At 46.8% G+C, this 576716-nt stretch overlaps 1 protein-coding gene across 1 annotated transcript; it reads right to left on the minus strand.

Moving 5' to 3' along the window:
- Positions 1-71795: 71795 nt before the first annotated feature.
- RAD23B (RAD23 homolog B, nucleotide excision repair protein) lies at positions 71796-319124 on the minus strand. The gene is made up of 10 exons (XM_069239926.1): positions 318737-319124; positions 280598-280679; positions 263966-264045; positions 232088-232383; positions 199784-199836; positions 173707-173834; positions 152768-152918; positions 96285-96412; positions 78051-78257; positions 71796-72723 (listed from the first exon to the last, which is right to left on the minus strand). Exons 1-10 carry the CDS (start codon positions 318824-318826, stop codon positions 72610-72612), a joined length of 1329 nt encoding a protein of 442 aa, XP_069096027.1. The 5' UTR covers positions 318827-319124; the 3' UTR covers positions 71796-72609.
- Between the last annotated feature and the right edge of the window lie 257592 nt (positions 319125-576716).

The raw sequence follows: 576716 nt of genomic DNA on the forward strand, positions 1-576716 counted from the left end.
CCTCAAGGCCAGGTTCAGGTGCCTCCATATGACAGGTGGATCCCTATTCTACTCACTGAAGAAGGTGTGCCAGATCATCATCACCTGCTCGATGCTTCACAATCTTGCTTTGCGACGCCAGGTTCCTTTTCTGCAGGAGGATGGTCCAGATGACGGTGTTGTGGCAGCTGTGGAGCCTGTGGACAGTGATGAGGAGGAAGCTGAGGAAGAAGACGACGACTACAGGGAGTCAGTCATACAGCAATATTTCCAGTGACACACAGGTGAGAACATTTTCATTTTTAACATTACATTCACTGTCACACGTCTTACTCTATCCTGTGGGTAATTTACTGGGATTATTTGGTAACTGAGTTGTTCCTTTCCATTACGGTTTCACAGGTGTGGTTACCAACGTGTATCATCTGCAAGCATCCTTCAAGGACTTGTGATGTGTGACATTGGTATGTTGCCTTAACAACTATAAACGCTTTTTGACACTGTCATTGATAATACATTTTACAAAAACATAGACTGACTCAAGAATGTTTTGTGGTTCAAGAGTGTTTATTCAAGTGCTCAATATTGGAGGGGGGTTGTAAAATGGTGAGGGGTGATGGTGGAGGAATGTCCATGGCAGAGTCCAGTCTATAAGTCTCACAGGTGCACTGCCCATATGGGCATAGGAAGTGGAGCTGGGGCAGTTCAAGTATGGACAGGGTAACAAAGTGGGACGGTGGGGGGACAATCAGGGTGGTCTCATTTCCTGGCGGGGGTCTTGCCATCTTGCTCTGTCCTGTTCCTGGATCTCAGGGACCGCTTGCGTGGTGGTTGTCCGTCTGCAGGGGGTGGGGTGCTGGTGTGGTGGTCCTGTGGCAGGGCGTCCTGTCCACTAGCGCCGGAGGAGGTGGTGGGTAGTTCATCGTCCATGCTAGTGTCAGGGGCCTCTTGGAGTGCCACGGTGTCCCTCAAGGTCTGCTGTATGTCTTTCAGCACCCCTATGATGGTGCCCAGGGCGGAGCTGATGGTCCTGAGCTCCTCCCTGAACCCCAAATACTGTTCCTCCTGCAGGCTCTGGGTCTCCTGAAACTTGACCAGGACCGTCGCCATCGTCTCCTGGGAGTGGTGGTATGCTCCCATGATGGAGGAGAGGGCCTCATGGAGAGTGGGTTCCCTTAGCCTGTCCTCCCCCTGTCGCACAGCAGCCCTCCCAGTTCCCCTGTGTTCCTGTGCCTCAGTCCCCTGGACCGTGTGCCCACTACCACTGCCCCCAGGTCCCTGTTGTTGTTGGGGTGGTGGGTTATCCTGGGTTCCCTGTAGTGGTGGACACACAGCTGATTGACCTGTCCTGGGTAGGGAGGTTTGGGCCCGCTGGGTGGGTGCTGTGCTGGTGTTACCAGAGGGTGGAAGGTCAGTGTTGGGCTGTGCCTGTGCAAGGTGAACCAACTGTCCCGAGGCCCACGATGGTCCGGGCTGGTCGCCAGGCTCCAGTGGGGCAGAGCTGCTATCGTCACTGTGGGCCTCTTTTGTGGGTGGAGTGGAGATGTCTGGACCCTCCGGTGTGGTGATGGTCCTTCGTGATCCTGCAGGGGCATAAGAGCATGATTATTGCATGTGTGTGTGTCATGGTGTGCAATGGGTGGGTGTTTGTGTACCCCAGTGCTAGCATTCCTGTGTGGGGGCTTGTATGATGATGGTTAGGGAGTTATTCTGGGTATGTGCAGTGAGCATGCTTTGGTGAGGGGTGACCATGCTTAGTTGTGTCATGCAGGGCTTGGTGTTGGGATGAGTGGTTTGTGTTATTAGTACATTAGTGAGGATTTGGGGTGATAGGGGAGGGGGTGATGGTGGGGGGGTGTGATATCATGCAGGTAGGGTGGGAGATATGATAGTTAAGATTTGACTTACCAGTGTCCATTCCTCCACTGACTCCTCCGAGGCCCTCTGGATGCATGATGGTCAAGACTTGCTCCTCCCATGTTGTTAGTTGTGGGGGAGGAGGCGGGGGTCCGCCACCAGTCCGCTGTACCGCGATGTTGTGCCTGGAGACAGCTGAACGCACCTTCCCCCGTAGGTTGTTCCACCTCTTCCTGATGTCCTCCCTATTTCTTGGGTGCTGTCCCACAGCGTTGACCCTGTCGACTATTCTGCACCATAGCTCCATCTTCCTGGCTATGGATGTGTGCTGCACCTGTGAGCCAAATAGCTGTGGCTCTACCCGTACAATTTCCTCCACCATGACCCTGAGCTCCTCTTCGGAAAAGCGGGGGTGTCTTTGGCGTGCCATGGGGTGGTGTGTGTGATGTGTGAGGTGGTGTATGTGGTGATGAGTGTAGTGATGTGTAGTGGTGTGTGGTGTTTTGTGCGTGGATGTTGTGTGGGTGATGGTGTTGTGTGCCTCTGTGTGGTGGGATTGTCTAATCAGTGCTGTCTCTCTGGTCTTCTTTCAGAATTGTTGTCGTAGGGGTTTGTGGGTGATGTGGGTGTGTGTTTTATATTGTATTGGGTGTGTGGGAGTGGTGTTTGTATGTGTATCAGGTGTGTGTATTTGGAGTTGTCCAATGTGACGGTGTTTTGGAGATGTGTGTGTATTTTGAGCGCGGCGGTGTGTACTGCCAATGGAATACCGCGGTTGCAAGACCGCCGCGTGGATTCGTGGGTCGTAATAGCATGGGCGTGTTTCTGTTGGCGTGGAGGTTTTGTTTTCGCCATTTTAACACGGACCTTTGGTGTGGCGGACTTGTGTGGGTGACTGAATTTCGGCGGATTCCGAAATATGGGTCATAATAGCTGTGGCGGAATTCCGCGGTCGCGGCGGTGTATTGGCGGTCTTCTGCACGGCGGTAAGCGCCTTTTACCGCCAATGTTGTAATGACCCCCAATGTGCCAGATCCTTGACAATGTACAGGAGAACAGGTGGCTGCAGGAGGGACAGTATCAGGGGATCAGGGAGGACTTGTAGGCCATTAACACCACCCTGATCTCCATAGCAGGGGTGCTGGTAGACATGGCCAACATCATGAAGGAGGCAATGTCACACCAGCGGGCCTCTACCACTAGCCAGTCAACAGAACAGCCCCCCACTTCCGCTGCCATTAGTGGGCAAGAGGGCCCGCCACAGGACCCATAAGCCACCAGCATCCCTCCCCCTGCAGAAGGTGAACTACCCCGCAAACATTCCCTGCAAACCAGACAGAAGCCAGAGACACTTGCCAAGACCACTGCCAGGAAATGAGACTCTCCTGATTGTCCCCCTTGTGTCCCACTCAGTCACAGCCACAAGGGGGTGAGTACAGTGGGTATCATTACAACTTATGGCTGGTGGAGTGGTATCCGGGTGGTGGTTGTGTGTTAGTGGGTGCCCCTAAGGCCAGGCAAGACATAGCAGCTTAGATCCTCAGAAGAGTAATGGTTGCATGGCAAAACAGGTAACCTAATTTTTTAGTATTCACTTCTAGGCAGGGCTGCGTGGGTCCCAGGTGTGCTGCAGTTGGCGGTGTGTGCTCCTCCTCATACCTTGGTGACTAGCCATTTCACTGGTAGTGCAATGGATAGTGCGTAGGCCTGTTCCCTGTGTGTGAGGGTGCTGTGTACGCCAATGGAGTTGTTGGTGCAGTCATTGACCAAGTGTATCCTTTTTCTCTCTCACCCCTTTCTTGTTTTGTTATCCTGTCCTTGTGTGCATTAACATTATCTGGCGGAAGAGCAGAGGCACTGGCGACAGAGGAGCTGCATCCCACAGGACCTTGGAGTCAGAGCCCACCCACGCTGAGGGAACAAGTGGGATGGAGGGCAAGGGGAGCACCATGGCAGAGACTGGAGGGGACAACACAGACTCTCATAACTCCTCCGATGGGAGCTCCCTGGTGGTGGCGGACACCTCTGTCACAATTAGAATAACTATACCCCAACAGCAGTCCACATTGTGCAACCATGTTTTGGGACAGTGTAATTTAAAAGTATGTGCCTATTTACCCTGTGACACAGAAATTATCGATAGGCCTGATCATCCCCCCTCTGAAATGGTGACTGTTTGTCCTGTGTGGAGGGACAAGTGGAAGTGAGGTAATTCCGCCGACGTTGTGCGCCGTGGCAGTAGGCAGTCGTGAACCGCCGTGCAATTTCTCATTGGTTAATATTGGGCTCTATGGGGTACAGTTGCCAATGGGGATCTACGCTGGCGGTGATGGTGTACACAGCCGCAGACATGACTGCCATTTTCTCTATCATTCCTCACTTGTTTCCTGACCTTCTACAGGAGAAGACCTACACTGCATGTGCTGCTGTGATCTGTGTCTGGAACCTACCATGGCCCGTGTTACTGGGGAAAGGGCCCCAGCTTTCACTTCTGAGGAGTTGGAGCAACTGGCGGATGTGGCCCAGTACAGACTGCTGTATGGGCCTCCAGACCAACAAGTGAGTACACTGTGGGCACGATGCATGTGGCATTAATGCAAGGAGATGTGTGTGAAGGCATTGTGTAAGGTTGGGTGGATTGTCTGTTGGTGGTGTACATGTTGTGAGCTGGCCTGTGTGTGTTGCAATGGTAATGGAATCGGGTATGGTGGGCCAGGTGTGACAGGCTGGACTGTTTGTTTATAATAGAGTTCTCCTGTATGTCTTATCTCTGCAGGTCAGCGCCCATCAAAAGAAGGGATTATAGCGTGCCTTCGCCAAGGACGTGTGTACCCTGGGGGTCAACGGAAGGCGGAGCACCCACTGGTGGAAACGGTGGGAGGACCTGAAACACTGGGCACGGAAGACCGCGGAGGCCCAGCTGGGGATGGCATCCCAACAAGGAAAGGGTGGCGGTCGGACCCTGACCCCCCTGATGGCCTACATACTGGCAGTGGCGTAACCTGAGCTGGATGGGTGCTTGAGGGAATACCAGCAGCCACAAGGGGGTGAGTACAGTGGGTATCATTACAACTTATGGCTGGTGGAGTGGTATCCGGGTGGTGGTTGTGTGTTAGTGGGTGCCCCTAAGGCCAGGCAAGACATAGCAGCTTAGATCCTCAGAAGAGTAATGGTTGCATGGCAAAACAGGTAACCTAACTTGTTAGTATTCACTTCTAGGCAGGGCTGCGTGGGTCCCAGGTGTGCTGCAGTTGGCGGTGTGTGCTCCTCCTCATACCTTGGTGACTAGCCATTTCACTGGTAGTGCAATGGATAGTGCGTAGGCCTGTTCCCTGTGTGTGAGGGTGCTGTGTACGCCAATGGAGTTGTTGGTGCAGTCATTGACCAAGTGTATCCTTTTTCTCTCTCACCCCTTTCTTGTTTTGTTATCCTGTCCTTGTGTGCATTAACATTATCTGGCGGAAGAGCAGAGGCACTGGCGACAGAGGAGCTGCATCCCACAGGACCTTGGAGTCAGAGCCCACCCACGCTGAGGGAACAAGTGGGATGGAGGGCGAGGGGAGCACCATGGCAGAGACTGGAGGGGACAACACAGACTCTCATAACTCCTCCGATGGGAGCTCCCTGGTGGTGGCGGACACCTCTGTGACCACCCCAGCTGCAGGTACCCCCGTACCAGCACTGCCCTCCTAGTAGCCCCTCAATGAGTTCACCCGTGCCCGCTCACCCAGGAGGGTGGGCATCTCCTTCCCCCGGGCATCTCCTTCACCCCAGGCACCTCAGGCCCTTCCCCAGTGAGCCCTGCTGCCCTGAGTGAGGAGGCTATTGACCTCCTGAGAGCCATCTCTGTAGGCCATTCAACCATTGTGAATGCCATACAGGGGCTGGCATCCCAGATGCAGCAATGCAATGAATTCCTGGAGGGCATTCATGGTGATTTGGCAGCCCAACAGAGATCGATTCAGGCTCTGGCCTTCTCTCTAATGGCAGACATTGTCCCTGTTTCTACCGTTCCCCCCCCCCTCCAACTTCCACTTCCCAGTCCCAATCTCCTCAACCCAACCCATCCCAAACACACAGACAGATGAGCATGCGCACAAGGCAACACACAAGAGTGGCAGAGGCAAACACAAGCACCACACTTCATCCCACAGGCACTCACACAAACACCATACCATTGCAGACACAACAACATCCACAGCCTCCACTGTCTCCCCCTCCTCCTTCTCCTTCTCCTCCACCTCCCTCCCAGTTACGTCCACACTCACACCTGCAAACACTACATCTACTATCAGCATCACCACACCAAACAGAACACACACCACACTGGCAAACACCTCCACAACATCCATGCACGCGTCCCGTGTCCTCTCCCACCGTGTCTATTCCCTCCCCTCCTAAAGGACACAAACGCAAGCACTCAGACACCCAACAGCCATCCACCTCTTAACAGCATACAGCCGATGCACCAGCACCCAAATCCAGCAGACATACACCTCCAACAACCACTTCCCTCATCCTCCACTCCCATTACTCCTCCCTCCCCCCCCCCCAACATCCCTAAAAAGCTTTTCCTTTCCCAACGTAACCTCTTCCCTAGACCCCCCCCATCCTGCATGTATGGGCAGGCTTCCAAGGACACAGCCCAGCACCTCAGCCAAACAGTCCATGGGGACAGTGGTAGCACCACCTACTCGTGCTGGTAAGGATACCAGACCTACGACACTGAAGGGGAAGGAGCCAGCACCACCAGGGATGAAAGGGAAGAGTCCTGCACCAGCTGTGAGGAAGGGGAAGGGGCCTGCACCAGCTGTGAGGAAGGAGAAGGAGCCAGCACCAGCTGTGAGGAAGGCGAAGGAGTCAGCACCAGATGTGAGGAAGGGGAAGGAGCCTGCACCAGATGTGAGGAAGGGGAAGGAGCCTGCACTACCAGGCAGAGAGGGGATGACACCATCCACCCCTGCCAGGAAGGGTAAGGGATCCCCGACCCATGAACAGGATGAGATGAGGCACTCTACGCCAGCAGAAGCTGTCAGGCAAACACCGCCACCACCCCCAGCTGTCATGGGGCCCCCACTGCCAGCTGTGGATGTGCAGCCATCAGTGAGTGCAGGGGCTGCCCAGGAGCCTACTACCAACAACCACTTCCATGCAGCCATCCGTGAGTGCTGGGGCAGCCCAGGAGCCTCCTCCAACAACCACCACCACCACCATGCAGCCATCAGTGAGTGCAGGGGCTGCCCAGGAGTCTCCTCCAACCACCACCACAGTGCAGTCATCCCTTCAGCGGATGCCATGTAGTCCACCCTCCAGGGGCTCCTGTGCGGGCTGCCCCTCCAGAACCAGTGGGAAAGACACCCACTCCAGAGACTGTGGCCTTGCACTCCCCAGGACAAAGCAATGGGCATGTTGCCCCCTCCAGAACCAGTGGGAAAGACACCCACTCCAGAGACTGTGGCCTTCACTCCCCAGGACAAAGCAATGGGCATGGTTGCCCCCTTCAGAACCAGTGGGCTTGTTCCCGAATCCGGCTGAGGTGCCTCCCCTCCCCCTGAGGTGCCTGCCTATTTGCAAACTGATGCCCCTGCAGTGTACTATCTGGATGTGGTCAGGACTCGAGTTGGACCTTAGACTGTGCCCTGTGGGCTCTTTGAACATTGGATTGGGCAGTGCCCCTTTCTGTACATATCTGTTTAATTGACAAATCGAATTATTAATTTTGATGTTGCTCTGATTACAATCACTTTAGTCAATTCCTGCTGTCCTTGCATTATTCTGCCATTTTTTGGGGACACATTGATTTTCGTGTGCAGCTGGTTGTGTGTATGGTGTGTGTGTGTCGGGTGAATGTGGTGCATATGTGTGTGTGACTCTCGTTTTCCTCTCACCCTCCCTTGTGTGTTAGGTGGCTGTACTCACCGTCGTCGTCTTTGTTGGCATTGGTCTTCCAGGTGGAGCATAACGTAGAAGATCATCGGAAAACATGCAGTTCAGGTTCCATGGCAGCGTGGTTCTTCCCTGTCTCTCCAATGGTGAGTCCTTTCATTTCTGAGCTCTGTTTGTGCCAGGCTTTTGTTGGTGTTGGTACCACCCCGCAAAAGGTGGCGGATGCAGGGTCAAAATATGGTGGGTGGTACTTTGTCTTCCATCTGGCTGTTGGTGGCTACCGCCGTGGTGGCTGTTCTTTCCGCTGTGGCAGTTGATGTGGTACATTGGCTGTCTATGGGACTTATCACCGCCATGGTCAGAATTTGGCGGAACTTACCGCCAGCCTGTTGATGGTATTACCGCCACTTTATCACCCACCGCCAGGGTCGTAATGAGGACCTAAGTCATCCAAAAAAACACCACACTTAAGACATAACACAATTACATAAATGTACCTGTACAGCACAGTGAGTCACCAACAAAACACAACACTCGAGACAAAACACAGTCAAATTAATTTACCAGCATAACAATATCAAAATGACACCATTTTAACTGGCATGAAGAAAAGCTGGCAAAGCACAAATAAATGGAATGGTCTGTCATAAATACTTTAGCCTGCTCTTGGTGCATGTTATTCTGTGGTCAGTGCTTGAGACAAAGTGAGCCTTATAATCTTGTCATTATCACCTCTGGGAGGGATGGGGGGAAGATAACAACAATATATGCAGAGAAAGAAAAGAATAACTTCAACAATCATAGGCTCTTCTTGGCCAGACAAAAGCTATTCCTAATCTTCTGGATCGCAAACATTCTAGTTCCATAACATCTGAATTACAACCTATTTCACACCCAGGGTTCTGCATACCATCTGTGTTACACCCATCTGTCCAAGGCAACACGCCTCTCTCTTCTTTCAGATGCAAGCAGTGTTAAGCAACAGGTAGCACTGAGAAAACCTCTTTGGCTAAGTAAGTTTGAGATGTGGGCCCCATATCATACCCAGAGCCTATGCGTACCATCTGTATCACGCCCAGCAGTCCAAGTGCAAATCACCTCTTACAACAAAGGTGTTGACAATATATCACACACAAGGCCAATGTGTACCATCTGTGTCATGCCCAGCAGTCCAAATGGGCAGCAGCCTAAAACAAACAAAAGGCAATGTTCACCTTCCCTGATGCTGATGACCAACAAAAGGTGACTTCTGCAAGTTATGCAGGTTATACTTTTTCCTAGTTTGACACACGCCAAATGCTAGGGCCAAGACTCTGATGTAGTTTCTTACCCTTCTGACGGTGGCTTCAGGATGGACCCCCACCCGGCGGATTCAGCAGAACTTTCAATCAATTGTGGTATCTGCTCACCTTTCTTGTTGCTCAAATGTGAATTAATCGGGGCAGGGCCCCATTCCTTCAGTCGCAGTCGGGTCCGATAAAATGTTGCTCGAACGGGAATTTACCTTAAAAAATAAAAGACAAGAGGTGTCTGGCAAAAACAGGAACAGTTTGTTTATGTAAACATTACAGCCAGGAGAACAGTTACAGAATCGGGGTCTGAGGACTGTCTTTCAATATTCATCAGTCTGCAGTAAGTTTTTATACATTTTGCCGAGTACCATAAAGCAATAAAAAACATCCCTTTCTAGGTTAAAAATGTGAACAGTTGTCATGGAGTCATAAATACACTTTCAGATAACGAATGCAGGTGGGCCTAGACCACGCGTGGACACAATGTGGGGCAGTGAGTACATGTCCAGATGTCCCACCTGAGGGATGCGTGGTTGCTGCGTGCGCTGTGTTATGATTGGCTAAGTGTTCTTAACTACATGTAGTACTTACTTTATGGTGTTTTTGGGAATGCGAGCACCCTTTTGGCCATGTGTCTTTTAGTGGGCTAATCTCCGACGGACCACTGTGGTATCGCTACCCTATCTGTGGGATCTGATCTAAGTCTTTCTGTTTGCTCGTTTGTCTGCTGGCTAAGTGTTATCCCACCTGTGACCTGTCAGTCAGTAACCTCAGGCCTAGGTCTCAGAGCCTGCCTGACCTCGTACCTACTTGCCAGGGTTGACGGAGAGTTCACAAGGGGGAATCCAATAATGCTGATGCAACTTAATTTGTGTACATGAATGTATCGCTGTGTGCATCGACGTTGATTATTCGAATATTAATACGCTCAATGACTTCTCTAATAGTACAGTCTTTCATAAGGAGCGGCAGTATTCAATCACTTTTTTTTCTTCGGCAAACTGCATGTATTTCACAAATCTCACATCTAGGTTGAGATATTACGCTTTGAGACAGGCCATTACAGAGGGTCTGCATGAGCTTATACCTAATAGCTAAAATTAAGGTGTTAATACACGCTTTCTGGCAGCAGGACCAGGCAGATGCAGACTACATGTAAAATTGATTCTCTATTATCGTTGCAGAGCCTGCATAATGCAATGGTGTTTTTCCTTTTCCCAGTAGGTATATAATTCAAAGTCAGCATGTTTCCTTTTCTATTCAGGATGAGCTTCCATTTGACCTGCTTTAACATACAAACACCTAAAATTGGTTGTAGGCTGGTTTCGCATAGTTGTTTAAAATCAGCCAAAGCTTGAGTGTGATGTGATGACTTTAGTTTGTCTTGTGATGTGACATCTGCTGCACAGCTTTGGAGATTATATTTTTAAACCTTGTGAAGGTAACAAGATCTACCCACAACACCACTGTATGTAAGTTCTGTAGTGATTTGTCCAGATAAATGTGGGCTGCTGACTTGCTACCTGCACTTAATATTTCTAGCCTAGCTGGCTTTACAATAAGTCTTCCCTTGCGGCAGGTAGCTTAAAGCTTCTTTTTAAAAAGGCCCCTTGCCTTTCCAGTCTTTGGTTAGATAGGCCAAGCTCCAGGCGAATTTGTGCTGAGGAACCATGCCTCTGGAAGTCTAAGGTTCTCCTATAGGTGCTAACTAAATGCTTGTCCAGTAAAGCGAAAACTCTTTGAAACATAGCCTCCGGTCTATATGCTAGAGTAGGCAGTAGTTTGCCATGTATGACTTGAATTATGGGTTCAAGGGAAGAGCCCAACATTTTTTGAGAGTTTCAGGAACGCATGGAGTAGAGAGGCCACTTTTGATTTTATGACGGACATTTTAATTTGGAGTCCATGAAGATGCCACCGGCCTGGCTTCTTTATCTTTCTTCCCATTATCATTATGCTGGTTTTCTATAAGTTGATGATAAGCCCTTTGCGTTTGGTGTTATCATACAATTTGTCTAGAAGCTGTTGTAGCCCCACGTGGTTTCTGATATTAGAAAGGTATCATCTCCGTACAGTAGTCAGTTGACTGGTTTGCCAAATGGGTTGTTGTCTGTAAATGTGAGATGCCATCTCGGTGATCTGGCTTGCATGAGTCATTTGTCCAGGTGAAGGGATACCGAAATTCCCATCCTTCTGAGATGGGCTGCAATCACTGCCATCATTTTGTGAAGACTTGAGGAGTGGAAATGAGCCAAACAGAAGGGCCGCAAAACAATAGTGTTCAAATCCAACAGCAGGATTCAGATGTGAAAGTAGACATCCTGCTGATCTGCAGACATTATCCACTCTTCTGCTTCCAGGGGAAGCAGAACCAGAGCAAGGGACAGGATTTTGAACTTTTCCTATTTGAGGAACCAGTTTAAAACCCAGAGGCCTAGGACTGGATGAAGACCACCATTATTTTTGGGGATCAATAAGTATTGAGATTATTATCCTTGACCACTTTCCTCCTCTGGAACCAACTCCACTGTAAGGTTCAAACTTCCCGTTGAAGCACCTGCAGATGGCCTTGCAGGAGAGCATCTAGCAGTGAGGGATGGGATGTGGTGATTGTTTGAAGAGTAGGATATAATCATGCTCCATAATTTGCAAAACCCAAATGTCTAAAGTAGTGGTCCCCGTGCTTTACTTTACACATTGCCTCTTAATTTAAGCCTGACTGCTCTGTGCCAAGCTTCCAGAGGATGAGCACAGGTTAATTTAGTGTGTGCATCTGGCTAACCCTGAGTAGGATTGTGGTCCCTACTTGGACAGGGTACATATCGTGGTCCCTACTTGGACAGGGTGCATATCTCTGCCAACTAGAGGCCCAATTTCTAACAGCCAGCATGGGCTCTGTCAAAGCTTTAGCTAAAGGAAGTACGGGTTCTGCTGTGTGAGATGAGGCATGCATGACCACTCATGATATTAGACTTCCCCTTAATAACTGGTAATTATAGATCAAACTTGTGAGCTGCACTTTTTATCACAGTATGTTGAGGTCATCTCAGGTGGGGTGGCAGGGGGAGGGAATATCAGTGGAGGATAAGAGCTCTTATTCCAGGGAAGCGATCAGATTGCTTGCATTCTTTAAGGATCTCCACTGATCTACTGAGAATAGAATGTTTTCAGCAAAAGCCCATCCAGAAGGAGCAAATGGCACAGAAAAAAGGAAACTGACATCACCATGCCGACAAACGCACTTTATGACTCTAGTGACATCACAAGGGTCTGAATGTGGCGCTGAAGAGCAGCCAGCGCCCCATCTGTCATTAGAGATCAATTAAAAAGTTTCTGGATCTTCTTTAGGAATATTTAAAGCAAAAGTTATAAAATGTTGGAAACAATTACCCTGCTTTGAATGCATGTGTTCTCTATCATCCTTCTTTATTTTCTCAGCAGCTTTCTCTTGTCAAGTAAGCTCCGTCTTTTAGTATGGCAACATGAATCAACATAGCAATAATTCTTGTGTCACTTGAAGGATATGGATTCAGAAGAAAAGCATTTATATCCATGCCATCACTTATTTTCAGTACATGTTTTTTTTTTTGTTTTTTTTTTACAGAACTGAGACCAGGCTGGGACATCCATGGCTGGCACAGCTTACCTATACTTTTGTAGGATCTGCTAAACGGCCTATATCTCTAGACAAAAACTTTCCATACATACATTTTTATCTGATGCATATACGGCTAGTCCACTCGATTATGCAGTCATTTTAAAAGAATCATTCCATTTAAATCATCATTCGATTTACTCTTTTTTCAGTAAAAGCGTGTACAATTGATTTATGAACCAAAGGTGTGTTCAATTAAGTACATGAAAAAATATTGTTTAAAAATATGAATCCTCTGAAAAACAAACATGCAGGAAATATGGTATCAGATCCCTTGATTTGATAAGATTTGGTGCCCCAACGGTCTTTCTTGCAAATATGTACAACTCTATTTTAAAAGAGATTCAATTTATTCTATAGAATAAATGCCTCTATGTCTAGTAATTAAATGTTTTCAATCGCTAACTATCCTGTAAATAACATTAAGCCAAAGGATCATATCTGTTTTCACTCTTAAAATAAACCAAGCCCTCTTGAAAAGTCTTAGACCATCCAACTGATTGAACCGGACGATATTCACACTGACTAAAATAATACATGTTCACACTGATCCAGGAACAAACATAACGATGACCAAATTGATTAAAACAAAAGTTCTCGATAATTTTCAGCACCAGATAAGGAAGTTACTGTTCAATGAGGCATATGCCTCAAGATCACTCAGATGTAGTTTAACTGTGTTGATGACGGATGAATCTGCATAAGGTCCTGGCTTTATATCATGCAATGAAATACAGTATTTGAATTACTTACTTAGAATCCAAAATTTGATATGACACTTTCCCAAAGATTGGCATCAGGCAATGGATATGCAGTGACATTACCAGCATGAAGTAAAGAAAAGGTGGTTTCAGCTCTTGAACCACAAGAAATGTTAATGCCCATGCCCAAACCTCAAACTAGTAATTAAAGAAGTAATCCACGAAAAGGAATTAAATTACAGCACAAACAAAGGAATGAACATGGTGGACCAATATACACGTCACACCCGAACATATTTAGTGGATCCTCCTTGCTCTCTGCCAGGCCATGCTCGTGCCTGCTCACAGCTCGTTGAGTTGCTACGTCCCAGTCTTTTCTCTCTGTAGTTAGTGGTTGTTGCTGATCACTTGGCATCTCCAAGCTTATCGACCTGTGCCGCTCGCCCAGCCCCCTAGTTCTGGCTATGGTTGCAGCTACTGCTGGGGGACCAAGTGCTGTCCCCCACATCCTTCTCACGTGGGGAGCCAGTGGTCCAGCTGCAAGTGGGTGATCATTGGAGAAGCTGAAGCAACGACGGGGGGAGTTAAGGTTTTATTAGGACGCTTGGTGGCTTTTTTTTTTTCCTTTCCGACACTCCCCACCCAACCCCGTCCTAGAGTGAGTAGTACTGATCTCATTGGTAAGAAACCCTTAGAGGCTCCATCAAAAATGGGCCTAAGCTGTGGGTGGTGGTGGTGGTGGTGGTGGTGGCTGCGCAATGAAAGGGAGGTGTCAAGTCAACAACAAAATATTTTCACATAGACTGTCCCTCATTTTACTTGGTGCTACAGACTACTTTACTTATCTCAGCAAGTCACAGCACACGTTTCTTGTCATTTCGGGTTTTGGAACCAGTACTACTGATCAAATTAGCTACAATTTTTCACCTTTTCACAAGTCAGACTCAAAATTGCAGCAATTAAACTATCATCAAGGAAACAGACTAGAACAATCTGAGGACCAGAGCACGGTCAACAGTTCTAAATTCAGATAAGCATCCAGCACTCAGTCTGATGGAGTGTGTGATTGGCTTAAAGACGTAACACACTTTACACAAGAGGTATCTAAAAGCAAACAAAAACAATTACATCATGTTGTTAAGCAGTTCACCCTCAGGCACTTGATTTACCTATAAAAAGCCCGGTTGCTCTGCCTTCTATTGTTGTAGGAGAGAAAGTATAAAATATTATGTGCAACTGCCCAAATAAAGTTTCCTGTGGGTCGCAAGTCTCTGAAACTATCCAACCCAGACTTTGATAATGAACTCATTTATGTCAGTAAATAAGTTTTGGACCAATGTTTAAATTCTGCCAGCGTAGCCACTCAGTCACAGGAAACTCATCAGACGACCCTGACCTACTCAATGAGCTGGATTCACTAACAACTCTCACCATGGACAGCTCCCAATCCAACTACTATAGCAACAATTGGCACCATCTTCAGAAACGGGGCCTGTAGCTTTCCAGGCGCCATCTAACCTGGATATTTCCATTCAAACGGATTAACCATTTGACAAAGAAGTCCCACCTACTTACCCGCTTCTCATAACGATGAATGCCGTAGCCAGTACATTGTGTAAAATATCAGACAGATTAATCAATCAAAATTTATGGACAGACAGTAATATTAAAAGAAATTGCAGCAAACACTTTAATAGGCAATAGTATAGGAAATATTAATCAAGGTCACACTCACTAGTCCTAAAACTGTGACAAATTATTTGCATTGATGATGTAGAATTGTTACTGCTCAAACTCGAGGATCTAACTGAGAGTGACAGAAATTCATCTACTGCTGAGTAAACCACCATCCTCAACAGCATGCAAAAATCAACTTCCAACAACAAATCAGAATGTCACAAAATGCAAACATGAGGGAAGTGGAGGAAAACTTAAGGCTTAGATCGTATGCTGTACATCGGAGACACACTTACATAATTTTCAACCTCACATCAGTAAGGGATGCTTACAAAACTGCCTGTATTCAGAAAATAGAGGCCAACATGAGTAGTTGAGAAAAACAGTTCTCAGGTTAGCGAGCAGGGAACTATTTGATTTTGTATATCAACCCAAACATAAAAGCATGCAAAACAATCCCCAAAAAATAATCCTACTTCTCCGTAGAACAGTCTACTCTTGGAATCCAGCATATCACAAAACATTTCTAAGGGTTCCCGAACTGATCCACTTCTTCAGCAGTTTATAGGTTTCAAATCTAATGATGGTGATGATAAAGCACCCTTAGGGATAGGTAAAAGTAAGCTAGGACTCACCATCAGAGTAATACAGAAACTATAAAGATTAACAGCATATAGACCAGTGAGCGGAAACAAGATTCAGAGTCCGCCGAAGGGGACAGAGACATACTTATAAAAAAAACAAAAGAACTGAGAGTATCACAGAAGTAGTCAACATTCTAAGACACCTCTTCCCAGAACCTGCCAGTACTTATTCAAGAGGAAATAATTTAAGCAATTTTAATTCCGGTACTGTCACCATTACTCAGCACCATCGTATGAATAACATAGATCTTGGTCAAAGGCAAGGTGTTTATTGAAATACAAAAGTCTTCTAACTTTGAATCTGGTAGCATAGATGATGCCTGGACAACAAACCCCTTATTACTTGACTTTTTTCCACCCTACATCTTAGAAGGGCCATTTGATATCATAAGTCGAAACAATATTCTTAAATTCTACATAATTCTACATAATTTTAAAGATCTTAAATACATATGCTCAAGTGATCTACTAAGCATTCACTTTATGATTTAAAATCAATCCCAGGAAAAGTTTACCCGAAGAAGTTGTGCAACAGAAGACCTGTATTTAAAGATTCTAAGTAAAATTATTACTTTATCAGACTGGGAGATAACTTTAAAACCTGATGGAACCATGAAAAAAACCCATTTTATAAAACATGTTCAGAAACTAGCTCTGACCGAAAAAAAAGAAACTCGGCTCCGACCCATATGCCGGCTTCCAAGTGTCCAGATACTCCAAAATCTAATGAAGTTGATAACTTAATGGTCACTTTTTCAAATAATCACCAATGTGGAGGACTAGTAAATCCACCAGTTTGTCTGTTAAAAGCACCACCCCTGTCTCTTGCTAAAAGTAAAGGGGGGCCAGTCAATCACTCAGTCTGCTTGAATGTGTGCTCTTGGAACATCACAAGCCTGGACCGGCATTTAAAGTAGAGTGCTGGAGATTTATGTTCTATTTTTTAATCATGACATAATTTGCCTACAAGTAATGTGGAAAACCTCGGAATTATTGTACAAAATTAAATGTATCTGAATGTTCCAGCCATAAAAGATCAAGAAGAAAGGCAAAGCGGCAGCCTATCTATATTATTAAAATCGGATATGAAGATGAGAAGCTACAGTACCATTTCTAGACCTACAAATGTAATTGCAGTACAAGATAAGGTTAATGCCAATTTTCAGATACATTTAATCAGTGTTTATATTGCACTAACACTAGTAAATGATAGGAAAGAACTTACTGCAATATATTGCCAAATAGCAATCTTAATAGATGTAACAAAAAACGAACATTCCATTAACCGATGATTTTCATAATGTCTTATTACAATCTGCAGTAGATGAAGAACAGGAAGATTCCGCTTAACAGATCATTGGAGTGCCTCAAGCAATATTTTTTTTAAACAAATGAGAATTAGATAGGGGGACTAATCATCTCCATTCTATGATTTAGGCCTTAGACACTTGAATGAGGGATATGTGAAAGATCAACTGGCACAAGCAACCTTAAGGGTGAGGGGGCAAAAATCTATTATCGATTACATCTTCATTCATCTAACTGACTTCAGCACAGTACAGGAGTATCAAATTATTACCAGATCAGAAAGCGACCATAACCCGCTATAGGCAAAAAAAACACATAACAAGCATTTGCAATGCACTGGGTCTCGCGTTTGCTTGACTTAGAGCTATAACTGTTGTAAATTTCTAACTGGACTTTTCTTGCCACATAAACTGAAACTGAAAAGTAAAACAGTTGACATAAACCAGCCGATTCAAAGAGCCACAGCCGCCATGAGCACGAAGGAGAGAAACAAAAGGAAATAGAACTTTGTTGGCACTCAAACGTATCAGCAAATGTGCAATTATCCATGTAACAGGGTCGATGGCCAAGGCGGTAAAAAAACTGCCCCAAGGAGGGACAAATGTAAAGCATTTACCAACGATAACAAACGATTTCTGAAAGGCAAGCCCATGAACGAGTGATAGTGATGGGCGTGCGGTGGTTGTGGTTAAAAACCCACAGATAGATTACAACATGCCAGAGTGATTGCGCACTTGACTTAAAAACTGACATGTTCGTACTGGACAATGGAGGGCCATGTGGAGAGCAGACGCAGTCTAGTCTCTCCACGGGTGCTTTCAGGAGAGGAAGTGGCTTTAGGAGGCAGGATTGGGCTAAGGGTCATGGGGCTAGGATTAGGGGAATGGGTTTAAATAGGTTTGAGGTGGGCGGGACCAGCCTCTTCTGCGCCAGCCCATCGTGGGGTCAGAAAATTGACCAATAACGTGCCCTACATGCGGAAGGGTTTCTGAATGGGGGTGCTGGAATGATTGTGTGGGTCTAGGTGAACGCCAGTTAGGGCAGGTTACTGATGGTGATTGTGTGGCAGTAGATGGGGTAGGGTGGAGAGTCAGATGGGGGCCTGCCCACCCTTCCAGGGGGGAGAAAAAGCAGGTGAAGGATGATAACGTGAGGGATGCCCAAAGCAGGAAGGGGATGAAAGGAAAAGGGGGATGTGTGGGTGAATTAAAGTGGAAGATGGGTGAATGGATGCAAAGTGAGGGAATGAGTGAAAAGGAGGACTGGGGAGAAGTTTCAAAGGGTGGAGTTTTAAAGTTAGTTTTAAGTTGAGTATATACTATGTTATATATAAGATGCAATCCTGTCCTAAATAAATGGACTTTTACACTACGTAAACACGATGTCACTGACTTTCTCCCGATAAGCAACACTGACTATTCCACAGTAAGAGAGAAAAAGATTGGGTGAAATTTTGCCTTGAAAAGCCAGTAACCGTATATACGGGGTACACTGCAATGAAGGATTTAAAGTCAGTGCCAGTTAGTCTGGTTTTAAATATACCATCGTCTGCAAAATGTCCGTCCAAATTATTTGGTTTTGTGGCTAAAACAAATACAAAAATAACAGCGTTCACAAACCTTGAACCTGGTTTCACGTAAAAAAAAAAATCATCAAATTAAAAAAAGAGAGAGAAATTAGCACAGTTTTTAGGATAGATATCACTCAGGCAAACTTCAGGACTGTCAGACATTTTAAAAATTGTTTGACAAAGAAAATGTAAATGATCGAAAAAGGCTATTGAGAGCAGATCCAGAGTGTTATTCTTACAAACAAATGCAAACATTCTGGTGCCTTGTGGGTACGGAAACCAGTTCCTATAAAACCGGGAAGAGTAGCACTTTCTATTTTGATCCTGAAAAGAATATCTGGACATCCTGTATAGAGGAACACAAAACAAACCCCATAACCTAGATATAAAAAAGGAGATGTCTGGTTACATTGTTCTAAAATCAAAAACAGAAAGACTTATTAAAATCTCCAACAACTCACTTGGACTGGGGCGGAATGGTTTACCAATTGCAGTTATGAAACTCAGTTCATCACTCATATAGAAATGACTATAATAATTAATACAGTGATTTATTCAGGCTGCGTATTACCATATTGAAAGGATTCAATCATTCAGCCAATTTACAAAAGACAGTTAAGAGACTCCCCACAAAGCTAGTGGTTGATCATAGTGCTGGATGCCAAAGGAAAGATCTTTGCTAAGCTTGATAAATCTAAGAGAATAATGTTTAATCAGTTGGGCTTTGCTGAAAATTTTCTAACATAGGCCATATAGTGGCACTCTCCATCTTAGCCCAGAAAACATTATTGAACAAATCAAATAAACTCTTTGCATTCTTTATCGATTTCTCACCAGCGTTCGATAAAGTAAACAGATCGAAGCTATGGGCTAAGCTCCCCTAGTGGAGATTGATCAACTAGTTTTCAATATTTTAATTGACCTTCACAGCGACACCGAGAGAAGGATGAAACTATAGGATGGCAGATTGCTGCTGCCAAAAATTAAAATCTTTAACAGATTAAAGGTCGCCCCATTACTATTCAATTTATATATTTCGAACCCTTCAGTTATCTTACAACAGTATAGGGGAGATTCACCTAAATTGCTAACACCAACGTTGTGTACTTGGCATATACAGATGACCTGGTCATCATTTCCACCTCACAGATCAGACTACAATTACAGTTGTACATGGGCCAAGATTTTAATACTGATAATTTGAAGGCTAATATCACAAAACAAAAGTTCTGTCATTTGGTTGCTGAAATGCTAAATATATCTAGTCTCTGAATCCTGACAAAATTGAATATGTGACAAACTGCACATACTTGCAAGGGAAGTACTGGCCTTATAGCAGTAGGGTTCATTTGTTGGAAAATGTATGTACTCTTTAGCTTTTTCCAGTAAATATGACCACCAATATTTTTGCTGTAGCATTGATATTGTAGCCGTGACAGTATAAGCAGAGGCTAACTCTTCATGAGCTGCTCCACCTCCTTCATTAGGAATATGTATAGACCTGACCCAGGGTATGAAACCCCTGTGAAAATTGTCTTTGGAAAAGCTATATGAATAATTTAGAAGGAAAGCAGCCAGAATGTGTTCCCTCTACGAGTGTTTTCTGTGTTGCACCTTAATATCTGCATCAACCTCTGGAAACCTTGCAGGTTCACACCACTGTGCTGCTTAGCGCTCTTTAGCATGAATTCCTTCACTTCTATTGACCATTGTATGTTTTATGTGGAATAAAGGTAGGCAAGTCCTTTAATGAATCGTATGGGTAATCCGACACGTCGGATACCCTACACCCCCATTGTGGCACTTATAAGAAAATTACAAAGAAATACTGAAAAGTGTGGAGGAGAACCAAAAAGCAAAATGCAGAGTAATATAATTGGCATAAGTTATAAAGTAACAAAGCACCAACACCCACAGTGTGCAAGAAACATAGTGACATGATGCAAGAAATGAATATAACTAAAACAGAAAACTGATGCTCATTGGGGGAGACCTTAACCTGACTGTTTATGAGAAGTTAGAGTAACGATGTCTGAAGAGAGACCAAGAGCCGACACACGCCTAGTCACTGACACTGGTGTGTTCAAACTAGGGCCCTGAAACGTAGTATCCTTAGTACTAGAAATATGTCTGTAGATTGGGGAGGATGGGTGGGTCAGTAAGGAATCTGAAGAGAGGTATTGTCTCTACCAGATAATACATTACCGAAAGTAAGTAACTTGTTCATCTGATAGAGACATTTAGCCACGGATTCCTTACCTTCAAATAGATACCCAAGCAATACCGTCCCCGGCAATGGGCTACAAACAAATTTTCTAAACTAGGACGACCTGCAGGACCAAACAGTGAAATGCCCATCCCTGCGGATCTGACTATCCAGGCAGTAGTATTTGGTAAATGTGTGCAGGGATGCCCGTATTGCTGCCTGGCAGATGCCTTTGGGTAGCATGTTGGATTTTCTGGAAATCATTGGACATGGATACATTTACGATCCGCATGGGTCCAGTTCAGCATGTCTAGGTTATTTTATAGATCATCAGATTTTTGGAAGAAATCAGAAGAAGGATATAGTGGAGACATTTACGGCCTTGGGACCTCAGACTACCTACTGGGTTTTATCTTTTGCCATATTAGTGTGTGCCCAGAAGTAGGTGAGTGGCCTAGTGGTCACTGAGCACCAAAACGTGCAACAGCATGGCATTGGTTTAGCAGTCCTGACATGGATTTTAGACGACTGCTGATGAAATCCCCACGCAAGATAGGAATGTAACACACTTAGGGGGTCATTCTGACCTTGGCGGGCGGCGGACACCACCCGCCAAAGTCCCGCCGTCAGAATACCGCTGCGCGGTCAGAAGACCGCCGTGGTAATTCTGAGTTTCCCGCTGGGCTGGCGGGCGACCGCCAGAAGGCCGCCCGCCAGCCCAACGGGAAACCCCCTTCCATGAGGATGCCGGCTCCGAATGGAGCCGGCGGAGTGGAAGGGGTGCGACAGGTGCAGTTGCACCCGTCGCGATTTTCAGTGTCTGCTTGGCAGACACTGAAAATCTTGGTGGGGCCCTGTTAGGGGGCCCCTGCAGTGCCCATGCCAGCGGCATGGGCACTGCAGGGGCCCCGCGACACCCGTTACCACCAGCCAGGTTCTGGCGGTCCAAACCGCCAGAGCCAGGCTGGCGGTAAGGGGGTCGGAATCCCCATGGCGGCGCTGCCTGCAGCGCCTCCATGGAGGATTCCCCAGGGCAGCGGGAAACCGGCGGAACACCGCCGGTTTTCCGTTTCTGACCGCGGCGGTACCGCCGCGGTCAGAATGCCCATGGATGCACCGCCAGCCTGTTGGCGGTGCATCCGCGGTCGTTTGCCTGGCGGTAGTCTACCGCCAGGGTCAGAATGACCCCCTTAATGTCATGAATAGCCTACTACTACAGCATTTCTGATCCTAACTCTTGGTCTTTGAATAGAGCTATGTATTATGAAAGAAATGAAAGTGACAATTTATGAACATCGAGTTTTATTAGGGGTGTCTGCCCATACATGTACTGCATCAGCGTATTCTATTTATAGAGGTGGAAAGTAGGATTACCAGGGGAGCTTGTGTATGGCCCCAACAAGGAATATGAATTTGTGACCTATAGGATTCTGTGTTTATTATGTTTTGTTGAATATTTCATTTGTTTTTTTAATCATTTTGCTTGGTCTTGCAGTGAGAGTGTCATAGTATACTTTATGGAATGACGTGCGAGTATGAAAGGTATGGATATGGTAGAGTGATAGCGGTCTGTTTTTTATGTGATAGGGAGCTGGATATTTTGGTCCTGATTACTGCACGAGTACATCTTATCATTTGTTATATACTAAAAAATGTTATTTAAAAAAAAAAATAAATGGTTTGAAGTATTATAATAAGTTTAAACAAAAACGTATTTGATAAATATAAATTTTTCGTTTATGGCTGCCTGTCTACATAATATATTAATTGGATTCTATCTTTAGAACCATACTTTGGAAGCGGGGTTTTCTTTTCCTTTAGTTTAGTTTTGTCCCTGTCCCACTCCATTATCATTCCCCATCAGGGAACCCTTCTTGTAGTGTTTTGCTGCCTTGCAGATGTCCAGAACTGGAACGCCACATGCTAATGTAGTGATTGCAGCTTTGGCTCTGGGGGAATTAGCCTGCAAACCCATGGTGGGTTGCTTCTTGGCTAATGCATAGCAGATTCTGATGCAGAGAATGACCCATCGGGAGATAGCTCACTTCTACAGCGCCTGACCTTTATTAGCCCCAACAGAGCCCACAAAGTCTTGGTCGTCCACCTGGAACTCTTTTGTGCAGTCAAAGTAGAACAACATTCTTTTTTGGGTCCAGATGGGGGAGTCACTCCTGTTCTTTGGAGGGATGTGCAAGATTGTACAAAGTAGGCAAGGTGACAGATTGGACCACATGAAATGGTGTCACCACTCTTGAAAGGAAAGAGGACCTAATGCCAAGCACCAGTTTGTCTGGAAAAACATACAAGCAGTCTGCATTATTCACGGTACACACTTCAATTTAAGATCTCTGGCAAAGAGCCTCCTTGTGGGGCCCGTCAGACATTGCAGCACCAGCCTGACGAGGAGCTAGCCCTATGATGAAGAGTGACATCCATTGGATGTGTGAGGGCTCTTGCTTCTAATTTTAGAAGTGTCCCTAGGACCTGTGTTCTTTTCTTTTCCTTTTTTTAGGAACAGTGTACCTTATTGATTTATGTAACAGTTAGGGAGGCTGTACACTGGACCTTGGTAATCTCCCCATCCTCCTCATGTTTGACTGACCTCCTCGACACACCAGGAAGTAAACCTAAAAAAAACAATTCAACAAAATGTCAGAAAAAAATTGTCATAAAATGACAGAGAAGCTTTTCTCCAAATCATCGCTAACCGGCATGGAAAGAAAAGAACGGACGTCAGCACAGAAAGAAGAGAATTGAGGTCAGTGCGCCAAGGTGATGCCTATATAGGTGACGGAGACGTGACTTTCGGTACGGACACCGCCAAGAGCTGATCAATGCCTCCTACCAGCACGCAGTGGTACTGCTCACCCAAAAACCTTCTGGATCCAGTCTGACGCCTGGAAAATTCAAAGGTAAGGAATCTGCAGTTGGATGTCTCTATCAGTCAGACAGACACACTAGAAAGATGATCATCAATACTACAGGTCTGTACTTTCCAGAAAATTCTAGGGTTGTCAAGCCAGAGGTGGATTTGTGGGAGACATGCAAAGCAGTGACTACAGGCCAACTAGCTGTAGATCTGGTTGGTAAGAGGAGAGATGTGGAAAGCAGGAAACTAGAGGAGTGGCTATTGGAATGGGAGAGGGACTATGTTGCCTCCCGCTCCAGAAAGTTGGCCCATAGAATTGAAGAGGTGAGACAAGAACATAAGGCCCTCGTGCAACAAGAAGCCAGAGCTCATTTCCGAGCGACGAAGGTAGACTATATGAGGTGGGCAATAACACAGGAAAATTCCTAGCCTTGCTAACTAAAAAAGGGGGAAGGGCAGAGGTGGATATGGGAAATCAGAACGGGTATGTCAGAGATGAAGGAGACTCCCACCGAGATCATGCAGGCATTTGCCACCTATCTGAAAGTACTTTTTGGGGTCCGCTTTTAAGATAGAAGGTAGGACCTGGACATGTTTGTCTGAGATATCCTGACCCCTAGACTTAAGACTGAACAAAGACTATCAATGAAAGCAAAGACTACTGAGGGGGAGACTGCTGAGGCCATAACCCAACTGCATAGTGGCAAAACACCAGGCCCAATAGGTTTCCACCTGAATTCTTTAAATGTGTGAAATCCAGAACAATAGGGCAGCTGCATACATTTTTCTTTGAGGCCTGTAAGATGGTCCGGCTTTCAAAAGATCTTAGGACGACGTTGATTGGCTTAATACATAAGGCAGGAAGAGTGCCTGATGACTGTGCCTCTTACAGGATGATTTCATTGCTAAACATGGAAATCAAGCAGTGCTGATGAACTGCCTGGTACAGGTGGTGGATTCTGTAGTGGCCCCGGATAAAACTGGTTTTATGCCCTAAAGAGCTACAAGGCATAATCTGAGGCAGCTGGTTGGATGCTTGGCTTGATGCAACAGAATGGGCAAGCCGGCGGCCCTATTGGCCTTAGATGCAGAGAATGCATTCTATTCTCTGGAATGGCCGTAAACGCTTGGAAAGGTGTCTTTTGGCCTAAACTCTGTCTTGGGTTGGGCTGCTGTGTAAGGATCCTGTGGCCAGGATCAGAGCTTTGGGTGTTCAAAGAAATTTGGGCTGTCCAGAAGCACTAGGCATGGGTGCTTGCTGCCCCCCCAACCCCATCCCCCCAGTGGTACTTGAACCCCTGGCGGCCTGGATCCACATGGATACATTGATCTGCAGCCTCCAATGGGACCTAGGATGGGAGGGTATCTTACTCTATGCAGCTGAAATACTACTATATCTGGCAGACCGACAGCATTCTATAATAATAATCTTGTGCATTCTGGACATTTCCCAATCTTATGCTGGGATCCAGATCAATTGGCACACATTGGTGGCATTCCTGCTGGTGGAATCCACTCCAAGTTGGAAATGGCAAAACACCCTCAGGTGGGAGACTCTGAGTTTCCTCTACCCAGCCATTTATATAACAATAGACCAAGATTTATTTTTCCAACAAAATCTGATGAGGATCCTGGAGGCATATAGGAGCAATGTGGAGCAGTAGAGGAGATTCACGCTCTCTCTACTGGGAGAAGCAGCTCTCGACAAAATTATCCCCCTTCAAAGTCCCACATACATTTTTCTAGGCTGTAGATGGGATCACGCTGGTGCTGTGCTGAGGTGGGGTGTGGCCGCCCAGAATTGCCCTTTCAGTCTTGACCCGACTCCACGGCGATGGGGGATTCTCTGTCAGAATTAGGCCACACAGCTGATCGTGATCAATGATTGGGCCTTTTGGATGCAACAAAAACCCTTCCCGCTGGCCGATAGGGAAACAATGGAGCTGTTACGCTATGTCCAGAGATTATAAGGAGGAAGGGGGCTGGCCCCCCTGAAGACAGCGGCAGTTGTTAACGCATGAGCAACACTGGCTATGGGATGGCAGGATAAACTGGCACTGGACACTCCTCGCTGGGACTTGGACCTCTTGAGCAACCTGCGGAGGGCTATAAAAAAGTGGTACCTGCTAGGAATCTCAAAATAAGAATAGGTCTAGAAAGACGGAGGCATGATCCCATTGGCTGATGTCCAGACAAAATACAAATTGGCAGGAAGAAAATTCATGAGATATCAGCAACTGAGATATATCCTGGGGAGATGTGCAGCCCTCAACTGGCAGAGGAATCCTCGCTGGAATATAGAGCGCAGGGTGCTCCCCTGATGAGCGAAGTGGTATCCCAGATTTACTCTCCTTCATAATAGCCTCCCACCACTTGATATGGTATGAGAGACTGGGCAGACTTGAAGACGATGACTAGGGGGTGTCGTGCCAATACCCGGGGGAGGTGGCTATCAGAGCAGGATTTCAGTGAATTCAACTGAAACTTTTTCACACGGTATACTATACAAGGACCCAGGTATTCCAGATGAGGAGGTGGCTGACGACCTCTGTCCGATGACGGGGTCCCTAATTCATACAATGCGGGAGTGCCTGTGGGACCCAGAATCCTGAGAAAGTATTGGCAATTGATTAGTGGATGTGTTTCATTTTAGAGTGATGCTCACTAAACAACTAATCTCCCTAGGAATATTAGGGCTGGGGTGTTGGGAGAACAATCCCTAGATTGCTATGCCTTGCTCTTCAGCAATGTGGCTCTAACAGTGGCGCAGAAAGATCTGATTAAACACTGTGTGGGGGGGGGGGGTGGGGAGGTCGTTGCTGACCCAGATGGAATGGGAAAGAAGATAAGGACTGGTATATAGGGGCAACAGTTGATGTATCCAGTAAATGGCTGTTCACATAAATTTGACAAAATATGGGGTCTATGGATGGCAGCAGGCAATGCAACATAAGGGTATGTGAGAGGATGAATGAAGAAAGACAAAGGTGCGTGAGAGGCTTAAAAAAGGATGGTCACAATTGCTGGGGAAACATTATGTACTGTTCCACAGCAGGCCTAGGGCTAACACAGGGGAATGGTCATTTGAGAATGCATGCTCAAATACATGCCGCTTACTGTTGAAAGGGGTTTGTTCTTTTGTTAATCCATGTATGAAAATGAATAAAAATATTTTTGAAAATAGATCAGCATTCTGACAAGCAAGGAGGAGGTCATGAAGAACAAGTTCTGTACCTTCCGTAACAGTCTTTCTGGAGGATACCCAATCGGATTACAGATCCCTCACTTGTGAATACCTTCAGGCACCAAACCGGATCCAGAGATTTTTCTTCAGAATTCCCTTATGTCAGTAGGTGACATTATGCATCTCTCCGTCCGATCAGTCCTGCCTTGGATAGGAAGTCAGGCCCCCTACATAGACACCATCTCAATGCGCTGACATCAGTTTCTTTCTCATATATATCTGCGCCGTCAGACTTAGAGGCTTAATAATCAGATTGTGCCAGTGTGCAGAACTCTAAGATTGAATCTTATTAGTTTGTCTAAATAAGTCCATTCCACAGAACGGGGAGGACGGTGGGCCTGTGAGGAATCAGCAGTCAGTCTATACACCAAAAACACTGTTTGCTTAAGGCAAGTAACTTGTTCTTCTGATGTATACTTCTAACTACAGATTCCTCAATGTGTGAAATGATACCAAAGCAGTACCTCCCAAAGTGGTACGTCTATGGGATGTCTCAGGCCAGGAAATCTTGCAGGACAGATCGGGCAAAATGCCTCTCCTGCCGTGCCCAGCCTATCCAGGTAGTAGTGTAGCTCGCATTGCAGCTTGACGGATATGCAAGACTGGCACACTACACACTGGCACAATGCGGTGATAGTAGCCTTTTCTCTGGCAGAATGAATGTGTGGGCCTTCCAGAGGCTGTACCTTGGCCAACCCATAGTAATTGTGATACACAGGACACTCCATCTAAAGATGTCACACTTCTGCACAGCTTTATCCTTCTTTGCCTCTGATAACTCCACACATAGCTGTCCACTCAGTGGCCCTTGGTATGATCAATTTAAAAGCTCAGAGCTCTGTTTGGGTCTAGGCAAACAAGTCTCTTTAGAAAGATGAGGCACAACGAAGAAAGCTGGCAGAGTAATGGACAGTCCAATGGAAGAAATGCCAGTTCAGTCCTGAGCACTAGCTTGTCCGGAAAGAAGATGGTGAATGGTTGCTGGACAGAGTGCTTGTAGTTCACTTACGAGACAAGCTGACATTACTGCTCTCTTGTCTTTTGGGTTTGCAATCTTAGAGGGCAGCTATGCACTAGCTCAAATGGGGCGCATGAGAAAACTGAAAACAAGATTGAGGTCTCATTGAGGCATCACAAATAGTTCTAGCAGGAACATATGGATCAGCCCTTTGAGAAAACATGTCACAGCTGGTGATTTGAATAAAGAGTACTGATCGGGCAAACATAAAAAGGCTATAAAAGCTGATAAATACCCTTTAACTATTGCCACATCAAGACTGTGCTAAGCGAAGGATAAACAAAAGAGAAATATGTCAGACAGCTGTCTGTAAAGGTTGGATATTTTGGGAAGAACACCAGGCAACAAATTTCTCTCAGTATCCAGCATAATTTGTTTTAGTCTTGTTCTCAAGAAAGCAATGCAGGATGTCAAGAAGCTCCTGACCCGCTGACATTGAGACCCATGTCAAGGTTTGAAACGTTGAGATCATAGAATGTCCTGGATTCGTGGCTGCTGAGTGAAGGAATGGAAGAGCACCATATCCATGAAGGCTCTAATGAAGGGAAGACTCTAAAGAAGACAGATGTGACTTTGGCACGTTGACGGAAAATCCCAGCAACCTCAACAGGTTGGGTGTCGTTTGGAGCTGGTCCACTACTGACTGAAGCAAACTTGATTTTGGCAACCAGTTGTTGAGGTATGGGAAGACTGGTACTCTCAAATTGCAAAGGTGAGCAGCTACCACTACCACTATTTTCATGAACACATGTGGTGCACACTGGTAAGGATGAAGTGGAGCAATGAAAACAAAGTGATTGTGGCCTACCTGAAACTGCAGATTATGCCCGTGGGACTACAGGACAGGGATAAGGAAATAGGCGTCCTTGCAGATTCAGTGCCACCATTCAGTCTCCTGGATCCATGGCAGACAGAGCTTGGACCAGGGTGAGCATCTTGAACTTGCCCTTCTTGAGGAGAAAGGTCAGAGGGCGAGAATAGGGTAGAGGCCTCCATCCTTCATCGGCACAAGAAAGTAACAGGATTAACAACCAGTCCTAACTTCTGCTGTTGGAATCGGCTCCCTTGCCCTAAAGGGGCTGAACCTTCCCTCTCAAAATGGACAAGTGGTCTTCTGGAAGGTTGGAACTGAAGGAGGCATTTCTGGAGGGATGGAGAAGAACGTGAGGGCATATCTATTTTTGACTATGTGGAGCACCCACAGGTCTGATACAATGCGCTGCCACCTGTGGAGGTAAAAGTTGAGCTGACCTACTGGGTGACTGTGCATTGCAGAGGCCAAATTAAAGTGGATTTACGCCAGCTGTATTTTTCTTGGGGGGGTGGGGGTGAGGGGGGAGGGTATGGGGGAAGGGCTGTGATTTAGAAGTTTGTTGCCCCTGGGGCCTGGATGCTAACGGCCAGTATAAGACTTCTGCTTCAAAAGCCTTGGAGGCGTGCTGTTAGAGAGGCAAGATCTAGCATGGCCTCTGGTGGAATCTTCTTCTGAAGCCTTGAAAAAGGTCAAATTATTGTGGAAACTGCCACACAGGCAGTGACGGTCCAAGGGAATGTGCTATGGCCTTGCTCTCTGGAGCATGCCAAGGCTGAGTCTGCCTGGTTTCTGAAGAGGCTTGTGCCATCAAATGGCATGTCCATCAGGGATTGTTGCACATCAGTTGAGAACCCTGAGGAGTGAAAGAGTGGTGCTGAAGCACCACACTGGACCCCCATTGCCCTATCCAAACAGTCGGTAGTGTCCAGACACGAGCTAATCACATATTTTGCTGCATATTCCCCATACTCTATGACCTGGTGGAAGTTAGTTCTGAGGTCCTCCGGGACTGCTGGCAAAATGTCTACCACCATGTCCTACAATAGCGACCCAGGAGGCAATGGGAGTTGCTCAAGCGTAAGAGAAGATTAGCAGAGGAGAATGTACAGTTTGAGAATGTCTTCCTGCTTCTACTTGTGAGGTGGTCAGAAATGTGTTTGGTTTAAGCCTGCTAGTAGAGGCCTGGACTACTACACTGTCCAGTGTGGGATGTTGCAGGAGAACAGCGTCTCCAGGTACAGTTCTGTGTGTCTTCACCATCTGCCGACTAACTGGGTGGCAAGATCCTGGCTTTGCTCAGGTGCCAGCAGTTTTTCAGTGACAGCCCCACTAAAAAGTAAAGAAAAAGTCCTGTGGGATCTGCTCTGGCTGTAGGACTTTGTGAAAAGATTTGGATTAACCTCAATGGTAGGTAGGTAGTTACCGGTCGAGGACCTCTGCTGCCCTTCTGATGACCATTGTGAAGGACTTTTCTGTGGCCATGCCAGACGTGGGAGTGTAGACCAGTGTCTAGGAAGGAATAAGGTCCACAGGTATTTTGTAGGTACAAAAATAGGTTTTCATTGTCGAAAATCTGTGAACTATCATTATCATTTGGGCCAGGCAAATTGTAAAGTAGTGGAAGCCTCCCCTAATCCAAATTGCTAGCAACCGAGACGGGTGCAACTTTGGTGGACGCCATGACCAAGAATTCACTTTTGAGTCTGAAAAAGACTATTGGCTCCTCCTCGGTCAGTGATGTTGGTACTGGTGTTTGGGGTTGTGCCGTCGATCAAGGTGTCGTATAGAGCCAAGGAGTAGGCTTAAGCCCAAGAGCTGAGGCTGACCCCAAAGTGAAATCAAAAGGCACAGTCTGCATCGGGACAGATTTGCCAGCAGTAGACTGACTGGAGGTCCCCTTGGATCCTTCGGGCCAGAGGGTGCTTCAGACTGATCCAATAGAGCACCAACAATTTGCAGCATGGGTGCTTTGAAGGCCTCAAACTGCTGTGGCGTCACCAATGGACCCAGGAACTCAGGTGGAATCCAAGCCAAAGCCGGGATCCATTGCAAGGCTCAGACACTGAGATGGCAATTTAGAAGTACTCTGGGCGCCTGAATCTTTGTAGCAGGATGAGGGGAGCCATACTTTTATTTCTTAAGATTCTCAGATTTACCCGATAACTTCAATCAGGAAGAAAAGAAATTGAGGGATATGCCTCAGGAACAAAACAAGAACACGTCCTTGCTCCCGACGTGGAGCGGGACTGGTCCTTTAGGTGTTGTTCTGCAAGGTAGAGCTTGGCACGGACATTTGCTTGCAGCAGTCCTTGCAGGAACTGAATCCTGTCATCTTAGGATGAGGACATGTCTCTTGCACTCTGGAAAATAAAGTCTGTCTGGCCTGACGGAATTCGAGAAAGCAAACTAACAGCTGTCAGCACATGGACTATGTTGGGGTTTCAAAAGTCACATCTGGAGTTGGATGGATCTGATGCAGAGCAACACCTAGCACCTAGCGAATTGCGAGGAAACAGCTCAGAAAAAAATTCTCCAGATCAAGTCTGATGCCTGGGGTATTCACAAAGAGAGGAATCTGAAATTACAAGCATCCATCAGAATATCAGATATTTGTGCAGTTAAATCACCTAATGTTTTATTGTGAGCGCATAGCACCTTGAAGTCACCATCTTCAAAGGGTCTCTACACTATGCGAGGTGCAGAATATTTTTGGTATTAACCAGAGGATGAGCAGTGTTCTTGTAAAAAATATCCTATACTCATGTATAGGTGAATGTATACAGTTTGCGGTATAGCCTTTTCAAAATGTAGGATCATACTCAAAATTGGTATCATTAAAATTATGTGTAGACACTCACTGCACCCAGAACAAGTGTAATTTATGCACATTAGGACTACTTGCTTGGGTAGCCGTCTCGAGTGTAGGTTTAGGTGACAAGAATAAGCCGGTTGCCCTGTCCCAGAGAACGCTCCTTCAGAATGGTCGTCTACACAGCCCTGCCAAGTTTCACAGTAAATCGCATCTCAACAGTGAAGTACAAATGGGATTTGTGTACTAAAGCTGTCCTGCTTTGTAAACTAAATAAACTCAGCCTGAAGTTATTGCAACAACCCCAACTGCAAGGTTTTTCTTGTTGTAATAATCTTGAAGATATTTAAATCTTTCAAATTTCTGCTTACAATTCGCATAAAATAGCCTGATCCGTGTCCATCCAATTTCTTTATGAAACGGTGGTAGTCATTAAGTCATATAGGGGCTAAACTCTTGTCTTGTATAAACACGCTCAGTAAGTAATACCAATGAATGGGTAGATAAATCTGAACTTAAGAGGTCTATCCTAACTAAATATTCTGCTGAAAATGTCTTGAGGAGTTTCACATGTTTTCCTAAATAAATCGGTCATCAGTCCAGTAGGGTACGTTGTTTCCGGCATGTGTGCAAGTTCAAATTTCAATAACCCTGTTTCAGTCAATAAAAATTGGTTTTAACGCTGGAAAATACGTTTGTGGTCAAGTGACCTCACATCATCACAGCCCGATACAATAACTAATCCAGAATGGCCCTTATATTATGCTTTTCCTAGTGCTTTATTTAAATGAAGCTTGTACCTGTGGCATACGACAAAGGGGAATCATATTGGACAGTCTTGCTTCAAAGTCGATCCACCTGCATATCTGCCACTAAGATCCTTAGGTATTAAGGAGGTAAATGCTTCAAGTATTACCTCTTCTCCAAAAGATCTCTCTGAGGAAGGGTGGAATCTAATCATCCGTCGCCAGAATAATGTCTTAAGCATTGAATAAATGGGACTAGAGCATGTGTTTATGAGGCACAATGTATTTCTATACTATGAAGTTTATATGTTCATCTAGTCGCTCTATCTGAACATATTCTTCAGCATGAGTTGAGGCTAGATGCTCTTTGAGAGTCTGGTGAATCATGGTTACTTCCACTGTGCTGTCCAGAAACTCTACTCCGCATGTCCGAAATACTTCCAGTTCGAGGCATGCTTTTTGGTCACACTAGCCACTTCATTCTTTTTGAAATTAGCTTGAATTCCCATGTTTGCTCTTTGCTTTTCCAAACTAGGCTTATCACATTGTTTTTCTTTCTAAATTTGGACTTGAGTCTTTTTTTATAATACTTAAGTTAATTTGCTCCCTATCAAATTCTAAATGTCTGCTGTCTGCAGAATCCTTGAGAAAACTTTCGGGACACCAATGCCGATCCAGCACTTTCATATTTCCTTTGTCTCAGATTAATTACCCTTCCGGACTTCTGCTGCTCCAGATCCATTGCTGGTTTTCCATCTAGCTTTCAGCTTTTTCTTTGTTTCGGGAGGTTTCTTCTTTAGGTTCTAGTAGAAGTGTAATTATAAGCAATTATTCTAGTTAAAGTGAATCCAAATTGTCCTTTTGAAATATTGTTCATGGGTAGTTTGATCCAGTAGTTCCTGCCACTAAGCACTTCAGTGCATATAGGCCAGCACCTTTTACACCATATATGTGACAAGAGTTCTACAGTACGTATTACTGACGAGGGTAACTAGACCCCCCCTGCTGCTGGACAGGGTCACCCACTGCTGGCAAACAAGCTGCACACATGCAGTTTGGGGCTCAGGATGCCTGGCTGACAAGATGACATTAAAGATATCCGGAGGAGGGTTGATGGTGTTCATCTGTCGCCGCTCAATCTCCAAGCATGAAGTTGGAGATCAGGGGTGGTCTGGCTACCGGGCATTTCAGTGGGCTGGCAGGATGGAGGCCAGTTTTGATGTTGGTAACATGCTGGCCACATTCCTACCTGCATCACTACTAAATAAACAATGTAAAACCAAATAGTTTTAAAGCATGCTTAAAGTGCACTAACTCCCGGAAGCCAGTCCTGCCTGGTGGAGATTGCTGAAGACTAGGTACAACAGAACCTCCTGAAGGGGCTGGCTAGTTGGAGGGCAGATGCTCAAGCGAGGGCATTCTGAAAACTATACTCTTCGTACCCAGTCTGGGACAAATCAGATAGGCCCTGATTATTTTGAGAACCCAGGACAGGAGTGTTATAGGCAGAAAGGCGTAGAAGTCCCCAGTTGAGTTGGAACTAGTCTCTGAACAAGAGATGCCTTAGAAACTCCAATGTGCAGACGTGCTGACAATAGGCATTCTTGACAGTGGCAAACATTGTGGAAGAGACCTTGCACCACCTCTGGGTTTAACTGCCACTTGTGATACAGTAGGATCAGGCAACTGCGTTAGTCTACATTGGCATTCAACAATTCTGCTAGGTGGTTCTCAACCAGGAAAATTTCTTGGTATTCCAGCCATTTCCAGAGGCACAGAACCTCTTGGCACAGGATCCATGACCCCCCCTCTGCCCAATTTGTTGCAATATCACATAGTGGTGGTGTGGTCCATGAGCACCTGTACCAGCCTATACTTGAGTGTATGGCCCTCAGCTCTAGAAGGCTGATCGGGAGCCGCGACTCTGCTGGCGACCAAATGTCTCTTATCTCCACCTCTCCCAGATGGCTACCTCAACCCACAAGTGATGCATCATTCAACAGTCAGATGTGGGTGAGGAAGGGAAAGGTGTCTGCCACTGACCCAATCGCAGTCCAGAAAACTGAACATAGTTAGAGAGGTCCCATTGATGTTGGGCCCACTGAGATTTAAGATCCCACTGCAGAGCCCATATATGCCACCTAACATGCTTGACCAGCAGCATGTAGGGGCTATCAGTCTCATCAGCCTTAGAGTCAACCTCAGAGAAATACAGGACAAGGTTGAAAGATTGGGATCATAGCCTAAATGTCCTTGACTCTATACTGATGGAAGGTATAAAACCGAACATTGTGCAGAGTAGCTTGCATAAAGAGGAGTGTCTGAAGAGGAGTCAGGTGTGACTTCAGAATGAACCCCAAAGATGACAGGATGTTGCCATATTCTGGTGGTTGACTACCTGGGGACGGTCCACCTTTAACAGTCATTCGTCAAAGTAGAGGAAGACTAGCATCCCTAACCTCCAAATGTGTGCTGCCACCACCATCCCTTTAGTGAACACCAGAGGGGGTACTGGTGAGACCAAAGGTGAGCACACCAAACTGAAAATGCTCCTATCCCATCACAAACCAAATGTAGCGCTGATGGGCCTGTAGTATTGGTGTATGAAAATAGAACTGCATGTACAACGCTACCATCCAGGGTCGAGGGCAGTGTGAGCATTCTGAATTTCTCTTTCCGGAGGAAGTCACTGAGGGGATGCAGGCCTAAAATAGGACAAAGACTCCTGACTTCTTTGGCACCGAAAGTAGCAGGAATAACATCCACATCCCACTTCAAGCGCAGGAACCTTCTAGATAGCCCATTTCACCAAAAGGGCTTGCACTTCCTGCCACAGAACAGAAAGATGGTCCTCTGTCAGTCTCAGGTTGGACAGTGGAAGGCGCAGTGGTGAAGAAAGGACAGGTGGGGTGTCACCCTTACACACAATTAGCTAGTGCATCCACCAGAAAAAGCATTACCGAAGGTAAGTAACTTGCTCTTCTGATGGACACAACTACCTGTGGATTCCTCACCTAATGAATAGAGTCCCAAAGCAGTACCGTCTGGTCGTACAAGCGTCATTTTCATGTTGGATGTTTCGAAAGAAATTCAGGGTCCCCAGGCGCTGATCTCTCTCTCCTGGTCTCCGACCTATTCACCGGCGATGATGAAACAGGCTTTTTCCAAACCAACTATGGGATCCATAAGAGCTTCATTAAAAGGCAACAATGGATGCAGCACCTCCGTCAGGAGGTTCGTCTTGACTTGGGCCACCAGAGGCAGAAGTTCTAAGAAATCAGCAGCCTTCCTGATGACATACCGAGGAGGCAGCCTCGTTTCATTCTATTCCCCTGGCGAGGCCAACTCCCACTCCGGGGAGGTATCCAGCGCACTGGCAGTGTCCAACCCCTGAAAGTCACCTAGGGGCTCCACAATCTCCCCTTCCTCAAGGAGTTGTCTCTAATGTTCTCTCTCCTCCAATAATCTTCGGGCCTTCCTTCGGGAACGCAATTATGCCTCCAGCCCCGGTGTCAACAAAGAGGTGGCTGACGTCGGAGAACAGCGTCGAGAGGGCATCACCAGACGATCTCCGGACCCCTCCGGCACCGGAGATGGATCCATTGGTGCCGTGGACAAACGATCTCCACCCATCGACGCCATCTGACTTCAGGACACCTCCATCTGCATAGACACTGGCGTCGAAGGCCTTTCCATCGACGTCTGCAATGCCGGTACCGACTCCTGGCTAGTGTCCCCTGCTGGACAGAATAGCATGAACGGCGTCGGTCTATAAGAAGCCGGAATGCCTAAATTAAATGTCAAGGGACCAGTGGGGCCAGCCGGCAAACCACCTCCCAGCGCCCTGCTCTGAAACATGGCATTCAGGAATGTCGCTGGATCCATCCCTGGAGCAGGGAAAGCAGGATATTCCTGAGGAGCAGGAGCCGGATCGTGGACATCCAGATGCACCGGAAGATGAGCGAGGACTTTGAGGCTCCACCACCTCAAAGACCGAAGGTGCTGGAGAAGACTGCGGAGTCGAAGGTTGAGGAGTCACCGTCGGGCTGACCTCCCATGACTTATGGCGCCGAGCAGATGGAGACCTCGACCTCGAACGACTTCCTCTGGAATGATGCCGGGAATCGTGATGGCGCTGTTTCCTATGACTCTTCGCCGACGAAGACCTATGGTGACTCCTCTTCTCCATTTTTAGCTTTTGCTAAAAATAATTTGGCTTCACGCTCCTTCAGAGCTTTAGGGTTCATTTTCTGGCACGAACCACACTCCTGGACGTCGTGGTCCGAGCTCAGACACCATAGACAGTCGGTTTGCGGGTCAGTGACTGATATCCGACCTCCGCACTCTCTGCAAGGCTTGAACCCGGACTTCTTCGGAGCAGACATCCCGAAAAAACACAAAGTATCCCTTTCAACAGCAAACTATACAAGAGCTGGAGAAATAATAGTTATCGAAGGCACAGAAAAAAGGGAACTGACGTCAGCACGCCGGCGAGGGCCTCTTATTGCCACGATGACGTCAGACGGAGCCGCGAGGAGTCGGGCAATTGTGACGTCCTCGCCGACGTACAGAGCTGGAAAGAAGTTTCCGTCGAATGCTGCGCATTGGGGAGAATTCATTAGGCGAGGAATCCACAGGTAGTTGTATCCATCAGAAAAATAAAATAAAAAAAGGGGGAAGTTTTAAACTTTGGAAGCACCTAGACTGTGCTGGGCACTTCCTCCCACTGTCCTTTGGTGAAGTCAGCGCACTGTGAAGCTCTCCCTCCTTCTCAACACTACACTGTTCCAAACTTAGCGCGGGCTGTCAAGGGGAGCTGCCTCAGAACCCAGACCTGATGGCCTCACGCCTTCTGCTTGCCAGACAGACCCCTCCATGGGAGGGCAGAACAGCAACACAGAGCAGAAGAGCTCTGCTGACACAGAGTCGTGGTTGAATCCTTCCCACAAGGACACCCAGAATTTCAGCTGTGAGAACTGAGGTGTTATGAGAGCCTGGCCAGGCCCACAGACCTCCATTGGGGCCCCTCTCCTAATTGATCGGAGATCACCCCTACCCGGTGGGCTACAGGTGTGGTGATTAGTGGAAAACTGTACAACGACTGCACTGTGCCTTCGCAGGCAGCTGCCCCTCATTACCTGAGACAGGGGAATCCCGAGAGTTCTTCCTGCAAATTCTTGAGCGGTGTCTCTCTCACCCACTGGTTGGTGGGTACCTCGTGTGTGGGACCATTCTTTTTCAGACGTTCAACCACCCCAGTGGTCCCAACCGCCACAGGGAGGGGTGCCTTCAGAAGCCTGCAAAATCCTATAATCTCTATAAAAGGTGTGCAGCACCTTCTGATGCCTACACTTTGGCACCAACCCTATCCTTGCAACCATTTCATTGGGATAACATTAAGCCTGCTAATAGGAGAGCAGGGGTTCCTAGGACCAAATTCCGTTACAGGTACCCATGTGTTCATGATGACCTGCGAGGATTCATGTACACTGCCTCCACCCTAACAAGTGCATTCCATGTTCTGGTGCTATTATACGTGTGGCTGTCTGTCAGTTCTGGGCCCATGTCTGTACTTTCCTTTGGCGGTGGGTGGGGTGTGCGGGAAATCATGTACTTGGTAGCTACATCCCCTGCATTATTGGTTTGTGACTTATATCATGGTGACCCTCCTATAAGCGCAATGCTGACAGGATTGGCACCGTTATCATGCCTCATACATTTTGATAATATTCGTGGTCACCTGGTGGTTCATATACATTCCGATCTGACCTACCTACTGCATCATATGCCTACGGTCGTAATGTCTAACACTGTGAATCTGGTATAACCAAGGTAACAAGTATTATATCAGGGGACTGCATAATATGCACAGTAATGTATTATGGCATGATGTTGGGTAACCCAACAGTAGGTTCCTTATTGCGCTCATGATTATGTTCATTACAATTGCCTAATGAAAAAGTGACCGCTGAGTTATGTCATATTGGTCTATGACACAATACATTTTATATAGAATAGTATCTCTCTCTCTTGTGCATTTATTGTGTCATTGGTGTGAATGTGCTGTGCAAACGCTTTACACATGATGTCTGCCGACAAACCTGACTACTGTGCCAAGCTACAAGGGGGAGCGCACAGGTTGTCTTTGGTGTGTAACTTACTCAACCCTAACTAGAGTGGTGGATTCTACCTGGCTGAGGTGCATACCCTAGCCAACCAGAAACCCATTTCTAACAATCTGCCACAGACATTTGTTTGCAAAAGTCCATGCAAGATTTAAAATGTCATTTTGGGCGGCAACATGTGTCTGTAAAACAAACTTTTGGAGCAAGGTAAGGGTCTTAAAGAGACAAAAGGTAGCTCCAGATCCCCGTCTGGTGTTGTGGAAAGAAAGGAATAGCTGTCAGTGTGCAGGAGTGTGGCCCCTATAGGCTCTGCATGTCATTTCCAGAGTGGAACAGCTTTAGCTCCTCCTCCTCCTCAAACTCCTTTACTTTCTGGGACGTGCCTGGCCAGTAGAAGTGTTTGACCAACCAACTCTATGTTTCTGACTGGCCAAGATGCCCGGCTAAGGGGGTCATGGGTGTAGGAGGCTGGCCCTCTAGGTAGTGTGCAAAGCTAGGCACTATGTGCAGGGTGTCCAGGCAAAAACACACTGGTTTACAGGGGTAAAAACTAGATGACCTAATGCTCTAACTTGTAAGGTAGCTTGGTCGAGCCGTTACGCCAATTTTGATGTGCAAAGCATTTGTTGTACTTACAGCATCAATCCTCCAACTCATACACTCAAAGGAATAATTCAAGACCAAGTTCTAAACATACTTCAGATGTTTATGTAATTTTTAAGACCAAGATTATCAAAATTGTACCTTCTGTGATATGAATTTTTGAAGTATTATTAAAAATAAATAGTCTTTTTATGCGTAATTACACACCATATGAATCAAAGGAAGATCACCTTTAAAAATACATATAAAATCATACAGTTGGTTTACTGAGTTCCTCTTTTACAAGTTGGTTGAGGTAGTTTGTGGGCACACTGCCAGCTACAGAAGTTCAGGCAGCTCCCTGTTCCAGCAGGAGGAGGTCTCTGGAGCTGGTGCAGGACCACTGTGGGGAACCACTTGGAAAAGCACTGCACAGGTAGGTTTAAAGATGGTTCCTTGGGGTCCCCATGGAGTGTCAAGGTTGCGACGGGTGGGGGATTCTTCGGGCATGCAGGTTCTTCGGTACAGGGTGGCCGGGTGCAGAGCAAATCAGTGAGCCAGGAGTTGAGCACAAGGATGCCCTCAGGAGCAGGAGATAATTTGATTTGAGGGTCGTTTGCAGGACAACAGGGGCATTCTGGCCTGAAGTCCCTTGACTGGGGCTTCCTCCTGGTCCTTTTGCAGCACCGGGCGGGCTGGTTTTTTGGTTGTCCAAAGTTAGCTGGCCAATACCCATGATAATGGCAAGGTTTGGCCCACTGGAGTGCGCACTGCCACCAAACTTGGCACACTGGCAGCGTTTGTCCTCGTGGTCATCGGTGTATAGTTTGATTTAGTTGCAGCATCTATGTTTGGGAGTTAGTGGCTGGTCAGTGAAGTGACCCTCACTGGCTTGCTCGTTTCTTGCTGGTTTTTCAAGCGGTACGTCCACTTTGGAGGGAGCTCTATGGTGATTTGCGAAGCCGGAGGTCCTCTGGGGTTCTATGGAGTTTTTCCAGTTGTCCAGAAGCCCCTCAGCAGCAATTGTCGGATCCTGGGTGCAGCAGGCAGGGTTTGGCACCTTTTCTTTGTGGCAGCAGGTCCACAGTTCTCGTGCCTTGGATCTTCTTGGTGCTGGTCTTCTTTTGTCAGTCAAATCTTATTTCCTGGTCTAGGGATGCCCACTAAATACTGTATCTAGTAGGAGTTTTAGGGGGAAATTTGGTAGTGACCAATGGGCCATCTACCTTAGTAAGTGACCACTTCCTGTGGGGAGAGGTCACTTTCCTATACCTGGTGGGCTATTTTTCCTCCATCCAAGATGGAGGACAGTGAAATGGTGTGTCCACCTCAGAGGCAACACCTTAGGGGTGGTACATACCAGGTGGGGCCACTCCTCCTAACCTTTGTGCATTTTCCAGCTGTTGCTCCTGCCAAAAGTGGGGATTTGCAATGGGGGTGACCATCTGCTGCTAGCAGCAGGCCAGGGTGTTGACTTTCAAAGGCAGTCAGCCCTTTGAAACTTGCCGTCAAGGAAGCTCACATTTCTGAGAGAGGGGGGTGTTAGCACCTCCACCCAGGAAGGGCACTGTTCTACAATCTAGAGACGGATCTCTCCCCTAAGGTTTCAGATTGGTCCTATCTGCCACTACCAGACGTCCAGACAGAAACCATGCCAGGGTAGTTAGCTTTTGCAGGAGGTACCTCTAAGGTGAGCCCTGGGTACACTCAGTAATAAATCCAATAACAGTTTGGAATTGTCATTCTGAGTTGTTTGATACCAAACAATCCAGGGTTCAGAGCGCCCATAATGTAGCTGGGAAACTCGCATTGACCAGTGTCCAGCACATGTATCAAAGTAGCTCCTCTGTTCATTCACTATGTCCCAGGTTTGGCAAGGACACAGTGGGGGCATATTGCTCATGCAGCTATGCCCTCACATATAATACGGTGAGCCCGGCCTTAGGGCAAAAAAGGCCTGCCAGAGAGATGTCTTAACCATAGTGTGTGCAGTGTACGGTGGACAGGGAACAGGTAATGTGCCATGCCGAGTTTGGGGGTAGACCTAAAACACAGAGTATTTAGCCTACGATGGTGTATCTGGGTGCATGGCCCTAGAGGGTGGCACAATTAGTGCTGCTGCCCTCAGGGACCTACTCAGTACCCCAAGCTCTGGGTACCTAAGTACATTTTGTTAGGGACTTCTATTGGTAGCTAAAGGTGTATTTAATTGTGCCAATGCAACAGTTTTAGGGAAAGAGTTCTGGCCCAGCGAACCTGGTTAGCAGGGGCCCTTGGCACTACAATTACTAGGCTACATTATACAAAAAGTGAGGGCTAACCATGTCAAAAAGGGGCCCTTCCTCACAATGAGCCAACGTTAGGGGAAACTCTCCGCACTGCTGAGGCACTACCAATCTCCTGGTGGCACCAGGTTTAAGGTCTCTGGCTTCAGTATACAGGAGCCCCTCCTCCCAATAGGTGCTGTGGGTACCCTAACACCACTTTTTTCCTGTGCAGCAGCTTGCTGCCTCAGGCCTTCAAGAGTGGAATAGGTTTGTTGTCCCTGGCTCAGATCTTTCTTAGAAGGTCCCCCCTGCTCTAAGGAGCGCTGCCGTTCAAGTCCCAAGCTCCTGAGGCTCAGTTCCCACTGGGGCAGTTATGTCTTCTCCCCGAGGATAAAGATACTGCTCTGTGACCTGTTTGGAAGCTGGTCTCCCAGTCTTCCTGCCTTTGCTCTTAGTAGGTTGGGCCATTATCCCAGGCTCCAACTCTACTTTTTGCCCCTGTGCTTTGCTTTGGGTTTGATGCACGCCCACTCATGGATACCCAGCTTAGCTGTATGGGTTGTTCTTTCTACCTCAGCCCACGCCGAGGACTCTAGATCATTTCCTAGCAGGCATTGGGCAGGAATAGCAGGAGATACCACCACGTTCTTTTGGCCAGTAAACCCTCCGTAGTCTAAGGACATGATTGCATGGGATGGACCTTAGCCTGATTGTCAGCATTGAGAACAGCATACGTCACGCCAGGAAGATACTGGTCTGAGGACCAGTTGCTCAGTCACCATGGTGACACTGGCATCTCAGTGCTTCAACTTGAAATCCCATTTATATGAGGCTCCGGTTTGTGGATCTCCAGACTACTGGGCCAGACGAACAAGTTACTTACCTTCGGTAACGAGGTATCTGGTAGAGACTATCTAGCTGCAGATTCCTTACCTTAGAATTCCCAGGTGTCAGCTTCAAATCCAGAGTTTTTTCTGAGCAGAACCCTGCGCGCACACACCATTGGTCGTCATCGTTTGGATCCGCGTGCGTCGTCAGCATCGTTGGAGCCGTCTATGATGTCACGGTTGTCTATATAGACCCCGTCTCGGCACGCGTACGTCAGTTCTTTTCCACAACTTCCCACGCCAGAAGCGCAGAGTCCTGGAAGAACCAACTATTATGGATTTTTTTTACTTTGACTGTTTGAAGTAAAAATTCTTTCGTGCCTTTAAGAAAGGCAAAAATGCCAAGATCAAAAATATACATATGTATATGTACACATAAATACATATATACATATCTACATAAGAAAAATATCCGCAGAGCGGGGAGGCTTGGGCTGGTGTAAGGAATCTGCAGCTAGATAAAGTCTCTACCAGATACCTCGTTACCGAAGGTAACTTGTTAATCTGATAGAAACTTCTAGCTGCAGCTGCCTTACTTTAGAATAGATACCCAAGCTATAACCCCTGGTGGTGGGTCTGAAGGAGATTTTTACACCAGAAAGTCCTGCAAAACAGACCGGGCAAAATGCCCCTCTCGTCTCACCTGACTATCCAGGCAGTAGTGTTTTGCAAACGTATGCAAAGAAGCCCATGTTGCAGCCTGACCAATGTCCACCACCAGTATGCCACATGCTAACGTAGTGGTAGCAGCTTCCCCCCTAGCAGAATGTGCTCTCAAGCCTTCAGGAGGCTGCTTCTTTGCCAAAGCGCTGCAGATTTTTATACAGAGAACGACCCAGCGCGAAATGGATAGTTTCTGCACTGCCCGACCCTGCTCACCAACGTACCCCACAAAGAGTTGGTTGTTCACCGGGAACTCTTTAGTGCGGTCAAGGTAGAACGAGAACGCTTTTTTTTTGGGTCCAGCCGATGGAGACGCTCCTCTTCCTTAGAGGGATGCAGCGGTGCAAAGAAGGTGGGCAGGGTGATGTTTTGACCCAGATGGAAAGGGGTCACCACCTTGGGGAGGAAAGAGGCACAAGTTCTTAACACTACCTTGTCAGGATATATCGTGAGATACGGTGGCTTTGAAGATAAAGCCTGCAGCTCACTCACTCACTCTCCTGGCAGATGTAATTGCCACCAAAAAGGCTGTCTTAATAGTAAGCAGCCGGAGAGGACAGTTATGCAAGGGCTCGAAGGGAGCACACAAGGAAGGTAAGAACCAAATTAAGATCCCACTGGGGCATAACGAAAGGCACAGGTGGGAAGAGATGCACAAGCCCTTTAAAAAACCTCTGTACTATAGGTGATTTAAACAGAGATGGTTGATCGGGCAACTGAAGAAAAGCCGATAAGGCTGCAAGATAGCCCTTGAGAGTCCCTAAGGAGGAACCCTGTTGGGCGAGACACAATATAAACAAAAGTATGTTAGACGGAGACGAAGAAAGAGGATCAATAGATCTCTCTGTACAATATGAAACAAAACGTTTCCAACGGCAGGCATTGATCGACTTAGTAGAGGGACGCCTGGCTGCCAGAATGACATCACAGACTTCGGGTGGGAGGTCATAAAACATCAACTGTCGCCACTCAATCTCCACGCATGAAGGCGCAGAGTTGACAGGTTCGGGTAGAGAACCTTCCCCTGCTGCTGCGACAGAAGATCCTCCCAAAGAGGCAGCCTGATTGGAGGACCTATGCTCATTTTGAGAAGCTCTGGATACCAAACTCTCCGTGCCCAATCCGGAGCCACTAGGATTACTATGGCCCGGTCGTTCTTGATTTTCTTGAGAACTCTGGGCAGAAGTGGTATAGGCAGAAAGGCGTACAGGAGGCCTGAACTCCACTCGCGACGAAAAGCGTCACCTAGCGATAGCACCCTTGGAAACTCCAACGTGCAAAACTGCTGACATTGCACGTTCTCTGCGGAGGCGAACTGATCTAACCAAGGCTCTCCCCACTGCTGAGAGTCCTTGCGCCACCTCCGGATGGAGACACCATTTGTGATCATCTAAGCATTTTCAGCTGAGTTTGTCTGCTCTGGTGTTCAGAGAACCTGCCAGGTGTTGAACCACCAGGGTCATGCCCTGCTGTTCCAGCCATGTCCAGAGACGTAAAGCCTCTTGACAAAGGGTCCATGGCCCCACCCCGCCCTTCTTGTTGCAGTACCACATTACGGTAGTGTTGTCCGTGAACACCTGCACCACCTTCCCTTTCACAACAGGAAGAAATGCTTTTGATGCTAGCCGGATCGCCCGAAGCTCCAGCAAGTTGATGTGGAACCCGGATTCTGCCAGAGACCAGTGACACCTGATCTCCACCTCCCCCAGATGGTCGCCCCATCCCAGAAGTGACGCATCTGTCACTACCGTTCGATCTGGTTGGGGAAGGGAGAGGGGTCTGCCTTTGACCTAATCGCAGATCACTAACCACCACTGCAGATCTTTTGCAGTCCCCTCCAAAATCTGAACCACATCGGTAAGATTTCCCTGATGCTGTGCCCATTGGAACTTCAGGTCCCACTGCAGAGCCCTCATGCACCATCTGGCATGCTTGACCAACAGGATGCAGGAAGCCACGAGTCCCAGCAGTTTCAGAGTCTGTCGCACCAAAATCCAGGAGAGGCTGAAACATCGGTATCATAACCTGAATATCCTGGACCAGCAGTTCGGGACGATAAGCCCGATACTGCACTGTGTCCAGGACAGCTCAGATGAAAGTGAGCTTCAGAGAGGGAGTCAGGTGTGACTTCGCCACATTTGCAAGAGGTCCGCCGTCGTCTGAAGGTGGGCGACGAGAGCCTGGGGCGTAGGAGCCTTAAACAGCCAATCGTCTAGGTAGGGGAAGACTGAAATCCCTGACCTGCGCAAATGAGCTGCCACCACCTTTGTGAACACCCAAGTGGCACTGGTGAGGCCGAAAGGAAGCACGGTAAACTGAAAGTGCTTGTGGCCCACCTTGAACCGCAGGTAACGCCTGTGAGCTGGCAGGATAGGAATGTGGATAAGCATCCTGCAAATCCATGCTACCATCCAGTCTCCTTGGTCTAGGGCAGACAAAACCTGAGCAAGAGCGAGCATCTTGAATTTCTCCTTCTTGAGGAAGAGATGGACGTCCCTTAAATCCAAGATAGGGCGTAGGCCTTTGTTATTTTTGGGAATCAGAAAGTAGCGGGAATAACAACCACTGCCTACTACAGATAGAGACTCTTTCTATGGCTCCCTTGGTCAAGAGAGCTGTAAATCCCTCGCGGAGCAAAGCTAGATGGTCCTCCATCAGCCATTCCTTTGTCGGAGGGATAGGAGGGAAAGACTGGAAAGGAAGGGAGTAGCCCTTCCGTATGATCTGCAGGACCCACTTGTCCGTGGTGATGGAAAGCCAGTGAGGGAGATGAAAACGTATCCTACCTCCAACTGGACGGACATGATCCCGCAGAACTATACTAGGAGGGCTTGGGGGCAGTGGAGGGGGGCTGTGTGGCGGCCGACCTCTGGCCAGACCCTCTGGGTCTGATGGTAATACGACCACGTCCTCTTCCGGGTGTGAAGCCTGAGGAGGGTGGCTGAACTGTGGCTGGCGTGGTACCATGCCCCTTCCGAAGCCTCGAAAGGGGCGAAAGACAGACTGCTGTTGTGCTGGCGCTGAAAGGCCCAAGGATCTGACCATGGCTCGAGAATCCTTGAACCTCTCAAGCGCGGAGTCTGCCTTTTCGCCAAAAAGGCGGGAGGCATCAAAGGGCATGTCCATCAAGCTGGACTGGACATCCCCTGAGAAACCAGTAAAACATAGCCAGGTGTGGCGACGTAGGGCCACTGACGATGAAATCGCTCTGCCCAGCGAGTCTCTCATGTCCAAACCACACCGGATCGTAAACTTGGCTGCATCTCTCCCATCCTTGACAGCCTGGGTGAGAGTGTCCCGTACGCCCTCCGGGACCTGGGTCAGCACCGGTGCCACCGTATCCCATAAAGTATGGGAATAACAGCCTAAGAGGTGTTTACGGACCTCAGTGCCAGGCTGGTGGAAGAAAACATCTTCTTCCCAAGCTGATCCAGCCTCTTGGATTCCCTATCCGGGGGAGCGGAAGGGAAGGCACCATGGGAAGTAGAGGCTTGGACAACCAAGCTCTCAGGAGTGGGGTGTTGTGTCAGGAAACTAGTGTCGCTGGGATGGGCCTCTGGCGGCGGCCGACCGTCCTATTCACAGGAGCCCCTGTGCTGGGTTTGGACCACGTACCCAGAAGGACGTCTGTAAGAGCCTCATTGAAGGGCAACAACAGCTCTGATGTTGTCACCCCCGGCTGAAGCACTTCTGTCAGGATATTCGTCCTGACTGGCACCATAGGCAAATCTAGGTCCAAGACCTCAGCTGCCCTACGCACTACCATAGCGAAAGAAGCACCCTCCTCCATAGCCACATTAGGAGGAGAGAGCATACCAGTATCTGGAGACGTGTCCAGTCCACTGGCCTCCCCTAGATCCTCATATGAGTCCTGTTGCAATCCAGATTATAAAGGGTCCTCAGACCCCTCCCATTCCTCTCCTGCGTCTGGCTGATCTAAATAATGCTCAGACAATGATCTGGGCCGAATTGGCTCTGTCGAAGTCGCTCCGGATCTGGAATAAGGATGGGGCTGCCACCGGTGGGCACCGGTGGCGTAATCGTCAACGTCGGACCCAGCGCCGAAGGAGGTCGACTGTGAGAGACCAGTGCCAGTCCGGATCCCGTATCGGATCCAGTGGTCCCCAATGGTGCTGAAGCCGCCGGCGTCGTCAAATCCAAAGGGGCCCAAAGACACACCCAAGGATGCAGCCCGCTCAAAAACAAGACGCATGGCCTCGTAAAACTTATTTGAATGGGTGTCGATTTGGTCCCCGGAAAGGTGTGTGTGTGTGTGTGTGTGTGTGTGTGTGTGTGGGGGGGGGGGGGGGGGAGAGATGTAGAATCGACCCTGGCAACTGCTATGCAGAACCGCGCTTGGAACGTAGACGTTCCCTAGACGCCTCGTCGGCCGATGGGCGTGGCGAAGACGAAGTCCGCTTGGACGACTTCTTCTTGTGCCTCTTACCTTCGGATGACCTCGAATGCGAGGAAGAGGACTTGGGGCTCCGGGAGCGGTGCCGCGACCTCCTGCTGCAGGACCATGACCTCCACGGAGTCGCGCCGACCGGAGACGAATGTCGGCCCGCAAGAAACTTAAGGGATCTCTCCTTCAAGACCTTCGGCGCCATGGCCTGACAGTCTGAGCACGAGGTAGAATTCTGGTCCTTCTCCAGGCACAAAGACAAACACGGTGCGGATCCGTCACCGACATGGTGCGATGACACGCACCACACTGCTTGAATTCTGTCTCTCGAAGACATGACTTCAAACAGTCAAAAAAGCATTGACAAACCGTCGAAGCAGGGTAGCTCTTTCTTAAACTGCGCTTAACTGGCGCGGAAAGAAAAGAACTGACGTACGTGTGCCGAGACTGCGTCTATATAGACAACCATGACGTCATGGACGGCTCCGACACCGACAACGCACGTGGAACTGGTTGACGCACGCGGATCCGAACGACGCAGCCCAACGGCGCAGGGTACTGCTCAGAAAAAACTCCAGATTCTAAGCTGACGCCAGGGAATTCTAAGGTAAGGAAGCTGCAGCTAGAAGTCTCTATCAGATGGCCAGGGCAGCTACATCTACCCCACCTTCTGAGACTAATGTTGCCTCAGTAGGCTCACTGACATGGCCAGGGCCTACTTGGAATCTCATCTGGAGACTTACCACTGCTTTTACTGCAGGCACTCTAGGGGCATTCTTTTTGTTAGGACAGTTAAGATCTCCCAGGTTGGTGTTCATTGGCTTTGAAGTTATGGCACCAAGCCTTTCTGGGATACCAAGTTTTCCCCTTGCACCCACCCTTGGTTTAGGAGTCACGGGCCCAACCTCCTGTGCAGATGTTTGGGTTTTTTTAGAAGAATTTGTTTTTGTCTTGGTTGGACCTGGTCCTTTTCACAGGGTCATCCCCAAACTTTTTGCCTCCTTCCTATTTTTCCTGACCTGTTTTTGTTGGCTTTTGAACTCTGAGCACTTTACCACTGCTAACCAGTGCTAAAGTGCATATGCTCTCTATGTAAATTGTACTGTTGATTGGTTTATCCATGATTGGCTATTTGATTTACTAGTAAGTCCCTAGTAAAGTGCATTAGAGGGACCCAGGGCCTGTAAATCAAATGCTACTAGTGGGCCTGCAGCACTGGTTGTGCCACCCAAATAAGTAGCCCTTTAATCATGTCCTAGACCTGCCACTGCAGTGTCTGTGGGTGCAGTTGTAAACTGTAAATTCGACTTGGCAAGTGTACCCACTTGCCAGGCCTAACCCTTCCCGTTTCCTACATATAAGACAACCTTAAGGTAGGCCCTAGGTAGCCCCATGGGCAGGGTGCAGTGTATGGTTAAGGTAGGACATATACTATTGTGTTTTATATGTCCTGACAGTGAAATACTGACAAATTCAGTTTTCACTGTTGCAAGGCCTATCTCTCTCATAGGTTAACCTTGGGGCTGCCTTTAAACAGGATTACAGCGTAGATACCCTTTGGGAGCAGATAGACGTGGAGTTTGGGACCTCTGAAATCACAATTTAAAAATACATCCTTTACTAAAGTAGATTTTGAGATTGTGTGTTTGAAAATGCCACTTTTAGAAAGTGGTCATTTTCTTGCTTGAACCATTTTTGTGACGCTGCCTGTTTGTGAATCCCCTGTCTGGGTTAATTTGACAGTTGGGCTGTTTGCACCTCACTCCAGACAGTGACACAAAGGGGGCTGGGGTGTAGCCTGCATATTCTGATGAGCCATCTGTGCTAGAAGGGAGGTGAGGAGTGGTAACTTGCACCTTAAAGGGCTGTGCCTGCCCTCACACAATGCAGACCCCAACCCCCTGGTGTGTGTCTGAGTCCTTGCCTGGGCAAGGCAGGATTTCACAAACAAGTGAGAGAAACCTTCCTTTGAAGTAAGCCTACTTCAAAGGCCAAAATGGGTATAGGAAGACCCAAAACCGCAGACTTGACACTTCTTGGGGTAGGCACACTACCTCACAGACCCTTCCAGGAGAAGAAACTTGTAACCAGAACCTGCATCCTGTCAAGAAGAACTGCTGGCTGCCCAAAGGACTCAACTGAGTGCTTTCTGTGAAGGACTGCTGCCTTGCTGTTGCCCTGTTCCCTTGCTGCTCTCTGGCTGAGGAAGTGCTCTCCACGGGCTTGGATAGAGCTTGCGCCCTGTTCCCTTAAGTCTCAGAACCAGGAAGGACTCCTTGTGTGGCGAAATTCGATGCACAGCCTGCCAGAAACTGCGCAAAGCCTGCACCGTGGTGAAGATTTCACCACACACCGATCTGGAACGACACAGCCCGAATTCGAAATGAGAAGATCGACGCAGCGCCAGCATAGCAACCAGAAATTCGACGCACAGCCCACCGGAACAACGCAGCCAGACTGCCAGAGAGGAATCGAAGCAGCGCCTGCCATGTGGTAGAAACGCCTACCGAATTGTTGCGGCTTCTGCGCCTTTGTCCTGCCAGTGCAGGAAATCCATGCCCCGGGGCATCTGAAAACCCTGCAACCCGAAGAGGATCCACAACAGAGCGCTGGAAATCGATGCAGTCGTCCCTGGGTGGAAACTAAATGACATCGCAGTGTGTGGCCCGAGAAATCGACGCACACCCCCCGTTTCCACACTTCTCCTCTTCTGCGGTTCTTTGCAGAGATTTTTCACATGAGCCAGGTACTTCGTGCTTGAAAGAGACTTTGTTTGCTTTTAAAAGACTTAAGACACTATATTTCACTTTTCAGTGATCTCAACATTTACTTATTGCATCTTTGATCGTTTTGACCTGCATTTATTCAGATAATTATATATTTTACTAAACACTGTGTGGTGTATTTTTGTGGTGCTATATTGTGTTATTGTATGACTTATTGCACTAATACTTTACACATTGCCTTCTAAGTTAAGCCTGACTGCTCAGTGCCAAGCTACCAGAGGGTGGGCACAGGATGATTTAGATTGGGTGTGACTTACCCTGACTAGAGTGAGGGTCCTTGCTTGGACAGGGGGTAACCTGACTGCCAACCAAAGACCCCTTTTCTAACAGTCCTTGTTTTGGTTACCCTCTTTCCCTTGTGGGGGCTTTCTTTTGCTCTCTCTTGTGGACCTCCCCCAAGCAGTGGAAATCTTGGTCACCCTTGTTTTGACTCAGTGGTCTGTCATCTTCCCCAACCCTTGAGGGGAAGTGGGCCTACTTCTGCCAGTTACTGGTAGAACTTTTTTTTTAGAACACAATTACTCAACAGATGCTCTTTCATCATTAAGTTGTAAAGCCCTTCATAATCCTTTATATTGTTCCCCTTTAACCAGCCACCTAGAGTTTTCACTGAGAAGTCCATAAAATCAACCCAAGACTGACTGTGGGTTTTTCGAGTCTCCCTGAATTTGATTCTGTACTCCTCTGGAGTCAACCCAAATCCCTCAATCATGGTAGCCTTCATGAGATCACAGGAGGTTGCATCTGCCTCATTCAGATTAGTCTATCCCTACACTTTCCTGAGAACAGTTCTCAAAGGAGAGTTCCCCCACCCCCCAGTACTCTGGCTTAAGTTTTCATTAAACACAGGCCCTCTCAGACTATGAACCAGTTGCTGATGTCATCACCTTACTCATATTTGGGGGCAATCCCTTTCAGGGTTTTGGGTCTCTGTGTTCTACTCTGTCTCTAGTTAAGATATCACTGCCATCAATCATGGGTGCTATAGCCATTTCTGCTCTTTCCCTCTATATAGCGAGGATCCTGTATTCCAGGTCCATTCTCTTAGCTAACCTCTATTAGGGCATCTTCCACAGAGATTCTCTCTCTGGGCCTTGAGGAACCCGAGCAATCCTCACTAGACGGATGTCCTAGACACCTGGAGTGCAGTTTCCTCCATTTCAAGTTGGAGGGTACATTTATTCCTCCTCACTTGGGTTGTCTTGTCCCTGACTTACAGAAGGATGGGCCTGGTCATACTGTGCCAGTACCTCCTGGAGACTTGCACTGGTAGGTTTGAGCCTGTTTTAATTCTGTACATTTTACAGACAGCCCTTAACTGCTTGTGGGAAAGATGAAGGTAAGTGTAGGAAGTTGGCTCTGTATGTGCTATTTCAAAGTAAGAAATAGCATGCACAGAGTCCAAGGGTTCCCCTTGAAGGTAAGATAGTGGCAAAAAGAGAATTTGAATGCTCTATTTTGTGGTAGTGTGATCGAGCAGTAGGCTTATCAGAGGGTAGTGTTAAGCATTTGTTGTACACACACAGGCAATAAATGAGGAACACACACACTCAAAGACAATTCCAGGCCAATAGGTTTTTATATAGAAAAATATATTTTCTTAGTTTATTTTAAGAACCACAGATCTAAGATTTACAAACAATACTTTAAATGAAAGGTATTTCACTCAGGTAGCTTAGGAACTTTGAATCATCACAATAGCATGTACAGTTTTGGCAATAAGCTATTTTAAAAATGGACAGTGCAAAAATCAACAGTTCCTGGGGGAGGTAAGTATTGGTTAAGTTCACAGGTAAGTAAAACACTTAGAGGTTCAAAGTTGGGTCCAATGTAGCCCACCGTTGGGGTTCAAGGCAATCCCAAAGTTACCACACCAGCAGCTCAGGGCCGGTCAGGTGCAGAGGTCAAAGTGGTGCCCAAAACACATAGGCTTCAATGGAGAAGGGGGTGCCCCGGTTCCAGTCTGCCAGCAGGTAAGTACCCGCGACTTCGGAGGGCAGACCAGGGGGGTTTTGTAGGGAACCAGGGGGACCAAAGCAGGCACAGAAAGTACTCCCTCAGCGGCACAGGGGCGGCCAGGTGCAGAGTACAAACAGGCGTCGTGTTTGCAATAGGATTCAATGGGGAGACCCGGGGGTCTCTTCAAAGATGCAGGCAGGCAAAGGGGGGGGCGGGGGCTCCTCGGGGTAGCCACCACCTGGGCTAGGAAGAGGGCCGTCTGAGGGTCGCTCCTGCACTGGAATTCGGTTCCTTCAGGTCCTGGGGGCTGCAGGTGCAGTGTGTTTCCCAGGCGTCTGGTTCCTTGAAGCAGGCAGTCGCGGTCAGGGTGAGCCTCTGGATTCCCTCTGCAGGCGTTGCTGTGGGGGCTCACGGGGGGGGGGGGGGTCAACTCTGGCTACTCACAGGCTTGCAGTCAGAGTCCTCCCTGTAGAGTTAGTTTTCCGCAGGTCGAGCCGGGGGCGTTGGGTGCAGAGGGGAAAGTCTCACGCTTCCGGCGGGAAACGTGTGGTCTTTAAAAGTTGCTACTTTGTTGCAAAGTTGCAGTTTTGGTGAACAGGGCCGCTGTCCTCAGGAGCTTCTTGGTCCTTTTAGATGCAGGGTAGTCCTCTGAGGCTTCAGAGGTCGCTGGACCCTGGGGGACGCGTCACTGTTGCAGTTTTTCTTGAAGTGGGGAGACAGGCCAGTAGGGCTGGGGCCAAAGCAGTTGGTGTCTCAGTCTTCTCTGCAGGGCTTCAGGTCAGCAGTCCTTCTTCATCTTCAGGTTGCAGGAATCTCTCTTCCTCGGTTCTGGGGCCCCTAAATACTCAAATTAGGGGTGTGTTTAGGTCTGGGAGGATAGTAGCCAATGGCTACTAGCCCTGAGGGTGGCTACACCCTCTTTGTGCCTCCTCCCTGTGGGGAGGGGGGCACATCCCTAATCCTATTGGGGGAATCCTCCATCTGCAAGATGGAGGATTTCTAAAAGTCAGAGTCACCTCAGCTCAGGACACCTTATGGGCTGTCCTGACCGGGGAGTGACTCCTCCTTGTTTTTCTCATTATCTCCTCCAGCCCTGCCACCAAACGTGGGGGCAGTGGCCGGAGGGGGTGTGCATCTCCACTAGCTGGGACGCCCTGTGCCGCTGTAACAAAGGGGGTGAGCCTTTGAGGCTCACCACCAGGTGTTACAGTTCCTGCAGGGGGAGGTGAGAAGCTCCTCCACCCAGTACAGGCTTTGTTCCTGGCCACAGAGTGACAAAGGCACTCTCCCCATGTGGCCAGTAACATGTCTGGTGTGTGGCAGGCTGGCAAAACTAGTCAGTTCAAACTAGAAGTCGGGTATGTTTTCAGGGGGCATCTCTAAGATGCCCTTTGGGTGTATTTTTACAATAAAGTGCACATTGGCATCAGTGTGCATTTATTGTGCTGAGAAGTTTGATACCAAACTTTCCAGTTTTCAGTGCAGCCAATATGGTACTTACAATGTCTAAGGTTTTGCTTAGACACTGTAGGGGCATAGTGCTCATGCACCTATGCACTCACCTGTGGTATAGTGCACCCTGCCTTAGGGCTGTAAGGCCTGCTAGAGGGGTGACTTACCTATGCCATAGGCAGTGGAAGGTTGGCATGGCACCCTGAGGGGAGTGCCATGTCGTCTTAGTCATTTTCTCCCCACCAGCACACACAAGCTGGCAAGCAGTGTGTCTGTGCTGAGTGAGGGGTCCCTAGGGTGGCATAAGACATGCTACAGCCCTTAGAAATCTTCCCTGGCATCAGGGCCCTTGTAACTGGTACCCCTTGTACCAAGGGACTTACCTGGGTGCCAGGGTTGTGCCAATTGTGGAGACAAAGGTACAGTTTAGGGAAAGAACACTGGTGCTGGGGACTGGTTAGCAGGCCTCAGCACTTTCAAATCGTAACTTGGCATCAGCAAAGGCAAAAAGTCAGGTGGTAACCATGCCAAGGAGGCATTTCCTTACAGTAAGGGGTGAAGTTGAGCTCCACCACCCTGTTCCCTAAGGTACTCATTATTTTATTAAAGTGGGGATCTTTTTGAGCTACAGTAAAAAAAATTCTAACAAGTTTTTACAGTCCTAACTTAAGTACTTTTTTTTTCTTTTTTTTCTGTTAAGCTACATGGGCCTAACCAGGACCCTAACCGTATTTTCTGAAATTTGGAAACAGACCCAAATCAAAGATGCATTTATCCAAAGGCAATTTTTGGATTTACTCATGTAGTCCCTCACTGACCAAGTGGTATTGGCAAATGTAAAGTCGCAGACCCCGCTGCTGTTCCACCAATGTAGAAAGCTGTCTCTCTATATAAGTACACTAAAATGAAGTACAATGTGCAGAGAGTCCAGTGGATTCCCAAACGCTTGTAGAGGCAGAAACAGATAGGTCTGGTGCTCTTTTTGTTGTAGTATGGGTGAGCAGTTAGGCTTATCAAGGAGTTGTTTTAAGCACTTTTGTACTAACAGAAGCAATAAATGAGGCACACACTACAAGAATAAATCCAAGACCAATTTGGAAAAATAACAGTTTTTATATATTATTTGAACCAAAGAACTTGGTTATAGGGTAAGCAGTTTTTAAATTAAAAACACTTTTCAGTTTCAAAAATTGACAGTGCAGTTTTCAGAGTCTTCAATGTTAACCTATGGGAGGAATACAACAAGAATGCAGTTTTAGAAGTGCACGACTTACAAATCCAGTCTTTGGGGTTTGAAGTCAACACCAGGCAAGGTTCAAATCAGCACCAAGAGTGCACTCCTAAATTCAATGTGCCACTAAAGAGAAGCTAAAGTGCTTGGAGCCTTCTGCAAGAGGGGCCTAGATGCTGTTTACCTCAAGAGCTTGAGGGAGGAGACAGCCTTCTCCACAAAAAGGTGAGGCCTATCAAACCGCAAATCCACAAGTGATGCCTCAAAACCTGAGAAGCCTGTGGATCACATCCACTGTTGTGATGTTATTTTAGCATCATTTTATGGGCACATTATTTTAGCTATAGGCCTTAAGCTTGTGCCCCTTAGCCTAGAAAATAATTCATTTTATTTTAGCAGAAGCCTCACTTCGCGGTGCTGTGTTAATTCTTTTATCTGTTGTTCACTCAGCTTAGGAATTGTTTTAATATCTTAGCATGACTTCTTCATTCCGTGCTTGCTCATGGCTGTACACGATAATGTTGTCAGAACAAAGTAAAACGTCATATTCCCTGTCATTTCATGGAAACATGTCTATTTTAGGGTAGTTTTCTTAGAACATCAGATGTTTTATTATAAAACACCTCTCTGCCCCCTATATGTCATTGGGAAATACCAGCCAGACGTTGCCACTGCATGGTGTTCGATTCATTGCTCTGGGCAGAAGTTGTATGGGCAGAAAGGCGAACAGGAGGTCTGAGTTCTACTCGAGACGAAAAGATAAGCTGAGCGACTGCCGCCTTGGAAAACCAATGTGCAATACTGCTAACATTGCACGTCCTGTGTAGAGCGAACAGATCTAACCAAGGCTGTCCCCACTGCTGACAGACCTTGTGCCACCCCCAGATGGACAACCCATTTGTGATTGACTAAGCACTGTCTGCAGAGTTTGTCCGCTCTGGCGTCTAGAGAGCCCACCAGTTGTTGAACCATCTGGGAAATACCCTGTTCCAGCCACATTCAGAGGTGCAGATCATGTTGATTAAGAGTCCATGACCCCACCCTATCCTGCTTGTTGCAGCATCGCACGGCAGTGGGGTTGTCCATGAACAAAGCACCTTTCTCTTTGAGAGAGGGAAGAAATGCTGTCAATACTAGTCTGATTGCCCGAAGCTTGGTTGATGTGGAGTCCGGACTCAGCTGGAGACCAAATGCCTCTGATCTCCCCCTCTCCCAACGTTGCCGCCCCATCCCAGGAGTGACACATCTGTCACTACTGTCAGATCTGGTTGGAGAAGGGAGAGGAATCGCCCTCTGGGCAAACACTGTTTGTTAGCCACCACTGTAGATCTCATGCAGTTCCTGCCAATATCTGGACCATGTTGGAGATATCCCCGATGCTGCATCCCCTGAAACTACAGGTCCCACTGCAGAGCCCGCATATGTTATCTGGCATGTGTCACCAACAGGATGCAGGAAGCCATGAGGCCCAGCAGCCTCAGACATTCTCAGGACAAATCCAGGATACAGGATGAAACATCAGTATCAGACTAAATATCCTGGACTTGCCGCTCGGGAGGATAAGCCAGAAACTGCACTGTGCCCAGTACAGTTCAGATGAAAGGGCGCGTCTGAGGGGGGGGGGGGGGGGTGGGGTGGGGGGGTTAAGAGTTCGGTGTGACTGATGTTTATAGTGAACCCCAGTGAATGCAGGTGGTCTGCCATAGTCTGGAGGTGGGAGACAACAGCCTAGGGCAAGCCCGCCTTCAACAGCTAGTGGGCGAGATAGTGGAAGACTGAAACCCATGATCTGCGCAGATAAGCTACAATCACCACCATCACCTTGGTGAACAACCGAAGGCACTGGTAAGGCCAAAGGGGAGCACAGTGAACTGAAAGTGCTTGTGGCTGACCATGAATTGCAAGTGACATCTGTGGCAGGCAGGACGGGAAAGTAATCGTCCTGCAAGTCCAATGCTACCATCCAGTCTGAGTACAGGGCAGATAGAACTTGACCCAGAGTGAGTATTTTGAACTTGCTGAGAAAGACTGAGGGACCAAAGGTTGGCCCTTGTAATTTCTGGGCACCACAAAATAGCAGGAATAACAATCACAACCTACTTCTGGCACAGGGACCCTCTCTATGGCTCCCTTGGCCAGGAGAGCCGTGACTTTCTCTCGAAGAAGTCCCAAGTGACCCTTCGTATCGGGTGGGAAGAAGGCATGATCCCACTGGGTGGGCCTGTACCATCTAGCAAGAAGCTGGTTTACGGTAGAAGTAGGCTCTCCCAAGATGCTTTTATGGGATCAAATAAAGACTCATTAAAAAGTAATAAAGGCTTTGATGCTGCAGAAGTGGCTGCAGGGCCTTAGTCAAAATGTTAGACCTGGTCTCCTGTGTGGGCAAGAGAGGCCACACGACCTCTGCTGTCCTCCTCAGGACAGCATGTAAACATGAAAGCTCTGGAGGAGCCAGACCTGCAGGGCATGTCATCTTTGAACCAGGTGATTTGTCCAGTCTGCAAAGTCAAGTAAGTCTGTAGTATCCAAGAAGAGAGGGGGCAGTAGGCTTGCTGCCTTACAGCTTTCATTACTGTCCTGTACCACTGCCTTTGGCGTTTCATATGGTCAGTCACATTTAAAAAAAAATCTGTCTCCCAATAGTGATGGTGTGGGGAGGTTATAAGGCTGTACTTCTCTGTACTTGGTCTCCTCATCTATTCTCGGTCCCTCTTAGTCTACATAAGCTTTGGTTGTGATGGCTATTCCAGTAAAAGGGGCCTGCGCCGTTGATGGTGTGTATCTCCAGAGGGGATAGGTAACACCACCAACTGAAGTGCCACTGGTTTGGTCTTTGGCACTGGAATATTGCCAGTGGCACTTTGAGCAGGAACCCGATGGCCGAATGGCGCAGAGGGGGGCCCAAGCAGTGAAACACATAGGAAACTCCAAACTGAACCATGTGGATATAGAAGTTAACAAGAAGGAACCACTGAAAGTACATCATCATGGAGTGAAGGAATTGGTGCGGATCGGCATTCTATGGCAAGAATTCAAGATAATCTTGCATCAGTGCAAGTGCAGTAAAAACTAAGGGAAGCTGTGGGGGGAGCACATGCCTGTGGGAGGCGCAGACAGCAGGAAAAGGATCCTCTGGTATAGTGATGTTAACCAGCTCCTGCGAGTTTGGCCTTGAGCTCCTTGGCATGCTTGAGGCCACATTATTTTGCACACCTTCAGTAGCGCTTCGGTTCCAAACCACTGCGGGCAAACAGACACCAGTCCATTGCAGAACAAGGTCTGAATCCTTATTTCTTTAGGGAAGACATCGCAATGTACTGCACAATTGGAAAATGTATGGGAAAAATGAGCAAAATCTACAAACAGCAGCTTCCGATCCATTTCAAAGGCAGTGGAAAAGAGACTGAAGACAGCGCAACAGTGTGGCATTTCATAGGTCCAGTAATCTAACACCAGTGCCGAGATAGAGCAGGCAGTCTGCATCACCTCCTGTCTGGATCCAGTCTGGCAACGGAAGACATTCAAAAGGTAAGGAATCTGCTGTACAGGAATTAGGCACAAAACAAAAGACTGTTTCATCCATTAAGCTGTATCATCATAAAGTGGGATTATCTGTACCGGGACGATTCAGAGCTCACTCAACTAGGGGTAGGTTTTAAATAGCACTTCTTCACATGAAGAACACAACTGTGCAAGAGACTTGCAAGAATGCAACTTGGAAGAAGCTGCTCCGCACACAATTGCAAAGTATTATTGCATTAGGATGAATGCTAAGAATAAGTACAAAGCTTTTTTTTTCTTTTCGCCTTCACAGTTAGTCACTGCTTTGTACTCTGTTAAACACATTTAGATTAATGAAAGATCCAGTGCTTGAGGGAAAAAAGCTGCTTACCATGACTACAATTTTCCAGTGCTATCTTTTATGGACTACAATTGATCTCCCAGTGAGGTATTAACTAATGAATAAGTACCTTTCGTCTGCTACTAGAACTGAACTTGACATGATCTGAGGTTGGAACCAAAGGCCCATCCACTTAAAGAAAAACACGCCAAATGACAAAGATGGGCTGCGGGTTAAATCATTTGGGATGGTCAAAAACAAAACACTTGCTAAATATTTACGGACAGGGATTACGAACAGATCGAATACTGAAAGCATGCGAAAGCGTGAAAGAGAGCAACATTTGAAAAATTAATCTTTCATTCACTTTGTAGACATACACTACAGAAATTAGAATGTGTATGCGCTGAGTGGTGTGAGCCCAATTGCCAAGCGTTGGACACTGAAAAAAAAAGAAAAAAATCTAACATGTATTTGAATTTTAAAGGGCGGCAGACCAGACATATCTGCAACACCCTGGTTGTGATGAGTTCAACTGGACACATTTAACAGTACTGGTATTGAACATTTGATGAAAAGCAAATTGGAAAAAGAAAAAAAAAAAAGACTTTAAAACATGTAGCTTAACAATTCACTCATTTGAGGTAGGTTTGTGGATTCCCTGAATGGAATTCCATGGAGTAGTAAGATTAGAAAAAGGTATTCTCAAGAGCATTTAGTGTTTAAATATGGATGCATTCTCTGGCTGGAAAGATTGGACCCATATGAAAGTGGGCTCCATTAACCATGTTTTTGTCCCAGATTTCAGAAAAGTTATAAGAATAGGAAACTATTGACATAACTACTATAGCAATCATAAGGCAGTGAAGTGTGAGGTAAATCATTTTGGCATTTGTGAAACGCATTTTCACCCTTACGAGGGCATCATGGCGGTAGGTCTAGAGATTCTGTAATAGGCACAATTGCACCAAAGCTCCAGGAAGCTACTAAAGTCTAGGAAAAAAAAAAAAAAAAAAACAGTTTCTACCAACTTTAAAATGTTTAATAAATTGGGTTCCGACCAAAGATAGAGGGGGGTGGGAATTGCACGTGGCGAAGCAGAAATAGTTTTGTCATAAATAGTTTTAGGCAACATCACAAGGAGCTGTAAGTTTGCAGATCTCAGCACAAAAGGGAGGCGATCTGATTTAAAATGGTGCCGGAGATGTGGTTTGTCAGGAGAATAGATTTTTTTTTTTAAACCACTCTGGTTAATAAAGCAAACAACAAAAAAACAGCAACAAAAAACTCCTTCACAGAACACCAGTGTAAAGAAACTAAATGAGGAGAAGTATGACTCATACAATTAACTATACTCTTGCCTGGCTGCATAGTGGTGGATGGAATAAGTTACTTACCTATAACTGTAGTTCTCCAGTATTGAACACTTCCATAGATTCACATGCTTGAATCATTCCCGTTGTCGAGATGGGAGAACTCGGTGTAATATAGGAACTATGCTCAATTGCATATTAAAGCTCTAAACGTATTAGGCCTCTAACTTAGAAACATATCACAGTTGTTTTGTAAAAAAAGGATCAAAACTAAAAGACAACCAATCAGCTCACACCACCCTCTACAACCCTCCTGTGAAGAGCGGTCTTCCCTCAGATTTTCCAAACACAAGTGTTGCAATAGTTACTACTGAGGAAATTAAGTTGAGCTCCTCAGGGGAGGTGGGTGGGTCACATGTGCATCTATGAAGGTGTCCAATACAGCAGAACTACAGTTACAGGTAAGTAACTTATTCCTTACTCCAGTATTGGAACTTTCAAAGATTCACATGCTTGAATCAGAATAGTAAGCAGTGAATAACACATTTGACATGTCTATACAGGGAGTGCAGAATTATTAGGCAAATGAGTATTTTGACCACATCATCCTCTTTATGCATGTTGTCTTACTCCAAGCTGTATAGGCTCGAAAGCCTACTACCAATTAAGCATATTAGGTGATGTGCATCTCTGTAATGAGAAGGGGTGTGGTCTAATGACATCACCACCCTATATCAGGTGTGCATAATTATTAGGCAACTTCCTTTCCTTTGGCAAAATGGGTCAAAAGAAGGACTTGACAGGCTCAGAAAAGTCAAAAATAGTGAGATATCTTGCAGAGGGATGCAGCACTCTTAAAATTGCAAAGCTTCTGAAGCGTGATCATCGAACAATCAAGCGTTTCATTCAAAATAGTCAACAGGGTCGCAAGAAGCGTGTGGAAAAACCAAGACGCAAAATAACTGCCCATGAACTGAGAAAAGTCAAGCGTGCAGCTGCCACGATGCCACTTGCCACCAGTTTGGCCATATTTCAGAGCTGCAACATCACTGGAGTGCCCAAAAGCACAAGGTGTGCAATACTCAGAGACATGGCCAAGGTAAGAAAGGCTGAAAGACGACCACCACTGAACAAGACACACAAGCTGAAACGTCAAGACTGGGCCAAGAAATATCTCAAGACTGATTTTCTAAGGTTTTATGGACTGATGAAATGAGAGTGAGTCTTGATGGGCCAGATGGATGGGCCCGTGGCTGGATTGGTAAAGGGCAGAGAGCTCCAGTCTGACTCAGACGCCAGCAAGGTGGAGGTGGAGTACTGGTTTGGGCTGGTATCATCAAAGATGAGCTTGTGGGGCCTTTTCGGGTTGAGGATGGAGTCAAGCTCAACTCCCAGTCCTACTGCCAGTTCCTGGAAGACACCTTCTTCAAGCAGTGGTACAGGAAGAAGTCTGCATCCTTCAAGAAAAACATGATTTTCATGCAGGACAATGCTCCATCACACGCGTCCAAGTACTCCACAGCGTGGCTGGCAAGAAAGGGTGTAAAAGAAGGAAATCTAATGACATGGCCTCCTTGTTCACCTGATCTGAACCCCATTGAGAACCTGTGGTCCATCATCAAATGTGAGATTTACAAGGAGGGAAAACAGTACACCTCTCTGAACAGTGTCTGGGAGGCTGTGGTTGCTGCTGCACGCAATGTTGATGGTGAACAGATCAAAACACTGACAGAATCCATGGATGGCAGGCTTTTGAGTGTCCTTGCAAAGAAAGGTGGCTATATTGGTCACTGATTTGTTTTTGTTTTGTTTTTGAATGTCAGAAATGTATATTTGTGAATATTGAGATGTTATATTGGTTTCACTGGTAATAATAAATAATTGAAATGGGTATATATTTGTTTTTTGTTAAGTTGCCTAATAATTATGCACAGTAATAGTCACCTGCACACACAGATATCCCCCTAACATAGCTAAAACTAAAAACAAACTAAAAACTACTTCCAAAAATATTCAGCTTTGATATTAATGAGTTTTTTGGGTTCATTGAGAACATGGTTGTTGTTCAATAATAAAATTAATCCTCAAAAATACAACTTGCCTAATAATTCTGCACTCCCTGTAGTAACATAGCACTATTAAATGTGAATCAGCATGACAATGTCCACAAACTTTCTTTCTTTACGATCTACAGCCTGGGGAGCAGAAAGGAATTACTTTTAAAGAAAATGCGAGATAATACACAATAAGCAGATGGAGGGAAGAAATATGTTTTAGCCCACTTTCATTGGAACAGGTTTCTGAGGACTGCTTGCCCGACAGCTGCATCCCGAAAGCGACTGTGTCCAGGAAGTAGGTAGTGCTGCGTGAAGGTGTGAGTTGTCCTCCATGTTGCAGCATGAAAGATGTCCTGAATCGACACACCTGCGAACACTGCACAGGAAACAGACACAGCTCTGGTAGAAAGTGATCTTACACTTGTTTGCAATGGTCTGCCTGCCTTCTGAAGAAAACGATTGAGTCTTTTATCCATCGGGAAATAGTCTTCGTCACAGAGTGCCCTTTCCTAGCGGCAGTGAAAGCTATAAACAACTGATTGGACTTCCGGAATGACTTAGTTCTGTCCAGAAATTTTTTTTATGCACCTTTTAAGATCGAGTGAATGCAGGGTCCTCTCTGCAGTAGTTTGAGGGTTCAGGAAAAATGATTTTAACACCACTGGTTCATTGATATGAAATTCCGAAGGCACTTTAGGAATGAATTTGGGATTAGTGCATAGAATCACTATCGTAGTTGAATTGCAAAGAAGGTTCTTGTATAGTGAAAGCTTGAATTTCACTAACTCTTCGTGCCGAAGTAAGGGCGAGAAGGAGAGCCACCTTCCAAGTGAGGTACTGTAGGAAGTTGGCTCTGTATGTGCTATTTCAAAGTAAGGAATAGCATGCACAGAGTCCAAGGGTTCCCCTTAGAGGTAAAATAGTGGTAAAAATAGATAATACTAATGCTCTATTTTGTGGTAGTGTGGTCGAGCAGTAGGCTTATCCAAGGAGTAGTGTTAAGCATTTGTTGTACATACACATAGACAATAAATGAGGTACACACACTCAGAGACAAATCCAGCCAATAGGTTTTTATATAGAAAAATATCTTTTCTTAGTTTATTTTAAGAACCACAGGTTCAAATTCTACATGTAATAGCTCATTCGAAAGGTATTGCAGGTAAGTACTTTAGGAACTTTAAATCATAAAAATTGCATGTATACTTTTCAAGTTATTGACAAATAGCTGTTTTAAAAGTGGACACAGTGCAATTTTCACAGTTCCTAGGGGAGGTAAGTTTTTGTTAGTTTTACCAGGTAAGTAAGACACTTACAGGGTTCAGTTCTTGGTCCAAGGTAGCCCACCGTTGGGGGTTCAGAGCAACCCCAAAGTCACCACACCAGCAGCTCAGGGCCGGTCAGGTGCAGAGTTCAAAGTGGTGCCCAAAACACATAGGCTAGAATGGAGAGAAGGGGGTGTCCCGGTTCCGGTCTGCTTGCAGGTAAGTACCCGCGTCTTCGGAGGGCAGACCAGGGGGGTTTTGTAGGGCACCGGGGGGGACACAAGCCCACACAGAAATTTCACCCTCAGCAGCGCGGGGGCGGCCGGGTGCAGTGTAGAAACAAGCGTCGGGTTTGTAATGGAAGTCAATGGGAGATCTAGGGATCTCTTCAGCGCTGCAGGCAGGCAAGGGGGGGGTTCCTCGGGGAAACCTCCACTTGGGCAAGGGAGAGGGACTCCTGGGGGTCACTCCTCCAGTGAAAGTCCGGTCCTTCAGGTCCTGGGGGCTGCGGGTGCAGGGTCTCTCCCAGGTGTCGGGACTTTGGTTTCAAAGAGTCGCGGTCAGGGAAAGCCTCGGGATTCCCTCTGCAGGCGGCGCTGTGGGGGCTCAGGGGGGACAGGTTTTTGTACTCACAGTCTTAGAGTAGTCCTGGGGTCCCTCCTGAGGTGTTGGATCGCCACCAACCGAGTCGGGGTCGCCGGGTGCAGTGTTGCAAGTCTCACGCCTTTTGCGGGGAGCTTGCAGGGTTCTTTAAAGCTGCTGGAAACAAAGTTGCAGCTTTTCTTTGGAGCAGGTCCGCTGTCCTCGGGAGTTTCTTGTCTTTTCGAAGCAGGGGCAGTCCTCAGAGGATGTCGAGGTCGCTGGTCCCTTTGGAAGGCGTCGCTGGAGCAGGATCTTTGGAAGGCAGGAGACAGGCCGGTGAGTTTCTGGAGCCAAGGCAGTTGTCGTCTTCTGGTCTTCCTCTGCAGGGGTTTTTCAGCTAGGCAGTCCTTCTTCTTGTAGTTGCAGGAATCTAATTTTCTAGGGTTCAGGGTAGCCCTTAAATACTAAATTTAAGGGCGTGTTTAGGTCTGGGGGGTTAGTAGCCAATGGCTACTAGCCCTGAGGGTGGGTACACCCTCTTTGTGCCTCCTCCCAAGGGGAGGGGGTCACAATCCTAACCCTATTGGGGGAATCCTCCATCTGCAAGATGGAGGATTTCTAAAAGTTAGAGTCACTTCAGCTCAGGACACCTTAGGGGCTGTCCTGACTGGCCAGTGACTCCTCCTTGTTGCTTTCTTTGTTCCCTCCAGCCTTGCCGCCAAAAGTGGGGGCTGTGGCCGGAGGGGGCGGGCAACTCCACTAAGCTGGAGTGCCCTGCTGGGCTGTGACAAAGGGGTGAGCCTTTGAGGCTCACCGCCAGGTGTTACAGCTCCTGCCTGGGGGAGGTGTTAGCATCTCCACCCAGTGCAGGCTTTGTTACTGGCCTCAGAGTGACAAAGGCACTCTCCCCATGGGGCCAGCAACATGTCTCTAGTGTGGCAGGCTGCTGGAACCAGTCAGCCTACACAGATAGTCGGATAGGTTTCAGGGGGCACCTCTAAGGTGCCATCTGGGGTGTATTTTACAATAAAATGTACACTGGCATCAGTGTGCATTTATTGTGCTGAGAAGTTTGATACCAAACTTCCCAGTTTTCAGTGTAGCCATTATGGTGCTGTGGAGTTCGTGTTTGACAGACTCCCAGACCATATACTCTTATGGCTACCCTGCACTTACAATGTCTAAGGTTTTGTTTAGACACTGTAGGGGTACCATGCTCATGCACTGGTACCCTCACCTATGGTATAGTGCACCCTGCCTTAGGGCTGTAAGGCCTGCTAGAGGGGTGTCTTACCTATACTGCATAGGCAGTGAGAGGCTGGCATGGCACCCTGAGGGGAGTGCCATGTCGACTTACTCGTTTTGTCCTCACTAGCACACACAAGCTGGTAAGCAGTGTGTCTGTGCTGAGTGAGAGGTCTCCAGGGTGGCATAAGACATGCTGCAGCCCTTAGAGACCTTCCTTGGCATCAGGGCCCTTGGTACTAGAAGTACCAGTTACAAGGGACTTATCTGGATGCCAGGGTCTGCCAATTGTGGATACAAAAGTACAGGTTAGGGAAAGAACACTGGTGCTGGGGCCTGGTTAGCAGGCCTCAGCACACTTTCAATTGTAAACATAGCATCAGCAAAGGCAAAAAGTCAGGGGGCAACCATGCCAAGGAGGCATTTCCTTACAGGTACCTAATGTCTCCCCTGTGGACAGGCTCAAAGGGGTCCTTCATGAGCTGGCCAAGGACGATGTTAAGTTGCCATGCTGGAAGTTTCACTGGAGGAAAGGATCTGAAGAGACCTTTCAAGAATTGCTTCACTAATCTCAGAGAACATAAGGATGGTTTACCTGGTATCCTTCTGTATCGGGAAATAGCTGCCAAATGGACTCTAATTGACGAATGGGAAAGTTCAGAACATGGCAGCTGTAAGACGTAAGGCAACACTGACTCCAGGGCAGAGGAGAGAGGGTGTACATTCTGGGTTTCGCACCACAAACAAAACCGCTTCCACTTTAGGCAGTATGATTTAATGGTGCTAGCTGCCCGCGGTTTAGCTAGCACTTCCATGCAATCTGCTGGTAGGTCTAAATGGCTGAATTTGTTGGATTAAGGAGCCATGCGGACAAACTCAGACTTGGAATGCGGGTGCCTTACTTGTCCCCGGTTGATGGTAAGCAGTTCTGGAATTGGTCTGATCCCGATGGGTGGACAACCAGACAGCAGAAGTAACTCCGTGTACCATGGTTGACACGGCCACGCTGGAACTATCAGGATTATCTGGCAGGGTTCCGACTTAATCTTCCTGATCACTCTTGCGAGGAAAGGGAATTGGAGCCAAGGCGTATGCGTAGATTCCCTGACCATGCGCTCGAAAATGCATCCCCCATGATCCCTGTTAGTGATGCCAACTTGCGTAATGTTGGCATTTGGCATTCTGGAGGATGCAAATAGATTTGGTTTTCCCCACTGGTCGAATAGTCCATCAAATGTTTGCTGGTCTAATTCCCACTCGTGAGGGGATGTTGCCAACCTGCTCAACGAATCCGCCATGGTATTCTGTATGCCTGGGACATGCTCCGCTGATATGTGCACTGAGTGCTTGATGCACCATTTCCAGATGGTCTGCGCTTCAAGATAGCAGGTGGAACGCGTTCCTCCATGCTTGTTGAGGTAGTGCATTGTGGTGGTATTGTCTGTTCTGACAAGCACTGTTGACCATTGAATCCTCGGAAGGAAGGCTTGCAAAGCATAATACACCACTCTCAGCTCGAGAAGGTTGATGTGAAAAAGATGATGCTGCTCACCCGAAGGTCTTGCATGCTTGCACCCCATCTGGTGAGTGATGCGTCCATCATTACGATCATTGGAGGAATGTGTGGCAAGTTGAGACCTTTTGAGATGTTTTCTGGGATTGTCCACCAATCGAGAGAGTGGATCATGTGTGATGTTATGAGGACTGTGTCCTCGAAGGATCCTTGTGCCTGCATCCATTGTTTTTCCAGCTCCTCTTGAATCAGACGCATGCGCAGCCGACAGTACGCAATGAGGCTTATGACATCATGCCTAGTAAGGACTTGTACTGATGAACTGAAAGACACCTTTTTCTTTGGAATCGCTTCGCTAGGGAGATTAACTTGTTTTGCCTGTCCAGCGTTGGTTAGGCTTTGGCTTGTTGCGTGTCTAATACAGCCCCTAGGAAGGTTAACCGAGTCGAAGGTTGAAGGAATTATTTTGTCCTTGTTTAGAGTAAGGCCTAAGTCCTTGAAAAGGCACAGAGCCGCCCTGACTTTTGAGCTTTCACCAGCCAGTCGTCTAGGAAAAACCTGGTGCTTCTTCTATGCTGCAACTGCGGCCAAACATTTGGTGAAGATTTGTGGTGCTGAACGTAGCCCAAAGGGGAGGACGTTGGCCTGCAAGTGTTTGCCGTTGACCACAAACCTCAGGTACTTCCTGTGTAGCGGAAGAATGGAAATATGGAAGTACGCGTCTTGAAGATCTAGAGATGCCATAAAGTCTGCTCTGTTTAGAAGCTGGAGGATGTCTTGCAGGGTGACCATCCAAAATGTTTGTTTGTTCTTCATTCAGTTCCCAGAAGTCTAGGATTGGCCTCTATAAGCGACATTGGTTTCGAATGAGAAAGAAACGGTAGTAGAAACCCTTCCCTCTCTGGGAATTTGGAACAACCTCTGGCCCCTTTTCTTTTTCCATCGTTGCTTTTTCTAAGCTGAGCAGACGATGTGTTCGTCGGGTTTGGAATGAGTTCCAACAGGTGCCCAAATCGAATTACATCCAGCACCCACTTGTCCTTCATTATTTGCCACCAGTGCTGGATATTATGTTTTAAGATCGCATGGAAGACTGTAGGAGAGGAGTGAGGAGGAACTGGCTGTAGTCATTGTCTACGTGCAGACTCTTTAGATGGTCGCCCTGTCTTGCTCTAGTGGTAGGGTCTGGTGTGAGCCGTGGGAGGCGGTTGCCTCTGTCGATATTGTGGCCTAGAAGCTTGGAATGTGGTAGAATAGGATAGATATCGAAGGTGCTGGTATCCTCCATGAAAGGAAGGTTGACCTCTGCCCCTGGCTCCTCGAAAAGGCACTTTTTTCTGTACTGTACAGTGCCCAATGATCTTGCTGTGTCTGTAGCCAACTTTATAGTCTGAAGTGCGTTGATGTGCTTCCCAAAGAGCGCCTCTCAGTCATAGGGAAGATCCACATTTTTTCACTACACCTCGGGGCGAAAGTTAGTGGCTTTGAGCTAACCCTGACGCCTCAAGACAGCTGACCCAGCAAGCAGTCTAAAGCCCCTGGCGGCGATATCAAGCGCGCAATCAATGATTTCCACCGAAGATCATTGGCCCTCCATGAGCACCTTTTTCGCTTCCATTTTGGAACTCTCCGAGAGCTCTTCTAAGGATTGAGACATGTCTGACCAGAGCTGCAGATCATATCTACCAAGGAGAGCAAGAGAATTGGCAGCCCTTACCACAATAGCAGACATTGAGGAAAAACGCTTGCCGATGTTATCTAAGCATCTCCCCTCTTCATCTGGCGGAGTTGTCAATGGTGTGGTAGGGTTTTGAGTCCGGTTTCGGGTGGGCTGAGAGGCAAGCTGAAGCATCATCAGTGGACTTATATTTTTTGTCCAACCTTGACAGCACTGCAGGGACCGTTGCAGGATTGAGCATTATCTTCAAGCCCTGGCTCCAAACAGGATCAATTATTGGGCTAGCCCTGACTGTTTTTCTGTGAGGCTCCTTAAAATCGCAGAGGAAGCAATCCTGCTGAGTTGCAGGCATCAGAAGATAAAACTGTGTGGTTGCTCGCTCTAGCAGGTTATGAAAGCCACCAATGTCTTCAGGTAGAGATTCTACAACAGGTGTCGCAGGAGATGCAGTTGCTGGTATAATATAATCATCCCACTCGTCATTCACTGTCTGGATTTCTCCTTCCTCAGCGTCATCAGAAGAGGCTTGTCCCTGTATTGGGGTAGATAATGGAGAAAGTTGTGGCCTTGGAGGAGTTATTTGATGTGGTTGTTGGAACTGCTGGGGAGTTGTTGGTATAGCCGAAAGTATTGGCTGATGCGCCGATGAAGGCTTTGATGGAAAACGTTCCTTATAGACCTACCAGCCCCGGTTGTTGCTGCTCATAATAGTTTTGGTCATAGTATGAGCCATTGTCATCCGAATACTCCTGGCATTTAATCCGTAACTGGGAACGACTGCTGGCCACTTCAAAAATGCCATCTTCCTCAGTCATCTTCATCTAACAGGTGTGAAGGTAAAAGGCTCGAGACCTTACTAGGACATGTTACTGAGGGAGTCAGATGGTACTTCTTTACCGTTCTTTGCACAGCCTGGTCTGTCGACGAGAACAGAGGTAAGGAACACGGTCTCTGTACTTTTGTTGTAATCTTCGGTGTCGACGAGAGATGAGATGCCGCCGACTGTGGGCGACAGAAATGTCGACGGTATCCGTGCCGACGAGGTAAGCCTCATTGACAGACTGCTGTGACGGTGAAGAGATAGGGAGTGCTGTCGACGAGGATAAGCAGACTGTCGACGTAGTGCCAGTCGTTGCCACTGACAGACAGTGTGACAGCGGTGGATGTCGTCAATGCATGAGCCGTCGATGGTGTTACAGTCAATGATGATCTCGTCGACGGTGCAGAAATTGGCTTTTTGAAGGTATGTTTTACCTTGAATGGTGACGTTGAGGGCTCAGAGACAGGCTTCTTTATTTCAAATCTGAAGCTTTTGATTTCACCTTCTTTGATGGGCTACATATGATTTTTTGAAAGCCTTTTTGGGTGGTTCTTCTGAAGAAGCTTTAGCTTGTCTCTTCACAGGTGTTTTTACCACAGAGACAGACGAAGAGGCACTGTCCTCATCAGAAAGTGCATTGTCTCTGGATTTCAGTTTTTGGAGCCAAGGTAGAAGTTGACCTTCTCTGTCTTTTAGAGTTTTTGTAGAAAAGGTCCTACATACCTTGCAGTCTCTACTTTTATGACTAGGATAGAGACAATATATGCAGTCCTTATGCTGGTCATCCACATGCAGTCTTTTCTTCATGCAGGTAGCACAGGCTCTAAAAAGCCCTTTCCTAGGTGTCTGACATGGTAAGCCAGGTTGACCCACTTTGAATAACTCCTGAAGAGAAAAAAGAATCCAAATCTCCTCAGAAAGGATTTCCGAGAGAAAACCTGAGCAGAGCTCAAGGGAGACTCCTTAGCACGACGTGCGGTGGAAAATCTGAGGGAAGACAGCTCCTCACAGGAGGGTTCTAAGGGATGGTGTGAGCTGACTGGTTCTTTTTTAGGTTTGTTCTCTTTTTTTTTTTTTTTTTTTTACAAAACAAATGTGATATGTTTCTAAGTTAGAGGCCTAATGCATTTAGAGCTTTAATATGCAATTGGGCATAGTTTCTATATTACACCAGGGACTCCCATCTCGACGACGGGGAAAGATTCAAGCATGTGAATCTATAAAACATTCAATACTGGACTATCACTTGTAATTTACATATCAAAGAAGAAAGCAAGCCCAGATAGATAGCAATACCATAATCTAGGCATGAGGGTACACAGAAGGGATTTGAATAGTTTGAACTGAACTAAAAAGATAAAATACACAACTCCGAGCATGTAGGTGGAAAAGACTAGAGATGAAACCACCACTGAGGTCTGATCTGATAAAGTGCTGAATCAATTCTTACTCAATGTCTTAACTTTGACTGAAGGAGGGGTTAGGCCCAATAGGGAAAATTCAGGGCCTTTAGGAGAGCATAAAATATGATTTACTCCCTTTACGTTTGTGAGAATTTCTCCTCATTCAGCTCTGAACATTAAAATGACAGTCATGCTAGCCACACCAGTCAGATGGCCACCTTCAAATAAGATCTGTGTATCATCTATGTATATAAAAAAAAAATGTAACCCAAATGGCGCAATTAACTAAGCCAAATAAATAACTTATTAAAAACAGCGGGAATAAAATGGAGTTGTAGAGTATACCTCAGTGACATAGTCTTTCAAAGGACTAGAAGGAGGCCTGAACCCTCTGAAAGGAAAAGTTTGGTAAACCAGAGTAAAGCCTGCATAGTCATACCAAGTTCGATACGGAACAAAACAGTGTGAATGTCCCCAGCAGAAACTCCTAACAGATCCAGAGGAATCAATGCAATAGGCATTGGCAGCACATTGAGAAAGTGTCAACAACTGAGACACTGGAAAGTTTCAGCATGCACAAAATCCTACCCGGAAAGACTGTAGAAGTCCAATAATGGTCAGAAACCTTGAAAGTTGTTCGTAAACAGTTTCACCGAGTAGTTTACTGGGGAAGAGAAGTTGAGAAATGGGTCTATAGTTAGACCATCCCTCTGGGCTTAAAGTAGGTATCTTGAATAAGTGAGTTACCTATGCAATTTTTAAAATACTTGGGAGAACAGCCTTCACAGAGGGCGGCATTAATGATAGTTTTGACCCTGCTCATGTCTAACACAAGGCAATCCTTATGGAGAGGAGCTGAGATCCAGAATGCTCTTTAAAGGTGACAGTGCAGGAAGAAATAACCAAACCTCCACAACTGTATCCCTCGCCCCAGGAAGATTCACCAGAATGTCCTTTTATTTACCACCCACTAAAATCACATGTATTTGCTTTCAGAAAGTTAAGAAGGGGGTGCCTAACATGAACTGTGGTTCAATTTAGCCAAATGTATTACTTCTAAAAGAAAAATATTTGAAATTGTTCTGTAAGTATAGGATTGTACTTTCTTGCATACGTGTTAAGAGGCATTTAATTTTACAGCTGTCAGCTGTAGTAAAATATATATTTATTCATGTGTTTTACAGCTCTACCAAAAGGACATTGTATTCACAATAAGGAAGGAAATTACATCAATTAGTATTTTGTTCCCTTTGCAAAGATTTACCCAGATTCATGCTGTTTGTTGAAGGTAAGACCATTATAAATTAAAGCTAAGAGGTTTTAAGATGTTATTCAATGTGTCTAAAACTAAAAATTCAATGGCAAGTAACATGTTATATTTTGTAACATGAAAGAAATAGGCAAATAGTTCATGCCAGTAAAGAAGTTCTTCATAACCAAACGTGCAACAGTTGTTTTAAAACTTTTACTGCAATATGACATTGAAGTAAACAGTAATTAGATAGCTACCAATTTTTCAAAAAGAAAAAAATGTAAACAGGAAAATAAGTTGCCTGTAAGTGTACAGCTTCTCAAATCGTATCAAGAAAACGGGCATCTCACATTCACTGATTAGGAATTTCCTTTAACTTCGTAAAATAGCAAAAAAAAACTATTCTCAATTATCCTTAATATCAGTTAAAGAGTAATGTGTTACTTCTGCAGAAAATTTGATAGCGGTCCTTTCAAAGCAGCAAAACAATCAACTTAAATTTTGGCGTTTCTGCTTTCTAGTCGTGCCTATCCCTTCATAGATTTTGCAAAGCCATCATCCAGTGTTAATATGAGATACTGATGGAATATTCTAGGTAGCTTAAAGGCTATTTTCAAAATACCAATGCAATGTAAGAAGAATCTGAAAGCAGGGCAATAAACTAAATTCCTGGATCTAATGCGCTCAAAGTAAATTGTGAAAACCTAGAACAAAACAGCCCAACAGTTATAGAAGGAACTAAATGCCTGTAAAAGCGAATTTTTTGGTTGTATATTATGTTACATATGGACTGCTGCCCCATCTCTTTCAAGCAGACCTGTGCTGTACTTCTCACTGCCCAGTTTCCTTTTATCTTCCATACAATTTTTCCCCGCCCCACACCAATATTTGTGGATATGACCTGCACCCTCCCCCCCTGCCTTCCAAAATTATCCTGGAATTCAGTGACCAGAGTTAGAGTAATGCACTGGTGTGAAGTGTGAGATAAAAGGTACAAGTCTCTTGCGCTCAGTCATCATCAAAATTCTGTTGTAGAAGGAAGTTGGCAGCCAAATTTTCATTCTTCTCGCAAGCAAAATATGCCTGTATCACAAGTCCTTCTGGGAAACCTAAAGCCTTTAACTGCGAAAAACAAAAAAAAAAAAAAAAAAAGGAAAAGCACAGGTAGTTAGTCACTGGATGTATATGTGCCACAAAAGTTCATTTATTAGAAATAAAATGATCAAAATTGACTGTACAATACTGCAATCTGAATTGCTGAGTATTACTAACCAGCTTTCCAAAAAGATATACTTATTCAAGGAGAGATTTTCAAATTCTGTGCAGGAATACAAAGTAATTCTAAAGAATGCCACAATTTGCCTGTTGAGTATCTTTAAGAAATGCTACTGCTTTCAAAGGAAAATGAGAATTTCTAGCATAACTCATTTACATAAACCAAATAAAAAGTAACACTGTAAACGTTTATGGGGGCAGTTAGGGAGGATGCCTTTAAAGTAACATGGTTATTTTGATAACACTACACCTAAGTTCACATAGCACACTTCGTATATAGAGAGCCAACTTCCTACAGACCATCTCAAAGGGAGAGATAGTGTGCACAGAGTCCAAAGGTTCCCCTTAGAGGTTGACAGTGCATAATTAGAGAATACTAACGCTCTAGTTTGTGGTAGTGTGGTCGAGCAGTAGGCTTATCATAGGGTAGTGTTAAGCATTTGTTGTACACACAGGCAATAAATGAGGAACACACACTCAAAGACAATTCCAGGCCAATAGTTTTTATATAGAAAAATATCTTATTTCATTTTAAAACCACAAGATTCAAGATCTGAGGTAAGTACATAAAATGCAAGGTACTTCACACAGTTGGGTATAGAACTTTTGTTTTAAAACAGTAGTACACACAGTTTTGGTTGAAATGGCAATAAGCAATTTTAAAAGTGGACACTGCAAAAATCAACAGTTCCTGGGGGAGGTGAGTTTGGTAAGGTTTCTCAGGTAAGTAAAGCACTTACACAGTCATTCTCCTGGGCATAGGCAGCCCACCGTTGGGGGTTCAAGGCAACCCTAAAGTCATTGCACCAGCAACACAGGGCCAGTCAGGTGTAGAGATCAAAGTAGGGCCCGAACCACATAGGCGCTTATGGAGAACAGGGGTGCTCCGGTCCTAGTCTGCTTACAGATAAGTACCTGCGTCCTCGGGGAGCAGACCAGGGGGGTTTCGTAGAGCTGGGGGTGGGGGTGGCAGGGGTGCCACAGGGCAGGCAAGCCTACAAAACACACGCTCAGCAGCAGGTGCAGTAGGCAAAGTAGCTGTCAGGTTTGCCATGGAAAGCAATGGAGGGACCCGGGGTCACTGACGATGCAGGCAGGGCACAGGCTGGCTTCTCTGGCCAGCCATTAACTGGGCTAGGATGAGGGCCGCCTGCTGGTCACTCCTGCACTGGTGGGTGGTTCCTGTCAGTCCTGGGGGCTAATGGTGCAGTGCTTGATCCAGGAGTTGGCTCCTTTGTTACCAGGCAGTTGCGGTCACTGGGAGCCTTTGGATCCTCTCTGCAGGTGTCGCTGTGGGGTGCAGGAGGTCGACTCAGGGTGTCCACGTCGTTGGTGTCACCTGGGGGTCCTCTCTGCAGTGTTGGTTCTCCTGAACTAGAGCAGGGGGTGTCGGGTGCAGAGTGTGAAGTCTCACGCTTCCGGCAGGAAGTGAGAGTTCTTTAAAAGTTGTTTCAAAGTTGCTGCAGTTTCTGAACAGTGCCGCTGTTCTCAGGAGTTTCTTGGTCCTTTAGGTGCAGGGCAGTCCTCTGAGTCCTCGGAGGTCGCTGGTTCCGACGGATGCGTCGCTGTGCAGGTTTTTTTTTAGGCTGGGGCCAACTCAGTTGGTGTCTCCGTCGTCTCTGCAGGGCTTTCAGGTCAGCAGTCCTTTCTTCAGGTTGCAGGAATCTGATTTTGTGGGTTCAGGGTGGCCCCTAAATACAAAATTTTGGGGTGTGTTTAGGTCTGGGGGGTAGTAGCCAATGGATACTGTCCTTGAGGGTGGCTACACCCTCTTTGTGCCTCCTCCCTGAGGGGAGGGGGCACATCCCTATTCCTATTGGGGGAATCCTCAAAACTCAAGATGGAAGATTTCTAAAGGCTGGGGTCACCGCAGGTCAAGGCACCTTAGGGGCTGTCCTGACTGGTAGGCGACTCAGCCTTGTTTTTCTCATCTCCTCCTGCCCTGCCGCCAAAAGTGAGGGCAGTGGCCGGAGGAGCGGGCATCTCTACTAGCTGGGATGCCCTGGGGCACTGTAACAGAAGGCATGAGCCTTTGAGGCTCACCACCAGGTGTTACAGTTCCTGCAGGGGGAGGTGAGTAGCACCTCCACCCAGTACAGAGTTTGTTCCTGGCCAACGAGTGACAAAAGCACTCACCCCAATTAGCCACAAACTCGTCTGGTTGTGGCAGGCTGGCAGAAACAGGTCAGCCTAACACTAGGAGTCGGACTGGTATTCAGGGGGCATCCCTAAGATGCCCTCTGGGTGTCTTTTACAATAAATCCCACATTGGAATCAGTGTGCATTTATTGTGCTGAGAAGTTTGATACCAAACTTCCCAGATTTCAGTGTAGCCATTACGAAACTGTGGAGTTTGTAATTGACACAGACCATATACTCTTTATGGCTACCCTGCACTTACAATGTCTAAGGTTTGGATAAGACGCTGTAGGGGGGGTAGCGCTCTTGCAACTATGCCCTCACCTGTGGTATAGTGCACCCTGCCTTAGGGCTGTAATGCCTGCTAGAAGGGTGACTTACATATGCCACAGGCAGTGGGTTGAGGGCATAGCACTGAGGGTAGTGCCATGTCGACTTCGTCATTTTCTCCCCACCAGCACACACAAGCTGTGAGGCAGTGTGCACGTGCTGGGTGAGGGGTCCCCAGGGTGGCATAATACATGCTGCAGCCCTTAGAGACCTTCCCTGGCCACAGGGCCCTTGGTGCCAGGGGTACCAGTTACAAGGGACTTATCTGTGTGCCAGGGCTGTGCCAATTGTGGGAACAAAAGTACAGTTAAGGGAAAGAACACTGGTGCTGGGGCCTGGTTAGCAGGATCCCAGCACACTTTCAATTAAAACTAGCATCAACAAAAGGCAAAACGTTAGGGGGTAACCATGCCAAGGGAGGCATTTCCCTACAGCCAACAACACATTCCAATTTCATTCCGAAACCTATGTGTCACCAAAACTTTGCTTGCCATTTCTAAAGCAATGTATGCACTCACTGTGCTGCTTCGTTTCGTATCAGCTGGCCTGAAAATATCTTGTGTTAAATTGTATTCAATGCATCTTTCCTTAGTGCTATTTAATGCTGCATGAGAGACCAACTGAAACCCTGTGTGGGATTAGATAATTTTTAAATACATGTTAGATACCTTGACCAACACCAAAGCATCCGGTTCATCCCAGAACCTTTCCACAGCCTAAGTGCTGAATCAATTATATTTTTCCTCATAGGTATCCCCGTTTATTACATACGTTGGTTGTTTCAATATGAATTATTGATGTATGTGAAATGTACATTTATGTCACTATTCATTGCAACTTGATAATCAAGTCTGCTTGAATATATTCAAGTTATTATATCCCAGTTCCAAAAATGGTTTTCAAATTATGGATAAGGTTTCACAGAAGGCAATTATTTCACTTCTTATTTATTACTATAAATCAATTAGCACAGTTTCACAGAATGTGAGACATTAGAAAGGCCTCTTCTGCTAACTGTGACCCAGAAAACATCACTGGCACCAGCTGCGTAGCACGTTATTTCAGACCTTTGAGTAATTCTAGATGACTCATTGAAGAAACCAACTATTACTTTCAGTGCACGAATCTGTTTACAGTGGATACCTCCTTCAGCTCAGATGGGTGCTTCATTTCTTCTGCTGTGGGTCTCTCAGGCGCTTTATTTATAAAAGGTTATCCCCACCCCCACAATTTTGATTTTAGTTTTCAGTAGAAACTTTCTTAAATTAGAAATGGTTGCTAGATCCCGGATTGGGGTGGTTCTGAATGTGAAAGAGGATTCCAACAGAAGCTGTGAAGAAAGCAGTCATTTCAGTCTTCATTGTTGCTCTTCTGTTAGTAAGTTGAAAATATCATCGCAAAGGTGTTGTGAGGGATGAATATCTGTTTATCTTGCAGGGCAATTTTACTAACTTTTTCCCCAACACAATTGCAAAACAAAGCAATGGTCTCTGTGAAATCCTCGCATCTGCCAATCTTTAACCCGTAAAACACCCAACTGATGAAGCTATCTAGGAAACTCAACTCCGAAGACCTATCCAAAAGAGTACATCAAATGCAAACATCCCATAATTCAAAGACCAATCCCAGCAAAGACAATCAAGAAAAAACTTTCAATTTATTTGCTCCAATTTGACTTAAAATAATCAACAGTTCTCCAACACAGGGCCTGTTCAAAATCTCGCCTATTCTCTGGCTTGGAAAAGTAATTTAAAAAGTGTGGTCACACACCAACAGTCACATCAAAAACAATGACCTTCTTGCCAATACCCCAACAGAATTCAAATGTTTTGGCACAGAAAACACTACCTTAAATATTCTGAACATAGAATTAACCTTGGTGGGTCTTAATCCATTACACAGTAACTCAGCCAAATCCTTTAGTTTCACACTGGACTTCTCTCTTGAATCACAAGTGAACAAAATGGCACAATCTGACAACCACCACCTACATCCACTTAAGAAAGTAAAATCCCTACACTTGTCCATCCAACTAAGAACCACAGCTGATGCTCTCATCTCAAGAACTTATTTGCACAACAGCATCTTATCTGGTATGCAATCATTAACCCTGGCTGTGCTCAAAGACTCAGAAAGGTTCAGATATATAACAAGTGTTCAAGTCTACCTTTTCACAGGGTTTGGCTATTTTGTGACGATATTTGGTTGCAGAGCGGACGCTGAAAATAAGTGCATTCAAATATATATTGTTTGTGTTGGCTGCCTGGTAGAAAATTCCTGACTGAGCAATAGTGGCAGGAGATTAATATGTTCCCTCTCGAGCGGTTCTCACAGGAGTAGTGAATTTTCAAAGTCATCATGATAGGTTTAGCAAATCTGGGTAATCGTGTTAACAGTATTAGGCGTTTTTTTTCCATGTCGTGACATTTAGGCTTCAAAGAAAGGTGGGGAGATTTGGCCATAGTAACATGCAACGTTTGGGAGACATTCATGCTTTGGTGCGAATGCACAGCACCAGCTTCTAAATATGTCCAGGGAGGGCCTACACTTGAAGGACTGGGGGGTGGAAAGGATACCAAAAGGGAGCAAAGAATCCCTAAACTGGATAGTTGTAACCAAGAATGCAGAAAACTAGACCAGGCAACACATACTTTTTCTTTACAATAATATTAAAAGTACTTCTACATGCATATTCATTGACTCACCCTCTCTATAGCTTCTTTTTCTTGAGGTGTTACTTGAATGTAGTTCATGTGACCGCTTCCCGAGTCACCTGCCATTCCAACACCACTGCTGCCACCAGTGCCACTACTGCCACCAGTACCACCTCCACCGCCACCAATCTGGCCACCAGACTCCTGAACTGGCTCATTTAACATCTGAATGAACTGCTCCTGGTGTTGACTTATTTGCTGTAATTCATCAGAAAACAAAAGAGAACAAAGATACAACACACTGAAATAATATAATTGTTGGTCTTATTTGAAATTTTCCATAAATACTCTCTGAAGTATGTTAGATTAAATACCCTACGATATCTGTTGAGAAAAAACAAGTTAGTGGCAACTGAAAGCCATTGCTAGAAGCAGTCACTTGCACACTATTATTAGATAACCAATTGAACTTTTAAACTACAGGGAGTGCAGAATTATTAGGCAAATGAGTATTTTGACCACATCATCCTCTTTATGCATGTTGTCTTACTCCAAGCTGTATAGGCTCGAAAGCCTACTACCAATTAAGCATATTAGGTGATGTGCATCTCTGTAATGAGAAGGGGTGTGGTCTAATGACATCACCACCCTATATCAGGTGTGCATAATTATTAGGCAACTTCCTTTCCTTTGGCAAAATGGGTCAAAAGAAGGACTTGACAGGCTCAGAAAAGTCAAAAATAGTGAGATATCTTGCAGAGGGATGGAGCACTCTTAAAATTGCAAAGCTTCTGAAGCGTGATCATCGAACAATCAAGCGTTTCATTCAAAATAGTCAACAGGGTCGCAAGAAGCGTGTGGAAAAACCAAGGCGCAAAATAACTGCCCATGAACTGAGAAAAGTCAAGCGTGCAGCTGCCACGATGCCACTTGCCACCAGTTTGGCCATATTTCAGAGCTGCAACATCACTGGAGTGCCCAAAAGCACAAGGTGTGCAATACTCAGAGACATGGCCAAGGTAAGAAAGGCTGAAAGACGACCACCACTGAACAAGACACACAAGCTGAAACGTCAAGACTGGGCCAAGAAATATCTCAAGACTGATTTTCTAAGGTTTTATGGACTGATGAAATGAGAGTGAGTCTTGATGGGCCAGATGGATGGGCCCGTGGCTGGATTGGTAAAGGGCAGAGAGCTCCAGTCCGACTCAGACGCCAGCAAGGTGGAAGTGGAGTACTGGTTTGGGCTGGTATCATCAAAGATGAGCTTGTGGGGCCTTTTCGGGTTGAGGATGGAGTCAAGCTCAACTCCCAGTCCTACTGCCAGTTCCTGGAAGACACCTTCTTCAAGCAGTGGTACAGGAAGAAGTCTGCATCCTTCAAGAAAAACATGATTTTCATGCAGGACAATGCTCCATCACACGCGTCCAAGTACTCCACAGCGTGGCTGGCAAGAAAGGGTATAAAAGAAGGAAATCTAATGACATGGCCTCCTTGTTCACCTGATCTGAACCCCATTGAGAACCTGTGGTCCATCATCAAATGTGAGATTTACAAGGAGGGAAAACAGTACACCTCTCTGAACAGTGTCTGGGAGGCTGTGGTTGCTGCTGCACGCAATGTTGATGGTGAACAGATCAAAACACTGACAGAATCCATGGATGGCAGGCTTTTGAGTGTCCTTGCAAAGAAAGGTGGCTATATTGGTCACGGATTTGTTTTTGTTTTGTTTTTGAATGTCAGACATGTATATTTGTGAATGTTGAGATGTTATATTGGTTTCACTGGTAATAATAAATAATTGAAATGGGTATATATTTGTTTTTTGTTAAGTTGCCTAATAATTATGCACAGTAATAGTCACCTGCACACACAGATATCCCCCTAACATAGCTAAAACTAAAAACAAACTAAAAACTACTTCCAAAAATATTCAGCTTTGATATTAATTAGTTTTTTGGGTTCATTGAGAACATGGTTGTTGTTCAATAATAAAATTAATCCTCAAAAATACAACTTGCCTAATAATTCTGCACTCCCTGTACATGCCTAGAACTTCCAAAAACACCAAGGCAGAACATCTGAAAATGAAATGTTACTTACAGTGTAGGTATGTATCTGTTCGAAACATGCAGTGCTGTAGATTCACATGCTCTGCATACTCCCCTGCAACTTGGTGCTGAGCTGGACATTTGCAAGGTGTTTTTCTTCAAAGAAGTCTTTCGAGTCACAAACTCTAGTGACTCCTTTTGGCTGCAACGCTTATGGGCATCGAGTCCAAGTTAGACTGATTTTTACACAGCGGGTGAGAGTAGTATCGAGATAGGATTGAAACAGTAAATGATGCACATGTGTACAGAACGAAATGAATATAGTGATTTGAGGAAAAATCTATCTGTAATCTGAGCCACATATGTCTGGGTAAGAGGGTGGGCGCACAGGAACCTACACCACTACACATTACAAACATATGCTGACAGGGTAAGTAACATTTCTGTTTGTAGCATGCGTTGTAAATAAACGTGCTCTGCATAGACTGCAAAGCAGTATCCTCCATAACCAGTGGCTAGCGCGTGGCTAAATGACATGTTGGATGTTAGGATATACCCCTTTTTGTATGGTCGCCTGCAAGTTTAGACTTGTGCTTGTCGACTCAAAATGAACTGAGGCCTTCTAATCAGACCTCCGTGCCTGTGCACTTACCCTTAAAACTGATATGTTGAATGGGCTTTCACCCAGCTGACCAGCTAACTTACCTGTAGGTCCCTAGAAAATGGTACCCAGGGTACCTAGAGCATGTTAGAGGTTTCTCCCCAGGGATTGCAGCACTGGTGGTGCCACCCTGGGTGACACATGAGTAAGACAAGACACCCAGTGCGCCATTTGTATACTGAAAGGGCAGGTTTAGCTGCTGGCCCGACTTTGCCATTTAAAGAAATGAAAAAGGTAGACTTCCCCTGGTATTTGTTTAAGTTACCACTACGCAGGTCTATCAAGTCCTAGGGCTGGGTGCAACATATCCAACAGGCAGAACATGTAATTTTACATGTTCTAATAGTAAAAACACGAAACAGTTGTCTTTATCGTGGAAAAGCTTGGTCACCCAACTGGACAATGCAAAGTTACACACTGATACCCTCAGCTGTGCTAACTCTGGAACAGTGCAACCAAAGTGAGTCATCCAAGGTATCAAACAACTCATTACATTCAGCCTGAACGGATTCTCAGGTCAAAAGTAATGTACCAAGCTGCAGTGCGCAACTTTAGCAAATAAGTCATTTTGTTGCCTTTAGTTCCCGGTGCCTATACCGTTTGCACACAGTGTTCTACACACCACAAAGAAAAAGATCCACCAGAGGGTTCCGAAGATACAGAATTTACAAGATATAGTAAACCACAGAATTTGACTCAACCGCGAATAAGCACTGACAAATTCAACAAATTAGAAACTTCTAAATGTTTTGAGTATAAAGTTGGACAAGTTGTAATGTGGTCTGAGTTACTTGGGTGACCAACTCGGGCAGGGAGCCAGATGGGGGACCAGTACGACCCTCAAACATTAACTTCCTCAGAAGAAGCAGTGTTCCAGCATTTCTAGTTATTTTATCCTCATTTAATTGATTCCTATTTAAGTGGTCCTTATGCGGACGATACAGGATGCTTGAAGAGCTATGGACACGACAATATCAACAGAGGTCTTCCTGCAGGGACTCCTCAGTACACAAAGGTGATGAGGGGGTCCTGGACACAGGTTTCGATGTCCCACAAGGACCTTTCTGATATGGCTGAAGTTCAGTCATAACTGGCCTACCAGTCGTCCAGTGTTGCAGTCACAGCCAAATCCTTCTCCGGGCTTTAACTTACTGGGTAATATATACTAGGGACTTACAGATAAGACAGTCTATTCCAATTGGGTTTAGCCAATGTAACATCCACGTTTTCGGGGTGAGGGCGCAGAGGTCTAGTTAGCAGGTCTCAGTGCACTCTCAAGGGTCAAAAAAACAGCAGCAGTAGTCAAAAAAATCCTGGGGGGACTTTACAAAAAGAGGCATTTTCTTACACTGAACACGTGAAGCATGACATTTCAATAGTTCCATAGTGCTTAGGATGGCAACTAGCTATGCAACCGTTCCTTATTGGTAGGAAAGTATGTAGACGCATCAGAGAACTCCAAGTCTTTGGCACCAGTAAGCTGTTTCTACCTGTTGGAAGTATGTGGATTGCAGAATCCGGTTGAAGTTCAATGTAGTTAATGATGAGCTTCAGAAAAACTATTTCAAAGCAATCAAACTGTAGGAGCTCATGTGTTTGTGCATTGTTGGTTTCACTGATGTGACCTGGAGTCGTATGCTAAACACATGAAACCGAAATCTAGACTCAAGGCAATGAACCAGCAATGGTCTTTGCCAAATGTACAATGGCAAGAGTGCACAGCATGCCGCAACAACTTTTGGCAAATACCTTAACAGCTAAAGCCTCTGTGCAAGAACACAGATGGACAAAATACTGTTTATTCAATGTGTGCACATAGGACCATGTAGATGCTTTGCAAAACTGTTCAAAAATATGCCATGGCGCATTATACTCTAGCATCGAACATGGGCATGGTGCAGAATTAAGGGGGCTAGTGTACATACATATATCTTGCTGTCAGGTGGCAAAAACGATCAGACAGAACATGGACTAATAGAACATTGATGTGAAATAGGACTTCCCTTTCAGTACACAAGATTTGAACTGTTAAATTCTGCAGATGGGCTCCCCAAACAATTAAGGAATGTCGGAGACTGACGGTATTGACAAATGACTGACACTGAAGGTATTGACAGAAAGAAACTTGTTTCCTAAGGCTGCATCGCCCACAAACAATGTGGAAGAGATTAGATTGTCTTGTCGGTAAAGGTGAGGTTCTTCACAAGTATCTTCGCATTGAGACTACTGACTCACCAAGCACTCCTGAAGTGGTCTCCTATGAAGCTTTGCATTTGGGGAAACGAAGATACAAGCAATTGACATTAAGAGGGAGGACTTCTGTTGAGCAGTTAAAAGGGACTGTGCTGGCGCTCCTAAAAAAAAAGAAAAAAAAAAAGAAGCCCCACTGTTCTCTCCCGAGTAGACACTTATTTTCTCTGCGTGACCACGGATTCACTAGACAGTTTAGTATTTGAACCAGTGGCGCTGTTGACTTACGGGAAGTGACGTGAAGGCCCGATGATAGAGATGGGACAAAGTCTTTCAGAAATCTTGGGGGGCTTTCTCTGCCGGTTTACCTTTTATTAAACACTCAAGTCAAGAATACACAAACAGCCCTTATCTGTGAAGAAAGGCAGCAGCCACTGTGATTTGGAGAATGTTAGGAACTGACCAAAGGTGAGAACCTTGTATTAATACTGCAGGTCTGTCACTGTTAAATGCAGAAACTGTTTCTTTGCCTTGGGAATATGGAAATAGGCAGAGATACACTGCAATATCCCCTTTTGAGATGGAGAAACATATGATGGAGGGTCAGTACTCAAACGCTTTCTTTTTTGATCAATTTGGGATCTAAAATCTCTTACTTCTTGAGACCTTTTTTGCAAATCATAACATCTTGAAATACACATTTTACATTTTGAGACGAGTGAATGATTGGTTTTTTTCCTGTTACTAAGTGGCATCTTCCTAAAGTATATGCAGCTGAAGTTTAGGTGCAGTTTATGGAGGGATTGACGGTGGAGGTAGTGTTGTGAAGATAACTGTATATCGGTTTGAATGTTTAGAACCCACTTAATGTTGGTGATAGATTGACCAACAGTACTTCAAAGCACTCTTTTCCACTGGAGTGGTGTAGAGAGGAAACAAATAGGATGGCGCGTTTCTCGACTAGAACTGATGTGGGTAACGCTTTCTCTGGATGATGTCTGGCTGTATGAAGATCTTTGCTGCTACTGACTTTGGTGGCGGATTGGGAAAGACAACTGATTGGGCTGAACCCTCTGCAAAGTGAAGTATCTGCAATCTCAATGACAACATTACTATTTCAAGAATTACTTTTCATTTAAAGTTGGCACCACCTTTTTCATCAACTGAACCTCATCACCTCTATGGGAAACTGTAGGAAAGTACCATATTTCTTGGCATGGTTACCCTAATTTCTGCCTGTTGTCAGTATGTTTGACCGAGTCTACTGGGTTCCTGTTAACCAGGACCCCAGTAGTTTTGCTCTCTCCTCTAAAAACTGTATCTTTTTCTTCCCACAATTGGCATACTGGTCCCCCCCATGTAAGTCCCTAGTATATGGTACCTAGGTACTGGAGTTCCAGGAGATGTCCATCAGCTGCAGCAATTATTCTGCCACCCACAGGGAGCCCATGCACAGGGTTCTGCAGGCTTGCCACTGCAGCCTGCGTGAAACTGGTGAAGACACCTGTTTTCACTACAGTTCACTATAAGTCACCCCTACCGTAGGCCCTCTCAGCCCAGAGGGCAGGGTGCAGGTACCTGTGTGTGAAGGCACTACTGCACGAGCAGAGGTACCCCCACAAACTACAGATCCATTTACCTGGACTTTGTGGGTGCGAAGACGCCATTTTAGGTGTGTACTGGACATAGGTCACTACCTATGTCCAACTACATAATGGTAACTCCGAACCTGGGCATGTTTGGTATCAAACATGTCGGAATCATACCCCAATACTATTTGAAGTATCATTCCATGCACTCTGGGGACTTCTTAGAGGACCCCCAGCATTGCTACCACCAGTCTTACAGGGTTTTCCAGGCAGCCCAGCTTGACCCTCCAGGAACTGACAATCTGCATCCACGAAGATTCTTCTTGCAACATAGTTTCCAGGGCTCCTTCCAGCTTCTGCAACATTTCCCCGGCTATGTATCCTCTGAGGGCGGCAAGTCTTCAGTCTGCACGAGAAGGAAGAGGGAATCTCCTTTGGAGAAGGAGTCCCTCCCCTGCATCCCCAGGCACCTACTGCAACGACAACTGGTTGTGTGGATCTCCTCTCATCCGGAGCCGCATGTATCCTGCATCACAGGTGGTGGTCTAGAATAGTCTTCTTGTTCCTCTCTGCCAGCTGTCCAATTTTGGTGGAGGTGAGCACTTGCCTTCCCACGCAGGACAGTACCACTGCGTCTCTTGTAGCTGCCAAGGCTTTTTTGCATCTCCTCCTAGGGATCTTCAGGATGCGTGTAGCTCCATCGCCCAGCAATTCTTCCTTTGACGCACAGCCCTCTGGGTCGTTCTTCTGCAGTGTGGGACCCTTCTTCAGTCATGCTGCGTGGGCTCTTCTGCGACTCCCGTGTTTCTGTCCTGTGAGACTCCTGTGGGTGCTTCCTTTGCTTCTGTGGGCTCTCTGTGTCGCTGAGGGTCCCCTCTGACTCCACCTCCTGGGTTGAGTCCTCCTGGGCCTTGCTGGTCCCCAGCAGCTCCACTTTCCACCAACCGAGACATTTGCCTCAGGAACTTTTCACCGACTCCAGGGCTGCAGTTCTGACCTTCTTCACATCACCGACCAACTCCTGCATCCACAGCTGGGTGGGTAGAAGCTCCTACTTCTACTGGACTATTCTATGACTTCCAGACTTGGTCCCCTTCTTCCAGTAATCCATAGCTGGTTTCTTGCAGTCTTGTCTGGGTGTTGTATTTTCTTCTTTTCCTTCCTTTTGGGTGGTTTGGGGAAAACTTGCTCCTTTTCTCCTGGTCGCTAGGGGGCACTGTGGTAGTTCCCTTTGGTGTTTTCTAGTACCCCCAGCTTCCCTCTACACATTCCACTTGCCTAGGTGTGGATCCTGTGTTTGCATTCCATTTATTTAGTATATGGTTTGGGCTCTCCCTGTGTCTCTAGTACTTTTTGGTATTGTGTACCTTTATTTTTTAACACGGAGTGTTTTCTTTCATGTGTGCAAGTGCTGTGTGACTACAGTGGTATTGCATGAGCTTTGCATGTCTCCTAGATAAGACTTGGCTGCTCATCCACAGCTACCTCTAGAGAGCCTGGCTTCTAGACACTGCCTACACTAATAGGGGATACCTGGACTTGGTATAAGGTGTAAGTACCTCAGGTGCCCACCACACACCAGGTCAGCTTCCTACTGCATGGGTACTCTCAAACATTTTATTGTGTGCCAGAATGTACCTGAAGGCCACACTAATGCCGTAGCATTCCCAAGGAGCCCGAGTAGGGTGGGGGGATTATGAAGCGGGGGGGGCAGGGGATTGGGTGGAATCAGGAACACACCTTTTACAAGAATTCAAGTCTTTTTTTGCTAATTTTACATTCTGTCACCCGTAGGTTATAGGACCAACAAAATAGATACAGAATATTTTGTTAGTTTTAACTGCCTGACAAACTGCCCCTACCCACACTCACTGATACTGTACTCACAATCACAGTTTCCTTATCTTTTTTATGCACTTCCACTGTACTCTCAGCTAAGCTTTCACCTATGAGCTGGGATGCATTGCTTAAAGTTCAAGCTGAACTGGCAGTTGAAACAAAGCCTAAAGCCTTTTCCGATTATGAGCTTTAAACTGAGTCATTTCAGCCTGTTCTGTGAGCAGGACAGCCTCAATCATAAAACAAGGAGAACTTAAAAGAAAAAAGAAGCCCATAATCATGAAAATGGCTAGCAGAGTTACCTAAATAACTGAGCTCGAGCATCTTTCTCTGCTTCTCAGAGTCCCAGAGGGAAATCTGAGGGCCTCAAGGAAAGGTCTGCAGGGCCACCCACAGGCCGTACATTGAGTACCACGGTTTTAGAGGTTTCAATGCATTGTCCAATATTTCTTAGTGCTGGTGCAGCGGAGCTTCTCCAGCTGTCCAAATAAATACAACAACGCTAGCTCAGTGTGTCTTAATATATTCAAAAGCAGAGTGTCCTGGTGAGGGCCAGAATAAAAAAATAAATACATTTAAAAAAAACTCCAGCCATTCAAAAGAACAAATCGTTGTATGGCCTTTCACAAAAGAGGAACTGCCAACTTGCCAAGGAATTAAAATGTCACCTACCCAGTGTACATCTGTTCGTGGCATCAGTCGCAGTAGATTCGCATGTTTTGCAATAGCTCGCCATCTGGTGTTGGGCCGGAGTGTTACCAGTTGTTTTTCTTCGAAGAAGTCTTTCGAGTCACGGGACCGAGTGACTCCTCCTTTTGTCTCCATTGCGCATGGGCGTCGACTCCATCTTCGATTGTTTTTCCCCGCAGAGGGTGAGGTAGGAGTTGAATTGTAGTAATAGTGCCCATGCAATGGAGTGACTAAGTATGCACCTATTTAAGGTTGAGATGATACATATAAAATAGTTGAAGGTAACTTCCAAACTGCTACAGGCTCCCGGGGAGGCGGGTGGGCACATGCAAATCTACTGCGACTGATGCCACGAACAGATGTACACTGGGTAAGTGACATTTTCAGTTCGATGGCATCTGTCGCTGTAGATAAGCATGTTTTGCATAGACTAGTAAGCAGTTATCTCCCCAAAAGCGGTGGATCAGCCTGTAGGAGTGGAAGTAGTCTGAAATAATGTTCTTAATACGGCTTGACCTACTGTGGCTTGTTGTGCGGATAACACGTCTACACAGTAGTGCTTGGTGAATGTGTGAGGCGTAGACCATGTGGCTGCCTTACATATTTCTTGCATTGGGATGTTTCCTAGAAAGGCCATGGTAGCACCTTTCTTTCTGGTTGAGTGTGCCCTTGGTGTAATGGGCAGCTGTCGTTTAGCTTTAAGGTAGCAGATTTGGATGCATTTAACTATCCATCTGGCTATACCTTGTTTTGATATTGGGTTTCCTGCATGAGGTTTTTGAAATGCAATAAATAGTTGTTTAGTCTTTCTGATGTTTTATGTTCTGTCAATGTAATACATCAATGCTCTTTTAACATCTAATGTATGTAGTGCCCTTTCAGCTACGGTATCTGGCTGTGGAAAGAACACTGGAAGTTCCACTGTTTGATTTAGATGGAACGGTGAAATAACCTTTGGCAAAAATTTAGGATTGGTCCTTAGGACGACCTTATTCTTGTGTAGTTGTATAAAAGGTTCCTGTATTGTAAACGCCTGAATCTCGCTTACTCTTCTTAGGGAAGTAATGGCGATGAGAAATGCCACCTTCCAGGTTAGGAACTGTATTTCGCAGGAGTGCATGGGTTCAAAAGGTGGACCCATAAGTCTAGTTAGGACAACATTTAGGTTCCATGAAGGAACAGGTGGTGTTCTTGGTGGTATAATTCTCCTAAGGCCCTCCATGAATGCTTTAATGACTGGTATCTTATATAGGGAAGTTGAATAGGTAGTCTGCAGGTATGCAGATATTGCTGCAAGGTGTATTTTAATGGAAGAGAAAGCCAGGTTAGATTTTTGTAAGTGAAGCAAGTAACCCACTACATGTTCTGGAGTTGTGTGTAATGGTTGTATTTGATTAATATGGCAGTAGCAAACAAACCTCTTCCATTTACTGGCATAGCAGTGCCTGGTGGATGGCCTTCTGGCTTGTTTTAGGACTTCCATACATTCTTGGGTAAGTTGTAAGTGCCCGAATTCTAGGATTTCAGGAGCCAGATTGCTAGATTCAGCGATGCTGGATCTGGGTGTCTGATCTTTTGGTTGTGCTGTGTCAACAGATCTGGCCTGTTGGGCAATTTGATGCAGGGTACTACTGATAGGTCTAGCAGCGTTGTGTACCAGGGTTGCCTTGCCCAAGTTGGTGCTATTAATATGAGTTTGTTTTGACTGAGTTTGTTTACCAGGTAAGGAAGGAGAGGGAGAGGAGGAAAAGCGTAAGCAAATATCCCTGACCAGTTCATCCATAGGGCATTGCCTTGGGACTGTTTGTGTGGGTATCTGGATGCGAAGTTTTGGCATTTTGCGTTCTCCTTTGTCGCAAACAAGTCTATCTGAGGTGTTCCCCAGAGTTTGAAATAAGTGTTCAGAATTTGGGGGTGAATTTCCCATTCGTGGACCTGTTGGTGATCTCGAGAGAGATTGTCTGCGAGTTGATTTTGGATCCCTGGTATAAATTGTGCTATTAGGCGAATTTGGTTGTGAATTGCCCAACGCCAAATCTTTTGTGCTAGCAGGCTTAACTGCGTGGAGTGCGTCCCCCCTTGCTTGTTTAGATAATACATTGTTGTCATGTTGTCTGTTTTGACGAGAATGTATTTGTGAACTATTATTGGTTGGAAAGCTTTTAGTGCTTGAAAAACTGCTAGAAGTTCTAGGTGATTTATATGCAGTTTTGTTTGATGAACGTTCCATTGTCCTTGTATGCTGTGTTGATCGAGGTGTGCTCCCCACCCTGACATGGAAGCATCTGTTATTACGTATTGTGGCACTGGGTCTTGGAAAGGCCGCCCTTTGTTTAAATTTATGTTGTTCCACCACAGAAGCGAGAGGTAAGTTTGGCGGTCTATTAACACCAGATCTAGAAGGTGACCCTGTGCTTGAGACCACTGTGATGCTAGGCACTGTTGTAAGGGCCTCATGTGCAGTCTTGCGTTTGGGACAATGGCTATGCATGAAGACATCATGCCTAGGAGTTGTAATATCATCTTTGCTTGTATTCTTTGTGTTGGATACATGCGTTGTATGATGGTGTTGAAATTTTGAATTCTTTGTGGACTTGGAGTGGCTACTCCTGTTGATGTGTCTATTATGGCTCCCAGGTATTGTTGTACCTTGCGCGGCAGAATTTTGGATTTTGTGAAATTGACGGTGAACCCTAGTTTGAAGAGGGTTTGTATGATATGATTTGTGTGATTTGAGCACTCTATTAACGAATGGGCCTTGATTAGCCAGTCGTCTAGATATGGGAAGACATGTATTTGCTGCCTTCTTATGTGTGCAGTGTAAAGAAATGGCTCCCTGTTGCAGTTACCCCCCACTTTTTGCCTGATACTGATGCTGACTTGACTGAGAAGTGTGCTGGGACCCTGCTAACCAGGCCCCAGCACCAGTGTTCTTTCACCTAAAATGTACCATTGTATCCACAATTGGCAGACCCTGGCATCCAGATAAGTCCCTTGTAACTGGTACTTCTAGTACCAAGGGCCCTGATGCCAAGGAAGGTCTCTAAGGGCTGCAGCATGTCTTATGCCACCCTGGAGACCTCTCACTCAGCACAGACACACTGCTTGCCAGCTTGTGTGTGCTAGTGAGGACAAAACGAGTAAGTCGACATGGCACTCCCCTCAGGGTGCCATGCCAGCCTCTCACTGCCTATGCAGTATAGGTAAGACACCCCTCTAGCAGGCCTTACAGCCCTAAGGCAGGGTGCACTATACCATAGGTGAGGGTACCAGTGCATGAGCACTGTACCCCTACAGTGTCTAAGCAAAACCTTAGACATTGTAAGTGCAGGGTAGCCATAAGAGTATATGGTCTGGGAGTCTGTTTTACACGAACTCCACAGCACCATAATGGCTACACTGAAAACTGGGAAGTTTGGTATCAAACTTCTCAGCACAATAAATGCACACTGATGCCAGTGTACATTTTATTGCAAAGTACACCCCAGAGGGCACCTTAGAGGTGCCCCCTGAAACTTAACCGACTATCTGTGTAGGCTGACTAGTTCCAGCAGCCTGCCACACTAGAGACATGTTGCTGGCCCCATGGGGAGAGTGCCTTTGTCACTCTGAGGCCAGTAACAAAGCCTGCACTGGGTGGAGATGCTAACACCTCCCCCAGGCAGGAGCTGTAACACCTGGCGGTGAGCCTCAAAGGCTCACCCCTTTGTCACAGCACCGCAGGACACTCCAGCTAGTGGAGTTGCCCGCCCCCTCCGGCCCCGGCCCCCACTTTTGGCGGCAAGGCCGGAGAAAATAATGAGAATAACAAGGAGGAGTCACTGGCCAGTCAGGACAGCCCCTAAGGTGTCCTGAGCTGAGGTGACTAACTTTTAGAAATCCTCCATCTTGCAGATGGAGGATTCCCCCAATAGGGTTAGGATTGTGACCCCCTCCCCTTGGGAGGAGGCACAAAGAGGGTGTACCCACCCTCAGGGCTAGTAGCCATTGGCTACTAACCCCCCAGACCTAAACACGCCCTTAAATTTAGTATTTAAGGGCTACCCTGAACCCTAGAAAATTAGATTCCTGCAACAACAACAAGAAGGACTGCCTAGCTGAAAACCCCTGCAGAGGAATACCAGAAGACAACAACTGCCTTGGCTCCAGAAACTCACCGGCCTGTCTCCTGCCTTCCAAAGAACTCTGCTCCAGCGACGCCTTCCAAAGGGACCAGCGACCTCTGCATCCTCTGAGGACTGCCCTGCTTCGACGACGACGACAAGAAACTCCCGAGGACAGCGGACCTGCTCCAAAAAGACTGCAACTTTATCCAAAGGAGCAGCTTTAAAGAACCCTGCAATCTCCCCGCAAGAAGCGTGAGACTTGCAACACTGCACCCGGCGACCCCGACTCGGCTGGTGGAGAACCAACACCTCAGGGAGGACCCCCGGACTACTCTACGACTGTGAGTACCAAAACCTGTCCCCCCTGAGCCCCCACAGCGCCGCCTACAGAGGGAATCCCGAGGCTTCCCCTGACCGCGACTCTCTGAAACCTAAGTCCCGACGCCTGGAAAAGACCCTGCACCCGCAGCCCCCAGGACCTGAAGGACCGGACTTTCACTGCAGACGTGACCCCCAGGAGTCCCTCTCCCTTGCCCAAGTGGAGGTTTCCCCGAGGAAGCCCCCCCCTTGCCTGCCTGCAGCGCTGAAGAGATCCCTTGATCTCTCATTGACTTCCATTGCGAACCCGACGCTTGTTCTAACACTGCACCCGGCCGCCCCCGCGCCGCTGAGGGTGAAATTTCTGTGTGGGCTTGTGTCCCCCCCGGTGCCCTACAAAACCCCCCTGGTCTGCCCTCCGAAGACGCGGGTACTTACCTGCTGGCAGACTGGGACCGGGGCACCCCCTTCTCTCCATTGAAGCCTATGCGTTTTGGGCACCACTTTGAACTCTGCACCTGACCGGCCCTGAGCTGCTGGTGTGGTAACTTTGGGGTTGCTCTGAACCCCCAACGGTGGGCTACCTTGGACCAAGAACTGAACCCTGTAAGTGTCTTACTTACCTGGTAAAACTAACAAAAACTTACCTCCCCCAGGAACTGTGAAAATTGCACTAAGTGTCCACTTTTAAAATAGCTATTTGTGAATAACTTGAAAAGTATACATGCAATTGAAATGATTCAAAGTTCCTAATGTACTTACCTGCAATACCTTTCAAACAAGATATTACATGTTAAATTTGAACCTGTGGTTCTTAAAATAAACTAAGAAAATACATTTTTCTATACAAAACCTATTGGCTGGATTTGTCTCTGAGTGTGTGTACCTCATTTATTGTCTATGTGTATGTACAACAAATGCTTAACACTACTCCTTGGATAAGCCTACTGCTCGACCACACTACCACAAAATAGAGCATTAGTATTATCTATTTTACCACTATTTTACCTCTAAGGGGAACCCTTGGACTCTGTGCATGCTATTCCTTACTTTGAAATAGCACATACAGAGCCAACTTCCTACATGCAGCGACTACCGCTAGACATTTGGTAAAGACTCTTGGTGCGGTTGTTAATCCGAAAGGCAGTACCTTGAATTGGTAATGTATTCCCTTGAATACAAACCTTAGGTATTTCCTGTGCGATGGGTGTATTGGTATATGGAAATAAGCATCCTTGAGGTCTAAAGTTGCCATGTAGTCGTGTAGTTTTAGCAATGGCAATACTTCTTGTAGTGTGACCATGTGAAAGTGGTCTGATTTGATGAAAGTGTTCACTACTCTGAGGTCTAGGATTGGTCTCAGCGTTTTGTCCTTCTTTGGTATCAGAAAGTACAGTGAGTAAACTCCTGTGTTTATTTGTGTGTTTGGCACTAATTCGATTGCATTCTTTTGCAATAGTGCCTGCACTTCTATCTCCAGGAGATTGGAATGGTGTGTTGTCAAATTTTGTGCTTTTGGTGGTATGTTTGGAGGGAATTGTAGAAATTCTATGCAATAACCATGTTGGATAATTGCTAGAACCCAAGTGTCTGTAGTGATTTCCTCCCATGCTTTGTAATAGTGACTTATTCTTCCCCCCACTGGTGTTGTGTGGAGGGGGTAAGTGACATGTGAGTCACTGTTTAGTAGTAGGGGTTTTGGGGCTCTGAAATCTTCCTCTATTCCTAGGGAATTGCCCTCCTCTATATTGTCCCCGAAAACCTCCTTTATACTGTCCCTGGTAACTGGAAGGTGTTGCTTGTGAGGTGCTGGCTTGTGTGCTCTGACCCCGAAACCCCCCTCGAAAGGGTGTTTTACGGAATGTGCTGTAATTCCCTCTGCTCTGCGGGGAGTAGAGTGCGCCCATGGCTTTGGCAGTGTCCGTATCTTTGAGTTTCTCAATCGCTGTGTCCACTTCTGGACCGAACAGTTCTTTTTCGTTAAAAGGCATATTGAGAACTGCTTGTTGAATCTCTGGTTTAAATCCAGACGTTCGGAGCCATGCATGCCTTCTGATAGTTACAGATGTATTAATTGTCCGTGCAGCTGTATCTGCAGCGTCCATGGAGGAGCGGATCTGGTTGTTGGAAATGGTCTGTCCCTCCTCAACCACTTGTTTTGCCCTATTTTGTAAGTCCTTGGGCAGATGTTCAATGAGATGTTGCATCTCGTCCCAGTGGGCTCTGTCATAGCGCGCAAGTAGTGCCTGGGAGTTCGCGATGCGCCACTGGTTTGCAGCTTGTGCTGCGACTCTCTTACCAGCTGCATCGAACTTGCGGCTTTCTTTATCTGGGGGTGGTGCATCTCCAGATGTGTGGGAGTTGGCCCTTTGCCTAGCTGCTCCTACAATGACAGAGTCTGGTGGCAGCTGTGTAGTGATGAAAACCGGGTCTGTAGGAGGCGCCTTATACTTTTTTCCACCCTTGGTGTGATTGCCCTACTTTTGACCGGCTCCTTAAAGATTTCTTTTGCGTGCCGGAGCATACCAGGGAGCATAGGCAGGCTTTGGTATGAGCTGTGGGTGGAGGATAGTGTGTTGAATAAAAAATCATCTTCGACCTGTTCTGAGTGGAGGCTTACGTTGTGAAATTGTGCTGCTCTAGCCACCACTTGAGAATACGCGGTGCTGTCCTCTGGTGGAGATGGCTTCGTAGGGTATGCCTCCGGACTGTTATCCGACACTGGGGCGTCGTATAGGTCCCATGCGTCTTGATCTTGGTCACCCTGGCTCATGGTGGTGTGAGCTGGGGAATGTGATGGAGTTTGTGCTGGTGAGACGTGAATCACGGGCGGAGGAGAGGGTGGTGGGGTAACTCTCTTCACCACTTTTGGTTGTGGTGTCTGTTCAGTTTGGAACTCCAACCTTCTCTTTCTTCTAATGGGGGGAAGGGTGCTTATTTTTCCTGTCCCCTGCTGTATGAAAATACGCTTTTGCGTATGGTCCACATCAGTTGATTGTAGCTCTTCCTCAAACCTATGCTTTTGCATTTGGGAGGTTAGCGAGTGCTCTTCTGTATAAGAGCCTGAAGCTGGGTCGCTTGCAGTTTGTTTCGGCACCGAAACCCTGTCTGTGTGTTTTTTCGGCTCCGAGGTGACTTTTTTCTTTTTCGGGGCCGAAACCTCTCGGCGTCGATCTTCTTCGGTGCCGCTGTCTCGGCGTCGAGCCGTGTCCACACCGGCATCTCGGTGTCGAGGCTTGTCTCCAGCACTTTCTCGGTCCCGAGAAGGCTGCGTGCCGGTGTCTCGACCGGAGTCGGACGATCTCGGCACTGTTTGGGCCTTTTTCGGTGCCGACGGTCGGTCACCGAATTTATGGGTGGAGCCATTGGCCTTGTAAATCTTTCTCTGTGTGGTTTTCGACGTCTTACTCACGGTTTGTGTATCGTCGAATCCTTCGGAGTCTGAGTCTTGGATCGAGAAGGTACCTTCCCTCTTCTTGTTCCTCGAACTCTCGGTGGGCTGTCGGCGCGGACGCCATCTGAAGTCTTCTGGCTCGACGGTCTCGGAGTGTTTTTCGGGACCGGAACGCACGACAGGCCTCACAGGTGTCTTCACTGTGCTCAGGTGACAGGCACAGGTTACAGACCAAGTGTTGGTCTGTATAGGGGTATTTATTGTGGCATTTGGGGCAGAAACGGAACGGGGTCCGTTCCATCGGCGTTCTTCAGCACGCGGTCGGGCCGACCAGGCCCCGACGGGGGATCGAAAAACTACCCCGAAGGGCACCGGAGCTCTTCGATCTTCGATGCGGTGTTGAATCTAACTACGCCGATCCCGAACGCAACAATACCGACGAAAATCTTCCGAAATTAGCTATCTTTCCGTTCCGAAACTCGGAGCGACAGGAACACGTCCGAACCCGATGGCGGAAAAAAAACAATCGAAGATGGAGTCGACGCCCATGCGCAATGGAGACAAAAGGAGGAGTCACTCGGTCCCGTGAGTCGAAAGACTTCTTCGAAGAAAAACAACTTGTAACACTCCGGCCCAACACCAGATGGCGAGCTATTGCAAAACATGCGTATCTACAGCGGCAGATGCCATCGAACATATATTTCCACAGTGACAGCACATACTCAGTGATTTCCAGGTTACCTTTGCATAGGACAAAGACAAATATGGCCAGCATATATGGATACGACACAAACTGGAATTACTACCAGCTCATTGCAAGGCAGAGATTCCAATCTGAAAAAACTGACTTTGGGTTTATAGGAGACTCTGCAGCCAAAGAGGCTGGAATGTCAACTCTAGGCAAGAACAAATACCAGTGTCTGCTGCATACAATGGGTCCTTTCAAAGGAGACCAGTCATAACTTAACCAGTTTCCATGCCCAAACACCCGTTTTACAACAGAGTCTACCACAAACACTCTGGAGGATTCAATAATTCCATCTGAGTAGATTTGACTAGGGTACCAATAGGCCTTCTACCCACAAAACAAGTAAACGTACTCCTAAATTGCCAATTCAGCTGTCACCTATCATGAGTCTCTGCACAGGTTGGTTGGGTTTGGAAAGGGCAGAAGCAAGCCTCTACTAAAGGTGGCGATACACTTTTCAGTGAACACCGTGGCCAGCAGAGTCTGGTGCTTTGCTGAAAAGGCTTAGTGGGCTAGCAACTTAAGAGATCACTAGAGAAAAAACACAGGGAAGGCTACATAAAATTAAAACAGGTGCAGGGTGGCATAGCACTCCTTATTTTGCACAGCCATTTGCTCAACATTTTCAAATTCCAATTACGTGAACACAAACACAGGCAGGCAATAATACTACAACTCAGAACAGGTCAAGAATCTCACCTGGAGTAGAGAGGGATTCTCCCTTCCTATCTGCTGCAGCAAGGCAGGGAGCAGGGATGGATTCTGCTGAATAATTTGCCGCATTTGCTGAAACTGGGGTTGATTTTGTAAAAATTCTAGTGGGTTACCTGAAACACAATATACAAACAAGTTTTAAAGACAAAAGCAAAAGATGGGACACATTTGAACTGCTGCTATATTCTGCCATGATAAAAAAAATAAAAATAAAAAAAATAAAACACAGGGAACTGCTCCAGTACAACAGAGGAACAGATTATATCCCACAGTGACCCAACTGCAACAGACAGTTCTTTAACTAAGTAGAGCAAATAATAAATTCCTGAACACATTTTAACAAGAAATAAGGGAAGAATTCTCACTTGCTTTTAAGAGCCACCCAAAACAGTACAGAAAAATTCAGGGAAGGCTCAGTATTTACTAGGGCATTTCTGCTCTTTAATGTAAACACGTTCTTTCACATAAATCTCAAATGGAGAAGCATTTCCTGATTGGGTGCTTTACACAGATATGTTATTAGCTTGAAATGAAGGGTCATGAGTGATTAAACTAAATTTATGAGAAATGCCCATCTATACAGAAGATGCTGAAAGTGAAAGACCTTGCAAGAGAAAATTTGATTTCTTTTTAACTTATGGCTCTCTAGGAGTTTTTTTTTTTTTTAACAAAAGGGTAGTCGAAGCTATAAAGAGATGCTTTTAAGGTAGCCACCTTTGATGCTTCGTTTATGAAACTAACTAACTATAGTAGACACAGCAAAAAACTGCAATGTTTCTTTGAGTTAACCAAACTGCCTTTCCAATTTCCAAGTGCAAACTTCTCGCAGTCGATTTTGAGGCTTACAATTTAGCAACCGGATTTTAATAGAAAACTGGCCAACAAAGCACACTCCCTTGGATCCAGAGGAGAAATTTGGATTGTTCATAAATTCCATGCAGATTCTCAATAGGTCTCATTCTCATCCTATCCAATGATCAAAGAAAAACAAAGAGAAAGGTAAAAATTGCCAGCAAGACATCTGTTTTATCATCAGTCTAAGCAGAAGCATTTCACAAATGCAGAGCTCATCTCAGAGCAGCTTCTGTGCATATCTCAGCAATAAGGAATTATATGTTGTGTGGACCTAGAACTTTCCTGAAAGTTATCCGTTTACCTTTAGTAGAAAATTATTGCACTGGACATTATCCAGTGCTGTATAGACTCTCCCGGAATGGCCATTCCTTTAAAATGAGAGTATAAATAAATGCTTAACTATTTTCAACTTACTGGTTTTCCATCATGGGGTCGGAATAACGCTTCTGCAAGATAGTTGCGATGTGAAAAAAAAAACCATAAGAAGCAATGCAGTCTGGTTTACATAGAAATCAGATCATCATATAAGGAAAGGTCTTAGGTTGGTCCTCAAAAACAGTCTAATTTGGTTTAGAAAACAGCTAAAGGTTCATCACAAAGGGCCCGGATCTCACTAGCCAAGAATACAGCACACGTGTAAGTAGCTAAAAAGGTGGTCTCAGCTTTGATAGAAAATCTTTGTAAGTCCCATGGAATGGGTGAATATTTTATTGTAGGAAGTTGGCTCTGTATGCACTATTTCAAAGTAAGGAATAGTATGCACAGAGTCCAAGGGTTCCCCTTAGAGGTAAGATAGTGGCATAAAGAGATAATACTAATGCTCTATTTTGTGGTAGTGTGGTCGAGCAGTAGGCTTATCAAAGGAGTAGTGTTAAGCATTTGTTGTACATACACAAGCAATAAATGAGGAACACACACTCAGACAATTCCAGGCCAATAGGTTTTTGAATAGAAAAATATATTTTCTTAGTTTATTTTAAGAACCACAGGTTCAAGATTTACATGTAATACTTCAAATGAAAGGTATTGCAGGTAGGTACTTTAGGAACTTTGAATTAGCAAAATAGCATATATACTTTTCACATAAGTCACATATAGCTATTTTAAAACTAGTGCAATTTTCAACAGTTCCTGGGGGGAGTAAGAGTTTGTTAGTTTTTGCAGGTAAGTAAACCACCTACGAGGTTCAAGTTTGGGTCAAAGGTAGCCCACCGTTGGGGGTTCAGAACAACCCCAAAGTTACCACACCAGCAGCTCGGGGCCGGTCAGGTGCAGAGGTCAAAGTGGTGCCCAAAACGCATAGGCTTCAATGGAGAAGGGGGTGCCATGGTTCCAGTCTGCCAGCAGGTAAGTACCCGCGTCTTCGGAGGGCAGACCAGGGGGGTTTTGTAGGGCACCGGGGGGGGGGGGGACACAAGTCCACACAAAAAGTACACCCTCAGCAGCACGGGGGCGGCCTGGTGCAGTGTGCAAACATGCGTCGGGTTTTCAATAGGTTTCAATGGAAGACCAAGGGGTCTCTTCAGCGATGCAGGCAGGCAAGGGGGGGGGGGGGGGGGGGGGCTCCTCGGGGTAGCCACCACCTGGACAAGGGAGAGGGCCTCCTGGGGTCACTTCTGCACTGGAGTTCGGATCCTTCAGGTCCTGGAGGCCGCGGGTGCAGAGTCTTTACCAGGCGTTGGGCTCTGAGGAACAGGCAGTCGCGGTCAGGGGGAGCCTCGGGATTCCCTCTGCAGGCGTCGCTGTGGGGGCAACTCTGGCTACTCACGGTCTCGCAGTCGCCAGGGAGTCCTCCCTGAAGTGATTGTTCTCCACAAGTCGAGCCGGGGGCGTAGGGTGCAGAGTAGCAAGTCTCACGCTTCCGGCGGGAAACGCAGGTTGTTTTAAAGTTGCTCCTTTGTAACAAAGTTGCAGTCTTGGGTGAACAGAGCCACTGTCCTCGGGAGTTCTTGGTCCTTCTAGAGCAGGGCAGTCCTCTGGGGATTCAGAGGTCGCTGGTCCCTGGGGAAAGCGTCGCTGGAGCAGTGTCTTTAGAAGTGGGGAGACAGGCCGGTAGAGCTGGGGCCAAAGCAGTTGGTGTCTCCGTCTTCTCTGCAGGGTTTTTCAGCTTAGCAGTCCTCTCCTTCTTAGGTTGCAGGAATCTAGTTTCCTAGGTTCTGGGGAGCCCCTAAATACTGAATTTAGGGGTGTGTTTATGTCTGGGAGGGCAGTAGCCAATGGCTATTGTCCTTGAGGGTGGCTACACCCTCCTTGTGCCTCCTCCCGGAGGGGAGGGGGGCACATCCCTATTGGGGGGAATCCTCCATCTGCAAGATGGAGGATTTCTAAAAGTCAGTCACCTCAGCTCAGGACACCTTAGGGGCTGTCCTGACTGGCCAGTGACGACTCCTTGTTTTTCTCATTATCTCTCCTGGACTTGCCGCCAAAAGTGGGGGCTGTGTCCAGGGGGCGGGCATCTCCACTAGCTGGAGTGCCCTGGGGCATTGTAACACGAAGCTTGAGCCTTTGAAGCTCACTGCTAGGTGTTACAGTTCCTGCAGGGGGGAGGTATGAAGCACCTCCACCCAGAGCAGGCTTTTGTTTCTGTCCTCAGAGAGCACAAAGGCCCTGTAGGAAGTTGGCTCTGTATGCACTATTTCAAAGTAAGGAATAGTATGCACAGAGTCCAAGGGTTCCCCTTAGAGGTAAGATAGTGGCAAAAAGAGATAATACTAATGCTCTATTTTGTGGTAGTGTGGTCGAGCAGTAGGCTTATCCAAGGAGTAGTGTTAAGCACTTGTTGTACATACACATAGACAATAAATGAGGAACACACACTCAGAGACAAATCCAGCCAATAGGTTTTGTTATAGAAAAATATCTTTTCTTAGTTTATTTTAAGAACCACAGGTTCAAATTCTACATGTAATATCTCATTCGAAAGGTATTGCAGGTAAGTACTTTAGGAACTTCAAATCATCAAAATTGCATGTATACTTTTCAAGTTATTCACAAATAGCTGTTTTAAAAGTGGACACTTAGTGCAATTTTCACAGTTCCTAGGGGAGGTAAGTATTTGTTAGGTTAACCAGGTAAGTAAGACACTTACAGGGCTTAGTTCTTGGTCCAAGGTAGCCCACCGTTGGGGGTTCAGAGCAACCCCAAAGTCACCACACCAGCAGCTCAGGGCCGGTCAGGTGCAGAGTTCAAAGTGGTGCCCAAAACGCATAGGCTAGAGTGGAGAGAAGGGGGTGCCCCGGTTCCGGTCTGCTTGCAGGTAAGTACCCGCGTCTTCGGAGGGCAGACCAGGGGGGTTTTGTAGGGCACCGGGGGGGACACAAGCCCACACAGAAATTTCACCCTCAGCAGCGCGGGGGCGGCCGGGTGCAGTGTAGAAACAAGCGTCGGGTTTGTAATGGAAGTCAATGGGAGATCTAGGGATCTCTTCAGCGCTGCAGGCAGGCAAGGGGGGGGTTCCTCGGGGAAACCTCCACTTGGTCAAGGGAGAGGGACTCCTGGGGGTCACTCCTCCAGTGAAAGTCCGGTCCTTCAGGTCCTGGGGGCTGCGGGTGCAGGGTCTCTCCCAGGTGTCGGGACTTAGGATTCAAAGAGTCGCGGTCAGGGGAAGCCTCGGGATTCCCTCTGCAGGCGGCGCTGTGGGGGCTCAGGGGGGACAGGTTTTTGTACTCACAGTCTTAGAGTAGTCCTGGGGTCCCTCCTGAGGTGTTGGATCGCCACCAGCCGAGTCGGGGTCGCCGGGTGCAGTGTTGCAAGTCTCACGCTTCTTGCGGGGAGCTTGCAGGGTTCTTTAAAGCTGCTGGAAACAAAGTTGCAGCTTTTCTTGGAGCAGGTCCGCTGTCCTCGGGAGTTTCTTGTCTTTTCGAAGCAGGGGCAGTCCTCAGAGGATGTCGAGGTCGCTGGTCCCTTTGGAAGGCGTCGCTGGAGCAGGATCTTTGGAAGGCAGGAGACAGGCCGGTGAGTTTCTGGAGCCAAGGCAGTTGTCGTCTTCTGGTCTTCCTCTGCAGGGGTTTTCAGCTAGGCAGTCCTTCTTCTTGTAGTTGCAGGAATCTAATTTTCTAGGGTTCAGGGTAGCCCTTAAATACTAAATTTAAGGGCGTGTTTAGGTCTGGGGGGTTAGTAGCCAATGGCTACTAGCCCTGAGGGTGGGTACACCCTCTTTGTGCCTCCTCCCAAGGGGAGGGGGACACAATCCTAACCCTATTGGGGGAATCCTCCATCTGCAAGATGGAGGATTTCTAAAAGTCAGAGTCACCTCAGCTCAGGACACCTTAGGGGCTGTCCTGACTGGCCAGTGACTCCTCCTTGTTGCTTTCTTTGTTCCCTCCAGCCTTGCCGCCAAAAGTGGGGGCCGTGGCCGGAGGGGGCGGGCAACTCCACTAAGCTGGAGTGCCCTGCTGGGCTGTGACAAAGGGGTGAGCCTTTGAGGCTCACCGCCAGGTGTTACAGCTCCTGCCTGGGGGAGGTGTTAGCATCTCCACCCAGTGCAGGCTTTGTTACTGGCCTCAGAGTGACAAAGGCACTCTCCCCATGGGGCCAGCAACATGTCTCTGGTGTGGCAGGCTGCTGGAACTAGTCAGCCTACACAGACAGTCGGTTAAGTTTCAGGGGGCACCTCTAAGGTGCCCTCTGTGGTGTATTTTACAATAAAATGTACACTGGCATCAGTGTGCATTTATTGTGCTGAGAAGTTTGATACCAAACTTCCCAGTTTTCAGTGTAGCCATTATGGTGCTGTGGAGTTCGTGTTTGACAGACTCCCAGACCATATACTCTTATGGCTACCCTGCACTTACAATGTCTAAGGTTTTGTTTAGACACTGTAGGGGTACCATGCTCATGCACTGGTACCCTCACCTATGGTATAGTGCACCCTGCCTTAGGGCTGTAAGGCCTGCTAGAGGGGTGTCTTACCTATACTGCATAGGCAGTGAGAGGCTGGCATGGCACCCTGAGGGGAGTGCCATGTCGACTTACTCGTTTTGTCCTCACTAGCACACACAAGCTGGCAAGCAGTGTGTCTGTGCTGAGTGAGAGGTCTCCAGGGTGGCATAAGATATGCTGCAGCCCTTAGAGACCTTCCTTGGCATCAGGGCCCTTGGTACACACCACGCCTTGGGAGCTCGTAGGCTCCTGGCTGCATTGTGCCCCTTTAAATAAGATCACTGCAGCAGCCCGGGAAGCTGGAAGAACACTCGCGCACCGCATCGGGTGCAGGCGAGTGTCTGCTCGGGCCCGAGGAGGGGTCTGATCTTCTTGTGGCTTCACGGCAGGACCAGGGGAAGGCGCGGGGAGTGCCCCCTGGCCTCTGCGTTAGGAGCAGGACGCTCCTTTTCTGCTGTTAGGTAAAACGGGCATTATTGTGCCCCCCCCCCCCCCCCCCCTTCTTGGTGGAAGGGCCACTGGAGGCCCAGGGGGGGCAGAGATCGCGGGTCCCGGGAGGGTGCCTGTCATTAAACCGGAAGGGGTGTGTGGTGCCCCCCTCCTGCCCTAAGTTGTTTTTGCTGGCTTTGGCCCCCCTCGTGAGGGCCGGTTGAGGCCCTGGGGGGCCCCCAGTAATCACGGTCCCCGGAGGGGCCTGTCTATAATAGAGAGGAGGTGCATGTCGCCCTCCTCTGACCCCAGAGTATAAGGGAGGCCCCCGTTTTGCGCATAGGAGCGCCGGGGGCCCCACTGTTCGCCTTCTAGGCACTGGAGATGCCTTCATCCATCCAGGTACTGTTTAAAGGACCAATATAGTTGCAATCCAAAGTTCTTTCTACAGACTTTTGTTTGATTCATATATTACCTACCTGCGTTTGATGTTTTTACATATGTGTATGCAAATGTTACTTTTATGGACATGCTTGCTAATCTGTTTTTCTAACTTGCCATATGTTTTCTAATGTTCCTACTATGGGCATTTTATGATATTCTTATGACAAGTTCTGTGATGTAATAACGTGTTTTCCTGACTACTGCTTATTTTGCAGAATACTGAGTAACCTGTGTGTTATGTGTGACTACTGCTAGGTTGCAGAGTAGCTAATGTGTAACGTTTTGACAACTGCTAAGGTAGCAGGATAGTACTGATATGTGATGTTTGGTCTGATAATTGCCTTGTGTACAATACAGTATATTTTCATATAAGCTGGTGTTGTGTTTCCTTTGTGGTGGGGATATTGCGTCAAATGTGTTGTCTGTGTTGTGCAAACGCCTTACACATTGCCTCCAGGTTAAGCCTGACTGCTCGTGCCAAGCTACCAAGGGGGTGAGCAGGGGTTATCTTAGACGTGTAACTCCCTTGCCCTGACTAGAGTGGGTAAGTTCTGCCTGGCTGAGGTGCATACCCTAGCCAACCAGAAACCCCATTTCTAACATCCCCCAACAAAACAGCAAAGGTTTCAGGTACATCATAGGATCAATGAACTTCTTCAAACACAAGCTCCAAAATCTTACACTTGAATACATATAATGTGTTATTGAAAAGTAGTCTTGCTTTTACAATGTTAGTCCAATCAAGAGACATTTAATTCAGAACCCAGGCTGGCAAGTTGATTTCTGCACTGATGTACAGCAATCATCTGTGTACCCTCTTTTATATGATGGAAATGAAGATGAATGAACGAAATGGTTACTTACCAGTATGAGTAATGTTGCAGCTTGAAGATTTTTCTGGGTTCACATGCTGTGCATTATTCTGCCAACTAGTGGTTGGGTCCAAAACAGTCTGTTTCCCTTGTTTTCTTTTTTCTTTTCCATGGGCATCATTGACCACCATTTGGTGCTACGTCCCCCGTGTGACATCAGATGGCACCACGGAAGCTCCTGTGTGTGGTAGCCATCTTCAGATTATTTTTTCTTTCGGTTTTCTTTTTTATCTTTTTTTAATAGTCCATCCTTCTTTCTTACCTCTTCCCCACCTGTTTGTCTTGTTCTCAATTCTAGGGAGGAGGGTGGGTCACACGTGAATGCTGAAAACTCTTCCAGATGCAAAACTACTCCTACTGGTAAGTAACCATTTCATTTAGCAGAATCGATTCTTTTCTGGATTCATGTGCTGTGAATTACATTATATACCGGTTTCCCCTTCCTTGGGTTGGTTGGGGTGAAATGAGGATGAGTTTGCAAACAGGTTCTATAGTACTTTTTGTCCCATCTGAGGTTCCTTGTTCATTTGTATGTCCCCACAATAATGCTTGGTGAATGTGTGTGTGGAAATGACCATGTTGCTGCTGCGCAGATAGTGTCTATGGGCACATTTTTTATGAATGTTACGAGTTGCGCCCTTCCTTTTTTTCCTCATTAAATGCGCTTTAGGGCGAGAGGGTAGAATCTTCCCTGCTGTTGAGTAGCCTATTTGTATAGTTTCCAGTGCCCATCGTGCAATTGTTCCTTGTGTAACGATTAAACCCTTGCTGAATTCTTTGAGATAAACAATTGGTTCCCCCTAGCCAAACTGCTTGACCTCTTGTAGATAGTGCATCAGTGCTCTCCTTACACCAAGGGAATTCAGGGTTCTTTCTAGTTATGTTTGTGGGTTCTTAAAAAACACTGGTAAGTGAATGCTCTGACTGACATGAAACTTGCTCACTACCTTCGGTAGGAATTGCGGGTTTGTTCTGAGAACTACCTTGTCCTTATGTATCTGCACGTAAGGTTCATGACTTGGTATCGCTTGAAGTTCGCTTACTCTCCATAGCAGCGTGATATCTATTAGGAATGACATTTTTGAAGCGATATAGCGGAGTTCTGCCAAGGCTCGAATGGTTTTTGTCATTGTTTTAGTACTGTATTTAGGCTCCAAATAGGGGCTGGAGCCTTCCTTGGGGGAGCTGTTCTTTTGAAACCTTGTAGGAACGTTTTGATCACTGTTGATGTGAAACAATTTTTACATGATGCTCCCCTGGTGTAACCTACAATAGATGCCAAATAGACCTTGAGGGATGAAGAGTTTATCCCATTGTCCAGCAGATGGGTAAAATAGATTAACACTGTTTCTTGTGTTGCTATTGTTTCTATAGCATTTTTCTTTGTGCACCAGTGGAGATACCTTCTCCATTTTGCTGCATAGCATGGTTTCATTGTTGGCTTTCTTGCTTCCTTTAGTATTTCCATGGTTGTGGGTGGCAAGTTTAGGTGATTGAATTCTATGTATTCAGGCGCCAAGAGTATTGCTGGTTCCAGGTGTAACACTTTCCACTTCTGCATGGTGAGAAGGTCTTGTTCCTCTTTGTTCTTGATCATCTGTCCTTTGGAGAGCTTGCCCAAGTTTGAGTACCAAGGTTTGTCTGGCCCATTGTGGAGCTATCAGGCCTGTCCCTGGTAGTCTGGCTTTCTCCAGTACTTTTGAGATTAGAAGAATTGGTAAAAAACTGTAGGCAAATCTCCCTGACCAGTTCAGTGACCGGGCATTCCCTTCTGATTGGTGGTGTTGAAACCTGGCGACTAAGAGCAGGCATTTCTTGTTCTCTCCAGTTGTGAACTGATCGATTGTTGGTGTGCCCCAGTGCCTGAAGATTCTTTCTAGTTTTTTTTTGGTTTTATTTCCCATTTGTGTGAGCTGTCTGCTCAGTCGGTCTGCCTCTATGTTGTCCTTCCCTGGAAGGTAAATTGTCTAAGTTGATCATCTGTGGTATCGCCCACTGCTATATCTCTTGGGCTAGTTTGCGTAAGCCGAATGACTTTATGCCTACCTGTTTTTTCCAGGTAAAACGTGTTGTATTGTCTATTTGAATCAGTACGGTTTTCCCCATTACATTTGTCTGAGAGGTCCTCAGCACTGTCTTCACCTCTAGGAAACAGATGTGCTTTGTGTGTCTGCTATTCCAGGGACCTAATATTTTAGGTTGCCTGTGTGCACTCCCCATCCCTTGTGGGAGGAGTCCGTTTGTAATGGTCACAGATGACATTTTTAAAAGGTCACACCAGGGTTACATTCTTTAATGTCCACCACCGTAACTCTTTCTGTATCTTTGTCAACCACTAGATCCTCCCAACGGCTTGTGACCAATAGCTGCATAGCCATTCTTGGAACAGGCACATGTGTAGTCTTACATGGGCTATGAGAGGGAATGCATTATGCCATCATGGCCATCAGCTTCAAGGCTGTCCTCACTGCCAGAGATTGTTCCGTCTGGTAAAGGCGAGTTAATTTCATGATTGCCTCTATTCTCCTCAGAGTCGGACACGCTGGACCTATCTTCGAATCCAGTCTTGCTCCTAGGAAGATCTTTTCCTATTCCAGTTGAGGGGATTACTTTTTGTGGTTTATTGAGAACCCCAGTTTCTGTAGGGTTCTATCACTGTTAGAATGTCTCGTTGACACGGGTTTTGTTTTTGCCTTCACTAGCCAGTTGCCCAGGTATGGGTAAACAGGTATCTCCCCCCCCCTCTTTTTTTTTTTTTTTTTTTTTAAAGGAATGCTGCGACTGTTGCCAGGCATTTTGTAAAAAAAACCTTGGTGCAGACTGTAAAGAAATGGCTCCCTGTTGCAGTTACCCCCCACTTTTTGCCTGATACTGATGCTGACTTGACTGAGAAGTGACCTGGGACTCTGATAACCAAGCCCCAGCACCAGTGTTCTTTCACCCAAAATGTACCATTGTCTCCACAATTGGCACAACCCTGGCACCCAGGTAAGTCCCTTGTAACTGGTACCCCTGGTACCAAGGGCCCTGATGCCAGGGAAGGTCTCTAAGGGCTGCAGCATGTCTTATGCCACCATAGGGACCCCACATTCAGCACAGACACTGCTTGCCAGCTTGTGTGTGCTGGTGGGGAGAAAATGACAGTCAACATGGCACTCCCCTCAGGGTGCCATGCCAACCTCACACTGCCTGTGGCATAGGTAAGTCACCCCTCTAGCAGGCCTTACAGCCCTAAGGCAGGGTGCACTATACCACAGGTGAGGGCATAGGAGCATGAGCACTATGCCCCTACAGTGTCTAAGCAAAACCTTAGACATTGTAAGTGCAGGGTAGCCATAAGAGTATATGGTCTGGGAGTCTGTCAAAAACGAGCTCCATAATGGCTACACTGAATACTGGGAAGTTTGGTATCAAACTTCTCAGAATAATAAACCCACACTGAGGTCAGTGTTGGATTTATTACAAAATGCACATAGGGCATCTTAGAAGATGCCCCCTGTAATTTACCCAATGCTTTAGTGCAGGACTGTCTGGTCTGTGCCTGCCACTGAGGTGAGTTTCTGACGCCCTGGGGTGAGAGCCTTTGTGCTCTCTGAGGGCAGAAACGAAGTCTGCACTTGGTGGAGGTGCTTCTCATGTCCCCCTGCAGGAACTGTAACACCTGGCAGTGAGCCTCAAAGGCTCTTGTCTTTTGTTACAGCACCCCAGGGCATCCCAGCTAGTGGAGATGCCCACCCCTCCAGCCACAGCCCCCACTTTTGGCAGCAAGGCTGGAGGAGATAATGAGGAAAACAAGGAGGAGATAATGAGGAAAACAAGGAGGAGCCACCCACCAGTCAGGACAGCCCCTAAGGTGCCCTGAGGAAACCCCTGCCTTTAGAAATCCTCCATCTTGGTTTTGGAGGATTCCCCCAATAGGAATAGGTATGTGCCCCCCTCCCCTCAGGGAGGAGGTACAAGGAGGGTGTAGCCACACTCCAGGACAGTAGCCACTGGCTACTGCCCCCAAGACCTAAACACACCCCTAAATTTAGTATTTAGCAACCCAGAACCCAGCAAATCAGATACCTGCAACCTACACAAAGAAAGACTGCTGACCTGAAAGCCCTGAAGAGACAACGGAGACTACAACTGACTTGGCCCCAGCAGTACCGGCTGTCTCCAGACTCAAAGAACCTGCACAGCGACGCATCTGAAAGGGACCAGTGACCTCTGAGGACTCCAGGAACTGCCCTGAAACCGAAGGACCAAGAAACCCCAGAGAACAGCGGCACTGTTCACCAACAGCAACATTTTTTGCAACAAAGAAACAAACTTTCAAAGAACTCTCCGTTCCGGCGGAAGTGTGAGGCTTCTCACTCTGCACCCGATGCCCCCAGCTCGAGCTCCAGAGAACAAACACTGCAGAGAGGACTCCCAGGCCACTGCGACAACGTGAGTAACCTGAGTCGATTCCCCCCCGCACCCTCACAGCAACGCCTGCAGAGAGGATCCAGAAGCTCCCCTTGACCGTGACTGCCTGGTAATAAGGAACCAGACACCTGGACCAAGCACTGAACCCGCAGCCCCCTGGACCAAGAGGAACCAACCTACAGTGCAGGAGTGACCAGCAGGCGGCCCTCTCCCTAGCCCAAAGGAGTCTGACATCTGTGGCCCAAAACATTAAAGATGGTCAGGATACAGATAAATATCATTGGAGTGGGCCTGGACACTACTCACTGCATGGGGCAGATGGTAGGCACTAGTGTAGTGCTCAGCCATCATGTTTGGATTCAAGCCACTGAATCTTCTTTGGATGTGCAGGCACTTCTAACAAATATGCCATTTGATGGATCTCACTTATTTGGCTGATTCTGCTCTGAACTGCTTTAAAGTAAGCAGAGCTTCAGCACGTTCCTTGGGTATTTCCCACCCCTTTTGAGGCTACTCCATAGGGCTGCCATGTAAACACTGCCAGTACCCGCCACCACCTCAGAAGTCACCCCATTCCTTTTGGGATGGAGATCAAGAAAAGAACATACTGGTCACCAGGGACAATGTTCCACCATGCCCCGACCACCCATTGCTCCCCCTGGTATCAGCCGCAGAACCACATTAGTTTGCCCTTAGCAGAACACAGCTGCCCTGTGGAAGGTGGGATCAGACCTTTGCTTACAGGGTGGCAGGCCATTACATCTGGGGCTTCACATCACACAGCAGGACTAGCCTCTTCTATTCCTTTCATGACCCACTTCAACTTTCCGTAATATCAGAACGACTTTCAGAGGTGCACATATCCATCTTGTAGCAAGAGGTGCAGGCTTTACTGGCCAAAGGGGCCATCAGGAGGGTGCTGGCCTTGGAATTTTGTTGGCTTTGGGAGTAAGGATGCGTTTCTCCCTCTAGTTCCTCATGCTGAAGGATGATAGATAATTTGTCCTATTTTGGGTATTTGCCCACTGAATGCCTTTTTATTGAAGGAATAATATTAGAAATGCTTACTCTGGCTGAAGCTCTGTCTGTCACGGATCCGAGTGACTGCCTGGTTGCCTTAGACACATACTTTCATGTGTTTCTCCTGCAATCCCATAGATGTTACCCACAAATCAAGGTCGTCCAGGAGCATTTCCATTCTACTGTGCTCTGATTGTGCTTTACCAGTGTCCCTTGGGTGTTCACAAGTGATAGCCGCCCATTAAGGTTGAGGAGAACATTTTTCCCCCGCCCCCACTGGATGTTGAAGGCAGCTCACCAGTCGGTTGTTGATCACCTCCACATGATGAAGAATCTCCGGAGGCCATTGAGGTTTTCTATCAACGAGGAGAGGTCACATCTGACTCCTTTACAGAGTATTCCCTTTATTGGGGCTGTTCTGGAAACACTTCACATGGGTCTTTTCCTTCATCTCCATGAGCTTAGTTCACTCATGCTATGATCTTGATATTTCAGCTTTGGTGATGGATCTTGGTGAGAGCTTGTAAGGAAATGCCTCCTTGGCATGGTTACCCCCTGACTTTTTGCCTTTGCTGATGCTATGTTTTCAATTGAAAGTGTGCTGAGGCCTGCTAACCAGGCCCCAGCACCAGTGTTCTTTCCCTAACCTGTACTTTTGATTCCACAATTGGCACACCCTGGCATCCAGGTAAGTCCCTTGTAACTGGTACCCCTGGTACCAAGGGCCCTGATGCCAGGGAAGGTCTCTAAGGGCTGCAGCATATCTTATGCCACCCTAGGAACCCCTCACTCAGCACAGACACACTGCTTGCCAGCTTGTGTGTGCTGGTGAGAACAAAACGAGTAAGTCGACATGGCACTCCCCTCAGGGTGCCATGCCAACCTCACACTGCCTATGCAGTATAGATAAGTCACCCCTCTAGTAGGCCTTACAGCCCTAAGGCAGGGTGCACTATACCATAGGTGAGGGCACCAGTACATGAGTACTGTGCCCCTACAGTGTCTAAGCCAAACCTTAGACATTGTAAGTGCAGGGTAGCCATAAGAGTATATAGTCTGGGAGTCTGTCAAACACGGACTCCACAGCACCATAATGGCTACACTGAAAACTAGGAAGTTTGGCATCAAACTTCTCAGCACAATAAATGCACACTGATGCCAGTGTACATTTTATTGTGAAATACACCCCAGAGGGCACCTTAGAGGTGCCCCCTGAAACCTTAACCGACTATCTGTGTAGGCTGACTGGTTCCAGCACCCTGCCACAAACGACACGTTACTGGCCCCATGGGGAGAGTGCCTTTGTCACTCTGAGGCCAGTAACAAAGCCTGCACTGGGTGGAGATGCTATCACCTTCCCCAGGCAGGAGCTGTAACACCTGGCGGTGAGCCTCAAAGGCTTACCCCCTTTGTTCCAGCACCGCAGGGCACTCCAGCTAGTGGAGTTGCCCGCCCCCTCCGGCCACGGCCCCACTTTTGGCGGCAAGGCCGGAGGAGATAATGAGAATAACAAGGAGGAGTCACTGGCCAGTCAGGACAGCCCCTAAGGTGTCCTGAGCTGAAGTGACTAACTTTTAGAAATCCTCCATCTTGCAGATGGAGGATTCCCCAATAGGATTAGGGATGTGACCCCCTCCCCTTGGGAGGAGGCACAAAGAGGGTGTACCCACCCTCAGGGCTAGTAGCCATTGGCTACTAACCCCCCAGACCTAAACACGCCCTTAAATTTAGTATTTAAGGGCTTCCCTGACCCTAAGAATTTAGATTCCTGAAACTACAAGAAGAAGAAGACTGCTGAGCTGAAAAACCCCTGCAGAGGAAGAACAGAAGACACCAACTGCTTTGGCCCCAGTCCTACCGGCCTGTCTCCTGCCTTCCAAAGAAACCTGCTCCAGCGACGCTTTCCAAAGGACCAGCGATCTCTGAATCCTCAGAGGACTGCCCTGCTTCAAGAAAGATAAGAAACTCCTGAGGACAGCGGCACTGCTCCAAAAGAACTGCAACTTTGTTTCGAAGGAGCAGCTTTAAAGACCCCTGCAACTACCCGCAAGAAGCGTGAGACTTGCAACACTGCACCCAGCGACTCCGAATCGACTGGTGGAGAACCAACACTTCAGGGAGGACCCTCCAGCGACTCAACGACTGAGTAACCAAAGTTGTCCCCCCTGAGCTCCCCCAGCGACGCCTGCAGAGGGAATCCCGAGGCTCCCCTGACCGCGACTGCCTGAACTCCATTTCCCGACGGCTGGAAAAGACCCTGCACCCGCAGCCCCCAGCACCGAAAGAAACGGAACTCCTGTGCAGGAGTGACCCCCAGGAGGCCCTCTCCCTTGCCTGCCTGCAACCCTGAAGAGATCCCTTGATCTCTCATTGAAAACCATTGTAAACCCGACGTGTGTTTGCACACTGCACTCGCCCGCTCCCGCGCTGCTGAGGGTGTACTTTTTGTGCTGACTTGTGTCCCCCCGGTGCCCTACAAAACCCCCCTGGTCTGCCCTCCGAAGACGCGGGTACTTATCTGCTGGCAGACCGGAACCGGGGCACCCCCTTCTCTCCATTGAAGCCTATGTGTTTTGGGCACCTCTTTGACCTCTGCACCTGACCGGCCCTGAGCTGCTGGTGTGATAACTTTGGGGTTGCTCTGAACCCCCAACGGTGGGCTACCTTGGACCAGAAACTGAAGCCTGTAAGTGACTTACTTACCTGTGAAACCTAACAATACTTTACCTCCCCCAGGAACTGTGAAAATTGCACTGTGTCCACTTTTAAAACAGCTTATTGTGTTTTATATAAAAAGTATATATGCTACTGTAATTATTCAAAGTTCCTAAAGTATTTACCTGCAATACCTTTCAAATGAGATATTACATGTAGAATTTGAACCTGTGGTTCTTAAAATAAACTAAGAAAATATATTTTTCTATAACAAAACCTATTGGCTGGATTTGTCTCTGAGTGTGTGTTCCTCATTTATTGCCTGTGTGTATGTACAACAAATGCTTAACACTACTCCTTTGATAAGCCTACTGCTCGACCACACTACCACAAAAAAGAGCATTAGTATCTCTTTTTGCCACTATCTTACCTATAAGGGGAACCCTTGGACTCTGTGCATACTATTCCTTTCTTTGAAATAGTGCATACAGAGCCAACTTCCTACAGAGCTGCTCTGAAACTTCTTAACCTGCTGGCCCCCTGTAGGAAGTTGGCTCTGTATGCACTATTTCAAAGTAAGGAATAGTATGCACAGAGTCCAAGGGTTACCCTTAGAGGTAAGATAGTGGCAAAAAGAGATAATACTAATGCTCTATTTTGTGGTAGTGTGGTCGAGCAGTAGGCTTATCAAAGGAGTAGTGTTAAGCATTTGTTGTACATACACACAGGCAATAAATGAGGAACACACACTCAGAGACAAATCCAGCCAATAGGTTTTGTTATAGAAAAATATCTTTTCTTAGTTTATTTTAAGAACCACAGGTTCAAATTCTACATGTAATATCTCATTTGAAAGGTATTGCAGGTAAGTACTTTAGGAACTTTGAATAATCACAGTAGCATATATACTTTTTACATAAAACACAATAAGCGGTTTTAAAAGTGGACAGTGCAATTTTCACAGTTCCTGGGGGAGGTAAAGTATTGTTAGTTCTTGCAGGTAAGTAAACCACCTACGGGGTTAAGATTGGGGTCCAAGGTAGCCCACCGTTGGGGGGTTCAGAGCAACCCCAAAGTTACCACACCAGCAGCTCAGGGCCGGTCAGGTGCAGAGTTCAAAGTGGTGCCCAAAACGCATAGGCTTCAATGGAGAGAAGGGGGTGCCCCGGTTCCAGTCTGCGAGCAGGTAAGTACCCGCGTCTTCGGAGGGCAGACCAGGGGGGTTTTGTAGGGCACCGGGGGGGACACAAGTCCACACAGAAAGTACACCCTCAGCAGCGCGGGGGCGGCCAGGTGCAGTGTGCAAACAAGCGTCGGGTTTCCAATGGGAGTCAGTGGGAGACCAAGGGGTCTCTTCAGCGGTGCAGGCAGGCAAGGGAGGGGCACCTCGGGGTAGCCACCACCTGGGCAAGGGAGAGGGCCTCCTGGGGGTCACTCCTGCACTGAAGTTCCGATCCTTCAGGTGCTGGGGGCTGCGGGTGCAGGGTCTTTTCCAGCCGTCGGGATTTTAGAGTCAGGCAGTCGCGGTCAAGGGGAGCCTCGGGATTCCCTCTGCAGGCGTCGCTGTGGGGGCCCAGGGGGGACAACTTTGGTTACTCACAGTCTTGGAGTCGCCGGAGGGTCCTCCCTGAGGTGTTTCTCCACCAGTCGAGTCGGGGTCGCCGGGTGCAGTGTTGCAAGTCTCACGCTTCTTGCGGGGATTGCAGGGGTCTTTAAATCTGCTCCTCTGTAACAAAGTTGCAGTCTTTTTGGAGCAGGTCCGCTGTCCTCGGGAGTTTCTTGTTCCTCTTGAAGCAGGGCAGTCCTCTGAGGATTCAGAGGTCGCTGGTCCTTGAGAAAGCGTCACTGGAGCAGGGTTCTTTAGAAGGCAGGAGACAGGCCGGTAGGACTGGGGCCAAAGCAGTTGGTGTCTTCTTCCTTCTTCTGCAGGGGTTTTCAGCTCAGCAGTCTTCTTCTTCAGTAAGTTGCAGGAATCTACATTCTTAGGTTCAGGGAAGCCCTTAAATACTAAATTTAAGGGCGTGTTTAGGTCTGGGGGGTTAGTAGCCAATGGCTACTAGCCCTGAGGGTGGGTACACCCTCTTTGTGCCTCCTCCCAAGGGGAGGGGGTCACATTCCTATCCCTATTGGGGGAATCCTCCATCTGCAAGTAGCCTAACTAACTAACTAACTAAACTAAAAGTTAGAGTCACTTCAGTTCAGGACACCTTAGGGGCTGTCCTGACTGGCCAGTGACTCCTCCTTGTTATTCTCATTATCTCCTCCAGGCCTTGCCGCCAAAAGTGGGGCCGTGACCGGAGGGGGCGGGCAACTCCACTAGCTGGAGTGCCCTGTGGTGCTGGAACAAAGGGCGTAAGCCCTTGAGGCTCACCGCCAGGTGTTACAGCTCCTACCTGGGGGAGGTGATAGCATCTTGTAGGAAGTTGGCTCTGTATGTGCTATTTCAAAGTAAGGAATAGCATGCACAGAGTCCAAGGGTTCCCCTTAGAGGTAAAATAGTGGTAAAAATAGATAATACTAATGCTCTATTTTGTGGTAGTGTGGTCGAGCAGTAGGCTTATCCAAGGAGTAGTGTTAAGCATTTGTTGTACATAGACAATAAATGAGGTACACACACTCAGAGACAAATCCAGCCAATAGGTTTTGTTATAGAAAAATATCTTTTCTTAGTTTATTTTAAGAACCACAGGTTCAAATTTAACATGTAATATCTTGTTTGAAAGGTATTGCAGGTAAGTACATTAGGAACTTTGAATCATTTCAATTGCATGTATACTTTTCAAGTTATTCACAAATAGCTACTTTAAAAGTGGACACTTAGTGCAATTTTCACAGTTCCTGGGGGAGGTAAGTTTTTGTTAGTTTTACCAGGTAAGTAAGACACTTACAGGGTTCAGTTCTTGGTCCAAGGTAACCCACCGTTGGGGGTTCAGAGCAACCCCAAAGTCACCACACCAGCAGCTCAGGGCCGGTCAGGTGCAGAGTTCAAAGTGGTGCCCAAAACGCATAGGCTAGAATGGAGAGAAGGGGGTGCCCCGGTTCCGGTCTGCTTGCAGGTAAGTACCCGCGTCTTCGGAGGGCAGACCAGGGGGGTTTTGTAGGGCACCGGGGGGGACACAAGCCCACACAGAAATTTCACCCTCAGCAGCGCGGGGGCGGCCGGGTGCAGTGCAGAAACAAGCGTCGGGTTTGCAATGTTAGTCTATGAGAGATCAACGGATCTCTTCAGCGCTGCAGGCAGGCAAGGGGGGGCTTCCTCGGGGAAACCTCCACTTGGGCAAGGGAGAGGGACTCCTGGGGGTCACTTCTCCAGTGAAAGTCCGGTCCTTCAGGTCCTGGGGGCTGCGGGTGCAGAGTCTTTTCCAGGCGTCGGGACTTAGGTTTCAGAGAGTCGCGGTCAGGGGAAGCCTCGGGATTCCCTCTGCAGGCGGCGCTGTGGGGGCTCAGGGGGGACAGGTTTTGGTACTCACAGTCGGAGAGTAGTCCGGGGGTCCTCCCTGAGGTGTTGGTTCTCCACCAGCTGAGTCGGGGTCGCCGGGTGCAGTGTTGCAAGTCTCACGCTTCTTGCGGGGAGTTGCAGGGTTCTTTAAAGCTGCTTCTTGAAACAAAGTTGCAGTCTTTTTGGAGCAGGTCCGCTGTCCTCGGGAGTTTCTTGTCTTTTTCGAAGCAGGGCAGTCCTCAGAGGATTCAGAGGTCGCTGGTCCCTTGGAAGGCGTCGCTGGAGCAGAGTTCTTTGGAAGGCAGGAGACACGCCGGTGAGTTTCTGGAGCCAAGGCAGTTGTCGTCTTCTGGTCTTCCTCTGCAGGGGTTTTCAGCTAGGCAGTCCTTCTTCTTGTAGTTTGCAGGAATCTAATTTTCTAGGGTTCAGGGTAGCCCTTAAATACTAAATTTAAGGGCGTGTTTAGGTCTGGGGGGTTAGTAGCCAATGGCTACTAGCCCGGAGGGTGGGTACACCCTCTTTGCGCCTCCTCCCAAGGGGAGGGGGTCACAATCCTAACCCTATTGGGGGAATCCTCCATCTGCAAGATGGAGGATTTCTAAAAGTTAGAGTCACCTCAGCTCAGGACACCTTAGGGGCTGTCCTGACTGGCCAGTGACTCCTCCTTGTTGCTTTCTTTGTTCCCTCCAGCCTTGCCGCCAAAAGTGGGGGCCGTGGCCGGAGGGGGCGGGCAACTCCACTAAGCTGGAGTGCCCTGCTGGGCTGTGACAAAGGGGTGAGCCTTTGAGGCTCACCGCCAGGTGTTACAGCTCCTGCCTGGGGGAGGTGTTAGCATCTCCACCCAGTGAAGGCTTTGTTACTGGCCTCAGAGTGACAAAGGCACTCTCCCCATGGGGCCAGCAACATGTCTCTAGTGTGGCAGGCTGCTGGAACTAGTCAGCCTACACAGACAGTCGGTTAAGTTTCAGGGGGCACCTCTAAGGTGCCCTCTGGGGTGTATTTTGCAATAAAATGTACACTGGCATCAGTGTGCATTTATTGTGCTGAGAAGTTTGATACCAAACTTCCCAGTTTTCAGTGTAGCCATTATGGTGCTGTGGAGTTCGTGTTTGACAGACTCCCAGACCATATACTCTTATGGCTACCCTGCACTTACAATGTCTAAGGTTTTGTTTAGACACTGTAGGGGTACCATGCTCATGCACTGGTACCCTCACCTATGGTATAGTGCACCCTGCCTTAGGGCTGTAAGGCCTGCTAGAGGGGTGTCTTACCTATACTGCATAGGCAGTGAGAGGCTGGCATGGCACCCTGAGGGGAGTGCCATGTCGACTTACTCGTTTTGTCCTCACTAGCACACACAAGCTGGCAAGCAGTGTGTCTGTGCTGAGTGAGAGGTCTCCAGGGTGGCATAAGACATGCTGCAGCCCTTAGAGACCTTCCTTGGCATCAGGGCCCTTGGAACTAGAAGTACCAGTTACAAGGGACTTATCTGGATGCCAGGGTCTGCCAATTGTGGATACAAAAGTACAGGTTAGGGAAAGAACACTGGTGCTGGGGCCTGGTTAGCAGGCCTCAGCACACTTTCAATTGTAAACATAGCATCAGCAAAGGCAAAAAGTCAGGGGGCAACCATGCCAAGGAGGCATTTCCTTACACATCTCCACCCAGTGCAGGCTTTGTTACAGGCCACAGAGTGACAAAGGCACTCTCCCCATGTGGCCACCAACATGTCTCGAGTGTGGCAGGCTGCTAGAACCAGTCAGCCTACACGGGTAGTTGGATTAGGTTTCACCTCTAAGGTGCCCTCTGGGGTGTATTTTACAAGTGAGGGGTCCCTAGGGTGGCATAAGATATGCTGCAGCCCTTAGAGACCTTCCCTGGCATCAGGGCCCTTGGTACCAGGGGTACCAGTTACAAGGGACTTACCAGGATGCCAGGGTGTGCCAATTGTGGAATCAAAAGTACAGGTTAGGGAAAGAACACTGGTGCTGGGGCCTGGTTAGCAGGCCTCAGCACACTTTCAATTCAAAACATAGCATCAGCAAAGGCAAAAAGTCAGGGGGTAACCATGCCAAGGAGGCATTTCCTTACACACACCCACCCCCCAAACGAAAGAGGATGAGACTAACCTTTCCCAAGAGAGTCTTCATTTTCTAAGTGGAAGAACCTGGAAAGGCCATCTGCATTGGCATGGGCAGTCCCAGGTCTGTGTTCCACTATAAAGTCCATTCCCTGTAGGGAGATGGACCACCTCAACAGTTTTGGATTTTCACCTTTCATTTGCATCAGCCATCTGAGAGGTCTGTGGTCAGTCTGAACTAGGAAGTGAGTACCAAAGAGGTATGGTCTCAGCTTCTTCAGGGACCAAACCACAGCAAAGGCCTCCCTCTCAATGGCACTCCAACGCTGCTCCCTGGGGAGTAACCTCCTGCTAATGAAAGCAACAGGCTGGTCAAGGCCATCATCATTTGTTTGGGACAAAACTGCCCCTATCCCATGTTCAGAGGCATCTGTCTGCACACTGAACTGCTTGGAGTAATCTGGAGCTTTTAGAACTGGTGCTGTGCACATTGCTTGTTTCAGGGTGTCAAAGGCCTGTTGGCATTCTACAGTCCAGTTTACTTTCTTGGGCATTTTCTTGGAGGTGAGTTCTGTGAGGGCTGTCACAATGGATCCATATCCCTTCACAAACCTCCTGTAGTACCAAGTCAAGCCAAGGAATGCCCTGACTTGAGTCTGGGTTTTTGGAGCTGCCCAGTCCAGAATAGTCTGGATCTTAGGCTGGAGTGGCTGAACTTGGCCTCCACCTACAAGGTGTCCAAAGTAAACCACAGTTCCCTGCCCTATCTGGCATTTGGATGCCTTGATAGAGAGGCCTGCTGATTGCAGAGCCTTCAAAACCTTCTTCAGGTGGACCAGGTGATCCTGCCAGTGGGAGCTAAAGACAGCAATATCGTCAAAATAAGCTGCACTAAAGGACTCCAAGCCAGCAAGGACTTGATTCACCAACCTTTGGAAGGTGGCAGGGGCATTCTTTAAACCAAAGGGCATAACAGTGAACTGATAATGCCCATCAGATGTGGAGAATGCTGTCTTTTGTTTTGCTCCAGGTGCCATTTTGATTTGCCAGTACCCTGCTATTAAGTCAAAGGTACTTAAGAATTTGGCAGCCCCTAATTTATCAATCAGCTCATCAGCTCTAGGAATGGGATGGGCATCTGTCTTGGTGACAGAGTTAAGTCCTCTGTAGTCCACACAAAACCTCATCTCTCTCTTTCCATCTTTGGTGTGAGGTTTGGGGACTAAGACCACTAGGCTAGCCCAGGGGCTGTCAGAGTGCTCAATTACTCCCAATTCCAGCATCTTGTGGACTTCCACCTTGATGCTTTCCTTAACTTGATCAGACTGTCTGAATATTTTGTTTTTGACAGGCATGCTGTCTCCTGTGTCCACATCATGGGTACACAGGTGTGTCTGACCAGGGGTTAGGGAAAAGAGCTCAGCAAACTGTTGCAGGACCTTCCTACAGTCAGATTGCTGTTGGCTAGAGAGGGTGTCTGAATAGATCACTCCATCTACTGAGCCATCATTAGGGTTTGATGACAGAAGATCAGGGAGAGGCTCACTCTCAGCTTCCTGATCCTCATCTGTTACCATTAACAGATTCACATCAGCCCTGTCATGGAAGAGCTTAAGGCGGTTCACATGGATCACCCTCTTGGGGCTCCTGCTTGTGCCCAGGTCCACCAGGTAGGTGACCTGACTCTTCCTCTCTACCACTGGGTAAGGGCCACTCCATTTGTCCTGAAGTGCCCTGGGAGCCACAGGCTCCAAAACCCAGACTTTCTGCCCTGGTTGAAATTCAACCAGTGCAGCCTTTTGGTCATACCAAAACTTCTGGAGCTGTTGGCTGGCCTCAAGGTTTTTACTTGCCTTTTCCATGTACTCTGCCATCCTTGAGCGAAGGCCAAGTACATAGTCCACTATGTCTTGTTTAGGCTCATGAAGAGGTCTCTCCCAGCCTTCTTTCACAAGAGCTAGTGGTCCCCTTACAGGATGGCCAAACAGAAGTTCAAAGGGTGAGAACCCTACTCCCTTCTGAGGCACCTCTCTGTAAGCGAAGAGCAGACATGGCAAGAGGACATCCCATTTCCTTTTGAGTTTTTCTGGGAGCCCCATGATCATGCCCTTTAATGCCTTGTTGAATCTCTCAACAAGGCCATTAGTTTGTGGATGATAGGGTGTAGTGAATTTATAGGTCACTCCACACTGATTCCACATGTGTTTCAGGTATGCTGACATGAAGTTGGTACCTCTGTCAGACACCACCTCCTTAGGGAAGCCCACTCTGGTAAAGATACGAATGAGGGCCTTGGCCACTGCAGGGGCAGTAGTCGACCTAAGGGGAATAGCTTCAGGATACCTAGTAGCATGATCCACTACTACTAGGATGTACATATTTCCTGAGGCTGTGGGAGGTTCAAGTGGACCCACTATGTCCACACCCACTCTTTCAAAGGGGACCCCCACCACTGGAAGTGGAATGAGGGGGGCCTTTGGATGTCCACCTGTCTTACCACTGGCTTGACAGGTGGTACAGGAGACACAAAACTCCTTAACTTTCTGGGACATATTGGGCCAGTAGAAGTGGTTGACTAGTCTCTCCCACGTCTTGGTTTGTCCCAAATGCCCAGCAAGGGGAATATCATGAGCTAAGGTCAGAATGAACTCTCTGAACTCCTGAGGCACTACCACTCTCCTAGTGGCACCAGGTTTGGGATCTCTTGCCTCAGTGTACAGGAGCCCATCTTCCCAATAGACCCTATGTGTTCCAGTTTTCTTGCCATTGGCCTCTTCAGCAGCTTGCTGCCTAAGGCCTTCAAGAGAGAGACAGGTTTCTTGCCCCTTACACAACTGCTCCCTTGAGGGTCCCCCTGGGCCTAAGAGCTCAACCTGATAAGGTTCTAACTCCATAGGCTCAGTTCCCTCAGAGGGCAGAACTTCTTCCTGAGAAGAGAGGTTCTCTTTTTGGTGTTGTGTTGCAGCTGGTTTCCCAGCTGACTTTCCTTTTCTCTTGGTAAGCTGGGCCCTTTTTCCAGACTCCAGCTCTACTTTTTCACCCTGAGCCTTGCACTGTGCCCTTGTCTTGACACACACCAGTTCAGGGATACCCAGCATGGCTGCATGGGTTTTTAGTTCTACCTCAGCCCATGCTGAGGACTCCAGGTCATTTCCAAGCAGACAGTCCACTGGGATATTTGAGGAGACCACCACCTGTTTCAGGCCATTGACCCCTCCCCACTCTAAAGTTACCATAGCCATGGGATGTACTTTAGTCTGATTGTCAGCGTTGGTGACTGGATAAGTTTGTCAAGCCAGGTATTGACCAGGGGAAACCAGTTTCTCTGTCACCATGGTGACACTGGCACCTGTATCCCTCAGGCCTTCTACACTTGTCCCATTAATTTAGAGCTGCTGCCTGTATTTTTGCATGTTAGGAGGCCAGGCAGCCAGTGTGGCTAAATCCACCCCACCCTCAGAGACTAATGTAGCTTCAGTGTGACACCTGATTTGCTCTGGGCACACTGTTGATCCCGCTTGGAGACTGGCCATTCCAGTTTTAGCTGGAGTGGAGTTAGAAGTGGTATTTTTCTGGGGACAGGCCTTGTCTCCAGTTTGGTGTCCAGGCTGATTACAGCTACGACACCAGGCCTTTTTGGGATCAAAGTTTTTACCCTTGTACTCAAAATTGGTTTGTGAAGAGGCTCTGGGCCCACCCTCCTGTGCAGGTTTTTGGGGGCCTGTAGAAGACTCTTTACTATTTTTGTTTTTGGATGTCTCAACACTCTTCCCCTGGGGAGGCTTTGTGACCCCTTTCTTTTGGTCACCCCCTGTGGAAGTCTTGGTCACCCTTGTCTTGACCCAATGGTCCGCCTTCTTTCCCAATTCTTGGGGAGAAATTGGTCCTAGGTCTACCAGATGCTGATGCAGTTTATCATTGAAACAATTACTTAACAGGTGTTCTTTCACAAATAAATTGTACAGCCCATCATAATTATTTACACCACTGCCTTGAATCCAACCATCCAGTGTTTTCAATGAGTTGTCTACAAAATCAACCCAGGTCTGGCTCGAGGATTTTTGAGCCCCCCCTGAATCTAATCCTATACTCCTCAGTGGATGTAGGAAGTTGGCTCTGTATGTGCTATTTCAAAGTAAGGAATAGCATGCACAGAGTCCAAGGGTTCCCCTTAGAGGTAAAATAGTGGTAAAAAGAGATAATACTAATGCTCTATTTTGTGGTAGTGTGGTCGAGCAGTAGGCTTATCCAAGGAGTAGTGTTAAGCATTTGTTGTACATACACATAGACAATAAATGAGGTACACACACTCAGAGACAAATCCAGCCAATAGGTTTTTGTATAGAAAAATATCTTTTCTTAGTTTATTTTAAGAACCACAGGTTCAAATTCTACATGTAATAACTCATTCGAAAGGTATTGCAGGTAAGTACTTTAGGAACTTTAAATCATAAAAATTGCATGTATACTTTTCAAGTTATTGACAAATAGCTGTTTTAAAAGTGGACACTTAGTGCAATTTTCACAGTTCCTAGGGGAGGTAAGTTTTTGTTAGTTTTACCAGGTAAGTAAGACACTTACAGGGTTCAGTTCTTGGTCCAAGGTAGCCCACCGTTGGGGGTTCAGAGCAACCCCAAAGTCACCACACCAGCAGCTCAGGGCCGGTCAGGTGCAGAGTTCAAAGTGGTGCCCAAAACACATAGGCTAGAATGGAGAGAAGGGGGTGCCCCGGTTCCGGTCTGCTTGCAGGTAAGTACCCGCGTCTTCGGAGGGCAGACCAGGGGGGTTTTGTAGGGCACCGGGGGGGACACAAGCCCACACAGAAATTTCACCCTCAGCAGCGCGGGGGCGGCCGGGTGCAGTGCAGAAACAAGCGTCGGGTTTGTAATGGAAGTAAATGGGAGATCTAGGGATCTCTTCAGCGCTGCAGGCAGGCAAGGGGGGGGTTCCTCGGGGAAACCTCCACTTGGTCAAGGGAGAGGGACTCCTGGGGGTCACTCCTCCAGTGAAAGTCCGGTCCTTCAGGTCCTGGGGGCTGCGGGTGCAGGGTCTCTCCCAGGTGTCGGGACTTAGGATTCAAAGAGTCGCGGTCAGGGGAAGCCTCGGGATTCCCTCTGCAGGCGGCACTGTGGGGGCTCAGGGGGGACAGGTTTTTGTACTCACAGTCTTAGAGTAGTCCTGGGGTCCCTCCTGAGGTGTTGGATCGCCACCAGCCGAGTCGGGGTCGCCGGGTGCAGTGTTGCAAGTCTCACGCTTCTTGCGGGGAGCTTGCAGGGTTCTTTAAAGCTGCTGGAAACAAAGTTGCAGCTTTTCTTGGAGCAGGTCCGCTGTCCTCGGGAGTTTCTTGTCTTTTCGAAGCAGGGGCAGTCCTCAGAGGATGTCGAGGTCGCTGGTCCCTTTGGAAGGCGTCGCTGGAGCAGGATCTTTGGAAGGCAGGAGACAGGCCGGTGAGTTTCTGGAGCCAAGGCAGTTGTCGTCTTCTGGTCTTCCTCTGCAGGGGTTTTCAGCTAGGCAGTACTTCTTCTTGTAGTTGCAGGAATCTAATTTTCTAGGGTTCAGGGTAGCCCTTAAATACTAAATTTAAGGGCGTGTTTAGGTCTGGGGGGTTAGTAGCCAATGGCTACTAGCCCTGAGGGTGGGTACACCCTCTTTGTGCCTCCTCCCAAGGGGAGGGGGTCACAATCCTAACCCTATTGGGGGAATCCTCCATCTGCAAGATGGAGGATTTCTAAAAGTTAGAGTCACTTCAGCTCAGGACACCTTAGGGGCTGTCCTGACTGGCCAGTGACTCCTCCTTGTTGCTTTCTTTGTTCCCTCCAGCCTTGCCGCCAAAAGTGGGGGCCGTGGCCAGAGGGGGCGGGCAACTCCACTAAGCTGGAGTGCCCTGCTGGGCTGTGACAAAGGGGTGAGCCTTTGAGGCTCACCGCCAGGTGTCACAGCTCCTGCCTGGGGGAGGTGTTAGCATCTCCACCCAGTGCAGGCTTTGTTACTGGCCTCAGAGGGACAAAGGCACTCTCCCCATGGGGCCAGCAACATGTCTCTGGTGTGGCAGGCTGCTGGAACTAGTCAGCCTACACAGACAGTCGGTTAAGTTTCAGGGGGCACCTCTAAGGTGCCCTCTGGGGTGTATTTTGCAATAAAATGTACACTGGCATCAGTGTGCATTTATTGTGCTGAGAAGTTTGATACCAAACTTCCCAGTTTTCAGTGTAGCCATTATGGTGCTGTGGAGTTCGTGTTTGACAGACTCCCAGACCATATACTCTTATGGCTACCCTGCACTTACAATGTCTAAGGTTTTGTTTAGACACTGTAGGGGTACCATGCTCATGCACTGGTACCCTCACCTATGGTATAGTGCACCCTGCCTTAGGGCTGTAAGGCCTGCTAGAGGGGTGTCTTACCTATACTGCATAGGCAGTGAGAGGCTGGCATGGCACCCTGAGGGGAGTGCCATGTCGACTTACTCGTTTTGTCCTCACTAGCACACACAAGCTGGCAAGCAGTGTGTCTGTGCTGAGTGAGAGGTCTCCAGGGTGGCATAAGACATGCTGCAGCCCTTAGAGACCTTCCTTGGCATCAGGGCCCTTGGTACCAGAAGTACCAGTTACAAGGGACTTATCTGGATGCCAGGGTCTGCCAATTGTGGATACAAAAGTACAGGTTAGGGAAAGAACACTGGTGCTGGGGCCTGGTTAGCAGGCCTCAGCACACTTTCAATTGTAAACATAGCATCAGCAAAGGCAAAAAGTCAGGGGGCAACCATGCCAAGGAGGCATTTCCTTACACAACCCCCACCCAAACGAAAGAGGATGAGACTAACCTTTCCCAAGAGAGTCTTAATTTTCTAAGTGGAAGAACCTGGAAAGGCCATCTGCATTGGCATGGGCAGTCCCAGGTCTGTGTTCCACTATAAAGTCCATTCCCTGTAGGGAGATGGACCACCTCAACAGTTTAGGATTTTCACCTTTCATTTGCATCAGCCATTTGAGAGGTCTGTGGTCAGTTTGAACTAGGAAGTGAGTCCCAAAGAGGTATGGTCTCAGCTTCTTCAGGGACCAAACCACAGCAAAGGCCTCCCTCTCAATGGCACTCCAACGCTGCTCCCTGGGGAGTAACCTCCTGCTAATGAAAGCAACAGGCTGGTCAAGGCCATCATCATTTGTTTGGGACAAAACTGCCCCTATCCCATGTTCAGAGGCATCAGTCTGCACAATGAACTGCTTAGAATAATCTAGAGCTTTTAGAACTGGTGCTGAGCACATTGCTTGTTTCAGGGTGTCAAAGGCCTGTTGGCATTCCACAGTCCAGTTCACTTTCTTGGGCATTTTCTTGGAGGTGAGTTCAGTGAGGGCTGTCACAATGGATCCATATCCCTTCACAAACCTCCTGTAATACCCAGTCAAGCCAAGGAATGCCCTGACTTGAGTCTGGGTTTTTGGAGCTACCCAGTCCAGAATAGTCTGGATCTTGGGTTGGAGTGGCTGAACTTGGCCTCCACCTACAAGGTGTCCCAAGTAAACCACAGTTCCCTGCCCTATCTGGCATTTGGATGCCTTGATAGAGAGGCCTGCAGATTGCAGAGCCTTCAAAACCTTCTTCAGGTGGACCAGGTGATCCTGCCAGGTGGAGCTAAAGACAGCAATATCATCAAGATAAGCTGTGCTAAAGGACTCCAAGCCAGCAAGGACTTGATTCACCAACCTTTGGAAGGTGGCAGGGGCATTCTTTAAACCAAAGGGCATAACAGTAAACTGATAATGCCCATCAGGTGTGGAGAATGCTGTTTTCTCTTTTGCTCCAGGTGCCATTTTTATTTGCCAGTACCCTGCTGTCAAGTCAAAGGTACTTAAGAATTTGGCAGCACCTAATTTGTCTATGAGCTCATCAGCTCTTGGAATTGGATGAGCATCTGTCTTGGTGACAGAATTGAGCCCTCTGTAGTCCACACAAAACCTCATCTCTTTCTTTCCATCTTTGGTGTGAGGTTTGGGGACTAAGACCACTGGGCTAGCCCAGGGGCTGTCAGAGCGCTCAATTACTCCCAATTCCAGCATCTTGTGGACTTCCACCTTGATGCTTTCCTTAACATGGTCAGACTGTCTAAAGATTTTGTTTTTGACAGGCATGCTGTCTCCTGTGTCCACATCATGGGTACACAGGTGTGTCTGACCAGGGGTTAAGGAGAAGAGTTCAGGAAACTGTTGTAGGACTCTCCTACAATCAGCTTGCTGTTGGCCAGAGAGGGTGTCTGAGTAGATCACTCCATCTACTGTGCCATCTTTTGGGTCTGATGACAGAAGATCAGGGAGAGGTTCACTCTCTGCCTCCTGATCCTCATCTGTTACCATCAACAGATTCACATCAGCCCTGTCATGGAAGAGTTTAAGGCGGTTCACATGGATCACCCTCTTGGGGCTCCTGCTTGTGCCCAGGTCCACCAAGTAGGTGACCTGACTCTTCCTTTCTAGCACTGGGTAAGGGCCACTCCATTTGTCCTGGAGTGCCCTGGGAGCCACAGGCTCCAGAACCCAGACTTTCTGCCCTGGTTGGAACTCAACCAGTGCAGCCTTTTGGTCATACCAAAACTTCTGGAGCTGTTGGCTGGCCTCTAGGTTTTTGGTTGCCTTTTCCATGTACTCTGCCATTCTAGAGCGAAGGCCAAGTACATAGTCCACTATGTCCTGTTTAGGCTCATGGAGAGGTCTCTCCCAGCCTTCTTTAACAAGAGCAAGTGGTCCCCTTACAGGATGACCAAACAGAAGTTCAAAGGGTGAGAATCCTACTCCCTTCTGTGGCACCTCTCTGTAAGCGAAAAGCAGACATGGCAAGAGGACATCCCATCTCCTTTTGAGTTTTTCTGGGAGCCCCATGATCATGCCTTTTAATGTCTTGTTGAATCTCTCAACCAAGCCATTAGTTTGTGGATGGTATGGTGTAGTGAATTTATAAGTCACTCCACACTCATTCCACATGTGCTTTAGGTATGCTGACATGAAGTTGGTACCTCTGTCAGACACCACCTCCTTAGGGAAACCCACTCTGGTAAAGATACCAATGAGGGCCTTGGCTACTGCAGGGGCAGTAGTCGACCTAAGGGGAATAGCTTCAGGATACCTGGTAGCATGATCCACTACTACCAGGATATACATATTTCCTGAGGCTGTGGGAGGTTCTAGTGGACCAACTATGTCCACACCCACTCTTTCAAAGGGAACCCCCACCACTGGAAGTGGAATGAGGGGGGCCTTTGGATGCCCACCTGTCTTACCACTGGCTTGACAGGTGGGGCAGGAGAGGCAAAACTCCTTAACCATGTTGGACATATTGGGCCAGTAGAAGTGGTTGACTAACCTCTCCCACGTCTTGGTTTGTCCCAAATGTCCAGCAAGGGGAATGTCATGGGCCAATGTTAGGATGAACTTCCTGAACAGCTGAGGCACTACCACTCTCCTAGTGGCACCAGGTTTGGGGTCTCTGGCCTCAGTGTACAGGAGTCCATCTTCCCAATAGACCCTATGTGTTCCATTTTTCTTGCCTTTGGACTCTTCAGCAGCTTGCTGCCTAAGGCCTTCAAGAGAGGGACAGGTTTCTTGTCCCTTACACAGCTCCTCCCTTGAGGGTCCCCCTGGGCCTAAGAGCTCAACCTGATAAGGTTCAAGCTCCAAAGGCTCAGTTCCCTCAGAAGGCAGAACTTCTTCCTGAGAAGAGAGGTTCCCTTTCTTTTGCTGTGTTGCAGTTGGTTTCCCAACTGACTTTCCTGTTCTCTTGGTAGGCTGGGCCATTTTTCCAGACTCCAGCTCTACTTTTTCACCCTGTGCCTTGCATTGTGCTCTTGTTTTCACACACACCAGTTCAGGGATACCCAGCATTGCTGCATGGGTTTTTAGTTCTACCTCAGCCCATGCTGAGGACTCCAGGTCATTTCCAAGCAGACAGTCCACTGGGATATTTGAGGAGACCACCACCTGTTTCAGGCCATTGACCCCTCCCCATTCTAAAGTAACCATTGCCATGGGATGTACTTTTCTCTGATTGTCAGCGTTGGTGACTGTGTAAGTTTTTCCAGTCAGGTATTGGCCAGGGGAAACCAGTTTCTCTGTCTCCATGGTGACACTGGCACCTGTATCCCTCAGGCCCTCTATTCTAGTCCCATTAATTAAGAGTTGCTGTCTGTATTTTTGCATGTTAGGCGGCCAGACAGCTAGTGTGGCTAAATCCACCCCACCCTCAGAAACTAGAGTAGCTTCAGTGTGGACCCTGATTTGCTCTGGGCACACTGTTGATCCCACTTGGAGACTAGCCATACCAGTGTTACCTGGATGGGAGTTTGGAGTGGAACCTTTCTTGGGACAGGCCTTGTCTCCAGTTTGGTGTCCATGCTGTTTACAGCTATGACACCAGGCCTTTTTGGGATCAAAGTTTTTACCCTTGTACCCATTGTTTTGTGAAGAGGCTCTGGGCCCACCCTCCTGAGCAGGTTTTTGGGGGCCTGTAGAAGACTCTTTACTATTTTTAGTTTTGGTTGTCTCATCACCCTTCCCCTGGGGAGTCTTTGTGACCCCTTTCTTTTGGTCACCCCCTGTTGAAGTCTTGGACACCCTTGTCTTGACCCAATGGTCCGCCTTCTTTCCCAATTCTTGCGGAGAAATTGGTCCTAGGTCTACCAGATGCTGATGCAGTTTATCATTGAAACAATTACTCAATAGGTGTTCTTTCACAAATAAATTGTACAGCCCATCATAATTACTTACACCACTGCCTTGAATCCAACCATCTAGTGTTTTCACTGAGTAGTCAACAAAGTCAACCCAGGTCTGGCTCGAGGATTTTTGAGCCCCCCCTGAACCTAATCCTGTACTCCTCAGTGGAGAATCCAAAGCCCTCAATCAGGGTACCCTTCATGAGGTCATAAGATTCTGCATCTTTTCCAGAGAGTGTGAGGAGTCTATCCCTACACTTTCCAGTGAACATTTCCCAAAGGAGAGCACCCCAGTGAGATCTGTTCACTTTTCTGGTTACACAAGCCCTCTCAAAAGCTGTGAACCATTTGGTGATGTCATCACCATCTTCATATTTTGTCACAATCCCTTTGGGGATTTTTAACATGTCAGGAGAATCTCTGACCCTATTTATATTGCTGCCACCATTGATGGGTCCTAGGCCCATCTCTTGTCTTTCCCTTTCTATGGCTAGGAGCTGTCTCTCTAAAGCCAATCTTTTGGCCATCCTGGCTAACAGGAGGTCATCTTCACTGAGAGCATCCTCAGTGATTTCAGAAATGTGGGACCCTCCTGTGAGGGACTCACTTTCTGACTAACACAGTTGGAGACAGGACTTGAGGGGTCCTGTTCTCCCTATTTAGGACTGGAGGAGGGACATTGGCCTCCAAGTCACTAATTTCTTCCTCTGTGATGTCATCATCAGAGGGGTTGGCTTTTTCAAACTCTGCCAACAGCTCCTGGAGCTGAATTTTGGTAGGTCTGGAGCCAATGGTTATTTTTTTGATATTACAGAGAGACCTTAGCTCCCTCATCTTAAGATGGAGGTAAGGTGTGGTGTCGAGTTCCACCACATTCATCTCTGTATCAGACATTATTTTGCTAAAAGTTGGAAGACTTTTTAAAGAATCTAAAACTGTTTCTAGAATCTAATTTCAAACTTTTACAAACTTTTAAACTCTAAAAGAAATGCTAAACAGGATCTAACACAAGGCCCTAGCAGGTCTTTTAAGAATTTAGAAAACTTTTCAAATTGCAAAAATCAATTTCTAATGACAATTTTGGAATTTGTCGTGTGATCAGGTATTGGCTGAGTAGTCCAGCAAATGCAAAGTCTTGTACCCCACCGCTGATCCACCAATGTAGGAAGTTGGCTCTGTATGTGCTATTTCAAAGTAAGGAATAGCATGCACAGAGTCCAAGGGTTCCCCTTAGAGGTAAAATAGTGGTAAAAAGAGATAATACTAATGCTCTATTTTGTGGTAGTGTGGTCGAGCAGTAGGCTTATCCAAGGAGTAGTGTTAAGCATTTGTTGTACAGACACATAGACAATAAATGAGGTACACACACTCAGAGACAAATCCAGCCAATAGGTTTTTGTATAGAAAAATATCTTTTCTTAGTTTATTTTAAGAACCACAGGTTCAAATTCTACATGTAATAGCTCATTCGAAAGGTATTGCAGGTAAGTACTTTAGGAACTTTAAATCATAAAAATTGCATGTATACTTTTCAAGTTATTGACAAATAGCTGTTTTAAAAGTGGACACTTAGTGCAATTTTCACAGTTCCTAGGGGAGGTAAGTTTTTGTTAGTTTTACCAGGTAAGTAAGACACTTACAGGGTTCAGTTCTTGGTCCAAGGTAGCCCACCGTTGGGGGTTCAGAGCAACCCCAAAGTCACCACACCAGCAGCTCAGGGCCGGTCAGGTGCAGAGTTCAAAGTGGTGCCCAAAACACATAGGCTAGAATGGAGAGAAGGGGGTGCCCCGGTTCCGGTCTGCTTGCAGGTAAGTACCCGCGTCTTCGGAGGGCAGACCAGGGGGGTTTTGTAGGGCACCGGGGGGGACACAAGCCCACACAGAAATTTCACCCTCAGCAGCGCGGGGGCGGCCGGGTGCAGTGTAGAAACAAGCGTTGGGTTTGTTATGGAAGTCAATGGGAGATCTAGGGATCTCTTCAGCGCTGCAGGCAGGCAAGGGGGGGGTTCCTCGGGGAAACCTCCACTTGGTCAAGGGAGAGGGACTCCTGGGGGTCACTCCTCCAGTGAAAGTCCGGTCCTTCAGGTCCTGGGGGCTGCGGGTGCAGGGTCTCTCCCAGGTGTCGGGACTTAGGATTCAAAGAGTCGCGGTCAGGGGAAGCCTCGGGATTCCCTCTGCAGGCGGCGCTGTGGGGGCTCAGGGGGGACAGGTTTTTGTACTCACAGTCTTAGAGTAGTCCTGGGGTCCCTCCTGAGGTGTTGGATCGCCACCAGCCGAGTCGGGGTCGCCGGGTGCAGTGTTGCAAGTCTCACGCTTCTTGCGGGGAGCTTGCAGGGTTCTTTAAAGCTGCTGGAAACAAAGTTGCAGCTTTTCTTGGAGCAGGTCCGCTGTCCTCGGGAGTTTCTTGTCTTTTCGAAGCAGGGGCAGTCCTCAGAGGATGTCGAGGTCGCTGGTCCCTTTGGAAGGCGTCGCTGGAGCAGGATCTTTGGAAGGCAGGAGACAGGCCGGTGAGTTTCTGGAGCCAAGGCAGTTGTCGTCTTCTGGTCTTCCTCTGCAGGGGTTTTCAGCTAGGCAGTCCTTCTTGTAGTTGCAGGAATCTAATTTTCTAGGGTTCAGGGTAGCCCTTAAATACTAAATTTAAGGGCGTGTTTAGGTCTGGGGGGTTAGTAGCCAATGGCTACTAGCCCTGAGGGTGGGTACACCCTCTTTGTGCCTCCTCCCAAGGGGAGGGGGTCACAATCCTAACCCTATTGGGGGAATCCTCCATCTGCAAGATGGAGGATTTCTAAAAGTTAGAGTCACTTCAGCTCAGGACACCTTAGGGGCTGTCCTGACTGGCCAGTGACTCCTCCTTGTTGCTTTCTTTGTTCCCTCCAGCCTTGCCGCCAAAAGTGGGGCCGTGGCCGGAGGGGGCGGGCAACTCCACTTGCTGGAGTGCCCTGCGGTGCTGGAACAAAGGGGGTAAGCCTTTGAGGCTCACCGCCAGGTGTTACAGCTCCTGCCTGGGGGAGGTGTTAGCATCTCCACCCAGTGCAGGCTTTGTTACTGGCCTCAGAGTGACAAAGGCACTCTCCCCATGGGGCCAGCAACATGTCTCGGTTGTGGCAGGCTGCTGGAACCAGTCAGCCTACACAGATAGTCGGTTAAGGTTTCAGGGGGCACCTCTAAGGTGCCCTCTGGGGTGTATTTTACAATAAAATGTACACTGGCATCAGTGTGCATTTATTGTGCTGAGAAGTTTGATACCAAACTTCCCAGTTTTCAGTGTAGCCATTATGGTGCTGTGGAGTCCGTGTTTGACAGACTCCCAGACCATATACTCTTATGGCTACCCTGCACTTACAATGTCTAAGGTTTGCCTTAGACACTGTAGGGGCACAGTGCTCATGCACTGGTGCCCTCACCTATGGTATAGTGCACCCTGCCTTAGGGCTGTAAGGCCTACTAGAGGGGTGTCTTACCTATACTGAATAGGCAGTGAGAGGCTGGCATGGCACCCTGAGGGGAGTGCCATGTCGACTTACTCATTTTGTTCTCACTAGCACACACAAGCTGGTAAGCAGTGGGTCTGTGCTGAGTGAGGGGTCTCTAGGGTGGCATAATACATGCTGCAGCCCTTAGAGACCTTCCCTGGCATCAGGGCCCTTGGTACCAGAGGTACCAGTTACAAGGGACTTATCTGGATGCCAGGGTGTGCCAATTGTGGAATCAATGGTACATTTTAGGTGAAAGAACACTGGTGCTGGGGCCTGGTTAGCAGGGTCCCAGCACACTTCTCAGTCAAGTCAGCATCAGTATCAGGCAAAAAGTGGGGGGTAACTGCAACAGGGAGCCATTTCCTTACAACATGTCTCTACAAGATATTAGGAAATTGTGCTCTGAACGTAAGGGTAACTCCCTTTTCCCCAAAGGAAAAAAGTCTTGCCTTTACTTGTACTGCCTTATTGACCACAGTGTTGTAATGTTTGTTTGAAATGTCCATCTCACTTGATGTTCTGTGCCTAGTGCTTCTGTAGAACGTAACACAAGGAATTGCTCTGTGAATGCCCAGTCTTTTGCATGTAGTAAATTACAGCTCTGCTTACATCCAATATATACAAAAACCTTTCTGGTGAATTGTTGGGCTTGTGGAAGAAGGCTGGTAGTATAATTATTTGGCTTATGTGAAAAAGCAACACAGCCTTTGGTAAACTTTCCATGTCCTCCTAAAAAGTTGACTATGACTCAAGTAATGTGAGTGCATATACCTCACTTACTCGTGATAATGAAAACGTTTTTAAAGTGCAGCTTAATGCATGGATTAAAAGGGGTTTTTCATTAGTTCTGCTAAAACCAGATTTGAGTTCCACTGCAGTGTCAGAACTGACCTAGAAGGGCAGGTATTTTTGCTTTCACCATGAATCTTTGCATGAGATCAAGAAAATTTGTTTAGTGCGCCTCACCCTAATGTATGCTGACCCTGCTGATAGAAGAACTCTTAAGGAGGCATATGACTGTTTGCACTCCACCAGGTGCGTAAGGTATTTATCTCTCTTTGATAAAGTGAAGCCCTGCCTCATGGATGGCCCTTTTGCTTCTTTAATCATAGCTGGTGTTTTAGCAGGTAGCTTTAAATAACCAAACAAACTATCTTAGGATTCAGGCCTTTAAATTAAAGTCACCTTGGTTCGGGTGAAAAACCTTCCCCCATTGCTTTGCTAGTGTCTGGCTGGGTACTGGTATTCTCGACTAAAGACCCTACACTTTGTGCATTATGCAAGTAAATTACTCTTCTGATGTGGCCATTAGAATCAGTGTAGTTTGAGATACTCTGACCTTCCCTGATACTATTGGATTCAGCAGCAAAGCATAAGCAAACGTATCTTACTCACATTTCCTAAGACCTATGGCAGAGAACCATGAAGCATTTTGAAGTTGGGACACCAATATCAATGTCTTACAGTAAGAGTAAACTCCCCTATATTTCTTTGCAAGTTGCTTCCATGGAGACATATCTAGAATAGGTGTGGACAACTTGGCTTTCCACAGTGTTGAAAAAGACTAAGTGTTCCAAAAATGTTAGGCTGCCTTTATGATAATATACAGTATGAGTGAGAGACATCTGATTTTCAACTGTTCAGGTGCCACCAGGCTTGGGTGGACAAGAGGTCTGTTTACTAAGAACATGTACAAAGTGTTTTGTCACAAACGGCCCGATTCTGCGAGAAAAAGAAAAATGCATTTTGCGATGTACAGACCCCTTGTTGCAATTCAGTAATCTATTTGCCGGAACGCAAAAATGGTTTGCGAGTCGCAATTAGGAAGGGGCGTTCCCTTCTCAATTGTGAGTCACAGTCCGATGTAGGATTGTTTGGTGACCGCAAATGCGGTCACAAAACAAACGCAGTTAGCACCAGTTTCAAATTGGTGCAAACCAATTTACAAAAGGGAAGGGGTCACCACGGAACCCCTTACCCCGTCCCCTTTGTGAATGGTAGCGAAAATACTTTTTCAGAGCAGGCAGTGGTCCACTCTGCCATCTTGAATCCAGAGGTGTGAGGGCACAATGGAGAACCCTGCACACTAGAAAGTAGCACCTGCAGCTACACATAACCGTTGTCTGTGCTGTACGACGTGTCTTGCCTGCAGCTCCACATAAATGCAATTTGCGCTGTATATGATGTGTGCAGGCCTATACGAACACCACCCATGACTGCGGAAGATAGCTGCTTTCGCAACTCTTCCGCGCCTGCAGACGTGGATCCAAAATCAAGTTGACTGACTAGTGCGCAGATTCCTAGATCAGGATCTTTTTAGGTGAAAGACTCCAGTTCACAGAATAGGGAGGATAGGAGGGATGTGAGGAATCTGCAATTAGATAGTCTCTACCAGAAAAAAGCTTAACCGAAGGAAAGTAACTGGTTCTTCTGATAGAGGCTTCTAACAGCAAATTGATCACTTTACAACAGATACCAGAGTAGTACCTCCCACGAGGTGGGTTTGTGAACTGGCTCAAACCAAAAAGTCCTAGATGACCTAAGAACCCAAATGACTGTCGTGCCATACCTGGATGTCCAGATAGTAGTGATTTATGAATGTATGGAAAGATGCATACGTCGCAGCCTGATCAATGTCCAGGACAGATACTCAACGTGCAACCGCAGTAGTAGCAGCTTTGGGTCTGGTCAGATGTGCACATAAGCCCTCGGGAGGCTGCCTCTTAGCTAAAGCATAGCAGATCTTGCTGCAGTGCATGATCCAGCTGGAAATGGTCTGCTTTTGAACCGCTCTACTCTTCTTCCTCCTACGACCCTGATAAAAAGCTTATCATCCACCCAATGTTATTTGGTATGATTAATATAGAAGCTCAGCTTTAGGTCCAGGCAAGGGAGACGCTCCACATCATTAGGAGGGTAAGGCACAGTAAAGCATTTGATGGTGATGAACTGGTCAAAGAGATATCTTGTAACTACCTTTGGCAAAAAGGATGCCCAAGTCCAGAGAACCTGCTTGTCTGGAAAGAAGCAGCAAAAAGGAAAAAGTCTGAAGCTCACTCAACCTCTGGGCTAATCCTATGGCCAACCAAGTATACTGTCTTAGGGATAAGCAACCCAAGTAGACAGCTATGCATGGGTTTAAAAGGAGGACACATGCAAAGTCAAAAGCAGGTTCAAGGGCATAAGGAGAGGGAGGAGCAAATGTTGAAGACTTAAGGAAACACTTCACAACTGGTGATTTAAACAATAATGACTGGTCCGGGAACCACAAAAAGGCAGAAACAGGCGACAGATAACATTTAAGTGGGCACAAAGCAAGGTCTTGCCAGGCCAAGGACAATACAAACAAAAATCTCAGACAGCTTCACATGAAGCAGGTTGACCTGTTTAGTCACTCAACAAGTCACAAACTTGTCCTCGGCCTCTGAATGGCCAGTGCCAGCAGGTGACATCAGAGACCCCTCCTGATAGGTGCTTACCTCACTAGGTGGGCAATACTCCTCTGGGGACTATTTAGGGTCTCTCCTGTTTGCTTTTCCTCAGATAACGATTTGCAAGAATTCACCAGAGTTCCTCTGCATCTTCCTCTTCTGCCAAGGATTGACTGCTGACTGCTCCAGGACAAGTGCAAAACTGCAACAAAGTAGAAAGAAGACTACCAGCGACATTGTAGCACCTAATCCTGCCAGCTTTCTCGGCTGTTTCCTGGTGGTGCATGCTCTGAAGGCTGTCTGCCTTCACCCTGCACTGGAAGCTAAGAAGAAATCTCCTGTGGGTCGACGGAATCTTCCCCCGGCTCCAGCAGGCACCAAACTACAGCGTCACCAGTACTCTGGGACCCCTCTCATCCTGACGAGCGTGGTCCCTTGAACACAGGTGGTGGACCCAAGTGACCCAGACTGTCCAGTGGTCCAACTGTCCAAATTTGGAGGAGGTAAGTCCTTGCCTCCCTTCTCCAGACAGTAATCCTGTGTAAACTGTGTGAACTGCAGCTGCTAGGGCTTCTGTGCACTTTTGCAAGGAATCCTTTGTGCACAGCCTAGCCCAGGTCCCCAGCACTCCGTCCTGCACTGCTCAACTCACTGAGTTGACCACCGGCTTCGTGGGACCCTCTTTTGTAGTGTTGTGACGACCGCCGTGCTCAGTTTTCTTGAACCCGTGTTCAAGTACTTCTGCGGGTGCTGCCTTCTTGTGCATGAGCTCTGTGTTTCTGAGGGCCCCCTCTGTCTCCTCTTCCAAGTGGCAACCTCCTGGTCCTTCCTGGGCCCGGGCAGCACCCTTTTTCTTCAACCGCGACCTTTGCAGCTAGCAAGGCTTGTTTGCGGTCTTTCTCCAAAGAAATCCTCCAGCATTCAGTGGGACATCTTCTGCACAAAGGAGAAGTTCCTGGCACCTTTCGTTGTTGCAGAATCTTCAGCTTTTTCCATTCAGAGGCAGACATTTTGCACCTTCATCCGGGGTTTAGTGGGCTCCTGCCCCCCCCGGACACTTCTGTGACTCTTGGACTTGGTCCCCTTCCTTTACAGGTCCTGAGGTCCCGGAATCCATCTTCAGTGCTTTGCAGTCTGTTGTGGTCTTTGCAGAATCTCCTATCACTACTTTCCCAGAAGCACACTAAAGTCATATCACTTTACTCCTACTTTTCAGGGTCTTGGGGTGGGGTATCTTGGACACCCTTAGTGTTTTCTTACACTCCCAGCGACCCTTCACACACTACACTAGGCCAGGTGTCCCTAAGTGGTTCGCATTCCACTTTTAGTATATGGTTTGTTACCCCTAGGCCTATTGCATCCTATTGTATTCTACAGTGTTTGCGCTACTTTTTTGTTTTCTTACCTGATTTTGGTTTGTGTGTATATTTTGTTTTATTTTACTTACATCCTAAGGGAGTATATCCTCAGATATTTTTGGTACATTGTCACTAAAATAAAGTACCTTTATTTTTAGTAACTGAGTATTGTGTTTCTTATGATATAGTAGCTATATAAGTGTTATAGTAGGAGCTTAGCATGACTCCTAGTTCAACCTAAGCTGCTCTGCTATACCTACCTCTATCAGCCTAACCTGCTAGAACACTACTAATCTACTAACAAGTAGTAACTGGACCTGGTACAAGGTGTAAGTACCATCAGGTACCCATTATAAGCCAGGCCAGCCTCCTACACCTTAATTGCTCTTTTGTGGTAGTGTGGGCGAGCAGTCTAGGCTTATCAGAGGGCAGTTGTAGGAAGTTGGCTCTGTATGTGCTATTTCAAAGTAAGGAATAGCATGCACAGAGTCCAAGGGTTCCCCTTAGAGGTAAAATAGTGGTAAAAATAGATAATACTAATGCTCTATTTTGTGGTAGTGTGGTCGAGCAGTAGGCTTATCCAAGGAGTAGTGTTAAGCATCTGTTGTACATACACATAGACAATAAATGAGGTACACACACTCAGAGACAAATCCAGCCAATAGGTTTTTATATAGAAAAATATCTTTTCTTAGTTTATTTTAAGAACCACAGGTTCAAATTCTACATGTAATAGCTCATTCGAAAGGTATTGCAGGTAAGTACTTTAGGAACTTCAAATCATCAAAATTGCATGTATACTTTTCAAGTTATTCACAAATAGCTGTTTTAAAAGTGGACACTTAGTGCAATTTTCACAGTTCCTAGGGGAGGTAAGTATTTGTTAGTTTTACCAGGTAAGTAAGACACTTACAGGGTTCAGTTCTTGGTCCAAGGTAGCCCACCGTTGGGGGTTCAGAGCAACCCCAAAGTCACCACACCAGCAGCTCAGGGCCGGTCAGGTGCAGAGTTCAAAGTGGTGCCCAAAACACATAGGCTAGAATGGAGAGAAGGGGGTGCCCCGGTTCCGGTCTGCTTGCAGGTAAGTACCCGCGTCTTCGGAGGGCAGACCAGGGGGGTTTTGTAGGGCACCGGGGGGGACACGAGTCCACACAGAAATTTCACCCTCAGCAGCGCGGGGGCGGCCGGGTGCAGTGTAGAAACAAGCGTCGGGTTCGCAATGTTAGTCTATGAGAGATCTCGGGATCTCTTCAGCGCTGCAGGCAGGCAAGGGGGGGGTTCCTCGGGGAAACCTCCACTTGGGCAAGGGAGAGGGACTCCTGGGGGTCACTTCTCCAGTGAAAGTCCGGTCCTTCAGGTCCTGGGGGCTGCGGGTGCAGGGTCTCTCCCAGGCGTCGGGACTTTAGGTTCAAAGAGTCGCGGTCAGGGGAAGCCTCGGGATTCCCTCTGCAGGCGGCGCTGTGGGGGCTCAGGGGGGACAGGTTTTGGTACTCACAGTATCAGAGTAGTCCTGGGGTCCCTCCTGAGGTGTCGGGTCTCCACCAGCCGAGTCGGGGTCGCCGGGTGCAGTGTTGCAAGTCTCACGCTTCTTGCGGGGAGCTTGCAGGGTTCTTTAAAGCTGCTGGAAACAAAGTTGCAGCTTTTCTTGGAGCAGGTCCGCTGTCCTCGGGAGTTTCTTGTCTTTTCGAAGCAGGGGCAGTCCTCAGAGAATGTCGAGGTCGCTGGTCCCTTCGGAAGGCGTCGCTGGAGCAGGATCTTTGGAAGGCAGGAGACAGGCCGGTGAGTTTCTGGAGCCAAGGCAGTTGTCGTCTTCGGGTCTTCCGCTGCAGGGGTTTTCAGCTGGGCAGTCCTTCTTCTTGTTGCAGGAATCTAATTTTCTAGGGTTCAGGGTAGCCCTTAAATACTAATTTTAAGGGCGTGTTTAGGTCTGGGGGGTTAGTAGCCAATGGCTACTAGCCCTGAGGGTGGGTACACCCTCTTTGTGCCTCCTCCCAAGGGGAGGGGGTCACAATCCTAACCCTATTGGGGGAATCCTCCATCTGCAAGATGGAGGATTTCTAAAAGTTAGAGTCACTTCAGCTCAGGACACCTTAGGGGCTGTCCTGACTGGCCAGTGACTCCTCCTTGTTGCTTTCTTTGTTCCCTCCAGCCTTGCCGCCAAAAGTGGGGGCCGTGGCCGGAGGGGGCGGGCAACTCCACTAAGCTGGAGTGCCCTGCTGGGCTGTGACAAAGGGGTGAGCCTTTGAGGCTCACCGCCAGGTGTTACAGCTCCTGCCTGGGGGAGGTGTTAGCATCTCCACCCAGTGCAGGCTTTGTTACTGGCCTCAGAGTGACAAAGGCACTCTCCCCATGGGGCCAGCAACATGTCTCTAGTGTGGCAGGCTGCTGGAACCAGTCAGCCTACACAGATAGTCGGATAGGTTTCAGGGGGCACCTCTAAGGTGCCCTCTGTGGTGTATTTTACAATAAAATGTACACTGGCATCAGTGTGCATTTATTGTGCTGAGAAGTTTGATACCAAACTTCCCAGTTTTCAGTGTAGCCATTATGGTGCTGTGGAGTTCGTGTTTGACAGACTCCCAGACCATATACTCTTATGGCTACCCTGCACTTACAATGTCTAAGGTTTTGTTTAGACACTGTAGGGGTACCATGCTCATGCACTGGTACCCTCACCTATGGTATAGTGCACCCTGCCTTAGGGCTGTAATGCCTGCTAGAGGGGTGTCTTACCTATACTGCATAGGCAGTGAGAGGCTGGCATGGCACCCTGAGGGGAGTGCCATGTCGACTTACTCGTTTTGTTCTCACTAGCACACACAAGCTGGTAAGCAGTGTGTCTGTGCTGAGTGAGAGGTCTCCAGGGTGGCATAAGACATGCTGCAGCCCTTAGAGACCTTCCTTGGCATCAGGGCCCTTGGTACTAGAAGTACCAGTTACAAGGGACTTATCTGGATGCCAGGGTCTGCCAATTGTGGATACAAAAGTACAGGTTAGGGAAAGAACACTGGTGCTGGGGCCTGGTTAGCAGGCCTCAGCACACTTTCAATTGTAAACATAGCATCAGCAAAGGCAAAAAGTCAGGGGGCAACCATGCCAAGGAGGCATTTCCTTACACAACCCCCCCCCAAACGAAAGAGGATGAGACTAACCTTTCCCAAGAGAGTCTTCATTTTCTAAGTGGAAGAACCTGGAAAGGCCATCTGCATTGGCATGGGCAGTCCCAGGTCTGTGTTCCACTATAAAGTCCATTCCCTGTAGGGAGATGGACCACCTCAACAGTTTAGGATTTTCACCTTTCATTTGCATCAGCCATTTGAGGGGTCTGTGGTCAGTTTGAACTAGGAAGTGAGTCCCAAAGAGGTATGGTCTCAGCTTCTTCAGGGACCAAACCACAGCAAAGGCCTCCCTCTCAATGGCACTCCAACGCTGCTCCCTGGGGAGTAACCTCCTGCTAATGAAAGCAACAGGCTGGTCAAGGCCATCATCATTTGTTTGGGACAAAACTGCCCCTATCCCATGTTCAGAGGCATCAGTCTGCACAATGAACTGCTTAGAATAATCTGGAGCTTTGAGAACTGGTGCTGAGCACATTGCTTGTTTCAGGGTGTCAAAGGCCTGTTGGCAGTCCACAGTCCAGTTCACTTTCTTGGGCATTTTCTTGGAGGTGAGCTCAGTGAGGGCTGTCACAATGGATCCATATCCCTTCACAAACCTCCTGTAGTACCCAGTCAAGCCAAGGAATGCCCTGACTTGAGTCTGGGTTTTTGGAGCTACCCAGTCCAGAATAGTCTGGATCTTGGGTTGGAGTGGCTGAACTTGGCCTCCACCTACAAGGTGTCCCAAGTAAACCACAGTTCCCTGCCCTATCTGGCATTTGGATGCCTTGATAGAGAGGCCTGCAGATTGCAGAGCCTTCAAAACCTTCCTCAGGTGGACCAGGTGATCCTGCCAGGTGGAGCTAAAGACAGCAATATCATCAAGATAAGCTGTGCTAAAGGACTCCAAGCCAGCAAGGACTTGATTCACCAACCTTTGGAAGGTGGCAGGGGCATTCTTTAAACCAAAGGGCATAACAGTAAACTGGTAATGCCCATCAGGTGTGGAGAATGCTGTCTTTTCTTTTGCTCCAGGTGCCATTTTTATTTGCCAGTACCCTGCTGTCAAGTCAAAGGTACTTAAGAATTTGGCAGCACCTAATTTATCAATGAGCTCATCAGCTCTTGGAATTGGATGGGCATCTGTCTTGGTGACAGAATTGAGCCCTCTGTAGTCCACACAAAACCTCATCTCTTTCTTTCCATCTTTGGTGTGAGGTTTGGGGACTAAGACCACTGGGCTAGCCCAGGGGCTGTCAGAGCGCTCAATGACTCCCAATTCCAGCATCTTGTGGACTTCCACCTTGATGCTTTCTTTAACATGGTCAGAGTGTCTAAAGATTTTGTTCTTGACAGGCATGCTGTCTCCTGTGTCCACATCATGGGTACACAGGTGTGTCTGACCAGGGGTTAAGGAGAAGAGTTCAGGAAACTGTTGTAGGACTCTCCTACAATCAGCTTGCTGTTGGCCAGAGAGGGTGTCTGAGTAGATCACTCCATCTACTGTACCATCTTTTGGGTCTGATGACAGAAGATCAGGGAGAGGTTCACTCTCTGCCTCCTGATCCTCATCTGTTACCATCAACAGATTGACATCAGCCCTGTCGTGGAAGAGCTTAAGGCGGTTTACATGGATCACCCTTTTGGGGCTCCTGCTTGTGCCCAGGTCTACCAAGTAGGTGACCTGACTCTTCCTCTCTAGTACTGGGTAAGGGCCACTCCATTTGTCCTGGAGTGCCCTGGGAGCCACAGGCTCCAGAACCCAGACCTTCTGCCCTGGTTGGAACTCAACCAGTGCAGCCTTTTGGTCATACCAAAACTTCTGGAGCTGTTGGCTGGCCTCAAGGTTTTTGGTTGCCTTTTCCATGTACTCTGCCATTCTAGAGCGAAGGCCAAGTACATAGTCCACTATGTCCTGTTTAGGCTCATGGAGAGGTCTCTCCCAGCCTTCTTTAACAAGGGCAAGTGGTCCCCTTACAGGATGACCAAACAGAAGTTCAAAGGGTGAGAACCCTACTCCCTTCTGTGGTACCTCCCTGTAAGCGAAAAGCAGACATGGCAGGAGGACATCCCATCTCCTTTTGAGTTTTTCTGGGAGCCCCATGATCATGCCCTTTAATGTCTTGTTGAATCTCTCAACCAAGCCATTAGTTTGTGGATGGTATGGTGTAGTGAATTTATAAGTCACTCCACACTCATTCCACATGTGCTTTAGGTATGCTGACATGAAGTTGGTACCTCTGTCAGACACCACCTCCTTAGGGAAACCCACTCTGGTAAAGATACCAATGAGGGCCTTGGCTACTGCAGGGGCAGTAGTCGACCTAAGGGGAATAGCTTCAGGATACCTGGTAGCATGATCCACTACTACCAGGATATACATATTTCCTGAGGCTGTGGGAGGTTCCAGTGGACCAACTATGTCCACACCCACTCTTTCAAAGGGCACCCCCACCACTGGAAGTGGAATGAGGGGGGCCTTTGGATGCCCACCTGTCTTACCACTGGCTTGACAGGTGGGGCAGGAGAGGCAAAACTCCTTAACCATGTTGGACATATTGGGCCAGTAGAAGTGGTTGACTAACCTCTCCCACGTCTTGGTTTGTCCCAAATGTCCAGCAAGGGGAATGTCATGGGCCAATGTTAGGATGAACTCTCTGAACAGCTGAGGCACTACCACTCTCCTAGTGGCACCAGGTTTGGGGTCTCTGGCCTCAGTGTACAGGAGCCCATCTTCCCAATAGACCCTATGGGTTCCATTTTTCTTGCCTTTGGACTCTTCAGCAGCTTGCTGCCTAAGGCCTTCAAGAGAGGGACAGGTTTCTTGTCCCTTACACAGCTCTTCCCTTGAGGGTCCCCCTGGGCCTAAGAGCTCAACCTGATAAGGTTCAAGCTCCAAAGGCTCAGTTCCCTCAGAGGGCAGAACTTCTTCCTGAGAAGAGAGGTTCCCTTTCTTTTGCTGTGTTGCAGTTGGTTTCCCAACTGACTTTCCTGTTCTCTTGGTAGGCTGGGCCATTCTTCCAGACTCCAGCTCTACTTGTTCACCCTGTGCCTTGCACTGTGCTCTTGTTTTCACACACACCAGTTCAGGGATACCCAGCATTGCTGCATGGGTTTTTAGCTCTACCTCAGCCCATGCTGAGGACTCCAGGTCATTTCCAAGCAGACAGTCCACTGGGATATTTGAGGAGACCACCACCTGTTTCAGGCCATTGACCCCTCCCCATTCTAAAGTAACCATTGCCATGGGATGTACTTTTCTCTGATTGTCAGCGTTGGTGACTGTGTAAGTTTTTCCAGTCAGGTATTGGCCAGGGGAAACCAGTTTCTCTGTCACCATGGTGACACTGGCACCTGTATCCCTCAGGCCCTCTATTCTAGTCCCATTAATTAAGAGTTGCTGTCTGTATTTTTGCATGTTAGGCGGCCAGACAGCTAGTGTGGCTAAATCCACCCCACCCTCAGAAACTAGAGTAGCTTCAGTGTGGACCCTGATTTGCTCTGGGCACACTGTTGATCCCACTTGGAGACTAGCCATACCAGTGTTACCTGGATGGGAGTTTGGAGTGGAACCTTTCTTGGGACAGGCCTTGTCTCCAGTTTGGTGTCCATGCTGTTTACAGCTATGACACCAGGCCTTTTTGGGATCAAAGTTTTTACCCTTGTACCCATTGTTTTGTGAAGAGGCTCTGGGCCCACCCTCCTGTGCAGGTTTTTGGGGGCCTGTAGAAGACTCTTTACTATTTTTAGTTTTGGTTGTCTCATCACCCTTCCCCTGGGGAGTCTTTGTGACCCCTTTCTTTTGGTCACCCCCTGTTGAAGTCTTGGACACCCTTGTCTTGACCCAATGGTCCGCCTTCTTTCCCAATTCTTGGGGAGAAATTGGTCCTAGGTCTACCAGATGCTGATGCAGTTTATCATTGAAACAATTACTTAACAGGTGTTCTTTCACAAATAAATTGTACAGCCCATCATAATTACTTACACCACTGCCTTGAATCCAACCATCTAGTGTTTTCACTGAGTAGTCTACAAAGTCAACCCAGGTCTGGCTCGAGGATTTTTGAGCCCCCCTGAATCTAATCCTATACTCCTCAGTGGAGAATCCAAAGCCCTCAATCAGGGTACCCTTCATGAGGTCATAAGATTCTGCATCTTGTCCAGAGAGTGTGAGGAGTCTATCCCTACACTTTCCTGTGAACATTTCCCAAAGGAGAGCACCCCAGTGAGATCTGTTCACTTTTCTGGTTACACAAGCCCTCTCAAAAGCTGTGAACCATTTGGTGATGTCATCACCATCTTCATATTTAGTTACAATCCCTTTGGGGATTTTCAACATGTCAGGAGAATCTCTGACCCTATTTATGTTGCTGCCACCATTGATGGGTCCTAGGCCCATCTCTTGTCTTTCCCTCTCTATGGCTAGGATCTGTCTTTCCAAAGCCAATCTTTTGGCCATCCTGGCTAACTGGATGTCCTCTTCACTGGAGTTATCCTCAGTGATTTCAGAGTTGTTGGTCCCTCCTGTGAGGGAACCAGCATCTCTGACTATTATTTGTGGAGTCAGGGCTTGAGAAGCCCTGCTCTCCCTAAGTAGGACTGGAGGGGGGGAATTTCCCTCCAAGTCACTATCTTCATCCTCTGAGTTGCCATCCTCAGAGGGGTTGGCCTTTTCAAACTCTGCCAAAAGCTCCTGGAGCTGTACTTTGGTAGGTTTGGGGCCCATTGCTATTTTCTTTAGTTTACAGAGTGACCTTAGCTCTCTCATCTGTAGATGGAGGTAAGGTGTGGTGTCGAGTTCCACCACATTCACATCTGTGCTAGACATTTTGCTTCTAAAAGTTGGAATACTTTTTAAGAATCTACAACTGGTTCTAGAATCTAATTCAAACTTTTACAAACTTTTAAACTCTAAAAGAAATGCTAAACAGGATCTAACACAAGGCCCTAGCAGGTCTTTTAAGAATTTAGAAAACTTTTCAAATTGCAAAAATCAATTTCTAATGACAATTTTGGAATTTGTCGTGTGATCAGGTATTGGCTGAGTAGTCCAGCAAATGCAAAGTCTTGTACCCCACCGCTGATCCACCAATGTAGGAAGTTGGCTCTGTATGTGCTATTTCAAAGTAAGGAATAGCATGCACAGAGTCCAAGGGTTCCCCTTAGAGGTAAAATAGTGGTAAAAATAGATAATACTAATGCTCTATTTTGTGGTAGTGTGGTCGAGCAGTAGGCTTATCCAAGGAGTAGTGTTAAGCATCTGTTGTACATACACATAGACAATAAATGAGGTACACACACTCAGAGACAAATCCAGCCAATAGGTTTTTATATAGAAAAATATCTTTTCTTAGTTTATTTTAAGAACCACAGGTTCAAATTCTACATGTAATAGCTCATTCGAAAGGTATTGCAGGTAAGTACTTTAGGAACTTCAAATCATCAAAATTGCATGTATACTTTTCAAGTTATTCACAAATAGCTGTTTTAAAAGTGGACACTTAGTGCAATTTTCACAGTTCCTAGGGGAGGTAAGTATTTGTTAGTTTTACCAGGTAAGTAAGACACTTACAGGGTTCAGTTCTTGGTCCAAGGTAGCCCACCGTTGGGGGTTCAGAGCAACCCCAAAGTCACCACACCAGCAGCTCAGGGCCGGTCAGGTGCAGAGTTCAAAGTGGTGCCCAAAACACATAGGCTAGAATGGAGAGAAGGGGGTGCCCCGGTTCCGGTCTGCTTGCAGGTAAGTACCCGCGTCTTCGGAGGGCAGACCAGGGGGGTTTTGTAGGGCACCGGGGGGGACACGAGTCCACACAGAAATTTCACCCTCAGCAGCGCGGGGGCGGCCGGGTGCAGTGTAGAAACAAGCGTCGGGTTCGCAATGTTAGTCTATGAGAGATCTCGGGATCTCTTCAGCGCTGCAGGCAGGCAAGGGGGGGGTTCCTCGGGGAAACCTCCACTTGGGCAAGGGAGAGGGACTCCTGGGGGTCACTTCTCCAGTGAAAGTCCGGTCCTTCAGGTCCTGGGGGCTGCGGGTGCAGGGTCTCTCCCAGGCGTCGGGACTTTAGGTTCAAAGAGTCGCGGTCAGGGGAAGCCTCGGGATTCCCTCTGCAGGCGGCGCTGTGGGGGCTCAGGGGGGACAGGTTTTGGTACTCACAGTATCAGAGTAGTCCTGGGGTCCCTCCTGAGGTGTCGGGTCTCCACCAGCCGAGTCGGGGTCGCCGGGTGCAGTGTTGCAAGTCTCACGCTTCTTGCGGGGAGCTTGCAGGGTTCTTTAAAGCTGCTGGAAACAAAGTTGCAGCTTTTCTTGGAGCAGGTCCGCTGTCCTCGGGAGTTTCTTGTCTTTTCGAAGCAGGGGCAGTCCTCAGAGAATGTCGAGGTCGCTGGTCCCTTCGGAAGGCGTCGCTGGAGCAGGATCTTTGGAAGGCAGGAGACAGGCCGGTGAGTTTCTGGAGCCAAGGCAGTTGTCGTCTTCTGGTCTTCCGCTGCAGGGGTTTTCAGCTGGGCAGTCCTTCTTCTTGTTGCAGGAATCTAATTTTCTAGGGTTCAGGGTAGCCCTTAAATACTAATTTTAAGGGCGTGTTTAGGTCTGGGGGGTTAGTAGCCAATGGCTACTAGCCCTGAGGGTGGGTACACCCTCTTTGTGCCTCCTCCCAAGGGGAGGGGGTCACAATCCTAACCCTATTGGGGGAATCCTCCATCTGCAAGATGGAGGATTTCTAAAAGTTAGAGTCACTTCAGCTCAGGACACCTTAGGGGCTGTCCTGACTGGCCAGTGACTCCTCCTTGTTGCTTTCTTTGTTCCCTCCAGCCTTGCCGCCAAAAGTGGGGGCCGTGGCCGGAGGGGGCGGGCAACTCCACTAAGCTGGAGTGCCCTGCTGGGCTGTGACAAAGGGGTGAGCCTTTGAGGCTCACCGCCAGGTGTTACAGCTCCTGCCTGGGGGAGGTGTTAGCATCTCCACCCAGTGCAGGCTTTGTTACTGGCCTCAGAGTGACAAAGGCACTCTCCCCATGGGGCCAGCAACATGTCTCTAGTGTGGCAGGCTGCTGGAACCAGTCAGCCTACACAGATAGTCGGATAGGTTTCAGGGGGCACCTCTAAGGTGCCCTCTGTGGTGTATTTTACAATAAAATGTACACTGGCATCAGTGTGCATTTATTGTGCTGAGAAGTTTGATACCAAACTTCCCAGTTTTCAGTGTAGCCATTATGGTGCTGTGGAGTTCGTGTTTGACAGACTCCCAGACCATATACTCTTATGGCTACCCTGCACTTACAATGTCTAAGGTTTTGTTTAGACACTGTAGGGGTACCATGCTCATGCACTGGTACCCTCACCTATGGTATAGTGCACCCTGCCTTAGGGCTGTAAGGCCTGCTAGAGGGGTGTCTTACCTATACTGCATAGGCAGTGAGAGGCTGGCATGGCACCCTGAGGGGAGTGCCATGTCGACTTACTCGTTTTGTTCTCACTAGCACACACAAGCTGGTAAGCAGTGTGTCTGTGCTGAGTGAGAGGTCTCCAGGGTGGCATAAGACATGCTGCAGCCCTTAGAGACCTTCCTTGGCATCAGGGCCCTTGGTACTAGAAGTACCAGTTACAAGGGACTTATCTGGATGCCAGGGTCTGCCAATTGTGGATACAAAAGTACAGGTTAGGGAAAGAACACTGGTGCTGGGGCCTGGTTAGCAGGCCTCAGCACACTTTCAATTGTAAACATAGCATCAGCAAAGGCAAAAAGTCAGGGGGCAACCATGCCAAGGAGGCATTTCCTTACAGCAGTGTTAAGCATTTGTTGAACACACAATCAATAAATGGGACACACTCCATAAGAAAGACCAATTTAGAAAAAACACATTTTTACATACTTTGACACCAAGATCTTCGTTATTGTGCAAGAACTTTTCACGTCATCTGTTCTAAAGAGTACAGAAAATACATGTAATGACTACTGCAGTAATGTTATCCTATGAGAACAAGTAGAGATCTACTGTATATGGCTACTTTGCAGCAACTTATACGACCAATCTTCCGGAGTTAAGGTACGTATGGGGCAAGGTCCAAGGCAACACCAACCAGTCAATCCAGGAGGAACTGAGGCATCCGGGGGGTGCAGAGGTGCTTTTTCAGTGTTGGGTGCCCAAGTTGATTTAAGTGGGAAAATGGTCCTCTGACAAAGAGGCTGCAAACTGGAACGGGGGAAGTCTGGGAGAACCAACAGGGGGCTCAGATCTTGAGATGCTCAGCCATGTAGGTGCATCCCTGGAACTAGGTCTGGGGGCTAATCTGTAGTGGTGATTTTTTTCTGGTGGGATCCTGCCACAGGAGGTACTCGCTGTTTATGATAGCCTGTGAAAACAAGGCTGCAGGCGTGGACTGGGGGACCAGTGTCGCAAAAAACCCAAAAGGGTGCTCAGCTGTGTATAGTCTCCTGACACCGTGGGCAGCATTGGTCCCCTTCTCAGGCTGGGACATGGGTGCAGTGGTGCTTTCAGGCATCGGGTCACTGTGTTCAAGAGGCTCTTGCAGGTCCCTGCTTTTTTTCCAGATACAGGCTGCAGGCAGGCACCCAAGATAGGGCTCAGCTCTTGAGGGTCTCTGTGGGAGACTTGTGTGCAATTAGGCTTTGCCACACGGTGGTCACCCTGGTAGAGGCTCTCGTTTTGGTCCTTTTCATGCCTACAAACATGCAGGAAAGCAGCTCCTCTGCTCCAAGGGGAATGTTGCTGGTCAGTTGAAACCAAACGGCCTTGAAACTCACCGGCATACTGTAGGGGTGACATTAAATGCAGTGACTTTGGCGTAGCACACAGGAGTGTGCGGGGTCATGTTTTCACTTCATGGTTTGCACCATGTCATGCAGTCTGGGTGGAATTTGTGTGTGGGTTCCTTTGGGTGACGTAAGATGTGCTACAGCCTTTAGGGACTATCTTTAGTACCCATGTCTTAGGTACCAGGGGTACAATTTACTAGGGGCTTACAGGAGTGACAACGTCCTTTGCCAATGTGTTACAATTCAACATCAACTTGTTTTAAGGAAAGAGCACGGGCACGGAGGTCTGGTTGGCAGGCCTAAGTGCACCATCAGTCAAAAACTAGCATCCAGCAGCTAAAAAGGGGGCAGACAACTGCAACAAAACTTAGTAACCTACAAAAGCCATGAAAGCCATGAAAGGACGCTGGAATTGTAAATGGTGAGGTTGTGTATATAAGGCTCAGAGAGTGAGCCTTGTCCCCAAACAAGCAAGTCAAATCGAATGACATTTCCATCAGGGAGGATTGGACATTTCATGAGAACCCAGTAGACCATAGCCATGCATTGTGAACTTGGCAGATCATGACCAACCTGAATAGCCTGCAAAATAACAGGGCCAAGATCTTCAAAGGGCATTAGTACAGCGGCCATGCAAACAGGAGACATTGATCGACTACGGGCCAAACTAGTTGAGGACAATAAGCGTTTTTGGAAAGTCTCCCTTCACTAGGATTCCCCGTCAGAAGGAGTGGTATGGAATTAGTTGGGGCTGGACCAGCTAGTGGAAGCCCGTAGATGCTCAGAAGAGGGGTGCTGTGAGGAAAAGGTTTGGTGGCCTGAAGCAGGACAGTGGCACCGGCAATTTGCCTTTTAACTGGAGGACTGGTACAAGGTTTAGCCCCAAAGAGGGTATCCGTCAAGGCTTAACTGAAAGAGAGGAAAGGGTAAAAAAAAAAGCCTGGCCAGGATGGAGGACTTCAATTGGGACGTTCATTTTCACCTCCATGGTGGATGGTGGAGGTCAAGGACTTTAGCGGCTCTACAAATGTCCATGGTGTAGGAGGCAGATTCTTTGGCAGGTGGCAGAGGAGAGAAAAGGGCTGTTTCTGGAGTATCAAGCCCACTAGCCTCTTGCACATCTTCGTACCAACTATCACTGGCATAGGGCTGAGCAAACTCATCACCCTGGTCAGAATTGTTATGAGTCCGATAAAAAAAAAAAAATGTAAAGAATACGGTGTGACTTGAGGTAATGGGAGTGCAGAACCTCTGTCGAATATGGTTGTGATGTCGGTCAAAATCGTCAGATCGGCATCATGTGTGTTGGAAAGGACAATTAGGGACAACCTGTTCAGGCGGTAAAGTCTGCATTGGCACTGATGTACCGGGCCTGGTACAGTCTGTGTGGAGCAGACAGCAGAAGTGGCTCACAGGATCCAGCTGGCGCGGAGGATGAAGTTGCCGGCGGTAAGCGAGGTAGATGGTCTCTCAGCTCCTTGGGGCCCGAAGGCGGTAGATATCAGAAGAGGTGGATTTGGGGGACCTCTTCAGTCTGGCGCAATGTGGCTGAAGGCCCCGGAGACTGAGGATGTGCCTGACCTAACTGTGGAATCAGTTCCAAAGTCAGCAAATTTGGGGAGCTGGAAAGGGACTGTTGGTGCTGCCCCCATGCTTCAGGTGAGTGGGCATGGTGTGATGGAGCGGAACTCCGCTTCTACTAATGTTTTTTGTGCTTGCCTGAGGACTTGGAGTGTGACATACAGCGGCCTCTAAAACAACTGTCAACTCCCGGAACAGATGCATGATCGAGCCTTGGACTTCGAACAGTCGGGCACTTTGTCTTGTGCTTTGAGAGAAAGTTTTGCCTTGCAGTCCTTGATGGTCTTCGGGTACATTGACGCGTACACTCAGCAGGTCATGGAGCCATCACTTAACACCACAGGCAAACCTGCTGGGTATCGGTCAGATATCTGCTTAGGACATTCATTACAGGGATTAAAATCTGTCATTTTAGGAGACATCCCTTGCAGAATATAAAAATTATTAAAGGAAAAAAAAAAAAGTGGTTTCCGAGACAAAGTTCTGGATCTATTACATATGGAGGCACAGAAAGAACAGAACTGATGTTAGTGTGCAAGAGTGGCACTTAAATAGGGCCCGCATGCCATTCCTAGAATGGAGGGGCATCAACGTGAGGTTACAAAGTACCAGCTTCCAGCATGCAGAATCATTGCTGAAAGTTCCCAGAAAAAGCACAACACCTGGGAAATAGTCAAAAGTGAAGGATCTGCAGCTGGAAGTCTAAGAAATAAGCATTCCTTGCATGAGGCAAGGGACATATGTTAGAGTCAGGGGACAGAAGAAGCGGTGTCGAGCTAAATGCCGGAAGGGGGTCGACACAGCGCTAGCTTGGCGTCTGACACAGGCATCAGTTGGTCTACCATAGCAGTCACAAGAGTGTCAGGGGGGTCTGTTCGGGTAGGCAAGGTGGGTTTCAGGACTTGGCATGGAGATAATGCAGGTAGCATGATCTGGCTCAGCACGGATCCGGGACCTGACTCAGAGATACCAACTGCCATTGAAGGTCTAAGAAGGTTCCACCTAAGGGGACTTTTAAGTCCCGTTTAGATCGGTCCTTCCTGGACTTACTGGCAGAATGTGACAATGACGAAGACTTCTCCTGGTAACAAGGTGGGAGTGGCCTGGTCCCACAACTCCAAACCACGTGTCCCCCCTCCTTATGCAGAGCGCCAAACTACACCACCACCTCCCATTCCCAGATCATGTTTAGGTGCATCAGGGCACAGTTGCAACAGTTCGTGGAGTTGTGGGATGACACCCCACCCCTCCCCCAAGCACCACAGGTAGAGCAAGAGGGGAATTAGAGAGACATCTGCGTGATATTTCCCAAAAGGCTTAAAACCCTGTAGCTTTATTTTTTTAAGGGAAATTTGCTTTCTTTTTTATAAAACTACTCAACAATAATGCATTTTCCACCTCTCCCTGGTGTGCTTCTTCCCCCATCCCTCACACCTCATGTCAATGTCTCCTTGTTGCAATCCCTCTTTAGGGTACTACTCCATAAGCACATGCGTTTATCTCCCTCATGTGCTGCTTCGTTCCCTCACTCCATTTGGTCTTCCTTTGTATCTCATATACACTGTTTATTGCTTTTTTCCCTTGTTCTGAGAGGGTATTGGGGAAGGTGTGTGAAGGGTATAGACTGAGGGATAAAGGGTGGACCAACTGATGCTGGCTGCTCTTCCTTAAAAAAACAAAAACAAAAAACACTGCTAAAAAGCACTGTCAAAACCAATAAATCCTGAAGGCGAGACCATATGCCTTTGCCAATGTGCTTGTGAGAAAAAAAAAATGTTGCGACTACAGAACAAACTAGCACTCCCGTAAACCATCGGAGGACAGTATGATTGCCTGGACCTACAATTACCTCCTAGCCTGTCTAATGTTTGCATAGTGTGTTTTCTCAACACTAATATTTTGCTGCTGATGACAGAACTATTCTGTGAAATTATAGACTAAAGGAGAACAGCAAGAAAGCCAAGGTAACTTCCTCCCTGCTCATATGCAAAAGTAAGCTAATGTTAAAACTAACCTAAAAAATAAAACCCAAATAGATTTTTTTTGCTAAGACCCAATTCAAGAAGATCTTCAAAGATCAGGTGCTACTGGATTGCGTGTCATTGCTAGCCAATACAAACTATTGTCCTTGCTTATTTAACTAAACAAGCACTGTTAAAACCAAAAGGCCTTTCCACTGACTGCAAGCCTTTAGGCTTTGTCAATGCTTATGTTTTGTTATGGTTTTTGCAACACTAATCATTGAAGAATGTGCTGGGCATATTACAATCCAAAAGATAAAATAAAAATGACTCTCACAATGAAATAAGCCAGTGGCAGTAGGAGGCCTGACCCACTATCCCATGCTGTATGCTGCAGTGGGGTGAAGAAAAACATGAGTGATGCAATAACAGAGCAATAGAAGCAGAAGGCTAGCTTATAAATCTCAGCCAGGGCCACCGGAATTATGCAGCAGAGGAGGGCCAAATTAGGCAGCATGTTTGAAAGAATTATGCAGCAAGATGTGGCATATTCTGCAACTGTATTACTTCTCTAGTTTGTCATTTTTACACTTGTCAACACTGTCTGGGCATTAGTTGCATCTCATTTTAACATCCACATATAGCAATAAGCAACCAGGGAACCTTTTCAAATGGCCTTCCACTGTGTGGCAACATGTTTCACTGTGTTTTTAGTAACTTTCAAACCATTTGAACTAGAGAACTTTTTGTGGTCAAAATCTTCAGATTATCAAGTAGATTTATTATGTGACAAATTCCGCTATTCTAAAATTATGCGAAAATCGCCACGGTCACTCAATCACATATTTCGAGTAGCCCTGGTTTTATGTTAGACACATCCTTTTGGTAAAATACAACGTTTTTTGAGCTAGAGCCAGACCTAAAACAAAGTGCTGCTTTCTTAAAATACATACACAGCATGTGAATATTCAGAAATCTTTGGGAAAAAGACGCAACTTACTGCCTGACGAAGGTGTTGTAGTTGTGGTGGTGGTGGTGGTGGTGGTTGTAACGGCAGCTGCTCCTGCTGCAGGGGTGGGCTCGGGAGTTGCAGTGCTGACTGCCTGTGGGGGTTCAACCAAGGCCTGGTTTTCTTGGTCCCCGGGAATGCCCTAAAGTTAGATAGATCGGCAATTACAAATAGAGCACTTATAACAGCAATAGAGGATTTAGAGGAAAAAAGCTTAGTATGAAATAGCTACAAACCTGTAATCACTTTTGAGCAATAGTTCTAAGACTATCAACCATAAACAAAAGCTGATTGATGCGATTAACATCATATTTGTAATCAAAACTACACATTCTTATCTAATAGAATGAAAAACCTGCTCCTAAATCACAGTCCCTCAGGAGAGGAATTCTCACCAAATTCTTATTTCAACATTAGGCAGAGATTCACTTTTTGACCGCTTAAATGAGGTGAAGGACCATGTGTCATCCATGGATTTCTTCGCTAATGCACTTGATATCAACAGGTCGGTCACTTCATTATAAGAGAAAATAAATGCTTGTGTGCGCAAGCACTGGAACCATTTAAAAAAAACACACAGTGGTCACATCAAACTAAGCGCATGCAGACTGCACCACTATGGGTGGTTGCTCTAGCTCGACTGGTGCATGTGGGCATAACAGACGATGCACACTGATCACGACGGGAGTGAAAGCACTGGAATTGGGAGAATGTCTCTCCCTAGTGGATGCCTACTGGGAGAATCGCCCCATTACCAAGAGCACCCAAGCAGTAATCCACCCACTAGACACCGGGCAGTATGTTTTGTGGGTGGTGCATGAGGGCTGCCCCCATTGTCATGGACCTGTGGGTTTGCACGCTAACCATTATTGCACCTCCGCTCTCCAGGGGCCAATGTGAGAGGTTTATTCCAAAAAAGGAAAAGCCAAATGGAAACCCAAATAAACAAATAAAATAGATATGGGATGCCCACCGAAGCATTAAAATGTTCACCCACACCCCAGAACAGTCTTTCTGCCACCCTAAAGCTCACTAGGCAGGAAAGAAAAACAGGCCAAATCTTCACAAACTTTTTTTTATTTTTTTTATTGAAGGCATAGTTTGCTTTTCCCTTTAGGGAAAGCTTTCTTCTTACTGTCTCACAAATACCCTACATTTGAAGTCCAATCATTGCTTCTCCTGTAATAGAAATGTGTATGGGAATGATGCAATGGAGATTTGAAAATGGGTTAAAACCAACTGAGGAACAAGTTACTTACCTTCGATCACACCTTATCTGGTAGAGACTATATCCAACTGCAGATTCTTTCCCCAGGGGTCAGGACAAGATCCATACGATTTTTCGTGAGCTGTACCCATGCACGTCAGTAGGCGGCCTAAACAATCTTCACGTGCGTCAGCACCAGAATTGACATTCATGAAACTTATATAAATGCCTGTTTCTTTTCAACACGTTCGACGCCATAAGCGAAGAGCCATGAACAACAGTGATCACTGGTGTAGATAACTAGGACCCTGAAAGAGATACAGCCCTAACCCTAGAAATCAGAGCCCGGAGGATGGGTGGGTCACTAAGGAATATGAAGCTAGATATAGTCTATACCAGATAAGGCGTATGTACCGAAGGTAAGTAACTTATTCATCTGGTAGACTTCTAGCTGCAGATTCCTTACCTTTGAAGAGATACCCAAGTAAAACCATCCCTGGAGGTTGGTCTGCAGACCAATTTTAGACCAGGATGTCCTACAGGACCAAATGGGCAAAAAGCCCATCACGACAGACCTGACAGTCCAGGCCGTAATGTTTGGTAAATGTGTGCTGGGAGGCCCACGTTGCTGCCTGGCAGATAAACCAGGACTGGAACTCTGCATGCTGAAGCAGTGGATGCAGCTTTGGCTCTAGTGGAGTGACCGTGCAAACCCTCAGGGGGTTGCCGATTGGCCAATGCATAACAGATTTTAATGCAGAGCATGACCCATCTGGAGATGGTCTTTTCTACAAAGTACAACCCTTTCAATCTCCTACATACCCCACAAAGAGTTGGTCATCCACCTGGAATTCCTGTGTGCAATTGAGGTAGAACAACAATGCTTTTTTGTAGTCTGGATGATGTTGACGCTCCTCATCCGTGGAAGGGTGAGGCGGAGTGTAGAAAGTAGACAAGGTGATGGACTGACTAATATGAAAGGGCGTGACCACCTTTAGAAGAAAGGAAGCCTACAGGCGAAGCACCACTTTGTCAGGATGAACAGCTAGATAGGGCAGTTTAGAAGATAAGGTCAGTAGATCACTAACTCGTTGGGCAGATGCTATAGCTATGAAGAATGATGGAGAGCAACAGCAGGGGACAATTGTGAAGAGGCTCAAAGGGGGCACATATCAAGAATGTGAGAACCAGAGTCAAGTCCCACTGAGCCATGATAAATGGAGATGGGAGAAAAGATTAAATAAACCTTTCAAGAACCTGTGAACAATAGGAGATTTGAAATTAGAACGCTGATCAGGTAATCTGAGAAGCACAGAAAGAGGACCTTTAAGATTGCCCAGAATAGAGCCCTGCTGGGCAAGAGACAGAATGAAGAGAAGAACCTGAGAAAGGGAGGCAGAAAGGGGAATGAACACTGTTACAACACTAAGCCATATTTTTTTCCCCCCAACAGCAGGCATATACCGTCGTGGTGGAGGAACGCCTGGCTGCCAAGATAACACCAAAAACGTCAAGAGGAAGGTCAAAAGCTGTCAACTGCCACCTCTCAATCTTAATGCAAGAAGGCGGAGACAGGACAGGTTCAGATGGAGAACCCTCCCTTGCTGCTGCGACTGAAGGTCGTCCCAAAGGGGCAAGCTGATAGAAGGATCGATGGACAAGCTCAATAGCTCAGGATACCACTCTCCGTGCCTAGTCTGGAGCCACAAGAATAACTTGGGCCCGGTCGTTCTTGATCTGCTTAAAAACTGTGGGCAGAGGTGGTATAGGCAGAAAGAAGTACAAGAGGCCAGATCTTCAGGAGACCAAAATAGTCTACAAGCGAGAGCCACCTTGGAAACTCCAGCACGCAAACTGCTGATACTGCGTGTTCTAGGTGACAGGGAACAGATCTAACTCAGGCGCTCCCCACTGCTGAAAGAGACCTCGCACCATCTCCGGATGGAGACTCAATTTATGATCCGCTAGTCATCAACTGAGTTTGTCCACTCTGGTGTTCAAAGAACCTGCCAGGTGTTGAACCACCAGGGATATTCCCTGATGTTCCAGACATGTCCATAGAGGGAAAGCCTCTTGACAAAGGAAGCCACAACCCCACCCTGTTTGTTGCAGTACCACATGGCAATGGCACAGTCCGTGAACACTTGAACAAGCCTCCCCTAGACAGGGGGTAGAAAGGCTTTCAATGCCAGTCGAATCTCTCGGAGCACCACCAAGTTGATGTGGAGTTCGGATCCACCGGAGACCTGAGTCCTCAGATCTCCACCTCTCCCGGATGGCCTTCCCATAAGTGACATATCTGTCACTACTGTAAGATCTGGTTGGGTAAGGAAGAGGGATCTTCCACTGGCTCAATAGCGATTTGTTAGCCACCACTGCAGATCTTTCGGAGTTCTCTACGAGATCTGGGCAATGTCAGTGAGATTCCCCTGAACCTGTGTGTAAAGAAATGGCTCCCTGTTGCAGTTACCCCCCACTTTTTGCCTGATACTGATGCTGACTTGACTGAGAAGTGTGCTGGGACCCTGCTAACCAGGCCCCAGCACCAGTGTTCCTTCACCTAAAATGTACCATTGTATCCACAATTGGCACACCCTGGCATTCAGATAAGTCCCTTGTAACTGGTACTTCTAGTACCAAGGGCCCTGATGCCAAGGAAGGTCTCTAAGGGCTGCAGCATGTCTTATGCCACCCTAGAGACCCCTCACTCAGCACAGACACACTGCTTACAAGCCTGTGTGTGCTAGTGAGAACAAAATGAGTAAGTCGACATGGCACTCCCCTCAGGGTGCCATGCCAGCCTCTCACTGCCTATGCAGTATAGGTAAGACACCCCTCTAGCAGGCCTTACAGCCCTAAGGCAGGGTGCACTATACCATAGGTGAGGGTACCAGTGCATGAGCATGGTACCCCTACAGTGTCTAAACAAAACCTTAGACATTGTAAGTGCAGGGTAGCCATAAGAGTATATGGTCTGGGAGTCTGTTTTACACGAACTCCACAGCACCATAATGGCTACACTGAAAACTGGGAAGTTTGGTATCAAACTTCTCAGCACAATAAATGCACACTGATGCCAGTGTACATTTTAGTGTAAAATACACCACAGAGGGCACCTTAGAGGTGCCCCCTGAAACTTAACCAACTAGCTGTGTAGGCTGACTGGTTCCAGCAGCCTGCCACACTAGAGACATGTTGCTGGCCCCATGGGGAGAGTGCCTTTGTCACTCTGAGGCCAGTAACAAAGCCTGCACTGGGTGGAGATGCTAACACCTCCCCCAGGCAGGAGCTGTGACACCTGGCGGTGAGCCTCAAAGGCTCACCCCTTTGTCACAGCCCAGCAGGGCACTCCAGCTTAGTGGAGTTGCCCGCCCCCTCCGGCCACGGCCCCCACTTTTGGCGGCAAGGCTGGAGGGAACAAAGAAAGCAACAAGGAGGAGTCACTGGCCAGTCAGGACAGCCCCTAAGGTGTCCTGAGCTGAAGTGACTCTAACTTTTAGAAATCCTCCATCTTGCAGATGGAGGATTCCCCCAATAGGGTTAGGATTGTGACCCCCTCCCCTTGGGAGGAGGCACAAAGAGGGTGTACCCACCCTCAGGGCTAGTAGCCATTGGCTACTAACCCCCCAGACCTAAACACGCCCTTAAATTTAGTATTTAAGGGCTACCCTGAACCCTAGAAAATTAGATTCCTGCAACTACAAGAAGAAGGACTGCCTAGCTGAAACCCCTGCAGAGGAAGACCAGAAGACAACAACTGCCTTGGCTCCAGAAACTCACCGGCCTGTCTCCTGCCTTCCAAAGATCCTGCTCCAGCGACGCCTTCCAAAGGGACCAGCGACCTCGACATCCTCTGAGGACTGCCCCTGCTTCGAAAAGACAAGAAACTCCCGAGGACAGCGGACCTGCTCCAAGAAAAGCTGCAACTTTGTTTCCAGCTGCTTTAAAGAACCCTGCAAGCTCCCCGCAAGAAGCGTGAGACTTGCAACACTGCACCCGGCGACCCCGACTCGGCTGGTGGCGATCCAACACCTCAGGAGGGACCCCAGGACTACTCTAAGACTGTGAGTACAAAAACCTGTCCCCCCTGAGCCCCCACAGCGCCGCCTGCAGAGGGAATCCCGAGGCTTCCCCTGACCGCGACTCTTTGAATCCTAAGTCCCGACGCCTGGGAGAGACCCTGCACCCGCAGCCCCCAGGACCTGAAGGACCGGACTTTCACTGGAGGAGTGACCCCCAGGAGTCCCTCTCCCTCGACCAAGTGGAGGTTTCCCCGAGGACCCCCCCCCCTTGCCTGCCTGCAGCGCTGAAGAGATCCCTAGATCTCCCATTGACTTCCATTACAAACCCGACGCTTGTTTCTACACTGCACCCGGCCGCCCCCGCGCTGCTGAGGGTGAAATTTCTGTGTGGGCTTGTGTCCCCCCCGATGCCCTACAAAACCCCCCTGGTCTGCCCTCCGAAGACGCGGGTACTTACCTGCAAGCCGACCGGAACCGGGGCACCCCCTTCTCTCCATTCTAGCCTATGTGTTTTGGGCACCACTTTGAACTCTGCACCTGACCGGCCCTGAGCTGCTGGTGTGGTAACTTTGGGGTTGCTCTGAACCCCCAACGGTGGGCTACCTTGGACCAAGAACTAAGCCCTGTAAGTGTCTTACTTACCTGGTTAACCTAACAAATACTTACCTCCCCTAGGAACTGTGAAAATTGCACTAAGTGTCCACTTTTAAAACAGCTATTTGTGAATAACTTGAAAAGTATACATGCAATTTTGATGATTTGAAGTTCCTAAAGTACTTACCTGCAATACCTTTCGAATGAGATATTACATGTAGAATTTGAACCTGTGGTTCTTAAAATAAACTAAGAAAAGATATTTTTCTATATAAAAACCTGTAGGAAGTTGGCTCTGTATGTGCTATTTCAAAGTAAGGAATAGCATGCACAGAGTCCAAGGGTTCCCCTTAGAGGTAAAATAGTGGTAAAAAGAGATAATACTAATGCTCTATTTTGTGGTAGTGTGGTCGAGCAGTAGGCTTATCCAAGGAGTAGTGTTAAGCATTTGTTGTACATACACATAGACAATAAATGAGGTACACACACTCAGAGACAAATCCAGCCAATAGGTTTTTATATAGAAAAATATCTTTTCTTAGTTTATTTTAAGAACCACAGGTTCAAATTCTACATGTAATATCTCATTCGAAAGGTATTGCAGGTAAGTACTTTAGGAACTTCAAATCATCAAAATTGCATGTATCCTTTTCAAGTTATTGACAAATAGCTGTTTTAAAAGGGGACACTTAGTGCAATTTTCACAGTTCCTAGGGGAGGTAAGTATTTGTTAGGTTAACCAGGTAAGTAAGACACTTACAGGGCTTAGTTCTTGGTCCAAGGTAGCCCACCGTTGGGGGTTCAGAGCAACCCCAAAGTCACCACACCAGCAGCTCAGGGCCGGTCAGGTGCAGAGTTCAAAGTGGTGCCCAAAACACATAGGCTAGAATGGAGAGAAGGGGGTGCCCCGGTTCCGGTCTGCTTGCAGGTAAGTACCCGCGTCTTCGGAGGGCAGACCAGGGGGGTTTTGTAGGGCACCGGGGGGGGACACAAGTCCACACAGAAATTTCACCCTCAGCAGCGCGGGGGCGGCCGGGTGCAGTGTAGAAACAAGCGTCGGGTTTGCAATGTTAGTCTATGAGAGGTCTCGGGATCTCTTCAGCGCTGCAGGCAGGCAAGGGGGGGGTTCCTCGGGGAAACCTCCACTTGGGCAAGGGAGAGGGACTCCTGGGGGTCACTTCTCCAGTGAAGGTCCGGTCCTTCAGGTCCTGGGGGCTGCGGGTGCAGGGTCTCTCCCAGGCGTCGGGACTTTAGGTTCAAAGAGTCGCGGTCAGGGGAAGCCTCGGGATTCCCTCTGCAGGCGGCGCTGTGGGGGCTCAGGGGGGACAGGTTTTGGTACTCACAGTATCAGAGTAGTCCTGGGGTCCCTCCTGAGGTGTTGGATCGCCACCAGCCGAGTCGGGGTCGCCGGGTGCAGTGTTGCAAGTCTCACGCTTCTTGCGGGGAGCTTGCAGGGTTCTTTAAAGCTGCTGGAAACACAGTTGCAGCTTGTCTTGGAGCAGGTCCGCTGTCCTCGGGAGTTTCTTGTCTTTTCGAAGCAGGGGCAGTCCTCAGAGGATGTCGAGGTCGCTGGTCCCTTTGGAAGGCGTCGCTGGAGCAGGATCTTTGGAAGGCAGGAGACAGGCCGGTGGGTTTCTGGAGCCAAGGCAGTTGTCGTCTTCTGGTCTTCCTCTGCAGGGGTTTTCAGCTAGGCAGTCCTTCTTCTTGTAGTTGCAGGAATCTAATTTTCTAGGGTTCAGGGCAGCCCTTAAATACTAAATTTAAGGGCGTGTTTAGGTCTGGGGGGTTAGTAGCCAATGGCTACTAGCCCTGAGGGTGGGTACACCCTCTTTGTGCCTCCTCCCAAGGGGAGGGGGTCACAATCCTAACCCTATTGGGGGAATCCTCCATCTGCAAGATGGAGGATTTCTAAAAGTTAGAGTCACCTCAGCTCAGGACACCTTAGGGGCTGTCCTGCCTGGCCAGTGACTCCTCCTTGTTATTCTCATTATTTTCTCCGGCCTTGCCGCCAAAAGTGGGGCCTGGCCGGAGGGGGCGGGCAACTCCACTAGCTGGAGTGTCCTGCTGGGTTGGCACAAAGGAGGTGAGCCTTTGAGGCTCACCGCCAGGTGTGACAATTCCTGCCTGGGAGAGGTGTTAGCATCTCCACCCAGTGCAGGCTTTGTTACTGGCCTCAGAGTGACAAAGGCACTCTCCCCATGGGGCCAGCAACATGTCTCGGTTTGTGGCAGGCTGCTAAAACTAGTCAGCCTACACAGATAGTCGGTTAAGTTTCAGGGGGCACCTCTAAGGTGCCCTCTGTGGTGTATTTTACAATAAAATGTACACTGGCATCAGTGTGCATTTATTGTGCTGAGAAGTTTGATACCAAACTTGCCAGTTTTCAGTGTAGCCATTATGGGGCTGTGGAGTTCGTGTTTGACAAACTCCCAGACCATATACTCTTATGGCTACCCTGCACTTACAATGTCTAAGATTTTGTTTAGACACTGTAGGGGTACCATGCTCATGCACTGGTACCCTCACCTATGGTATAGTGCACCCTGCCTTAGGGCTGTAAGGCCTGCTAGAGGGGTGTCTTACCTATACTGCATAGGCAGTGAGAGGCTGGCATGGCACCCTGAGGGGAGTGCCATGTCGACTTACTCGTTTTGTCCTCACTAGCACACACAAGCTGGCAAGCAGTGTGTCTGTGCTGAGTGAGAGGTCTCTAGGGTGGCATAAGACATGCTGCAGCCCTTAGAGACCTTCCTTGGCATCAGGGCCCTTGGTACTAGAAGTACCAGTTACAAGGGACTTATCTGGATGCCAGGGTCTGCCAATTGTGGATACAAAAGTACAGGTTAGGGAAAGAACACTGGTGCTGGGGCCTGGTTAGCAGGCCTCAGCACACTTTCAATTGTAAACATAGCATCAGCAAAGGCAAAAAGTCAGGGGGCAACCATGCCAAGGAGGCATTTCCTTACACAACCCCCCCCCCCAAACGAAAGAGGATGAGACTAACCTTTCCCAAGAGAGTCTTCATTTTCTAAGTGGAAGAACCTGGAAAGGCCATCTGCATTGGCATGGGCAGTCCCAGGTCTGTGTTCCACTATAAAGTCCATTCCCTGTAGGGAGATGGACCACCTCAACAGTTTAGGATTTTCACCTTTCATTTGCATTAGCCATTTGAGAGGTCTGTGGTCAGTTTGAACTAGGAAGTGAGTCCCAAAGAGGTATGGTCTCAGCTTCTTCAGGGACCAAACCACAGCAAAGGCCTCCCTCTCAATGGCACTCCAACGCTGCTCCCTGGGGAGTAACCTCCTGCTAATGAAAGCAACAGGCTGGTCAAGGCCATCATCATTTGTTTGGGACAAAACTGCCCCTATCCCATGTTCAGAGGCATCAGTCTGCACAATGAACTGCTTAGAATAATCTGGAGCTTTGAGAACTGGTGCTGAGCACATTGCCTGTTTCAGGGTGTCAAAGGCCTGTTGGCAGTCCACAGTCCAGTTTACTTTCTTGGGCATTTTCTTGGAGGTGAGTTCAGTGAGGGCTGTCACAATGGATCCATATCCCTTCACAAACCTCCTGTAATACCCAGTCAAGCCAAGGAATGCCCTGACCTGAGTCTGGGTTTTTGGAGCTACCCAGTCCAGAATAGTCTGGATCTTGGGTTGGAGTGGCTGAACTTGGCCTCCACCTACAAGGTGTCCCAAGTAAACCACAGTTCCCTGCCCTATCTGGCATTTGGATGCCTTGATAGAGAGGCCTGCAGATTGCAGAGCCTTCAAAACCTTCCTCAGGTGGACCAGGTGATCCTGCCAGGTGGAGCTAAAGACAGCAATATCATCAAGATAAGCTGTGCTAAAGGACTCCAAGCCAGCAAGGACTTGATTCACCAACCTTTGGAAGGTGGCAGGGGCATTCTTTAAACCAAAGGGCATAACAGTAAACTGATAATGCCCATCAGGTGTGGAGAATGCTGTCTTTTCTTTTGCTCCAGGTGCCATTTTTATTTGCCAGTACCCTGCTGTCAAGTCAAAGGTACTTAGAAATTTGGCAGCACCTAATTTATCAATGAGCTCATCAGCTCTTGGAATTGGATGAGCATCTGTCTTGGTGACAGAATTGAGCCCTCTGTAGTCCACACAAAACCTCATCTCTTTCTTTCCATCTTTGGTGTGAGGTTTGGGGACTAAGACCACTGGGCTAGCCCAGGGGCTGTCAGAGCGCTCAATTACTCCCAATTCCAGCATCTTGTGGACTTCCACCTTGATGCTTTCTTTAACATGGTCAGATTGTCTAAAGATTTTGTTCTTGACAGGCATGCTGTCTCCTGTGTCCACATCATGGGTACACAGGTGTGTCTGACCAGGGGTTAAGGAGAAGAGTTCAGGAAACTGTTGTAGGACTCTCCTACAATCAGCTTGCTGTTGGCCAGAGAGGGTGTCTGAGTAGATCACTCCATCTACTGTACCATCTTTTGGGTCTGATGACAGAAGATCAGGGAGAGGTTCACTCTCTGCCTCCTGATCCTCAACTGTTACCATCAACAGATTGACATCAGCCCTGTCGTGGAAGAGCTTAAGGCGGTTTACATGGATCACCCTCTTGGGGCTCCTGCTTGTGCCCAGGTCCACCAGGTAGGTGACCTGACTCTTCCTTTCTAGTACTGGGTAAGGGCCACTCCATTTGTCCTGGAGTGCCCTGGGAGCCACAGGCTCCAGAACCCAGACTTTCTGCCCTGGTTGGAACTCAACCAGTGCAGCCTTTTGGTCATACCAAAACTTCTGGAGCTGTTGGCTGGCCTCAAGGTTTTTGGTTGCCTTTTCCATGTACTCTGCCATTCTAGAGCGAAGGCCAAGTACATAGTACACTATGTCCTGTTTAGGCTCATGGAGAGGTCTCTCCCAGCCTTCTTTAACAAGGGCAAGTGGTCCCCTTACAGGATGACCAAACAGAAGTTCAAAGGGTGAGAATCCTACTCCCTTCTGTGGCACCTCCCTGTAAGCGAAAAGCAGACATGGCAGGAGGACATCCCATCTCCTTTTGAGTTTTTCTGGGAGCCCCATGATCATGCCCTTTAATGTCTTGTTGAATCTCTCAACTAAGCCATTAGTTTGTGGATGGTAAGGTGTAGTGAATTTATAAGTCACTCCACACTCATTCCACATGTGCTTTAGGTATGCTGACATGAAGTTGGTACCTCTGTCCGACACCACCTCCTTAGAGAAACCCACTCTGGTAAAGATACCAATCAGGGCCTTGGCTACTGCAGGGGCAGTAGTCGACCTAAGGGGAATAGCTTCAGGATACCTGGTAGCATGATCCACCACTACCAGGATATACATATTTCCTGAGGCTGTGGGAGGTTCTAGTGGACCAACTATGTCCACACCCACTCTTTCAAAGGGCACCCCCACCACTGGCAGTGGAATGAGGGGGGCCTTTGGATGCCCACCTGTCTTACCACTGGCTTGACAGGTGGGGCAGGAGAGGCAAAACTCCTTAACCATGTTGGACATATTGGGCCAGTAGAAGTGGTTGACTAACCTCTCCCACGTCTTGGTTTGTCCCAAATGTCCAGCAAGGGGAATGTCATGGGCCAATGTTAGGATGAACTCTCTGAACAGCTGAGGCACTACCACTCTCCTAGTGGCACCAGGTTTGGGATCTCTGGCCTCAGTGTACAGGAGTCCATCTTCCCAATAGACCCTATGCGTTCCATTTTTCTTGCCTTGGGACTCTTCAGCAGCTTGCTGCCTAAGGCCTTCAAGAGAGGGACAGGTTTCTTGTCCCTTACACAGCTCCTCCCTTGAGGGTCCCCCTGGGCCTAAGAGCTCAACCTGATAAGGTTCAAGCTCCAAAGGCTCAGTTCCCTCAGAGGGCAGAACTTCTTCCTGAGAAGAGAGGTTCCCTTTCTTTTGCTGTGTTGCAGTTGGTTTCCCAACTGACTTTCCTGTTCTCTTGGTAGGCTGGGCCATTCTTCCAGACTCCAGCTCTACTTGTTCACCCTGTGCCTTGCACTGTGCTCTTGTTTTCACACATACCAGTTCAGGGATACCCAGCATTGCTGCATGGGTTTTTAGTTCTACCTCAGCCCATGCTGAGGACTCCAGGTCATTTCCAAGCAGACAGTCCACTGGGATATTTGAGGAGACCACCACCTGTTTCAGGCCATTGACCCCTCCCCATTCTAAAGTAACCATTGCCATGGGATGTACTTTTCTCTGATTGTCAGCGTTGGTGACTGTGTAAGTTTTTCCAGTCAGGTATTGGCCAGGGGAAACCAGTTTCTCTGTCACCATGGTGACACTGGCACCTGTATCCCTCAGGCCCTCTATTCTAGTCCCATTAATTAAGAGTTGCTGTCTGTATTTTTGCATGTTAGGCGGCCAGACAGCTAGTGTGGCTAAGTCCACCCCACCCTCAGAAACTAGAGTAGCTTCAGTGTGGACCCTGATTTGCTCTGGGCACACTGTTGATCCCACTTGGAGACTAGCCATACCAGTGTTACCTGGATGGGAGTTTGGAGTGGAATCTTTCTTGGGACAGGCCTTGTCTCCAGTTTGGTGTCCATGCTGTTTACAGCTATGACACCAGGCCTTTTTGGGATCAAAGTTTTTACCCTTGTACCCATTGTTTTGTGAAGAGGCTCTGGGCCCACCCTCCTGTGCAGGTTTTTGGGGGCCTGTAGAAGACTCTTTACTATTTTTAGTTTTGGTTGTCTCATCACCCTTCCCCTGGGGAGTCTTTGTGACCCCTTTCTTTTGGTCACCCCCTGTTGAAGTCTTGGACACCCTTGTCTTGACCCAATGGTCCGCCTTCTTTCCCAATTCTTGGGGAGAAATTGGTCCTAGGTCTACCAGATGCTGATGCAGTTTATCATTGAAACAATTACTTAACAGGTGTTCTTTCACAAATAAATTGTACAGCCCATCATAATTACTTACACCACTGCCTTGAATCCAACCATCTAGTGTTTTCACTGAGTAGTCTACAAAGTCAACCCAGGTCTGGCTCGAGGATTTTTGAGCCCCCCTGAATCTAATCCTATACTCCTCAGTGGAGAATCCAAAGCCCTCAATCAGGGTACCCTTCATGAGGTCATAAGATTCTGCATCTTGTCCAGAGAGTGTGAGGAGTCTATCCCTACACTTTCCTGTGAACATTTCCCAAAGGAGAGCACCCCAGTGAGATCTGTTCACTTTTCTGGTTACACAAGCCCTCTCAAAAGCTGTGAACCATTTGGTGATGTCATCACCATCTTCATATTTAGTTACAATCCCTTTAGGGATTTTCAACATGTCAGGAGAATCTCTGACCCTATTTATGTTGCTGCCACCATTGATGGGTCCTAGGCCCATCTCTTGTCTTTCCCTCTCTATGGCTAGGATCTGTCTTTCCAAAGCCAATCTTTTGGCCATCCTGGCTAACTGGATGTCCTCTTCACTGGGGCTATCCTCAGTGATTTCAGAGGTGTTGGTCTCTCCTGTGAGGGAACCAGCATCTCTGACTATTATTTTTGGAGTCAGGGTTTGAGGGACCCTGTTCTCCCTAGATAGGACTGGTAGGGGGGAATTGTCCTCCAAGTCACTATCCTCTTCCTCTGAGTTGCCACCCTCAGAGGGGTTGGCCTTTTCAAACTCTGCCAAAAGCTCCTGGAGCTGTATTTTGGTAGGTTTGGGGCCCATTGTTATTTTCTTTATTTTACAGAGTGACCTTAGCTCCCTCATCTTAAGATGGAGGTAAGGTGTGGTGTCGAGTTCCACCACAGTCACATCTGTGCTAGACATTTTGCTTCTAAAAGTTGGAATACTTTTTAAGAATCTACAACTGGTTCTAGAATCTAATTCAAACTTTTACAAACTTTTAAATTCTAAAAGAAATGCTAAACAGGATCTAACACAAGGCCCTAGCAGGTCTTTTAAGAATTTAGAAAACTTTTCAAATTGCAAAAATCAATTTCTAATGACAATTTTGGAATTTGTCGTGTGATCAGGTATTGGCTGAGTAGTCCAGCAAATGCAAAGTCTTGTATCCCACCGCTGCCACCAATGTAGGAAGTTGGCTCTGTATGTGCTATTTCAAAGTAAGGAATAGCATGCACAGAGTCCAAGGGTTCCCCTTAGAGGTAAAATAGTGGTAAAAAGAGATAATACTAATGCTCTATTTTGTGGTAGTGTGGTCGAGCAGTAGGCTTATCCAAGGAGTAGTGTTAAGCATTTGTTGTACATACACATAGACAATAAATGAGGTACACACACTCAGACAAATCCAGCCAATAGGTTTTTATATAGAAAAATATCTTTTCTTAGTTTATTTTAAGAACCACAGGTTCAAATTCTACATGTAATATCTCATTCGAAAGGTATTGCAGGTAAGTACTTTAGGAACTTCAAATCATCAAAATTGCATGTATACTTTTCAAGTTATTGACAAATAGCTGTTTTAAAAGGGGACACTTAGTGCAATTTTCACAGTTCCTAGGGGAGGTAAGTATTTGTTAGGTTAACCAGGTAAGTAAGACACTTACAGGGCTTAGTTCTTGGTCCAAGGTAGCCCACCGTTGGGGGTTCAGAGCAACCCCAAAGTCACCACACCAGCAGCTCAGGGCCGGTCAGGTGCAGAGTTCAAAGTGGTGCCCAAAACACATAGGCTAGAATGGAGAGAAGGGGGTGCCCCGGTTCCGGTCTGCTTGCAGGTAAGTACCCGCGTCTTCGGAGGGCAGACCAGGGGGGTTTTGTAGGGCACCGGGGGGGGGACACAAGTCCACACAGAAATTTCACCCTCAGCAGCGCGGGGGCGGCCGGGTGCAGTGTAGAAACAAGCGTCGGGTTTGCAATGTTAGTCTATGAGAGGTCTCGGGATCTCTTCAGCGCTGCAGGCAGGCAAGGGGGGGGTTCCTCGGGGAAACCTCCACTTGGGCAAGGGAGAGGGACTCCTGGGGGTCACTTCTCCAGTGAAGGTCCGGTCCTTCAGGTCCTGGGGGCTGCGGGTGCAGGGTCTCTCCCAGGCGTCGGGACTTTAGGTTCAAAGAGTCGCGGTCAGGGGAAGCCTCGGGATTCCCTCTGCAGGCGGCGCTGTGGGGGCTCAGGGGGGACAGGTTTTGGTACTCACAGTATCAGAGTAGTCCTGGGGTCCCTCCTGAGGTGTTGGATCGCCACCAGCCGAGTCGGGGTCGCCGGGTGCAGTGTTGCAAGTCTCACGCTTCTTGCGGGGAGCTTGCAGGGTTCTTTAAAGCTGCTGGAAACACAGTTGCAGCTTGTCTTGGAGCAGGTCCGCTGTCCTCGGGAGTTTCTTGTCTTTTCGAAGCAGGGGCAGTCCTCAGAGGATGTCGAGGTCGCTGGTCCCTTTGGAAGGCGTCGCTGGAGCAGGATCTTTGGAAGGCAGGAGACAGGCCGGTGGGTTTCTGGAGCCAAGGCAGTTGTCGTCTTCTGGTCTTCCTCTGCAGGGGTTTTCAGCTAGGCAGTCCTTCTTCTTGTAGTTGCAGGAATCTAATTTTCTAGGGTTCAGGGCAGCCCTTAAATACTAAATTTAAGGGCGTGTTTAGGTCTGGGGGGTTAGTAGCCAATGGCTACTAGCCCTGAGGGTGGGTACACCCTCTTTGTGCCTCCTCCCAAGGGGAGGGGGTCACAATCCTAACCCTATTGGGGGAATCCTCCATCTGCAAGATGGAGGATTTCTAAAAGTTAGAGTCACCTCAGCTCAGGACACCTTAGGGGCTGTCCTGCCTGGCCAGTGACTCCTCCTTGTTATTCTCATTATTTTCTCCGGCCTTGCCGCCAAAAGTGGGGCCTGGCCGGAGGGGGCGGGCAACTCCACTAGCTGGAGTGTCCTGCTGGGTTGGCACAAAGGAGGTGAGCCTTTGAGGCTCACCGCCAGGTGTGACAATTCCTGCCTGGGAGAGGTGTTAGCATCTCCACCCAGTGCAGGCTTTGTTACTGGCCTCAGAGTGACAAAGGCACTCTCCCCATGGGGCCAGCAACATGTCTCGGTTTGTGGCAGGCTGCTAAAACTAGTCAGCCTACACAGATAGTCGGTTAAGTTTCAGGGGGCACCTCTAAGGTGCCCTCTGTGGTGTATTTTACAATAAAATGTACACTGGCATCAGTGTGCATTTATTGTGCTGAGAAGTTTGATACCAAACTTCCCAGTTTTCAGTGTAGCCATTATGGGGCTGTGGAGTTCGTGTTTGACAAACTCCCAGACCATATACTCTTATGGCTACCCTGCACTTACAATGTCTAAGGTTTTGTTTAGACACTGTAGGGGTACCATGCTCATGCACTGGTACCCTCACCTATGGTATAGTGCACCCTGCCTTAGGGCTTTAAGGCCTGCTAGAGGGGTGTCTTACCTATACTGCATAGGCAGTGAGAGGCTGGCATGGCACCCTGAGGGGAGTGCCATGTCGACTTACTCGTTTTGTCCTCACTAGCACACACAAGCTGGCAAGCAGTGTGTCTGTGCTGAGTGAGAGGTCTCTAGGGTGGCATAAGACATGCTGCAGCCCTTAGAGACCTTCCTTGGCATCAGGGCCCTTGGTACTAGAAGTACCAGTTACAAGGGACTTATCTGGATGCCAGGGTCTGCCAATTGTGGATACAAAAGTACAGGTTAGGGAAAGAACACTGGTGCTGGGGCCTGGTTAGCAGGCCTCAGCACACTTTCAATTGTAAACATAGCATCAGCAAAGGCAAAAAGTCAGGGGGCAACCATGCCAAGGAGGCATTTCCTTACAAAACCTATTGGCTGGATTTGTCTCTGAGTGTGTGTACCTCATTTATTGTCTATGTGTATGTACAACAAATGCTTAACACTACTCCTTGGATAAGCCTACTGCTCGACCACACTACCACAAAATAGAGCATTAGTATTATCTCTTTTTGCCACTATCTTACCTCTAAGGGGAACCCTTGGACTCTGTGCATGCTATTCCTTACTTTGAAATAGCACATACAGAGCCAACCTCCTACACTGTGCCAACTGTAACTTCAGGTCCTACTGTAGAGCCTGCATATGCCAACGAGCATTTTTCACCAGCAGGATACCAGAGGCCATGAGTACCAACAGCCCTAGAGTCCGTCTCACCAAAACCCAGGATGGAGGCCGAAACATGAGTATTACAGCCTGAATATCCTTAACTCACCATTCGGAAGGATAAGTCCGAAAATCACTGTGTCCAGAACAGCTCTGATGAAAGGCACAGTCAGAGAGGGAGTCAGGTGTGACTTCGGCATGTTTATAGAGAACACCAGCAAGTGCAGGAGATTCACCATAGTCTGGAGGTGGGAGATAGAGTGGGGAAAGCCTACCTTCAACACCCAGTTGTCGAGATGGAAGACTGAAACTCCTAATCTCCATGGCTGACCAGCAACCAATGCCATCACCTTGGAGAACATGGAGGGGGACCCTAGTCAGGCCAACAAGGAGCACAGAAAACCGAAAAAGCTTGTGGTCAACCATGAACCGCAGGTAATGTCTGGGCAGGATGGGAATATGAAAACAAACATCCTGCAAGTCCAACGCTATCATCTTGGGTCCAGGGCAGAAAGAACCTGAGCCAAGGTGAGCACTTGAATTTCTCCTTCTAGAGGAAGTAATTGAGAGACTGCAGGTCTAGGATAGGACGAAGGCCTCCATCCTCCTACGGCACCAGAAAGTAGCAGGCATAGCAACCATGATCTACTTCTGGCATTGGTCCCCTCTCTATGGCTACCTTGGCAAAGAGCAGCATCTTCCTTGAAGGGAAGCCGATCCTCTGTCAGCCTGTCTTGAGATGGTGGCATTTGGGAGGAAAGGAAGGGAGAACAGCATTCAGACTATCTGCAAAACCCACCTGTCTGATGTTATGGACTGCCTGTGGGGCAAGTGATGACATATCCTGCCACCAAATGGGTGCCTATGATGGCATAAGGGCAGATTAGGAGGGATTAGAGGCTGAGGGGTGGAGAGAGCATGTGGACTGGCCAAACCTCTGGCTGCCTGATCCACAAGACTTGTGGACACCGCACCCTCAGCCATGCAGGAGCTGGGGAGCATGCACGGCACAGTGGCTAGAAAAGGGTGCTTTTGGTATCCACTGCCTTAGCCATGGCCCTGAAAGGGGTGAAAAGATAAGCTCAACTGTCCTTAAATCACTCAAGCGCAAAGTCCACTTTGCCTCCAAAGAGATGAGTGCCATTTAAGGGCATATCCATTAAAGACACGCCATCCCCTGACAAGCCAGTAATACTTAGGGAGTCATGGCACATAAGGGCCTGAATACAAAACTGCTCTACCTAGCGAGTGCACCATGTCCACACTGAATTGTGCACTTTGCTGCATCTGTCCTGCCCTCTGGGACCATAGGCAGCACTTGCGCAACCCTATCCCACAGAGCGTGGGTGTGGTGGTCCAAAAGGCACGCAGTATTCACAGACCGCAATGCCCGGCTGGCGAAAAAATCTTTCCAAGTGCCTCCAGCCTCTAGGATTCCCTATATGGAGGAGTGGTAGGAAAAGCACCAGGTTCTGAAATCTGAGGTGGAAGTCTAGACCACGAAAACTCAGGGTTGGGGTGTTGCATGAGAAAACCCTGGGGCGAGATGCGATAACAGGTGATTGTCCTGTTCAGACGATTCCCCGTGTTAGGTTTGGATCAGGTACTCAAAAGGACATCTGTGAGAACCTAAATAAATGGGAGGAGCGGTTCAGGTGGGAAGACTTCTGGCTGAAGCACCTCTGTCAAGACAGTCTTGATCAATACTGAGTGCAACTAGAGGTCAAGGACCTCTGCACCACCATCGGAAAAGACACTGTCTCCTCCATAGCTACAATAGAGGAAGAAAGCATGCCAGCATCTGGCTAAGTATCCAGGCCACTGGCTTCACTCAGTTCCTCACACCAGTCCATGTCCAGTTCATTAGGCTAGATAGACTTCAGGGTTCAGCAACCCCTCCCATTCCTACCTGAGGCCAACCCCAAATGAAAAGGGCTTGGGATCCGATCTGGAAGGCAAGGCTCCTGATGGCGCGAGATACGACGCCTAGCGATATCCCTCCAGCTTCTTATAGGAGTCAGGGATCAAAATGGGGATGTGCCGCTGGTGGGCACTGGAAGCATTGGCATTGTGTGCTGAAGAAGGTTGAGTGGCAGGACTGTTTTGATCCAGAAGTTGATCCTTGGGGCCCCTCTAGCGCCGAGGCCACAGCTGCCACCGTGGAACCAGCAGGGGCCCCTGCTGACACCATGGGGCCCGAAAGGGCACCTGAGGGGTCAGCCTGCCCAAATTCCCCAGGAACCTTGGAAAAGCATGGGGTCGGTCTAGGCACAACCTACTGGGCGAGGCTTAGAATGCAGATGCTCCCATGTCTTGTCAGCCAACTGACACGCAGAAGTTAAAGCACGCTTTGGCTCCTTCTTATGCTTGGACTTCCCAAGTGTCCCGAAGATTTACAATGAGATGACAACCTTGGACTCTATGCGCAACCCCAGGACCTTTCTCATGACCGGAATCTCGACTGGTGTGGAATCGGACAACAGGCCGCCAATAGCTTGAGGGATTGCACACTCAAAGCCTTCAAATTCATCGTGCAGTAGTCTGAGCACAACTTCAGGTCATGGTTGCGCTCGAGGCACCACAGCCAAACAAGGACATCAGTCGGTGAAAGGTGCTGCAGGGCTTGAAGCTGGCCTTCCTAGATGACAAGTCAACGACAGTCTCTGTTCAGCCCCAAAGCATCACTTGGTTTACGTTTTTTTCTGTTCATCCCTCAATGATTTCTTCAGTCTTTTTCTGCCTCAACGACCTTTGACATCTGAGCCCTCCCATTGTACCAACTCTCTGTCCTCAGGGCTCTACCTGCTCAAAATACCCAAGTCTTTCTGGGATGTATTAGACTGTGCCATGGAATAGAAAGCTCACCTATATTTTTCCCCTTGCTTTCCTAGTCCTGGGCTGGAATTCAGTGCATGCGATACAACCCAGTGTGTCTTGGTGTTTAAGGATATAGAAACAATGAGGCAAATGCCCTGGTCACAAGGGTTAGAGGTTATCAATTGTAATCAAATTCAAGGTCAGTGCAAGGGGGAAGTAACCTAGCCTTCCGCGGAATATAACAGACTTAAAAAGATTTCCCAGTGTACCAATAATGTAATACAAAAGAAAATGTATTACTTCATCTATAATATAATATTAATCACAAAGTTTTTTGTAAATCTTGGTTGAACATGTCATTCTGTTCATTTATATTTTACATTCGTCAAGGTAGGTGCTCCTATAAAACAGTGAAGGTGTTGAAGTGCAGGTGAGTGAAGGTGATATATATACAATCGGTGCAGAGTTTGGTGTTAAGAAAATTATGAACTTCAAGTGGCTCCTTCAATCCAGGAAGCCCTGAAGTTTCACAACATTTCTTTGCATCAGTCTCAACCACTCTTTGGAGATGTGTCGACGTTTCGACCTCGTATTAAGGTGAATGAAGGTGGGGTCATCATCAGGACAAGGATGATCAAGTTGGAAGCACCTAAATTCCAGTGTATAGTGCCAATCCAGTAATCGGGGACATCTTCAAAGCAGCAGCTTGAATACTCAAATATCCCAAGCCCCTGATATTACAGCGTTTAGTGGCACTTACAACCCTTGGATGGTACAACCACAACCCAACGCAGTGAGACCGGACTAACTAAGTCTCCCGAGCACTAGATAATAGCGATCCTTGGCACCCACTGATCACAGACAAACGTAGACCCTCAGACTCTGGAATTTTCCTGATCTTGAAGATGTCCCCTTTAGGGTGGAATCCATGCATAAGTTCACAAATCAGAAACAGTTTCAAAAGTAATGTCATTGTGGCAAGTTGTGTCTGGCACAGAAACAGTGTGATAAAACTCACTTTAGTAACATGCCTGCAATGCTCAGGCCAAGAAATGAAATCAATGCAGCCTACTTCAAAAGAGCTGTCATGTCAACATCCAGACCAAAAAAATATGCAACTGTTTACCCGCCGTTTACAGATGCAAACATATTCATCACTATAACTTCCCATTAATATTTATGATGTCAAAGAAAGCCAATTAAACACCAACTTAATAGAACATGAAGCTAAAGAAAAAAAAAAACTGCATGGGAAACAGACTTACCATTAAAAGGTATTCCACTGCCCTGTCAGGATTATTGAAGCTAGCTCTCAGAGCAGCAATGACCTGCTCTCGCTCATACCCCATTGACATGATTTCAGTCACCATATTTTCATAAGACTGGCCTGTCACTGGATGAAAGAAAGACAGTGGTAACGATTAAACAGAAGGACAAATTCACAATTATTTTTAAAAAAAATTGTCAATGGACTGACAGTATTCAGTAACAACTCAACATTAAAAAAAATACACATGCTTATTTTAAAAAGGTAATCAGCTGAAACCGATCCTACGTATTGTTTACCTGATTTATCAAAGTATTTTCTGATGCCTTGACTGCCACAGTGGAGACTAAAAATCCAAGCAATCCACACCCACATCAAAGTTGGATCTTCACTGATTAGAAAATTAAGCCCAGAAAAGGACATTTTGCAATGAGAATTCAGGGAATAAATACATGGGGTTAGGCACCAAAATTACACAAAGAAGCCTAGCCTACTGTGGCATCAGACTTAGTCTGAATCAAGAAAACAGTATAATACAAATTGCGCCAGGTGAGCGTATCTTAAATTTCTGAAAAGGAAAAAAAAAAAATTGTAGTAGAACGGTAGCCCAAGTTTTCCTCTTATGGACGAAGCATTTGACCTTCCTTTGAGAAACGGTTATGTTGATAGCACAGAATACATTAGATTTCCCCATCTTGCTGTTAATTGTCTGGATAACGCTTGCCCTGCCCCAATAGAGCAATGATTGACAACTTATTTTCATTTCCCAACCTGTATTTTCTCCAAATATTACCTTAACATGCTTAACCTTAAAAGTATAAAGAGATCTCTCAGGATCACAAGAATCCTAGAACAACACACAAAATTACATGGTTTAAATGGAAATTCAGAACCATGTAGCAGAAAGGAGGAGTTCTTACTACTATTCTCCAACTGTATAATCTTGTGCAGGGTTCAAGGTAACAGTTTTTGAGATTAACAACCTACAAACTTCTGGTGGGATCACTGACCCAAGCTAACCAGTTTGCCACCAACAGACAAGAATCGGACCTCCAAGGGTGAGATCCTTAGCTCTCTGGAGGTCAGAAACAAAGCCTGCTCGGGCTGGGGTGTTGCACACCTCTTGCAAACAGAATGATCTGTCTTCCAAGGTAGGAAGCTTAAAAGAAGCCCACTGCCTTTGCTATGCAGATCTGGCCTCTCTCAGAAGGAGATCCTGACTCCCCTTCCTCAGGGCTCATCTGGCACCTGGACAGGCAGGATAGTTAGCTATGCAGGAGGTGTGTTGCTTTTCCAGGCTGGACACACCCCAAGGGTGGCCAGACGGCAATGCATACAAGCTTTAGAATTTTCACCATCTTGTTTGGGTGAAATTTAGAAATTCTGGGACAGAGTGATGTGCACTCCCCATAGGAAGTTGTCATCCTGGGGGTGTAATGACCACAAGGGTAAGTAGCCCATTGGCTACCTCCCTTCACTCCCCTTAATGACACCTAAATTGATTATAAAGGGGGAACACCCGATACCACATCTTCACTGGACACAAAACTGGATCCCCACTCTACGCCTGCAGGCTTTCTGCGGACCCCCCTGCAACCATGAGGAACTCAAGTACTGGACAGATGCCGAAAGACACCACTGCACCTGAGCGACATCTCGAGGGGGAGTGGTCCAACGGTGCACCCATGTGCCCAAGGACCTCAAGGGCCGAGCTCCTCTGTGGTTTCCCCTGGACTGACTTTCTAGTCCCAGCTTGCAGCATCTTTGTGACTGGACCGTTTCCCATTGAAGTAAACAACAGGACACCAGACGCCGTAACACCGCTGCGCTGGCAAAACCAACTATGGCTACTATCACTGCACGAAACTGGGGAATAAAAATACATGTAGAATTTGGCAAAATAAGTGAGAATCTGGGGCAATGGCAGGAAAAAAGAATTAGAGGGTATCTAGACCAATAAGAAAAAAAAAAACAGCTTGGAAGTGCAGGAACACAACTGTGCTCTTTTACAGAGTCAAATGACAAAGCCACACAGAGAAGAAAATAGCCCTCATATGTCAGCTCTGTCAGTATACAACACAACAAATTAAAAAGCATGGTTAGAGAGTTCTACTCAAGGGCGGCACACCCGGAACGTAAAGGAAAGCAGCAAATCCAAAGGTGAACACAAACAGCAAAAAAGCCACCCAGTAAAAGACTACAGTACACGTGAGATTGATATACAATGCTTGCTGCAACAGAGAAACAGCTGTCCGTAGCGAGACCACAATAAGCTATTACAAAAGCCAGTTCAAGAAAAGTGATAAAAAGAAGGATTATATATATGGACTCTGACAAGTGTGTATACTCTTTGAAAGACAATAGCAAGAACTCAAGAAGGAAAAGGCGTTTTAAGAGAAGGTTAAAGTAAATCTTATTTAACCAGTAAGCATCTGTTTGTGGCAAGTAGTGCTGCAGCTTCACATGCTCTGCATACTCCTGCCATCTAGATTTCAGTTCAGTGTTGCAAGTTGTTCTGCTTTTTTACACTGCTTTCCAGCAGGTGAGTAAGAAAAGGAGTGTAGAGAAAGTACAAAGAAAGATGTCCGTGCAAGTGTAACTACATGTGTACAAGTATATACAAATATAAAAGCAACTGGAATGGCTACATGCATCTGGGGAGGGTGCATGTGACTCCAAAGCACTACATGCCACGAACAGCTGCTTACTGGGTAAGTAACATTTTCTGTTCAAAGGCATTTGTGGCTGTAGATACACATGCTCTGAATCGACTGTAAAGCAGTCCCTCCATGAAAGCAGGGGCCAGCATCTGTGAGTTAGAGTTGACTGGAAAGTGTTTTTAGTACTACGTGGCCGATGTTAGCTTGCTGACGTGCAAGTACATCCACACAATATTGTTTTGTAAATGTATGTGGTGTAGACCATGTAGCTGCCTTATAGAGGTCAGTTATAGGTATGTTTCCAAGGAAAGCCATAGTGGCTCTTCTTCCTGGTTGAGTTCACTCTGGGAGTGATAAGAAGTTGTCTTTTTGCCTTGGCATAACACGTTTGTATACATTTCACTATCCATCTAGCTATGCTGTTTTGGGATATTAGATAGCCTGTGTGACGTAATGAAAAAGCCACAAAGACGTTTGGTCTTTAGTTCTGTCAGTGTAAAACATTAATGCACGTTTAACATCCAAAGGGTGGGGAGCTCTTTCTGCAACAGAGACAGCGGAAGGAAAACTGGTAGTTGAATGGATTGGTTGATACGGAAATGGGAAACCACTTTAGGAAGGAACTGTGGGTTTGTGCGAAGGACCACTTTGTCTCTATTGATCTGGAAGAAAGGTTCTTCCCGTGTTATGGCCTGGAGCTCACTAACACATCTGAGTGATGTGATGGCAACTAAAAACACCACTTTCCAAGAAAGATACTGAAGAAGGCATGAAGTGGCTCAAAAGGAGGGCCTGGTAAGCACAATCTTGAGGTTCCAGGATGGTGCTAAAGGCACTTTGGGTGGAATGACCTTTTTAATGACATCCATGAAAGCTTTGATAACTGGAATTTTGAGCAAGGAAGTATGTTGTCTGTTCAGCAAATATGCTGCTACAACTGTGAGATGTGAGCAAATGGAAGCGTGAGCTAGATTAGTTTCCTGTAAGTGAGAAAGTAAACAATGTCTTGGACAGTAGCTTTAATGGGATTAATGTTTTTGGGACTGCAATAGCATACAAAACGTTTCCATCTTGCAGCATAACATGCTCTAATTGTGGGTCTACGAGCTTCCTTGAGGATGTCGATACATTCTGCTTGCAATCCCAAGTAACCAAACTCAATGACCTCAGGAGCAATGTCGTAAGGTTGGGAGACTTGAGGTCTGGATGTCTGATCTGTCCTTGATTTTGAATGCGAAGGTCCAGCCTGTTTGGGGAGCTTCTCGTGGGCGGACTACTGAGAGGTCCAGAAGTGTGGTGAACCATGGTTGACACACCCAAGTGGGAGATGTAAGGATCATGATGAGAGGTCTGTCTGATTTTCCAAACCAGAAATGAAATGAGAGGTAGAGGTGAAAAAGCGTAAGCAAATATCCTTGCCCAGCTCACCCACGGAGCACTGCCCTTGTATGGAGGCTGTGGGTACCTGGAGGCAAAGCTTGGGCATTTTGCCCTTTCAGCTGTGGCAAAAAGGTCTATCTGAGAAGGTCCCCGCTTTAGGAAGTATTTTTGAAGGACTTGTGGGTGGAGTTCCCACTTGAGGACTTCTTGTTGCATCTTGCTGAGCAGATCTGCAAAGTCATTGTCCGTTCCTGGGAGATAATCTGTCACAAGGTAATTGTGGTGGTGGAGAGCCCATTTCCATATTGTCAGAGAGTTGTGACAATTAGGACAACAGTGCCCCTCCTTGTTTCTGTACGTAATACATGGCTATCATGTTATCAGTGCAGAAAGACACTTGTGGGACGGATAATGCAGAAATGCTTTCAGGGCTAGAAATACTGCTTGAAGCTCGAGGTAACTGATATGTAGGGATAGGGGACAGACACAAAAGGCCCTGTACTGCCAGGTCTTGAAGGTCAGCGCTCCAACCGATCAGTGAGGAGTCTGGTCAAAATGACCAGAGGCACAGAGTCCAGAAAAGGCTGCCCTTCCAACAGGTTGGCAGTGTTCCACCATTGCAGAAAGCAGCAAGTATGGCTGTCTAACACCACTAGATCTTCCAGGTGACCCCGGTGACTCAGACCACTGACAAGACAGACACTGATGTAAAGGACCCACGTGGAGTTTAGCATGGGGGAACAATGGTAATGCAGGAAGCCATCATCCCTAACTGGTGCACGATAGTCTGGACTGCGTTTACAATTCTGAAACTGGGGGAGAAGAGACTGAAAAGTTTGAATCCGAGCAGGATTGGGGTATGCTAGCCCCAGCTCTGTGCTGAGAACAGCTCCTAGATAAGGCTGTACTTGAAGAAGTTGAAGATGGGATTTGACAAAGTTGATTGTGAATCCCAATGTGTGAAGCAGGTTCACAGTCATTTGGGTGTGACATTGGCAGTGTGGTAGGGTGCTGGCTTTGATAAGCCAGTCGTCTAAGTAAAGGAACAAATGTATGTTTTGTCTTCTGAGGTGTGCGGCAACTACTGCTCAGCACTTTGTGAGACTCTGGGAGCAGTCGTGACTCCGAAAGGCAGGACTCTGAACTGGTAATGTTTGCCTGCAACTACAAATTTGAGGTATTTAAGGAGTAGTGTGGATGGGGATATGGAAATAGGAGTCCTTTAGATCCAGGGCTGCCAAAGTCGCCCTGTTGCATGAGGGGAATAATGTCTTGAAGTGTGACCATGTGAAAGTGTTCTGATTGAATGTAGTGGTTTCAGTGTCTCAGATCCATAATAGGCCAGAGACAGCCATCCTTTTGGGGATGAGGAAGTATAGGGAGTATACTCCTGTTTCCTGGTGTTGTACTGGAACAGGCTCTATGGGCCCTTTGAGAAGAAGGGATTGCACCTCTTGTTTGAGAAGGGTGAGGTGTTTGTGAAATAGCTTGCAAGAGCGAGGGGGAATGTTTGGAGGGGTGGTAGTGAGCTCCAGACAGTAACCATGTTGGATAATGGAAAGGACCCATTGGTCGGAGGTGATTGATCCTTTGTGCATGAAAATTTTGAAGTCATCCCCTAACAGGTGGGGAGAGGTAGGAAGTCACTGTTTTGATGTGGAGGTAGAACTGCAGGTGGTGGTGCTCTCGTCTCTGCCTTGGTTCTTACTGCCTCTATAAGTTCCCCGGAATATGAGGTTGAAGGCTGTCCGGACTGGGTGGTAGAGGCTTCTGATTTGTAACCACCTCTGAACGTGGGGACGGGGCATGTCCCTTTGTGAGGTGGACTTAAAAGCACCCATGACTTTTGCGGCGTCTATCTTTCTTCAACTTCAAGGGTGGAATCCATTTGAGGGCCGAAAGGCTGCTCCTTGTAGAAGGGCATATTGAGCACGGCTTGTTGGACCTTTGGTCTAAAGCCAGAGCATCAAAGCCAGGTGTGTCTCCTAACCAAGATACTGGTATTTACACCACATGCAGCTTTGTCTGCGGAATCCAGGGCACAACAGTTGGAATGGTTAGTGAGAGTTTGCTCTCTTAAACGATCTGCAGTGCTCTTTTGCTATGCTCATCTGGGAGATACTGGAGGAGCTCCTCCATTTCATCCCAGTAAGCCCGGTCACATCTTCCTAGCAATACCTCTGAATTGGAGGTGCGCCAATGATTGGCCACCTGTGCAGCCACTCTTTTGCTGGTGGCATCCAGCTTTTTGCTCTCCTTGTCTAGGGACGAAAATCCCCTGTGGCCTGACTACTTGTCAGTTTATGTGCAGTGATGGCCACTATGGAGTCTGGCAGTCCCTGAGATCTGTTACATAATGATTCAGAGGAAGCAGGCTTATACTTTGTATACTTTAGGGGTGTTAACCCTAGAGCGGACCGGTTCTTTAAAAATATTGTCTGTGTGACGAAGCATACTAGGGAGCATGGGGAGGAACTGGATATCCCTGTGTGTGGAAGTTAGGGTATCAAAAAGGAATTCCTGCTCAATGTGGTCCCTGAGCATCTCAACATTATGGAAAGCGGCTGCCCGAGCTACTACCTGCTAATAGAACATAGTATCCTCAGGTGGGGAGGGTAGTGGAAGGTACAAATTTTGTGCTGTACTTATCAGGGGGATCAGGGTCATGTGTCCCATGGATCTGGGTTCTGCTGTGTCCCACCTAAATCCTCCCCAATAAACAAAGGTGAACCCTGAGATGTTAGATCCCCTGAAGTAAGAGTCAGGTAAATGAGGAGGGGAAGGGGTTAGTTATAATCAGTGAGTGAAGGTGGTGGATCAGAAAGAGGAGGGGGGAGAAGGAGAAGGCTTGGGAGAAAGGTGGTTGGCTTGTTCGGACAGGCCTTGTTTGGCAGTGGTGAATTGTCCAAGGTCTCTTGGAAGGGCAGTTTCCTCTTGAAAGTGACTGCAGAGGAAGCAATAAAGTGCCCTGTCCCCTCCTGGATATGGAGGCAATGTTGTCAAGCGCCCATAGTCTCCAAAATAGGCTCCTACGCACCTGGAGTCTTTATGCTCTGAAGAAGTTGGGTTCCTTGTTTTCAGCACCAAATGTTTCGGTCTGTGTCCTTGTGTCAGCATCGAAGCAGAGGTGGAAGCTGGTCAACTCGGAGCTGAATTATTCTGTTCTAAAGTCTGGATCGAAATGGCTCTCAGACCGAGGTGGGGGTCAATGCTGAAGATTGTGTTGTAGTCTTGGCTATTTTGGGGGTCAAGCAGGAGAGCAGGGCAGCCAAAACTGTTTTTCAGATCAGGCAATGGCCTGTTGGCAGTGGCAGTCCGGCAACCTTTGTAAGGGGCCTTTTACCAGTTTTAGGGTCGGCAGGAGGGGCCACTGTACTCAAAAGGTTGCACTGATGTCACTACATGGCTTTAGATATCCAACTGGACGTCAGAGTCCTGGATGGAGAAGGCATTCTCTTGTTCCAGCTCCTCCTAGGCATGCTCCTCCCAAAGATGTTTGGGGTGTCACCTGGACTCTTGTCTGCCATCTCCAACCAACGAGCTCTTCGGTCCTGAAAAGACCATCAACTGGAAGGATTTGTAGGCATTGCAGGAATCTTCCTGGTGATCAGGGGAGAGGCACAGGTTACACACCAGATGTTGGTCACTGTGGGGGAATTTCGAGTGGCACTGAGGACAGATACGAAACTGTTCATTCCATCAGTTCAGCATACTCTTCAGTGCCGCGTGTTTTAGTAGGCCAGATAGAGTAAAACAATACCATCGATAAAGGAAAAATGGAACGGAAGTTTGAACCAGAGTGAGTCGAAAGACGGAGCAAAAACGCACATCCTAACCAGACAGCAGACAGAAAACAATCAAACAAAAGGAGTCGCTTTGCCTCTTAATACGTCACTTCATTCTGCAACGATCAAAGATACTGTAATATAAGACCTAAAGAGTCATGTAAGGTTCATCGATTGTAGTCTGAGGGTTTACTTTTACTATGGAGCCCAAAAATTAGCACAAACTACACCCCTATACCTGACCTCAGGATAGCAAAGCCTAGCAGACCAGGGCTTACTCACGGAGGTAGTCTGGGGTGAGAGACTCCGAACTCAAAATAGCATGGTAAAATAATCAATAAATTCATGTCAAACCTGTGATTTTACTGAAGAAAAAAACTACTAGACTTCTGCAGTCATGATAATGATCAAAGGGCACTTAAAAAATGACACTCGATATCAAGCTGTTCTCTAGGACAGACATTAAGTTATGATGTAAAATGCACTCCTACCTAGAGTCACAACTGCACAATATCACCTATGTCTTTTCACTGTTTGATATGCAAGCCTGAGCTGCAAATGTCAGCTATAGCAGCACCACACCAGGTCGTTTGCATCCCTACACCTTCCACTGACAGGAGATGGCCTTCAGTCTGCCTGGACGGAGTCAGATTTGCTTTTAACCATGCTGCATGCTTATCCATACACACGAGTCAATTGAGTTAACAGCAGCATGATTAACACTGGTAGAGCAGTTGTGCTCTGGCCGCACTGCGCACCATCTCTTCACTCTTCTGCTACAGAGACAAACCCACTAGTCAAAAAAAGCTGGGAGCCCCTGGTTGAAGTGGTGTCATTCAAAGTGAGGGGCACCTTCTTTGGCAGAGCACCTCCTCTGGCACGTTGGTCTGCTGGGTAACACCGCTGAATACAGTACAATGGTTTAAGCAACTCACTTCTAGGCACAAGGGTTATTCAGCAGAAAGCCCTTTAATCACATATTGGGTTTTCTGAAGTACACCAAGGGCACTCTGGCTTGAGCACACACAGTATGACCCCTGGATTTTTAGAGACCTCAACCACTGACTTGAGCAATGCAACCTTTCCAAATACGGCAGCAGCAGCTTGTTGCTCGAGCTCATTCACAGTCCCACTTTTCTAGACAGTGCCTTCCGCTTGGGAATAACGCTGATCAAATCGAAAAATGTGAAAAGGGAAAGATTAAAGTGGAGAGAAACTCCACAGTAACCAAACTGGAACTTGAGTTGTTTCATTTTTCAGCATGATGTTTTGTGCCTAATACGGTGGGCGAGTTACACGCAATTATTTCTACGCTTATGAAGCATACAGCTCGTTTGACTGAGCTGGGTGACGCTACACTTAAGTGTATTCATAACACAGAATCGTTATGATTTATTCCTGTACGGGAAAACTGTTACTGGTAGCTCCTGTTGTGCAAATTCTAATTTATTGATTACTGTGGAGGTTCTCTTGACTAAATTTTCCCTTGCAGATGTTTCTCTATTTGATCAGCATTATTTTTAAGTACATATTACAATGGATATTTTAATTTGGATTTACAATCACTGACGTATTTACGGCCTTGTTTACATTTGTCATAATCATTGTGAATTGCTAGGTGTTGGTTTTCTCGAAACGTGTTCTGGTGATTGGTCCCATCGATTTTTGATTGTTTTGCTTTGGGTGTTCTTGAGTCACATTCTGTTTTCACTAGTGACACACTTCATTGATAATTATTCATTATTTTTCATTATCGTATTTACATTTGTATTGTTTAATTTAATGTCTTAGGTTATATGGTTATACTACCTTACAAGAGCCTCCACATCTGTAAAAAAAAAAAATTTTTTTTTAAAAAAACAGAATTCTCCGGAGGATGGTCTTTGCTGTACTTGTTAGATGACTGGAGACTGAAATGTCAACTTAGTGACCACCACAATTACTAAAACTCAAAGGATTTTCAACCCTTTTCCTCAACAAAATATTTTCTAAATTGTGAGAACTATATAAATGGGTTGCCTCAGATCACGATTCGGACTTTGAAGCTTTATTATGTGATCTGATTTTGGAAGCGAGAAAGTGCAATTTGTTTATGACACCCCACCACCCCCCATCCTTTTTAGGTCGAGCGCCACCACTCTGGCCTGTTGTAATCTATCTGTGGGTTTTAAACCACGCCCACCACACACCCATCACTATCACTCATTAATGGGCTGGCCTTTCAAAAATCCTTTATCACTGGTTAATGATTTACGTTTATCCCTCCTTGGGGCAGTTTAGTTAACACTTTGGTCATCGACCCTGTTACATAGATAAGTGCACATCTGCCAATACGTTGCACTGCGAGCAAACTTTTTCCTTTTGTGTCTCTCCTTCGTGCTCACGGAGGCCGTGGCGCCGTGAACTGGCTCGCTTACGTCAACAGCTTTATTTTTCATTTTCAATTTATGTGGAAAGAAAAGTCCACTTAGGAATTTACAACGCTAATAGCTCTAACAAATGTAAGACCCATTGCATTGCAAATGCTTGTTTTAATTGTCTACTGTGATTGATAAATTGCATCTAATGTTGACATATAGAAGTACACCTTACATTAGATACAATCTACTCTTTACTGCATAAGGTGGAAAGGGCGGTGGATATGTTTTTTACTGTGTCTAAAAAAAATAATTAAAAAAAAGTACTAAGCAGAACAGTTCTCTTTCAAGAGATTCCTTGGTATACATGTTGATAGCAAAACTCATGGAGGTTTACTGGGTTGCCCTATTGTGCTGTGCTTTCTTCTTACAAAGGCCCCTCCAATCCCCATCCTAAGCACTTGGTTCTTTCCTTCAAGGAAGATACCTCAGAACTTGGCCGGAGAAGAGTTCCTCAGTTGACAGTGGCATGGGACTTCCAGATTCTAGTACAGAAAACTTGGCATAGATCTACATATGGAATCTTTTCCAGGTAGTTCCTACCTTTTGCTTAAATCTCTAAGACAGGTCAAGTATAGACTTTTTCTCCAGGTGTGAAGCTGGGGTGCAGATAAAGTCTCTTATAAGTAGAAACCGAAAAAAAAAACAGAATTGGGAGAAGCACCCCCTATGAACTACCTGTTCATCAGCAACAGGGAAAGGGGTTTTGGAGGGGGGCTGGGAGGGTGGGGTGTAAGAGTACAGAAATTCCCCCGAGCTTCAAAATAATAGGTATACTCTTCTCTACACCCTAGAGCAGTGGTTCCCAAACTTTTGACTTCTGTGGACCCCCACTTTATTATTAATTGAACCCAGGGACCCTCACTGAGTCCTTACTGGATGTTTGGGACCTAATTTGTCAATATTTCTTAATATTGTTTAATTTTCTAAGCAGTGCCTGAGAAGGCTTCGCTTACCTTCGGGGGTCCCCGGACCACAGGTTGGGAACCACTGCCCTAGAGTGATTCACTATGACCAAACTTGAGGCAATACTGTTGCCCTAGGCTCCCTCCAACCTTCATCTTAGGTACCACATGGACTCTGGAAATCGAAATGAATTCTTGTGCAACCAGTGTCACATTTGTTTCTTCAATGGTCTCTTAAACATGGTTCTCTGAGTGACCCCTTTCCAGAAACAACAGCTAGGAAGTCTTCTTTGCTGAGGTCTACTGTGACAAGAAGTGTAATGATATAAGAAACAAGCATTTACAATGCAACGGGTGTCGCGTTTGCTCATGTTAGAGCTGATCGCGTTGTAAACTCCTAACCCGACTTTTCACCTATCGGGCAAAAGTGCATTTATGTACATAACCCGAAAAAGTTAAATTAACTATGTAAAGCGATCGACTTCTGCCAAGCGAGATCGCGCTCGTAAATTTGAGAAAAAGAAGTCCACGAGCCTCGCATGTTTTCTGTACTTGGTCTCTGCGCTCGAGGAGGGCAAGCCACTGGAAAAGGCATGACCTATGCGTGCCTCCGACTAATGAAAGCAAGCAGATTTTATTAGGCAAGCCCACAAACCAATAAAAAACACTGACGTGAAGTTGACAGGGCTCCGAGCCCTTTTCTAAATACTAAAGTGTCTCGCTGCGATACATATGCGCGAGCGCATGCAACGCAGGCTCGACCCTAAAAATAGGTAAGAATTATTTGGATGTGGTCCTATACAGTTTCAGAAACATCTAAAAAGGTCTAAAAAAAGAACCGCAATACAAGGAAACAGGCACAGCTGGATAAGGAAAGTTTTGGAATGAGAGTTCCGATTCCCAGTACTGTGAATCCAACCAGGTTTACAATGTGGAAATATTAAGATGTACTGTTACAAATGAGTTTTATGTTGCACTTAGGAAACCCTACCATCAAACAATGTGAAGGAGCTTGCCTTTTACAATAATTGAGGGATTTTCACTTATGTGTGAGGTACTCAGAAAGGAAATTCTGCATATACGATTTCATGACGAACTACAAAAATGTCAAGGAAGCAGAGCACTGTTTCTATTGGCACAGTGATGCAAGATGTGGGATTCCGGAAACAAAAAGAGGGCATCTGATTGTTTAGCACACCCTGCCAATCAAGCACTGGCAAAGCTAATAACTTAATTGTGTGCAGTAAAAGAAAATGTAATTCAAGAGGTCTTCCGACTACCAGGAGAATTGTTTCCCTGTGTTAATGAAATTTACTAGCAATAAGATTTGTTTTTCACCTGTCACTTTTTTTTTTTAAGTAGTGGGGTTGCAATAACATAATATTTGATATTTTTTACAATAGTAATACATGTGTGAATGCGTGTTTATTAGTACAACTGATCTAAAGAATATGTTTTTGGGCTCTATTTTCACCGCCACAGGGCGTGTGTGTGATACAAAGTCAACAGAAGTAATGGTTAGGTAAAACTTTCCATTGAAAATTAATTTTATTTCTTATTAACTTTGGCACGCTTTGAAAAAATCTTCACAAAACTCTCCAAAAAGAAGTTCATAAGATGTGTTATACATGGCAAGTTGCAAGCACAATTTTTCAGAGGTGATAGGAATCAAAAAGTGTTATTTCTCATTTAAAGCCATATGAATCTTTGCTTTCCTCTATAGGCAAGAATTGTAAAAGCCAACAGGTCTTGCCTCTGTGAGATGCACGGATATTGGTACTGTTTGCAGCAATGTTGCAAATGGGGGAAATTAATGTTAAAAAAATAAATAAAAAAAAGCCAACATTATCCACATTATACAGCTTTTCTTTATTTTTATGTATGCTGCACCAAAGCTAATGCTGCTGGATAATATGGCTAAAAACATTGCCAAAGTCAATAGATCTCGCATAGGCGAGACCTACTGGATTAGCCAATGCTTTGTATGGAATGCCATATGTTAAGTTATAAGTATTTATATAGTGTTTACAACTGCTGAACTGCTAATGTTATAGAATGGAGAATGCCCTCGCCAAGGTGTTACTGTGTCAAGATTCAGAAGCATTTTAGGACGACACAAAAACTGGGAAAATGTGCCATATATTGAGCTGGATGCAACATAAGCTGAAGCTAGACAAAAGTCAAAGCTTTTATTACAGTGATGCTTTAAAGTATGTGTTACTTTGGGTGCAATAGTTACCAAAGAAACAAAAAAAAACACTCCTGACTGCTTGTTTAGTAGTAAAATAAAGCAATAGTGGGTTTTCTAGAGTTCTGGCGCCTAAGCCTAACCATTCAAATCGTGCCCCCCACCAGAGCCTGCAAGGTAACTGCACCTGTGACTGTTTGTTTAGTGGTAATATACAGCAATAATCGGTGCTCAATGGGTTTCCTGGAGCTTATGGTCCCTGTGTAACTGCACCTGCTGCACCATCCAGATCATGGCCCTAGTGTCTGCAAGGCAATTGCGTTTGGCGCAGCTTATTTAGTGGCAAGATATAGCAAACATCTTTGCTCATGTGTTTTCGGGTGCTTTTGCTCCCTGTATCACTGCACCTGCTGCACCATCCAGATCATGGCCCTTAGTGCCTGAACAGTACCTGCACTTGGGACTGCTTCTTCAGTGGCAAGATATAGCAATAATCAGTCGCTGGTGAATTTCCTAGAGCTTTTAGCCCCTGTGCCACTGCACCTTCTGCATGGCCCAAGTACATGCAAGATAACTGTGCTTGCGTCCGTTTGCCTAGTAGTACCATATAGCAATAATCGGAGCACGGTGAGATTCCTAGAGTTTTTGGCCCCTGTGCCGCTGCATCAGTGGCACTATCCAAATCATGGCCCTAGTGCCTGCAAGGTAACATGAGGAAACCGTTAAAATCCAGTAATGTATGTGTTACGAAAAGGGGACAGCTGCAGATGGAATGTCATAAAGGATATGCATTAAACATCAAAGTGGAAACCAAGCATTCTTAAATTGCTTTAGTGTAGCTAGTGCGTGTCTGTGAAAAGATCTTATCCTGTGCTTCACAGTGAATGGGCCACAAACAGAATAAATGAATCAAGATCACCATATGTCTGAAATTCGATATTGTATTTTGTTCCTACTAAGGCACTTTAACAAATTAAATGAACTGAATGAAACATGTGGGGGGGGGGGGGAAACGTGCAAATGTTTTGTGCAGAAAGAACAAGCTATCTTTTGAGATGGCTATGTCTAAAATGAAAGGAAAAAATACAATAAAAAGGTCACATGCAAGCTGCATTTCTCTTTCCTATCAAAGTTGCCCCCTTTGAATCAGCAGAGAGCAAAACAAAATAACCAGTCTCCCACAAAAACACAGTTTGACATATGATCTTGGCCTTTGAATTCCCAGCAAACGTGACAGATAAGAACAAGATTTAAAGGCCTGTTGACAGGAAAGGAGTGAGGGTTTAGTGGTGGTGGCAGAGGGCTCGGTAAAACCACCCCTGCCTCTACCTTTGGAACTGGTGCCCACATATAAGCCTCTGTAGTATCCCCTGGGTAAGTTGGTCTGTTCTTGGGGACACTGGTAGGTGGTAGAAATTTCGGGGCAGGTGGTCTTAGATCCTCCACTAAAAGAGGAGCGGCAAAAGGATATGCGTTACAATGTTTTCTGCAATGCCACTAAGGCCTTGGCCGTGCAATTATCTTTATTTTTTCCAGGATGGTGTCAACCTGGGGACCAGAGAGTTGTTCCACAAAGGTAAGTCACAAAAGACTTTGCTGGACGTCAGATTTAAAACATCATACTTTAAGCCAGGCATGTCTCCGAAGGAGGACACTAGAGTTTATGCCTCGAGATGAGGTGTCTGCAGCATCGAGGGCACAGCAAAATTGTGATTTCGAAACTAGCTTACTCTTGGAGGCAATCTTGTATGCCCAATTCTCGTGCTCTTCTGGGAGATGTTGGTTGATCTCATCGGTCTCGTCGCAGTGGGCTCTGTCGTAACGGGTTAGGAGGTTAATGAAGTTAGCGATCTTCCAGTGGTTGGCAGAGTGGGCAGCCACCCTCTTACCCATGGTATCAATCTTTATGCTTTCCTTATCTGGTAGGGGTGCCTTACCAGATGTTTGAGAGTTAGCTCTCTTGCATGTTGTGGCAACTACCAGGGAGTCAGATTGAAGTTGTCACTTTATGTATGTGGGGTAGTTGGGGGACATTGCATTTTTGTCAACCCAAGGTGTGATGTCCCACGGCCTAACAGGGTCACTGAATGTCTGTGGTGCAGCATGCCTTTGAGCTCCAGCATATTGTGCCGAGCTTTGGCTGGAGGAGAGAGTCTCAAATAAGAAGTCGTCTCTCTAAATTCTCTGTGTGTAGCTGAACTTTGTGGAAGGCTGCAGCTATCCCTATAAGGTCATGAAAGGTGGTAGTGTTGGCTGGTGGCAAGGGTATAGCAGGATACAGATCGGGTGTCTGTGAAATATTAATCACACAAGTCGTCATGTGGTGGGATTAAAAATTAGTATACCCCATTTCCCCCCACGTAAGAATGTACAGATCTCTCTGAAGAGTACAGTGTGTGTTCTATAGGTGAAATCGATGGTGATTGCATGTGATGAACAGCAAATGCTGGTGGTGGGCTAACGTACCTGCCTTCTTTCTCTGCTTTGGTTGTGTTGGTACTTCCAAAGCTTCTTCAAAGGATAATTGTCTTTTTGCTTGTTGTGCACCAGACTCGTAATGTACAACCAGTATCGGGGTGAATCATAATATGTTTTTGTCTAGTATTTATCTCTTTTTGCTATCGCTGAAGCACTGGTTCCACAGACTGAGCCATGGGCATGTTTGTCGAAGGTGTAGGATTTCGGTTCGGACGTCGAAGTTTTCGGTGCAGGTATTTTCAGTACTGAGGGTTTCAGGTCCGAAGCTGGCAATTTCAGTGCTAAGTTGAAGCAGTGTTTCGATGCTAAAGGTTTCAGAAATGAAGATAAGCTTGACTCCAATGTAGGAGGAGACTGAGTATGCAGTCTGTGCTGTTTTTCTGGTGCTGGAGCTGGGTGTGTCCGATACAGCCGGTTGGTGCGAATCATGGTCCGAAGGCAGAGGTGGCCCAAAGATAGTTGTTGGCGGGTCTGGGATAGGTAGTTAACCTTTTCTGGCAGTCTGCTGGGATCAAGGTGGAGGGGAGTTCAGTACTCACGGCTTGACAAGGCATGAAATGTTATATCTCCAGTTCTGAGCCAGAGCAGTCCTTGGGGCAGAAGGTACCTTCATTAGCAGCTGACTGTTGCGTTTGTACCTCCTCTTGAGGGTCCTTGGATCTGAAGAGGTCCTGTGTATCCTCAATGCTGCATTGGGAGATCGAGGCATCAAGCTCGTTAGTCATGCAGCACCTTCTTAGACCAAAAGGACCTGAAGGCCTCACAGGTACCGTCTTCGCGTTTATGGGAGAGGGACAAGGTACACACCTGATGGAGATCAGTGCATGGGCATTTGGAGAGGCAGAGAGGACAGCATCAGAAGGGTGTCTGTAAAGAAATGGCTCCCTGTTGCAGTTACCCCCCCACTTTTTGCCTGATACTGATGCTGACTTGACTGAGAAGTGTGCTGGGACCCTGCTAACCAGGCCCCAGCACCAGTGTTCCTTCACCTAAAATGTACCATTGTATCCACAATTGGCACACCCTGGCATTCAGATAAGTCCCTTGTAACTGGTACTTCTAGTACCAAGGGCCCTGATGCCAAGGAAGGTCTCTAAGGGCTGCAGCATGTCTTATGCCACCCTAGAGACCCCTCACTCAGCACAGACACACTGCTTGCAAGCCTGTGTGTGCTAGTGAGAACAAAATGAGTAAGTCGACATGGCACTCCCCTCAGGGTGCCATGCCAGCCTCTCACTGCCTATGCAGTATAGGTAAGACACCCCTCTAGCAGGCCTTACAGCCCTAAGGCAGGGTGCACTATACCATAGGTGAGGGTACCAGTGCATGAGCACTGTGCCCCTACGGTGTCTAAACAAAACCTTAGACATTGTAAGTGCAGGGTAGCCATAAGAGTATATGGTCTGGGAGTCTGTCAAACACGAACTCCACAGCACCATAATGGCTACACTGAAAACTGGGAAGTTTGGTATCAAACTTCTCAGCACAATAAATGCACACTGATGCCAGTGTACATTTTATTGCAAAACACACCCCAGAGGGCCCCTTAGAGGTGCCCCCTGAAACTTAACCGACTGTCTGTGTAGGCTGACTAGTTCCAGCAGCCTGCCACACCAGAGACATGTTGCTGGCCCCATGGGGAGAGTGCCTTTGTCACTCTGAGGCCAGTAACAAAGCCTGCACTGGGTGGAGATGCTAACACCTCCCCCAGGCAGGAGCTGTAACACCTGGCGGTGAGCCTCAAAGGCTCACCCCTTTGTCACAGCCCAGCAGGGCACTCCAGCTTAGTGGAGTTGCCCGCCCCCTCCGGCCACGGCCCCCACTTTTGGCGGCAAGGCTGGAGGGAACAAAGAAAGCAACAAGGAGGAGTCACTGGCCAGTCAGGACAGCCCCTAAGGTGTCCTGAGCTGAGGTGACTCTAACTTTTAGAAATCCTCCATCTTGCAGATGGAGGATTCCCCCAATAGGGTTAGGATTGTGACCCCCTCCCCTTGGGAGGAGGCACAAAGAGGGTGTACCCACCCTCAGGGCTAGTAGCCATTGGCTACTAACCCCCCAGACCTAAACACGCCCTTAAATTTAGTATTTAAGGGCTACCCTGAACCCTAGAAAATTAGATTCCTGCAACTACAAGAAGAAGGACTGCCTAGCTGAAAAACCCCTGCAGAGGAAGACCAGAAGACGACAACTGCCTTGGCTCCAGAAACTCACCGGCCTGTCTCCTGCCTTCCAAAGATCCTGCTCCAGCGACGCCTTCCAAAGGGACCAGCGACCTCGACATCCTCTGAGGACTGCCCCTGCTTCGAAAAGACAAGAAACTCCCGAGGACAGCGGACCTGCTCCAAGAAAAGCTGCAACTTTGTTTCCAGCAGCTTTAAAGAACCCTGCAAGCTCCCCGCAAGAAGCGTGAGACTTGCAACACTGCACCCGGCGACCCCGACTCGGCTGGTGGAGATCCGACACCTCAGGAGGGACCCCAGGACTACTCTGATACTGTGAGTACCAAAACCTGTCCCCCCTGAGCCCCCACAGCGCCGCCTGCAGAGGGAATCCCGAGGCTTCCCCTGACCGCGACTCTTTGAACCTAAAGTCCCGACGCCTGGGAGAGACCCTGCACCCGCAGCCCCCAGGACCTGAAGGACCGGACTTTCACTGGAGAAGTGACCCCCAGGAGTCCCTCTCCCTTGCCCAAGTGGAGGTTTCCCCGAGGAATCCCCCCCTTGCCTGCCTGCAGCGCTGAAGAGATCCAGAGATCTCTCATAGACTAACATTGCGAACCCGACGCTTGTGTCTACACTGCACCCGGCCGCCCCCGCGCCGCTGAGGGTGAAATTTCGGTGTGGACTTGTGTCCCCCCCAGTGCCCTACAAAACCCCCCTGGTCTGCCCTCCGAAGACGCGGGTACTTACCTGCAAGCAGACCGGAACCGGGGCACCCCCTTCTCTCCATTCTAGCCTATGTGTTTTGGACACCACTTTGAACTCTGCACCTGACCGGCCCTGAGCTGCTGGTGTGGTGACTTTGGGGTTGCTCTGAACCCCCAACGGTGGGCTACCTTGGACCAAGAACTGAACCCTGTAAGTGTCTTACTTACCTGGTAAAACTAACAAATACTTACCTCCCCTAGGAACTGTGAAAATTGCACTGTGTCCACTTTTAAAACAGCTATTTGTCAATAACTTGAAAAGTATACATGCAATTTTGATGATTTGAAGTTCCTAAAGTACTTACCTGCAATACCTTTCGAATGAGATATTACATGTAGAATTTGAACCTGTGGTTCTTAAAATAAACTAAGAAAATATATTTTTCTATATAAAAACCTATTGGCTGGATTTGTCTCTGAGTGTGTGTACCTCATTTATTGTCTATGTGTATGTACAACAAATGCTTAACACTACTCCTTGGATAAGCCTACTGCTCGACCACACTACCACAAAATAGAGCATTAGTATTATCTATTTTTACCACTATTTTACCTCTAAGGGGAACCCTTGGACTCTGTGCATGCTATTCCTTACTTTGAAATAGCACATACAGAGCCAACTTCCTACATTGGTGGATCAGCGGTGGGGTACAAGACTTTGCATTTGCTGGACTACTCAGCCAATACCTGATCACACGACAAATTCCAAAATTGTCATTAGAAATTGATTTTTGCAATTTGAAAAGTTTTCTAAATTCTTAAAAGACCTGCTAGGGCCTTGTGTTAGATCCTGTTTAGCATTTCTTTTAGAGTTTAAAAGTTTGTAAAAGTTTGAATTAGATTCTAGAACCAGTTGTAGATTCTTAAAAAGTATTCCAACTTTTAGAAGCAAAATGTCTAGCACAGATGTGACTGTGGTGGAACTCGACACCACACCTTACCTCCATCTTAAGATGAGGGAGCTAAGGTCACTCTGTAAGATAAAGAAAATAACAATGGGCCCCAAACCTACCAAAATACAGCTCCAGGAGCTTTTGGCAGAGTTTGAAAAGGCCAACCCCTCTGAGGGTGGCAACTCAGAGGAAGAGGATAGTGACTTGGAGGAAAATTCCCCCCTACCAGTCCTATCTAGGGAGAACAGGGTCCCTCAAACCCTAACTCCAAAAATAATAGTCAGAGATGCTGGTTCCCTCACAGGAGAGACCAACACCTCTGAAATCACTGAGGATAACTCCAGTGAAGATGACCCCCTGTTAGCCAGGATGGTCAAAAGATTGGCTTTGGAAAAGCAGCTCCTAGCCATAGAGAGGGAAAGACAAGAGATGGGCCTAGGACCCATCAATGGTGGCAGCAACTTAAATAGGGTCAGAGATTCTCCTGACATCCTAAAAATCCCCAAAGGGATTGTAACAAAATATGAAGATGGTGATGACATCACCAAATGGTTCACAGCTTTTGAGAGGGCTTGTGTAACCAGAAAAGTGAACAGATCTCACTGGGGTGCTCTCCTTTGGGAAATGTTCACTGGAAAGTGTAGGGATAGACTCCTCACACTCTCTGGAAAAGATGCAGAATCTTATGACCTCATGAAGGGTACCCTGATTGAGGACTTTGGATTCTCCACTGAGGAGTATAGAATTAGATTCAGGGGGGCTCAAAAATCCTCGAGCCAGACCTGGGTTGACTTTGTAGACTACTCAGTAAAAACACTAGATGGTTGGTTAACTGGAAATGAAGTGTGTGACTATGTTGGGCTTTATAATTTGTTTATGAAAGAACACATTTTAAGTAACTGCTTCAATGAAAAGTTGCATCAGTATCTGGTAGACCTAGGTCCAATTTCTCCCCAAGAATTGGGAAAGAAGGCAGACCACTGGGTCAAGACTAGGGTAACCAAAACTTCCACTGGGGGTGACCAAAAGAAAGGGGTTACAAAAACTCCCCAGGAGAAAGTGGGTAACACTAGAAACCAAGAAAAAGAGTCCTCTGTAGGCCCCCAAAAACCAGAACAGGTGGGTGGGCCCCAGGACACAACCCAAAACAAAGGTGGGTACCAGGGTAAGAACTGGGATGCCACTAAGGCATGGTGCCACAACTGTAAACAGTCTGGGCACCACACCAAGGACACTTCTTGTCCCAAAAACAAACCCCAGAACAAAATTCCTGGGGTAACCAGTGTAGCCATGGGAGATGACTCCTCAGATGAGGAGGTCTTCCTAGCCTTCAACTGGAAACAGGGCCCAACAGGTGAGTTGGAGATTCCAGAGGGAAGCAGACACTTCCACCACCTACTGGTGAATGGAATCCCAACCACTGCCCTGAGAGACACTTGTGCCAGTCACACTATGGTGCATGACAGGCTGGTGCTCTCAAACCAGTACATCCCAGGTGAGACTGCCAGGGTAAGAGTTAGCCTAGACAGGGTCACTAAGAGGCCTGTGGCTTTAGTGCCCATAGAAGTGGGTGGCACTCTTAGCTGGAGAAGGGTAGTAGTCAGTACAGACCTCCCCCTTGATTGTCTCCTTGGAAATGACTACCCAGAGGTTAGTCAGAGCTCAAGAGAGGAACTGGTCCAGTGCCAGTCCTCTCCCAAGGATTCTGGAAAGCCTGCCTCTGCAGTAAATGCAAGCAGGCCCCAGAAGAAGAAGAAAAGAAAACAGAGTAGGAAGGGTGGACAACCTTTAGCCAAGGTTACAGCAAGCCAAGGAGATTCTGCTCCAGTAGGGGAGAACTCCAAAAATGGCCCTGATAAAGTCCAACCTGACCCACAAGAAGTCCTGGCTAGTCAGGCAACTGTTAAACCTGAGTGGGTGGCTCCTCAGCTAACAGAAGAAAGAGTGGAAGAAGGGTGTTTACTACAAGATGTGGTAACCCCCCACTCCAATACAGCAGACAGGCAACCTGAACCCAAAGAAGCCTGTAACTTAGCCCCTTCCCTTTTAGGTGAAGAGCTAAAGGTGTGGTTCTGGGCACTGACAGCTGTCAGTGGCCTCTGCTGGGTGTTAGCCTTTGTGGCTGCACTATCCTTGGCATGGTGGTCAGACCCCATGCCAAATAGCAAGTTAGGCCCCCTGACCCTGTTGGTCATGGTGGGGTTACTCCAGCTCTGGGTAACCTCTTTGGGTAAGCTAGGGATGACCCTGGCTAAGATAAGATTAGCAGAGGTGGATACCTCTAAACCCAAAATAAAAAGAATGGGTGGAGACATTGAAGAAGCAGACAAGAGGCAATTCAGACTAGGTCCTATCACTGTGGAAGTGGGTCAGTTCCCCAAAGGGAATGACCTGAACAGAAGGATGTAAGGCAGAGTAGGCCCTGCAACTAACCAGCCTATTTCTCCTACTCTTCCTCGCCTGACAGACTAGGAAGACTCTCCCAGCTTGGGCTGAGTCTCCTGGCCTGTGGGCTGGGGGGGGCTTGTGTAAAGAAATGGCTCCCTGTTGCAGTTACCCCCCCACTTTTTGCCTGATACTGATGCTGACTTGACTGAGAAGTGTGCTGGGACCCTGCTAACCAGGCCCCAGCACCAGTGTTCCTTCACCTAAAATGTACCATTGTATCCACAATTGGCACACCCTGGCATTCAGATAAGTCCCTTGTAACTGGTACTTCTAGTACCAAGGGCCCTGATGCCAAGGAAGGTCTCTAAGGGCTGCAGCATGTCTTATGCCACCCTAGAGACCCCTCACTCAGCACAGACACACTGCTTGCAAGCCTGTGTGTGCTAGTGAGAACAAAATGAGTAAGTCGACATGGCACTCCCCTCAGGGTGCCATGCCAGCCTCTCACTGCCTATGCAGTATAGGTAAGACACCCCTCTAGCAGGCCTTACAGCCCTAAGGCAGGGTGCACTATACCATAGGTGAGGGTACCAGTGCATGAGCACTGTGCCCCTACAGTGTCTAAACAAAACCTTAGACATTGTAAGTGCAGGGTAGCCATAAGAGTATATGGTCTGGGAGTCTGTCAAACACGAACTCCACAGCACCATAATGGCTACACTGAAAACTGGGAAGTTTGGTATCAAACTTCTCAGCACAATAAATGCACACTGATGCCAGTGTACATTTTATTGCAAAACACACCCCAGAGGGCCCCTTAGAGGTGCCCCCTGAAACTTAACCGACTGTCTGTGTAGGCTGACTAGTTCCAGCAGCCTGCCACACCAGAGACATGTTGCTGGCCCCATGGGGAGAGTGCCTTTGTCACTCTGAGGCCAGTAACAAAGCCTGCACTGGGTGGAGATGCTAACACCTCCCCCAGGCAGGAGCTGTAACACCTGGCGGTGAGCCTCAAAGGCTCACCCCTTTGTCACAGCCCAGCAGGGCACTCCAGCTTAGTGGAGTTGCCCGCCCCCTCCGGCCACGGCCCCCACTTTTGGCGGCAAGGCTGGAGGGAACAAAGAAAGCAACAAGGAGGAGTCACTGGCCAGTCAGGACAGCCCCTAAGGTGTCCTGAGCTGAGGTGACTCTAACTTTTAGAAATCCTCCATCTTGCAGATGGAGGATTCCCCCAATAGGGTTAGGATTGTGACCCCCTCCCCTTGGGAGGAGGCACAAAGAGGGTGTACCCACCCTCAGGGCTAGTAGCCATTGGCTACTAACCCCCCAGACCTAAACACGCCCTTAAATTTAGTATTTAAGGGCTACCCTGAACCCTAGAAAATTAGATTCCTGCAACTACAAGAAGAAGGACTGCCTAGCTGAAAAACCCCTGCAGAGGAAGACCAGAAGACGACAACTGCCTTGGCTCCAGAAACTCACCGGCCTGTCTCCTGCCTTCCAAAGATCCTGCTCCAGCGACGCCTTCCAAAGGGACCAGCGACCTCGACATCCTCTGAGGACTGCCCCTGCTTCGAAAAGACAAGAAACTCCCGAGGACAGCGGACCTGCTCCAAGAAAAGCTGCAACTTTGTTTCCAGCAGCTTTAAAGAACCCTGCAAGCTCCCCGCAAGAAGCGTGAGACTTGCAACACTGCACCCGGCGACCCCGACTCGGCTGGTGGAGATCCGACACCTCAGGAGGGACCCCAGGACTACTCTGATACTGTGAGTACCAAAACCTGTCCCCCCTGAGCCCCCACAGCGCCGCCTGCAGAGGGAATCCCGAGGCTTCCCCTGACCGCGACTCTTTGAACCTAAAGTCCCGACGCCTGGGAGAGACCCTGCACCCGCAGCCCCCAGGACCTGAAGGACCGGACTTTCACTGGAGAAGTGACCCCCAGGAGTCCCTCTCCCTTGCCCAAGTGGAGGTTTCCCCGAGGAATCCCCCCCTTGCCTGCCTGCAGCGCTGAAGAGATCCAGAGATCTCTCATAGACTAACATTGCGAACCCGACGCTTGTGTCTACACTGCACCCGGCCGCCCCCGCGCCGCTGAGGGTGAAATTTCGGTGTGGACTTGTGTCCCCCCCGGTGCCCTACAAAACCCCCCCTGGTCTGCCCTCCGAAGACGCGGGTACTTACCTGCAAGCAGACCGGAACCGGGGCACCCCCTTCTCTCCATTCTAGCCTATGTGTTTTGGACACCACTTTGAACTCTGCACCTGACCGGCCCTGAGCTGCTGGTGTGGTGACTTTGGGGTTGCTCTGAACCCCCAACGGTGGGCTACCTTGGACCAAGAACTGAACCCTGTAAGTGTCTTACTTACCTGGTAAAACTAACAAATACTTACCTCCCCTAGGAACTGTGAAAATTGCACTAAGTGTCCACTTTTAAAACAGCTATTTGTCAATAACTTGAAAAGTATACATGCAATTTTGATGATTTGAAGTTCCTAAAGTACTTACCTGCAATACCTTTCGAATGAGATATTACATGTAGAATTTGAACCTGTGGTTCTTAAAATAAACTAAGAAATGATATTTTTCTATATAAAAACCTATTGGCTGGATTTGTCTCTGAGTGTGTGTACCTCATTTATTGTCTATGTGTATGTACAACAAATGCTTAACACTACTCCTTGGATAAGCCTACTGCTCGACCACACTACCACAAAATAGAGCATTAGTATTATCTATTTTTACCACTATTTTACCTCTAAGGGGAACCCTTGGACTCTGTGCATGCTATTCCTTACTTTGAAATAGCACATACAGAGCCAACTTCCTACAGTGTCCGTTCCATCACTGGTTGGATATTGTGCAGAGGAAGCGTCAAACGTGTAAAGATTCGCCCGAAGGGCGAAGGCCCACACCCGACTCGAGTCACCGCAACGAAGTCTACATCAATGAGTAGATGAGGGAGACTGAGGAACCCGCAATCAAAAACAATATCAACTGTAAAGTTTGGAAACGATTGAGCGACAACCGGTTGAACCAAAGAGAAGCACATGTCCGAACCAGGCAGCACAAGAAAACAAGCTAACAATGGGGTTGATGACAATGTGCATTATCAGCAAGAGTAGTCACTCTACTTAGTGACTCGAAAGACTTTCTTCAAAGAAAAACAACTTGCACACATCTGAGCCCATCACTAGATGGCAGTATTAGTGGTCCATTTGCACTCCCCTTTAAAGTGGCTGTTATACCGTTTGATCTCATAAAGACAGCCTAGTCCACACAGTGTCCACGGTCAAATTATTTGACCAAGAATTGCAGTCAAACTTCAGCGGACTGTGAAAACACTAATTGAGAGAGAAACAGTCAAACATCAGTGGCTCTCTCACGAGTTACTCAGCTTCAAAAATTATAACATGGACCTGCAAACCCGAAAGATTTTACCAATCTAATCTGCTTTTATGGTTGAAAATGTGGTATGAAAACAAGATTGCACTCCACTCAAATGTATGCAACTCTGCAGAAGTCAAATTCTTATTTCTTTAATAGGTATTAACTACCCAACAGATTTATATCAAAATGGATATATTTTGATCCAAGCTTCATGGTATATTCCAAGTTTGGTGTGCATCTGCACAGCTGTTCTCTATGTCAGTAAACAAACATGAACAGATTTTAAATGCATATCTGACTACTGGAACCCATTAACAGCATACATGAATTCTAAAAAAAAAAAAAACGAGGAGGAAGGGGGCAACAACCATGATTTCTTTTTTTTTTAATACTTGGCTGTTTACAACACACAAAAAAAAATATTCCTTAAACTAATGGTCTTTCAACCAAACCTACAGAGGAGCTAGCTGCCCTATAATTCTGCATTTGTCAATGAAAGCTCTAGTTCACTGATTGTACAGCCCAATTGCCTCCCACAAATCCTGGCTATGTTAAATATACATACATATTTAATCAATACTAGTTGCTGTTCAATCACAAAAAATAACCGTAGGAGGTGGTGGCACCACAAAAACCCAAATATTTAGCTTCTTATGCATTAAGCTTACCAAGTGCACTAGTAGCATCTTCAAAAAGGGACGGCCGAGGTTCGCTTTGTATGCTGCAGAACAAAATATGTAAAAAAAAAAAAAAAAATAGCATGAAACTTTATTATGTTTAAAGCAAATAATGAACACTTATGCAGCCCCTTTTAAATTAGGTTTCATTAATGAAGAATTTGATGCTTATCTTTCTGCTCTGTAAAATCTAGTTTTATAAAGAACACAAAACTCTCAAAAAATATGAACAGTAAATAATGAAAGTTGTTGTAAATGGAAACGTAGGTGCAAGGACAGATAAACGCTATAGGCGCTGTCTCGAAGTCAGAATTGTTTTAGATGGGGGATAGGAATGATCTATAAAGGAAGAAGTGATTTATTAAGCAACTTACCTGTAACATTAGTCTATCTACAAGAGGTTACATTTCTTCTGCTCCCATGAACCCCACAGCTGAAAGTTCCTTAATTAGACAAGTCAGACTTGCTTCAGGGACAAGTAATTTACAGGCTTAATAGAAAAGCAAAGGACTTGGTAAAATTTGAAACAGCGCGACCCTTTGGGTCACAAAATTCTACTGGGAGTTCATCCACGTACAGGACTTCTGCAGTACTGGGGTTAATTGCAGTTGACCTTTTTTTAGCCACTTCTTGATAATGAAAAAGTTACTGAGCTGTAGGAGTAGCTTTGCAGCTTGAAGAATTTTCTGGATTCACATGCTATACATTATTTCACCATCTAGTGGCTGGGTCCAGAATTCTCCCCTTGCAGTAGTATTCCTTCTCTTCTTTGTTGGGCTTCGACACTTCCACACCTGTACTGTCATACGCCCTCCCCGGAAGCGCCCCTCATGGTCAGCATCTTCAGCTTTTTAACCTTCTAGGGGAGTTGAGCGAGTTGCTTGTGAAACCAGAAAATTCTTCAAGCTGCATAACTCCTCCTACAGATCCAAAACCATTTTGTTTTTCAGTGTGCATTTTTTCTGGATTCACAAGCTGTGCATTGATTTTGTAGTGCTTTTTTCAAATTTGTGGAGGTTGGGCTGAAGATGGATTTAAATCAGTAAATAGATGCTTAATCTTCTGTCCCACTTGAGCTCCCTTCTTCATTTGAATGTCTATAGAATAATGTTTTGTAAACTGATGACCAAGTAGCCACCATCAAACGTCCTGCAAGGATATTTTTGCTAGAAGGGCAATGGTTGCCCCTTTTTTCCCTTGTTGAATGGGGTTCTGCTTTGTGCTTAACTGTACTCCTGCATTTACATGGCATAATTGAATGGTTTGTGAAATCCATTTAACAATTGTAACTTGCGTCACTGGTTTGGCCAGATTGTCAGCAAAGGAAACACAATTGTTTTGCTTTCCTATTAAGTGAGCTCACAGTCTAGGAGATGTGTAAGGTATTTTAGGACTAACGTCCATAGTATTTTGCTGTAACAAGCCAGATTTGTACACCACCTTGAATATCTTTCCCACTCTTCCATATAACATCTTCTAGTTGTTGGCCTTCTCGCCTCCTAGAACTTTGTTTTTTGGCAAGTCAAGATGTCTGCCTTCAGGAGCCTTGTTGCCAACCCTAGGAACTCTTGTTCCAGATGGAGCACCTCTCTCCCCCCCTTGCATGGACAGCAGGTTTTGCCACTTTTGTAATCTTTGAATGTTGTCCTATGCCATTTGTATTAGTCCAGAGTACCATGTCTGACTTGCCCAATGCGGGGGATACCAAGTATCAGCTTCACCTTGCTGTATTTGTATATTACCCTGTGTAATAGTTTTTTAGGCATTTCAAGCTAATTTCCCTGACCAGTAGGGCACTCCGCAGAAATTGGTAGTATAGATGTATGGCTGAAAAGTATTAGCATTTTGCATTTTGTGTTCGCTAGTGTTGCGAATAAGTCTAATTTTGTTTCCCAACCTTTGAATATCTGTTTTTGTACGGTTTGATTGAGTTCCCACTCATGGGAGGATGAAGCTTGCCTGACTAATATGTCCTCTTGGACACTGTCTTTTCCCGAGAGATGAATTGCTGCTAAGTGTATTTTCCCCTGTTATGCCAACGTCAAGATTTCCTGCTTTGGTAGACTAAAGGTTTGCCTCCTCCCAGTTTGTTGTGACTGTCTGTTTGGATCAGTATAGTTTTTTCCACACAACTGCTTCTGAAAGGCTTTGAAGGCTAGGAACTCTGTAGGTCCAAAACATTAATAAGTTGTACTGCTTCTGGATTCTTCCAAAAACCTCTGACTTTGGAAGAGCCCATACATGCTCCTCAACCCTTTTGTGAAGCATCTGTAGTAACAGGCGTAATTTGCGTTGGTTGTGTAAAAGGTCTTTCTGCTGTTAAATAAATGCGCTGTTTAAGATGGCGGTCGCACTCTAAGAGTGCTCAGGACCCCTCCGTCATCCGCCCGAATCCTGCCACCATAACTGACCCCCTCGAGTCTTCAACCAAGATTTGGAGGCAGTGGGGTTCCTTTCCGACCCCTATGGGTCCAGGTCCGAGACCCGAGGACATCGGATCAGCACGGGAGAGGAGGCTGTCGCGAACTCCAGCCCGCGCTGCAGAGAGGAGGCATCGGACGCTCCGGACCGGAGCGCGCCCTTGCGGACAAGCGTTGCCGTCCAGGAGCTCCCGGGACCGCTGGAGCGGTGAAAAGAGAGGTACCTCCCCCCCCAGCGCGCCTAGAGGGAACCGCAGCTGTCGGGACCGGGAGGAATCCCCAAAGAAGAAAGGTGTGGCGCGCCGCTGAGCTCCGTGGTCGAAGCACCTGAGAAAGGGCGGGAGCTTGAGGTTCAGAGGAAGAAGCACCCGAGGCCCCACTCTAGAGGCAGCAGAGCGCCGCTGGAAGCGGAGTGAAGAGATCCGGTGACCGGGAGGTAGGAGCGGACGTGCCCTGGGGCCGGGAGGGACCAAGGTTGCGGTCTGAGGGCCAGAGAGCCCGCGTGTCCCGGGACGTTGCCTGATCGGAGCCTAAAGGACTGATAGAGGCAGGAGATCGCAAAGAGAAGCCGCAACAAATGAAGGGGAGGAGAGGAAGCGCTAGGGGCCCACAGACCCTGCAGGGGACCATACAAATGTAAAAGTCCTGAATATTAACGGAGACCCGGCTTAGCGGAGGGGGCGAGCCCCAACCGGCGTGGATCCGCCGGGGAAAGCGGAAAGTCGTGAGAGGACCCGTGCCCTCCCAAGCGGGGACAGAGATGGAGGAGGCCGGGACGCTGGGGGGGCTTGCCCTGTGGTCTGCACTGAGTGAGGCGTCAAGCACTTGAGGCTGGCCGCGAGGCTCTACCCTCTGGAGGCGCGAAGATAATTGGACGACCGACGAGAGTCCGGGGTGCCCGGGAGGACCAAAAAGATCGCCAGGACCCTTGGCTTGCAATCGATGTGAAACTCAGTGTCCCTGGATGGGACCAACCGACTAACGAACCCTATACCGGCCAAGTCCCCCCCCCACAGGTGATCACCTAGATCCGAAGCGACCTCGGAAAGAAGAGGCGCGAAAACCCTTGACACAACTGAACTTCACCCGCTTAAAGCTGTAACTACACAGAATAGGCAACATGGGGAAAGACCGAGCCAGCAAGCAAACGCAAGCTTCCCAGCAGAAAACAGACCAATTTACCACGCCGGCGGCTCCCCGGACCGGGGGCGACGCCGCATCCTCCGACCAGACCGCAGAAGGGGTCAGCACCATCCTACTTGCGATTCAAACCTCACAGCACGCAGTGGAATCCAAAATTGGAGAGGTGAGGGAAGAGATGGGCCTTGTGAGGCAAGACCTTAGAAATGCGGTGGGCCGCATCACAGAGGTGGAGACCTGTGTCTCGCAGGCCGAAGATGACCTGGCGGATCTGAGAACCAAAGTGGCCCAGCTGCAGACACGGACTGGAGAACTCCACCGTAGAGCCGAAGATGCAGAGAACCGCTCCAGACGCAACAACTTGCGCTTCGTGGGCGTACAGAAGGGAGCGGAGGATGGCAAGCCCGCCGAATTCCTAGAAACATGGATTAAATCCTGGATGCCGGAGAGCTCTCTCTCGCCGTGGTTTGCGATAGAGCGAGCACACAGGGCCTTGGCCCCGAGACCCCCACCGGGGGGGCCCTCGAAGACCCATGATTGCACGCTTCTTCAACTTTAAAGATCAAGATGCCATCCTCAGAGAAGCCAGACGGACCCCCAAACTCCTTTGGGACAACCAGAGAATCTTGGTCTTCCCGGACTACACCCGTGAGGTCCAAACTAAACGCCGCTCATATGAACAAGTGAAGCAGAAGCTAAGAGCGATGCAGCTCACATACATGCTCCTCTTCCCGGCGCGTCTGAAGGTAATCCTAGCGGGCAAGGTGCACTTCTTCGAGTCACCCGAACAGGCATGGGACTGGCTGACGGAGGAGGGTTTGGAAAACCGAAGGGGCCCAACCGACCCGCCCAGGAATTCGGGTGAGACACAACCGATTGCCCGGATGAACGCAAGAAGGGGTCGGAAGCGAACCCGGTCCAGGCGGGGTAGGCCTGGAAGCCCCAGCCACCAAGCAGAAGAGGAACCCCTTCTCAACCGAAGCCCCGCACCAGGGGGAGACCCGACTGACTGCCCAAGAGACCGAGCTAAGGGAGAGGACAAAATGGGGGATCGTTTGAGCCAGTCCCCTGAACTTGGCTGATGGTACCCCCGCGCGTACCGAGCTCCGGCTCGCCTGGACCTACCGGGAGCTTCGGATACCGCTCCACATTAATAAGACAAGGTGACACGAGTGTTCCAAGCTTGTTGTGCACCACAGAGACTTTACCAAAGGTGAGGGATTCTCACTAACTAATTGCAACCGATCCGACACACAGGAGGGGTCCACCACTCCACTCAATGGAAGTCTACACGACTGTATTGCCCCAGTTGGGCTCTAGGGCGACAGATGCTTCAAGGGTAGAAGTGTGGGGGGAGGTTGGGATGTTTAAAGCTCACGTTAGGGCTTCGCGTAGTGGTTAGGATAAGTTGCCGTAACAATACCGACACCTATAGTATAAATCCTCCTCAGTCAAAGTGCCCATTTCGGGTTCCCAGGTCAAGTCATCTAACCCCCGCCACACAGATATGGCACAAACTGATCCCCCACTGACACAGATCCTATCCTGGAATGTTAACGGCCTTCTAGATCGGATCAAAAGATCTGCAGTGTTTAGCACGCTGCGCAGATACGCCCCTAAGGTGGTCCTTCTGCAGGAGACCCACCTACTTGGAACTAAATGCCCCTTCCTAGCGCGGGGGGGTTTTGACAAGATTTTCCATGCAGGATTCACTAGAGGTTCCAGGGGGGTGGCCATCCTACTTCATTGCTCACTTCCAATAGTAATCACCTCCACCACGTCAGACCCACAGGGTAGGTTCGTAATGGTGACTGGTACACTACACGGATCGACAATTAACTTCGTGTGTACATACGCCCCCCCCAGTTGGTTTTGACAACTTCTTGTTAACACTACGCCAAACACTCACTGACCTCCCACAGGGGCTCACGCTCATAGGGGGAGATTTTAACTCTGTGTTAGACCCCAATTTGGACGTTTCTGGTCCCGTCTCCTCTGTAAGAGCTGGGAGAGCATCCAGTCTAAACGGTTGGGCTACTAAAATGGGACTCTGTGAGGTATGGAGGACATGGCACCCTAGGGCAAAACAATACACCCACACCTCGGCGGCTCACCACTCTCAGGCAAGAATTGACATGGTGTTCATGCCCGCACTGGACATCTCTAGAGTCACTGGCGCAGAGATATTGGCCCGAGAGGTCTCAGATCACTCCCCAATATGTATCCGAATGGGGAGCGCAACCTCCAACCAACGCCCTACGTGGCGCATGAATGCATGGTATTTGCAGGACGAGGATTACACCTCCGAAATAAGGGAGCACCTTACCCAATATTTTGATCACAACGTGGGCTCAGTTCAGTCTCCGGGCACGATCTGGGCGGCATGTAAAGCCACTCTTAGAGGCTACGCGAAGCATCGCGTTCGCGCCCGAGAGAGAGCTCGGGACCAGCGTGTGACAGCCCTCGAGATAAGGGCCCTCGCTCTGGAACGATCTATGACCACTGCCGCGTCGGCTTCAGTGCTGAGACGCCTAACGGCAACTAGGGAAGAAATAAAGCAGACGGTACTGGAGGCCGCAAAACACGCTTGGAGGGCGTCGGCGGCCCGTGTCTATGGATGGGGTGATAAAAACGGCAAACTCCTTCATTGGCTGGCCTCGAGCCCCTTGGCCAACAGAGTTGTCCCCGAGGTAGTGGATGAGACAGGCTTGGTTGAAAGAACCCCCAGTGGAATTGCGAGGAGCTTTGCCTCCTATTACGCTAAATTATATGCGGTGCGTCATCGCCCGCTAGCTGAAAGGGAGTCCCCGCTCTTCAACGATATTACTCTCCCTAGTATCTCGCATACAACCAGGATGAGCCTGGATGAAGCCATAAACCTGGCCGAAATTACAACGGCCATAGCTGCCCTGGCATCGGGTAAAACACCCGGACCGGACGGCTTTCCGGCTGAACTCTATAAAAGATGCGGAGATATCCTAGCCCCCCACCTACTTAGCATGTTTGATGAAGCAGAGAAGACTGGCCACTTCCCCACTGGGATAGACCAGGCCACAATAGTGGTGATCCCAAAGTCACTGCCGCCTTCACCCAATAGATCGGTGTAAGGAAATGCCTCCTTGGCATGGTTACCCCCTGACTTTTTGCCTTTGCTGATGCTATGTTTTGAATTGAAAGTGTGCTGAGGCCTGCTAACCAGGCCCCAGCACCAGTGTTCTTTCCCTAACCTGTACTTTTGATTCCACAATTGGCACACCCTGGCATCCAGATAAGTCCCTTGTAAATGGTACCCCTGGTACCAAGGGCCCTGATGCCAAGGAAGGTCTCTAAGGGCTGCAGCATATCTTATGCCACCCTGGAGACCCCTCACTCAGCACAGATACCCTGCTTGCCAGCTTGTGTGTGCTGGTGAAAACAAAACGAGTAAGTCGACATGGCACTCCCCTCAGGGTGCCATGCCAGCCTCTCACTGCCTATGCAGGTATAGATAAGTCACCCCTCTAGCAGGCCTTACAGCCCTAAGGCAGGGTGCACTATACCATAGGTGAGAGCACCAGTGCATGAGCACTGTGCCCCTACAGTGTCTAAGCAATACCTTAGACATTGTAAGTGCAGGGTAGCCATAAGAGTATATGGTCTGGGAGTCTGTTTTACACGAACTCCACAGCACCATAATGGCTACACTGAAAACTGGGAAGTTTGGTATCAAACTTCTCAGCACAATAAATGCACACTGATGCCAGTGTACATTTTATTGTAAAATACACCCCAGAGGGCACCTTAGAGGTGCCCCCTGAAACCTTAACCAACTCTCTGTGTAGGCTGACTGGTTCCAGCAGCCTGCCACACTAGAGACATGTTGCTGGCCCCATGGGGAGAGTGCCTTTGTCACTCTGAGGCCAGTAACAAAGCCTGCACTGGGTGGAGATGCTAACACCTCCCCCAGGCAGGAGCTGTCACACCTGGCGGTGAGCCTCAAAGGCTCACCCCTTTGTGCCAGCACCGCAGGACACTCCAGCTAGTGGAGTTGCCCGCCCCCTCCGGCCCCGGCCCCCACTTTTGGCAGCAAGGCCGGAGAAAATAATGAGAAAAACAAGGAGGAGTCACTGGCCAGTCAGGACAGCCCCTAAGGTGCCCTGAGCTGAAGTGACTCCAACTTTTAGAGATCCTCCATCTTGCAGATGGAGGATTCCCCCAATAGGATTAGGGATGTGACCCCCTCCCCTTGGGAGGAGGCACAAAGAGGGTGTACTCACCCTCAGGGCTAGTAGCCATTGGCTACTAACCCCCCAGACCTAAACACGCCCTTAAAATTTAGTATTTAAGGGCTTCCCTGAACCTAAGAATTTAGATTCCTGAAACTACAAGAAGAAGAAGACTGCTGAGCTGAAAAACCCCTGCAGAGGAAGAACAGAAGACACCAACTGCTTTGGCCCCAGTCCTACCGGCCTGTCTCCTGCCTTCCAAAGAACCCTGCTCCAGCGACGCTTTCCAAGGGACCAGCGACCTCTGAATCCTCAGAGGACTGCCCTGCTTCAAGAAAAACAAGGAACTCCCGAGGACAGCGGCCCTGCTCCAAAAGACTGCAACTTTGTTTCAAGGAGCAGACTTAAAGACCCCTGCAACTCCCCGCAAGAAGCGTGAGACTTGCAACACTGCACCCAGCGACCCAGACTCGACTGGTGGAGAAACAACGCTTCAGGGAGGACCCTCCGGCGACTCTACGACTGTGAGTAACCAAAGTTGTCCCCCCTGAGCCCCCACAGCGACGCCTGCAGAGGGAATCCCGAGGCTCCCCCTGACCGCGACTGCCTGAACTCCCTTTCCCGACGGCTGGAAAAGACTCTGCACCCGCAGCCCCCAGCACCTAAAGAAACGGAACTCCTGTGCAGGAGTGACCCCCAGGAGGCCCTCTCCCTTGCCAAGGTGGTGGCTACCCCGAGGAGCCCCCCCCCCTTGCCTGCCTGCAACGCTGAAGCGATCCCTTGATCTCTCATTGAAAACCATTACAAACCCGACGCGTGTTTGCACACTGCACCCGGCCGCCCCAGTGCCGCTGAGGGTGTACTTTTTGTGTGAACCTGTGTCCCCCCCGGTGCCCTACAAAACCCCCCTGGTCTGCCCTCCGAAGATGCGGGTACTTACCTGCTGGCAGACCGGAACCGGGGCACCCCCTTCTCTCCATTGAAGCCTAAGCGTTTTGGGCACCTCTTTGACCTCTGCACCTGACCGGCCCTGAGCTGCTGGTGTGGTAACTTTGGGGTTGCTCTGAACCCCCAACGGTGGGCTACCTTGGACCCAAACCTGAGACTTGTAAGTGATTTACTTACCTGACAAAACTAACAAAAACTTACCTCCCCCAGGAACTGTGAAAATTGCACTGTGTCCACTTTTAAAACAGCTTATTGTGTTTTATGTGAGAAGTATACATGCTAATGTAATGATTCAAAGTTCCTAGAGTACTTACCTGCAATACCTTTCAAATGAGATATTACATGTAAAATTTGAACCTGTGGTTCTTAAAATAAACTAAGAAAATATATTTTTCTATAACAAAACCTATTGGCTGGATTTGTCTCAGTGTGTGTTCCTCATTTATTGCCTGTGTGTATGTACAACAAATGCTTAACACTACTCCTTTGATAAGCCTACTGCTCGACCACACTACCACAAAATAGAGCATTAGTATTATCTTTTTGCCACTATCTTACCTCTAAGGGGAACCCTTGGACTCTGTGCATACTATTCATTACTTTGAAATAGTGCATACAGAGCCAACTTCCTACATTCGGCCTACAGACCAATCTCCCTGCTAAATGCGGAGATCAAAGTGCTATCAACAATACTTGCCACAAGACTGAAAGCGGTGCTTCCTACACTGATACACCCAGATCAGTGCGGCTTCATGCCCTCCCGCAGCACGAGACACTGCATAAGGAGATTGCATGTTGCGCTGGCTCAGCGCGGCACCCTGACTAGATCCCCCCCTTGCTCTCCTCCTGATAGACTTTGAAAAAGCCTTCGATACGGTGGACTGGTCGTATCTAGAGCAAGTCCTTATAAAAAATGGCTTTGGACCCAGGTTTCGCGGCCTTGTTAAACTACTTTACTCCAACCCAACCGCCCGTATTCAGATAAACAGAGTGGCCTCCGATCCATTCCCTATCCGTTGCGGGACACGACAAGGATGCCCGCTGCTCTTCGCTCTAGCAATCGAACCGTTGGCCACAATGGTGAGAACGGACCCACTGGTGATGGGCTGGACATGGTCAGAAAGCCCGGAAGACCGTATAGCATTGTACGCGGACGACGTTCTCCTCTACCTCTCCAACCCAGCGAGGAGTGGCCCTGTGTCTTGGAACTCCTGGAACTCTTCTCACAAGCTTCGGGTCTAACCCTAAATCCTAGTAAATCCTTGCTGATCCCCCTACACCCCTCTAGAGACTGCATAAGCTGGCAAGAAAACATCCCAATCCGTCGTAACAGTTTTAAATATCTAGGAGTCCATATAGCGCTGCTCCCCGAACTAACGTGGGAGCTTAATATCACACCACTTCTTAAAAAGACCAAAAAAGATCTTCAACGCTGGCGAGATTTACCACTCAACATACTGGGAAGAATCGCATTGTATAAGATGATGATACTCCCTAGATTTTTATACCAACTACAGAACTTCCCGCACCCAATCCCCCGGAAATGGTTTAAAGATGTTGAATCGACTACGCGTCAATACCTATGGTACTGCTCCCGAACCAAACTATCCCTTGTCACATGTCAAAGGGACATATGTGAAGGAGGCCTAGGGATGTCCAACATTTATTATTACTATCTAGCCATGCGCATCCAGGTGATTAATGACTGGTTATCGGGGGGCTGGACGGACCCCGCATATAGACTAGAGCTCCAAACACTGAGCTACAATGGGGTTTTTGACGCGCTATATGGGGGAACGATACCACAAACTATCCTTGAAGTCACTGGGATGGTGTTGACGGGGTGGCGAGCAGCACAGAAGACCATGGGGTGGTGGCCCCGACTAACGCAACAAACACCTCTCTGGCAGGGGAGATGGCTGAGGGAGGTTTCCACGCTGGTGGGATTCCGGAAGTGGGACATTTTAGGGATATCCACGCTGGGGGATGTCTGAGGAGACTCGCAAATCCGAACTTTTGAGGAACTTCAGAGGTCACATACTCTAAATAAGACCCAATTCCACAAGTACCTTCAACTCAGGCACGCCCTATCAGTACACCTACAACCGGGGGATAGCATCCCAGAACACAGCCCTCTCGAAGCAAAGGTAATGATGGGACTAAAAAAAAAGGCGTGATCTCCCAGATATATCGAGTTATCCTAACGAACACCTCTCCCCCCCCTTGAGATGCTTTGCCGGAAATGGGAGGGTTGGGTGGGCCCCTTGGAAGAACTAGATTGGAGAGACGCGCTGGCAGCACCCCGGACACTGGCCATATCTACACGATTTCAAGCGCTACAAACTCTCTACTTACACACAGCCTACCTTACTCCTAAAAGGCTCCATCAAGCTAACCTCCGCCCCACAGATGAATGCCCCCGCTGCCTTCAGACAGGCGCTGACTTCTTCCATATGATCTGGACCTGTCCAGTTATAGAGTCATACTGGGGGGTTGTCCTGGGAGAGATCTCCGAAACCCTACAGTCTGAGATAGAGGCATCCCCGATCCCGATTTTGTTGGGGGCCATGGATGGAATGGGGCTGGGCAGAGCGAATCGCACTTTCCTGGGGAGGGCCTGTTTGGTGGCAAAGAGGGACATCATGTCAGAATGGAAGGCAGCAAAAGCTCCGACCCTCGCCAAATGGAGACGAGGTATGGACTGGTGCGCAAGATGTGAAAAACTGATATATGAAGTGAGGGGTTGCCCAGACAAATACAACAAAATATGGGGGAACTGGGACAGCCAACTAGACAGATGAATAATTTATTAGAGTAAAACCCCCAGAGACTCCCTGGACAAACCGTTTAACCCTTGGGGCGGGGACGTAGCTGGCTGCAAACCCCGCTTAGTGATAACGGAGGGACCAGACCCACAAAGGGTGGTGTGATGACGAAGTGGAACCCTAACAAATAAAGTGGCAGTGAAGACTGCAGACCCCGCACTCGAGCGATGGGACAAGACCCAGACTATAACTCACATCCTAGACCAAAAGGAACTGGACAGGGCCACTAAGATTATTAAAGTCATTTAGACCATTAAGAGGAACACTTAATATGCAGAAGATGCTATATCTTAAAGATCGTGTCGATTTGTCGGTAACTGTTGATATCTTTTTTCTTTGTTTCCTTAGTTTTTATTGTTGTAACGTGTTTGCACTGTTCCATTCAGATAAAATGAATAAAAATCTTTATTAAAAAAAAAAGAGCTGTTTTCCACCAGGCCATCTCTTCCTGTATTTTTTGCATGACAACCAGAAGATCCTCCCACCTCCCTGTAGCTTGTGACTATTGTGTTTGCAGTCATTCCTGGATTGGTCTCATGTGAAGCCTCACAAGTGTGATAAGAAGTATGCATGATGCAATTTTTCTCCATTATCTTCCCCACAGTCCTCACTGTCAGACTGTCCCTTCTGGTATTGGTGAGCTTCTTCCAGTATAGATGCGATCCTTTTCTCACAGAGATAAGCCTTTGTTTCTATTGTGTTCAGTCTTGCTCCTAGAAAGATCTTTTGGTGTTCTGGTCTTGTTGAGGTTTTTTCTGTATTGAAAATCCTAGTTTGAAACAGTGTAGATACCACCTTTTATATATATATGTTTTGCATTTGCTTGATAAGTTTGACCTTATTATCCAGTCGTCTAGGTACGGATAAACATGCATCCCTTGCCTTCTCAAATATGCTGCTACTGAAGCCAGGAATTGAGTAAACTCTTGGTGCGGATTTTATGCCAAAAGCCAGTACTTTAAAATGGTAATGCGCCTTGTTCACTACAAAACCTAAATATATTTTATGTCCGATTCATTGGGATGTGCAAGCATGCATCCTTTAGATCTACTTTTACCAGGTTATCTCCCATTTGCAGCTGCGGAATGACTTCTTGGAGAGTTGTCATTTTTAATTTTTTTGTCTTTATAAATTTGTTTATGAAACTTACGTCTATAATTGGCCTTGGGGTTCCATCCGGTTTTGAATTTAGAAATATGTTGAGTTGTTCCCCCTTGTTGATCTCCTTCATGGGGACTCTTTTCTATTGCTTCTTTTCCCAATAATTCCTCTACTTCTTTGATTAGGCGAGATGCTTCTTCCACTGAGTGCATTCTTTTCTTTGGTACCTTTACTGGTGGAGTCTACAAATTATATGCAATATTCTAATTTCATTATGTTTAAAATCCAGTTGCCTGATGTTATCTTTTTCTACTTGTGAAGGACGTATTTTATTTTTCCTCCTACTGGTGCAGTGTGTGAGAAGTGCTGAAGTCCTGAGAAGTAATTTTCCTGAGGGAGTTGTTCCTCTGTGGAGCTGTGCTTTTCCCCAGTGCTAGTCCTCGAAAGGACCATCTTGCCTAAGCATGAGTCTGCCATTGCTTAGCAGATGATTGAGTTTGGGGTGTGGTTTGAAACCCCTGATGTGATATTGTAGTGAGGCGACTTCCTCTCCCTAGTGGTGGTCTGCTCATCCATGTTCCCCTCCTTAAGTTCCCTCAGTATTGCAATGCTGACATGGATTTTGCAGTGTTATCCTTCTCCAATTGTTGAAGAGTCTCATTCACTGCACCGCCAAATAACTATTCTCTACTGAATGTGCATTAATGATGTTAGCTTGGACTTCAGGCTTAAATACTTAAATTCTTAGCCAAGCATGGCGCCCAAAGGTTGTTCCCACCATCATATGGCAACTTGCTGTGACTGCTGTGTCGATTTGAGGCACGCATTTACTATTTTCTTCCCTTCTTCTGCCAGAGATGCTGCTCTTTTCCCATACTGTTCCAGCAGATATTTCTTTAATTCTTCCACCTCTTCCCATTATTAGTAAGCGTAGCTATTAAGGGGAGCATTCAAATTGGCTATACTCCAATGGTTAACCGCCCCTCTCTAAATTTCTGCCTACCAAGTCCATCTTTTTGCTCTCCTTATCTGGTGGTGGTTCCGTTATTACTGGGATATTCTCCCTTTTACTCTGCGTGGATGCAATAATGGAATCAGCTGGTATTGTTCCCTTAATATACGCAGGGTCTTTGGAAGAGTGCTTACACTTGTTTTCTGTCCTTGGTGTGATTTCTCTTCAATGTTGCAGGTTCCTTGAAAGCTTCTCTGCCTTGATCAAGGTTGCTGGGAAGCATGGGCAAGAACTGTTTTTGGTCAGGGAAGGTAGGCGTTTCCAAGCAGAAGCAGGATTGAGATTTTCCTTACTCGAGTTACACCCATATTTTCCCTTTAAATAAGTTGTCCAAACAAGGTGATATTGTCAGGAGGAGATGGTCTAGAGGGGTATAGGTCGACTGCCTTTTCAGGAGTGTCTGTCTCCATGTCCTGCCACTATCAGTATATTCTGAGCCCTCATATTCCTGGAACATAGACATATCCATGCTCCCAACCTCTTCTTTCTCAAAGTACTGCTGTTCCTCTTCTTTCTCTGGAGGTTGTGGAGTTAAAGGAAGCTCTAACTATTTGACCTTCTTTTGCTGCTCCTTCTGTGCTGGCCCTTGAATGATTCTGAACTCCACATAGTGAGGCATCAAAATATTTTTTCTTTTGTGAAAAGGTGCTGCAGTTTCTGCCTCAAGGCATCTTTCTTTTCAATCTTGGATAATCTTTCGTCAATGATCGTCAAGGCTTTACGTTTCGATGTCCAAGTGTCTTTCAATGGTGTTTCGCTCAACTTTCTCAGCTTCTCCCCTCCTTTTGTTTCTTTCAACGTCCAGATGTCTCGTCTTTGATCGTCTCTCAAGATCTTGGTCTTTTCTTTTACTCTACTGCTTGAACTATCCTTATACTGGGATCCGAGGGACTCTGAGTCCGCTTGCCTTCAGTCAGCGATATCCTCTGTGCAGAGACAGCTTTTGTTGTTTTGGACTATCGTCAGACTGCCCCTGTATGTTTTTTTTGGGGGTTACCTGTGGCGTCTTCTTCCTTGACTTCCAATGTACGACGTCGATGATTCTCAACTCCACTTTGGAGCTTTCTCACTCTGCCCCTTCAGCAACACTCATCACTCGAGAGACCAAGACCTTTCATTTATGGCTTTTGCTTCTGACCTCGCATGGCGTAGTGCGCTCATCTCCATTTCTGCCTCTCCTTCAATGTCTTCGCCTTGAACCTAGCACAGGCCCGCAGTCCTCACTTTGGTGATCGACTGGCAGGCAAAGATTACACACCTCATGCTGGTCGTTATTCGTAAACTTGTGACAGCACTTCGAGCAGAATTGAAAAGGTATCTTCTCTATCATGCTGAACAGGGAGCCACCTGTCAGTGCATTCTCTGCACCCTCTTGATGATCCCTCTGATGCTTGGATTTCTCTGCAGTACCTTTTTGGTAGTCTCCGGTGGTATTCTTTTGGGATTCCTTGATGAACTTCATCCAGACCACACTTTTTTCCAACGTCCTGGGGAACCTGCACCTATGCATCCAGACCAAACAGCAGAAAGACAAAAAAATAATCTGAATATAGCAACTAGAAGGGGGGCTTCCGGGGAGGGCGTATGACGTCACAGGAGGCTGGATAAGGAACAGCCAGCACCTAAGCGCAAAAGAGAAAAAAAAAAAAAAAAAAGAAAAAAAAAAAAAAAAAAGGAAAAGAGAGAACTACTACTAATACTAATAATAATTTCTCTGGGCACAACTACTAGACTGTGGAATACTGCAAAGCATGTGAAGCCAGAAAAGATTAATGATGCAAAACAGAAGTTAATGGCGGTTTGGGGCTTCCAATGACGATCTTGTTTGAAGATACAGGTGGGTTCCAGGGGGTGGGTGGGGACAGGGGTTCGTTGGGTAAAGAGCCATGAGATGGGGATGGCACAAGACTAATTACATTGTTTTAGTTGAACTGCACTATAAAAAGCTTTGTTTCTGCTGACAATTATGTGATTCCCCTCATGTGATTTGTCTACCCAGATCCCAGAGGCCTTCTGTGGCCTTTGCAACAACCAAGACACAATCACAATTTAAATGTGCATATTAACTTGAAACTGGAAAAGGAGTATGCAGCGTTACTGACACACAAACCTAGAACACCAGAGGGTGATTAGGGAAGATTATATATTACAATATAGGTGTAAGATTGAAAAGGGAGTTTAAAGCAAGCAGCGGCAAGCAGAACTAGTCTGGCAGATGAGCAAGCAGGAGCACCCAGCTGGCCAGCATCAATTCTCAAAGCATTCCAAAAGATTTCTCTATTTTTCACAAGCACAAATGAACAGGAGACACTGACTGGCTCAGGAGGCTAAACGCAAACTTGTCAACCCTGATGAAACAGCCTGAAGGAAGATGTATGGGCCACATTAGAGCCCACTGCCATAATGAATAACTCCTGCACTTTGTCCAGTCCTCTCATACATATTTCGCTACACTGCAATATATGATTACACCAGACATATGTATTTGTTTCTACTGCGGACAAATATGTCTGCAACTTCCTTATTTAGCATGCATGACCAAAGTAACCCTAGTCATGTCTCAAAACAGGACAGGGTCATTGAAAACTAAAACACGTCTTAAATCATGGCCGTATCATAAATCATCAAAACATGGGCATAAATCAATTATAAAAGCAACAGATCATTGTAAAGAAATGGCTCCCTGTTGCAGTTACCCCCCACTTTTTGCCTGATACTGATGCTGACTTGACAGAAGTGTGCTGGGACCCTGCTAACCAGGCCCCAGCACCAGTGTTCTTTTACCTAAAATGTACTTTTGATTCCACAATTGGCACACCCTGGCATCCAGGTAAGTCTCTTGTAACTGGTACCCCTGACACCAAGGGCCCTGATGCCAGGGAAGGTCTCTAAGGGCTGCAGCATATCTTATGCCACCCTGAGGACCCCTCACTCAGCACAGACACACTCTGCTTGCCAGCGTGTGTGTGCTGATGAAAACAAAACGAGTAAGTCGACATGGCACTCCCCTCAGGGTGCCATGCCAACCTCACACTGCCTATGCAGTATAGATAAGTCACCCCTCTAGTAGGCCTTACAGCCCTAAGGCAGGGTGCACTATACCATAGGTGAGGGCACCAGTGCATGAGCACTATGCCCCTACAGTGTCTAAGCAAAACCTTAGACATTGTAAGTGCAGGGTAGCCATAAGAGTATATGGGCTGGGAGTCTGTCAAAAACGAACTCCACAGCTCCATAATGGCTACACTGAATACTGGGAAGTTTAGTATCAAACTTCTCAGAATAATAAACCCACAATGATGCCAGTGTTGGATTTATTAAAAAATGCACACAGAGGGCATCTTAGAGATACCCCCTGTATTTTACCCAATTGTTCAGTGCAGGACTGACTGGTCTGTGCCAGCCTGCTGCTGAGAGACGAGTTTCTGACCTCATGCGGTGAGAGCCTTTGTGCTCTCTGAGGATAGAAACAAAGCCTGCTCTGGGTGGAGGTGCTTCACACCTCCCCCCTGCAGGAACTGTAACACCTAGCAGTGAGCCTCAAAGGCTCACCCCTTTGTCACAGCACAGCAGGGCACTCCAGCTTAGTGGAGTTGCCCGCCCCCTTGACACAGCCCCCACTTTTGGCGGCAAGTCCAGGAGAGATAATGAGAAAAACAAGGAGGAGTCACTGGCCAGTCAGGACAGCCCCTAAGGTGTCCTGAGCTGAGGTGACTCTGACTTTTAGAAATCCTCCATCTTGTAGAAGGAGGATTCCCCCAATAGGAATAGGTATGTGAACCCCTCCCCTTGGAAGGAGGCACAAAGAGGGTGTACCCACCCTCAGGGCTAGTAGCCATTGGCTACTAACCCCCCAGACCTAAACACGCCCTTAAATTTAGTATTGAAGGGCTCCCCTGAACCTAAGAATTTAGATTCCTGAAACTACAAGAAGAAGAGGACTGCTGAGCTGAAAACCCCTGCAGAAGAAGAACAGAAGACACCAACTGCTTAGGCCCCAGTCGTACCGGCCTGTCTCCTGCCTTCCAAAGAAACCTGCTCCTGCGACGCTTTCCAAAGGACCAGCAACCTCTGAATCCTCAGAGGACTGCCCTGCTTCAAGAAAGACCAGAAACTCCCGAGGACAGTGGCCCTGCTCCAAAAAGACTGCAACTTTGTTGCAAAGGAGCAGATTTAAAGACCCCTGCAACTCCCCGCAAGAAGCGTGAGACACTGCACCCGGCGACCCCGACTCGACTGGTGGAGAACCAATGACTCAGAGACTGTGAGTAACCAAAGTTGTCCCCCCTAGGCCCCCACAGCGACGCCTGCAGAGGGAATCCCCAGGCTCCCCCTGACCGCGACTGCCTGACTCTAAAATTCCGACGGCTGGAAAAGACCCTGCACCCGCAGCCCCCAGCACCTGAAGGATCGGAACTTCAGTGCAGGAGTGACCCCCAGGAGGCCCTTTTCCCTTGCCCAGGTGGTGGCTACCCCGAGGAGCCCCCCCCTTGCCTGCATCGCTGAAGAGACCCCTTGATTTACATTGGAAACCCGACGCTTGTTTCTACACTGCACCCGGCCACTGACGGTGTACTTTTTGTGTGAACTTGTGTCCCCCCCCGGTGCCCTACAAAACCCCCCTGGTCTGCCCTCCGAAGACGCGGGTACTTACCTGCTGGCAGACTGGAACCGGGGCACCCCCTTCTCTCCATTGAAGCCTATGTGTTTTGGGCACCTCTTTGACCTCTGCACCTGACCGGCCCTGAGCTGCTGGTGTGGTAACTTTGGGGTTGCTCTGAACCCCCAACGGTGGGCTACCTTGGACCCAAACCTGAGACTTGTAAGTGATTTACTTACCTGCTAAAAATAACAATACTTTACCTCCCCCAGGAACTGTGAAAATTGCACTAAGTGTCCACTTTTAAAACAGCTATTTGTGTTTTATGTGAAAAGTATATATGCTACTGTAATTATTCAAAGTTCCTAAAGTACTTACCTGCAATACCTTTCAAATGAGATATTACATGTAGAATTTGAACCTGTGGTTCTTAAAATAAACTAAGAAATGAAAATGTCACTTACCCAGTGTACATCTGTTCGTGGCATCAGTCGCAGTAGATTCGCATGTTCTGCAATAGCTCGCCATCTGGTGTTGGGCCGGAGTGTTACAAGTTGTTTTTCTTCGAAGAAGTCTTTCGAGTCACGGGACCGAGTGACTCCTCCTTTTGTCTCCATTGCGCATGGGCGTCGACTCTATCCTCGATTGTTTTTCCCCGCAGAGGGTGAGGTAGGAGTTGAATTGTAGTAATAGTGCCCATGCAATGGAGTGACTAAGTATGCACCTATTTAAGGTTGAGATGATACATATATATTTAATTGAAGGTAACTTCCAAACTGCTACAGGCTCCCGGGGAGGCGGGTGGGCACATGCGAATCTACTGCGACTGATGCCACGAACAGATGTACACTGGGTAAGTGACATTTTCAGTTCGATGGCATCTGTCGCTGTAGATACGCATGTTCTGCATAGACTAGTAAGCAGTTATTTCCCCAAAAGCGGTGGATCAGCCTGTAGGAGTGGAAGTAGTCTGAAATAATGTTCTTAATACAGCTTGCCCTACTGTGGCTTGTTGTGCGGATAACACGTCTACACAGTAGTGCTTGGTGAATGTGTGAGGCGTAGACCATGTGGCTGCCTTACATATTTCATGCATTGGGATGTTTCCTAGAAAGGCCATGGTAGCACCTTTCTTTCTGGTTGAGTGTGCCCTTGGTGTAATGGGCAGCTGTCGTTTAGCTTTAAGGTAGCAGATTTGGATGCATTTAACTATCCATCTGGCTATACCTTGTTTTGAAATTGGGTTTCCTGCATGAGGTTTTTGAAATGCAATAAAGAGTTGTTTAGTCTTTCTGATGTTTTTTGTTCTGTCAATGTAATACATCAATGCTCTTTTGACATCTAATGTATGTAGTGCCCTTTCAGCTACGGTATCTGGCTGTGGAAAGAACACTGGAAGTTCCACTGTTTGATTTAGATGGAACGGTGAAATAACCTTTGGCAAAAATTTAGGATTGGTCCTTAGGACGACTATTTTTGTGTAGTTGTATAAAAGGTTCCTGTATTGTAAACGCCTGAATCTCGCTTACTCTTCTTAGGGAAGTAATGGCGATGAGAAATGCCACCTTCCAGGTTAGGAATTGTATTTCGCAGGAGTGCATGGGTTCAAAAGGTGGACCCATAAGTCTAGTTAGGACAACATTTAGGTTCCATGAAGGAACAGGTGGTGTTCTTGGTGGTATAATTCTCCTAAGGCCCTCCATGAATGCTTTAATGACTGGTATCTTATATAGGGAAGTTGAATAGGTAGTCTGCAGGTATGCAGATATTGCTGCAAGGTGTATTTTAATGGAAGAGAAAGCTAGGTTAGATTTTTGTAAGTGAAGCAAGTAACCCACTACATGTTCTGGAGTTGTGTGTAATGGTTGTATTTGATTAATATGGCAGTAGCAAACAAACCTCTTCCATTTACTTGCATAACAGTGCCTGGTGGATGGCCTTCTGGCTTGTTTTATGACTTCCATACATTCTTGGGTAAGTTGTAAGTGCCCGAATTCTAGGATTTCAGGAGCCAGATTGCTAGATTCAGCGATGCTGGATCTGGGTGTCTGATCTTTTGGTTGTGCTGTGTCAACAGATCTGGCCTGTTGGGCAATTTGATGCAGGGTACCACTGATAGGTCTAGCAGCGTTGTGTACCAGGGTTGCCTTGCCCAAGTTGGTGCTATCAATATGAGTTTGAGTTTGCTTTGACTGAGTTTGTTTACCAGGTAAGGAAGGAGAGGGAGAGGAGGAAAAGCGTAAGCAAATATCCCTGACCAGTTCATCCATAGGGCATTGCCTTGGGATTGTTTGTGTGGGTATCTGGATGCGAAGTTTTGGCATTTTGCGTTCTCCCTTGTCGCAAACAAGTCTATCTGAGGTGTTCCCCAGAGTTTGAAATAAGTGTTCAGAATTTGGGGGTGAATTTCCCATTTGTGGACCTGTTGATGATCTCGTGAGAGATTGTCTGCGAGTTGATTTTGGATCCCTGGTATAAACTGTGCTATTAGGCGAATTTGGTTGTGAATTGCCCAATGCCAAATTTTTTGTGCTAGCAGGCTTAACTGCGTGGAGTGCGTCCCCCCCTGCTTGTTTAGATAATACATTGTCGTCATGTTGTCTGTTTTGACGAGAATGTATTTGTGAACTATTATTGGTTGGAAGGCTTTTAGTGCTTGAAAAACTGCTAGAAGTTCTAGGTGATTGATATGCAGTTTTGTTTGATGTACGTTCCATTGTCCTTGTATGCTGTGTTGATCGAGGTGTGCTCCCCACCCTGTCATGGAAGCATCTGTTGTTATTACGTATTGTGGCACTGGGTCTTGGAAAGGCCGCCCCTTGTTTAAATTTATGTTGTTCCACCACAGAAGCGAGAGGTAAGTTTGGCGGTCTATTAACACCAGATCTAGAAGGTGACCCTGTGCTTGAGACCACTGTGATGCTAGGCATTGTTGTAAGGGCCTCATGTGCAGTCTTGCGTTTGGGACAATGGCTATGCATGAAGACATCATGCCTAGGAGTTGTAATACCATCTTTGCCTGTATCTTTTGTGTTGGATACATGCGTTGTATGATGGTGTTGAAATTTAGAATTCTTTGTGGACTTGGAGTGGCTACTCCTTTCGATGTGTCTATTATGGCTCCTAGGTATTGTTGTACCTTGCGCGGCAGAATGTTGGATTTTGTAAAGTTGACGGTGAACCCGAGTTTGAAGAGGGTTTGTATGATCTGATTTGTGTGATTTGAGCACTGTATGAACGAATGGGCCTTGATTAGCCAGTCGTCCAAATATGGGAACACATGTATTTGCTGCCTTCTTATGTGTGCAGCGACTACCGCTAGACATTTGGTAAAGACTCTTGGTGCGGTTGTTAATCCGAAAGGCAGTACCTTAAATTGGTAATGTATTCCTTTGAATACAAACCTTAGGTATTTCCTGTGCGATGGGTGTATTGGTATATGGAAATAAGCATCCTTGAGGTCTAAAGTTGCCATGTAGTCGTGTAGTTTTAGCAATGGCAATACTTCTTGTAGTGTGACCATGTGAAAGTGGTCTGATTTGATGAAAGTGTTCACTACTCTGAGGTCTAGGATTGGTCTCAGCGTTTTGTCCTTCTTTGGTATCAGAAAGTACAGTGAGTAAACTCCTGTGTTTATTTGTGTGTTTGGCACTAATTCGATTGCATTCTTTTGCAATAGTGCCTGCACTTCTATCTCCAGGAGATTGGAATGGTGTGTTGTTAAATTTTGTGCTTTTGGTGGTATGTTTGGAGGGAATTGTAGAAATTCTATGCAATAACCATGTTGGATAATTGCTAGAACCCAAGTGTCTGTAGTGATTTTCTCCCATGCTTTGTAATAATGACCTATTCTTCCCCCCACTGGTGTTGTGTGGAGGGGGTGAGTGACATGTGAGTCACTGTTTAGTAGTAGGGGTTTTTGGGCTTTGAAATCTTCCTCTATTTCTAGGGAATTGCCCTCCTCTATATTGTCCCCGAAAACCTCCTCTATACTGTCCCTGGTAACTGGACGGTGTGGCTTGTGAGGTGCTGGCTTGTGTGCTTTGACCCCGAAACCCCCCTCGAAAGGGCGTTTTACGGAATGTGCTGTAATTCCCTCTGCTCTGCAGGGAGTAGAGTGCGCCCATGGCTTTGGCAGTGTCCGTATCTTTTTTGAGTTTCTCAATCGCTGTGTCCACTTCTGGACCGAACAGTTGTTTTTCATTAAAAGGCATATTGAGAACTGCTTGTTGAATCTCTGGTTTAAATCCAGACGTTCGGAGCCATGCATGCCTTCTGATAGTTACAGATGTATTAATTGTCCGTGCAGCTGTATCTGCAGCGTCCATGGAGGAGCGTATCTGGTTGTTGGAGATGGCCTGTCCCTCCTCAACCACTTGTTTTGCCCTATTTTGTAAGTCCTTGGGCAGATGTTCAATGAGATGTTGCATCTCGTCCCAGTGGGCTCTGTCATAGCGCGCAAGTAGTGCCTGGGAGTTCGCGATGCGCCACTGGTTTGCAGCTTGTGCTGCGACTCTTTTACCAGCTGCATCGAACTTGCGGCTTTCTTTATCTGGGGGTGGTGCATCTCCAGATGTGTGAGAGTTGGCCCTTTTCCTAGCTGCTCCTACAACGACAGAGTCTGGTGGCAGCTGTGTAGTGATGAAAACCGGGTCCGTAGGAGGCGGCTTATACTTTTTTTCTACCCTTGGTGTGATTGCCCTACTTTTAACCGGCTCCTTAAAGATGTCTTTTGCGTGCCGGAGCATACCAGGGAGCATAGGCAGGCTTTGGTATGAGCTGTGGGTGGAGGAGAGTGTGTTGAATAAGAAATCATCCTCGACCTGTTCTGAGTGGAGGCTTACGTGGTGAAATTGTGCTGCTCTAGCCACCACTTGAGAGTACGCAGTGCTGTCTTCTGGTGGAGATGGCTTTGTAGGGTATGTCTCCGGACTGTTATCTGACACTGGGGCGTCGTATAGGTCCCATGCATCCTGATCTTGGTCTCCCTGGCTCATGGTGGTGTGAGCTGGGGAGTGTGATGGAGTTTGTGCTGGTGAAACGTTAATCACGGGCGGAGGAGAGGGTGGTGGTGTAACTCTTTTCACCACTTTTGGTTGTGGTGTTTGTTCCGTCTGGAACTCCAACCTTCTCTTTCTCCTAATGGGGGGAAGGGTGCTTATTTTTCCTGTCCCCTGCTGAATGAAGATACGCTTTTGCGTATGGTCCACATCAGTTGCTTGTAGCTCTTCCTCAAACCTATGCTTCTGCATTTGGGAGGTTAGCGAGTGCTCTTCTGTATAAGAGCCTGAAGCTGGGTCGGTTGCAGTTTGTTTCGGCATAGAAACTTTGTCTGCGTGTTTTTTCGGCTCCGAGGTGACTTTTTTCCTTTTCGGGGCCGAAACCTCTCGGCGTCGATCTGTTTCGGTGCCGCTGTCTCGGCGTCGAGCCGTGTCCACACCGGCATCTCGGTGTCGAGGCTTGTCTCCAGCACTTTCTCGGTCCCGAGAAGGCTGCGTGCCGGTGTCTCGACCGGAGTCGGACGATCTCGGCACTGTTTGGGCCTTTTTCGGTGCCGACGGTCGGTCACCGAATTTATGGGTGGAGCCATGGCCGGATGGCAGTGGCGTCCCCTGGGCCTTGTAAATGTGTCTCTGTGTGGTTTTCGACGTCTTACTCACGGTTTGTGTTTCGTCGAATCCTTCGGAGTCGGAGTCTTGGATCGAGAAGGTACCTTCCTCTTCCTGCTCCTCGAACTCTCGGTGGGCTGTCGGCGCGGACGCCATCTGAAGTCTTCTGGCTCGACGGTCTCGGAGTGTTTTTCGGGACCGGAACGCACGACAGGCCTCGCAGGTGTCTTCGCTGTGCTCAGGTGACAGGCACAGGTTGCAGACCAAGTGTTGGTCTGTGTAGGGGTATTTATTGTGGCATTTGGGGCAGAAACGGAACGGGGTCCGTTCCATCGGCGTTCTTCAGCACGCGGTCGGGCCGACCAGGCCCCGACGGAGGATCGAAAAACTACCCCGAAGGGCACCGGAGCTCTTCGATCTTCGATGCGGTGTTGAATCTAAGTACGCCGATCCCGAACGCAACAATACCGACGAAAATCTTCCGAAATTAGCTAATTTTCCGTTCCGAAACTCGGAGCGACAGGAACACGTCCGAACCCGATGGCGGAAAAAAAACAATCGAGGATAGAGTCGACGCCCATGCGCAATGGAGACAAAAGGAGGAGTCACTCGGTCCCGTGACTCGAAAGACTTCTTCGAAGAAAAACAACTTGTAACACTCCGGCCCAACACCAGATGGCGAGCTATTGCAGAACATGCGTATCTACAGCGACAGATGCCATCGAACATATATTTTTCTATAACAAAACCTATTGGCTGGATTTGTCTCTGAGTGTGTGTTCCTCATTTATTGCCTGTGTGTATGTACAACAAATGCTTAACACTACTCCTTTGATAAGCCTACTGCTCGACCACACTACCACAAAATAGAGCATTAGTATTATCTCTTTTTGCCACTATCTTACCTCTAAGGGGAACCCTTGGACTCTGTGCATACTATTCCTTACTTTGAAATAGTGCATACAGAGCCAACTCCCTACACCGTGGCTGCCAGATACAGCCATCAATAGGGCTACTTGCTTGGACATTACCCATTCCTCTCTCCAAATGAGGAGTCCTTTGAAGTGGATCGAGAAGGAATCCCACATGACTAAGTGTCTTTTTATTCCTGCCTCTAGCCTGACGTGGTGATGTTTACATCCACCCTGCTGGTATCACCCTTGCTGCAAAGTGCAGCTTGCCAATCAATCTTTGTAGTTCTAAGGATGCCTTCTCTTTTTTGCATATCTCTCCCCCTCTATCTCTTCCTCTCCGCCTCCCTCTCCCCCTCTCAACACTAGTGACAAAACTGGCCCCATTCATCATCTCCGCCTCCAGAGTCCTAACAGCTTTGCTAGCTCTTTAAAATGCACTTAGCGTGCTCGAATAGTCCTCAGTCCCTGACCTACGAACATGAATTTGGTGGTGGTCTGGAGTGGTCCCCTTGGTCCTCTCTGCTAGCTGTCCAACTTGGGAGTCGGTAAGCCCTTGACATTCCTTGCAGGACAGCACCCCTATGCACCGTGACTAGGAGCTACCAAGGTTTGTTTGCTCCTCCTCCTCAAAGGGATCTTCAGGCTCCGCATAGCCCTGCCCCCAGCAATTCTTCCGGAAAAGCAGTCTCCTACCTGCTGCTCTAGAGACGTGGGGCTCCTCTTTAGGTGTGCTGAGTGGACCCCACTGCGACTGCTGTGCCGGCTGCCAGTGGATTGCTGGGAGAAGGGGCGGGTATGGAAAATAATTTGCCTCTTCTTGTTACTCTACAGACTGCTGAGGATCACCCCGGGCTCCCGTCCTTGAGTCGAGTCACCTGGGCATTGCTGGACCTCTTCAGCCTTGCAACTCTTAGTCGTCTTCTTTTGCCAATGCTTAATGGTGTTTCTCCAGCACCACTGACTAACTGCAACCCGAGAGACGACGTGGGACACCATCTGCATCACTTCAGGAACTCCTCTTTATCTCCTGTGCTGCTTCTGCTGGTATGCTTTGTCCCTCGTTGATCTGGTCCTGCATCCACAGAAGAGTGGGTAGTGGCTCCTGCCACCACCGGTCACTCCATCGCAAACTGGACTTGGTCTACCTTCCTTTGCAGCTCCTCTTCTGCCAGAATCCATCTTTGGGTTCTTCTAGTCTGGTCTGGGTCTTCCACAATTCTTTTCCAAAGTCCTCCTGTTGGTTTTGAAGAAAACAAGGTACTTACCTCTCCTCGTCGCTTGGGGTCACTATGGTACTAACCTCTTAGGGTTCCTAGATCACCCTTCTATTTATTCCACATCCTTGAGTGGGGGACTGCCTTTCACATTCCTTTTTCTTAGTATATGGTTTGGTCCTCCCCTAGGGCCCTCACTGTTAAAGTGACAGATTGTCTTACTGAGCTTGCAATGGGTCTTTTGGAGGGCTTTGTCTAAACCACAGGAACATACAAATTTGCTCCAAGTTGTAAACCAACACAGTAGGCTGCTCTTCTTGGACTACATTATATGCACAGGTTCCAGCCCAAACTGGCAGTTGGGAAGCGGTTAAAAGAAGAAGGACTTTAATGGTGCCCAAATGTTATCCCAAGCAAAGCATCTTCCTGATGATCTCTGAAAATGTGTAGTTTCTGGACCCACATCATGACTGATCACTTTGATCTGTACCAGAAAAGCCAGAAACTAGTATGACTGGTTTTACAAGTGGCATTTTCCCTTTGTCCCAGAAAACAGGGTGGTCTAATCTAGAGAGACTGGGGGGGGTTGAACACAAAAAGGCACACAAAACAGTCAGCGGCACAGGGGCGGCTGGCCAGGTGCAGTGTGCTTTGCAGGCGTCAGGTTTTCAATAGAAGTCAATGGAGGGATCGGGGGGGGTTTGCCTCTATCGCTGCAGGCAGGGCACAGGGGGGCTTCTCAGGCCAGCCACCAACTGGGCTAGGCAGAGGGTTGCCTGATGGTCACTCCTGCACTGGAGTTCGGTTCCTTTTGGTCGTGGGGGCTGCAGGTGCAGTAATTGGTCCAGGCGTCGGGTTCTTTGTTCCAGGCAGTCGCGGTCAGGGGGAGCCTCTGGATCCTCTCTGCATGCATCGCTGCGGGGGTCGTCTCAGGTTACCTACATAGTTGCAGTCACCTGGGAGTCCTCTCTGCGGTGTTAGTTCTCTGGAGCTCGAGTTGAGGGTGTCGGGGGCAGAGTGCAAAGTCTCACGCTTCCGGCGGGAAGAGTGAGTTCTTCAAAAGTTGCTAAAAATTTGCTAAGTTGTTGCTGTTTTTGGACAGTGCCGCCGTTCTCGCGAGTTTCTTGATCCTTCAGTTCAGGGCAGTCCTCTCAGGCTTCAGGGGTCGCTGGTCCCTGTCGGATGCGTCGCTGTGCAGGTTCTTCGAGTATGGAGACAGGCCGGTAGGGCTGGGGCCAAGTCAGTTGTCATCTCAGTCTTCTCTGCAGGGCTTTCAGGTCAGCCAGTCGTTCTTTCTTCAGGTTGCAGGAATGTAATGTCCTGGGTTCAGGGTCCCCCCTAAATACTCAATTAAGAGGTGTGTTTAGGTCTGGAGGCAGTAGCCAATGGCTACTATCTTGGAGGGTGGCTACACCCTCTTTGTGCCTCCTCCCTGTGGGGAGGTGGGCACATCCCTAATCCTATTGGGGGAATCCTCCAAAACAAGATGGAGGATTTCTTAAAGCAGGGGTCACCTCAGCTCAGGGCACCTTAGGGGCTGCCCTGACTGGTGGGTGACTTCTCCTTGTTTTCCTCATTATCTCCTCCGGACTTGCCACCAAAAGTGGGGGCCGTGTCCAGAGGGGCGGGCATCTCCACTAGCCGGAGTGACCTGGGGCGCTGTAACACTAGGCTTGAGCCTTTGAGGTTCACAGCCAGGTGTTACAGTTCCTATAGGGGAAGGTGTGAAGCACCTCCACCCAGTGCAGGCTTTGTTCCTGGCCACAGAGTGACAAAGGCACTCACCCCATGTGGTCAGAAACCCGTCTGGATGTGTCAGACTGGCAGAAACTGGTCAGCATAACACTAAGAGTTGGGCTGGTATACAGGGGGGATCTCCAAGATGCCCTGTGTGTGCATTTTTCAATAAATCCCACACTGGCATCAGTGTGGCTTTATTGTGCTGAGAAGTTTGATACCAAACTTCCCGGTATTCAGTGTAGCCATTATGGAACTGTGGAGTTCGTGTTTGACAAACTCCCAGACCATATACTCTTTATGGCTACCCTGCACTTACAAGGTCTAAGAATTTACTTAGACACTGTACGGGCATAGTGTTCATCCCTCACCTGTGGTATAGTGCACCCTGCCTTAGGGCTGTAAGGCCTGCTAGAGGGGGTGACTTACCTATGCCACAGGCAGTGTGAGGTTGGCATGGCACTCTGAGGGGAGTGCCATGTCGACTTAGTCATTTTTCTCCCCACCAGCACACACAAGCTGTGAGGCAGTGTGCTGAGTGAGGGATCCCCAGTGTGGCATAAGACATGCTGCAGCCCCTAGAGACCTTCCCTGGTGACAGGGCCCCTGACACTAGGGCTACCAATTACAAGGGACTTACCTGGATGCCAGCGTTGTGCCAATTGTGGAGACCAAGGTGCAGTTTAGGGAAAGAACACTGGTGCTGGGGCCTGGTTAGCAGGGTCCCAGCACACTTTCAATCAAAACTTAGCATCAGCAAAGGCAAAGGCATAACGTTAGGGGGGTAACCATGCGAAGGTGGCATTTCCTTACAAGTTTCCTTTGAGATCTGAACCACGTCGATAAGATTACCCTGATGCTGTGCCCTTTGGAACTTCAGGTCCCACTGCAGAGTCCTCATATGCCATCTGGCATGATTGACCAATAGGATGCAGGAAGCCATGCATCCCAACAGCCTCAGAGTCTGTCTTACTGAAATCCAGGATACAGGCCGAAACATCAGTATCACAAACTGAAAATCCTGGTCTCGCAGCTCGGGAGGATAGGCTCGATACTGCACTGTTTCCAGAACAGCTCCAATGAAAGGGAGCTTCTGAGAGGGAGGGAGTTAGGTGTGACTTCAGCACATTTATAGTGAACCCCAGCGAATGCAGGAGGTCCGTCGTCGTCTGGAGATGGGCCACAAGAGCCTGAAGGGTCAGAGCCTTTAACAGCCAATCGTCTAGGTAGGGGAAGACTGAAGTCCCTAACCTGCGCAGGTGAGCTGCCACCACCGCCATCTCCTTCGTGAACACCTGAGGGGCGCTGGAGAGACCGAAAGGGAGCACTGTAAACTGAAAGTGCTCGTGGCTCACCTTGAACCGCAAGTAACACCTGTGGGCAGGCAAGATGGGGGATATGAAAATACGCATCCTGCCAGTCCAACGCTACCATCCAGTCTCCTTGGTCTAGGGCAGACAAAACCTGAGCAAGAGTGAACATCTATAATTTCTCCTTCTTGAGGAAGACATTGACGTCCCTTAAATCCAGGATAGGGTGAAGGCCCTTGTTCTTTTTGGGAATCAGAAAGTAGTGGGAATATCAACCACCACCTACTTCTGACATCAGGACTCTTTGTATAGCTCCCCTGGCCGAGAGAGCCATAATTTCCTCGCGGAGCAAAACTAAATGGTCCTCGATCAGCCTATCTTTTAGCGGAGGGATAGAAGGAGGGAAAGACTGGAAGGGGAGGGAATAGCCCTTCCCTATGATCTGCATGACCCATTTGTCTGTTGTGATGGAATGCCAGTGAGGGAGATGAAATTGAATCCTCCCTCCAAATGGACGAACATGGCCTTGGTGAACCACACGAGGAGGGCTTGGGCGCAGTGGAGTGGGGGCAGTTTGGTGGTCGACCGCTGGCCAGACCATCTGGGCCTAACGGTACCACAACCTCTCCTGGGATGTTGAGGATGGTGGCTGAATCGTGGCTGGCGTGGTACTGCGCCCCTTCCGAAGCCTCGAAAGGGACGGAAGACGGACTGCTGTCGAGCTAGCGCTGAGAGACCCAAGTATCTGGCCGTAGCTCGAGAATCCTTGAACCTCTCAAGTGCGGAGTCTGCCTTCTCACCAAAAAGACCAGAGTCATCAAAGGGCATGTCCATCAAGCACGACTGTAAATCCCCTGAAAAGCCAGTCGAGCGTAGCCAGGCATGGCGACGTAGGGCCACGGTTGACGCAATCGCTCTACCCAGCGAGTCAGTCAGGTCCAATCTGCACCTGATTGTAAGCTTGGCTGCATCTCTCCCATCCTTAACAGCCTGGGTGAGAGTGTCCCGTAGGCCCTGCGGGACCTGGGGCAGCACCTGTGCCACGTATCCCATACAGTATGGGGAAAATGGCCCAATGGGCAAGATATGTTTACTGACCTCAATGCCAGCGGGAGGACGAAAACCTCTTCTTCCAAAGTTGGTCCAGCCTCTTGGATTCCCTATCCAGGGGAGCGACAGGGAAGGCACCACAGGAAGTGGAGACTTGGACCACCCAGCTCTCCGGTGTGGGGTGTTGGGTAAGGAAACTAGGGTCGTTTGGAGCACGTCTATGGGGGCAGCCGACTATCCTTTTCACAGGAGCCCCTGTGCTAGGTTTGGACCATGTTACCAGAAGGACGTCAGTTAGGGCCTCATTGAAGGGCAACAACAGCTCTGATGTAGTCACCCCTGGCTGAAGCTCCACGGTCAGGAGATTCGTCCTGACTGTCACCTTGGACAAGTCTAGGTCAAAAACCTCAGCTACCCTACGCACCACCATAGCATAAGAAGCTTCCTCCTCAGTAGCCACTTTAGGAGGAGTGAGCATACCAGTATCTGGAGGCGTGCCCAGTCCTCTGGCTTCCCCCAGATCCTCATACCAGTCCTGATCTTGCTCGAACTCACACTCTAAAGGGTCCTCAGACACCTCCCAATCCTCTCCTGTGCCTGGCTGTTCAAAATAAGGCTCAGGCAATGATCTGGGCCTAATGAGCGCCGTACGACGTCGCTCTGGATCATCCGGAATGTGGATGGGGGAATGAGGATGGGGCTACCACCAGTGGGCGCCGGTGGTGGACGAAGCGTCGATGTCGGACCCAGCGCCGGAGGAGATCGACTGAGGGCCCAACTATCGGATCCTGGGGTCCCCAACGGCACCGAGGCTGAAGATGCCGCCGTCGTACCTGATGGGGTCCCTGCTGACCCAGCGGGGCCTGAAGACCCACCCGAGGGTGCAGCCCGCTCAAAAACAAGGCGCATAGCCTAGTAAAATTCCTTTAGTTGAGCGGGGGGTCGCTCCGGTCCCTGGAAAAAGGGGAAGACGCGGAGTCGGCCCTGGCGACTGCTCCGCAGAATCGCGCTCAGAACGGCGACGTTGCCTAGATGCCTTGCCGGCTGACGGGCGTGGCAAAGCTGAAGCCCGCTTGGACCTCTTCTTCTTGTGCCGTTTACCTGAATGATCAGATGACCTCGAATGCGAGGAAGAGGACTTTGGGCTCCGGGAGTGGTGGACCAACCTCCTCCTACTGCGGGACCATGACCTCCTCGGAGTCGCGCTGACCGAAGACGGCTGTCGAGCTGCTAGAAGTTTGAGGGATCTCTCCCTCAAGCCCTTCGGAGCCACGGTCCGACAGTCGGAACACAAAGTCGAGTTGGATCCTTCTTCAAACACCAGAGATACACTGTGTGGGTCCTTAACCGACATGGTGCGATGACATGAACCACACGGTTTGAATCCCAGAAGACATGTTCAAACAATCAAGCCGAAAAACCTCGACAACCGAAGAAAAAGGGTAGCTCTTTCCGACTCCAAGCTTAACCGGCGCGGAAGGAAAAGAACTGACATATGCACGCAGAGGTGCGTCTTTATAGACAACCATGACATAACATACGGCTCCAACGATGCCACATGGATCCGAACGACGCCACCCGATGGCGCGCGCAGGGTACTGCTTAGCAGAAAAATTCCGGATTCAAAGCGGACGCCAGGGAATTCTAAGGTAAGGAATCTGCAGCTAGAAGTCTCTATCAGATACAACTAACTTTCATAGGAATGTACTGTTTAACAACCAAATAATTATGCTCTTGCTGAATACCCTGGTTTAATAGAGCAGACCAAAGTGACTGCATTAGAGTACGGTGTATGGACTACAGTGTCTACAGCTCATACTTCCAAGGTAAAATGCATACAATAGAAAAGAAGGATATAAAGTACATGACCTGTCCAGCATTTAGATTCTGCACTTAGTACAAATAATAATAGTAATACTAATGCCAGGCTCTTAGGTTTTGTAATACGTTTCTTGAGACTTGGGAAAAAACTGTTCATGAGCCTTTGACTTTAGAAAGCCTGTCAGTGATACTGCTAGGAAGCATCTCCGGAAGCTTTTCATGAGCTGGTACTTCTGTTAAATAAGGTATTAAATGAGGCAGCAATTTGTGAGTTGCTTAATGGGTAGGAAGTAGAACTGTGCAATTCCTTACTTCTTACTCTGGCATTACCACAGATTAGGACTTCTGAATTATGCAATACACATATCAGAGATATTAACACTTATCACCTGCTGTCTGTTGATGTTGGAGTAACTGTGGAGGGAGGCTTTGCAGTTTCTTCTGCAGGTGTTTCTTCTTTGGGCTTTTGCGTGGCTGTGTCAGGGTCTGATGTCACTGGAGCAGATGCTGCAGCGATAGGAGCAGATGTGGGAACTGAAACAGGAGCAGGTATGGTGATGGGAGGAGGCAAAGGTGTTGGAGCTACAGCAGCAGCTGTGGTGGTAGTGGAGGTGATAGAAGTTGAAGCAGCAGAAGAAGTCACTGTTGGTGTGGTTACTGGAGCAGAACAGGTTGCAGCTTTTGGCTAAATAGGAGAGAGAAAAGAAAGCATAAGTAAATAGGGTTAAAAAATAAAAAATAAAAGCCACACTGTAATAGACATATGTGCCCTGTGCATGCTATCACAAAGCATTCCTCTGCAAAAAAGGCAGAGAGACACTAGAGACCCTATTCAATCATTTATCTAGCCTTTCTGAGAAGTGAGCAAAACTGTATTAACCCTAACTTTGAAAAACATGTAAAGAACACACCAACCTCCATTTCAGAAAAAGGAAAATCACCTAGTCCCAAGCAGACCATCCACGCTGGATACACACAAATACTAGTGTCAACCATTTAGCCATTGGCTACTGCCCTGTGACCCTAACACACCCCTAAATTCAGTATTTAGGGGTGACCCTAAACCCAGGATTTTAGATTTCCCGACTACCTACAAAGAAGGACTGCTTAGCTGAAAACCCCCGCAGAGAAGAAGTAAGACGACAACTGCTTTGGCCCTAGCCCTACCAGCCTGTCTCCTACTTCAGAGAACCTCCACCAGCGATGCATCCTGCAGGCCCAGCGACCTCTGCCGACTCAGAGCAGTGCTCTGCACCTAAAAAGGATCAAGAACTCCTGTGGACAGCAGACCTGTCCAACCAAGAAAGAAGAAACCATCTTTAAAGGTACTCCCACTACACTCCAGAAGAGCGAGTTCCCACCACTCTGCACCCAACACCCCGTGCTGGTGTTCAGAGAAACCAATGACCCAGAGAGGATCCTCAGGTGACGTGTCCAGCCTGGGCTGACCTCTCTGCACCCCCACGACGATGCCTGCAGAGGGAATCCCGAGGACTCCACTGACCGAGACTGCCTGGGACGAAGATATCCGACGCCTGGAGACACAATGCACCCGCAGCCCCCACACCCATGCAAAACCGACCGCCAGTGCACCAACGACCAGCAGGTGGCCCTCACCCTTGCCCAGTCGGTGGCTGGCCCGAGAAGCCTTCCTGTGCCCTGCCTGCAACCTCTGAGTGACCCCAGGGTCCCTCCATTGAATCCTATTGAACACCCGTTGCCCTGTTTGCCCACTGCACCATGTCGTCCCTGTGCCGCTGAGGGTGTGTGGTGTCCCTACTTTATTTAATGTACTTACCTGCAATCTGAATCTTATGGTTCTAAAAATAAAATTAACAAAAGAATATTTTTGTATATAAAACCTATTGGCCAGGAGTTAAGTCATTGAGTGAGTGTTTTCACGTATTGCTTGAGTGTACAACAAATGCTTAACACTAACCTCTGATAAGCCTAACTGCTCGACCACACAACCACAATTAGAGCATTAGTATTATCTATCATTGCCTCCGTCAAGCCTCTTGGGGAACCCCTGTGCACACTATATCTCATTTTGATATAGTATATACAGAGCCAGCTTCCAACAGAAGGGAAAAAACCAAGACTTCCTCAACGGACTTAAAAAGGACACCCCAAACATGGAAGATTAGGGATTCCAAATACTATTACTAGTACTTCGCCTCTCAATGTAGCTCAATGGTTACAAGTGGAAACTGAGAAAGTCTTGAACCGTTAGCCGAGGTTTAATGACTGCTTGAGAAACAGAGATGCCTTAATCACGGAGTCTCCTGTAATAAAAGCCACATGGGAAGCCTGGGATTACCTATCCAGGTACAAAGATACCTACCTACCCCTCGAACACCACCACCCCCCACAATGCTCGTGCGACCCTTCCGCTGTTGAACAGTCGCTTCTCCGGGTCTAGAAGGATCTTGCCTTCAGGTGTGGGCAACTCCAGGGGTACTACTGTTTGGAGGATTTCTACCACAATGGGAAAATTTGCTCCTTTGAAGACGAGGACTACATTCCATATTACTGAGAGGGAAATATTTATTTGCAAACCAGGCACTGAAACAGTCACCCAAGCACCAAAGCTGTGGCCCTTGCCAGTGCTGAGGGCACTGTACCCCCTTAATTTTGAGAAATTCCTCCAAAGTCTTAAGTCACTCAAGCATCTAATAGGTCAGATCTAGTCCACTCTTAATTAGCAACCCCCCAGTACAGCTTTTCCCTTTAACAAAACAGGAAGGAAGAGGACTTGGGTGTCTCTTTGGACAATAAGCAATGGGACAAGATATATACGTGTGCAAACAAATTCACCTACTAAGTCAAATTCTAAAAAATTATTTAGCTGTGGCATTATACACCAGCAAAATTCCACATCACTGTCAAAACAAACCCTTGAAAGATCAATGGCGACACTGCGGATGAACAGGTACAATCTTTCACATACAGTGGTCCTTCCAGACATTGTAGAACTTCTGGGATGCAACTTTACCCATCACAGGCCGGATTGAGGGCTGGACTATCGAGGAAAAACCCAGTTGTAATAGTCCTGGGGATACCTACAGAGGGTACATGCCTTCTGTTCTTTCCTAAGGGGAAAATAACCTCACAGCTTTTGTTGACAGCCTAACAGACTATACTTGGCCTTTGGGACAAGGTTCTCTGTCCGAATATGGACATGTGACTACAAGGGAGCAGTGACTTCTAGCATATGAGAAAGTAGCGTACCGCCTAAAGAAGGACTCTGACAAATGTAATAAAATGTGGGAACCAGTTTTTTTTTTTTTTTTAACTTGATCTAAGATTACAGACTTCACATGCCCCAACAAAATACATACTCTAGGTTTTTTTGTCCAGAGGATAGTTCATATGGACGAGGGTGATAAGGGTAAACCCATCATTAATTGTTTCTCTTCTCACATCTTTAATTTTAGATAAGCATGTCCACCTCAACTTTTTGTATAAAATGATGAAAACTTAAACAGATCATGTAGGAAGTTGGCTCTGTATGCACTATTTCAAAGTAAGGAATAGCATGCACAGAGTCCAAGGGTTTCCCTTAGAGGTAAGATAGTGGCAAAAAGAGATAATACTAATGCTCTATTTTGTGGTAGTGTGGTCGAGCAGTAGGCTTATCAAAGGAGTAGTGTTAAGCATTTGTTGTACACACACAGGCAATAAATGAGTGTAAGGAAATGCCTCCTTGGCATGGTTGCCCCCTGACTTTTTGCCTTTGCTGATGCTATGTTTACAATTGAAAGTGTGCTGAGGCCTGCTAACCAGGCCCCAGCACCAGTGTTCTTTCCCTAACCTGTACTTTTGTATCCACAATTGGCAGACCCTGGCATCCAGATAAGTCCCTTGTAAATGGTACCCCTGGTACCAAGGGCCCTGATGCCAGGGAAGGTCTCTAAGGGCTGCAGCATGTATTATGCCACCCTAGAGACCTCTCACTCAGCACAGACACACTGCCTACCAGCTTGTGTGTGCTAGTGAGAACAAAATGAGTAAGTCGACATGACACTCCCCTCAGGGTGCCATGCCAGCCTCTCACTGCCTATGCAGTATAGGTAAGACACCCCTCTAGCAGGCCTTACAGCCCTAAGGCAGGGTGCACTATACCATAGGTGAGGGTACCAGTGCATGAGCACTGTACCCCTACAGTGTCTAAGCAAAACCTTAGACATTGTAAGTGCAGGGTAGCCATAAGAGTATATGGTCTGGGAGTCTGTTTTACACGAACTCCACAGCACCATAATGGCTACACTGAAAACTGGGAAGTTTGGTATCAAACTTCTCAGCACAATAAATGCACACTGATGCCAGTGTACATTTTATTGCAAAATACACCCCAGAGGGCACCTTAGAGGTGCCCCCTGAAACTTAACCGACTGTCTGTGTAGGCTGACTAGTTCCAGCAGCCTGCCACACTAGAGACATGTTACTGGCCCCATGGGGAGAGTGCCTTTGTCACTCTGAGGCCAGTAACAAAGCCTGCACTGGGTGGAGATGCTAACACCTCCCCCAGGCAGGAGGTGTAACACCTGGCGGTGAGCCTCAAAGGCTCACCCCTTTGTCACAGCACCGCAGGACACTCCAGCTAGTGGAGTTGCCCGCCCCCTCCGGCCCCGGCCCCCACTTTTGGCGGCAAGGCCGGAGAAAATAATGAGAATAACAAGGAGGAGTCACTGGCCAGTCAGGACAGCCCCTAAGGTGTCCTGAGCTGAGGTGACTAACTTTTAGAAATCCTCCATCTTGCAGATGGAGGATTCCCCCAATAGGGTTAGGATTGTGACCCCCTCCCCTTGGGAGGAGGCACAAAGAGGGTGTACCCACCCTCAGGGATAGTAGCCATTGGCTACTAACCCCCCCAGACCTAAACACGCCCTTAAATTTAGTATTTAAGGGCTACCCTGAACCCTAGAAAATTAGATTCCTGCAACAACAACAAGAAGGACTGCCTAGCCGAAAACCCCTGGAGAGGAAGACCAGAAGACAACAACTGCCTTGGCTCCAGAAACTCACCGGCCTGTCTCCTGCCTTCCAAAGAACTCTGCTCCAGCGACGCCTTCCAAAGGGACCAGCGACCTCTGAATCCTCTGAGGACTGCCCTGCTTCGACGACAAGAAACTCCCGAGGACAGCGGACCTGCTCCAAAAAGACTGCAACTTTATCCAAAGGAGCAGCTTTAAAGAACCCTGCAATCTCCCCGCAAGAAGCGTGAGACTTGCAACACTGCACCCGGCGACCCCGACTCGGCTGGTGGAGAACCAACACCTCAGGGAGGACCCCCGGACTACTCTACGACTGTGAGTACCAAAACCTGTCCCCCCTGAGCCCCCACAGCGCCGCCTGCAGAGGGAATCCCGAGGCTTCCCCTGACCGCGACTCTCTGAAACCTAAGTCCCGACGCCTGGAAAAGACCCTGCACCCGCAGCCCCCAGGACCTGAAGGACCGGACTTTCACTGCAGAAGTGACCCCCAGGAGTCCCTCTCCCTTGCCCAAGTGGAGGTTTCCCCGAGGAAGCCCCCCCTTGCCTGCCTGCAGCGCTGAAGAGATCCCTTGATCTCTCATTGACTTCCATTGCGAACCCGACGCTTGTTCTAACACTGCACCCGGCCGCCCCCGCGCCGCTGAGGGTGAAATTTCTGTGTGGGCTTGTGTCCCCCCCGGTGCCCTGCAAAACCCCCCTGGTCTGCCCTCCGAAGACGCGGGTACTTACCTGCTGGCAGACTGGAACCGGGGCACCCCCTTCTCTCCATTGAAGCATATGCGTTTTGGGCACCACTTTGAACTCTGCACCTGACCGGCCCTGAGCTGCTGGTGTGGTAACTTTGGGGTTGCTCTGAACCCCCAACGGTGGGCTACCTTGGACCAAGAACTGAACCCTGTAAGTGTCTTACTTACCTGGTAAAACTAACAAAAACTTACCTCCCCCAGGAACTGTGAAAATTGCACTGTGTCCACTTTTAAAATAGCTATTTGTGAATAACTTGAAAAGTATACATGCAATTGAAATGATTCAAAGTTCCTAATGTACTTACCTGCAATACCTTTCAAACAAGATATTACATGTTAAATTTGAACCTGGGGTTCTTAAAATAAACTAAGAAAATATATTTTTCTATAACAAAACCTATTGGCTGGATTTGTCTCTGAGTGTGTGTACCTCATTTATTGTCTATGTGTATGTACAACAAATGCTTAACACTACTCCTTGGATAAGCCTACTGCTCGACCACACTACCACAAAATAGAGCATTGGTATTATCTATTTTTACCACTATTCTACCTCTAAGGGGAACCCTTGGACTCTGTGCATGCTATTCCTTACTTTGAAATAGCACATACAGAGCCAACTTTCTACAATGAGGAACACACACTCAGAGACAATTCCAGGCCAATAGGTTTTTGTATAGAAAAATTTATTTTCTTAGTTTATTTTAAGAACCACAGGTTCAAATTTTACATGTAATACTTCAAATGAAAGGTATTGCAGGTAGGTACTTTAGGAACTTTGAATAATCACAATAGCATATATACTTTTCAAATAAATCACATATAGCTATTTTAAAACTAGACAGTGCAGTTTTCACAGTTCCTAGGGGGAGTAAGAGTTAGTTAGTTCTTGCGGGTAAGTAAACCACCTACGGGGTTCAAGTTTGGGTCCAAGGTAGCCCACCGTTGGGGGTTCAGAGCAACCCCAAAGTTACCACACCAGCAGCTCAGGGCCAGTCAGGTGCAGAGGTCAAAGTGGTGCCCAAAACGCATAGGCTTCAATGGAGAAGGGGGTGCCCCGGTTCCAGTCTGCCAGCAGGTAAGTACCCGCGTCTTCGGAGGGCAGACCAGGGGGTTTTTGTAGGGCACCGGGGGGGGGGGGGGGGGGCGACAAGTTAGCACAGGAAGAAAATATATTTTCTTAGTTTATTTTAAGAACCACAGGTTCAAATTCTACATGTAATATCTCATTTGAAAGGTATTGCAGGTAAGTACTTTAGGAACTTTGAATAATTACAATAGCATATATACTTTTTACATAAAACACAATAAGCTGTTTTAAAAGTGGACACAGTGCAATTTTCACAGTTCCTGGGGGAGGTAAAGTATTGTTAGTTCTTGCAGGTAAGTAAACCACCTACGGGGTTCAAATTGGGGTCCAAGGTAGCCCACCGTTGGGGGTTCAGAGCAACCCCAAAGTCACCACACCAGCAGCTCAGGGCCGGTCAGGTGCAGAGTTCAATGTGGTGCCCAAAACGCATAGGCTACAATGGAGAGAAGGGGGTGCCCCGGTTCCAGTCTGCCAGCAGGTAAGTACCCGCGTCTTCGGAGGGCAGACCAGGGGGGGTTTTGTAGGGCACCGGGGGGGACACAAGTCCACACAAAAAGTACACCCTCAGCAGCACGGGGGCGGCCGGGTGCAGTGTGCAAACACACGTCGGGTTTCCAATGTAAATCAACGGGAGACCAAGGGGTCTCTTCAGCGATGCAGGCAGGCCAGGGGGGGGGGGGGCTCCTCGGGGTAGCCACCACCTGGGCAAGGGAGAGGGCCTCCTGGGGGGTCACTCCTGCACTGGAGTTCCGATCTTTCAGGTCCTGGGGGCTGCGGGTGCAGAGTCTTTTCCAGGCGTCGGGATCTGGGAGTCAGGCAGTCGCTGTCAGGGGGAGCCTCAGGATTCCCTCTGCGGGCGTCGCTGTGGGGGCAACTCTGGCTACTCACAGTCTCGTAGTCGCCGGGGAGTCCTCCCTGAAGTGATTGTTCTCCACAAGTCGAGCCGGGGGCGTCGGGTGCAGAGTAGAAAGTCTCACGCTTCCGCCAGGAAACGCAGTTGTCTTGAAGTTGCTTCTTTGGAAACAAAGTTGCAGTCTTGGGTGAACAGAGCCGCTGTCCTCAGGAGTTTCTTGGTCCTTCTAGAGCAGGGCAGTCCTCTGAGGATTCAGAGGTCGCTGGTCCTGGGGAAAGCGTCGCTGGAGCAGTGTCTTTAGAAGTGGGGCAACAGGCCGGTAGAGCTGGGGCCAAAGCAGTTGGTGTCTCCGTCTTCTCTGCAGGGTTTTTCAGCTCAGCAGTCCTCTTCTTCTTAGGTTGCAGGAATCTGAGTTCCTAGGTTCTGGGGAGCCCCTAAATACAGAATTTAGGGGTGTGTTTAGGTCAGTGAGGGCAGTAGCAAATGGCTACTAGCCCCGAGGGTGGCTACACCCTCTTTGTGCCTCCTCCCAAGGGGAGGGGGTCACATTCCTATCCCTATTGGGGGGATCCTCCGTCTGCAAGATGGAGGATTCCTAAAAGTCAGAGTCACTTCAGCTCAGGTTGCCTTCGGGCTGTCCTGACTGGTCAGTGACTCCTCCTAGTTTTTCTCATTATCTCCTCCTGCCTTGCCGCCAAAAGTGGGGCAGTGGCCGCAGGGGGCGGGAAACTCCACTAGCTGGAATGCCCTGTGGTGCTGTAACAAAGGGGGTGAGCCTTTGAGGCTCACCGCCAGGTGTTAAAGTCCTGCAAGGGGGAGGTGATAAGCATCTCCACCCAGTACAGGCTTTGTTACTAGCCACAGAGTGACAAAGGCACTCTCCCCATGTGGCCAGCAACATGTCTCGAGTGTGGCAGGCTGCTGAAACCAGTCAGCCTACACGGGTAGTTGGTTAAGGTTTCAGGGGGCACCTCTAAGGTGCCCTCTGGGGTGTATGTTACAATAAAATGTACACTGGCATCAGTGTCCATTTATTGTGCTGAGAAGTTTGATACCAAACTTCCCAGTTTTCTGTGTAGCCATTATGGTGATGTGGAGTTCATGTTTGACAGACTCCCAGACCATATACTCTTATGGCTACCCTGCACTTACAATGTCTAAGGTTTTGATTAGACACTGTAGGGGCCCAGTGCTCATGCAATGGTGCCCTCACCTATGGTATAGTGCACCCTGCCTTAGGGCTGTAAGGCCTGCTAGAGGGGTGACTTATCTATACTGCATAGGCAGTGTGAGGTTGGCATGGCACCCTGAGGGGAGTGCCATGTCGACTTACTCGTTTTGTCCTCACCAGCACACACAAGCTGGCAAGAAGCGTGTCTGTGCTGAGTGAGGGGTCCCCAGGGTGGCATAAAATATGCTGCAGCCCTTAGAGACCTTCCCTGGCATCAGGGCCCTTGGTACCAGGGGTACCAGTTACAAGGGACTTACCTGGATGCCAGGGTGTGCCAATTGTGAAAACAAAAGTACAGGTTAGGGAAAGAACACTGGTGCTGGGGCCTGGTTAGCAGGCCTTAGCACACTTTCAATTCAAAACATAGCATCAGCAAAGGCAAAAAGTCAGGGGGTAACCATTCCAAGGAGGCATTTCCTTACAGATCATGAAGAAACTTACTGCCTTGTTCTTAGCCATAGATTTGCTTGCTTAAAATAAATGGTAAACTGAACCCAGTAGCGAGGAAGGTTTAAAGAAATTCACTTTGTGGATTAAGGAAGAACAAAATATGCTGCTCAAATTGGACTTGAGGGTGTTTCAAGGATGACTAAGAGCATCCAACCCTTACAAAGCACTCGACTTCAATAGTAGTAAATGCTTTTTAGAGCCTGGCCATAAAACGGCTACATTCACCAACAACTGATGGTTCCTTTATATAGTCTCATCTTAAGACAAATGGAAAAATTACTTGCCTGTAACTCCAGTTCTACAGCGTTGGTTTCTCTCATATACTCGCATGCTTGAATCATTCCCAGTCACCAACCTTGGGGTCCCCGATAATCTTAAATAGCCACTGATTACAACAATAGTGTTTAATATCAAAACAACCTTGATTGAAGCAACCCACATTTGAGATTGAAGCACGAGTTCTCCTGCTCCCCCTTGCAGCCACTATAGCTCAGATTTCATAGCACAAGGTGAGAAGAGAATAGAGGAAATGAACCCCTGACCGAGCAGGAGGGTCTCATGTGCATATATGAAAGATACCAAGCTAGAGAAATGGAGTTACAGGTAACTATTTTGCTCTCAAGCACTGGATCTTCCATATATTCATGTTTGAATCATAAGAGTAAGCAGTACATAATTATAAAAGTATAACAAAGCGGAAAATAGGCTTGTCTTCATTCTAACAGGTTGCGACGGAGTACCTGTTCCACTGCAGTGCTGGCTGCTTTTACGTCAAGCGAGTAGTGCTTTGTGAACGTTTGCCAGATCCTCCAGGTGGTGCATGGCAGATGTACTGCAAAGGCACACCACTGTAGAATGCTGCAGTAGTCACCATGCTCCTGGTGGAATGTGCCCTCACTGGTCTCTGGAGTGGCCACTTCACCTTGTTACTGCAGAAGGTGAGGCAGAGTGACAACTAGTTATTCCCTGTTTGGACAGGGGTCAGCCTGTTCTTAAGTGGTGAAAGGATACAAATAGTTGATAAGTATGTCAGACCATTTTAGGCTAGGCTTTCCAAATATGTAAGTGATTGGTGGGGTATTATAGTCACTGGATCCTGAACCTCCTGCAAACATCCTGAAAAAAATAGTCACTTGAAGGAACCCTTCAGTCTTGCATCAGACACAAATATGCTTCCATTTGGCGTTAAAGGTACTTGTAGTAGCTAGCGTCAGGGCTTGTCCCAGGATGCCTCCAACTCTGCTGTGAGATCCAGATAGCTATACTCTAGGTCGCCAGGTACCATGTGGTCAGCCTCCAAGACCAGCAACTGTGGTGCAGTATGTCTCCACTGTGCCTGGAGAAGAGCTTGGGATGCATACTTATTTGTATTTATGGACATACATCTGTATATCCGGAGTTCTGTGTACCAGCACTGGCGAGGCAGGCTAGGGCAATGAGAATCAGGGTATATCAGGCCACCTTTGCTTTCCTTAGAACTCTGGTGAAAAGAACAAACAACCAAAAGGTGTCAGCAAAGAAACAACATTTGATCAAAAAGGCATTGCCCCTGGTTGCCAGAACCTGCTGGTGTAACAGCTGCATTTCTTGTATATCTGGGTGTCAAGGAATTCCAGTGTGGGGTGACGCTATTTGTAAAACAATCCACTTGCCTTGGTGTATCTTCCACTCATGACAGTTCCATAGTGATCGACTCTGTGCACCTGCCTGGTCGTTTTGGCATCCAGGGAATCCTCCACAGCAATGTCATTGTGAGAGAAAATGGTCAGTGCCATAGCAACTGCAACTCTTTCAACAGAGGCCGAATGTTTTTCCTCCTTGTTTGGCAATGTAAAACAGAGGTTGCATTGTCTGTTCAGATGAGGACTGCTGGAGTTGCCAACTCTTGGAAGAGATGACTGGAGGTCAAGTCTTCTGGCACAGAGCTCCAGGATATTAAATGTGGAGCTTCTTTTCGGCATCTAACTATGGATTTCTGATGACTAGTTCTTGCATGTTTAAGTACCTTCCAGACCACCATGGTGGAATCTGTTTGAGCAGTTATCCCACGAGATGCAGCATGACATCTCAGCAAGGCATTAGCAGCTTTAATGGACGTCGCTGCAATGGAACCAAATGTACGGCCTAAATTATACATGCTTCCGCTGTCCCCATTAGGAGGCGGACAGGAAAGCATAATCTGGTATTTTGATCTGCACTATGCTGCAGATGCTATGACAGATTAAAGGCCCATAAGGCAGGCCGGGGCTGTGTCTGGGGCCTTGTACTACTTCTCCAAACAGGGAACCACTGGTTAACTGTTGCTGACACTTGATCAATGTTAGACTATAGACAAGGCAAATCTCAGTACAGGCATTCACCTAGTAGCTTTACATGGCTGCCCCAGGAAGTCGTATGAAGCACTGTTGCTCTCTCCATTAGCACACTGAAAGTGGTTATCATCAGGTGGGGAATTTGGCTGAATGGGCCAAATATCACTTTCCTTTGGTGTAATATAATCATTCCATTCATCATTACACCGGTCATCAGTTAGTTCATCTTACTTGGAGTAATCCAAATCTGAAGAGTTTTCTTCTCCCATAGCCTTATGAGTGGGAGGGACCAGTATTGTTGTGACTGTTGATGTAGGCTGGTGTGCAAGAAGTGAAGGGTGTGGAGGTGGTGTGGAAAGTGCTGGTAGTGGAGGTGCAGCAGACATTCCAGTAGGCTGGTGAGGAATAAGTTTTTGAAAGGTGTCCATCATCTGATGGAAGGCTGTGAAAAATGCAATTGGTACCTGCAACACCTATGAATCTATGTAGCCATGATGTGGGGCGCAGGGCTGATAGTGATCTGCTAATAACATCTGAGGTTGGTAGTCATACTCCTGGTAAGGCTTGTGATCATCCATGACGTCTTCCTCAAACTGTGGGACTTAACAGCCATCCAAAGTGCACAGGGCTTTAAGAAGTTTCAAACATCTTGGTCACTGAGGTGTCAATTCAGAATCAAGGAGGAAAGGCTTGCAGTCACTTGAGTTGGCAAAAAAAGTGACTGGTGTGGAACAAAAACTGTAAGACACGGTCAACATTAGGAGTACAGACATCCTTGGTGTCTACGACTGACACGTGTAAGATGCTGTTGTCGTTAACGAGGGTCCGGTCGTCAACTGTGTTTTTTTCCTTCATGGTCACTCACAATGGTGTTGAGGTCACCAACGGAGGCTGAAGATCAGTGTGGACATACAAGGAGGATTTTTACACTGATTTTCGCACACTTATTCTGCGTGTACCAATCTTCTAGAGAAATTCCATTCTGTGTGTGCAAGAGGGTGGCTGTAGGTGCGCTTCAGGATACAAGTCCAGCTCTGGGAAATCCATATGTCCACTTTGTCCAGCATTCGTAGCTTTGCTTGGGGGAGCTCTATAAACAAAATGAAACCCCTGATGAGGCAGCTTTTTTCTTGAAAAATTCCTAGAATTTTACACCCAAAATAACTCAACAGTTCACTGAAAGCTGTAGATGGAGCAGTCAAAGTTCCAGGGTAGACCAAAAAATTCAGAATAAGATCAATATAGAGGTTAGAACATAGCTCGTTATAGGGACTCCATCACACGATACATGGAAGAAATCTGAGAAGTGGTGATATGTACAGACAGTAGGAGAGTGAGCACTTTCACCTCTGGCTCATATTTGGGTTGCTTCAAATGAGGTGGAATTGCTACTAAATAAACCTGATTGTTGAGGCCTATGGCCCTTATCATGTTTTACTGCTATTTCAGGTTATGTGGGATTCCCAGCCTGATGACAGCAAACCATTCAAGCACGTGAATATAAGAAAGATCCAAAGTTGGAGAAAGGATAACATCCTTGGATGGAAAGGAGGAGGGGGGGGGGGGGGGGGGGGGGGGGGGGCGAATGAGCAAAGAACTGACAACTAGTTTTATAAAAGCACCAGAGCCTCTTCCCAACTCATCAGAATGTAAAATATTTTTTTTACTATATTACTTATTTTTCAGCTGTTGGATCACATGCAGTGCACCCATAAGCTAGGGTTAGATTCTAATATTAGTTTTACTTCAAACACTTGTTTGGGATTTAAGAGTGGAGCAAAAGGTTTGTGATCATGTCCCTAAAACACAATGCACCAGGTCAAAGACTCCACTTTAGAATAATTTTTCCACCATCAAGACTGGTGCAGTTTCAAAGCTCATGTTAATACTGGAAACCGGAAATATTTCTATCCTGAAGAAGAAACTTTTAGTACCCTCTTAATTATGAGACTGAGCCGACTCGTACCACTAATTTTGACACTACTGGGAAACGAGCCCTGTGATGAACCAAGCAACTACTAGCCACTGAATTGGTGATGGCGCAGTCCTAGTGTAAAAAAAAAAAAAAAAAAAAAAAAAAAAAAAACAAACAAACAAAAAAAAAACTATTTTCAGAAGTTGACCAAAGGAAAAAAGACACCCAATACCCTCTTAAGGATGGGAACCAATATTCCTTGGAGGCGGTGTTCCTAATATTAATTTCCCTGGGGTATGTTTGCACTTTATATAGATTTTCATGCCACGTGATTGATTATGCTGCCTCCCTTTCATAGGTTGTAATTTATGCAACAGAAACATGGCCATCACAATCATGGAATTAACATGCAATGATGCACAGCATTTTAGAATTAATGTGTAATCAAAGAAGCACATGAAAGGTTAATTGAAAAGGACTCTTTTAGTTCAAATAAAATATTTGTTTTAGGTTATGCCCTAGTCTAGAGGTAAGGCTAAGTCTCCTTGGTTTGATGTTTCCTAGAAAGCCACAGCAAAAATTACTGTGCTTTTCGCTGCACAATAAAAGACAGTTTGTTTCCCGCCAGTGGGTCCTCTAGTCCTTAAGGGGAAAACAGGACTTTACAAATCCCACTCCGGGAATGTTGGAAAAGGAATATGGAGGAATCCGATTACATGGAAGAAAATGAAGGATGGGGGGTGGGGAAGGCGAGGGGGGGCAGAATGACCTATCATCTATGTCAACATGGAGTAGTAGTGCCAATGCCCTGGATGTGAATATGGATCAGACTACAAAGAGGGCTCCTGTGAACACACCTAAACCCACAGTACCTGGGACACAGGCTCGACCTTAACAAATAAAACACTTCATGCCAGCGGTCAGTGGCAATAACAGACAGGCCCCAAGAAAACTGGCCCATCAGGAGTCTCAAACGCAAGAAAGAGGAAGACTTCAAAAGTAGGGCCACAGTTCTGTGGAAGATCAACCCAGAAACTGGGACTCACTCGTCCATCACAGAAACTAACTCCAAGTACCATAAAAATCAAATCTCAAAAAAAGAAGGCACAACTGTAGAAGACAACCATGAAAAGATGAACTAAAGAGCTTAATGTCATTACTTTAAAAAAACCTGCAGAACATAGCACCGCTTGGCCATCAAAACAAGATCAAATGCAAAGATGAGATGATGCATTAGTGAAGGAGATCAACTAAGAACTTTTTGACAAACAATTTACCACCTTCTCCACTTTTAGCGAGTACTTTTAAACAGCAGAGACCCCTCCCTTGAAACCTCATTATAATGTTCGGGAGCCCACTCCAAAGTAGGGCGAGGTGGGAATGAAGTGATAAATCTGCGGTTAAATTGAGCATCTACCTAAAAAAGAGAGTTAACAAAGATAGGTAACCTGCTCTTCTAATGGTCCTCGACTTAAAAATAGATACAACAGCAATACCTCTCAGACAAGGAGGGTCCGAGGAGTGGATATTACCCCTCCCCCCTTGCCATCATAGTGGCCTTGGACCTGGTGGATTGGGCAAGGAGGCCTTATGGAAATTCCTTCTTAGGTGGCGCACAGGAGACTTTAATGCAGATAACTATCCCACCTCGGCAGAGTCCTTGTTCAAGCTTCCTGATGTTCTTGGTTTCGGTGAACTACAGAAAAGGCTGATCATAAACACAATGACCTCTTGCATGGCCAAAGTAGAAGCTCATAGCTCTCTTAAGGGCAAGGCAATGGAGCCTCTTTTTCGAGGGAGGTTGGCAGGGTAATCAATGGACTAACATGGAAGGGTAATAGTAACTTTGGCAGGAGGGCAGAGTCATTGCCACAAATTGGGCCAGGAATAAAGTGGTGTAGGGAGTGTGCATAGAAAGTGGCTGAAGTTACTCAAAATGCAGACATGGTGGAGATTAGAAAAGACTCAATTGTCAGAAGCAGTATTGAGCAACTGTGCATAGTCTTGAATGGCCTTCACTTAAGCAATATCTATATTAGATTCAGGTCATATTGAGGCACAACAAATGGATTTGGAAAGATACTTCAGGTCCTTCAAAAACCAAAAACACAGACCGGTGATTTAATGAGAGGATTGATCAGGCAAACAAGAAAAAAAGAAACACTAGATAAAAAGACAAAAAGGGCCGACAAGTAACCCAAATTTATACCAAATGCAAGGCTGTGCTAAGTCAATAACAAATCGAACAATAATATATCAGAACATCTGGCCAGAAGGTGTGCGCAGGTGCATTTCATTGACAGAAAGAATGACATTGAATACTTCAGGCAGAAGTCAAAATAATTGAAATGCCATCGCTCTATCTCCACACATGGAGGAGTAACTTCTGAAGAGTCAACTGTAGCACCCTCCTTTGTTGCTGAGACAATAGGTTCTTCCAAAAAGGTCAGATAATGGAATAGGTACTCAACTAGGAGCTCTGTGTAGCACACGCCTCTTAAGTAGTTTGAGGCTATTAGGACGACTTTAGCGTGGACTATCCAGCATTTCCTCAGAGGTCGAGGGAGAAAGGGGGTGGGGACATAAGTGGGAGGGAGAGAGACAGAGAGAAGGGGGGTGGGGGGAGTGTGCGTGAGCCAGGAGCCAATACAGGAGACCCTTATTCCATTGCAGAACACATCTCCCAATTACTTCAAATGTTCGTTTTTCTAGTATTCAACATAGGAGTGAACAGTCATAGAGGAATGCTTGGATTACATGCTGTAAGGAAATGCCTCCTTGGGATGGTTACCCCCTGACTTTTTGCCTTTGCTGATGCTATGTTTTGAATTGAAAGTGTGCTGAGGCCTGCTAACCAGGCCCCAGCACCAGTGTTCTTTCCCTAACCTGTACTTTTGATTCCACAATTGGCACACCCTGGCATCCAGATAAGTCCCTTGTAACTGGTACCTCTGGTAACAAGGGCCCTGATGCCAGGGAAGGTCTCTAAGGGCTGCAGCATGTATTATGCCACCCTAGAGACCCCTCACTCAGCACAGACACCCTGCTTACCAGCTTGTGTGTGCTAGTGAGAACAAAATGAGTAAGTCGACATGGCACTCCCCTCAGGGTGCCATGCCAGCCTCTCACTGCCTATGCAGTATAGGTAAGACACCCCTCTAGCAGGCCTTACAGCCCTAAGGCAGGGTGCACTATACCATAGGTGAGGGTACCAGTGCATGAGCACTGTGCCCCTACAGTGTCTAAGCAAAACCTTAGACATTGTAAGTGCAGGGTAGCCATAAGAGTATATGGTCTGGGAGTCTGTTTTACACGAACTCCACAGCACCATAATGGCTACACTGAAAACTGGGAAGTTTGGTATCAAACTTCTCAGCACAATAAATGCACACTGATGCCAGTGTACATTTTATTGTAAAATACACCACAGAGGGCACCTTAGAGGTGCCCACTGAAACTTAACCGACTATCTGTGTAGGCTGACTGGTTCTAGCAGCCTGCCACACTAGAGACATGTTGCTGGCCCCATGGGGAGAGTGCCTTTGTCACTCTGAGGACAGTAACAAAGCCTGCACTGGGAGGAGATGCTAACACCTCCCCCAGGCAGGAGCTGTAACACCTGGCGGTGAGCCTCAAAGGCTCACCCCTTTGTCACAGCACCGCAGGACACTCCAGCTAGTGGAGTTGCCCGCCCCCTCCGGCCCCGGCCCCCCACTTTTGGCGGCAAGGCCGGAGAAAATAATGAGAACAACAAGGAGGAGTCACTGGCCAGTCAGGACAGCCCCTAAGGTGTCCTGAGCTGAGGTGACTAACTTTTAGAAATCCTCCATCTTGCAGATGGAGGATTGCCCCAATAGGATTAGGGATGTGACCCCCTCCCCTTGGGAGGAGGCACAAAGAGGGTGTACTCACCCTCAGGGCTAGTAGCCATTGGCTACTAACCCCCCAGACCTAAACACGCCCTTAAATTTAGTATTTAAGGGCTCTCCCTGAACCTAGAAGACAGATTCCTGCAACTACAAGAAGAAGGACTGCCTAGCTGAAAACCCCTGCAGAGGAAGACCAGAAGACAACAACTGCCTTGGCTCCAGAAACTCACCGGCCTGTCTCCTGCCTTCCAAAGAACTCTGCTCCAGCGACGCATTCCAAAGGGACCAGCGACCTCTGAATCCTCTGAGGACTGCCCTGCTTCGACGACGACAAGAAACTCCAGAGGACAGCGGACCTGCTCCAAAAAGACTGCAACTTTATCCAAAGGAGCAGTGTAGGAAGTTGGCTCTGTATGTGCTATTTCAAAGTAAGGAATAGCATGCACAGAGTCCAAGGGTTCCCCTTAGAGGTAAAATAGTGGTAAAAATAGATAATACTAATGCTCTATTTTGTGGTAGTGTGGTCGAGCAGTAGGCTTATCCAAGGAGTAGTGTTAAGCATTTGTTGTACATACACATAGACAATAAATGAGGTACACACACTCTGAGACAAATCCAGCCAATAGGTTTGGTTATAGAAAAATATCTTTTCTTAGTTTATTTTAAGAACCACAGGTTCAAATTTAACATGTAATATCTTGTTTGAAAGGTATTGCAGGTAAGTACATTAGGAACTTTGAATCATTTCAATTGCATGTATACTTTTCAAGTTATTCACAAATAGCTACTTTAAAAGTGGACACTTAGTGCAATTTTCACAGTTCCTGGGGGAGGTAAGTTTTTGTTAGTTTTACCAGGTAAGTAAAACACTTACAGGGTTCAGTTCTTGGTCCAAGGTAGCCCACCGTTGGGGGTTCAGAGCAACCCCAAAGTCACCACACCAGCAGCTCAGGGCCGGTCAGGTGAAGAGTTCAAAGTGGTGCCCAAAACGCATAGGCTAGAATGGAGAGAAGGGGGTGCCCCGGTTCCGGTCTGCTTGCAGGTAAGTACCCGCGTCTTCGGAGGGCAGACCAGGGGGGTTTTGTAGGGCACCGGGGGGGACACAAGCCCACACAGAAATTTCACCCTCAGCAGCGCGGGGGCAGCCGGGTGCCGTGTAGAAACAAGCGTCGGGTTTGCAATGTTAGTCTATGAGAGATCAACGGATCTCTTTAGCGCTGCAGGCAGGCAAGGGGGGGGGGCTTCCTCGGGGAAACCTCCACTTGGGCAAGGGAGAGGGACTCCTGGGGGTCACTTCTCCAGTGAAAGTCCGGTCCTTCAGGTCCTTGGGGCTGCGGGTGCAGGGTCTTTTCCAGGCGTCGGGACTTAGGTTTCAGAGAGTCGCGGTCAGGGGAAGCCTCGGGATTCCCTCTGCAGGCGGCGCTGTGGGGGCTCAGGGGGGACAGGATTTGGTACTCACAGTCGGAGAGTAGTCCGGGGGTCCTCCCTGAGGTGTTGGTTCTCCACCAGCCGAGTCGGGGTCGCCGGGTGCAGTGTTGCAAGTCTCACGCTTCTTGCGGGGAGTTGCAGGGGTCTTTAAAGCTGCTCCTTGAAACAAAGTTGCAGTCTTTTTGGAGCAGGTCCGCTGTCCTCGGGAGTTTCTGGTCGTCGTCGAAGCAGGGCAGTCCTCAGAGGATTCAGAGGTCGCTGGTCCCTTTGGAAGGCGTCGCTGGAGCAGAGTTCTTTGGAAGGCAGGAGACAGGCCGGTGAGTTTCTGGAGCCAAGGCAGTTGTTGTCTTCTGGTCTTCCTCTGCAGGGGTTTTCAGCTGGGCAGTCCTTCTTCTTGTTGTCGCAGGAATCTAATTTTCTAGGGTTCAGGGTAGCCCTTAAATACTAAATTTAAGGGCGTGTTTAGGTCTGGGGGGTTAGTAGCCAATGGCTACTAGCCCTGAGGGTGGGTACACCCTCTTTGTGCCTCCTCCCAAGGGGAGGGGGTCACAATCCTAACCCTATTGGGGGAATCCTCCATCTGCAAGATGGAGGATTTCTAAAAGTTAGAGTCACCTCAGCTCAGGACACCTTAGGGGCTGTCCTGACTGGCCAGTGACTCCTCCTTGTTGCTTTCTTTGTTCCCTCCAGCCTTGCCGCCAAAAGTGGGGGCCGTGGCCGGAGGGGGCGGGCAACTCCACTAAGCTGGAGTGCCCTGCTGGGCTGTGACAAAGGGGTGAGCCTTTGAGGCTCACCGCCAGGTGTTACAGCTCCTGCCTGGGGGAGGTGTTAGCATCTCCACCCAGTGCAGGCTTTGTTACTGGCCTCAGAGTGACAAAGGCACTCTCCCCATGGGGCCAGCAACATGTCTCTAGTGTGGCAGGCTGCTGGAACCAGTCAGCCTACACAGATAGTCGGTTAAGTTTCAGGGGGCACCTCTAAGGTGCCCTCTGTGGTGTATTTTACAATAAAATGTACACTGGCATCAGTGTGCATTTATTGTGCTGAGAAGTTTGATACCAAACTTCCCAGTTTTCAGTGTAGCCATTATGGTGCTGTGGAGTTCGTGTAAAACAGACTCCCAGACCATATACTCTTATGGCTACCCTGCACTTACAATGTCTAAGGTTTTGCTTAGACACTGTAGGGGTACAGTGCTCATGCACTGGTACCCTCACCTATGGTATAGTGCACCCTGCCTTGGGGCTGTAAGGCCTGCTAGAGGGGTGTCTTACCTATACTGCATAGGCAGTGAGAGGCTGGCATGGCACCCTGAGGGGACTGCCATGTCGACTTACTCATTTTGTTCTCACTAGCACACACAGGCTTGTAAGCAGTGGGTCTGTGCTGAGTGAGGGGTCTCTAGGGTGGCATAATACATGCTGCAGCCCTTAGAGACCTTCCCTGGCATCAGGGCCCTTGGTACCAGAGGTACCAGTTACAAGGGACTTATCTGGATGCCAGGGTGTGCCAATTGTGGAAACAATGGTACATTTTAGGTGAAAGAACACTGGTGCTGGGGCCTGGTTAGCAGGGTCCCAGCACACTTCTCAGTCAAGTCAGCATCAGTATCAGGCAAAAAGTGGGGGGTAACTGCAACAGGGAGCCATTTCTTTAAAAGCAGCTTTAAAGAACCCTGCAATCTCCCCGCAAGAAGCGTGAGACTTGCAACACTGCACCCGGCGACCCCGACTCGGCTGGTGGAGAACCAACACCTCAGGGAGGACCCCCGGACTACTCTACGACTGTGAGTACCAAAACCTGTCCCCCCTGAGCCCCCACAGCGCCGCCTGCAGAGGGAATCCCGAGGCTTCCCCTGACCGCGACTCTCTGGAACCTAAGTCCCGACGCCTGGAAAAGACCCTGCACCCGCAGCCCCCAGGACCTGAAGGACCGGACTTTCACTGCAGAAGTGACCCCCAGGAGTCCCTCTCCCTTGCCCAAGTGGAGGTTTCCCCGAGGAAGCCCCCCCTTGCCTGCCTGCAGCGCTGAAGAGATCCCTTGATCTCTCATTGACTTCCATTGCGAACCCAACGCTTGTTCTAACACTGCACCCGGCCGCCCCCGCGCCGCTGAGGGTGAAATTTCTGTGTGGGCTTGTGTCCCCCCCGGTGCCCTACAAAACCCCCCTGGTCTGCCCTCCGAAGACGTGGGTACTTACCTGCTGGCAGACTGGAACCGGGGCACCCCCTTCTCTCCATTGAAGCCTATGCGTTTTGGGCACCACTTTGAACTCTGCACCTGACCGGCCCTGAGCTGCTGGTGTGGTAACTTTGGGGTTGCTCTGAACCCCCAACGGTGGGCTACCTTGGACCAAGAACTGAACCCTGTAAGTGTCTTACTTACCTGGTAAAACTAACAAAAACGTACCTCCTCCAGGAACTGTGAAAATTGCACTTTTTTGTCCACTTTTAAAATAGCTATTTGTGAATAACTTGAAAAGTATACATGCAATTGAAATGATTCAAAGTTCCTAATGTACTTACCTGCAATACCTTTCAAACAAGATATTACATGCTAAATTTGAACCTGTGGTTCTTAAAATAAACTAAGAAAAGATATTTTTCTATACAAAACCTATTGGCTGGATTTGTCTCTGAGTGTGTGTACCTCATTTATTGTCTATGTGTATGTACAACAAATGCTTAACACTACTCCTTGGATAAGCCTACTGCTCGACCACACTACCACAAAATAGAGCATTAGTATTATTTCTTTTTACCACTATTTTACCTCTAAGGGGAACCCTTGGACTCTGTGCATGCTATTCCTTACTTTGAAATAGCACATACAGAGCCAACTTCCTACATTGGTGGATCAGCGGTGGGGTACAAGACTTTGCATTTGCTGGACTACTCAGCCAATACCTGATCACACGACAAATTCCAAAAATTGTCATTAGAAATAGATTTTTGCAATTTGAAAAGTTTTCTAAATTCTTAAAAGTCCTGCTAGGGCCTTGTGTTAGTCCCTGTTAGCATTTCTTTTAGAGTTTAAAAGTTTGTTAAAAGTTTGAATGAGATTCTAGAACTAGTTTTAGTTTCTTAAAAAGTATTCCAACTTTTAGAAGCATAATGTCTAATACAGATGTGAATGTGGTGGAACTCGACACCACACCTTACCTCCATCTACAGATGAGAGCGCTAAGGTCACTCTGTAAACTAAAGAAAATAGCAATGGGCTCCAAACCTACCAAACTACAGCTCCAGGAGCTGTTGGCAGAGTATGACAGAGCCAACCCCTCTGTGGATGGCAACACAGATGAAGATGATAGTGACTTGGAGGGTGATTCCCCCCCACCAGTCCTATCTAGGGAGAACAGGGCTTCTCAAGCCCTGACTCCAAAAATAATAGTCAGAGATGCTGGTTCCCTCACAGGAGAGACCAACACCTCTGAAATCACTGAGGATAACTCCAGTGAAGAGGACATCGAGTTAGCCAGGATGGCCAAAAGATTGGCTTTGGAAAGACAGATCCTAGCCATAGAAAGGGAAAGACAAGAGATGGGCCTAGGACCCATCAATGGTGGCAGCAACATAACTAGGGTCAGAGATTCTCCTGACATGTTGAAAATCCCCAAATGGATTGTAACTAAATATGAAGATGGTGATGACATCACCAAATGGTTCACAGCTTTTGAGAGGGCTTGTGAAACCAGAAAAGTTAACAAATCTCACTGGGGTGCTCTCCTTTGGGAAATGTTCACAGGAAAGTGTAGGGATAGACTCCTCACACTCTCTAAAAAAGATACAGAATCTTATGACCTCATGAAGGGTACCCTGATTGAGGGCTTTGGATTCTCCACTGAGGAGTATAGGATTAGATTCAGGGGGGCTCAAAAATCCTCGAGCCAGACCTGGGTTGACTTTGTAGACTACTCAGTAAAAACACTAGATGGTTGGATTCAAGGAAATGGTGTAAATGATTATGATGGGCTGTACAATTTATTTGTGAAAGAACACCTATTAAGTAATTGTTTCAATGATAAACTGCATCAGCATCTGGTGGACCTAGGACCAATTTCTCCCCAATAATTGGGAAAGAAGGCGGACCATTGGGTCAAGACTAGGGTGTCCAAAACTTCCACAGGGGGTGACCAAAAGAAAGGGGTCACAAAACCTCCCCAGGGGAAAGGTGGTGAGACAGCCAAAAATAAAAATAGTAAAGAGTCTTCTACAGGCCCCCAAAAACCTGCACAGGAGGGTGGGCCCAGAGCCTCTTCACAAAACAATCCTGGGTACAAGGGTAAAAACTTTGATCCCAAAAAGGCCTGGTGTCGAAACTGTAGTCAGTCTGGACACCAAACTGGAGACAAGGCCTGTCCCAAGAAAGATACCACTTCTAACTCCCATCCAGCTAAAACTGGAATGGCCAGTCTCCAAGTGGGATCAACAGTGTGCCCAGAGCAAATCAAGTGTCACACTGAAGCTACATTAGTCTCGGAGGGTGGGGTGGATTTAGCCACACTGGCTGCCTGGCCCCCTAACATGCAAAAATACAGGCAGCAGCTCTTAATTAATGGGACAAGTGTAGAGGGCCTGAGGGATACAGGTGCCAGTGTCACCATGGTGACAGAGAAACTGGTTTCCCCTGGCCAATACCTGACTGGACAAACCTATCCAGTCACCAATGCTGACAATCAGACTAAAGTACATCCCATGGCAATGGTAACTTTAGAGTGGGGAGGGGTCAATGGCCTGAAACAGGTGGTGGTCTCCTCAAATATCCCAGTAGACTGTTTGCTTGGAAATGACCTGGAGTCCTCAGCATGGGCTGAGGTAGAAATGAAAACCCATGCAGCCATGCTGGGTATCCCTGAACTGGTGTGTGTCAAGACTAGGGCACAGTGCAAGGCACAGGGTGAAAAAGTAGAGCTGGAGTCTGGAAAAATGGCCCAGCCTACCAAGAGAAAAGGAAAGTCAGCTGCAACACAACACCAAAAAGAGAACCTCTCTTCTCAGGAAGAAGTTCTGCCCTCTGAGGGAACTGAGCCTATGGAACTGGAACCTTATCAGGTTGAGCTCTTGGGCCCAGGGGGACCCTCAAGGGAAGAGTTGTGTAAGGGACAAGAAACCTGTCCCTCTCTTGAAGGCCTTAGGCAGCAAGCTGCTGAAGAGTCCAAAGGCAAGAAAAATGGAACACATAGGGTCTATTGGGAAGATGGACTCCTGTACACTGAGGCAAGAGATCCCAAACCTGGTGCCACTAGGAGAGTGGTAGTGCCTCAGGGTTTCAGAGAGTTTATTCTGACCTTAGCCCATGATATTCCCCTTGCTGGGCATTTGGGACAAACCAAGACGTGGGAGAGGTTAGTCAACCACTTCTACTGGCCCAATATGTCCCAGAAGGTTAAGGAGTTTTGCCTCTCCTGCCCCACCTGTCAAGCCAGTGGTAAGACAGGTGGGCATCCAAAGGCCCCCCTCATTCCACTTCCAGTGGTGGGGGTCCCCTTTGAAAGAGTGGGTGTGGACATAGTTGGTCCACTAGAACCTCCCACAGCCTCAGGAAATATGTACATCCTAGTAGTGGATCATGCTACTAGGTACCCTGAAGCTATTCCCCTTAGGTCGACTACTGCCCCTGCAGTAGCCAAGGCCCTCATTGGTATCTTTACCAGAGTGGGTTTCCCTAAGGAGGTGGTTTCTGACAGAGGTACCAACTTCATGTCAGCTTACCTAAAACACATGTGGAATGAGTGTGGAGTGACTTATAAATTCACTACACCATATCATCCACAAACTAATGGCCTTGTTGAGAGATTCAACAAGACATTAAAGGGCATGATCATGGGGCTCCCAGAAAAACTCAAAAGGAGATGGGATGTCCTCCTGCCATGTCTGCTTTTCGCTTACAGAGAGGTGCCTCAGAAGGGAGTAGGATTCTCACCCTTTGAACTTCTGTTTGGCCACCCTGTAAGGGGACCACTTGCTCTTGTTAAAGAAGGCTGGGAGAGACCTCTTCATGAGCCTAAACAAGACATAGTGGACTATGTACTTGGCCTTCGCTCAAGGATGGCAGAGTACATGGAAAAGGCAAGTAAAAACCTTGAGGCCAGCCAACAACTCCAGAAGTTGTGGTATGACCAAAAGGCTGCACTGGTTGAATTTCAACCAGGGCAGAAAGTCTGGGTTCTGGAGCCTGTGGCTCCCAGGGAACTCCAGGACAAATGGAGTGGCCCTTACCCAGTACTAGAGAGGAAGAGTCAGGTCACCTACCTGGTGGACCTGGGCACAAGCAGGAGCCCCAAGAGGGGGATCCATGTGAACCGCCTTAAGCTCTTCCATGACAGGGCTGATGTAAATCTGTTGATGGTAAAAGATGAGGACCAGGAAGCTGAGAGTGAACCTCTCCCTGATCTCCTCTCATCAGACCCTAAAGATGGCTCAGTAGATGGAGTGATCTACTCAGACACCCTCTCTAGCCAGCAGCAGTCTGATTGCAGGAAGGTCCTGCAGCAGTTTGCTGAACTCTTTTCCCTAACCCCTGGTCAGACACACCTGTGTACCCATGATGTGGACACAGGAGACAGCATGCCTGTCAAAAACAAAATATTTAGACAGTCTGACCAAGTTAAGGAAAGCATCAAGGTGGAAGTCCACAAGATGCTGGAATTGGGAGTAATTGAGTACTCTGACAGCCCCTGGGCTAGCCCAGTGGTCTTAGTCCCCAAACCTCACACCAAAGAAGGAAAGAGAGAGGTGAGGTTTTGTGTGGACTACAGAGGTCTCAACTCTGTCACAAAGACAGATGCTCATCCCATTCCTAGAGCTGATGAGCTAATAGACAAATTAGGGGCTGCCAAATTCTTAAGTACCTTTGACTTAACAGCAGGGTACTGGCAAATCAAAATGGCCCCTGGAGCAAAAGAAAAGACAGCATTCTCCACACCTGATGGGCATTATCAGTTCCCTGTTATGCCCTTTGGTTTAAAGAATGCCCCTGCCACCTTCCAAAGGTTGGTGAATCAAGTCCTTGCTGGGCTGGAATCCTTTAGTGCAGCTTATCTTGATGATATTGCTGTCTTCAGCTCCACCTGGCAGGATCACATGGTCCACCTGAAGAAGGTTTTGAAGGCTCTGCAATCTGCAGGCCTCTCTATCAAGGCATCCAAATGCCAGATAGGGCAGGGAACTGTGGTTTACTTGGGACACCTTGTAGGTGGAGGCCAAGTTCAGCCACTCCAGCCTAAGATCCAGACTATTCTGGACTGGGCAGCTCCAAAAACCCAGACTCAAGTCAGGGCATTCCTTGGCTTGACTGGGTACTACAGGAGGTTTGTGAAGGGATATGGATCCATTGTGACAGCCCTCACAGAACTCGCCTCCAAGAAAATGTCCAAGAAAGTAAACTGGACTGTAGAATGCCAACAGGCCTTTGACACCCTGAAACAAGCTATGTGCACAGCACCAGTTCTAAAAGCTCCAGATTACTCCAAGCAGTTCATTGTGCAAACAGATGCCTCTGAACATGGGATAGGGGCAGTTTTGTCCCAAACAAATGATGATGGCCTTGACCAGCCTGTTGCTTTCATTAGCAGGAGGTTACTCCCCAGGGAGCAGCGTTGGAGTGCCATTGAGAGAGAGGCCTTTGCTGTGGTTTGGTCCCTGAAGAAGCTGAGACCATACCTCTTTGGTACTCACTTCCTAGTTCAGACTGACCACAGACCTCTCAGATGGCTGATGCAAATGAAAGGTGAAAATCCAAAACTGTTGAGGTGGTCCATCTCCCTACAGGGAATGGACTTTATAGTGGAACACAGACCTGGGACTGCCCATGCCAATGCAGATGGCCTTTCCAGGTTCTTCCACTTAGAAAATGAAGACTCTCTTGGGAAAGGTTAGTCTCATCCTCTTTCGTTTGGGGGGGGGGGGGGGGGGGGTTGAAGGAAATGCCTCCTTGGCATGGTTACCCCCTGACTTTTTGCCTTTGCTGATGCTATGTTTTGAATTGAAAGTGTGCTGAGGCCTGCTAACCAGGCCCCAGCACCAGTGTTCTTTCCCTAACCTGTACTTTTGATTCCACAATTGGCACACCCTGGCATCCAGATAAGTCCCTTGTAACTGGTACCTCTGGTACCAAGGGCCCTGATGCCAGGGAAGGTCTCTAAGGGCTGCAGCATGTATTATGCCACCCTAGAGAGCCCTCACTCAGCACAGACACCCTGCTTACCAGCTTGTGTGTGCTAGTGAGAACAAAATGAGTAAGTCGACATGGCACTCCCCTCAGGGTGCCATGCCAGCCTCTCACTGCCTATGCAGTATAGGTAAGACACCCCTCTAGCAGGCCTTACAGCCCTAAGGCAGGGTGCACTATACCATAGGTGAGGGTACCAGTGCATGAGCCCCTACAGTGTCTAAGCAAAACCTTAGACATTGTAAGTGCAGGGTAGCCATAAGAGTATATGGTCTGGGAGTCTGTTTTACACGAACTCCACAGCACCATAATGGCTACACTGAAAACTGGGAAGTTTGGTATCAAACTTCTCAGCACAATAAATGCACACTGATGCCAGTGTACATTTTATTGTAAAATACACCACAGAGGGCACCTTAGAGGTGCCCCCTGAAACTTAACCGACTATCTGTGTAGGCTGACTGGTTCTAGCAGCCTGCCACACTAGAGACATGTTGCTGGCCCCATGGGGAGAGTGCCTTTGTCACTCTGAGGCCAGTAACAAAGCCTGCACTGGGTGGAGATGCTAACACCTCCCCCAGGCAGGAGCTGTAACACCTGGCGGTGAGCCTCAAAGGCTCACCCCTTTGTCACAGCACCGCAGGACACTCCAGCTAGTGGAGTTGCCCGCCCCCTCCGGCCCCGGCCCCCCACTTTTGGCGGCAAGGCCGGAGAAAATAATGAGAACAACAAGGAGGAGTCACTGGCCAGTCAGGACAGCCCCTAAGGTGTCCTGAGCTGAGGTGACTAACTTTTAGAAATCCTCCATCTTGCAGATGGAGGATTCCCCCAATAGGATTAGGGATGTGACCCCCTCCCCTTGGGAGGAGGCACAAAGAGGGTGTACCCACCCTCAGGGCTAGTAGCCATTGGCTACTAACCCCCCAGACCTAAACACGCCCTTAAATTTAGTATTTAAGGGCTCTCCCTGAACCTAGAAGACAGATTCCTGCAACTACAAGAAGAAGGACTGCCTAGCTGAAAACCCCTGCAGAGGAAGACCAGAAGACAACAACTGCCTTGGCTCCAGAAACTCACCGGCCTGTCTCCTGCCTTCCAAAGAAGGCTGCTCCAGCGACGCCTTCCAAAGGGACCAGCGACCTCTGAATCCTCTGAGGACTGCCCTGCTTCGACGACGACAAGAAACTCCCGAGGACAGTGGACCTGCTCCAAAAAGACTGCAACTTTATTCAAAGGAGCAGCTTTAAAGAACCCTGCAATCTCCCCGCAAGAAGCGTGAGACTTGCAACACTGCACCCGGCGACCCCGACTCGGCTGGTGGAGAACCAACACCTCAGGGAGGACCCCCGGACTACTCTACGACTGTGAGTACCAAAACCTGTCCCCGAGCCCCCACAGCGCCGCCTGCAGAGGGAATCCCGAGGCTTCCCCTGACCGCGACTCTCTGGAACCTAAGTCCCGACGCCTGGAAAAGACCCTGCACCCGCAGCCCCCAGGACCTGAAGGACCGGACTTTCACTGCAGAAGTGACCCCCAGGAGTCCCTCTCCCTTGCCCAAGTGGAGGTTTCCCCGAGGAAGCCCCCCCTTGCCTGCCTGCAGCGCTGAAGAGATCCCTTGATCTCTCATGGACTTCCATTGCGAACCCGACGCTTGTTCTAACACTGCACCCGGCCGCCCCGCGCCGCTGAGGGTGAAATTTCTGTGTGGGCTTGTGTCCCCCCCGGTGCCCTACAAAACCCCCCTGGTCTGCCCTCCGAAGACGCGGGTACTTACCTGCTGGCAGACTGGAACCGGGGCACCCCCTTCTCTCCATTGAAGCCTATGCGTTTTGGGCACCACTTTGAACTCTGCACCTGACCGGCCCTGAGCTGCTGGTGTGGTAACTTTGGGGTTGCTCTGAACCCCCAACGGTGGGCTACCTTGGACCAAGAACTGAACCCTGTAAGTGTCTTACTTACCTGGTAAAACTAACAAAAACTTACCTCCTCCAGGAACTGTGAAAATTGCACTGTGTCCACTTTTAAAATAGCTATTTGTGAATAACTTGAAAAGTATACATGCAATTGAAATGATTCAAAGTTCCTAATGTACTTACCTGCAATACCTTTCAAACAAGATATTACATGTTAAATTTGAACCTGTGGTTCTTAAAATAAACTAAGAAAATATATTTTTCTATACAAAACCTATTGGCTGGATTTGTCTCTGAGTGTGTGTACCTCATTTATTGTCTATGTGTATGTACAACAAATGCTTAACACTACTCCTTGGATAAGCCTACTGCTCGACCACACTACCACAAAATAGAGCATTAGTATTATCTCTTTTTACCACTATTTTACCTCTAAGGGGAACCCTTGGACTCTGTGCATGCTATTCCTTACTTTGAAATAGCACATACAGAGCCAACTTCCTACACATACTTTGTCTAGTGTTATTGAAATAAGTTGAATATGTTAACTGATTAATGTAACTTGAACATTAGATTGTTGAAAATTCTGAATATCAAATTATGTACTAGATATAAACATTGTTAGAAAAGTTGGTAACTATGAAATAAACTGCATTTCATGGCATAAATTTTGAGTCGCTTTTTTTTTTTTAACCAACAAAGACATCAGCGTCTTCTGTCCCGCATTTGGTCCTGGACACTGCCTGAATTTCCCGTGCAGGCAATGGTGGCCTTCAATGAGGTCATGCTGTATTTTTCCAGAGGTTGCCGGCTCCCTCTAGTGTGCATTCCTTTTGTCCTCTGAGGCACAGGTACTTTGAGTTGCATTACTACCAACAAACCTTCAGTTGTCTCAAATTGTTCCCAGGCCTGTAGCGAAGCTGGTCCAGACTTCTACTCCAAAGCCTGGGTTCATCAATGGAGTTATATACCCAGGAGTGTGGGTGGGTGGGGTGGGGTGGCATTCAGGTGCTGGTCCACACCAAGTGCTACTGTGTCAGGCCAGATTCAAATTCAACAGGATCCAGTGCTGAATCCAATTACAATGCCAGTCTCTGACTCCATACTCACACAGGTACATACCAAGCCTTACGAAATAAGCAAAGAACAACCGCTAATACCGCCAGACCTTCGGCCTCAGTGTCAGCACTAGCAGAGGCTAAAGGCCCTATTCAGCTTTTACTTTGGTGCAGTCCAGAGCATACGTGCTTCATGTCACTGAGGAGGAGGCAGACATTCTGCCCCCTCCAATACTGATGAATGTACAAGATTATAAACGTCGAACAAAGCACTCACACCTAAGATCGGAATGGGCAAAGCCCAGGCACGTTTAATCACCAATCATACTCACCGCGATATATAGATCACTTCTCTGAGTGTATTAATTTTAATACTAAAGTATGCAAACCGATTAAGAAAAAAACAAAAACATTTAAACAAATTGGTGGGCCATACATACTGGGGCCTGCTAGGGATCAGCCAAGATCTGTACTAGCAAAGGAGACTTAAAAAGGTCTTCCACTCGATGGCAGAACCTAAGTGACAGATGAAATTAGCATTCTCACATTCGTCAACTAATGCACTCAAGCAGTGCAGCGCTCAACAGATGTTGCAAAGTACCTACGCAGTGACCCTTTGCTCACCTGCACGATGGTGCAAAAAAAAAAAAAAAAGGATTTTCTTCACTGGTCCATCATCTGAGCAATTGATCCACCCGGGACTGCAAACCAAGAGGAAGGAACAGCAACACCATCCGTCCTCTGCAATCTGGTTTGACTGGGCAAGACTGGTCAAGACAAGTCTCAAAACCTCCATGAGTGAGGCCACATATTCAATTGTACAGACACTGATTTACACTGTACAGTTTACATCCTCAATTATGTGACAAGTGTTGCAGCACATTTATCATGCATAAAATCTACTGAGACACCTAACAACGCTTTCACTACACTTAAAGCTTTGCAAGTGATGTTCTTATAGACAATGCCATACCAAGGACTTCGGGACATTTTCACTGAACTGCTGCTGAACATTCAAAAGCACACAACACGTTTACTCACTGTGACCAACAACTTGGATGTTATATTAACTTAAAATATTGTCTAAGAATTGTTTACTGTTACTCAAAGCAAAAAATTAAACATGCTTGTCTTGGAAAAGGATGTATGTCTTTATCCATACATCGAACTGGATAAAAGGTCCCTGCAATGTCCTGCTGAAAATCTCAATTGACACATCAAATAAACATTGACTAAGCCAATAATTCTTGCCTACGTGACTGTTTAGCCATGCTGTACATCATTGTGGTTGCTGTTCAGCACGGCTAAAAGTTGGCAGGATGGTGTAGACTGGGAGGGGGGGGGGGGGGTGAGTGCGGTGGCGCTGTGGCTCAGGTGAGAGTGGCGCTGTGACTCAGATGAGAGTGGGGTGGGCGCAGATGAGATTGGGGTGGGGTGGCGCAGAGGGGCAGGTGAGAGTGGAGTGGGGTAGATTAAAGTGTAGTGGGGTAGAATAGAGTGAAAAGAAGTTGGATAGATTGCAGTGAAGTCCGGAGTGGAGTGGGTTGGACTGAGGTATATTGGAGTGGGGTGGATTGGACTGGACTCAGCTGGACTGGGGTAGATAGGATCAGAGTTGGGTAGATTTGAGTGGACTGCAGTAGAATGGTGGAGTGAGGTAGAGTGGAGTTGACTGAGTTGGATTGACTCGGGTGATGTGTGGAGTATGCATGGTGTGGTAGCGCATTGCATTACAGAAACACATTTCAACTGAAATGAACATAACATTTGTGCCGAAATAGTTTTAATGCCCACGTGTGAAATGTCATCACCAAGTGTATTAATGTTTTCACCGTATTCAAATATGCTTCCACTACACTTCAGAATTACAAAAACCCTGTGCTTCATTCGTACTAATTCTGAAACATTAGCAGAGTTAATTTTTTTGCAGTGTGCTTAAAAAAATTAAAAATTACAAAAAAACGACCACATGTGACAAGATAAGAACAAAATTTGAAGGCCTGATTACATAAAGCGAGTTTGTGGAAGAATACAGTAAACACTGTTTAGGCAATGAGAGGGGTGGAACTGATCCTGCGCGGTCTGGTAGGCTGTGACCTAAAAAAGCAATGGGTGTTGATCCAGGTTTCGTCTCACAATCAAGCATTTTAGTTGGAGCAATAAAATTGATAAAGCATCAAAACACTGAAAAAAGTACAATTGTACAACTGCAGATCCAGCATTATGTACTTACTTTGGTTACCATAACTACAACAAAATTCTTGTCGTCGATTTTGTATTCTTTTAAAGCAGTGTCATCATTGAGGATTTTACCTAAAATTTAAAAAGGAAAATTAAAACATACTAATTTTTAAATTAATAAAAACAAATGAGATGCAGGTCCAAACTCTGCTCTAGCATGCAGCCACAAACAACTACATTCAAAAGGAACATTTCATTTTATTAACACAGCTACTAACCATCACACTCTTACAAGTGTGACAATGCTTACCACTCCAGGCTCCAGAAGATAATAACGGCATTGATGCAGGTATTAGTCATTTTAATGTATATTGAATAAATAAACAAGTGTTGTTGTGCATAAGTGCCAGTGTTGACAATTAATTGCTAAGCACAGGAAACCATCCGGCTCAAATTAAGAACTGCTGCCTATAAAATAGTAGTCACAAGCAGAGACAGCATCTGCACAAATTAACTCATTACAGGCTCAGTGGTCACTAGCCCTTCCACAATGATTATATCATAAACAGTACTAAGACAGCAAAATATTCCACTCACATTTTGGTCTTCACACCGGATGACTAAGTCTTGGCACAAAGGAGGAATACATAGTCACACAAACCAAATTTTAATTATTATACCATTATAGATATCTATAAATGTAAACACTTGATACACCAGCTAATTAATAGATGTAAACCAATATTAATAAGGACCAGTCATTTTTTTCAACTTTCGATCTTAATTAGTCAGCATTCTTCAAGCAGGAGTATTGAGTGCAAAAAAAGTTCTATACAATAGAGCAATGTCTCAGAACGATGAGATGAGCCAAGTATGTTGCTACAATCAATGTTTCAGTATTAGCCTTACTAACACGGTTATTCATAGTTTGTTGTTGCAATGCAAACTTCTTACATCTCCATTCTGAGTAACTTTGTTTATTTCAAAATGTACTATTTAATTAATAGGATGGTCCCCATAAGCCTCAACTTTCAAAAGAACATTCTATATGGATATCTACTGCCCAAGCTAGTATGATTTGGGAGTAGACTTTGTATGAATATCATTAAAATGTTCACGCACTATTAGTTAAAGAAATAAACCTCATAATCTATCTGCTTCAACTGTACTAAACTTCTATTTCTACACTGCCAACTTCACTGAAACTATGACAGTTTTAGTAACCCATCATGTCTGACCTCTTCCCGTCATACTTTGACTTATCTGCAGATATTAGCACAGTGAACTCCAGTGTTTTCTTATCACACTACTCTTGTGACCTCTAATCCTATTCTTTCAAACTATACGCAATCCTTCATACTTTTTAAAGATTTTTTTCCCCTTTTCCTATTAAGAGTGAGAGTGGTCGCGAGTCCATTACTGTTCTCAGGTTACAGCTTCTTCCCACAACTAACATTTTTATCAGTCACACCACTTATATTCAGACTATTCTCATACTAATGTTTTTCTGTTGCACTCTGCATGCATTACTTCCAACTGTTGGTCTTCCTTCAACTCCTGCATAGAAGTATCACTCTCTACAAGTGAATCCTATTAAGGCAACAAATATATTGCTCTTTACTATTCTGCCAAGAGTCAAACTCATCGAGGAGATAGGAGAAAGACGTGTAAATCTTGCATAACTTCATGAGTATACTCAAGTAAGCCTTTTGTTAACAGTACAGCAGGAAGGTGATGGTTTTTTGGGAGTTTACTTAACAGTCCAGATAACATATGGGACTTACAGCATTATGGTTCATAAAATAAAGAGGTACATGTGCACAGCCTGCCGAGCAGCAGGAACACTGGCATTTTGTGGAAAGTATCTACTATGCAATATTTTGCTCACTATTTACAACACAAACTTAATCTTCTAATTCCTTTACTTCTTTTATAGTACAGACATTGTTTCATCATTGGATTTTCACTACTATTACCAAATATTTCCTCTCAATGTCAGGCACGGTCTTTGGCAATTTTTTTTTCTTTTTGCACTGTGAACCCTACTATAGGTCTACATTCTGTCAATGTACAAAGCAGTCATGGAAAGGAGTTTTTTTTTTTTTTTTTTAAATCATCACCTGGCCACTTGCTGGCTCTTCCATCGATTGCTAAATATCTTAACGGCCAATTTGCTATTCTACACATATCCAACAAGGAAATAATTTCAATAAAAGCTGTTCTTTCCCTTTGCAAAATAAGCAGTCAGTCAAAAATGCAACATTTTGACAGCTGAAATAAAATAAATATAATTTACAAGTAAATGCAGTTTTCCACCAATGTTGATGGAGTATGATGAATAGAGATGTAGAGTCGAGAGTGTGCATTTTCAACAAACCTAAGCATAAAGGAACAAACGTAAGGAAATTAAGCCTGACACTATCCAAGGGGGGGGGCATGATTGTCTGCCAAAATAAGAAGCGAAACCTGATCGATCATAAAAATAAATTAAAAACATGTAATGAAAGACTAAAAAAAAAAAAAAAAAAAAAAAGCACAGATTCTCCTACCAGCCCCGACACTGCAGTGGTCTACTTCTTAGGCGGATGTGCACAGTAGCATCTAAGAGATGTGATGGCTATTAGGAAGGCTACTTTCCAGGTTAAGTATTGCATCTCACAAGAGTGCATGGGTTCAAATGGTGGACCCATGAGTCGTGTTAATACAATATTGAGGTTCCAAGAGGGAACTGGTGGTGTTCTCGGGGGTATGATTCTCTTTAGACCCTCCATAAATGCTTTGATGACTGGGATTCTAAAGAGTGAGGTTGAATGAGTAATCTGCAGATAGGCAGATATTGCTGTGAGACGTATTTTAATGGAAGAAAAAGCTAGATTTGATTTTTGTAAGTGTAATAAGTAGCTTACAATGTTTTTTGTGGACGCATGTAGTGGTTGAATTTGATTATTATGGCAGTAATAAACAAATCTTTTCAATTTATTTGCGTAACAATGTCTTGTAGTAGGTTTTCTAGCTTGTTTAATGACCTCCATACATTCTTGTGTAAGGTCTAAATGTCCAAATTCTAAGACTTCAGGAGCCAGCTTGCTAGATTGAGCGATGCTGGATTCGGGTGTCTGATCGGTTGTTTGTGTTGAGCTAACAGATCTGGTCTGTTTGGTAGTTTGATATGAGGTACTACTGACAGATCTAGTAGTGTTGTGTACCATGGCTGGCGAGCCCAAGTTGGTGCTATTAGTATTAGTTGGAGTTTGTTTTGACTCAATTTGTTTACCAGATACGGAAGGAGTGGGAGAGGGGGAAAAGCGTAAGCAAATATCCCTGACAACTCATCCATAACGCATTGCCCTTGGAGTGAGGGTGTGGATACCTGGACGCGAAGTTTTGCCATTTTGCGTTTTCTTTTGTTGCGAATAGGTCTATTTGTGGTGTTCCCCAGCTTCGAAAGTAAGTTTGAAGTATCTGGGGATGAATTTCCCATTCGTGTGTTTGTTGGTCATCTCGACTGAGATTGTCGGCTAACTGGTTTTGAATTCCTGGGATGTACTGTGCTATTAGGCGAATGTGATTGTGAACCGTCAAATGCCAAAACCTTTGTGCTAAGAGACACAGCCGTGAGTGTGTCCCTCCCTCTTTGTTTAGGTAATACATTGTCATGTTGTCTGTTTTGACAAGAATGTGTTCGTGGGCTATTAACGGTTGAAATGCTTTCAATGCTAGAAACACTGCTAGCAGTTCTAGATGATTTATATGAAGTTGCATTTGTTGAGCGTCCTATTGCCCCTGTATGCTGTGCTGGTTGAGGTGTGCTCCCCACCCTACCATGGAAGCATCTGCTGTGATCACATATTGAGGCACGGGGTCCTGGAATGGCCGCCCTTGGTTTAAATTTATAGGATTCCACCATTGAAGCGAGGAGTGTGTTTGGCGGTCTATCAACACTAGATCTTGAAGTTGACCCTGTGCTTGTGTCCATTGTGTTGCTAGGCACTGTTGTAAGGGCCGCATGTGTAGTCTTGCGTTTGGGACAATGGCTATGCATGAAGACATCATGCCTAGAAGTTTCATCACAAACCTCACTTGATAGTGTTGGTTTGGGTGCATGTTTAGTATTACATTTTGGAATGCTTGTACCCTTTGTGGACTTGGAGTGGCAATCCCTTTTTGTGTGTTGATTGTTGCTCCTAAGTATTGTTGTATTTGGCACGGTTGTAGATGTGATTTTTGGTAGTTTATAGAGAACCCTAGCTTTTGAATGGTTTCTATGACGTATTGTGTGTAGAGACACTGTTGCTGAGAGCTGGTTTTTATTAACCAATCGTCTAAGTAAGGGAATACGTGCATGTGCTGCCTCCTGATATGAGCAGCTACTACTGCAAGGCATTTTGTGAATACTCTTGGTGCTGTTATCCCGAACGGTAACACTTTGAATTGGTAATGCACACCTTGGATTACAAACCTCAAGTATTGCCTGTGAGAAGGATGTATGGGTATGTGGAAGTAAGCATCCTTGAGGTCTAATGTTGACATGTAGTCCTGTTGTTTGAGCAAGGGAATCACGTCTTGAAGTGTCACCATGTGAAAATGATCTGATTTGATGTAAAGATTTAGTGTTCTGAGGTCTAATATGGGTCTCAGCGTTTTGTCCTTTTTTGGAATTAGGAAATACAGGGAGTAAACACCTTTTCTTCTTTGATTGTTGGGTACTAGTTCTATTGTTTCTTTTTGTAACAATGCTTGGACTTCTAGTTGTAACAGATCTAAGTGCTGTTTGGACATGTGTGCTCTTGGAGGCACATTTGGTAGTAATTGTCGGAATTCTATGCAATAACCATGTTGGATAATGGCTAGGACCCACGAGTCCGTAGTTCTGTTTCTCCAATTCTGGTAATAATCTGTGAGTCTTCTCCCCCTCCCCCCCCACCGGTGTTGTGTGGTGGGGGTTTATGATGTTAGAGTCACTGTTTAGTTTGTGGGGTTTTTGGGCTTTGTAATTTCCCTCTTGTTTTAGGGAACTGTCCACTCCTATATTGTCCCCGAAAACCTCGTCTTTGATATTGGCCCTGGTATGTGGGTCTGGTCTGTGAGGTGGAAGGCTCTGGTTTGGTCACGAAACCCCCCTCTAAAGTGTGGCTTCCTAAAAGTGTCTCTGCTCTGTGGGGAGCAGAGCGCGCCCATGGCTTTGGCTGTGTCAGTGTCTTTCTTCAGTTTGTCTATTGCTGTATCCACCTCCGGCCCAAACAATTGTTGTCCGTTGAAAGGCATCTTCAGCACAGCCTGCTGGATTTCTGGCTTAAATCCGGAGGTACGTAGCCACGCGTGTCTCCGAATGGTCACCGCTGTTTACTGTTCTGGCCGCCGTGTCTGCTGAATCCATAGCCGACCTTATTTTGTTGTTGGAGATAGTTTGGCCCTCCTCTACAACCTGTTGTGCACGCTTCTGGAACTCTTTGGGAAGGTGTTCAATGAAATGTTGCATTTCGTCCCAATGTGCCCTGTCGTACCTTGCCAGTAGAGCTTGCGAATTGGCAATTCGCCATTGATTGGCTGCCTGTGCTGCCACCCTTTTGCCTGCTGTATCGAATTTCCGACTTTCTTTGTCGGGTGGTGGTGCGTCTCCAGAAGTTTGTGAGTTTGCCATTTTCCGGGCTGCTCCAACTACCACCGAATCAGGAGTTAGCTGTTGCGTAATGTACACAGGGTCCGTAGGGGGAGGTTTATATTTCTTCTCCACCCTAGGTGTGATGGCTCTGCTCTTGACTGGGTCTTGAAACACCTGTTTGGCGTGTGTAGGAAGTTGGCTCTGTATGCACTATTTCAAAGTAAGGAATAGTATGCACAGAGTCCAAGGGTTCCGCTTAGAGGTAAGATAGTGGCAAAAAGAGATAATACTAATGCTCTATTTTGTGGTAGTGTGGTCGAGCAGTAGGCTTATCAAAGGAGTAGTGTTAAGCATTTGTTGTACATACACACAGGCAATAAATGAGGAACACACACTCAGAGACAAATCCAGCCAATAGGTTTTGTTATAGAAAAATATATTTTCTTAGTTTATTTTAAGAACCACAGGTTCAAATTCTACATGTAATATCTCATTTGAAAGGTATTGCAGGTAAGTACTTCGGGAACTTTGAATAATCACAGTAGCATGTATACTTTTTACATAGAACACAATAAGCTGTTTTAAAAGTGGACACAGTGCAATTTTCACAGTTCCTGGGGGAGGTAAGTTTTTGTTAGTTTTGTCAGGTAAGTAAATCACTTACAACTCTCAGGTTTGGGTCCAAGGTAGCCCACCGTTGGGGGTTCAGAGCAACCCCAAAGTTACCACACCAGCAACTCAGGGCCGGTCAGGTGCAGAGGTCAAAGCGGTGCCCAAAACGCATAGGCTTCAATGGAGAGAAGGGGGTGCCCCGGTTCCGGTCTGCCAGCAGGTAAGTACCCGCGTCTTCGGAGGGCAGACCAGGGGGGTTTTGTGGGGCACCGGGGGGGGACACAAGTTCACACAAAAAGTACACCCTCAGCGGCACTGGGGCGGCTGGGTGCAGTGTAGAAACAAGCGTTGGGTTTTCAATGTAAATCAATGAGAGATCAAGGGATCTCTTCAGCGTTGCAGGCAGGCAAGGGGGGGGGCTCCTCGGGGTAGCCACCACCTGGGCAAGGGAGAGGGCCTCCTGGGGGGTCACTCCTGCACAGGAGTTCCGTTCCTTTCGGTGCTGGGGGCTGCGGGTGCAGAGTCTTTTCCAGCCGTCGGGAAAGGGAGTTCAGGCAGTCGCGGTCAGGGGGAGCCTCGGGGTTCCCTCTGCAGGCGTCGCTGTGGGGGCTCAGGGGGGACAACTTTGGTTACTCACGGTCTCGGAGTCGCCGGAGGGTCCTCCCTGAGGTGTTGGTTCTCCACCAGTCGAGTCAGGGTCGTCGGGTGCAGTGTTGCAAGTCTCACGCTTCTTGCGGGGAGTTGCAGGGGGTCTTTAAGTCTGCTCCTTGAAACAAAGTTGCAGTTCTTTTGGAGCAGTGCCGCTGTCCTCGGGAGTTTCTTGTCTTTCTTGAAGTCGGGCAGTCCTCAGAGGATTCAGAGGTCGCTGGTCCCTTGGAAAGCGTCGCTGGAGCAGGGTTCTTTGGAAGGCAGGAGACCGGCCGGTAGGACTGGGGCCAAAGCAGTTGGTGTCTTCTGTTCTTCCTCTGCAGGGGTTTTTCAGTTCAGCAGTCTTCTTCTTCTTCTTCTTCTTGTTCTTGTAGTTTCAGGAATCTAAATTCTTAGGTTCAGGGAAGCCCTTAAATACTAAATTTAAGGGCGTGTTTAGGTCTGGGGGGTTAGTAGCCAATGGCTACTAGCCCTGAGGGTGGGTACACCCTCTTTGTGCCTCCTCCCAAGGGGAGGGGGTCACATTCCTATCCCTATTGGGGGAATCCTCCTTCTACAAGATGGAGGATTTCTAAAAGTCAGAGTCACCTCAGCTCAGGACACCTTAGTGGCTGTCCTGACTGGCCAGTGACGACTCCTTGTTTTTCTCATTATCTCTCCTGGACTTGCCGCCAAAAGTGGGGGCTGTGTCCAGGGGGCAGGCATCTCCACTAGCTGGAGTGTCCTGGGGCATTGTAACACGAAGCTCGAGCCTTTGAAGCTCACTGCTAGGTGTTACAGTTCCTGCAGGGGGGAGGTGTGAAGCACCTCCACCCAGAGCAGGCTTTGTTTCTGTCCTCAGAGAGCACAAAGGCTCTCACCGCATGAGGTCAGACACTCGTCTCTCAGCAGCAGGCTGGCACAGACCAGTCAGTCCTGCACTGAACAATTGGGTAAAATACAGGGGGTATCTCTAAGATGCCCTCTGTGTGCATTTTTTAATAAATCCAACACTGGCATCAGTGTGGGTTTATTATTCTGAGAAGTTTGATACCAAACTTCCCAGTATTCAGTGTAGCCATTATGGAGCTGTGGAGTTCGTTTTTGACAGACTCCCAGACCATATTCTCTTATGGCTACCCTGCACTTACAATGTCTAAGGTTTTGCTTAGACACTGTAGGGACATAGTGCTCATGCACTGGTGCCCTCACCTATGGTATAGTGCACCCTGCCTTAGGGCTGTAAGGCCTACTAGAGGGGTGACTTATCTATACTGCATAGGCAGTGTGAGGTTGGCATGGCACCCTGAGGGGAGTGCCATGTCGACTTACTTGTTTTGTTCTCATCAGCACACACAAGCTGGCAAGCAGTGTGTCTGTGCTGAGTGAGGGGTCCCCAGGGTGGCATAGATATGCTGCAGCCCTTAGAGACCTTCCCTGGCATCAGGGCCCTTGGTACCAGGGGTACCAGTTACAAGGGACTTACCTGGATGCCAGGGTGTGCCAATTGTGGAATCAAAAGTACATTTTAGGTGAAAGAACACTGGTGCTGGGGCCTGGTTAGCAGGGTCCCAGCACACTTCTCAGTCAAGTCAGCATCAGTATCAGGCAAAAAGTGGGGGGTAACTGCAACAGGGAGCCATTTCTTTACAGCGTGTTTTAACATGCCTGGTAACATTGGCAAGCTTTGGTATTGGCTGTGTGTTGATGACAGGGTATTGAACAAGAAGTCATCTTCTATAGGTTCTGAATGCAATGCTACGTTATGGAAAGTAGCTGTCCTGGAAACCACCTGCATGTAAGCAGTACTGTCCTCTGGTGATGATGGCCTTGCCGGGTAGCAATCCGGACTATTATCAGAGACTGGTGCATCGTACAGATCCCATGCATCTGGGTCATCTTGGCTTATCCCTGTGTGCGTTGGTGACTGCATCATTGGGGGAGTTGCTACTGGGGACAGTTGTGGTGAGTGAGGTGGCGATGGCTGTGGGGAAAACTGTGGTGGTGTTTTTTCTTTAGCCACTTTTGCTTTTGGCTGCATTTCCGCCTCATGGAATGCGAGCTCCCGCTTCATCTTAATTGGGGGAAGAGTTCTGATTTTCCCCGTGTCTTTCTGTATATGGAGCCTCTTCTGGGTATGGTCTGGCTATCCGATGCCCAGTTCTTGTTCAAACTTGCAGACTTGTAGTTGTGAGGGAAGGCCCTGTTCGTCCGTATAGGAGCTTTGTTTCGGCTCCCAGGCTGCGTGTTTCGGCACCGAAACCTTTTCAGCAGTCTTTTTCGGCTCCGAAGAAACCTTTTTGGATTTCGGGGTGCCGATATCTCGGTTCAGAGTCTGGTCAGAGCCGGTATCTCGGTGCCGGTATCTCGACCGAAACTCTTTTCCGAACCGAAACACGGAGCGAAGAGGAGCACGTCCGAACCCGATGGCAAAAAAAACAATCTAAGATGGAGTCGACGCCCATGCGCAATGGAGCCGAAAGGGAGGAGTCCCTTGGTCTCGTGACTCGAAAAGACTTCTTTGAAGAAAAACAACTTATAACACTCTGAGCCCAACACTAGATGATGGCAGGATAATGCACAGCATGTGTATCTGCAGCTGCACATGCCATCGAACATACATACACACACACATATATATATATATATATATATATATATATACACACACACACACACACACACACATACATACACTGGATCCACACAGCAGTGTTGCGCACCAGACTGTAAGTAGTCCCCAGTGAAGTAAATAACCAAATACGCCAGAACCAATGGTCCAGAAAAGGCACGCTCACTCAGGAAATAATCACATGTGATCAAAGCTCCCCAGAGCAGAAACAAGTCATATGGGTGAATAAACTTTTGCACCTTTCTTACCATTTTCCTGAGTGGCCGTGCCTTTTCTGGGCCACTGGTTCTGGCAGCGCATTTGAAATAATGTGTATACACACACACACACACACACACACACACACACACACACACACATCTCTTTCTACCCGAACATCCACCTCCCCTCCTTCCACCCACGGCGGTAACCAGTAGGTAGATGGCTAGTACCTAATTTCCATAGGAAAAGCATTTTTTGTTTTGCTAATAACTCTTGTGCCTTTTTAATGAATTTTCACAAAATTTTCAAAACTAGTTTGCCACTCATTTCAGTTGCTGTCTGGAACACTTTAGGTTGATACTTCAAGCGGGGCAAACCAAACAAACCAAACAAACCAAACAAACCAAACAAACCAAACAAACCAAACAAACCAAACAAACCAAACAAACCAAACAAACCAAACAAACCAAACAAACCAAACAAACAAAACAAACAAAACAAACAAAACAAACAAAACAAACAAAACAAACAAAGGGGGAAATCCCAAAACGCATTTTCCCCAAGCAGTTTCCTCAGAGATTTTAGGTATAACTACAGCCCAAACAGCTGAACAGCATTACACCAAATTTGGCAGCAAGCTAGATATTGGTTCAGAACAGCAGCGGTTTCTTTGTAGGAGCGGAGGAGCATTGCCACCCTGCACTGCTATGCAGAAGGCATCAAAAATAAAATGGTAATTTATTTTTGACACTTTCTGCAAGCAAACAGTGCAAGGGTATGGTGGGCCAGTGCGTCATTGCTGCCAAAGACTAGCAGCAGTGAGGAGTGACCGCTTCAGTTTGAAGTGTGCATGCAAGTTTGGCCGGCTACCTTGCTACATCCAAACAGACATGCACAATTCAAAACTCTCCAACCTGGCTGCCTTGGACAGGTGGGTTGGAGAGCAGGCATACAGTGTCACTGGGAGCGTGGATACAACCACCTCCAGCCAGTCAAGATGCTTTTTTTCTTGCAGCTTAACATGAAAATAGCACCTTGATTGGATGAAAGAGTTGGCTGTGAGCTTCCTGCTCAGAGAACGTACTGCAGAAGAACGGGGTCCTGAGGCAGAACATTAAGGTAAGGTAAGTTTTTAATATATATATATATATATATATATTATATATAAATATAGAGAGATAATGGTGAGTGCGGTGAGTGCGAGGCGAGCGACGCGTGCAGTGAGTGCGAGGCGAGCGACGCGTGCAGTGAGTGCGAGGCGAGCGACGCGTGCAGTGAGTGCGAGGCGAGCGACGCGTGCAGTGAGTGCGAGGCGAGCGACGCGTGCAGTGAGTGCGAGGCGAGCGACGCGTGCAGTGAGTGCGAGCGACGCGTGCAGTGAGTGCGAGCGACGCGTGCAGTGAGTGCGAGCGACGCGTGCAGTGAGTGCGAGCGACGCGTGCAGCGAGTGCGAGCGACGCGTGCAGCGAGTGCGAGCGAGGCGTGCAGCGAGTGCGAGCGAGGCGTGCAGCGAGTGCGAGCGAGGCGTGCAGCGAGTGCGAGCGAGGCGTGCAGCGAGTGCGAGCGAGGCGTGCAGCGAGTGCGAGCGAGGCGTGCAGCGAGTGCGAGCGAGGCGTGCAGCGAGTGCGAGCGAGGCGTGCAGCGAGTGCGAGCGAGGCGTGCAGCGAGTGCGAGCGAGGCGTGCAGCGAGTGCCAATGAGAACTAATGGGCTGCCACCACTTCAACCAGGAAGTGATGGCAGCTGTATTAGGACTCGGTCGAGTGCCACAAAAAAACATTTGCAAAAGAAAAACAAGGGGGAGGGTAGGAGTACTGTAACCCCCCCTTTCCTTTGGGGTGGGCTCCCACAGGGCACACGTGTGGGCCTATTAAAGACAGGGAGGTTTGCCACGCGGACACTCTCCCAGGCTGATAGCCCAGAAGACTCCATCCCTGAGGCCCGGCCATGCTGTAAATAGGAGGCCCCCCCCCCCCCCCATATTACTTAAATTATGCCTCAGGAAATGGACTCCCCGTAGAGTCCCCACATCCAGCTTGGAGAGAAGGGATGGCTGTGTGTCTTCCCCCCCCGCCCCCTTAATTAAATTGGGTGTCAGTGGATGGTGTCCCTAGGGCCAAAACAGCCCGCAGATTAAGGCCACATACCTCTCTTTAAAGAATGTGGCACCCGGGCCACCATTTTGGAGATTTCTGGGTGATTGTGGCCTCCCTACAATGCTGCCCTCCTTTTTTTTTTTCTAATGTTTATAACAACTTCAGGACAGGGGACTGAGTCCATTAATGGCTCCCAACAACATTTTGCTGGCAGGCAATAAGAATGCTCACTCCTGTGGGAGTCTTAACTCCCGTGGCAGAGCGCTCTATTTTATTAAAAAAAAATTGGCAGACATACAAATATTCATGAAGCTTAATTTTTCAAAAACTACTGAATGGATTTACATCAGCCGATTGACTTCCTGTTCGCAACACAGGGACAAAACCGCTGAAAGCCTACTGGAGCAAAGTTTTCAACCCGATGCCACCACCACTGTGCAACACCAAGGACCAAGACCCAACACAGAATTGCACAAGAGTTCGCTGAACACTGGCATGCTGTCGAAGAGTTGCTGGGATCTCTAAAAGGGAAGTTATCAAACCAGGAAGGATTGACCTGTGACCACGACATCAGGCGACTGGTAGTCCAGCAGGCAACTGACTTCAACCAGACTTTGGAGGACTTTGTAGGACACTGACCCTGTAAACAGGACCCCCCTCTCACCATAACAGAGGACCAAGGAATCCCTGCAGAAGATGCCAGTCCTTGGAGCATATTCACCATCCTCCATACCTTCAGTCAGGAACATTTTACTGCAACATGGAAAAAGTGCCTGGAACTGCAGAAGGACTGCTTCTTTCATAAAAGTAACTGTTCTTGAGGACCTTGCTGGTCCCCCTGACTGTTGGAGTTGGTCAACCCAAGTAGTTCTAACCAACTGCACTGACACTTTTCCAAGTTTTCTCTGAAAAAGTTTGTGTCCAATTTGCTGACGTTGCCAAGGTTTGTTCCCGGTTCAGTGAAATTGCTTTGATTTATTGTTGCTAGTAATATCAATATCGGCTGAACCCTCAGGTGGCTCCTATTCATTCGGGTGTCTAAATTCTACTAAAAATATAGTATTTTACAAACTGGTGTTGGATTTAAGTAGTCTTGTATTGATTTATTCCGGTGCTGTTTGAATGTTTTACACTTATTCCTCTGTGTAAGCTTTGCTGCTCTGTGCCATAACTGCTGAGGGTTTTTCCAGATGAAACATGCTGGACTTAAAGGGATGGTACATATATTACACAGTGAGGTCGCACAACCAAACCATATAATACACCTCATTTCCTCACAAAAACCAAGTGCAAAATGCTCCAGACCAACTCATTATCCCACTACCGCAGCAGTGTATATCCCAATGATTATCTGTTGCATGTGCTTGTGCATGCATTGAAAAATCTCCAAGACTAACCAAACTGAGTGAAATATTCACCTACCACACTATGAATACTGACCTACCACACTATGATTAATGACCACTTATATGTCATGCACCTATACACTGAGTGGATTGAAAGATGCTTGAAGGGGAACATAACCTCATTACAATAACATGTTCTATCTCAAGTTCCAAATGGTCTAAATCCGTAATCCCTCTATGAACGCCAGTCTCTAATTTCTTTATAATAGGCTACCTGTGACACCTAGTGGGCAATTATAAAGAAAATACGTCACAATGCCTACTGTTACAGCCAGCAGCCGATGTGAAAGATAGGGCAGGTCACGGAGCATAATGGGAGCAGCAGTTTGAAGCAATGAAACAAAATGTTGCTTTTCTTTTTTCTGGACTATTTTAGTTTATAATGACAAGCAGAGAAAATAGGTTTATATTTTTGTACACCTTAGAGCAAAGCTAGAATGTTTCTGCATGTTTCTAGACATTCTGAGGTACTGCAGCTTTTATTTTTTTAAACTAACGAACTGTTTTTAATATCTGTTTGCAACAAATTTCTAACAGGTTTGTGATGTGTTTCATTTTGCACTGGAAGTTTTATTTTAATTCCTCATATTTGCTAACATGCTCACTCTCATTTTAAGTGGTTTAAGGAAAAGATGACGGTGTGACTATGTATTATATGCAATAAAAGTACCCTTTTGGTGGTTGTACATGAAAAGGATATTGCAAGTCACCTCAGCCTCATTTCTCTATATGTTCATGGAACTCCTCTGCCTTCCAATATCCTTATGATGTACAGGAGGGGGTCATTTATCTCTTATATAGTGCACGTCTACCCTTACCAACCTTTTAAATAACAAGTATTACTATTAATCAACTTAATAATCAACAAGTTGGCATCACTAGGGTTTGAACTTGTGACCTGACAAACATTTAAGGTTGGACCCCCCCCCCCCCCCCCACACACACACACACACACACACATATCCCATCTGCCACCCCACCCTCTCCCCCAATTCCCTTAATTGAGCCTCTCCACTGAATCAGTCAGTACTACATAGCAAATGTCTGCTATATATGCACAGGATATTAAATTATCATTTAAGAAGCTAACAAAACTGTCAGCTAATAGTGCGATGACCGTGTAATAAGCTTGATTTTGAATGTTCCTTTTTACCATTTTAATTAACGTATTTCCAGAAAAGGACTTTCAGTTTCATCTTTCTTAGGAAAATGCAATTATGCTTGAGACATGCCTTGGTTCAAAGAACATGGCCTGATAGTTTTGGCTAGACTGTTCCATAGGGGCAGGGTAATGTCTAATTTGCATATCGCTAGGTCTGAACTAAGGGGGCATGGTGTGCAAAATAACGATGGACTCTGTGCGGCCAGAGTAATTATCAGTGGCTGAGCTTAATTCAGGCATCCCATCACTTTTGGAATACTTTAGTGATAGAAAGGCATGGCAGTGCTTATACCATTTTGCTGACAGAATGGTGAAGGGAAAAGCCAAATATGTGTTTACTTTGACAGCATTTGATAAAGCACAAAGCACATAAAGGAAAGTATCTGGCGGCGGCAGTGGGGGTTTTCCAAGGGCTCAGAAAGTAAGACAATGTCCGTCCTCCCCCCCGCCCCCCCACTCCCCCCACACACACACACACACACACTTTTTCAATTTCCCACCTTCAACAGCAGGGCAGAGTAACCTTCTGGATGTTACTAGCAAATATATGCATTTTTCCTCCAAAGGTGTACAGCACAAAAAGGCCGCCCCCGAAGAGAAAGAGCAGACTAGTCACAGTATAACCAAGGTAGCTATAAAGATTCAAACTGAAATGGGAGTGAAAGGCTGATGCTATTTAAGAACAATTGGGAGTATTTTTACAAGGCATCCTTGGTAAGGCAAACTGCTGAAAGTTACAAGAGAGAATTTGCAGAGCAGCCTTTTCAGGGCGCCAAAAGGAGTTGGTTTTCGAGAAGGAACAAAGTAAGTTAGAAGAACACAATCTGTGGCAAATGTTGTTAAAACGGGCAAATGTCCAGGTTTCAGGAGGATGAAAAATCTTTCGTGAGTTCACCTTTTCTGGCAGAAAAAAAGGACATGGGGTGGAAACCAGGTATAAATCTGTGGGGTCTGGATTAGTTTGAGAATAATTTCCTTTTCAAAGAGGGATTCACCGACTAAGGGACATTCTTCAGGAATGATAATTGCTCGCAAGGTTGTATCTAAAAGATCTTTATTTTTATGTTTTTAAAAATTATTAATAAGGTTGATGACGTACCTGAACAATTTCTCTATCATGTGTCAGAAGTAAGAAATATTAAGGAGTCACCTGAAAACGACTGTGGGTCTGTTGAAAAGTTTGGGCTTTGTGATAGGCCAAGAAGGGAGTTGGAATTCTCGGGATTCCATGTGGATATGCTGCAGTGTTAGGCTCCCAGGAAGAAAGTGAAAACTACCAAGTCAGAGATTCGAAGGTTGTTGAGTTGTGAAGATTTTACTAGGAGTAGGCTGGCTCCAACGATAGGTCTGTTTTCTTAAATTCTGACAGTTTCCAGGACCATCGCACTACACGGCTTTTCAGCACGAAAAAAGCAGAGCATCGAAAAAAGCATAGCTTCTTTGTGTTATACGTAAAACCCCAGCAGACCTGTCAAGCGGGATTTGACACTCAAGCAGGATTTCAAATTGTAATGTCAAAAAGAGGCCTACTGTGACTGGGGGTGGGGGTGGGAAACTTGAAGGGCCTATTTGAAGACCTCATGTGTTATATGTGCAAACCACCCCCCTCCAAGAGGGTGTTTCTTAAATTTGTGACTACATACTTGAAAAGAATAGTACAGAGACTTGTATCTTGTGGCATAATATAGTATACAGTCCTGAGTACAAACCTAGAAAAGCCACCCAAAATGCTTAATTGCCAGGTCATGATGGGCTGGAAAAACATTTGTCAGTCGCAACAATGCTTGGAAAGTCAAGTCAATTTAATCACTAACTCCAGGACAGTGTGTTAGTTTAATGACTGCCCAACAGTGGTTAAGTAAAGCCACAACTCTCTTCTTGTGGATCTTGCAGTGACCAAATGGGATCCTCTTGATGCAAGTTACAATGAGCATGCATGTCCTAAATACCATTTGAGTTTAGTTGACCAATTCCTTATTAGAAAGGTACCTCTGATGTCAGCGGTGGAAAAACAGACTGGTATGTGGCTGCTTCAGATGCAAGCACCGGGAAAAGAAAATATATACATTTTAGGTATTTTCTGCCTGATTTATTTTGAATATGGATGGTTGGCCACAGGAAAAGCACGTGAAGAAGCTTATTTCAGTGACACCTGCTCCTTCAATCTTTTTTTTTTGCATGTAAAGTGTTTTGCCTGGATCACTTACAATACAGGAGAGTGTCAGAATTTATCATCTGCAGTTGAACATTAAAATGCAAATCATAGTAGAATCAAATACACTAGTAGCTGCAATATGATACCCACAACATATGCTGGTGATTACTTTTAAAAAGCAATAAACAGTACCTGCATAAATTAACTTTTGTCCTCCAACTGGAAAGGCATCCTTTCCCTTCTCACACTCTATCTTCTCTTTCAATGCCTTCACCTAAAAGCACAAGGAATACAAAAGAATATGAAGAATTGAAGATCTGATATTCATTGACGCTGGAAAAACATCTAAAATAAGATGACCAGTCTTTGATTAACAGTAGTTACTCAATACATGTTATCCCACCCCTCAATTGTTGACGCAAAAAAACATTCACCATAATGGGACTGGGTTGCAAAAACCTAAGCATCAGGAATTTATGCGGCTAACATATTAGGGGCATTTGAGGTCCTAGTAGAGTAGCTGGAGAGCAGACACTGTGTGTAATAACTACACAACAGTATAGATAAGGAATCTTGGAAATCCAGATTACTAGGGTTAGTAAACTCTCAATACTTTAGTCTAACAGTAATCATTGTTGTGTGTTGAGCAATGATTTTGAACCTGTGTGCAGGAGCACCAAAAGACTACCTGGATAGCTCACAACACAGGAGTTCCTTAAATGACCCACAGGATCAAATGTCCCTCCAAGGTTATTCCTCTGTGAGCAAGCATCTCTAACAGGAGAGACATTCTTCTGAGTTCAACGCTGCATGCAGTGTAACCAGCACCCCAAATTTTGTTTTGTTGATTTGGGGGTGGTTAAGTCAGGTGGACAAGCCATACCCTCTTAAAAGCGTTGCAGCAAGGGTGGCAGTGGACATCTCCAGTTAATGGGGAGTCCAGATGCAGAAAAGAGAAACTTGACAGTACAGGCTGAGACTTCCAAATGCTACATCAGGGTTGCAGAGTAGGATATCAGTGATGTATCTTATAAAAAAAACAGTCAAATGTTTAAAATTATGCACAGGCACTTTTTTGAGCTCTAGTGCCAAGTAATTAAGTAAACAAATCATCTGGGTCTGCCTACAATTAACACTCACACATAACAAGCTTGACTGCCACTCTAGAAATTTGTATAGCCAAAGCTGCAACTTTCTTTAATGGAGGCAGAGATAGAACAACTGAGACCATTGAAAGCAAGCAAAAAGAAGTAAAGCTCAGAGATGTTCGATAGGTAATGATCAGAAAGTGGTAATGCCTTATCTGGAAGGGGTAGATAAGGCCTTACTGAGCAGTCCCCTTGTGCACCGCTGTGTGACAGAGTGCTTGCAACTCTCTAACCCTCCTGGCTGATGTAATAGCCACAAGAAAGACTGTTTTGATAGTGAGCAGTCAAAGAGGGCAGCTGTATATGGCCTCAAAGGGGAGCCTATTAGAAACATAAGAACTACATTAAATGTTGCATAATGAAAGGTGTGGGACGCCTTTCAGGAATCCTGTCACAACGGTTGACTTGAAACAGAGGGTTGCCCAGCAACTGCAAGAATGCAGAGATGGCTGAAAGGTACCCTTTAATTGTGCCCTAAGCAAGGCCTTGCCAGGCGAGGGCCAGTGCAAACAAAAGAACTTCAAATAAGGATGCACACACAGGGAGGTGGAATTCCTATTGCCCGACACCCAGGACATATTGTTTGTGGTCATGTTTAATTTTGTCCTTGGGACAAGTAGGTCCAACCCCCTGCAGCACAAACCCTCCATGTTATTTGCAAGGGGCTCCCTCCAGTTTCGTTACACCACTGATTGCCACAGTAGTTCCTGGCACTGAAGAAAACTACTTTGTGTGCCAAAATGCTTCTTGGGGAAAAGCAGAATGCTATCACTCACAGTATTAGCCAGACCATAGATCGGGAGAGAATAGAAGTTTAATAAAAACAAAATGTCTTTGTGAACGCCAGACCTAATAAGCAACCCAATTCTTAAAGAAAGTCACAAAAGTGCACCCATGGTATATGTCCTTGAATTAGTGGCTTTAATAAATATACAAGAACGTACAGAAGTAGATCAGGAAATCGTACTCCTAGAAAATATTTGTAAACTGTATATAAGCACAGGCAAATATGCATGTGTGGATTTGTGCATGTGAAAATCTATTGAGCGTCTACAAGTTCACTCCCCCACCCTCCCCCCAACCATTTGTTCCCCAACCCTGAAAGAACTTGTACTTCTGCCATTGTCATGAATATATTTCCAACCTTTCTCATTATGGGAAAAGATTACAGAAGAACTGGTGAAAATCCTTAAAACATGCAAGCTAGTAAGTTTGCAAACTCAAAGGCATTCCAGCCCTGTAACTATTGCTTACTGCTTCCTCCAGCCCCAGTATGTAGATCTGCAGAAAGGTGGCAAAATAAGGAAATTGCTACAGTAGGGATTACAACTGCAAGTATTCAAACCCTACTATAGTAGTAGCTAAGGCATAATCAGAGAGCCTGTTATCAGAGCTCTTACATAATGAGATTGCTGCCATAATTTGTCGCCGCTCTACATGGCACCAAGGGGACAAGTAGATTTTTTTTAATAGGACAAGTAGATTTAAGAAGTAACCTGTCCCATGGACAAATTCAACACCCCTGCAGACAGACGATCAGTGGATTTGGCAGTATTTAAGCTACAAACTGTCCCATGGAAAAAAATATTCAGTTTTGGTGGAGGGACGTCTGGCTGCTAAGATGACATCACATACTTCAGAAGGCAGACTGAAAACTCTCAGTTGTTGCCTCTCAATCGCCACGCATGGAGATTGAGTGCGCGCAGGTTCAGGACGCTGCAACTGGAGACCCTGCTTAAAAGGCAACCTGATCCGAGGATAGAGACTTCTGCTCAGGAGTTGTGGCTACAATGCACTCCATGCCCAATCCAGGCTACTAAGGTGACTGAGGCCTGGTCATTCCTGATCTTCTTGAGAACTCTGGCCAGGAGTGGTTGGCGTGAAGGTGTACAGGAGTGAGGAACTCCACTCAAAATGCACCTCCAAGGGAGAGCTGCTTTGGAAACTGAAGCGCTTAAAAGTGCTGGTGTGTTTACTCTGCGATGGCAAATAGATCTAGCCAAGGTTTTCCTCCAATCTGTGAAGAAACCTTGGACCATCTTCGGGTCAAGATGCCACTTGCGATACATGAAGCACTGCCGGCTGAGTTTGTTCCCCCTTAGCAACCCACCAAGTCCTGCACTACCAAGAAGATACCTTTGATACCTGAACCAGCTCTTGTTGGATAGAAGAAAAGTTTTCAGTGACAAGTGTATCTCTCAACTCCAACAGGTTTATGTGGAGCTAAAACTCCGTGGGAGACCTGATTCCTCCCAATCTCTGCCTCTCATAGAAGGTCACCCACCAAACCCAGGAGTGAAGCAACTCCGACCACAACGTGTTTCTGGTGTAGAAGGGGGAGCGTTATATTGCGGATCCAGTCTCAGTTCATTTACCACCACTGCAGACCTCTGAATCCCATTGACAGGGGTGTGGAATTTAATAAAATGCCTACTTGTCCATGGAACATGTTCCATCATAAATCTACCAGTCCTTCCAAAAAAAAAAAAAAAAAGAAAAACAAATGTTTTAAAAAACATATATTTGCCCCTTTCGGTGCCATGTCGAGCAGCAACAAATTATGGATATATATATATATATATATATATATATATATATATATATATATATAAATAAGCTCTCGTTATAGCTTCTCTGACTATGCCATACATACTGGGGCTGGAGGTAGCAGTAAGCAAAAGTTCCAGGGTTGGAATGCCCTTTGAGTCTATGCAAACCTACTAACTTGCACGTTTTATGGGTTTTCACCAGCTCTTCTCTAAGCTAAGTGGGATGTTTACTCCTGAAAATGGTAGAAGTAAAACTTCTTCCAAGGTTGGGAAAAAGTGGGAGAAAGGGAAAGTAAACTTGTAAACAAACACTCAACATAGATACGCCTTCTTAGCAAATCTACACATTTATATGAGCTCTTGCTGAAATACAGTTCACAAATATTTTGTAGGAGTACGATTTCCTTGTTTACTTCTGTAAATTCTTGTGAAGTCTTTGAATATGTAAAACTGCACTAATCCAAAGACATATCATGGGTTCCCTTTAGTGACTTTTTTTAAACAATTGGGCCCATAATTAGGTCTGGCGTTAACCAAGACCATTCATTCTTATTAACATTCCATCCAGCCATCCATCCATCGACTGGCTTTACTGTGAGTGACAGCAATTTGCTTTTTCAGGCTTTTGGCACATAAAATGGTTTTGTTCAGTGCCAGAAACTACTGTGGCAAAGTGTGCGTTTTGAGACCGAAAAAATATTTTTGCCAATGTTTGTTACTGTGGTGAGGGCTCAGCTGCTCATACAACAATAGCGTTTTACAAAAGCCATGTCAAAATAAGACAAGCACTGATGAAACCAAAAGACTGACATCAATGGCATACCTATTGGCTTGATCAATGCTTGTTTATTTTCATGCTTGCCATAATCTTGTTGAAACTGGTTTTACTGATTTTCCGTTATGAATATTTTTTAGAAATACTAGCCTGCATCGAAACATTTCATTGACTGATGCTTCAAAGAAATTCTACCTAAGAATTTTTTTGTAATTTAGCAAAACCTTTGTTTAATTTGCGTTTTTTGTGAATATTTTCATTTGAAAGTGAAAATCATCACTCTTGCTTTCAGGCTTCTGTAAATATTTGCATTTAATCAGAGAGCATTCTTGGAGCATTACGTGTAGCCTCAGATTGTTAAACCATGCAAACGTCTGTCAGTAGTGCAGTCAGAGTCTACAACATGTATTTAAAGCACTCACCCAAATAATAATAAAAGCTTGAACAAACACAAATATTACCTCAACCGTGGACAATTCGTTTCCTTGCTCCATAAAGTGGTACAGTAAACTGCCAATCAAAGGGTTTGTACTGCAGGGAGATTGGGCCTACTTGTCCAAAGGACAAAATAAACATGAAAACGTGTTGCCCTTGACCCTAAACAATATATCCTGGGTGACAATGTCCTACCTTTCACAGACAGAGCACCATGCCAGTAGGGCTACACATGGCCTACATTAGGGGTGATTTAGGTGTAGTAAAAGGGGAGTTTAGACCATGGCAAGTAGTTTGAAATGACAAGTCAATATGGCAGTAGACTGCAGTTCCAGGCCTGAGACAGGTTTGAAAGGCTACTACTGTGGGTGACGCAATCAGAGCTGCAGGTCCACTCTTGGCATTTAATTTAAAGACCCTCGGTATATGGTATACCACTTTACAAGGGACTTACAGGCAAATTAAATATGCCAAACAGGTGTAAGCAAATAATACAAAGTTTTAAGTGAGACAGCACATGCACTTTAGCACTAATTAGCAGTGATAATGTGTCCATAGTCCTAAAGCCAACAAAAAGAGTCAATCATAGAAGGACAAAGGCACAAAGCGTGGGGATAACCATGCAGAGAGAGACATTTCTAACAGTTGCTTTAAGATCTCTGTCCTCCACCAATATGTTATGACCAGCACAATGCCAGCCTTGCAATTCCTATAACAAGGATGTGATGACCAACAAAAAAATATAACTCAGAAAAGGATTCAGGAACAAAGGGTGTGAAAGGTTTACAATTTCGGTGAATACTCACAGGGCAACTAGGGTTACAAGAAAGTAGCTTTTCTCTTTGAAATTAATAAATAGCAGATTAGAACAACAAGCTTAATTTAACCTCTGGAGGGGGCAACCATAGCGTCAAAAGAATCATTATGCATACAGGCAGTGCAGAGAATCCTTATGAAGGATCAAGTAAAATAAAGAAGGAACTTGAGGTCGATACAGCGCATTGGCTTCTCCTTTCCTTCACCGAAGACTAGTCATGTTGATGCTGCCCTAGGCCCCAATGTGCGGGATTCCGCAAGTCATTTGTTTTCACCTGCACTGGCCTAGTTGCCCTCAGGAGACCCACCAACAACACTGGGTTCACTGGAACTGGTGGCAGGTACAAACTTGTTTTTCTATAATCATGAGGAGTGAGTTCTCGGAGCCAGCAGCAGGGGAACACCATCACCCAAGATACATCTAAACACTGTGCAAACAGGTGTGCCTCTCAGGGGCCCTCCCGCACACTGGAGCATTCCCCGGTGCAGCAGGAGGAAGCCTCGTCATGCCCTCATTGTCAGAATATCTAACTGTAGGGACAGCGATACCATCCTGAGGGCAGCTAGGGAGGCCTCTGTCCCGAAGTTTGACAATTATGCCATTGTGATATATTCCAACTACACCAGGAGGGTCCAGGAAAAACTTAAGTCATTCTTGGAGGTGAAGAAAAATCTGTGCGCCCTGGGCCTCCGATATATGCTTTTATACCCAGCTAAACTCAAGTGTCATCTCAGTAGGTAAATCCAATTTCTTGAACAACCTGAGGATATCTGGCCCTGGCCGGAAATATCAGATACCTACCCGGTGGCCCCCTGAAGCAGACCTGTTCCATACATAAGGTGGGTAGCGGGGGTCGGCGTTCCAGAGCAGATCCCAGTGTGGTGCCCAAGACACTTAACTGTGACTCCCTCACAGCTCAGTGGACTTATCCTGGACACTATAACCTTGCGGGGAGCGTTGTACCTGCCAGCACCAGGGTCATAGTCCTTAGGATCACCTTTTTAAATTTCCACACTAAAGTCTGGGGGGATACCCAAGCCACTGGTGCATTTTGGGGGTAGAGCGCTTGAGGGTTCTCTCCATATAGCCATTGTGGTGGAGGCGATAGGCTGCTAAGCAGGACTTTCAATGCTCGACAAGGTGGTTCTTCCTGCTGAGCATGTGTTTCTTAATTTTTTTCCTCTAGGAAGGATGTGGGCACCTGATGTTATTGGAGTGTGTGGAACTCCGATTATGGAGGGAGGTGCTGTGCTTGTGGAAGGAGTGGGTTATGATGGTGTACGTCCTGACACATCGAAGTTCATGGGCTTGTAGGAAGTTGTGTTTAGCTTTTACATGTCCATGGTGGGAGGGAGTTAGTTAAGAGAGCTTTCTTCTTTTCTCCTAAGTTTATAGATGCCATCGTGATGCGGAGATGCTGACTTACATGCTATGAGACTTATGATGGATAGACCTGGTATGTAGGGGCTCGTCACCTGGAATGTAAGGGAGGGGCTTTTGCCCTCTCCTATGAGAAGGCTGATGTGGAAGGCTGTTACCTTCTTAAGCGGGGAGACTTAAGGGGGCAGATAGTTATTATTAACACATAGGGGTCCAACCTAGGCGATCAGAAATGTTACCGGAAAATACGCAACATGATCGGACTGGCGTTAGACTCTTGGGTCTTGTGGGCAGCGGACTCCAACTGTATAATTGATGGTGCCTTGGGCAGGCAGCCCCTGAGCTGAATACCAAGCGAAGGATGACCGAAGCACTCCAAAAGACCACTGAGCATGTAGACCTATGTGACATTTGGAGGTCCCTACATCCAACAGCTCAGCAATTCACGTTACTCACTGATGCATAGTACCTATAGTACAGTGAACCGTATACTTGTGACAGCCTCATGTGGGGGCTACCATCATTGTGATCTCCCACTTGTCCCGCTAGTTATCAGATAACGCTCTGGTTTATTGTGAGGTAGAGTGGGGCGGTGCTTCCCAGCTGACATGGAGGCTGTCCCCAGGTCCTGCAGGACCCAGAGGGGCGATAAGTACTTGGCCACGCGTGAACAGATCGGACATTAATTGGTCTAATGACATGCTCAGGGTCGGCTAAATGGTTGCCATTATTAGGAGACGCTTCATGGGACTTTCTTTCAGGGTCAGGTGTATGTTACAGGCGGAATTCCACTGGCAGTAGTCCAACAGATGATGTGGACAGGGGAAGAGGGGTGGGTGGAGAAGTTGCAGGCTCAACTGAGGGTCTCTGAGGTACGGAATAGGCTAGAAAGACTTAATCAAGTCACACTGGCAACTGCTCCACCGAGGGGGAGATGGCCCTGGGCAGCTGCTGGAGACACCTCATTCTCCTATCCTTCATCTACAGTCCCCTGGTGTCACAACGTTAGCATGCAGAGTGCTATTCTGCAGATGTTTAGGTCGCATTCAGAACAGGTATGCCAGGAGCATTCCCATTCCATCACCACCCCCAGCACCCCCACCACCACCACATCAGTGCAATTCTGGTCACTCAGGTGGTACCATGCTAGGGGGACATGGAGCTGCAAGACTTGGACACCACCTTTACTCTGGAGGAGAGTCTCACACCACTAGGGCAGTTACCTTGTGTCAAGGCACTGGGTAGATACGGGTTGCCAGTCAAATTCTATCAGGCCTTTGCCCCTGTCCTTACTCAGCACCTATTGGAGCTATACCAGGAAGCAAGCCGCTTACGGGTCCCGCCATCGTAATGTGTGATGGCTGCATATCTATCTGTAATGCTGAAGCCAGGATCACACCCTTCGGACCCAGCGGCTGGCTGTCTGCTCACCATGATAAATACAGACACAAATGTTCTATACAAAGACTCTAGCTCTACGCCTGCACCCACTGATTACACATCTCATTCATTACAACCAGAGCAGTTTTGTTCCTGGACACAGTACCACTATTAATCTGCAGCCCATCATGCATCTCACGTAAGAACTGAGCAGATGGGAGGAGGAGGAGCTGACCTCAGTATCCACTGATATAACGAAAGCGTTCAACAATGTCAACTGGCTCTATCTTAGCACGGCGCTGGAGGTCATCGGGTTCGGGGCACAGTTTTGTGCCTGGATCCGTCTGCTATACACTAGACCTATCGCCATGGTGCTGGTGGGGCCAGCTCTGCTCTAGCCTATGGGAAGAGGTACACGCCAGAGGTGCCCGCTCCCACTCCCCACCCCCTTCGTCATTGTGCTGGAGCCTTTTGCTATCCAGATTCGACAAGACATATCAGGGTGGAGTATCCAGATGAGGGGAGGTCACCCATTTAGTGTTCTTGTACGCCGATAGTCTGTTTTACCTCTCGATGCTGCGGCAATCCTTTCCTCACTTGTCCCATCTTACTGCATTTGGTGACTGGTTGGGACTGCGGATTAACCCAGGAATGTGGATTTAAAAAATAAAAATAAAAAAAGCCTGAGGGACAACGCTTTGTAAAAATCTTAGTTGCAATACTAGTCTGTTGCAGACGACAAAGTAAACTTGCTTCCTCAGCCTATTCACTCCCCAACATCCAGTAGCGAGAAGCTGTGCAAACTCACAGCAAACGATTACTTTCCACACACGTTTTACACTTTCACTTGCTAAAGGCACAAATCATGTTTTTCACTTTCAATAGGTGCCGTTCTCTTCCACCAACACACAGATCATGTCCACTACTCTTTCCTTATATCCTTTCACAATATTAGCTTCTTCTACTACCCACTCCTTCCACCACATGGTCCATATGGTGTTCTCCTCGCCTTGAACCATATGCTCCATGCCCCTTTGTCCTATTTTCTCTTCAGTATCAACTGTTCAGTATCGTCTTCAAACCCCTTGTAAGGAAATGCCTCCTTGGCATGGTTGCCCCCTGACTTTTTGCCTTTGCTGATGCTATGTTTACAATTGAAAGTGTGCTGAGGCCTGCTAACCAGGCCCCAGCACCAGTGTTCTTTCCCTAACCTGTACTTTTGTATCCACAATTGGCAGACCCTGGCATCCAGATAAGTCCCTTGTAACTGGTACTTCTAGTACCAAGGGCCCTGATGCCAAGGAAGGTCTCTAAGGGCTGCAGCATGTCTTATGCCACCCTGGAGACCTCTCACTCAGCACAGACACACTGCTTGCCAGCTTGTGTGTGCTAGTGAGGACAAAACGAGTAAGTCGACATGGCACTCCCCTCAGGGTGCCATGCCAGCCTCTCACTGCCTATGCAGTATAGGTAAGACACCCCTCTAGCAGGCCTTACAGCCCTAAGGCAGGGTGCACTATACCATAGGTGAGGGTACCAGTGCATGAGCATGGTACCCCTACAGTGTCTAAACAAAACCTTAGACATTGTAAGTGCAGGGTAGCCATAAGAGTATATGGTCTGGGAGTTTGTCAAACACGAACTCCACAGCACCATAATGGCTACACTGAAAACTGGGAAGTTTGGTATCAAACTTCTCAGCACAATAAATGCACACTGATGCCAGTGTACATTTTATTGTAAAATACACCACAGAGGGCACCTTAGAGGTGCCCCCTGAAACTTAACCGACTATCTGTGTAGGCTGACTAGTTTTAGCAGCCTGCCACAAACCGAGACATGTTGCTGGCCCCATGGGGAGAGTGCCTTTGTCACTCTGAGGCCAGTAACAAAGCCTGCACTGGGTGGAGATGCTAACACCTCCCCCAGGCAGGAATTGTCACACCTGGCGGTGAGCCTCAAAGGCTCACCTCCTTTGTGCCAACCCAGCAGGACACTCCAGCTAGTGGAGTTGCCCGCCCCCTCCGGCCAGGCCCCACTTTTGGCGGCAAGGCCGGAGAAGATAATGAGAAAAACAAGGAGGAGTCACTGGCCAGTCAGGACAGCCCCTAAGGTGTCCTGAGCTGAAGTGACTCTAACTTTTAGAAATCCTCCATCTTGCAGATGGAGGATTCCCCCAATAGGGTTAGGATTGTGACCCCCTCCCCTTGGGAGGAGGCACAAAGAGGGTGTACCCACCCTCAGGGCTAGTAGCCATTGGCTACTAACCCCCCAGACCTAAACACGCCCTTAAATTTAGTATTTAAGGGCTACCCTGAACCCTAGAAAATTAGATTCCTGCAACTACAAGAAGAAGGACTGCCCAGCTGAAAACCCCTGCAGCGGAAGACCAGAAGACGACAACTGCCTTGGCTCCAGAAACTCACCGGCCTGTCTCCTGCCTTCCAAAGATCCTGCTCCAGCGACGCCTTCCAAAGGGACCAGCGACCTCGACATCCTCTGAGGACTGCCCCTGCTTCGAAAAGACAAGAAACTCCCGAGGACAGCGGACCTGCTCCAAGAAAAGCTGCAACTTTGTTTCCAGCAGCTTTAAAGAACCCTGCAAGCTCCCCGCAAGAAGCGTGAGACTTGCAACACTGCACCCGGCGACCCCGACTCGGCTGGTGGAGATCCGACACCTCAGGAGGGACCCCAGGACTACTCTGATACTGTGAGTACCAAAACCTGTCCCCCCTGAGCCCCCACAGCGCCGCCTGCAGAGGGAATCCTGAGGCTTCCCCTGACCGCGACTCTTTGAACCTAAAGTCCCGACGCCTGGGAGAGACCCTGCACCCGCAGCCCCCAGGACCTGAAGGACCGGACTTTCACTGGAGAAGTGACCCCCAGGAGTCCCTCTACCTTGTCCAAGTGGAGGTTTCCCCGAGGAATCCCCCCCCTTGCCTGCCTGCAGCGCTGAAGAGATCCCGAGATCTCTCATAGACTAACATTGCGAACCCGACGCTTGTTTCTACACTGCACCCGGCCGCCCCCGCGCCGCTGAGGGTGCAATTTCTGTGTGGGCTTGTGTCCCCCCCGGTGCCCTACAAAACCCCCCTGGTCTGCCCTCCGAAGACGCGGGTACTTACCTGCAAGCAGACCGGAACCGGGGCACCCCCTTCTCTCCATTCTAGCCTATGCGTTTTGGGCACCACTTTGAACTCTGCACCTGACCGGCCCTGAGCTGCTGGTGTGGTGACTTTGGGGTTGCTCTGAACCCCCAACGGTGGGCTACCTTGGACCAAGAACTAAGCCCTGTAAGTGTCTTACTTACCTGGTTAACCTAACAAATACTTACCTCCCCTAGGAACTGTGAAAATTGCACTAAGTGTCCACTTTTAAAACAGCTATTTGTGAATAACTTGAAAAGTATACATGCAATTTTGATGATTTGAAGTTCTTAAAGTACTTACCTGCAATACCTTTCGAATGAGATATTACATGTAGAATTTGAACCTGTGGTTCTTAAAATAAACTAAGAAAAGATATTTTTCTATAACAAAACCTATTGGCTGGATTTGTCTCTGAGTGTGTGTACCTCATTTATTGTTTCTGTGTATGTACAACAAATGCTTAACACTACTCCTTGGATAAGCCTACTGCTCGACCACACTACCACAAAATAGAGCATTAGTATTATCTCTTTTTGCCACTATCATACCTCTAAGGGGAACCCTTGGACTCTGTGCATACTATTCCTTACTTTGAAATAGTGCATACAGAGCCAACTTCCTACATTGGTGGATCAGCGGTGGGGTACAAGACTTTGCATTTGCTGGACTACTCAGCCAATACCTGATCACACGACAAATTCCAAAATTGTCATTAGAAATTCATTTTTGCAATTTGAAATTTTTCTAAATTCTTAAAAGTCCTGCTAGGGCCTTGTGTGTTAAGTCCCTGTTTAGCATTGTCTTTTAGAGTTTAAAAGTTTGTTAAAAGTTTGAAATTAGATTCTAGAAACAGTTTTAGATTCTTTAAAAAGTATTCCAACTCTTAGCAGAATAATGTCTGATACAGAGATGCAGGTGGTGGAACTCGACACCACCCCTTACCTCCATCTTAAGATGAGGGAGCTAAGGTCTCTCTGTAATATCAAAAAAATAACCATTGGCTCCAGACCTACCAAAATTCAGCTCCAGGAGCTGTTGGCAGAGTTTGAAAAAGCCAACCCCTCTGATGATGACCTCACAGAGGAAGAAATTAGTGACTTGGAGGCCAATGTCCCTCCTCCAGTCCTAAATAGGGAGAACAGGACCCCTCAAGTCCTGTCTCCAACTGTGTTAGTCAGAAATAGTGAGTCCCTCACAGGAGGGTCCCACATTTCTGAAATCACTGAGGATGCTCTCAGTGAAGATGACCTCCTGTTAGCCAGGATGGCCAAAAGATTGGCTTTAGAGAGACAGCTCCTAGCCATAGAAAGGGAAAGACAAGAGATGGGCCTAGGACCCATCAATGGTGGCAGCAATATAAATAGGGTCAGAGATTCTCCTGACATGTTAAAAATCCCCAAAGGGATTGTGACAAAATTTGAAGATGGTGATGACATCACCAAATGGTTCACAGCTTTTGAGAGGGCTTGTGTAACCAGAAAAGTGAACAGATCTCACTGGGGTGCTCTCCTTTGGGAAATGTTCACTGGAAAGTGTAGGGATAGACTCCTCACACTCTCTGGACAAGATGCAGAATCTTATGACCTCATGAAGGGTACCCTGATTGAGGGCTTTGGATTCTCCGAGGAGTACAGGATTAGGTTCAGGGGGGCTCAAAAATCCTCGAGCCAGACCTGGGTTGACTTTGTTGACTACTCAGTGAAAACACTAGATGGTTGGATTCAAGGCAGTGGTGTAAGTAATTATGATGGGCTGTACAATTTATTTGTGAAAGAACACCTGTTAAGTAATTGTTTCAATGATAAACTGCATCAGCATCTGGTAGACCTAGGACCAATTTCTCCCCAAGAATTGGGAAAGAAGGCGGACCATTGGGTCAAGACAAGGGTGTCCAAGACTTCAACAGGGGGTGACCAAAAGAAAGGGGTCACAAAGACTCCCCAGGGGAAGGGTGATGAGACAACCAAAACTAAAAATAGTAAAGAGTCTTCTACAGGCCCCCAAAAACCTGCACAGGAGGGTGGGCCCAGAGCCTCTTCACAAAACAATGGGTACAAGGGTAAAAACTTTGATCCCAAAAAGGCCTGGTGTCATAGCTGTAAACAGCATGGACACCAAACTGGAGACAAGGCCTGTCCCAAGAAAGGTTCCACTCCAAACTCCCATCTAGGTAACACTGGTATGGCTAGTCTCCAAGTGGGATCAACAGTGTGCCCAGAGCAAATCAGGGTCCACACTGAGGCTATTCTAGTTTCTGAGGGTGGGGTGGATTTAGCCACACTAGCTGTCTGGCCGCCTAACATGCAAAAATACAGACAGCAACTCTTAATTAATGGGACTAGAATAGAGGGCCTGAGGGATACAGGTGCCAGTGTCACCATGGTGACAGAGAAACTGGTTTCCCCTGGCCAATACCTGACTGGAAAAACTTACACAGTCACCAACGCTGACAATCAGAGAAAAGTACATCCCATGGCAATGGTTACTTTAGAATGGGGAGGGGTCAATGGCCTGAAACAGGTGGTGGTCTCCTCAAATATCCCAGTGGACTGTCTGCTTGGAAATGACCTGGAGTCCTCAGCATGGGCTGAGGTAGAACTAAAAACCCATGCAGCAATGCTGGGTATCCCTGAACTGGTGTGTGTGAAAACAAGAGCACAATGCAAGGCACAGGGTGAACAAGTAGAGCTGGAGTCTGGAAGAATGGCCCAGCCTACCAAGAGAACAGGAAAGTCAGTTGGGAAACCAACTACAACACAGCAAAAGAAAGGGAACCTCTCTTCTCAGGAAGAAGTTCTGCCCTCTGAGGGAACTGAGCCTTTGGAGCTTGAACCTTATCAGGTTGAGCTCTTAGGCCCAGGGGGACCCTCAAGGGAGGAGCTGTGTAAGGGACAAGAAACCTGTCCCTCTCTTGAAGGCCTTAGGCAGCAAGCTGCTGAAGAGTCCAAAGGCAAGAAAAATGGAACGCATAGGGTCTATTGGGAAGATGGACTCCTGTACACTGAGGCCAGAGACCCCAAACCTGGTGCCACTAGGAGAGTGGTAGTGTCTCAGCTGTTCAGGAAGTTCATCCTAACATTGGCCCATGACATTCCCCTTGCTGGACATTTGGGACAAACCAAGACGTGGGAGAGGTTAGTCAACCACTTCTACTGGCCCAATATGTCCAACATGGTTAAGGAGTTTTGCCTCTCCTGCCCCACCTGTCAAGCCAGTGGTAAGACAGGTGGGCATCCAAAGGCCCCCCTCATTCCACTTCCAGTGGTGGGGGTTCCCTTTGAAAGAGTGGGTGTGGACATAGTTGGTCCACTGGAACCTCCCACAGCCTCAGGAAATATGTATATCCTGGTAGTAGTGGATCATGCTACCAGGTATCCTGAAGCTATTCCCCTTAGGTCGACTACTGCCCCTGCAGTAGCCAAGGCCCTCATTGGTATCTTTACCAGAGTGGGTTTCCCTAAGGAGGTGGTGTCTGACAGAGGTACCAACTTCATGTCAGCATACCTAAAGCACATGTGGAATGAGTGTGGAGTGACTTATAAATTCACTACACCATACCATCCACAAACTAATGGCTTGGTTGAGAGATTCAACAAGACATTAAAAGGCATGATCATGGGGCTCCCAGAAAAGCTCAAAAGGAGATGGGATGTCCTCTTGCCATGTCTGCTTTTCGCTTACAGAGAGGTGCCACAGAAGGGAGTAGGATTCTCACCCTTTGAACTTCTGTTTGGTCATCCTGTAAGGGGACCACTTGCCCTTGTTAAAGAAGGCTGGGAGAGACCTCTCCATGAGCCTAAACAGGACATAGTGGACTATGTACTTGGCCTTCGCTCTAGAATGGCAGAGTACATGGAAAAGGCAACCAAAAACCTTGAGGCCAGCCAACAGCTCCAGAAGTTTTGGTATGACCAAAAGGCTGCACTGGTTGAGTTCCAACCAGGGCAGAAAGTCTGGGTTCTGGAGCCTGTGGCTCCCAGGGCACTCCAGGACAAATGGAGTGGCCCTTACCCAGTACTAGAAAGGAAGAGTCAGGTCACCTACCTGGTGGACCTGGGCACAAGCAGGAGCCCCAAGAGGGTGATCCATGTAAACCGCCTTAAGCTCTTCCACGACAGGGCTGATGTCAATCTGTTGATGGTAACAGATGAGGATCAGGAGGCCGAGAGTGAACCTCTCCCTGATCTTCTGTCATCAGACCCAAAAGATGGCACAGTAGACGGAGTGATCTACTCAGACACCCTCTCTGGCCAACAGCAAGCTGATTGTAGGAGAGTCCTACAACAGTTTCCTGAACTCTTCTCCTTAACCCCTGGTCAGACACACCTGTGTACCCATGATGTGGACACAGGAGACAGCATGCCTGTCAAGAACAAAATCTTTAGACAATCTGACCATGTTAAGGAAAGCATCAAGGTGGAAGTCCACAAGATGCTGGAATTGGGAGTAATTGAGCGCTCTGACAGCCCCTGGGCTAGCCCAGTGGTCTTAGTCCCCAAACCTCACACCAAAGATGGAAAGAAAGAGATGAGGTTTTGTGTGGACTACAGAGGGCTCAATTCTGTCACCAAGACAGATGCTCATCCAATTCCAAGAGCTGATGAGCTCATAGATAAATTAGGTGCTGCCAAATTCTTAAGTACCTTTGACTTGACAGCAGGGTACTGGCAAATAAAAATGGCACCTGGAGCAAAAGAGAAAACAGCATTCTCCACACCTGATGGGCATTATCAGTTCACTGTTATGCCCTTTGGTTTAAAGAATGCCCCTGCCACCTTCCAAAGGTTGGTGAATCAAGTCCTTGCTGGCTTGGAGTCCTTTAGCACAGCTTATCTTGATGATATTGCTGTCTTTAGCTCCACCTGGCAGGATCACCTGGTCCACCTGAAGAAGGTTTTGAAGGCTCTGCAATCTGCAGGCCTCTCTATCAAGGCATCCAAATGCCAGATAGGGCAGGGAACAGTGGTTTACTTGGGCCACCTTGTAGGTGGAGGCCAAGTTCAGCCACTCCAACACAAGATCCAGACTATTCTGGACTGGGTAGCTCCAAAATCCCAGACTCATGTCAGGGCATTCCTTGGCTTGACTGGGTATTACAGGAGGTTTGTGAAGGGATATGGATCCATTGTGACAGCCCTCACTGAACTCACCTCCAAGAAAATGCCCAAGAAAGTGAACTGGACTGTGGAATGCCAACAGGCCTTTGACACCCTGAAACAGGCAATGTGCTCAGCACCAGTTCTAAAAGCTCCAGATTATTCTAAGCAGTTCATTGTGCAGACTGATGCCTCTGAACATGGGATAGGGGCAGTTTTGTCCCAAACAAATGATGATGGCCTTGACCAGCCTGTTGCTTTCATTAGCAGGAGGTTACTCCCCAGGGAGCAGCGTTGGAGTGCCATTGAGAGGGAGGCCTTTGCTGTGGTTTGGTCCCTGAAGAAGCTGAGACCATACCTCTTTGGGACTCACTTCCTAGTTCAAACTGACCACAGACCTCTCAAATGGCTGATGCAAATGAAAGGTGAAAATCCTAAACTGTTGAGGTGGTCCATCTCCCTACAGGGAATGGACTTTATAGTGGAACACAGACCTGGGACTGCCCATGCCAATGCAGATGGCCTTTCCAGGTTCTTCCACTTAGAAAATGAAGACTCTCTTGGGAAAGGTTAGTCTCATCCTCTTTCGTTTGGGGGGGGGTTGTGTAAGGAAATGCCTCCTTGGCATGGTTGCCCCCTGACTTTTTGCCTTTGCTGATGCTATGTTTACAATTGAAAGTGTGCTGAGGCCTGCTAACCAGGCCCCAGCACCAGTGTTCTTTCCCTAACCTGTACTTTTGTATCCACAATTGGCAGACCCTGGCATCCAGATAAGTCCCTTGTAACTGGTACTTCTAGTACCAAGGGCCCTGATGCCAAGGAAGGTCTCTAAGGGCTGCAGCATGTCTTATGCCACCCTGGAGACCTCTCACTCAGCACAGACACACTGCTTGCCAGCTTGTGTGTGCTAGTGAGGACAAAACGAGTAAGTCGACATGGCACTCCTCTCAGGGTGCCATGCCAGCCTCTCACTGCCTATGCAGTATAGGTAAGACACCCCTCTAGCAGGCCTTACAGCCCTAAGGCAGGGTGCACTATACCATAGGTGAGGGTACCAGTGCATGAGCATGGTACCCCTACAGTGTCTAAACAAAACCTTAGACATTGTAAGTGCAGGGTAGCCATAAGAGTATATGGTCTGGGAGTCTGTCAAGCACGAACTCCACAGCACCATAATGGCTACACTGAAAACTGGGAAGTTTGGTATCAAACTTCTCAGCACAATAAATGCACACTGATGCCAGTGTACATTTTATTGTAAAATACACCACAGAGGGCACCTTAGAGGTGCCCCCTGAAACTTAACCGACTATCTGTGTAGGCTGACTAGTTTTAGCAGCCTGCCACAAACCGAGACATGTTGCTGGCCCCATGGGGAGAGTGCCTTTGTCACTCTGAGGCCAGTAACAAAGCCTGCACTGGGTGGAGATGCTAACACCTCCCCCAGGCAGGAATTGTCACACCTGGCGGTGAGCCTCAAAGGCTCACCTCCTTTGTGCCAACCCAGCAGGACACTCCAGCTAGTGGAGTTGCCCGCCCCCTCCGGCCAGGCCCCACTTGGCGGCAAGGCCGGAGAAGATAATGAGAAAAACAAGGAGGAGTCACTGGCCAGTCAGGACAGCCCCTAAGGTGTCCTGAGCTGAAGTGACTCTAACTTTTAGAAATCCTCCATCTTGCAGATGGAGGATTCCCCCAATAGGGTTAGGATTGTGACCCCCTCCCCTTGGGAGGAGGCACAAAGAGGGTGTACCCACCCTCAGGGCTAGTAGCCATTGGCTACTAACCCCCCAGACCTAAACACGCCCTTAAATTTAGTATTTAAGGGCTACCCTGAACCCTAGAAAATTAGATTCCTGCAACTACAAGAAGAAGGACTGCCCAGCTGAAAACCCCTGCAGCGGAAGACCAGAAGACGACAACTGCCTTGGCTCCAGAAACTCACCGGCCTGTCTCCTGCCTTCCAAAGATCCTGCTCCAGCGACGCCTTCCAAAGGGACCAGCGACCTCGACATCCTCTGAGGACTGCCCCTGCTTCGAAAAGACAAGAAACTCCCGAGGACAGCGGACCTGCTCCAAGAAAAGCTGCAACTTTGTTTCCAGCAGCTTTAAAGAACCCTGCAAGCTCCCCGCAAGAAGCGTGAGACTTGCAACACTGCACCCGGCGACCCCGACTCGGCTGGTGGAGATCCGACACCTCAGGAGGGACCCCAGGACTACTCTGATACTGTGAGTACCAAAACCTGTCCCCCCTGAGCCCCCACAGCGCCGCCTGCAGAGGGAATCCCGAGGCTTCCCCTGACCGCGACTCTTTGAACCTAAAGTCCCGACGCCTGGGAGAGACCCTGCACCCGCAGCCCCCAGGACCTGAAGGACCGGACTTTCACTGGAGAAGTGACCCCCAGGAGTCCCTCTCCCTTGTCCAAGTGGAGGTTTCCCCGAGGAATCCCCCCCTTGCCTGCCTGCAGCGCTGAAGAGATCCCGAGATCTCTCATAGACTAACATTGCGAACCCGACGCTTGTTTCTACACTGCACCCGGCCGCCCCCGCGCCGCTGAGGGTGCAATTTCTGTGTGGGCTTGTGTCCCCCCCGGTGCCCTACAAAACCCCCCTGGTCTGCCCTCCGAAGACGCGGGTACTTACCTGCAAGCAGACCGGAACCGGGGCACCCCCTTCTCTCCATTCTAGCCTATGCGTTTTGGGCACCACTTTGAACTCTGCACCTGACCGGCCCTGAGCTGCTGGTGTGGTGACTTTGGGGTTGCTCTGAACCCCCAACGGTGGGCTACCTTGGACCAAGAACTAAGCCCTGTAAGTGTCTTACTTACCTGGTTAACCTAACAAATACTTACCTCCCCTAGGAACTGTGAAAATTGCACTGTGTCCACTTTTAAAACAGCTATTTGTGAATAACTTGAAAAGTATACATGCAATTTTGATGATTTGAAGTTCTTAAAGTACTTACCTGCAATACCTTTCGAATGAGATATTACATGTAGAATTTGAACCTGTGGTTCTTAAAATAAACTAAGAAAAGATATTTTTCTATAACAAAACCTATTGGCTGGATTTGTCTCTGAGTGTGTGTACCTCATTTATTGTTTCTGTGTATGTACAACAAATGCTTAACACTACTCCTTGGATAAGCCTACTGCTCGACCACACTACCACAAAATAGAGCATTAGTATTATCTCTTTTTGCCACTATCATACCTCTAAGGGGAACCCTTGGACTCTGTGCATACTATTCCTTACTTTGAAATAGTGCATACAGAGCCAACTTCCTACACCCCTCCTTTCTAGTCAACTGGTTCATCTCCCTTTCCATCCTCTCAGTCGATCACCACAGGCTGTCTATGGTTCTTTATCCCCTTTTAAAGTTGTAAGTAGCCAAAAGAAAGGCTTTCAACAGCCCTCATTGCTTTTCCTGCATCCAGTGCATTCTGTTCTCCAGCATTCTGCCTTGCAAATCACCATGGCAGTAATCCCAGAACCATAGGAATGGTGAAACAATATGTTCTTGCCTCGAAAGAAACTTGCTGAAGCTTCACAATTCTCCTAGTGCATTGATAGTGAGTTGAAAAAAAAATGTACAATGGGAAAAATATTTGTTTCAATGAAGCACACACTTGCAAATAGGACTGAAAGGAACGTGCAGTTGTAAGGGCCATAGTCAAAGTGCAAGTAGAATAAAGCCAGGTGGTTAGCGATCAGCATGAACAGAGAAACTTCCAAGCTGGAAAGCATAGGTTGGTGGCTGAACACACCAGGTGAAGAAGTCAGCAGACTGGGCTAGCCAGTTGTACAATGGAGTGTAAAGACTGGTCATGGAGTATAGAGAGAACACGGAGACACATAAAATAACAAGTGCAGGAGAGGTATAAGAGTAACTAAACAATGTACTCACTGTATTAGTGAGTGGAAGGCCAAGGGACCCATAGATGGTTAGCACTGTGCATGCTGGAGAGAGAATGGATCCTCCTGTTGTAGACTGGAGAAAAACAAGTATGACTAACAGACGGGGATGAAGAAAAAAACAGGAGTGCTGGCACGACAGAGCATAGTACCAGTAGCGGAGGGCTGCAGGGAGGTCTTATGACTAGATTAAGGCATGGTTTTAAGGAGCAGGGTTCTGGCATTAGGCTCAGAGGTAGGGAGGAGATTAGAAACCGGTGAAATCTGAAGTGCAATGTCAAGGGCATGCCCGAAATACCAAATTAAATGGGGAAAGAGATATACAAAGGCACAATATAAAAAGGAACAGAGACTGTGGAGTGTGTGAGATCAAACAAATTTAGGGACTAAGGGACAGTAAGTGACAGGACAAAAGCCCACAGAGAGAAACTGGAACCATTGCTTACGGCTCATGGATGCTGGGCAGAAGAGGAGAGAGACAGAATTTGCTAGCCAGACAGATTGCTTCGTAGCTTAAGGTTCGCTTCTCATATCTGGTACAAACTGCATGTCAGAAGCTGAAAACCTGGCTAGGAATACTGAATCTTTCATTATTATGTGGTTATTAAATGGAGGGTCATTACACTGAATAACAGCAACATGTGTTATTTATAGTACTTAAAAACAGCTGAAGTGTGGTAAAAAGTGTTTTTTAAAAATAAAGCAAGATGATGAACGTGACAAGCGCTGGAGAGAGAAGCTGTACCACTTCAAGCTTAAGGAAGCAGTGAAGATAGGGAAGAGGCGATTTCCAAGCAGAGGCCAAAGCTGGAAAGTTTAATGGAAGTATAGGCAAGATGCAAATGTGAGAAAAGTGAGAAAAGCCCACCAACCCGAGGGAAGTTATTGATGGAGGTAGTGGAGACACTAGTACAGAGTAGAGTTGCTGCACACTAGTACTGAGTAGAGGTGCTGCGGCAAAGGTCAATAAGCCTAGACAGATAACAGTTGGCTGTGTGTGAGAGGACCAAGGCAGTGGAGACATGTATTGGGGACAACATGTACAGACTGGGGGGGAAGGGGAATTACAGTGGGTGCAGCTGGCTCTATATGGAGTTTACAGCAATAACATACAGCTGCAGGAAAAGGAAAATACTGCAAGAAGGTTTGCTGCTGGTGTCTCCTGTAATCTTCAGGTCACAAAATGAAATCGCAGACAAAAATAAACAAGAGCAACCCAGAATGTTCAGGTGAACCTGGGTACAATTTATAATGAAGCACACATTCATGTGAAACATTCATGTGACTTAATCAACCAAAATATTTGAATGTGGACAGTTAACCTGCAAAAAACATCTTGGTTAGATACACTACAACCAGTACCCAACTGTATAAGGACAATTTTTTTTATTGCTGTGAACCATTATCATGGCATAAAATATCTCTTTTGTGATAAACCCTAGCAAACACAATGGTGGAAGAAGTGCTACCCAAGTGACAAAAGGACACCATATAGAAAAAAAAAAAAAAAGAAGACGAACAATCAAACATTTGCTGGTCTTTCTCCAGTTTAAGGTGTATCTCTCAAAGACAGCCTCTTTAAAAATCTCAACACAAATCAATACAGTAACATTTCTTCATTTAAATCATGAAATGTAAGGTCTGTTTTGTAAATTGTTGACAACATTTCAACCCCAAAGGAGGATACCAGGGTCTCACAGTGACCTGAGGAAAGTAGCTTTTAGAATCTGGTATGAAATAGGATAAAGGACCACATCTTGGCTCTGTACATAAATATCCAATACTGGGTCATCGAATCCGATCCTTCAATCTCTCCGATAGGGAGTCACTGCAAGGAAGCGTTCCTCTTCGTGGGAAGCTTTTAAGTCATTTAAAGCCACATTTTGAAACGAAAGGTAATTTGAGTACCAAATAGAAACTGATAAATAGGAGTGGGTGTTTTTCATGGTGTACAGACCTACAGAGACAGGGTAGAAGGGAAGTGAACCAGCAAAATGGTTCAATGGGTTAGGATTCATCACATGCGTGACCTGCAGGTTAGCAATTAAAATCCTGGCAAGGAAGTCACCAACTTCCATCCTTCCCAGGATAAGTGGAATTTCATTTAATTTAGCATAAGCTACATATTATTTATAGCTGTTAAATAAGAAAGCAGTGCTATATACAGTGCTGTATGAAAACAAATTACCGGTATTATCGATTTCGAAAAAGTCAAGAACGGCAACTAATAGGGAGAAAATCGTGGCATGACTCACATTCAAAGAAATACTGTGGATCAGGGCAAAGACCTTGGACGGGCACACGGCAATACAATCGAGAGAAGGGCATGATTTGAAAAATCCCTTTAAAAGATTTGCAGATTCACCCAGAGCCAGCTTGGTTGGGGTGGAGGGGGACGCACAGTGGGGGTTTCAGGTAGAGGAAGAAGCACATGGGCTGGGCAGAGGTGCTGGTGAGAGGGTGAGCAAGTAGCAGCAGGAGGAGCGTGCAAAGCACTGGTAAAAGGGAAACTTAGGGGGGAAATGCACAGATTTGAAGAAGGGAGATAGATGGAGGATTGCAGAGGACTGATGTGGGATTTGTGGGGTGGTTACAGCAATGGTGTAGTGATCTGAGATATCAAAGGGTTGTACAGAGGATACTGAGTTTAAGGAGTGGTCAAGTGCAGAATGAAGTTCAGGCACCATACAGAAAGTTAGCAGTTACTAAAGAAAAGGTGAGCACATACTGGGCACAAGCATCTTGGCCAGACAGGAGCATACACAAGTGAAGCAGTTATCTAAGTGACAGCTTGGCACAAAAGGTCCGTGGATCAGAATTTGGACACAGATTTTTTTTTGGGGGGGGGGGGGGTGCAAGGAGGTGTTGTAGAGGTGAAAGCAGAAGTCAAAAAAAGTTTCCTAGTTCCCTGAGTGAGTAGCTTATCCAGGCCCGCACGTTTTCTTTGCATTGTGGGACATGTAGTCTTGATTTTTTAGTAGGATAACTGTACTATAAATCCCAGAATACAAACTGACACCTGGTATCAATAACTTTCAAAGAGGGCAGGAGAAAGGAATCCAAGATGGCAATGGGTGAAGCACTAAGAGCATGCACTGATCAGAGACTGGTAATGTGATCAGGAGGGTGCTGGCTAAAAAGGAAGGAGAGGCAGAATAGGAGCTTAGAACAGGACAGTGAGCCAACACAGAACAGAGTTTGACGAATCGAGTGACCCACTTGAGTCAAAGTTGTAAACAGCCCAAAGCACTGGAGGGAAACCTTCCATTTTACTTCCACTCAAGTGCACGTTACCACAGAATTAGATAACTTGGGGAGGATTGGGGGGAGGGGGAGGAAGTCAATCGCCTGCTGCCTCTGTAGCTATGGGAAAAGAAACCATGTAATTTGTGAACTGACACCTGCTCTATGGTGGCCACTTGACTTCGACGTGCAGGGCGGCAACTCACACCCATCCATCTCTCAGGGGTGGATTTCCTCAATATGTTTACAATGTGACATGTGTATTTTAGTATCTGGCCAGCTTTCAGTGATTAACAAGAGCTGTTCCAGCCAAGGGTGCATTTAATATCTTGCAGTTAGTGAACTGAAGAGACAAGTTCAATGAGCCAATAAGAGGCTGTACGTTTTGGCCCACAGATATATTATATCTTCCCACTCATTGATTAACTTTGAGCACCAGGACGCCCAAAACTCTGTGGTGCTTAAATAATTACTACTTTTACACACGAAAAGGAACACTGATGAGAATTCTGATTGTAAAATGAAACTTTTGACTTTGTGGCATTACTAGGACCACGAAGGCAAGAGATGACATCTACTTGCCTGGGGGGGAGAGGAGAGAGACAGACAGACAGAGAGCACTGGTGCCCCCCCTTGAGGGCCCTGTCCTCATGCAAGATAGCTAACTTGCCATCTCTTATCCATTGAGAAACGGATAAATTCAGGTAACCTGGGGATTATGGTGGGTAGCCCACACCCAACAGAAGCATTGCCAGTATAATATCGGGTGGGTCACGGAGGGCCTCCGTTCCTCTGTGGGGTTCTGGAATTCTCTCCCCCTCACTTATGCCTGGGTAGCCATCTCAAAAATTGTGTTCTTACCAAGATGCTTTTATTCTATACAAAACGCTTTTGAAAACATTCTACCCCGGGAAGTCTTTTGTCCCTTACACTCCAGTGGGTTGGAATTCCTATAGCCCAACACCCAGGACATATTGTTTGGGATCAAGGACATGTTTTCATATTTATGTTGTCCTTGGGACAAGCAGGCCCAACCTTTTGCAGCACAAACTCTTTGACTGACAGATCATAGTACATTATAGATCAGGTAAGGGCACTATGTGTTTCCATATGTTACTGCTGTTTGAGCGTGTATTTATAGTTCATTAATGCAAAGCCTTTATTATTAGGGTGTGTGCTCTAAGTAAATAATGTAGGCTCAGACTGCACTACAGACCGTGGTTCTAGTATAAAAATGTGTTCACACGTTTGCAAAGTTTAACAATATGTGTGTATATATAAAGATCTCAGAAGGGTCTATGTTTAGATGCAAGTATTTAGAGAAGCTTGAAATCAAGAATGATGATTTGTTGCTTTCAAAATAAAGTGTTCTAAAAAAATGAAACTGTTTTGCTAAACTACTGTAAAATTGTAGGTATTATTTCTTTGAAGCAACATTTCGTAAAATGAGTGGATTCATGTTAGTATTTGCAATAAACATTCATAATGGAAGAATCAGTGTAACCATTTCAACAAGATTGTGAGAAGCATAAAAAACAAGCACTGGCAAAGCCAATAGGTCGACATTGGTGGTCAGCCATTTGTTAATGTATGTCTCGTTTCTACGTGGTTTTTGTAAAACTTTATTGTTGTGAGAGTTAATGAGCCCAAACAATCACAACAAACATTGGTATAAAGCAAATATATTTTTGGCCGTAAAAAAAATAAAAAATAAAATAAAAAAAGCACACATTGGTCCTGGTACTTAACAAAATTATTGTGTGTGCTTATATGCTTTTTGTGAAAAAACAGAATGCTTTCACTCACTGTGAAGCCCGTAGATAGAATTTTAATAAAAACCAAAGTCATGGTTAATGCCAGGCCTTTTAAATAGGTGCATATTTCTTAATGTAAAAATCACAAAAAGTGCACCCATCGTAAAGGTCCTTAGATTAGTGCAGAGTTATGCCTTTAATGAATTCCAAGAATTTCTGGAAGTTTGCAAGGTAATTGTACTCCTAGAAAATATTTAACAACTGTATTTGAGCCTGAGCAAATACAGATATGTAGATGTGCTCACACGAAAACCTATTGAGTGTTTACATGTTCGTGTTCCCCTTCAACCACTTTTTCCCCCCGAACCCTGCAAGAAATTTTACTTCTGCCCTTGTCAGGAGTAAATTTCCAACTTTTGTCAGTAGAAGAAAGGATTAGAGCAGAGCTGCAAGTTACATTTGCAGGGACTCCAAAAGGGCATTCTAGCCCTGAAACTATTGCTTTCCAATACCTGTAGCCCCATTATGTAGATTTGCGGAGAGGTGGCAAAATAAGAGAATTGCTAGTATTCATGTGTTACTATTGTATGAGCCCTTGCATAATCAGAAAGGCTATTATCAGAGCCGTTATCTAATGAAATTGCTGCCATAATTTGTCACAGCACTTCGTGGCACCATTGGGCCAAGTGGATTTTTTTTTTCCCCTCAGGACAAGAACATTTATAAAGCAACTTGTCCCATGGACAAGTAGATAGCTTATTAAATTCCACATCCCACCACTCCCTTCTTGCCACACTGATCTAGGCTGGTGGACGGAGCAGGTTAGTGAGGGATTCCCTATTTCGTCCACTGGAGGTAGGGGGCGTATCAGTTCCCAAACTGGAACAATATTATATGGCTTCTCAGCTTCAGTATGCGGCTCCAGGAGAGTGGAATTTAATAAAATATTTACCAGTCCATGGAACTGGTTGCTTCTTAAATCTTCTTGTCCGATTAAAAAAATAAATAAAAATAATCTACTTGGCCCTTTGGTGCCAGGTAGTGCGGGGACAAATAATGGCAGCATTCTCATTATGTAAGAGCTCTGACTGATTATGCCTGGGCTACGACTACAGGAGGGGCTTGAATACTTGGAATTTCAATCCCTAATATACCACTTTCCTTATTTGGCCACCTTTCAGCACATCTACATACAGGGGCTGGAGGAAGCAGTAAGCAATAGTTCCAGGGCTGGAATGCCTTGGAATTTGCAAACCTAACTTGCATGTTTTAAGGATTTTCACCAGCTCTTCTTTAATCTTTTCCCATAATGAGAAAGGCTGGAAATGTACTCCTGACAAAGGCAGAAGTAAAAGTTCTTCCAGGGCTGGGAAAAAAGTGGTTGAGGGAAAGTGAACTTGTAAACGCTAAACAGATTTTCATAAGAGCAAATAAGCACATGTATATTTGCTCATGCTTATATACAATTCACAAATATTTTCTAGGAGTATGATTTCCTGGTCTACTTCTGTAAGTTATTGCGAATTCATGAAAGCTACTAATTCAAGGACATATAACATGGGTGCTCTTTTGTGACTTTCTTTAATAATTGGGTCGCTAATTAGGTCTGGCGTTAACTAAGGCATTCTGCTTTTATTAAACTTCTATTTCTCTCTCGATCTATGGGCTGGCCATACTGTGAGTTACATTCTGCTCTTCCACAAGGAGAATTTTGGCACACAACGTAGTTTTGTTCAGTGCCCGAAACTACTGTGGCAATTAGTGGTGTAATGAAACTGGGGCCCCCCCTCCCTCCAGACTCACTCAGGACAGGTGCTGTGGGGTCCCGCGAAGGGGGGGGGGGGGGGGGGGGCTGAGGTGCCTTTGTTATGCCACTGGCGGCAATGTGTGTTTTTTGAGACCAAAAACGTTTTTTTGTTTTTGCCAGTGTTTGTTGCAATGGTGAGAGTCTGGCAGCTCCCACAACAATAAAGTGTTACAAAAGCCATGTCAAAACAAGATACGCAACGACAAAACCAAAAGACTCACAAAAAGGGTCAGGATTGGTTGGCTTTGTCACTGCTTGTTTATTTTCATGCTTCCCATAATCTTGTTGAAAATGGTTACACTGATTTTCCACTGAGAATATTTTTGGGAAATACTAGCATGCATCAACACATTTTACTAAATGACGCTTCAAAGAAATAGCACCTAAAATTTCATAGTAGAGAAACCTTTTTCCTACATTTTATTTCGAAAACAAAGAATCATCACTCTCGCTTACAAGCTTCTGCAAACATTTGCATCTAATTAGAGCATTCTGGGAGCATTATACTTAACCTCATATTGCTAAACTTTTCAAACGTGTGTACACTATTTTTTTACTGGAACTACTGTCATTAGTGCAGTGTGACCTTAAAACATTTATTTACAGCGCTCACCCTAAAAATGAAGGCTTTTCATTCATAAACCATAAATACAAGTTTGAACAGCATTAAACTATGGACACACATATTACCTCAACTGCAGACTGTTCCCTTCTCTGTAAGTTGGCAGCAAAAGGGTTTGTGATGCAGGGGGTTGGGCCTACTTGTCCCAAGGACAAAATAAACATGAAAACTTGTTGCTCTTGACCCCAAACAATACACCCCGGTGACTCAGGAGTTAGAAATTCCAGATCCCTGGGCTCACTGATGCGCAACAGAGGGCAACTTGGAGAAATCCCTTGTGATTGATATGGCAAGGGTTGCCTTGCTCCTGTAACTTCTTGTGTCGAAGGGAAGGAGTGGCGATCCTGCTCCAGACACAATGACACGTGTCAATATGGGAACGTGCTGTTCAGGTGGTCCTAGGGAAAGCCCCGCTTTATCTTCTGGAACTTGCTGGCTCTCAGAGTATTGGCTGACTTAGTGGATATGGAAGGGGTGGGGGGTGTTATGAAGTGTTAAGGGACCTCTAAACCCCAATGAATAATTTATTACATTCAAGACTGCACCAGACACTTTTCGTGTGGGTCCAGAGCAATTCCTTCATTATGCCAGTATTACCACAAATTGTGCTGGAATTATAGCACACATTTCCGACAGACCCGGTCTCGTCACAGACTTTTACGGTCCTCTTAAGAGATTTGCTTTTTTGGGGGGCAGGGGGAGAAAATTGCCATTGTCTAGTCTCCCTAGTATGCATAGTTATGACTGCGATCAATGGTCCACCCTCTTCGTGGGCAGGGGAGGATTGTAAAGTTGATCTCCAATATCAGCTAGATGATGCTTGGTGGTCAGAGCTGTGCTCCCTGGTGAAGACAGTGTCTACTAACGCTAGGTTTAAACTTCTCCATTTCTAGTTTTTACACCGCACCTACATTACGCCCGCAATGCTTCACAGAATGGACCCCGTGAGGCCTTTGGCCTGCCCCAGGTGCTCTGCTCCTATGGCTACTTTTTCGGCATCTAGCATGGGAATGTCTGAGGTCGATGCATTCTGGTTACAGGTGACAGAAAGGGTGAGCAGGGTGATGTGCAATTGTGGTCATGTAATCCACGGTGTGCCTGCTGGGGGATGTTCCCCGGATAAAGGACCATAGGGTGACCTATACATTTCTACACTTGATGGGCCAAGTGCGGAGAAGTGGGTTTCGATGTGCTGAATGGGCATTGGCAGAGGAGAGGCGAGACAAAGCTGAATTTGAATAAACTGCACCCTGTAGGTTAATCAGAACTAACCTGGACAGTTATGAAAAGCAGACATTCCACTCCAGGTAAAATAAAAAGAGGACGGTTGAAAATATCACATTAATTCAGAAAAAAAATGTTGGAAACGTTATCACAGTAATGCACTAACCAGCAGTGTTCACTGGGTAAATTTGGAACCATGTCACCCAAACAAGTCCTCAATAAGTCAGTCACAGCCATCACAGGAAGCAGAGTGTCTTACAGTGTCTTTACATTAAACCTCCATTTTAACTCTCCAATGTTCAGTTCATTGCTTAGCGCCCATTTTGGATTATCTCGATGTAAATTGGACAGACAAGTGGAGATACCGTTACTGAATAAAGGAATGAATCTGAAAATACAGAACAACGAGGGGCGTGCGTACCAGTGCTGGTTGTAGAATGAAAAAAACTGGATATTATACAGGCGAAGCGAAATTACACTTATTTGGAACTATAAGTGATATTGCTACAATTACGTTCACATTACTATGAGTGCACAAAGAGGACCCTACAACCCCCACAAAACGTTCTCTTAAGACCCAGCAAACTACAATTACAATGGTTAGAACTGAAACATTTCTTAAAGTTTAAGGATATAAGAAACTTATTTTATTACACTCTCTGAACCTAGAGAGATTAAAATCTCACAAACATGTTCCTATAAGGCAGAAAAGGACACTGGTGCAACTAACGTTTATTTAGATGCACTATCAGATCTTGGCATTCACTACACGCCTAAGGTAGGCATCACAAACACTAAACACATTTTTCCAGAGGAAACAATGCAAGAACAAACCAGCTTACGAGTATGTGGCACAACGTAACCTTTCTTTAACATGCAAATTTGGAGCCCAATGCAACGATCCAAATACAGACCAACGTTATGCATGCAAGTCATCCGGGAAAGACTATGGGTTAACGGCAATGATGAAATGAATAATATAATGGCAACCGTCCAGAAGACATAATTATGGGAGATACACTAAGGTAACAAAATCAAATGGCACTTTTATGGAAAAAAAGTGGTCACAAAAATTAACAGGGAGAAAAGTAAAGACACACAGGAATACGGTGGGAAAGACTAAGGCCAAAGCACAGAGGATAAAGATGTGGCAACAATGATCAATTGGTGTATATAAACAAGTATTCAGTTATAAAGCAAAAATGATTACAGTGTGGCACACTGCCAAAGTTTTTAGAAGTTTGAAAGCAAGGACATTTTATCTTCTTCCAGCAAGACACTATTTTTTATGTTAAGGATCATATTTGGAGTTAAAGTCAAAGAGAAATGTAAAAAGTTATGTGCAGAATAACAAGAGGAGGAACGGGACTAGACTGTAGTAGGTTAAGTTCTCTTTCCACAATACCTTAAGAATAAGTAGGGAACAAGGTTACCAAACACTTGGGAACACCCAGTTATCCAAGACTTTCAGTGATCGAATCTGCAAACAGAAGAGATTCATGCATTGCATTACAATGAGGAAGGATGCAGAACGAACAAAAAACTCAAGTCAAGGAATACTCATAGAAGCATCAAGGATGGCAAACAAAAACAATTAGAGAAAGCCAAGACAAAAGAGCCAATAGATTCCCCTGAATGGTTCCCTCTGGTAGTTGGGAGATGATTCAATAGCAACATTTGTTTACGGGTCAACCTTAGAGACCATAACAGTCAAATTCCATTTACAATGGATAAATTAAATAGTGGCCTTCGAGATGTTTATCACAATTGATTTATCATTGGCCTACTTCAAGAGGGCGTGCATCCAAAGCAGGAAGTCACTGCTTCCATTAAGCCGTTCAGATGTTACCAGTAAAAAAGGATGCCTTTTGGATAAGTATCCACAGAGACTATTTTATAGAGACTCATCCTAGAGTTATTCTAAATTAAAGATATATGGCAAAAAAGATGGCAGCATTTTTTACTTTGAAGATAACGTCTTAGTAATGAAGATGACAATGGGAGAGCATGAAAGAAGATGAGAGGCTTATTACAATTTTAGAAGGGAAGTGTTTGACTAATGAATTTTCTGAAATGTAAGTCCAGAAAAAAGTGTTGTATTTTGGACATGAAGTTATAAGTGAGGAAATAAGATCTAAAGAGATACCACTGTAAGCTGTAGAGGAAGTTATACAATGGAATAAATGAGTCTAGGTCATTTTGGTTTTTTTGGATTAGTGGAATTCCACACTAAACATGTAAAAAAGTTAAAGACAAGATTATGATAAATGCTGAATGTTAAATCTAAATGTGAATGGGGGGGGTTAATCTGAGACAGGGTTCCCGGATCTAAACAAATCTATGGGATCTGCCTAGCTGTAACATCCCAATGTGACTATGCAGGAAAGGAAGAATCATACATAGAATTTGCTTATGGAGCCTACACTGAGCAAAGAGAAATACTTTTACTGGGTGGGAAACACTTCCACGTGTTTAAGTAAAATAATTATTTTGTTAAGGTGTGACTGAGCCATTCCTGAAATTACAAAAATGAAGGTTAAACAAGAGCTACAACTAGGATAGAGATTTTCAAGGCTACACATAGCGTGCAGCTTACGCTCTACAGGCCAAAAATATATTGCTTGTTTGTTTGTGCAGGCAATGTACTTCACCAGAGGAAAGTGAAATCAATATGATTATTGTATGATGTGTGGGGAAATGCCCTTGAAAGTTTCATTACCAAGAGGTAAAGGATTTCTCGTGAAGAAAATGAAACACTTGTGGAAGTGGAGCAGAAAATACATGGATTGTGGATGGCCAGACAAGTCATTTTTCAATAAGGAGGAAACATTTTGGAAAAGGTGTTATTCATTATGAAGAGGGGAACAGATTTGAGGAGGAGAACAGATTCCCGCAGGGAGGCTGAAACAAAGAGTAAAAGAGTTAAATCACGAAAGCCACATGGGAATTGAGAACAAAGAGGTTGTCGAATGTACAAGTGGTTAGGAGTTGATAATGTGAAGCAAAGGCTGGTGCAGGAGAGCATTAGGAGTGAAAGGTCAGACAAACCCTAGAAAAAACAGTACAGTCATTATAGCATCCCACAAAGCATCCTAATGAGCGATAGGAGGAAGTAGTCTTTGATACTGCTGGGCCACTACTTAGGTATGTTTGTTGGTATTGATAGACATTTTTACTAAATGGTCCAAAGGCAAAGTGGTGGGAAAAGCAGACAAAGATGCCAAAAGCTTTTTTGAATTAGATCTTCATTAGAGAGGGTGCTCCCTCCGGTGTTAATTAGTAATACCAGCATGCAGTTGGATTCAGATAACAAGAGTGTTTTTCTTAATAACTACTGTATTGTCCATACATTGATTTCACTGTACCAACTAAGTGAAACATTGATTAGTTGAGAAGCCCAATAGGGTTATCAAAGATTCCATACAACTTTCAGTGAAAAGCAAACCTGATTGAGAAAAGAAGTTACTGAGTTACGTACAATAAACAGCTTAAATATACAATTCCTTTGAAGTGATGAGGTGCAGAACCCCTGCAACAGAAGTCCCTGGTTTGTTAAGGGAGTCAAAGAATATTAGCTGGAGCCCTGAACTAATCAAAGAAAATATTACGAAAAGTCAAAAAGGTCTACAAAAAATATATTGATAAAAGATCCTAAATAATGCAGTGTTTCCAGGGAATTGGAGCATTAAAAAAAAAAAATATATATATATATATATATATATATATATATATATATATATACACACACACATACATACACGCAAATGCATTCAGATAGTGTAGGGAGAGGCTACATCTAGTGAACTATAAGAGGTTTAGTTCAATTTTGTAAGGTTTAGATGATGAATGGATGATGGAAAGGCCCAGGTGAGAAAGGTGAAGTTGAGAAATAAGTGCATTTGGATGGGTTTGAGTTCTATATTTTGAATGATGAAGATCATGGGACGAGAAATTAAATAAGCAATGATCAGGATAATGGTGATGTTGATTCTGGTCTGCTGGATAAAGAAAATAGGAGTGCTGAATATTCTGTTATTGCTGAAGCAGCTTTGGAATATAAGCCTGAAATATGCAAAACAGAAAAAGAAAAAAAAACGCGTACTTGGATAAACACTTAAAACTCAAGTGTAATAGGGGGACATTACATGAGTTTCCATTTCATATATAACCAAAGGTTTTATATGTGCAAGGTCCCTTACTGTAAAAATGTTCAGATCTAAAATTAAAACGTATTTATTATCCTTATATCCATTTTTATTGTTTAATTCTTTGTGGTATAAACTAGGATTCTTTTACTGGTTTGTTCTAGGATGATAATATAACTAGAGTGTACTTATTTTACATTGTGTATGTGTTGCCATTGTGGAGATTACAACTGAAGTGGCAATACTAGAATGTATGTGGGAAAGGTGAGATCTGGGGGGGGGGGGGGGGGAAGAGACATTAACAAGTACTGAGTTGGTGCTTTAAGAAAGTCTCCTGGGTTGTACACTAAACATGAATTTGCAACTATCTTTTGGCAAACTTATCACTTTAAACACCGTTGAAGTTCACCCAAACTTTCGATGTTGTCTGTTTCTGAAATATTCAGATGATGTATCCAAGTAATTCCTGAGCTGTGGCGAGTGTCAATGGTAAAATCTAGATGCTCATGAAATACACCAATCGGGCTAGCTGCGCAACCCTATCCCCAACAAGGGCTCATTATGGCCTCGCCGATGGCATTGCAAGTGGCCTCACTACTTATGTAACATATTATATTAATAGTGACATTGCTCATATGGTTGTACACACAAAGTTGAGCATACAAGGCCAGATCTCTAGCAGAAAGGTGCTTCAAAAACTGCTGTACAAGAAAAAAAAAAAAAAAAAAAAAATCCTTGCTAAATTCTGCACCTCCAACATGCTCATTTGTTTGATTATGTCTGCTTTTGTTTTGAGACCAACTGCACAATTACTCAAGGGGTGGCTCCTTGCCGAAGGCAGAATCGTAGAGATCTTGAATAGAAACGTTTGGTACAACATGCCACATAGTAGGTCCACAAGGCCAGTTATACAAACATCAAACCTCATAATAAACATATAATGTATCTGAGTTCATGTCAGAAGCTTTAAAAGGAATGTTGAGTCTTAATGGATGGAGTAATCCGAGAAAGTCACATTAATTAATACAAGACGGGACACAAAAAAAGGCAACTAATCTTAAAGGATATACGTTTCTACTATTTGGCCATAGGACTCTCAAGAGTATCGAACGCAATTCCATATTCTTTGCATGCCTCAGCTTTGCAACGAAAGACGTTGCTTCCTGAGCACGTACCATTTCCTCTTCACCACTTGCTCAGTCTCACTCTCCAAACTAAACAAGGAGGGAGATGTGACTTTTCAAAACATAGTAAATGAAACTGCACTATAGGAGTATAAGTCTTCTGATAATTACCATTTATACAGTGCTTTCAGAACTGGCTTTAGGGCCGTATGACCACCTCCAGGCACTCTCCTCGACGGGCTCAGTTTTGTCAAATATATGACGGAGTTAAAAGCACCTGCAAGATAATTCCTTGCCTTCAGCAATCTTCAGGCCACAATAAAAATGTTGAGATAACTGGTGATTAATGGGCCTGCTGGAGTAAAATCTGAATTTTATCCATAGAAGCTTTAACTCATCATAAAGTATCTCAGAGGTTTTATATGCCTACTGCAAATAACATACCATGCAGATCACAAAAGTGCATCTAATGTATATAGATGAGTGGATTACTGCTTTTGTCAGAGAGATGTTACTTGCAGTTTAAATGTTACAATCCTAACAGCTGCCCACAAACTGCAAGGTATAGTTTAGAGCGTTATGATTTTTTTCCTCCATACATTATCCTAATATTGGTAAAAAAGGGTTAATTTGGGTATAAATTAACTATTATTAGTAAAGTCAACCCAACCACAGATTAGGTTTTAAATTCTGAGTTTGTGTTGCTCCAGACCAAGCAGTCAAACTATACTGCCAACCAGTATGGATGAGATGATGACAGCAATATGTAGTCCTCTGTCTTATGGAGCATTTCCTATGCACTGTCTTGCAGCTGTAGGATATATTGCCTCCACATAATGTGTGTGTGATGTATAGGGCTATGAAACCCTACACTGGTATAAGTAGCGCTATAAAACAAAAGAAATGTATGTGAGAGAGGTGCTAAGAGAAGTTGAGTGGCATCATTGAAGGGTGCTAGAGTGAGAAGTAGTGTAGAAGGTGGTCAATGGGAGCACCAAGAAATATTGTGGCATCGGGCGCAACCAGTGCTAAAGCCGGCCCTGTACAAAATACATGTAGAATTGCTGCGAGGTTAAAGTGTTTCGTAATGTAGAACTGAAGGCAACAAAGACATTTCTTGGCAATCATTCAGGAAAGTGATTTTTACAGCACATTAAATGTGCACTGGGTATAGAGTCAGGGTACAAAGTGTGCAAGAATTTCTCTTTCAGTGTGTTCAATGAGTATTGATTCTTTCAGCCAATAGGTCTGGAATATGATGTAACAAAAGGCAAAATGTATCCACATTTTACTACAGATTGACTCGCATACCATCCCTTGATGGTTGCGGTTACTTGTTTAACTCATTCTGTCACAGCAAACTCAAAGAAGTATGCTGGGTCACACTTTCGAAATCATTCCAGGGTCTGGAAATCTTCTAGAGGTTGGAATTTTAGGACCATCTGCTGTGAGGCAAGCTATTATTTCTATAAGCAATTGGACTGTTCAAATTATATTGCATTTTAACTATTTTTGCAAAGACTACATCTTCTGGTCATTGTACTGCTACAGTCACCGCTCAATCTCCATATGCTCCTGTCTTTTATCTGCTTTCTTGAGGATTATTCTGCAGTCTTCTACCGACTAGTACCATTCTACCTTCTCAGTCACCAGGGTGCTTTCCCTCTGTCACATGTGGGGAAAACAGAGGTCATTACAAGTTTCATAGCTCCGCCTAAAGGATATTACTAGAAACTAGTGAAAAGTATTTTTTTTATTGGACCAAGGGGCTCTCAGGTGTACCAAAACATGTGACTAAGGGCCCGTTACAGCACTGTTGGAACGGAATAAGATGTGCAACGGCTACAGAATAAAACACACGGTAGTTGATTTAACAAGTAAATAATGGGAAAATGCCATGTTTAGTGTTACACAATCATCCACTCTTACTGGCAAATTGTTTCCAAATTTGTGCAGCAAAAGAGTCATCATAAGCAGGCATAAAAACATTTGAAGGACACCGTAGCACATCAAACAACCTCATACTTCTGCATTCATGTGCTGTGAAACTTCGGCCAGCAGGAATCCCAAGGGAAAAAAAAAAAACATGCTCTTGACGTTACAAACTGATTTTGTTTAAGGTGTGCATCTAGGGATACGTAGCTACTTGACTAGGACGTCGCAGTCAGGGCAGCCCGCTGGTCAATGCAAAATTACTTCAGCCATTTCTTAAAATACTTGGGCTATTTTTAACTTTAACAAAAACAATTTTAGTACAACAAACAACAACTAAGCCTCCTGGACTTGCAAGTTTCTATGTATTACTACTCCAACTAACACTCACACACAGAAACAAGCAAGACTTTAAAAGCACCACTCTCCCCATGCATGGCACCAAAACACTGCATACATAGGCCCACTCGACAAACCCACACTAACAACCAAACACAACTGAAAAGGACGCCTCAATGTCTTATCGGAGATATGCAACTTGAATACAATAAATGTATCCTTGGTGGGTAGTCTGCAAAAGTGGCATGATTCCAGCACTGCAGAGCTTACGCTGAATATCCTAGGTGTGCAAACTGTGGTGACCATTTCTATACGTACAATTTAAGGCGGATTGTTGCTGAACTGAAGCGGGTGGAATGCATTTCAATTTTTTCCGAAAAACGTCACTTCATCTTGTACTATGAAGCCATAAGGTGTAAAATTAGCATACATATGTTTAACTGGAAAACTACACGACATTAACAAACCAATTAAAAGACTATGGTTCTCGCGGAACCAACCGACGCAAAAGCTAGTCCTTAACACAAGAATATTCATTTAGAGACAGTCAAACGCTCTACATAAGGCTTTTATAGTAAGACAGATGCTGGAAACTACAACTAGTGTTGTTCTCGTGAAGTTATGAGTCTGTACGTTGTTACCCTGTTTATCCTTCAACGCCTGTGCGATCAATAATTGGTGCTGGGAAAAAAAAGCTACATCGATACTCGACTGAAGCAGGTGCTCTGAGCCACGCTTCCAGTCTGTCAAAGTCCGGGTGTGCAAGAAACCCCGTTCTCAAAAGCCCATTTAACGTTAAAAGTACTTCACTGGCAAATCTGGTTATTAAAGGGATTCTGCTAAAAATGAAGGGTTGCGTAGGGATTCTTCAAACCTCCCTAAAGAAAGCCTTAACTTTTCAATGCTGCAGGTGGTGCGACTGGGAGGTATATGTTCGGGCAGCTTCATTCCATAAACAGACCACGAGATGACTTTGCAATTCCCAGTTTTGATACTGGAGCTCCAAATCATTTCACAGGATGACCGCAACTTTTAATTTCCCTTGACAGGCAAAATCCATCTCAACTACCAGAATTTCAGTCAAAGATAATAATAATATCTCATGCAGGTCTGTCTGTACGTTCGACTCCCTAGACCCCACAACTAGGACTCCCTTGCTAACGCACAATATATCTTCCAGAAAAACTCAGTGTTAACAATTTTCGCATGACTTGTGTGGGTTGCGGATTCTAATCGAGGGCTTAACCTACAAGTCATCACACGAGGGGGAAGAACTGGGCCACAGTCTCTTGGTTACTTCAGATGTAGAAGATAATCTGAAGTGAGCAGAATAGCCCACCCATCGAGGCCACCGTCAAAAACATAATACGCGGCATACTTGAAACATTAAGAAAAGAAGGCGCGTGCGCTTTCCCGTGGGTGGGGTTTCTTCCAAATGCAGAAGAACTTGAAAAGAGACCCTCCAACCACCCCTCATCTGCACCCAGGCCCTCGCTGTACCGTCTGCTCGGGGTCGATCTCGATCTTGAAGGTCTGCTGCTGCAGGGTCTTCAGGGTGATCTGCATGAGGCCGTCTCCCCGTGGCTCCATCGCCGTTACTCCTGTTTCCGGAAGCTCCGGCACACGCTCTGTACACTGCGGGACTGGGCTGCGCGCGCTAAGGGTCGCTATCTCATGACCGCGCGCCACCCGCCGCCATCGTGACTCGATAGGGTATCCTGAAAACTGGACTAGCTTGAGAAGGCGGGGGCAGGGACAGGCAGGATGCGCATGCTCATTCACATCCTCGCCTCCGCTCGAAGCAGAAGGTGTTTCCCATAGACATAGAAGAGAGACGTACAAGAGTTCCCTTTGCTTTGAATATCCTTCTAAACCGCTAGAAACGCACTTATCAGTGTACGCATGCGCTCGCGGAAAATTTTGCTCGTCATCCTACAGGAAACGTCAGTGTCAACGTTTATAGGCACGTAGAAAATATTGCCTGAACCTAGCGTGGCCTTTTAGAATGCCCCGTTGACGTGCTCTGTCAAACATCAATGAAATCCGGTGGTCAACGGTAATAGTGTACCGCGGACATCTTACAATATGTTTATACTTGACAGGTCTACAGGGCCTGTTTATTGAATGAGCAAAGGGCGTGGGTCTGTGGGTGTTGCCACCGTTCTTCGAAAAAATCCCAACATTTGTTTACGTTTGGCTATTTCCAAAGGGCAAAGAGTTATTATATGAAAAATAATTTGTGGAACATTTTCAGTATTCTGCCAAATATTCCTGTTTGATTTAATAACCATTTAGATAGCTGCCAATACTTTTAAAGTGACTTCTTCGTATGGTTGCTGTTTTTGGTTTATTTTTGAGAAGGGGAAAAAATACCGGATTTAGCTGATTTTCGCAAGGTCTGGCTTAGAGACAGTTTAATTATATTGCCAGATTAGGTTCCTGTAGTAAAAATAAATTATTAAAAGCACGCCTGTACAGGTTTGGTTCAACACTCCTCAATCTATTGCTCTGTTCAAGTCATTGAAAGTTTGCTTTCATTCACCACGGTAAGGTGCAGTGTCATTGTCAATTTATTGATCACTTAATTGAAACCATTACAAATACAAGTAATAAAACTCATGCAAAGCAATATCATTTAAAAACAAATTAGACTTAAAACAGTAAATAAAATAAAAGGACTGAACGTTCTATGCGCTGGTGTCTATTCGGCTACCTGGGCTAGCAACCTCATAAGTGCTGTCACATATTTTGCACATCTTGCCAGTGCCCAGGGAGTGGAGTGTGAAAGGCAAAGGTTAGATACTTCCATACAGGACCGTACTCCCTGGGCCAACGCCAGTGGTATAATTAATTGTCTTCTTTCAGCTGCTAGGCCAGGACAGCAGCACAGCAGGTGTAGCCAGGTTTCTCGGGGATAAGAGCAGAGCCTACAGGCGCTTTTTTGCCTGTGTGTGGGCCAAGAAGGATTGAAGTCCTTAATTGGGAGGGCTAATGTGCGCATGTAAAGAATTTGATGCTGAATGCCTGCATTTATTGCTGCTAGGAGGTATGGTTGAGGGGCTCCAACAAAATAAGAGTCATTTAGCGCAGGCACAGTTGTGGGTGATTTAGTTGACGATAAGTCGGACTCATAGGCGAGTTCCTTTGATCTTTTGTTAATTAGTATTTTACAAGCAGCATAAGTCAGTGAGTCTGTTAGCTGGATGGAATCACCCGTTTTGAAAGTCTTCTGCTCCTTACTTAATTGCGTGTGCCAGGGATTGCCAGGGGTCTCGAATATCATTCTCAAGTGTGGTTTTAGTGTAAGCAAGTTGGCCTTCCTGAGACTGATGTAATATTTCAAGATTCCCGCTTGGCAGTCAATCTGTTGTGACTTTAGACCCATTTCCAGTCTGAGTCTAGTGAGGCGTGTGTACTAAGGTTGTTGTAGAATTTTTAAATATGCCTTGCAGTGGGCCTGTTCTATAGTGGTTTCCAAGGACCCCGGAAATGCCAGGTAACCATATTGCAGAGCAGGTAGTAATGTTGCCTTTGTTACTCTCAGTATTGGGGGAGCCGAGGCACTTCTACGTTGATTGTTCAATTTGGCAAGCTTGTATGCGATGGCAGCAGCTTTTTGTCTGATTGCGTTTTTCTGTACCCCTACCGTGTTGTTTTCTGTGAACCACACCCCAATGTAGTTGTAATCCCTGGCTGTGCGGATGCTCTGACTTCCCAGTTGCCAGGTTGTGAATTTTTTATGCTTGTACCTTCCGAATATTAGGACTTTGGATTATTTATAATTGACCTGCAACTGATTGGCATTTAAAGCTCACTGTAGCCCAGTTTTCATGCAGTCCATTATCGCAATGTCATCCGCATACTGAATGATTTGGAGTCTTGTGGGGCCCAACTTCTGTGTAAGACCAAACAGCTATCTTTCAAGTATTTCTCCAGATCTGCAGTGTACAAATTAAACAGTAGCAGGGCCAAAACACACCCCAGCTTAAGGCCTCTGTTCATTTCTTTTTTCCGTGATATTGACCTGGGCCAGGACGGACCCGGACCCAGGTATTGGAGTAGAGTGAAATTATGGCTTTTAGGAGGTGTAAGGGAATGCCCCATAGTGACAACTTTTTCCACAATTTATCGCGGTCGACCCTGTCTTAGGCCGCGCTGTAATCAACAAAACAGCAAAATAGTGGCTAACAACCAAAGTTGACTGCCTGATGCTGTAAGTATGCAAGTGCCACGATGTTATCCACTGTTGAGGCCCCTGCCCTGAAGCCAGATTGGAAAAAAGGCTGCATTAGGCACTCTTCTACCCAGGCTTCCAGCTGATCCAACAGTAGTCGGGCATACATTTTAGCCTCCACATCCAGGAGGGCAATTAGTTGATAGTTAGTTGCTAGAGAGTGGTCCCCCTTTTTATAAATTTGGAACAGTATAGAACCTCTCCACGACTCCGGGACTGTGATCAGGCAGTGCACGTTATTAAATAGGTCAGTCAGATTCTCTGCCCAGTCCGATGGGGCACATTTAAACAGTGTGGCAGGTAAACTATTGGGTCCTGGTGCCCCGTCCATCCTGGTCCTTTTTATGACATTCTCTGGCATGCTCATGGAAAAGGTGGTTGGAATTGTAGGTGAGAGATTGTCGCTTTGGGGGGGTCAGAGGGTACTGAACACTGTCCCCCCTGTTGCTGGCGAAACTTGAAGCCGGGTCAGTGTTTGTGTATAGAGTAGTTACATGCGAGACCCATGCATACTCTGATACCCCGTTCTCTCTTGACTTATGTTCATTTCTTAGCTTGTTTACATAGTCCCAAAAGCAAGCGTGACTCGGGTCTTTAAGAAGCTGGAATAGGGTCCCCCATTCCTTCCTGTCATTTTCCCCCTTTTGCTCCCATATCAGTTTCTTAAGTAAACGTTTGCTGTTTGATGCATGCACCGCTGTGTCCGGTGTGGGCTTTTGCTTATGTCTGCATAGGGCTCTGCAGAGTGCCCACCTTTTTCCGAGCAAGTTGTGGTCCATATGTGTTGTTATGCCTCTTTGAGCCAGGAGGGTAACGTGTGCCAAGAGTTACCCAGCAACAGCTTATGAAGGTCATCCACTAACTCCGTCCACCATTCTAGGGATGCAATTGGTGTCCTAGCTTTTATCCATAGGGTTATTTTGGAAGCATCTTCAGGCCTCCATTTGATCCTTCTAACCAGATGAACTTGCTCCATGCCACTTGAAGCCCCTACCACTACCTGCTGTTTGGCTGCTTGTGCTTGAAGTTCATTTGTACATTTCAGTGGATTGTGGTCACTCTCCGCCCTCTCAGTGATTCCAAAGAGGCTGACGGTCTGCTTGAGCTTTTCCGATAGGTAGATGTAATCAATGGTAGAGCCACCTTTAAATGATGGAGGAAGGAGGCACCCAATCCGATTGTCCCTTTGCTCCTGTCGGGCTGACGATAAACTAAAAGTTGTGAAGAAGTTTTGGAATAGCTAATGGCCTCTATCAAAAGGGGGGTCCTTTGTATTTGCATCAAGCCCGTGTATGTTGAAATCACCCAACATAATTATTTCATGGCCAGGGTGGCTAAAGATGACCATTTCCAAGCTTTTCAAAAGTTTGAGGATTGTTGCTGCTTTGGATTTCATTGGAGCATTATTGTAGCAGTTGATTAATATAAGATCCACGTTTTGCTGGTCAATGTTATCACTTGGGCCATTTTGTGTTGATGGTGAGCTCAGTAGTAACCAGGCGAACCGCATGTTTGATCAAGATGGATAATCCACCAGACGGTCGACCAAAAATGCTGGGATGCGTGGCTGACTGGAAGATTTTGTAATAGCCTGGCACTATAGAAGGGGCACATTCACAGGTTTCTTGCATTCAAATAATGTAATTGGAATTTAAATACGACGTCTCCACGCCGGATCTGCTGATGCTCCTGAGGCCTGCCACATTCCATGACAAAATTGTCAAGAGTTTTCCGTGCTTGTGTAAAGTGGTGGTCTATGGTACCCATGGTGCTAGGGCCGATACCATGGCTCTTCCTGATCCCTCTGCTTGCTTTGCGGGCTTGTTTGTGTAACTGTGTGAACCTCTCTTTTGTGTGCAGACTATGGTTATGATCTGTGGAGCCGTAGTTGTATTGATCGCATGATTCTGTCCCCCCCACCTGAGCCTGTGAGTACTGATTTCCGCTCTTGTAAAGGAGCAGAGTTTAAGAGGATATACGGATACTTATCGAGCGGGGGATGTATAGTTCAATGCCCCAGTCTGCGAACAACTCCCTTGCTTCCCAGACTGCTTTCCTATGTGCCGCCGTTTTCCATGATGTCTTTGTGGTCTAATTTTTTCCATTCAGTGCAGGGGGCACGAAAATGACCCATTCAATGTCTTCCGAGGTGATATGCCTAAGAGAAGGAATTCTAGTAAATAGACACGATAAGTTCCCTCTATTTAGAGTATCTATGAGTCCTTTTGAGGTATAATGTGGAATAAACGTAAGATCCAGAGAATCCTGCTCCACTGGGTCTGATGTTGCTTGACCCACTGGCAGTGCTTCCGAGCTAGCCCAGTGAGTAGGACCTCTGTCGGAGACGTGATGAATTGGGTTTTCCGCCGGGTGGAGAGCAAGCTTTCTGTTGTCCACTGAGGCAATGATTTGAGCTGGCTCTGTGGCCTGAAACGGTGGTGCCCTCCTTGTGGCCATTTGCCGCCCTTGGTAGTTGGTCTGTGTGCTATGTGGTGTGTTGTACTCTCTTGCCCCTTCCGTACGGGCGCAATCTGTTACTGCGCTTGCAGATAATGTTTGCAGGGAGGGCCATGCATTTTGAGTCTTAAGGTCCTTGGAGGAGGGCTGGGCCCCTCGGCCAGTGGGTAAGGCGAATGGGCCGCTATTCCTGCTAGCTAAGGTCGCGCCCAACCCAATGGTTTCTCCTGCGTCAAGGCCCCTGGGGGTCAACGTTGTTTGCGCTACTGTTTGATTTTGTTATTGAGCCTGGGGTGAAGACAGCAGGGAAGCAGGTGAAATGTTCCTATCCCCGCATCGCAGAGCCATCACCAGTTCCGCCTCATGTTCATGTTGCTGTCATGACCTACTCGTAGTCTGTGTCTGTGTCCCACTGGAAGTGTGGCGAGGTTCTTGTTCTTGTAGGTTCTGCCTTGGCCCAAATAGGGGCGACCCTTTCAGGTAGCCACAGTGCTGCTGACGGAGGGAACGCCAAAGGCAGTCTGTGCCCTCCAGAAGGAGTCCCCAAGAGAAAAAAAAACAAAAGGGGAAAAACCTCAAAAAGGAACTCCTGAAACAAAAACAAAGGTAAAAATAAATCAGAACAAAAAGGCAAAAATGACCAGGAAAAATGCTGGAACAGGATCAGGAAATCAGTATCTGATGCAGAAGAACAGGAGAGAAGATCACCACCCAAAAGAAGTGTTGTAGCACAAAGAGAAGAGGAATCACACACCTTATATACCCAAAGAACAGGAAGTGACCGACAGGAAGTAAAAGTCGCCATATTGGATTGGGATCATGTCATAGAGTTCTATAGAAAAAGCGCCATATTAAATAAGGTTCCAAGGCATGCAGGGAAAAAGAAGGCATGCTGGGAAAGAGAAGGGAATCATGGGTAGGAAAGAAAGGCATAAGTTAGGAAGAAAACAAGGACAACAGAAAAGAAGGAAAAAGAAATAGAAGGTAAGTGGGGAAGAAAAGAGAGAGTGGGGAGAGGCAGGAACTAACGGGGGCGCGCCACACCAATGTAGAAGCGATGCCCCTTGCCCAATTTGGGGCCTCAACATAAATAAGAAAGGTTCGGGGTGCGGGGCGTCCCGAACCGAACATTCGGCTCGTGCCGCTGCGCGACAGTAGGTCCCCCCCGAGCCCATGGATTGTGGGGAAACAACCGGAAAAATTGACGAATCAGAAGAGTGGGTGAACAGAAGAGGCATCTCCCCAAGAACATTCACTAGGAGGATAGCCTTTCCAATTAATCAGATACTGAAAATGGTTCCGGAATATACGAGAGTCACATATTTCCTGTACTTCATATTCAGGTTCATCATCCACCAACAAAGGGGGAGGACATGTGTAATGTCGGGAAAAAGGATCAGGTATATAGGGTTTCAACTGAGAAACATGAAAGACTGGATGGAAATTAGGTTTGAGGTAAACGAAGACGGAAAGTTATAGGATTAATTTTCTGAAGACTACAAAAGGGTCCGTAGTACCGAGGCTTAAACTTATTTTGCTAAAGACGTAGGGGCAGAAATTTTGAAAAGAGCCAGACTTTATCTTGGATGTGATATGCTGGAGCCTCACTGCGTTTCTTATCAGCCAGTCTTTTCATGTATCTTTTAGTGACTAATAAATTAGATTGAATCAGTCTTTGAATTCTCTGTAGTCTTTTGGAAAGAGAGGTGATAGCGGGAAGAGTAGAGGAAGTCTTAGGAGTAGTAGGAAAAGAAGTAGGATGGAATCCATATGAACAGAAAAAAGGAGTGACCTTGAAGGCACTATGGACGGTATTATTGTAAGAAAACTCTGCAATGGGAAGATAAGTGCTCCAGTTATTCTGAGTGGAGTTACAGAAACAAAGAAGATATTGCTCAAGTCCCTGGTTGAGACGTTCGGTCTGCCCATTGGTTTGAGGATGAAATCCTGATGATAACGCTACAGTGATGTTCAAGATCTTACAGAACTGTTTCCAGAACTATGATATGTATTGAGGTTCCCTGTCTGACACAATGCTTTGGGGGAGACCATGGAGGCGAAAAATGTGTTGAATAAAGATCTGACTTAATTCTTGTGAGGTGGGTAATTTCTTCAAAGCAGTGAAATGAGCAATCTTAGTAAAGGAATATACCGTTACCATTATAACTCAGTTTCCCGCTGATGGAGGTAATGAACACATAAAGTTGGTTGATATCGTGTGCCAAGGAGCTGGTGGAACTGGTAATGGTTGAAGTAATCCTGCAGGCCTAGTGCGGGGTTCTTTCACTTGAGCACAAATAGGACACGATTTCAAGTATCTTTCGGCGTCTTGTTTCAACGTAGGCCACCAAAAGGATTGAATAAGTAATTCCTGCGTGGCTTTAATACTGCGATGACCAGCTACTGGGGAATCATGACACTTTTTTAGGAGGGAGAAATAAGATGTCCTTGTGATAGTAGTATCGTTTATGTTCGCGTATCTTGGGACGCAGATCCTTTAGTTCTTGTTCTGAAAGGGTTGAGTATTCAGATTGTACTTCATCTAGGAATGACTGAACTACCCCAGTGATCTTGTCTGGTTGAAGTATATACGGTGACGGCTTATGAGCACTATCGGGATAACGCAAGATAGTGCATTGGCCAGAATGTTTTGAGATCCTGGAATATAGGTAACATAGAAATCGTACTGACAAAAGAAAAAGGGCCGGCGAGCCTGACGACTGTTTCAGCACTGAAAATTGCGTAAGCATTGCTGATTACGATGGTCCGTTCTTACTTTAAAAGGCTCTTTAGAGCCCATGAGAAATTGTCTCCACTCTTGGCAGGCAGTCTTTAGAGCCAACAGTTCCCTTTCTAGTACTGAATAATGTTGTTCAGAATCAAGAGAGCACATGGGATAGATAAAAGATTGGATGTTCTAAACCATTATCGTCTTGTTGTTGAAGTGATACTGCCCGATGGCTCTTTCAGAAGCGTCCGTAAGAGCAATAAATTGTTTATTGGTGTCCGGATGTATCACTATGGGTGCTTGGGTGAAGGCCTGTTTTAGGTTTTGAAAAACAGTCTCAGCCGTGTCTGTCCAGATTAACCAGTTTTGCAGACTCTCTTTTTTGAGAGTTTATGTAATTTGACTGGTTTGTTTCACAAAGTCATCAAACAACAACAAAAAGGAGGGGCATGTGCGGGAGGATCGGAGAACAAACTCCTGGTCCTGTGTATACGACTCCCAATAGTTATCAAATCAAAAATATACACAGTTCCAAAAAGGTGTTTCTTTCAAAATGACAGTTCTATATTCAGATTGGTGGAAAATCAATTTGTTTGAAGCAAGTGCCCTCACTCACCTTTCGGTGACATGCTTCATCATAGGGCTATTCTCCTTGTCAGGCCGGCACTGCAATGCCTGACGGGCCCCACAAGGGGGCTCTTTGCCGGAGATCTTTTGTAAATGATGAACAACCGGTCAAAAAAACTAATCTAGGATTGGTATAGAGGTAGTTAAAAATGACTAGAGGTAAAAAATGTAATTTATTAGGATATCGAAACCTCTGACATGATTAAAAACGGCATGAGGGGAGATAATAAAATGATGTCTAAACTCCCCAGCAGGACAAAAAGTAATATCATCACTAGGTCTCTCAATGGACAATTTACTATATGGAGGGTTCTTGTTAATCAGATATTCCCTATTATGGGTCTCTAATTGCTTAAGGATTAGGTACGTGTCATGGTCCTGATCAATCGCGCTAGATCATTTTTGACTAACTAGCGAGAAACATGTTGACCTATTATTCAAAGTAACACAGGGGATCCTGTGTTTACTTTCACTACTCTCCATTGAGAGACCTAGTGATTATATTACTTTTTGTCCTGCTGGGGAGGAGTTTATAAAGATAAAGATAAATTAGACTATTTACAGGAACGTTTGTTTGTGACAAAAAATAGACCAGGGATGTTTGATTCACTACGGACTTGGCAGAAAGAAGCAGACCAAAGACGTAGGAAGGCAGAGAAAGAATTACAGAGACATAAGACCAGGACGGTGACTGAAAAGGTATATGACTCTGACGTAGCTGAACATCAACAGAAAATCTTAGAACATGACCGAAGGCTTCACTTACGAACTGATAAGTGTTACCCTTCCAGGACAGTAGTGGATAAGCCACAAGAGGAAGACCCCCTTTTAAACGATATGTTAGATAAACCCCCGTTATATACTCAACCAATATATCCTACACTACATCCTCAACCTGCACCAGGTGACCCTATTGTGCCACCCCCGGTTGGATCTCAGACGAGTGCTCCGCCACCCACCACCACCCCTCCTGTCACCAGACCTATAGAGGATACACCCCGCCCGACTGTACCCACCCCTCGACTGGCCCCCGTTTGGCCCACCCCTGACTCCTGTTTAGACACCACACATACCCCCTGTCCCATGACCCCGCGAAAGCGCACCCTCCGCGGACACTTGTTCTCTAATTCACAAGAGGAAGATGTCATTGAAGAAATGACACGGAGGTGGATGACTAATTGGAATGACTATGGGGTCAGGGACATTGTCCACACTATGAAACAATGGGATAGTTTAGTTCAGTTACATGCAGCTACCCTTATGTGCAACATTATAATGCAAGAATATGAGGATGATGGTTCCTCTGCTCCCGAGGGACTGGTGGACCTCCGAAAACGCGCCTCTACTGGACTGCCGTTTGGCTCTGGTCTACATGATTATGTTGTTACTCTTCTCGTATATAGGGACCGCCTGTGGACATGTAGCCCTTCTATAAGGGCATCCATGTTTCCCATGAGAGAGGTTCCGCCGGTTTGGCGAGAGCCGGTGATGGATAACGCTGGCCCATTTATTACCGCAGGGCATTTTCAGCAAATGTGGGTACACACCCCATGGAAAAGATCTGAAACATATACCCTAAAAGCCGCCTTACCTGAGCCCCGTAAGAATCCTGCAGGATATTACAGTATAAAGAACTGCAACAAATTCTTGAATCCTGTACTATGACGTTGTCCGATATTGACATGTTAATGACAGCAGTAGTCCCGCAGGAAGTATGGTCAAAAGTACGGAGGCACGACCATGCTGAACTAGGGGGCACGTGGGACCAATTGCAAGCAGCAGAAAGGGACAGGGTTGGGGGAGCGAAACTAGACCCACTTATGTTTGCTCTCCCACTGCGTATTTTGGATTTTATGAAGACCATACTTGCACCACACAGGATAAATTGGGGCCAAGACATGACTACTGAAGGGGGGATAAGACTCTTTGTTGCCAAATTCGTGGACAATTAATTACCAGATATAAAGGGAAAATTGAAATTGTGTGAAAGTACGTGGCCAGTCTCTACTGCCACTGGAATACTGACAATGGCCCAATATTAGAGGGAGATAGAAGAACAAGAAAAGAATGAGAAAAAAACGAAGGAGTTGAAAACGAAGGTGTTATTCAGCAGGCCTACCCTCAGCCCCGTCAACAGCAGTCCAGATCAAGGTCACAAGGACGTCCCAATGACAGAAGGCAGTCCCAACGCCCTCCCCGTTCTTCCCTCTCCTACAATCAGTGCGCCTATTGCAAGCAGGAGGGCCACAGGAAGAATGACTGCCCCAATAAGGACAACTCCACAGGCCGCCCCATGCCCCCACCGCAACAGGACAACAGACCACGCGGTAGGTCTGGTCCTGCAGACAGACCCCGCCAGCAGGCCCCTTCACGGTCCCACAGTACCCCCGCCTGAATTATTTTGATGCTTCATCCCAACGTCAATATTTTAATGACGACTATGATGCGTATGAAGGTCAGGGGTCCTCCTTTGACTAGGACAGCCTTCGACAGAGGGGGGTGGGACCAGTTTCTATTCCTGTTGGGCAGAATGGCCCTCACGTTGAGGTCCAAGCGGTCCCTCTGTCTAGCAATATTAACGTCTCTATGGGTTTTTCTGGTGTTCCGGTGGCTAACCCCGTCTCCCAGCCGCTGCATGTTGCTATAGGTCCTTACACCATTAGCTCCCTTCTCATTCTTACTTCGGCCTGTAGTGAGAATTTATTGGGTTTGGACCTATTAAAGAAATTGTACGTCACCATTTATTGCTCTCCGGATGGAGTTCATATCACTTTAGGTCCAAATATTTCCCCGTCACAATTTTTGTCAAAACCACTTCCACCCGAACTTCGAGATTTGCCAGACATTTTATGGGCCACACATAAGGATGATGTTGGATGTCTGGACATACCACCGTATGTCATACGCTTGAAAGCCAATGCCAAATTACCTTGTCTTCCCCAATACAAATTATCCCAACACATTGAACAACAAACTCAAAAATATTGTGACCCAGTTGATTGATTTGGGTGTCATTGAAGAAACGCGTGGTAATGATTGTAACAGTCCTGTCCTTCCTGTTCATAAAAAATTATCTGATGGCACCACGTCTCCAGGACTCCGATTTGTTATTGATTTACGGGTGGTCAATAAGATTGTAATACCCCAATTCCCTGTTGTTCCTGACATTACGACATTATTAACAATGATACCTGCCTCCGCTACTTGGTTCTCTGTTATCGATCTTAAAAATGCATTCTTTAGCATTCCCATTCATCCAGATAGCAGACACATCTTTTGGTTTTCACTGGGTGGTCGCAGTTTCCGGTTCTGTCGCGCTCCACAAGGCTATACTGAATCGCCTAGCATTTTTAGCCAGGCCCTCAAGGGTCAATTAGATACCCTTGTTTTTCCTTGCTCCTCGACGCTGGTTCAATATGTGGATGACCTTTTAATAGCATCCACTTCAGAACAAAATTGTAAAACAGATACTGTAGCCTTATTGAAACATCTTGCACACCATCACCATAAGGTCTCCCTCTCCAAATTGCAATATTGTAGACAGGAGGTTATATACCTAGGACACCTCCTGTCTAAGGAGGGACGTACGTTGACGGCTGAGAGAATACAAGCTATACAAGACATACCGGTTCCAAGGGCACAGAGAGAGGTTAGGGCCTTTATAGGTATTACCTCCTTCTGTCGTCAACGGATTCCTAATTATTCTCTTTTGATAAAACCGTTTTTGCATCTTACCCACAAAGATTGTCCTGAAACAATTGAATGGAATGACGATTTTCAGTTTGGTTTTGATGAATTGAAAAATATGCTCTGCACAGCACCTGTACTGGGTACACCTGATTATCGTAAAGATTTTCAGTTATATGTGAGCGAGAGAAATGGATGTTCACTATCAGTGTTAACCCAAGAGCATGGCGGCAAAAAATGCCCCTGTGCTTATTTTTCGGCCCTATTGGATCCAGTGGCCTGTGCACTCCCGAGCTGTCTACGGGCAGTAGCTGCTGCAGCGGTCGCAGTGCGCCAGTCAGCTGGGATAGTCATGGATTCACCCCTCACCCTGTTGGTCCCACACACTGTTGACGCACTATTAAACAAAACAAAAACACAGAATCTTACTAATGCACGATTAACTACTTATGAACTGATACTTTTAGCTAGTCATATAACATTAAAAAGGAGCAACACGCTCAATCCTGCCACTTTATTGCCAATTACTGAAAAAACTGAAGATTCTTATGATGACATACATGACTGCATTCTCCGGACGGAGGATGAAACAAAAGGGAGAGTGGACTTACAGGACACTCCACTGAAAGACCCTGATGGCATATTATACGTAGATGGCTCATGCATCAAGCTACCCGATGGCACTACCTCTGCAGCCTATGCAGTTACAACAGCTACCACTGTAGTTGATACAGCTAGAATACCACATAACTCTGCTCAGGCCGCAGAATTAATAGCTCTAACACGAGCCTGTGAGTTAAGTAAAGGACTTAATGTTAATGTTTACACGGACAGTCAGTATGCTTTTGGCATAGCACACAATTTTGGTCGCTTGTGGGCAGAACGAGGATTCCTCACCTCACATGGGACACGTATTCAACATGGGACCCTTATAACTAACTTACTTTCTGCCCTGGCATTGCCCAAAACAATGGCTATCATGAAGTGTAGTGCACACAAAAAGGTGACAGATGAAACTGGACGGGGCAACGCCCTAGCCGATCAGACAGCAAAAGATACAGCGTATGCAAAGACAGGACACATGTACGTGGTAGATAGTACAGAGAAGGTTCGTCCCCATGAAATATTTGGGAACACGGTAGAGAGTGTCAGGAAGATACAGGATGAGGCAACTGAACAGGAGAAAAAGGAATGGGAAGAAGGGAAGGCCAAGTTAGATGAAAATACGCTGTGCTGGACAGATCTGTCACAGAGGGAAAGATGGATGTTACCCGATGCATTCGTTCTGCCAGTAATGACTATGGCCCATGGTCCTGCACACGTTAGTGCGAAAAGCATCTGTGATTTGCTTGATCCGGTTTGGTCTAATAAAAATATCAGAAGAGTAGCTGACCAACTGGTTCAATCTTGCATGATTTGTTTACAACATAACATAGGGAAGGGTGCCTCAGTCCCCGCTGGGCATTTTTCACCACCAACGTATCCCTTTGAAGTACTACAAATGGATTATATTGAGATTAACTTGAAATATGTCCTAGTTGTGGTCTGTATGTTTAGTAAGTGGGTAGAAGCTTACCCTACTAAAGATAATACTGCCCTTACTACCGCAAAGGTACTTCTGAAGGAGTTCTTCCTACGGTTTGGGGTCCCAAGGTGTGTCTGGTCAGATAATGGGAGTCATTTTGTAGGGCAGGTGATGAAAAGGGTGTGTGAAGGGTTGGGCCTCCGCCAGAAGTTTCATGCAGCTAACCACCCCCAGTCAGCAGGACTAGTTGAAAAATATAATGGCACACTTAAATTGAAGATGTCAAAGATATGCGGAGAACGCGGTATACGGTGGCCGGACGCGTTGCCCCTGGCTTTAATGTCTGTCACGATGACGCCTCACTCTAGATCAGGGTTGTCACCCCATGAGATAGTGATGGGAAGGCCAGCAAATGTCTGGGGGGTCCCTCGACCTCACAAGTACTCAGAACTAGAACATCCTGTTTTGATGGACTATTTAAATGAACTCACTAATTCTTTGCGTTCTATTCACCAACAGGTGCTTGAAGCACTCCCATCTGTATCCACTGATCCAGGTCACAAGATACTACCTGGCGACTGGGTTCTCACAAAGAATTTCCAGCGGAAAAAGAGTCTCGAACCTCAATGGAAAGGTCCGCGACAGGTCCTTCTTGCTACTCGAACAGCAGTTAAAGTTGAGGGAGCTAAGAATTGGATACATGCATCCCACTGTAAGAAAGTACCCCTACTCGTACCCTCTGATGAAGTAAAAAGTGGTGACCACCCGACGACTGAGGACCATTTCAGCAACACTACGCGGAGTGATAAAAAACAGAACGACAGTGTGCTGCAGGAGGTTCCCTCAGATTTAGGTCACACTGAACAATTGTTTCCTGACCATACCATACCACAGTCCACAAGATACGATTTCCGCCCACGGAAATAAGAAAATTAACAATGAACTGATTGCTTGTCCCCTGTACTAAGTCTGACGATAGCTGCAGGGCCATGATTTTGGGGGTCATTCCGACCCCGGCGGTCATGGACCGCCGGGGTCGACAGGAGCACCGCCAACAGGCTGGCGGTGCTCCGCAGGGCATTCTGACCGCGGCGGTATGGCCGCGGTCAGAACAGGAAAACCGGCGGTGTCCCGCCGGTTTTCCGCTGCCCTGAGGAATCCCCCATGGCGGCGCAGCTTGCTGCGCCGCCATGGGGGATTCCGACCCCCTCAGGAACAGGATGGCGGTGAGGGGTGTCGTGGGGCCCCTGGGGGCCCCTGCAGTGCCCATGCAAATGGCATGGGCACTGCAGGGGGCCCCGTAAGAGGGCCCCACTTTGAATTTCAGTGTCTGCTTAGCAGACACTGAAATTCACGACGGGTGCTACTGCACCCATCGCACCCTTCCCACTCCGCCGGCTCCATTCGGAGCCGGCTTCCTCGTGGGAAGGGGTTTCCCGCTGGGCTGGCGGGTGGCCTTCTGGCGGTCGCCCGCCAGCCCAGCGGGAAAGTCAGAATGGCCTCCGTGGTCTTTCGACCGTGGAGCGGCCATTTGGCGGTTCCCGCCAGGCGGGCGGCAACCGCCGCCCGCCGGCCTCAGAATGAGGCCCTTTGTCTGTCGGGGCGGACCAGAGTGTGTCAATAGGACTGCTGGTATCACCCCACAGTGAAGCAACCACCAGTCACGGGCATCACTTAGGTCAGACTGAACTGCTAGTGGGACAGCAATAAAGAGAAATGGGTGTTATACAAGAAGACAAGAGGAAAAAGAAGAAAATAAGTAATTTAAAAAGACTATTAGGCCCACTTATCGCTTGTCTCACCATAACAATACTATTTTTGGTACTTCTGTCCTGCATTGGGTGGGTAATACATGATTCTGATTCAGAGGTCTCACCAACTACGCCACCGCCTTCAGAACACAGCCATGTTTCCTTACCACCCCATGAGGAAGGACGGCGTAAGGAATATGAAAACAATACCTTCATATCTATGTTACATCAACATCAGCTGGCTGTAAATCGAACAAATTGTTGGATATGTGGCTTGCTACCGAGTTCCGTGCAAAGAAGGTTGCCATATATTTCATTCCCTTTTTCTTTTGATGGCGCCTGCAGCGCCTGGTATGAACTATGAGCCATTTGGGCTACCTCAATGGATGTTACTAATTCCGGACTATTGGTCACCCACCTATACCGGTTATGCTGGCCCACTGGAACAAGAGTTTATGGAACAAAGGAAGAAAAGTCAGAATATGCTAACCGACGAAATAGGTCTACTGACATATATTTTTTATCCTTTAATACGACACCCCGGATTGGCCGAAGATTTTTTGTAACACAGGTCAAGGCTCCACTTTGTTTTCAGAAAAGTGGTAATAGAAGTGTAGGTGTAACTGTAATGCTACAGTAATATTGAATGGAACTAATTGGCCTACCATGATACCATCACAAAACTCGTATTTTGTTTGTGGTAATAATGCCTACACCTCCTTGGTACCCACCTGGACCGGCACGTGTTACATTGCTTGGTTACTACCACCAACTTACACAGCTTGCCCTCAACACCACAGGACTCAGAGAGGGGTAATATCTGCAGAAGATACCTCAGCACAAGAAGCATTGGACTACTTTAAAGGAGTCCTTCCATTTGGGGGCCCTCTGATGAACAGTAGGGATATCAGACATCTCACACGAGTTGTGGAAGCAACAATAAATGAAACAGCAGGAGCTCTGAGTAACATGACTGCAGAGCTCGCTGCTGACCGCCTTGTTACTCTTCAAAACAGAATGGTTCTTGACATCATCTTGGCGGACCGTGGTGGAGTTTGTACTTTGATTGGATCGAGCTGCTGCGTTTATATTCCAGACAATGCCCCTTCAGTGTATAAAGCTATTCAAAGGTTGCATACGATAGCTTCCACAATACACCAAGACGAAGGAACTTGGTCCTTGACCGACTGGTTTTGGGGCTTGATTTCCCAATGGGGCTGGAAGATACTAATATTCCTTTTTGTGCTCGCTGCTGTATTCCTCACCTGTTATCTTTGTGTACAGTGCCTACCTGCTTTGTGCTGTTGCTGTATGGCATTCCTTGCCCCCTGGCCTGTTCGCCCTCCTCAACACACGGCTACGCTGTCCCTTGAGCAGGAGATAAAAGACCTTATGTCCATTAACATAGACACTGAATGACGTTCAAACTTGCCTCACAATGGCAAAAGGAGGGATTGAGAAAATGTACATAAACTTAATCATACACCATAGCTGCTAGGCATCTGTTTGTCTTTATTATGTTGCCATGTGCTCGACAAACCTCCTGAACTTTGATGATTGACCTTGTGCTCGCAGCCTTGGGCTGCAGTCTGCTTATCGCTGTAATTTACTTGTTCTAACCGTAGTTCCGAGAATTTTTGTGCTTAATCAGTAACTGCCAGAACAGGTTTGAACAGGTTGTTGCCACCTCCTGCCAGCTGCATCTGTACCTTCTCCCACCACACATGTATCCCTGGAATATTCTGAAGGCTGCAGAGGACCTTGAATACGCTAGGGGTGGAGTTGTCCTCTGACTAAGCAGTTTTGTGTGTATATAAGGTTGGGTGCCCCAGAGTGAAGCTATAATCCATGTAATAAACTTCTCTTTATTCCTCCAGTTGGTGACTCCGCTTGATTTGTGTACTCTCTGCTAAACGGACCCTGAGGACTAGGGTGTCCCTCCACCGCTGGGAAGGAGACCCCGGGTGGGGATTCTATCTTTACTGGTTCCTCACTGCTCCCAACCTCACTGTAGGCTGGGCTGGGCTAGGCTAGGCTGTACTGTACTGCGCTGACGAAGCTCTGGATCCCAAGGACCAGGGACCGGGGGAGCAGCGGGAGCGAGGGGCAATGGGCAAAGAGGCAAGAGGCAGCAGGCAGGAGCACAGCTTACAGCTTGATGCTTACTAGTGTCCTGCTGAGATCTGAGGCCACACTCTGGGCCCCTGGACCCCCTTCGCGTTCTCTTCAGCATCCAGGGCGCGGGGGGAGCCAGGGAAGAGCTGGCAGCTGATGGTGGTGCCGAAGTGGCAGAGAGAGATAGGGGCTGGCCCCACGCCGCACCGGGTCGGGCCACTTCCGCAGGAGTCCACGGGGGGCTGAGTGCGCACCGAGCACTTTCCTCAGTACGGCGGGAGCCTCCGTCCTCCAAGCGCCGCTGGGCTCCCTGCTGCTCCTGGTGCACTGGTGAGTGCAAGGGCGAGCGCACAGACTGGCGTTTCCAGTTCCGGTTCACTCTGGCGCTGGTGGCGGCTTCTGTGGACGGTGACGGATCCGGGTCCTGGCGTGCAACTTGCAGTGGCAGTGGATCTGTCAAGCTCAGCCACTGTCTTTTACTTAAAGTGATGTAATGTATCCTCATTAGGAGTGCACATCCACTAGAAAACAAAGAGGTGCTTTTCTGTGCTGTGGCTGGTGGAATAACACTTTACTTTGACAATGCTTTTTTCTCTCCCTTCTCCATCATTTTTAGGTTGAGTGCGCAAGCGCTTTAACCTGTTGTAAGTCTTGTGGCCTTTTAACTACACCCACTCCATGCCCATCAATATCACTCGTTCATGGGCTTGCCTTTCAAAAATACTTTGTTATCATCGTAAATGCTTTACGTTTGTCCCTCCTTGTAGCGGTTTTGTTACCACCTTGGACCCCTACCTTGTTACATTGATAATTGCACATTTGCCAATATGGTTAACCACAAGGGAACTTCTTTTTCCTTTTGTGTCTCTCCTTCGTGTTCATGTTCATGGCGGCCATGGAGCTTTGAATCGGCTCTTTTATGTCAACAGTTTTACTTTTCATTTGCAATATGTGGCAAGAAAAGTCCAGTTAGGAATTTACAACGCCAGTAGCTCTGACTCGAGCAAAGGTGCGAACCACTGCATTGAAATGCTTGTTGATTTTCTTAGCAACCATTGTGTTTTTAAACTATGTCATCTCATCAGTGCTGAAATTGGAAATTTTACTGTGGGAACCCATAAATCTCATGTCAAAGTGTGGAAGAGAAAAGAGAGTGGAGTCACAACAAGTGAGCTTGAAAAGCAGTCTGACAGCTTATACATTTATTTAAAAATCTAAAAGAAATTAATTGGCAACAAGGAAAAATGTGACAGCAAATCTGTCCTAGCTTACTTAATTGATTACAAAAGGCTGCATTTTTAAATATCACAGGGTGAAAACGCCTGCTGCAGAGATCTTTATGAGCCCAGCACTTTTGAGGAGATTGTAATAGTGGTAAATAACCCTGCTGGTTATGCAGTTCTGGGAGAGTTCTGTATTTTGTCCAATCAATGTTTTCAGCCATAAAGTAGCATAGCTGGTTAATGTGCCTGCTGCAAAGCACATCTGTAATATGCAGATCACAGAATTGTATTTTACTGTGTAGATTGGTAAGTTGAAAACTGCTTTTGACACAAAGATCCCTTTGTTACCTCCAGCTCATTAGCTCCTTGTAGGACAGTGCTTTATTTACCGGCATCAAGGAGCAGGCTGCATGCAAACTGTAAGTCATGGGTTTAGGTCCCTATTGTTTTTTTTCTCAATCGGTTTATCTAAGATTGGAAAGAAGGTCTTCTTTGGGTATTATCAAAGTCTTGTTAGTACACACAACCCAAATCACTGCATTACATTTTATATCCTGACTTTGTGTTTCTCCCGATCTTTCACTCTTAACATTTAGGGGGTCATTACGACGTTGGCGGGCGGCTGATCTGACCGCCATGCGGCCGCCAATGCGGCCGCACCCCCGCCGCGGCCATTTGGAGATCCCCGCTGGGCCAGTGGGCGGAAATCTGGTTTCCGCCCGCTGGCCCAACGGGGATCACGGCCGCAGTTGCACCCGTCGCGCTTTTCACTGTCTGCACAGCAGACAGTGAAAAGCCGCATGGGGCCCTCTCAGGGGGCCCCTGCACTGCCCATGCCAGCAGCATGGGCAGTGCAGGGTCCCCAGGGGCCCCACGACTCCCCGTACCGCCAGCCTTTTCCTGGCGGTTCAGACCGCCAGAAAAAGGCTGGCAGTCGGGGACTCGTAATCCCCTGGGCAGCGCTGCAAGCAGCGCTGCCCTGGCGGATTACATCCGCCGGGGCCATTGTGGCGGTAAACCGGCGGTGGCGGCGGTGGCGGTGCTCCCGTCGTTTTGGCCCTGCGGTTATAATACCGCCAGGGTCATAATGACCACCTTAATGTCTGCACGATGGACAATATGTGATTCCTACACCTTATAGCCCTCGTTGTCTGAAGTAACTTTTTCTGTACATTGATTTACACATTTATGGTTACTTGGCTCTGTGTGTGTAATAAAGCGTCCTGACACCCTACACTTGGCTGAGTGGCACTATCAATTACCTAAATAAGAAACAAATTATTAATTGCTATTTTAATCACAATTAGTGTAATTACTCATAATCTCAGGTAAATCTTGCATTCTTGCAGTGCATACATATCTCTCACATATGGGGGTTAAACAAAGTAAAAAATCTGCCTCCCAATCATAGTTTCTCAAAATTACTTGTGAGGTGAGAAGCTGTGTGCCTTGTTTCCTTCCATTGCTGTGGTATCTTTTGCACTACAGCGGTTTCTGTGTCCTTTTCCAATTATCAAATCCTTTTTTAAGAAGGTGAATGCACACTTACGAGCATTGCTTTGGGGAGATGGGGCTCTGAGCATCTGCCTGGAGAAGTGCTGCCGACATATGCCCTTTTGGTAGAGAGATGGGCTAAAGGGATGGACTTTTGCATGGGGCTGGAACAACCCGTTTATAAGGCATGAGGATGCCTCAAGAAGCACAATAAGATATGGAAAGCTTGGGTGGAGGAACAGGGAATACATTTGGAGCCATGTCCAGACAAATCATGACAGAAAACCTGGGGGGAACACATGGGGACATTAGAAGATTACAGAAGCAATAGGTGCTGAGGGGGCAGAAGGGAACATTGATATGTACATGATGACTCTTCCCTTCTTTGCCTTTGGGATATGCAATGTTTGTACTGCTGATATGCCTGCTGCCATATGTTATAAATGCAATGTGCGATATTGCTCCACTATTCATGGGAAACAAATCAATAAAGAGTTTATAAAAAAAGAAAAGAAATTTAATTGCCATCTAGGTGTTAGGCTCTAGATTGCTGCCAGCCAGGATGATACTTGAACAAAAAAAGGGCTGATGGCCCTTTAAATCAGGCCTTTGTTTACGAGCTACCGGAAGTGAAAATAAGAGAGCCTTTAGCTGCCTGTGATTCCTGCACCAAACAGAACACAAATAACTTGTGGGCACTGCTGAATTGTGTCCCGGTGTCAGGAAATTACACCAGGGCAAATTCAGCATATTTCCTTGGCTTGACCAGATCCCAGCGTCGCCCAGAAGTAGCTGCCGAAGCTGGGATCTGACATGATCCCAATACTTTACAGCACTGCTTCACATTACAGTGATTCAAAGCCAAAAGTACCATATAGTCACACTAATAATAATATTTTGCACATTCAATTAGGGTTTAAAAGTACACCTACCTCATAGGAAACTCCCAGCCTGTTTTATTAAAATTATATGCAATGGTTATTTCCTTTTTGATTTAAAGTTTTTCTTTGGAAGCACATGGTTGCTAGTGTTAGGCAACAGCATATTTTCTTTATTTATCTTTTTATTTTTGTGGCATGTGCTTGCAATACAAAATACAAAAATAAGCACCAGCTTGCCCAGGCCAGACCTACTGCCTTTGCTACTGCTTTACTGACATGTACATAAAAATACAGATCAGGCCAGTAAAACACTGACAAGTTGGAAAATCTATAATGTGTGACAAAACAAAATTGTCAGCCATGGATGCTATTGAATATACATCATTTCCTAGAGATCAGCCTTTATGGAATGAACAACATAAGCTTATTCTTAGTGCACTTTGTTATTGCCAATTCGAAAACATTTAACAAATGAATACTGAAAATTTGTAAGAAAGTGTGTTTTCTTCAGGCAGTTATTTTACTTTAATAATTTACATTTATTAGAAACTTAATTGTAGAAAGCCTGATGTCATATCAAAACCCAGTATAAATGAGTGTTCAGTGTGTTTTACATCTGGCCTAAAGATTATTGTAGCTGTCTCGACGACTTACGTAATGAAAAAAAAATAATTTAAAAGATGTATACATATATTGAGGGCGTATTGGTCAGCCATCTTCATCTGTTGCAGGGAAGTGAAATATATATGTAAGTGAGACTCACACTTATGTATGGAGGTTGGGTTTGGATTTCATGCACAATACGCTAAATTTCATGCCTGCTGGAAATGACTGGAACCTGACACTAAATACAACGCTGTTCACGGTTCTGCTTTGTGCAGAGCGGATCGTGGAAGCTGGAGAATTTTCAGGAAGCAACACCACCCCTGCGAAAGTCATCTGACAGATTCATCCATTTGATGGGGGGAGCCACTTTGAGCAATCAGAATGCTGCTGCATAGCTATATCAGCCATTCATCCATCTTAGGACTTTGGGGGTCATTCTGACCCTGGCGGCCAGTGGCCGCCAGGGCCACCGACCACGGGAGCACCGCCAACAGGCTGGCGGTGCTCCCACAAGCATTCTGACCGCGGCGGTTCAGCCGCGGTCAGAAGCGGAAAGTCGTTGGTCTCCCGCCGACTTTCCGCTGCTCGGGGGAATCCTCCATGGCGGCGGAGCGCGCTCCGCCGCCATGGGGATTCTGACACCCCCTACCGCCATCCTGTTCATGACGGGAAACCCGCCATGAACAGGATGGCGGTAGGGGGTGCTGCGGGGCCCCCGTAAGAGGGCCCCGCAAAGTATTTCAGTGTCTGCTTTGCAGACACTGAAATACGCGACGGGTGCAACTGCACCCGTCGCACCCCTGCAACTACGCCGGCTCAATTCTGAGCCGGCGTCCTCGTTGCAGGGGCATTTCTGCTGGGCCGGCGGGCGCTCTTTCGGAGAGCGCCCGCCGGCCTAGCGGAAATGTTTAAATGGCCGCCGCGGCCTTTTGACCGCGGTGCGGTCATTTCACTGCGGTACCTTGGCGGACGGCCTCCGCCGTCCGCCAAGGTTAAAATCACCCCCTTTGTGTTATTCTATTAATTTCACAGCCAATTTGAGTGTTCGGTCATGTAACTGATAAAACTTACATTGTTATACCTCTCAAAGTTTGCACATCACTTCATATGATGTTGTAAATTGGCTAAAAAGTTCTCACTCTTTATGATTTTCATAACATGAAAGCTCTGCCATTGGTCTGTTCAACACAGGCACATGTTGCGACTGCTTGCCACAGCATACAGCATCAGCCAGTTCTATAGAAAACCCTATAGGTGATCCAGACAGCTTCGAAATATTCTTTTAGCAACATGTAGCAAATGTGGCCCCTTTAGGGTAGGAGAGATATGGTCATGTTCGTTCAGGCTTTTAACTTTTCAGGGAGCAGTATTCTGGATCCATTGGGGTTTGCTGAGAAGACATTTTGTAAGACCTTTTTCAAGACCCCTGTAGAGTCTCAATGAGGCAGCACTATTACAGTTGAGGCCTGTACCCTATTGGGTTAGCCTACATAAGGGTAAATCAATCATACAGTTCTTATTGTAATCATGGTGCCTTTTATCACACTGTTAATCAGAGTTTTTAGCAAGAGTTTAAGTCTATAATTGCATCAAATGGCTTCATTTAGATCTTGACAGTGATACCACTGTCCTGCTGCGGTGGTGGACCAGAGTACTCCGTCAAGCTGGCGGTGTTCCAACCGCCGCATTTAGTTCTATGGCTGTTCAGCCGCCACCCGCAACAACTGAGTTTTCTCCATCGCACTAGCTGTGTCCTGCAGCTGATGTGGTGGACTCCTGTGCTGGCGAGTATTACAAGTATCTTTCAGGGAGCCGGCATTGCACCAACCATATTTAAATAATACAGTTGTGCTGGCAGTGTACTCGCAGCGGTCCCATGAGGATGGTAGTCCAGCGTGGGTCTCGTTCAGCATTGCACTATGGCTGTGGCTATTGGATGGATGTTAGCAGCCTGCACCTGATATATATTGGACAATTGTGAACACATGCAAACACGCTATAAAACATACTCCATTTCAGACCATGATCCTTTGCCTTTCCACTGCTGACCACCAATCTAAGGACGACCTTGCCACTGAATAGCCAGGTTATTTTCTTATCTCAATTCTCCCTCTGTTTTTTCACTTTGTCATTATTTTTCAGTTCACTTTAGGGCACTAATATATATATTTTTTTATCACTATGGTCTGAAGGAGGAATCCTCATTTTACAGAGGGAGAATTGACAGTCATAGTGGATGAAGTTATTAGAGTAGAGCCACAATGTTTTGGAGCACAAGTATATAATACTACTGTCAGGATCAAGGCTGCGTGCGGTCCAGGTTCCACACGAAGGTCCGCTGTGCAGATTTGCAGTGCGTTATACGCACCACTGGTCATCCCGCTTGTTCCAAGAATGGCCAGCAGCGTCGTTTTTCCTGTGGTAAAGCTCACATAGCTGCAGGTTCAGGCCATTGGTGGTTCAAGATGCACTTATCAGTGCTATTCTATGAAGGGACTATATTTCCCATGTTTTTAGAGGCAGGAGCCTATAAAGCCCAGCCACAGCCAACCTCGTGGATCACTATTTTGAAGACTTTGATGCAGTCAGACCTCAAGGGACCTTCCTTTGGAGCAAAGCAGAATTTCTTCAAAGGCAGCTTGGCAGAAACTGAAAGGTTCCTGTTATTCCATTTGGGAATTCAGACATGAGTAGGTCGTACTCGTGGGCGGTAAGGTCGTGAAGAGCCCAAGTCAGAAGGGAGTTGATTCTTCCTAACTTTCAGCATTCCCCTAGCCTAACAAGCCTGGCATTTTAGGCCACTTCAGTAAAGCGCTTCAGTTCACGGCAGCAAAGGCGCTGAGTAAAGCGCTTCAGTTCACGGCAGCAAATGCACTCAGTAAAGCGCTTCAGTTCACGGCAGCAAATGCACTCAGTAAAGCGCTTCAGTTCATGGCAGCAAACGCGCTCAGTAAAGCGCTTCAGTTCACGGAGGCCAACGCGCTCAGTAAAGCGCTTCAGTTCACGGCAACAAACGTGCTCCGTAAAGCACTTCAGTTCACAGCAGCAAACACGGTCAGTAAAGCGCTTCAGTTCACAGCAGCCAACGCGCTCAGTAAAGCGCTTCAGTTCACGGCAGCAAACGCGCTCAGTAAAGCGCTTCAGTTCACGGCAGCAAATGCACTCCGTAAAGCGCTTCAGTTCACGGCAGCAACGCGCTATCGATAAAGCGCTTCAGTTCACAATAATAACGCGCATTGACTTAGCACTTCAATCAAAAGGAATAAACGCGCATTGGCATAGCGCTTCAGGTCCAGAGGAGAAAAAGGCGCTTTGGTCACAATATTTGAAAGCTCTTCAGTTCACGGAAAGTAAAGCACCCTTGGCTCAATACTTAAAGCGCTTTTCATGTACCAGAGAACATTTATCCCAAAAGGTTTTCAAAGATAAAGAAATTACAGTTTCATTGTTTTAGGATGCATGATATGTGAGATACATATTAAGATGCTTTATATTGTTTGAAAAGACCTCTTTAAGTGTTTTACGAGTCTTCTAAACTGAGATCTAATGTTTAGAGTTTTATCAATGCATAAGTGGTTCTATAATTGATATTTAAGAGAGTGTCCATGGTCTAAAACTCTGGTCTTCTTGGGACTCTGAGGTCTCAGTTCATTCTGGTGTTGTGATTTACAGAAGGGGCTATTGCCCAAGTTCAATGAGTATCAATCTGGTATTATGGAGATGCATGTACGCAAAGGCTCTATTGGTGAATTAGATTGTCATTAATGAGTATATGCATGCCTGTTCTAACCTTTTCCTTTTCAGATCTCTCTCCCAGCTGTTCCCTACCTTAATTCCCTTCCCCCACCTGGCTTCATCATAACTCTGTGCTATTAAAGCTTTCCGAGTTGATGACGCCGGGAGGTGGGACTTCTTGTTCAGCAGCGTGCAGATCCTGAGGAAAAGACACTGTGACAACTACCATATCTCTGAAAAGGCAAAGGTGGGGCAGAATAGTCAACAGAGTGAATGCTGTAGCTATCAATCTGCACACACAGGAGGAAATTCGGAAGTGGTGGAATGACCTGCGGGAGAGTACATTCCCTGGCCTCCAGAGGACTGGTAGTGGTTCTCCCAGCCCCACATTACAACTCTTTTCCTGGCAGGAGAAGGTCTTGCAGATCCTATTTCTTGAAGGCTTGATAGGGATCACTGGTGGGGTGGAGTCTGGTAAGTTACACCTATGTATGTCTCACTAATCACAAATGGAGTCCTTACCTTTAACTTAGCTGTTCTAAATGTTTCTAGAAACCTATCATAACATATATGTTTAAACTTCAGTTCCTAAAATTTCTTGGGTGTTTCTCTCAGCAATGAACAATATGTATTGTCAGATTGTGTGTTGTTCTCCATGGATCACCCCTTGCATTTGCCTACTCTCTTGCTTTATGTCAATGTAAGTTATTGTACTTAAAAAAACAGGTTCCAAACTCCCTTAATATGTGCATGAATGTATAGTGCTGGTAAGTGATATCTTAACCTATTCACATTATACACATATGCAGGCCTCGAAAAATCATAAAAATGTTACTAGACCCGCAGGCCGAGTTGCTTGAATAATCTACTCAACCTAACTGTAATGTACTTGACCTGGAAGCAGGTCTCAAATTGTGTGATCTTAGGCAAATATTTTTTTTTACATTCGCTTTTTTCGTCACTCTCACATATGAGTGCACCTTCAAATATGTGAGGTCAGCATTTCTGCTGTAAAAATAAATCCTCTTTTGTTTGATTAAATACACTAAACGTTTGCTCCATGTATAATAAATCTATCCCACATATAGGGTACACAGGATCCATGCATGACTTGCCTCTTAGCTTACTAATAGCTTTGCCATCAGGGCAGGAGTGATTATCAGTTTATGTTTAAACACTCACTTTTAATAAATATATTACTAAAGCATGATGTGGTTGCACACTGTCATTTACAGACAGTAAATTCCCAAGAAATGTCCAAAAACCTTCCCACTGACTTGCAGCTTTACTGATAAAACTACATAGTGTATTAACAACAATCTGTGAAAATTGGGTTTCAGAAAACATTTATCATTTACACATCGCCAAGTAAAGTCTTCTGACTTTTTTCATCCTATTAAAATATTGTTTTCATCACAGAGAAGTATAAAAAATGGGCTTTCACAGCTACTGAAATATATTTTGAAATGTTTGTAAAGTTGGCTTTGTTATATAAATGCTGTGTGTTAGGAAAAACCTGATACCAAAAGCCTTTCACTCCACATAGACCAGACAGTTCACCTTACAAAATCCTGGAACTGTGCAGTCACAAGGAACAATATTTGCATTGCAAGAAGACAAACTGACTTTTGACCTCTGTCTCTGAACACAGAGCAAATGTGACAAGAATAAGATTTAAAGGCATCTTAATTGCTAATTCAGTTTCTGACTAAACAGAACACCTGTTCTTTGTCCCCTCTCCTGAAGGGTCAAATGGAATCTAAAAATAGCTCGACCTAATAAAATAAAACTCACCATAGCAAGTGGTGGAGTAGATTTTTTGAGCCCTGATATGTGTGTGTATATATCGTAAATGTGTGTTCATTTTCACAGTAGGAATTTATATAGGTATGTGTTAGTTACTTTTTCACAAGTATTGTCAATAGTCTACACAAATGACTACAACTATTATGATGCCCTGCTTTTGTCCCTGCAAAACAATCATGCAATTTGACGTGGCTCAACCTCCCTTTCCTTCTACATATGCTCAAAATCCAAAGCTTTATGTAATTATTTTTCACCATTTCATGTTATATATTAAAACATCATCTGCTGTGTTGATCCAGCATGTTGCCACGTTCTTGAATTGATCTAATTGGTTGCATGAATCATAGTTTGTGGTTTAAAAGGTTCCCAATCATGTTCTATGACATGCTGATTATAAGGAGTATTGATACACAATTAACGTTTTAACGTTGCAGTGTTCCTATGATGATCAATGCCATTAAATCCAATAAGTAGTACCTTAGATTGTTTTTGAAGCTGCTATGCCTTGAAATGGCTCAGCTCTCAAATCTCCTTTCTACTGTGTTGAGTTGCATGTCTGTTTCCATTATATATGCCTTTTGATATATATATATATATATATACACTCTGCCTTTTGATATATATATATATATACACTCTACCTTTTGCCAATATTTTAAAACAAAAAGGACTGAAGTTTGCTGTGTTTGCTGTGTACTTGCAGAAAGTTTTAATCAATTCACTGCTGCCACTGTCAAACACGTTTCGGCTACCTCCGTAGCCTTCTTCACTGAAAGGGAAACTGCAATTTTTAACTCTATTTGCAAAAGTGCATGTGCTTGATATCACCATGAGGACACTACTCAGGCAAGTCCGGAAGATGAGGAGCTGCCTGGTCGATATGGTCTTTCTGGGCAGACAGCCCCAGTGTGTAACACTGAGCCCACACCTACACCTCCCACCCCAACTGCTACAACAACTCAGCCTATGGATACCTCCACTGTTTGTGTCCAGAGGAACACAACTCCCATCTTGTGCCCCCCAATCCCAGCTACTGTTGAGCAACCACCACCTCCAGTTATGCCAGTACCCAGTGGGATGGGCCACTCTGCCTCATGGATACAGGGTAGTGGAGGTAGGACTCGTGGAAGGGAATCTGTGGGCCACCAAAGTGAGGCCACTGGCAACATTTTCACCTAGACCACCATTGACCAAGTCACCCAGACCACCATTGACAGAGTCTTGGGGGCACTCAACAGTCCCAAGACCTGATGGCCCGGGTCCTGACAGAGATCCTTGACATTAAGCAGGTGCAGAGGGAGCACATTGATGAGCTGCAGAATCACAATTCCTATTTGTGCTCCTTGACCAGGGAAGGTGTTTGATATTGATCATCATATGTGCAGAGCTTTTCCCGTAACATCCACCTCTGTCTGTGATCCTTCAACATCAGGCCATAATACACCTTCTACAGCCACAGAAAGAGAGGCCCTGCCACAACAGGAAACTGCTCAAGCCACTCCAGTTCCTGAATCTGTGCCCCTCCTCCAGAGGGATTCTTCATCTGGACCACCAGGAAAGGATGGAAATACCTCCACCACCACCTCCAAGAGACGGCAACCCTAATATCTGCCAGTGTGCGTCTACCATTCACGCTGTGGACTATTTCATGGACACATTTACCTTTTTTGAGGAGAGTTGTATTTTGTACATTGAGCTCCAAATAATTTGTGCTCAACAAATATAGTTTTATCCATCACAATGGACTGCAGTTCATTTTATTCTTGTTCTTTTTCATTCTGGCTGCAAAGATATTGCACTCATTAAACAAATGTACATAAAACAAAGTCAGAGACTGGTGCAGTATTTATTGTGGTAATTCATTTTCTATGTCTTCTGTACACCATCAATTTGATTCAAAAATAAATAATAGATACCAACTTGGGTATGTGTTTTCCTTAAAAAATATGGCAAAGAAACAATGAAATCACAGTGTATTGGTATCATACATTTGTAGGTAACAACTCTTTGACAAAATAAAAGATGGGTTTCATACACCATACATAACCCAAACTGCCTGTGTCATTTAGAAGCTGATACTCAGCAACCTTGACACCATGGAAGAAAGGGAATATTTCATAAACCCACATCAAATAGGCAAACTATTATTGATTCATGATCCTAGATGGAGCCACAAATCCTGATCTCACAATAGGAATCCTACATCAATAACACTAATAGTTTACATCAGGAACAAAAGTTCAGGCCACATGGCCATTTCAGTACACTGGCAGTATCTGGTGGAACCTCACAACCACCATTAAGTGGTGTGCTACAAAATGTTCTTTCAACTATGAGGAGACATATCTACAGCTTCATAAACTGACACACAAATTGAAGAGTGAGCCAATGTGAACAGAGATGAGTATGCTATGGCTTGACATATACATGTGGTTAGAGTAAGTTAAGCAGCACATGTTGCCTTGGTGGCAACATCCAATAAAAACAGGTCTGATATAATCTCTAGACCTTCCATTCAACCACAATGCAAGTTGCCTCTGTACAGGATCTGCCAGTTCAAACTGGATGTCTGTCCCATGATCAACCAGTGTTCCCTTTGTACTTTGCAGCAGCAACATATCACTGTAGATGTCACAACTTTGAATATTCCAAATGAAGATGATATGGTGAAGGCTCCTAAAACAGAATAACAAGGGAAAATCAATTAATTCACATACAAAATTTGACCCAACTGTTAAGCCAGGAAGACATATATACGTAGCACAAGCAAATGTAATTTATGTCAATAAATACAGTACTCACTGTAGGGAAACTTTGAATCTCAAACATCTTTGCCTTAGACTTTCCTGAACTGACCATTCCCAATAAACTACCATCACAGACTGATTTGTTCAGTATGTCACAAGTTGTTCTTACATTGGATGTTACAATATGTAAAGGTAAACTTACAATCACATAAAGAAGTGGTCAATAACATCTTGACATAGGTCAATTCCTTCCTCTTCACCACTGTCATCTTCTTTGGGCATTTCAACATCCTCACCCAGTGGCTGTTCACGGTCTCCATTCTCTGGGATGTTCCGTCGCAGGACAATGCTGTGCAGCATGCAGCAGGCAACCGTGATTTGGCACACCTTCTCGGGTGAGTAGAGGAGGGCTCCACCGGTCTTGTCCATACACTGAAATGTGGCTTTCAGGAGCCCATAGTCCCGCTCCACTGGCCTTGTGTTTTACTATGGGCCTCACTGAAGTAGACTTCCCTTGGCGTTGCTGGATTCCTCAACAGTGCCAACACCATGGTTGGTTAGGAAACACTGAAGCCCTCATTACAACCCTGGCGGTCATTGATAAAGTGGTGGTAATAACGGCAACAGGCCGGCGGTAATAACTTTGAAATTATGACCACGGCGGAAACCGCTCAGACAGCCATTTTAACACACCAACCGCCAGGGCAAAATCAACAGGCACCACAGCAGAAACCCCCTGCAGCCAGGTGGAAGACAATGTTCCTCCCACTGTATTATGAGACACCAATCTACCACCTTTTCCAGGGCGGTACCAACAACAACAAAAGCCTGGCGGAAACACTGCACAGAAGGGAAACAACTCACCTCTGGAGACTCAAGGAAGAACCACGCCACCATGGAGCCCGAGTTGTATGTGTTCCCCAAACTCTTCGATGTGCTGCTCCACTACGAACACCAACGCCGGTGAAGACGACCACGGTGAGTACTGCCGCCTAGCACACAGGGGAGGTGGGAAGGAAAAAGGGAGTGACAGACACACACGCAACACCCCACCCCCAACTCCATACACACAAGCAGATGCAGTAACATAACATATTCACCCCGTTCCCCTCAGGAATAATGCAATGACAACTACAATAGAGTAAAAAGAGTGTAATAAGATAAATATAGGAGTAATACGTGCATCCAAATCAAAAAGTATATACATATTCACAAATCAAGGGACACTGCCCAGACCTCAATGTTCGTGGGCCACAGGGTCACATCACAAAGTCCAATGCCCCACCTCACTCCTAAAACAACACGGACAAAACACTGCAGGGGCATCAGGTCGAAAATAGCCAGGCACCTCAGGGGGACGGGGAATGGAGGCGCACCTCAGCTGGAAGATGGCACAACACCACTGGTCCTGGAAGGGGCAACATGCCCTGTGGCCGGTCCTGGGGAGTGCAAGGCCACACTCCCTCAAGTGGGTGACTTGTCCTGGGGAGTGCAAGGCTACAGTCTCTTAAGTGGGTGATGTGCCCACTTGCTCTGGAGGGGCAACATGCCCTGTGCTTGGTCCTGGGGAGTGCAAGGCCACAGTCTCTCAAGTGGGTGGCTTGCCCACTGACTTGTCCTGGGGAGTGCAAGGCCACAGCCTCTCAAGTGGGTGACTTGCCCACTTGCTCTGGAGGGGGCAACATGCCCTGTGCTTGGTCTTAGGAAGTGCAAGGCCACAGTCTCTCAAGTGGGTGATTTATCCACTGGTTCGCCCTGTGGAGTGAAAGTCCACAGTCTCTCAAGTGGGTGACTTGCCCACTGACTTGTCCTGGGGAGTGCAAGGCCACAGTCTCTCAAGTGGGTGACTTGCCCACTTGCTCTGGAGGGGGCAACATGCCCTGTGCTTGGTCCTGGGGAGTGCAATGCCACAGTCTCTCAAGTGGGTGGCTTGCCCACTGACTTGTCCTGGGGAGTGCAAGGCCACAGTCTCTCAAGTGGGTGACTTGCCCACTTGCTCTGGAGGGGGCAACATGCCCTGTGCTTGGTCTTAGGGAGTGCAAGGCCACAGTCTCTCAAGTGGGTGATTTATCCACTGATTCGCCCTGGTGAGTGCAAGGCCACAGTCTCTCAAGTGGGTTACCTGCTGTTCATCCTGGGGAGTATGGGGTAACTGGATGTCTTCCCCACTGGTTCTGGAGTGGGCATCGTGCCCAGGGAGCTTCATCCTGGGGAGGATGGGGTGAGTGGATGTCTTCTCCACTGGTTCTGGAGGGGACATCGTGCCCAGTGAGCTTCATCCTAGGGAGGATGGGGTGAGTGGATGTCTTCTCCACTGGTTCTGGATTGGGCATCGTGCCCAGTGAGCTTCATCCTGGGGAGGATGGGGTGAGTGGATGGCTTCTCCACTCGGGTGAGTGGATGGCTTCTCCACTGGTTCTGGAGGGGGCATTGTGCCCTGTTATGCAGATCTTGGGGAGTGCAAGGTCACAGTCTCTCACCTGGGTGTCATACCCACAGGATTTGCAGGGGCCAGGCCGCACAACAGCCCATGGACCCAGGACTACACACTGTCTGCCGGCGGTGACGGCTGCTCAGTGGCGGAGTGGTGGTGCTGCTGGTGGAGCTGGCAGTGGTGGGGGGAGGCTCCAGCCCATCCCCTGCAGCCTCGTACGGCTGCCCACTGGGGCTGCTGCTGCTGGTGGCGATGCTGGCAGTAGTGGGGGGAGGCTCGAGCCCATCCCCTGCAGCCTCGGATGGCTGCCCAATGGGGCTGCTGGTGGCAGTGGTGGGGGGAGGCTCCAGCCCATCCACTGCAGCCTCGGACAGCTGCACCACCATGGTTGGTGTAGGCTCCGACTGAGTCCCAGCACCAGGCCCCTTGTCTATACTGCCTGCTGTTGCAGGCCCCTTGCCCTTCCTTCCAGCAACTGGGGCTGGCTCCTTGCCCTTCCTTCCTACAGCTGGGGCTGGCTCCTTGCCCTTCTTTCCTGCAGCTGGGGCTGACACCCTGCCATTCCTTGAAGCACTTGGGGCAGGCACCCTTTCCTGGCTGGCTGAGGACCCTACTGTGCCCGTGGACTGGGTGGCTGAGGTGCTTGCCTGGGTTTTGACCACCCTGGCCTGACGTGTGGGACGGGCGGAGGGCTAGGGAAGAGGTCAGTGGTGGAGAGGAAAATCGTGTTAGGGACATTGTGGCGGGAAGAGGGAGATGGTTTGGGAGTGGAGGAAGAGGGAGTGGTGGTAGGAGGTGTCAGTCTGCTGTGTTTAGGTGCAGGTGCATGGGCTGGATGCTGTTGTGAGGTGGATGGCTGTTGGGTGTCTGAGTGCTTGCGCTTGTGTACTTCAAGAGGAGGGGGCGCAAACACAGTGAGAGAGGACACAGGGGACGTGTGCATGGATATGGGGGTAATGACTGCCATTGAGGGGTGTGTACTGATAGGTGTGCTGGTGATGGTAGTAATGGATGAGGATATAGTGCATGCAGGTGTGAGTGGAGATGCAACTGGGAGGGAGGTGGAGGACGAGGAGGAGGGGGACACAGTGGACGCAGTGGATGTTGGTATGTCTGGTTCTGGATGGTGTTTGTGTGAGTGCCAGTGGGATAAAGTGAGGTGCTTGTGTTTGCCATGTCCACTCTTGTGTGTTGTCCTGGGTGCCTGCTCATCTGACTGTGTGCTTGGGATAGGTTTGGGTTGAGGGGAATGGGATTGGGAAGAGGAAGTTGGAGGGTGGAAACAGGGACAATGGCTGCCATCAGGAAAGAGGCCAGAGCCTGGATTGATCTCTGTTGGGCCGCCAAGCCAGTGTGAATGCCCTCCAGAAATGCATTGGACTGTTGGATATGGGCTGCCAGCCCCTGGATGGCATTCACAATGGTTGACTGCCCAACAGAGATGGATCGCAGGAGGTCGATAGCCTCCTCACTCAGGGCAGCAGGGCTAACTGGGGCAGGGCCTGAGGTGCCGGGGTGAAGGAGATGCCCACCCTCCTGGGTGAGCGGGCACGGGAAACTCACTGAGGGGCTGCTGGGAAGTCCGTGCTGGTACGGGGTGGCAGCTGTACCTGTAGCTGGGGTGGGCACAGAGGTGTCTGCCACCAACAGGGAGCTTCCATTGGAGGAGGTATCACTGTCTGAACTGTCCCCTCCAGTCTCTGCCGTGGTGCCCCCCTCGCCCTCCATCCCACTGGTGCCCTCATCGTCGGTGGATTTGGCATCCTGGGTCCTGTGGGATGCAGCTCCCTCCATCGCCGGTGCCTCTGCTCCTCTGCCAGATGATGCTAATGCACATAAGGACAAAGGGTGACAAAACAAAAAGTGGGGGTGGGAGAGACAAAGGATACACTTGCTCAATGGTGTCTACAACACCACCGTTGGCGTACACAACACAGTCACACACAGGGAACAACCCTACGCATTAGGCAATGCACTACCAGTCACAATTTTAGTCACCACCCCATGGATAGGGACACCTAACGCAAATTGCAGAATACCTAAGACCCACAGACTCCTGTCCAGTAGTGGATGCCTACTAGCTGGGTTGGGGGTCTTTCAAATCAGAATCTTGCCCAACATGGGACCTACTCTGCAATGCCAGGCCTGGCCTAGGGGCACCCACAGGGCCCACACCCCCAAGCCGGATACTACCCAACCAGGCGTAAGTTGTAAATTAGGGCACTGTACTCACCCCGTTGTGGCTGCTGTGATGCCCCCAAGTGCCCATCTAGCTCCGGATAGGCCACCGCCAGTATGCAGGCCATCAGGGGGGGTCAGGGTTCAACAGGCACCCCTCCCTCATTGGGAGGCCATCCCCAGCTGGGTCTCCGCCGTCTTCCGTGCCCAGCGTCTCAGGTCCTCCCACCATTTCCGGCAGTGGGTGCTCCGCCTGCCATAGACCCCCAGGGTCCGCACATCCTTGGCGATGGGACACCATACACCCTTTTTTTGATGGGTGCTGACCTGCAGGGAAATAGACACAGGGCAAGGTATTAGTCCGACAGTCCTGCCTGTTACACTCATGGCCCACCATGCCCCTTCCCATCCCCATTAGCACAGACATGGCCCAGCATACATGCTGCTTGCTGCCCAGGAACCATCCACCAACCCCCCCTCCTCATGAGGCTTTCACACACAGCACTCCATGCATTCATGCCACATGCATCGTACTCACGGTGTACTCACTTGTTGGTCTGGAGGCCCATAGAGCAGTCGGTACTGGGGTAGGACCCCATCCACCAGTCGCTCCGACTCCGCCGAGGTGAAGGCAGGGGCCCTTTCCCCAGTAACACGAGCCATGGTCGGTTCCAGACACAGGTCACAGCAGCACTTGCAGTGTAGGTCCTCTCCTGTTGAAGGTCAGGTAGCAAGTGAGTGAACAGATAGAAAATGGCAGTCACGTCCGCGGTGGTGTGTACCGTCACCGCCGTCATGCATCACCATTGCCCATTGTACCCAATAGGGGCCCAATGATAACCAATGAGGAGTTGCACGGCGGTTCTTGACCGCCTCCCACAACGGCGCACACCGTCAGCGGAATGACCTCATTTCCACCTCCATACACGACAGGCGGAAGCCATTTCAGAGGGGGGTGCGCGCCATGGATCCTAACTGCATCACAGTGCATCACAGTACTCACAGTACACAAATGCACTATTTGGACATCTCCAACAAAATAATGTTACAATCACAATATGCACTGAACTGTAGTGGTTGGAGTGTACAGATAATGACCAGCTGCTCAATCTTTTGCCCCATAGATTGCAACCGCTGCAGATGAATAGAAGATGGAGACATCCCTCCGTGTACAGACCCCTGGTGAACTTGGCAACAATGGAGGACAGGCACATTATCCTCACCTATAGACTTGACAGGGCCATAATCACAGAGCTGTGTGCCCAATTGGAGCCTGACCTAATATCTGCTGTCCGTCACCCCACTGGATCCCCCCTCTTGTGCAAGTTCTATCAGTGCTCCATTTCTTGGCAACTGGCTCTTTCCAAGTGACAGTGGGCTTGGCAGCAGGAATGTCACAGCCAATGTTCTCAATAGTACTAACAAGAGTGTTGCCTGCCCCGATTAAACATGTGCAGCTACATCGTTTTCCCCCAGGTGGACGATTTGGCCACAATGAAAGCTGACGTCTATGCAATGGGACATATTCCCAACATCATTGGGGCAATCGATGGAACACATATTGCATTTGTTCCCCCCCCCAGCGAAATGAACAGGTGTTCAGAAATCAAAAGAGTTTTCACTCCATGAATGTCCAAATGGTGTGCCTGATGGAACAGTACATCTCCCATGTCAATGAAAAGTATCCTGGGTCTGTGCATGATGCCTTTATCCTGAGGAATAGCAGTATCCCAAGTGTGATAGCCCAACTCCAGAGGCACAGGGTGTGGCTAATAGGTGAACCCTTATTCCCACCCAGTGGATGTTGGTGTATGGTTATGGTGTGGGGCCTAAGGGTGAGGGTGTGGCTAACAGTTGTCCCTTGATATTTGCAGGTGACTCTGGTTACCCCAACCTCTCATGGCTACTGACCCCTGTGAGGAATGCCAGGACAAGGGAAGAGGAATGTTACAATGAGGCACATGGACGAACAAGAACGATTATAGAAAGGACCTTCGGCCTCCTGAAGGCCAGGTTTTGTTGCCTTCATCTAACAGGTGGATCCCTGGCTACTAACCCGAGAAGGTCTGCCAGATCATCGTGGCATGTTGTTTGTTGCACAATCTTGCCTTGCAACGCCAGGTGCCTTTTCTGCTGGAGGAGGAGGCTGGAGATGGCTGTGTGGCAGCAGTGGATCCTGTGGACAGTGAAGATGAGGAGGCAGAGGATGAGGACAACAGAAGTGCAATTATTCGTCAATACTTCCAATGAGACACAGGTTAATACACATATAATTGACAATTTGATGTGTGACATTGTCACTGGCAGGCTGTGTATTCGTACTTCTATGCCCACTCACTGTACCCTATGGCATTTTTTTTGCAGATGTTGGTGCCCCACTATTGCTCCTGGTGTGTTCAGTGCAGCCAACTACAGGTCTTTCCTGTGTAAACATTACTGTACAGTTGAATTACAATGTTTGAACCTGGTTAAACAAATACATTTTGACAACATTTGACATACACCATAATTGCAAAGTGTGTTTATTGAAGTGCTCTGAAGAAGAGGGGGTAGTGCAATGGGCTGTGGTGATGAAGGAGGAAAGTCCATGTTAGAGTCCAGTCTATTGGTAGCACAGGTGCATTGTCCAAGGGGGCATAGGAAGGGGAGCAATGGCAGTTCAAGTTGGACAGGGTGACAGAGTGGGACACAAGGGTGACAATCAGGAGAGTCTTATTTCCTGGCAGGGGTCTTGGCAATAGTCTCCAGCTCCTGCCTGGATTGCAGGGAACGTTTGCGGGGTGGTTCTCCTTCTGCAGGGGGAGGGGTGCTGGTGGCCTATTGGTCCTGTGGCGGGGCCTCCTGTCCACTAGCGGCAGCGGAGGTGGAGGGCTGTTCAGTGGTTTGGCTAGTGTCAGGGGCCCAATGGTATGGCACTGCCTCCCTCATACTGTTGGCCATGTCTGCCAGCACCCCTGCAATGGAGACCAGGGTGGTGTTGATGGCCTTCAAGTCCTCCCTGATCCCCAGGTACTGTTCCTCCTGCAGCCACATGTTCTCCTGCAACTTGTCCAGCATCTGGCCCAGCGTATACTGGGAATGTTGGTATGCTCCCAGGATCACAGTGAGTGCCTCCTGGAGGGTCGGTTCCCTGGGCCTGTCCTCCCCCTGTCACACAGCAGTCCTCCCAGCTTCCCTGTTGTCCTGTGCCTCTGTCCCCTGAACCGTGTGCCTACTGCCACTGTCCCCAGGTCCCTGATTGTCCTGTGTTTGTGGGGTGGCCTAGGGTCCCGTAGTGGTGGGCACACTGCTGATTGATGTGTCCTGGGGACAGAGGTATGGGCCTGCTGGGTGGGTGCTGCGTTGCGTTTCCTGAGGAGGGAGGCTCTATGCCGGTGTGAGAGTGTGCCTGGGCAACCGACTATCCAGAGGTCCCTGATAGGCCAGGTTGGTCATCCAGATCCAGGTGACTAGAGCTGCTGTCATCACTGTGGTCCTCTTCTGTGGGAGGAATGGATGTTGCTGGCACCTCTTTGCCAGTGACATTGGCTGGGTTACCTGTGGGGATGTAAATGCAGTGTTATTGTTTCTGCGTGTGACATATTGTGCATGGATGTGTTGCCCTCTATGGTTGTTGTTGCTCTGGCAGCTTTGCCTTGTGTGAGTTGTTATTTGGTGGAATAGGTGATTCTCTTGAGTGTGCATGCTGTGGAGATAGGTGTCCATGCAGGTCTGTGAGGAGTGTCCATGCGTTAGTGTTGCATGCAGGGCTCGGCATTTGGATGAGTGGGTTGTGATGGTGGGTTGTGTGGGAGGTGGTGGAGTGATGTTAGTGAGGGCGGGGGTGGGGTATGTGATGGCATGCAGTTAGGGGAGTGATAGTCATAGGGAATTGGCTTACCAGAGTCCAGACCTCCTTCTACTCCTGCCAGGCCCTCAGGATGCATGATTGCCAAGACTTGCTCCTCCCATGTTTTTAGTTGTGGGGGAAGAGGTGGGGGTCCACTGCCAGTCCTCTGTACAGCGAGTTGGTGTCTTGCGGCTATGGAACGTACCTTCCCCCATAGGCGTTCCACCTCTTCCTTATGTCATCCCTTGTTCTGGGGGTGCTGTCCCACGGCGTTGACCCTCTCCAGAATTCTCCGCCATAGCTCCATCTTCCTAGCAGTGGATATCTGCTGCACCTGTGATCCAAATAGCTGTGGCTCTACCCATATGATTTCCTCCATCATGACCCTTAGCTCCTCCTCAGAGAACCTGGGGTGTTGTTGTGGTGCTGTGTGTGTGGTGTGAGTGGTGGGTGAGGGTGTGTAGGGTGATGTGTTGGGGTGTGTGTTGTGAGGTGCGTGGGTGGTGTATAGGTGATGGTGGTATGTGGCTCTGGTTGTGTGAGTGGTCTTGCTGTCTCTCTCTGGTGGCAATTGTTTGTAGTCGTAAAGGGTTGTGGGTAATGTGTGTGTGTCTTTTATAGGGGTGTGGGTGTGGTGTGTGTATGTGTGTCAGGTGTGTGTAGTTTGAATTGACCATTGTAGTCTTGTTTTGTCTGTATGTGTGCATTTTGAGCGCAGAAGTATGTACCACCAATGGTTTACCGCCATGGAATGTCCGCCGCGGTGATTCGTGCGTCATAATGTTGTGGGTGTTGTTCTGTTGGCGTAACGGTGTTGGTTTTGCTACCGCCAGTTTATCACTGACCTTTGGGCTGGCGGACTTGTGTGTGTGGCTGTATTGTGACAGAATAGTTTGTGTGTGTCATAATATGATTGACGGATATCTGCCGCCGCCGCAGTATGTTGGCGGCCGTCGTCATGGCAGTATGTGGGATTTACCACCAATGTCATAATGAGGGCCTGTGTCTCCTACATGACAGCAATAAATTGATAGGTTAACATCATAACAAGCCATTGTACATTCCTAAACTAGAATTAAAGCAAATGATCCTCAAGTCATATTGTACTTACCAACACGCCAGGCCCTCTCAGGTACAAGTTGTGACATTTGCAGGGGTATGGTGCTGTTCCGTAGTACAAAAAAATCATGTGATGACCGTGGAAAGTGGTCACACACACACTTGAGATATACAATCAATCAATCAAGGCATTTGTAAAGTGCACTACTCACCCGTGAGGGTCTCAAGGCGCTGGGGGGGAGGTGGGCTGCTACTTCTCGAACAACCAAGTTTTGAGGTGTCTCCTGAAGGTAAGTAGGTCCTGTGTCTGTCGCAAGTGGATGGGAAGAGTGTTCCAAGTCTTGGCGGTGAGGTGGGAGAACGATCTGCCACCGGCAGTCGTTCTGTGGATGCTTGGGACGGTGACGAGGGCAAGGTCAGCGGAGCGAAGTTGTCAGATCAGGGTGTAGAAGGAGAGCCGTCTGTTGAGGTAGTCTGGTCCGATGTTGGCCAGTGCCTTGTGAGCATGGGTGAGGAGTTTGAACATGATTCTCTTGTTGATGGGGAGCCAGTGCAGGTCTCTCAGGTGGGCTGTGATGTGGCTGTGGCAGGGGATGTCCAGGATGAGGCGTGTAGAGGTGTTCTCTCGTGTGTCCTGCGTAGAGGGCGTGGCTGTAGTCCAGTCTGCTGCTTAGAAGGGCTTGGGTGACCGTCCTTCTGGTTCCAGTGGGGATCCATTTGTAGATCTTCCGAAGAATGCGGAGGTTGGTGAGGCAGGAGGAAGAGATGGGTTTGACTTGCTGGGTCATTGATAGCGATGAGTCCAGGATTACTCCCAGGTTGCGTGCATGGTCGGTGGGTGTCGGTGCGATTCCCAGTGTGGCAAGCCACCAGGAGTCGTCCCCGGCAGAGGGTGTGGAGCAGAGGATGAGGACCTCAGTTTTGTCAGAATTCAGTTTCAGGCAGCTGTTCTTCATCCATTCGGCGATGGCCTTCATTCCTTCGTGGAGGTTGGTTTTGGTGGTGGCGGGGTCCTTGGTGAGGGAGAGGATCCGCTGGGTGTCATCGGCATATGAGACAATGTTGAGGTTGTGAGATCGGACGTTGTTTGCGAGCGAAGCCATGTAGACGTTAAAGAGGGTTGGCCTGAGGGACGATCCCTGGGGTATGCCACAGATGATCTTGGTGGCTTCAGAGCAGAATGGAGGAAGGCAGAGTCACTGGGTTCTGCTGGTGAGGAAGGAGGTGATCCAGTCCAGGGCTGTGTCGCGGATCCCAGTGTCATTAAGGCGTGAGCATAGGGTGTGGTGGCAAACAGTGTCGGATGCTGCTAAAAGGTCCAGGAGGATGAGGGCCGCGGTTTTGCCGTTGTCAAGTATGGTCCTGATATCGTCTGTCACAGCAGATTTGGTAAGCAGAGAACTTGCACATTGATGGAATGGAAGTTCTTCTGATTGTGGTATACCTGTTCCCTGGTATGTGGTGGCACCAAGGAAATATGTGTGCCATTGATTGCTCCAACCAAATGTGGTAGGCCACCCAAAGTATAAAAATCTCCCTTTGCATTTGTCAAATCATGATGTCTTGGAAATTGATTGAAGCTCTTGATGTGTCTCATCACTGAAGCAAGGACGCCTTGTAGCATACCACTGAAAGTTGGCTGTCACATGCCTTTAGATACTGCCACAGTGTATTGAAAAGATGTAGTAGCCACAGAATTAAATACTGCCATGTGTTTCACTATTGGTGTAATTGCTGTTGTATTCCTATTGTGAGGCAAGAGATCAGGCTCCAGCTGCTGATCTAAATCCAGTTTAGTTTGCCTATTTAATCTGAACATCTTTATGATGTCCATTTCCTCCATGGTGGTGGCAAGGTCTGGAAACGGCCTGAAGACTTGAGGTCATCTTCTTCTACCCATCCCTCTGTTCATATGTCTACATGTAAGGAAAACAAACTATCACCTTAAATGTTCAAACAATACTTTCATGATCAACACACATCTTATGTCTTGGTAAGATTAGTAATCTCATTGTATCATATTTGTACACATAATTGTTTCCAAATGTTCCAACTTCAATTCTCAATTTGTTTACATGTCATATGTTTTAATAATGTGCAAATAATGCATTTAAAATGTATTATTTGCAAATTATTATTTCATTTATTTATTTTACAGTTACTGTCAATGGAAGGATAACATACAACCCTGAATTATCAGTGTAAAAAACTGTAACAGCTTTCTTTAGTGTGTCATATTTTGGAAACAAAACAATGTCATATGTACCTGACATTGACATACAACCTAGCCAACATTATGAGTGCTGGTGACGCACATACAGTTTAAAAATCCACAGCTTCATTTCCTGAAATGATAGGTGCCTGACCATGCTATTGGACAGTGGCTAACTGACGGCTGTCAGTGGAAGTTGACCGCGTAGTAGGTGTAACACTCCACAATTTCTACTGCCATAGGCTAACATGTGTGACAGCTACCCGCGAAAGCCAATTACTTTTTTTGTCTCTGCTGTGAAGAGTGAATGCCCTGTACTTGTACACAGCATCTGGAAAAAAAGCTCACTTGCCTACTAACACTGCAGCCAACAGCACATCCTCAACTCTTGCTGCTGTTACTGACCTCTGGGAGTTGTTAATGCCAGGAAAAGCAGGTGACAGGGCCTGTGCCTTCTCCCTTAAGGAATTGGAACTCCTCACCAGGGTGGTCCTGTCCCTGTACAGTCAGCTGTATGGGAACCCAAAGGAACAGGTATATGTTTGAGTGGGAAATATTTGTCAAAGTAACTTGTTCCTCCTTTCTGCTCAGGCTTATTTGTCCCTTTTTGTCCATGAGTGAAGAGTTGTGATTAGGGTCTAGTGAACTGAATGATTTTGTTTGGTATAGAATGTTGTTTGACACTGTTAGAAATGTATGTACATTGAAATGAAAAGCCACCTGAAAGAATAAGCTGAATTTTCAGTTTGTGTTACTCACAATAACAGATTTTATTACACAAACTGCAGGCCTATCACTTCCAGTAGCCAGTAGACACTGTACCACTAGTATAAGTGAAAACAAGTAGCCCATATTGCAATGAGTGAAATATAAAGGGCAAGAAGAATCTTAAAGTTATGGAATTGTCTGATGCTGTTTTGTCAAGTGAAAATACAACCCATATTTTGAAATGAGTATCTGTATGTTATCACTGCAAATTAGTATTTCCTAGGAACTTTTAAAGGTTTGAAAATAATCTATACTGACTGTTTTGGGAATGCACATGAGAGATGCAACAAAATTGTGTCACATCAGTACAGACAAACAGTCACTCAAAACCTCTTTTGTTGTAATTTTTTTCTCATCCATATGGGTCAACATCCATCAAAAGCACAACATCTGGAAGGCCATCGCTAGGAAGGTGTGGACTGTGGGGTTTCATAAGCAGTGCAGCCTACATTGCAAGGAGAGGTGCGAGGACCTACGATGCTGGACCAGAAAGTCATCTGAAGTCCAGCTCGGCCAGTCCTACCAACAAAGTAAGTTCATGTACCGCACCCTGACCCCCCTTAATGGTCTGCATCCTTGCAGTGGCCTACGTTGAGCTTGATGGGAAGTTGAGGGCCCAACAGTAGCATCAAGGGGGTGAGTTATTGTTTGTAGCTATTCTTGTTGTATAACCTTTTTCCATTTACAGCAATGTGGTATGGCATCAACTTTGTTTCTTGTAGGCTGCACATGTACTCATGCACAGCCTACTTCCTCCTTGCGCCCAAGCTTTCACTAGGAGTGCACACATCGCAACAAACTCGAGAAGCGACAGTTTGTTCGCTGCTTCATTAACATAAAAGAAAACAGGCATTGTAAGATTTATTTAGAATGTGTTGCACTGTCAGCTTGATGAGCACAGTAAACATCCCTCACACAGTGTTGCTGTAAAGTATGTTAACTGCTGGCTCTGACACTCTGGGCCTGATTCAGACCTTGGCGGGCGGAAGGTCCCGCCGACAAATGACCGCACCGCGGTCAAAGGACCGCGGCGGCCATTCACACATTTCCACTGGGCCGGCGGGCGCTCTCCAAAAGAGCGCCCGCCAGCCCACCGGAAATGCCCCTGCAACGAGGATGCCGGCTCTGAATGGAGCCGGCAGAGTTGCAGGGGTGCGACGGGTGCAGTGGCACCCGTCGCGTATTTCAGTGTCTGCATAGCAGACACTGAAATACTTTGTGGGGCCCTCTTACGGGGGCCCCTGCAGTGCCATGCCATTGGCATGGGCACTGCAGGGGCCCCCAGGGGCCCCACGGCACCCCCTACCACCATCCTGTTCCTGGCGGGAGACCCGCCAGGAACAGGATGGCGGTAGGGGGTGTCAGAATCCCCATGGCGGCGGAGCTCGCTCCGCCGCCATGGAGGATTCTGCAGGGCAGCGGGAAACCGGCGGGAGACCGCCGGTTTCCCGCATCTGACCGCGGCCGAACCGCCGCGGTCAGAATGCCCTGCGGGGCACCGCCGGTCTGTCGGCGGTGCTCCCGCCGACCCTGGCCCCGGCGGTCTCCCCCTGTTCATAGCTCCTTAATAATAAGTGAACCCCGCACTCCTTTGTGTAATTATTTTTAAAGTACTAACAAACTGAATACCTCGAAAAATGAAACGTCAGCCTACAAAACAGCATTTGGTAAGTTATACGACAAAAGAGTTGGATTTACTGGAATTATAGAACTCTGCAGCTGCTGCTTTTTTCTTATAATTATGGATTTGCCACATATGTCACATCATACATTATTTGTTGCATAACCTGCAGATTTTAACAAAGAAATAGTTTCTAGCTCAAATAGATCAAAAGTTACTAAAGATATAACATATTCATGGGCAATGGAAGACCCATCGCAAAGGTTAACTGGTAATCTTTCACTTGGTTAGTTCTGTATTTGGTTGTTAAAGTGGTGTTCATGTTGTGACATCTTTTCCTTAACAGTATTGTCATGTGTAAACATTATAAAATAATTCTTAGGTAATACTGTAAAAAATGTCCTGTATTATGCAGCATAATTTGCCTTTTCTTGCAGAATTATTTAGTCAACCCTACTATTTAATTTGGTGCACTACTTAGCTAATGCCCAACTATCAACACCTTGTTCACTTTCACTGTATTATATGTATTAGATCGGTATGATAGTTCGGTACAGGATCTATTGACCCCTTTGTCCAAAACTACCAATGCATGCAGCCCTATCCTCACAACCTGTTCATACACTGGGACCTCTGCACAAGGCTTTGTTGTTGCACGCCAGTGATGGTTTGATGCTCAAGGCTAATAGATAATAAAGGGACCTTCACATTAATCCCCCACCCCAATATCAAAATTGAGTCCATGGAATTAATGTAAAGCTACATGGGTGATTAATTGCACAAGCTTAGCCTTGAAACAGAGAATATCTTTTTACATCATTATGACTCCCTGAAGGAAGTAGAACAGATTAAATTAAATCAAGTTGCATATGAACCCAAAATGTAAATCATGCCTTCTTAGGATATGTGAAAGATGAAGGTAGTAGCAATGTAGGAACGGTCAGCACACACACGGCCAGGATGATATAGGAACATTGTTTTTATTGTGATGCACGTAAAAGTGGTGTGCATAGTTGTACATCACATATAGAGGCTGGTGCAATAGCCTCCATAATGACTGTTGTATGCCGTAAAATGTTGATTAATATGCACGTTTTTACTTTTTTTTCAAACAATTATTAGACGTGGCAAACATCGCTAATTTTGATAGCTTCAACTCTATACTCCCTTTTTTCAGGGAATTGTTGCATTTGTTTGACGCGCAAAGAGTGGACTGTAGTATTTTTTCAGTGCACTTAGAAATGAATATAGTGCACAGGTATCATTCATTGCCACACTCAGATGAAAAAAATGAGAGCAAACACTGCAGGCATCAACATGACGGATGACACTCATCCAACGCACATGAGGATTTCTGGAGGTGTAAATGTTTCAGACAGTGTCTGATTCTGTGTTTGGTGTATTAATTTGAACTACAGGATGCCACTAGATTTCTCATCACAAGACAAGTACTGTTTTGAGCAGACACATAGCTGCATGCAAAAAAAGTACCTGCATGTTTTCTATGTTATGAGTGACAGTTGAACCAAACATGCCCCATTTGAGGATTGGATCAGGTGTGATGCTACATCACAAATGTGAGTAGGTAAATTAGGCCCTATTACTGGTGACATGGTATACTAAGCACATATAATGCAGTTGATGTTTCAGACTTTACTTTGGTAAGTTGGTACAATGACAAAATGATATTGAGCATCTGGTCCAAAAGGACCTGATACGTGTACACTGTCATTATTCCTTATCTGAAACATTTTTGAAATATGTTTTCACAGCAAGATTCAACTCATTTCATGCAGACAGTAGCAGATTGGCATGAGACCTTTGTCCTTCACAAATGTGCATGTAAGACAGTCTGTGTCAACCAACATGAATTATTAAGCCAAACTGTAGTGACTGAAACAGAAAGGAATGTGTTCTCATTGGTGACAGAGTTCCACTCATCCCAGACAACACGGGGAGGAAAGGCCCAGGGAAAGACATCACTGGGGCAATTGATGGTACACATATTGCCTTTGTTCCCCCGCCCCCGGAGAAATGAACAGGTGTTCAGAAACTGAAAGAGCTTCCATTCTATGAATGTGCAGATAGTGTGCCTGGCAGACCAGTGCATCTCCCATGTGAATGCTAAGTACCGTGGGTCTGTGAATGATACCTTTATCCTGGGGAATAGCAGCATCCCATATGTGATAACTGAACTCCAGAGCCACAGGGTGTGGCTAATAGGTGAGCCCTGGTCCCCACCCAATTAATGTAGGTATGTATATGGGTGTGGGGTTGGCCCTAAGGGTGAGTGTCTGGCTAACAGGTATCCCTCAATATTTGAGGTGACTCTGGTTACCCCAACGTCTCATTGCTACTTTCCCCAGAGGAAAGGTACAATGAGGCACATGGGTGTACAAGAAGAATTATTGAGCACACCTATGGCCTCCTGAAGGCCAGGTTCAGGTGCCTCCATCTGACAGGTGGATCCCTGTGCTACTCACCCAAGAATGTGTGCCAGATCATCATGGCATGTTGCATGTTGCACAACCTAGACTTGAGACGCCAGGTGCCTTTTCTGCAGGAGGATGAGGCTGGAGATGGGCGTGTGGCAGCAGTGGACCCTGTGGACAGTGAAAATGAGGCGGCAGAGGATGAGGATGAGGACAACAGAACAGTAATAATATGACAGTACTTCCAATGAAACACAGGCAAGACACTGTAACTTCACTTTACATTGACAGGTTTGTGTTTGACATTGTACATGGCAGTCAGATTCTCCCAATTATATGGCCACTTACTGTACCCTTTCTCATCTCTATTTTCAGATATCTGTGTCCCATTCTGGCTCCTGGTGTGTTGACTGCAGCCTACTACAGCTCATTCCTATGTATACATTCATGTACAGTTGTATTGAAGTGTTGAAAGCTTGTTAAACAAGTTCAATCATTTGATAGACTCCATACTTGTATTTATTTAAATGGTGTTTATTTAAGTGCAAATAAGTAGAGGGGTATGTGCAATGGGCTTGGGTGATGGTGGAGGAAAGTCCAGGTAAAGTCCAATCTATTTGTATCACAGGCGCATTGTCCAAGGAGGCATAGGAAAGGGAGCAATGGCAGTTGAAGGTGGACACGGTGACAGAGTGGGACACAAGGGTGACAATCAGGAGAGTCCTATTTCCTGTTGGGGGTCTTGGCAATATTCTCTGGCTTCTGCCTGGACCGCAGGGACCGTTTGTGGGGTGGTTCTCCTTCTGCAGGGGGAGGGGTACTGGTGGCCTGTTGTTCCTGTGGTGGGGCCTACTGTCCACTAGTGGCAGTGGAGGTGGAGGGCTGTTCATCGGTGTGGCTAGTGTCAGGAGCCCGTGTTGTGCCACTGCCTCCCTCATGGTGTTTGCCATGTCTGCCACCATCCCTGCAATGGTGACCAGGGTGGTGTTGATGTCCTTCAGGTCCTCCCTGATCCCCAGGTACTGTTTCTCCTGCAGCCGCTGGGTCTCCTGCAGCTTGGCCAGTATTTGGCCCATCGTCTCCTGGGAATGGTGGTATGCTCCTAGGATCCCTGCAAGTGCCTCCTGGAGAGTCGGTTCCCTGGGCCTTTCCTCCCCGTGTTGCACAGCAGTCCTCCTAGCTTCCCTATGGTCCTGTGCCTCTGTCCCTTGAACGGTGTGCCCACTGCAACTAACCCAGGGTCCCTGATCGTCCTGTGGTTGTGGGGTGGCCTGGGGTCCCTGTCGTGGTGGACACACTGCTGATTGACGTGTCCTGGGGACAGAGGTATGTGCCCACTGGGTGGCTACTGTGCTGGTGTTTCCTGAGGGGGAGGCTCTGTGGTGGCATGGCACTGTTCCTGGGTTACTGACTGTCCAGAGATCCCTGATGGGCCAGGTTGGTCATCCAAATCCAGGCATCCAGAGCTGCTGTCATCACTGTGGGCCTCTTCTGGTGAGGGACTGGATGTTGCTGGCACCTCCTCTCTGGTGACGTTGGGTGGGGGACCTGTGGGGATGTAAATGCAGTGCTGTTGTTTCTGTGTGTCTCATCTTGTGCATGGGTGTGTTGCCCTCTATGGTTGTTATTGCTCTGTCAGCTTTGCCTTGTGTGAGTAGTTATATTGTGGGCTAGGTGATTCGCTTTATTGTGCATGCTTTAGTGATGGGTGTCCATACAGGTCTGTGATGGGGGTCCGTATATTGGTGTTACATGCAGGGCTTGGTATTGGGAGGGGTGGGTTGTGATGGTGGGTGTGTGTGAGGTGGTGGAGTGATGGGAGTGAGGGTAAGGGTGGGGGTTTGTGATGGCATGCAGGTGGGAGGGTGATAGTAATAGAGATTTGACTTACCAGAGTCCAGTCCTCCTCCTATTCCTGCTAGGCCCTCAGGATGCATGATTGCCAAGACTTGCTCCTCCCTTGTTGTTAGTTGTGGGGGAGGAGGTGGGGTCCACCGCCAGTCCTCTGTACTGCTATGTGGTGTCTTGCTACCACGGAAAGCACCTTCCCCATAGGTCGCTCCACCTCTTCCTGATGTCATCCCTTGTTCTGGGATGCTGTCCCACTGTGTTGACCCTGTCCACAATTCTCTGCCATAGCACCATCTTCCTAGCAATGTCTGCTGCACCTGTGATCTGAATAGCTGTGTCTCTACCTGGATGATTTCCTCCACCATGACCCTTAGCTCCTCCTTTGAGAACCTGGGGTGTCTTTGTGGTGCCATGGGTGTAGTGTGAGTGGTGTGTGTGAGGTGATGTGTTGGGGTGTGTGCTGTAAGGTGCGTGGATGGTGTATGGGTGATGGTGTAATGTGGCTCTAGTTCTGCGGGTGCTCTTGGTCTATCTCTCTCAGTTGGCAATTTTTTTTAGTTTTTAAGGGTAGTGTGTGTGTGTGTTTTATAGTGGTGTGGGTGTGTGGGTGTATGTGTGTCAGGTGTGTGTAGTTTGAATTGTCCAATGTAGTGTTGTTTTGTTTGAGTATGTGTATTTTGAGCATAGCGGTATGTTCCACCAATGGTTTAGCGCCATTCAATGTCCGCTGCGGTGATTCGTGGGTCATAATGCTGTGGGCGTAGTTCTGTTGGCGTAACGGTGTGGGTTTTGGTACTGCAAGTTTATCACTGACCTTTGGCTGGCGGACCTATGTGTGTGGCTGTATAGTGACGGATTGCTATGAGTCTGTCATAATATGGGTAGCTGTAATCCGCCGCGCCAGCAGTATGTTGGCGGCAGTCAGCATGGCGGTAAGCGGGACTTACCGCCAATGTCATAATGAGGGCCTAACTCTGTAAATGTATTAGGTTTCATTCCGTAAGCAAATATTTTTAGGCATTCTGTATGCAATCTTTAATTATAACTTAAAGATTTTCTGAAGAACCCACTGTGATTATAACTGCCATATGAGTTTGTAAGTTTGAAACATTAAGAGTAAGAACAACTTTTCAAATAGAGGGGAAATGCTCCATTGGAACACCCTTTTTTATCAATGCATGATAGCTACTGGAGTACCTCTTTATTGCTACTACTGTGCAAGTAAACAATGTAGGTTCCATGCACATTGCAGTCTCCGTTTTTGAGTATTTTAGATACCATAAGAAGGGGCCCTTCGTTCAAAAGGGAGAACGTCAACAAAGAATCTGACAGAGTATCACATTGGTCTAAATACAGCATATACGCTCCTAGTCATTTGTTTTTATATTTCTTTATGTATTTATCCATATTTACATTTCCACACGTTTTAGAGTAAGTGTACATTTAATTTAAATCTGTGAAAAAATGAAGTTAAACTTTATATATGTCCTTTTTAATTTGATTAATTAACATGTGCCCACACTTGGATGTCGGGAAAGTTTTAGTGCGCTAAGCAACCATGTATGCTAAAATAAGACAAGGGAAAACATTAACATTTTGGTACCATACACTAATCTTCTCCTTCTTTTAAACTCCACATGTTGTTAATATTCCCATTGTGAGAAATTAGGTTGTTGGTTGAGGAGAGGGGAGCGCTCTCCTCAAGCAACAGCCACAGTCCTTAAAAGGGTTAACAACTGGCATCTTGGCAAAAAAGCAGTCAGGCTTAACTAGGATTCAATGTGTAACGTATGCAGCACACAAACAGCAACAAAGTGAAATCACAACACATAAAATCCCAAAAGAAGCACAGGCTAGCCAAGATTGGCTGGTGAGGATTGTACCACATAGCCTTGTTGTGTGGTCTGTCTGGCATTGCTATGTGAGTTTTCACGTCGTCCGGTGTCGGTTCCAGTGAAGCTGTGAGGCTCTATGTCACTATGCATCAATTCCAATGAGGCTAGCAGCCATACTGTGAGGCTTTGTGCATCTTTGTGTCGCTTGGTGTCAATTCTAATGAGGATGGCAGCTGTGTGGCGGGGCTTCACCTCGCTTCATGTTGGTTCTGATGAAGCTTGTAGAGATACAGCAAGGATTTGCGGGGCTTTGTGGTGCCTTGCACAGAATTTGGTGAAACCTTTAGTTAGGACAGGAGGAGCTCTCTCTGATGCCAGCCAACGTCCCCAGACCTGGGGAGACACCACTTGGAGGACAAAAACTCACTCCAGCAGAGGCCAGCAGGGCTGAGGCAAGTCTAGTTGCAAGTACAGGCAGGTGCAGTGCAACAGGTCTGCTGGACAGTTGCAGGGATGCCTCTTGAGCTTGTTGTGTCCCTGTAGCTCGGAACAGGATGTCAGTCAGCTGACCCTTGGATTCACTCAGCCTGGGTTGAAGGGTCCAGTCTTCCTTCTCGGCAGGCAGGTGAGGTCTCAAGCAGCAGGGCTTCCTTCTTCTGTAAGATCCACAGGTCCAGGAGTGTACGGAAGAGTGGGGTCTAAGGGTCCCAGTTTCATACTTGGTGCCTGCTTTGAAGTAGGAGAAGCTTTTATAGTTTTCCCCTACAAAGGTGTCTGGAATTTCCTGCCCTGGTCCCAGTCTGTTTGGGGGCACAATAGGCTAGTGTAAAGTCTTTTGTATGTGAGCTGGGCCAGTGCCTTTGAAGGGCAAGTGTAGTAAATGTCAGCTCCCCCCCATTAAGTCAGGATGGCTCATCCTGCCAACTCCCGGTCTCTATTTTGTGATGCCGTCTGGGAGGAATAAACAAAGGCCAACAGCCAATTACACCCAATCATGTCACCCAGGACCAGGCTACAGGGAGCAAATGGTGAGGACAAGAAAATGCCAACTTTCTAAAAGTGGCATTTTCATAATTGGGACTTAAAATCCTACTTTACAATACACCAGACACCAAACATGACTTTTCTACCTGCCCCCAATCAAAAGTTGTAAGTTATTAAATGTAATAAGGTAACCCAATGTTATCTTATGGGAGCAGTGGGCCTTGTTGTAGTGAAAAACGAATGTAAGAGTTTTTCACTACCAGAACATGTAAAAGTACATGTTCAACCTATTAAATGCAACACACCGTGCCCTACCGGCCTACCCTAGGGATGACATATGTATTGAAAAGGAAAGGTTAGGCCTGGCGAAAGATTGATTTTGCCAGGTCAAAATGTCATTTTAAAACTGCACACAGAGGCTGCAATGGCAGACGTGAAACATTTTTCAAATGGCTACTTAACTGGGTGGCACAATCAGTGCTGCAGTAGCATTTAATTTACCAGCCCTGAGTACCTGCAATTAAATTTACTAATTGAGTGTAATTTAATTTCACTATGTTTGAAGGAAAGTGTGCAAAGACCTAAAAGCCAACAAAACATGTTCAGAAATAGAAGGGGAGAAGGCAAAAAGTTTGGGGATTACCATGAAGAGAGGGCCAAGTTCTATATCCATATATGGGTTGATAGTCATGACTGGGAGCATGGACAGCCATTCAGAAGTAGATCACCATTCCATTTAAAAAAGAAACGCAGACAAGGAACTTAGGGCCATATGTAAGAAAGCTTTTTCCCATAGACACAGAATGGGTAAAATCCTTTCGTACATCTGGCCCTTATTGTGTTATGTATGTATGTGTGAAAATCAGTAAAAATGGAAACCTACAAGCCTTAGATATAATAGAGTGTAAGTCCCAGTGCAGTGTGAGGCTGGTCAATGTATTCTTTTCACATAAATCCCAACAAAACCTTCACACAAGTCAGTATTCGACTACAATTATATTGTTTTGAAAAAATATATATTTATTTCTGAACAAAATTGAAAAAATGCAAGCAAGAGAAAAAATGTGTATTACTCATGAATGTAATATAGAGTTTTGTTTTCACTTTTATTTGGAAGACAAACAACTATGGGTCTAGCAGATCCAAAGTATTGCCCCACTACCGTAATCCAGCAATTGAATATGGGCGACGAATGAAAAATATTCTATTCTGTGTTCCCTCAAGTCTCCTGATAGAAATAGTATCTCACTTGTGTGGGTAGGCCTAGTGCCTGCGTCAGGAAATGCAACATGGACACATCACATTTTTACATTGAAATCTGATGTGTTTTTTGGAGAGTGCCTAGCTGTGGATTTTGGCCTCTAGCTCAGCGGGCACCTAGGGAAACCTAGCAAACCTGTGCATTTGTGAAAACTAGACACCCAGGGGAATTCAGGATGGGGTGACTTGTGGGGCTCTCACCAGGTTTGTTACCCAGAATCCTTTGCAAACCTCAAAATTGGCAAAAAAACACTTTTTCCTCACATTTCGGTGAAGGAAAGTACTGAAATCTGAGGGGAGCCACAAACTTACTTCCTCCTAGCATTCCCCCAAGTCTCACAATAAAAATGGTACCTCACCTGTATGGGTAGGCCTAGTGCCCGCGACAGGGAAGGGTCCAAAACACAACATGGACACATCAAAATTATCTATTACAAAGCTACCTGTTTTTGCAAGGGGGGGCCACCTGCGATTTTGGTCCTGGGCTCAGCAGCCATCTAGGGAAACCTACCAAACCCAGACATTTATAAAAACTAGACACTCAAGGAAGTCCAGGGAGGTGTGACTTGCGTGGATCCCCCAGCGTTGCCTTACCCAGATTCTTCAGCAAACCTCAAATTTAGCTAACAAATCAAATTTTTCTCACATTTCTGTGTGGGATCACTGCACCGGCACAAATTTCCTACCACCCAACATTCTCCTCGGTCTCCCGATAAAAATAAATGATACCTCACTTGTGTAGTGCGTGTGACAGGAAAGGGCCAAAAACATGTCAAAATTGAGAGGAAACCAAAGCGGGTCCAAAAGGGCAGTTTGTAAAAAAAACATTGTTAGGCTGACAAGTGGGGCAGAAATTTTATCGGTATAGATGCAACACTGCTGGGTGGTAAGAATGTTGTGGATTCCTGCAATTTTGGAAGGTTTTATCTAAAAAATGTAGGGAAAATGCAGGATTTCAAGCAAAGTTGGAGTTTTGCAGGGCATCGTGGGTAAGAAAATGGTGTGGAGTGCATGTGAAGCACTACACCCTGGACTCACCCAGATATTTAGTTTTCAGATGTGTCTAGGTCTGGTAGATATTTCTAGGTGGCAGCACCCCAAAGTCCAAAAAGTGCAGCTGGTCACCATTCTAAGTGGGAACATTTTGAGAGTTAGCCATGCTCTCTTGGCCCAAAACCCAAAATAATCAAATGTCCTCTTGCTTGCCGTTAGGATAAGATCCTTTAGGTTGCAGAGGGGGGATCAGGGGTAATTACCATATCTGCCCACCGGTGAACAGAACAACTTCGTCCCCCCCAACCCTCTTTTTAAAAAACAAATCTTCCCTGGTGTCTAGTGGGTTTTCTGCCCCCCCCCCCTTGGGGGCAGCTGGGCCTTACAAAAACAGGCCGATCTGCCCCCAGGGGGCAGAAATGGCCATCAGTAATGTGCCCCCATGGGAACCCTTGCCCAAGAGGTTGCCCCCACAAAACAAAACACACACACCGATCCCTGCTGCCTAAGTGGTTTCTGCCCCAGTGGGGGCAGATGGTCCTAATAAAAATAGGCCAATCCGACCCCAAGGGGGCAGAAATGATCAACAGTAATGTGCCCCCATGGGGAGCGACCCATGCCCAAGGGGCTGCCCATCCAAACAAAACACACACACAGCAATGCCTGGTGCCTAAGTGATTTCTGCCCCCCTTGGAGGCAGATGGGCCTAAAACAAATAGGCCACTCTGCCCCCAAGGGCGGCATAAATGGCCTAAAATATTATGCCCCCATGGGTAACAGCCCTTGCCCAAGGAGCTGTCCCCGTTTATGTAAAATATATATATTTTTTAAATCCGTGTTGTCTAGTGGTTTCTGCCCCTTATGGGGGCAGATTGGCCTAATAAAAGTAGGCCGATCTGCCCCGAGGGAGGTAGAAATGTCCTATTAGAAATGGCCCAGGTAGAAAAGCTGCACTGACACTTATTTTAAAAGGGCTCATGTTTTTGGGGGTCACAATTGTGCCTACCAGACTTAACATTGTGATAATAAGACTTAAGTAATGCCCAAGTATGTTTTAGACTCTAGATTAACTGTTAGTATTAAAACGAGGGGCATATTTATAAGGCCCTAGCGCCATCTTGCACCATTTGCACCTAGCGTAATTTTTTTAAAGCTAATGTGGCCCAACAAAGCCAAAATCCTTGCACCATAATTGCAAAGTGGTGCAATGCATGCATTGCGCCACTTTGTAACCCTTTGCGCTACATTATGCCTGCACCAGGCATAATGTATGCAAAGGGGGCGTTCCCCGGTTAGGGGGGGCCAAAGAAATGCGTTCATTTTTATCGCACTTTTAACGCCTGCTCCAGCAGGCATCAAAAGAGGGCTTCCAATATTTATAATGGGCCCCTATGTACTCTGCAGGAGTAGTACCAATATTTTGGCGTTACTCCTGCAAAGTATATTAATAGCGTCATGAAAAATTATGCTATTCCCCCCACCCTGTGCCATGGTGTGCCGTATTTTAAATACAGCGCACACATGGTGGTGGTAGTGGGGGCGAGAAAGGGTGCAAAAAAAGTGGTGCTGAACAAAGGGCAGGGTCACTTTTCTTAAATATGCCCCTTGGTTTTCTAATGTTTACTGTGTGATTTATGAGTTTAGAGTTATGTGCAAATGAGATTAATGCACTTCTCTGTTATATCTAATGTGATGAATTAACAACATTTTAAAATTTATTATGAAAATGTTTTACTTATTCTGATGATATATTAATAATGCTGAATTTGCAAGATTGCATATTATGTGTGTTTTATTAACAGGTATTTTTAATTCATTTTATATTCCTTGTGTTAGCTCTTAGCCCTGCAGAGTTAGTAATTGCAGTCATATAAAGTGATGAGTCTCTGTTCTTTCTAACGTGAAATTTTCCTCTAGGTTCCGTTCCCATCAGTAGCAATAGGTTATTTGCTCGATTGCCCAGAGACTTTTAGTTTAGTAACCTTGAAAATGGAACGTTTAGGTCTGTGGACTTAGGGGGTCATTCTGACCCTGGCGGTAAATACCGCCAGGGCGGAGGTTGGCGGTAGCACCGCCAACAGGCTGGCGGTGCACCGCCGGGCATTCTGACCGCGGCGATACAGCCGCGACCAGAAGCGGAAAGCCGGCGGTGTACCGCCGACTTTCCGCTGCCCATGGGAATCCGCCATGGGGATTCTGACACCGCATACCGCCATCCTGTTCCTGGCAGTTCGCCCGCCAGGAACAGGATGGCGGTATGGGGTGCCGTGGGGCCCCTGGGGGCCCTTCAGTGCCCATGCCAATGGCATGGGCACTGCAGGGGCCCCCGTAAGAGGGCCCCACAAAGAATTTCAGTATCTGCTTTACAGACACTGAAATTCGCGACGGGTGCAACTGCACCCGTCGCACCTTCCCACTCCGCCGGCTCCATTCTAAGCCGGCGTCCTCGTGGGAAGGGTGTTTCCCGCTGGGCTGGCGGGCGGACTTTCGGCGGTCGCCCGCCAGCCCAGTGGGAAACCCAGAATGACCGCCGCCCGCCAAGCTTAGAATCACCCCCTTAATGTGAAATAATTTGTTTCAACTAACACATGGATTCAAATGGAACTGAGGCGAGTGTGTTAAGGCTGAAATTCACTAATGTTTATGTATTCTGACTGTTGAAGTTGCTTAGAAAATGAATTAACGTAGAGAAAAATAATGCGTACATTTGAAGGTGCGCCCACCAGAGTAGCCGCCAATGTTCATGAAGCGTACTTATTAATGGCTTATTAATTTAAAATGTTGAGCTTTTGTTTGATTAATTTTGTAATATGTCATATTAAGGGTTACGCATTATGTATTAGCTGTATAATTTGTAGGCCTTAAATTAGCAAGGTCTTAGCCTAGTTACATGGCCTCATATCAAGCTGCCTTTCTTAACCAACTTATAAAAAAATGGCTGTCTAAAGAATTAAATTGTGATTTTCCACTGTGCTGACCAAGTGCTTGTCGCTAAAAGTCTTTCTCATGAGAACTGCTTGTTAGGAGATTATGGCGGTCATTCTGACCCTGGCGGTAAAAACCGCCAGGGCCGTAGTACGCGGGAGCACCGCCAACAGGCTGGCGGTGCTCCTTTGGGCATTCTGACCGCGGCGGTACAGCCGCGGCCAGAAACGGAAAGTCGGCGGTCTCCCGCCGGCTTTCCGCTGCCCAGGGGAATCCTCCATGGTGGCGCAGCTTGCTGCGCCGCCATGGGGATTCCGACCCCCATACCGCCATCCTGTTCCTGGTGGTTTCGGCCGCCAGGAACAGGATGGCGGTATGGGGTGTTGTGGGGCCCCTCGGGGCCCCACTTAGAATTTCAGTGTCTGCTTAGCAGACACTGAAATTCGCGACGGGTGCTACTGCACCCGTCGCACCCCTTCCACTCCGCCGGCTCCATTCGGAGCCGGCTTCCTCGTGGAAGGGTGTTTCCCGCTGGGCTGGCGGGCGGCCTTTTGGCGGTCACCCGCCAGCCCAGTGGGAAACCCAGAATGACCGCCGCGGTACGGTCTTCTGGCGGTTCCCGCTTGGCGGGCGGCAAGCTCAGAATCACCCCCTATGTACTTGCTGGTGAAACAATGTTCAATGTAATGTGTGTAAAACTGACCTTCCCAGGAGAACACAATGGATGCACTGACTGGAGCATAAGCTGCAACAATATTGATACCTGACAAGCCAAGAGTCGAGAACAGAAGAAAAGGAGCCACTCATCGACATGTGAACCAAGTACTAGTAGAAGTGTAGATTTAGAGTTTTATTTTCATTGGACTAAATGCAAACATGCGATTCTTTAACCAATAGGGACATGGAAGGTAGTTTTAGGAAATCTAACTTAGCCGGAAATTACTGGCTTCTATTGATTATTGATGTAATTGATTGTTACTGCTATTGATTTGTATTGGTACGGGGTTCATGGTGGGAAAAACTCAAAGCACAGTCAAAAGGTCCATCGGCCTATTCGCATCTTCCTTGTAAGTTTACTTAATAAGGTCTGATGCGCTAACAAGTCTTTATTAAACCCATGGGAATAAGCAGAACTGTTCCAAAATAATACAATTGTTTCTATCATTTGGAGTCACACTGAAAGAGGAAACGATCTCAAGCTGGACATGGGAAATTAACAGACTGTTGCAAACTGATATTTTATTGACTTTTTGATTGGACAATGCCTCTTTTGCATGATGTGTGGCCACTGAACTGACAAATCAAATCAATTTGTGTGTTTTTATTAGGGATGTCCTTCATAAGTTTCATTCAGTCTTTTCTCAACTCTTGAGGCACCTCGCCCCCAGCTCTCGCTCTGCACCTTCCCTGATGACATGTCTGACTGGACTTTGCTGCTGATACGATGTTTTGCTGATGAAAAAATCATTGAATGCTGTCCCTCCCTTGGAGAGGTATATCTGATTAACCATTCTATAGCCCTAGATATATATATTCTTTCCAATTTTTTTTTGTCTCTTTTGTATTTTTGCCTGCATGTGCGTAGCCCCACACATGCATTTCCTAATTTGGTTAGCTGTAGGGACAACCAGTATTCAGCCCAAAATGTTCATACTCTGCTTAATTGAACTTGACTAATGTTGACCTGAGATATGTTTGTATTTCAAATAATTTCCTTAATGATATGTAAAATTCTTGAATGCTTAATTGTGTTAATGCTAATTTGATTAAATCTGTTTCGACGTTTTGGGCAGTCGATAGTGTTGATATATCTTTACCTTTTGATTTTGCGTACTATCTTCATGGCACTAACCTTGTGGTTATAAAATAAAGCTTTGAACGTTTTCATTGATTGGAGTTTTCCTTCCATGGCCATGATGTCTAAATTGTTTGGGTGGTGTTAATGTAAATTTGTGTATGGTTCATCACACTCTTTCTGGGTCAAAAAGTCAGTCGACCTTGGTGAAGTGTTTGGTTCCTGTGAAGGAAAGCCATTACAGGAGTGTGGGTAAGTTGAACCCAGGTAGGCAGTAAGGCGTGTTCGGTGTTGATGGGTGTATGACAGTGGCAGAGGAACTGGTGATAGAAAAACAGCCCAGGGCAAAAGTCTCTGGAGATAGGAGGAAGAAAATGTATCAGTTTGCAAAGCGGAGCTACCTGGTGTGTCAGATGGAGAGGCGCGAGGCGACTATTGACCACCTTGGGCCAGTGAAAATTAAATGTCAAGAGTGATGTTTTAAAAGTAAGATCTAGGCCAGCATCAGTTACAAAAAGAAGGAACATCCAGAATCCACTGTTTAATGGTAAGATGGAAAGATGGGCACACAAAGGGATTGGGTCACGAAGGGATAGTGCCCTGGGATGGGCATCCACAAGATGTGGGTTGAGTGTGGCTGGATTTAGGCATGATAATTGAAATGTAACTTCCCAAATGATCTGATCTAACTAGATTGCCTATATGCTGCCAAATTAGTACTGATCAGATTTATCATATAACTTCTCAGACTTATGGCAACACTAGATTTCTCTAGGTGGGAACATTCTGCAGCATGGCTCACATAAACAATTAGTTTCAGAAGTGGCTGGGAATAGTGTATCCTTTGCTGGCATTTTCCATATCTGTGCTCGTGGAAGCTGTGCAATGAACCAGAGATCTTCATGTAATGTCCACCCACCTCATTAACCACTGGACCTTCAAAAATATGAAACGCCAAGGTAAATCATTTGTTGCATAAAGGCCTGAGATTCTAGAACACTCTTTCCCCAAACTTAAGGTCTGAACCCAAATACAGGCGCTTTCAGTAATTATCTGAATAAATACCTATTTAAATTTCCCTTTACTTAAACCCAATTGCTGAACAAGGGTCTCTCTCAAACATGGTTAATCATGCTGCATTGACTAGACTCAAAATTACATTTCTAACAACAATACTGCATTGGTTTTCCTGCATTTAATTTCATGTGTTTCGAAGAAGCCAAAATGTCACAGGAAGCATTTTACAAAACACCATAATAAATACATTTTAAATAACTAGAGAATCTGTTATAACAGCCTGACAATGTGTGCCCTTCCCAGACCAACACAAAAATTTCATGTGGAATTCATGATTGATAAGACTGCTGTCTCTTAAGCAGCACGCAGCACACAAGGACATTTCAATAGTACCATCACACAGAAGTCTGTACAATCCAGAAAGCACTTTAACAGTTTGGGTTTGTATCCCTACCCACAAACCCCTTGCTCCATCATGCTTTTAGTCAGCAAAAGTGGAATTGGCCGATTTTCATTAGCAAAGACTGCTCTAACAGTCATCAAATATGAATCCTAGTATGAAGTACCATACATGCCTTCATGGTGCAGATCATGGTGAAAGTTAAATATATTTGCCTCCCTCATACACCATCTCAGTACATCTTCTGGAAACCTGTTACATTTCTGCCCCCTGCTGTCTTTGCACCCAAACCATGGCATAATTTTCCCTGCCCGATCTGTGCCTTCACCTCCTGTGTATCCTACTGGGGGCACCTCCCATTGCTCCACCTATTCATTTTCCTTTCTGCAGTCTTGTTATACTGCCACAGGTTTTGCAAATTTATAGTGCCATCATTGAAAGGTGTTACAATGATCCTTCTCTATTAGAATGGCAAAAAGATGAGGGGCATATTTTTAAAAAATGGCTCTGCACAGAGTGCAGGCCTACTTTTCCTGTGCCCCTTAGTGCTCCCCCTAACGCCACCATGAGTGTGCTGTATTTAAAATACGGTGCACCATGGTGGTAGTTAGGGGCAAGTGTCAGAATTTTTTATGCCAATCTGGTGCTTTGCAGGATTAGCTTCAAAATCCTTCAAAGCCCCCAGAGGCCCATTGTACCCAATGGAAGCCTCCTTTTAACGCCTGCTCTAAGCAGGCGTTAAAAGTGCTGAAAAAATGGTGCAAGGAAATCTCTTAAATTTCCTTGAGCCATTTTCTTGGCCCCCCTAACGGGGGAACGCCCCCTTGGCATATATTATACCTGGTGCAGGCATAATGTAGAGCAAAGGATTACAAAGTGACGCAATGCATACATTGCACCACTTTGTAAATATGGCACAGTCTTTTGGCCTTCTAACGCCACATTAGCATAAAAAAATGATGTTCATGTGGCATTGGAATGGGGCTAGGGGCTCTTAAATATGCCCCTGAGTATACTCTACTGGGAAGTGGATTTGTGCAACAGCATAAGCCCTGCAAGTTGCATACTGCACAACTTGTTCTGTTACATTTTCCTTGACCTAGACAAAATGTTTGTTGTTAACTGATCTCTGCAGCATACTTGGAATAAACGTAAAGTTCACCCATCTCCTCTGAGATGATGCTCAAACAGCATTGGCATCGTTTAAGGGTCGCGAGAGCTTGCAGCTGCAACCTATGGCACTGCTTTTGCAACCTCTAACCCAAGAGGTGGCAAAATCCAGTGCCAAGATAACATGAGCAGCTCACCCTTGTGGGCAAAGGTGCTCCACCCTCCTTTTTCTGCCTATGTTTTCAATTATACTGATAGTGAATAATTTGTAATTCCCTATCAGTGTAATAAAAAGAGGAGGCCTCCTCTGTCAGCTTTTAAATGTATGTTGTTTGCATGCTTGCAGGTGAGAGTGAGTAGGTGTGAGAGACAGAGTGCAAATGCGTGTATTTGTGTGTCTGTTTATGTAAGGATATGAGTGAAAGGGAATCAGAGTGACAGGTAGTGAGTGAGAATAAGTGAGATTGGGTATCAGTAAGTGAGTATGAGTGTGTCTTAGTGAGAATGAGAGTGGGAGTAAGAGTGACTACAAGTGAGAGTGGGTGGATGAGAAAGAATGATTAGGAAACCATATGAGTGGTTGTAAGAGTAGGAATGAGAATGAGTGAGTGGGTAATAGCGAATGTAACTGAGTGAGAATGAGTGAGCCAGAGTGTTAATGAGCGAGTAAGAGTGAGTGCAAGGGATTGTGAGTGAGTGAGAAAGTATTAAATAAGAGCAAATGTGAGTGAAGGTGCAAATGAATCAGAATGAGTTTCTCAGAGGGAGAATAAGTGAGTGTGTGTGAATGAGGAAGTGAAAGTAAGAGTGAGTGCAAGACTGAGTGAGTATGATTGAGTCACAGTAAGAATAAGTGTGTGCGAATGAGTGAGTCTGAGTAAAAGTGAGTGCAAGATAGACAGTGACAATTGAATAAGTGCAAGTGAATGCGAATGAAAGAATGAATGGGAATGAGTGCGAGTGAGGGAATGTAAGTGGTTGTGCATAAGAATGTGTTTTATTGAGTCCACCACTGATGCTGGCATACTGAAGGTGAGTCTAGGATTATGTAGGCACCCATCCCGAAATTACTCTCAGTGGCATACTGAAGGCAATTCCTAGTGTGCCAGACAAGTGTGACAAAAATACTGATACAGGTATAATAGAGGTATGTTTGGCATGTTGGACATCCATGGTAAAATACTAGTATTGGCACACTAGAGGTAGTTCTTTGCGTATTGGGCACCCATGGAAAAATGCTGGTGCTGGGGCACCTGTGGATAAACGTTGGTAACACACTGGAGGTCATTCTTGCCATAAGGGAGGACAACCGTAGCAGTAGTATAAGGGGATACCTTCCATAAAACTATTTTTGACAGATGCGCCCCGTGATGACATAGGCAATGATGTAGGCAATGATGTAGGTAATGACGTGTATGCCCTGCCCCTAGGTTGTCAGTCAATCACTGTGCCTGTCATGTGTCTGTGGCTGCGTGATTGATATCCCTAAGAGTCTGCGCCTGGTTGTGTGTGCCCGGACATGTTCAGGCTGTCAAAGGGTTGTGAAAAATTACAACCCTAACAGCTTGCATCATCAGAAAGGCATCCTCCGAAGGTGACATGACCACTTTTGTTAGATATAAGAACCGTTCGCCCTCGGCGTTGGACGAGGACATGCTGCCGGGCACCCCTAAAGATGCAGGTTTCGACCTTACAGGGTATCACGGTGACCCTGACCATCGGTTTGAAAAGCTTCCCCTCAAGGATGTGCCAATGTTGATATCACCTATTAAGGGTGAAGGCAGCGGGAGCGAAGCCTCGTGTAGCGGTGCACAAGGTGTAAATAACCCCATTGACATGGAAGATCTTGAAGAGGCTAGTAAGAACAATATAGACAATTAGCATGTATACCGATATTTTATGTATTCTTAACTAATAGCTGTCTTTCTTTTGAAGCATAGGAGTCATTGACCAAAAGAAGAGCTGTAGTGGAGTTGCAACCAAAGGTTAACGCCATAAATTTGAATTGCTTTTGCTATTCAAATCAGAGTGAAAGTTCCACGAGCCAAAATAACGAATCTTGTAAAAATGTTTTTTGTCCCTACAATGTCATGAACATTGAAAAGGAAATGCCGAGCATCCTGTACGCTGACTTCTGGGCTGTTAAAGGTTTTGCAGCGATGGTTGTGAAAGCTTGTGTGAAACGTGACTATTATACCCTTTGTTACAGCCATAAAATGGAGACCGCACTCTCTGAGCTCCGATACGCGTGCAGTCCACACTCAAAGCTTGAAAGTATGCAAAGTCTGGCTGCTGCTGTTGACAGAAGTATGATAGAAAGGATCATAGAAAAACGTATGTGTGATGTTTACTTTAAAAACGGAAGAACGGGTCCTTTAGCCCAGCGTAGACTGTTTTAAGAATGATGAGACAACCTGATAACGTATCGTAGTTGTATTACTTAACGTTACATACTTACTTTTTAAGGTCAGAACGGTGTTGTGCAAGATGGCTATGAATTACACCCCGGATACTCTTGTATTACGAAAATGTTATACGCGTTGCTCAAAGAAAGAATAGCTGAAATACAGCCTCTAAAGTGGAGTCATATGCAGTTTTGTGAGCCACCAGATACGAAGCAGTGCAACAGTTCAGAGTGTGTAGATAAGCGGCAGAGTAAGCGTGGCGCCTTATGCGTGGTGAATACCGGAGTGTATACAGGCGAAGGTCGATGGATTTAAGACTACACCCGACGAACAGATTATACAAAACCCTTGGGCGTGTTACTGAACATTATTTCAATGATAAGGGCTTTGCACTGTCTGAGCTAGAACTGTACAAACTTTATAAAGGCGTCAGCACCCTGTGTGGCAAAGTTATATGAGGGGTGAGAGGGCTGACGTCTCTAGAGCTATTGAATTCATATTTATGAAAATAGCAGAACATGTGACGCTGAGGCCTATTAGCTGTCAGACCCCCCATAATGTGTGTACACAATGACGTGTTATGTATACGTAATGAAAAGACCTCAAAGTGTCCGACAATGGCTTTGATACATGTCTGGAAACTGTAAAATCTGCAATGTTTATCTGCTGTTACCATTTTTATGTTTAATAAAATGACCTTACACAAAACAAATGTCTTTCATTTCATGGTTGAGGTGTGTGACAGCATGACAGGGGCTGTTTTAAGGAAGCTTTATTACGATACACTAGAGGTTGGAAGCTTCGGAAGTGCCAAAGCTCTGTTTAGAAGGCCTCGAGTTGAAAATAAATCTGTAAACCGATCAGGGGTGAAGCCTTGGTTATCGGGGGAAGAGGCGTATTCACTCCACAAACCAGCCAGGAGGCGTTTTTAGAGGAGGGCCACAGTCGTTAGCACGCAGCTAGATTATCAGTGGCAGACTGACATAATCAGTCTCCAAGATCTAGCAAAGCTTAACAATGGTGCAATGTATATATTAACATCCATTGACGTATTGTCCAAGTACGCCTATGCCGAAGCGTTAAACGATAAAAGTGCTACCAGTGTCCAACAGCCTTTAAAGTAATCTTCGCAAGAGTTTGAGTACCTCAAAAACTACAAACAGATGCTGGAAAAGAATTTTTAAGCAAACCTTTTCAGAAATGATTAAAGCAGCACGCTGTTCAGCATTTTGTAACGCACACTGAGGTAAAAGCGGCAGTAGTAGAGCGTTTTAACAGAACTTTAAAATTTAACATGTGGCAATATTTCACAGCCAACAATACCTACAGATAATTGGATGTTCTACAGGCTTTTACAGATGTTTATAATGCCCGTTATCATAGGTCCATCAAAATGTCTCCAGTGGAGGTAACGGCTTATAATTCGTTGATGGTGTGGAGAACTGTGTACGGGAGTCGTCTTGCGGTGAGGCTTAAGAAACCTGTTTTAAAAGAAGGGGATCATGTCAGGGTTTCAAAGTTGAAGGGTGTCTTACCAAAGGCTACCAACAGACATTTAGCGACAAGATATTTATAGTGGAAAGTGCGGAGTTTGAAGAAGGGGTATATATTTACAAGTTGAAGGACTACGACTGGGAAAAGGGAACAGGTGTCTTTTACAACGAAGAGTTACAAAAGGTGCCCTACGATCCGAACAGGGTGTACAGGGTTGAAAAGGTTCTAAAAGGGAAAGGCAGCAGACAGGCACTGATCAAATGGCAGGGGTGGCCCAAGAAATGTAACAGTTGGGTTTTGGACAGCTCGTTGCACGGGGTGTGAGGTTGCGCTGCAAGCACCGAGATGGAGACCCTACCTTTTTATATTACGCTACCGTCCAACGCCTCGAAGGACATGTTCCTCGACAATCAGATTTCTAATTATACAGTGAAACTGGCTAAACTGGTGGACCTGAAAGTGTCCTGGGAGGTGGCTCTAACAGAGATACAGTACCCTAGAATGTGAAATACATTTACAAAGCACAAGGCTAAATTTATCATAAAGCGCTCTCAGGACTTCTTGAGTTTTCCTGTGAGTTTCCCGCACAGGTATTACACCACCGTTGCCGCGGTGGTCGATGCCATCAACAGAGCCATAGCCAGTGTTGAAGAGTATGCAAATATACATCTAGTGTCAGATAATATTAGAAGAAAAGTGTTTCTTAAAGCCCCGGAACTCGATACCAGGTTTACCTCTACCGGTAAATTACAAAGGGTTTTAGGGACCGTACAACATGTAAAAAGACAGGCGGATCCAGACCATATGTGTCCCGATATTAACAGTGGATTTTATACACTCTATGTGTATAGCGATATCGTAGAACCTCAGAGGATAGGGGATAGTTATTCACCGTTGTTGAGATTGGTCCCAGTGAAGGGAGAAAATAACACAATATTTAATATACAGCATCACAAACTCGACTACGTGGCAATTTCTAAAAACATTGTGACACTATAACCATCATAGTCTACGACTATCAGTCAGAGCCTGTGGCCTTTAAATACGGAAAAGTTATTGTTAAGCTTCATGTAAGGCCGCGTTGCGACAGTGACTATTAGGCAGTTACGATGGTCATCGTGAAAACATACGACGATCCCTCTATGTTCAGGGACTGTTATAGAGTTCAGGCCGGCTATGGAGGACCGTCGCCCTACTTTCAAGTGGCCCCTGTTATGTACGGGACGGGATTGGGGGGCTTCTTTCAGAGTTTCTTTAGAAGAGCTATGCCTTTCTTGAGAAGAGGGTACGAAATTGCAAACCTCACGTTAAAGCAACGGCAACGAACATAGCCCATGATGTCGTGGGCTCTGTAATGTTGGCTGTCGCCGAGCGCATGAACAAACAACCCCAAGAAGGAGCTAGGTTTATGTACAAGGCGTGTGCAGCTGTTAAAAAGAAGCGAAGTGGCTTCAAGGCGCAGAGGCCCCCCAATGCTTTATAAAAAAAAGAGGACTTCTTCAAAACGCCTACAGAAATGAAGAGTCATAAGACAGAAGAGATCTACCAAGAAGAAGAAGAGAACACAGTCTAGTGCAAATATTTTTCAAATTAGCTATCCATGGCCTTCGTACACTGCGCCTCGGGTGAATGCACAAAATCTGAGCTAGATTTGTTTTCTCTAAAACCCACACAGACCAGCAGCAAGAACAGTTTTTTCATGGAAGTATCACCTCTAGCTGCTCGGATGCCTCTGGCACGATAGAGTTTTTGTGTCGGGGTCCACGGATATGTATTTGGATCTCAACAACACTCTGCTGCACCTCGTCTGCAAAATAACAAAAGCGAACAGCACCAACATCGAGGTTGATGCTAAAGTGGCGCCGATCGCCTACCCCGTCGCAACCATGTTTAATCAGGTAGACATTAACCTGGCCGATCGACTCGTCACGCAACAGGGCCTACATAGAGAGTATTCTAAATTACAGTTGCGATCCCCTGGACACACAGCTTTCAGCGAGACACTTCTTCTTTAAAGATACTCACGCGCATTTTGAGGACATGACGTTGGACGGGGGTAACAATGGTTTTTAAAAAAGAGCCAGCTTTGCGGCCGGCAGTACACAGTTTGACCTCCTGGGGCATATACATTCAGACCTTTTCTTCCAAGATAAACTTCTAGTCAATGGTAACGATCTTAAGATCAAAGTCAACCACAATATGGACGCGTTCTGTCTCAACAGCGGAAATGCGGAGCAGTATAAACTGGTTATATTGTCCGCAAGCCTGTTTGTAAAGAGAGTGAACGTGTCACTGAGTATCAGACTGGCCCACGCCGAAGCTTTACAACTATCGAACGTCAAGTACACCATTGAAAGAGTGGCTCTGAAGATATTCAGCATCCCCGCCGGTACTAGATTAACGCAGCAGCAAAATCTATTTCTGGGGCAACTCCTGAAAGTCATCATCATAGGGTTTGTGGACAATACAGCTTTTAGCGGGCTCTATACCTCTAACCCTTTCAACTTCAAGCACTACAACATCAACTATGCCGCTTTGGTCCACAATGGAAACTGTTGTTCCTGCAAAACCGTTCCCCCCTAGTTTTGGAACATCCAATTTTGTTAGGGAATATCTAGGTCTGGTCACGATAACTGGAAAACACCTGCGTGACTCAGGAGTTTTTGTCTCAAGAGAGGGGTATTGGGCCGGCTACCCACTGTGTGCGTTCGACCTGACTCCTGACATGGAAGATGGTGATCACTACAACATGATCAAAAACGGAAATCTAAAAGCTGAAATACGCTTTACACAAGCATTGGCTACCAACGTGAACATGGTTGTATTCCATGTGTTCATCAGCGTCATCCAAGTCAATCACACCCCACAGATTATGTTTGACTATCATTAAAACACTGTAAAATGGACACTGTGCAGATAAGTGACTTTTTAAGCAAGCATAAATATGCTAAGAAATACTTTTTAGGTGTATTTCCGAGCGACAGGCTACCGGAGGAGATAGGCCTAGAATGACCCCGCACACTCATCTTTAACACCGACCCACATTACAAGGTTGGTACTCATTGGGCGGCTCTGTTTCTGGATGAAGACAAGGTTATAGTGTTTGACAGTTTAGCGGAGTTCCCAGAGCATAACATTTATACAAAACCGATATTCAAATATGTAAACAAAAGCATCGCCCATGGTCGAGTATAACAAGATATGTGTACATGATTCTCTAGCCATCACCTGCGGGGAACATTGTATATATTTCATTAGTAAAATGTCTGAGGGTATGATGTTTAGAATTTTTTTTAATCTGTATTCTGCCGATTTAGTAAACAACAACGGCATTGTTATGAAATATGTGAATGAAAACTCAAGAACTATGTTGAGCATTGTTAAAACAGAATACGGTATTTGTCAAATGTGGAAGGCCTTGTAACGCCTCTATTTGCACTGATGACATGAATGCAGACTATGCATTTTTTTATTCACCCACCACACATTTTAAAATAATTTAAAAAAAAACAAAAAATGACTGACGCCTGTTGAAAAGTTAAAAGTGTTTATTACAAACAGTTTTCAGCACAAACATTTACACGGGTAAAGAAATAAATGAAGTAAAAATCTTTCGAGACGCAAACCTTTTAACAAAACTGTACAACTGTTCAAATGCTGTGATAACATTAGAGCTGTAGCCAAGTGTTCATTTTGAACAGTCTCTTTTTAGGATCCATAGCAGGTGCTCCTAGACGGTGTTAGCTGTGGAAAGAAAGGCAATGTCGACACGGTGGGACTCATAGTAAAAACACCAGGGGTTGGATCTTTCAAACTTTTTAAGCCTTCACCGATGGTCGGTGTTACCGACGATCGTGGAAGGAATGTTGTGTTCCGCAGAGGCGCGTAGAAACTGCTCCCATCCTCTAAGAGCATTTTGGGTCGATAGTGTTTTGCTGTGGGTGAGACCTCTGACCAGATCGTACATGTGTGATCCAGCAACAGGTTGTCCCTTGTAAACAAACTCACCCCGGTCGTTCCAAGAGGTCAGATCTTTAGTAGCAGTCATTTTACCGAGCAACATTTGCGCTGCCCCTCCATACTTCTGACTTTTTTAAAAGGTCTTCTACAAAGGCGTCCGTTGGGGCTGCGGGTCCTGGGTCTTGAGGCAGTACCGGGTCTGCTGGCGGCTCTTCTGTGTTGGGTGTATACAGAGTTAGTTTTTTTTTTCAGCGTTCCATTGTTTGTAATACTGTAAAATGTTTTGAAGGGCTTCTAAGTAAAGCCCCGCTTTGTCGTGTGTTTTTAAATAGGTTCGGTTCAAAATGGCTTTGATCTCATCATCAAGACGCTGCGTCTCATTTCTGCGTATGTCCCAGACGTCAGTGGTAGAAGGGCCCAACTGTTCCAGCTGTTGGCGAGGCACAAGGTACATTTTTTTGGGCGTGTGCCATCAGGTCCTAGATAGGAGACCTGTAATTAGCGGTATAGCTATACCCAGCAGCGCCCCTATAAAACCTCCAGACTGTTTGACCAGTTTATTTTTAGATAAGACGACAACCTTTTATTGCTAAGCTTCTTAATAATGTGGCGCTTCTTCTTCAGCATGAGGAACTGACTCATTGATATCGGGACATTACCTTTTAGGGTGTTTAGGGCTATTTCTGAAATGGCAGCCACTAAATCCTCCTAAGCCGCTCACAAGATAGCCTTTCTTTTCAGGGGGCTGGCTGTGACCAGCATTTTTAGGAGGTCTAAATTATGCCATAGCCGTGCAGACATGGTTGCGACCTTATATTATAAGGTTTAGAGTGTAAATGTTATAAAAGTCTTTTTAATGGGTCTTTTTATAGGCTTTGGGGACTGTTTTAGGGTTTTAAGTGACTGGGAAGTCAGATGAGAAAATACTGGAGCGTAGTCTGTAGTCTTCTAGAGTATTGGTTTTTAAATCTACCTGTAAGTAACTGTGGGGTCTTGCAGTAGCATTGTTAAATGCTTCCATGAAAAACTGTGTGTTTCCGGGGTACATCTGTTTAGCTATAATTGATACCTGAAACTTGTCACAGGGATTTAAAGATCAGTTATGACGCATTGAGAGTTATAGAAAGACTGCTCTTACCCTTGTAAAACAAGTTCTGCATGATGTAGCATATGCTTAGATTACAATGATGTGAATCTTGAGTAAAAGCCCTCCCGATCTCGGGGTGGTCCCCGCCTTTGCGCATGAGATCATCCATAATAACCATGTTTACAAGGTGTTTAGGTAACAAGTCATCGTTGTTGAGATTACTGGTGATGCCTTCTATAAATCTGATGTGCGGGAACTTTAGGGATAGTTCAGTGTAAAGATCTTGCTAGCAGGAATAAAGCCATACGATGTTGTAAGGGGTCTGAGATAAAACACCTGGAGCATTTTTTAACAGTTGCTTTATAAAATAACTTTTGCTGCTATTTGAGGTACCTGCTAAAACGCAGGAGAATGGGTGTTGCAGCCTGGTGTCCGTAGCGGTTGGGTGTTCGTCCCTCTAATGTCTTTTAATAACCATACGGCAGTGTTTTGTACTCATCGGTCAGTACCCTTTTATCAAACACTACTCGTAGGGTTTTATATAATGGCTGTGTTGTAATTTCCCACCTTTTTTTGGACCTGACTATGCTAGGGTGATTTACGACTATTGCTTTATTATTTTTGCAATCGCTCGATGCGTAGTACTCATGCACCAGACCCTTCAGACTGTCAAAATGTATTTTAACTGTATTGCTGAAGTTTAAAGTGATGCCTTTGACTTTCTTGCAAACTTTGTTGTTAGAGGTTTTGTAACTATAGATCTTGGGTCCAGAGGAGGTGTACGGTCCGGAGAAGGTGTCCTCGAGTATGTACTCATCCTTTTTGAACTTGCAGGTCAAATCCCCTAGATAATCACCTAGCGGAGGATCTTCATCACCCTCTTTACTAACAAAAATAACAGAGTCGGTGTTGTGGAACAAACAGCGGTCCTGAAGCTTATCCAGCAACCTGTAGAGCTCTAGATGAGCGTGAGCAGTTGTGAACTACGCTATGGAGATGTTTATATTGTTACACGTTGTGGGGGTACTGTTTGGCGTATTTCCAGCATAGAAGGGCCGTCTCATCGTCGATAAATTTGTAACTGGACACGTCATGAGACGGGGCAAATAGATACTTAAAAAGATCATCTGTGACGATGGATGTGTTTGACATGTTGGTACGCTGTGCGAATTTCAGCGTAATAACCTCGTGATCGTGGTAATTGGCGATGTACTTTTGCTTTGAGGACTCATCGATGCACCAGCCGGGATACCCCAATGCCTCCTGTTTGTCTCTGAGGAACAGGTTGGTGGACTCTGAAAAGAGGTGGGTTGTGATGTGTGAAAAGTGCCAAATTTCCAGTATTTTACCAAGGCAGTACCCTTTCTCAAGGGCCGTTTGTACCTCAATGGTACACCATGTACCCTCCAGCAGCATTTCCCTATTTTATTTACCTGCAAGAGTTGTTATAGGCGACACAGTGTTTACGGCGTCTTGATTGTCTAGGATTTGCTGCAGAGCATCCACAGCCACCTGTACTTCGGCGTTCTAACCTGTAAAAATATTTTAGAAAAATTACCAAATAAAGCACCTAGGGTAAAACACTGAGGGTTGACGATAGGTCTCTAAGCTATAAAGCTCTAAATACTTGTACTTTGTTGGAAGGTTGTTGGAAGGTTTTAGTTTGTTGAAATGTCCTCGTCAGTCCTGGGATATCCTGTGTACAGAACAGACAAATTGACATTAAAATAATATCTAACAAGAGCCACAGGGTTTAGGTCTCAACACCCTTTGACACCCCGCATTTTTTAAAACCCAGGCACTAGTAACAAGTAAAATAAGTTAGAAACAATAAACGTACAGGGGCTACACTATTAAGTAAAACATTTTTAAAATAGAAACATCAAAACCCAGACGGGTCATGTTACAACATTTGCGCAGAATTCCAACATTTATTTTGACTGGCTCTAAACATGGTTTACAGCCTAAAAGCATTTACAGCTAGCAAAGCATCAACACATCACAAAACACTTTGAAAATTGAAAATGCCATCAAAGCTTTTACACCAGTACACAAGTTGCAAGCGTTAGCTAAAGTTGCAAAAGCGGATGTAATACATTAGAAAAAGACTACATTTGCATTTCATATCAACATTGCACAATACACCTCACCCCATTAATAAATATTACAATCACGTGTTTCACAAATAAGTCTCAGGGACACCATCACTTTTTAACATGGGACATTTATATGTATTAAAACAGCCCCACTGGCTAGACAGGTTGAAAACTGCGTAGAATAAAACACCACAAAACATCAGGGGTTGAACCACTTAGAAAAATGTTAAAAACACCCTTGTTACATTTCAGCTTATCACAATTTTAACACTTAACGAGGGCCCAATTGACACAACACCATTTCACAAACAAGTCTTTGGGACATAATCACTTTTCAACATGGGCACTTTGCACGTGTTAAAACAAACTAGTAGGAGTGGACAGTTTGAGAACTGCGCAGAATAAAACACCACAAAACATCAAGGGTGGTACTACTTACATAAATGTTAAAAAAGCACATTGTTGCATTTGACATAATCACGCCGTAGCATTATTAGCCCTAAATAACATATTTTTATACATTTAGAGGTATACAGCTCTCATAAAATACACATTTGGGAAAGGTAGGGGTATAGAAAAGACAGAGAACAAACACTTTGGGACATATTCTAATATTTAGGATTAAAGAGCGTGTTTTCAATATTGTAACAGGAACAGCTTACTAATATTGCCCTCGCACATATTCTGCCCTAAAATGAACTTTTTATGGCACATTTCACAGCAAAATGTCTGTAATGCACCCTCTCACACAGCACCCCCAGTTAAAAACAAATTAAGGGCAACAGCATTTAAAACATGATTTATTTAATTTCATCAGGGCAAGACTCTCTACAGAACAGATGCTGGTTATATCAAAACCCATGCTTTTCTGCATTTATTGGGGGGCTCTAAAGAGTGTTACTGGCACCGTCATGTATTTTGTTTTATTTAAAAATAAAATATCATGTGTTTATTTAAACACGTTTTTTATTTTATTTTATTTTATTTAAAAATAAAGTTTAAAAAACGTGTTTATTTAAACATATGGTTTTTATTTTATGTTATTTAAAAATAAAGTAAAAAAAAAAAAAGTTTGTTTAAAAATTCTTTTCCAGCATTGGGTTGTAGTTTTTGAGGTACTCGACCTTTCGGGAAGATGACTTTAAAGGCGGCGGTGACACTGGTATCGCTTCTGCATAGGCGTACTTGGACAGTATGTCTATGACTGTTAATATATATATTGCACCATTGTTATGCTTTGCTAGATCTTGAAGACTGATTATGGCAACCTGCCACTGACAATCTAGCTGAGCCCTAACGACTGTGGCCCTCCGCTTAAAACGTCTCCTGGATGCTTTGTGGAGTGAATATGCCTCTTCCCTGATAACCAAGTCTTCAACCCTGATCAGTTTACAGATTCATTTTCAACTCAAGGCCTTCTAAACAGAGCTTCGGTGCTTCCGAAGCTTCCAACCCCTAGTGTATCGTAATAAAGCTTCCTTAAAACGCACCTCTCAAGCTGTCACACACCTCAACCATGAAACGAAAGACGTTTGTTTTGTGTAAGGTCGTTTTATTAAACATAAAAATTTTAACAGTACATAAACACTGCAGACTTTACAGTTTCCAGACACGTATTAAAGCCATTTTCGGACACTTTGAGGTCTTTTCATTACGTATACATAACACAACATTGTGTACACACATTATTGGGGGTCTGACAGCTAATAGGCCTCAGCGTCATGTGTTTTGCTATTTTCATAGATATGAATTCAATAGCTCTAGACACAACTGCCCTCTCACCGCTCATATAACTTTGCACACACAGGGTGCTGACGCCATTTAAAAGTTCGTACAGTTCTCGCTCGGACAGTGCAAACCCCTTATCATTGAAATAATGTTCGGTAACACGCTCCAGGGTTTTGCATAATCCGTTCGTCGGGTGTAGTCTTGAATCCATCGGCCTTTGCCTGTGTAAGCTCCAGTATTCACCACGCATAAGGCACCATGCTTTGCTCTGCCGCTTCGCTACACACTCTGAACTGTTGCACTGCTTCGTATCTGGTGGCTCACAAAACTGCATAAGACTCCACGTTAGAGGCTGTATTTCAGCTATTCTTTCGTTGAGCAACGCGTATAACGTTTTTGTAATTCAAGAGTATCCGGGGTGTAATTCATAGCCATCTTGTGTGGCATCGTTCTGACCCCCGTCCTAAAAAGTAAGTAAATATGTAATGTTAAATACAGTAATACAACTACGGTACATTCTCAGGTTGTCTCATCATTCTTAAAACAGTCTACGCGGGACTAAAGCGCCCGTTCTTCCGTTCAGTTAGTGTTGTAATTTTTCACAATCCTTTGACAGCCTGAACACGTCTGGGCACACACATCCAGGCGCAGACTCTTAGGGCTATCAATCGCACAGCCACAGACACATGAAAGGCACAGTGATTGATTGACAACCTAGGGGCAGGGCATACATGTCATTACCTGCGTCATTGCCTTTGTCATTTTCTACGTCATCACGGGGCGTGGCACCTCTCAAAAATAGTTTGATGGACGGTATCCCCTTAGACTACTCATAACATATGGGAAGGGGCAGCCATGACAAAATGCTGTGCCTACTACATTTGAGTTAATTTTTCATATATGGATCATTCATGATATAATAGCAAAATTCTGTATATTGTATGTATATCTTTGGTCTGAGTGGATACCCCTGCTTAAGGGGGGCACCCATGGCATATGAGGGGCACTCATGACAAAATGCAGGACCTGGCACAATTGAGTTCCTTCGTGACATGTTGTAGCATCCATAGCATGTGTTGAAAAATGAGCTCAACTCCTGCGGAGGCTCAGGTTTCACTGGCCTGACACACCATGAAATGACTTGAATAGTTAGTGAGAGCTCCTTCAGAGCCTATGGCTTTTTGGCAAGCTTATATGAACATTGTGCATTGAAATACACTATTTGACTCAATTTTTCATACATTTCCCTGGGGAGAATCCTTTTGAACCATCTTGGGAGATGTCAGGCTCATTTGCTTGCTAGAATTCAGGGCAAGTTTCATGCCCCTGCAGGAGTGGAATTTTTTAACTATGATTAATGTACTGACCATTGATGAACTAATATATGAAAAACGGGTGACTTTTTGTAAATGGTCACCATAGTTCATTTTGTTCTCTATTTAGTCAAACTTCAGCTTAAATCGCAGTTATTTTCCATTGCTCAATGCTTACCTTAAAAGAGTGTGATTAATAGCCTATAGCTATGTAGACAGCTACCCCTAGTGGGTCTTTGCGTTATGTCTTACAAGGCCAGATTTATTAGGTCATTGCTCGAGTTTGACTGTTCTTTTGTTTAAAATTTTCACTAACGTGTGGTTTCCTTCTCGAGGATGGAAGTAGATGATACAATGTGAGACATTTCTTCCTGAGAAGTAAAGTTTGATGAGATGGAACAATGGAGCCACAGACGAGACGGAAGAGAAGAAAGTGTTATAATTGTGTTTAGTTAATGATGTCGTCAATTAACTTTTAGTTATCTAACCAATCGCGTACTTTTCAAGAATTAATATAACATTCTGTCACCTGTTCTTGGGGTTCATCTTCTTTGTTCTTCATTTTCTTCTTGATTCATTCGTTCGTGCGGATTGAGAGAGTTCTTAGTGGAGGTTTGACTCGTATTAGTGATCTGGGTTTAGCTGTTGATGTAGACCAGACCCTACGAAACTTTCCTGATGGTGTCCCTTGCTGAAGTAGACTTCATGTCGTTGTTCTATGGGTAATGTATGCAATTGAATTGTTATATGTGTCTTTTGTTTTACAGGTACCAGCTGCAACTTATAAATTAATTGCTGCATAATGATAGTAATTTTTACTTTAACCCGAGCTAGAATGGTTTCCTAAATTTGTGTTTCTAAATTCTTTTTACATGCAGCCCAACATGTTACAGCTAATTAGTGGTTAGTGAGGGAATATAACTTTACATGCTCATGATTTATATTTACATTATTTGATCTTTTGCTCAAATGTATACTATCACATTGTTGCAAATATTAATGTTATTAATTAGTGTTATGACACTTGAGATAATTTGATTACTTGCTTTGATTAAACTCAGATATATAAGACATTCTAATCAGTCATTATTGATTCTATATGCTTATCATTTATGTTTGAGAGTTATTTTTGAGACTTTAGCATTGGTAATATAGGGAAATACATTTATAAACCTTCTTAAAAAACTGGTGTGGTTATTGCGTAGTGATTAGATTATTGATTACTTGGTTGTTGGTGTTTATTATGACATTCATCAGTGACATCCCCTCAAATCTATGTTGCGTCGATCCAATGGCCTAAGGCGCAAAATCAACTATCTAGTTTGAGGTAATAGCTAGGATTTCTTGGCACTGCAGCACCCCCTCCAGTTTCAAAGATGTCAGCAACCTAATATAGGTGATATCTAAAACAGACATTTGTGGTGTTGTGGGGATGGGTTAGTAAGGTAATTTGAAAACATTTTCTCTGAATGATATGGGGTAATGGGTAGTATGTTGTCACTTCTTTTCATGCCATTCAAGTCAAAGGATGTGTGATGTCATTTCCTTTACTCCTGTGATTGTGATGCTCCCCTTCTGTGCTCAACTCAGGGCAAGGAAAGCGTGCTTGGCCTGAGAGTGGATAGCAGAGAATACTGTTGTACAAATCGAAGCCAGGCAAGTTAAATGGGTATGTGTAAGTGACTGGGAGCTCCTGTATAGGTTCTCTAGAGCCCAACGTTTATAGAGCAATTAGCTAACCCAGTACGTTCATGCATCCTCTGCCAAGAACAGTCTGTAAACTGTAAGTTACATTTGGCGTCAAGAAAGACCCGACTAAGGCCTGGGGCGATAAATACTAGGATGTACTCTCGCCCAGGGAAACAAAATATTGCACCATGCGATTTAGGCTCCCCATTTAAAGTTTGAATGATAACATGCTTTCGTAGTTACTGCAAAGTGAAATACATGCTTTCCTTCGTCCCGAACTGAAATCTCGGAATTGAGAACTTTTCTTCACACAAAATACATTTCTGTCGATCGCCATGAACTTTGCCCACAAACTGGGGAAAAGCAGTGAGTGGCGCGGCCACAGGCTATTTGTGTAATACGGAATGGGGCGAACAAATGTTATCACAGTCCATATTGCAGACAGATTTTTGCTTCAGGACAAAAACTGAGAGCATTGGAAACATGAGCAGTGAACTTTTTTGCTTATGCGTCATGTTTTTTATGTCTGATTGAGACTTTAACAAAGAACTCATTGTTCATAAGTAACATTTTTTACAGAACTAGCACTGACTGATTCTGTCCTAATGCTGATACTCGAGCCATACGAATCAAACTAATTTTGCCACGAGCTCTGCTCCACCCTTAACATTTAAGACTGCCTTAAAAATGATTTTCTCAATTTCATGTTATATATGTGTACTTGATTGATACACTAAGACATGTTAAAATGTTTTTTGCCTGATTTACATACTTGATGGAGGAGCTAAGCCAGAATCATGCCTGGGCGCTATCCAAGGAACTGAATATCTCCTGCATCTTGGGATGACAGGGTGCCTCGGTGGCAAAGATTGACAAGAAGGGTGATCTGTGATAGCGCGTCAGAACCTTGATAAGTAAACTTACAAGGGGAATCGCCCAGGCCGATGAACCTTTTGACCACGTTCGGAGACTTCCCAGTACGAGGTATCTTTCTGGCATCACAAAATCAATATCTCAATAACCCAATCAGTCTCTTAGTAACTAATCAACAAAATAATCAATAACATTTAATAAGAATCAATAACGAATTCACCATGACCTTTCGGCCAATGAATAACCACACAAATCTAATTAAGTGTTAGGACATTTATTTCCTATTGATTACAATCTAATAGTCATTTCTGTTAATCTCATTAGCAAGCGATCTCATTAGTAACTCTTCAGATACATATTTTAAACACAGTTAATCAATGCATTGAGAATATACGTTAAGCATTTACACATCATTAATAAGAAGCAGTTTAGCAGAGTCTTGGTTATGCAAGATTCAACAAAGCAAGAACCCAGTCACTTGTCTATTAGCGTCAGATTTTAGTGAACACCTTACCTAACCTCGAATTAGCATTAGCAAGTTGGGCTTCATGCAAAACAATTTTAGCAAACACAAATTTGGAAAACATCTAACTATGGCCTCTATCAAAAGAGCAGTTGGTACCTAGAAAGAAAAGGCAAACAGACAATTACAAATTCCATCAGATAGTTACCCCTCCAACGAATCAGCAATCAACGCCAGTCTTTGTCCTCATGATATTAGTCGATTTCAGCATCAGCAAGGATAGGACAAGACAAAGTCTCAGTATGGCATAGCTAAGGCTCTTCCCTCATATGGAGGAGAAGTATCAGGTAAGAATTCAATAGAGGATGGTTAAGATATCAGAACAGCAAAGTCTCAAAGAATAATGGCAAAAGTATAGCTCAGTGGAATGTCCAGTAATGGCTAATAATGGCTTGTCAGAATAATGCTAATAGTAATGGCTGACTTCTCCTCGGGTCAAGCTGTTATATCAAAACTGTCAAACTAGCCTCTAATTCCTCATTGGATCAATAATTTTACACGCACCTTACTAGAATTTTCCACAAAACACACTTCTCATACAGTTGATTGGCCCACGTTGTTGACGTCTTCATCGATAGGAATGTCAGGTAAGAAAAGTTACACCTTACGCTCCAGTCAGTAGTCCCATTGTCTTCTCCTAGTCTAGACAGCCTTGTACCTGTTACGAATTACACTGTTGCATTCGGCAAGAATGTCTCCTTGAGCAAGTCGGTCCCATGAGAAAGAATTTACTACGGCTACACACACACATATCTGTAGCTTCTGGAAAAGTACAGCTTTGTGTCTTTCAGGAAAACAGCACATTGCACGTTAGAAAAACACAGTTTAATATGAGACCAGTCAGCTAGGCCCAGACCCTCGCTAAACTAAGGCCTAGTGATTAATTTAGTAAAACCCCAATACATTACTATAATCATAATATGCCAATACAACACCATATATTAGTACATTATTAATTCATCATTAATAAGTTTCATTAGCCATCGCATACGTTGGTGGCCACTCCCCATGGGCACATTTAAAACGCGTGCATTATTTCCTACGTTAACACATTTTCTATGCAGCTTCATTACAGAATATATTGCAAGCTTTTCATGTTAATATTAATTTAAAAGTCACACTCCAACAATCCCTCCTCTGATGACTCTTGTCATCACAGAAACCTTTCCCCTCACATTTTACATTCTAGAATTCCTTCATCTCAATTTCCTCTCTCAATCTTTCCCCCTGTGATTTCGCCCTGAACAATTTTTCCCTTTGTTTTTCTTTCCTCCTCTTATTATTTTTCGACATTTTCAATTTAATTATTTTACTAATTTTACATGACGGTATAATCCAAATATAAAAGCTATAACAATTAATATTCCCTGTATTATTTTCGCCAATATCTCATGCCAAATACTACTAAACCAACTTCCCACTGAAGCAAGTCCTTTCCCAACCTTTTCCCACACATCTGGCACTTTCAGTTCCTTCAAATCTGTACTATCCCTAGTTAAGTTAGTAAGCATACTTCTAATCTTATTACTATTGTCAGGTATGTAAACACAACAATGGCGCTCATTAAGCATCTTACAAACTCCGCCATTTTTTGCTAAAAGAATGTCTAAAGCAAGCCTGTTTTGAAGAGCCATAGCCCTTTCTGCAGCAAGTTCAGTATCCATCAGGAGTATAGCCCCTGTAAAATTTGCAGCATGTTATCCACAATAGTAGACAACTTTCAAATCTTTATGGAGTTCAAGATATCTCCCACTGAAGGAATTATCGCCCCAAATATGTCTCCTACTACACCAGCAGCAGTCTCTCTCCTTTGTCTAGTACGATGTAATTCAGACAGTTTCGGAAACCTTTTCATGTCCTCTAATTGATATATCTTTGGGAAAACTATCGCCAAAATAACATGTCCCATACCATCCCTTTGGAAGACGGTAATAAGCATTAAGTCCACATATATAATAGATCCCAGGGATCGCTGGATCCTGTCAATTTAACATGAACGTCCACTTACTCTGAAACAAAAACACATGCTTGCATTCACTCACTCCCACAAACACATTGTCATAATATGACTTTGGTCTAGATATGCAAAGCTTGCCTACGTGTAGTGCATCTAAAGCTAACTTCCCCTGTTCCCTAACCGCACTATAACTCTCACTACTAGCAAAAGGTCGCTGCTGAAATCCTTTCTCCAACTTTCCCTTCAATGCCCGTCTTCTATCTTCCTTGTGATCTAAAAAGCTTTTCTCTACCTGTTTAAGCAAACATGTCAAATTATTGCGGTGTGCATAGGATGTACTAATTGCTAGTGTCGCCTCAAAAAATCCCTTAACTAACTTTATGCTATAGTATTTAGATACACTACTCAAATCCTCTATGATAGATACATAAGAAAACACAAGGTTGTGATTGGAGTAAAATATTGAATCTCTTCTTGGTTATAGAATCTTGTTAGTAACAGACTACAACTTATCCCACATGTTAATGGCAGGCTGTGATAGGTAACCCCTTCTTGCACTGAAACAGGAATCTGTTTACACACATAACAATCCTTCGCATCCATTGTGGCAACATACTCACTCAGCAAGCGATAGAAAACATTAGGTGATAGTTCCCCTTTTGCGTTAGTCCCCTCATGCAAATATTTAATATCCTGCTCAAACCTCTCCCAAGCTGTTAATGCAGTGGCGGCCTCAGGAATTGTAGCATTGTTAGTTCCACTCTTACCCACTAATGGCATACCCACAATCACAATTATAATGAATATCACACACATAACACCCAAACCAACACCCAAATATTTACAACGCCTACTTCCCCTATTATCATCTGTAATGTTAGCCATGATCTGTAAAGGATCAGAAAGTGAAGGATGATTAGTTCAAACAACAACCAACAGAGGATGGTTGAAACTTATTATTATATATATTTTTCTTCTTCAGCAAAGTTAAAACAAGCAAAAGTTTTCTTCAGCTGTTATTTACAGCTTTCAATTTCACTCCCAGGATCCTTGTCAATACAGGTTAGCAGTTGTCAAAATCTCATTTCAAAAGTCAATTCAGGTTAACAGTGTCACATCCGGCAAGTTATCAGTCTCTTTTCTCAATTTCTCTTTCTTAGTTCAATTTTCATGCCAACGCAGTCTCTTTGGCCAAACTCAGGTGCCAAAGTACTGACCTGGGACTTCCCGATCGAAACAAAACGCCAAGAACTCTTGCTGCCATTCAGCTGACGTTGCATACGCCCATTCAGGACCTGAATACCTTCTGTTTGCTACTCTCTTTCTTTTCAATTTGCGATCGCCTTGCAATTCTCCTTCACTCTTCTCTCCTTGTCGTATCAACCTCTTCCTCTATTGCATCTTCGACGACCACTTTCCCTTTCTTCACCTGCAATCCGGCCACTTATCTCCTTTCAGTGTCTCTCTGGCCTTTGATCTTTCGTGGGGCAACCCTTCGCCCTCCTCTGACTCTATGGTGTGTTTTCTCTTGGTGGACCTGCAATTTGCTTAGGAGGAGTCTGGACACTCTGACTCTCTTCTGCCTCAACTCCTTCGCCTTCTGGGTCTGTCAAGGGCTCTAGCTCATTTCCATATTCATCTGCTTCTGGGAGAACCTCCTCCTGACTTGGCCCTCTGGATGCCTCAGTTGAGATAGGCTCACCGTCACCCCTCTGGGTCTCCTCTCCTTCGTCTCTTACTGGAGTGACTAGGCCGTCCTCAACGGGCTCTCCTTCTGTCTCAGTTCCCCTTCGATCACTCTCCGGCCCTGAGACTTCCTTCTCTGTTGTTGGTACTTTCAACAACTCAACTTCCTAATCAGTTGGACACGTCACCTTTTTCGTGTGATTGGCATGGATCCAGTTTGGAATTCCTGCACAGTTCACAGCAGTTGTAGTTGTCAGTATTACTTGATATGGCACCTTCCAACGTGGCTCCAAACACGACTTCCTTACGTGTTTCTTGATGACAACTCAGTCACCAGCCTTCAGATTGTGTCCTGGATCATTTATCGGTGGCAGGGTGGTAGCTTCCACCTGGTGAGAAAAAGAGCGGACCACGTCAGCCAGACCCTTGCAGTAGTCCAACACCATATCATCTGTGATATTCACAAGAGCATTTGCAGGCACTGCGGGCAGACTCATAGCTCGGCCCATGAGAATTTCATGAGGAGATAGTCCTGTTTTCTTGTTAGGCGTATTTCTCATTGACATTAGCACCAGGGGCAATGCATCAGGCCATTTCAAATTCGTGGCTGCACACATTTTTGCCATTCTCGACTTCAGGGTACCATTCATCTGCTCCACTAGCCCTGATACTTCAGGCCGGTAACTACAGTGCAACTTCTGTTCAATGCCGCACACAATAGCTTAACCACCTCATTGTTGAAGTGACTTCCCCTATCTGATTCTAAAGAGATCGGAAACCTGAAACGTGGTATCAATTCCCTAAGCAGCAGCTTCGATACCGTGAGACTGTCATTCCTACGTGTAGGGTATGCTTCAATCCAGTGACTAAAGATACAATCACCAACACATATCTCAACCCTCCACACACGGGAATCTCAATAAAATCCAATTGCATTCTGCTAAATGGACCTCCTGCTCTCCCGATGTGGCTCAAATTCACCACTGTCCCTTTCCCCGCATTCATCTGTTGACAGATGATGCACCTGTGACAAACCACTTCTGAAGCTTGTCTGAACTTCAGGTTAAACCAGTCAATTTTGAACAACCTGATCATGGCATCCCTCCCAATGTGTGCTTGACCATGGTAAAACTTTGCAAACTGTGACAGGAGACTGTTCAGCGAAACCATTTTCCCTTCATCTGAGACCCACAAGTCACCTGGTCTTTGTACACATTGCATTCTAACCCAAGAACGCTTCTCATCTTTGCTGGCACGTCCCTGCAATAATCTCAATTCTTCTAACGTGTCAATCACCCTTAATGCATAACCTGTGCATGTCTCATTTTCTGTTTCAGGTAACAATTCCCACTGATCTTTAAACGATATACAGTTCAATGCGCAAAACCTTGTGACTTGATCCGCATATCCATTTCCCATAGACACAAAGTCTTGTGATTTTAAATGAGCACTGCATTTCACCACGGCAATTTATGAGGTAAGTGAATCGCGTGCAACAACTTTTTCACCATTTTCCACTGGAGAACCAGAAGAGGTCAGGAAACCCCTCTGTGACCACAGTTGGCCAAAATCACGGACAATACTAAATCCCTATCTGCTATCAGTATATATAGTCACTCTCAACTGGGCAGTGGCATGGCAAGCTCTCGTAAGGGCAACCAATTCAGCCACTTGAGCAGAATATACTCTCTCAAGCCAAGACGCTTTCAGGATGCCAGAGATCGTACATATAGTGTATCCGGCTCTCGGTACTCCTACTGAGTCTCTTAAGCATGAGCCATCGACAAAGATAATTTTGTCATTTTCTTCCAATTGGGAATCTTTAATATCGGGCCTCGGTTTGGTGCATATTTCTGTTACCTCAAGACAATCATGTTCTACATCTTCAACATCTTCAACTTCTTTGTTTTCATTTGGAAGCAAAGTTGCAGGGTTCAACACGGTACATCTTTTCAACGTTACATTTGGTGACCCCATTATAATCGTTTCATATTTTGTCAGTCTTTCATTTGACATGTGTTGTGTTTTGGTACAGGTTAACAAGATCTCAACTGAGTGAGGGACCATAACTGTTAAAGGATGTCCCATCACTATGCCTTCACACTGTATGAGGCTTTGACCAACTGCTGCCCACGCAGACAACCTTGTAAGGCTGCTGCAACTGGGTCCAAAGTAGCTGAAATATATGCTACTGGTCTGTTTACACCTCCATGGACCTGTGTCAGGACAGACAAAGAACATGGATCACGTTCATGACAAAACAGAACAAAAGGCTTCGTGTAGTCCGGCATGCCTAAAGCTGGAGCCCTGCACATGCTTTCCCTTAACTCAGTGAATGCCTTCATTTCTTTCTCTGACAGTACTGTGACATCCGGGCCATCCTTAACTGTCAGTCTCACCAATGGCTTGGTGATGACTGAGAAATTTGGGATCCACTGACGACAGTAGCCCACCATTTCCAGAAACATCCTAACATCTCTCCATGTCGTTGGGGTATTCACCTGCAACAGGGCAGTCACCCTCTCCCTGGATAACTTTCTTGACCCTTTCTCAATTTGATGACCTAAGTATTTCACCTCTTTCTGACAATATTGTAACTTCTTTGGGGACACCTTGTGTCCGTTCTTTCCCAAATGCTTCAGTAAGGCAATCGAATCATACTTGCACTCATCCCTCGTTTTGGATGCGATAAACAGATCATCAATGTACTGCACTAGAGTCGATTGAAAAGGCAATTCCAATGACTCCAAATCCTTCTTCAGTATCTGATTGAAGATGGAAGGTGATTCCTAAAACCCTTGAGGAATTCGACACCAATTGTAAACCTTATCCAGGAATTTGAAACTAAAAAGAAATTGGCTGTCCTCATGAAGAGGCACAGAAAAGAACGCTTGGGACAAATCAACCACTGTGAACCACTCTGCCTCACATGGAACCTGGAACATGATCACAGCTGGATTTGGCACCACTGGGCAACATTTCACCACTATGTCGTTAATCTTTCTCAAGTCTTGGACAATTCGAACTTTCCCACAAGGTTTTCTCAGACCCATTATTGGTGAATTGCATGCTCATCACCTCTTTCAAGACTCCCTGTTTCACAAAGTCTGAAATTAACTGCACCACCTTTATAAGGATATCTTGCGCCATATGGTACTGCGGTACCTGGGGGTACACAGCATTTGGCTTCACACTGACTTTAACTGGGTCTACTCCTTTTATTAGTCCTACTTCCTTCCCTGTCAAGTTCCACACCTTCTCTTGTACTGTCCCCTGCAAGTCTGCTGGCAGATCAGTCACTGTGAACATTGGGAAGAAGTTAATCAGAGGATACTCCTCATCTGTGGTCTTCGTTTCAGGCTGTGAAACCTGCTCCTCACCTCCTTCATCGTCACTGTTTGTCTGAACCTCAATCCCTTCATTCGAACAGGTGATTGAACACCTTGTCTTGCACAATAAGTCTCTTCCCAGTAGGGACACGGGGCTCGAATCGCAAACTACAAACCTGTGCAACCCCTGGAAAGTGCCAAGCTCAACCTGAACCGGATCTGTGATCGGGTTAGTCAAGAGCTGATTCACCACTCCTACTACCTTGACTGTACATCCCGAAAGAGGCAATTTCAGAACCTCTGCACTTCTGACTGTAGAGTGTGTAGCTACTGTGTCAACCAAGAATGAGACCTTGTGACCACTTACCTTCCCCTGAACATAGGGCCCTTTCTGATCTACTTCTAGGGACGATGCAAGCCTGCACTCCTCACTATCTGAACTCTCATCCGACCATTCATCGTTTATTCCATTCTCACCACATAATGGGAACTGCTGTACTGCGTTACTTTGACTCATTCTTTGACCTGTGACCTGTTGAGAAAGCATCACCTGTTGCTGTTCCATTGGCGCTAAGGGCAATTGCATTTGCTGTCTATGTACCATGGGAACTTGCTGTTGCATTTGCTGCATCAGAATGGGAAGTACACGTGGCATCTGCACTTGTTGCATGGGTTGAAAACCCTGCATCTGCATCATAATATTCTGAAAGTTTGAATTAGGACCTCTCAACCTTGGTCCCTTCACGTTCTGAAATACACTGACATCATTGCTTTGTTGAACAACACCCTCCTGCACCATCATCGGACACTCCCGCTTCCAATGTCCAACGCCCCTGCAAGCATGACAAGGTAACATCTTCTTCATCCCCTGCACATCATTTGAACTACTATAGTATTCAAGTCTGTGCTTCTGTTCACAAAACCTCCTTGACCTCTGCCTCTCACTTGTGCCTGATACATCCCATTTTCTTGGGGCTGTTGCATTATCTGTGGTAGACAACCTCCCTGCATCCCTCACTGTGCTGCCTTAATTTGCATCACCATTGCTTTCTTCTTCAACTTTCTCTGCTTCAACTCAATCTCGTCACTACAGTACTTTGCATACCGCAACACCTTGTCAATCGGCTTTGCTTGCCAGCAAAGCAAGTGATTCTTAATCATCTGACTAATCTCCGGTCTCAACCCTTCAACAAATCTGAACACAAGGTGATTCATGTCCTTCGCTTCAACAACCTCTGTAGTTCTTGAACGCTTTCAACAACCTCTCATAATAGGCATGTATCGACTCTTTGGGTTCTTGTGATGTCCGGTCAATCTTTTGCCAATCAACATTCTGCGGTGAAACTCTCTGCTTCAAGAACTCAATCACCTTATAGTAGTATCTCATCACTTCAGGAGACGGTGCTCCTGTGACTCTATCCCTTGCTGGTTCCGCGGTCGGTCAATCCACACTCCTCTTGCACTCAAGCCACAAATCGTACGGAACTATGATCTCAAAGAGAGTATTCAGGTCCTCACAGAGACATTTCACAAGCTTCACAAACCTATCTGTCTGCTGATACCACTCTATTGGTTTCTCCTGTAGCCTGGGAAAGTCATTTGTAAATGACAGGATGTCACCTCTGGTCCACGGTACATGGACAAGAACCCCTCCAGCTGTCTCTCTCATCGTTAACATCTTTACCATACCCACATCCTGTGAGGCCTTTGCTGGCTGCTGTAAGCAGTCACTTTTCCTCTTGTCTCTTTTCTTCGCCCATCTGCCTTCCCATTTCTCTAAGGCTCCCCAAAATTGTGCACTCTGCAGTATTTCTTGAAGGTGTGCCTTCATCCCAGTAGATCTCATATGTTCAAAATCCTTAGGCTCAAAGTCTAGCCTGTAACTCCTCTTCAGATGTTTGGTATTGTCAAAGTCTATTCCATATTTGTCTGCCAAATTTGCCAACCTCTGGTGCACCCTGCTCACTTATTTGGTTATCTTTGGACACAAATACCTCAATTCTGCCTCCGTGTATGATTCTAGCCTATTCACTCCCATGCTCAATTCAACTAGTTCATTTGCCTCCGTGCCCAACCTCACAAAATTCAGGTACTCTTCCCCTTCTGACCTTCCTGCTATTGCAGGAGCAGTCTGTGGTGAATTTAACTTGCCTAACCAATCGTTCAATTGTTGCGCAGTTAAACCTTGCAAGGAGATATTCCCAGCCTGCATTATCAGTGTTTGCGGTATGTTTGTACTTGAGATCTGCGGAGTCAGCAGTCCCAAACCTGATTGTCTCATAGCATCTGGAGGAGCCCCAATCGGACTGAAGTCTAATAAAGACCTAGAGCTTCCGAATGTCTGTTCCACTGGAGTCACCCCTTGAGAGCTCCCTACAAACCCTTCTCTTGTCATCTCTTGGGTCATTATTCCTTGATCACATACACTAGGTTTCGCTTGCGCATACAATGGTACAGGCGGACCAACTGTAATGGACAAGTATATGGCGGCTGGTAGCTACCTGCTTCCCAAAACCTGTGGAGCATTGACTCCCATATTCTGGTTTATTACTGGTGCCATGGCTGACTGCGGTCCTGCGACCGAAGTGTAATTCGGAACCATTTGTTGCTGTGCCTGGGGCAGTAAAGGTGGGGTTGGATCAGTCTGAATCAGCTTTGGCCTCATATACGCTGGATCTGAATGCACCATCAAATTCATGGTAGTCTCTAGTATTGGGACATCAGGGTAAAGTCTCTGAACCTGTGGTGGTTGTAACTGAGGTTGCATCTCTGGAGCAGTGGACATACTAATACTACTCTGCACCGGGACTGGTGTGGAGACAGGACTAACCTGTACTGGATTTGCTATCACCTTGTTCTGAGTTGAACTTACAGGGCCTGTACTAGTACTCGGTCTGTTGTCATCTATTGCATAGGGTGGTGGTCGGTCATTCAGTAACAGATTTAGGAACTCATCGTTGTCTGAGTCATCCATCTCTGACCAGGGCTTCTTAGCCTCTTTGTCTTGAGAAGAACTCTTGTCAGTCTTACAAGTGGCTTTTCCCCCCTTTGTTTTCATTTTCTTGAGCTATTGCTGGAAACATCCTAACTCCATCTATTGTCTCTCTTCTCCAGACTCTCTGTGCACTATCCCACCTAGCCCCCGCTAGTGTCTTTTCTGCTTTTCTCATTCTCCTCTCAAATTTCTGTTGCTGTTGTCGTATTGCCATCAGGTCCCAAATTGCTAACGCCTCAAACTGTGTTGGCCTCGGAGGTGGCTTTAGCTCATTTAACACCCCCTGCAAATTTTCCAAAATCCTTATATTGAATGTTCCGTGCTCCGGAAACGCCAAGCACCCTTCTTTCTCTGTCGCTTTGCACCATTGCTTTAGCCAAAGACATGGCGCGACACCCCTCTCCTCCATTACGGCATAAGCCGGTGTATCTTATGGCGGTGTAACCTCTCCTACACTTGCGGTAATATATGTATCTCCCCTCAAAGAGCTCTTTAAAGCCTTGAAAAATTTCATTTTTGCGTCTTTTATTTTGTTTACAATCGAATCAGGAAGTGACTTCCCAGAACTCTCTTCGCTTACCTTCTCGAACAATTGCCTCTCACGGACGCTGCCAATCCCTGCGCGACCCTTCTCAATAACCGACCTATCCCAGCGCGGCTCCAATGACATCACACTCACACACATTACGGCTGACAAAGTCTTGCGGCTTGTCTTCCTCACTCTCTCTCACACAAAAACTAATGCAATATATTGTGAGCACCAACAAAAACTCAAATTTGCCGGTTTACTACAGGAAAGGGTTACACAATCACTTCAGAACTTTACAGAGATTTTGCTTAGCCTCGGCTGACACTCTGTCCTTCTCAGATCCCGCACTCGCAAGCACAATTTGACCCGCAAATTTTACTCTTGACTTGTCAATGGGTCATTGTGCCCTTTAGAAGTCACCAAATCTCCATTGAAGTTTTCATTCACTCACATTGACTCAAACTCGACTCGTCAACCACGCCCGATTGACCTATTAAACTGCGCAAATTACAACATAAACCAAGTGTCTCATACACAATATACTCCAGAGTTTTAGACCATGCAGGGTCCGCACATCACCAACAACCACGTGGACAATTTTTTAGCACAAAGCGCCACACTCACATGAAGTTCGCCGACTTCCCTAATCTCATACTGCGCAGTACGCACACTTCTACTAAAACATTACCTGGCCTAAAATTCTCACAAACCTCACAATTCACCTGCCGTATGCATAAGCTGTGCAAGCGCAGAACCCTACTTCATTCACACTATCACTAGAACGCCGAGAACATACTCAACTCACTTCGGCAGGCTCTGAGATTCCGGGAAAGTCATTCAGGACTTAGGGGCACATCATTTCTCCAATTAGCATCATTGAAAAAGAACAATTTTCCCAAAACCCAATTTTCCCAATACACCTTGCTTACTTCCAAACTGCGCTCATCAATTTTCTAGCAGACCTTATCAACCTGTAATCTTCTGTACTGGGGCCCCAAAGGGCCAAACCATTACCTCTGCTACCAAAAATTGATAGGGCGTCAGAACCTTGATAAATAAACTTCAAGAGGACACGCCTAGGCCGATGAACCTTTTGACCACGTTTGGAGACTTCCCAGTACGAGGTATCTTTCTGGCATCACAAAATCAATATCTCAATAACCCAATCAGTCTCTTGGTAACTAATCAACAAAATAATCAATAACATTTAATAAGAATCAATAACGAATTCACCATGACCTTTCAGCCAATGAATAACCACACAAATCTAATTAAGTGTTAGGACATTTATTCCCTATTGATTACAATCTAATAGTCATTTCCCTTAATCTCATTAGCAAGCGATCTCATTAGTAACTCTTCAGATACATATTTTAAACACAGTTAATCAACGCATTGAGAATATTCGTTAAGCATTAACACATCATTAAAAAGAAGCAGTTTAGCAAAGTCTCGGTTGTGCAAGATTCAACAAAGCAAGAACCCAGTCATTTGTCTATTTGCGTCAGATTTTAGTGAACACCTTAACTAACCTTGAATTAGCATTAGCATGTTGGGCTTCATACAAAACAAATTTAGCAAGCACAAATTTGGAAAACATCTAACTATGGCCTCTATCAAAAGAGCAGTTGGTACCTAGAAAGAAAAGGCAAACAGACAATTACAAATCCATCAGATAGTTACCCCTCCAACGAATCAGCAATTAGTGCCAGTCTTCGTCCTCAGGACATCAGTCGATTCCAGCATCAGCAAGGATAGGACAGGGCAATTCTCAGTATGGCATAGCTAAGGATAAGGCTCTTCCCTCATATGGAGGCGAAGTAAGTATCAGGTAAGAATTCAATGGAGGATGGTTAAGATATCAGAACAGCAAAGTCTCAAAGAATAATGGCAAAAGTATAGCTCGGTGGAATGTCCAGTAATGGCTAATAATGGCTTGTCAGAATAATGCTAATAGTAATGGCTGATTTCTCCCCGGGTCACTCTGTTATATCGAAACTGTCGAACTAGCCCTTAGTTCCTCATTGGATCAATTTTTGTGCATCATTATCTCTGTCCAGTAATTCTCCACGCACCTTACTAGAATTTTCCACAAAACACAGTTCTCATGCAGTTGATTGGCCCACATTGTTGCTGTCTTCATCGGTAGGAATATCAAGTAAGAAAAGTTACACCTTACGCTCCAGTCAGTAGTCCCATTGTCTTTTCCTAGTCTAGACAGCCTTGTACCTGTTACGAATTACACTGGCAAGAATGTCTCCTTGAGCAAGTCGGGACCCATGAGAAAGAATTTACTACGGCTACACACACATATCTCTAGCTTCTGGAAAAGTACAGCTTTGTGTCCTTCAGGAAAACAGCACATTGCATGTTAGAAAAACACAGTTTAATAAGAGACCAGGCAGCTAGGCCCAGACCCTCGCTAAACTAAGGCCTAGTGATTAATTTAGTAAAACCCCAATACATAACTATAATCATAATATGCCAATACAAAACCATACATTAGTACATTATTAATTCATAATTAATAAGTTTCATTAGCCATCGCATACATTGGTGGCCACTCCCCGTGGGCACATTTCAAACGTGTGCATTATTTCCTACGTTAGCATATTTTCTATGCAGCTTCATTACAGAATATATTGCAAGCTTTTCATGTTAATATTAATTTAAAAGTCACACTCCAACATCTGTGCCAGTGGAAATCTGTCAAGTTGTATAGCACCATGCCGGGGTGGTGCGCTCACACATCAGGAGAGTGATGAAAGAAGGGGCTTAGCTGATAGGCCCCTTGAGCTGGGCTTTGTGCCTATCAGTCCCAGGAGGCCTGTGCAGACTTGCCAACTCACAAGGTGCCACCCTGTGTCACACTAGATCCGCTTTGCTTAATACGGGCACCCTGTGAGAAGCTGATATCACATGGTTGGGAAAACAACCTGAAAACCACTGCAAAGAGAGGATTTCCAGCTTATTCATCTTTTAAGGCTCTTAAGGCTTTGAACAGACAATATCTATCAAGGGAAGTGAATACAACCAAGGACATCTTTATCAGCCTCAGCAAGCTTTTTTATTTTTTAGAAGAGGGGGTTTGTTGGAGGAGGCGGCCTAATAGTGAAATAGCTTCATGTACTCATTACTATTAGGCCCCTCCACACAAGTGATTATGCTTTGTAAAGTTGGCAGGTCTGCTGTATTCTAAGAACCAGAAGCATTAACATTTGATTGCCCCATGACACAAATATAACTTTGTGTGCTCTTTCTCGGAAGTGAAGCAGTCATTTCAGAACAGACCTTGGCACCTACAAAAGCCACACATGACAAGTGGCAATTGGAGCAACAGAAGAAAACTGAAGGAGACCCTACATGTTTAGAAGATAACTGAAGATGTTCCAAGAGCATATTGATGTATAGCAGTAGGGTGGCTCAATCTGTCTTCACTGTTGATATCTGTATGAGATCAAATCCCAGTAAGGTCATGCAAAGATGAACTAGGCCATTCATTCTTCTGAGGTTGTTAAAAATGATTACCCATTTCGATTGGGTAATAATTGTAGATTCCAATGATCTTTGCTAAACTCTTTGGATTAAATTGCTATTTATATAATAACAGATTAGTATAATGCTTAAGGCTGTCTAGCAAGCCACGAATGCTGGTGGAGCCAACACCATTAAAGTAGTTTGTGGGTAGGACATTATCATCGAGATGAGTGTAAGATGTCCTATTAATTAAACTACTTATTTAGGCAGACAGCCTTCTGATGGAAATAGACAAAAACTTGCCAGGATTTACCGCTCTGCAGTAAGCCATACACTGCCAAAAATTATGGTGAAAGGAGCAAGGCAGAGGTAAGCGACTATAAGACCGACCGAAGGAAACAAATACATAGGACTGCAACTGGGGGGTAGTGATGAGGGATAACATTTCAATGTTACTAATTGAAATAGTAAAAAAAGAGCCAATCCCCATCCTGATGATGATGAAAAGCCAGGGTGGCTTAGCAGTTACGCTACATATAGCTTTAAGGCTAGCAAGGACAAACAGTGGTTAAAGCATGGGTTGGTGAATGGGTAACTATTGTGAAAACTAGCCTTTTTGTTGGTGGTTTATGCACCACTCAGGGCCAGGAAAGAAGCCTGTAGATAGAATTGCAGAGCCTCTTGTCATGGGGAAACTGGAACATAATGATGGTTGGCATTTGAGACAAATCTGGTGAAAGGCATGGCAGCACACTGGTCGCCTCTGAAAAAGGGCCAAAAGGCTTTTAGATATGCAGTTGGTCGATGCCAGGAGCAAGTACCCTTGGGCGGTAGATTAATTGTTTTTCTGTGTCTCGTGAATCTTAGGCTAGGACAGATATGAACCTAGTAGACCAAACAGTGGGCATGAATGTAGGAGGGATAGAAAATGGGCCATTAACACTATCAGATCATTCACTAATGTTTTGCTCCCTCCAGTGAGAGTCAGTGGATCAAAAAATGGCGCACCTTAATGAATACTTACTTAAAGACTCAGGGCCCGATTCACAATGGTAAACTTAGACTTTTGTGTACGTTTACGAATTTTTTGCACTTCATAAAGCAGTTTTTCCAGTACTATCTTTACGACTGCCTATCTTTTTATGCAAATCAAAACACAAATGATGGACAGAATGCGGAACCAATCAAACATTCACCCCCAGTCACAGATCTGGGTTTAATCCATCGTTCTTTTGCTCACCATGCCACCCCAGTTTAGACCCAGCCATATGCAAATCAGTCTTGACCATGTTCCTCATCGGAACAGTCCAGCCCGAACTGCCAGGCCAGGTCCTCCCTGGACTGGAAACAAGCATCCTGGGACCGGTTTCAGGGTTTCACCCTTCATCAGCCAGGCTAACTTGAATCCAGTGGCATAGTGAGCCGGGACCCACGTCTGGGCATACCCGTCGCACTTATGGCAGCAAAAGCAAAGCAAAACACAAATGATGGACGGAATGCGTAACCAATCAAACATTCCCTCCCCAGTCACAGATCTGGGTTTAATCCATCGTTCTTTTGCTCACCATGCCACCCCAGTTTAGACCCAGCCATATGCAAATCAGTCTTGACCCTGTTCCTCATGGGAACAGTCCAGCCTGAACTGCCTATGCCTATGTGCATTGTCTCTGCCATAAATGCGGAGACTTTGTAGTCGTACAAATATTACTTGTAAAGTTCCTTTGTGAATTGTAAAATATCGTAAACTTAAACAAAAGTGTACATTTGCCTTTGTGAATCAGGCCCCTGGTCACAAAGCGCAAATCAGACCCAAATCCAACAATTCCTACTTTTCAACAATACAGGAATAAGTAGTCTTGATCCAGATTGGACTGCCTAAAGACAGTGGTCAAGGGACCTGCGCTACAGAAACAGTCGGAGTGAAATAATATTCTGTAAGAGTTCTGAAGAATCTCAAGAGCAAGCTTTGCTCCTTTGAACTCCAGCATGAAAAGATGATAAAGATATACGACCAGAATTAGAGTTTGGCAGACAGATTGTACCTTCACAAATGTAACGGATATTCCCTCTACCTTACTACAAGTGTATCATATCAGACAGCACTTGTAATAAAGTGGACTGGGTATCCATCACATTTGTGACAGAGTAACCCATCCACCAAACTCTAAATCATTCCCATAGTCACAGAAAGGATAACTAGCAATATGGGCTTAGATAAGTCTACTATAGCTTAATAAAGGTGAGAATTCTATCACCAGGGCCACAAGTATTGTGAGAGAGACAATGAGCAGGCAGATTCTTTGCATCAAGACTTAAGAAATGATGGTGCTAGGCTCATGCAGAAACAAGAGACGTTGGATGCATTGCAAAGCTACTACATGCAATTGTACTACTGGGAACCATTGAATCCAGAGAAAGTGAAATGCTATATCAGGGAAGTGGATCTTGAAATGCTTTTAGAAGAACAAAGGAACAAACTCGACAGACATAACCTGAAAGGAGGTTATCAATGCTATTCAGCTTGAGGGTCAGCAAATACCTGGGGCCTGAAGGTCCCCACCCCCTTTTTTCTAAAACCCATTGGCCAGGGTTGGTAGGAATATACATAGTGAAACTATACAATGAGTTTGGGTCCACCGGAGAGGTAACACTCATGATGACTGAAGTTAGAGTTTCCATATTTTTGAGGACAGACAAGGACCTAGAAGACTGTAGTTCATTTTGCTCCATTACCTCTTAAAAATTGATGTTAAAATCTTCACAACATTCTTGCTTCATCTACTAAATAAATTGAATCCCTGGCTGGTCCAGCCAGACCAAGCCATGTTTTCAGCCAAACAAGTTGGAGACGATACAGAAAAGTGGAACCTCTAATAGATATAATGAGTAAACGGAAAACAAGTGGGTTGTTTCTATCATTAGAGGCTGATAAATTGTTCAACAGTGTTGTATGGCTTTTTTTCAGAGATGGCTTGAAGGCTAGGAGTTGCAACCACCACTCCCTAAACATGGTGTTAGAAAGCTGTGCGACACAAAGCTCCTGGCTAAAGATTAATGGTAGGGATTTCTCAAGGATTCTGGTAGAGTGAACCACGAAGCAGTGCTGTCCACTGTCTTCCTTAGTATTTGTACTAAGCATGGAACCCTTTACATGAAAGAATTGGAAAGTATCTGTCTTTTCTTGGGTCAAATTGGGGGTTGGTGAATTCAAGCTGACTCTGCTTGCAGACTATTCTTTGGGCCCAGTGCCCCCTTTAAAGGCCTCTCCAGCTTCTGCTTGAGGAGTTGCATATATTCTGTGAAGAAACAGGCTTTAAGCTTAATATGAATAAATCAGAAGTTTTAAATGTCAGTTTCGCAAATTAAACTGTGACGTGGCTTTAGGCCAAGTCAGCATTTAAAATGTGCTTGTCACCTATTAAGAACTAGGGGGCAGAGCTTATGCCCGCCATATCCTATGTCTAAGGTGTTTACTTCTCAGCACTCGTGCAGGAAATTCGAAGGGATTTACAGTATTGGCACAACTACGCGCTACCATGGTTATGGCACACAGCAACCAATAAAATGATGACCCTTTGCACAACTCCAGCACATATGCATGGTGTTTGTGGGGGGAGGAGGTCAATGATATCAGCCAACATTTGATTTATAAGGGCCAAGAAAGGTGTCAAAGGCATACTAAATTTCACTTTTATGCTACCAAGCTTCACACTCAAGATATTTTCTGAAATCGTCTGAAGCAGTGACAGATCCCCATTGGTGCCTTATAGACCTTCTAGCCATGCAGTCCGCAATGGGCAGTTCCTTGGCTCACCATGCTCACCGCACATGATGAGAGCTCCCATTATGAGATCCTCCCGTAGGGTGATCAAATAGGAGTGAAAAAGCCAGTACACAAGCTGCATTCCCCACTACATACCATTGCTGGGTACTTCTGCTTTTCTCTCTCAGATGAACAGAGAGGCACTCCATAGCTAGCATGAAAAAGACTTGTAAAAATAGGAGATTTATCCATGAAAGAGGTGATAGTCATTTGAACAACTCAAATTGGACTTCGGAATGGGAAATAAAAAAATTCTAAATCACATGTCAGGCTTTGAGTTATGAGCTCACGTGTTCGAAAAAATGGGAAGTTTTGCATGGAGCTTTGCACCAGCTGGCCCATGCAGACTGTTCCTTTGCACTTGCCAGTTAACACAAATGCCTGGTATGGCTGCCAAGCTACACTACAGCACTGCACAGTTGTCCCACACTGGTGCAAAATTGCACTGGTGTATTTGTTAACATAATCTAGCTCTCTGGTGGTCCTACATACCAGCTTCCGCTGAAAAACACTGTCTATGAGGGATGGAAAGAGCCGAAGCCAAAGCCATTGCACAGAAGGGGCCCCCCCAGCACCCTCGGAAAGCGCACTGTCTACCGGAGCAGACAGTGCGCATTCCGAGGGTGCTGGGAATGGGGGCCATGCGCTGCCCATGACATGTTCGTGGGCAGGGCAGGGGCCTCCCATTGGCCCCCAGCCCTGCCATTCCGCCAGCTTTTTCATGGCGGGGAGCCCGTCATGAAAAGGCCGGTGGAAAGGGTACTGGGATTCAACATGATGGCACTGAACTCTTGCCATCCAAAAACCCATTCCCACCCTAAACCCTGAAAATTCCCTTGCCACCCAAAAATACATACCAACCCGAAATCCTAAAATTGCCCTTGCTTTCCAAAAATCCACGCCAACACTAAGCCCTAAAACTCCCTTGCCACCCAAAAATGCATATCCACACTAAAACTTAAAATACCCTGTAACAGAGTCGGAACAACCCCACTACAAACAGTCCCCCTGGGGTACTTCTCTGTTTCCGGTGACACGTCAGAGAACAACGACGCAACCTTCAAAGAAAATACGTCCGGTTTCCTGGACACGCAGAGACCACGAGCACAGAGCGAAGAAGGAAGGAAGTCGAAGGAGGAACCGAAGCCAGACACAGAGGAACAGGAAAAAGAAGCGTTCAGGACCCAGATGACTTCCCGAGGAGAATCGCCGCGGGATCCCGATACTAGCCAAAGAGCCAGCCACTTTCGCAGGTACGTGCCTGCATGCTTAACCCTTCGGGGTACTGGTGGTGAAAGCAACTGTGGTGCACTTTTCTACATGGAGCTATTTTTTTCTCCCATTTTTTTTTGTTTCCTATCTAAGTTCACTGGGTATTTGTTAATTTTATTTTTCTTCCCCTTCATACTGCAGCCAAGTATGAAGGGAGAGTGAGCTCCTAAAAGGGGTAAAAACAAATAAATACTACCCCTAAATGTCAAGGCTCTAAGAAAGTTCATGCTTTCCTTTTATTTAATTTTACTTTTCTTTTCTTCCCTTCCTTTTCTCAATTTAAGTTAATTTTCTATAAAACCTATTCACCGCATAATACTACCTTGAACTTTCGGCGACAAAAACCTCCCCACCACTGGCCCCTGAAATGAATTAAAAGGTCTGAGGAACAAGACCCTTACCTTTTTTATTTATATATATATTTTTGTTTTCTTTATTCGTCGGGGAAACGCCACCAAACACCGCTACTCTCAGGAAACCGGACCACACCTGAAAAACAAAGAGAAAGAAATAAAGAAGAGAATCCGGAAAGACAAAGAAGAACTCTAGAAGAGAAGAAAATAAATGACATATAAAGAGTAGAAAAGAAAAACAAAAACAGAAGATTCCCTCAATAAAGAAAAAAATCAAAAGCATCTCAATTGGTCTACAAGTGTCATTTATATCCATAGCAAGAGAACCCACAACATACCCCTTGCCACTCAAAAACCCATACCCATCCTAAACCATTATATCACACTTGCCACTCAAAAACCCATACCCACCCTACATCCTACTGTAATGGGTTCTTTGCCTTTAGGGGAAGGATATTGGAATAATACGATAGTCCCCGGTTTTAGTGGATAATTGCTTTATTGATATGTATTTAAAGTTTTCCTCTTTTGTTTTTAGGTTTCTGGATGGCTTGCGATTGTGTTCATCCGGGTTCTTTCCCTTTCTTTTAGGTGTTCGGGTAGTGGTTCCAAGCCAGCCCGTCTCCTGGTGGAATCAGGTCACCGTACTCTCTCCCGTGGCAACAGACCAGTTTCCGCAAAACAAAAAGAAGAACGGGACAACAGGTAAGTGTAGAGGTAAAGGGTGTGGGTTTTAATAGGGTTAATAGGGCTGGTGGGAGGATGGGGTTGTGCAGGGTTGTGTTTGGGTAATTTCACTCTCTAGTGCATTTCACCTTCCCATGAACCTTTTCTCTTTCTCTCTTCTTTAGTATCTTCCTTTAACTGGGAGAGGGTTTTCCTCACAGTGGGATTAGTTACTTGGGTTCAACAGATTTTCCCTTCTCTGCAGCACCTTTCCCCACTCCTCCCCGTATTTCTCTCGCTCTTATTCCCACCCTGTAACCAAGCCGGCAAGATAGAAAAACTTAGGTACGATCGTACCTGTGAATGCCACGCCCCTCCTGGGACGTGGCTGGCCCCTTCGTGATGTACTGGGTTCTCTTAGTGTTTTTGTGAGGTGGTAAGAGCTCTTCAGCTTCCTCCGTCTCCTCAATCTGCCGGTTTCCTGGGATCCTTCGTCCACCGGCATCTCCTTCCAGTCGGTCCGTGATGGCAGGGTTCCTTCCTGCTTCTCTGACGGTGCTTTCGGGTGTCCTTCGTCTATTTCAGGGCTGATTTTGACGTCTTCTGCGTCTGACGTCAGCCGTTTAAGGTTCTCAGGAGTGCCCTGGGGGTACGGTGTTGCGGTTCCCGGCTGGCAGAGATTAACCGAGGCGATAGATGCCCGGTTACAAGTCCCCTCCCATGATTGGGGCTGTTCGAGTCCCAGAGAGGCCGGATACCTGGACAAATAGTCGGCCTGACCCAAAAGCTCCCCAGGAAGGTGGCATACCTGGAAGGAAAAAGGTTGAAGTTCCATAAACCATCTCAGAATACGGACGCTGGTATCTTTGTGTCTTGAGAGCCACGTAAGAGGAGCGTGGTCAGTATACAGTAAGAAGGACCGACCTAGGAGGTAATACTGCAGGCTTTCAATTGCCCGTTTGATGGCCAGGCATTCCCTTTCTATAATAGGATATCTTTGTTCCCTGGGGAAAAGTTTGCGACTTATGTAGACCACACGGTGGCTTATGTCCTCATTATCCTTTTGGAAAAGAACTGCCCCCAGACCTACATCTGAGGCATCAGTCTGCAAGTGAAATGGAAGATTAAATCTGGACAGCTCAATACCGGTTGAGTAGTGAAACATTTTTGTAAGGTTTGGTAACTATGGGTTTGGGCCGGGTTGAGACTCACAATATTTTTGGACTGACCTTTCTTTAGGAGATCTGTCAAGGGAGCCGCCAAGGTGGAATAATGCGGTATAAATCTCCTATAGTTCCCCACTAGGCCTAAAAAAGAACATACCTCTTTTTTCGTGGTAGGAGCTTTTATGCGAGTAATGGCCTCTACTTTGTTCATCTGTGGTTTAATGATACCTCTTCCGATATGATAACCCAAGTAGGAGATTTCATGAAAGGCAAGTCGGCTTTTGGAGGGATTGGCTGTAAGTCCTGCCTGCTGTAAGACTGTAAATATATTGTGTAAATGGGACAAGTGATCATCCCAGGTTTCGCTATAAATAACAATATCATCCAGATAGGCGGCCGCGTATCTGGTATAAGGTCGTAATATGGTATCGATAAGACGCTGGAAGGTGGCTGGAGCCCCATGTAAACCAAAAGGGAGGACATTAAGATGATATAGGCCCGAGGAGGTAGAGAATGCAGTTTTTTCCTTATCCTCTACTGCTAAGGGAATCTGCCAGTATCCCTTTGTCAAGTCAAGGGTAGACATATACTTGGCTTTCCCTAATCTTTCTATGAGTTCGTCTACCCTAGGAAGGGGGTAGGTGTCAAATTGGGACACTGCATTGACCTGTCGGAAATCAATACAGAAGCGTATGGATCCATCCGGTTTGGGGACTAACACTACCGGGGAACACCAGGGACTTTTTGAGGGCTCTATAATTCCCATGTCTAACATTTTCTCTATTTCTTTTTCTACTAGGATTTTTCGGGCCTCGGGAATACGATAGGGTCACAATCGGACTATTTTACCTGGTTGGGTTAAAATCTGGTGCTGTGCTAAAGTGGTTTTACTTGGTTGTGTGGAAAACATTTGATTATGACAGTTGAGTAGTTGGGTGAACTGGCTACCCTGCTTTGACATGAGGTCCGAACTTCTTTGTGGTTCTTCGGTCTTGGAATGTCGGTCAGTAGGACACCAACCTATCTCTAGCTCCTTAACTGTATTGACCAAACATCCAGTTGCCGGAGCTACGGTAGCCTCTTCCCATTTTTTTAACAGATTTATGTGGAATATCTGGATTCGTCTGGGATTACCAGCCAGTTGGATGTTATAGGTAACTGGGGTTACAACTCCTATCACCTCATACGGCCCCTGCCATTTTGCCAATAGTTTGTTATCGGAACTAGGTAGGAGTACTAACACCTTTTCCCCTATATTTAAGGTTCTCATTAGAGTACTCCTATCATAATACTGTTTTTGTTTATTCTGGGCTTTTTCCAAATTTTCTCTTACATCCTCCCATACAGATTGTAATCGGGACTTTAAATCGCTGGTATATTCTAAAAGGGATTTTTCTCTATCTTCTTCCTCCTCCCATAATTCCGCGGCCATATCTAGTAATGTTTGAGGTTGCCGTCCGAACACTAATTCAAAAGGACTATGGCGGTGATTCTAACCGCGGCGGGCGGCGGTCGCCGCCCGCCATGCGGTTACCGCAAAATGACCGCACCACGGTCACAAGACCGCAGCGGCCATTCTGGCTTTCCCGCTGTGCTGGCGGGCGACCGCCAAAAGGCCGCCCGCCAGCACAGCGGGAAAGACCCAACAACGATGAAGCCGGCTCCGAATGGAGCCGGCGGAGTTGCTGGAGTGCGACGGGTGCAGTAGCACCCGTCGCGAATTTCAATGTCTGCTAGGCAGACACTGAAATTCTTTTTGGGGCCCTCTTATGGGGGCCCCTGCAGTGCCCATGCCACTGGCATGGGCACTGCAGGGGCCCCCAGGGGCCCCGCGGCACCCCCTAACGCCATCCTGTTCCTGGCGGGAGACCCGCCAGGAACAGGATGGCGGTAGGGGGTGTCAGAATCCCCATGGCGGCGGAGCGCGCTCCGCCGCCATGGAGGATTCTCAAGGGCAGCGGAAAGTCGGCGGTACACCGCCGACTTTCCGTTTCTGGCCGCGGCTGAACCGCCGTGGTCAGAATGCCCAGCGGTGCACCGCCAGCCTGTTGGCGGTGCTACTGCGGTCATTCGCCCTGGCGGTTTTTACCGCCAGGGCTAGAATGACCCCCTATGTCCTGTGGAGGTTTGTTCATGAGTCCGAATGGCATATAGTACTAATGGTAACTTCCTATCCCAGTCCTTGCCTGACTCTGAAACCGATTTTCTTAAAAGGGTTTTCAGGGTGCGGTTGTATCTCTCCACCAAACCATCGGTTTGAGGATGATAAACCGCAGTACTTATTTGTTTAATTCCCAGAAGTTGACAGATCTGAGCCATTAGATTGGACATGAACTGGGTGCCTTGGTCTGTTAGAATTTCTCTGGGAAAACCTATTCGGGAGAAGAATCCTATCATCGCATTAGCAACACTTTTGGTGTTAATACTGGTGAGCGGGATGGCCTCGGGGTACTGAGTGGCGTAATCTACTAATACTAATATATATCGATAGCCCTTTATGGAAGGTATAAGAGGTCCTATGATGTCCATCCCTATCCGTGAAAAGGGTATTTCAATAATGGGAAGGGGTTGTAAGGGGGCTTTTTTATTAGGGCCAGGATCAATGAACTGGCATTTAGGACATTGTTGACAAAATTTTCTGATCTGGGAAAATACCCCAGGCCAATAGAACTTCCTTAACAGATATTCTTCCGTTTTCTCTCTCCCATAGTGACCAGCACCTGGTTGACTATGGGCCAGATGTAACACTTGTTGTCTATATGGCTCGGGCACCAGTAGTTGTTTCTTTTCCTGCCTGTCAGTGTTAGTGATTCTATACAGCAGATTTTTAATTATGAAAAAGTAGGACCCTTATCTTCAGGGGTTCGAGGTCGGGCGGTTCTCCAGGCATTAAGTAGACTAGGCTCTTCCCTTTGGCACGTACGGAAGGGGGGAAGACTATTGAGGGTGTGAACTTGTGTAATTACCCGATTATAGTCTGTGTCCCTTTTTTCATAGAGTCTCCTTGTTTCTCGTTTCTCTTTTCTAGTAGGTTTATAACGGATAGCCTGGGGTGGTATTTGTATGTTAGAAAAGGGGGCATTCTTCCACCAAGAACTCGTATCCTCCTTATTCCTTGTACTATCCAAAAGAACAGCAAAGTCCTTAAAATCTGTTCCGATTATGGCTTCTTCAACCAGTCATTCTACTACTCCCATTCTGATGGGTTTTTTTTTTTTCTTCCCAAGAAAGGGTGGCCCAGGTCATGGGGTACTCTCTGGTTTCGCCATGGATACAACAAATGGAAACGGTAACCCCCGGCGTAAGGGTATGGCAGTCTATCAAGTCAGCCTGGATTACTGACTGGCTACATCCAGAGTCGATAAGTGCCAAGGTTAGTCTCCCATTGATAAATAGTTCTTTCTTATATTGGGTATCCTTTCCTCCTGTAAAGAAAACCCGTCCTCTAGTAATACCTATTTTCAGAGGTTCTGGTTTCTCGGTTTTAAGGGGACAGACCCGGGCTATGTGACCCCACTCCCCACAACTATAACATTGGGGCTGCTGCAAAAACGGTCTCTCGACCCCTCGGGGTTTTACAGAATCTTCGACCGGTCTTCTTCCAATGGGGGAATTTGGTCCTAGGTTTTGTCTTGCTGGGGTAGGGGTTCTTCGATGGAGGGGTGTCTTAAACTCGAGAGAGCGGTGGAAAGCACAGGCCAATTCGATGGTAGTATTCGTGTCTGGACTCAGATGCTGTTTGATTCAGTTGCGGGTAGTGACGGGTAGAGCCTCTAGATATTGTTCCAGGAGAATGGCTTCAATAATATCTTCCCTATTAGTCCCTATGGGTCCTAGCCACTTGAGACTCAAATCTTTTACCCGAAAATACAAGGCTCTGGGATTCTCGGATGGTCCCCATTTGGCTTTCCTAAACCGTACCCTATAATGTTCTGTGTCAAACCCTACCCGCTCCGGGATGCTCTTTTTAATATCTTGGTAGGGCGTCATACCTCTCGGGTTTACCACTTGATAAGCTGCTTGGAGGGTTCCGGTTAACAAAGGGGCGATATATTGGCCCCACCTATCTTGAGGCCAGGTGGCCGAAGTGGCGACTCACTCAAAGTTTGTAAAAAAGGCGTCCGGATCTTCGCCTTCCTGGTACCTCTGTAACACTGAGCTTGGTACATTCGGATGTACTCGGGTGGCCGCGATGGTGTCTGTTAAGAATTTTAGGGCATTCTCATGTACCAACTGATTGTTGGCCATGATAGTGGCCTGACTTTTAAGAAATCGTTTTGTGGGGCTTCTCTTTCCACCTTTGCTTCTTTCTGTTGCTCCTCCCACACGATCTGAAGGTGCCTCTGCCCTTCAGCCAATTGCTGCATCATGCCCGCTATTGTGGGTGTACCTTCCATAGTCTCTATCTGTCCTGGGTGACTATTCCAATAAATCCCACTTCTGACACCACTGTAATGGGTTCTTTGCCTTTGGGGGAGGGATATTGGAATAATACTGTAGGTCCCGGTTTTAGTGGATAATTGCTTTATTGATATGTATTTAAAGTCTTCCTCTTTTGTTTTTAGGTTTCTGTATGGCTTGCGATTGTGTTCATCCGGGTTCTTTCCCTTTCTTTTAGGTGTCCGGGTAGTGGTTCCAAGCCAGCCCGTCTCCTGGTGGAATCAGGTCACCATACTCTCTCCCGTGGCAACAGACCGGTTTCCCCAAAACAAAAAGAAGAACGGGACAACAGGTAAGTGTAGAGGTAAAGGGTGTGGGTTTTAATAGGGTTAATAGGGCTGGTGGGAGGATGGGGTTGTGCAGGGTTGTGTTTGGGTAATTTCACTCTCTAGTGCATTTCACCTTCCCGTGAACCTTTTCTCTTTCTCTCTTCTTTAGTACCTTCCTTTAACTGAGAGAGGGTTTTCCTCACAGTGGGATTAGTTACTTGGGTTCAACAGATTTCCCCTTCTCTGCAGCACCTTTTCCCACTCCTCCCCGTATTTCTCTTGCTCTTATTCCCAACCTGTAACCAAGCCGGCAAGACAGAAAAACTTAAGTACGATCGTACCTGTGAATGCCACGCCCCTCCTGGGACGTGGCTGGCCCCTTCGTGATGTACTGGGTTCTCTTCAGCGTTTTCGTGAGGTGGTAAGAGCTCTTCCCCTTCCTCCGTCTCCTTCTGGTTCAATCTGCGGGTTTCCTGGGATCCTTCGTCCACTGACGTCTCCTTCCAGTCGGTCCGTGATGGCAGGGTTCCTCCCTGCTTCTCTGACGGCGCTTTCGGGTGTCCGTCGTCTATTTCAGGGCTGATTTCGACGCCTTCTGCATCTGACGTCAGCCGTTCGAGGTTCTCAGGAGTGCCCCGGGGGTACGGTGTTGCGGTTCCCGGTTGGCAGAGAGTAACCGAGGCGATAGACACCCGGTTACACCTACACCCTTATATTACCCTTGCCAATCAAAAACAATACCCACCCTAAACCCAAGAAATTACCCTTATCACCCAAAACCCCATACACACCCTAAACCATAAAAATTCCCTTGCCACCCAAAACCCATACCCACCCTAAAACCTAAAGTTACCCTTGCCACTCAAAAACCCATACGCAACCTAAAACCTAAAAGCTACCCTTGCAACTCAAAAATACATACCCTCCATAAAACCTGAAATTACCCTTGCCAACCAAAAACCCATAGCCACCCCAAACCCTGAAATTACCCTTGCCTCCCAAAAACCCATACCCACCATAATCCCTAAAATTATCATTGCCACCTAAAAGCTCATACCCACCCTAAACTCCAGAAATGTCCTTGTTACTCAAAAACCCATACCCACCCTAAAACCTAAAGTTACCCTTGCCACTCAAAAACCCATACACAACCTAAAACCTAAAAGTACCCTTGCCACTCAAAAATCCATACCCTCATAAAGCCTGAAATTACCCTTGCCACCCAAAAATCCATAGCCACCCCAAACCCTAAAATTACCTTTGCCACCCAAAAGCCCATACCCACCATAATCCCTAAAATTATCATTGCCATCTAAAAACTTATACCTACCCTAAACTCTAGAAATTCCATAGTTACCCCAAAACCCATACCCACCCTAAACAACTAAAAAAGCACTCACCACAAAACATAACCAATACATACCCTAAACCCTAAATATGTGCGTGTGTGTGTATATATATATATCTATATGTATATTTTCACTGAAAAAAACAAAGGTTACAGGGACGTTATAGTTAGGTTTTGAATTTATTTATACAAATTCATAGAAATTGACCAGTTATAATTAGAGTTTATTCAAGTAACTATAACTCATGCCCTATGGTAACTATAACTCATCATGCACAGTTTTCTTATCAATAATTGTGTTGCAAATGTTGCAGTGATAATATCAAATAATGCCATACAGGTTCTCATCAATGATATCATATGTGGAGTACCTAGCTGTGCATGGCGAAGGCGCGAGTTATAGTTACTTTAGGGAGTGAGTCATAATTACTTGAATGAACTCTAACTATAACTGCTGAATTTCTATGGTCTTGTATGAGTAAATTCAGGGCCCAGCCTACTAAATTATTTTTTGAGGGGGGCCACACATCCCCATATCTCAGCTGATTTTGCTCCCAGGGACCCAGGGAAATTAACAGAAACACAAATATATTTCAGCTCTCAACCTTCAGTGTACGGGTCTGAGACCTTAACAACTAGGCCAAAAGTAAATCCTTAGCATGTGGTGTCCACACTTAGCTATGACATTGAACCCAAAGATTTGGAGTGGAAAAAGACTTCAATGTTACATCACTAGGAATGTTTAACAATCAAAACACTGGAAAATGAACAGATACACTGCCATGAGATACAATGATTTGAACCTTCAGCCTACTGAGTGACCGTCCAAGAGCTTTACCATTAGGCCAGAAGAGACCATGGTCTGCTGTCCGTCAAAACGTAACTATAACGTTTGAACCAAACATTTTGCTAGTGTGATACTTTGTAGTCATTGTAGGGATAGACCATTGCAACAACAAACTCTCTCTCTCTCCCATCCCATTATGGAGAGATGAGAGAGAGTGAGTGACAGGACCTCAGGGCAGCCTCAATATTTCCGAGGTCCTAGCTGGCCGGCATTTCTCCCACAAGCAGGGAGCTGTTTTAAAAAGTAGCTTGTTGCTAGTGGCACCAATGTTTTCATCTGTTACTCTGCACTCATATTTGCATGCAGGGAAACAGATAAAAATTCCACTTTCTGTAAGTAGGATCTGTTTGACAGCTCCCACTTGCAGAAAGAGTGTTTGCTCTGACTTGGTGGAAGCTGTCTGAAACAGACCGCCTATGTTATATAAATTTAGCCTCGGGGAGGTGGCGGCCCGGGGCTGCAGGAGGGGCGGGCGCCCCCTGCATTTGATTAGCTGTTAGCCCCTGGGGGGGTGGCGGTCCCCAGGACTGCTGGAAGGGGGTAGTGAGCCCCCCACATCCAATTCTATTTTAGCTGGTGGGAGGTGGTGGTCCCTGGTACTACAAGGGGGGCAGGCGGCCCCCCCACATTTAATTAGTTAGCCCCAGCGAGGTGGCAGTTCCTGGGTCTGCAGAAGAGGCCAGGCAGCCCCACGTATTTAATTCTATACTGACCCTGGGGGGGTGATGGTCCCTGGAGCTGTGAGGAGTCTGTGCCGCCCCCAGATTTAATTAGTTGTTAGCACATGGGAGGTGCAGTCCCCAGGACTGTGGGGGGGGGGGCAGGCTGCCCCCTGCGTTTAATTCTATCTTAGCCTTAGGGAAGTGGTGTCCCTGGGGCTGTGGGTCAACATTTAATTAGTTGTTAGCCCTGGGGATGTAGCTGTTCCTAGCCTGTGGGAAGGGGGGCTAGGCACCCCTCTCACCCCCCCACCCCACACACATTGAAGATTTCAATTTTCAGCAGATCTGCTGTGACTCCCACTGAAAAAGAAAATCAAAAATGCTTTATTGCTCGGGTGCCTCTGGGACCCCAGCACCAGAGCTACCTACACTGGCTCCTTTCCTTTTCTTTAATCTTCTTTCCTTGTGGAAGTGTTGGCAGCCAATCAAATCTCAGCATGAGATCGGAAGGGTTTGCAGAGCCTTTGCGTCCCTATATATGCAAATTTGTTTTTTCTTTAATTTGTCAAAAACTACTAAATGGATTTACACCAAAAAACAAAAAGGGCACTTTCTGGACCAAGAGCTACCTTCTGCCTAATTTGGTATAATTCTGTTCAGTGGTTCGGGTGCTATCCTGTTCAAAGTCCCTATGAAAATGCATGGTGAAAAAAGCATTTTGGGACCTCCACCTTTTTCTCGGCCCCCGCTTGACAGATCACTCTGAAACTTTCCAGACAGCAGCTGAAATAAGCATCATATTGTTTTGGAAAATTTGTTTAGATTCATGAAACGGCATCAAAGGTATTAGTAAAAAAGAAAAGCACTTTTTCTATAGAAACTAGGTTCTAACTGTAATTACCTAGTGGTGACCACTAGGTATAAAATACAAAAGAGTATACTATAGGTAATGGTGGTAAATTTTTTATCAAACACCATATCACGTGTAAGAGTCGATTCACGGTATATGTCATTGAATGCCCCTGCAGTTTGAAATATGTAGGGAGTACCATCTGTGAGACCAAGAAAAGGATACTGGAACACATTCGTGCAACCATTAATGTAGACAGAAGCTATGCCACGGCCAAACACATGGAACAAGAACATGGCAGTCAATGGGAAACTATGACATTTTATGCAATCGATCAAGTACCCATTAATGAACGAGTAGGGGACAGGGAAAGGAAATTACGACAGTTAGAGTCAAGATATATTCTAGAGATTCGCACCTTGACCCCTTGGGGAATGAATCTGGACGAATAATTACTTGTACATTTGTGAATGGTCGTACAATTTCTAGCCAATAACATAGACTCCATTCATTTTTATTTTTACCTTGATACATGTGTTTTTTCACATATGGTCTTTTTGATATAGGTTTTTATGCATAGTGTACAATGGACCCTTATAACCAACAAGCATGTCAGATACGGTGAAAATAACCCCAATAAATGCGGTGGATATCTCCCTTTTGTGAAATAATATTGTGAAATATAACATAAGGTGTTATTGATAACAAGCGCATGAAGAAATTTGGGGTAAAAGATAAACAGAAACACAGAAACATAGCTTAAGGGTGGCAACTACTAAATCCACAATGCAATGGGAAACACAGTGCTCAACTCATGGTTAATTTTGATTTGTTATTACATGTTTTTTAGGGTTTAGAAAGCAATTTATTTGCCTAATGTGTAATCTCTATAAACATGTATATGCAAATTTAGGTTGAAAAGAGGAGTGTTAAGCATGTTTAAATTCGAAATTGTGGATTTAAAAACGGAAGTAAGGGGCCATAACCGGAAATGCCTGTGAACAAGGTCTTGGCAGACCGAAACGCGTAAGGCAGCATTAATTGCATGTAATCAAATTGAAGCCCAGAAAATAAAGAAGCAGCATGTACGGCAACTGTGGAGTGCGGTTTATATCTTCAATTTGATAAAGGAATCTGTGTTTATATATATATATATATATATATATATATATATATTTCCTTTTCAATAAGCTTTATTCAATGATTAGTCATAAAAGCACATATAAAACACATACATCAATAGATAAGTAAAAACCAAATACATACAAGTATGAGAGCCAAAGCATCGTAGCATACACTGGTAAAATTCCATAACTCTGTAGAATAACATATTGGTCCTCCCCCCATAAGATGATCTAATTTAAAGATACACATATTCAAGGGGACCAAAAGAGTTAATAATAAATATACATCAAAATACATCTACAAATTACTGAAAAACTGGGAAAGGCAAAAAAGCTAACACTCCTGAGTTCATTTTAACAAAATTTAACTCTGATAATCCAAATCCACCTTAAGAATTTTGCAATGGCACATGCATATAAGGGATTTGAATCAGATTTAAGGATTCCAAGTGCCATGAAGCTGCTACGGGTCCCCAGAGATCTACATATAGGTTTGATCCATTTTTGTCAGGGGATGAAATAACCTGAACAAGCAAAAAGGACATGAGCAATATTCTCAGCAGATGACTTTCAGATTGGACACAATAAATCACCATTTGGGATCCAATTTTGAATTAATGATTTTACGGGAAGGGTGAACTGAAAATAATGTTTCTTCTCTAGGGGGCAGTAGTGATATACCAATGAGGTTCCAGAAGACTGCTGTCTTTGAAGTCTAAAAATGTCCCTGTCAGGGATGAATCTGCCACCCAATGTACTCCAGAATGTCTGACCCACACCCAATGCAATTCTTTTAACTCCCTGCCGATAGTGATGTGGCTGAGGTAGGATTGTCCCACCGAGAATAAAGGCTGATGCTGTTTAATAGTTTTTTTATTTGTTTTAACCATATGATCTTTTTAAAGCTATCAGCCTTAATTACATCCTTGAGGGCTTATCTATATTAGACCAATTCTGGGTTGGACCATAACCTTCCCCAAAATAAAAGAGGGCAAAATCCAGCTAAGTCAGCCACTTGCCTTCTTTCCATATCATATATTAGTGGTATCATTGGCGTACGTAAGGGGAGATGGGCCATGGTTCTAAACAACTTGTTTGCAGAACTTGTGAGGAAATGATAAATTAGCAAAGCCTCACAGCCATACAGTGCAGAAGAAACAGCTTTAGCATCATGAATTTTCTGAACAGGAGCAGTAGTGTAGTGTGGTTAGTTTTACGTATTCATTGCGCTTTAGGTTCAGGCTTTAGGCCTTTGTGCACTTTGCCCTGAATATATTTTATTCATTTGCTGACAGCTTAGAGCCTATGTGCACTTTGCTCTACATGCTTTTTATTAGGCTTCGTACTGTTATTTTTCAAATAGCCAGTTCTACGGTGTTGTTTTTTATTCATATCACACTGTTTTGCCTACTTCAGCACTGGAGTTCTCCATAACATATTTACTCTGTGCTTCAGTCAAGGATACAGTCTGGTACATTGCCGATAGACGTGGTAGGAGTTTAGACTTGGCATTCCTGCGTAGGGACATTTTGTGATCACGATGACATGTTAGTTATAAAATCACTTCCTTGTCCCAATACACGCAAGAGGGAGATTCCGACCAGGGAACCACAACTAGACACTGACTGCCTCGTTGCAGATGCTGAACCAAGATCACAGGTCTTTGCTCAGGTATGAGGGCTGATGTCTCCACAGTGATTCTAATAGGCAAGCTAGAAGCTTAACATGCTGTGCTCTAAATAGAACAAGCAGAAGGAGAGTAGAAACTGTTAGACAATATGATAGCTTTGTTCTTATGTTTTACTCTCCTGGTGACTATCTCAATCCTACTGTGTTGTATGGTTCTGGTTATTGCGGCTCACGCCTTAATATCTAAAATACAGTAGTTTTATTAAAAACATTATATAAAACTTATACTGTCTTTGTCATTTGTATATGAGATCATATTGGAAATAAGAGAGTTGGTTTGGATCTGAGTAACCACGACTTCCCTGAGAAGTTCCAAAGATGTCATGCGCTCGGCTGCCGAATCATTCCTTCCACATGGGAGAAATGAGGCACTGCTAGTTAGCCGGAGCAAAAACCAGATTTAGGGTGACAGAGTTCTTTACACGTGGGTCAGACTCAGTCCCCCACACCGTTATCGATCCTGCTGCCTAGAAATCCAGTAGTCTCATTTAGAATAATGAGAGCCCACGCGACATGGCGCCGCCAACGTTTGGTCTGGCTCTAATGATTAGGTCCGACTGACTCTTTTGGTCTCATATATATTTTGACTCCTCGGTTCCGTATACGGAGACGTCCGTGGGGCTGAGGGTTTCCGCCGCCACGGCATAGGTGCTTCTTATTGCTTAGTGGTTGGTTGTTCAAGCTTGAACTTTGAAAGGAAAACCCCGATATTGGTGTGCCTTCTCTGACCTGGAGCTATTTTTTATAAATGGCGAATCCTAATGTAGTGAACATAGCAATTAATATGCGTCACCCGCTCACAGGACATCTGTTGGCACATGGACTGACGGTCCAGGGGGGTCCAGTCACTTTTGTGGTGGACGCCCATGCAGCCTATAGAACGGAACTTTTTTATTCTTGGGTCGGATTTCCAGCAGTGGATGGGGGAACAAATACTTTTCACGAATACACTGTAGCGAATGTCCCTGGACAATACAGGGCTTACGCTTATTTAGAAATACCTCTATCTTATCAAGAACACCATAATTGGCTTGATGGCGCCCTCCCACACACAGTAGCACAAGTTAGGTTAGGTCCGCTGAGTAATGATGGTCCTACCTGGCCTTTATTGGCTACATATACACCTCATCCTGCGGTTGCTCATTTGGCAGTGGTTGATGTTCGTCGTTTATATACAGACTTAACGGCTACATTAGACGATTAGTTCAGTTTGTCATGCAGACACTAAATACGAATGCAGCGCGTGCTGCTCCGGCGCACCCACAGGCAGTGGTTCCGGGAATTAATCCGGCCACTGTACATTCAGTTATGGGTAAAGTACCGGCTAAATGAGAGGAGACTCCATTTTGGCTGGCGCAAAAAATTAACACGCTGGAAGCAGTATTTCCCCATACGGGACCTCAGGATAAACATAGAATTTTGACGATGTGTTTGCCGTATGGGATGGTTCCTCCGGTGGACCTTTGTAATACCTGGGGCACGGTGTTTGCCGCGCTCTACACTACGGCACACGGTACACCGACATTAGCTAATTTACCAGACGTACTTAAACAGATTCAAGATGAATATGGGGCTGCCCCTGCCTTAGATTTGGGCATGCAGTTGCTGGGCAATTTTGCCACAGTTTCTTCTATTATTTTGAGTAATCTCAAAGGAGAGGCAGTAGCACTAGCAGTGCGAATGCGTCTTCGGGATGTTCCGCTGCTTAATCAGGAGCGGGAGCTTCCGAGAATAATAGCGGAAACATATTCTAGTATTGGTCGTGATAGCCTAGGGGCTAGACCACAAAAACCCCAGTTACAGGGTAAAAATAATAAAGATAATGCTAAACAGCAACAACCTGAGGGTTCGAAAAAGCGCTGGGAAAAGAAACAGCAAACACCTAAGAAAGATGTTGGGCAGTCTCCGCAACCGGAGACCCCACAGAATAAGTATAATCTCAGGAATAGGGATACTTTGAAGACGCCTGATAGATATCAATATACTGATACACGCCAATCTTGTTCCTTTCAGGACTCCTCGGAAAAGAGAAGTGAGAGAGGTGGGCGGTCAGAGCGGAGGACGGAGTACGTGAAACCGAGACAGGATTCACAACGCTCAGCGGAGGTTTCTATTAAACAAGAAGAGAAACCGCTGCAACAAAAACAGCAATTTAAAAAGAAGAAAGTGGCAGCAGTCTCAGTTAGACATGCCGCTCAAGAAGAGAGTTCTCTTGACGAACAAGACGTGGGCGTTAGCACTGTTAGACAGCGCGGCAGAGGTCACAATAGTTCGCCGGAGTCTTCTAGAGCATCTGGAGGTGAAAGCAACTGATGACTTCATACAAGTCGAGACGACGGACATGCGAGTCTCTGATCCTGATAGAGTATATGAAGTGACTCTGCGATTGGAAGGGGACATTGACCGTATTATAAACGCCATTTTTTGGGACCATGTGGTAAAATCATATGATGTTCTGTTGGCCGAACAGGATTGGCCACCTGACTTTGTTTGCGACTGTCCGGTTGGGGAGGAGGTTATTACACCTTCCTTCTCACCACTTGTTCCAAGAGAACTAGCGGAGTCCTATAGTAAATCATGGGCTCTAGCACAGGCTCCCGCCCTGTATAGAAATAACGTGGGGTGGGATAGACAATCACCTTATCATGTAATTCCGATAAAGGGCGTACCTCAGCCACAACCGCAGTATCCTATCAAATTTGAAGCAAGGGCATTGGTTAGAAAAATTCTTACACAATTGGAGTATCAGGGTGTAATTGAGCCCTGTGTCTCGCCGATGAATAATCCCTTGTTTCTGGTTGCTAAACTGGACCATTCATATAGGATAGTGGTGGATTACAGACATTTGAATAGTCATACACGCACATATGCAATACAGAATTCACATAGCGCAGCGCTTATGAATAATGTAGTACGTAAGAAGTACAAGACAACATTAGATATCTCGAATGGATTTTTCTGCCAGAATATAGCGCCCGAGAGTCGGGACTATACCTGTTTCAGTGCGTTTGGCTCTCAGAATTTTTTTTGTCGTTTGCCTCAGGGGTATAAGAATAGCCCAGGACTGTTTTCGGCTCGTGTAACTGAAATTCTGCATGAGTTCGACCCTGAAGCGTTATCATATGTTGATGACATATATCTGATAGATGATGAGATTCTGCAACATCTGAGGCGTGTATCGCGCATTGTTGTGGGGTTTGCTGATATTGGCTATAAGTTTAATTTTAAGAAATCGAAGATTGCCTTCCTCAGCGCCATTTTCCTGGGATATGAGTTGTCGAGTGAGGGCAAGAGCTTAGCGCCACATTTTTTGGAGAAATGTGCTTTATTGCAGCCTCCTAATACGGTTCGGAAGCTCCAGTCATTGTTGGGGTTTCTGAATTTTGGCAGAACTTACATTCCTGATTATGCGACGCGTATAAAACCCTTATACGAGTTGATTCGCCCGAATTTTTCGAGTAGATTTTGGACGATTGAACATACACACATACTACGAGAGTTACAGAGTGATCTCTTAGCAGTTAAACACTTACACACACGGGACAATAAGACACATTTAGTCATCAGGGTGATACCTGGGGCTGTTGGGTTTACTTATGTCACCTTTAATGAGGGGGAGACAGTCCCGATTGCATACAAATCTCATTTGTATTCTGCTGCAGAACAACGATTTGCACAGACTGAGAAAATTCTCACTGCAGTACAGATGGCTGTTATTAAAGAAAGACCGCTAGCCCAGGGCCAACGCATTATTGTTGTTTCCCCAATTCCGGCCTTAGAGGCAGTTACAAAAGCGAGTGTTCCAAATTCGAAAGCTTTGCACCCGCGATGGATACAATGGACTACGTCTTTGACAGCCACTGATGTAGATGATGTATTTGACCCTAAACTGCAGACTCAAGAATTTCTTCAATATGAGATGGAATACCCTGTTCCTGCTGGTACGTTGCCTATTGACCAATATCAAGTGGTCATGTATACCGATGGCTCTGCGCAACCAGCGGTTGGGACTAAACAACAGTATTCTGCTGCATGTGCGGTGGTGAGCGGCACTATGGAGGGGGAAGTGTTCTGCCCCCGACATACTTATACTAAAACCTTGGGAGATTGCACGGCACAGCTGGCTGAGCTCAAAGCTCTATTGTTAGCATTGGAGCACGCGGATCCGGCGACTTTAACCTTGCTGGTCTGTGACTCCTACTACTGTGTTCAGTCTTTCAATGAATATCTACACTATTGGAAGATGAATGGGTTCAGAGATTCAAAGGGCAACACCATTAAACATAAGGGGCCTGATTCTGACCCCGGCGGTTCCTTACCGCCGGGGCCAGGGTCGGCGGGAGCACCGCCAACAGGCTGGCGGTGCCCCGCAGGGCATTCTGACCGCGGCGGTGTTGCTGCGGTCAGAAGTGGAAAACCGGCGGTCTCCCGCCGGTTCTCCGCTGCCCATTAGAATCCTCCATGGCGGCGCAGCTCGCTGCGCCGCCATGGAGGATTCTGACAACCCATGCCGCCATCCTGTTCCTGGCGGTTCTCCCGCCAGAAACAGGATGGCGGTATGGGTTGTCGTGGGGCCCCTGGGGGCCCCTGCAGTGCCCATGCCAATGGCATGGGCACTGCAGGGGCCCCCGTAAGAGGGCCCCACAAAGAATTTCACTGTCTGCATTGCAGACAGTGAAATTCGCGACGGGTGCCACTGCACCCGTCGCACCTTCCCACTCCGCCGGCTCAATTCTGAGCCGGTGTCCTCGTGGGAAGGGAGTTTTACACTGGGCTGGCGGGCGGCCTTTTGGCGGTCGCCCGCCAGCCCAGTGTAAAACTAAGAATAGCCGCAGCGGTCTTCCGACCGCGGTGCGGTATTCTGGAGGGAGGAAGTCTGGCGGGCGGCCTCCGCCGCCCGCCAGACTTAGAATGAGGGCCAAAATGTTGTGGGGTAAGGTTGCGGATCTGAAGGAAACGCTTCCTAACATCCATGTTGTGCATACACTTGGACACCAGCGCGTTGGAATACACGTTGCTGGGAATACTTTGGCTGATGAAGCCGCGAAATCGGCAGTGGCTGTCGCCACTGTGGCCGCAGTGACTCGTTCGAGTTCCAAACCAGACACAGAAGTTTCGGCTGCCATAAAGGCTACGGTTGATGGCACGCCCTTTCCTAAAGGATTTCCTTCAAAATATAGTTACTGCTTGAATGGTGCGCTGAATGCTACTGTTACAATTCCAGGCATTGGTGTACGTGAAATTCCCAATAAAATTGAGAGACCTCGATTAATTTCTGCAGCACATGAGGGGGTGGCTTCTGCACATGCTGGTGTGGCTGCCACGATTTCACTTTTACAGGCTCGTTACTGGTGGCCTGGTCTCTATAAAGAGACGAAGCAATATGTCCTTTGTTGTGACGTTTGTCAACAAATTAAAGCATCGTCGGCTAGACGCCCGCAGCAGACGCCCCTTCTGATTTCAAATAAACCATTACAGTGTGTGTACTTGGATCATTGTGGTCCGCTGACACCAGATAGTGCATACAAATATATATTGGTTGCTGTAGATTCGTGCTCCAGATTTGTGTGGGTATGGCCACAATGCTCGGCTGACGCTCAAACTGTTATTAAAGATTTGCGCATCTTTGTCGATATATTTGCAGTTGCGGCTTTTCATTCGGACCAGGGCCCTGCTTTTGCCTCTAAGGCATTCAGGGACACCATGGCTTTGTTGGGGGTCCAACTCCAATTCTCGTCTCCATTTCATCCCGAGGGAAATTCTGTCGTGGAGCGTTTAAATCGTGATTTAAAGCAGTCCTTAACGGCCAGAGTTATAGGTACGGGTCGTGGTTGGCTAGCCCACCTATATGGAGTACAGAGAACACTTAATAACTTGCCTAGAAGGTCACTGGGGGGTCGTACTTCATATGAGTGCCTGTTTGGAACACGAATGTATGTTCCTGATCTAGATGGTCCTGGTGTGGAGGCGGCAGATACGCCCTTTGACATAAATGATCGTGTCACTGTTTTGCAGGATTTACAACAATTCCGTGAAGATAACTCTTCTGCCAGTGCTGCCTCCTCAGGAATTAAGGATGAACCAGTAACACCTACTGGTTGGATACCCAGGATTGGGGATCTAGTGCGTGAAAAGGTCGCAGTTAAAAAATAATTTGGTCCTTCTTATCGAGAACCTGTCCCTGTGTTGGGGGTGAGCGGCACGAGAACTGTGATTTTACCGCCGCTGCGAGGGGCCAAAGGAAATCGCTTTGTTTCCATTGATAATGTCAAGTTACAACATGTGGCCGATTCTGCACAGCAGACCAAGAGGGACACCCAGTAGTTCCGGAATCCCTCTCACTACTGGGGAAGAAGTCCCGCTGCAGGTGATTTTCACCGACACTGTTTCCTCTCCGAGCTTGGGGAGGGTGGATGATGATCTTGCGATTGTTCCACCGACGGCGATTAATATGGAATCTTTTGATCAAATTGCTGTACGTTCTACTGATGTTTCTGAACATGTGGTTTATAGCGTGCCACGGCGAGAGCCTCCATCTGCTTCTTTGTTCACAGTTGCACCTTTTGCTAGAACTGCTTCTGGCTGCTTCAACTACGCTGATAATGATGTGTCCGGCTTCTCGTCCTCGATGTCTTCTGTCCACGGTCCACGACGGCTGCTGGGTTGGCTTAAACGCACATATTTTGTTTTTCCTTGGAACTATTTTTGGCTGTTTTTGGCCGTGATGACTCTTTTATTATGGTTGGGATTTGTGGTTACTTTTTTTCTGATAATACATGGTCATTTTCTTCCTGATCGATCTGACATTGAGCACGTGGAGACTGTGTTAAAACCGCATTTTTCGTCTCATATGGTTCGAAGAGACTTGTCCACTGTAAACATTTCTGCAATACCAATTCCGGATGGGATTGTGTGGGATAAAGTAATGTTTGATATATATGGTCCCACTGAATTGATTCAAATACCGTATGTCCTCAAATTATCAATGAATTATATTGTTATACCTGGCATTGTTTCTGATGATTGGGATGTGAAGACAGTAGATTCTATGCTAACGGATTTGCAATATTATACTGTCTATAACGATGAAGATGCTTACCAGTTTAGAGATAATCATGGTGACATGTTTTGTTACAACTATTATGGACACCACTTTATTCATAAAGCTAGTAGCCCTAAGTCCATGTTTAATTATGTGCAATGGGAACATTGCTCGACTCCTCCACAAGGGAGTTCGAAAACGTATTATGATAAATTTGCATATTTTTCTGGGCATGATCAACAAAATGCTAAGTCCTACTATTTTAAAGTTGTACCGTATTCTAATAAGCAAATGTTATTGACCGATACTAAATTACTGTATTCAAATTTGTTTGTATCTAAACTTTCGGTCGAGGGGTATGAATACTGGTTTAAAACTGTTGACTTGAAAAGTGTTTGGGGTTCGAAAAATTGGCAAATGCAAGGCAGGGACACGTTATTTAGAGCATGTATTATCCCTGTGCAGATGATTTTCCTCAATGACACAGTACAACAGACTAGCTGTTTGGGCTTAGCGACAATTAGGGAGTTGACTTTGCCTAGTATACCTGTCCCTTCTAAATTAAAAAATTGGAAGCACTATGTGAATGCTACTTTTAGTGTCTTTACACATTGGGTCCAGAATGGTACGCTTAACACTTCATCGTTACATCCAGGCGGGTGGTTATTATGGCCTGTAGACACTAATGTGTGTCATCAACGTTTTGTCACCTCTTCAGGGGGGTTCAGGACTAGTAGGGCAGACCCTCGTTACGTATCACCAGAACATGCTGATATTATAACTACATACAGTGTGGGGAAGCTTTGTCAGCAATGGTTGAAGTCATCCACGCTGGATGCAGTTAAGTCACATCTCAAGTTACTGTCTAATGATACTGATTTACAAGATTTTTTGTCAGGTCCCAAAGTACCACGGAAGAAAAGGTTCTTATACGAGGTTTATAATGAGATTTGGAAGCTTTCACAACAAGAGGCTGCAGCCCGGTTGAGGCAGATTGATCAGGAAAATCTGATGCAGACTTAGGCCCTCATTCTGACCTTGGCGGACGGCGGAGGCCGCCCGCCAAAGTCCCGCCGGCAGAATACCACTGCGCGGTCAAAAGACCGCCGCGGTTATTCTGAGTTTCCCGCTGGGCTGGCGGGCGACCGCCAGAAGGCCGCCCGCCAGCCCAGCGGGAAACACCCTTCCATGAGGATGCCGGCTCCGAATGGAGCCGGCGGAGTGGAAGAGGTGCGACGGGTGCAGTTGCACCCGTCGCGATTTTCAGTGTCTGCATGGCAGACACTGAAAATCTTTGTGGGGCCCTGTTACGGGGGCCCCTGCCATCCTCTTCCTGGCGGCCAAAACCTCCAGGAACAGGATGGCGGTATGGGGCAGGGTGGCTGATGACGGAAGGACCGCCAACAGGCTGGCGGTGCTTCAAACGTCATTCCGACCGCATCTGTACAGCCGCGGTCGCCCAGCCGGGTCCGGCGGTTTCCCGCCGGAGTAACCCCGGCTGGGAGAATCCTCCATGCGCCGCCATGGGGATTCTGACCCCCTTCCCGCCAGCCTGTTTCTGGCGGTTTTCACCGCCAGGAACAGGATGGCGGGAACGGGTGTGCAGGGGCCCCCTATCAGGGCCCCATGAAGCTTTTCACTGTCTGCTTAGCAGACAGAGAAAAGCGCGACGGGTGCAACTGCACCCGTCGCACACCTGCAACACCGCCGGCTCCATTCGGAGCCGACTTCAGTGTTGCAGGCCTCTTTCCCGCTGGGCCGGCGGGCGCTGTATTGGCTAGCGCCCGCCGGCCCAGTGGGAAAGTCAGAAGTTAGTTGGCAATGATTTATCTCCCTTCTTGTAAATAGGGATTACTTCAGCCCCCTTCCATGAGTCTGGTATAGGAGCCCCCCTTACAATAGCATTGGCATCAAAAAGATATATTTCAAACAATTTTCCCTATCATACAAAAATAAATCCACTGGAATACCCTCATGTGCTGGAGCCCTATCTCTGGTGATTGCGTGAAGAGCAAGGGTGATGTCATCCAACTCAAAAGACAGCTTAGTATCAATTGCCGGGTCAGCAGGAGCCTTTAGTTGTAGAGCTGCCTTGGACTATTTATGGACTGGAGATATGTTGAGCTGAGAAACTTCCCTAAACTCATCCTGTTCCCCCCCTAAGTGAATGTCATTGTGACCTACGGGCTCAAAAGTTGTGTTAAAATCCCCTCCTAGAATTAGAGAGGATTCACCATAATGTTTCCCCAGGGACTCCTCTAGGATTGTCATGGTTGTCAGTCTCAAGCCTCCCCTTACTCCTCTGGCATAGATGTTATAATAAATATATATATATATATGATGTTACCCAGATCTATGCAAACAGCAATGATATAGGGAGAGTCTATTTGTAGTTGTTTGATTTTAACATCCAACCCTTGTCTAATCCATGTAGTAAGTCCCCCAGCTGGGCGCCCTGAAAAGCCATGGACAGTTGGAAGTGAAAAATTAATGTAACTAAGTTTATAGATGGGCTCCAGGAACCATGTTCCCTGGAATAAGAAGATATCATTCATCTATACAAACCTATTCCAATCTAGGGAAGATGTTTTTGATCCAAGACCAGCAACATTCTATGAAATGATAGAGACCGTGTCATTAGTCTCAGGTCCTGAGAAGGACGAAAGTAGGCTACATACAGCCAAAGTATAGGGATGGCACCAGCGGTTGAAGAAACAACTACAAGTGAATGATGGCCACATGAAACACTGAAGTGAACCAAAATATGATGCTTTATTGGGGTAGAAGGAGGATTGAAGGACAACTGAATGCTAAGCTCCAGAGAGGAGAACCTAAGGGAAAAAAGAGGGATCGGATACCATTGGTTGTCAATCTACAGCCCCTTTGGGAGAGTCTACTGCGCCTGATGTGGGAAGATAGTGCCGCTCTTTAGGATGCACGTACTCCTGAGGCCTATATTTAAAACAAATATTAGTTTGGACTAAAGAGGATGTGCACATATCAAAAGCCACTAAGGGCCAGATGTAGCAAAGTTGGAAATTGCGACTTGCAATTTGCGAGTCGGAGCGACTCGCAAATTGCAAGTCGCAATTTCCAATGCAGAACGGTGTTTCAGACACCGTCTGCGACTCGCTATGGGGTCGCAATGACCCACCTCATTAATATTCATGATGTGGGTCGCAAATTGCGGCCCCATAGAGAGTCTAGGCACTCGCAAACATGGAGGCCTGCTGTCGTCAGCAGACCTCCATGTTCGTGACTGCTTTAACAATAAAGCAGTTTTTTTTTTTTAAGTGTAGCCCGTTTTCCTTACGAGCTGCACTTAAAAAAAAAAACGAAACCTTTAGTTTCGGTATTTTTTCAGGGCAGGTAGTGGTCCCTTGGACCACTACCTGCCCTGAAAAAATTGTTTTGGGTCCATTCGCAAAGAGGAAGGGGTCCCATGGGGACCCTTTCCAATTTGCGAGTGGGTTACCATCCACTTGAAGTGGATGGTAACTGCGATACCATTTGCGACCGCATATGTGGTCGCAAATGGTATTGCATGCCACTCCGAATCGCAAATAGGAAGGGAACACCCCTTCCTATTTGCGATTCTGAAATGCATATTGCGAGTCGGTCCCGACTCGCAATATGCATTTCTGCATAGCAAAGAGGCATTTGCGCCTCGCAAACGGCGATTTTCGCCGTTTGCGACGCGCAAATCCTTTACTACATCTGGCCCATAGTTCCTATTAGGAAGAATCAGTTCAACAATATCAAAGTTGGAGCCAGTTTGTGGCTGCCTGAAAGCTCCCAAAATATCCTCTAGTATAAGCGAGTGGCAGCCTCTAATATTCAGTATACAATGAATGGATTTTTTGATGAGTGCATCTTCCCTTTCTGTAACCGAGGAAGGCAGGAACATTTGTCATAAAAACTGAACAATTACTATTATGGTGGGGGATTGAGGGTCTCAGTTTCAAAGGATTATTCGCTTGTAGGGCTCTGTGCGTCTGGAGGGAGCCCTTATTCTAGCTGAGATTCGGAGGGAGTTGAATCAAGCATTTGGAATGTGCTGGCTGACTGGCCCTCCTAGCACCCCATGTCCCAGGTTTCCCTACTGTCTCATGCAAATTAGAAGCAGGACCATGCTCCTTTTGACTAGTTAATTTAACACTTGCACGTTTATCAAAGCGATTGACTAGTGGCTCCTGGCCGTGTTCAAAGCAAGTATCACTATTAGTTGTGGGGCTATTAGTACAAATTAGATCATTTACAAGTGAGGATAGATGTAGTATAATATTTTTAAGCTCCCCCACCTCGTTTTTGAGCTCGATAATTTGCTGAGCTAGGAATGTTTCATCACCCGAAGGAGAAGCTGCTCCAGATTGTGAAATTTTAGACCCGTCCCCTATCTTGGTTCGCAAAGGAATTATTTCTTATACGCCCAAAGGGGAAAAGCGATTCCTGCAAGGCATCATCGGAGCATGTATCACTGGATCTTTTGTAGCTTTGGAATCTAAAATTATCCCTGTGGTCTCATGTGGGATAGATAAGTCCTTTGCTAATGTTTCCTTGTAGCGCCCCTTGCAAAAAGTGGCTATTTTAGGAGCTGTGCCCTTGCTTTTAATTGCAGAGCGTCTCTGACTCTTAAGGTCAGGCCAACGTTTCTGCTTAGGGATGGCACCTGCTTCAGTTTGAGACACAGGTGTAAAAGTATGTGTGATATTATCATCTGGTTCAGTTGGGATGGATGAATCTTTGCTAATAAGGGACTCGACCTCCTCTATTAGGAGGTTTAGGGCCAGATGTAGCACAATCCGTTTTTGCGACTTACAAATTGCGAGTCTGAGCGACTCGCAATTTGCAAGTCGCAAAAACGGATGCAGAATGGTGTCTCAGACACCTTCTGCGACTCGCTATGGGGTCGCAAAGACCCACCTCATCAATATTCATGAGGTGGGTCACATTTTGCGACCCCATAGCGATTCCCTGCACTCACAGGGATGGTGACCTGCTGTAGTCAGCAGACCTCCATGTCTGTGACTGCTTTTTAAATAAACGAGTTGCAAAATGAAAAAAAATCCGAAACCATTTGGTTTCGTTTTTTTCAGAGCAGGCAGTGGTCCATAGGACCACTGCCTGCTCTGAAAAAATATTTATGTTGACATTCACAAAGGGGAAGGGGTCCCATGGGGACCCATTCCCTTTTGCGAATGTGTTACCACCAGTGTGACACTGTTGGTAACTGCGAGTTGGTTTGCGACCGCATTCACGGTCACAAAGCAGCTCTGAATTGTGATGCGAATCGCAAATAGGAAGGGAACACCCCTTCCTATTTGCGAGTCGCATTCCCAATTTGGGAATGAGCATCGCGTGAGGCTGTTTGCAGGGCACAAACTGCATTTTTCCCAGTTTGCGCCATGCAAACGGCGTGCTACATCTGGCCCTTATTTTCTTAAGTGTACGGTTATAAGATTTAGAGGTGCTTTTAGGGTACTTTGCAGTTGCTCTATAAGTGACTAATCACTACCAATATGCAAAAAATTTAAAATTATACCTCAAGTAAACACAAATAAAATGAATATCAATGGGAATATAATCATGTAGACCAATAAACATAAGAGCACACAAAGGACAATGATAAAGCCAAATTAGCCGGAGCCAGTCCTAAGAAGTCCACCTGAACTAAGATGTTGGCTGGTTGCAAAAGGAGCCCTATGATAGCAAAAGGTGGAAAACTGCCAACCCACGAGGAGGTGGCCCAGTCTCCTCGGGGCTCTGAAGGACATTGACGGGCCCACCGATGGCTCGGGCGTTGCTGCTGATGACCAGGAGAGTTCTGGGACTTGGAGTCCCCATCTGCACGGTAATGTGGCCACTCACGCACTGATGGTCCCAACATTATCCATGGCAGTAAGGCTATTCGGGCCACAGATAAATTGGGGGCAGGGTGATAACAAGTGCTCGCCAGCACGATATTTAGCAATGGCCACTGGGAAGTTAGAGTGAGGTCAGCTGTTCCTTGGGAAATGCTTTTTTTTTAGTTGCTAAAATCTACGCCGCTGCTTAACAAATCTCCACGGAACTTTGCAAAAAAGGTGCTACTTTTTGACAAGTTTGTGCATGGAAAGTTTCAGGGTAAGCCACCAAGCAAGGGCGGAGGAAAAAGTGGGGTCCCAAAACTAAAATCCACTCGCATTTTCCATAAACTTATTTAGACACAGCTACAGCAAAAACTACTGAACGTAATTAAACCAAATTTAGAAGGAGCTAGATCTTGGTACGCCGATTGTGCTTTTTTGTCATTTGGTTTGAGTCCATTCAGTAGTTTTTGAGAAATTAAGGTTAAAAAAAAATATATAGATATCTGAACAGTTGAAAGACTATCGTGGGAGCACCAGTTCAAAAATAGAGTGTTCTCATTGGCCCAGGGAGGTGTATTTCTCTTGGGTCATCTTGCTTCTGTGGGAGTCTGACTCCCTTGGGAGCAAGCTTTATGATTGGCTGACAGCAACATGAGAAGAATGTTGCTGGCAGCCATTACAGGACTTGGAGACTTAGGCCCATATTTATACTTTTTTAGCACCACATTTGAGTCATTTTTTGACGCAAAAGCGGCGCAAACTTACAAAATACAATTGTATTTTGTAAGTTTGCGCTGCTTTTGCGTCAAAAAGCGGCGCAAATGCAGCTCTAAAAAAGTATAAATATGGGCCTTAGTATCCTGTCCTGAACGTGTAAGAAGAAAATTAATCTAAGGAGGAAGGGTAGAGATACTCTGCCCTCCTAGACCCCATAGGGGGGACCAAGAGGAACCCCCTGAGGCCAACTTAAAAAATAAATCAGCAGTTTCTGCCACGATCCCACACGACTCCCGAAGGATTTTTTATTAAAGGGAGTGGGGGGTGCATTGCCTAAGACTTATATGGCCCTGGGGACCCCATGCCCTGGGGATGTCTCACATGCTGTGATCCGGGGAGCCCATTCCTGGGACACAGTGCAGTGGTTTCCCTGCTTGCATCGGCGCGGGCAGTGAAACCGTTGTTTACTCCCACTGGGTGGAGCATTTTTAAATCTCCCGCCATACAGGAGCGAATACAAAGTCTGCTGCCAGAGGGGAAGAGTTTTGAAAATGCTCCCACCAACTGGGAACAGATTTTTGATCTGGTTTCCTGCCTGCACAGATATGGGCAGAGAAACAGATTAAGAGATTTCTCCTGCCTGCAGAAATAGCTTCTCCCTCTGGGCGGGAACAATAACAGCTCTGGCATCATGTGTGGTGGCTGGGGCTGTGGGGGCCCAGGGGCTCCCTTGCGGCTCACAATGAGTGCATGTTGGGTGTCCTGGGAGGGATTTAATTAATGCGGGAACCAGGGGATGGGATCCCTGGGGCTAAAAAATGTACCCCTCCACCTTAAGAAAAGTAGTGTCTGTGGGAGATGGAGTCCTCAAGGCCTTTTAAAGGCTCATGCGGGGGGCCCGCTTCCCTTTAAGAAAAGAATAATGGCCCTCCCCCATCCCCTTCAATTAAAAAGAAAAGGGCCCTGGGGGATGTGATACCCAGGGCCTAAAGAGCAGCCCTGATCCCCTTTTTTGTAAGTTTCAGCCCTTCTGGGTGGGCTCCCCAAGGGCTCCCCAGGGCCTGCAGTGGCTTGGAAGGAGGGCTCTGCAGGCCCCTTCCCCTTTAAAGAAAAAAGGTTCGGGGAAAGGGGGTCACAGGGCATAAAGATACTCAGGGGTGGGGTCATGCACATCCCCTTTAAAATATATATACCCTTGGTAGATTTGGTCCTGAGGGTCATAATAGGCTTGGGGAGGGAGGGCATTTTGTTTGTTTTTTAAGATTTAGAAATTCACTAAAAAAACTAAGGTTAACAAACATTATAGTGAAAATGTCAGTGAAAACATCAACGTTATGAACTAAAAAATCCACAGATATTCACCAGTGATAGTCATGCATTGCTTATGACCTCACATTTTACATCACTCGTGACATGTTCTAAGACATAATTTACGACATCCTCTGGAGCCGGCTCACTTACTTTGTGCTGGGGAGCCTACCCTGGGACACAGTAGTTTCCCTGTCTGCTCTAGCACTTGTAGGAAAACGTGTTTGCTCTTGTCCGCTGGGAGCACTCTTCAGTTCTTTTTCCCTGCCCGCGCTGGTGCAGGCAGGTAAATAGAAGACATATTGCTCCCGTCTGGAAGCAGCATGCAAAAAGCAGCTGCTCCCTCCTAGCAGGAGCAGTGCCAGCTTCTACACAATGCGGGGAGCTGGCTTGGACCATGGGGGACTTGGTGCTCCCTTCACGCCCCCCAAACTGTTGGTTAGTGGGTGCCCTGGGTGGGCACGGGGCACCCACTTTTAATTGGTGCAGGCCACCAGAGGATGGGGTCCCCGGGGACTATAAATGTTCAAGGAGTGAGGCCGTGGGCCCCCCCTCCCCTTTGTAACAAGATGCGGCCCCATGGGATAGACTCCTCAGGCCTAAGAAAGCTGGATGAGGAGGGCTGAGTGGCCTCCCCTTTTTTATTGTATTTGACCCCGGGGATGGGGTCTCTGGGGCCTAATAATGCTCAGGGATGGGGACTGTGTGCTCCCTCACCTCAGAATTTGGCCCTGGGAGATGGGGTCCTTGGAGCCCAAAAGGCTTGCATAGGGAGAGGCGCACCCCTCCTTCCCATGTTTAATTGTATTTTGCCCCAGTGATGGGTTCTTTGTGGCCTAATGAGGCTCGGGGAGGGGGGATTGTGGCCCTTATCCCCTTTTTTATTGAATTTGGCCCTGTAGGATGGGTTCCTTGGGCCTTAATGAGGCTCGAGGACGGGGGCCGTGCACCCCTTCCCTTTTTTTATTGGCTTGGCCCCAGAGGATGGGGTCCCTGGGCCCTGGTAAGGCTTGATAAGGAGCAACAGATTGCCCCTCCTCTCAGAATCTGTCCCCAAGTTATGGGTCCCCGGGGCCTGCGGCACCCTACCTTTTTTAATTAAATTTGGCCCTCGGGATGGAGCGTATTATCGTTGGAGAGGAGCACTGAACACCCCTTACACTTAATATATATGTTTTGGCCCTGGGAGATGGGGTCTGCAGGGCCCAAAGGCTAACCATACGCTGCATCGCCAAAGGCTGTGCATGGCCTAGGGTTGCCAAACTGTGGCCAACCTTGCAGCATGGGGTTGACTGCCTGCAGAGGTTTGGTTTTACGTATTGTAACAAAATATTACTTTACATTACCAAAAAAAAACTAGACACTCCCAAAAAAAATGTTAAAGCAAGTTTATAGTTAGGTTACATGTGCAGAAACAACATAACATTTTAAACTCTAAAAAAACACAGAAATTCCCCAGCTATAGTTATCTCAAGTAACTATAACTTGTTCCCTAAGTTAAGTATCACTTGAACCACTGCCAAGCACAGCTTTCTTATCAATAATTTGATTGCAAATATTGCAGTGATATTATCAGTGATGTCATAGAAGATGTTGTAAGTGATATAAAATGTAGCGTACTTAGCAGTGCATAGTTAGGACGAGAGTTATAATTATCTTAGGGCATGAGTTTTAGTTCCTTGAGATAATTATAAGCATAACTGGGGAATTTCTCTGGTATTTTGAGTTTACAACCTTTACTTTATTACTGAACATATCACCTAACTATAATTTTACTTTAAGCTTTGTTTTTTTCAGTGAAACAAATTATATATATATATATATATATATATATATATATATATATATTCCATTCCATACAAATTGCCAAAAAACAGAGATGCTTTCAACATTACGGTCCACAATTTATTGACTGAAAACAGACCCAGGTGAAAGTTCTTAACATTGACAAAAACCCAACGCGTTTCAGAACAACTTACTTCCTCATGGGGCCAGGCAATTCAAATGAAACCATTTCATTTGAATTTGCAGCCAGGCCCTGAGGTCGAAGCCCTTATAAGCACCCAACCTTGCACAGTCTTTACCTATGTGTGGCAGGGGTTGCCTGCAAGGCCTGACCTGCAGCCAGACCCTGTGGCCATCCCCCCTCACCACCCAATTCTACACTGGACATGGCCCTTTGGCAGTGCATGGCAGGAGTAGGCCCCAGCCTGTCTTTCTGGGTGTGAGAATAGGTGTAAGAGGGTGTATCTGGGCATAACAGTGGCTGTGAGAGTCTCTAGGTGTGAGAGTGCGTGCATCAGTGTTTTAGTGGGTGTGTCCGTGTCTGCACATGTCTGTGAGTGGATGCATGAGGGTGTCAGTGGGTCTGTGAGTGGGTGTGTAGGAGTCTGAGTGGGTCTGTGAGTGGGTGCGTGAGGGTCTGAGTTGTGCTGTGAGTTGGTACATGAGGGTCTGAGTGGGTCTGTGAGTGGGTATGTAAGGTTCTGAGTGGTTGTGAGAGTGGGAGAAATAGACTGAAAGAGAAAGAGAAAGAGAGTGAGGGGGGAGTGATAGAGACAGACAGTTTTTTAGGTTTTGATGGTATACTTAGAATAAGACATTTCTGGACAAATTGAAAAGAAAAATGTATGTGTCAGTTAAAAAGAGTGAGCTCGCCTTTCAGTATGTACCTTAAACTTTTGAAGTTTAAAGGAGGGAAATGAACACAGACACACCTGGAGTAGAACTCTCAACTTTCAGTGGGAGGGTCTGAGACTTTCACCATTAAGCCACAGGTGACTCCTTGATAGTCTGTTTCCAGGTATACCTATCACACGCAACCCACAAATATGAGAAGAAAGAAACACACATTTTCCATTATTTGGAAAGTTAGGTTTAACAGTCAAAACACTAGAACATAAACAAACACACTGCCAAGTGATTCTCGGATATTAACTTTCAGCCTACTGAGTGGTAGTACAAGAACTTGACCATTAGGCCAGCAGTGACTCTGTTCCGCTCTGCATCCAAATGTAACTATTTATTTGTAGCAGGCATCTTGCTATTCTTACTATTTGAAGTCATTGCATGGAGAGACAATTACAATGATAATCTCTCTCTTTCTCTCTCTCTCTCTTCCATCCCATTATGGGAAGGAAGAGAGAGAGACAGGACTGAGGGGGGGCCTCAAGGCCCCCTCGGGCCTAGATGGCTCCTCACATCCTAGGGGATCCAACATTGCTACAACAAGCAGGGTGCTGCTTTTAATAGGTAGATATTTATCATGAACAATGAATATTATTCAACATTCTTTCTTAAAGCCGTAAGAACTTATCATGCTCAAATAAATCATCATGTGCTTTGAAAATGTAATCAACATCAATTCTTAATGGCATAGTCTACTTTAACATTCCTATAACCAAGAAGACATTTTTTAATAAATTATTTACAGATGTTTGTCAATAGGCGCTAGACATAATATGCAAATAATCTCCTAGAAGTCCTGGATGGGGAGTAGTCTCTTGGAACCTTGGGTGAAAATAGTCCTCCCCTCCATGTCCTTCATAGAATCGAAACTTTACATTACAAAAGCTTGCAAATTTTACATGCTTTATCAGGACCGGAGGTGAAGATTATGTTCATTCAAAGCTTGTACACCACCAAAGAAGCCATTTCCCGGACTGGCTTGACATAAAATCTCATAAGTATGGAATCTGTCAACCAGTCTGCTGCATCAATTATGTCTTCCATTCGTGCTCCTAGGGAGAAGGATTTAGAAGCCATAGCTCCCCTTCCTGAGTGGGCTCCAAATTATTAAACATCAATGCCTTCCTCCGGCATAGCTCAGCACACCCACATAGCTATGGTTAGGGAGGATACTGCCTTGAAGGGCTTTCTAAGGGATATAAGGAGTGGACATTCTCCTGGAGGTCTTAACTCAGTCATATTTTCATAGGCCTTCAGACAGAGTACCACGCACAATTTTGGTGTTTTGTCAAAAGCTGGGTAGGAAACCACCTTAGAGTTGCACTTCGTCCTTCTGGAAATGAGGAAAGTAACCTCTTCCGAGGTAAACACTCTACCTGAGATGTCTGAAATTTTAACATCTGAGACTCCTCGGCACAAAACCAAGCATAATAACATAGCCACCTAGTCTGACAATTTCTTTCCAGATCGATACTCATTATTCTGCCGGGCTGGAGAGAGCCTGCACAGGCTCCCAGTCTGCCTGAGAGCGCCCTGCCAATCCTGATGCTGATTCTGTCAGCAGCATCAGGACTGGCCATAGGGCAGGCTGGGAGCCTGTGCCTGCAGCGAGAACACAGAGGAGGGGAGGGGCGCGCAGCGTTACGGTAAGTGATTTTTAAAATTGTTTTTAATTTTATTTTAATTTTCCCTTCTGCCCCCTCCCCAGCGCGCCGCCTTGCCCCTTCTGCTTGCCGCAAGCTGCTCCTACCTACTGCACAGTAAAAGGAGCACCGACACACATTCCTGCTGGCGCACCTGGAGGAGGAGAAAAATGTTAAGAGAAAAGTTCAAGCAATAATACACTGCGAATAATTCACATAACAAGCCTCAATACCACAAACAATATAAAAATTTAAGTGACACTCATCCGTAGGCTGCTAGAGCAGCAAAGAAAGAGGAGGCTTCAAGGCGGACTCAGACTCTAATGGGACATTGTCCTCTCGGATTTGTTAAAGGTTTTGCTGTTGGTTCATGGGAAAGATAGTTTTGTTAAAGTGTTAAAGCTGCTGGAGTAAAATAAAGTGGAGAAAGTTGAGTATAATCCTCGCCTCCATCTCTGATATAGAATTGCAACTTTTTGGTTTGAAACTCCCAGAGCTCTAAATCTTCCTACATTTTTTCAACCTTCCTTATCATTTTTTTTCTGATTCCTCTGACACACATCATTCCTCAATGTCTTTTCTCCAGCTAAAAATCGTGGAGGCTTGAGGGCTCAGCCAATGAATATCTAAAAGCCTCACTAACAGGAGTGTAAAATGCATACATTTCCACTTGATTTTATTTTTAAATTTGGTGCTGCCCACACCCACCAGACAAAACTGTGTACTGTTTAATCGTTCTAATTGAAACCCTGCGCAGTAACAGCCAGCTATGTGCGCCCAGTATGTGTAAACTATAGGACAGTCCCAAGTCAAATGGAAACATGCATCTGGTGGCACTTGGGATAGTTTTGAGATTTTGTGGGGTCTTTATCTTATTACAGGAGTAACTTACGCCCAGTGAATAAAATTGAACTGCATAAATCGAATCCTGACATCACTAGTGATTGTATGGATCAATGCTAGGTTTTCTTCCCATTGTTTTGTGTGTGGATACTTGACGGCAGTCTGCCTCCAATTTTGTTGCAGGTTTTACCAGGAATGTCTGAACATCTACCCCAAAGGCCATATGTACCCGTATTATGGCTCCTCTGCCACAATCCGTCTGGAGTAACCGTTCCAGTGTATGGGATTTACATGGGATTTCAGTGATTTTCCCCACACACTTTCAAGGGTGTGTTGCATATTGCATAGTAGTGTGAGGATTGCCCGTGTCCGAGGTGGAACTTCTTGATAATCTGCTGTAAGGAAACCAGAGGACCATGCACAGAAAGATCCCCACCTGCCCAGCATCCTCCCATCTTCCACCTGGCTATGACCAGACTTTCATCCCTGCATCAGCACTGGTATGTCCCAAAAGGGTATATTTTGGGAATTTGGAAGCCCTCTACCCCCTCTAGCCACAAACATATGCCAGGGGTGCAACATGATCTGGATTATGTGCAGGTCATCTAGTTTAGTATGGCCTCTGGGCATGGAACTGCTCTATGAAAGATTCTACTATTGGACTCCCATTACTAGCACAGGTGTTTTAATAAAAATTATTAGTGAGCGTTCATGTATTCTAAATAATGGATTTGCATAGGAAAAATAATAACCTAGAAAAATAATGCACGCATTTGAAAATGTGATTACGATGAGTGGTCTCCAATGTTCACGAAGTGTACTTATTAATATTCAAATACTGTGAAATGTTGACTATATGTTTGACTAATGTAGTAATATGTCATATTAGGGGTTATGTATTATGTCTTAGGTTTATTAATTGTAGGCCTTAACTTAGCGAAGGTCTTGGCCTACCTGCCAGGCCTCGTGTCAAAGCTGTATTTCTTAACGTTTAATACATGGCTGTCCTAGAGAGTTAAACTGTGGTTTTCCATTGCATTGTTTGAATGTACTCATAGATGAAAAGTTTTCTCATGAGAACCGACTGCTAAAAGATGCTGTTCTTGCTAATGTAACATTTTGTGTGTAAAGTGTGTAAGACTGACTTTCTCAGGAGAAGAACAATGAAGACACTGACTGGAGTAGAAGCTGCAACAATATTGTTACCTGACAAGCCGAATGATGAGGACATTGCAGGACAACCAATCAACGACATGTGAACGGAGTAATAGTAGAATTCATAGATTTGGAGTTTTAATTTTATTGGATAAAGTGTGAACAGGTGATCCCTTGACGAATAGGGATTTGAGACATAGTTTTAGTAGTTTTGATTTAACAAGACTGCACTGAGAAGAAATCAGCATTTTTAGCATTAGCCTTTAGCATTCTGCATTTTGCATTTTCGCCTTAAGCATTGCCATAGCTCATTCTTGCCCATTTTGCATCTTGACAAGAGACTTGCTTAACTTTATTTGCATTTTTTTAACTGTGATTCTGAATTCTGATGCCTTGCTGATCGACTGATGTCCTGAGGACGAAGACGGACTCTGCTTGCTGATCCACATTGAGGATAGGTATTATGAATTAGACTGTTGATTATTATTTCTATTTGTTTTTCCTTTCTAGGTACCAACTGCACTGTTTTGATAGAGTCATAGTTAGATGTTTTTCCAAATTCATGTTACTAAATTGTTTTGCATGAAGCCCAACATGCTGATGCTAATCTGATGTTAGTTAAGGATCCTCATTAATGAAATTCTACTAATAGGGAATAATGCTTGATGAATTTCTCTGCTGAACTTAAATTTTTGCAATCACTCTGATGCAGTTGACTTAGTTATTAATTGCACCGTAACCTTAGAATGTGTCGTAGTTCAAGCTTTGATTAGATTATGTTTCTTCCGCCGCTTTGGACAGCCAGTATTGTTTCTGTATGTGTATCATTTGGTTTTGAGATTAATCTACATGCCTTTGCATTGTTAATATAGGGAAATAAATGTTCTAACTTTTATTAAAAGGTGTGGTTATTCATGGCTGAAAGGTCATGGTGCGTGACAATTACTGACTATTGATCATTGATGTAATTGATTATTGTTGATTATTGGTATTGTGTATTGGTTATTGATCATTTATTTGCATGTACCGGAGTTATGGTGGGAACATCCCAATTGCGAGCCAGAAGGTTCATCGACCTATTCACGTCCCCTTGTAAGTTTACTTATTACGGTCAGACGCTCTAACACCATCTATACTGTTATTTAAATCTAAGTAACAGCTTATAACAGGGTTACGGGCACCCTTGAGGCTTACGCGCGATTGGGGCCGATGGAGAAGTTCCCCGGGGGCACTGTAGAGAGTGTCGCGTTCATACAGCAGGACGTCGATGATAAACAGGAAGAGGAAGCGCGTTGCAGGGGAGGGAAGGAAGGCGGAGAGGACGAGGACGGGCGAGTGGAAGAGAGCACACACCGGAGTCGAAAGGAGGAGGCCCTCGATTGAAAGGAGTCAGCGGGGAGACAACAGACAGCGCGAACAAACAGAGAGGCGATCCTGGAGAACAGTGCCCCGACAGAACTGAAGACTGACTGCGGCGGCAGACTTCAGACTTGGAACCCGGTAACCTGCCACGTCTCCAGAGGGACGTGGCTAGAGCAGGTACGTGCCCGTATTCGGGAGCTCAGCCACCTCTTTGTTACAGAAGGCACGAATAGGGAGGACAGGGGGAGAGAAAATTGGAAAAAGGGAGGCGGTGAGAAAATACATTATAAACCTTAGCAAGAAGCAAGGGGATTACTTATAATCAGCTACTTGCAAATCAAACAACGCATGCTGAAGTATACCTACTATTGATTTGTTTGTTTCTTTGTAATCACTTGCACAAATTCACCAAAAAAACACAAAGGGTATAAAAATTATCACAGAGAGTTCACATTTATTCACTCATCCTCACTTACCCTAACCCTAATACGTACGAACGGAGAACCATACCTCAAGACTTACCTCCTGTTCCAATATCCTTTGCTCTCTCCTCATGTTCCTAAGCGATGACCACTGGACCCTGAGCTGTACCTAAAGGAAAACCAAATCAGAGAATGTTAAAAAGGAAAAGGAGACAGACCACTGCAGAAGAAAGAATAGGAAATAACAGGGAAAGAGAAGGGGAAAAAGACTGGAAGAAGAATACCAGAGACCCAAAAGTGGTATATTTTGGAAACGATCAACAGAATAACTTAAGGAAGGTAATCAATAAGTAGAAATAAAGAAAAGTACCATATCGTATACAAAACCGAGAGTCATTTATTTTTCCCAGGCCGTAGGAGGGGACGGAAGTAGTGAGGGTTTTTCCAGAATAGCCCACCACCCAGCTATTACTATTTTCTCACTGTATTGTACTCAGTGAGAGTATATTTACTTTTCATTTCGTATCATTGAATATAATTGTGTGACTCTTGCACATCAGCAATCAAGAACGGTTTTCTCTGCAAAGATTCAGTAATGGTGTTACACATTACAACTTCCAACACGACTTAAAAAACGGAAACAAAAATTTAAAAAATGAGTTTACACAACATTTGAGTTTTTTGGTAGGCCTAGTAGCAGAGGCTGACAACCTTAAGCACCCAAGTGACGTGATGAAGGCCTATTTTGTTTGGGGGGGGAGAAGGGAGGTGCCGGAAATAATGAGGGCCTCTGCAATTGGTCTCTTTGCCCATGCCTTAAAAAGTGCCGGTGTTTGATGTTGTGTTTGTTGACAGCTTTTAACAGGAACAAACTTCCAGTCCTCATCGAAGGTCTCCTTCTTACTGGTGAGAGAGCGTAATCTAAATATTATCTATTTTAGATGTGAAATGCTTATACTTAACAATGCTGCATTAATAGTCATTAAAAAAAAATTCTTCATTTGAATGTATTCTAAACATACTTATAAGAGTGAAGTCATTATTGTACACATATACTAATGTCGACTTTGAGAAATAATTGCTTGCATTATGATTAATTGAATATGTTAACATTTACGAAGATTGCATTTATTAGAATCCATAAGACTTAAGTTACCATGAGCTGAAAACTTAGCTGTGTAGTTCTCATATTAAAGCATATTTTTCTGTTTCTCCAGTGTGCTGATTCGCAAAAGGCCATGACCCAGCATGTGTTCTTTTCTTTGTTTTATGTTGCAAGTGAGGATCTTTCTCACTCGCATGCTAGTTGTTTTAGTATAAGTTTTATACTTTTTTGCAACATCAAGTTGAAACATCCAAGGACATTCGACCATGGAAAAGGAAACTTTTGACCCGAAGAACGTGCCAGAAAATGAAGTAACCCCGGATGTGCCACCTACGAAGACGTCAATTATGAAGACCAATCAAAGTGTTATAAATTATCGTGGGGTGACAAGTGCATTACTTAATGTATAATTTGATAGGTTAAAGATAGTGGAGTGTAGCGACTATCCAATAGAATTTTGGGGGAAGATATTGCAAAAAAGGGATAAAAAATCCATGACACAGAAGACTCGAGAGAACTAGGGAGGGAATAATATCGATTGCATCCAGAAACTCTGTCACTCTGTTTGGTGATTTGAGACTTAAAACCATCCTCATCCACAGACTGCCCCATTACACTTTCCTCCTTATGAGGGAAGTGTCCCCTGTTCCTTAGACAAATTAGATTGACGGCGATCTAACTGATGTCCTGAAGACGAAGACTGATCCTGTACGCTGACTCATTCCGAGGAGGGTAATTATGACAATTGCTATTGTAATTCGTCTATATGCTTTTCCTTTCTAGGTACCAACTGCTGTATTTTTTTGGGATAGAGACCCTAGTTAGATGTTTTCCAAATTAGTGTTCTAAATTGTTTTGCATGAAGTCCAACATGCTGATGCCAATTAGTGGTTAGATTAGGCATTCACCTTGACTGATGTAACCGATGCGACTGACATTGTGCTATGTTGAACTAAGGCGTATATGATGTTCTATGTATTCTGATCTGTGTATCTCTTATATCGGTGTTTTATGTTTGTGATCTTTGCGTTGTCAAAATCTTATCACAGTTGCCATATCGTGACTATGCTCTTTTGCTTCATGGTTTTGAGAATAATACTCGTGCTATTAGATTGTAATCAATAGGGAATAAAATTCACAAAACTCCCATAAAGGTGTGGTTATTCATGACTGAAAGGCCATGGTTGCGCCGACAGTTTAATCAATGTCTAAGGTGAAGTATATTATGGTGATATATGTTGATGATATTATCGATATACTGCTTGACATATTGATCAGTTATCTCGTTCTACGGTGTCTCACCACTGGGTCAAAAGATTCATCGGCCTAAAACAAGTCCTAATGTGTATAAATTAACATAGAGGGACGCGTTAACAGTTCTGGTAGCAGAGGACGGTTTGTCCCTTGGGGGCCCTAGGACGAAGATTCATTGTTTAATTTGTTTTTCTGTGATAATGCAATTCAGAGGTATGATGGGTTTCTAAGTTCGCCATGGCTTTCCCGGGATCTCGGAGCCTGCCTAAATGAGTTGGGAATGTTCTCGGCGCCATAGTGTGTCTGGTTAGGGTCTTCGTGCTTCCTTAAAGCTTATACATCTTGCAGGTGATTGTGAAAATTTGGGTGTATTTAGGCCAAATTAAGTGTTGTTTAGCAGGAGTGGGCGTACTCCACAGTATGAGAGTAGGGAAGTCGGCGTACTTCATGTGAATGTAGCGCTTGTTGCTCAAAATTATCCACGTGGTTGGTTGTTGTGTACGGACCTGTCGAGGTCTAAGACTCCGGAGTATGAAGATAAATGTGGTCTATGTTGTAATCTGTGCGGTTTAATAGGTCAATCGGGCGTGGTTGACAAGTCAAGTTTGAGTTATAATGTGTGTATGAAACCTTCGATGGAGATTTGACAAATTCTAAAGTGCACTAGAAGGAGTCATTGACAAGTCGAGAGTGGAATTTGCGGGCCGAATTCTGCTTGCGCATGCGGGAACTGATAAGGAGAGAGTAGCGGCTGAGGCTTCAAGTGAAATCTCTGTAAAGTTCTGAAGCGAATGTGTTACCCTTCCCGTAGTAAACCGACAGATTTGTGTTGTCATTTTAAGGTGCTCGCAATAATTTGCATTAGTTTGTGTGAATTGTAGGAGTCAGTGAGGAGCGGACAAGCCGCAAGACTTTGTCAGCTGCAGTGTGTGTGAGTGTGATGTCAGTGGTGCCGCGCTGAGATAGGTCAGATGTCAAGAGGGGTCGCGCACGGATTGGCTACTGTCCGTGAAAGACAATAGGTTGAGAAAGGCAGGTGAAGAGTGTCCTGGGAACTAAGCCATTTTTGATTGAATACAAAATAAGAGAATCGCAAAAATGAATTTTGTCAAAGCATTTAAGAGCGCTCTAAAGGGAGATGTATATATTGTCGCAACCGATGGGGAACCTACACCACCTGAGGGTACTCCAGCTTATACGGTTATGGAAGAGAAAGGTGTTGCACCTTGTTTATGGATGAAACAGTGGCGCAAATTAACAGAGAAAGAAGGGTGTCTAGCATTCCCAGAACATGGGACGTTTAATCCAAAGGTACTAGAAAATCTAAGGTGGATGTTAAGTACGCAGAAACCACCTCCGAGACCGGCACAATATGAGGCTTTGGCGATCTGGGACTTGATGACTCTTAAACATAGACAAGAAAGGTTTCAGAGAAGGCTGAGAAGGGCAGAGAAATCCTATGCAGAGGCTAGATGGGACAATGAGAGCAAAATGTGGAGACGGGGAATTGTAGACGGGTTGAAGTTGTTCCCAGCAATAACACAGGGAGAAGAGACGCAGGGGAAGAAAGCCTCTTGTAAAACCGACAAAGACTCAGACAAATCTAAAGAAAATAAAAGATCTTGGGAAGAGGAAGGTGATTCAGACGATGATGAATTTATGGATAGATTGCTACATGATCGTCCGCCACCATATGCGGTGAGCGACAGTGCTCCAAGTACTAGCTTGGACCCTGGGAACCAGACGCAGGAAAAGGGAGTTACTGATACAGTACAGACTAGCGATACAGCTTTGATACAGAATGGGGTCAGTGTACCCACTGCACCAGACTTGCCGATACAGTTGCAGCCTCCACCGCAGATAAAGAGAATCTACCCTGATGTTCCAGTGCTTGAGACTACTACAAACTTGATAGTGCTGCCAGACCCGATATACACAAAGCCAAAACTAATATAGATTGAGTCAACTCCGAAATTAATGTCCCAACCACCACCACAGCTGATACCAGGGTATAACCCTGTAGCGGGACCACCATTAGTACCGGTTCCGGGTACATTGGAACAGACCTATGGTGTTGAGGCTCCAAGAGGTCTGGGTCCAGGTCAGACACCTGCCGCTATATCGTTACCCATTACCGTTGGTCCCCCCGTACCATTGTATGCACAAGGTAAAACAGGGGTGTGTGATCAGGGAGTGATGACACAGGAAGCGATAAGAGGAGGGCCTAAGGGAACTCCACAGATAATGGCCCCTGGAGAACACGTAAATGAACCACCCAGACCCTTAATGGACCTTAGTCCGATAGGGGCACCACTCAAAGCAATACGTCAAGCAGGGTTAGGAGTTTTAACCCCGCAAACCATGAGTACGAATACCTCACATTCTCCAATGATACATGCAGGGAATATTTCACTGCAGGGTTTTACAGTACAGCAGTTAAATGAATGGTTAGAGAAAACTTATACTTCACAAAAGACTGCAGTGTCTACAGTTGAACCTGAGAAAGAAAAACAAGATGAATACCTGAACTTTGTAAGACTAGGGGCAGAAGCTGCCGAATTAGTGGAAGGGACAATGGGGGTAAATAGATTGGAATCATACACAGAAGCAGAACTAAGATACTTGTGTCCCAAGATTACCAAGGAAGTAGGCAAAGTACATCAGAGATTAGCAAACTTAGCAGACAAATACAATATCGATATTGGGAACACTAAGGGGGTCATTCTAACCCTGGCGGTAAAAACCGCCAGGGCGAATGACCGCGGTAGCACCGCCAACAGGCTGGCGGTGCACCGCTGGGCATTCTGACCGCGGAGGTTCAGCCGCGGCCAGAAACGGAAAGTCGCGGTGTACCGCCGACTTTCCGCTGCCCTTGAGAATCCTCCATGGCGGCGGTGCGCGCTCCGCCGCCATGGGGATTCTGACACCCCCTACCGCCATCCTGTTCCTGGCGGTTCTCCCGCCGGGAACAGGATGGCGGTAGGGGGTGCCGCGGGGCCCCTGGGGGCCCCTGCAGTGCCCATGCCGACGGCCTGGGCACTGCAGGGGCCCCCATAAGAGGGCCCCAAAAAGAATTTCAGTGTCTGCCTAGCAGACACTGAAATTCGCGACGGGTGCAATTCTGAGCCGGCGTCCTCGTGGGAAGGGTGTTTCCCGCTGGGCTGGCGGGCGGACTTTCGGCGGTCACCCGCCAGCCCAGTGGGAAACCCAGAATGACCGCCGCGGTCTTTTGACCGCAGTACGGTCTTCTGGCGGTTCCCGCTTAGCGGGCGGTTACCGCCGCCCGCCAAGCTCAGAATCACCCCCTAAGCATTTGAAAAGGAGTTACAGACTAGATTTTGACTCAAAAGATTTTGAACATATGAGATCCGCAGGCATGAAGGCACATCTGAGAGAACTGTTGCAGAGTGCGCAGATTTGGGGTGCTTTGGAAAAGTGGGAAGGCCGATGGGCAAAGAAAAGGGATAAGGGAAAGGATGATAGCCCAGGATCTAATAAAGTTAGGACATCACCTGAACTGGAATCAGTAAAAATATTGCCTATGAGAGAGACAGCTGGCGGTGTTTTAATACATGTGCCATGGACTAGAGGAGACATTTTATCTTTTACAAATGATTATCCCAGACTGAGAGAGAAGCCTATTGAGTGGTATCAACAAACGGACAGGTTTGTGAAACTTGCAAAGTGTCTCTGGGAAGACTTGAATACTTTGTTTGAGATCATTGTTCCGCCTGATTTGTGGCTCGAGTGAAAGAGAGGAGTAGATTGGCCGACAAAGGAGCCGGCGAGAGATAAGGTGACCGGAGCACCTTCAGAAGAGGTGATGAAATATTATCATAAAGTAATTGAGTTCTTGAAACAAAAGGTGTCGCCGAAGGTGACCGATTGGCAGAAGATCGACCGGACCTCTCAAGAGGTTAAGGAGTCAATATATGCTTATTATGAGAGATTGTTAAAAGCGTTCAAACATTACAGTGGTACTGAGACTATCGAACCGAAGGATATGAATCACCTTGTGTTTAGATTTGTCGAAGGTTTGATACCAGAGGTTAGCCAAATGATTAAGAATCATTTGATTTGTTGGCAAGCCAAACCGATTGATGAAGTATTGCAGTATGCAAAGTACTGTAGTGACAAAATTGAGTTGAAGCAGAAAAAGTTAAAGGAAAAGGTGATGGTGATGCAGATAAGGGCTGCACAGGCTGGAATACAGGGAAATGGAGTTCAACAGATGATACAGCTTCAACCGCAAATGAATGGTGTGTTTCAGACTCAACCGAGAGGCCGAGGTCGAGGGTTTGTGAACCGTGGTTCGGACATGAATAATGTTGTTGTCCAAAATGATGTTCAAGGGGTAAAAAAGATGTCACAATGTCACGCGTGCGGGGGCGTGGGGCACTGGAAACGGGAGTGCCCGAATATGGTACAGGATGGTGCAGTTCAGCAGAGCACTAATGTTGGTACATTACAAAATTCACAAGGTCCGAAAGTGAGACATCAAAACCCGAATTTTCAGAATAATTTGATACAAATGCAAGGGGTACAGCCCATGCAGCAAATGCAAATGCCGCGGTTTCAGTCAATACAAATGCAACCAGTGCAGCAGCAGATTCCTATGGTTCCTAGACAGCAAATGCAATTACCAATGGCTCCGATGGGACAGCAACAGGTGATGCTTCCTCAGCAGGTCACAGGCCAGGTAACAAATCAAAACAATACTGTGCAACAATTCCCATTACGAGGTGAAAATGACATGAATGAGGATTGGTCAGATGATAGCTCAGACAGTGAGGAGTGCAGGCTTGCAGCATCCTTAGAGGTGGATCAGAGAGGTCCATATGTAGAAGGGAAGGTGATGGGCTATAAGGTTTCATTCCTGGTTGACACAGGAGCTATGCGCTCCACAGTTAGAAGTGCAGAAGTTCCAAGATTACCTCTCTCAGGGCGTACTATATGAGTGGTTGGAGTAGCAAATCAGTACCTGACTAATCCAATTACAGATCCAGTACAAGTTGAAAATGGCAACTTCCAAGGGCTACATAGATTTGTAGTATGTGATTCAAGTCCAGTATCCCTATTGGGAAGGGACTTACTCTGTAAGACAAAATGTTCGATTACCTGTTCCAACGATGGAATTGAAGTACAGACAAATAGCGACGATGAGGGAGATGAAAGTCAATTTATAGAGGAAGAAGCAGGGACAAATGAAGACTATCCTTTGATTACTTTATTCCCAATGCATACTTTGATTGACCTACCCGTCGAATTGCAAGGAACAGTAACAGAGAAAGTGTGGGATTTGACCGGGAAAGAAGGAGGATTGATAAAAGGAGTAGAACCACTCAAAGTACAGATAAAGCCGAATGCAGTGCTCCCACAGGTGTCACAATATCACATGACCCAAGACGTCCTCATTGAGGTTTCACAAATAATTGCAGATTTTCTCAGACAGGGAGTCCTGAAAGAAGTCTTGAGCAGTCCGTGTAACTCTCCCATAATGGGTTTAAAGAAGCCCTGTGGGAAAGTTCGAATTGTGCAAGATTTGCGAAAAATAAATGAAATTGTGATAAAATGCTGCCCTGTGGTACCTAACCCAGCAGTAATAATGTTCCAGGTTCCCTGTGATGCTGAATGGTTTACTGTGATAGACCTATCACAAGCCTTCTTTTCGATACCTCTTCATGAGGACAGCCAATTTTTGTTCAGTTTTAAATTCTTGGACAAGGTGTACAGTTGGTGCAGAATTCCTCTAGGGTTCTCAGAGTCACCATCCATCTTCAATCAGATATTGAAAAAGGATTTGGAACCTCTTGTGCTGCCTTTTAATTCAACTCTTGTGCAGTACATCAATGATTTGCTAATTGCATCCAAAACCAGAGACAGTTGTAAATACGATACCATTGCATTACTAAATCATCTGGGAAAGAATGGACACAAGGTGTCACCCAGAAAGTTACAATATTGTCAGAAGGAAGTAAAATACTTGGGACATTTGATTGAGAAAGGATCCAGAAGAATATCAAAAGAAAGGATAACAGCAGTTTTGCAAATGAATCCCCCAACAACAAAAAGAGATGTCAGGATGTTTTGGGGAATGGTGGGCTACTGTCGTCAGTGGATACCTAACTTCTCAATCATCTCAAAGCCATTAATAAAACTGACAGGAAAGGAAGTCAAGGATGAGCCATATACTATAACTTTGTCAAGAGAGGAGCTTGAATCATTTGTAGAATTAAAGGAATGCATGTGCAGGGCACCAGCATTGGGAATGCCAGACTACGAGAAACCTTTTCTGTTGTTTTGTCATGAATGTGATGCTTGTTCTTTGTCTGTCTTAACACAGGTCCACGGAGATGCAAATCGCCCTGTAGCATATTTTTCAGCTACCTTGGACCCTGTCGCAGCAGCCTTACCGGGTTGTTTGCGTGCAGTTGCAGCAGTTGGTCAGAGCCTTTTACAATGTGAAGGCATAGTCATGGGATACCCTCTGACAGTAATGGTTCCACATTCAGTTGAAATTCTGTTGACACGAACTAAGACTCAGCACATGACAAATGCACGTCTCACTAGGTATGAGACGATCATACTGGGGTCGCCGAATGTCACTCTTAAAAGATGCCCTGTACTGAACCCAGCAACTTTACTTCCTAATGAAAATGCTGAAATCAAGGATGGGGAAGAATTTGAACATGAGTGACTGAACTGTGTACCAAACCTCGCCCAGACATACAAGATACCCAGTTAAAAGAAAATGATTGTATTATGTTTGTCGATGGGTCCTGTCTAAGAGATTCTGCAGGAACATTGAGAGCCGGTTATGCGGTATGTACCATAACTGGCATTCTCGAAGCCTCCTGGCTCGAGAGAGTGTTTTCTGCACAAGTGGCAGAATTAATCGCCCTTACTAAGGCATGCCACGCAGCTGTAAATTTGAAAGTCACTATCTATACTGACAGCAGATACGGATTCGGAATTGTGAATGATTTTGGCCAACTCTGGTCACAGAGGGGTTTTATGACCTCCTCTGGTTCCCCTGTGAAAAACGGTGAACAAATAAGAGATTTGTTACATGCGATTCAGTTACCTCTCGAAATTGCCTTGGTGAAGTGCAGTGCTCACATCAGATCACAAGATTTTGTGTCTATGGGAAACGGCTATGCAGATCAAGTCGCAAGATTTTGTGCATTGAACTGTATATCATTTAAAGAGCAATGGGAATTATTACCACAAACTGAAAATGACACATGCTTAAAACTAGCATTACGGGTGGTCGATACCTTAGACGAACTAAAAACATTACAAGGTCGTGCTAGCAAGGAAGAGAAACGCTCTTGGCAAAGAATGCAATGTGTACAAAGAGCTGATGATTTATGGGTTTCAGAGGAGGGAAAGTTGGTTTTGTCAAATAGCCTTTTGTCACAGTTTGCCCGGCTCTACCATGGGCAGGCACATCTGGGAAGAGATGCCATGATCAGGTCCTTTAAGATTGATTGGTTCAATCCTAAATTCAGACATGCCGCAGAAATCACTTGCCACAGGTGTGTCATCTGTCAACAGATGAATGCTGGAAAAGGAACTGTGGTAACTTTGAGCCACATTGGGAGAGCTGGAGGTCCATTCAACAAAATGCAAATGGATTTTATCGAAATGCCTGTTTGTGGAGGATTGAAGTACGTGTTGGTGATTGTGTGTGTTTTCAGTCATTGGATTGAGGCATATCCCACACGTAGGAATGACAGTCTTACAGTTGCAAAACTACTACTTAGGGAACTGATACCAAGATTCGGGTTCCCGGTTTCTATAGAATCAGATAGGGGGAGACACTTCGACAATGAGGTGATTAAACTTCTGTGTGCCGCACTCAACATTGAACAAAAGTTACATTGTAGCTATCGCCCTGAAGCATCAGGATTGATAGAGCAGGTGAATGGTACTTTGAAATCAAGGATGGCAAAAATGTGCGCAGCAACTAATATGAAGTGGCCAGATGCCTTACCTCTAGTGCTGATGTCAATGAGAAACACTCCAGACAAGAAAACAGGACTGTCCCCCCATGAAATCCTTATGGGCAGAGCTATGAGATTACCAGCAGTACCTGCAAATGCACTAGTGAATATTACAGATGATATGGTGTTGGATTACTGCAAAGGTTTGGCTGACGTGATTCGCTCTTTTTCTCACCAGGTGGAAGCTAATACGTTGCCACCGATTGGCGATCCAGGCCACTCTCTGCAAGCCGGCGATTGGGTGGTTGTCAATAAGCACGTGAGAAAATCGTGTCTAGAACCACGTTGGAAAGGGCCATATCAAGTAATATTGACGACTACTACTGCTGTGAAGTGTGCCGGAGTTCCCAACTGGATACATGCCAGTCATACAAACAGGGTAACGTGTCCTGTTGAAGAGGAACTTGAAGTTTCCGGCACAGCGACTTCAGGAAGAGAAGTCTCAGGGTCAGAGAACAGTCAAGAAGGAACTGAGACTACCGGAGAGCCCACTGAGAACAACCTTGTCCCTCAAACCATCAATGAGTTCGAGAGAGGTGACAGAGTGCCTATCTCAGTAGAGGCAGCAGGAGAACTAAGCCAAGGAGAGGTTCTCCCAGAAGTAGACGAATACGGGATAGAGTCTGACCCCAACAATAGAACCAGAAGAAGAAAGAGAAGGAGAAACCGTAAATACAAATCAAAACGTGTCAGAGTTTCCCGAACCAGTTGCAGGTCCTTCAAGAGAAAACACCATATCACAAGAGGAGGGTGCTGTCCAATGTCCTGAAGGAAAACATCGAACCAAGACACATAGAGGTGACAATTGGCCAGACAAGCCACACCCTAAGATAAGAGAGGTATCAAATGACACAATAATAGAAGAGAGTGATACTTCACAAGCAGATGATCTGAGTGAGGGAGAACAACAAGGTGAACGAAGATTAAAAAGAAAAAGAATTGCAAACAGAAGATATACAGGTCCTGAATGGGCATACGCTACAACCTCTGAATGGCAACAAGAATTCCTAGCATTCTGTTTTGATCGAGAAGTACCAGGCCAATACTACGGCACCTGAATAAGTTCGAGAAAATCTTTTTGGCTAAATTGAAAACTGGAAAGCAAGAGAGACTTTAGAAACTACCGGAAGTGACACTAGAAAACCGAATTTGACTTTTAAAGAAACCTGATTACGACAAGCTGCTAACCTGAATTGACAAAAAGGGTCCTGGAGTGAGTGAAGACGCTGTAATATACGCAGAAAAAACGAAAGAAAAAAAAAGAGTGCTTATCCTCGAGTTGATTGTTGATCTGCTATTCTGATTCTATACAAACATGGCTTACAATAGAAATAGTAGCAAAGGGAGTAAGGTGTGTGGTTGGTTAGGTCTTATAATAGGTGTTGTGTGTGCAGTGATGATAGTGGGAGTGATTGTGGGAATGCCATGGAGAGACAAAGAAACTAGTAACGCAACTTCAAAACCGGAAACTACTACTGCACTAACACCGTGGGAGAGATTTGAGCAGGATGCAAGACATATGCATGAAGGGACTAATGCAAAGGGAGAACTATCTACTAATGTCTTCTATCGCTTACTAAATGAGTATGTGGAAACAATGGATGCGAAAGATTGTTATGTATGTACTAACATTCCTTCGTCTGTGCAGGAGGGAGTTACCTATCATAGTCTCCCTCTTACTTATGGAATTAGTTGCAGCTTACTACTAACAATATTTTATAATCAAGAGCATGTGCAATACTTTTATTCGAACTTGGATGTTGTGTTTTCTTTTGTAAAAACAACAAGTGATGGACGGAATGCTGAACATTGTCAAACATTCACCCCCAGTACAGTGATCTGGGCCTAAATCCATCGTTTTTTTGTTGCCCATGCCATTCCAGTTTGGACCCAGCCATATGCAAATCAGTCTTGACCCTGTTCCCAATGGGAACAGTCCAGCCCGAACTGCTAGGCCAGGTCTTCTCTGGACTGGAAACAAGCATCCTGGGACCGGTTTCGGGGTTTCACCCCTCATCAGCCAGGCTAGCTTGAATCCAGTGGCATGGGAAGCACAGGACCCACGTCTGGGCATACCCTTCCCACTTAGGGCGACAAAGCAAAAACAACAAGTGATGGACGGAATGCTGAACATTGTCAAACATTCACCCCCAGTACAGTGATCTGGGCCTAAATCCATCGTTTTTTTGCTGCCCATGCCATTCCAGTTTGGACCCAGCCATATGCAAATCAGTCTTGACCCTGTTCCCAATGGGAACAGTCCAGCCCGAACTGCTAGGCCAGGTCTTCTCTGGACTGGAAACAAGCATCCTGGGACTGGTTTCGGGTTTTTTTTCGACGCAAATTCGACGCAAAACTAACTCCATATTTATACTTTGGCGTTAGACGCATCTAGCGCCAAAGTTCATGGAGTTAGCGTCATTTTTTTGCGTGAACACCTTCCTTGCGTTAATGATATGCAAGGTAGGCGTTCCCGTCTTAAAAAATGACTGCGATGCATATGCGTCGTATTTATACTCCCGGGCAATAATGACGCCCGGGAGTGGGCGGGACTAAAAAACCCGCATTTGCGACGGATTTTAGCGCCTGGGTCAGGGCAGGCGTTAAGGGACCTGTGGGCTCAGAATGAGCCCAGAGGTGCCCTCCCAAGCCCCCAGGGACACCCCCTGCCACCCTTGCCCACCCCAGGAGGACACCCAAGGATGGAGGGACCCATCCCAGGGAAGAAAAGGTAAGTTGTGGTAAGTATTTTTTTTTTGGCATAGGGGGGCCTGATTTGTGCCCCCCTACATGCCACTATGCCCAATGACCATGCCCAGGGGACAGAAGTCCCCTGGGCATGGCCATTGGGCAAGGGGGCATGACTCCTGTCTTTGCTAAGACAGGAGTCATGTTAATGGCGTCTGGGCGCCCAAAAAAATGGCGCAAATCGGGTTAAGACGATTTTTTTGCCTCAGCCTGACTTGCCCCATTTTTGGACGACCAAACGCCATTTTTCCCTACGCCGGCGCTGCCTGGTGTACGTGGTTTTTTTTCACGCACACCAGGCAGCGCCGGTCGGCTAACGCCGGCTAACGCCATTCAATAAATACGGCGCACGCATGGCGCTTCAGAATGGCGTATAAATATGGGCCTTGGTGTTTGGGAGAAATTTGGAAAAGGAATTGCCCGAGTCGGAAGCTGGTTTACCAACATTTGGAATGGGGTACTTGCAAAAATTCTCATGGGTTTACTAATTGTTTTGGTTTGTCTATTAGGACTATGGGGGGCATGTAAAATTAATGACAATGTAAAAAGAAATTGGACCAAAAGTGCCAAAAGAAATGAAGAAAGTGAAAGAGAGAAAATGTTCAATGAGATATGGGAAAGCTCTCATAAAGGGCAAGATGTTGAAATGCGTATTATGCGCAAGGTGAAAAATTTAAAACAAAGAAAAATTGTGTGATGGTGAGCGTCATCAGAGGAGGGACTGAGAGAGTGTAATCTAAATATTATCTATTTTAGATGTGAAATGCTTATACTTAACAATTCTGCATTAATAGTCATAAAAAAGAAATTATTCATTTGAATGTATTCTAAACATACTTATAAGAGTGAAGTCATTATTGTACACATATACTAATGTCGACTTTAAGAAATAATTGCTTGCATTATGATTAATTGAATATGTTAACATTTACAAAGATTGCATTTATTAGAATCCATAAGTCTTAAGTTAGCATGAGCTGAAAACTTAGCTGTGTAGCTCTCATATTAAAGCATATTTTTCTGTTTCTCCAGTGTGCTGATTCACAAAAGGCCATGACCCAGCATGTGTTCTTTTCTTTGTTTTATGTTGCAAGTGAGGATCTTTCTCACTTGCATGCTAGTTGTTTTAGTATAAGTTTTATACTTTTTTGCAACATCAAGTTGAAACATCCAAGGACATTCGACCATGGAAAAGGGAACTTTTGACCCGAAGAACGTGCCAGAAAATGAAGTAACCCCGGATGTGCCACCTACGAAGACGTCAATTATGAAGACCAATCAAAGTGTTATAAATTATCGTGGGGTGACAAGTGCATTACTTAATGTATAATTTGATAGGTTAAAGATAGTGGAGTGTAGCGACTATCCAATAGAATTTTGGGGGAAGATATTGCAAAAAAGGGATAAAAACCCATGACACAGAAGACTCGAGAGAACTAGGGAGGGAATAATATCGATTGCATCCAGAAACTCTGTCACTCTGTTTGGTGATTTGAGATTTAAAACCATCCTCATCCATAGACTGCCCCATTACACTTTCCTCCTTATGAGGGAAGTGTCCCCTGTTCCTTAGACAAATTAGATTGACGGCGATCTAACTGATGTCCTGAAGACGAAGACTGATCCTGTACGCTGACTCATTCCGAGGAGGGTAATTATGACAATTGCTATTGTAATTCGTCTATATGCTTTTCCTTTCTAGGTACCAACTGCTGTATTTTTTTGGGATAGAGACCCTAGTTAGATGTTTTCCAAATTAGTGTTCTAAATTGTTTTGCATGAAGTCCAACATGCTGATGCCAATTAGCGGTTAGATTAGGCATTCACCTTGACTGATGTAACCGATGCGACTGACATTGTGCTATGTTGAACTAAGGCGTATATGATGTTCTATGTATTCTGATCTGTGTATCTCTTATATCGGTGTTTTATGTTTGTGATCTTTACGTTGTCAAAATCTTATCACTGTTGCCATATCGTGACTATGCTCTTTTGCTTCATGGTTTTGAGAATAATACTCGTGCTATTAGATTGTAATCAATAGGGAATAAAATTCACAAAACTCCCATAAAGGTGTGGTTATTCATGACTGAAAGGTCATGGTTGTGCCGACAGTTTAATCAATGTCTAAGGTGAAGTATATTATGGTGATATATGTTGATGATATTATCGATATACTGCTTGACATATTGATCAGTTATCTCGTTCTACGGTGTCTCACCACTGGGTCAAAAGATTCATCGGCCTAAAACGAGTCCTAATGTGTATAAATTAACATAGAGGGACGCAATCATTCGTTTCAAACAGTGCTCTTTCAAACTGCAGAAAGCACCACCCAGTTCCTCAAGGCTCCATTCCCTCACCGGTGTTGTTTAGGTGTATGTGTTGCCCCTGACCAGTTCCACTATATTAATCGGTTCTTCAGTTATTACAAATCAAACTTCCCACAGTTTATGTATTCAAGATTGCAGTTTCTGAAGAGATGTATGAATGTTCTTTTAAAGCACATGCTACGAATTCAGTCGCCTTTGGGAGCTCATATTTTTGTAGATACGGAATATGAGGCAGAAGGGGGTGAAATAGTTTGCCCAGTATCACAAGGTGTTGTTAAGTATGGAAGCTGTTAGACTGCATCTCCTTCTCTACCGTCAAAGCTTTATCGATATCAAAGCAAAAGAGCTATAATGTGTGCCGTGTGTTTCCGAGTACTTTGGGATGTGCGAAATACTATAATTGATCATAAGTACTTATGCATGAGTGTTTTCTACATTTCCGCAAAATAAGTATTGTCATGCCACACCTGCACCTTAAAATACCAATGCATATAGTACTTTTATAGAATGTTTACCAAGTCATAGGACAAGAAAGCCGTGCTCATGTCAATGGACTTTCAGAACCATCGATTGTAGTTGATAGTAGCAACTCTACAACCTTTGCCTTATTTTTAAGTATTTCCTACGTGCAAGGATTGGTCAGAACAGCTTAAAATATGGAGTCTAGACATGTCCACATGTACACAAATAACAGGTGGAAGTAATCTAGTTGAATGCGTTTCTATCTTTGACTAACCGTAATACGATCACCGTTTTTTATGCTGTGCATATTTGATTTCTAGCCAAGATGGTCACTTGGTTATTTTGGTCTAGCCTGTCAGTCTTATGCTGATTTGTACCAGTAATCCAAGTCAGGAGAGTGTTTACTGTTGCATCATGAACTGGAAGCAAAAGAAAGGGACAGGGAGTTCCCATTTAAAAAGGAAAACAGCTTTATATATAGAACGTATTTCAGGTTACAAATTACTGAGCCAATCAATACAAATGACGTAAATTATTCCATAGTACGATATGTAGGGGAGGAAGTGTTTGAATCCATTAAGAATGTTTGGAATGCAGCTAGCAAGAATGCTTCCTAGGTTTTGATTTTGTACTTCAGGTCCTTCATAATAACGATCTTATTTAGCAATTAAAACATGTTCTACAAACCGGAAGAACACAGAGGACATCACACAGTAATTTATGGGTGGTTTTAGTTGTAGGAAAACCCACCTGTCATAAATGAGAAAATACGTAGATAAGAAAAGCAAGGAGCACTCCTGCATTGGGGACTTAGAACACACCAACAATGGTAAAAGTGAAAACACCAGCATGGGCAACAGGGAACAAGCTCTCTGGTACTGGCTAAAAAGAAAACACTGGCACCAGCGACAGGGAAAACACTAGTACAGGCGACAAGGATTGGCACGCTTTAGGAGGGTGAACTTAGGTGAAGGGAGAATCTTGGCACAGACTGGACAATTTAATGAGCAGAAGGTGTTTCCTATTCATTGGGTTAACCTGCTCTTTAGAGCTCTGCAGATGGGAGATTCATCTGATGTTACAATTGTCTCCCGAGAGAAAGAGAAAGAATTGGGTTTCTGGTAACATGTTGGAAGATACGAATATTCCTGGAACTTTCAACTTTAAATTAGTGGTGCCTTTGGTAGAGTTACAGCAGATTCATTCAGACTTGGAGAGGTACAGCTCTCTTAGCACCCATTTTGCCCTTACAGTGCTTAGCGTCAGGCTAACACTGGTTCCTTTCTTTTAAAGACTTCTACTGGAGTCTCTATGATGCTGATACCCGTCTTGCTTCATTCCCGAACGCCGAGAGACCTTTAGCTAAATGTTCCCATTTGAATTGGAACTTAACTAGATGTTTTTAATTCTGTTTATCCGGAGAAGGATTAATCCAAATTATTTTTAGGAAAGTATCATTCTTGTTTCTTAATATCTGTATTGCTGTGACTACCATTTCTGTAGGCCTTATGTTATTGAGATTGAATCTATTCTGGCATTTTGGTTTACCAGTTCTGATTCTGTACCTTTATAATCTGATTTTGATTTATGCATAAGAGAGATTAGTAAACTGTAATAAACCTACTAACTTTCGATATTGATCCCTTGTGCTCATTTTGTGGCCAAATAGGTTTGGCAAATTTGAAATTGTGAGTTTATTAACTACTTTGCCTCCCAATACACTGAAATATCCGCCAAGTGGAGACCACCGTCCTCTTTTATTGCACACTCTCACAGATGTTAGCTTGCCAAATTTTCAGTTACTGGAGCAGGGAGACAGAGTGCCCCAATTTAGATTTGCTCCAAACCCAGCCTGAGTCCCCAAACCCATAGATCGAGTTGGAAGATTGATGGAGTTCTAGCGGTTCAAGAGAGGTGTCGCAGCAGAGGAGTGAGTATTAATATGGTTGCATGTTGCAATTGCTTGTGTCTCGATCACAGTGTTTTGCAGAGGTTGTGTGGTGTGATGAGGTAACATTTTAATTTGTTGTGTGAGTGTGGCACTTGATGCAGAGAAGTTGAAGTATTTGTCAGGCGTGGCATAGCCTAAGATCCTGGGATCATAATAACTTATTGATGTAAAAGACACTATGGGCCTCATTACAACATTGGCGTTAAAAGGCGGATACCGCTGTCAGAAGACCGCCAACATACCGCTGCGGTAAACCGCCACGGTCATTCTGACCCACAACACGCAAACCGCCAAAATACAGACATCCACAAAAGTCCGCCACACCAAAGGCCAGCGAGAAACTGGCGATAACCAAACCGACACCGTCACGCCAACAGAAATACGCCCACACTATCACAACACATGAATCCACGCGGCGGTCTTTCAACCGCGGTATTCTATTGGCGGTACACACCGCCGTGTTCAAAATACACACACATCCGAGCACCCAGACGCGCATATTACCATCACCCAGCAATATTACCACGCACTTCACACAACACACCAATACACATCACCACACTTACCACCACACAATCCACCCCACACATCACCCACACCACCCCATGGCACCGCAAAGACACCCCAGGTTTTCTGAGGATGAACTCAGGGTCATGGTTGAGGAAATCGTTCGGGTAGAGCCACAGCTCTTCGGAACACAGGTGCAGCACACCTCCATTGCCAGGAAGATGGAGCTATGGAGCAGAATAGTCGACAGGGTCAACGCGGTGGGACAGCACCCAAGAAATAGGGATGACATCAGGAAGCGGTTGAACGACCTACGGGGGAAGGTGCGTTCAACGGTATCCAGGTACAACATCGCGGTTCAGCGGACTGGCGGCGGACTACCACCTCCTCCCCCAGAATTTACAACATGGGAGGAGCAGGTCTTGGCAATCCTGCATCCTGAGGGCCTCGCAGGAGTATCTGGAGGAATGGACTCTGGTAAGTCTCATCTTCACTACTTCATCACCCCCACCCCACCAGCATGCCAACTCATACCCCCACCCTCACCCTCACCCCCATCACACCTACTCCTTGCAAATGTCTCACCATCACAACCCACCCATCCCAAACCCAAGCCCTGCATGCGACCACAAAGCATGGACACCCATCACCAAAGCATGCCCACTGCACATCCCCATCCCCCCCCAAACCACCGTCACAAAATCCCCCACAAAGGAATGCAAGCACTGGGGTACACGGGCACCCACCCATTGCACACTATGGCACACACAGATGCAATAATCATGGTTTTATACCCCTGCAGGACCCGAACGCCACGTCACCGCGCAGGAGGGTCCACAAATGTCCACTCCAACCCCAGAAGAGGCCCACAGTGATGACAGCACCTCTGTCGACCTGGATATAGATGACCAGCCCGGCCCATTGGGGACCTCGGGACAGTCGGTTCCCCTCAGACAGCCACAGGCCACAGCAGACCTTCCCCCTTCTGGGAACACCAGCATAGCACCCACCCAGCGGGCCCATCCCTCTGTCCCCAGGACACGTCAATCAGCGGTGTGTCCACCACTACAGGGCACCCAGGTTAACCCACCACCCCAACAACAACAGGGACCTGGGGGCAGTGGTAGTGGGCACACGGTCCAGGGGACAGAGGCCCAGGGAAACAGGGGAACTGGGAGGGCTGCTGTGCGACAGGGGGGGGACAGGCCTAGGGAACCCACTCTCCACGAGGCCCTCTCCTCCATCATGGGAGCCTACCATCATTCCCAGGAGACGATGGCGACGGTACTGGCCAGGTTTCAGGAGATCCAGCTCCTGCAGGAGGAACAGTATTTGGGGTTCAGGGAGGAACTACGAACCATCAGTTCCGCCCTGGGCACCATTGAAGGGGCTCTGAATCTGGTAGTCACCACATTGCGGGACACTGTGGCACCACAAAGGGCCCCTGACACTAGCATGGACCAAGAACTGCCTACCACCTCTGCCGGCGCTAACGGACAGGAGGCCCCGCCACAGGATCAACAGGCCACCAGCACCCCACCCCCTGCAGAAGGAGAACCACCCCGCAAGCGGTCCCTGAGGTCCAGGAAGAAGACAGAGTAAGATGCCAAGACCCCCGCCAGGAAAGGATACCTCCCTGATTGTCATCCTACTGTCCCACATTGTCACCCTGTCCATCCTTAAACTGCCCCTGCTCCACTTTCCACAGGCATTTGGACAATGCACCTGTGATACAAATAGTCTGGACTCTGCCATGGACATTCCTCCACCATCACCTCTCACCGATTTGCAACCACCCACCAATATAGAGCACTGTAATAAACACAGTTATTGCACAAAACAATCAGGAGTCTGGCTGTGATTTTGAACAAATGTATTAGACATTACCGTGCCAAAATGCTTATTTACATTGTGATGCCAACATACCAATGTCACATAGCTGTAGTCCATGGGGAAACAAAGCAGATGTCACACAGTGGGGCCCACATCTCTGAAATCGGAAGGGAAAGTCACAACTCAGTTACCATACACTGGGTGAAAAGGACAGACAGTAGAGAGGTAGTAGTGTTTAAGTATATGTAATATGCCGGTGTGTATTCTTACCTGTGTGTCATTGGAAATACTGCTGTATTACTGTGTTCCTGTGGTCTATGTCGTCTTCTTCGGCTTCCTCGTCTTCACTCTCCACAGGCTCCACAGCTGCTACAACACCACCATCTGGACCATCCTCCTGCAGAAAAGGCACCTGTCGTCGCAAAGCCAGGTTGTGAAGCATACAGCAGGCCACGATGATCTGGCACACCTTCTTTGGTGAGTAGAATAGGGATCCACCTGTCATATGGAGGCAGCGGAACCTGGCCTTCAGGAGGCCGAAGGTCCGCTCGATCACCCTCCTAGTTCGCCCATGGGCCTCATTGTAGCGTTCCTCTGCCCTTGTCCTGGGATTCCTCACTGGGGTCAGTAGCCATGACAGGTTGGGGTAACCAGAGTCACCAATTAGTCACACGGTGCCTCTGGAGTTGAGCCATCACGTAAGGGATGCTGCTATTCCGCATGATGTACGCGTCATGCACTGAGCCAGGGAACTTGGCATTAACATGGGAGATGTACTGGTCTGCCAAACACACCATCTGCACATTCATCGAATGATAACTCTTCCTGTTTCTGTACACCTGTTCACTCCTGTCGGGGGGAACCAAAGCCACATGGGTCCCATCAATGGCACCTATGATGTTGGGAATATGTCCAAGGGCATAAAAATCACCCTTCGCTGTAGGCAAATCCCCCACCTCAGGGAAAACGATGTAGCTGCGCATGTGTTTCAGCAGGGCAGACAACACTCTGGACAACACCTTGGAAAATATAGGCTGGGACATCCCTGATGATATGGCCACTGTTGTTTGAAATGACCCACTTGCTAGGAAATGGAGCACTGACAGCACCTGCACTAGAGGGGGGATCCCTGTGGGTTGGCGGATTGGTGACATCAGGTCTGGCTCCTGCTGGGCACACAGTTCATGAATAGTGGCTCGGTCAAGCCTGTATGTCAGTTTGACATGTCTTTCCTCCATTGTCGACAGGTCCACCAGCGGTCTGTACACCGGAGGATTCCTCCATCTCCTCGTATGTGCCAGCGGACGGTGCCTATGAAGGACAACAGCGAGCACAGTGTCAATCAACCCACAGGTACGTAACCACAGCTTGCACATAACACGATTCTCAATCCATTGAATGGTTTGTATGAGTGTTGATGCAAGGCCTAGGTATGTGTGACGCAGTAAAAATTAAGCCATGTGGGCCCCTGAAATGGCGGCTGCCTGACCTGTGAAGTGCGACAATGGGATGTGAGGTAAATGCGCTGGCGTGGCACACCGTGGCAATTGAACCCTATGGGTCTCAGGAGCCAATGACGATGTGCGCCGGCGGTCGCGGTACGCACCGCCACGGGCGTGACCGCCATTTTCCATCTGCTTAATGACTCGATACCTGATCTTCGACAGGAGAGGACCTACACTGCAAGTGCTGCTGTGACCTCGGTCTGGAAGAGACAATGGCTCATGCGACTGGGAAAAGGGCCCCTGCCTTCACTGCTCAGGAGTTGGATAAACTTGTGGATGGGGTCCTCCCCCAGTACGCGCTACTCTACGGTCCTCCAGACAAACAGGTAAATACACTGGGAGCATTCTTTATGGGCTATGCCTGTGTTGAGTGGGGTGGATGAAAGATGGTGGGGAGGGGAGCGATTGAGGCATGCATCAAACGACGGTGAGAGCATGTGCCACATGGCAAGGGTAGGGATGGGGGGCCAGTCACATTGAGGGTGCAGAAGGTGATGACTATTCTTCTCCCCCTGTACATTTCACATAGGTCAGCGCCCACCAGAAGATCGATATTTGGCGTGCCATCGCCAAGGACGTCCGGACCCTGGTGTCCACCACAGACAGGGCACCCACTGCCGGAAGAGATGGGAGGACATCCGCCGCTGGAGCAGGAAGACGGCGGAGGCTCAGCTGGGGATGGCCTCCCAACGTGGGAGGGGTGCCAGTCGGACTTTGACCCCCCTGATGTCCCGGATCCTGGCGGTGGCCTACCCCGATTTGGATGGGCGCGTGAGGACATCACAGCAGACACAAGGGGGTGAGTACACTCCCATTCTGTTGACTTTGCGCGCAGTGGAGGTGTCTGGGTGGGGGATGAGGGCTGTGGGTATCCCTAGGCCAGGGCGATTTCTGTAGGCATGGCCCTGTGCCTCCGCTCCCCACCTCTGTAGGGTGCCAAGTACAGCTATTCCTGGCCTTGTGTCATCTATGTGTGCAGATGTCGTCCATAGGCTTGTAGGCCATGACCCACGGATTGAGTAGTTGACCCCTAAGTGCGCGTTGTAGTGCAGGGGGCTTCTGTGTCTGTCCTGTCCGCCAACGGTGTCGCCAATGCATGCACTCAACATGTCTTTGTTCTCCCCCCCCCCTTTTTTGTGGTCTTCCTGTTCAGGTGTGCATTAGCATCATCAGGCGGAGGAGAAGTGGCATCGGAGCACGAGGGAGCTGCATCCCACATGGCCATGGAGGGCCACGCAACGGACTCCGAATTCACCAGTGGGACGGAGGGCGAGGTGAGCTCCACAGCGGGGACTCGGGCAGACATCAGTGACACCGACTCGTCCTCTGAAGGGAGCTCCCTTGTGGTGGTGGCAACATCTGTGCCCCCCGCAACAACAGGTACAGCCGCCACCCACCGCACCAGCACCGCCCTCCCAGCAGCCCCTCAGCGTTTGGCCCGTGCCCGCTCACCCAGGAAGGTGGGCATCTCCTTCGCCCCAGGCACCTCAGGCCCTGCCCTAGTCACCCCTGCTGCCCTCAGTGAGGAGGTCATTGACCTCCTGAGGACGCTCACTGTTGGGCAGTCTACCATTTTGAATGCCATCCAGGTGTAGAAAGGGAGGTGCACCAGAGTAATGCATACATGGAGGGCAATCATTCTGGTCAGGCTGCCCTTCAGCGATCGTTCCAGACTCTGGCCTCAGCACTGATGACAGGCATTGTCCCTGTCTCTAGCCACCCCCCTCCAACTTCCTCCACCCATACCCTATCACCTGTACCTCTGCCTATCCCAGACACACCATCAGACCAGCCTGCACACACCTCAACACCCAAGGGAAGCTCAGCCAGACATAAGCACCACACATCACACAGGCAGTCACACAAGCAACATCCACATACAGACATACCAACACCCACTGCCTCCACTGTGTCCCCCTCCTCCTCGTCTCCCTCCTCCCTCCCTGTCACGTCTCCACTCACACCTGCATGCACAACATCTTCAGCCACTACGTCCCTCAGCAGCACACATACCAGAACCCCCCGCACACATGCAGTCACCACCCCCACTGCCATTTACACGTCCCCTGAGTCCTCTCCCAGTGTGTCTGTGACCCCCTTTTCCAAGAAACACAAACGCAGGCAGCCACCCACCAAACAGCCATTCACCTCACGACAGCCTCCAGCCCAAGCACCTGCACCCAAAGCCACCAGACTTACAACTCCTACAACCACAACCTCTTCCTCCACTCCCATACCCACTACACCTACCCGTCCCACTGCTCTTAAAACGTTTTTCCTGTCTAAACTCAACCTCTTTCCACCAACTCCCCCACCCCGTACATGTCATAGGACTACAGTCAGCACCTCAGCCACGACAAAACCGGCCCCTGTCATCACAGTCTGCCATGGACTGTGGAGTGCCCCACCCTCCAGGGCATCCAGTTTGGTGCGAAGCCAAGACAGGGGCAGCCCACCCCCGGAGAAACATCCCAAGATAGGCAGTGGCCGGCGCGAGAGGGTGAAAACACCAGGGACTAAAACCCCTACCATGGCTCCGGCAGGAAGTGTAGAGACAGCTGGCACACCGCCCAAGGTGGGGAAGGGCCACAGGCAATCAGGGAAGGCTGGGAAGGGCAGCACGCCCGACAACACCGCCATCAGCCCAGCTGGCCAGGAGGGCCCCGCCAGCCCCATCCCAGGTGGGCAGGAGGCCACCAACAGGCCCGGCACAGCTGCCCAGGAGGGCCCCACCAGCCACAGGACAGATGGCCAGGAGGGCCCCGCCAGCCACAGGACAGGTGGTAAATGACCTCCCCACCATCGCCGGAACCGCTGCACTGGGCCCTTCATCTCAAGCATCGCTGCACTGGGCACCGCCGTCTCAAGTACCGCTGAACTGGGCCCTTCATCTCAAGCACCGCTGCACTGGGCCCTTCATCTCAAGCACCGCTGCACTGGGCCCTTCATCTCAAGTATCGCTGAACTGGGCCCTTCATCTCAAGTACCGCTGCACTGGGCCCTTCATCTCAAGTACCGCTGAACTGGGCCCTTCATCTCAAGTACCGCTGCACTGGGCCCTTCATCTCAAGTACCGCTGCACTGGGCCCTTCATCTCAAGTACCGCTGAACTGGGCCCTTCATCTCAAGCACCGCTGCACTGGGCACCGCCGTCTCAAGTACCGCTGAACTGGGCCCTTCATCTCAAGCACCGCTGCACTGGGCCCTTCATCTCAAGCACCGCTGCACTGGGCCCTTCATCTCAAGTATCGCTGAACTGGGCCCTTCATCTCAAGTACCGCTGCACTGGGCCCTTCATCTCAAGTACCGCTGAACTGGGCCCTTCATCTCAAGTACCGCTGCACTGGACACCGCCGTCTCAAGCACCGCTGCACTGGGCACCGCCGTCTCAAGTACCTCTGAACTGGGCCCTTCATCTCAAGCACTGCTGCACTGGGCCCTTCATCTCAAGCACCGCTGCACTGGGCCCTTCATCTCAAGTATCGCTGAACTGGGCCCTTCATCTCAAGTACCGCTGCACTGGGCCCTTCATCTCAAGTACCGCTGAACTGGGCCCTTCATCTCAAGCACCGCTGCACTGGGCACCGCCGTCTCAAGCACCGCTGCACTGGGCACCACCATCTCAAGCACCGCTGCACTGGGCACCGCCGTCTCAAGTACCGCTGAACTGGGCCCTTCGTCTCAAGCACCGCTGCACTGGGCCCTTCATCTCAAGCACCGCTGCACTGGGCACTGCCGTCTCAAGTACCGCTGAACTGGGCCCTTCATCTCAAGCACCGCTGCACTGGGCCCTTCATCTCAAGCACCGCTGCACTGGGCCCTTCATCTCAAGTATCGCTGAACTGGGCCCTTCATCTCAAGTACCGCTGCACTGGGCCCTTCATCTCAAGTACCGCTGAACTGGGCCCTTCATCTCAAGTACCGCTGCACTGGGCACCACCGTCTCAAGCACCGCTGCACTGGGCACCGCCGTCTCAAGTACCGCTGAACTGGGCCCTTCATCTCAAGCACCGCTGCACTGGGCCCTTCATCTCAAGCACCGCTGCACTGGGCCCTTCATCTCAAGTATTGCTTAACTGGGCCCTTCATCTCAAGTACCGCTGCACTGGGCCCTTCATCTCAAGTACCGCTGAACTGGGCCCTTCATCTCAAGTACCGCTGCACTGGGCACCGCCGTCTCAAGCACCGCTGCACTGGGCACCGCCGTCTCAAGCACCGCTGCACTGGGCACCGCCGAACTGGGCCCTTCATCTCAAGCACCGCTGCACTGGGCCCTTCATCTCAAGTACCGCTGAACTGGGCCCTTTATCTCAAGCACCGCTGCACTGGGCCCTTCATCTCAAGTACCGCTGAACTGGGCCCTTCATCTCAAGTACCGCTGCACTGGGCACCGCCGTCTCAAGCACCGCTGCACTGGGCCCTTCATCTCAAGCACCGCTGCACTCTGCACCGCCGTCTCAAGTACCGCTGAACTGGGCCCTTCATCTCAAGCACCGCTGCACTGGGCCCTTCATCTCAAGCACCGCTGCACTGGGCCCTTCACCTCAAGTACCACTGAACTCGGCCCTTCATCTCAAGTACCGCTGCACTGGGCACCGCCGTCTCAAGTACCGCTGCACTGGGCACTTCATCTCAAGCACCGCTGGCCCATGAGCGGCAGGGGCTGGCCCGCATCTGTGTCGGGCAGGGCTGCACGAGGCACTCTGGGCACCAGGCCCCCTCCAGAACCAGTGGAGACTGTTATCCACTTGAGAGACTGTGGCTTTGCACTCCCCAGGATGTAACAGTGGGCAGCCCACCCACTGTCTGGACTTGTGAGACTGTGGCTTTGCACTCCCCAGGATGTAACAGTGGGAAGCCCACCCACTGTCTGGACTTGTGAGACTGTGGCTTTGCACTCCCCAGGATGTAACAGTGGGCAGCCCACCCACTGTCTGGACTTGTGAGACTGTGGCTTTGCACTCCCCAGGATATAACAGTGGGGAGCCCACCCACTGTCTGGACTTGTGAGACTGTGGCTTTGCACTCCCCAGGATGTAACAGTGGGCAGCCCACCCACTGTCTGGACTTGAGAGACTGTGGCTTTGCACTCCCCAGGATGTAACAGTGGGCAGCCCACCCACTGTCTGGACTTGTGAGACTGTGGCTTTGCCCTCCCCAGGATGTAACAGTGGGCAGCCCTCCCACTGTCTGGACTTGAGAGACTGTCGCTTTGCACTCCCCAGGATTGAACAGTGGCCATGGAGGCCCCTCGTGGATCTGGCGTCGTGCACTCATCTGGCTGAGGTGCCCCCCCCTTCCCTTCCCCCTGAGGTGCCTGTAGTTTTGCTATCTGATGCCCCTGCAGTGTTCTCTCCGTTGGAGTCAGGTATCCTGTGTGGGCTTTGCCCATGTGATTTGGGCCCAGTGGTCCACGAACAATGCCTGCTACAATGCTCGGACTTGTACATTTATGTATATAAGAGTTTTTGATGTGTATATATATATTTTTGGCAGTAATACAATATATTCCAATGTTTAGAATCATTTACTTTTGTATTTGCATTCTTCCGGGGGGTTTGGGGGGTGTCAGTCTGATGTGTTGCTATGCATTGATGTGTGTGTTGTAGTGGGTGAGGGTGAGGGTGGGTGTGTCGCGTATGTGTGTACCTGTAATATTTTCCCCTCCACCCTCCCCTGTGTCGTAGGTGCAGTACTCACCGTTGTCTTCTGCACCGGCGTTCGTGCTCCTGGTAGAGGAGCAGGAAGACTATCGCTGGGAGTATGTGGAGTTCGGGTTCCATGCTGTCCTGATTCCTCGTGGGGTGTGTGGAGGTGAGCGTTTTCCCTTCGAAATGGCTGTTTCCGCCGTGTTTTTATCGGCGGGGTTACCGCCCCGGAAAAGGTAGGTTGTGATACAGTGGGCGGTACATTGTCTCCCGCCTGTCTGTTGGCGGTGACCGCCGCGCTGTTTATTTGTACCGCCGTGGCGGGCGGTGTGTTCATGTGGCGGTCTCTGTTGGCGGTTTCCGCCAGGGTCGGAATTCCATTTTTTTTCCCGCCAGCCTGTTGGTGGTTTTGCCGCCGCTTTAACACCGTCCACCAGGGTTGTAATGACCCCCTATGTGGTAGTTGTCTCCTAAATTTAGCGATGTTTGTCGTGAGAAATGTATCTTCGCATGAGAGTAAGGTGTGGTTGATGTAGTGAATTCCTAGTGCACAGGGAGAAGCTACACTAATCAAGGTGATTCCCGATTGGTCAAGGTTTTATTCGAGCCTGAGTCAGAGTGGGTCGGAAAGCGTTACTCGGGACCGTTTTTTGTGTGATTGAGTACTTTAATTTCTTTAGTGGAGCAGACAAGGTTATTAGTTGAATTTGTTTTGCATTTTGTCATGCATGTTTAGTAGTGAGAAGAATGCATTTGTAAAACAAATTGTCAAGGAGGCGAGGAATGGCCTGGTATTGGTCCATTGGTTGTAAGCTGCTCTGTTATTGGTTGTCTATATCATAAAGTATTGCGCTGTTATTGGCTGACATTGTCATATGAGAGTTGTGGGAAAAGAGCTATTTCTGATTTGAAGTAGATTACCAATTGTGATTATTGTTGAAAAATGAAATGTCTTAAGGCTTTACAAGATTTAGGGCCATATGTATGAATACATTTTCCCATAGGCACAGAATGGGTAAAACCCTTTCATACATCTGGCCCTTAGTGAGGGGAGATGTGAATCTACCTGTTTGGGTGGGGGGTAGAAGAAGCACCACCCAAAGATACACCACGTCATTATATGGCTATAAATGTGGGGCTTCACACATGTATTTGGCTGAACCAATGACATAAGGTCACTGAGAAAGAATGTGCATTGAGATTTCCACGCTATGGCACATTTAAGTTGAGAATTACTGAAAATTTGAGAAGAGTATTATACAAGATGAAACTACAACCTAAACATGTACAGTACGTAGCACTTAATGTGCAGCCCACATTAGAGAGAGGGAAAAATATCAGGGAAAGGCCTAAAAAGCAGTGTGTACTTTCACGGATGCTAGATGAGATGCTGAACAAAAAAGGTAGAAAACAGACATGATAGAGGGAACTAGATTGTACCCTACATTAATGAGCAAAGAAACATTTAAGGAGAAGAAGAAAGGAAAGACAAGGAGGTTGAAGGAGGAAAAGACAAAAGACACAGGGAATATAGACAAAGACAGAGATAATGACTCTAATGATGATATTTTAGATGTTTTGCCATTGGTACGTCCATCCCCATACAATGAACCCAGACCTGGAAGAATGATCAGTGCAGTCCCCAATGGAAATTCAAAAGTACCCTCTGCACCAGTAAATATGGGTGGAAATGTGAGTCAAACCTGATAAGAGGTAGTCAACCCCAGTTTCCAGAATGCACCAGATTCAATTACTGCTCCAGTCACTATTGGTCCTGCAGTTCCATTATGCAGACCAGAGTCACCAGGAGCTGCAGCACATGCTTTGACAGTTCTTACTGAGGTACATTTGTCAACTGCTCTATCTGTTGTCCCTGGAGGGGGAGGAACAGGAATTACTCCTTTAATTCAGTCTAAGACGACTATGTCCCAAGCCCCTTCTCTGTCCGCAGCCGCGAACCAAGCAGGGACTGCTCCCATAAAAGAACCAGCCCAAAGATCACAACCTTTTGACATGTCCTTCTGGAATTCATCTCTAAATGTCAACCATAGTAACCCAAGATAAAGGATGGTGTTTAGTGGCTCTGTAACACCAGTTGATCTCAGTACTAAAGAGTGTGATGAATGACTTAGAAATGTAACCAAGACTTCAGAAGACGGTCCGAGCCCTGGAATAAATATAGGTCTTACTTGGTCCCTGATGAGAGAGAACTCAATGCATGTGTTCCAACTAAAGTTGGAGCTAGTTGAAATGATATAAGGAAATCTTTATATTTCCAGTTAGAACCCTACCAAGAGAATGAGCTTGTGTTTGTGTGTAAGGATGTCATGAAGTGTGCAGGGCAATCATATGATAAATTGCTTAAATTGGTTGAAAAATATGATGTAGACCTGAATAGTACATATGGCATGATTTAGAGTTTGACAGATGGGTTACTCATGTTTGTGATGGAGTAACCCCATCTACCAATCTCTAAATCAGTCCCACACTCATTGCAGAGAAGCTACCTTGTGTGCTTTGACAATAATGACATTTGTAGCATGAGAATCCTAGGAATGAAAAAACAAATGAAGGAATTGATTGATAGCATTCAAAAGTGGAGTGAGCTAGATAAATGGGAAAGCAGATGAGAGAAGAAGTGAAATAATAAGAAGACAATGGGAGAACCGCCTCCATCTACAGTGGAGGGTAGGAGTATGTCAGCCTAACCATTGAGAGAAGTGCCTGGTGGAGGTTATGTCCATGTGACTTGGAGCAGGAGTGATCTTACGTCTTTCACAAACGATTTCCCCAAATGGAGAGAAAAGCCATTTGAGTGGTACATGCAGGTTGAATGGTTTGTGAAGATCTCCCAGGTCCTGTGGGCTTGAATGCCCTTTTTGACAATGTGGTACAGAGTGATTTGTGGGAGGAATGTAAAGTGGCTTTAGAGTGGCCAGAGAAGAAGCTACAGAGAAATCTACTGACAAATGCTCCGTCAACAATAGTGATGGAACAGTTTCAGCAGGTGATGGCTTTCTTGAAATGGAAGATACCAGCTAAGGAAACTGATTGTATTAAGATTGACAGGATGACCCAAGAGCCTAAGGTGTCAATATATGCTTTCACAAGAGATTGCTACAAGTCTTTGAAAAACATGGTGGAATGGAAACCCTCGAATCAAAGGATTTGGGAAATATTGGGGGTGATTCTGAGCTTGGCGGGCAGCGGGAGCCGCCCGCCAAGCGGGAACCGCCAGAAGACCGTACCGCGGTCAAAAGACCGCGGCGGTCATTCTGGGTTTCCCACTGGGCTGGCGGGCGACCGCCAAAAGGCCGCCCGCCAGCCCAGCGGGAAACACCCTTCCACGAGGAAGCCGGCTCCGAATGGAGCCGGCGGAGTGGAAGGGGTGCGACGGGTGCAGTAGCACCCGTCGCGAATTTCAGTGTCTGCTAAGCCCCACGACACCCCATACCGCCATCCTGTTCCTGCCGGCCGAAACCGCCAGGAACAGGATGGCGGTATGGGGGTCGGAATCCCCATGGCGGCGCAGCAAGCTGCGCCACCATGGAGGATTCCCCTGGGCGGCGGAAAGCCGGCGCGAGACCGCCGACTTTCCATTTCTGGCCACGGCTGTACCGCCGCGGTCAGAATGCCCAAAGGAGCACCGCCAGCCTGTTGGCGGTGCTCCCGCGGACCACGGCCCTGGCGGTTTTTACCGCCAGGGTCAGAATGACCGCCATTGTGTCTAAGTTTGTGAGAGGATTGAGATCTGAGAATAGTTTGATGATTTGTTGACAGAATAAATTGATTGATGAAATCTTGAGATTTGGGAAGAATTGCAGTGATGAGTTGGAGATGGAGCAGAAGAGGCCTAAGGAAAAATTGATGGTGGCGCAGATACAAGCTGCACAGAGAGGGGGAGAACAGAGTCAGCCATTTGTGGGGAATGTTGGTTCAGCTCATCATCTCCCTCACCAGGAACCCAGCCACCACCAAGATTAACCTGCACGCCGGACTCCTCGACATCGCCAAATGGATGACAGCAAGCCACCTCAAATTAAACTCAAACAAAACAGAGATCATCATCTTCAGCCCCAACAAGACAGCATGGAATGACTCCTGGTGGCCCACCACCCTCGGACCACCCCCAACACCCACCAACCACGCACGCAACCTTGGCATCATTCTGGACTCATCTCTCTCCATGACCCAGCAATCAACGCCATATCATCCTCCTGCTTCAACACCCTTTGCATTCTACGCAAGACTTTCAAATGGATTTATTTAGAAACAAGAAGAACAGTCACCCACGCCCTCATTAGCAGCTGCCTGGACTACGGCAAAGCCCTCTACACAGGGACCACAGCCAAGCGTCAAAGAAAACTCCAGCGAATCCAGAACGCAGCCGCACGTCTCATCCTCAACCTCCCTCGCCACGAACACATATCCACCCACCTCAGATCCCTACACTGGTTGCCCATCAACAAAATAATCATTTTCAAAGTCCTCGTCCACGCTCACAAAGCCCTCCACAACACTGGACCGGCCTACCTCAACGAACGAGTAAACTTCCACATACCAACTCAACAGCTCTGCTCCGCTCCGCCGACCTCGCCCTCGCTACAGTACCTCGCATCCAACGCACCAACTCCGGCGGCAGAGCTTTCTCCCACTTCGCCACCAAGACCTGGAACTCCCTCCCCACTAACCTACGCAAGACCCAGGACCTCCTAACCTTCAGAAAGCACCTTAAAACATGGCTTTTTGAGCAGTAACCGGCACCCCTCCTCCCGCGCCTTGAGTCCCTACCGGGTGAGTAGTGCACTTAAGAAATTGATTGATTGATTGATTGTGCAAGGAGTATGTCAACAGGGAATGCGGGTGATACAATATGGCAATTGGTTTCCATAGCAAGGTAGAGGATGTGGTGTTCTAATTGATCCAAGTACTGGAATTGATACAGCAATTTTAAAAAGGACACATCCTTGAAAACATTGTAATAAGTTGGGGCATTGGAAGTAAAATATTGTCTTAATCCTCAAAATTCAGGGTTTACAGAACCCCCGGGTAATAATCCCATATAGTAATAGAATGTACATAATTTGTATGTGCCTCAAGCCCCAGTGATGCAGGTTCCTCAAGCCATGATGCCACAGCAGAATGTAGATGGCCCTCATTCAAATTCAAATCAAGTCCTGAAGCTGAACTAAAATTCTTCCCAAAGTCAGGGTGCGTTCCAATAGTTCCCTATCTTTGAATTGTTTGAGGATGATGGTTCTGATCAGCACTTATGACGGTGAGCGGGGTGGAAGATTGCACTCTTGGCACAGTCTTAGAGGTAGACCAGAGTGGTCCGTTCATAGATATTAAGGTGAATGGACACCCCGTATCATTCCTGATCAATATTGCTACTACCCACTCTATTGTTAGAACTGTGGGGGTTCCAAACCTACCCCTCTTGGGAAAAGAATTCAAGTTGTAAGAGCTGTAAACAAACAAATCACTAACCCTGTCACAGAAAAAGTACCTGTCAAAATAGAGTCCTTTAGGAGAATCACCAATTTGTGGTGTGTGATTCTAGTCCAGAGTCTTTTGGGGAGAGACCTCTTGTGTAAGCTTAACTGTACCATTCACAGCGCACCAAGAGTTGTTGAATTACACACTGGTGATGAGGATGTTGCCTTTAAAATGGCAATAGATGGCCTTTATGCTACACTGTTTCTCATGATGACAATTGAAGTTACCACCAGATCTTAGAGATACAGTGAAGCCTGAAGTCTGGGACTTTTCAGGAAAGGACACAGGTCTTGTCAAGGGTGTTAAGCCCGTCCGCATTGTTGAGTATCCAAGGACACCACAGTACAAATTGACCCCTGAAGCGATTTCAGGGATCACTCCAGTGATTGAATCGGTAATACAGCAAGTCATTTTTGAGGAAGGGACTGGGAAGTCCATGTAACTCACGCATTATAGGCTTACAGAAGCCTAACGGTAAGTACATCAGTGTTCAAGACCAGAGTAAAATAAATGCCATTAATGTTCCATGTTGTCCCATGTTGCTGAATCCAGATGTGATTTTATTTCAAATTCCGTGTGAGGCTGAGTGGTTCACTGATATGGATTTGTACCAGGCATTCTTTTCTATACCATTGCAGGTGGACAGTCAGTTCCTCTTTGCCGTCCAGTTTCAGAACCGTGTTTTGGCATGGTGCCCAGTCCCACATGGCTGTACTGAGAGACCTTCCACTCCTGAGTCCTTAGTTATGCCCTGCAACTCAGTTCAAGTGCAATATGTCGATGACCTATTGGCATCAAATATGGAGGAAGCTGTAGGCAAGACATCATTGCCCTGTTGAACCACCTGGCTCAGAATTGACATAAAGTATCACTGATCAAGTTGCAGCACTATTAAAAAGAGATCCAATACCTGGGACATCACATCGAGAAAAGAGTGAGGAAAGTGTCACAAGAAAGGATTTCAGCAATATTGAAAATGAATTCTCAAACTACTCGGAGAAAGATCAGAATGTTTTGGGGAATGGTAGGCTACTGTCCCCAGTGGATAACCAACTTTCCCCTAGTCTCCAAGCCTTTACAGAGGCTGACACACAAGGATGTGTCTGATCCAGTACCTTGGGATAACAATTGTTTAGTCACCTTCCTAGAGCTGAGAGAAAGTCTCCGACACTAGGAATGCCTGCTTACTGCAAAGCTTTCAAATTTTTTTGCAGTGAGAGGGAGGGATGCACTCTCTCAGTGCGTACATAGATGCATGGAAACTCACGAAGACCTGAGGCCTATTTTTCTGCTACTCTTGACCCCGCAGCAGTGGCACTGCCTGGATGTTTTAAGGCTATGGTGGCTACAGGTGTCACCATTTAGAAATGTGAGAATATTGTGATGGGTCAACCCCAGACTGTGTTTGTGCCTTACTCAGTCGAGTTGTTGTTGATCCATACTCAACATTTAACTAACAGCCATATAACCTGCTATGAGCAGGTTATTTGGCTACAGACAATGTAAGCCTGAAGTGTTGCACTGCTTTGAATCCTCCTATACTGTTACCCCTTCCTGAAGCCTAGGGAAAAGAGAGGGAAGTAGAGCATGACTGTGTGGATGTCACTGAACTTTGCACCAAGCCCAGATCAGACATTCAAAATGAGCCAGTACCTGAGTCTGATTTTCTGCTGCTTGTGAATTGGTCTTGTTTTAGAAACCATGAAGGAAATCTAAGAGGTGCCTATGCAGTCTGTACAGTCTTAGACATACTTGAAACCTCCTAGCTGTGTGGAGTTCTGTCGTAACAGCAGAGAGTGATGAGTTTCACTGATAGTCAGTATGACTTTGGTGCGGCCGATGACTTTGGACAGTTATGGTCACAGCAAGGTTACATGATCTCTTCTGGCTCACCCGTTATAAATGGAGAGTATGTAAATAATTTATTAGAAGCTCTGCAGTTGCCTACTCAGACTGTGGTTGTGAAATGTCCTGGACACTTGGGGATAATAATGTGACAGTGGGTAACAAATACACAGATGAAGTTGCAAAATATGCAGCTTGTACATTCAATGGTGTTAACTGCAATGAAACCACAGATGAGACCAATTACAACCCCTTGTTTACCATAGCTGATACCTGGGAGGAAGTGACGAGGATGCAGAAAGAAGTGCCAGAGGCAGAACAACAAGGCTGGGTAAGAGCAGGTTGTGTTAAAAGGAATGATGACATTTGGGTTTCAGCAGGTAGAAGACCTGTGCTACTAGATCGTCTTTTGTCCCATCTGGCTAGGCATTTTTACAGTCTACCCATGTAGGAAGGGATATTGTGGTTTGTTTGTTCTGGCAGACTTGGTTTAATTACAGGTTTAGACTGATGGCTGAAGGCTTGTGTCACAGATGTGTTGTGTGTTAACAGATGAACGTAGGATAAAGAACTGCAGTAACACTAAGCCTTGCATAGGTGGAATCCAACAGAGAAGACTCTGCTGCTGCTATATTCTACCCAACGGTCTGGTTTTAGAGAATTCATGGAAACTAACAAGATATCCTTATGCCAAAGTCACTGATACAGCTAAAAGGTATGTTGCACCTACCACAACACTAGATACTACTTACACTCATAGACGCAATTTTCCTTGCCAATTGACAGAAGTTAAGAAAACATTTTCAAATTTAGTGGAAGAAAGAAGGAGGGAGGTAGAAGTTGGAGCAACAAATCTAGCTAGTATACTTAAGTGGACTAAGGAAGAGATTGATCACTAAGCAGCAGGATGTCAAGCTACATTAGCTTTAGATTTACAACATAAAGGAAAATTGTGTGTGCAAACTGGCAAGAATGAATATGATGCTCTGTTTGTGGGAAAGAGTGAATGTGGCAATACCTTTGAAATTAGAGGAAAATGGGAACTATTTTTAGATGGATACGATCCTGTGATTTCTGGAGCTTATTTTATTTGCTTATTTCAAATTGCCCAAGGATTGGTACGGTACATGTTGTTTAGGTGCAGTCATTCCAAAGATTTTCTATGTGGAGTATTTTAATGATCCTGTATGAGGAAATTAATTCTAGACCTAAATGAGGTGTTCGTGCTGGAGAGGTAGTAGGTGACATATTTGGTGCAACAATCACATCTGTAGGTGTGAGTTTGAATGATTTAAAGATTAGAAAGCTTTCTACCATAGTCGATAAATTGTCCACCAGTACAGCAGTAGAGTTTTATTACGTGTAGCTTCTGAAATGGTTGCTATAAGACCTATGGTTTTGCAGAACCGCCTTGCGTTAGACATTCATCTCGCTAAAGAGGGAGGAGTCTGTTGGATGTTAAAGGGCCAACAATGCTGCACCTACATCCCTGGTAACAGTAACACTTGAGAAAATACATTAAAAATACCACTGATCTCAAAGGAAGATTTAAAGGGGTTAGCAGTGACAGGAGCTTAGGAAGCAATTGGAAATGGGTTTTCTGCAGTTGGCAGATGGTCTGGAATCTTTGGAAGTGGGATATTGGGTTCTGTTTTGAGACCACGTCTGATAATTGCTTTGTGTGTGATATCTTTAGTTGTGATCTTTGAGGTGTATAAGAGGGTACAAGCAAGGGGTGAAAACAAAAAGAGAGAAGAGATTGATTTGGAAAAGAGTCAGTGTACATATTATAATGACATGAGACATCTGGAGAAGACTATTAAAAAATACATGAAACCAATGAAGATTTGATTGGTCCATTTGAGAGGAGTCTTATCTTGATTGTGATGGCTTGATGCACGCACCATCAGAGGGGGAATTGGACCAGTGTGATTGTGGCTGTGCCCCTACACATTACAGAGGTAATATGAAAATGTAAATTACATCATATATCTTGTGTGCCTTGATATTATTAATGTAAAGTGAAGCATCAACACATATTATTGAAGTTGCATTCACTGTAGAAACTGTTGTTTTCATATATATGTGTGCATTCTAATGTTTAGCCTTAACATGAAGGTTTGTTATTCTCATTCACATTTACACTTGTGTTTTCGAATGTTGCATTTATTGAAAGTGTATTCCGTATGTAATCACAAATTCACATGTTCACGTTTTGCATTTATTCTGCCATGATGCTTGCACCCATAATGGGGTATTAAAAATCCATCCTGAAAATGACTATTAAAGTTGGCCTAACTAGGCCCTCCGTTTTAATATGAGATGTATTTTTCTGTGCTCTGCATGTTTTAATTTTGCAGCTGTGCACTTGTGTTTTATTATTTATGAAAGAGAGTATTGTATATTAGAGATAGAGAGGCTTGAGAAAAGAAATCTTGGCATGGACTGGATGATTTAATGAGCAGAAGAAGCCTCCTATTCATCGCATATCTGGAGAGAAAACATTCAAGGTGAACATGGTCATTAGAGCTCTGTGAGATGGGAGATTCATCTGATGTTACAATTGTGCTCTGTGAGAAAAATAAATAATTGGGTTTCTATTGACGTGATGGGAGAGACAAATGTTTCTAGATCTTTCAACTTTAAGTTAGTGTTCTGTTTGGTAGAGTAACAGCAAATTTCTTCAGACCTGGATAGTTACAAAAGTCTTAGAACTCTTTTTGCCCTTATAGTGCATAACTTCATGCTAACACTGGTTCCTTTCTTTTAAAGAATTCTACTGGAGTCTCTATGATGCTGACATCTGCCTTACTTCTTTCCCGAACCCCTATAGACCTTTAGCTTAATTTTCCCATTTTAGTTAGAACCTAAATTAATTCTGTTTAAACTGAGAGGGATTCATCTTAATTCCTTTGAGGAAAGTCATTTCTTGTTTCTTAATATCTCTATTGCTGTGACTACAATTTCTGTATGTCTTATGTTATTGAGTTTGAACCTATTCCGGTGTTTCCGCATGCCGGTTCTGATTCTGTACCTTTATAATTTGATTTTGATTTACACATATATTGAAGAGATTATTAAATTGTAATTAATCACAAACTTTCCATATTGATTCCTAGTCCTCACTGTGTGGCCAGGCGGGTTTCAGGAACTTAAAATTGTGAATTTATTACAAACTCTTTTGCCTCACAGTACACTGAAAGATCCGTCACGTGGAGACCATTTTCTGCTTCCTTTGCACACTTTCATAAAGGAAAGTGAGAAAAGAGTAAAAAGGGAAAACATAGACAGAAAGGAAAGACTATGAGGGGGGAATGAAAAAAGAAAGAAAGACTATAAATCAGAGAAGGGACCAAGTCCTTGTCACTGGGGAAAATTAGAAGGCAGATTTTGTTGTACCATGAATGCCTCCATTCTCAAAGGAGGAACAGCAGGCTCACAACTCTAGAGGTTTCTGCAGACCACAATCGAGCCAGAACCCCATAAGGAAGACACTAACCTAGTGATACCCTAACACTAAAAAAAGTTAAATGTGGTAAGTCCCTTCCATATTTCAAGCAGATCCAACAAATGGGGTATTAGTAAATAAAAATATTTTTTACACCCCCTCCCTGCCATTTAACCTTGTTTCTCATTCGACCTTTGTGAAACCTAAAATCCTTGTACTTGGTATCACTTGCAAACTACTTGCCACACTTGACACTGATTGATCAAACAATGTCAATATTATAAGGAGATGAAAATGTATTGCTCCCTGCAACAATGCTTTCCCTTCATAGAGTGACACTAAATTTCAAATACCTGTTGCAAAATAATCCTTCCTAGCTTCAGCCAAATTTTGTGCAGATTCATCATACCGTGCCATACTTTATAGGAAATGTAAACTTTTTTTCCCTCTCTCCTTTTAATTGTCTCCCCCTTTTTATGGATATGCTCAAGTTCGGAGATATCAATTGTAATCTGAGCATACTAAATGTCTGCCAAATTTCAGGTACATTCGTCACATGGTGCCAAAGTTATAAGCAAATTAACAAATGGATTTTCAACTGACAAGATATGCGAAAGTGGCAACACTTTCAAGTCCATGCAGCACCTATTTCAAATTCTTATATCTCACAAACTACTGAATAGATTTACACCAAATCAAAAGCACATTTCTGAGTAAATTCTATGTGTATGCCAATATTTGCTTAAATCCCTTCTGTGGTTTTTGCTCTTTCTTTTGGTGGGAGCTAAAATAGTAAATGATACACTTTTTCACCACCCCTTAACTTTTTTTCCACGAACAGATCTTCACGAACTTTGGCATGCCGTGATGACCTCCTTCAGGTCACTGTGGATTTTCTTTTCGAATCTCACACTGCTCTGTGTGGAGGAAGAGGTCAAATTAAACACTCTGTTTCTAAGAGGATGCATGTGCCTTCTATGTGCGTTTGCCAATTATGTAAGGATGGCACTACAGTAATGCCTTGTCTTTGATCTAAACTAAAGATAGTCAATGTGTTAGATGAACATTCATTGCTAATTGCAGGAAGGGGACCACCCGAGAAACCGCGTATACTTATAACGGCACAGAAAGGTGTTTTCCGACTCTGGTAGATGGTCGTCTGAATGATTCTAACACTTGTAAAGACGTTTGTTTTAATCAAATGTTAAGAATCGTGGTCCTCAGGAGGCCTGATTTAATGGCTGAAATGTGCCGACCACCTTTTGTTTAGAACTTCCACCCTGCATTTGAATATTGAATACACTAATTGGATTTCCTTCAACTAGAAAAAAACCATTAAAGTGACTTTACAGCTTTGTAACAGGCTGTGTGGAACACTCTATGAATATACCAAATACAGACAAATTTGATTTTTGAATATTTGAGAACTGCATATCCACGCAGGAAACACAACAGTGTATAATGAAATATGTTTTATTGTATAAATCTTACTGAATATTATGATTAGATTGTGAAGATTCTAACCATTCTCATGAAATATATGAGCAACAAGGGTCGAGTGAGATGATGCACATTAGACAGGTTCAGTTAATTTATCATGAATAATTGATAGAGAATACTGATTAATTGGTCTATTGCCGTTTGATTCAATCAATCAATCAAGTAGATTTATATAGCATGACTAATCACCCGAGAGGGTATCCAGCCACTTGAGGATCCTGATGTTTCAGGTGACTCAGTCATACAGCCAGCTCTTGAGGGGCCCTCGAAAGTCCAGTAGAGAGGTGGTCTATAGCTGCAGAAGGAGGTAATTTGAGGATTTTACCATGCAGAAGGAAAAGGAGTGTCCTCCCTGTTGCTTCAGTGAATGCAGAGAGTTAGACAGAGCGTAGTTGTCTGATAGGGTGATGGTTGTTCAGGTGACGGTTGATGTTGGCTGCTCCTTGGTTGTATTGAGCTTTGTGGGCATAGGTCATCAGCTTGAACTGGCATCTCTTATGTATGGGGAGCAGTCGAGTTTTCTGAAGTGGATCTGTCTGTTTGTCTACGGGCCACCAGGAGTCATTCTAAGAGCTGGTGTTGTTGCTAAAGATCAGCACTTCCGTTCTGTCTGTGTTGAAATTCAGGCATGCTGCTTGGCATTGAAAAAAAAAAACACTTCACAATTTCACATATGGGGTGTTCCTTTATCAGTTTTTATTTTGATTTGCAGGCAATCCCTGGGTTTTGTTTGCCTTCTAAAGGTCTCTTTTCTTTTTCACAGGTCAACCCAGAATCCAGACCGATGGCACACTCAATGAAAATAAACATAACACAGGTAAGTGTTTTGTTCCTAATAGGATCTGTTTCTGTCTATGGTTTAGACTTTGTGTATTCCCTTCCTGTACCCTCACATCTGCGTTGGAGGTTGGGGGGAGAGAATTATTGTTCATGCCCTTTTTCTGGGATATGTTTCTATTTTTCCCTTATTGCATTTGAAAAAAAAAACATATTGGTGGCAAAAAAACTAAAGTTGAGCAGTCCTCTCCCGTAAATTAAAACAACTTGCAAAGCAAAAAGATAACCTCTATGTTGAGGAAAGGAGAAAAGAAAAATATTTTTTTTTGTTTTTTAAGCGAGGCCTTCCCTTATCTGTGTCAGGCTTTTATTTACTTCGGATTCTTTCTGGTACTGGCAAGCGGCTGTTAGATTTGTAAATGACTCCACCCTAACCACCTGTAGTGCTCTCCACATGCACCTGTGTGAGCCACTCTCCTCAAGGAGCATGGCGGGTTAAAGTGGCTTGCCGGCAGTTTTCCCAGTTTGTGGTAATACTCGCGTTCTTCTCTCCCTCATGCAGCAGCGCGGATAGGGTATCGGGCCCTCCTTGGCTCTTTTGCACATCCTGCGATCAGATCTGTTTTCTGACTCCACTTCTGCGCTCTCTCTCCTGATGTTGAGCCCCCTCCTCATGTAGACTCCTCCTCATTTTCTCCCTTAACTGGAGTCCATCCTCCTGTTTTATTCTGTCCTGGTCAACTGCCTGACCTTGTCCTTTGTTTTAATTTCTGGTGGATCCACTTCCTGAAAAAAGAAAACACTTTTTTTTCTTTCATTTTCAGATGCGCAGTGTGTCAGGGACAAATGTTGGAATCCTGGTAAGTCATCATACTGGTCCCCCTGACGCCCCTCATCCTGTCCTTTATCCAGCTGGTGATGTTTGTCATGCACCTGTGAAAGCTGATTCTTATGCTGGCTGGATCTTTTGAGAGTGAAAGGATGAACTGGGTGTTGTCTGTGTAGGATATGTTGTTTAATCCGTGGGATCTGATGATGTTGGGCAAGGGGGCCATGTAGGTGTTGAAGAGGCTGAGGGGGATCCTTGAGGTACACCGTAGATGATGTTCTTGGGTTTGGAGGTGAATGGAGGTAGGCAGGCCTTCTGCATTCTTCCAGCGAAGAAGGAGGCGAGCCACTTGAGGGAGTTTCCTTGAATACCAATGTGATGCAGTCATCTGATCAGGGTGTGATGATATATGTTGTCAAAGGCTACTGAGAGGTGGAGGAGGATCAGAGCCGATGTTTCTCACCAACCGAGAAGGGCTGTGATGTCTCCAGTGGATGCAATCAAGGTTGTTCGGTGCTCTGGTTGGCACGGAATCCAAATTGGGAGGTGTCTAGGAAAAGGTTCTGCTCAGATATTTTGTGAGTTGTTGGTTGATGGCTTTTACCAGGACTTTGGTGGGGAAGGAGAGAAGGGAGATGGGGCTGTAGTTTTTGAGTTCACTTGGGTTGGCAGATGGTTTCTTGAGAAGTGGTTTGACTTCTACATGTTGCCAGTCTTCCGGAAAGTTGGCCGTGGCAAATGAGGCCCTCACCATGCACTGGTACTTACCCACATATTATGGCACTTATGACATCTTGAATTACATCATTGATAATATCAATGTCATATTTGCAGTACAATGTTTGGCGAAAAACTGCATGGCGGAGCTGAGTTATAGTTACCTTAGGGCACGAGTTATAGTTAGTTGAGATAACTAAAACTATAACTAGCAAATTTCTAAGGTTTTGTACATTTAAAATGTAAGCCTAACTATAACATCCCTGTAACCTTTGTTTTTTTCAGTGAATATATATATATATATACATATATATATATACTTACAAATTTAACATCAATTTGTTATTATGTTTTACATTACAGAGAACTGTGAGCACAAAACATTTTCACATTTTAGTACTGTCCCTATCAAATTACAGTCATGGGCATCAAGGGATCTATTGTGGAGGCCAATTAGAGGTAGCCAGGGGTAGCAGGTAGTACTAGTTACCACTGAATCACCCCACTACTGCCCTTGCTACTTACAGTCACAGACATCATGAAGGCAGCAGCAGGAACAGAAACTTCCCTAGATGAAACTAGTTAGAGCGGGTCAGCCTATTACCTTAGAATTGCAACGCCTGAACAAAGGATAGTGGCCAAAGACATTGCCTCTGCTACGCACGAACCACAAAGGAGCTGGGGTGTGTGCCTATCCTCCACAATATGTGGCTTGATCTTGCGGAAATATCCAAAGCCCAGCATTATTCCTATTTAGTAGAGGTTACCGGGCTCATACATACATTATGGGATTCCTTTGATCCCCATTGAAACCAGAGTGAGAGTATACCTTTGGTAGCTGGGTGCCACAGAAAAAAATAACGCCTACAGGAAGATGCACTTTGGAAAGATTAATTGGATTCCTTGACTGTGTCCAGTAGCATAACATAAACCCCGCAGCCCTATTGGATTACTGGTGGATTAATATGGAAATCTAAATTGTTAATTCGAGCAGTGGACATGTGAATCTCTTAGTTGGATTGTTCAGGATAAAGGAGGGTTTGAGAAAGGAAGAGTCTAGAAAGTGTTATTTGGGAGATCATAGCAGTAAAATGAAGTTTGGGATAAGTCAAAGGATTTACTCTTACACTTTGGAGTAACTTTACTACTTTTGGCTATTCACGATTTATGATGGTAAAGTTACTCAAAAGTGTGGACCTGCATGTTTTTTACATGCTGAAATAAGGCGCCGGAGTCAGTTATAACATCAAGTAAATATAAGTAGTGACTTATCATCCTTTTTGACGTTCAGCACACTTGGCAAAGTAAATTTTTTAATAAATGTAAATATATTACACTTAATTTTTTTAAATATTTTTTGTTTAAATAAACCCATCTAAAGTAGAATGTTCATATTTATTTATTAGGCATTAAAAGTTACTAAACCTTCAGTATAAAATAAATATAATTCAATTTAGTTACTTTTTATAGAAATATTTATATTACCTTTTTTTTAAATTGACAAAAAGATGATTACATTATTTTAAAACAAAATAATATTTGTTTATAATGTATTAGTTTAAACATTGGAATATTTTATATGTAATATAAACAAATAAAATTAGTCTGTTAGTTTTTTAACATTATTCCCTACAGCCTCTATTTTCTACGAGTGACTGCTGTGGGCCCTTTTTGGCTCTACTAACTTTAGAAGTGCAGTTTGTAAAAGAGAAAGGCTTACTATTTTGTCAATGAGTGCATGTCCCTCCCAAAACCTTTCCGTACGCCTTCCTTAACCCCTCATTTCTCCTCCCAAATCCCCTGTCACTTAGTCGTAAATATGCCCCATTTTGCAGCCACTCTTACGGTCCCTCACACTTACTACAAAAACGTGTAGATACATGTGCGAAGATCTCTGCGGGTGGGACGCAGATCTCTGAACATAAAGGATAGGAAAGGCAGAAGTTAAGACCTCCTTCGCACGTAGGTTTGTAAATAGTATTTTGTAGTACATTAGTATTATTGTGGTACTACTAAATGTACTCGAAGGTGCAGTTAGTGAATAGGCACCATGACTGCTTTACAAAAGCAGCAGTGACTGTTTGTTAGCAAGGTCCTGTTGATCATTCTTTCTCAACATTGCATTTTGCTGATGCGGGTGTGGGTAGGTGAGAAGGGGCTCCTTTTTGTTGCACAGAGGGAATTTTCTAGGTAAACCCTACATATTTGTTTCTGCCCAGAGTGCTACTCACAGGGCTATGACAGCTGAAGTGTGAAATGTCTTCACACTTCATTGTTCTTATGTTCGGGTGCACCAGTTTGGAGACAGCATCATTGCTACTTACAGTTAGTCACCTTAAACAAAGATGGTGTGTGCTTGGCAGAAGGAGAAGGTATTTTTCAAAAGGGTATGGGTGCGGGAGTGGGTATATTTCTAAAGGAACCACTTTGAACAGGTTCCATAACACCAACATTGGGATCAACATTCCCTGTCTAAAAATTGAGAATGAGAGTTGAATCCATACTGTACCACATGATTCCCTTTCCAGTTCTTCATGACCAAGGAAGGGACTGCTCCATATAGTATTCAAAGAATTGCAGAGATACAGGGGTGGTGTCCATGACAGCCAGTCTCCCTGGGATGAGGGGACGTTACCTGAAGTCTGCAACACCTTGCTAAAAGAGCTGTGGGTCTGTCTTGTGCCTGAGAGACTGTCTAGCTTGCTGAAAAAGAGGAAGGAAGAAGGCTGCTTGAGAAAGAGAAGCCGATCCACTTTGCCTGGAGCATAGAACAGCCCAGAAGAGTGGGCTGCATCAAGGGAATATACCAACATAGACCCACATCTATGAGTAGGTTTCCCTGTCTCTTGTAAGTATCTTGACCAAGCTCTGAATGCCTGCATAATCGACAGCCACCAGTGTGACAACAAAGTTGCAACCAGCTGGAAAGAGAAAACTGACTCGCGTTGGCTCTACTGGGAGCTGAAACTGCAGTTAGAGGACCTGTGGCCACCACTGTGAGAAGAGGAGGAGAGGGCTCCTTGTTGCTTGGGTGCTGGGACCACCTGGGCCTGTGCTGCCACTGTGCCGGAGTTTCCGTATTCCTTAACCGACACTGGTAAAAGTATGCAGGGCCCCCCACACTGTAAATGCTCAACCACTTGCACTACTTTTTTATGTGGGTCTCGCGCTCAGGATTCCGGAACACCCAATACTTCAGGTTAAACAATCAGATGAACACAAACATTAACTGGGTCTCTACTGATTAACTGAATAGGTATTTTCCTTTTTACAAACTGGAGCCCTGGGAAAACCTTTCAGTAGTGGGACATGATTGAACTGACCTACAAGTTACAGAACCAGGAAGGTTGCTTGCACATGCAATACCGAGCTTGCACCTGTCATAATTTCACTAAGCCATTTTGCGTGATTGTCATCTTAACACCTTTGTTAAAAAGCTATGCCTCATTGACCTTAATTTGTAGTATTATGTTTTATTCAGCAATACACTATGGGGGTCATTCTAAGTCTGGCGGGCGGCGGAGGCCACTCCCTGCCCTGAAAAAATAATTTGGGGTCCAGTCACAAACTGGAAGGGGTCCCATGGGGACCCCTTCCAATTTGCGAGTGGGTTACCATCCACTTGAAGTGGATGGTAACTGCGACTCCATTTGCGACCGCGTACGCGGTCGCAAATGGAATTGCATCCCACTGCGAGTCGCAAATAGGAAGGGAACACCCCTTCCTATTTGCGAGTCGGAAATGCATTTTGCGAGTCGGAGCCGACTCGCAAAATGCATTTCTGAATGGCAAAGTGGCTTTTGCGTCTCGCAAACGGCGATTTTCGCCATTTGCGAGGCGCAAACACTTTGCTACATCTGGCCCATGATTTGCAGTGCAGTATTGCATATAGGTCTCAGTTTTGGACCTGCTTGAGTCATCTCCAATGACGTCGAATTCTAAAAAGCCAGGTAAGTTTGGCATAATTGCCCTTTTATTCTCTTTAACTCAAAAGCCAGATAAGTTAGGCATAATTGTTCTTTTATTCTCTTTAACTCACATTCCATCTCAGAAGGATGAACATGGCCTATTAAAGGTTTGCCACACTATTTTGACTTGATCCATCAATACATAAGAATTACGTAATTACTAATTACCCAGATATTCGAAGTGAACCCTTTAATGGCCTTCACTGGTACAGCTGGTATATTTTTTCTTGTGACAATTCCATTCCCTACTTCCTGGTTGTACATACCAATATTTCGCGTGTGCTGTCGCCCTCATTTTTCCAGAAATCAACGTCTTATTTGACATATTTATGCTAATATTGCTAATATTTCAGGCATTGCGGAACAGGGCACGGGAAAAAAATGCAGCATGCTTTAACCGGTTTATTTAACCTACCACAGGCAACACTACCCAACAGCTGGCATCAGAGGAACACACTACCTTGCTGGTCCACAATCAACTGAAAAGGAAGGGGGCGCAGATAACGGAGATTATCTCTTTGTTTTGATGACTGCGTCTCTTTGTTTTGATGACTGCGACCCAGCACTGATTCGATGCAATGACTTTGACTAATTGAGGGGTACCAGAGTGACCTTGTCCTTTTTGCAGACATATTGAAGTATGGTGTTATGTTAATGTCTTCTCTAAAACCCATGATTCCCAAGAGATAGTGACCTTGCGCTAAGATTGTCTAACAACTATTTATGAAACTAGAGCTAGATTGATTTTAAGAACAAAAATGTTATCATTTAAGCAAGTGATTATGTTATTTATATAAATGAGTCTTTAGACATGTCCTAAAGTTTAAATGATTTCTTGTAGTCCTCAGTTGGTTGGGAAATTTATTTCATAACCTGGAAGCTGCAAATTACAAGGGCCACCCTCCTTGCCTTACTTTCTGTATTTTGGGACGTTTCATGGGACATGTGTTGTTGAAAAGACCTTAGTCACGCTTTTGTTTTACAAAATTGGTACTTTCATGGAATTTTAATTACCCCAAGTCCTAGTCTTCCTTGTTCCAGTCGTTTTCAATTTAAGTGAGCTTCACAAAAGTTAGGACTAATCTAGGAAGATGTTTGAGAGGTTAATGACCTCTACCACTCCGTGCTGCTTCTTACATTACATTGGAAAGACCAGTGGATATTACTGTTCTAGAAGCTTTTAAGTTACATAGATCCCAACAGATCATACAATAGTCTGGCTAGAAGACTGCTGTAGGAAAATGGGTTATTGGTTAGGGCAGGTAAGTACCTACACTTAGCAATAAGCCACTACCCCCACTAGGTTCAGTTAGGTCTCAATAAATTAACCCCAGCTCAACCCTTGGTAGCTTGGCAACGAGCGACAAGGGTTAACTTAGGAGACAAATTGTAAAGCATTCAAGTATCACAAAACAGTAATTAAATAAAACACAGGAAAAAATTAAAAATCCAAAATCAATTTATATCAATAGGAAATCATTTTAGCTTTAAAATGACACAAAAACGAATCAAATTGGATAAAGGGACCTGGAGATATGAATTTTCAAAGAATTAATGCTTTTTAGCGCATAGAAATGAATAGCGCCAATCTGGTCATCTGGTCGCACCTCGACTGGGGCAAAGTCAAAGTTTAAGGCCAACTGCGATGGAGCCCTGCTCGACTACAGCAGGCGGGAGGCCTCGGTCAAAAGTTTACCTTCGGACTTAGGTGGTCATTACAACCTCAGCGGTCTTTTAAGAAGACTGCTGAGGGACCGCCGTGCGGAAGACCGCCAGTAGTGGCGGTTTGCCGCTCGGCGTATTATGACCGTTGGCAGCCCTCCGTCGTTTTTCCGACAGAGAGCCGCCACCAGCCATATTTGCGGGCGGCGGGGAAGTGGAGGTTGCTCCACCGCCACACCAACAGAACACCGCCGAGCTAATCACGTCCTGTGATTCTGCGCGGCGGTGTTCTGTTGGCGGTGTGGTGTTGGCGGGGCTGCCCCCATGGCTCCCGTCCCCTACCGGCGGATCGACGGAACAGGTAAGTCGATCGTCCGTTAGGGGAGGAGGGGGGATGTTGTGTGGTGTGTGGGTGCATGGGGATGTGCGTCTGTGTATGTAGGGGGGGTATGTGAGTGCGTGTATGCTTGCAGGGGTGTTGCGTGTTTCGGAAATGTGTGCGTGTCTGTCTGTATGTATGTCTGTATGGATGTGTGCGTGAATGTGTGAATGTGGGTGTACGTGTCTGAATGTGTGTGTGGATGTAGGCATGTATGTCGGTGTGTGTGCGTGTATGGGTGTTGGTGGTGCCTGCGTGCGTGTCGGGTGTGTATGTATCAGGTAATGTCGGTGGTCGGGGTGGGGAGGGGGGCCCTGCCACCTTTGGTGGGGTGGCAGGGGTGGTGGGGGGTGTAGGGGAGGGAGTCGGGGTGGGGATAGGGGATGGGGGAGACCCCTATCAGTGCCAGGGAAGGAATTCCCTGGCACTGATAGTGCTTACCGCCATGGATTTCATGGCAGTTCCTACCGCTGGAAATCCACGGCGGTAAGCTGGGTCACAATACCGGCAGCGGTATTGTCACGGCCGCCGGGTTGGAGACCCAGGTCTCCAGCCCAGCAGTCGTCTCCGCCCTGGCGGGCGGAACGGGGAAGCGGCGGATGACCATGGCGGTAACCACCATGGTCATAATACTAAAAAAAAGCACGCCAGCCTGTTGGTGGTCTTACCGCCACTTTAACACCGTCCGCCAGGGTTGTAATGACCCCCTTAGTCATTTTCTTCAAGATTTTCTTCAGCAGGACCAAGTCACCAGTCCAGTCCGACCTCCTGGAGCCCTTCCTCGGATAGGCATCACGGGAGCACTCAGCAAAGATTTCTAAGTTCAGACTTAGACGAGATGAAAATCCTTAGACTGGGGCAAACCTGAAACTTGATCCTATGTCCCTTGAGCCCTCTTTGGATACACTGCCTGGGAGGTCCCGGTCAACTTTCTACGTTCGGAACTAGTAACTTTTTCAGACATTTTCTTCACCGGGACAAACCTGCAAGTCAGGCTGGGTCGCGGTTGAGGCAAGCCGGCTAGAGTTCCCGCGGCAGGTCCGTCCCTTTATGGAGCTTTTTTCCAAAAGTTCTCCAAACTTCTCCAAACTTCTGGATCCTCTTCCAGAAGTTCTTTGAAGGTTCTTTTGGTGTCCACAGCTCACCCCAAGGCTCCAAAAGCTCTGAGTTGCTACTTGAGTGTGCGGACTACAACTCCCATAATGCACCTGCCACAAACTCCAAATTGGGCACTGGACAGGGGTCAGCTGGTCAGTTTCTTAAGGAGTTGGTACAGGGGACTCTTTTTGGCAAGTTTTTACCTGTAGCAAACAGGGAGTCCCTCCTTGAACCAGTTGAAGCCAGGCAAAGTCCTTCTTGTGGTGAAGCCCAAGTTTGCAGCTGGTGCAGTCCTCCAGAGTGCAGTGTCCAGGTGCAGGTCAGGGGTCCAGTAGGGCAGTCCTTCTCCTGCAGTTCTTCCTTGTAGGGACCTGAGGTGTGGGTGCGGCTCCTCCAGTTTTATCCTTGCTCCTGGGTGAAAACAGGGAGGCTCTGGTTTTCCAATCAGGTGCAGGGTCCTCCCCCCTGTGATGACCACTTCATGGGAAGTGTGGCAAAATTCAATCCCAGGGACCAATATTCCTCAAAAATCCATCATGGCTGAAACTGATTTTTGGAGGTTACATCTGGCTGAGCCCACCCACTGGTGTGGCTAAAAATCCTAAACACACCGCTCTCCTGCCCTCTTGTAATCTAATCAAGGGGGCACCTTATTGTCTGGGTTTTCAGGATATGAGGGAGGTGCTGGGTTGCTCCAAATGTCCTTCCTTGCCTTTGAAGACCAGTTTGGCAGTCCTCCCCCTTCCTGCTTCTCCATCTGCTGAGGGAAGTTCTCTTCCCCCAGGCACATCTCATTGTGTTCAGCCCAGGCCACTTCACACCTCATCAAGCAGCCTGGCCAGGCTGTCAGACGCTGGTCAGTCAGAGAAGGGCAATACAGGGCTGAGGTTGGCAACTTTTTGGGTAGAGTTTAAAACTCTTTGCCTGAACAAGTTATATTAAATCCAACAATTGTAAGTTGTGGGATTTATTTATAACAATTAATTTAATACCAAACTTGATGTATCAGACACTTAAGGGAACATTATAAATTAAAATAAAGTCTCCCCGTTCTAGCCTATGGAGGCCATTCACTACAATGAGGTGAAAATTAATTTGGATGTTTTACCTCACAAGGGCTTATAAAACTATTTTTATGAGGTCCCTGCTTGTAGTTACATGGCACCCAACCCTAGGGACACATAGGACACACCTTAGGGGTGACATATGTAAAAATAAGGTAGTTTAAGACTTTGGATGTACTTCTAATTCCAAAGTCGAATTTGCATGTAACTTTAGTTTAAAATCAGCCAGCAAGGCAGGCATGCTTTTAAAATGACACTGGCACCTCAGCAGTGCACCTATGGGTGCACTACCTATGCTGGGGTCCCTAAACCTACATGTCCTACCATATACTAAGGACTTATAGGTAGGTTAATATTGCCAATTATAATTAGCCAAATTTGCATATCCACATTACACAGAGCACTGGCCCTGGGACTGGTAAGCAGTACCTAGGGCACAGCCAAGAGTAAGTAACCACCAGTACCTGTCCAAAACATTTGGGGTGACCAGGGCAAAAAGGAGGACTTCTAAGCTCCTGCTCTCTCTGTAAACTACATCAACATTTGAAAATTGTATCAGGGGTTATCTGGGGTTAACTTGCAGGACTTGGTGGGGCAAGCCTCCCTGCTTGTAATGAAGTTAAGCCAGACAAAAGCATAAGTGAATAAAAGACTTCTTCCAGCACTACAAAGCAGACAACATGGCCAATCATGGATCCGTGGCACTTCCTCTTCAGGATACAAAGCACTCTGCGAAATGTTTCACTCTTCTGCTTGAATTGAGGACCATGTAGACTATGCTGGCTGACACTGTTGCCATGCAGCTGAAACAGATGTAGAAACATTTGAGCTTGATGAATGGCAGCTTCACATAAATGAAAGGCAGAGCAAGTGCTGCAGAAGATGCCTTCCATACATTTGAGGAAAGGGTGAAGATCATCACAAAATATACAAGTAAATCATGCTCAACTTGAGGATCAGGGATAGAAAGCTTGCAGGAAAAATATTGGTTTACTAGATGTGTCAGAGAGGGAAGAGATGGGCCATTTGGAGCCCTTTTTTGAAAACCTTATGTGGGATTTTCCTCAGATAGCAGTGCTGTCACATGTTTTTCTAGTTGAAATGGCATAGCAATGATTGGATCCAAAACCTGGAAATAACCCTAGGCTTATCATTGTGAGCATCCTAAACAATAGGGATTTTTGACTCTTTACTGAGGTTGAGGAAGGAGAATGGAAACCTGATGTATAAAAACCATAAGGTAAGTGTTGACCCTGAGTTTATGATTGCAGTTCTTTTGTCAACATTTCCAAATTTCTGTCCTTTTTTCTGGTTATCTGAAAGTATGTTCATTCTGAGGCTTGTAAGGGCTGTAAGGTGCTTTTTGTGAATGCTTTTTGCTTCATTATCTAAACAAGGGGGAATTTAATTAATTTATTTCTGATATATGATGGGTTTGCTCACATATTCTTTGGAAAAGTTTCTCATGTTTTATGGAATTAAAGTGTTGTTCGTCTATGGTGATACCTTTTTCATTAATACCTTCAACTGATTAATCAAATATTAACTATTCTTGATTATTATGTATTTCTCGGTCTGTCAATTGTAGGCTTGTTGTTACTTTTAAAAACACCTAATTTGCTCTTTTGGCAAATATGATCACCTCAGTTGGCTCTTCCATATGAAAGCGGTGATATTTGCTTAAAAAAGAAAAACTGGCCGCTACAGTTTTCCATAGATATTACGCAACACAGTATGAAGTTATATTAATGCAATTAAAACATAGCAGACTCCAAATTTCAACAAGGTAACAGAAGTAACAAAGGGCCTGATTAGGAGTTTGGCTGATGGGTCTTCCTGAACAATAGACAGTGAACACTGAGAGGGTGCTAGGCAGGGGTTTGTGGCACTCTGCACATTAAAACCACCATGGAAAGGCTGGCAGAGAACGAAGTCGTAATCAGCAGGGCATTGCTGCATGCAGTGCCGCGCTGGCTGATTGTGATCTCTGCCACCGCCAGCCTATTGGGATCACCGATGCCGGAGGGGATGGCGGTACCCTGGTGGTTGGACCACCAGGGTCTTAATGTTGTAGTCGAACTGCCACAGCAGCGTTATGTAATGTAATGAGGCCCAAAGTGTCAAATTGCCTAAAAAATCCTCCTTTATTGACCAACGTGTTTTGTTCCCCTAAATACCATGGAACTTCTTTAGGGTGAAAACATCAGAATATCTAAATTCTACGATTCAACTTTTATTTCAATTGTTACCATAATTTTGAGGACTTGTCGCATGTTAATGACGTTCTCATGATCAAGAGTCAAAACTGAGAAATACAGAGTAGTAAATTGTGGCTGTCAAAGCATTCCATCATTTTACCAGTTCCTTAAACCACCTTTGAATGGCTAACATACGTTGGTGTATATTTCATTTTACATTTTCCCTCATCTTTTTTTATTAATAACATTACTGTACACAGCAATCATGTCCGCTCACTACTGCTCTAGTTCATTCAGTACATCATTAACATTTTTGTTCTTCGGAGTCCAGGGTTTCTTATCCTTTAACATGGATCCTTCTGTAATGTAACAGCTGTGTTGATTAATGTTCTGGTGCTAAAGTGATTTTCTGGTGCTAACGTGATATAGAACTGAAATTTGTGTGGGGCATGGTGCCAAAACCATGTTCTTACTGTGAAGTGCCACTCAGTGATCAACCCATTGACTATAGAGAGAAATTTGAACAACATATTTGATACAAGCCACCTCCTCCACTGCCTGCATCAACAGTTCTGTGGATCACAAGAGATTTTCAGGATTGGATATCATACTGGGGGGTGGATTACTCATGGAGGCGGATAAACCCATAGGAGTCCACAAAATAATAATGTTTACTTCCTTATAAATGTTTCCAGGCACAGAGGGACAGGATCCTTCACTCAGAAAGATTACGGCCCATATTTTAGAAAAAGAGGTGCATCAGCTATGATGTGCCACTTTTCTTGCGCCCCCTCTACCAGCACAAAACACCATGGTTGTGCCGTAGTTATAATGCGGCATACCATGGCGGTCGTTAGCACAATAGAGTAAACATTTTTGATGCTATAGTGGCGCTTTACTACACTAGCATCAAAAATGTTGATGCCAATGCAGCGAAGTGCAAGGAGGCCCATAGGTTACTAAGGGAGCATCATTTTAACACTTGCTCTGAGCAGGCATTAAAAACAATGCCAAAAATGGTGCTGTGAAATATTTTAAATTTTACTGTGCCATTTTTGCAGGCCTCCTAGTGCCGGGAGGCCCCCTTGCATTCATTATGCCTGGCACAGGCATATTGTGGCACAAGGGCCTCCAAAGGGGTGAAATGTGTGCATGGAGCCACTTTGTAAATATGGCACAGCAGAAAAGCCTCTTTAGCACCACCTTAGTGTCAAAAAATGAGGCTATGGCGGCACTAAGGTGGCTCTAGGGGCTCTTAAATATGCCCCTACATGTTTTGATTCACAAAATGGAAAATGTTTGCAGAACAATCCCCCCACTGTATGTTATTACAAAAGTGGAAACCCAAGAACACCGTTCCAACAGGAATGCTGTATCCTGAGCACTTAAGAATACGACCTTCAGGGGAGTAATAGGAGAAGAGAGTAAGCACTTTGTGTGGAGGCAGAACACAGTCTTTTCAAGTGTAGGTAGGGCTGTGTCCAGCTCCGCCCTCCCATCCCGACAGCGATGGCCTATCAAGGCACACCTAAGCTATTGTGTGCGGCTGTCTAGGAGGAATACACAAAGCTCAATTGTTAACTACACTTGGTCATGTGACCCAGAGACAGGCTACAGGCATTTAAGCCCTCATTATGACACCACCTGACACCCATACACACACCACACCCACCCCACTATAAAACACACACCCACATTACGCACAACCCTTTACGACTACAAACCATTGGCACGAGACAGACACCACGACCACAGACAACACCAGAGCCACACACCACCATCACCGCCCACGCACCCCACATCACACACCCCAACACATCACCCTACACACCTCACCCACACAACTCACACACCACTCATGGCACCAAAAAGACACCCCCGATTCTCAGAAAGGTCATGGTGGAGGAAAACGTCAGGGTAGAGCCACAGCTATTTGGAGCACAGGTGCAGCAGATATCCATTGCAAGGAAGATAGAGCTATGGCAGAGGATTGTGGACAGGGTCAACGCCGTGGGACAGCACCCAAGAACCAGGGATGACATCAGGAAGAGGTGGAACGACCTACAGGGAAAGGTACGTTCCATTGCAGCAAGATACCAACTCGCGGTACAGAGAACTGGCGGTGGACCCCCACCTCCTCCCCCAAAACTAACAACAAAGGCAGAGCAAGTCTTGGCAATCATGCATCCTCAGGGCCTGGCCGGAGTAGCAGGTGGACTGGTCTCTGTAAGTCAACTCTATACTACTATCACCCCCCACTACCTGCATCCCATCACATACCTCCACCCTCACCCTCACTCCCATCACTCCACCACCTCACACACACCCCACCATCACATATCACTCATCACAATGCCAAGGCCTGCATGCCATACCAATGCATGGACACCACTCACTAACCTGCATGGACACCTATCACTAAAGCATGCACACTAGAGAGAATCAGATATCCTACCACATACCAACTTACACAAGTGAAAGCTGCCAGGGCAAATACAACCAAACAGGGCAACCCACTGATGCACAATATATCACACACAGAAACAATAACACTGCATTTACATCCTCACAGCTACACCAGCCAATGTCAGCAGCGAAGAGGTGCCAGCACTACAGCCCACAGTGATGACAGCAACTCTGGTCACCTGGACCTGGATGACCAACCTGGCCCATCAGGGATCTCTGGACAGTCACTTACCCAGGTCCAGTCACACACTACCACAGAGCCTCCCCCATCAGGAAACACCACCACAGCACCCACCCAACATACCAACACCTCTGTACCTAGGGCACCCAATCAGCAGTGTGTCCACCACTACAGGGACCCCAGGCTACACCTTGCACCCAAGACAATCAGGGACCTGGGGTCAGTGGCAATGGGCACACGGTTCAGGGGACAGAGGCACAAGACAACAGGGACACTGGGAGGACTGCTGTGGGCCAGGGGGAGAACAGGCCCAGGTACCGACTCTCCAGGAGGCACTCACTGAGATCCTGGGAGCATACCAACATTCCCAGTATACGCTGGGCCAGATCCTGGCCAACATGCAGGAGAACAGGTGGCTGCAGGAGGGATAGTACCAGGGGATCAGAGAGGACTTGCAGGCCATTAACACCACCCTGGTCTCCACTGCAGGGGTGCTGGCAGACATGGCCAACATCATGAGGGAGGCAGTCTTACAACAGCGGGCCCCTGCCACTAGCCAGATATCTGAACTGCCTTCCACCTCCGCTGCCGCTAGTGGACAGGAGGCCCCGCCACAGGACCAACAGGCCACCAGCCCCCCTCCCCCTGCAGAAGGAGAACCACCCCTCAAACATTCCCTGCAGTCCAGGCAGAAGCCAGAGACTATTGCCAAGACCCCTGCCAGGAAATGAGACTCTCCTGATTGTCACCCTTGTGTCCCACTCTGTCACCCTGTCCACCCTGAACTGCCATTGTTCCCCTTCCTATGTCCCCTTGGACAATGCTCCTGTGCTACCAATAGACTGGAACAATACCATGAACTTTCCTCCATCATCACCCCAGCCCTTTGCACTTGCCCCTCTACTTCTTAGCACTTAAATAAACACCCTTTGAAAAAATACAAGTATTTAGTATGTAAAACTTATTTTAGTATGTATGGGTTAACCAGGTTCAAACATTGCTATTCAACTGTACAGTAATGTTATAAGGAAATGCCTCCTTGGCATGGTTACCCCCTGACTTTTTGCCTTTGCTGATGCTAAGTTTTGATTTGAAAGTGTGCTGAGGCCTGCTAATCAGGCCCCAGCACCAGTGTTCTTTCCCTAACCTGTACTTTTGTTTCCACAATTGGCACACCCTGGCATCCAGGTAAGTCCCTTGTAACTGGTACCCCTGGTACCAAGGGCCCTGATGCCAGGGAAGGTCTCTAAGGGCTGCAGCATGTCTTATGCCACCCTGGGGACCCCTCACTCAGCACAGACACACTGCTTGCCAGCTTGTGTGTGCTAGTGAGGACAAAACGACTAAGTCGACATGGCACTCCCCTCAGGGTGCCATGCCAACCTCTCACTGCCTACAGGTATAGATAAGTCACCCCTCTAGCAGGCCTTACAGCCCTAAGGCAGGGTGCACTATACCATAGGTGAGGGCATAAGTGCATGAGCACTATGCCCCTACAGTGTCTAAGCAAAACCTTAGACATTGTAAGTGCAGGGTAGCCATAAGAGTATATGGTCTGGGAGTCTGTCATGCACGAACTCCACAGCACCATAATGGCTACACTGAAAACTGGGAAGTTTGGTATCAAACTTCTCAGCACAATAAATGCACACTGATGCCAGTGTACATTTTATTGTAACATACACCCTAGAGAACACCTTAGAGGTGCCACCTGAAACCTTAAGCGACTACCCGTGTAGGCTGACTGGTTTTAACAGCCTGCCACACACCAGACATGTTGCTGGCCACATGGGGAGAGTGCTTTTGTCACTCTGTGGCTAGTAACAAAGCCTGTACTGGGTGGAGGTGCTTCACACCTCCCCCTGCAGGAACTGTAACACCTGGCGGTGAGCCTCAAAGGCTCACCCCCTTTGTTACAGCACCCCAGGGCACTCCAGCTAGTGGAGTTGCCCGCCCCCTCCGGCCACGGCCCCACTTTTGGCGGCAAGGCCAGAGGAGATAATGAGAAAAACAAGGAGGAGTCACTGGCCAGTCAGGACAGCCCCTAAGGTGTCCTGAGCTGAGGTGACTCTAACTTTTAGAAATCCTCCATCTTGCAGATGGAGGATTCCCCCAAAAGGATTAGGGATGTGCCCCCCTCCCCTCAGGGAGGAGGCACAAAGAGGGTGTAGCCACCCTCAGGGCTAGTAGCCATTGGCTACTAACGCCCCAGACCTAAACACACCCCTAAATTCAGTATTTAGGGGCTCCCCAGAACCTAGGAACTCAGATTCCTGCAACCTAAGAAGAAGAGGACTGCTGAACTGAAAACCTGCAGAGAAGACAGAGACACCAACTGCTTTGGCCCCAGCTCTACCGGCCTGTCTCCCCACTTCTAAAGACACTGCTCCAGTGACGCGTTCCCAGGGTCCAGCAACCTCTGAAGCCTCAGAGGACTACCCTACATCTAGAAGGACCAAGAACTCCCGAGGACAGTGGCTCTGTTCACCAAAGACTGCAATTTTGCAACAAAGAAGCAACTTTGAAACAACACACGTTTCCCGCCGGAAGCGTGAGACTTTGCACTCTGCACCGACGCCCCCGGCTCGACTTGTGGGAACAAACACCACAGGGAGGACTCCCCGGTGACTACAAGACCGTGAGTAGCCAGAGGTGACCCCCCTGAGCCCCCACAGCGACACCTTCAGAGGGAATCCCGAGGCTCCCCCTGACCGCGACTGCCTGCTTCAAAGACCAGATGCCTGGTAAAGACACTGCACCCGCAGCCCCCAGGGCCTGAAGGATCCGAGCTCCAGTGCAGGAGCGACCCCCAGGTGGCCCTCTCCCTTGCCCAGGTGGTGGCTACCCCGAGGAGCCCCCCCCCCTTGCCTGCCTGCATCTCTGAAGAGACCCCTTGGTCTCCCATTGATTTCTATTGCGAACCCGATGCTTGTTTGCACACTGCACCCGGCCGCCCCGTGCTGCTGAGGGTGTACTTTCTGTGTGGACTTGTGTCCCCCCCGGTGCCCTACAAAACCCCCCTGGTCTGCCCTCCGAAGACCCGGGTACTTACCTGCTGGCAGACTGGAACCGGGGCACCCCCTTCTCCATTGAAGCCTATGCGTTTTGGGCACCACTTTGACCTCTGCACCTGACCGGCCCTGAGCTGCTGGTGTGGTAACTTTGGGGTTGCTCTGAACCCCCAATGGTGGGCTACCTTGGACCCAAACTTGAACCCCGTAGGTGGTTTACTTACCTGCAAAAACTAACAAACACTTACCTCCCCCAGGAACTGTTGAAAATTGCACTGTGTCTAGTTTTAAAATAGCTATATGTCATTTATGTGAAAACTGTATATGCTATTTTGCTAATTCAAAGTTCCTAAAGTTCCTACATGAAATACCTTTCATTTGAAGTATTACTTGTAAATCTTGAACCTGTGGTTCTTAAAATAAACTAAGAAAATATATTTTTCTATACAAAAACCTATTGGCCTGGAATTGTCTCTGAGTGTGTGTTCCTCATTTATTGCCTGTGTGTGTACAACAAATGCTTAACACTACCCTCTGATAAGCCTACTGTTCGACCACACTACCACAAAATAGAGCATTAGTATTATCTCTTTTTGCCACTATCTTACCTCTAAGGGGAACCCTTGGACTCTGTGCATACTATTCCTTACTTTGAAACAGTGCATACAGAGCCAACTTCCTACAAATGTTCAAATAGGAAAGACCTGTAGTTGGCTGCAGTGATAACACCAGGAGCGATAGTGGGGCACCAACATCTGCAAAATGAGTTGCCAAAAGGTACAGTGCGTGAGCATAGACGTGGGAAATAACAGTATGCCAGTGACAAAGATAAACCATAAAATGACAATGAAATATAAAGTAACACTGTCTTACCTGTGTGTCATTGGAAGTATTGTTGAATCACTGCAGTTCTGTTGTCCTCATCCTCATCCTCTGCCTCCTCATCCTCACTGTCCACAGGGTCCACTGCTGCCACATGGCCATCTCCAGCCTCTTCCTCCTGCAGAAAAGGCACATGGCGTCTCAGGGCCAGGTTGTGCAACATGCAGTATGCCACGATTATCTGGCAGACCTTCTTGGGTGAATAGCACAGGGATCCACCTGTTAGATGTAGACACCGAAACCTGGCCTTCAGGAGGACAAAGTTACGTTCGATAATCCTTCTTGCTCACCCATGTGCCTCATTATAACGTTCTTCTGCCCTTGTCCTGGGATTCCTCACAGGGGTCAGTAGCCATGATAGGTTTGGGTAACCAGAGTCACCTGCAAATATCGAGGGACAACATTTAGCCACACACTATCCCATATGGCCCAGACCATACCCATATCCCAACATATACTGGGTGGGAACGGGGGCTCACCTATTAGCCACACCCTGTGTCTCTGTAGTTGGGCCATCACATTTGGGATGCTGCTATTCCTCAGGATAAAGTCATCATGCACCGATCCTGGATACATAGCATTGACGTGGAAGATGTGCTGGTCCGCCAAGCACACCATCTGGACATTCATTGAGTGAAAACTCTTTTGATATCTGAACACCTGTTCATTTTGCCCGGGGGGGGGGGGACAAATGCAATATGTGTATCATCAAATGGCCCAATGATGTTGGGGATATGTTCCATTGCATAGAAGTCAGCTTTCACTGTCGCCAAATCCTCCACCTGGGGAAAAACAATGTAGCTGCACATGTGTTTAATCAGGGCAGACAACACTCTTGTGAGCACTATTGAGAACATTGGCTGTGACATTCCAGCTGCCAAGCCCACTGTCACTTGGAAAGAACCAGAGCACAGATAGGACATGCACAAGAGGAGGGATGCCAGTGGGGTGACGGTTAGCAGATATTAGGTCAGGCTCCAATTGTGCACACAGCTCTGTGATTGTGGCCCTGTCAAGTCTATAGGTGAGGATGATGTGCCTGTCCTCCATTGTTGCAAAGTCCACCCGGGGTCTGTACATGGGGGTATGTCTCTATCTACTATACATCTGCAGCAGTAGCAATCTATGGGGCAAAAGAGTGAGGAGCAGGTCACAAACTGTACATCGTAGCCACAACACTACAATGCATGATGTAAAATGTTAATGTATAAGTGGCATTTGTCTTGTATATCCAATTTTGAACTGTGAAGCAGTTATTATCCAGGGCCTTCCCGCCCCTGAAATGGCGTCCGTCTGTCCTGTGTGGAGGGACAGGTGGAAGTAAGGTAATTCCACTGACGCTGTGCGCCGTTGCGGTAGGCTGTCAGGAACTGCTGTGCAACTCCTCATTGGTTATTATTGGGTCCTATGGGGTACAGTGGCCAATGGTGATGTACGCCGGCGGTGATGGTATGCACCGCCGCGGACATGACCGCCATTTTCTATCTGATCACTCACTTGCTCCCTGACCTTCAACAGGAGAAGACCTACACTGCATGTGCTGCTGTGACCTGTGTCTAGAACCTACCAAAGCTTGTGTGACTGGGGAAAGGGCCCCTGCCTTCACCTTGGCGGAGTTGGAGAGACTGGTGGATGGGGTCCTACCCCAGTACGGACTGCTGTATGGGCCTCCAGACCAACAGGTGAGTACACTGTGAGCACGATGCATGGGACATGAATGCATGGAGTGGTGTGTGTATGAAGGCCTCGTGTAGGGGGGGTTGATGGATGTCCCCTGTGCGGCGTGCAGCTTGTGTGCTGGGCCCTGTGTGTGCAAATGGCGATGTGAAGGGGTATGGTGGGCCATAAGTGTAACAGGCAGGACTGTCTGACTGATACCTTTTCCTTTGTGTTTTTCTCTGCAGGTCAGTGCCCATCAAAAGAAGGGTATATGGCGTGCCATCGCCAAGGACATGCAAACCCTGGGGGTCTACGGCAGGCGGAGCACCCACTATCGGAAACGGTGGGAGGACCTGAGACGCTTGACACAGAATACCGCAGAGGCTCAGCTGGGGATGGCCTCCCAATGAGGAAGGGGTGCCCGTTGAATCCTGACACCTCTGATGGCCCGCATACTGGCGGTGGCCTATCTGGAGCTGGATGGGTGCTTGAGGGCATCACAGCAGCCACAAGGGGGTGAGTACGGTTCCCATCATTACAACTTACGGATGGTAGGGGGTACTGGGGTGGGGGATGTGTGTCAGTGGGTGCCCCTAGACCAGGCCTGACTTTGCTGGGCAGGCTTCTGAAGTGATAATCGTGCCACCTAGCTGGTAGTTATCCATTACTGGTCAGTGCTGTGTGGGTCTCAGGTGTGCTGCAGTTGGCGGTATGTGCCCCTCCCCATGCCCTGGTGGCTGGCATTATTACTGGTAGTGCATTGCTTTGTGTGTAGGGCTATTCCCTGTGTATGACGGTGGTGTGTACGCCAACGGTGGTGTTGGTGCAGCCATTAACCAAGTGTATCCTTTGTCTCTTCCCCCCCTTTTTGTTTTGTCACCCTGTCCTTATGTGCATTAGCATCATCTGGCTGAGGAGCAGAGGCACTGGCGAAGGAGGGAGCTGCATCCCACAGGACCCAGGAGGCAGAGTCCACCGACGGTGAGGGCGCCAGTGGCATAGAGGGCGAGGGGAGCACCATGGTGGAGCCAGGAGGGGACAGTTCTGACACAGATACCTCCTCTGATGGAATCTCCCAGGTGGTGGCGGACACTTCTGTGACCACCCCAGCTACAGGTACAGCCGCCACCCCGTACCAGCAACGCCCTCCCAGCAGCCCCTCAGCGAGTTGCCCCGTGCCCACTCACCCAGGAGGGTGGGCATCTCATTCGCCCCAGGCACCTCAGGCCCTGCCCCAGTTAGCCTTTCTGCCCTGAGTGAGGAGGCTATTGACGTCCTGCGATCTATCTCTGTAGGGCAGTCAACCATTGTGAATGCCATCCAGAGGCTGACAGCCCAAATGCAACAGACTAATGCATTCCTGGAGGGCATTCACACTGGCTTGGCGCCCAACAGAGATCAATCCAGGCTCTGGCCTCCTCTCTGATGGCAGCCATTGTCCCTGTTTCCACCCCCCCCTCCAACTTCCTCTTCTCAATCCCATTCCCCTCAACCCCAAACTATCCCAAGCACACAGGCAGACGAGCATGCACACAAGACAACACACAAGAGTGACACAGGCAAACAGAAGCACCACACATCATCCCACAGACACTCACACAAACCCCATCAAAATGCAGACATACCAACATCCACTGCCTCCACTGTGTCCCCCTCCTCCTCCCTCCCAGTTCCATCTACACTTACACCTGCATGCACTACACCATCGTCCACTACCAGCATCACCACCACACCTAGCAGAACACACACTTCACTTACAGACACCACTACAACAGCCATGAACACGTCCCCTGTGTGTATTCTCCCACTGTGTCTGTCCCCCTCCCAAGGTACACAAACACATCAGACACCCAACAGCCATCCACCTTACAACAGCATCCAGCCCATGCATCTGCACCCAAACACAGCAGACAGACACCTCCTGCAACCACTCCCTCTTCCTCCACTCCCAAACCTTCTCCCTCGTCCCGCCCCAGTCCCCCTAAGAAGCTTTTCCTCTTCACCATTGACCTCTTCCCTACCCCTCCCCCCAGTCCTTCACGTCTGGCCAGGATGCCAAAAACCCAGGCAAGCACCTCAGCCACCCAGTCCACGGGACCAGTAGTCTCCACACCCACTCATGGTGGGAAAGGATCCAGGGCACCAGCCAGCCTCAAAGAAAGTGTGCCTGCTCAAGCTGCTGCCCGGGAGGGCAAGGAGCCTGCCCCAGCTACTGCCCGGAAGGGCAAGGAGCCTGTCCCAGCTGCTGACTGGAAGGGCAAGGAGCCTGTCCCAGCTGCTTACCATAAGGGCAAGGAGCCTGCCCCAAGTGCTGCCAGGAAGGACAAGGGGCCTGGTACAGAGACTCGGTCGGAGCCCCCACCACCAACCATGGTTGTGCAGCCATTAGGGGCTGCATGGGATGGGCTGGGGCATCCCTCCACCGGCACCAGCAGCAGCAGAACCATCACCAGCAGCAGCACCGCCAACACCAGCAGCAGCACCGCCACCACCAGCAGTGGGCAACCATCCGAGGCTGCAGGGGATGGGCTGGAGCTTACCCCCACCAGTAGCAGCAGCACCACCACCACCAGCAGTGGGCAGCCATCCGAGGCTTCAGGGGATGAGCTGGAGCTTGCCCCCACCAGCAGTAGCAGCACCAACACCAACACCAGTAAACAGCCATCCAAGGCTGCCTCGGATGGGCTGGAGCCTCCCCCCACCAGCAGCTGCAGCAGCACCACTACCACCTCTGAGCAGCCGTCACTGCTGGCAGATGGTCTGTAATCCTGCCTCCATGGGCTGCTGCGCGGCCGGCCCCCTGTAAATCCTGTGGGAATGACACCCAGCTGAGAGACTATGACCTTGCACTCCCCAGGATCAGAAGCACAGGGTACGATGCCCCCTCCAGAACCAGTGGGTAAGCCACCCACTCACCACATCCTCCCCAGGATCAGAAGCACAGGGCACGATTCCCCCTCCAGAACCAGTGGGTAAGCCACCCACTCACCACATCCTCCCCAGGATCAGAAGCACAGGGCACGATGCCACCTCTAGAACGAGTGTGTATGACACCCACTCATCCCATCCTCCCCAGGATCAGAAGCACAGGGCACGATGACCCCGCCAGAACCAGTGGGTAAGCCACCCACTTACCCTAGCCTCCCTAGATCAAGAGCACAGGGCACGATGCCCCCTCCAGAATCAGTGGGAAAGTCACCCACTTGAGAGGCTGTGGCCTTGAACTCCACAGGACCAAGCACAGGGCATGTTGCCCCCTCCAGAGCATGTGGGCAAGTCACCCATTTGAGAGACTGTGACCTTGCACTCCCCAGAATCAAGCACAGGGCATGTTGCCCCCTCCAGAGCACGTGGGCAAGACACCCACTTGAGAGACCGTGGCCTTGCACTCTCCAGGATCAAGCACAGGGCATGTTGCCCCCTCCAGAGCCAGTGGGCAAGTCACCCACTTGAGAGACTGTGGCCTTGCACTCCCCAGGATCAAGCACAGGGCATGTTGCCCCCTCCAGAGCATGTGGGCAAATCACCCACTTGAGAGACTGTGGCCTTGCACTCCCTCGGACCAAGCACAGGGCATGTTGCCCCCTCCAGAGCATGTGGACAAGTCACCCACTTGAGAGACTGTGGCCTTGCACTCACCAGGACCAAGCACAGGGCATGTTGACCCCTCCAGGACCAGTGTTGTTGTTCCATCTGCCGGCTGAGGTGCCCCCCGTTCCCTGCCCCCATGAGGTGCCTGCCTATTTTCCAACTGATGCCCCGGCAATGTTCTCTCCATGTTGGTGCAGGTGACAAGTGGAGCCTGGGACTTTGGCCTGTGACCCACGCACATTGAGGACTGGGCAGTGTCCTTTGTGTCCTTTGAACTGTACACATGTATATACCATTAGATAGATTTTTTGTATTTCTTCTGTATTTATATTATTACACTTGCTTTCATCAATTCCTGTTGTCCTTGCAATATTCCTGAGGAGTACGGGGTAAATATGTTTTATTACTGCATCTGATTGTGTGGATGGTGTTGTTGGTGGGTATGTGTGTTGTGCGTGTGTGTGTCACTCTCTTTTTCCTCCCTCCCCTGTATGCTAGGCAGCTGTACTCACCGTGGTAGTCTTCGCCGTCATTGGGGTTTGTGGGGGAGCAGGACGTAGAACATCATTGGGAAGATCTGAAGTTCAGGCTCCATGCCTGCATGGTTGTTCCCTGTGTCTCCCAAGGTGAGTCCTTTCCCTTCTGTGTTCTGTTTCCGCCAGGCTTTTGATGTCGTTGGTACTGCCCCAGAAAAGGTGGCGGATTCGTGTCTCTTAATATGGTGGGCGGAACATTGACTTCCGCCTGGCTGTAGGCGGCTACCGCTGTGGTGGCTGTTGTTTCCGCCATGGCGGTCGGTGTGGTAAAGTGGCTGTCTATCTGAGTTCAAATCGCCATAGTCATAATTTGACGATAGTTACCGCCAGCCTGTTGGCGGTATTACCGCCACTTTATCACCGACCGCCAGGGTTGTAATGAGGGCCTAAATGACTAAGGCAGGAAAATGCCATCTTTCTCAAAGTGACATTTTCAAAATTGTAATTTTAAATCTGACTTCAACATGAGAGAGGATTTTTCATTATAGTTCCAAAGGCACCAAATGTATCTATTATTAGATGTAACAAGTTAATTCCAGCCAGTGTTATCCCATATGAGAGCTAGGCCTTGCAGTAGTGAAAAAAGAATTTAACAGTTTTCACTTCCAGGACATGTAAAAATTAAAAGTACATATCAAACATTTTAAACGCACTGCACCCTGCTCTCTGAGCTATCCATGGCCTACCCTAGGGGTATGTGTTAAAAAGGAAGGTTTGGCCTGGCAAAATGGTTATTTTGCTGGGTCAAAATGGCAGTGCGCAAAAATGCAAAGAGGCTGAATGGCGGGCTTGAGATGTGTTTAAATGGGTTCCACACTCAGTGCTGCGAACCCACTAGTAACATTTCATTTACAGGCCCTAGGCACAGATAGTGCTACTATACTAGGGACTTACAAGTTAATTAAATATGCCAGTTGGGTATGGGTATAAGCCAATTCTATCATGTTTTAAAAAGAGAGCGCAATCACTTTAGCACTGGTTAGCAATGGTAAAGTGTTCAGAGTCCTAAAGCCAACAAAACAAAAAAGTCAACAAAACAGAAGGGTTGAAGGCAAAATGTCAGGTCCAACAGTACTATAACAGGGAAAACCAGAGCACGACATCCATACCTGAAGTGAGAAGGAATCATTATAAGAGGTTATTAAATACACAATTTATATGGACTTGGAAATATTGAGTTGCATGAATTATAAGGAATACAGGAACAAAAAACATGCTGAGGCAAACAAAACAGAAATATTGTTTGCTTGGCTAATAAAACAACGGGCTCTTTGATAGGTAGCAAATGAGATGGTAAGGGTGAACTGGTGCACTCTCAAGAGATAAATCTGATATTGTCTGATATCACTTTGGATTAAATGTGGCAGAATATAAACACAGAGGCGCAGGGTGACGAATTACCTAATTCTAGGCTAGTATGGTCCTGAACCAAGATGGGATGCAAATGATAAATTATCATTCCACCCACTGGGGGGGAGGAGCCAAAATGGCGGCCGGGATGGACGCCTGAATTGTGTGCTCCGTCCGAGGCTCGCCGAAAACATCCTGCAAGGCGCTCCCCGGGATTCAGCATTCAGACCTGGAACGGCGGTCCACCCGGGGAGCATCGGTGCGCCCTGTGGGGACTGCGCGCCGGTCGGACTGGGCCCACGACGCTGGGAGTCGCCCACGGAGCCGGGGGCCGGACCTCAGCCTGGCCGAGGCCACGAGTGGGCGGCGCCGATCCGGAGGGCCCAGGCGAGCCTTCTCGTGGTGGCGCCTGTGCCCAAATAAATCACCACTCAGCACGGGGAACCGGAGGGCTGGGGACGCGAGTCTCCGCCCTCGATTGCGGGCCTGCGGACCGAGACCAGTGACTGGGAGCAGTGATTGAAGCTCCCGCAACGCGCAATGCGCCCGCGGGGGCGAGAACGAAGACCCGGGCACGGCCCGTGCCGCCGGGATTGACTGAGTGAAGGAGAGGAGGAACGAGCCCCCCATCGGCCGGGCGGTCTCGCCCACATGCGGGGAGGACGCGTGGTGGATCCCGGCCAGAAGAGGGTCCAGGATAAGAAAAGGGCCCGAGCACTCGTCGTGGAAACAGAGGTGAGGGGGAGGCCTACTGATGGAGGTTTGGCCCGCGCGGGGGGGAACCTCTAACAACTCTCACCCCCCCCCTCGCCAGGCCCCTGCTCCTACTGACGGGAGGCTCAAAGAAGGCGACGCTAACTGCCTGGGCGCTGGAGATGCTCCACCCCTGGTAACCTGAGTGGAGATATTATTACCCTCGCCCCCACGGGCTGGCTTGCGCTAGTGACGTGCCTGTGCCGTGAGTGGGGGGCCTAACCCGGGTACAATAGACTTGCTGCATAGAGGAGGAAATTGTCGTCCCTCTACGCCCCCGGATCTACGCCGGTGGCTGCGTGGGAGGCTAAACACGCGTCCCCCTTCAGTGGCTCGCTTCGTTTCACTCCCCTCCGTCGCTGCTCCCCCCCCCCCTGTGGAGGCGCTACTACTGCCTGGCCTTGGCGCTGCCCATGGGAGGGCCTGCACCCCAACCTTTAACTTGAACACACAGGTCTCTGCCTTGCGGGGGACGCAACATCTTGCTTTAGGGCGACCCACGCCGAGAAACCCTGGAGCACTGGCGACCACTGTACCGTCTCGTGAGCACACGGTCGCATGTCTTGGGCACTTAAAAGACAAGAACAAGCTCCCGCCGGGCTATACTAACTAACGCCACACCTGGAGGGCAAAAAGTACACGTCACACTGAGAGCAACAGCCAAGACTCGCCTGTCGAGAGGTTAGCGATAAGCCGTGCGCGACAACATTCCAGAAAGGAAACTTCTGGTCACCCACAATGGCCGGCAGGGCCAAAGCATCCAGGAACCCGGACCGCAATGCTCTCGGAACAACACCCAGTGACCAGCAGACAAACCTGTCCCTACAGTCATTGGAAAACACCCTCACGTCACATTCCGCACAGTTTGAGAAAGTATTGCAGGCGATCATGGACACTAAATCCTACTTGGAAAACAGAATAGATGCAGTCTCACAAGACTTAAATCTTCTGCGAGTGGACCACCGTAACTTAGCGGAAAGAGTGAAATCGTCTGAAGAAGGGTTATCCGATCTAACCCCCATGGCCCAAGATAATCAAAAACAGATCCAGCGCTTAGACGCAGAGCTGAAAGTGCTCTGGAGGAGATCAGAAGAGATGGAGAGCAGGGCACGCCGTAACAACGTGCGCTTCCTGGGGTTCCCAGAAACCATGCGGCAACCAGACTCGGAAATATCCCTGGAACAATGGCTTATCAAGGAGGTGTTAAACGGAGCCCCATCTAAGTTTTTCTCCGTGGAGCGGGCGTACAGAGTCCCAGGCAGACCCTGGCCCAGGCCAATCGCCTAGGCCACTGATCGCTAGATTCCTAAACTATAGAGACCGCGATGCAATACTACAACAGTTTCGCAACAAAGGCCCATATAAATACAAAGACTCGACTATCAATGCTTACCCAGACTTCACACAGGAGGTGCAGAGTCAACGTAACTCCTATGTCAAAATCAAATAGCGTTTGCGTGAACACAACATAAAGTACGCCTTGATATTCCCAGCGAAACTAAGGGTGGTATCGGAGGATCCTACCCACATATTTACCACCCCTGAGGATGCTTGGACATGGCTGCATGCCAAGGGCCTGGCTCGACCCCGGGACGACGCAGAAGGAGATGAGAAATGGCAAACTTCTACCTCACGGAAGCGATCCAAGAGGCGAGCCAGAGGCCAACCTAACGACCAACAAGCAGCAGAAGAGAGAGCAAGGGTACTGAAAGAGACTCCCTTGCTAATGCAAAGCAACTTCGCGTTGGCTGGGAAACCCCCCGACACGGTCACAGACTCAGACACAGCCAGCTCCGTATCCACAATAACAGGAGAGCTGGGAGGGCCGAAGATCACCCCCAGATCAGCGGATGAACTTTAACTGCACTCAATTGTCCTACCGAACTGATGGCACTAACAATGGCTGCACTGGGGAGCCACTGTGTGCCCCGGGGCGGCGGGGGGGCCGGGCTGGCGGCGCCTCCAGCAACGAGTAACTTTGGTATAAACGAATAGCTGATCGATGTGGGATGGGCGGGGAGCGGGGTGGGGGGGCGCGTTGGCGGAGAGTAGAGCGGACTCACCTCCCGGGGGGCGCCTAACGTTATTAGCAGACTCAGTCTGCGGAAAGATGTGAGCCCCGTAAAAGAGCCACATCTGGTAGAAATGATCACTCCACCATGGAAATCCAATCGGATACGGGGTTCTTCACATAGTTATGGGTTAAGTAGATTCACACAAGTTGTTAGTAGGGTTGGGGAACCATTTGGGGTGGTTGGGGTTAGTAGTTTAGTAAACACACATGCGCCGGATTCACTCAAAACACAAGAAAAACAGCTGCACACGCCCTTTTTAATACACAGCTATATCAGAGGGGCAGCGCCCAGGTGGGCTAAACTCAAGGACCGGAACTCAAGCACAGAGATATATCCCAGAAACCTGCATGGCGCCCCAGGGGAGAAATAACAAAAATCAGTATGTCATAGTAACATGGAATGTGAGGGGCCTGGGAGCACCGAGTAAACGATCCAGAGTACACGCACGCCTTAGGCGATTAGGAGTACACATTGCCATACTACAAGAGACGCACATGTTGGAAGCGGATCTACAGGAGTTGCACGCGAGATGGGGGGGCCAGCTGATAGGTACCACGTACTCAGCCTTCGCGAGGGGGGTCTTGATCTAGATCGCGGCTGGGGTTCCATTCCTTCTACTAGCACACAAAATAGACCAAGGAGGAAGATACGTGGTAGCAGAGGGCCGGCTGGACGGCAGACAGCTAGCTGTTGTCGGCATATACGCTCCAAATAGCGGGATTGCAGGTTTCCTGGGATCACTCACACCGTCCCTATTGACAAAACCAATGGCACCGACCCTTTGGGGCGGAGACTTTAACAGTACCCCAACTGAGACACTGGACACATCCCACGCCCGAGCGAGCTCGACAATAAATAGGAAAACCCTAGGCCCCCTACAGGAATGGGCAGGAGGTATGAGGCTGTACGATATATGGCGACTAGGGCACCCACAACAGAGGGAATATTCATTCTACTCAGCCCCACACAAAACCCACACTAGAATAGACATAATATGGGGCACCCAGGACATAGGAGCCCTGATTGGAGAGGCAGAATACTTGGCGAAGACACTGTCGGACCACCCACCACTGAGAGTAACATTAAATTGGGGCAGGACGACACGCCAGGCGATCCCCAACTGGCGTTTGCAAGTGGAGGCCTTACAAGACCAAGCGTTTGCTGAAACGGTGAAATCCACAATAAGCCAGTACTGGGAAACAAACGCCATGACCGCAACAATATGTGCTAAAGAGTGGGATGCCCACAAGGTGGTGGTCCGCGGACAATGCATATCTTCCACGTGGGGAGTAAGACGCACCCTCCAGCTGGAATTCGGTAGATTAGAAAAGGAGCTCAGAGCGACATAAACAGCAGTAGCGCAAGGGGAAATCCCCCACACAGTCCTCTTAGAAAAGCGCTCAAAATATAACGAGGCTGACAGCACACTCCGATGTCACGACTATAACTATCACCTAAAGCGTCTGCAAACAGAAGGGGATAGATCGAGCAGAATGCTGGCGTGGCTATTACGTGAGGATAGACAGCAATCCCCAATCGGGGCCATAGGCGTCGGCGCACATGGCATGGCTATCACACAAGCCAAGATAAACGGTACGTTCAGAGACTATTACTCAAATTTATATACCAAACGCACCTCATGCACCTCTACACAACTTAAGTCCTTTCTCGCGGGCTTCGACTTGCCGGAGTTAGCGCATAACGACAGGGAAACAATAGAAGCACCCCTGACATTGGGAGAAATAGAACTAGCCCTAGCGCAGATGCCCAGGAACAAAGTGCCTGGCACAGACGGTCTCCCATTGGAGTATTACACTGCCTATTCATCCTGCTTAAAGCCCCACCTGCTGAAGGTGTTCGAAGAAGCCTGGACTAATGAATGCCTGCCCACATCCCAGAGAGAAGCCATGATAGTGGTGCTCCCCAAACAGGGCCGGGATCCCACGGATGTCAAATCCTACAGACCACTATCACTCCTAAACTTAGATTGCAAAATACTAGGCAAAATATTGGCGAATAGACTAGCCCCTATTATGCACACCATAATACACGACGACCAAAACGGCTTCATACCAAGGTGCAGCACCTTCTTGAACATCCATAGACTTCTGAGCATAATGGGAGACACTCCCCCGAATGCACATGAAGAAATGGTGCTCTCGCTCGATATCGAAAAGGCGTTTGATACGCTGGAGTGGGATTTTCTGCTGACCACAATGAGCCACATGGGAATAGGTCCCAACTACATACGCTGGGTCCGGACACTGTACTCTAGCCGACAAGCCAGGGTGAAGACGGGCAGGGTGATCTCCGACAGTTTCCCGATCACTAGGGGTACGAGACAGGGCTGCCCACTATCCCCACTATTGTTTGCGATAGCAATGGAACCACTAGCGGCAAAAATATGATTTATGGAACGCAGCTGGGGAATAGTCAGGAACGGGATCCATCATACAATCTCGCTGTATGCAGACAATGCCTTAATATATATCCGGAAAGGCTACGAGGCTGTCCCCTCAGTAATATCACTATTGGCTGAATTCGGAGACCTGTCAGGCTTAGTGGTAAACTTGGAAAAGTCTTGTGCGTTCCCGCTAGTAAAATGGCCACCCGAAAGGCAAGGTGCTCCCCCGCTGGGGCGTCTGAAATGGTGCTTTGAAATGTTCAAGTACCTTGGGATAAACATATACCATAGTACAGCAGATCTCAGAGATGGGAATCTGGGCAGGGCGCTGACCTCCATAAAAGGCTTGTTGCAGTTTTGGAACAAGTTACCACTATCGCCGCCAGGGAAAGTGGCGATCGCGAACATGCTGATATTACCTAGGCTGCTATACTACTTCGCGGCCTTACCGATTATCATCCCCAAAAGCTTTTTTGGTAACCTGAATACAGCGCTGCTACAACTCATTTGGGGCGGAGGCAGACCGCGGGTGGCCCTATCCACGCTGCAACGACCAGTAGAGGTGGGAGGCCTGGGAGCCCCCAACTTTGAACGCTATTACACAGCCACACAGTTGCAGTGGGTCCAGAATTGGATCCATAGACCGGCGCTGGCAGAATCTGCGCAGCTGGTGATCTGGTTAAACTGAACCCCCCTGTTAAAGTGGCTGGCATCCAAACGCCCCAAGACGGAGTCTATTAATCCGCTATTGGGAGTGGCGCACGCATGCTGGGCTAAATATGTGCAGGGTGGGGGTAGTGGGCCCCCTACTCCCCGTATATTCCGCTGGAGCAACTCCCGGGGTGGATAGGGGCTGGCACGCAAGCGCTGACAGTGTGGACAGAGGCAGAAATACACACAGTGGGTGACTGCTTCGAGGACGGAAAGCTGATGTCCTTCGAGGCCTTGCGGGCCCTCACTGAGGTAAGTCCCGGCCAATTCCTGGCATACCACGCCATATGTCATGCAATTAAACGAACGTGGGGGGCAGGCACCACAGAACCAGTCTCCTCCCCTGTAATCCATCATATACTACAACATGATGCCCAAACAAAAGTAACATCAAGTCTGTATAAAATCCTTAATAAACCCCCCGAGCCGCACGCGGAGAGAGCCAGGGAGAGATGGAATGCCGTCCTTCCCGACCCGATTGCACAAGCCGAGTGGCCGAAAGCTCTGTATCATGCCCGAGGACTGTCAAGGAACTCCAGATTTAGATATACTCAGTTCAACTTCATACATCAAACATACTTGTCCCCGGCCAGGATAAAGAGGATGTTTCCCGACTCTGAGCCGACATGCCCTAGATGCAAAGCGGCGCCTGCACATTTCTATCCCATGGTCTGGGAGTGCCCTAGCATACAAAGAGCCTGGACAGAGGTGGTGCAGGTAATCTCCGAACTAACGGGGCTCGAATTGACAGCAGACCCTAAGTCCTGTCTATTGGGGCTGAGGACAAGAGCTAAAAAGCAAGGATACTTGCACAAATTCGTAGACCTAGCCTGTTTCATGTATGAAAGATTGATCGCAATGCATTGGAAGGCGCCCTCAGCGCCCGATCTGAATTCTCGGCGCATTCTAACACTACGCTGGACCCGCACGGAGCACCAGGTACTAAAAAGGCTGGTGCGGGAGGGACAGCAACACACACGGGGTGACGCCTGAGGAATACTGGTAACTAAACTCGAGGCCAAAAATGATGATAAGCCCCCATGAACAGGGGAATACACGGCTTGGACGAGCGCAGCACAAACCCCCCCCGCACACCCCACGCGAAGGCTCAATTCAGGTGGCGGCATGCCGTCGTCGAATGGGCTCGCCCACCCCCCCCCGTGCTGACGACCCACTAGCTCACCACCGCAAGAATATTCATAACACACAGGGCGACATTCAACATCCGTCATCATAAACAGCTACTAGGCCCACATTCGGCCACTACCAGGAGACACGCCCAGCAGTAAAAGGCCCACTCCGGTTACTAGTGCGCAACCCCTCAGATATGTAACACACGCTATAGCTTCCAGCCATTGCAGCAAGTAATGTTTCAGAAGGTTAAGAAGTGGTCCGAGACATATCTAATGTGTGGAGTTTGGGGTCGTTATATGTTTTTCATGCAGATCAAAGGGATCCTGTTGTTGATAATTGTACAACTTGTAAGGTACATCTGAAACATAAAATTAATAAAATATTTTTTTTTTAAAAATCATTCCACCCACTGTCTATGCTAAATTAAGATTATAACATCCTGAGAAAAATGCTTGGAACACGATTTCTCTAATCTGTGTGGTTTCATCCCAGGATGGAAAATGTCGACAAATATTTAAATACTTTATCATGTAAACGAGGACGCCTCACTGATGGCACTGTGCCCAGTGTCTGTGTATTTAGAGAAGGTATTCAATACGTTCGGCTGCCATTATTTATTTGCAGTTCTGAAACAGATGATGGTGAGATTCGAGATGCTGGGCTGGATCGCACTATTATGAAAACAATCAACCACAAGCTTGTGATAATATATTAAAGTTTGTGACAGTAAAGATGAGACCATCATGAATCCAAGGTACCGACAGATGGGAGTTATATTGCGGTATGGTAAAGTAAAATGAAGTAAAATCAAATCAAGCTAGAGCCATCGAAGAACACCTGTGCACCATAACATATTGAATACTATTCCAGTAAGGTTATATCCAAACTAAATGTAACTGAGGATTAGCTCCCAGTGACAGTTGTATGACAAAATTTAGTGTACAAACATATGAAGACACCTAAATATTGAGTCACAAATATTGTTTACCTTAAAATAGCCTTGCTATTCTTTTTATAAGAATAAAAAACATATTGTGTCAAGAATAACATGGAAGGGATTGTTATCCAAGACAAGGTAAGACTATTTTTTTCATAAATATAGACTGTAAAATAATCTATTTGAAATATTATTATGCTTAAATGTAATATAATCTAAATCAAATAATTGTAATCAAATATTTCAATATATATACGTACATGTACATCAACAAATTACTTCTTAAAAAGAAGAAAGGGTTACAGCCACTGTGTCACTGGCAAAAAATAAATTTAATGTGGCAGAATAAAAAAACAGCAAAAAATAACTCTTACTCTAACGCGTTTCAGGAGACATTGCTCCCTTGTTCACGGAGACATCTTCAGCCCCGTTTCTCTCTCCATTTTACATGCTACCCAAAACATCAACATAAAAAACTGACTAAATTTCCTTTATACACTAATGGCTGCCATATTTGAATATACTTCAAGTACCAAGAATATAACCTCAATAAAACATTGAAATCCACCCTATTCACAGTATTATCCAAGTAATTATAACTCACTTGTTTATACACTTTCACTTCTTATAAAATTATAACAATTAACTTTTCATGTATTCTCCAAAATTACTTCATATTCTAAATGCATCAGTTCCATAATGTTTCACCTAAATAATCATACCTCTTGTAGTTAATGGACTTCCTCAAAACCATACCATTCGTACAGTCCTTGGGTTATATCAATATAATAGCTCTCTTGCTTTTATATAATCAGTTTAAATTCCTGTCAAGAGATAGAAAAGAGGAAACATTAATAATATCAGACCATACAAAAATCAAACAATAAAATTACTAATACTGAATCTAAATAATTATATCTGAAAAAACTAATGCTGATTTCACGACTAGTTAATGCAAATGTACAGATAATTCTTCATCCTTATTCATCCCTATGGGGTCCATCGTATTACATTTAATAATCAGCCTGGATTCCAGTTTTCTCAAATCCAAAGTCCTGTTTCCACCTCTTACTCTCATTAAGATCCTCTCAAAAACCATAAACTGTAATTTGTTTACATTTTTGTCATGACATTCCTTGAAATGCCTAGCCACAGGATATGACTTGCCTTCGTTCCTAATTGCTCTCATATGTTCCAGGATACGTTTTTTAGCCATGTGTATCGTACTGCCTATGTAAAATTTATTACATGGACATTTTAAATCATAAATACAGTAATCCGATACACAAGAAACATGCTTTCTTATTGTTGGACTTTTTAGTTTATGCAGGGTCATCCCCAATCTTTTTGCCTCCTGCCTCCTATTGTTTCTGACCTGTTGCTGTTGGTTTTTGAACTCTGAGCACTTTACCACTGCTAACCAGTGCTAAAGTGCATATGCTCTCTGTGTAAATTGTATGGTTGATTGGTTTATCCATGATTGGCATATTTGATTTACTAGTAAGTCCCTAGTAAGGTGCACTAGAGGAGCCAGGGCCTGTAAATCAAATGCTACTAGTGGGCCTGCAGCACTGGTTGTGCCACCCACATAAGTAGCTCTGTAATCATGTCTCAGACCTGCCACTGCAGTGTCTGTGTGTGCAGTTTTAACTGTAAATTCGACTTGGCAAGTGTACCCACTTGCCAGGCCTAAACCTTCCCTTTTCTTACATGTAAGACACCACTAAGTTAGGCCCTAAGTAGCCCCAAGGGCAGGGTGCAGTGTATGGATAAGGTAGGACATATAGGTGCTCATTCCAACCTCTGCGGTAAAAGGCGCTTACCGCCGTTCAGAAGACCGCCATAACACCGCCGTGGCCGCGGTAAACCGCCACGGTCATTCTGACCCACAACAGTCAAACCGCCAAAATACTGACATCCACAAAAGTCCGCCACACCAAAGGGCAGCGAGAAACTGGCAATGACCAAACCTCCACCGTCACGCCAACAGAAATAAGCCCACACTATCACGACACACGAATACACACACACTTACAAAATACAACCACATTGGACAATTCAAAATACACACACCTGATACACATACACACACCACTCCCACACACCCATTACAATATAAAATACACACCCACATCACCCACAAACCTCCACTCCCAGAGATTCGTGAACACGCACCGAGAAAAGACATCCGAGCACCCAGACGCCCAATTCACTGTCACCCAGCAATATTTGCACGCACTTCACACAACACAACAATACACATCACCACACTTAGCACCACACAATCCACCCTACACATCACCCACACCACCCCATGGCACCGCAAAGACACCCCAGGTTCTCTGATGATGAACTCAGGGTCATGGTGGAGGAAATTGTATGAGTAGAGCCACAGCTGTTTGGGGCACAGGTGCAGCACACCACCATTGCCAGGAAGATGGAGCTATGGAGCAGAATAGTCGACAGGGTCAACGCTGTGGGACAGCACCCAAGAAATCGGGACGACATCAGGAAGAGGTGGAACGACCTACGGGGGAAGGTGCGTTCCATGGTATCCAGGCACAACATCGCGGTGCAGCGGACTGGCGGCGGACCCCCACCTCCTCCCCCAGAATTTACAACATGGGAGGAACAAGTCTTGAACATCCTGCATCCTGAGGGCCTCACTGGAGTAGGCGGAGGAATGGACTCTGGTAAGTCAAATCTTCACTACTTCTTCCCCCCACCCCACCTGCATGCCAACTCATACCCCCACCCTCACCCCCACCCCCATCACACCTACTCCTTGCAAATGTCTCACCATCACAACCCACCCATCCCAACACCTAGCCCTGCATGCGTCCACAAAGCATGGACACCCATCACCTAAGCATGCCCACTGCACATACACATACAACCCTGTAGGAGGCTGGACTGGCTTGTAGTGAGTACCAAGGGGTACTTGCACCTTGCACCAGGCCCAGTTATCCCTTATTAGTGTATAGGGTGTCTAGCAGCTTAGGCTGATAGATAATGGTAGCTTAGCAGAGCAGCTTAGGCTGAACTAGGAGACGTGTGAAGCTACTACAGTACCACTTAGTGTCATATACACAATATCATAAGAAAACACAATACACAGTTATACTAAAAATAAAGGTACTTTATTTTTATGACAATATGCCAAAGTATCTTAGAGTGTACCCTCAGTGAGAGGATAGGAAATATACACAAGATATATATACACAATAGCAAAAATATGCAGTATAGTCTTAGAAAACAGTGCAAACAATGTATAGTTACAATAGGATGCAATGGGGAAACATAGGGATAGGGGCAACACAAACCATATACTCCAAAAGTGGAATGCGAACCACGAATGGACCCCAAACCTATGTGACCTTGTAGAGGGTCGCTGGGACTATTAGAAAATAGTGAGAGTTAGAAAAATAACCCTCCCCAAGACCCTGAAAAGTGAGTGCAAAGTGCACTAAAGTTCCCCTAAGGACAAAGAAGTCGTGTTAGAGGAATAATGCAGGAAAGACACAAACCAGCAATGCAACAACTGTGGATTTCCAATCTAGGGTACCTGTGGAACAAGGGGACCAAGTCCAAAAGTCACAAGCAAGTCGGAGATGGGCAGATGCCCAGGAAATGCCAGCTGCGGGTGCAAAGAAGCTTCAACTGGACAGAAGAAGCTGAGGTTTCTGCAGAAACGAAAAAGGCTAGAGACTTACCCTTTGGTGGACGGATCCCTCTCGCCTTGGAGAGTCGTGCAGAAGTGTTTTCCCGCCGGAAAGACGCCGACAAGCCTTTCTAGATGCAAATCGTGCATTTGGCGTTTTTGGACGCTGCTGGGGCCCAGGAGGGACCAGGAGGTCGCAAATTGGACCTGAAGAGACAGGGGACGTCGAGCAAGACAAAGAGCCCTCACTGAAGCAGGTAGCACCCGGAGAAGTGCCAGAAACAGGCACTACGAGGATGCGTGAAACGGTGCTCGCCGAAGTTGCACAAAGGAGTCCCACGTCGCCGGAGACCAACTTAGAAAGTCGTGCAATGCAGGTTAGAGTGCCGTGGACCCAGGCTTGGCTGTGCACAAAGGATTTCCGCCGGAAGTGCACAGGGGCTGGAGTAACTGCAAAGTCGCGGTTCCCAGCAATGCAGCCCAGCGAGGTGAGGCAAGGACTTACCTCCACCAAACTTGGGCTGAAGAGTCACTGGACTGTGGGGGTCACTTGGACAGCGTCGCTGGATTCGATGGACCTCGCTCGTCAGGCTGAGAGGAGACCCAAGGGACCGGTAATGCAGCTTTTTGGTGCCTGCGGTTGCAGGGGGAAGATTCCGTCGACCCACGGGAGATTTCTTCGGAGCTTCTGGTGCAGAGAGGAGGCAGGCTACCCCCACAGCATGCACAAGCAGGAAAACAGTCGAGAAGGCGGCAGGATCAGCGTTACAGAGTTGCAGTAGTCATCTTTGCTACTATGTTGCAGGTTTGCAGGCTTCCAGCGCGGTCAGCGGTCGTTTCCTTATCAGAAGGTGAAGAGAGAGATGCAGAGGAACTCGGCTGAGCTCATGCATTCGTTATCTAAAGTTTCCCCAGAGACAGAGACCCTAAATAGCCAGAAAAGAGGGTTTGGCTACTTAGGAGAGAGGATAGGCTACTAACACCTGAAGGAGCCTATCAGCAGGAGTCTCTGACGTCACCTGGTGGCACTGGCCACTCAGAGCAGTCCAGTGTGCCAGCAGCACCTCTGTTTCCAAGATGGCAGAGGTCTGGAGCACACTGGAGGAGCTCTGGACACCTCCCAGGGGAGGTGCAGGTCAGGGGAGTGGTCACTCCCCTTTCCTTTGTCCAGTTTCGCGCCAGAGCAGGGGCTAAGGGGTCCCTGAACCGGTGTAGACTGGCTTATGCAGAATTGGGCACATCTGTGCCCAAGAAAGCATTTCCAGAGGCTGGGGGAGGCTACTCCTCCCCTGCCTTCACACCATTTTCCAAAGGGAGAGGGTGTTACACCCTCTCTCAGAGGAAGTTCTTTGTTCTGCCATCCTGGGCCAGGCCTGGCTGGACCCCAGGAGGGCAGATGCCTGTCTGAGGGGTTGGGAGCAGCAGCAGCTGCAGTGAAACCCCAGGAAGGGCAGTTTGGCAGTACCAGGGTCTGTGCTACAGACCACTGGGATCATGGAAATGTACCAACAATGCCAGGATGGCATAGAGGGGGCAATTCCATGATCATAGACATGTTACATGGCCATATTCGGAGTTACCATGGTGAAGCTACATATAGGTAGTGACCTATATGTAGTGCACGCGTGTAATGGTTTCCCCGCACTCACAAAGTTCAGGGAATTGGCTCTGAACAATGTGGGGGCACCTTGGCTAGTGCCAGGGTGCCCTCACACTAAGTAACTTTGCACCTAACCTTTACCAGGTAAAGGTTAGACATATAGGTGACTTATAAGTCACTTAAGTGCAGTGTAAAATGGCTGTGAAATAACGTGGACGTTATTTCACTCAGGCTGCAGTGGCAGGCCTGTGTAAGAATTGTCAGAGCTCCCTATGGGTGGCAAAAGAAATGCTGCAGCCCATAGGGATCTCCTGGAACCCCAATACCCTGGGTACCTCAGTACCATATACTAGGGAATTATAAGGGTGTTCCAGTAAGCCAATGTAAATTGGTAAAATTGGTCACTAGCCTGTTAGTGACAATTTGAAAGTAATGAGAGAGCATAACCACTGAGGTTCTGGTTAGCAGAGCCTCAGTGAGACAGTTAGGCACCACACAGGGAACACATACATGCACACCTATGAGCACTGGGGCCCTGTGTGACAGGGTCCCAGTGACACATACATATAGGCCACAAACCTATGAGCACTGGGGTCCTGACCAGCAGGATCCCAGTGACACATAACAAACATACTGAAAACATAGTGTTTTCACTATGAGCACTGAGGCCTGGCTATCAGGATCCCAGTGAGACAGTGAAAACAGTGACAAACACCCTGACATACACTCACAAACAGGCCAAAAGTGGGGGTAACAAGGCTAGAAAGAGGCTACCTTCTCACACAACCCCCCCCCCAAACGAAGGACAATAAGGCTAACCTTGGCCAGTTGAGACTTTATTGTCTAAGTGGTGATAATTAGAGAGTAGCTCTGCAATAGACTGGTTACTCCCTTTATCATCCACTATATGGTTACTTCCCTGTGGGGATGTAAACCACCCTGTTTGAAGTTTTTTAGCTAAGCAACAATGTGAAGATGTATTTTCAGAGTTTCTATCAGTAAGTTTTAGTTTAGAGCAGTGGGAATTGTCCACTGAACCTATTTGTAGTGATGGAAATGCCAGACAGGGATGCTGTCTCAGAAAAGCCATAGCTGGGCAAAAACTTTGTCCATATGGCTGGAAGAGAGAACAGGGATGCTGTTTCTCTTGGGTTGGAGCAGGGCAGGGATGCTGTCCTATCAGCTCCACACTAGGGCAGGGATGCTGTCCTAAGTGTTGTGAGGCAGTGCAGAGTTTCTGCACTAAAGTTTCTCTGGGAGGGTTGGAGGGATGCTCCATGTTACCTAAAATGGTGCTCTTTTTCTCACCAATGTTAGTTATCCCACAGAGAGGTACTTCCACCTCAGGGAGTACAGTTTTGCCAACTGATGATTCCCTTGGAACAGGTGCCACCCCAGGAGAGGTTTCTCCCACCACAGGAATGGTATCCTGAATGGTAGGGTGGTTAGGGGATACTGTGATACCCTTTTTACCTGTTGATGGAGAGGGTTCCTGAGTTTTCAGGCCTTCTCTCCTTTGCTTTTTCATTTCAGTAGAAATGAGAGGGAACAATTCCTCAGGGATTCCCAGCATGGCTGCATGGGCATAAAACTCTACATCAGCCCAACCTGAGGCCTCTAGGTCATTACCTAAGAGACAGTCTACAGGTAAGCTAGGTGATACCACCACCTGCTTAGGGCCAGTAACTCCACCCCAACTAAACTGAATTATAGCTAAGGGAAGAAACTTAGTGGAGTTATGGACATCAATAATCTTATACTGTTGTCCAATGATGTGTTGATCAGGGTGCACTAGGTTTTCTGTCACCAAAGTGAAACTGGCACCTGTGTCCCTGTAGGCCAAGGCCTCAACACCATTTATTGAAACTGTCTGCCTGTACTTATCCATTGTAAGGGGACAAGCAGCCAGTGTGGCAAGGCCAATGCCACTAGGTGTGACAGAAACTGTCTTGGGAGTGACTACCCCAGTTTCTACTATGGACCCAAAAGTGAACCCAACTACACCCTTAACTTGACTGTTGCCAGCAGTCCCACCACTAGTACCACTACTGCTAGGGGCACTAGAGCTTGATGTATTAGTGGTGGTAGGCTCAGGGGGTTTACCTGGACAGGACTTATCCCCTGGCCTATGGCCTCTGTTTTTACACACAAAGCACCAAGGCTTTTTAATGTGTGCAGGTTGAGAAGAAGAGGAAGAATTAGTTTTATCCCCACCCTCTGAAGAGTGTTTAAGATTTGAAGTGGGATCTTTGGTTTTACCCTTATCCCCATGCTTATCTTGAGATTTTTCACCATCTTTCTTCTTATTGCCATCTTTGTCACCCCCTGTATGAACTTTTCTGTTCACCCTTGTTCTGACCCATTTGTCTGCCTTCTTTCCCAATTCTTGGGGAGAGGTCAGATCAGAGTCTACCAGGTACTGGTGCAACAAATCAGACACACAATTATTAAGTATATGCTCTCTCAGGATTGTGTTATACAGGCTTTCATAATCAGTAACTTTACTGCCATGTAACCACCCCTCCAAGGCCTTCACTGAATGGTCAATGAAATCAACCCAGTCTTGTGAAGACTCCTTTTTGGTCTCTCTGAACTTTATCCTGTACTGTTCAGTGGTTAAGCCATAACCATCCAGGAGTGCATTCTTAAGAACTGTAAAATTATTGGCATCATTTTCTTTCACAGTAAGGAGCCTATCCCTACCTTTTCCACTAAATGATAGCCATAGGATAGCAGCCCACTGCCTTTGAGGGAAATCCTGTACAACACAGGCCCTCTCAAGTGCAGCAAACCACTTGTTAATGTCATCCCCCTCCTTATAAGGGGGAACTATCTTGTGCAGATTCCTGGAATCATGCTCTTTTGCAGGATGACTATGGGGAATACTGCTGCTGCCACCATGGGTATCTAAACCCAACTTCTGTCTTTCCTTCTCTAATTCAAAAGACTGTCTATCCAAATCCAGCTGTTGCTTTTTAAGCTTCAGTCTGGTTTGTTCCACCCTCAACTTATTGAGTTCCCTCTCTAACATTCTGTCATCAGGGTTGGTGGGAGGGACATTTCTAGAAACAGAGCTATGATGGGAATGAACAGAAGGAGACCTGTCCCTTACATAAGCCAACTTAACAGCTTGGTTTACAGAAACATTACTACCAGTATGGTGAGAATAAATGCTTTTGCTATGATGTGAGACAACACTATTTATTTGGTGTGGCTCATCATCATTACCATCTATGCTAGATTGTCTAGTAATGGGCAGGCTAGGAAGTTTCTTTCCTGAATCTTTTCCTGGGGGAGTCCCTGAATCAGATTGGGAACTATTAGGTACTTTTTCAACAGATGGGGCACCTATGGCCTTATCCTGTTCTCTAAGCATGTTAATTAACAGTTCCAAGGCAGGATTCTTCCCTACACTCAAACCTCTCTCTATACAGAGACTCCTTGCTCTTTTCCAGCTAAGGTTGTCATATGCAAGTTTGGACAGATCAACACTTTGGCCTGTGCCAGACATTTTTTAGAGAGAGTTAAAGTGATAGAGAAAGAGACAAAAGTTTTCAGAACTTTTTGGATAGACAGAAAAAAAACTTTTTAAACTTTTAAGAACTTTTTGAAAGTTTAGGAGTACTTTTCAGCACTTAGAAAAGAGTGAAAAGAGGAAATGCAAAACTTTTTGGCTATGTGTATATACACTGACCTTGTTTTGTATATTTTTCTCTTATGAAAAGTACAATGACAAGAGTGGTAAGTAGTCTCAAGCACTTATCCCACCACTGCACAACCAATGTAGGAGGCTGGACTGGCTTGTAGTGAGTACCAAGGGGTACTTGCACCTTGCACCAGGCCCAGTTATCCCTTATTAGTGTATAGGGTGTCTAGCAGCTTAGGCTGATAGATAATGGTAGCTTAGCAGAGCAGCTTAGGCTGAACTAGGAGACGTGTGAAGCTACTACAGTACCACTTAGTGTCATATACACAATATCATAAGAAAACACAATACACAGTTATACTAAAAATAAAGGTACTTTATTTTTATGACAATATGCCAAAGTATCTTAGAGTGTACCCTCAGTGAGAGGATAGGAAATATACACAAGATATATATACACAATAGCAAAAATATGCAGTATAGTCTTAGAAAACAGTGCAAACAATGTATAGTTACAATAGGATGCAATGGGGAAACATAGGGATAGGGGCAACACAAACCATATACTCCAAAAGTGGAATGCGAACCACGAATGGACCCCAAACCTATGTGACCTTGTAGAGGGTCGCTGGGACTATTAGAAAATAGTGAGAGTTAGAAAAATAACCCTCCCCAAGACCCTGAAAAGTGAGTGCAAAGTGCACTAAAGTTCCCCTAAGGACAAAGAAGTCATGTTAGAGGAATAATGCAGGAAAGACACAAACCAGCAATGCAACAACTGTGGATTTCCAATCTAGGGTACCTGTGGAACAAGGGGACCAAGTCCAAAAGTCACAAGCAAGTCGGAGATGGGCAGATGCCCAGGAAATGCCAGCTGCGGGTGCAAAGAAGCTTCGACTGGACAGAAGAAGCTGAGGTTTCTGCAGGAACGAAAAGGGCTAGAGACTTCCCCTTTGGTGGACGGATCCCTCTTGCCTTGGAGAGTCGTGCAGAAGTGTTTTCCCGCCGAAAGGATGCCGACAAGCCTTTCTAGATGCAAATCGTGCGTTTGGCGTTTTTGGACGCTGCTGGGGCCCAGGAGGGACCAGGCGGTCGCAAATTGGACCTGAAGAGAGAGGGGACGTCGAGCAAGACAAAGAGCCCTCACTGAAGCAGGTAGCACCCGGAGAAGTGCCAGAAACAGGCACTACGAGGATGTGTGAAACGGTGCTTGCTGAAGTTGCACAAAGGAGTCCCACGTCGCCGGAGACCAACTTAGAAAGTCGTGCAATGCAGGTTAGAGTGCCGTGGACTCAGGCTTGGCTGTGCACAAAGGATTTCCACCGGAAGTGCACAGGGGCCGGAGTAGCTGCAAAGTCGCGGTTCCCAGCAATGCAGCCCAGCGAGGTGAGGCAAGGACTTACCTCCACCAAACTTGGGCTGAAGAGTCACTGGACTGTGGGGGTCACTTGGACAGCGTTGCTGGATTCGAGGGACCTCGCTCGTCGGGCTGAGAGGAGACCCAAGGGAACGGTAATGCAGCTTTTTGGTGCCTGCGGTTGCAGGGGGAAGATTCCGTCGACCCACGGGAGATTTCTTCGGAGCTTCTGGTGCAGAGAGGAGGCAGGCTACCCCCACAGCATGCACAAGCAGGAAAACAGTCGAGAAGGCGGCAGGATCAGCGTTACAGAGTTGCAGTAGTCGTCTTTGCTACTATGTTGCAGGTTTGCAGGCTTCCAGCGCGGTCAGCGGTCGTTTCCTTATCAGAAGGTGAAGAGAGAGATGCAGAGGAACTCGGCTGAGCTCATGCATTCGTTATCTAAAGTTTCCCCAGAGACAGAGACCCTAAATAGCCAGAAAAGAGGGTTTGGCTACTTAGGAGAGAGGATAGGCTACTAACACCTGAAGGAGCCTATCAGCAGGAGTCTCTGACGTCACCTGGTGGCACTGGCCACTCAGAGCAGTCCAGTGTGCCAGCAGCACCTCTGTTTCCAAGATGGCAGAGGTCTGGAGCACACTGGAGGAGCTCTGGACACCTCCCAGGGGAGGTGCAGGTCAGGGGAGTGGTCACTCCCCTCTCCTTTGTCCAGTTTCGCGCCAGAGCAGGGGCTAAGGGGTCCCTGAACCGGTGTAGACTGGCTTATGCAGAATTGGGCACATCTGTGCCCAAGAAAGCATTTCCAGAGGCTGGGGGAGGCTACTCCTCCCCTGCCTTCACACCATTTTCCAAAGGGAGAGGGTGTCACACCCTCTCTCAGAGGAAGTTCTTTGTTCTGCCATCCTGGGCCAGGCCTGGCTGGACCCCAGGAGGGCAGATGCCTGTCTGAGGGGTTGGGAGCAGCAGCAGCTGCAGTGAAACCCCAGGAAGGGCAGTTTGGCAGTACCAGGGTCTGTGCTACAGACCACTGGGATCATGGAATTGTACCAACAATGCCAGGATGGCATAGAGGGGGCAATTCCATGATCATAGACATGTTACATGGCCATATTCGGAGTTACCATGGTGAAGCTACATATAGGTAGTGACCTATATGTAGTGCACGCGTGTAATGGTGTCCCCGCACTCACAAAGTTCAGGGAATTGGCTCTGAACAATGTGGGGGCACCTTGGCTAGTGCCAGGGTGCCCTCACACTAAGTAACTTTGCACCTAACCTTTACCAGGTAAAGGTTAGACATATAGGTGACTTATAAGTTACTTAAGTGCAGTGTAAAATGGCTGTGAAATAACGTAATTTCACTCAGGCTGCAGTGGCAGGCCTGTGTAAGAATTGTCAGAGCTCCCTATGGGTGGCAAAAGAAATGCTGCAGCCCATAGGGATCTCCTGGAACCCCAATACCCTGGGTACCTCAGTACCATATACTAGGGAATTATAAGGGTGTTCCAGTAAGCCAATGTAAATTGGTAAAATTGGTCACTAGCCTGTTAGTGACAATTTGAAAGTAATGAGAGAGCATAACCACTGAGGTTCTGGTTAGCAGAGCCTCAGTGAGACAGTTAGGCACCACACAGGGAACACATACATGCACACCTATGAGCACTGGGGCCCTGTGTGACAGGGTCCCTGTGACACATACATATAGGCCACAAACCTATGAGCACTGGGGTCCTGACCAGCAGGATCCCAGTGACACATAACAAACATACTGAAAACATAGTGTTTTCACTATGAGCACTGAGGCCTGGCTATCAGGATCCCAGTGAGACAGTGAAAACAGTGACAAACACCCTGACATACACTCACAAACAGGCCAAAAGTGGGGGTAACAAGGCTAGAAAGAGGCTACCTTCTCACAAACCCCCCCCCCCCAACCACCGTCACAACAGCCCCCACAAAGGAATGCCAGCACTGGGGTACACGGGCACCCACCCATTGCACGCTATGGCACACACAGAAGCAATAACCATACTTTTATACCCCTGCAGGACCCGAACGCCACGTCACCGCGCAGGAGGGTCCACAAATGTCCACTCCACCCCCAGAAGAGGCCCACAGTGAGGACAGCAGCTCTTTCTCCCTGGATCTAGATGACCAGCCCGGTCCATCGGGGACCTCGGGACAGTCGGTTCCCTTCACACAGCCACAGCAGACCTTCCCCCCTCTGGGAACACCTGCACAGCACCCACCCAGCGGGCCCATACCTCTGTCCCCAGGACACGTCAATCAGCGGTGTGTCCACCACTACAGGGAACCCAGGCTAACCCAACACCCCAACAACAACAGGGACCTGGGGGCAGTGGTAGTGGGCACACGGTCCAGGGGACAGAGGCCCAGGGAAACAGGGGAACTGGGAGGGTTGCTGTGCGACAGGGGGGGGACAGGCCCAGGGAACCCACTCTCCACGAGGCCCTCTCCTCCATCATGGGAGCATACCACCGCTCCCAGGAGACGATGGCGACGGTCCTGGCCAGGTTTCAGGAGATCCAGCTTCTGCAGGAGCAACAGTATATGGGGTTCAGGGAGGAACTAAGAAACATAAGTCCCGCCATGGGTACCATCGTAGTGGCCCTGAATGAGGTAGTCACCACATTGCGGGACACTGTGGCACCTCAAAGGGCCCCAGACACTAGCATGCACCAAGAACTGCCTACCACCACCGCCGGCGCTAGTGGACAGGAGGCCCCGACACAAGACCAACAGGCCACCAGAACCCCACCCCCTGCAGAAGGAGAACCACCCAGCAAGCGGGCCCTGAGATCCAGGAAGAAGACAGAGTAAGATGTCAAGACCCCCGCCAGCAAAGGATACCGCCCTGATTGTCATCCCACTGTCCCACATTGTCACCCTGTCCAACCTTAAACTGCCCCTGCTCCACTTCCCACAGGCATTTGGACAATGCACCTGTGAAACTGATAGTCTGGACTCTGCCATGGACAATCCTCCACCATCACCCCTCACTGATTTGCAACCACCCATCCAATTTAGAGCACTTGAATAAAAACACTTATTGCACAAAACAATCTGTAGTCTGGCTGTGATTTAGAACAAATGTATTAGACATGACCGTGCCAAAATGTTCATTCACATTGTGATGCCAACAAACCGCTGTCACACAGCTGTAGTCCATGGGGAAACAAAGCAGATGTCACGCAGTGGGGCCCACATCTCTGAAAACGGAAGGGAAAGTCACAACACAGTTACCATACACTGGGGGAAAAAGTCAGACAGTAGAGAGGTAGGAGTCTTTAAGTAAATGTAATATGCCGGTGTGTACTCTTACCTGTGTGTCACTGAAAATACTGCTGTATTACTGTGTTCCTGTTCTCTATGTTGTCCTATTCGGCTTCCTCCTCTTCACTCTCCACAGGCTCCACAGCTGCTACAACACCACCATCTGGACCATCCTCTTGCAGAAAAGGCACCTGGCGGTGCAAAGCCAGGTTGAGAAGCATACAGCAGGCCACGATGATCTGGCACACCTTCTTTGGTGAGTACGTTAGGGATCCACCTGTCATATGGAGGCACCTGAACCTGGCCTTCAGGAGGCCGAAGGTTCGCTCGATCACCCTCCTAGTCCACCCATTGGCCTCATTGTACCGTTCCTCTGCCCTTGTCCTGGGATTCCTCACTGGGGTCAGTAGCCATGACAGGTTGGGGTAACCAGAGTCCCCTAATAGCCACACCCGGTGCCTCTGGAGTTGACCCATCACATACGGGATGCTGCTATTCCGCAGGATGTGCGCGTCATGCACTGACCCAGGGAACTTGGCATTAACATGGGAGATGTACTGGTCAGCCAAACTCCATCTGTACATTCATGGAATGATAACTCTTCCGGTTCCTGTACACCTGTTCACTCCTGCTGGGGGGGACCAAAGCAACATGTGTCCCATCAATGGCACCTATGATGTTGGGGATATGTCCAAGGGCATAGAAATCACCCTTCACTGTAGGCAAATCCCCCACCTCAGGGAAAACGATGTAGCTTGAGCAGGGCAGACAACGCTCTGGACAACACCTTGGAAAACATAGGCTGGGACATCCCTGATGATATGGCCACTGTTGTTTGAAATGACCCACTTGCTAAGAAATGGAGTACTGACAGCACCTGCACTAGAGGGGGGATCCCTGTGGGTTGGCGGATGAGTGACATCAGGTCTGGCTCCAGCTGGGCACACAGTTCCTGTATAGTGGCTCGGTCAAGCCTGTATGTCAGTATGACATGTCGTTCCTCCATTGTCGACAGGTCCACCAGCGGTCTGTACACGGGAAGATTCCTCCATCTCCTCGCATGTCCCAGCGGACGGTGCCTATGAAGGACAACAGCGAGCACAGAGTCAAGCAACCCACAGGTACGTAACCACAGCTTGCACATAACACGATTCCCAATGCATTGAATGGCTTGTATGAGTGTTGGTGCAAGGCCTAGGTATGTGTGACGCAGTTGGTAATTAGGCCATGTGGGCCCTTGAAATGGCGGCTGCCTGACCTGTGAAGTGCGACAGTGGGATGTGAGGTCAATGCACTGGCGTGGCACACCGCGGCGGTAGGCGGTCGAAGACCGCGGCGTAAAGCCGCATTGGTTAACATTGAACCCTATGGGTTTCAGGAGCCAATGACGATGTGCGCCGGCGGTCGCGGTATGCACTGCCACGGTACGCACCGCCGCGGGCGTGACGGCCATTTTCTATCTGCTTAATCACTCGATACCTGATCTTCGACAGGAGAGGACCTACACTGCAAGTGCTGCTGTGACCTCGGTCTGGAAGAGACAATGCCTCATGCGACTGGGGAAAGGGCCCCTGCCTTCACTGCGGAGGAGTTGGAGAAACTTGTGGATGGGGTCCTCCCCCAGTATGCGCTACTCTACGGTCCTCCAGACCAACAGGTAAGTACACTGGGACCATGCTTAGTGGGCAATGCCTGGGTTGAGTTGGGGTGGATGAAAGATGGTGGGGAGGGGAGCGATTGAGGCATGCATCAAACGACAGATGAGAGCCTGTGCCACATGGCAAGGGTGGGGATGGGGGGCCACTCACATCGAGCATGCAGAAGGTGATGAAAATTTTTCTCTCCCTGTACATGTCACATAGGTCAGCGCCCACCAGAAAGTCGCGATTTAGCGTGCCATCGCCAAGGACGTCCGGAACCAGGGGGTCCACAACAGACGGGGCACCCACTGCCGGAAGAGGTGGGAGGACATCCGACGCTGGAGCAGGAAGACGGCGGAGGCTCAGCTGGGGATGGCCTCCCAACGTAGGAGGGGTGCCAGTCGTCATTTGACCCCCCTGATGTCCCGGATCCTGGCGGTGGCCTACCCCGATTTGGATGGGCACGTGAGGACATCACAGCAGACACAAGGGGGTGAGTACAAATACATTCTGCTGACTTTGCGCGCAGTGCAGGTGTCTGGGTGGGGGAGGAGGGCTGTGGGTATCCCTAGGCCAAGGCGATTTCTGTAGGCTAGGCCCCTCCGTAAGGCATGGCCCTGTGCCCCCGCCCCCCACCTCTGTAGGGTGCCAAGTACAGGTATCCATGGCCCTGTGTCATCTATGTGTGCAGTTGTCGTCCATAGGCTTGTAGGCCATGTCCCACGGATTGCGTAGTGGACCCCAAGTGCGCGGCGTAGTGCAGGGGGCTTCTGTGTCTGTCTTGTCCGCCAACGGTAGCGGTAATCCATGCACTCAACATGTCTTTATTTCTCCCCCCCCCCCTTTTTTGTGGTCTTCCTGTTCATGTGTGCATTAGCATCATCAGGCGGAGGAGAAGTGACATCGGAGCACGAGGGAGCTGCATCCCACATGGTCCTGGAGGGCCATGCAACGGAGTCCGAATACACCAGTGGGACGGAGGGCGAGGGGAGCTCCACAGCGGGGACTCGTGCTGATGTCAGTGACAGCGACTCGTCCTCTGAAGGGAGCTCCCTTGTGGTGGCGGCAACATCCGTGCCCCCCGCAACAACAGGTACAGCCGCCACCCAGCGCACCAGCACCGCCCTCCCAGCAGCCCCTCAGTGTTTGCCCTGTGCCTGCTCACCCAGGAAGGTGGGCATCTCCTTCGCCCCAGGCACCTCAGGCCCTGCCCCTGTCGCCCCTGCTGCCCTCAGTGAGGAGGTCATTGACCTCCTGAGGACCATCATTGTTGGGCAGTCTACACTTTTGAATGCCATCCAGGGTGTACAAAGGGAGGTGCACCAGAGTAATGCATACCTGGAGGGCATTCATTCGGGTCAGGCTGCCCATCAGCGATCGTTCAACGCTCTGGCCTCAGCACTAACAGCAGCAATTGTCCCTGTCTCTATCCTCCCCCCTCCAACTTCCTCCACCCAGACCCAATCCCCTGTACCTCTGCCTATCCCAGACACACCATCAGACCAGCCTGCACACACCTCAACACCCAAGGGAAGCTCATCCAGACATAAACACCACACATCACACAAGCATTCACACAAGCAACATCCACATGCAGACATAACAACAGCCACTGCCTCCACTGTGTCCCCCTCCTCCTCATCTCCCTCCTCCCTCCCTGTCACGTCTCCACTCACACTTGCATGCACAACATCTTCAGCCACTACGTCCATCACCAGCACACCCACCAGAACACTCCGCACACGTGCAGTCACCACCCCCACTACCATTTACACATCCCCTGTGTCCTCTCCCAGTGTGTCTGTTACCCCCTCTTCCAAACTACACAAACGCAGGCAGCCACCCACCCAACAGCCATCCACCTCACGACAGCCTCCAGCCCAAGCACCTGCACCCAAAGACACCAGACTTCACACTCCTACAACCACATCCTCTTCCTCCACTCCCATACCCACTACACCTACCCGTCCCTCTCTTTCCAAATTGCTTTTCTTTTCCAAACTTGACCTCTTTCCTACAACTCCCCCACCCCGTCCATCTCATAAGACTCCAATCAGCACCTCAGCCACCACAAAACCGGGACCTGTAAAGACTGTTTGCCATGGACTGTGGAGTCCCCCACCCTCAAGGGCATCCAGTTCAGCTAGGAGCCAAGGCACGGCCAGCCCACCCCCGGAAAAGCATCCGAAGATTGCCAGTGCCCGGCGCGAGAGACCAAAGACCCCAGGGACCAAAATCCCTACATTGGCTCCGGCAGGAAGTCGGGTGCCACCTGGCACACCGCCAAAGGTGGGAAAGGGCCACAAGCGTACAGGGAAGGGTGGGAAGGGCAGCACGCCCGACAAATCCGGCAGCAGGCCAGCTGGCCAGCTGGCCAGGAGGGCCCCACCAGCCCCATCCCAGGTGTGCAGGAGGACACCCACAGGCCCGGTACTGCAGCCCAGGAGGGCCCCGCAAGCCACGTCCCAGGTGGGCAGGAGGACACCCACAGGCCGGGTGCTGCAGCCCAGGAGGGCCCCGCAAGCCACCAGACAGATGGGCAGGAAGGCCCCGCCAGCCACATGTCAGGTGGCGAGTGACATCCATGCCTGGGCCGGATCCGCTGACCAGGACACTCATCTCAAGCACCGCTGAACAGGGCACCGCCGTCTCAAGCACCGCTGAACAGGGCCCTTCACCTCAAGCACCGCTGAACAGGGCCCTTCATCTCAAGCACCGCTGAACAGGGCACCGTCGTCTCAAGCACCGCTGAACAGGGCCCTTCATCTGAAGCACCGCTGAACAGGGCCCTTCATCTCAAGCACCGCTGAACAGGGCACCGCCGTCTCAAGCACCGCTGAACAGGGCCCTTCATCTAAAGCACCGCTGAACAGGGCACCGCCGTCTCAAGCACCGCTGAACAGGGCACCGCCGTCTCAAGCACCGCTGAACTGGGCCCTTCATCTCAAGCACTGCTCCGCTGGGCACCGCCGTCTCAAGCACCGCTGAACAGGGCACCGCCGTCTCAAGCACCGCTGAACAGGGCACCGCTGTCTCAAGCACCGCTGAACAGGGCACCGCCGTCTCAAGCACCGCTGAACAGGGCCCTTCATCTCAAGCACCGCTGAACAGGGCCCTTCATCTCAAGCACTGCTCCGCTGGGCACCGCCGTCTCAAGCACCGCTGAACAGGGCACCGCCGTCTCAAGCACCGCTGAACAGGGCACCGCTGTCTCAAGCACCGCTGAACAGGGCACCGCCGTCTCAAGCACCGCTGAACAGGGCCCTTCATCTCAAGCACCGCTGAACAGGGCCCTTCATCTCAAGCACCGCTGAACAGGGCACCGCCGTCTCAAGCACCGCTGAACAGGGCACCGCCGTCTCAAGCACCGCTGAAGAGGGTCCTTCATCTCAAGCACTGCTCCGCTGGGCCCTTCATCTCAAGCACCGCTGAACAGGGCACCGCCGTCTCAAGCACCGCTGAACAGGGCACCGCCGTCTCAAGCACCGCTGAACTGGGCCCTTCATCTCAAGCACTGCTCCGCTGGGCACCGCCGTCTCAAGCACCGCTGAACAGGGCCCTTCATCTCAAGCACCGCTGAACAGGGCCCTTCATCTCAAGCATTGCTGAACTGGGCACTGCCGTCTCAAGCACCACTGAACAGGGCACCGCTGTCTCAAGCACCGCTGAACAGGGCCCTTCATCTCAAGAACCGCTGGCCCATTGGCGGAAGGGGCAGGCCCGCATCTGTGTCGGGCAGGGCTGCACGAAGCACTCTGGGCACTAGTCCCCCTCCAGTACCAGTGGAGACTGTTATCCACTTGAGAGACTGTGGCTTTGCACTCCCCAGGATGGCACAGTGGGCAAGCCACCCACTGTAGAGACTTGAGAGACTGTGGCTTTGCACTCCCCAGGATGGCACAGTGGGCAACCCACCCACTGTAGAGACTTGAGAGACTGTGGCTTTGCACTCCCCAGGATGGCACAGTGGCCATGGAGGCCCCTCGTGGATCTGGCGTCGTGGACTCATCTGGCTGAGGTGCCCCCCTTCCCTTCCCCCTGAGGTGCCTGTAGTTTTCCTATCTGATGCCCCTGAAGTGTTCTCTCCGTTGGAGGCAGGTATCCTGTGTGGGCTTTGCCCATGTGTTGTGGCCCAGTGGCCCACGAACAATGGCTGATAGACATATCGGACTGGACGATTTATGTATATAAAGTTATAGATGTGTGATATATTATATACTCAGTCTTACAATATAATTCTATATTTATAATCATTTCCTTTTGCCTTTGCATTCTTCCGGGGGGTTTGGGGGGGTAACTGTGATGTGTTGATATGCATTGATGTGTGTGTTGTAGTGGGTGAGGGTGGGGTGGGGGTGTTGCGTATGTGTGTCCCCGTAATATTTTCTCCTCCCCCCTCCCCTGTGTCGTAGGTGCAGTACTCACCGTTGTCTTCTGCGTCGGCGTTCGTGTTCCTGGTAGAGGAGCAGGAAGACAATGGCTGGTAGGATGTGGAGTTCGGGTTCCATGCTGTCCAGATTCCTCGTGGGGTGTATGGAGGTGAGCGTTTTCCGTTTGAAATGTCTGTTTCCGCCGTGTTTTTATCGGCGGGGCTACCGCCCCGGAAAAGGTGGCGGATTGGTGGGTTGTGATAGGGTGGGAGGTACATTGTCTCCCGCCTGTCTGTTGGCGGTGACCGCCGCACTGTTTGTTTGTCCCGCCGTGGCGGGCGGTGTGTTAAAGTGGCGGTCTCTGTTGGCGGTTTCCGCCAGAGTCGGAATTGCATTTTTTTTACCGACCGCCAGGGTTGGAATGACCCCCATAGTAATGTGTTTTCTATGTCCTGACAGTGAAATATTGCTAAATTCGTTTTTCATTGTTGCAAGGCCTGTCCCTCTCATAGGTTAACATGAGGGCTACCTTTAAATCTGATTAAAGTGTAGATTCCCTTTGGGAGCGGATGGACATGTGGAGTTTGGGGTCTGTGAGCTCACAATTTAAAAATACATCTTTTAGTAAAGTTGATTTTAAGATTGTGCGTTTGAAAATGCCACTTTTAGAAAGTGAGCATTTTCTTGCTTATACCATTTCTGTGACTCTGCCTGTTTGTGGATTCCCTGTCTGGGTCAGTTTGACAGTTGGGCTGGTTGCACCTCACACTAGACAGTGACACAAAAGGAGCTGGGGTGTAGTCTGCATTTCCTGATGAGCCATCTGTGCTAGGAGGGAGGGGAGGAGTGGTCACTTACACCTGAAAGGGCTGTGCCTGTCCTCACACAATGCAGTCTCCGACCCCCTGGTGAGTGTCTGGGGCCTGGCCTGGGCAAGGCAGGATTTCACATTCAAAAGAGACTTTACTTTGAAGTAGGCCTACTTCAAAGGAAAAATTGGGTATCAGAAGGGCACCCAAAACCACAGACTTTAGAAACACTTCTGGAACCAAGAGGAACCTCTGCCTGGAGAAGAGCTGATAGCTGAGGAAGAAGTGCTGCCTTGCCTGTGACTGTTCTTTGTGGAGCTTTCCTGCAGTGCTGCTTCTGCCAGAGTAAGAGGGCAAAGACTGGACTTTGTGTGCCTTCCATCTTGTGAAGAAATCTCCAAGGGCTTGATTTAGAGCTTGCCTCCTGTTGTTTGAAGTCTCAGGGACAGCAAAGACTTCTCTCTGCCAGCACCTGGGGTCTCTGGAGAGACTCCTGCTCTGACAAGTGGTGCCCTATCCAGTCCCTGGGCCCTTGAAAGGAAAGCTGGTAGAAATCCAAGGAAATCGACTTCGGACGACTCAGGACCGACGCCGCTGCTGAATCCGGTGACGCCGCCTGCACCGACGCCGTGACCTTCGCTGGAACGCAACGCTCTTCGCAGGCCCGACGCCACTGCAGCCCCGTTGAAGTCCGCGACTCCGTAGAAGTCGCCACACCACATTGTGACCGACAACGCTCGAAGTGCACGGATTCAACGTTTTGCACAGACGCTGCGATCCCCGACTTCGCGCATCAGCTTGTTTTCACTCTTCACCAAAGGTACTGTACTTGGGGGTCTACACGACTCCGTGTCCGGCGCTGCTGGTGTCGGCTTGTTGGGAACGACTCCGTCACGACGCTGTGTTAACATCTCATCGAAGCATTTTTGTTTCTAAGTGCTATTTTTGGAGTTTAATCTTTAAAAATTCATAACTTGACTTGTGTATGTTGGATTTTTGTCGTTTTGGTCTTGTTTTGTTTAGATAAATATTTCCTATTTTTCTAAACTGGTGTTGTGTCATTTCGTAGTAATTTCATTGAGTTACTGTGTGTGTTGGTACAAATACTTTACACCTAGCACTCTGAGGTTAAGCCTACTGCTCTGCCAAGCTACCAAGGGGGTAAGCAAGGGTTAGCTGAGGGTGATTCTCTTTTACCCTGACTAGAGTGAGGGTCCTTGCTTGAACAGGGGGTAACCTGACTGTCAACCAAAGACCCCATTTCTAACATTGGTGATCAGCAGTTGGGATTTGGACTTGTATTTGTACTTGACACACAGTGATTTATTGTACACTATTATTTTGAGTGCAGACCACTACGTGACCACATACTGCTTGTCTTAAGATTTTTGCTTTTTCTCTAAAGGACTCTTTTTTGTTCTACTTCCATGATTTTGCTGATCCCTTGACGGATTCTTTTGACTTCATTGGGAACTTATTTTCTGCCTTTGGAACTTTGCACTTGTGACCATCATGTCTCAATCTGGAGATGCAACAGCTGGAGCTGTGTTTGAAATAGAGAAACTGAAGGAGTACTCAGTTGCTCAATTGAAACAGTTCCTTAAAGATCTTGACTGTCCCACTGAGAGCTCCACCAGGGAGGGGGAGCTGCAAAAGGCACAGAGGGCCTGGGAGACAGTCAAGGAGGCTGGAGGGCACACAGAGGAGGAGAATGTGGGTGGGGAAGTGCAGAGGATACACAGTGTTGTAGTGGAGGTACCTGTTACGCCTGGGGGGAGGGTCCCCAGGAGGGGTAGCAGGGTGTCATCCAAGGGTCTGACTCCTGAAGAGTTACAGGACAGACAGGCAGAGAAGGCTCACCGGTTGAGGTTCAAGGAGTTGAGGATGCAAAGGGAGAAGGAGTTGGAAGAAAGGAGGAGGGACTTAGAGATCAAAAAGAGGATTTGGGCTTATGAGCTCAAAATGAAGGAGCTGGAAGTCATAAGGGCTGAGTCCAGCTGGAATGGTGGCAGCAACAATTTTATATCTAGTGCTGCTGAAGAAGTGCACATGCCCAGAGATGTGGTGCCCTACTTGAAGGAGGGAGTTAACACACACCAGGAGGTTCAGGGGTATGAGGTAGCTCCAGTGATGCACCGGGTCCCTGAGATGGATTGGGGAACAAGCATGGGGAGTCATATTCCTACTGGTGGGAGGGACACTCTACTTACTCTAGGTGAGAGTGACAGGGAGAGGGGTTCCCCCAGGTAGAAGTCTTGGTTATGGAGTGTGAAGACATCCCAGAAGAGTGTGGGTTGAGTGTCAGGGACAGTCAGGTACTGTCTCACCAGTCTCAGGAGGGTGATGTGGGGTGCTTTTTCAAAGCAGAGTCACTGGATGGTTGGGTGAAGGGTACTTTGGTTAATTCATGTGAGGGGCTGAGTGATGTAATTGTTGGAGAGCATATGTCTAGTCCTTATTTTCCAGAGCTACGCAAACACCAGGTGGAGTATGAGTTCTCTGACCCCAGGGAGCTTACAATGGAGGCAGACTTCTGGGTGAGTACCAGAGAGTCTGAAGAGGCATTTGGGGGTGCTCCTGAGAGGAGTGGTCTAGGTAGTTCCCAACCAGGTGAGGTAGGGAAGGATTGTAGTGTCCCAGGTAGGTCCCAGTGTAGTGGGATGGGTGAGGGACCCCATGTCCAGTCTCAGAGGAGAGGGAATGGGGATGGGTTGAGGCCCAAGGTACCCAAGATCCGGTCCCAGGTCCTGGAGGGTTCCATGAGGGAACACCAGGAGGGGAGCCTAGCCTGTACCATAGGGCCATCTGTTGAGGGAGACCCCACAGTGTCAGGAGAACTTGGGGGGGCAGCTGTAGACAGCGTCCCACCAGTTCAGGCGTCTGGCAGTACCACTCTTAGTGAGGGGGTGCAGAAGTCCAGGCAGAGGGTTGAGAGGGGGTTGCAGACCCCAGTGGAGAACCTGGAGGGTCAGGGGTCAGCTCTGAGAGCACAGCCCCCCATGAATGACCTTGGTGAGACCATTTCTGGGTTGGGGGAAATCCAGACTCTGTCAGATGGGCAGAGGTCAGGAGACCTGCGCCAGCCAGACTCTTGTGTGGCACTTGGGGACGGTGTGTCCCTTAAGGGGGGTAAGTGTGCCCCCCTAGAAGTCCTGGTGTGCCAGGCAATGATTCAACTGCAGGGTGGTGACTCTGGGTTGAATGATCAGGTTCAGGGGGTAAACTCTGACCTGATGGGGGGTAGGTGTGCTCCCAAGGACGTCCTGATGCGCCAGGCAGTGGTTCAGCTGCAGGGTGGTGACTCTGGGTTGGATGACCAGGTTCAGAGGGTAAGCTCTGACCTGGTGGGGGGTAGGTATGCCCCCCAGAAAGTCCTGGGTTGCCAGGCGGTGGTCCAGTCTGTGGGTACAGACCCTGGACTGGAGGATCAGGTTCAGGTTGTCCCCCCTGACCTGGAGGAAGGGGCTACTGCTAACAGTGCCCATCCCATGTTGTCTTCTGAGGGGGCCACTCTTAGTTGGGGGGTGCAGGACCCCAGAAAGGAGGGCAGGGGGAGGGAAGCCTCACCCCTGGCCCTAGTCCAACCTGAAGGTACAGACCCCAGGTTGGCGGACCAGTTGCAGGTTAACAGCCCTGCACTGGTGGAAGAATTGTGCAGGACTGCTTCTACAAGCACCCTGACAGTTTTTGACTCTAGGGGTGCTGCTTCTGCAGGGAGGGTACAGAGTCCCAGAGGGGAGGACCAGGGTCAGGTTGTCATCCCTGACCTGGTGGAAGAGAGAGTGGTCAAAGGGTGCTAGGCACCTGGGGCTACCGCCCCCCAGTCTCTGCAGTCACAGTGGTTGGAGAGGCCTGAGGTCGGGCTCTCATCCCTGACAGTTGTCCGGGGCCACCGTGGCTTGCTGCCCTGGTGGACAGAGTTAACCCTGGGGGGGAACGAGAGTCACACCCCAGGGGTGGAGTGGGCAACACCACTGTGTTGGCCCTGGTGGTGCTATCGGCCCATTGGGATACATCTGTGAGCAAAGTAAAGTTAGGTGCTGCACAGATGGTGTCTGCAGATGTGGCGAAGGATTCTCCATGGGTTAGCTTAGTGGACCCTGAGAGTATGGACAGAGGGATCCAACTGGAGTCAGGAAGGCGTAGAACTGGAACATGCCCCTGCTGTTGTGGGCCTAGGTCCTTGTTCTATCGCCCCTATCAGGGAAGTGCATCAAGGTATTGATTGTTCTCCCCTGGCTTTAGGCTGGTAGGGGGTCGTGTTGGACTTTTTAGTTTATGCAGGGTCATCCCCAATCTTTTTGCCTCCTGCCTCCTATTTTTCTGACCTGTTGCTGTTGGTTTTTGAACTCTGAGCACTTTACCACTGCTAACCAGTGCTAAAGTGCATATGCTCTCTGTGTAAATCGTATGGTTGATTGGTTTATCCATGATTGGCATATTTGATTTACTAGTAAGTCCCTAGTAAGGTGCACTAGAGGTGCCAGGGCCTGTAAATCAAATGCTACTAGTGGGCCTGCAGCACTGGTTGTGCCACCCACATAAGTAGCTCTGTAATCATGTCTCAGACCTGCCACTGCAGTGTCTGTGTGTGCAGTTTTAACTGTAAATTCAACTTGGCAAGTGCACCCACTTGCCAGGCCTAAACCTTCCCTTTTCTTACATGTAAGACACCCCTAAGGTAGGCCCTAGGTAGCCCCAAGGGCAGGGTGCAGTGTATGGTTAAGGTAGGACATATAGGGGGTCATTCCGACCCTGGCGGTCCATGACCGCCAGGGCCGGGGACCGCGGAAGCACCGCCAACAGGCTGGCGGTACTTCCAGGGCTATTCTGACCGCGGCAGTAAAGCCGCGGTCATAAAAGGGGAACCGGCGGTTTCCCGCCGGTTTTCCCCTGGCCCAGGGAATCCTCCATGGCGGCGCTGCTTGCAGCGCCGCCATGGGGATTCCGACCCCCTTCCCGCCACCCTGTTTCTGGCGGTTCTTACCGCCAGGAACAGGATGGCGGGAACGGGTGTCGTGGGGCCCCTGGGGGCCCCTGCACTGCCCCACAAAGATTTTCACTGTCTCCTTAGCAGACAGTGAAAATCGCGACAGGTGCCACTGCACCCGTCGCACCCCTGCAACTCCGCCGGCTCCATTCGGAGCCAGCTTCCTCGTTGCAGAGGCTTTCCCGCTGGGCCGGCGGGCGGCCTCTTGGCGGTCGCCCGCCGGCCCAGCGGGAAAGTTGGTATGGCCGCCGCGATCTTTTGACCGCGGGGCGGTCATTCGGCGGTGACCGCATGGTGGGCGGCGACCGCCGCCCGCCGCGGTCAGAATGACCACCATAGTAATGTGTTTTATATGTCCTGACAGTGAAATATTGCTAAATTCGTTTTTCACTGTTGCAAGGCATGTCCCTCTCATAGGTTAACATGGGGGCTACCTTTAAATCTGATTAAAGTGTAGATTCCCTTTGGGAGCGGATGGACATGTGGAGTTTGGGGTCTCTGAGCTCACAATTTAAAAATACATCTTTTAGTAAAGTTGATTTTAAGATTGTGCGTTTGAAAATGCCACTTTTAGAAAGTGAGCATTTTCTTGCTTATACCATTTCTGTGACTCTGCCTGTTTGTGGATTCCCTGTCTGGGTCAGTTTGACAGTTGGGCTGGTTGCACCTCACACTAGACAGTGACACAAAAGGAGCTGGGGTGTAGTCTGCATTTCCTGATGAGCCATCTGTGCTAGGAGGGAGGGGAGGAGTGGTCACTTACACCTGAAAGGGCTGTGCCTGTCCTCACACAATGCAGTCTCCGACCCCCTGGTGAGTGTCTGGGGCCTGGCCTGGGCAAGGCAGGATTTCACATTCAAAAGAGACTTTACTTTGAAGTAGGCCTACTTCAAGGAAAAATTGGGTATAAGAAGGGCACCCAAAACCACAGACTTTAGAAACACTTCTGGAACCAAGAGGAACCTCTGCCTGGAGAAGAGCTGATAGCTGAGGAAGAAGTGCTGCCCTTCCTGTGACTGTGCTTTGTGGAGCTTTCCTGCAGTGCTGCTTCTGCCAGAGTAAGAGGGCAAAGACTGGACTTTGTGTGCCTTCCACCTTGTGAAGAAATCTCCAAGGGCTTGATTTAGAGCTTGCCTCCTGTTGTTTGAAGTCTCAGGGACAGCAAAGACTTCTCTCTGCCAGCACCTGGGGTCTCTGGAGAGACTCCTGCTCTGACAAGTGGTGCCCTATCCAGTCCCTGGGCCCTTGAAAGGAAAGCTGGTAGAAATCCAAGGAAATCGACTTCGGACGACTCCGGACCGACGCCGCTGCTGAATCCGGTGACGCCGCCTGCACGACGCCGTGACCTTCGCTGGAACGCGATGCTCTTTGCAGGCCCGACGCCGCTGCAGCCCCGCTGAAGTCCGCGACTCCATAGAAGTCGCCGCACCACGTCGTGACCGACGCCGCTCGAAGTGCACGGATTCAACGTTTCGCACAGACGCCGTGATCCCCGACTTCGCGCATCGGCTTGTTTTCACTCTTCACCAAAGGTACTGTACTTGGGGGTCTACACGACTCCGTGTCTGGCGCCGCTGGTGTCAGCTTGTTGGGAACGACTCCGTCACGACGCCGTGTTAACATCTCATCGAATCATTTTTGTTTCTAAGCACTATTTTTGGAGTTTAATCTTTAAAAATTCATAACCTGACTTTTGTATGTTGGATTTTTGTCGTTTTGGTTTTGTTTTGTTTAGATAAATATTTCCTATTTTTCTAAACTGGTGTTGTGTCATTTTGTAGTGATTTCATTGAGTTACTGTGTGTGTTGGTACAAATACTTTACACCTAGCACTCTGAGGTTAAGCCTACTGCTCTGCCAAGCTACCAAGGGGGTAAGCAAGGGTTAGCTGAGGGTGATTCTCTTTTACCCTGACTAGAGTGAGGGTCCTTGCTTGAACAAGGGGCAACCTGACTGTCAACCAAAGACCCCATTTCTATCCATACGGGATACTATAGATCAGATTCTTTGGATGACTACTAGTTGCATGAAGGATACTATTACCCGCTGTGTTTTTCCTAAAGAGTTCACATTCTAATTTATCTTTTACTACTTTAATTCTCACGTCCAAAAATTCCAGTTCAGCTGAATTCAACGTACAGCTGAACTTTAAATTTAACTGGTTATTATTCAATTCCTCGACAAAATTAAGAGCTGATGCTTTACTACCTCTCCATATACAGAAAATGTCGTCAATATACCTCACCCAGAGGACTGCTCGGTCTTCATAACCTGTGATGTTCCAGACCACCTGTTCCTCCCACCAACCTAGGTATAAACCTGTATAGCTGGGGGCGAAACAGGTCCCCATTGCAGTCCCCTGGCGTTTTCGGTATAGTGTATTATCAAAAATGAAAAAGTTATAAGTCAGACACAATCGTACCATGTCTAATAGCATTTCAGTCTGTAAGAGGTATGACAATGATCTGGCCCTCAAAAAATGTCTCACTGCCTCAATACCCTTTTCATGTGGAATGCATGTATATAAGCTATTGACATCTGAGCTAAGGAGGATATAATCTTCCTCCCAACCTATTCCATCGATTATCCGTAAGAAATCTCTAGTATCTTTGATGTATGAAGGTAGAGACTCGACAAACGGACGCAGGAAATAATCTACATATTTTGAAACATTCTCTAACAGACTGCCTATAGATGATACAATGGGTCTTCCGGGTGGATCTGTTGCATTTTTATGTAATTTGAGTAAAAAGTATATTGCTGCAGTTCAGGGGAATTCAACCTTCAGGAACTGGTACTCCTCCAGTTCAATCAATCCTGAATTCTTCCATTCATCTAATCTATCATACACTTCCTTCTTAGCTGTTAATATTTCTTTTCTGTCAACTACTGAATAGCTTTCTCTATCTTGTAGTTGTCTTAACCCTTCCTTTAAATACTTGTCTCTAGATAAAATTACATTTCCACCTTTATCAGATTGTTTTATCACTATACTTTTGTCACTCTGAAGAGACTGAATTGCTTTTCTATGTTTCATTGATAAGTTATCAAATCTAGGTCTCTCCATGTATCTTAGAGATTTCAAACATCCAATTACACCTCTCTCAAAAACATTAATTGCTTCACAGTTTACTGGTGGTGAGAAAGTTAATTTAGATTTGAAGTTGCTAGGGCATCTTTCATCAATATCAATTCCCATCTGAGATAAATTCAGAATCGGATCTTGTTCTGCTACAGTACTTTCATCTAGTTCACATAAAGTATGCAATAAGCCAATGTCTCCGATTTCTAAAATTGATGGCCTATTAGTGCTATTTGTATTTCCATCCTTCACTTTGGTTTCAAACCATTTTTTTAATTTTAACTTTCTCACAAAATGGAAAAAATCAATACGACTTTGTGTACATATGTATTACAAATTTAAAAAGTAAGTCAATTTTTAAAAAACATTTAAATTAAAATAGTAACAGTAAATTACATTTAATATAACAAATAATGTACAGAATATGTGCACCATTTAAAAATACATAAATAAGTATTATTATGTACAATTAAATGAAAAATATTATACCTTCAGTAATTTCCCAACTTTTCCCCTCCAAAACCAACAACCCACTATTAAAATATAAATCACTCACAAAAATATTAACAATTGGATGTACTGTAGAATTTATATGTCAAATGTATAGAATAAAATAAAATTCAAATAAAACAATAAAAAAACATAACACAAGTTACATGGTTAATAATGAATTACATAATTAACAATCAAAAATTAAATATTGATACTTGTTCATAATTATTTGTAATTTAGTTAACTTCCCACCAGACTCCCTAGAAATCTAACAACCTGCTACTAAAAACAACATAATTAGAAAAAAGAAACATTTAAATATACATTAAAAATAAAGCATTAAACTTAAATACATAAAATAAGTATTAAACAATAAAAAACAATTTTGGTCTTGCTGTGGCAGGTGACTGCAGGAGACTTAGGGCCTGATTTAGAGTTTGGCGGATGGGGTTACTCCATCAATGTGACGGATATCCCATCCGCCGTATTTTAATTCCATTATATCCTATGAAAATTGTAAAACGGCGGATGGGAAATCCATCACGTTTGAGATAAAGTAACCCATCTGCCACACTCTAAACCAGGCTCTTAATCAGATCATCAGCAAGAACAGCTAGAGTTACAACACTTTCTGGAATGCAATATGGTCTGTCAATTTCCTTTTTCCTCTTTGGTAGAGAAAAGCAAACCTTAGCAGTCTGAACAAAGAAAGCAGTGTCTCCCTTCTGGCATATTTCGATTTATGAATGACAACTAATGCAGCCTTTTCTTAAGCACTTAGGTCCCTTCTTGGTTGGGAGGCTGGGAATTTGAGTTACAGGAAGGGGGACCTGCACCATTGATTGTCCAATTCACAGTGCAGATTTCCTTCTCTGAGATCCATCTGGACTGCTGAGACACAGGGCACGTCTTGCAGGACTGGTGAGATGCGGTCGCATAGTCCTTCACCTAATCGGAAGCTTATTTTTATTGTTGGAAATCATAAAGTTCTTACATCAGTTTCTTCTGTCAACCCTTTCTCATGGAGAGAGGATTACCATGTGGCTCATCCTAGTATTCAGCCTCTCCTCATTAGGTTTGACTCAGCGAATGCATGAGCTAGTGCATGCGTCTCGCTTGCAAGACTCTGTGGTGTACGGTAAAGGGCTTGGAGCCTGCCTGTTACTTAACATTTGTTGGCTTGCATGGCACTCTGCTTTACAGCCTTGTAATTCGTCACTGCAGGCCTGACATCACTTCCGTTCTTCTGTGTGGAGCAGGGACCAAGCATTGACTGATTCAGCTTAATCAGAGCCCATCTGTTGCTCTTGATGTGATTGAAGTACTATTTTGTTCTTTTTAACTTCCGGTGCCATGCAAACAGAAGGCTTTTGGCTGTCAAAACGTGCCCAGAAGGACAAACAAAATTGCAAAGTTTTATTTTTTACTGCTTTGTTTTATTTTGCCATCTCCTCTTTTCTTTCTGTGTACTCCTGTTTTCTTTTGTTTTTGCTCGTAGTTGCTTTTCTCAAAAGATTATGATTATCTTGTTCAAAATATTGCAAAGCGACATTGTTTCTTTATTAAGTATAATTTCTGAAAGGATGCTTTGACACATAATTGTGCAGTACACTCCAATCCGCCTCACTACAATCAACCCCACTGCAGTCCTCCTCGCCCCACCTTGACCCACCCCACACCAATCAACCCAAATTCAAACCACACCAACCCACCCCACTCCAATCCTCCCACCCCAATCTAATCTGCCCCACTCCAGTTCACCCCACTCCAATCCAAAACAATCTACGCCACTCCAAACAGTCTTCCCCACTCCAATCCAAAACAGTCGCCCACTCCAATATGCCCCACTCCAATCCAAAACAATATGCCCTACACCAATGAAAAATAATCTGTCCCACTCCAATTTGCTTAATCTAAAACAATTTCCCCCACTGCGATCTGCTACACTCCAATCCAAAACAATCTTCCCCACTCCAGTCTGTCCCACTGCAATCCAAAACAATCTTCCTCACTCCCTTTCAAAACAATGTACCCCACTCCAATCCGCCTCACTCCACTCTGCCCCAATTTAATCCAAAACAATCTGCCCTACTCCGATCCACCCCATTTCAAACTGACCCACTTAAATCCAAAACAATCTGTCCCACTCAAATCTGTCCCACTCCAATCCAAAACAATCTGCCCCACTCCAGTCTGCCCCATTCTAATCCAAAACAATATGGTCCACTCCAATCCAATCCACCTCACTCCAATGCAATCCACCCCACTCCAATCCATCCCAATTCATCCCACTAATTCACCCCACTCCAATCCACCCCACTCCACTCCCATCCAATCCATCCCATACCAACTCAGTCCACCCCACTCCAATCCAATCCACCCAACTACAATCCTCCCTAATGCAATCTGCACCACTCCAATCCAAAACAATCTGCCTCAATCTAGTCTGCCCCACTCCAATCCAAAACACTCTGACCCAGTCCAAACCACCCCACTACAATCTGCCCCACTATGATCCATTTCAATCTGCTGCACTTCATTCTAAAACAATCTGCCCCACTCCATTTTGCCCCACTTTAATCCAATCCACCCCACTCCATTCCATTTCACCCAACTCCAATGCACCACAATCCATTCCACTACAATCCAGTACACCCCACATGAGTCCATCCCACACTAATCAAATCCACATCAATCCAGCCCAGTCCAATCTACCCCACTCCTATCCAATACACTTTACCCCAATCCAGTCGACCTCACCCCAATCCACTCCCGTCCAATCCAACCCACTCTAATCTAATGCACCCCACTCAATCTAACCCGCCCCACTTCAATCCAACCCACCCTACTCCAACATAACCACCACACTCCAATTCAATCCGCACACTTCAATCCAATCAAGTCCTCTGCTACCCAATCCACCTCATTCCAGTCCATCCACCCATATGAATCCATCCCACTCTAATACAAACCACTGTAATCCACTCCAGTCTAGATGAATCCACCCTACTCCAGTCCAACTACCCCAACTACAAACCACTTTAATCTACCCAACTCCACTCCATTTGACCACTCTCCAATTAATCCACCCCACACCAATCTAGTCTAATCCAATCCAATCCAATCCACCCCACATCAATCCAATCCACCTCATTCCACCCCACATCAATCCAATCCACCCCACTCCAGTCCAGTTCAGTCCAATCCAACCCACTCCAGTCCAGTCAATGAAACTCAAGCCCAATCCACCACAATCCACTACACTCCTATCCACCCCAATCCAAACCCCCACCCAATCCAATCCACCCCGTCCTACCCCAACCCACTCCACCCCATACAATCCACCCCAATCCAATCCACCACACTCAACCCAATCCACCACACTCAATCCAATTCTCCCCTCCCTAATCTATCCCACTCAATCAATCCACCCCACTCAATCCAATCCACCCTACTCAATCCAATCCACCCTACTCAATCCACCCCACTCCAGTCCAATCCAACCCACTCCAGTCAACTCTACTCCAGTCTAATCCACCACAATCAACTCCGCTTCAATCTACCCCAATCCAAACCCCCCAGCCAATCCAATCCGCCCCATCCCACCCCATTACACTCCACCCCATATAATCCACCCCAATAAACCACACTCAATCCAATCCACCACACTAAATCCAATTCTCCCCTCCCTAATCCATCCCACTCAATCAATCCACCCCACTCAATCCAATCCACCTCACTCGACTCCAATCCACCCACCCCAATCTTGTCCACCCCAGTCTGATTCACACAGTTCAATCTACCCCAATCTAATCCCCCACTTCAGTTCACCCCACTCCAGTTCAATTCACCCCATGCCAACCCTGTCCAATCCACCCCACCACACTCCAATCCAATTCACCCCAAGTCCATCCCACCCCACCCCAATTCAATCCACTCTACCCCACTCAAATTCACCCCTCTCTGCTCCAATCCAATCCACCCCATCCCAGTACAGTCCACCACACTCCAATCCAATCCATCTAACCTACCCCACTCCAATCCACCCCATCCCACACCAATCCACTCCAATCCAATCCACCCCATGCCAATCAACTCCAATCCACCCCACCTCAATGCAATCCACCTCGCTCCAATCCACCCCACTCCAATCCAATCCAACACACCCCATTTCAATACAATCCACCCCATCCCACTGCAATCCAATCCATCCCGCTGCAGCCAACCACATCCTAATCCAATCCACTGCACCCCATTTCAATCCATCCCAGTCTCTCTAATCCACCACACTCTACTCCAATCCACCTCAATCTTTCCCAATCCAATCCACCACACCCCATCCCAGTTCGGTCCACCCCACTCCAATCCAATCCATCCAGCTCCCCTCACTCCAATTCAATCCACCCTACTCCAGTCCAATTCACCCCATTCCAAACCAGTGAATCCAGCCCACCCCACCCCAATCATCCCACTGCAATCCAGTGAATCCAATCTACCCCTCCCCACCCAAATCAAATCCACCCCACTTTCAGTCCAATCTAACCCACCAAACTCCTTTTGAATCCATCCTACTGCAGTCCAATCCTACCCAGCCCTATCACTCCAATACAACCAAATCATCCACCCCAATCAAATCTACCCCACTCACATCAACCCTAGTCCAATTCACCTCACCCCATTTCAGTACACCTCACTGCATTTCAGTCCACACTCTACTACAATACGGCCCAGCCCACTATCTTAATCCACTCCAACCCACTCCACACTATTCCACAACGCTCACAATACTCTGCCACTGAACTCTACTCCCCTCTTCTCAACTATATGACACTATACTCTCCCTACTCCACTCTATGACACTCCAACAGATCCACTCTATGACACTATACTCCCCCACTCCACTCTGACACTGATCCACTCACCTTCAGCCATGCTGGATAGCAGCCACACTGGTGTACAACATGGCAAAACACATTGCCAAAGCCAATAGCTCTTGTGTAGGCAAAACCTATTGGCTTTGTCAGTGCTTGTTTTACTTAGTGTTTCCTCATTCCTATTCAACACTTCTTTCTCTAGTGAAGTAAAAATTAGATCTCGTTCTGCTTCCACCATTCCATAACCTTTTAGCCACAAAGTAGTGATCCTCATGTTCTGCTCAACTTTCAAAATAATTTCATTCGAATAATGAAGAAGGTGTGAGCTTACCGTGCACAGGATCTGCAATGCTAAAAACACTTCATGCAAATCGGGAAGAACTCTTGTGCACTGGTACAGATTTATGGCAAAATTCAACCTTGAATATTCAGCGTATTAAGACGGTAAGGTCTTTTCCTATGAAATTCCTATTCACCAACGTTCTTTTAAATAAAATTAATTTCGATTCTTATACAGTGCACTATATGAGCTGCCTGCTCTTTAAACACTGATAAAAGCTGTTTTTACCTAATTTAGTGGAGTCATGTCCACAGCCTGCTTTAGGCGGTGGGACTGGTGCAGCAGCACCTGGCACTGACCTAAGGGGAAGGGGGCCCTGGGTTTAAAATAACTTGGGTTTACAAGCACCTGCTGCAGAAATCCTTGTGTGTCCGGCAGTTTTAGGAACAATATAAATGTTAAGATAGCTTTGGTAAATAATGTTCCTGCTGGAGAGAGAGATCAACATTTTGTCTTGTGGCAGTTTTCAGTTTTGACTCTTCATAAAGTAGTGCTGGGGGTTAATGTGCCTGCTGCAAAGAACGTGTACCATGCAGATCACAGAACTGAGTGTGAGTGAACTATAAAAAGCGTGATGAAAACTGAAGTGTATATCAGGGAGGGGCTATGGAGTGATGGGGGGCACTGTTGGAGGTAGTAGTGAGGGACTTAGTGTAGCAGGGGGTCATTCTTTTATGGGTGGGGGGTGGGGGGGTCGCACTGGGCGCCACCAGTGCTAACGCCGGCCCGGCTCATGTTATCTAAGGGTGTGCCAGGTGCTGTAGCTCCTCCAGCTAAATGGGTATTTTTCAAAGCCACTAGGATTTTAGTTGAGATGGAACAAATGGACAGCACCCCCACTCTGAAAAGTGTTCCAGCACCATTGATTTCATCCACCTCAAAATGATAAAACTTTAAGCTGGCCAGATAGTATTCAAATCTGTGAAATTTGTTTTCTCTCACTGATCTCTCCCATGGATGCTTTAGTCCAGTTTAGCGATTGACATTTGCATCCAGAAATAAGTAATTCTATGGATCGAAACCCGAATGGCGCAGCGAAGTCCCAACAATGGCAGAACGCGCTCCATATGTTTTTAAACTATTTGTATTTGGTTTTGTTATTAACATTTCTTTGGCGTGTTTCGACCTATTGTACTTCGAATGTCTTTCTCCCCAGGCTGAGACACCAATGGGTGATGTTATCTAAAAGCTATTTCTAATATGCCAACACCATTAATTCAATAAACAATTTAACGTCATTTAGTAGTCAGAATGCGCACGATAAAAATCCATATAGAACATACACAATTGAAAACCACACAATGAGCCTTTCTCTTTAGGTTGCTTTGACTTCTTCACTTATTTAGCAATACAAGTATAATTGTTTTCCAGTTTGGGACTGCTGTCGTTATGTGCATAAGATACCATTGTAACAGTGCTTAATTTGTAGATAAAAAGGTGCCGGTGCGCAAAATCCGCGGTTGCTGCAATTAAATGTGTGAACACGGAATAATGACGCAGCATAATCGTGAAGCCATCTCGGGCCTCTTCAATCCATTTAAAGCCAAGCCCTGCCCCTTTCCCTGCCACATCAGCTGTCTACTTGCTCCCTTTCTGAGGCTTTTTCTTTTTCTATTCCTCCGTCTGTCCCATAGGTGTCTTTTGCTCGCAGCAAATGCTTGAGGCAGAAGAATAAGCCCAGGCCCTCAAAGATAAGTGCCTTTGCTCTCCACCGGAAACAAGCACAAATTAAGCATTGCAGTGTAACCTTCAGACTGATTGACCATGTAACACAAAATGATGGGGCTCCAAGAAAGAACGTGAAAAGGGGCACCTGAGTCTCTAATATCGCACACATATTCATTGGCATTATGCTGAAAGGTCCCCCTCTGAAGAATTTTTGGACTCCTGAAAGGCTGGGCTCCACCTGTGCTGCACGAGCTGCTTTACGTTACGCCCGTCTCAGATTCTTTCTTTGCATTTATGTACAGAACGTCTGGTATAAATGCTGCCGCCGGTTTCAATGAACAATAAGCAATTATGGGATGACGAATAATATGGCTAATTATCTATAGTCTTTAAAACAAAATGTTGTTAGTAGCCTTTTGTCAAAATGTTCTTCATTACAATGTAATTGATTTGCATCATATCTTTTTCTATCCAGGAATTACAAGAGAGATCTGCTGAATGTGTTTTTTTTTATTTTGCGTTGAACAAAGGTGGTTGTGACAGCCATAATTCTCTTGAACATTTACAGGCCTTTCAGTTTGTAATGTCGAATTGACCTCTAGTGGTAGCAATTGGAACGTGCCTCTGGTGCTGCCGTTGTAACATAGACAACAAGCAAGAATAAATAAATAAATACGTTCTGAACCTGTTACATGGCATAATCGAATATTTAGTCCAACATCATAAAGCGAAAAGGAGCAATACGGCTTGTTCAAAGCACGCCCATGACTTCTGTTTCCTTCACAGTAAGAACCCTAGTTGTGCAGCATGGTGCTGTTTCTCCTGCCCCTTTACAGACTGCTACATACCAATCGTTTAGCTCGAATCACAAAAAACAAAATTACTACTGTATTATTAAAACAAACTGTGGTCACTTGGATCTTTCTAGTCAAAAGGAGAAACAATAAGGTGTCAATCTGGTATGTATGCATGTAGGAGGCTGACCCTCTATGTAGTGTGCAAAGCTAGGCACACTGTGTGGGAGTCCAGACAACCACACGTTGGTTCACAGACGTAAAAACGAGATCATCTAATGCTCTAATTTTTATGTTAGCTTGGTTGAGCAGCTAGGCCAGTCTTGTAGAAGTGCAAAGCACTTGTACTCATAGAATCATTCAAGCAAATCACATTTGCAGGAATAACTCAAGGCCAATGCATAAAAATACTGCAGATTTATATATCATTTTTAAGACCGAGCTTATCAAAATTGATTAAGTATTGTTTGAGATATGGATTTTTGAAGTTTAATAAAAATAGTATTTTTGTGCTAATTACACACCATAGGAGTCAATGGAAAGTCACCTTTAAAAAATACATATAAAATCACAAGGTTGCTTTACCAAGTTCTTCTTTTGCATGTTGATTGAGGTCATCAGTAGGCACACTGTGCCAGCTGGAGGAGTTTGGGTGGCTCCCGGTTCCGGCAGGAGCATCAGTGAAAAGTCTCTGGAGCTGGTGCAGGGCCACTGTAGGGGACCACTTGGAAAAGGTATGTGCAGGTAAGTTTAGAGATGGTTCCTTGGGGTCCTCTTGGAGTGTTGAGGTTGCAAGGGGTGAGGGCCCCTTAGGGCATAGCATGTTCTTCATTCCAGGGCACAGAGATTCCACATGCAGAGCGAATTGGTGAGCCAGGAGCTGTGTTCAAAGAAGCCCTTTGGATCTGGAGGTAAGTCACTTCAATGGTCGGTCACAGGACAACGGGGCACTCTGGTGGGAGGTCCAGGGTGTTCCTGAAGTCCCTTGACTGGGGCTTCCGCCTGGTCTTTTTTCAGCCCTTGGTGGGCTGGTTTTCCTAGTGTCCGACGTTAGCTGACCATTACCCAGAGTATTGGTACAGTTCGGCCACTGGAGAACACAGTGCCACCAAACTTGCATCACCTGTTTAGTTGTTCCTCATAGTCGTTATTGTGTCGTTGTGTCTAGCTGCAACTTCCGGTTTGGGAGTTAGGGGTCGGTCAGGGAAGTGACATTCACTGGCTTGCTGGTTTCTTCTTTGTTGCAGAGTGGTACCTCCGCTCTGGAGGGAGTTCTTGGGCGATTGGTGAAGCCTTGAGGTCCTCTGGGTTTCTTGAGGTAATAATGTATAGTAATTAAAATTACTTTACGTTGGAAAACGTAGAAATTCACTGAAAAAAACAAAGGTTACTGAGACCTTATAGTTAGGTTCTGAATTTTACACGTACAAAACCAAAGAAATTCAGCAGTTGTAGTTAGAGTTCTTTCAAGTAACTATAACTTGCTCCCTAAGGTAACTATAACTCAAGCCTTCACCATGAACAGCTAATGTTGACAAGCAGGAGTCAAGTGGCAAGGGGAAATCAAAATGGCGGTGATGACCACGGCGGTTCGTACCCTCATAGCCGGCAGCAATCATGATTGGCCCCTGTTCCCCATAGACACCAATTGTAAGGAAATGCCTCCTTGGCATGGTTACCCCCTGACTTTTTGCCTTTGCTGATGCCAAGTTATGATTTGAAAGTGTGCTGAGGCCTGCTAACCAGGCCCCAGCACCAGTGTTCTTTCCCTAAAACTGTACCTTTATCTCCACAATTGGCACACCCTGGCATCCAGGTAAGTCCCTTGTAACTGGTAACCCTGGTACCAAGGGCCCTGATGCCAGGGAAGGTCTCTAAGGCCTGCAGCATGTCTTATGCCACCCTGGGGACCCCTCACTCCGCACAGACACACTGCTTACCAGCTTGTGTGTGCTGGTGGGGAGAAAATGACTAAGTCGACATTACATTCCCCTCAGGGTGCCATGCCAACCTCACACTGCCCATGGCATAGATAAGTCACCCCCTAGCAGGCCCTACAGCCCTAAGGCAGGGTGCACTATACCATAGGTGAGGGCATAGGTGCATGAGCACTATGCCCCTACAGTGTCTAAGCAAAACCTTAGACATTGTAAGTGCAGGGTAGCCATAAGAGTATATGGTCTGGGAGTCTGTTACACACAAACTCCACAGCACCATAATTGTTACACTGAAAACTGGGAAGTTTGGTATCAAACTTCTCAGCACAATAAATGCACACTGTTGCCAGTGTGCATTTTATTGTGAAATACACCCAGAGGGACTCTTAGAGATGCCCCCTGAAAACATACCCGACTTCCAGTGTGGGCTGACTAGTTTTACCAGCCTGCCACACACCAGACATGTTGCTGGCCACATGGGGAGAGTGCCTTTGTCACTCTGTGGCTAGTAACAAAGTCTGTACTGGGTCGAGGTGCTTCTCACCTCCCCCTGCAGGAACTGTAACACCTGGCGGTGAGCCTCAAAGGCTCATCCCCTTTGTTACAGCGCCACAGGGCATCCCAGCCAGTGGAGATGCCCGCCCCCTCCGGCCACGGCCCCACTTTTGGCGGCAAGGCCGGGGGAGATAATGAGAAAAACAAGGAGGAGTCACCGGCCAGTCAGGACAACCCCTAAGGTGTCCTGAGCTGAGGTGACTCTGACTTTTAGAAATCCTCCATCTTGCAGATGGAGTATTCCCCCAATAGGATTAGGAATGTGCCCCCCTCCCATCAGGGAGGAGGCACAAAGAGGGTGTAGCCACCCTCAAGGCTAGTAGCCATTGGCTACTAACCCCCCAGACCTAAACACCCCCCTAAATTGAGTATTTAGGGGCCCACATAACATAGGAAGATAGATTCCTGCAACCTGAAGATGAAGAAGGACTGCTGACCTGAAGCCCTGGAGAGACGACCGAGACACCAACTGCTTTGGCCCCAGCCCTACCGGCCTGTCTCCCCACTTCGAGAAAAACTGCAACAGCGACGCATCCCCTAGGGTCCAGCGACCTCTGAAGCCTCAGAGGAGTACCCTGAATCTAAAAGGACCAAGAACATCCCGAGGACAGCGGCCCTGTTCCACAAAGACTGAAACTTGCAACAAAGAAACAACTTTTAAAGGACTCCACGTTTCCCCCCGGAAGCGTGAGACTTTACACTCTGCACCTGACGCCCCCGGCTCGACCTGCGGAGAAACAACACTACAGGGAGGACTTCCCGGCGACTGCGACCCCGTGTGTAGCCAGAGTTGACCCCTCTGAGCCCCCACAGTGACGCCTGCAGAGGGAATCCAGAGGTTCCCCCTGACAGTGACTGCCTGCTCCAAAGAACCCGACGCCTGGTAAAGATACTGCACCCGCAGCCCCCAGGACCTGAAGGATCCGGCCTCCAGTGCAGAAGCGAACCCCAGGTGGCCTTCCCCCTTGCCCAGGTGGTGGCTACCCCGAGGAGCCCCCCCCTTGCCTGCCTGCTTCGCTGTAGAGACCCCTGGGTCTCCCATTGAAACCAATTGCAAACCCGACGCCTGTTTGCACTCTCCACCCGGCCGCCCCTGTGCCGCTGAGGGTGTACTTTTTGTGCTTACTTGTGTCCCCCCCGGTACCCTACAAAACCCCCCTGGTCTGCCCTCAGAAGTCGAGGGTACTTACCTGCTGGCAGACTGGAACCGGGGCACCCCCTTCTCCATTGAAGCCTATGCGTTTTGGGCACCACTGTGACCTCTGCACCTGACCGGCCCTGAGCTGCTGGTGTGGTAACTTTGGGATTGCCCTGAACCCCCAACGGTGGGCTACCTTGGACCCAACTTTGAACCCTGTAGGTGTTTTACTTACCTGCAAAACTAACCAAAACTTACCTCCCCAGGAACTGTTGAAAATTGCACTGTCTAGTTTAAAAATAACTTATTGCCATTTTTGCTAAAACTGTACATGATATTGTGTTGATTCAAAGTTCCTAAGATACCTGAGTGAAATACCTTTCATTTGAAGTATTACTTGTAAATCTTGAACCTGTGGTTCTTAAAATAAACTAAGAAAATATATTTTTCTATATAAAAACCTATTGGCCTGGAATTGTCTTTGAGTGTGTGTGTTCCTCATTTATTGCCTGTGTGTGTACAACAAATGCTTAACCCTACCCTCTGATAAGCCTATTGCTCGACCACACTACCACAAAATAGAGCATTAGAATTATCTCTTTTTGCCACTATCTTACCTCTAAGGGGAACCCTTGGACTCTGTGCATGCTATTTCTTACTTTGAAATAGTGCATACAGAGCCAACTTCCTACACCAATGTTATCCAATGAGGAATTGCATGGTGGTACAGGCTGTCTAACAAGCTTGACAACTTATGCCAGTGGAGTCATGTAACTTCCATCTGTCCACTGCCTGTAGGACAGGTGACTACCATTTGAAGTGCAAAATGTATTATAGTACAAATTACGCGCTATCCATGCTGTTAATATGGATTGTATAATTTTTGGTACATCAATCATACACAGCTATACATGCCATATGTGATGTGTGGCACTAGTTGGATGCATATGTAGGTTGAATACCACTGTAATCACTCGTTGATTGTTACAATGTAAGCTGGAAACAACCCTTCCATGATGGGAAGGCTACATTAGTGCAGTTGTGTGTGCGTTGACATCATTTGTAATGTGTTGTGATGGTGACATATGTGTGTTGGCCCTCCCTAGATACCGACCTATCTGGAGACTGAGGAATGCACCAGTGTACCGGCCCCTAGTTGACCTGGCAACCATGGAGGAACAACACATTTTACTGACCTACCGTCTGAACTGGATGGCTATACGTGAACTGTGTGCCCAATTGGAGCCAGATCTACAGGCAGCTCTACGTAATCCCTATGCTATTCCTCCCACTGTGCAGGTACTATCTGTGCTACATTCTTCGTCTAGTAGGTCATTTCAGGCGATAGTGGGCTTGGCAGCAGGTGTGTCACAGTCAATGTTCAGTAACATCTTAAGGGGTGTCCTGACCGCCTTAATGAAACACCTCCACATCTACATCAAATTTCCCCAAACTGCTGAATTGCCCATTGCGAAATCTGATTTCTAAGCCATTGCACACATTCCTCTTGTGATTAGGGCCATAGATGGCACCTATAGTCCTTTCATTCCTCCCAGGTTAAATGAACAAGTGTATAGCAATAGGAAGAGTTATCACTCAATGTTAGACTTTTCATCCTTGGCGTGGTCTCCCTTAACTTTTTGCCTCTGTCCCCCAGGTTGTTGATGTGTGCTGGGCTCTGATTTGACTGTTTTTGTTACTGTGGGCACTTTACCACTGCTAACCAGTGCTAAAGTGCAAGTGCTCCTTTACAAAATGTGATTGGTTTATCTATGATTGGCATATTTGATTTATTATTACGTCCCTAGTACAGTGCACTAGAGGTGCCCAGGGCCTGTAAATCAAATGCTACTAGTGGGCCTGCAGCACTGGTTGTGCCACCCACATAAGTAGCTCTGTAATCATGTCTCAGACCTGCCACTGCAGTGTCTGTGTGTGCAGTTTTAACTGTAAATTTGACTTGGCAAGTGTACCCACTTGCCAGGCCTAAACCATCCCTTTTCTTACACGTCTGACACCCCTAAGGTAGGCCCAAGGTAGCTCCAAGGGCAGGGTGCAGTGTATGGTTAAGGTAGGACATATAGCAATGTGATTTATATGTCCTGACAGTGAAATATTGCTAAATTCGTTTTTCACTGTTGCAAGGCATGTCCCTCTCATAGGTTAACATGGGGACTACCTTTAAATCTGATTAAAGTGTAGATTCCCTTTGGGAGTGGATGGACATGTGGAGTTTGGGGTCTCTGAGCTCACAATTTAAAAATACATCTTTTAGTAAAGTTGATTTTAAGATTGTGTGTTTGAAAATGCCACTTTTAGAAAGAGAGCATTTTCTTGCTTATACCATTTCTGTGACTCTGCTTGTTTGTGGATTCCCTGTCTGGGTCAGTTTGACAGTTGGGCTGGTTGCACCTCACACTAGACAGTGACACAAAGGGAGCTGGGGTGTAGCCTGCATATCCCGATGAGCCATCTGTGCTAGGAGGGAGGGGAGGAGTGTTCATTCACATCTGAAAGGGCTGTGCCTGCCCTCAGACAATGCAGTCTCCAACCCCCTGGTGAGTGTCTGGGGCCTGGCCTGGGCAAGGCAGGATTTCACATTCCAAAGAAACTTTACTTTGAAGTAGGCCTACTTCAAAGGAGAAATTGGGTATAAGAAGGGCACCCAAAACCACAGACTTTAGAAACACTTCTGGAACCAAGAGGAACCTCTGCCTGGAGAAGAGCTGAATAGCTGAAGAAGTGCTGCCCTGCCTGTGACTGTGCTTTGTGGAGCTTTCCTGCAGTGCTGCTTCTGCGAGAGTAAGAGGGCAAAGACTGGACTTTGTGTGCCTTCCATCTTGTGAAGAAATCTCCAAGGGCTTGATTTAGAGCTTGCCTCCTGTTGTTTGAAGTCTCAGGGACAGCAAAGACTTCTCTCTGCAAGCACTTGGAGTCTCCGGAGAGACTCCTGCTCTGACAAGTGGTGCCCTATCCAGTCCCTGGGCCCTTGAAAGGAAAGCTGGTGGAAATCCAAGGAAGTCGACTTCGGACGACTTCGGACCGGTGCCGCTGCTGAATCCGGTGACACCGCCTGCACCCGACGCCGTGACCTTTGCTGGAACGCGTCGCTCTTCGCAGGTCCGACGCCGCTGCAGCCTCGCTGAAGTCCACGACTCCGTGGAAGTCACCGCACCACGTCGTGACCAATGCCGCTCGAAGTGCGTGGATTCAAAGTTTCGCACTGACGCCGCGATCCCCGACTTCGCGCATCGGCTTGTTTTCACTCTTCACCAAAGGTACTGTACTTGAGGGTATATGCCACTCTGTGTCCGGCGCCGCTGGTGTCGGCTTGTTGGGAACGACTCCATCACGACGCCGTGTTAACACCTCATCGAAGCATTTTTGTTTCTAAGCGCTATTTTTTAGTTTAATCTTTAAAAATTCATAGCTTGACTTGTGTATGTTGGATTTTTGTCGCTTTGGTCTTGTTTTGTTTAGATAAATATTTCCTATGTTTCTAAACTTGTGGTGTGTCATTTTGTAGTGTTTTCATTAAGTTACTGTGTGTGTTGGTACAAATACTTTACACCTAGCACTCTGAAGTTAAGCCTACTGCTCTGCCAAGCTACCAAGGGGGTAAGCAGGGGTTAGCTGAGGGTGATTCTCTTTTACCCTGACTAGAGTGAGGGTCCTTACTTGAACAGGGGGTAACCTGACTGTCAACCAAAGACCCCATTTCTAACACTCAATTAATGTACAGGTGGTGTGTCTTTCAGACCAGTACATCTCCCAAGTGAGTGCAAAATTCCCTGGGTCTGTGCATGACTCCTACCTTTTGAGGAACATCAGTGTCCCACACATGATGGCACAACTACAAAGAGAGAGAGCCTGGTTTGTAGGTGAGTGAGATGTGAGAGTGCAGTAACTACCCACCTGCCTTTCCTACAATGTATCCTTTACACAATGGTGATATGTGCTATTTATACCCACTCTTCCCAGGTAATTCTGGATATCCTAACTGGTCCTGGCTGTTGACAACAGTGAGGTATCCCAGAACAGGGGGTGACAATTGCTACAATAAGGCACATAGCAGGACAAGAAGAGTCATTGAGAGGACCTTCGGCCTACTGAAGGCAAGCTTCTGGATCCTGCATATGTCAGGCAGATCCATGTCCTACTCCCCAACAAGGTTTGCCAGATCATCGTTGCTTGCTGTATGCTGCACAATTTGGCACTGAGAAGGCATGTACCTTTGCTGGAAGAGGAGGAACGACCTGATCCACCGGTGGAGGCTGAGGGGACAATGGACAGCGATGAAGAAGGGGAGGAGGATGATGTGAGCTCTAGAACTCGGTTCATTCAGCTGTACTTCCAATGAGTTGTAGGTACATTTTGACTTCTGTATCCCACAACATTACCAATGTAGTTTTGTGTACAATTGACAGATTTTACAACCAGTGCTGTAGACACAGCAGTGTGTGTGTGGTGCAATGTGTGTACTGCCACATTATCCTTACTGCTTCATGTGTTTGAGAAATCCTAAAGGAAGTTTACACACAGAAGTAATGTTTTACTGAATGTGATTTCCTGCCTTCACATGTATGGACTGTTTGGACATGCTGCGTGGATAGAGATTGTTGCTCAGTTTCACTATCAGTGTTTGACACTCAGCATATCCTGAGTACTTGCACACCCACTTGGAGTCCCTCTCAATGTGGTGGGGAGTAACCTCAGCTGAGGTAGGTGGCCTCTACAGTTGTACTCATGTGCAAAGCTGCATTTTAGAGTTACTTACTGGTGTGTAGTGCAACTGACACATGGTAATACTTGTCAGTCAAGAAGTGAGAGTAGCCTGCCAATGATGTAATACTTTAGACACAAAGCAGGTACATGTGTATTGAAACCAACTGTCCCTAAATGTCTGCTACATATCTGTTACTCACATGTCTTCCTATGGTGGAATTCCCTTTGCCATGCCTTGCTCATGGAACATTTGGACATTCCTGGTGCAAGTGTCAGAAACACATTTCTTCAGATTTGGAATGAAACACACTTGCATACTATCAAGCTTGCCAATTCAAAGTACGGTTTCTCGATTTTTCATTGATACAGTTGTTCATCACATGAATGTACAGTGTTTGTTCTGTGGATCAGGATAAGGGATTGGGAAATGGAAAGGAGTAGGCAGATGGTGGAAACAATAGTCAGTTTAGTGTCCATAGCTGTTGGTAGCACAGGTTCAGAGTCTATGGGGCCATTTGAAAATGGAGCAATGACAGTAGAAAGTCAACAAGGTGTGTCAGTGGCACACTAGGGAGACAGTTCAGGAGAGTGTCACTTCCTGTTGGTAGGTTTGGTCTTGGCTACAGTCTCTGAGGGATGTCTGGCTCGCTGACCATGATTGTGAAGGGGTTCATGGGCTACAGAGGAAGGGGTGCTGGTGGCCTGTGAGTCCTCTGGCAGGGCCACCAGTCCACTACCAGCAGCAGATGTGGACGGCTGGGGTGTATCATGGCTACTGGAAGGGGCCTGCAGGCAGGTGGAGATCTCACGCAAGACTGCTGTCATGTCCTGCAGCACCCCTTAGATGGAGGCCATGGTGGCACTGCGGGCCTGCCATTGCTCCATGGCCTCCTGATGGTGTTCCCTCTGTAGCCTCTGAATCTCCTGCAAAGTGGGCAGTATCTGGCCCATACTGTCCAGGGAGTGGGGTATACTGTCAGGACTTGGGATATGGCCTCCTGGCCAGTCACTTCCCTGGTTTGCCCCCTCTTGGCCCACAGATGCCCTCGCAATGGCCAGGGCTCCCTTTGCCTGTGACCCCGGCGCAATGTGCCCACTCCCACTTGCACCAGGACCTTCATTGACTTGCCTGGTGATGGATGATGACTTCGGTCCCTGTACAAGTCGGCAGACAGTAGTTGCCATGGAGACACTGGTTTGTGGGCTTTGGTCCACAGCTGTCGGTGGTGGCTGAGTGGTGGGTGTCTGTCTGGTGGGCTGGGTGGGGCTTTTGGAGCGTGACTGACCAGAGGTTCCCGATGGGCCATGGTGGTCATCCAGATCCAGAGATCCCACTGGACTGTCATCACTGGGGCCTTCTGCTGGGGAACTGGCACTTCCTTGGCACCTCCTGGCACCTGGTATGAGCAGTGGTATCTGGGAAGTGGAAATACATTTTATTGTGTGTTCTGCACGGTGTTTGACTGTGTATCAGCTGGGTGGCAGTAGTAGTCACATGCTTCAGAGGATATGACATTGACAATCAGTTAGGTGTCTATGGTGGACATTGCATATGTGTCTTGCTTTCACACATCTGAAGTGGCATGTGTTTCCTTCTGTTAATGTCCTCTATCCTGTCATTCCCATGTCCCTGTCAGCATCTGCCACCTGTTTCTTGTGCTTACATCTCCATTCATCTGCATGCAGTACTCCCTTTGGAATGGGTGAAGTGCATAGTTATTTGTGGGATGGGTGATGCATTGTGGGACTTGTAGTGCTTCAAGGGTTACATGCAGGGGCTGGTGGTTGTGTGCACATTGTGTGGGTAGGTGTTAGTGGGGTGGCATGGACATGCAGGTGAGCCATCTGTGCTAGGAGGGAGGGGAGGAGTGTTCATTCACACCTGAAAGGGCTGTGCCTGCCCTCAGACAATGCAGTCTCCAACCCCCTGGTGAGTGTCTGGGGCCTGGCCTGGGCAAGACAGGATTTCACATTCCAAAGAAACTTTACTTTGAAGTAGGCCTACTTCAAAGGAGAAATTGGGTATAAGAAGGGCACCCAAAACCACAGACTTTAGAAACACTTCTGGAACCAAGAGGAACCTCTGCCTGGAGAAGAGCTGAATAGCTGAAGAAGTGCTGCCCTGCCTGTGACTGTGCTTTGTGGAGCTTTCCTGCAGTGCTGCTTCTGCGAGAGTAAGAGGGCAAAGACTGGACTTTGTGTGCCTTCCATCTTGTGAAGAAATCTCCAAGGGCTTGATTTAGAGCTTGCCTCCTGTTGTTTGAAGTCTCAGGGACAGCAAAGACTTCTCTCTGCAAGCACTTGGAGTCTCCGGAGAGACTCCTGCTCTGACAAGTGGTGCCCTATCCAGTCCCTGGGCCCTTGAAAGGAAAGCTGGTGGAAATCCAAGGAAGTCGACTTCGGACGACTTCGGACCGGTGCCGCTGCTGAATCCGGTGACACCGCCTGCACCCGACGCCGTGACCTTTGCTGGAACGCGTCGCTCTTCGCAGGTCCGACGCCGCTGCAGCCTCGCTGAAGTCCACGACTCCGTGGAAGTCACCGCACCACGTCGTGACCAATGCCGCTCGAAGTGCGTGGATTCAAAGTTTCGCACTGACGCCGCGATCCCCGACTTCGCGCATCGGCTTGTTTTCACTCTTCACCAAAGGTACTGTACTTGAGGGTATATGCCACTCTGTGTCCGGCGCCGCTGGTGTCGGCTTGTTGGGAACGACTCCATCACGACGCCGTGTTAACACCTCATCGAAGCATTTTTGTTTCTAAGCGCTATTTTTTAGTTTAATCTTTAAAAATTCATAGCTTGACTTGTGTATGTTGGATTTTTGTCGCTTTGGTCTTGTTTTGTTTAGATAAATATTTCCTATGTTTCTAAACTTGTGGTGTGTCATTTTGTAGTGTTTTCATTAAGTTACTGTGTGTGTTGGTACAAATACTTTACACCTAGCACTCTGAAGTTAAGCCTACTGCTCTGCCAAGCTACCAAGGGGGTAAGCAGGGGTTAGCTGAGGGTGATTCTCTTTTACCCTGACTAGAGTGAGGGTCCTTACTTGAACAGGGGGTAACCTGACTGTCAACCAAAGACCCCATTTCTAACACTCAATTAATGTACAGGTGGTGAGTCTTTCAGACCAGTACATCTCCCAAGTGAGTGCAAATATGCATTGACAAAGGCACCGGCTGTAATTCAGCTACTTGATCCTCCTCCAACAAACACCCCTCTAGGCTATGTTAAAAAAAAACTTTACTATAATGCAAAACCCAGTCCACTTCCAGGACCATTGGTTTCATTCTTGGTCTGTCTAGATCCTGCAGAAAGGGACCATTTATGACTTCCCAGAACTTTTCACTATTATTTTGTCCCGTAGACTCTCAATATCCTAATGAGGCTGCTGGGTTTGGGCAGAAGCATCACCTGAATCGTGGGGAACTGAGTCCAATCCCACACCATGTGACAACTGTCAGCCTAATCTGTTTCCAGCCTACTAGCTGCGCCTCATCTCTGTCGGAGAACGAGGGGAGGAGCCAAAATGGCGGCCGGGACGGTCGCTTGACTTGAGCGCTCCGTCCCCGGCTCGAAGGAAACATCCTGAAAGGCGCCCTCCGCAGCCTTGTTGAAGCGGCTGGGACGGCGGCCCGTCCGGGGAGGACCGGAGCGCCCGCTGTGTGCGGCGCGCGCCCCTCGCCCCTCGCGATCAGGCGGACCGGAGCCGGGTCTCGTGGGCTTGCGCCGGGCGCGTCGAGGAGCGGGGGGGTTGCTCCTGCGGCCCCGACCGCGCTCTCGCTTTGCTCGGCCGTCTTTCGCCCCTGAGCTTGCTAGCGCCCGGAGGGGCTGAAGCGCCGCGGCCAAGCGGGCCGCACGGAGAATTTTTCAAGGCGCCCTGAGGCGCGCGAGGCTGGTGCCGGCCCGAGGGGTCAGAGCGCCATTTTGGACGTCGTCGCGGGCACGCCAGTTAAGCACAGAGAAGGGGCACCCCTGCCCAGGATTGAAGATTTATCGTTATGGCAGTTTAGAAGGACGCAGGGGATTCCAAGAAGGAGCAAGAGGAATGAGGTGAGGAGGGCACCTGGAGGGGGGGTGAAAAAATTAAAACCAACGCTGTGGGGAAACTCCTGGACTTTTGGACACCCTCCCACCCCACCTCATCATTAATGCAGGGGAGCAAGACTGATGTGGGCCGCGTGCCCCCGTGAGCTCGGACCTAGTAATCAGCACAGTACAGACGGCTGGTGCACGCTGCGGGCGCCTGGCCTGCGCTGGACCCCCCTGCAGTGGGCGCCTGTCACGACTGTCCTCTGCTAAACGGAGCCCATCCGCGGCGCTTGTCGTTCGCCCTGCGTTGTGGTCTCTCCCATGCGACGCCGCCTCCCCCGGCCCTCAAATACGCTCCCCCTCTATTTGGGGAAACCTCTGGCACCAAACCTTGCCATCACACATGAGGGAGAGAGTGCTCCCCTCCAGCTCCTACGCTCCCCGTGCGCCCCGGTGGGTCCTGCGGACAGTCCCACGAGAACTCAACGCCGGACCACCAAATCAATCAATGGCTGCAGCGTTTGTCAATGAATACAAGGCCCCAGGCTACCAACACGCCTGAATAAGGCTACAACATCCCTTGGCATCGCTGGCCAATCTCGCGCTCTTAACAACGAAAGTGTAAACCACGCCCAGGTCGCTCAGTAAAAGTTTAAATCAACGAACTAAGTGGACTAAAAGTGCGAAATCACTGTAGTTTGGGAGGAGATCTCGAAACAGCCAAAATGGCCGGTAGAGCCAAAGCAGCTAAGAACTCAGACCGAACCACTCAAGGACTAACACCGGCCGACCAACAATCTAACCCATCCCTACAGTCACTAGAAAGTACACTTCTTGCGCATTCTGCTCAGTTCGAGAAAGTATTGCAGGCAATATTGGACACTAAGGGGGTTATTCCGACCCCGGCGGGCGCCGCCCGCCGGGCCTAAACCGCCCAAACACCGCACCGCGGTCAAATGACCGCCGCGGTGATTCTAACTTTCCCGCTGGGCCGGCGGGCGATCTCAAGAAGATCGCCCGCCGGCCCAGCCTGAAAGCCCCTGCAAAGAGGAAGCCGGCTCCGAATGGAGCCGGCGGATTTGCAGGGGTGCGACGGGTGCAGTTGCACCCGTCGCGATTTTCAGTGTCTGCAAAGCAGACACTGAAAATCATTATGGAGCCCTGTTAGGGGGCCTCACGACACCTGTTCCCGCCAGCCTCTTCCTGGCGGTGTAAACCGCCAGGAACAGGCTGGCGGGAAGGGGGTCGGAATCCCCATGGCGGCGCTGCAAGCAGCGCCGCCATGGAGGATTCCCTGGGCCAGGGGAAAACCGCCAGGAAACCGCCGGTTGCCCTTTTCTGACCGCGGCTTTACCGCCGCGGTCAGAATTGCCCATGAAGCACCGCCAGCCTGTTGGCGGTGCTTCCGTGGCCCTCTGCCCTGGCGGTTTCAAACCGCCAGGGTCAGAATG

Source organism: Pleurodeles waltl, chromosome 1_2, assembly GCF_031143425.1.
Source record: "Pleurodeles waltl isolate 20211129_DDA chromosome 1_2, aPleWal1.hap1.20221129, whole genome shotgun sequence".
Lineage (NCBI taxonomy): Eukaryota > Metazoa > Chordata > Amphibia > Caudata > Salamandridae > Pleurodeles > Pleurodeles waltl.

Coding starts and splice junctions, on each gene's coding strand:
- RAD23B (XM_069239926.1), bottom strand. CDS start 318,826: ATGGAGCCACGGGGAGACGGCCTCATGCAGATCACCCTGAAGACCCTG. Junction 264,046..280,597: donor ACAAAAGTTAATTTATGCAG/GTACTGTTTATT, acceptor TTTAAATTTTAG/GTAAAATCCTCAATGATGAC. Junction 78,258..96,284: donor AGAATCCCTCTCTACTCCAG/GTGAGATTCTTG, acceptor GATGAATTACAG/CAAATAAGTCAACACCAGGA.